General features: G+C 45.6%; 5 protein-coding genes across 7 annotated transcripts; 1 reads left to right on the plus strand and 4 right to left on the minus strand.

Annotated features, from left to right (window-relative positions):
• Positions 1–19,645: 19,645 nt before the first annotated feature.
• INSM1 (INSM transcriptional repressor 1) lies at positions 19,646–20,692 on the minus strand. Its single transcript, XM_060253781.1, is given in 4 exon segments — positions 19,646–20,151; positions 20,153–20,297; positions 20,299–20,495; positions 20,549–20,692. Coding segments are annotated over 4 exon segments (978 nt in total). The 3' UTR covers positions 19,646–19,659.
• A 9,096-nt stretch (positions 20,693–29,788) lies between these two features.
• On the minus strand, positions 29,789–327,482 carry CFAP61 (cilia and flagella associated protein 61). The gene is made up of 25 exons (XM_060253782.1): positions 327,321–327,482; positions 327,077–327,227; positions 325,405–325,481; positions 323,409–323,476; positions 313,356–313,482; positions 303,912–304,044; positions 300,083–300,233; positions 296,063–296,130; positions 274,140–274,318; positions 265,685–265,724; positions 263,226–263,365; positions 254,658–254,784; positions 253,145–253,222; positions 252,515–252,721; positions 244,542–244,676; positions 195,943–196,070; positions 158,519–158,617; positions 154,950–155,118; positions 148,381–148,555; positions 114,814–115,106; positions 109,392–109,719; positions 100,170–100,261; positions 96,475–96,680; positions 56,268–56,358; positions 29,789–30,196 (listed from the first exon to the last, which is right to left on the minus strand). Exons 1-25 carry the CDS (start codon positions 327,476–327,478, stop codon positions 29,996–29,998), a joined length of 3,621 nt encoding a protein of 1,206 aa, XP_060109765.1. The 5' UTR covers positions 327,479–327,482; the 3' UTR covers positions 29,789–29,995.
• CRNKL1 (crooked neck pre-mRNA splicing factor 1) lies at positions 273,904–359,051 on the plus strand. 3 transcript variants are annotated; one of them, XM_060253597.1, is made up of 14 exons: positions 273,904–273,919; positions 337,190–337,342; positions 338,454–338,545; positions 338,903–339,061; positions 346,361–346,527; positions 347,158–347,336; positions 350,688–350,858; positions 352,245–352,436; positions 353,037–353,096; positions 353,359–353,439; positions 355,019–355,258; positions 355,509–355,610; positions 356,949–357,197; positions 358,323–359,051. In XM_060253597.1, the coding sequence occupies exons 4-14, from the start codon at positions 338,976–338,978 to the stop codon at positions 358,485–358,487; spliced, it is 1,692 nt and encodes a 563-aa protein (XP_060109580.1). In that variant the 5' UTR covers positions 273,904–273,919; positions 337,190–337,342; positions 338,454–338,545; positions 338,903–338,975; the 3' UTR covers positions 358,488–359,051. The 3 variants fall into 3 exon arrangements, with proteins under 3 accessions (XP_060109580.1, XP_060109578.1, XP_060109579.1); XM_060253595.1 differs by lacking the exon at positions 273,904–273,919 and adding an exon at positions 334,176–334,276; XM_060253596.1 differs by lacking the exons at positions 273,904–273,919; positions 353,359–353,439; positions 355,019–355,258 and adding an exon at positions 334,195–334,276.
• A 5,217-nt stretch (positions 359,052–364,268) lies between these two features.
• On the minus strand, positions 364,269–374,386 carry NAA20 (N-alpha-acetyltransferase 20, NatB catalytic subunit). Its single transcript, XM_060253762.1, has 6 exons — positions 374,170–374,386; positions 372,284–372,308; positions 370,540–370,630; positions 369,064–369,199; positions 366,024–366,169; positions 364,269–365,028 (listed from the first exon to the last, which is right to left on the minus strand). The coding sequence occupies exons 1-6, from the start codon at positions 374,220–374,222 to the stop codon at positions 364,943–364,945; spliced, it is 537 nt and encodes a 178-aa protein (XP_060109745.1). The 5' UTR covers positions 374,223–374,386; the 3' UTR covers positions 364,269–364,942.
• Positions 374,387–380,788: 6,402 nt separating this feature from the next.
• RIN2 (Ras and Rab interactor 2) lies at positions 380,789–469,414 on the minus strand. Its single transcript, XM_060253933.1, is given in 12 exon segments — positions 380,789–384,058; positions 386,822–386,985; positions 391,247–391,378; positions 393,155–393,178; positions 393,181–393,459; positions 416,462–417,595; positions 423,090–423,181; positions 430,492–430,564; positions 433,915–434,029; positions 435,269–435,461; positions 451,889–451,983; positions 469,301–469,414. Coding segments are annotated over 12 exon segments (2,679 nt in total). The 5' UTR covers positions 469,358–469,414; the 3' UTR covers positions 380,789–383,737.
• Between the last annotated feature and the right edge of the window lie 62,937 nt (positions 469,415–532,351).

A 532,351-nucleotide genomic window follows, 5' to 3' on the forward strand; every position in this document is an offset into this window, starting at 1 on the left:
AGACCCCAACTATGTGTTTAAAAGTTCTGAGGTTTGAACTGTAAGACTTATTTGCTTGGGAAAGTGTAGAAATCTGCATCCTTTTCCTGTGAGGTGTGTTTGCTCTCTCAGGTCTACTTTAAATAGTCACTGCGTCTGATGTAGGATTTGTTGATTTTGTACAAAAAAAGAATGCAAGCTGAGACTGCAATATGAGGCATTGAGAGTCAGTTTGGCATAGTGGTTAAGAGCGGCAGACTCCAATCTGAAGAACCAGGTTTGATTCCCCACTCCTCCACACGAAGCTGCTGGGTGATCTTGGGCAAGCCACAGTTCTCACAAAGCTGTTCTCTCAAGAGCAGTTCTCTGAGAGCTCTCTCAGCCCCATGTACCTCACAGGTTATCTGTTGTGGGGAAAGGAAGGGAAGGAGATTGTAAAATGCTCTGAGACTCTGACTGAAGGGCAGGGTATAAATCCAATCTCTTCCTCTTCATATGCATATCCTAATTTTGAAGGGATTTCTTTTCCTATGTGCCCCAGTGGCAGCTGTTTTTTTTATAAACCAATCTTAAACCCTGTGAATATGTTAATCCACTGACTATATGTTTTCATGTATGCAATTATTTATTTATTGCTTTTTGAAAACTACTGATAGTAACTTGGGGAAGTTAGTTAATACATCAAGCAAGCTGTGGGGGGCACATGAAAGCACAGGAGAGAGGAACAGTTTGGAAGTCGCTACCCTGCCTCTCAAAACCAGCCCCTTCTAGAAGCTCTACAGACCTTTAGAAGCCCCCTGCCCCTTTTTAATGGACCCTCAAGTGCTCTCAACATTCCACACTTTTCCATCATACTCAGTCCCCCTTGAGCTGGCTTAGGAGGAGGGATTTTTTTCTTTGGTGAATTTAATTTACAACACTGTATGTCTTTCCATATATAGAGTCCCCTGCCATGTTTTGGGATGGCCAGTTGTTGCTACTTATGAGATTGGCACAGAGGCCACCTGCATTATAATAATAAAATTTGCAACCAGAATCAAGCAGATGTTTGGCCACCAAGGAATTTACTGTGTGAACTTCTATCTATCCAAACAAGGAATTCAGCCTCATTCTGATAAAATTCACGTTATTCCAACGAAATGCAGGCAACCTGTGGCTGGTTGTAATTAGCACCCTAATTTATATGCTCTGTGTGGCTTTCTGGTTGTGCCTTTGCAGTAAATTAAGAAAGCAAGCTGTGTGTTCTGCATATCTTGTTGGTATGTTTGATTTTTTTGTTGTTGTTGTTCATTGCTTGAAAGGAGAATGACTGGATTTAACAACTAATAAAATCCATCATTTATACACCAGGACAAAAGGCTCAGATTATTTGTTTCAATGATTTCTGTTTATGTCTAATGTGAAGAACTGCTAAAGTAAAATGTATTTTATTCAATGCAATCCAATACAAGCAGATATTCTTAAACTTCCTGATTTCAGTGAAACTGAATGGCTGCACAAGAATGAAAGAGCAGCCGTAACGTTAGAAGGCAGCTGTGGAAGAGGTAAGGGAAGAAAGAACACGCGGATTCTTGAAAGGCAACACGTAATCCAGAGCAGGCAGAGCACGTTCAGGGTAATTTGTCACCCCAAGAAAGGTACACCCACCTTTACCCATGCTGCACAGAGGGCACCATAGTGCTTACGGCCACGTTTCTTGCTACCTACCCAGCATTCCTAAAGAGTGGGTGGGGCCAAGCGAGGCCCAGCAGCACTCCTGACAGGTAACGCAAGATCTGTTCAGTCAGGTGACAGGGCAGTTCCCCTGGAGAAAATGGCTCCATTTGGAAGGTGGACTGTATGGCATTATAACCCTCCCTCCCCAGGGTCCACCACAAAATTTCCAGGTATTTCCCAGCATTGTTTCAGGGGCAGCGGCTGTCAGACTTGGAACTTCAAAGTAAAACAGACCATCGTTTGTAGCAGATTAATCCATTTATTTGAGAACTAGTGGTCTGGGACAGGGACGAGTTGAGATTGATACAGTTCAAAGCAACGCATACCATTTTAACCTCTAACATCAAAAGCTAAACAATAAAACCATTCTCACACTTTCGGGAGGCAATAGCCGGTTCTCAGGCCCCCTTATCTCTTTCTCAAGGAAGGAACCCTGCTGGTTACCTTGAGGCTCACTATCCTCAAAGCCCTGTTACATTTGTTAGTGCTATGCAAGGAATTCCCATGGGAGTTAGTAACTGTTGCAAAAGTGTTTGAAATGCAAACCTTTATTCCAAGGGTTAGTAGAATCATTCAAAATGGAGTTAGTTAGGGTAAGGGGACATGAGCAGTTTAAGGCATATTTAAACAGGTAAGTTACAATGTCTGACAGCTGCCACCACAGTGTTGGGTTTTATTATCTCACCCCTCTTTCATAGTGTAATTTTTTTAATTACCCCTCTCCTCCCCTGCACTCAGGCATCCTCTGTTGGGGGGGGGGGGCTGCACCTCCTGTATCAGCCATTTTGGTTGTCCCCACTACCCTGTGTCAGAATTCCAGAGAGCCCCCCGTCTTAGAAGGCAGCGTCATGTGTTCCAGCACCTATGGCATCAGTCCCCCTTGCTCCTGAGGGCTGGGCCTGAGCCCCTGGCCTGCATCAGCACCATCTTCTTGGATCTGGAGAACTGGCCCAGAGAGCACTTCTTATCTGCCAAACTTCTCATCCTTTCCAGAATACTGAAAACTGCTTCCCTGAAATATACTATTCTTCTCTGATCCAGAAGATATCAATCAGTAAAATACTAGATTTAGGGATAAATCTAGTATAAGAAACAAGCATGCACAGAATTTGAGCTCCAAACCAAGTTCTTCGCAGAGTAGTTCAGAATATTCCTTCTCAGAATTTACTTTGTTTAACTTGTCCTCTGAGCTGGCCATTGTCTATAAAGGACATCATGACTGCCTGTTGTACAAACATTTAGCAAACTAATTTAGATGTATTCAAGGCTCCATATGATCAGAAACAGGACTTAACAAAATTTCCTGTGTTAATATGCTTCCCCACACACAGAAGCATTATTTTGCTCTGTAAATGAGTACAGCTTATTCAGCCTCATTATAAACCATCCAACAGTACTGGTATTTAACTAGGAAATAGACAAATGTAATAGTATCAGCAAATTAATATTCCAAGTTTCTTTTATATGGTACAGAATGTGCTGTATTTCAGCCTGTCACACACCAAGGGAAGAAGTCTTGCTTATGCCATTGATTAAAGGATGCAACGGTTGTGCCCTGTATCCTCCCACTCTGCTCATCAAAGTCTGAGACCTTCCGCCATCTTCTGTTGTTCTGCTGCTAGTCCCATGGCAACTGTTGCAAGTCTTACCAAGTACAATGGGTGAGGGCATAGTCTTATCCATATTCTTAAACTGGAGTGTATATTCCAGAGCATTTAATACAGATTAGTTAATGCCTTAGTATTGTTGGGGTTAAGAGATATTTTAGCAGAGTTGAGTGGAGAGAACCACAAAAACAAGCCAGGCAGACGTTTTAGCTTAAGAATAAAGTAGTTTACTTTTACTATGAGGAAAGGGTTACTGGGATTTCTAGAAAACAAAAGAAGGATTCAGTATCCTATCTAGTCTCTAGACTACATCTCGACTCTCTTGAGTCCAAACTCTAACTGCATGGAGATCTGAGGGCTGAACACAAAGGGCAATAAGAACTGACCAAATGGTTTCCCCCAGACCACCTCCCAAATATATGGATTAGCCTATTAGGGCTTTGCTTCAATGGTCACTATACATATTGACACCTAGCCTGAGCGGGAAATACGTGCACACATTCTCATTGGCTATACCTCTCACTGGCTAAACATCAGCATGCATATGCATTCATTTAATTAACTCATGACAACAGGAAGTGAAATTGCAATAGAAACCCAACAAGTATACACTTAATTGTGAATTTATAACACATTGATGAACCTTTGGGGAGGAAGACTATTGTGGAGTCTAGCAGGAATTGCTGTAGGGCTAGGAGAAGAAGGAAACGTTAACCTTGACGCCCTGCCCCTCTAAAGCAGGTAAAGGTAGAGAGTAAAACGACCACCTGATCAGAAGAAGGGTGTCTTCTGAACCAGGGAAGGAGATGTCCACCTTTCTAGAAATCTTCTTTTAAAACTTCTAGTGAAAGGTTACTGTTGGATTAAAAGAAAACGGCTGTGTGTATGAAACCAAACCGAAGAGAAGAGTTTATTTTTATACCCTGGTTTTCACTATTCAAAGGAGTCTCAGAGCTGCTTACAATTGCCTTCCCTTCCTCTTCGCACAACAGACACCCTGTTGAGAGAGCTCTGAGAGAACTGTGACTGACCCAAGGTCACTCAGCTGGCTTCATGTGGAGGAGGAGTGAGGAATCAAACCAGTTCTCCAGATCAGAGTCTGCTGCTCTTAACCACTACATCGAATCGAAGGCTTGAGGACTGCTCCCACCCACGCTCTTCTGCCTGTCCTTTATCCCACGGGTGGCAGGTCAGGTGCCAGCAGCTATGGCATTCCAGATGCTTTGGCTTCCTTACCTTACTTTCTTGCACAAGCCTCATCCCTTCCCTCCACCATGTCTGGATGTGGGAAGTTTGGAGTTGCCACCGAACAGACAGTGCATACCCTCTTTTCCTGAAACCATAGGAAAGAGAAGCACCAGCGAACTGAGCTCTTCCATAACAACAGTGACACACAGAACACAGAAATGGACCTCCAACAGCCAGAGCAATGCTCTGGACCAGCCAATAGGAGCTGGAAACTGGGAAAGAATTAAGGTAATCGTCCAGAGACTGCAGCAGTAAATGGGCAAGACAGATCGTTCTATAAATGTGAACAACTCAAGTTTGCAGGAAAAACTGAAGTCTGAAAAATACATTGGCTTTAAAAAGAAATAATCCCAAATGATACCTGTAGCTGTAAGCAATGGATTCTCTCAGTGGCTGTTGCTAGGCAACCACAGATTCCAGGTTTGATTTTGTCAGTAAAGGGCAGAGGGAGAGGGCAGGGCCCTTTCCAGGCCTATTTTGGCTTTTGAGGGAAGACATATTGGGGCCAGGTCTGCTTAGTGTTGCCAGCTTCAGGTTGGGAAATTTCGGGAGAATCTGAGGTGGGGAGAGTGGGGTTTGGGGAGGATGAGGTTTGGGATTGGGTAAGACAGGAGCCTCAGCCAGATATAATGCTATAGAGTCTACTCTCCAAGCATCCATCTTCTCCAGGTGACAGATCTCTGAGGAGGGAAATACAAGGCAAAGGGAGGGGCCCTCTCACAAATCATTGTGTAGCATGAGAGCCAGTTTGGTGTAGTGATTAAGAGCGCAGACTCTAATCTGAACAACTGGGTTTGATTCCCCACTCTTCCACGTGCAGCTGCTGGTGTGATCTTGGGTCAGTCACAAGTTCTCTCTAGAGCAGTTCTTGAAAGCAGTTCTCTCAGCCCCACTTACCTCGCAGGGTGTCTGTTGTGGGGAAGGGAAGGAGAGTGCAAGGTGTTCTGAGACTCTGAGTGAAGGGCGGGGTTTAAATCCAGTCTTCTCTTCTTGTCCTCCTCCTCCTCCTTGGCCTGGCCCAGTGGCTACCATCACACAACTGGGCCAGGGATGCTGGCATTCCCAGGGAGAGGCTATGTGTGGGGAATGCTGGATATAGGAAAGGAAAAGGAAAGGAAAGGTTTCCTGTGCAAGCACCAGTCGTTTCCGACTCTGGGGTGACGTTTTCACATTTTCACGGCAGACTTTTTTACAGGGTGGTTTGCCATTGCCTTCCCCAGTCATCTACACTTTCCCCCCAGCAAGCTGGGTACTCATTTGACCGACCTCGGAAGGATGGAAGGCTGAGTCAACCTAGAGCTGCCTACCTGAAAACCCAGCTTTCGCCAGGGATCGAACTCAGGTCGTGAGCAGAGCTTAGGACTGCAGTACTGCAGCTTTAACACTCTGCGCCATGGATAAATCTAGATTGGCTGTTGGGGGGAAAGGAGAGAAGGAAGCAAGTAAAGGGAGGCTATGGCAGCTTTCAAGAAAGGGAAAGATGAAATAGTGAGGGAGAGGAAAATGAGATGCCTTCCTCGAGTCCTTGCACATTCCCATTTGTCTATGTACCGGGTGGGGTCACACTCGCCATTAAATCCATCTGCAACGCGCCTGTATTGTAATCCGCACAACCAATTTTCCGATCAGACAACAGCCAGGCTCCCGTTCTATCCCATGTGGGTCCCGTCGCTGGTTGATCAGAGTGCTCAACCGGACCTCGTTTCATGAGACGTCAATCTGCATTAGCGCAGGCGCAGTGATGCCCGCTCTCTGCAGCGTGTCGCTTTTAAATGGGTCAGATCACTAAAGTTTTTCTAGTCCGTTGGCACTACTTTTCCAGCACGAGCACTACGCGTGCAGAAAAGAACCCAGGAATTCAAATCAGTTCACATCTAGTTCACATCTACTTTCAAAAGTGATTTTTGTTTCCGGACATAAGGGCGGGTAAACGATTTATCGAGCCAACGTTCGCTCGCTCATTCACTGGCGCAGTGATATCACTCGCAGGGGCTTTGGGAGGGAAGCGGTGGTGCGCTTCCGACGAGTCGCCAACGATGGAGCGTTCAAACAGAGAAACTCCGCTCAGGAACCGTCAGAAGGATTTTGTTCCTGATTTAAAGCAGTATCAAATTAGTCCGCGCCCCAGTCGTCTCAACGCGGGACTCGAATGAGCTAACCACCATTCGCAGATGCTGACGTTTGGACAACCGCTGAAAATCCGACATGCTTCCGGACTCCACTCATGCTCGTAGCGGGATTTTATGAACGTCTGACCTCACCCTACTAACAGCCAAGTTGACTAAATCTGAGAATCCATGACTGGAGCTGTAAGTGCGCAAGACAGATCTTTCTACTAACCTGAAAAGGACCCCAGGTTTGCAAGAAAATGTAAAATCTAAAAATGTGAAATGTTCCTGTCTCAGTTGATTGGACCACTATGGAATTATGCAAACCTGCATCAAGACTATGGACTTGTAGAGTTGATCTAGATGGACTTGCGATAGGGAAACCTCTACCACTTCGGGGGTATAACAGGAGAGATGGCCCCAGAGATATGTGGGTTCCAGACTATTAAAGACCTTAAATGTTAACACTAGAACCTTGAACCTGATCCAGTGCTCAACTGGTAAGCTGTGTAGCTCACACAGGCACATGTCTAATATGTGCTGTTTTCTTGTGAGGACCCGCACTGCTGCATTCTGGACCAGCTGCTTTCTGGGTCAGTCTCAAGGGTATTGTAAGCCCACACCCCCTCCTCCATCTTCAATGGACTGTGCTCACTCTGGCCAAGTGCCAGAACTATAGGACTTCCAGTATGGTGGATTTATGTTATGGATTTGTGTCACTCCAGAACACTAACACATTGCTTCTATAATGTTCAGTGGCAAGAAGAAAGCAGTGGGTATAATAATGGCCCAGATAAGGACCTTGTGCGAAGGTAGCAAGCTCTCCAGCTGAGCCCTGCTGCACTCCCTGCCTCGGACTGCATGCTTTTCTCCTGCAAGGAAGGACTCCAGGCCGTGCTGCACCGCGGAACGGCCAAAGCCCTGCGAAACTTGAACAGCATCCCTGTCGTGAAGCCATATCCCTGGAAGATCCTTCAACAACAACTCTTGTTCCTGTCTACCTCCAAGAAGGCTAAGCGAGACCATCACTCAGTGTGCGATTGCGATAAAAAAGGACCAACGCCATGCTGGGAATTATTAGGAAGGGAATTGAAAACAAATCAGCCAGTATCCTAATACCCCTGCATAAATGGATGGTGCGGTCTCATTTGGAATACTGTGTGCAATTCTGGTCACCGCACCTCAAAAAGGATATTATAGCATTTGAAAAAGTGCAGAAAAGGGCAACTAGAATTATTAAAGGGTTGGAACACTTTCCCTATGAAGAAAGGTTAAAACGCTTGGGGCTCTTTAGCTTGGAGAAACGTCAACTGCGGGGTGACATGATAGAGGTTTACGAGATAATGCATGGGATGGAGAAAGTAGAGAAAGAAGTACTTTCCTCCCTTTCTCACAATACAAGAACTCGTGGGCATTCGATGAAATTGCTGAGCAGTTGGGTTAAAACAGATAAAAGGAAGTACTTCTTCACCCAAAGGGTGATTAACATGTGGAATTCACTGCCACAGGAGGTGGTGGCAGCTACAAGCATAGCCACCTTCAAGAGGGGTTTAGATAAAAATATGGAGCAGAGGTCCATCAATGGCTATTAGCCACAGTGTGTATATATATGTGTGTGTGTGTATAATTGTTTTTTTTTTTGCCACTGTGTGACACAGAGTGTTGGACTGGATGGGCCATTGGCCTGATCCAACATGGCTTACGTTCTTATGTTCATCATGTACTCCTGCCATGCCCATGGAAATGCAAATGGAAGAAGCAACAGGCAAGAAGGAAGTTGCTACCACACCCGCACTCTTAACAATGGAATGGTCCTGTCAGCTATTCAGGAAAGCGCTGAACACAATGAAGAAGCTCCAAAGACTTAATCCTGTCACACAGACCTTCCTCATTGTGTGTGCTATGGTGTTACAAATAGGAATAAATTTGAATCCCAATTCCCCACCTAGACTTCTTTGTTTTAGCCCATCAAGCCCCATTAATTCTTCTTCCAACATTTGGGAGCCTGCCCCCTAGTGATGTCAGGAGTCACATGTCCCTATGCCATAGGTCATCTGATCTACATGTCACAGACCACCTGACATCATCACCTGAGGGCACAAATCTGGTTATATCAAGGCCAGTTCACGGCCAGTTCCGTGTGTCTCTCTAGTATCCCCATCTTGCTGTCTGAGCCATCCCCAATTGCACAATTGGGCCCCATTATGGCTAGTGATGCCAGTCATCCTTGGCTCCCCCTTCCGTTTTATAATCTTCACTATAGGACCATTCCTTATGCAGTCTTCACGATGGTAACGTATGTACTCTGTTTGTGTTTTGTCCCTATGTGTTCCTCTATCCAATTTTCCTGCTATTATTCCTAGGACTGTATGTTCGTTGGTGTGGTTTTTATTTTTCTGTATGCTTGAACTATTTTTCTAATAAATATCCATTTTAGTTTATCATCTCATTATTTGATTTGGGCATTTGGGAAGACCCACTCTGGTATACAATGATTGTTGATCCCTCTTAGCCATCCTTGCCCACCTAAATAAATTCCCCTACCTCATTTGAGGGCAATTTGGCTTACAGTAGGCCCACATAGAGTGAGATACAGTCAGCACCAGTGCCGGGATGCCAGTACCAGGCTGGTGCCCTAGGCACTGCCCCTGCCCGCATCTTCACTCCCCGGCAAGCCCAGAGGCACAACATGGCTCCTGGACCTCAGAGCCTGCCCGCCCACCCGCCACCAGGTCACTGATGCTCTGCCTTCCGGCTTCCAGAAGCCGAGAGATGGAGTGATGGCAGCCAGTGGTTCACTCTGAGGCACAGGAGCTGCTCTGCACCACTGAGCTTGCCTATTTCCCTCACCAAAGAGGCGAGGGGGGGAGGGCCCAACCCAGCACCTCCTCACCGGGCCGTGCTCCAAGCAGCTGCCTAAGGCTGCCTAATGGACGCACCGGCCCTGGTTACAGTAGTCTGATCTGGAGGTGACCATTGCATGTGGCTAGGTCAGGGTTGGACAGGAGGGGGCTAGTTGCCTGACCTGCCATAGTTGGAAAAATGCCAGTCTGGCAACATTTGCAAACTTGGCCTCCAGTGATAAGGAAGAATCCAGAATCACACCCAAGGTCTTGACAGTTGGTACCAGTGTTAAGGACACATCATCAAAAGCTGGGAGTTGGCACCTCAAACCTAAGTCCTCGCTGCCCAGCCACAGAACCTCCATCTTATCTGGATTCAGTCTCAGCCAGCTCTGTTTTAGCCATCCCACCATGGCTTCCAGGCCCTCAGCCAAAACAGCTGGGGTGGCATCCAGCCAGCCACCCATCAACAGATATAGCTGAGCGTCATCAGTTGGGCAAGGGGATACATATAGATGTTAAGCAACATTGGGACTCCACATACCAAGGAAACACCCTCTCCCCTAGCACCACCCCCTGTCCCCAACCTTGGAGGAACAAGATAAGCCACTTCAAGGCTACCCCATGGACACCTACATTGGCAAGGCAGTGGGTCAAAAGATCATGACTGACTGTGATGAATGCTGCTGTAAGGTCAAGAAGCAAGAGGAGCACCGACCCACCTTGATCCAGTTGCCTGCTGAGATGGTCTGTGAGGGCAACCAGTACCTTTTCCATCCCACGGCCAGGGCAGAAACTGGACAGGAATGGGCCCAGTGCCAGTGTGTCATCCAGAAAATTTTGGAACTGCTCTGCCACCATTCTCTCAATTATCTTCCCAAAAACAAAAGATTCAAGGCTGAGTGGTAATTGGATGGATCCAAAGGGTCCAAAGTTGGTTTCTTTAAGAGCAGTACAACCGCAGCCTCTTTTAGTCCCTCTGGATAGACCCCCAAATCCAAGGACAGGTTGCTAATGTCTACCAGACATTCCCTCACTGCCGGCCTTCACCAGCCCTCACTGCCAGCCTTCACCAACTGTGAGGGGCACTGGTGCAAGAAGTATACGGTCAGCCTAACAGCATCCAGAATTCTGTCAACATCAGCCCAGAAGAGCTGGCTGAAAGCTGTTGAAAGCAGAATCCAGAGATGACCAAGAGACTTCCCATTCACATACTATATCAATATTGGTCAGGAGGCCATGGTGGAGTGACAAGACTTTGTCTACAGAAAAGCTCACAAACGTCTCACAGTTGATGGCTGAATTCCTAACATTTTGAGTTCTCTCAATGAGAGAAGTTAAAAGATCCAATCACCCTGAACGATTGTGCGGGGTGTGAGCCAGCGGATGCTATGGAGGTTGTAAAAAAGATATATATTTTTAGCAGCCTTCACTGCCATCTCATAGGTTTTTATAAATGTCCTATAAGATGTCCTTGCGGCTTCATAATGGGTACACTACCAAACTCAGTCTAGTCATCTAAGTTCGCGCTTCATCCCCCCTGAGTTCCATCCTATAACAGGGGTATAGTTTAGATTGGGAGTGCAGAGGATGTCAGGGAGTGATTTCATCTGAGATATGAATCTCTCGCAGCATGGAGCAAGCATGTTGTCTTTTAAGGTTTTACAGTATTTGCACTTATCTGAACTCCCAAAACCTCTGACAGTGCCTGAGATTAGTGTTAGCAAAATTCATAAATAGGAGCTCTGTAGCAATGCATCTGTATGGTCCACTAAGACCCCTAGATCCTTTTCACACAAACTGCTGCCAAGATAAGTCTCCCCCATCCTATAATTGAGCATTACATTTTCCCTCCCTAAATGCAGAACTTTACATTGATCTAGGGCTTTTTTTCTGGGAGAACATGGTGAAACAGAGTTCTGGAACCTCTTTGTAGAAACAAAATTCTCACAAAATGTTTCACTGTTCGTGAGGGGCACCCATGTGTTTTACCTTCATTTCTCTCTTGAGAGCTCTGGCACCTCTTTTTCCAGAAGAAGAAAAAAAAGCCCTACGTTTATCTATGTTAAAATTCATTTTAATTATTAACATATAACAGCTGTTTTATCTAATTTTATCCTAACTTTTAAGGTAATTTAATTGTATTTTAATTTGTCTTATTGTATTGATTGTATTTTATAGAAATCATGGTTGTTCCATGTCTGTGAGCCGCCCTGAGCCTGCCTTTGGCGGGGGAGGGCGGGATGCAAAAATAAATTTACCTTACCTTACCTTATTTTATGTGTTTTAGCCCAGTTTTCCAGCCTGTCGAGATCATCCTGTATGCTTTGGAGAAGATGAGGTCAAGACTCTCCTCAGTCTATGCTAACAAGTGGCCAAAACCTCGGGCAGGAGATGGACTCACTAATGGGGCGTCTGAATGTCTACCCATTGCTAGGCACCCACCTGGGTCTATCTTAGGGTTGCCAATCCCCAGGTGGGAGCAGGGGATCCCCCAGTTTGGAGGCCCTCCCCCCACTTCAGGGTTGTCAGAAAGCAGGGGGAAGGGAGGGAAATGTCTGCTGGGAACTCTATTATTCCCTATGGAGATTTATTCCCATAGAAAATCATGGAGAATTGATCCGCGGGTATCTGGGGCTCTGGGGGGCTGTTTTTTGGAGTAGAGGCACCAGATTTTCAGTATAGCATCTAGTGCCTCTCCCCAAAATACCCCCCAAGTTTCAAAAAGATTGGACCAGGGGGTCCAATTCTATGAGCCACAAAAGAAGGTGCCCCTATCCATTATTTCCTATGGAAGGAAGGAATTGAAAAGGTGTGCCATCCCATTAAATGTGATGGCCAGAACTCCCTTTGGAATTCAATTATGCTTGTCACAGCCTTGATCTTGGCTCCACCCCTAACGTCCCCTGGCTCCACCCCCAAAGTCTCCTGGTTCCACCCACAAAGTCTCCAGATATTTCTTGAATTGGACTTGGCAAACCTAGTCTATCTATGTAATTTCATCAGCAAGCACAAATCTTCCTGAGTACAAAACTGGATTACTATCAAGCAGCCAGGTGGGCTTGATTAGCTTTCACTTACCTTGCCTAAATGTCACCTCCCAACCTGGCCACTTCTTTTCTCTATCCTACCTAGATACAATCTCCTCTTTTGTTACCTTTCTGGGAAGACCTCCCTCCCCAACTCAGTCAGAGTCCAGAAATCCGGATTCTCCCTCTGAGGTGGAGATCATCTTGGGTGTTTCCCACCATCCAATCAGGGAAGCAGGAAATAGATTTTCTCCTCTTCCTGTGGTGGTGGAACACCCACTTTTCCAATTCTTTTCCTGCCACAATAGGGAGAGCAACGTTTTTGGCTTAAACTCCAAACTCTGATTACAAATTTACCCATTTCTTCAATTCAGGCCATTCAACCAGGGGAATGGTCTCTGAAGAGGAATCTGTTCCAGCAGATCATAGACCACTCTGGACTGCTGAAAATGGACCTCTTTGCCACTCCTCTCAATCGTCAACTTCCCAGGTATTGCACCAGGGTCCTTCACCTTCAGGCAGCAGCAGTGGATGCTCTGATGACCCAATGGCCCCTGGGGCTATGGTACACCTTTCCCTCCAATCCCAGCCATTCCAAAGCTACTCCAAAAGATCAGAAAACAAGAGGTGCAGCTACTGCTAGTGGCCCCATGATGGCCTCTCTACCATTCAATGAATATCAGTATCACACCATCGTCACCTGCTGATAACCCCAGATATGCTGGTACAGGGACCCATATGGCACCCTCATCCAGAATGGTTGCAGCTGACTGTGTGGCTGTTGAACGGACTTCATTCCAGAATACAGGATACTCAGTGGAGCTTAAGGGTAAAGGTAGTCCCCTGTGCAAGCACCAGTCGTTTCCGACTCTGGGGTGACGTCGCATCACGATGTTTTCACAGCAGACTTTTTACAGCGTGGTTTGCCCTTCCCTTCCCCAGTCATCTACACTTTGCCCCCAGCAAGCTGGATACTCATTTTACCAACCTCAGAAGGATGGAAGGCTGAGTCAACCTCAAGCCGGCTACCTGAACCCAGCTTCTGCCAGGATTGAACTCAGGTCATGAGCACAACTTCAACTGCAGTACTGCAGCTTACCACTCTGCGTCACGGGGCTCCTCTAGAAAGGAATTGACCACCAGAATATATTATGCCTCTTGGAAAGCCTTCCACAGATGGTCCAGAAGGAAAGCAGTCAATCCTCTGAAACCTTCAGTTCAGTAAATTCTAGATTTTCTGCAAGGCGATCTGAAGTCTGGATTGAAACTGACTACCCTGCAAAGAGACATCACCCTGCCAACAAAAGTCCATATAGTCAAAGCGATGGTATTCCCAGTAGTAATGTATGGCTGTGAGAGCTGGACCATAAGGAAGGCCGAGAGCAGAAGAATGCATGCTTTTGAGATGTGGTGCTGGAGAAGACTCTTGAGAGTCCCTTGGACTGCAAGAAGATCAAATCAGTCAGTCCTAAGGGAAATCAACTCAGACTGTACCCTGGAAGGTCAGATGCTGCAGCTGAAGCTCAAATTCTTTGGCCACCAAATGAGAAGGGAGCACTCCCTGGAGAAGATCCTGATGCTAGGAAAGACAGAAGGCAAAAGAAGAACGGGGTGGCAAAAGATGAGATGGCTGGACAGTGTTACTGATGTAACAAACATGAATTTGAGCAGACTTTGGAGGATGGTGGAAGACAGGAGGGCCTGGCGTGACTTTGTCCATGGGGTCGCAAAGAGTCGGACTCGACTGTGCGACTGAGCAACAACAACCCTGAAAAGACAGGTCGCAGTCCTCCTGACCTCAGTATTCCATTTAGTAGATGGAGTGGACCTTGCCAATCATCCCCACATTCAAAGATTCCTGCAGGGGACCACTCTCAGGTATCTTCCTCAGGTAAACAGATGTCCTATCTGGCATTTTCACATGGTGCTGACAGTTCTGACCAAGCCATCCTTTGAGCCACTCAAGGACATCCCATTGAAGTGGTTGTTGCTAAAAACCATCTATCTGGTGGCAGTGACCTCAGCATGAACTCAGTGCCCTCTCTATTAAATGGGAGCTCTGTATAAGGACAAGGTAGTCCTTTGCAAAGACCTTACCTTCCAGCCAAAGGTCACATCCAAGTTCTACAGATCCCAGGAAATCTATCTACCTTCCATCTGTACCAACCCAAAGCGTCTTAAGGAAAAGTCGTGGCACACCTTAGACTAGGGGTATCAAACCTATGACCTGCGGGCCACAATCGACCCACCGACAGCTGTGATCAGGCCAGCGGTTCTCTTCTCCCGTCTGCTCCCCTCTCCTGCCTGTTTGCACCCTTTGGAGCTCAAGCTGGAGCTGCTGCACAGGGAGTAAAGGGCAGGGCTGCCCAACTTCCCAGCTCATCTTTGCAGGCTTCTCCTCTAGCAGAAAACTCCTCTGGGTTCCATTGAAATACAGTGCAGTACAAAAAAAAAGGTTGCAAAGAAAATGTAGAATGTATTTTTCATTCTCAGAGTAGTCTTTCTAGGTCCAGGGGCCTTAATGGAAAATCCATTCCACATTGTTTGTTAGTTGTAGTTGTTGGTCCTAGAGTTGTCCTCTTGCAGATAAAAGGATGTTTTGAGCCAGCTTGTCTCTGCTGATTGGACCTAGAAACAGATGCCTGAGTACTCTAACCTGGGAACCCACAGCCAAAGGGGGGCATTACATGGAGAGCTACTGCCACTCTTTAGGCCTGTGGTGGGAGAAACTTACAGTGCCCAGCCATTTCATGTTTTTTCCTAGGCTCAAGAGCATTTTATATTTTTAGTTTATGCTGTAATCCTTGTGCTTTTTCTTGATGTTTTGTTTTGTTTTTAAATTGCATTACCAAATCCCACTATTCCTTCACTTTTCCATTTTAAACAAAATATCTGTATCTTTTACAAAGTTTATATCTCTGCTTCTTGGCATTACATTTTATGACATGCATGGTTCAGCCCTACAATATCCCATTTGTGTCAAATCTGGCCCTCATAACAAATTTGCACCATTAAGGTGTAAATGGCTGTTTATCTGCTCCAAGAGAGGTCAGGAGGGGCATGACAAGACTGTGTCATTGCTCCTACCTCGTTTAATCTTTACATTAACAATTTAGCTCTAGACTGATGATTGTCTTTACATCCCCCACAGTTGGAGCCTCATTTGATTCCAGTCATGCCATATACAAACAACATGGCTCTGGTATCAGTAACCAGAGTCGGACCTTTTCAATCAATAGTGATCATTCGGTATTGTGCTGCTGGACACCTGGTAATTAATTTAGAAAAATCCAAGATTTTAATTTTTGCTAGATCTTGTAGAATGAAATTATTACACCAGAATATCTCAGGTCACATTATAGAAGTCCAATTTAATAAATATCTGGGAGTTACTTTCCAGTGTTCACTCTCTTGGGCTTTGCGTGCTTAAGAGGTATCTATGAAAGCTGCAATTTTGAGGAAATTTTTTTCTACCACAGTTGCACAATTTGTCCCTGCAGTTTTGGATGCATTTCAGGCAAAAATAACCTCATTTTTTGAGTTAGCCGCCCTAAGCCCATCAGGGGAGGATGGGATATAAATTTGATAAAATAAATAGATAAATAAAATGCTATACTGGTGTGGATTGGCAGCCTGGCTACATGCCCAGATATAATCCAGACGAATGTCCTTCGATAGATCTTAACATGTCCTAGATGTATCACCTCATCCTCCTTGTTAATGGAAACTGGGCAGAAGACAATTTCTCTTATATAGGGGGTTTTTTTTGTTCAGTCGCACAGTTGAGTCTGACTCTTTGCGATCCCAAGTCACACCAGGCCCTCCTGTCTTCCACCATCGTCCGAAATCTGCTCAAATATAGCCTGATTAATGGTTATTAAATAAAATAGTAAAGGTAGTCCCCTGTGCAAGCAGCAGTCATTTCCGACTCTGGGGTGACGTCACATCACGACATTTTCACAGCAGACTTTTTACAAGGTGGTTTTCCATTGCCTTCCGCAGTCATCTACACTTTACCCCCAGCAAGGGAGGTACTCATTTTACTGACTTCGGAAGGATGGAAGGCTGAGTCAACCTGGAGCCAACTACTTGAACCCAGCTTCTGCCGGGATTGAACTCACGTCCTGAACAGAGCTTGGACTGCAGTGCTGCAGCTGACCACTCTGCCACTGGGCTCCTTGGTTATTACATAACGGCTTGCAATTAATTTAGAGAGTAAGAGCCCCATGGTGCAGAGTGGTAAAGCCGCAGCACTGCTGTCGAAGCTCTCTGCTCATCCCGGCAGAAGCTGGGTTCAGGTAGCCAGCTCAGCCTTCCATCCTTCCGAGGTCGGTAAAATGAGTCCCCAGCTTGCTGGGGGGGAAGTGTAGATGACTGGGGAAGGCAAGGGCAAACCACCCCATAAAAATAGTCTGCCATGAAAATGTCATGATGCAACATCACCCCAGAGTCAGAAACGACTGGTACTTGCACAAGGGACTACCTTTACCTTTAAGCAGGCCTCGAATTCAGCAGGAGCTCACAGGAGCACGGCTCCTGAACCTTTCTGAGGGTTCCACCTCCTCCTTCCCACCGTGTCCATTGAATAATAGGTTCAGCTGCATAACAATCCCTGGATGAGCTCCACCACCTATTTTTCTACAAAATGACCCTTTAAGCAAACACTAGTTTTACTGTCAGTATTCATTTCTTTTAAACGTGGGTGGAATTGCCGAAACTCACTTGACATGGATTTCTTGTGACTCTCTTTTGGCCTTAGACTGGTACTTATAGCTTGGTTAGTAGCCACCTTGTGGTGGAAGAATGCCACGATCTTCAGGAAGGGAAGTGGTACCTATATTCGTCTATGTGCTTTGGATCCGAGTTACCATATTATTTCTATAGTATTGCAATACCATGTTATTAGATTTTTTTTTTCTTGCAAGGATGAATTCACTTCCACTTGCTGTCTTACATGGATGATTTACAGACCAAAAAGGAGGGATCTAGAACGTCGTATCTGTGATAAGTCTTTGGTAGAAACTGTTGAACATTTCTTTTTGTTGCTGTTAAAACAAAGCTTGAGTCCAGCAACATCTTTAAGACCAATGAAGTTTTATTCAAGGTATAAGCTTGCTGTTTGTGTCTTTGGTTGTCAAAGTAAGGAGTAATAAAACAAAGCACACTCAGATGTCCGAGGAAGTGGTTTTGCACACCAAAGCTTATACCCTGAATAAAACTTGGTTGGTCTTAAAGGTGCCCTTGGACCTGAACTTTGTTGCGCTGCTTCAGACCAACACCTAACTCTATATTCTTTTTCAGAGTAATTTATTGGGATCTGAGAAGCAATTTTCTGTATCCTCATCTGAATAAGAAGCCTACTTGCTCTTCTAAGTATAATCTCATGACTCTGTTAGCAGACCTGGCTTTTAATATACCATTAGACGTGTGCAAACTATAGCTGCTGCAATTAAACATTGTGCATTTTTATTGAATATGGAACAGCAATAACTTTTTTGCTATATTGTTTTTTTTCTATTGGCTCAGACCTAGTGGGAAACAAATCTTGCCTGTCTTTATTCCACTTCTGCAGGGGCCTGGGAGGAACTCTTGAGTCTTCAAGGGAGCTGCTGCTCAAAAGACGCTCCTCTTGGATTTGAGATGCTCACAAGATAACCCCATGTCCTCTTTTTCCACCCCCACCGCGATTCTGGTGTGGAGCACCCTCAGCTCTGCTTGGAAGTCTGACAGGATTGCCAACTCTGGGTTGGGAAATTCCTGGAGATTGTTGGGGGTGGAGCCTCAGGAGGGTGGAGGCTCTAAAGCTGCCTTTTCCTCAGTGGAACTGAGCTCCATAACCCAGAAACCAGGAGTAATTCCAGGGTAATTCAGAGAGAACTCCGGGCGCCACCTGTACCCGGTGGCAATCCCAAAGTGGCGCCTGGAGTTCTTCTGCTGTTCCACTTGATCTCCAGATGACCACGCTCAGGTCCCCCTGGAGAAAATGGCTGCTCAGGTAGGGTTGGGAAATACCTGGGGATTTCCCAGGCAGAGGCCGGAGAGGGCAGGTTTGGGAAGGGAAAGGACTTCCGTGGGGACTTCCAAGCAGCTTTCCTCCAGAACTGGGTTTGCTTGTCTGGAGACAAACTGCAAGGGTGAAAGATCTTCAGGGGCCGCCTGGAGGCTGCCACTCTTACGCTGAGGCCCTTCCCCAGCTCCACCCGGGCAACCCTACCCCTGGAGGTTGGCAACCCCAGCCTGCTGCTTCCCCGACGGCGGGGAAAGGGCCCGCCAGGCCTCCCTGCGCCGCCGCCTCCTCCTGCGGGCAAGGCTCCCTCCATAGCCCAGCGCTTCTCTCCCCCTCGACGCCAAGGGGGAAGCCGAGGCCGCCCTCCGCCTTTGGCCAGAGCCGCGCCGACGGGGGAGCGCGACTGACGGAGGAGGAGGAAGAGGAGGAGGAGAAGTTGCATTGGAAAATATTTTTTATTTGAATAGTAAATAGTTATACAGTTAAAACAGTTCTATGAAGCACCCTATAAATAGCTAACAGTTAAGAAAATAATGTCTGTAGAAAAGAGGTTGCATCTAAAAGTAAGCGGAGCGGAGCCCTCGGAGGAGCGAGCGAAGGGCCGGGCGGGGGGAGGCGGGCGGGGGAGGCTTTTTTCTCCCTATAAAAGTTAAAACCCTTTTCGACAGATCCCGTTTTTTAAAAAAAAAGAGTCCCCGGCACAGTGAAAGGGCGGGCGGGGGTGGGGTGGGGTGGGGGGAGGCCAAGCACGTCCCAAAAGAAGGACCACCATCAGGAGAATTAAGAATAAATAACCAATAAATAAGCATCACGCGTCAACGAACTCAACATGTCCACACACAGCGGGTCTCGAAAGCCGGACAGGAACTCCAAGGAGAGAGGCAGGGGCGGCGGGTTGTCGGTCTTAAGGCAGCTTCGACGGCGGCGGCGGCGGCGGCGGCAGGTCTTCTGCGGAGAGCGGCGGTCAAGCGGCGGCGTCCGAGGCTCTGGGCAGGCCGGGGCGCGCTCTGCTCGGCGGCCGGCTCCGCTGGCGTCCCCGACGGCGCCCCATCCCCGCGGCTGGCTGGCTGTCGGGGGGCGGCGGCGGTAAAGCTAGTCGAGGGGGGGGGGAAGGCACGGCGCCTAGCAGGCGGGGCGGAGGGGCAGCTGCAGCAGGATGACCTGCCTGTTCTCCGACGGGTGGCACTTGTTGATGTGGCGGGTGAGGCCGGGCGAGCTGTAGAAGGCGGCGGGGCAGTGCTTGCAGGGGAAGGCGTGCGCGGCGTGCAGCAGGCGGAGGTGGCGCTCCTGGCCGCTCTTGCTGGGGAAGGGCTCGCCGCACACCGGGCACGGGTGGCCCCCGTCGCCGCCCGCTTCGTCGGCCTCGCCGGGGGGCGCCTCGGGCTGCTGCTGGTGGACGGGCAGGTGCTTGCGCAGGGCGCTGGGGCGTCGGAAGCGCTTGGCGCAGCTGGGGCAGGCGAGCTCGTCGGGGGGCGGCTCTCCGGGGCCGGGGCTGGGCGAGTCGCGCTCGGGGGCGGCGGGGGGCGGCGGGGCGGCGGCGGCGGGCCGGGGCTTGTGCCAGCGGCGGTGCGAGGCGAGGTTGGCGGGGCAGCTGAAGAGCTTGTCGCACTCGGGGGCAGCGGTACTCGACGCGGACGATGCGGGAGCACTTGTGCTGGGCCAGGCCCAGCGGGTCCGGGTAGCGCTCCTTGCACAGCTGGCAGATGAACTCGCCCAGCGGGGCGGCGGCGGCGGCGGCGGGGGCGGCGGGGGGCGGCGGGGGAGCCCTCCTTGATGCGCAGGCCCAGCACGGGCGACGTGGTCACCTCATCGTCGAAGTGGAGCTTGCGGGCGGCCGCCGTCTTGGCCTTGCGGCTGCTGCTGGTGCCGGCGGCGGGCGGGGCGCGCTTGGGGGGGCTGCGGCTGGCGGCCCAGAGCTGGAGGTCCCCGGCGGGCGGCGGCGGCGGCGGCAGGAGCGGCTGGGGCGCGGGGAAGGCGGCGGCGGGGCGAGGCGAGGTGGCGGGGGCCGGGCCGGGCGGCGTCGGGGCCGTCGGGGCTTGCCGGGGGGCGGCGCGCAGCAGGCGGGCGGGGGCAGCGGCGGGCAGCAGCAGGGCCGCGCGCGGTACGAGAGGGGCGTCGCTCGGCGGCTCCTCTTCACCAGGAAGCCGCGGGGCATCCTCGGGCCGCCTCCCTGGCCCGGCCGCCGGCTGCTGCCTCCTCCGCCCCCCCAGTGGCCCCGCGCCGCCGCCGCCGCTTTTGAAGGGGGAGCCTGCCCTGGGCGCGCCTCCCGCTCCGCCCCGAGCCAATCAGCGCTTCCCGCCGCTGCTCCCCGCGCGCCCCGGCGGCCGGCGGGGGGGGGGGGGGCGGCAGATGCACCTGAGAGCCCCGCCCCCGCCCCCCCCGCCCCCCCTGGCGCCGCCCGGCCTTTGTGTGCCTCGGGGGGGGGCGGGGCAGGGCCGCGGGGCTCCTCCGCCCCACTCCAGGCGCCAGGCGGGCCGGGGGGGCGGGGGCGGGGGGCAGGCTCCGTGGCAGAAAGGAGCCCCCCCTCTTCGGGCAGCGGCCCCGGCCCCGGGTCCCAGCTGCCCCCCCCCCGCCCCGTCCAAGGCGGGCTCCTTCCTGCCGGGCGCCGCGAGGGAGCGGGGGGGGGGGAGAAGGGCCTCTGCCGCCCGGGCGCTGTTTTCCTCCCTGGTGCTGAAGCGCGGGCGAGCGAGGCGCTGGGGCCGCAGAGAGCTGCGGGGGAAGGAGGCGCCAGCGGGAGCCTTTCGGGGCCAGCCGGGACGGGGAGCAACAGACAAGAGCAGGAGCCCGGCAGCGCCTGAGACGCGAGGAGAAGAAGCCCGGCTGGGCCCCCCCAGTCCCACACTCCGGGTCACTCAGCGGGGCCAGAACCCCAGAGCCCTCCCGCCGTTGGCCCCCAGGCCCCAAGGACGCACAGCGCCCCTGCCCCCCGCACAGGGCGCCCCCAGCCGCCGAGAGGCTCCTGCTCCGGAGCTTTCGGCACTCCCCCCCCCCTTGGAGCCGCCGGCGCTTCCTGCGGCAGCGAATCCCCCGGGCAGGGACTGGTGGGGCGAAGAAGGCCGCTTCGAAACCTCCCGCGCCTTCGTCTCATTGAGTGGCCACGAATTCTTGTGGTGTAAGAGAGGAAGAAACGTTTTAGTTTAAAAAAGGAAGGAAGGAAGGAAGAAAGGAAGGAAGGAAGGAAGGAAGGAAGGAAGGAAGGAAGGAAGGAAGGAAGGAAGGGAGGGAGGGAGGGAGGGAGGGAGGGAGGAAGGAAGGAAGGAAGGAGGAAGGAAGGAAGGAAGGGAGGGAGGGAGGGAGGAAGGAAGGGAGGAAGGAAGGAAGGAGGGAAGGGAAGGAGGGAAGGGAAGGGAAGGGAGGAAGGAAGGGAGGGAGGAAGGAAGGAAGGGAGGAAGGGAGGGAGGGAGGGAGGGAGGGAGGGAGGGAGGAAGCGAGGGAGGAAGGGAGGAAGGAAGGAGGGAAGGGAAGGGAGGAAGGAAGGAAGGAAGGAGGGAAGGGAAGGGAGGAAGGAAGGGAGGGAGGGAGGAAGGAAGGAAGGAAGGAAGGGAGGGAGGGAGGGAGGAAGGAAGGAAGGAAGGAAGGAAGGAAGGAAGGGAGGGAGGGAGGGAGGGAGGGAGGAAGGAAGGAGGAAGGAAGGAAGGAAGGGAGGGAGGGAGGGAGGAAGGAAGGGAGGAAGGGAGGAAGGAAGGAAGGAGGGAAGGGAAGGAGGGAAGGGAAGGGAAGGGAGGAAGGAAGGGAGGGAGGAAGGAAGGAAGGGAGGAAGGAAGGGAGGGAGGGAGGGAGGGAGGGAGGAAGCGAGGGAGGAAGGGAGGAAGGAAGGAGGGAAGGGAAGGGAGGAAGGAAGGAAGGAGGGAAGGGAAGGGAGGAAGGAAGGGAGGGAGGGAGGAAGGAAGGAAGGAAGGAAGGGAGGGAGGGAGGGAGGAAGGAAGGAAGGAAGGAAGGAAGGAAGGAAGGAAGGAAGGAAGGAAGGAGGGAGGGAAGGAGGGAGGGAGGGAGGGAGGGAGGGAGGGAGGGAGGAAAGGAAGGGAGGGAGGAAAGGAAGGGAGGGAGGAAGGAAGGGAGGGAGGAAAGGAAGGGAGGGAGGGAGGGAGGGAGAGAGGGAGGGAGGAAGGAAGGGAGGAAGAAAGGAAGGAAGGGAGGGAGGGAGGGAGGGAAGAAGGAAGGGAGGGAGGGAGGGAGGAAAGGGGAGGGAGGAAAGGAAGGGAGGGAGGGAGGAAAGGAAGGGAGGGAGGAAAGGAAGGGAGGAAGGGAGGGAGGGAGGGAAGGAAGGAAGGAAGGAAGGAGGGAGGGAAGGAGGGAGGGAGGGAGGGAGGGCTCCCTTCTCTGTCCCAGGCGTGGCCGAAGTGAGCCCTGGCCCCGGAGGCGGCTGGTCTGCTCTCTCCTCCCGCTGGGCTCTGTGGCAAGAGGCTTGGGCCGAAGCGCCGGGGAAGCCCACTGGCGCAGCCCACCCGCAAAGCCCCAGCGGAAGACCGACGGGCTCGGCCAGGCGGCGGCCTTCAAGCAGGCCGGGGAGCGGTGCAAACGCGGGCGCCGGATTCGCATTCTCCAAGGCCCGCGGCGCCATTCCCTGCCCTCGGGGAGCTGCGGCCACGCCGGGATCTCCCTCCCTCCCTCCCTCCCTCCGGCGGGAGCTTCCCGGGGCCGGGCGGGGGGGCTGTCGAGCTCCGCTCTGGGGCGCCGAGGGGGCAGCGGCAGGCAGCCCCCCCCCCGCCCCTGGCCTCCTTCCCCGAGGGGGCTCCAGGCAGGCTCTGGGGGGTCGATGGGGCTGCCTCTCCGCCCTCCCCGCGGCCAGCTGAAGGGAGTGGGGGGGCGGGGGGGGGCGCCACTCCTTTCCACCCCCAGGGCCTGGCGGGGGCGGGCGGGGGGGGCGCCCAGAAGGAGCCTCGGGGCGAGCAGGTGCGGGGGGAGGGGGCTGGGAGGCCCCCCAAGCTGCCTTTGAGCCCCCTCGGCGGTGCCGGCCCCCAGCCCAGCTCCGGGGGGGGGAGGGAAGGGGGCAGATTCCCGCGCGGCCCTTTCACCAGGCGCCGACTAGACGGGAGGAGGCAAGCCTTCGCCCCGCACCGACGAACCCAGGGCCGCCCGGCGTTAAAGGGCCCGGGGTGGAGAGGAGGGGGGGGGGGGCAGGGCCGATGAAGGCCGGGCGTCTGAGCAGCAGCGCAGAGGAAGGGTTTCTGAGCGTGTGCAGAGAGCGGCGTGGCCCCGCCCGGGGCAGCCCAGGCTTGCCTTTGACTTGCGGCCGGACCAGAGGGCCGGCCTGGCTGTGCTGGGGATGAGGAGCCCCCCCCCCCCGTCCCAGGCAGCCGCCGAGCGGGACCCGCCTCCTGCTCACAAGCCCCCCCCCCCCGCTGCCCTCCTGGGGGCCAGCGCAGAGAAGGCCGCGAGGGAGGGCGCTGGGGCCACGAGGCCTCCGAGGCAGCCGCTGCCATTCCACAGGCTCTACCAGCCGGGCAGGCCGCTGCCTCGCTCGCTCTCTCCTCCTGGGGCCACTGCCGCCGGGGACGAAGCGCCAAGCAGAAAGGGCCACGGGCAGCAAAGGCTCAGGCCGAAAGACTGAGCTGGCCGTGAAAACGAAAGGAAGCGGCCTCCCCGGGGGAGGAAGGGAGGAAAGGAAGGAGGGAGGGAGGGAGGAAGGAAGGAAGGAAGGAAGGAAGGAAGGAAGGAAGGAAGGAAGGAAGGAAGGAAGGAAGGAAGGAAGGAAGGGAGGGAGGGAGGGAGGGAGGGAGGGAGGAAAGAAGGAAGAGAGGGAGGGGGGAGGGAAGGAGGGAGGGAGGGGGAAGAAGAAGGGAGGCTGGGCCTTTGGCAGGCTTAGAAAGCCCTGGGGGCATTAGCTGGGACAGAGCCCCCCCCCCCCCCCAAGGCCGGGCCTTTCTCACCCTCAGGGAAGCTGGGAGACGGGGCAGAGGGCTGCCAGTTCTCAGGAAGTCCCTGGGGCTTGGGGAGGGATGAGATGCCCCACAGCTTGTCCTCCAAAGCAGTCCTTTTCTCCCGGGGGACAGATCTCTGTCCTTTATTGCAGCTGAGTTGTACTTCTAGGAGATCTCCAGGTCTCGCCTGGAGACTGGCAACTGCTTGCTGGGGACTCCTGCACCCGGCTGGCTTCCTCTTCTGCATCGGAGCCACAAGCCTGGACGGCGAAAGGAAGGGCTCCTGTCCTAGCTATGTGGAGACTATTTGGGTTCGGTTTCCCTTTTGAAAGAGCCAGTTTGGTGTGGTGGTTAGGCGCCGACTCTGATCTGGGAGAACCGGGTTTGATTCCCCACTCCTGCACTTGCAGCTGCTGGAATGGCCTTGGGTCAGCCAGAGCTCTGGCAGGGGTTGTCCTTGAAAGGGCAGCTGCTGTGAGAGCCCTCTCAGCCCCACCCACCTCACAGGGTGTCTGTTGTGGGGGAGGAAGGGAAAGGAGATGGTGAGCCGCTCTCTGAGACTGAGATTCAGAGTGGAGGGCGGCGTATAAATCCAACATTTTCTTCTGATACCGGAGAAATCTCTCACAGGTTTGCCTCTCACCCTAATTTAAGTGAAAAACCTGCACTTGGCTACAAACTACGTACTTCCGATTGACCAGCGCTTGGTCCTTCGTTTTTTTCCCCAAATGAAGAGACCTCGTTGGATTTTCACACTTGGAACTTAAACATCCACTTTCATTGCCATCTGCCTGGGAGCGGATCCTCCACGCCTCGACCGAGGGGGGAATGACAGGGGCCGCTGCACATTTCTACAGGCAGCAAAGGTGAGCCTCCGCCCCTCCAAGGCCTGCCGCTGGAAGCCTTATTCTGAAGGCCTGCTTGGAGCAGAGGGGCCCGAAGCCCCGCTGGTTTTAGAGGCGCGTCAGTTACTTGTGCCTGCAGAGCCGGTGACAGGCCCAAATGCAAAGCGGGGTTCTCCGCAAGGGCTCCGGCGGTGGTCAGAACGGAAGAAGGGACGGTGGCTCAGTGGTAGAGCATCAGCTTGGGAAGCAGAAGGTCCCGGGTTCAATCCCTGGCATCTCCAATTAAAAAGGGTCCAGGCAAACAGGCGTGAAAAACCTCCGCTTGAGACCCTGGAGAGCAGGGGAGGGATAGTGGCTCAGTGGCAGAGCAAATGCTCGGTAAGCAGAAGGTCCCAGGTTCAATCCCCGGCATCTCCAACTAAAAAGGGTCCAGGCAAATAGGCCGGAAAAACCTCCGCTTGAGACCCTGGAGGGCCGCTGCCAGTCTGAGTAGACAAAACTGACTTGGATAGACCGAGGGTCTGATTCAGTATAAGGCAGCTTCATATGTTCATATGTCTAAGGGGAGGGACGGTGGCTCAGTGGTAGAGCATCTGCTTGGTAAGCAGAAGGTCCCAGGTTCAATTCCCGGCATCTCCAAAAAAGGGTCCAGGCAAAGAGGCATGAAAAGCCTCAGCTTGAGACCCTGGAGAGCCGCTGCCAGTCTGAGTAGACAATACTGACTTTGATGGACCCAGGAGAGTCTGATTCAGTAGAAGGCAGCTTCATATGTTCATATATGTGCACAGCAGTCGCAGCCTCCAAGATGTGGCCCTTTGCCGGGACCAAGCTCGCTTCTGGCCTCCGGAGGGGAGGCAGGAAAAGACGCGCCGGATTTTTGTTTAAGGAACCCAACATCCCCCCATCCCCCCCCCCCCCATCCCACGGCTACTTCACGCTGGGGTTGCCACGTCCCCCCCCCAACACACACACATAAACACCATTGTGAAGGGCGTGTAGGGCTGCCAACTCCTGGCGATGTGGGAGTGCGGTCTGGGGGTCCCCCTCCAAAGCACCCGTTTCCTCCAGGGGAACCGGCCCCTCTAGTCTGAAGAAGCTCCGTCATCCCGGGGGATCCCCCGCCCCCGCCGGGAGGATGGCACCCGCTCGCCCTCCGCGGCCCCCGAGCCCTGCGGGGCGGGAGGCGCGAGGCGGGCCACGCGAGAGACACGCGCGCGGGCGGGGAGGGGGGGCGGGGCTGCTCTCCACCTCCGGGCCGCTTTGTTCTGCCGCATTAGCATAAAGCTGCCGGGGCTGCTGGCTCGAGGCCCCTGCCGAGCCGCACAAAAGAGCCGGGAACAAAAGCCACGCGCGGCCCAGCCAGCCAGCCAGCCAGAGGCCGCGGCGCCCGCGCAGACCCCCCAGCGCCTCGCCCACGGGGGCCCTGGCTGCTTGCTGGCGCCCCGGCCCGGCCCGGCCCTCTCGAGCGTGGCCGGCTGCAGCCTTTCCCCCCCAGGCAGCCGCGTCTGCAAAGCGGAAACGAAAATACTCTTCTTGCCCCGGGAGGAAAAGCCCTTTGGAGGCCGCTCCAGCAGCTTGGCCCTGGAGCAGTTGTGGCCTCGCTTCTCCCGCGCTCATGCAAGCCCCCCGCAGCCGGCCACGGGGGCCCCCCGGCAAGCCAACTCCGCGAGGGCCGCCCTTGCTGCAGGCCTCGCCGCTCGCTAGGCCCCGCGGCCCTCCCCCTTGGTGCGGGCCTCGGCGGCGGCGGCGTGTGCGGCGTGCAAAGGGCGCGCGTGGCCCATTTCTGCAGCCGGAACAGCTATTTGCTCAGCATTGTGTGCCTTCCGCGCCCGGCTCCCCGCTTAATGGGGGAGGCCGCCGTGCCGCAGCCATTAGCATACAGCTGCCAGAGCTGCGCCGCCGCCTCCTCTCCGCTGGGCAAAGCGCACTCGAGCCGGCCCTTATCGTGGCTTCTCTCAAGCAGAACAACAATCAACAGCTTCTCATACATGACTGAGCCCGCTGGCGGCTCCCCCTCCTGACACACGCCCGCCTGAATATTGATCGCCTGGTTTTACATCGTCTCCTGATCCGTCCTTATTAGCGCAAAGATTACAAAAAAAGAAAGAAAGGGAGAAAGACAGGCAGCTTGATGGGGCTCAAACGCCAGCAGCTATTCATTGGCCCCGGCAGGAACAAAACAGAGCAGAACAAAACTCCTCCGAGAAGAGCCCCGTTGCCAGGGCCAAGCTGCTGGAGCGGCCTCTAAAGGGCTTTTCTCTCCACAGCCCCCCCGCCCCGCTTTTCCCCCTGGGGCAAGAAGAGTATTTTCGTTTCCGCTTTGCAGACGCAGCTGCCTGGTGGGAAAAGGCTGCAGCCATCCAAGCTCGAGATGGTACATGAATCGCTCCAGGCTGGCAGGAGCTCTGTTGCACTTCATCCCCGGCTGGCAGCAGGAAGATCGAGAGCAGAGCCCGGCAAGCTGAGCAGGAGGCCGGCGACGGTGGCTGCCTTTGGAAGCAGGCCCCGGTGCCACCCTGCCTGTGTCTTATCAGGCCCCTCTTCCGCTGGCTGAGCAGCTGCTGGTGGGCTTCGCCCTGGAAGGGGCAGGCTAGGCTGAAGAGCCCCAGCAGACAGCTTGTACTGCTGGGCCTGGCCCACTGCAGGGCTGCTTTAGTGGCTTGGCTGCAGAGACCCAATTCTTCCCACCGGGGCAGATGGGGTGGGGGAAACAGCCCTGGGAAAGGACCCCCACTCAGATCTGTCGAGGCCCTCATCCTGTTGAACCAGGGCCAGTTCTCCAGCCCCCTCTAGGGAGGGTGTTGCTGGTGCTCTGCAGAGGCTCGGTTGACTCCCAGCTCTCAGCAGCTCAGGATGAGAGAGGCACCCCTTTTGAGGCCTGCAACAGCCCTGGCTGAGTTGAAGCCAAACCTCTGTCACTGCCTGTTGTCACAACGCTTACAATTCACAGTTTGAGTCCAGTGGCACATGAAAGCTGGGGCCCGGAATGGAACTTCGTTGGTCTTCAGGTGCCCCTGGACTGAAACTTGGTTCTGCTGCTACAGGCCAACACAGCTGCCCACCTGGATCTACTTACAATTCAGGAGCAGAAGTGTTTTCCTGGGAAGCGGACGGGACTCTCTTGTAAGCCTGAGCCCATGCAGGTTTCTTTTTGGAGCATGTTTGAAAGTTATCCCTCCACTGCCTCCCTTGGTAATATGCTAAGTTCATTTTTCAAGTGGTTGACTTAGGGCAGGGGTAGGGAACGTCAGGCCTGAGGGCCGTTTACAGCCCTTAAGATCACTTGGTCTGGCTCTCGGGGATTGCTGGACCAAGCCCCCCCCCCCCCTTCATGGGCATTGTGAAGGACTGCTGCTGGGGTATGTGGGTGCCTTTAAAAGTCTGCTGGGAGCAGCTGAAGGGAAGAAGGGAGGGCTGGCAGGGGTGGGGAGGCTGGAGCCAACTACCACCAGTTCAGTTTGCACATGATTATCCCAGATGGTGTGGCCTAATATGTTAACGAGTGTGTGACTTAATACGCTAATATCAGGAGATGTGGTCTAATATGCCTGGGCCTAGGCATTTGCCTAGGGGGGCAGGCCAGTGTGTGTGTGCCGAATTAGGCTCTCCCCATGTGACTTCAAATAGAAAAACAATTATTTGCATTAATTTTGCCAGCCTGAATTGTTCTCCCTTGTCGGAGCACTGTTTTTTTAAGTTGATGATTTTGTATGGCCCGCAAATGATGTTATAAATATCCAAATGGCTCTTGGCAGGAAAAAGGTTCCCCACCCTTGACTTAGGGTATCATCCTGCACCTGCTCTGAAGAGAAGTCCAGCAATGGCTACTGGTCTTGGTGACTAAAGGGAACCTCCACATTCAGAAGCAGCGAACCTCTGAATAAGTACATCAAGAGGAAACATCAAGGGAAGGCCTCAGCCTCTGTGCTCTGTTGTTGCCTCCTGTGTGAGACAGGATGGTGGACTAACTAGCAGCATTCTTATCATGTTTTGGCAGGAAGTGGCCCAGATTTCATTCATTCAACATCTCGGTTTACTTTCCCGCCTCCGGATCATTTTTTTCCTTCCTTATTGGCTGAAACAGAAATGAAGAGTACTGGGCAGGTTCAGTTGTAATTGGTTGCTAAGATGCCTCTAGCAAGGGAGTTAACCCCACAGCTGCTGGGTCACCAGCCAGCACTTTAGAGAATTGACCTCCCCCAGTACAATGTGCCGTCTGTCCAGGAAGACAGAGATTCAAAGTTCACATTTGGAATGAACAATTTAAAAAGCTAAAATGCAATATGCAAATCTCAGCAGCCATCTGTCGGGTTTCTACTTGGGAGGGAGCCCCTGGTGCAGAAGAGCTGCAGCGGCCACAGGGCTTAAAGGCAGCGGGGCCCAGAAACCTCTCTGCTGCATTGCTGGAACAGCTCAGAAAGGGGCAGACCGGATCAGCCAGAGAGGCTGCTGCCCATTTCACAAAGATAGCTTTAATGATTCATTTTGAGGACATTTTGCAATCTGTAGGAATTTGCTGGTTTCATGGCCATGGCTTGGTTCTTTGTTTTGAACGGTTCTTTGGCTGAATGATAAAACCGGCGCTCTACTCCACCTGCTGGGCTGTGGAAATAAAGATTCCATCTTCTCTCCTTGGACAGCTGTGAAAATTACCTCCCCAATGGACTTATTATAATAATAAAGGAGAAAAATTAGTCAAACTCTGCTATAGTTTCAAGGAGCAGAAGGAGAGCGGTATTGAGCCTGCCAAGGCTAAACAATCCCAGGCCAGGCAAACATTGGCAGGTGGTAATTGTTATAGTTCAGATAACTCAAGATGCTTTTCTCTAGCAAATTTTTGTAGACGGTTTGCTTGTAGAATCGCTTGAGGTATGTCTTTGGCCTCTCGAGCAGAGCCAGCTCACCATCCACTACCTTCCGGACAAGCTCTTGCATCGAAGGGCAGTTTTCCTCCTGTAAGGGAAAAGAAGACATGCCCTGAAGAACATCCAGAGGAGCTGCTGCCCCTTCTTGTCCCCTGCCCCGTGACCCACAAGGGAAATACTTGGCTTTCTGGGCAGCCTCCACAGCAGGGGTGTCAAACTCATTTGTGGTGAGGGCCAGATCGGACATGAGACCTTGTCAGGCCAGGCCATGCGTGTCATAAAAGGTAATGCCAGGTAGCAGAGAGAGAAACTTTATAAGGGACACAAAAACATGAAATAATTTAAAAGAAAAAGCCTTAAAATTAGACATGCTATTACACTCATTGGCCTTAAAAGTGTTTTCATTGTATCTTTCCCATGGGATCCAGGGAGCTGGCCAAAGGAAACGCTGGCTTTCCTTTCTTCCCCAGGGGACCAGGAGAGAGAGGAGCCTCAGCTAATAGAAGAAGAAGAAGAAGATACTGGATTTATATCCTGCCCTCCACTCCGAAGAGTCTCAGAGCGGCTCACAATCTCCTTTACCTTCCTCCCCCACAACAGACACCCTGTGAGGTGGGTGGGGCTGAGAGGGCTCTCACAGCAGCTGCCCTTTCAAGGACAACCTCTGCCAGAGCTATAGCTGACCCAAGGCCATTCCAGCAGGTGCAAGTGGAGGAGTGGGGAATCAAACCCGGTTTTCCCAGATAAGAGTCTGCACACTTAGCCACTACACCAAACTGGCCACTACACACTTAGCCACTACACCAAACTAGAAGGAAGAGAGGCTTGGCTCAGTAGCTCTGCAGTGTGATTGAGAGAGCCTGGCAAAACAAGCTATCTCCCCCCCCCCTTCTCCCCAAGGGAGGAGCCTCAGCCAGTAGAGAAAACAGGTTTTGCTCTATAGCTCCTGTGCGATTGAGCAAGCCTTGCAAAGCAAATTGTTATGCAGAAGGAAGCAAGAGAGAGGGAAAAGGAAGCATCGGACAGCCAGTTGCTCGGTGGCCTGATGGGGCCCTCTGGGGGTCTGATTAGGCCCCTGGGCTGCATGTTTGACACCCCTGCTCCAGATAAATAGATTCAGTAAAATGAAATTCAAATTTGCACACAGATGGGCAAACCACCACGCTAGAACGAGGAGCCGGATCTAAGGCAAAAGACAACCTGGGATTTATTGCTTTGTGCCTTTAGCCAGAGGCAGCCTGTAAAGCCTCCCTCCTCCCTCCATGATTCCCCAAAGGCAGAGAGGCAGCTGTGTTCCCTGGAAGGCAGGCGGGCTGGTCCTCAAGCACTCTGCTGCTGGGATGTGCTGAACTCACTTTGGTGAGCTGCGTCAGAGGCCAAGGAGGTCTGGTGCCAGCGGAAGGGGGAGATTGATCAGACAAGAGTCCATCACAGCCTCATAGGAAAGGGGAATTTCACTCTCTGGCTGTTTTCACGTGTGAAGCTTAAATTGGGCCTAAACTGCCAGCGGGATAACCTACCTTTCCCCTTCCTCAGTAGCTCCCTTGGGCTGACATTGCTTTGTAAAGCCCTGTGTAAACCCCATAATGGTATGCATTAAAAAAAAAATCAGGTGATGGGGGGGGGAAAGGGTTATTTGTAATTCCAACATTCATATGTTGTAACGGTCAATTGTACAAGAGTCAATAAAACATAAAAATATTTATTAAAAAAAAAATCAGGTGTGCATTTATATTCCCTTCCACATGGACCGAATTTGCACTCAGGCCATGGATTACTGACTAAGAGGCTTATATATCCTGTCAGTATTAAAACAGAGTCAGGCTGCTTTCGAAGAAATGCCCTTTTGCACATGCTTAAAACAACTGTAACTTGGAAGGCTATTCACACAATAGCTTGTTGTAGGGGGACATCCCATTTAGCAATTACTGCGGTGTAGCTGAGTTTTCTTCCATGGCAGCTGGCCCGCCTGCTTCCTTTGCCAGTGAAATCTCCTAAAATCCCCAAGACTGCCCTAAAACTAGGGCAAAAGACAAGGCCCAGAAACAGTCCATCTGGGGCTTTCCAATAGCCCTCTGGGACACAACACGAGTATATGGAAATATTGTGCATGGTCAGTCTCGAAGGGAGATGTTGGGTTTTGTTTATTTGTTTGTTCCGGGCTCAAAGTGTATTTCCCAGCCAATGAACAGTCAATCTAATAATTCAAATTTTTTATTTAAAAATAATCAACCCACTATGATTAAATAAAACATTATTAAACAGAACATCAACATGCCACATAGAAATCCAGCCTACATAAGCATACATTTCATTCCTAATCTACCTAACCTGACATTAAGAAGAAGGGTTAAGTTTCAAAGCTTCTTACTCAGAGCTTTGCCATAAAAAGGAAAAGCAGATTTCACTGAATTTCAGATCTGAGAGATTTGGGGGTTATAGGGTGTGGCCATCTTAAAAAAAGAAGCTATTACACTGGCCAGCACATGACTTTCCTAAATCTGATCCATGGCATGATGAGCATCCCAAAGAATAATTGTTGCAAACTTGTTTTGGGATTTATTCTGGGCATAAAGCCATTTATTCATAAATTTCTTCAAGGCTGAAACCTGTAGATTAGCTATAACAGTGGAAAAAAAATACACATTTGCATATTTGCACAAAAAGCTAAGCACAAACTCTCAGGCCTGCCGTGTCAGAATATCCTGTGTGGTGACTGAAGGTTCAGATCCTCCCATGGAAGCTTTCTAGGGGATGTGGGGCCAGTCACGCCCCCACCAGCCCAGCCTACCTCACAGAGTTGTTGTGAGGATAAAAAGGAGGAGAGAAGGATGTCAGCTGCTCTTGGGTCCCCACTGGGGAGAAAGGATATAAATGAAGCAAATTAACTAAATAAATGAAGCCAGAAGTGCTGAATGTCATCTAGAATTAAATCTTCCACAGAATACAAAGACAAATGGTAGGGTGTTTGTTTGTTTTTGTAAACTTACCAGAGAACGACACACAGAGAACAAGTGAAGCCACTGACTGAATGCCGAGGGAAGTGATCAAGGGCCGCTGGGCGATGGCGCAAATACAGAGGCAGGACGTTACTGACTGACTCTCTAGCCCAGTGACAGGGCACCTTCAAGAGAGCTCTGTCCCCAAGCAAGGCAGCCCCAGTCGCCTCCTGCAGCCAAATCCTCATTGGCTGGGGCTGAGCCAAGCCATTGGAGCAAAGCTGCAGGTGCTTGGCTGGATCCCAGGCAGAGATTTGGGAAGCGGTGCCCGCCACCCGTGGCCAAGGGTCAGGGGAGCCCCAGCAGGGCAGTCGTTGCCGCTCCCTTAAATCTCCACTTGGATGGCTTAGCTAGAGAGCCAGACCTGAATACTGTGCTGACCAGAGTCTAGAACAAGCAGAGATCAGAAAATAGAAGATCCACCTGAGGATACCCTGAAATCAGAAATAACCGAGTTCGAATCCCTAGTGAATGACAGAAAAGGCTGGAAAAGACTACCATCTCATATTAATCAGTTGCTACAGACTTAAATGACTGCTGGGTAACAATTATAAAGGGGAGGGGAGTCACACAGCTATTAATTTTCATTATCAATCCTTCTCACCTGCATTGACATCAAGGGGAATTATTCTAAAACAGCTTTTGGAAGCTAACTGCCTACTGGCATCTCACAAAGGATGTCTGTAAGATCCAACCTTAAGTTCAGGGCCTGAGAATTCTGCCTTCTACCCTATTGTCTTTTTTTATTATTATTAACATCCAGCCTGATGAAGAGTTCTGGTGAACTTGAAAGTTTGTACAATGTTTTGTGCCAATTTAGTTGGTTTGCTCGTTCAGGGCTCAAAGTGCATTTCCCAGCCAATGAACAGTCAATCTAATAATTTAAAAGATATTATTCAGATGTTGTTCTTGTTTTTGATACTTTACAGCTCACTGATCAAGTCAAATACAGAAGAATGGGAATGACAATTGTTAAAAAAAATTACGTTTTTTTTTTTACAAATGTTATTGAAAAGAAAAAAAGATATTACAGGCTATAAAGATCTGTTCAAAAACACAAAACATTTCATAGGACACTTGCGAAAGCCTATGAGATGGCAGTGAAGGCCACAAAGAGGGAATACCACTCAGCCTCCATCGCATCCACAGATTCACGCCAAGCTCAATTGTTTAGGGTAATTCGGTCATTAACATCCCTCACACCAAGAGGTTCAAATACTGGTAAAAATTCGGCTATTGATTCAGAGGCGTTCATGAGGTTTTTTGCGGATAAAGTCCTGTTGCTCCGTCACAACTTGCCTGCCAATCTTGATACAGTAAGTGAACTGGAGGCCCCTTCGCCGTCTTTGGGTTCAGTTTTTGACTCTTTCAATCTGCTTTCCTCTTCTGATGTTGACAGAGTCCTGAGTGCTGTTAGGCCCACCACTTGCCTACTTGACCCGTGTCCCTCGTGGCTGGTTAAGGCTGGTGACGAGAGGATCCGGAGCCCTATGAAGGAAATCAACCTGTCCTTGGAGACAGGGGTGCTTCCAGAGGGCCTCAAGGAAGCAGTGGTCTTACCACTCTTAAAAAAGTAATCGATGCATACTTTAGATCCAGCCAATTACCGCCCAGTTTCAAACTAGCCGTTTCTGGGCAAGGTAATTGAGAAAGTGGTAGCCGAGCAGCTTCAGGGCTTTCTGAAGGACACATCGGTGCTAGACCCATTCCATTCTGGTTTCCGCCCTGGTCATGGGACTGAAATTGTCCTGGTCGCTGTAATGGTTGACCTCCGTATGTCGCTGGATCAGGGTGGGTCAGCGCTGCTGTTATTGTTAGATCTTACAGCAGTATTCGACATAGTTGACTATGCATTGTTGACACACTGCCTCACCAAAGTGGGAATATGCAGGGTGGCCTTGCAATGGCTTTCCTCCTTTCTGCACAGTCGAGGACAGAGGGTGGTGCAAGGTGAGGATGCGTCCACTAGATATCCCCTCTTGTGTGGGGTTCCACAAGGGGCACTCCTTTCCCCCAATGTTATTCAATGTCTATATGTGCTTCCTTGCCCAGCTGGTAGGGAGCTTTGGGCTGGGATGTCATCAATATGCAGATGACACCCATTGTCAGAACTTGAAGAACTTCAAACAAAACTCATTACTTTGTTGCAAAAGTATAAGACGTTTATTGAGAACTGCGTTCAGGGAAGGCACAAGTTGACTCTGATAACAGGCTCAGCGATTGATACATTTTTAATGCGGTTGTAACAGAAACAATAAAACCATTTCTCACACTCGGGGAGACAGTTGTCTGTTCCCAGGGTCCCTTATCTCTATGGAGGAGGAAGGAGTCCTGCTGTGATGCTCTGACAGGCTAGCTTCAAAGGACACCTGCAGATGTTTTCCAGAGGCTATCTGTCACCCTTCAGCGGTTACAGTTTGTTTGAAGTGCAAAGCATTTAGTTAGCAGGCCTAGCTACAAGGACATGGGATTAGTATGCAATTACAATATGGAGTCAGTCAGGCTAACATTACCAAGCTCAGTATATATAACAGATACAAGTTCTGACATACTGCCCCCCCTAAGCTCTCACTCGGGGCTTGTGTGGGTACAGTAGGTGGAATTTCTTAAGCAGTTGCGGGGCTGACACATCACTAGCTTTGACCCATTCATCACAGCTAGGGGGGAAGTACTTCCACCTTATTAGATAGTACAATACCCCCCGCTGGACCCTGGAGTCTAGGATCTCCTGCACCTCATGGTGGCTCTGGCCCTTCACTTGAGTAGGTGGTGGCTCTGGAGGGCGAGGGTGCCAGGACGTAGCTCCAGGATCTTTGCGAAGAAGGCTGCAATGAAAAACAGGGTGGATCTTACTAAACATTTTGGGTAGCTCCAATTCCACGGTAACCTCATTGATCACCCGTTTTATTTTGAAAGGGCCTAGGTACTTGTATGCCAGTTTCCGACATGTCTGATGGAGGGGAAGGTTCTTAGTTGAGAGGAATACGCTTTCCCCTTCTTTAAAAGTCCACTGGGGGGAGTGTTTTCGATCGAAGTGTTTCTTATAATCCTCTTTTGCACTCTTCAAATTGTCCTGTATCACCTTCCATCCCTCCCGAATCCCCTCCCACCATTGTTGGCTTGAGGTTGGTTCCGGGGCTCCAGGCGGCGCCGGCAAGAGGGGGAAGGGTCTCCCCTCGTAGCCGTTGACGATCTGGAAAGGGGAGGTTTTGGTGGAGCTATGCAGGCTGTTGTTGTATCCATACTCCGCAAAGGGCAGGAGCTCCACCCAGTTAGTTTGTTGGTAGTTGACATAGCACCTGAGGTACTGCTCCAATAGCCCGTTCACCCGCTCAGTCTGCCCGTCAGTCTGCGGGTGGTAAGCGGAGCTGAGCCCCTGTTCCATGCCTGTGATTTCACAGAACTCCCGCCAGAAGTTGGCAACGAACTGAGGCCCGCGGTCACTAATCACCTTATCCGGAAATGAGTGAAGGCGGACCACGTGGTGAAAGAACAAATAGGCCAACTTCTTAGCCGTGGGCAACCTCTTGCATGGAATGAAGTGGGCCTGCTTCGAGAAGGTGTCTACTACCACTAGGATCACGGTTTTTCCCTGGGAGGGCGGCAGCTCCACTATAAACTCCATCGAAACCACCGCCCATGGTCTTGTGGCGGTTGGCAACGGTTGGAGGAGCCCAGGTGGTTCCCCCCCCCCCTTCGTTTGGCCATGATACAAGTGGGGCAGGAGCTTACAAACTCTGAAACATCCTTTTTCATTTGTGGCCACCAGAATTGACGTGTTACTAAGTGCAATGTCTTTACGTAGCCGAAATGCCCCGCCAAGCGGCTGGAGTGGCATTGCGTCAGGACCTCCCCCCTTAGGCATTTTGGTACGTGTATCTTCCCATTGTAATACCAAAGTCCGCCCTCTCCCTTTTCCACGCCCTCGGGTCTTTCTCCTCCCTCTGCTTCTGACTCTGCCACGAGGCGTTCCCTTTCTCTCGGTTCCGGGGCTCCCGTTTTCTTCCCGGACCGGGTGGTGATCCCTCCCGCAACCTGGGAGGGGGGAATGAGCGAGTCTATGACCTCCTCCCTTTGACTCTCATGCTGGGGCATGCGAGAGAGGGTGTCGGCTAAAAAGTTTTTGGTTCCGGGTATGTGCCTCAGCACGAAATCGAATTTGGGAAAAAACCCCGCCCACTGGATTTGCTTGGCTGTGAGCTTGCGCCGCCCGGTCAGCGCTTCTAGGTTTTTGTGGTCGGTCCAGATTTCAAAGGGGACCCGCGCACCTTCTAGCCACGACCGCCAGGTTTTCAGGGCGAAGGTGACGGCGAATGCTTCTTTGTCCCACACTGACCAGTTTCGCTGCTCATTTGAGAATTTGCGGGAGATGTACACGCAGGGCCTCAACCCCCCTTCCTCGTCCCTTTGCATCAGTATTGCCCCAACGGCGACGTCGGAGGCATCACATTGCACCACGAACGGCTTAAGCTCGTTGGGGTGGGCTAGCACGGGCTCACTTGTGAACAGCCTCTTTAATTCATCGAACGCCTCTTGGCATTTGGGCGACCAGTCTAGGCGGGCCCCGGGTTTCTTGGCCTCCTCCCCCTTTCCCTTGGTTTTGAGGAGTTCAGTGAGGGGCAACATAGCCCTGGCGAACCCCTTTATGAACCCGCGGTAGAAATTTGCGAACCCCAAGAAAGATTGTAGCTACCGTCGGGTTTGGGGTGCTTCCCAATCCAGCACCGCTTGAATTTTGGCGGGGTCCATTGCCAGTCCCTCCCCCGACACCCGGAACCCTAGGTAATCTAGTTCCGTTTGGTGGAACTCGCACTTGGTCAACTTAGCATACAGTTTGTTCTGGTACAATGTGGTTAGCACTTTCCTAACCAGGGGTACATGTGATTCTAAGTCCTTCAAATAAATAATGATGTCATCCAGGTACACCACCACCCCCTTGTACAGGTACCCTCTTAACACTTTGTTTATAAAGCTCATAAACACCCCCAGTGCCCCCTTTAGTCCGAACGGCATCACCAGGTATTCGAACTGTCCCATGGGGGTGTTAAACGCCGTTTTCCACTCGTCTCCCTCCTTGATCCGTACTCTAAAATATGTATCCCTGAGGTCGAGCTTTGTGAACACCTTGCCCTCTGCCACCGTGCTAAGTAAGTCTTTTATGAGCGGGATCGGGTAAGCGTTGGACATAGAAATCCCGTTTATCCCGCGAAAATCGGTACAAAGTCTCAGGCTCCCGTCCTTCTTCTTCCGGAACAGGACCGTGGCCGCGTGCGGTGCGGTGGCGGGGCGAATAAAACCCCGTTTCAGATTTTTGTCTATGAACTTTTTTAGTTCCGCTTTCTCCGCCCACCCCATGGAGTAGAGCTTGGCTTTTGGTAGCTCTTGCCCGGGGATAAGCTCAATAGCACAGTCAGTGGGGTGCTGCGGGGGTAGCTCGTTGGCCTCTTCCTCACTAAACGCCCGCTTCAAGTCCCGGTACTCTCTGGGGATTGACTTCACTTCGTCTATGGTTAGGCATAGCCTCTCGTTTTGCGGCGGGGGCTTGGGGCCCCATTCCCTCCGCCAATGGTGGTGCTCGCACCTCCAGTCTGGGAAATTGACGATCTGCGCTTCCCACTGGATATCGGGCTGATGCCTTGCTAGCCACCCCGCCCCCACCACTACATCGAATGAGGATGAGGGGGCTACCACAAATGTTTCTATCCCCCAGTGTTCTTTCGTCCCCACCAGCACTGCCTGTGTCTCCTCGGTGCAGGGTTCCCCCTTCATCACCGTCCCATCCATCTGCTCGAATTGGATCGGGTGGGGCAAGGGGGACTTGGCCAACCCTAGCGCCTCTACTAGGCGAGGGGTGATGATGTCTCTAGTGCACCCCGAGTCTATTAGGGCCCGGGCGTGCATAAATCGTTTTAATTTAGGGTTCAATAAAGTCACGGCCATAAATAATAGCTCCCCGGTTATTCTCACCGTCATCGGTGCCATCGCTTCTTGGACCTGCTTCACGGCACCCATTAAAGCAGGTCGCTGTCGTTTCCCGCCAGCTCGGGATCCCAGGACTCTTCACTCGACTCCTCGATAATTATAACATCCTCGTCAATCGCCATGGATGTGGCGACGGCGCCCCGACTGGGCTCCTTTGCTCTCCCCCCCTTTCTTTCGCGTTGGCGCGAGTGGCTTGGGGGGTGGCGTTGCGAGCCGTGGTTTCTCCGGGCAGTTAGCGGCTAGGTGCCCCGGGTCCCCGCATCGGAAGCACCTCCTCCCACCTGGTGGCCCGGGTGGCGGTTGAGCCGTCGAGGGTTTTTTCCCTTCGGGTTTGGCGATGGAGGGGCCCGGTTTCCCCCCTTTCTTCACCAGATGCTGCTGGCGGCAAATTCCTACATGTTGCAGGTTCGTCTCTACTTCACCGGCTAGCTGGATCCAACCTACCAGGGTGTCGGGCCTCCCCTGATGGTAGCACCAGTCTAGGATGTTAGCGTTCAGCCCGTTCTTAAACGCGGTGTACTTCATCAGCTCGCTCCAGCCTCTCACCGCGGCGCAGTGCGCCATGAACTCGGTGGCGTACTCTCGGATGGTGCGGTTCCCCTGCTCGATCCTCTGGAGGGCTTCTATGGCCTTCACCTCTTTTAGCGGGTCGCCATACTGATGCAGCATCGCCTGGAGGAACTCCGCCACGGTTGTCAGCTCTGACTTCCTCCTGGTGTACAGCCCCACGTACCATTTTCTCGCGGCCCCTTTTAGAGGCTATGTGGTCCACCCGGCTTGCCTCCGACGGGAAACTCGCTCCCCAGTGGGTCATGAAGTTGTTGCATTGGATGGTGAAATATTCCACCTCCTCTGCATCCCCGTCGAAGGTGATCTGAAGCTCCCGGTTCCGCGCCCCCTCTCCGGCTCCTGGAGCGCCCGGTGCCGCTGAGCCCGCTGGTGCCGGGCCTGGCCCCGGCGGCGGCCCCGCCGGTTGTGCCGGCGGTTGCCCCGCTGGGGGTCCCGCTGGCTGGCCTCCAGGGACCCCTCCTGGTGGCCCGGCGGGGCCCCCCCATCTCCAGGCGGGGCCGCCGGTTGACCCGGCACTCCGCCGTCGGGTGCCACTGGTTGCCCCGTCTCCCCGTTGGGCGGCGCTGCCAGTTGGCCCGGTGCTCCGTCGGGCGGTCCGGCCGGCGCTCCTCCGCCGGGTGCTCCAGCTCCCTGTAGCGCCCTGATCTGCTCCTGGATGGCGTCCATTTGCCGGTGCATCTCCCCGGCGAATTGTACGCGGCTCTCATGGACCTCATCATGGATCTCTCTCACCCACTGGAACAGCTCGTTGCGTAGCGCCTGGGCATAATCCTCCCCTCGCGGGATCGGGCCCTCCTCTCTCTCGGGGTCTTGCCTGGTCTCGGCCCCGGTGCCCGTCACCAACGTCTTGTAGCGTTCGTCCGCTGCGTCCATGAGCATAGTTGACTTTCGCGGGCTCCAGCTCCTCGGGGTAAAGATGAGTGTGGAGAAATGCGCCGGTTCCTTCACCTTGCGCCTCACTACCGTAACTCCGGGCTCGACCGGTCGCTCCCTTGGTGGGGTGCTGGGCTCTCCGTTATCTGGAGCCTTTGCTGCCATTCAGCTAAGTTGCCAGTTCGGATAAGCTCCAAAAAGGATCAGAGTCAAAATGTCAGAACTTGAAGAACTTCAAACGAAACTCATTACTTTGTTGCAAAAGTATAAGACTTTATTGAGAACTGCGTTCAGGGAAGGCACAAGTTGACTCTGATAACAGGCTCAGCGATTGATACATTTTTTATGCGGTTGTAACAGAAACAATAAAACCATTTCTCACACTTGGGGAGACAGTTGTCTGTTCCCAGGGTCCCTTATCTCTATGGAGGAGGAAGGAGTCCTGCTGTGATGCTCTGGCAGGCTAGCTTCAAAGGACACCTGCAGATGTTTTCCAGAGGCTATCTGTCACCCTTCAGTGGTTACAGTTTGTTTGAAGTGCAAAGCATTTAGTTAGCAGGCCTAGCTACAAGGACATGGGATTAGTATGCAATTACAATATGGAGTCAGTCAGGCTAACATTACCAAGTTCAGTATATATAACAGATACAAGTTCTGACACCCAGCTATATTTGCTGTTGGACGACCAATTGGCTACAGTTCCACCATCTCTGGCTGAAGCCATGGTGGGCTGGCTAAGGAACAGCAAGTTGAAGCTGAACCCATCAAAAACAGAAGTTCTATGGTTGTGGGGAGAGGCGTTGGAGCTTGTGCATAGACTGCCGACTCTTGATGGGGTGCTACTAACACCAGAGCCTACCATCAAAAGCTTAGGAGTGACACTGGATACCTTGCTTTCAGTGGAGGCCCAGGTCATGCATATTGCCAAGGTGGCATTTTTTCATCTTCATCAAGCCCGGTAGCTAGCTCCCCCCCTATCTCGCTCGGACCTAGCCACAGTAATCCATGTGATGGTCACCTCCAGACTAAACTACTGTAACTCGCCCTATGCTGGCCTGACCTTGAGTTTGATCCAGAAGCTCCAACAGGTCCAGAATGCAGCAGCATGAGTCCTGACAAGAACACCACAGACAGCACATGTTCTACCTGTGCTGCACCAGCTACACTGGTTGCTGGTTGAGTACCGGGTTAATTCAAGGTTTTGGTTATGTCCTTTAAGGCCTTGAGCAGTCTGGGACTGACATATCGACGGGACTCCCTCCTCCAGTATGTCCTTGGAAGGGTCCCACTGGTCGAAATCTGCTGGTGATCCCTGGCCCCAAAGAGGTCTGGCTGTCCTCAACAAGAACCAGGACTTTTTCAGTCCTGGCCCCAACTTGGTAAAACACTCTGCCAGAAGACATCAGGGCCCTGTGGGATCTTTTACAGTTTTGCGGGGCCTGTAAGGCAGAGATGTTCCACCAAACCTTTGCATTATGACAGCGACGGTTGCTGCGCTGACACCTTTTCCTCTCCACCCCCTCTTGGGGAGATCCGCCCACCCCATTATAATAAAAATAAAATAGTGACCATAATGATTATTACAAAAGATTTGAATATCATACAAAAATGTAAACAATCAATAACATCAAAGGGAACAAATCCAATATTATATCAAAATTGCAAGAAGGAGGGGATTTCGATTTATAATACATGGTCATAGAGATAAAATCTCTCAATAAATTGCATTCCTATTAATGAAGTGAACATATAGTGCTTCTTTATCTATTTTCTCTAATATTGGGAAACATTTAGTGACAAACCGCTGATAAGATTCACACTTGTCAGAGTGATCTAAACCTGAAGATATCCATAATCAAATGATCCCAGATTTTGGTGAACCACAAGTCAATGATTAAAAGTTTAGAGTCTTTCCAGCTTTGTACTATCACTGGGTTGTTGTTTTTTTTGGGGGGGGGGGGGGTTGCTGCAGTAAGAAGCAGAATTCTTAAGTATCTCTTATGAGGAAGCAATTTAACAGAGTGTCAATAGTTAAGTAACATTAATACACGATTGTCAGGAATCACAACAACAGTAGGATCAGCAATAAAATGCAAAATCTTTTGTCAGAAAGCTTTAACAGTAACACAATCTCACCCACAATGAAAATAACTTGCAACAGAACCCCAATCCCTCTAACACAATGGGGAGTAATATACATCAATAAGAGAAAGTTTCACCAGGGGATACCATTTAGCCAGCGTTTTATAATTTTGCTGAAAGGTATTTATGGACTTAGTATGGAAAGCCTCTGATGACCAGATGGATTCCTATTGCTCAGACGTCAAGGAAAGATTGCAGTCTTTGTGCCAGCAATCTGTATAATGAGGAAATTTAACAGACTGCAGAGTTAATAAGATTTGATAAATTCTGGAGATCAAGACTTTGTTATTTTGCTTAGATTGTAAGAGCAAATGTTCAAAGTGGACACCTTAGATTTCATTGATTTCTGGGTTATCCAAGAGATGTAGTAACTAAAGGTATTCAAATCATGGCAAAGAGAGTGAGGCTTTCTTTTTCAAATTTGTTGGAAAAGAATTTTCCTTTTCGAGGTTATATCAGAGAGAAAAAGTTTACTGAAAGAGCTTGGTAGTCAGGCTGGGAGAAATCAGGGTTGGCCCATAAAAGCTGATAGAGGAGATATATCTGGAGCTAATCAACACTGTACTAGATCCCAGTAGACAAAAGGATTCAAAATCTACCAGGAGCCTAGCAGATTTCTTAAGCCAAAGAAACTTCTGATATTTACAGGGAGAAAAATGAGATTCTTCAATGAAAGCCCATTCTAGATAAGGCTTATGATACAGAATTTTGAGCATACCCATTAGTATAGTAGCTTGATAGTATGAGAAAATATTAGGAACAGCCAGGCCACTCTGAGATTTAGATCTGCAAAGAGTGGACTGTTGAGAATGAGATTTCCAAATCAATTGTGTTAGGATTTTTTGCCATTTCTTCAATTGCGAAGCAGTAAGCTCTATAGGCAAAGCTTTAAAGAGATATAACAATTTGGGAAAATGAAATAATTAATTGTGTTAATCCTCTGTAGCTATGACAGGTTCACCAGATTCCAATGTTTAAGTGATTTAGTGATTTCTAACAGGATTTCATTATGGTTAACCTTGACCAACTTCTTCAAGTGCAATAGGATGCAGATGCTGAGATAAGACCAGTAATTGGTGACCCAATGAAAATCATAGGCCATTTTAATAGATTGTTGGGTAGATACTGACAGTTTAGTGGGGTATAGTGTAGTTTTAGATGGGTTAATTGGCAGTCCCAAAAGAGAACCAAATGGTGTGGGCATCAGAGTAAGTTATTCAAGGGAATGCACTGGGTCAGATATGTAAAGAAATAGGTCATCCGCAAACTGATTTTGAAGGAATTACCTGACTAGATTGTTGAATCATAGTGGCAAGGGGTTCAATAACTATAGCAAATAATAAAGGGGAGAGCAGACAACCTTGATAAATTCCACAGCTTAAAAGAAAATCAGGAGAGTCAGCACCATTGATATGAAGCTGAGCTCTGGGGGAGTAGTATAAGGCATGCATGGCTCTAAGAAATTTTGGTCAAACCCCATTTCATGTATAACTGGTTTTAGAAATAGGGGTTCTACTCTGTCAAAGGCTTTCTCAAAATCCAATGCTACAATATAAGAATCAAAGGGTTGATATTGGCAGTACTGTATAGTGTTCAGTGTTTTTTGAGTGTTACCTGTTATATCCTTATAGGGGATAAATCCAGTTTGATTGGTGTGAATGTAGTCACTAATAAAGTGGTTCAATCAATTTGTGAGGATATAAGTAAACATTTTATAATCACTACTAAGTAAAGAAATTGAGTGATATGATAGTTAGGAGGTCCTTATCTTTTTTAGGTATAAGTAAGATTTTTGCCTGCTTCCAAGAATCGGGTAGTTTACCAGTATCCATGATGAAATTGCATATTTTAGTAAGATTTACTAAAGTTGCAGCCTTTTTTTGAAACTCTGAAAGTAAACCATCCCTTCCAAGAGTCTTATTTAGCTTGGGTAATTGGATTACATCAACAACTTCCTGGGGGATAATGGGAGAGTCCATCAAAAGTTTATTATCAAAGCTGATTTTCTTGAGTAGTATATGTTCCTGAAGATAAGTTTGAATCTCTTAGGAATCAGGGTTATCAGAAGTATAGAGTTTTTCATAGTACTGCTGAAAGACTTCCAAAATTTGTATAGTTATAGAATCTTGCCTGAAAGAGTCTCTGATTATGTTAATTTGTCTGTCAGTGATTTCCTTTCTCAATTTCCATGACAGAAGTTTTAAGGATTTTAGGTGACCATACCAATATTTTTGTTTCGTAAAAAGAAGGTTCTTTCATATTTTTTAAGTCTCTGCCAAATCAAATTTCTTCCTCTCAAGTAACAGTTTTTGGTAGATTCTATTAGGGTCAGAATGTTTATGCTGCGTTTCAAGAATTTGAATGGAGTCTGGAATCTGTTGCCTAAGCTGTTGACTTCTCTTTTTACAAGCCACGTTGAAGGAGATGCATTCCCCTTCATAGCATCCCACACAATATCATCAGCAACACCACAATTAGAGTGATCAAAATAGGTTTGAATTTCAGATTCTATATTCTGATAGACCTCCGGTTTAAATAAAATAGATTTGTTCAGTGACCAGCCTCTTGAAAATCCTTGTGAAACAGACTGTAGAAGACATTCTCTCCTTTTTGCGGTAGGATTACATTTGAAGGCCTGTGTTGGATTGGGAATGAGAGAAGTGGATACTAAAAGTAATCTATCCTTGTGAAAACATTATGTTGAGAGGAGTAGTATATGTAATCTTTGGTGCCCTAATTCTGAAGTCTCCAAATGTCACACAAGTGATGGTGTCACAACAAATCTCGCATTTGGGATGAGGCATATGCAGGTTTGGTAACTTTAAAGTAAGATCTATCCCATTTTGGGTCTATAATCAGATTAAAATCACCTCCAATGACGACCAGACCATTTTGAAACAAAGCCAATTTAGACAGCGTGTCACCTATAAATTGGAGCTGGAAGTCATTCAGGGCATAAAAGGAACATGCCATCTTCAATATCATTTTTCTTGTACGAGTGTTTGCAAAGGTAGCCAGAATATCACCAGGGTATTTTAAAAGTGAGAAGACATAGATCCAATGCGGTAGGCAGAGTCCAATAGATTCTTGACTTGTCTTGCTGACAACTTCCTTTTCCAGAAAGTGAAGAAGGAAACAGGGGATCTGCTATCTTGGATTTGATTCTCGCCAACAAGGAAGAAATTATTGAAGAAGTGGGCACCCTGGGCAGTAGTGACCATGTGATTTTGGAATTTACAGTCTTGGGGAAGGGAAAAGCTATACGTAATCAGACTTATAGGTTGGACTTCAGAAAGGCAAACGTCGATAAACTTAGAACTATGCTGGGTAAAATCGCATGGTCAGAAATACTTAGGAGGAAGGGGGTTCAGGAGGGGTGGGAGTTTCTTAAAAGCGAAATACTAAAAGTGCAATCACAGACGATTCCTATGAGAAGAAAAAATGGAAAAAACCTAAAGAAGCCAAAGTGGCTCCATAAACAGCTCTCTAAAGACCTGAGAAATAAAAAAAAGACTTTTTTAGGAATTGGAAGGAGAACCTTATAACCAAGGATGAATTTAAACAAATCACCAGCGCTTGTAGAGAAAAAGTTAGGAAAACTAAAGCTCAGTTTGAGCTTAGGCTGGCCAAAGATGCTAAAAACAACAAAAAACAAGTTATTTTCTTATGTTCAGAGTAAGAAAAAGAGCAAGGGCATGGTAGGCCCATTGCGAGGACAAGAAAGTAAAATTGTAACAGATAATGAAGAGAGGGTAGAACTGCCTACTTTTCCTCAGTCTTCTCTTCTGAGGGAAGCGGTACTCAACATGGCAAAAACAACATATAAGGAGGGTATGAAGTTCCAACTTAGGATCAGCATAGGGGTAGAACATAAACACCTAGTTTCTTTAAATGAAACTAAGTTCTCAGCACCAGATGAATTGCACCCAAGGGTTCTAAAAGAGCTTGGGATGTGATTTCTGGCTATTATTTTGAGAATTCTTGGAGAACAGGAGAGGAGCCGGAAGATTGGAGGTGAGTGAATGTTGTCCCATCTTCAACAAGGGGGAAAAAGGTGATCCGGGTAACTACCGACCCGTCAGCTTGACGTCTAAACTGGAAAGGTTTTAGAACAAATCATCAAACAGTCTGTCCTGGAACATTTAGAAAGAATGGATGTGATTACTAAGAGCCAGCATGGTTTTCTCAAGAACAAGTAATGTCAAATCTCTTTTTTTGAAAAAGTGACTACCTTGCTGGATCAGGGGAATGCTGTATACATCGTTTATCTTGATTTCAGTAAGGCTTTTGATAAGCTTCCACGTACTATCCTTGTTGACAAGTTGGTAAAATGTGGTTTGGCTCCTGTTACCATTAGGTGGATCTGTAACTGGTTGACAGATTGCACCCAAAGAGTGCTTGTGAATGGTTCCTCATCCTCTTGGAGAGGAGTGACAAGTGGAGTGCATCAGGGATCTGTCCTGGGACCTGTTTTGTTCAAAATCTTTATCAATGATTTGGATGCAGGAATAGAGGGAATGCTTATTAATTTGCAGATTATACTAAATTGAGAGGGGTTGCAAACAAAGAAGAAGACAGAAACAGGATACAGGATGACCCTGACAGACTGGAAAACTGGGCTAAAATCAATAAAATGAATTTTAACGGGGATAAATGTAAAGTTCTGCATTTAGGTAGGAAAAATCGAATACATGGTTATAGGATGTCTAAGCAGTATTATGTGCGAAAAGGATCTAGGGGTCTTAGTGGATCATATGCTGAACATGAGTCAACAGTGTGATGCGGTGGCTAAAAAGGCAAATGCAATTTTGGGCTGTATCAACAGAAGTATAGACTGTTTTCGCACACAGCTAACCTCACAGTCACAATCCTGTTCCCTCCGCAGCGTCCGGTCGGATTTCGCACCATCTGCGCCAGAGTTACAGGAAGTGCCACAGCTTTTGCCTAGCAAACGTAAACTGGGTTTGCCTAGCAAACATAAAGGTGGGCTCTCCTTCCTTGGAGATTTTTAAACAGAGGCTAGAAGGCCATCTGACAGCAATGAAGAGCCTGTGAATTTAGGGGGAAGTGTGTGTGAGTTTCCTGCATTGTGCAGGGAGTTGTACTAGATGACCCTAGAGGTCCCTTCCAACTTTATGATTCTATGAGAGGAACAATACCATCTTCCAGATGAAGTGAAGTTGCCAGTCTTGAGGTAAGAAAAGTACAGAGATCTTGATCCTATTCAGCATGTTCTGGAACACTGCAGAATTTAAGATTTTTTCTTTGATTTCTAAAAGCATAAGTTTTTTTCAGGTCCAATGTCAAGTTCCTTGCCATTATCTGTATCTGTTTGATGTAACCTGAGGAATGTATGTTTAGAATGCTTAGACTGGATGGACCAGAATTGGCGCCTCACTGCAGGACACGTTCGCGGGGAGTTCTCTAGCGAACAGTCCAGGAATGAACAGTCCTGAATGATTGGACAGCCCCCCTACCAGGGGGACTGAAGAGGAAGCCTTTGCAAAGGCTCCCCCAGCAGGTGTCTTGACAGGAGACAGTGGTCTGAGAGGCGGTTTGGTCCAGAGGTCTCCAGTCACCACAAAGCTCCTTCACCGAGATTGCCTGGATCACCATCTTGGGCAAGAGGTGACTTCCCGACTGTTTTCAAACTTATACTTCTCTGTTTATCTGCATCTTTGCAACCTAATTTCTTGCCTCTACAAGAACTGAACTTTTTAACTTCTGTTTTGCTTTGCTTATGGATTAATAACTTAAGCAGGATAAGTTTCGTTAAGGGGGAGAAACTGAAACGGTTGCAGAAAAGGGGAAAGAGGGAGGAGCTACCCTCCTTACCCCGCTCCTCTCGGCTTTTAAACATCTCTGGTGATATTTTATGTAAATTGAAGAAGTCCCCCATGTTGGATGTGTGTGCTTTTGTTAGGAAGTTATTGATTTATTAGAGAAGGGGTGAGAGAAGAGTTTTTAGGGCACGCCCGAAGATTGGTATTTCTGCATTTTTTGGTTTGGTGGTGTCAATTTTCAACAGCTACACTGTTACAATCTGAGAAGAGCTGCCTTCCTTGCTGTGAATTAGTTTCATTCAGTTTTCTTTCCAAGGATTCTGGATTATAAAAATTTGGATATAAGATAGAAGTTACAGGGCTTCTGGGTTCCAGGAGCAGCTTCTACAAACGTGGATACCTTTTGGTTAATGCAATTTGGATTTTTTGCAGTTTGACACTTTGATACAAATCTATTGCTCTTTGGATTCTTGTAAACACTCTCTTTACAACTGAAGTTGAACTTGTTGGGAAGGCGGATCCTGTGGGTGAGACTGGTTTCTCTTCTGACTTTCTGTGCAGCTGATATAAAGGACATTATTTTGCCTAGCACTTTTTCTCTGGCTACATAACAAGAACTGTATGTTTCAATAAGATTTGTGTATCTTAACACCGGCTATATTTGTGGTTGGGTTGTTTGGGTTGGTGGCTTACTGGTGTATATCTCATCACTGGGAAAATATTGTTGAATTTATTCTTTACAAAGCCCACCCTGATAAACAAATGGCATTAATTTTCTTAGATGCGGAGAAGGCCTTTGATAATCTTAATTGGCAGCTTATGCTGCAACAATTAGACTTTATGAACTGTGGAACTGATTTCCTTAAGAATATTCCAGCTATCTATTCCCAGCAAAAAGCAAAAGTTGTAATAAACGGAGATTTAACGGATTCTATTGAGATTCAGAAAGGTACAAGACAAGGCTGTCCTTTGTCCCCCTTACTATTTATTCTTACGCTGGAAACACTGAACAATCATATCAGAGAAGACTCTAATATTAAGAGACTTTCGTTTAGATGTAAACACTTTAAAGAGAGCATTTGCCGATTATATGGTCTTCGTCTTAGAACAACCAGCTGACTCCATTAAACATCTGGTGTCGAATCTTAAGCAATTTGGAGAAGTGGCAGGTATGAAGATTAATTACCAGAAAACAAACTTTCTATCAAAAAATATGACTATTCATCAAATTAAGAGCTTTCAACAACAATCAGGATTTGCATATGAGAAGAAAGTCAAATATTTGGGTATTCAACTTACTAATAAAGTAAGTACCTTATATAAAGAGAACTATGAAAAACTAATTAAGGAAATAAAAAAAGATTTGGAAACATGGAAAGACTTCAGTATTTTGTTGATGGGAAGAATAGCAACAATTAAAATGAACATACTGCCAATGATGCTTTTTCTTTTCCAAACTATTTGTATAGTGTTACCGAAGGTGTTCTTTCAAGAGCTAAATAAACTAACTACTAGTTTTATTTGGCAGAACAAAAAACCAAGAATCAAGTTGAAAGTGCTTCAAGACTCCAAAGAAAGGGCAGGATTTGCCCTTCCTGACTGGCAATTATACTATAAAGCCTGTGCACTAACATGGGTGAGAGACTCAAAAACATTTCAACACTCATTTAATTAGAAGGTCTCTTAGTCAGGTGTGGTCCTGGTTAAAACCAAAAATTTAAAACAAGGTCCCTAAGTGGGTCTCACCAACTAAAGCTTTTATTCAACCAACACTACTGTCATCAAATATAATACTTACATATGAAAAACTGTTAAAGACTAATGACAAACTGAAAACACAAGAAGAAAAAGATATTGGATTTATATCCCGCCCTCCACTTCGAAGAGTCTCAGAACGGCTCACAATCTCCTTTACCTTGCTCCCCACAACAGACACCCTGTGAGGTGGGTGGGGCTGGAGAGGGCTCTCACAGCAGCTGCCCTTTCAAGGACAACCTCTGCCAGAGCTACGGCTGACCCAAGGCCATGCTAGCAGGTGCAAGTGGAGGAGTGGGGAATCAAACCCGGTTCTTCCAGGTAAGAGTCCGCGCACTTAACCACTACACCAAACTGGATATACTAGTTATTGACCTACAATGTTACTCTCGACTGGTGGACCAGGCTTTAACTAGAGTCAAGATATGCTAGAGACAAAGTAACAGGATTTATTACTGATCAACAAGGTTTTGATAAAATTATTTTGGGTCCACATCAACATCTAATAAAGAGAATTTATTCAATGCTTCTTCAAATGAAGCTACAAGATGAAGTGAAAGATACCATGATAAAGTGGGCGCAAAATTTGGGCCATAATATTGAAATAGGGATGTGAGAAACATTGTGGAAATCACATATAAAACTTACCAGAGCTATTACCTTTAAAAAAAAAATTTATAAAACGTTTTATAGATGGTATATAATGCCTGATAAACTGTCTAAAATGTATTCTACTGTATCTAACAAGTGTTGGAAATGTATTTCCCATGTTGGCACGTTTTATCATGTGTGGTGAACATATGGGGTGATGAAAAAGTATTGGATTACGGTACACGATATGTTACAAAAGATATTGAAAATTCATATACACTTTAAACCAGAACTTTTCTTATTGAATATTTTACCGAATATTTTACTTTTGAGACAGGACAAACATTTGATGATACATATTATTACTGCAGCAAGACTTTTGATAGCACAAACCTGGAAACATCATGAAACTCTGCAGAAGCAGGACTTGATGCATAAAATATTAGAGACAGCTGAAACAGATGCCCTTGTACTTAAGGGCAGACTAATACGAGATGAAGAGAACCCTTGGAAACCCTTTTATGAATGGCTAAAGACACATATTTGACTCTTATATGACACATACTTGTAATTCCTCAATTTGGACACTTTAGTGTTGATATTAGCAGACTATTAAGTATAATACAAAGACTGTAACTTTTATAGACTATGAGAAACATTTGTAAATGAATGATGCAGTTTATATCGAAATAATGTTATTTCCCTTTCCCCTTCCCCTTTCTGTATTTCTTTGTCCTATTTCTTAAAACTCTAATAAAATATACATAAACAAAGAATGCTTAGACTGCTGGAGAAACAAAAGTTAACAGCTTGCTTCCTGAGAACTGGGAAACTACTTGGTACCAAGGTCACTCTCAGGATATTTTATAGAATGCTTGGTAGTGTGTGTGTGATTTGTAGCCACTAAGTTTGAACTGTCTTCGCGCTTATAATGACCCCTGCAATTTTGGTGGCCCCACATGAAGAAAGACATCTCCGCCTATGTGGCCAATATGTCTAATGGCCAAACGGCAAGCGGGAAAGCCCCCAGGATTCCTTCAACCCTTGGAGACGGCCCAATGGCCCTGGTCAGTGGTCTCCATGGACTTTATAACCGATCTTCCCCTTTCACAGGGGAAAACAGTAATCTTAGTAGTGGTGGACACTTTTTCTAAACAAGCTCACTTAATACCTTGCTCCAAACTCCCCACTACTAAAGAACTGGCGTACCTATTCTTCCAGCACGTGGTGAAATTACATTTGTTCCCAGATGAGGTCATAAGCGACAGGGGGGCACAGTTTGTTCCAGAATTCTGGAAAGCTTTTTGTGAACTGACTTAGATTGAGAGGGGTCTGAGCTCCGGCTATCACCCTCAAACCGATGGCCAGACAGAAAGGCCAAGATCTTCATTGCTGTCAGATGGCCATCTAGCCTCTGTTTAAAAACCTCCAAGGAAGGAGGGCCCACCACCTCCCGAGGAGGAAGCCTGTTCCACTGAGGAATAGCTCTAACGGGCAGGAAGTTCTTTCTAATGTTGAGCCGGAAACTCTTTTGATTTAGTTTCAACCCATTGGTTCCGGTCCTACCTTCCGGGGCCACAGAAAACAATTCCACACCATCCTCTATATGACAGCCCTTCAAGTACTTGAAGATGGTGGTCATATCACCTTTCAGCCACCTCCTCTCCAGGATAAACATCCCCAGCTCCTTCAACCTTTCCTCATAGGACTTGGTCTCCAGAGCCCTCACCATCTTCATCGCCCTCCTCTGGACCTGTTCCAGCTTGTCTATATCCTTCTTAAAATGTGGTGCCCAAAACTGAACACAATACTCCAGGTGAGATCTTACCAAAGCAGAGTAAAGCGATACCATCACTTTACGTGATCTGGACGCTATACTTCTGTTGATACAGCTCAAAATTGCATTTGCCTTTTTAGCCACCGCATCACACTGTTGACTCATGTTCAGCGTATGGTCGACAAAGACCCCTAGATCCTTTTCGCACATACTACTGCTAAGACAAATCTCCCCCATCCTATAACCTTGCATTGGATTTTTCCTACCTAAATGCAGAACTTTACATTTTACATTACATACGTTTATATTTTACATTACATTACATGAGGGATGTGTCGTCTGAGGAAGTGAGCTCTGACTCGCAAAAGCTTAGGCTGGGATATATTTTGTTAGTCTTTGTGCCACAGGATGCCTGCTTTAATTTGTTGTTGCAGAGTAATATGGCTAGCCATCTGGAGCTATAATGATCAAAAAAGCATCTGATGATGCCCATCTCTCCTTCCTGCTCCAGCCACCAGTTGGCTTTCTGGAGAAGGGAAATCAAACCCACGATACTTGCAGGCAGGGCTTTTTGCTGTCAGAGCCCACAGGAGCAGAGCTCCACCTGGGCTAGCCAAGGCTCCGGCTCCATGTGGCAGCCACGTGTTCCCAAGCCAGGTGGTGTGGTCTAATATGCAAATAAGCCCCTGCTGGGCTTTTTCTACAAAATCACTGCTTGCAGAGGGGGAACTCTCTCCCCCACCGCTGTTGATTCCCTCCTTATGGCTGTGGGGGGGGGGAGGGAATCAGCAGCGGTTTGTGTGTTTTGAATTAATTCTTGGGGAGGGGGGAGACTCACTGGGGAGGGAATCCCTGCCAGGTGCCAGCATGTTCCTCTGCTGCTGCTGAGCTTGGAGCAACACTCTGCCACCAAGCCAGGCCCAGAGCAGCTGCTGGAGGGCTCCTGGGTTGTGCCACCACCACTGGGCCCAGCAAGGCTTCCCCGGCTGTGCTGCCTGAGCTAAGTCCACTCTCTATGCTCGCTTACTTGGGAGGGTGGGATTTAAATCCCACTCTTTTTTTTTTAATTTTCAGATTTTTCTGCTAACCTGGGGAGTGCCCCAAGTTTGAAGAAAGAGCTGTTTAGCCTTCATGTGGACCCAATCCATGGACTTAGCTATCTGCAGATGGGGGCCACAAGTGGTTAATACTATACAGGTGTAGACTCTTAGTCTATAGTTTGGTTAGGCTTTTGGAAGAGCCTAATATAATGGTTCTAAAGAGTCTAATATAATGGTTATTCTTCCTAAAGCAGAGAGCATAAAGTGGAGAGCATCCAACTGCTGACCAATTATTTTGGTGTAAACTGGAAATGAGGATAGAAGGTTTTTCACATTGGTATTGCTGTGACATCTGTACAGGATAATTTTAAGGTCTTTGTAAGGTTTGAAAGATACGGTAGTACAGAATCAACCAATCACACTTATCAGCTACAAAGGACTTTCATTACTATGGCAGTTGAAGGGTGGCATTCTTTGCTTCTGGAACAGCACTTGATACTAAATTGAGCCTCTATATAATTTAGCTTCCTTAGGGAATGGTGAGGTGAGACAGAGAGAATTCATATTGTAACCTATGACAGCGTCAATTCATATTGTAACCTTTGACAGAGAGTCAATTCAAAACGCACAGACTACAAGTGAGGATTACAAGGTGTATGCCTCTTACTTCCTTCAACACGCCAGCATATCACAGACAAGAGTTTAATCTAAATCAGCTTCCTGACACACTTGGTTGTTCATTTCTTTCTGTTCCCAGAACCACAAACATAATGTAAACACAAATAAAGAGAACAAAATAGGAGTAATACAAAGGGAGACGCAGTCACTTCTTTGGATTTCAGCAACTTTTTTTGACTTTGTATTCACATAAGAGGTTTTGTAAAATAAGCTGCCGCTGACAGACGTCAAATACTGGGCAAGAATAAGATGGATATGCGTCACTTGCCTTTAGATTTCAAGCCCTCTGAATCATGTCACACATGTGCTTAGCACTGCGTCTGCCTATGACACTGCTGGAAAGACTGCAGATCTATAATTTATTACTCCCAACATGGAAATGGCACTGATACTGCAGAAGGAAATGGCCTAGAAAGGCAATTTTCTTCTAGAATATTATTGTTCAATGCATTAAAAAACAAACAAACAGGACAATAAAGCCAGCTATGGATCATATGCAAACATTGTGAAAAGGTCCCAACATAGCGCTTTACACACACAAGAATGATTCAGATCTGCTGAATACTCCTTGGACAGAGATTTATGCTTTTAAAATGAGATTGTTACGTACAACCGAGGCTCAGAAGAGATGTGGCGAAAGTCATGGATCATTATTCATCTTCAAAAAACGGAAGGGCATGATCACAGGACATCAGTTCAGATGGTGGGCCACATGGAAAAGGAGTTCGTGTAGTTTAGCTAAACAGTCCCTGCTGCTGTTATCAGTAGAGTATCACTGGGAAAAGACCAGCCCTTGCAATGCCTGTTTTTCCCCTTTGAAAATAGTAAGGACATAGCTGGAGCAGGGGCACAGTTTCATCTGTGTGATAATTAAGCCCTTTTCTTCCTTCCTGTGCAGGCCCAATTCAAATTGGGGTTGCACATGAATGCAATTTATCTTTTAAACCCAATGGATATCCAGGCCCGTAGTCATGGGGAGGCCCAGCCACTCCACCAAACAACCCCTTCCACCTGTATGACACCTCTTGGCAGCTGGCTCTCTGCGCGACTCTTGTGGCTCCCGCTCTCTCCACAGCTGCTGCTCTGGTGGTCCCCAATCTCCTCGCCGCCCTGGCGGCTCCCCACCCCCCTCCATGGTGTCTCCCCCTCCCTCCCACTCGGTGAAGTGCTGACTCCTGGGACTCTTTCAAGGCTGCCTTCCCCCACCGATCAGCTGATCAGCGGGAAAAGCGGTGATCCGGGGAGGAAGTGGGGAGGAGGCAATGGCAGGCATGTTTTTTAGCAGCTTGGCCTCAGTGCTGCTTTCCCCACAAATCAGCTGAGAAAAGGGGGAGGGGGCACCAGAGCTGCGGGGAAATCGGGGGGGGGGGCGCCAGAGCAGCAGCCACGGAGAGAGCGGGGGCCGCAAGAGCAATGAGCCCCTCCACCTGAAATTTTATTCCCTGGGCCCCCCCACCTAAAGTTTTCTGGCTACGGGCCCGTGGATATTTGTTACCTGCATCACAACTTGTCTGGCCCAAAGCCAGCTGCAAGTAATTATGCAGAAGGGCATAAAGACTGCACATCTACATGGAGGAACCTGCTTGCCAGCTTGTGCACAGCCCTTTAAATGTTAATTGCTGCACCAGTAAGCTTGCCACTTAAAACTGTTGTATAATTTGGTCCCATCATAAGTGTGGGGAGTTATTAAATACACTAGAATCTAATTAAGTGAGGTGTCTTGTCCACAAGGCCAAGTGCTAGAAATAAAATAGGAATTCTAAACGTGGTTGTCAAGTATTCTTTCCAAAGTCTACAACTGATGCTCTGAATTTAACTGATGTTAAAATTTTTCATAACTAATAATAAATAAAATACAGGATTAGAACATTTAAAGTGGAAGCTGAAAAGAGACTCCTAAAACAACCTGCAACAGTGAAGTCACATGGCCTCCACCTGATAAAATGCACCCGGTGGTCATTTCCTTTACCTGGATGGATATTAGGATCTCGCGCAGTTCATTCTTCAGATCAATAAAGCGATCGTGATAGATGACCAAGGCCCAAGGTTCCTTCAAATAGCTGATTAAAAAAATAAGAAATTTAGTTACCTAGGGAGCTTCTCATTAACCACTAATGAAGTATTTACCTGCTTTTTCTTTCTTTTTTGCTCGTATAAATTACGGTTCTGCACCCATCAGGATAGTTTGCTCATAAAATGCCTCCCATAACAGCATGGTCAATCAATTCTTTTAATGGATGTTCCTGATGTACAGCCAGCTTCAGTAATTACATTTAAAGTGGCTTAATTCAGGGCTGTGGCAAGAGCCAGTGAAGAATCCTGATTTTATCAGAATTTAAAAGCCTGAAGACCTGTGAGGAACTGCGTCTCCATTATCTGTCCTCGTTTGAGAAAAGCAGATGGCAGGATTAACTGAACTCCTGCATAAACAAATTACATTTGTGTAGACAATGACACAAGTGTTGTTCATCATTAAGGTTTCTGGATTAATAAAGGACAGAAAAACAGGCCATGGTGATGTTGCAATATGTCCCTTGCACTAGTGTGCTGAATGAATCAAATCTGCCATACGAGGAAATAAAAGAACAGGATATATGGAAATATTTCGTGCGCAAATCGTTCTTTCTGCAAGTCACTCAAAGCCTGAAGGAAATACAATAAATTACTTTTTTTTTCCTTACAAAAATGCATTGCCCTAAAAAAGTATAAAGATACATAACTAGATGCCACGAGGCAATGTCTCGTATTTTATAACAAGGCAATGTCCGTCAGAGGTCTGTTTCAAGCTACGCTATCAGATCCTTACAGGACAAAATCAGAGCTGAATAAACCCTACTAGATTTCATGTATGGACTGGTACTATGTCTTTCAGTGCCATCCCAAACTCAGTTGCACTCTTCTAAACTCACTCACTTCAATTTCCTTAGAAGCCCATTCACTTCAGTTGACGTAGACAGGTGTAACTCTCCTTAGAATGGCACAGTTTATGTCTTTATTTATTTATATCCATTTTCCTTACCAGTACATGCAATGGGATATGGGAACGAGTCTTAGGTTGGTATACTTTCTTCCTGTTCTTGAAAGTGGACCTATCTGTTTCCTCTGCAGCTCACACCCCTGCATTAGCATTGCAATCTTCAGCACACTTACACGCTTCAAAGCCCAAGTCCTGTGACTCAGAGATTCAGATTTTTCCAAGATGATTGCAAAGGATAGCCATGCGAGTCTTCCATGGCACAACCAAACAAAAGCCCAGTGGCACCTTAAAGACTAACAACATTTATTTCAAGGGAATAGCCATGTTGGTATGAAGTAAACTTATACCGAGAATTAAATTTTTTGGTCTTAAAGGTGCCACTGGACTCAAAGCTTTGTTCAAACAGTGCAAGGTTCCCTGGCTCACAGTCCACTTCTTCAGATAGAGGGGTAATGACAAATTGTACTGGAGAATGCTTGGGGGTAGGCTTTGGCTTCTCCCCCAACACAGTTTTCCATTACATATCTGTTTATAGAAGTAGGCTATGACCCCTGAAAGCTCATATTGAAACAAATGTTATGAATCTTTAAGGTAACTAGATTTTTGTTTTGTTAGGCTTATTCAGGACCTGTGGCTGGATGGTTGTTGGGTCCCTGGGGCTCTAAAGAAAACCCATCACCATCCCCTGAGTATATTTCCAGTGGGCTGGAAAGAATGGATAACCCAAAGAAATCTTCTGGTTGCACTTGGACACAGGGCCGGTGCGTAGGAGTAGGCCAGGTAGACAGCTGCCTCAGACGCCACCTGATCTAAAGAGGTCTCATCAGACACACACACACACACACACCCCGCCACTCTTTCCTTCCCAGATCTGCACAGACCTGGGAAAGCAAGAGTGGTGGTGGTGTGTGCTCTCCTTGAAGCCTGCCTTCTCATGTAAGGGAAGGTGGGCTCCGAGGAGAGCATGCGCCAACCCCATCACTCTCACCTTCCCAAGGTGGGGTGGTGGTGCGTACTCTCCTTGGAGCCCACTTTCCACATACTATCCTTGCTGACAAGTTGGTAAAATGTGGTTTGGATCCTGTTACCGTTAGGTGGATCTGTAACTGGTTGACAGATCACACCCAAAGAGTGCTTGTGAATGGTTCCTCATCCTCTTGGAGAGGAGTGACAAGTGGAGTGCCTCAAGGATCTGTCCTGGGACCTGTTTTGTTCAACATCTTTATAAACAATTTCGATGAAGGAATAGGAAAGGAAAGGACTGTACAAGCACCAGTCGTTTCCGACTCTGAGGGAATGCTTATTAAATTTGCCAGGTTGCAAATACAGTAGAAGACAGAAACAGGATGACCTTGACAGGCTGGAAAACTGAGCTAAAACCAATAAAATGAGTGCTTGTGAATGGTTCCTCATCCGCTTGGAGAGGAGTGACAAGTGGAGTGCCTCAAGGATCTGTCCTGGGACCTGTTTTGTTCAACATCTTTATCAATGATTTGGATGAAGGAATAGAGGGAATGCTTATTACATTTGCAGATGATACGAAATTGGGAGGGGTTGCAAATACAGTGGAAGACAGAAACAGGATACAGGATGACCTTTACAGACTGGAAAACTGGGCTAAAATCAATAAAATGAATTTTAACAGGAATAAACGTAAAGTTCTTCATTTAGGTAGGAAAAACTCAATGAATGATTAAAGGATAGCAGCAGTCTGTGCGAAAAGGATCTAGGGGTCTTAGTGGATCATACACTGAACATGAGTCAACAGTGTGATGCGGTGGCTAAAAAGGCAAATGCAATTTTGGGCTATAACAACAGAAGTATAGTGCCCAGATCACGTGATGTGATGGTACTTGAAGATGGTGTCATATCACCTCTCAGCCGCCTTCTCTCCGGACTGAACATTCCCAGCTCCTTCAACCTTTCCTCATAGGACTTGGTCTCCAGACCCCTCACCATCTTTGTCGCCCTCCTCTGGACCCGTCCCACCTTGTCTATATCCTTCTTAAAATGTGGTGTCCAAAACTGAACACAATACTCTAGGTGAGGTCTTACCAGAGCAGAGCAATACCATCACATCACATGATCTTGGCACTATACTTCTGTTGATACAGCCCAAAATTGCATTTACCTTTTTAGCCACCGCATCACACTGTTGACTCATGTTCAGCGTATGATCCACTAAGACCCCTAGATCCTTTTCACACAGACTACTGCTAAGACAAGTCTCCCCCATCCTATAACTATGCATGGGATTTTTCCTACCGAAATGCAGAACTTTACATTTATCCCTGTTAAAATTCATTTTATTGGTTTTAGTCCAGTTTTCCAGCTTGTCAAAGTCATCCTGTATCCTGTTTCTGTCTTCTACTGTATTTGCAACCCCTCCCAATTTAGTATTGCCATCAAATTGAATGGGTTCAAATTAAATCAGAAGAGTTTCCGGCTCAACATTAGGAAGAACTTCCTGACGGTTAGAGTGATTCCTCAGTGGAACAGGCTTCCTCGGGAGGTGGTGGGCTCTCCTTCCTTGGACGTTTTTAAACAGAGGCTAGATGGCCATCTGACAGCAATGAAGATCCTGTGAATTTAGGGGGAGGTGTTTGTGAGTTTCCTGCATTGTGCAGGGGGTTGGACTAGATGACCCTGGAGATCCCTTCCAACTCTATGATTCTATTCCCTTGCAAGGGAACGCGGACTCTGAGGAGAGAATGGCTTCGGTCGGTTCCGGGATGCTTGGGACTGGTGCGGCTGGTGGGTTACTTCTGCACCCTGGCCGCTCACATGACTGCAATTTGTCTATGTGCCACCTCCATATAAACCTGTCCTCTGAGGTGACCTCATACATGACTGCCCCTAGCACCTTGGGAACGCGGGCCGGTATCCATGCTGCCTCCCCCCACCCCAAAGTTTTTGGCAAACACCAAGTCCCCCTGCGTCGAACCCTCTGGGAGCCCAAACTGCCTTGGGAACCTCTTGAAGGTCTGGGGTGTGGTCAGGGTGTATGCAGTCTAGCAAGGAGGAGCTCAGCCGGATTACAGTCAGTGATCGTACTGGGGATGGAATGCTGTGCCAGTAGACATTCTGCAAGGCGGGCCTCCCAGTTCCCATAGATGATGCGATGGAGCATTTCCTTAGTCACCTGCACCATCCGTTTAGCTTGGCCGTTGGTGACTGGGTGGAAAGGGGCCGACCTCATGCGTTTAGTTAGGTTTTGGCCACAGAAATCCTGGAACTTGGCTGATGTGAAGGCTGTTCCATTATTGGATACCAGTGTGTTGGGTAGGCTGTGGGTGGCGAAAACCCTGCAGAGGGCCCCTAATGCAGGCCGGGAGGAGGTGGACACTACGGGTATGATCTCGAGTCACTTCGAGTAGGAGTCCACTATGAGGAAAAATATTTGCCCCTGGAAGGGCCCTGCAAAGTCAAGATTCAGGCAGGACCAGGGGTTGCGTATGGACTCCCACTGTTGAGCTGGGGCTTGAGGCGGGGCCAGATGGATCTCCTGACATGGTTGGCATCAGGCAACCCAGGCTCAATAGCATCATCAATTCCCAGTCACCATACATAGCCGCGGGCCAGCGCCTTCATACGCATGATCCCCGGATGAGCTTTGTGCAGCACTGTGAGAAACCGCTGCCTCAGCACTGGGGGCACCACCACCCTGTTCTCTCACAACAGACAACCTTTATGTACAGACAATTCGTCCCTGCAGGACGCAAAAGCAGCAAATTCTGACCCCACCCAGTCCAAAACGTGGCAGAGGATTTTGTCCTTCCCGGAGCAGCGGGCAATGTCCTTGGCATGCACAGGGTGGTCTGGCAGTGAGTCCAGTGCCATGATCTGGTGTGCAGGAGCCAGATCAGAGTCCATTGAAGGCAGCAGCAGGCAACTAAGGGCATCAGTGTGGCCCATGGCCTTCCCTGCAAGGAAAATGGACCACCGCAAGACTCATGGATTTTGCAGCATTTGGCGGTCAGGGGCAAACAGACCAAGGAGGGGTTTGTGGTCCTTGTGGATGGTGAAGGGCCGGTTGTACAGCTAGTCATGGAATTTCTTTACCCCTGCCACAATAGCCAAGCCCTCCTTATCAATTTGTGCATAGCTGCGCTCCAGTTTTTCCAAGGTCTGTGAGTAGTATGCTACTGGGACTTCTCGGCAGTCTGGCAGCACATGGGCCAAGACCGCACCCACCCCATATGAGGAAGCGTCACAGGCCAGATGGGCAGTTGCTCGTCACAGTGTGCCAGCAAGCTGTTTGAAGTCAATACGTCTTTTACCGGCTGAAAAGCGGCGACTTGCTGGCAGCCCCAAACCCACAGAGCCAACTTGTCAGGAAGCCTGTGTAAGGGCTCTGCTACCACCACCTTGTGGGGGAGGAAGGCATGGTAGAAATTTAGGAGGCCCAAGAAAGCTTGTAAGTCTGCCTTGTATGTGGGGGCAGGCGCCTCACAAATGGTCCTAATTTTGTCCTTGGCTGGGTGGATTCCATCTGCATCCACCGTGTAACCCAAGAAATCAATAGTGGAAACCCCCAACATGCACTTCTCCCTTTTGACCATGGGGCCCGCCCCATCGAAACGCTGGAGGCGCAGGGTGAACTCCTCTTCAGTGGCTGCAGCAATCAGCACATCATCAAAGAATGGTTGGACCCCAGGAATCCATTTAGAGAGAGAGTCCATTAAGTTCTGGAAGATCCCTGGAGCCACACTGACCCCAAACTGCAGCCACTTGACCCAGAAGGCCCCCCTGTGCATTACAATGGTTTGGGCCTCCACCATGGCAGCGTCCACAGGAAGCTGCTGATAAGCCTGAGCCAAATCCCGCATCCCAAAAATTTTCACTTCTGCCAGCGATGCCAGCAAGTGACTGACTATGGGGACTGGATATACATGGCCTTGCAGCACCTTGTTAATAGTGCATTTGTAGTCTGCACAAATGCGGACGCTGCCATTTGGTTTAACCTGGATTACCATTGGGGTCTAAAAATCAAATAAATAAATAAAACGTCATCGCAGTATTTGCAGGAGCGTTTTTCGTGGGCATCTCCACAACTGGTGCAGCCTCGGGTCGTTGTCGTCTTTGTTGCATGAGGCTGCTGGCACTTCAGGTTGGCCTGGTGCATATTGAGGCCACTGTTGTCTTCGGAGTCATCTAGGTTGGATCCGCTGGCAACCTGATGTGTCCCAGTGGAGTGCCGCTCCTTGTGCAACTTCTAGTAGGCAGCGACTTCACTCACAGTGTCCTCCAAAAAAGGTCTTCTTGACTTCTTGCCATCTTCACCTGCATTCGCTCGTCATGGAGGCCTGTTATGAAGCGATCTATCAAGGCCTTTTCTAGACTCACGAATGCGCACTCACGAGCAAGGCGGCGAAGCTCTGCGAGGAAGGCAGTGACTGATTCTCCTGCCTTCTGGTGCCACTTGTGGAACTCGATGCATCAGGACGTGTGGGTTGGCCGAGGCGAGAAATGCTCAGTAAGCTTTTCCACAATGGCCTTGTCAGTGATTTCGCGCAGTGTCCTCAGAGACAGTAAACTGTCTGCCAACTCCAGGATGTCCTCGCCACAGCAGCTGAGCAGTAGGAGAGCCAGTTTGGTGTAGTGGTTAAGTGTGTGGACTCTTATCTGGGAGAACCGGGTTTGATTCCCCACTCCTCCACTTGCACCTGCTAGCATGGCCTTGGGTCAGCCATAGCTCTGGCAGAGGTTGTCCTTGAAAGGGCAGCTGCTGTGAGAGCCCTCTCCAGCCCCACCCACCTCACAGGGTGTCTGTTGTGGGGGAGGAAAGTAAAGGAGATTGTGAGCCGCTCTGAGACTCTTCGGAGTGGAGGGCGGGATATAAATCCAATATCTTCTTCTTCTTCTAGGTGCTTCTGCTGTTCTTCATCTGTGATTTTATGGTATAAGATGAAGTAATTCAGCCTCTTTTCCCATCTCTCCCACCACTCCGGTTGCTCAGGGTTGAATTCTTGGATGAACCCTTGCGGCCTGGGTTGGCCGGCCATGTGGGGAGCTGTCGGGGAATGGTTACCAGGAGGCACGGAGGTGCTGGACGCTCGATCTTCACTCATCTCAGGTCCTGACTTGGTGACCTTCCTCAGCGATGGTGGTGCGATGCGCGGAGCTGGAAGCAGCTGCTGTGAGGCGCGGTGCCGGTTGCTGTATCGCCTACCAGGATCCCACCTTCATCGCCGCTATAATATAGTGGGTTCTTAGGCATTGAAGAGGCGAGGCGGTAGTGATAACAAGCTCTTTATTAGTGCAGCATGATGGGTGGCTACATTAACCGAACCGAGGAACTGGACCCACGGGGCCAACTATATACAACACTGGGTGTAGTGTATCGGCAGCCATACGCGCCATGCGCAGAGGCGACTGGGCTGTCCCAGGCGCCTCCAGCGCGGGGCGCGAAATCCCCCGCCAATCATCAGCAGTGGCGGGAAGTTTAACAGGTCAGGATTGTCCAGATGGCTGTACCGGGGATTGTACATAAGCGGGACCCGGCCCGCGTGTTCTCTCTCTTGCAACGTGCTCCGAATAAAGAATGTTGCCCTACTCGCGTCTCCAGACTGAGTACGTTACACTGGGTTCCCACGCTAGCATGTTACTGGGTCATTCAAACCAGCAGGGGGCCTGTAATTGGAGCAGGGCAGTTGAGATTGGCTCCTACTGCCCGTTGTTCCTAAGTCCCCAAGCTCAGTCCTTCAGACTACAATGAGCCAGGCAGGAACATCGTTTGATAACACAAAGATTCACATACGTAACACCTGCCCAGACATGACATTCCATGGGAAGATACTGCTCTTAGCTTAGATGTAACTAATAAAGCAAACATCCCTCCAAAAGGCAACATCTAAAGGGATGGACAGCAGAGGGCACCCCAAGAATACCTCCAAATCTATCATACCTAATGAACCCAAATCCACAAACTTCCCTACAAAAAAATGCTGAAAAGCTTTACTCCCCCCCCCCCTTCCCATACTCTTTTCTGAGTATTTCTGTTTATACTGAGGAGGCTAAAACCAAAATTCCCCACTAGCCTTAGGGTTAAATGGATTTACACATTCTCGGGGAGGGGGGGGATGTATGTTGATATATTGTGACACAGAGGCTTCTGGAGAGGAATGTTTTTCTTTTAAATGTCCTCACCCTAAGCAAAACTGTTAACCAATGTGCAGGGAGGAGGAAGAAGCTGGGAATGGGGGAATTTCCAGGAGTTTGGTTCATTTCTGATCTGCACAGTTCTTTCCTGCTGCCCAGACTCCTTGAGGCCCTGAAGCACTGAAAGGCAGGAGTCTCAATGGCTTGTCCTTTTAGGGGCTTTCTAGTTACTCTTGATGAAACTACATGGGAGATTTTCCCTATTCCCTTTTCTACCTCTAAGGAATGCCCAGAAAAGAACCCAGTAACAGAAGATCTGCTGGGCATGGTCTAGTCCTCTCCAGGAGGGGGGATGATGAGCCCAGGTACCAACCTCCTCCAAGAGATCATGAATCTGAGCAAATAGTGGTGTAATAAGACCCATCTCCTCCAGAGAGTTGGGAGGCCCTCACAACAGGCCCTAGGGCTTTTTTTGTAGCAGGAACTCCTTTGCATATTAGGCCACTCCCCCCTGATGTAGCCAATCCTCCAAGGGCTTACAGGGCTATTAGTACAGGAGAGCCAGTTTGGTGTAGTGGTTAAGTGTGTGGACTCTTATCTGGGAGAACTGGGTTTGATTCCCCACTCCTCCATTTGCAGCTGCTGGAATGGCCTTGGGTTAGCCGTAGTTCTGGCAGAGGTTGTCCTTGAAAGGGCTGTGAGAGCCCTCTCAGCTCCACCCACCTCACAGGGTGTCTGCTGTGGGGGGAGAAGATATAGGAGATTGATTCAGAGAGAAGGGCGGGGTATAAATCTGCAATTCTTCTTCTTCTACTGTAAGCTCCAGGAGGATTGGCTATATCAGGGGTGTGTGGCCTAGTATGCAGATGAGTGCCTGCTACAAAAAAAGCCCTGGATGCCCCACATTGTCTAAAAGGTGAGTGGGCCAATCCAGGGGCTTTCCCTATTAAAGGAGCAGCTAAATTAGGAAGATCTCAGGGCCACTCCCCACTGCTGGGAAGCCCCACGGAAGAGGGGCTGTTTGTTGTTGTCCCTCTGAGTCATTGCCCCCTCCCCAAGGACACTTTCAGCTGTCAAGGGTGCAGACAGGGCCACCAAGAGAAGGAGACTGGGCAGACAAATTTCAGGGGCTCAGGTCAGCTGGAGGGCCCATGAAGGCAGCATCATTCTGTATTCTCCCAGTGCATTTAAAAAACCATTCCTGATGCAGTTCTGACTGCAGCCACCAGGAATGCAGAGCCTTTCTGCAAAGTTTACTACCAAGCTGAGGGAAACTGTTTGGTGATCGGATCCTGCAAAATCCATCAGCTCAGCTCACCACTGCAGCAAGGCCAGGCCAGCCAGGACAAGCTAGTCATTGCCAGGATGCAAACTCCTCACAAGGTCATTATCTATGGTTTCCCTCTTTTAGTTTCACCCAGCTGCTGCACAGCCAGATCTTGCAAAAGGGCAGTTCTGTTAGAGTGTGGTAGCAACTGGGGCAGTGATGCTCTCGTGCTTGGGGGGAGGGTCAGTGGAAGGGCTTCTAGCCCCACTGGTGGACCTCTTGATGGCACCTGGGTTTTTTGGCCACTGTGTGACACAGAGTGTTGGGCTGGATGGGCCATTGGCCTGATCCGACAGGGCTTCTCTTATGTTCCTACGTTCCCCCCACAAAGCCCTTTCCATTGTCTGTTCCTATATGTCCCTAGCTCTTTTCCATACTTTTCTTCTCCTTTGTTTTGCTCTGTTTTCATGATCTGCCGTTTGTCTATCCTCACTGCTAATTCTCCCCCTCCATTTTTCAGTCTTTTTCATCCTGCTTGGCAATTTATAATTTAGGGATGCTGGCCTCCAGGTGAGACCTGGGGATCCCTGAGAATTACAGCTCATTACCAGAGTACAAAGATCAGTCCTCCTGGAAAAAAATGGATGCTTTGGAGGGTGGACTCTGGAATTGTACCCCACTGAGGTCCTTGTCCCCCCCAGGCTCTGAGCCCCAAATCTCTTGGAGTTTTCCAACCTTACCCCCCATCCCCCACTAATGGCTAAGGGGGAATCTGGCAACCCTAAACTCAGAATGTATTTAATAGTAGTATAGAAGCAAACCTTTGTTAATATTTTGTTAATAGGGGGGAGTTAATATTTTCCCATAATCTATCAAAGTAGTCAAAGCACACTTCACCTCCCTCCACTCTTTACATATACGATAATAAAATTTTAATCTGCCTTAGTGCTAACAAATGAGGAACAGAAGTTAGAATATTTATTTACTTTATTTACCGTATATGCTGCCTTTCTACCTAGGGGGGGACCCAAAGAAACTCCCACCATTCTTGTCTCATCCATTTTACTCTCACAACAACCCTGCAAAATGGGTCGTTGTGAGTGTGTGACTGGCCCCAAGTCACCCAAGACTTCCATGGTGGGGGAGGGGGGAGTCCAACCTGGGTCTCCCTGATCCTAGTCCAACCCTCTAACCACTGCACAAGCTTAGCTTCCCTGGCAAATAGCATTGGGGTGGGAGTGGGGCTAGAGATAACCTGGGCAGGATATACAAGTTCATTTTGGGGCCTGGAACTCTCACAATCACTCTGAAGTTGGTGGCCAATTCTGAGATTCCAGGTTTTACTTTCTGATTAGTTATGCCTGCCACAGACAAACAGATGGGCATGTGGCTCCTTGTATTGTTATAGATGCATGGAAAGAACTAGCAAAGTTATTTGTTTTGTTCTGATATTTAGTTTGCATCAGGGTCACATGGGGGAGGGCAGATGGAATCTTTGTTTGGGGGGCCCTGGTAGCTTCAGCAGCCATGGTTGCAGAGCCCCTAAAATATCCTGAAAAGGGGAAAATAAACTTGGGAATAAGGCAGTCCAAGCCCTCTCAAGGAAGTGGGTGGTTACTCCTCCTGTCCCTGCACAACTAGCTCTATTATACCTCAATGGTCAGCTCTTCACAACAACTGAACCACCGCAACAGACCACTGGGCTTCAAAACCAGGTGAGCACAAAACTATTCATCAGCCTAAAGCAGGGGTGGCCAAACTTGCTTAATGTAAGAGCCACATAGAATAAATGTTTGAGCGCAGGCAGGCAGGCAGAAAAATAGATGAGGAGGGGGGTGGAGAAAGAAAGCAACTTTAAAGGCCATCAGCTTGGAGAAGTGATTTAGAGAGACAAATGCCTTCTCCAAGCCAGCCACTGGGGTGGTGGGGACTTCAAGAGCCACATGTGACTCTTAAGCCACAGTTTGGCCTCCCCTGGCCTAGAGCATAGCAGTCTTATACTGTTGTACTATTGGGGGGAGAGGAATTTCCCCACTGCTTTTCCCACCATATCCAGACATGAGCTCTCAACTGGTCCAGCCTTACAGTAATGTATATGTACAATAGTGTGCACTAATATGGGACTATCATATTCCTTAAGGTACACGTGCCAAAACAGTTGGTCATTATTGGACCAGCTCAAGGATGCAAACCCAGCCACTCCGCACAGCCAAGTGGGAAGCTCTTCTCCAGTCTTGGAAGCCTTCCTCTGACTTGAGTGTCTTTTCCGTTGGAGGAGAACCATTTAAGTTGGAGGAGGTCTCCTTAGGGTGAAGCATAATGGCTAGTTCCACCCCCATAGTGACTAGAGCCACTGCATTTCATAATGAAGCTGCTCTACTTCTATTTTATTTGTTTATTCATTCATCAAAATATTTTTGGCTTAAGGCAGCTATATACACTGAAGATGGCTTATATCCTGTTGTTACTCACAGACCGGGACTCTCCACATATGCAAATCCAAGAGCAGGGCTTTATGGTTCCACTACAAGTCTGAACCCTCCCCCAGGCCTCATGAGGCTTCCTCTGAAGGAAGAAGCTGAGGAACAGAGGTACAGGATACAAACCACACATTCTAACTACAGATGCAATCCACCTACAGTTAAACACAATGCATAGGGTTGCCAAGTCCAATTCAAGAAATATCTGGGGACTGTGGGTGTGGAGCCAGGAGACTTTGGGGGTGGAGCCAGGAGACATTAGGGGTGGAGCAAAGATCAAGGCTGTGACAAGCATGATTGAACTCCAAAGGGAGTTCTGGCCATCACATTTAAAGGGACGGCACACCTTTTCAATTCCTTCCTTCCATAGGAAATCATGAAGGATAGGGGCACCTTCTTTGGGGGCTCATAGAATTGGACCCCCTGGTCCAATCGTTTTGAAACTTGGAGGGTATTTTGGGGAGAGGCACTAAATGCTATACTGAAAATTTGGTGCCTCTACTCCAAAAAACAGCCCCCCCCCGAGCCCCAGGTACCCGTGGATCAATTCTCCATGATTTTCTATGGGAATAAATCTCCATAGGGAATAACAGAGTTCCCAGCAGACATTTCCCTCTCCCCCACCCCCCGCTTTCTGATGACCCTGAAGCGGGGGGAGGGCCTCCAAACTGGGGGATCCCCTGCCCCCACCTGGGGATTGGCAACCCTAACAATGCATCACATTTTATCAATATACCTAATTCTCAACAGGGACAAATCTGTGGATACTTACACCAAGAGGCTGGGACCATAAACAGACAAGACAGATTGTGTTATGAATCGAGAAAAGGCCCAGGTTTCCTTATAAATGTGAAATCTTAAAAATTCATTTGGGGTTTTTTAAAAACCAAATGATAAAAGCACTTGTAGCTTTAAGAAATGAATACCTTCAGTGTCTCAGGAGGGTAACGAAGATGGTAAGGGGGCTGGAGACCAAGTCCTATGAGGAAAGGCTGAAGGAGGAGATGTTTAGCCTGAAGAGATCACTGAGAAGTGATATGATCACCCTCTTCAAGTACTTGAAGGGCTGTCACATAGAGGATGATGCAGAGTTGTTTTCTGTTGCCCCAGAAGATTGAACCAGAATCAGTGGGTTGAAATTAAATCAAAGGAGTTTTTGGCTAAACATTAGGGAGAACTTCCTGACAGAGCAGTTCCTAAGTGGCATTTCCTCAGAAGGCGGTGAGCTCTGCTTCTTTGGAGGTTTTTAAACAGAGACTAGATGGCCATCTGACATCAGTGCTGATTCTGTGAACTTCCTGCATTGTGCAGGGGGTTGGACAAGATGACCCTGGAGGTTCCTTCCAACTCTGTAATTCCATTACCTTTGCTAAGCAATCACAGCTGTATTATCAGCCTTTAAGTCAAACACTCTCAGCTGAACCTGCCCCATAATGTGGTTGTGAGGATAAAATGGAGAGGAAAATGACGTAACGTGGAGAAAGCAGAATATTAATGAAGTGAAGTACCTCCGCACAAGTCCTTGCAGGTTCCTCACTATGCAACTGGGCTCAGTACAGCCAGAACCATGCAACTGGTGGAGGGAAAGCTGAAGATGGGGACAGGCAGGGATCATTTTGTAGATAAATAGGTGGTGGAGCTCATCCAGGGATTGTTATGCAGCTGCACCTACTATTTAATGGAGAAGGTGGGGAGGAGGAGGGGAACCCTCACAAAGGTTCAGGAGCTGTGCTCCTGTGAGCTCCTGCTGAATTCAAGGCCTGGGGGCAGGTGAAGGTGGGTTGGCTCATGGGTGGGAAAAAATAAAGGAAGCAGGAAAAGGAGAGGGGCTATGGAGGCTGCCAGGGAAGGGAAAGAGGAAAGCGGAGGGAGATGCCTGACAGGATTGCTTGTGGGTTCCCTGCTTGTATATATATGGGGGGGGGGGGATCAAGTTGCAACTGACATATGGTGGTGACCTCATAGGGTTTACAAGGCAACAGATGTTCAGTGGTGTTCTGCCATTGTCTGGTTCCTCATAGTGACCCTGGTATCCCTTGGTGGTCTCCCATCCAAATATTAACGAGGCTGACCTGTTTAGCTTCCAAGTTCTGATGAGATTGGGCTAGCCTGGGCTGCATGTGTGTCCCCACTCTGCAATATATAATTACCATGTGCAGTAATTTGTAAGAATACTGCATGTGTTAAAAAAATGAATTCTTTCTCGTAATTATACACCAAAAGAGCATTTTCTGGCTCTTTTGGCTTTTACCCATTTTCAACAGTTCTCTTAATCAATATGAACAAGTAAGCTTTCAGGCTAAGGAAGCTATAGAGCAGCTTTTTAATTTCTAATCCTTGGATTTCTGGGTAGTCTAGCTGCTCATTAGGAGCGCAGTTATGCATTAAAAACTCAGTAATGTAATACATAAGATAAGCCCAATGCCTCCCAGAATTGCTTGGGTACTTATATTGATCTATTATGTGAGTATAGCTTTAATAGTACAATTCGGGGTTAGCATTTAATTCTAGCAGAAAGGGAAAAGCTGTTAGGGCTTTCATGTGTTCCTTCCCCCTTATTCTAGCTTTCTTCTTCAAAAATGCACACCTCTTTACCTCTAATTAGACCACAAAATGTACTGAGTGGCATTAGGTGCATTCAGCCATGCTCACAAGCCTCTCTTTTTGACAGAAAGGAAAACCAACAACAACCTTAAGGAAGCCTGAAGGGTGAATTGGAGTGTTAAGGTGGAATCTTTTTCAGCACAAACATGCCCCAGTAACACTTTTGAGCCAATGGATTGCACAGAGCAGTACACTATGTCCTGTCTTTGAGTAAACGAATCCTCTGGGTATTTTGAACATCTGCTTGACATCTGATCTTCATAATCAACACCCATCACTGGTTCCCTGAATTAAAGTGAGAGTTCCATCCGTAAATACTTTTAATGCCTGCATTTTACTAATATGTAAAAAATGAAATGAAAACCTTTCAGTGTTTTTGCCTTTTGGATATCTTGGTCAATGCTACCGATGAGATTTTACTTCCAGCAATTCTGCTGAGCCATCTATAGGTACTGTAGAAAAGAAACATCGGGCGTTTTCGCACTTACCTTTTACTGGCGCGACCACCCTCCTCACGCCGGCGGATCTGCAGGGATTTCGCACCAGAAGCGCCGGCGCAGCCAAAAGAGCCGGCAACTTCCATCGCGGCGCCAGCTCAAACGTTTTCCTGCTTCTTGGCGGTTTCCATTTGAGCTGGCTCCGCGACGGAAGTTGCCGGCTCTTTTGGCTGCGCCGGCGCTTCTGGTGCGAAATCCCTGCAGATCCGCCGGCGTGAGGAGGGTGGTCGAGCCAGTAAAAGGTAAGTGCGAAAATGCCCATCATGTTTTAGCAAGCAATTTATTCAAAATACTGGGGAAAGGGCTCGTCTATAGGTTGGTTTAATGACTAAGAATGTAGCCTTAATGAACAAGTTAATATGTTTTTAGGTATCTGTGCAATGGAAAAATATGCTCAACTTTTGGGGAGGTAATCCTGTATTGATCACTGAAATCACTGGGCCTAGACTGGAATAATACTGCATAAGATTGCTTTGTTTTCTTACACAAACTATATTGGAAGAATATGTAGGCAAACAAGTGTTAGCGATAACATTATGTGTTAGCTAAGATAGGGTTACTAGTTGTCTTCTTTTTAGAGGACATGTCTGTACTCTTTTGAGTTGTTTCTAACAAAACTGCTTAAAATGTCCTTTTTTGGGGTTGGAAGGTTAGGAATATTCCTAGTTAGTAGCAATAATCACAGCTTAAATAGTAGGGGTATTTAAAATGGGATTTGTCATAGCGATCACTTCTTTGAAGTAGTCAGCTGGAAATACGTCACTCTTTTTTGCCTTTTCAAAATATGGTAACCCTAGCTAAGACGTTAAGATTTTTGCATAGATGTTGACTACAAGTATGTTGTGTTGTATGCATTTTAGATAACCATTGCTGTAAACATTGGGTTGAATTGTACTTCTGGTTTTGCTTTTTCTCCTTTGGTCTCTATTAATTTTTTTTAAATGACATAGCATGGTGTAGAATCTCTGATTCCATGGATTATTTATTTAATTATTATATATGTAGAAAGTAAACAGAAAATATCAGGTTATACATACAGTAAGAATATTAGTGGATACTGTTTAGAAATATGGTTAATCTCCATTAACCTTTAGGTAAGCAGAGCCATTTTTATGAAAAAGGCATAACTAGCCATATTTTTATGAAAAAGGCATAACTAGCCATATTTTTATGAAAAAGGCATAACTAGCCACATAAAATCCATGTGACATCATTTTATTAGGGCCAACAAAAATGCTTTGTGTCATTCTGATTGGTCATAGTAAAAAGGAATCACTTGGATTTTGTTTTTTTGTTAAACTTTTTAATGCTCAGTTGAGAGGACATGGGAAGGAGCCACCAGAATGAGTAGCTGCTCTGCATGAAGCAACTAAGGCAGAGGTAATACAACAGTTCACTAGTAGGGGGATGTCAGAACTTGAGAACTTCAAAAGAGACTCATTACTTTGTATCAAAAGTATAAGACGTTTATTGAGAACAGTGTTCAGGGAAAGCACAAGTTGACTCTGATAACCAGTACAGCTATCGGCACATTCTTTATGCAGTGGTAACAGAAACAATAAAACCATTTCTCACACTCTAAGAGACAGTTGTCTGTTCCCAGGGTCCCTTATCTCCAAGGCAGAGGAAGAAGCCCTGCTGTGTTGCTCTGGCGGGCTAGCTTCAAAGGACACCTGCAGATGTTTCCCAGGGGCTATCGGTCACCCTTCAGTGGTTACAGTTTGTTTGAAATGCAAAGAGCATTTGGTTAGCAGGCATGATTACAAAGACGATGGGTTAGTAGGCATCTACAATATGGAGTCGGTTAGGCTAATATCATCAGGCTCAGCATACATGATAGTTACAAGTTCTGACAGGGGAGTGTGCTCAGAAAACAAAAATCATTATAATTTCAGTTCTGGGCTTTGAGGGGGGGGGATTTTAGCGTGATTGCATATTTTGGGTTAAGACACTGATAGCTTGGGATTCAACTCTGTGTTTGGAGGGGTGGGGTTCTGGAGTTTAGGATAGTAATTTAATTTAATTCTTTTATTTACATCCCGCCCTATCTGCAAGTGGGCTCAGGGCGGCTTACAACAGTAAAATCAAACAGAGTTAAAATAATATCATAAAATAAGTATTACAAAATCAGAGCAGCACAATAAACAATCTTACAGACAGAGGCAGCGAAACCATCCAACAGCGCGTGGCTGATGACTAACAGCAAGACATAAACACCATAATGGTGAAATGCTGAGGGAAGTGATGACTTTCAAAAGGATTAATTAAAAGCTGGATTAATTAAAAGCCTGGCAGAAGAGCTCCGTCTTACAGGCCTTGCAAAACCTCAACAAGTCCCGCAGGGCCTGGATCTCCAGTGAGAGCTCATTCCACCAGGTAGGGGCCACAACTGAAAAGGTTCTGGCCCTCATTGAAGCCAGCCAGGTGTCCTTAGGACCAGGGACTATGAGAAGATGTTGAGTAGCAGGCCTCAGAACCCAGGTATTCCTGGATGCCTCTTTATCTATGGAGGCCCAAGTCACTGCCACTGCAAGGGCTGCCTTTTTCCATCTGAGGCAAGCCCAGCAGTTGGTCCCCTATTTTACCTCCTATGATCTAGGCACAGTGATTCATGCAACTAGGGTTGCCAAGTCCAATTCAAGAAATATCTGGGGACTTTGGGGGTGGAGCCAGGAACAAGGGTGTGACAAGCATAATTGAACTCCAAGGGAGTTCTGGCTGTCACATTTAAACGGACAGCACACCTTTTTAAATGTCTTCCTTCCATAGGAAATAATGAAGGATAGGGGCACCTTCTTTTTGGGGCTCATAGAATTGGACCCCCTGGACCAATCGTTTTGAAACTGGGAGGGTACTTTGGGGAGAGGCACTAGATACTATACTGAAAATTTGGTGCCTCTACCTCAAAAAATAGCTCCCCCGAAACCTCCAGATCAATTCCCCATTATACCCTATGAGAATCGATCTCCACATAGGGAATAATGAAGTGCTCAGCAGACGTTTTCCTCCCCCCCCCCCCTTGTTTCTGGTGACTCTGAAGCGATGGATTGGCGTCTCTACTCACGAGTTGCTGTCAACTTCTTCAAAGTAACACAGACATACCATCCCAAGAGGAAACCTTTCAATTGGAGACTGAAGCCTCCAAAGGCACATGGTCCTCTGGGGGCGGGAAGGAGCCTGGAAAAGTGGAAGAACCCCCACTGGAACCTGGGGATTGGCAAGCCTACATGCAACGGTAACCTCCGGATTAGACAATTGTAACCCTCTCTACACAGGGCTTCCCTTGATCCTGTTCCAGAAACTCATATGGGGTTCATATGGGGAAAGGCGGTCCAAAATATATGCAGGCCCCTAGCCATAAGGGGCCTTAAAGGTAAGGACCAACACCTTGAACCGGATCCAGTACTCAAGAGGTAGCCAGTGCAGTTTGAGCAGCACCGGAAGCATCTGCGCCTGCATAGTCCACGATGTCGGTGACCGGGTTGCTGCGTTCTGCATCTGCTGGAGTTTCTGGAGCAGAATCAAGGGAAGCCCCATGTAGAGAGAGTTACAATAGTCTAATCCAGAGGTTACCGGTGCATGAATCACTGTGGCTAGATCATAGGAGGTAAAATAGGGGACCAACTGCTGGGCCTGCCTCAGATGGAAAAAGGCAGCCCTTGCAGTGGCAGTGACCTGGGCCTCCATAGATAAAGAGGCATCCAGGAATACCCCCAGGCTCTTCACCTCTGTTGACAGCATCAGTTGGGTGCCATTGAAGGGCGGGAGACAATTCCCCCCCAAGAACCACCCTCTGTCCCCAACCATGGAGAAAGGAGGTCAGCCACTGCAAGGCTAATCCCTGAATCCCTGCATCGGCGAGATGGTGGGCCAACACTTCATGGTTGACTGTATCAAACACTGCTGACAGATCTAAAAACAGTATCAGCAGCGCTAAGCCGCCACAATCTAGATGCCTCCAGAGATCATCTACTAAGGTGACCAGACCCCCAAAACTGACCATGGGCGGGGCAAAAGCCGGACTGGAAGGGGTCCAGGGCATCGGTCTCCTCCAAGAAAGCCTGGAACTGTGTTGCCACCGACTTCTCCACTACCTTGCCCAGAAATGGTAGATTTGATACTGGGTGGCAGTAAGGACCATAGGGTCCAAAGATGGTTTCTTCAGGAGAGGGCAAACCACTGCCTCCTTCAAAGCTCCCAAGAACATCCCTTATAACAGGGAAGTGATGATCTCCTGCAGGGGAATCCCAACCTTGTTGCCATTGGCTTTTATCAGCCACAATGGGCAGGGATCAAGGGGGCAAGTGGTTGGTTTCACAGCGGCCAGGGTCTTGTCAACCTCCTCCTTAGAGAGCGGGCTGAACTGGTCCAAGACCAGTCCCAGAGATGGGCAAGGGCCTCCAGTTCACATACTGTATCAAATGTGGCTGGGAGGTCGCAGCAAAGCGACTAGATTTTGTCTGCAAAATGATTAACAAAAGCCCCACAGCCAATAGCCAATTCCCTATCATTTGGAAAGAAATCAAAGACCAAACTAATGTAAATAATTGTGCTGGGCACAGTTTTGCAGACACAATGGAGGCCGCATAGAACTCCTTCTTTGTGGCCTTCATAGTCATTTCATAGGTCTGAACAAAGGACCTATACGATGCTCTCGAAGCTTCATCGCAAGCTCTTTGCCACACTCTGTCTAGCCGTCTCAGCTCTCGCTTCGTCTGTCTCAGCTCCACGGAATACCAAGGAGCTGAGTAATCATGAAGGTGAAGAGGACAAGGGGCGGGGGGGACAACCATGTCAATGGCTGCGGAAGGCCACTGTGTGATACAGAGTGTTGGACTGGATGGGCCATTGGCCTGATCCAACATGGCTTCTCTTATGTTCTTATGTGACACAGAGTGTTGGACTGGATGGGCCATTGGCCTGATCCAACATGGCTTCTCTTATGTTCTTATGTGACACAGAGTGTTGGACTGGATGGGCCATTGGCCTGATCCAACATGGCTTCTCTTATGTTCTTATGTGACACAGAGTGTTGGACTGGATGGGCCATTGGCCTGATCCAACATGGCTTCTCTTATGTTCTTATGTGACACAGAGTGTTGGACTGGATGGGCCATTGGCCTGATCCAACATGGCTTCTCTTATGTTCTTATGTGACACAGAGTGTTGGACTGGATGGGCCATTGGCCTGATCCAACATGGCTTCTCTTATGTTCTTATGTGACACAGAGTGTTGGACTGGATGGGCCATTGGCCTGATCCAACATGGCTTCTCTTATGTTCTTATGTTATGTTCTTAAGGAAAGACGGTCATGCCAGTCTTCCACTAGACCATCTAATGGGCCACTAGGGGGAAACATATCCTGCAGAGCCCTTTGGAATACATTAGGATCCATCAGGCTCCGCAAGTATAAATGCGCTCGCCGCCTAAACAGGGAGGGCTAGGCATGCATAGCCAGGAAATATATACAATGGGGAATATATACAAGGGTCCAGGGCAGCTGTTTATAGTAATGACACCAAATTTGCACACTCCTCCCTTTAATTTAAAACTCCCCCATGTTTCAAACCAATTGAACAAAGTGGTTTGAATTGACAGAGCCCCGAAGCAGGTGACTCTGAGCAGCGGCACTTTTCTCCGCTGATTCCTAAAATGGCAGGTAAGCAGCAGCCTAGCAGAACAATTCTGGCTGGGAGGAAAAACAACTATCCCGCCTGCATTCATTTCATTATCATACTCTTACAGTGACTATCAATAAAAGTTTTTAACCTTTCCACTGAAAATTTTGCATTTGTTATCCTTCCTTGTGGGGGTCTGCTTGTTTCTTTTCGCTACGTGCCAGTGGCTTCCTTTGTAAACCTTCCAAACCCGCCTCCCCCCTCCTTCCTTCCCATCATTTTGCCATTATTTCCTACAGGGGACCTTTCGACAGGGGTGGAATGGCTGTTTTTCAACTTAATAATGCCAAAATTGCAGCAGAGTGGATGCTGCCTGTCCTCTAATGAATCCCAAGTTTCAAGCATATTGGTCCAAGTGTTCAAATACTACAGGCTTCTAATAGGGTTGCCAAGTCCAATTCAAGAAATATCTGGGGACTTTGGGGGTGGAGCCAGGAGACACTGGGGGTGGAGCCAGGAGACTTTGGGGGTGGAGCCAGGAGACATTAGGGGTGGAGCCAAGATCAAGGCTGTGACAAGCATAATTGAACTTCATAGGGAGTTCTGGCCATCACATTTAAAGGGACGGCACACCTTTTCATTTCCTTCCTTCCATAGGAAATCATGAAGGATAGGGGCACCTTCTTTTGGGGCTCATAGAATTGGACCCCCTAGTCCAATCTTTTTGAAACTTGGGGGGTATCTTGGGGAGAGGCACTAGATGCTATACTGAAAATTTGGTGCCTCTACCCCAAAAAACAGCCCCCCCAGAGCCCAGATACCCGCGGATCAATTCTCCATGATTTTCTATGGGAATAAATCTCTATAGGGAATAACAGAGTTCCCTCCCCTCCCCCCACTTTCTGACGACCCTGAAGCGGGGGGAGGGCCTCCAAACCGGGGGATCCCCTGCCCCCACCTGGGGATTGGCAACCCTAGCTCCTAAACAAGCTGTTCCCAGCCATTATAATTGTACTTTTCGAGGTTTTAGTTTTGACTCCGTTGCAAGGTTTTAGTTTTGACTTTTAAAGCCTTACACGGCATGGGACCGACATATCTACGGGACCGCCTCTCCCCATATGTGCCCTGGAGATCACTGCACTCCAGCACACAACATTTGCTGCCCATCCCTGGCCTGAAGGACATCCATCTTGCCTCGGCCAGGGCCAGGGCCTCAGCCTTGGTCCCAGCCTGGTGGAATCAGCTCCCTCTAGAGATCTGGGCCCTCACCTAATTGTTATTTTTCTGCAGGGCCTGTAAAATGGAGCTATTCTACCAGGCCTTTGGTTGCGGCAGTGGTAGGCTTCCCAAACCTCCCGCTCTGGCGGGAGACCCCTGGGTTTGCAGCCTCATCTCTCGCTCTTCAAAAATTGGGAAGCGGGGGGTGGGGGTGGAGGGGGGGAGAACATACCTGTAGGCTTCATGTTATTATAGAGCTCCTGAGCCGTTTGTAAAATGTATGCCCCTTTAAGGCTGGGCAGGAAGCAGGAAGGGCTTGGGAGAACGGCCCCTCCCTTTCTTTTGCTTTCGTTTTCACAGCAACAGTTCTCCGGAAGAAGATCTGGTAAGTATTTGTGTGTGTGAGAGAGGGAGGGGGCAGGGGATTCCCTGGTTTGGAGGCCCTCCCCCCTTTAGAAAGCGTGTGGGGGGGAGGGAAATGTCTACTGGGCACTCTATTATTCCCTATGGAGAACGATTCCCATAGGGAATAATAGGGAATTCATCCGTGGGTATTGGGGGCTCTGGGGAGTCTATTTTTTGAGGTAGAGGCACCAAATTTTTCGTATAGCATCTAGTGCCTCTCCCCAAAATACCCCCCAAGTTTCAAAACGATTGGACCAGAGGGTCCAATTCTATGAGCCCCAAAAGATGATGCCCCTATCCTTCATTATTTCCTATGGAAGAAAGGCATTTTAAAAGGTGTGCTGTCCCTTTAAATGTGATGGCCAGAACTCCCTTGGAGTTCAATTATGCTTGTCACACCCTTGTTCTTGGCTCCACCCCCAATGTCTCCTGGCTCCACTCCCAAAGTCTCCTGGCTCCGCCCCCAAAGTCCCCAGATTTTTCTCTAATTGGACTTGGCAACCCTAGGCAGTGGGCGTCCTACTCCACTGACTGGCCCTATGTGGCAATCCATCTCTGCTGTAGCATAAACTTATTTTATTTACTATCTTCGGTTCATGTAATATGCGCCCAACTGAGCCGCCATTTATAATTTGTTACGATCTGTCAAGTTATATTGTCCACATCGCTCTGGTTTTAACTGTTGTTTTTATACTGTTTTTAGAATGCTGTGATGCGCCCGGAACCCATCCTTGGGAAAGGGTGGACTATAAATCGCCTAAAATAAAAATAAATAAATACTTCTGTTATTTCCTAAGGGGGATGCTGTTTGCACAAAAATTGCAGCCAAATTGGTGCAACCTGCCCGCTAAAGAATTCCCAAGTTTCAGGTAAATTTTGCTAAGGGATTGAATTCTATGGGCCCTGAACAAGCTGTACCCAGGGCCAGCACCAGGTTTTCTGGTGCCCTAGGTAAGATTCCCCCACTGACGCCCAGTTGGAAGATCTGGAAGATGGGCAACGTGGTGCTGCTGGGGTGTGCAGCCCAGCCAGGATCAAGACAGGGGGCTTTCCTGAGGTGCACCCCCCCCCCCCATTATGGGCACAGGCCCCAGAAAGCACTGGATGTCGGCTTCATGCCGACATGCCCCTCCATGACTCAAAGGCAGAACCCCCGAAACCCCTCTCCTCCTACCTATCTGCCACCCAGAATTTGCCACTTCTGCAAGGAGGTGGTTCACAAAGGCGTTGAGGTGGGTGCTGTGCATTCCCAGAGCCTGGATACACCACTGCCAGCTGAACGGGACAGTCTGCAAAGGAGGGGTGTTGCCAGACCCTGGGGCTCTGACACCAGCGGGAAGGAGACACTGAGAAGGAGCAGCAGCCTGAAGTTTCTTGCCAATCGGGCTAAGAACCCACTTTCTCTTCAACACTGTCCCAACCGAGTGGAGTCCACAATTTGGTTCAGCCCAAGTTTTTCCCCTGTATTGGAGAAGAACCAATGAGTGCCCGCAACCTCACTCCCTCCACTCAAATGAGAGCCTATGACTATGCTCGGTGGCCATCTGTAAGGATCGCATTTAATCTAATTAGAGCCATATTAGGAACCAAAAAGTGCTACAGATAGGGAGAGGGGGCTGGCACCACCAAAGGGCCACTCAAGGAATGGGACCCTCCTGGGCATGGCATAATTAGGTGGTTTGCAATGTTATACTGCACTAGATCACCTCCAGCTGTGATGGCCCTTTTGCCTGTACAGTAGCGCTTTGATGGCCGTCAGCCACTTCCCTGCCAGTGCCTGCCCGGAAGATGAGTGAGTGGTGCTGCTGGGATGCACAGGCCAGCCAGGACTGGGGGGGGGGGGGGCTTCCCCAAGGCACACTCACCACCCCAGTTCAGCACCTTCCCTGCTATCCCCGCCACCGCCCACTCAGAAGACCCCAAAGATGAGTGAGTGTTGCTGCTGGGGCACACAGCCCAGCTAGGATCAGGGTGGCACTGCTGGCGGCTCCCTGCTGGGTGTGCAGGCTACCCCGCCCCCAGTGGTTCAGCGGCTGCGCAGCTCCACTCCATCGGCTGGTAGCTGGCTGGCCACTTACAAGGAGGAGGAGTCAGGGGGTCAGAGGCGGCCAGCAGAGTCATGTGGGGGGCGCCCAATTTGGCACACCCTGAGGGCTGGCATGCCTAGGCAATGGCCTAATGTCACCTAACAGGTGCACCAGCCCTGGCTATACCCAGCTCTCTATTTTCCCAGCCATAGCACTTTAGAGATATGTTGGTGTTGTAAAAATTGAGATGGGGGTACAGAAAAAAAAAAGTCAGAAGGGATGGTATTATAAAGTATATTTATCTGTTATTTAAGATTTCAGGTTTTCACGGCTGGTAACATCATTAGGGTTTGTAGAATCTTTCGGGATCAAGTGCCGTGTTCTACTGGAGAAAGTTTTCCTTCCAGACGTTTCGTTCTCAGCTGCGGAGAACATCCTCAGTGGCGTTGCAGCCGGAGCAGGCGCTCAGACCTTCTTGGCTGCTGTGCATTGAGCAGCCAAGAAGGTCTGAGCGCCTGCTCTGGCTGCAACACCACTGAGGATGTTCTCCGCAGCTGAGAATGAAACGTCTGGAAGGAAAACTTTCTCCAGTAGAACACGACACTTGATCCCGAAAGATTCTACAAACCCTATCTGTTATTTGTTCATCATAAGAACAAATAGTATCAGAATAAATATAATACATAAGCAATTAAGATACCTAATATTCACCAATTTCTACATACTATTTTCTGCTTGTTACTAAAACCTAGCATTTATTATTATACGTTACTATTGTTAACATTCATTATTTCTTTATATACATTTTAGTAATATCACAGTTATCATGGTCCAATTTAAATCTGAGAGTATTTTTAAAAGCATTTCTAAAAATGCAAAAAGATAACGATGAAGTAAATTCATATTAACTTTCGTAAACTTTTGTAATCTTAAATGTATCATTATTTCATAAAGTATAACATCGTATCAAAAATACTTATATTTATGCCATTATGATATTATCTGTAACCACCGGAATTAATACAGCTACATTCATCTCTGTAAACTTTATAATAATAATTGAAATAATAGGAGGAAGGGGAGGAGAACAGTAACTCTGCAACTTATCTCCAAAGCTATCAAATTACTGGGTTCAAGGACCATTCATTCACCTGCTCAAGAGATCCTCCTTCATGTTCTCAATGCCTGAGACATGAAACACAGAGAGGAGAATCTCTTGGTGGATGCACCAGTGCCAGAGACTGAAGATTAACTTGCATAGTCTTTTTGAAGCAGTGCCTTCTTGCTTGTTCAGGCAATAGAAAATTGTTATGTTTTCTGTCAAAATCTGCACTGTCTTGTTCATCAGAAAAGGGAGAAAGGATTGAAGCTTTGCTTCCGTAGGCATCCACTGGCCTTGGGCAGACAGGCCCTTGCAATGGAATCCCTAACCCCAAAGTGAGGCATCTGTGGTGACTGTCACCTATGAGGGTGGATGTGAAGGGGCATTCCTATTAGCAGGCTGGAGTCCAAGGTCCACCATTCCAGTGTAAGTAGTGGCTGTGGTGGGATTAGCAAGGTGGAGAGATGGTCTTGTGGCTGAAAATGTCTTAGAAATCACAGTTGCAGGAGTCATATGTTGTTAGCCAAATTGCCCTCAAAAGAGGTTGGGGAATTAGTTTGGTGGGCAAAGATGACCAACTGAAGCAGGATCAAAATCTGTGTATACAGAAGGCAGTCTGCCAAGAATTTCCCTCTTAATCAGAAGGGCGAGCCAGTTTGGTGTAGTGGTTAAGTGTGCGGACTCTTATCTGGGAGAACCAGGTTTGATTCCCCACTCCTCCACTTGCACCTGCTAGCATGGCCTTGGGTCAGCCATAGCTCTGGCAGAGGTTGTCCTTGAAAGGGCAGCTGCTGAGAGAGCCCTCTCCAGCCCCACCCACCTAACAGGGTGTCTGTTGTGGGGGAGGAAGGGAAAGGAGATTGTGAGCCGCTCTGAGACTCTTCGGAGTGGAGGGCGGAATATAAATCCAATATCAATATTCTTTTGGTAAACTCAACGAATATTTTATTTAAGAAAATACAGTCAAGCTTACATGTATAACAAATTCATTCATCAAGCACACAGTTCCTAGGAAAAAGAGAGATAAAATTGATAGGGGTAACACAGGGATAAAACATAGACAGGGTGATACTTTACCTCTTGTAGTCTTCAGATGAAGCATCCAATAGTGGCAAAAGAGAAGAGGGAGCAAGACACGACCCACATATCTTACTATGGGGACCCGAAACTGATCAGGTTTTGGGGGTAGTCTATACAGCAAGGTAGGGGTACTGTACGATGCACACCTATGAGGCTATGAGTCAGACCTTTTAAAGATGACCTTGTGCCCTCAGGCTGTGAGGTCAGATGAACTGTGACACCGGGGTCAGGTGGTCTCTGATACTAGTACACGTGGTGTATGACATCAAAAAAAGGGGGGCTCCTTAGTGACGTTTGGAAAGGATTAAGGGCGATGATAGAATCAGATCACCTAATAATACTATCTGATGGGATGCTTTAGAGCTGAATTGTTTTCTAAAGTGACACCCAGAACTACACAAAGGTGACAGTCTCCGTGTTGTTCATAAGTCTGGATGATCCACTCAACTGGTATGGCGGAGTCTTTGTGTAAATTCTGGTTTTCAATGGCTGGCCAGATCAGTCCCAATATAACATTGTTTAATCAATAGCAGCATCCTAGCCACACCTTGTGTACATGGGGCTCTCGCTTCGCTCTCATGACATCTAGGAATAGTGGAAGAAACCCAAAGACAGAGTCCCTGGAACAATCGGTGTGGCTTCCCATTGGGAACAACGGGGTTGAAGCAAGGTCACTGGACAGTTCATGGTTGTCATGTGAGTCGCACTTCTATCCTACAAGAAGAACCGCATGGCTGCGGAGCCAGACTGAGTGTCCTTGTTATCATGGTGTGCTTGAGTGGCTTGTGTTGGGAGGTGGCATAGCCATGGAAGATTAGGTTCAGACCCTTTCAGTCCTAAGCAAGGGAATACTGTGTTTTGGGAACTTGGGTCAAAGCAAGTAGGCTTTTAGAAAGATAGAGGAGGGGGTTTTGGTCTCACAATGTGGAATTCGGAGTAAAGGATCACAAATGTCAATGATGCCATCAGTCCCAGACGTTGCATGATTGAACAAGCTGATTGAGTTGGAAATATGGTAAAGGTTTGCGCCATCAACCGCAACGGGGAAAGCCGACAGGAAATGAAAGGTCTCTGAATCGGGAGGACTCATCTAAAAGAGATGAAGGGTTAGCTGTTACTTTTCTTCCGGGTAATAGATCAGAGACGTCCACTGAGATGGTGACAAACAGTATGGGCTGCCTGCCAAAGTCTCGAGGCAGCAGGAGGAAGGTTGCAGGCCTAACTTGCCTGGGAAATTATAGATGTTTGTATACAAATGCTAGAAGTGTTCGAAGTAAAAGTGGTGAGTTGGAATGTTTAGTGCTGGGGGAAAACATAGGCATTGTGGGAATTTCAGAAACTTGGTGGAATGAGGAGAATCAGTGGGGCATGGTGATTCCTGGATATGTTATATCGGAAGGATAGGGAGGAAAAGGTTGGCGGTGGGGTGGCTCTGTATGTCAGAGAGGGTATATAGTCCAGTAAGACTGAGGTCAAAGAATTAGATTCCCTTCTAGAAATGCTTTGGGTCAAAATAGAGGGCCCAAAATGAAATTTAACTATGGGAGTTTGTTATCGCCCACCAAATCAAAAGATAGAGGACGATTATAATATGATGGAAGGATTAAAGATAGCGGCTAAACATAAAAACTGTGTCGTAATAGGTGATTTTAACTACCCGCAGATTGATTGGGTCAATCTGTGTTCAGGTCGAGAGAAAGAGATTGAGTTTCTAGATGCTCTCAATGACTGTGCTATGGAGCAGATGGTACAGAACCTACCAGGGGTGGGGCAATCCTGGATTTGGTCCTAAGTAATGCCCAAGACTTGGTGAGAGATGCAAAAGTGATCGCACCACTTGGGAGCAGTGGCCATAACGTTATTGATTTCACCATTTGTATAAATAGGGAGTTGCCCCAAAAGACCAGCACAACCACGTTTAACTTTAAAAGGGGTAAATTCTCTGAGATGAGGAGGCATGTGAAGAGGAACTGAAAGAAAAGGTAAATACAGTCAAAAGCTCTTGGGGAAGCTTGGAGGCTATTTAAAACTACAATCCTAGAAGCTCAGATAAAATATATACCACAAGTTAGGAAAGGCACAAACAGGTATAAGAGAAGGCCTGCATGGTTAACAAACGAAGTACTGGAAGCTGTAAAAGGTAAGAAGGAGTCCTTTAAGCGGTGGAAAGCTAGTCCAAGTGAGATTAATAAAAGGGAACACAGGCTGTGGCAAAGCAAATGCAAGACTGTGATCAGGCAGGCAAAAAGGGACTATGAGGAGCATATTGCAAAAAACATAAAGACCAACAATAAAAATTAGAAGCAGGAAACCAGCCAGGGAGGCAGTGGGGCCCTTGGATGACCAAGGGGTCAAAGGATTACTGAAGGAGGATAGGGAAATGGTTGAGAAGCTGAATGCATTTTTTGCCTCCATCTTCACTGTGGAAGACAAGAAGTGTTTGCCCGCTCCAGAACCACTAATTTTGGAAAAGGTATTGAAAGACCTGAGTCACATTGAGGTAACAATTTTAATTGACGAATTAAAAACTAATAAGTCACCAGGTCTGGATGGCATACATCCAAGAGTTCTGAAAGAACTCAAAGTTGAACTTGTGGATCTCCTGACAAAAATATGTAATCTTTCATTGAAATCTGCCTCCGTTCCTGAGGACTGGAAGGTAGCAAATGTCACCCCCATCTTTAATAAGGGTTCCAGAGGAGATCCAGGAAATTACAGGCCAGTCAGTCTGACTTCAATACCGGGAAAGTTGGTAGAAAGCATTATCAAGGACAGAATGAGTAGGCACATTGATGAACACAAGTTATTGAGGAAGACTCAGCATGGGTTCTGTAAGGAAAGATCAGATTTTTTTTGTCTTGATGCAGCTTGGGCTTTGGGAGTTATGATGTGTTTGCTGGATAAGATGTCTTTTCCCACTGTTCTGAAGGCTGTGAAGTGTGCTGATGTTTGTAAGAGGAAAAATGTTCACACTGCATCTTTCAAGTACCCTTGCCATTGTGGGTTAACATAATTGCTTTACTGTGTTACCATGTTTTCCCACCTGTTGTTTAGGTTAATGCTGCCTGTATTCATGTTTCCAGGAATGCTTTGAATAGTCAAAAGACAGATACCTTGAGAACCGGAATGTTTAGCTTTGTGTTATCAATGACATTACACTTGCCTGGGACTGTGGGAACAGAGGCTGTGGGAACCAGGGGGGGGGGGGGGGTTGACAAGACAGCTTTCTCTTTCATAGACTTTTTGCAATTTATAAGTCTATGTTTGAGATGTGAGCTTCAGACTTGACTCAGTCCAAATGTTGAGTCACTATCTTTCCTGATGCTTTAATATACTGAACCAATTTCAAACCCAACCGACTGTTTACTGGGCAAACGGGTAGGACTGACAGCTTGGGCCTGAAGTATCTGAGATGTTTACTGAGACAGTCCCAGGTTGCATGCTTGCTTCCTATTATCATCAATATTTTCCCATGTGCTATCAGTTGACGAATGGAAGAGCCCCTCCTCATTGAAGGGAAGATCTTCCATTCTGGCCTTTACATCTGTGTCAGGAACAGATCCCTGACATGTATAGCTGGGGAGGGCACTATTACTTGTTTGCTGGTATGGTTAGCTGCTCATTAACAACTCATCGTTTTGCAGATGTATTTGTATCCATGTGATGTACTAACCCTATACTACAAATGTATTCAGGGCTACTAACATCCATTGTATTTCTTAAACATTTAGTGCTTTGTGTGTAGTGGGACGTTCCCAGTTTGCAGGTGGAAAGAGAACGCGGGGAGACAGGTCTAAGCTGGTCTCTCTGAGCAACACTGATATGGATTAACTGAACTGGGATGAGCCTGTGGAATGTGACCTTGATGGGAGCCACACTGAGGTCTGAGAAAAGACTTTATAATCATTAATTCAAATGACTTTGGTGGGCGGGGGAGGAAGGGGAACAGTTATTTCAAGGAGGTGTAATTATTGGGGGACTGACCATCCATGTTATTCTGGCCAGACACAGTCCTGCACTTGCATGCTGATTATGGTTGCTATTTGATCTATTAATAAAGCTTCTTCTCAAAGCATCTTATGGAAGTTTCTGGGCAAGAAGAAGAAGATATTGGATTTATATCCCGCCCTCCACTCCGAAGAGTCTCAGAGCGGCTCACAATCTCCTTTACCTTCCTCCCCCACAACAGACACCCTGTGAGAGCTATAGCTGACCCAAGGCCATTCCAGCAGGTGCAAGTGGAGGAGTGGGGAATCAAACCCGGTTCTCCCAGATAAGAGTCCACACCCTTAACCACTACACCAAACTGGCAAAACCTTACAGTCTGTTTGTAGAGATGTAGACCTCAACCAGGCATATCTACGAAAGGCTACTGAGGTTGTTAGGGACTTGGAGGAGCAGCTGACAGCATGTGACACCATACTTATTTATTTTTTTGCTACTATGGCAATCTCTTGACGTTTTGGGACTGCTGTGACTTGATCTGCATCAGGTAACTTTTGGAGCACAGGAAGCAATTCATTAACCAGGCGGTGAATACAAGCTGAAAAACAAGCCAGATAAGTGTGCATCTTTACTGTAGCAGAAGTGAAGGCATAGATCTTTCAACACAAGACGTCAATCTTTTTTCCCCTCTCTATCAGGAGGAGCTGGATGATGTGGCTGTTTAAATGAAGTAAATGAGTGCATTATAACTGAATGGGGTGCAGGGTGTTGAAATAAGAATTTAGCCTCATTCTCTTGCACCTTATAGAGTGCACCAAAATGTTTGGATACAGGTGGAGTTGATGCAGGTTTATCTCTGGCTTCTTTAATCTTGTGAAGATGAACTGGAAGTAGTGGGAGCACATCTGCATGTAGTAGATTGAATTTCAGTTTTATGAAGTCAGTAATAGAAAAGGCACTGCACTGCTTGCCAGTTACCTACCGAGTTCGTTACAAAGTGCTGGTTATGACCTTTAAAGCCCTATATGGCCGAGGACCTGCCTACCTGAGGGACCGTCTCTCCCCATACGAACCCCAGAGAGCACTGAGGTCAGCAGGGAAGAACCAGCTGACTATCCCTGGACCAAAGGAGGCCAAACTCCAAAACACCTGTACACAGGCCTTCTCCATCGCAGCTCCACACCTATGGAACCAGCTCCCGGAAGAAGTGCGAGCCCTGTGGTGCCTAGACCAGTTCCACAGGGCCTGCAAGACCACCCTTTTCAGGATGGCCTTTGCCGGCTGAGAGACCGCTGTTGGGTGACTTTCGCTATTATCATTTATAAATGGAATTAGCACCTGGAAATCTGTATAATACTTGGTTAACTGGAATGTTTTAAAGTTAATGTGATTTTAAACTCTGTATAATTTTATAAAATGTTGTTAGCCGCCCTGAGCCCGCCTCGGCGGTGAGGGCGGGATATAAATAAAATTTTATTATTGTTGTTGTTGTTGTTGTTGTATTTTAAGAGTATCAGCCATTCATCTGATCAATTTTAGGAAAGCTTCCAAGGGAGACAGAGAGCCTTGGCGATTCACTTCGGTATCAGGTACCACTGGTGTCAGTGCTTTGGTTTTGAATTCATTGCCTTCAGTTTCGACATCTGAAGGTTCAGGCAAAAGGTCTGTGTGACATCTAGAAGCAGTGGAACAATAGCTACAGGCGGAACTGACTGTGTCACAGGAACCAATGGAGCCTGGGCACTTCGGTGGTGAAGTGGGTTGCTCTGAAAGATGGTTTTCAGGTTTGGACCTTTGGAGATGGCGACCTGCCCAGTAATAGGATGAAGAGCAGAATGGTGATCTATAATGCCAGTAAATTCAAAGAAGTGAATGGTATGCCCCTTGGTGAGATTAGTACTCTGCAGGAGAACGGTATCAAGAAGTATAATATGTATGCTTACCACGGTACTGACAATCATTGAAGGTATGGTGATATAAGGGACAAAACCAAATGTATCAATCATATTGTTGGTGACAGATTGGAGGGTAAAGGTTATGCACTCACTAGTAGTCTGTAGCTAATTGTTCATAGCCCTTTAATTTTGTCAAGGAGAGAGGAGACCGAGACCATAAGTGGGGAGATTTACGCACAGATGAAGAGCAGTCAAAAAGAGACTGCAAATAGACTATCAGTAGCTGGTCTTCTCCCTGAATGGGAATTGTTGCAGTTGGAATTGTATCCATAGTATGAAGTCACAGAATCATAGAGTTGGAAGGTACCTCCAGGGTCATCTAGTCCAACCCCCTGTACAATGCAAGAAATTCACAAATACCTCTTCCTCAGTTCACAGGATCAACATTGTTTTCAAATGGTCATCTAGCCTCTGTTTAAAAACCTCCAAGGAAGGAGAGCCCACCACCTCCCGAGGAACCTCATTCTACTGAGGAACCACTCTGTCAGGAAGTTCTTCCTAATGTTGAGCTGGAAGCTCTTCTGATTTAATTTCAACCCATTGATTCTGATCCTACCTTCTGGGGCAACAGAAAACAATTCCACACCATCCTCAGTATGACAGGGACATTAGTTTGGACCCTGTTACCATTAGATAAATCTGTAATTTGTTGACAGATCACACCCAAAGAGTGCTTGTGAATGGTTCCTCAGCCTCTTGGAGAGGAGTGACAAGTGGAGTGCCTCAAGGATCTGTCCTGGGACCTGTTTTGTTCAACATCTTTATACATGATTTAGACAAAGGAATAGAGGGAATGTGCAGATGATATTAAATTGGGAGGGACTGCAAATACAGCAGAAGACAGAAACAGGATAACCTTGACAGGCTGGAAAACTGGGCTAAAATCAATAAAATGAATTTTAACAGGGATAAATGTAAAGTTCTGCACTTAGGTAGGAAAAATCCAATGCATAGTTATAGGATGGAGGAGACTTGTCTTGGCAATAGTATGTGCGAAAAGGATCTAGAGGTCTTCGTGAACCATACACTGAACATGAGTCAACAGTGTGATGCGGTGACTAAGAAGGCAAATGCAATTTTGAGCTGTATCAACAAAAGTATAGTGTCCAGATCATGTGAAGTTATGATATCACTTTACTTTGCTCTGGTAAGACCTCACCTGGAGTATCATATTCAGTTTTGGACACCACATTTTAAGATAGACAAGGTGGGACGGGTCCAGAGGAGGGCGACAAAGATGGTGAGGGGTCTGGAGACCAAGTCCTATGAAGAAAGGTTGAAGGAGCTGGGCATGTTTATCCTGGAGAGGAGGTGCCTGAGAGGTGATATGATCACCATCTTCAAGTAAAGGGCTGTCATATTGAGGATGGTGCAGAATTGTTTTCTATGGCCCCAGAAGGTAGGACCAGAACCATTGGGGTTGAAATTAAAAGCGTTTCTGGCTCAACATTACGAAGAACATCCTGACCTTTAGAGCAGTTCCTCAGTGGAACAGGCTTCCTCAGGAGGAGGTGGGCTCTCCTTCCTTGGAGGTTTTTAAACCGAAGCTAGATGGCCATCTGATAGCAACGCGGATCCTGTGAATTGAGGGGAAAGTATTTGTGAATTTCCTGCATTGTGCAGGAAACTCTATTATTCTATTATTAGTTTTTGCAGACAGATCCAAGGCAATTGATGCAGCTGCTATGGCATCCAATGGGGTAGATGCAAGAGTCTAAATGGTTGGTGTAGGAGTCAAAATGCCAGAGATCACCAAGGATGCAACTGCTCAGTCAGCAGATGACAATTCAGTGCTCAATTTCTTGTTCTTTGATGATTCACTCGCTCTCAATGAAGACCACTTGTGAGACGTATTCTTCACTTTTTTCGATTTGGAAGGAGCCTTTGAGTGGGCAGTCTGAGCTGAATCTCCCCTCAAAAGTGGGAGAGGCAGCAGGTCCTGTGAGGCTGTGGCAGACATTTGTGGTTGAAGTGAAGCCTCCATGAGGAGATGTCAAAGATGAAACACTCTTTTTTTTCTGGCTGGTTTAGTAAATTTTGCACAAATTTCACAGGAATCCATTTGATGACCCTCTCCCAGGCAAAGAAGGCAAAAATTGTGGCCACCTGTTGATGGAAACTCCACGCAGCAATGAGTACAGTGTTTTAAAAAACACGAAGCTTTCCGTTTGCTATTAAAAAAGAAGGAGGGAAAGAAAAGAGGGAGTGAGGGGGTCATGAGGTAAATATGAGGAAGAAATTCACAATCCCTTACCTTTTTTTAAAGAAATACTGAAGGGAAATACTGAACTGGCAGAGACTGACCAAGAAAGAGATCTTGTGGTCGTGGTAGATAACTCACTGAAAATGTCAAGACAGTGTGCATTTGCAATAAAAAAGGCCAATGCCATGCTGGGAATTATTAGGAAGGGAATTGAAAACAAATCAGCCAGTATCATAATGCCCCTGTATAAATCAATGGTGCGGTCTCATTTGGAGTACTGTGTGCAGTTCTGGTCGCCGCACCTCAAAAAGGATATTATAGCATTGGAGAAAGTCCAGAAAAGGGCAACTAGAATGATTAAAGGGCTGGAACACTTTCCCTATGAAGAAAGGTTGAAACGCTTGGGACTCTTTAGCTTGGAGAAACGTCGACTGCGGGGTGACATGATAGAGGTTTACAAGATAATGTATGGTATGGAGAAAGTAGAGAAAGAAGTCCTTTTCTCCCTTTCTCACAATACAAGAACTCGTGGGCATTCGATGAAATTGCTGAGCAGACAGGTTAAAACGGATAAAAGGAAGTACTTCTTCACCCAAAGGGTGATTAACATGTGGAATTCACTGCCACAGGAGGTGGTGGCGGCCACAAGCATAGCCAGCTTCAAGAGGGGTTTAGATAAAAATATGGAGCAGAGGTCCATCAGTGGCTGTTAGCCACAGTGTGTGTGTATATATAAAAAGATTTTGCCACTTTGTGACACAGGGTGTTGGACTGGATGGGCCATTGGCCTGATCTAACATGGCTTCTCTTATGTTCTTATGTTCTTATGGAAGATCAAAGAGTCTAAGGAAGAATTGGAGAGGAGGAACAACACAAATGAAAGCGAAAGGGGCTTAGGACAGGAACTGAGCAGGTTGGTGCTTTCCCTCAGCTTCAGGCATGCGCACTGCTTGTCCGTTCTCCAGGGTGGAAGGAAATATGCCAAAACTCTTCCATTGGCGCTTTTCAAACTCCAAGGTGAGCTTCTGTGTGGGCACAGTACCCCCAGCGTGGGACTGCACAGAGACCACAATCACTTATTACTAGTAAACCTTCCATAATATTAAGAAAAGCAGAAGGCAGGCAGTGAAGGGGAAATAATCAAATTCCTTCAATTTTTCTTTTTTTGCCTTGTGTTTTGAGAGAAAACTGACACAAGTGTCAGGCCAACAGCATCTCTTCCGCTGGCTACATTAAGGAGCAGACCCACTTAGTCCAAAACTGGAGAAGGCATGCAATGGCACCCGCTTCCCAGACCTCCTTCCACATGACCCAGAGCAAAAGATTACAGCAGCAAGAGAGAGGAGCAGGAAAGGTCACTCTTGGCATTTTAGAACAGGTAGAACAGTGACATAAAATAGTATGTGTGTGTGTGGGGGGGGGGTATTTTCATAATCAAGACGACACCCATCTCTCCTTGTCCTGGATTCCAAGGGTTTAGCAGAACAATCTCAGGGTGTTGTCAGAGCCCAGTCTTTTCATCGCCACCTGGAGGAACCAGTTGCCTGGAACAGTGCGCCCTGCCACAAGAGTACTCGAGCACTGTTCTTTGTGGCTCCCTCTTTGTAGAATTATGTAGTGCTGAACTGAGTAACAGTCGGGCCCCCTGAAGGCCTCCCCTGATCTGAAAAACTATTAGCTGGTGGCAAATAACACCATTTGGGGCTTGAGTATGAGATGGGCCACCTAGACCCATTTCAATCTGTTTCCTGGCCTTAATTGCCCTAATCAATAACCTTTGCCAGGAGGAAGAACTGGGGAAGTGTAGCTGTACTGATACTCCTGAGTCCTGAACCACTCAGTTATTTTCAGTATCTTTCTAGCCATAGTATCTTTCTAGTTTGGTTGGCCAAGATGGATGGTAACTGGGACATTGTTCTCTGGTTATTCCAGTCCTGCTTATCTGGCCAGTACCAAAAGGTGGTGCTGGAGAACAACTGCCCAGTCCTGCAGCAGATGTACAGTGGGATCACACGTCTAATATCTCCATGAAACCACTGCAAGACGTTGGAGAAAAGTGTAATCAGCTCTATTTCTCTCTCTTTTTAAAAGCAGAGTTAGGTTACACTGGATATCCTGAATAAGGATGTCTAGAACAAATTTTGAGTCCAGTGGCACCTTTAAGATTAAGAAAATTAATTCTGGGTTTAATGCTTTCATGTGCAAGCACACTTCATTCAGCAGGGTATAATGACCTCACCTGGAGTATTGTGTTCAGTTTTGGGCACCACATTTTAAGAAGGATATAGACAAGCTGGAACGGGTCCAGAGGAGGGCGACGAAGATGGTGAGGGGTCTGGAGACCAAGTGCTATGAGGAAAGGTTGAAGGAGCTGGGGATGCTTAGCCTGGAGAAGAGGTGGCTGAGAGGTGGATGATGACCCATCCAAGGCTGGTCCAAAGTATTTTGGTGTCCCAGTTAAACCATGGCCTTGGAAGCCAGCTAGGTCAGCATACTATTTTCTAGAGTGGCTAACCAGATGTTCTGGAGAAACCAACAAACATTGTACAGAGAGTGCAGTTGTCCCTACTACGAGCTTGCAGCAAGTGGCATTCTGATGTCCATGCTGATTAGAAGATGGACACTAGATATAAATCCTTTGAGTCATGCACCAAATAACATTTACTGTACTTTTCCCCTTAAACAGTTGCTGCCTGCTCAAAACCCACAGGCAACAGGAATCAACCAAAACTAATTAAGCAAACAAAACATTATTTCCATATATCTTGTCCACCAAAGCTATGATGAGGAAAAGTTTAAAGGTCACACAAAAGGGACAAGTATAATAACATTCCTCAGCACAGAAGTGTTGAGCTCATTTGTTATGAGGGACAGATCTGACATGTCACTTTGTTGGGGCAGACCATGCATGCCATAAAATGTAACACAAGGTACTGGAGACTTTATAAAGGTGATTTCAGATGCTGAGTGGCAATAGGAGGTGACTGAAATTGCAGGTGTGATTAGATTAGGTGTGATATGCAGAGGGGTAGTAGGCATGGAGATATCAGCATTGGTAGTGAGACAGGAAACCTTGGTCTCAATTCCATCTTAGAGGATTCAGTTTAGAAGGATTCAGTTTGAAAGAATAAACAGACTGACATTAGAAACCACAACATTCGGTTGCTGACCTAAGAATAGCAGTGCTCTTACAAATGAATTTCAAAGGAAGATTAGAAAGAAGAGACTGCTGAATTGCAACTGATAATGAAGCTCAAGACAATGAATCCTCCTGGACTGAACTGAGAGCTAGTTTTTCTGTTTCATTATCAATGTGTGCTGTTATCATTTGGCATCTGAAATCACTCCACTCTCCAGGATACAAGGAACTAATTCCTAAACAGGGTCTTTTTGAAAGAAGTTAAAATCCAGATAGGAGCAGAGAAATCCAATCTATAAGCCAAAATAATTTCCTCAATGTAAATTGTGCTTGTTGGAAGAATCCATCCATCTACCCTCCCCTCCCATCCCTCCCTCCCATGAAGAAGTGTGTTTTACTATACCTCCAACAGCTTTGTTTCCTCTCTCTCCTCCCCCCAAATGGAGGAGCAGTCCCCAAGAATGAAACAGTTCTGTGTGTGTGAGTGAGGGGGCGGGGGTTGTCTTTGTATCACGCCCACATGAAGCAGCCACAGAGCTCTCTTTGTGTGTGAGAGAGCGAGAGAGCCAAAAGGCAGGAAACAGGAAGCAAAGAGCCACTGAGGTAGATGAGAAAAGACAAGTTATGGTGTGGTTGCTGCAGCGGACCTGGAAAAGGAAGTTGTTTGGGGGCTGGATTTAAGCCCTGTATGTTTGACACGCCTGGTCTACAGGCTAGGCCCTATGTGAAAGTGAAAAATGTCATAAGAAATCACAGCTTTTGGAAACCAGCAGGAGAGGAAAGTTTTAATCTTCCTGGATCTGTTGCAGATATGAAAGTTACTGTTCTACCAAAAAGAGGTGGGGGCTTGAAAAAAAATATACAACCTGATAGTGCTGAATCAGCTCATAAAGAATCTAAATACTCTTATCCTGACTTAAGCAGAGACTTGGATTCCCTTATTTGCTATAATGTTTACTAGCTCAACAGAACCCAGTTCTTAAAGATTTTAACTGGCTGAAAGAGCATGCTGGCTCCTCTTGTGCCCTGCCTTGCACCAGGAATGAGGGTCAACATCCCACTCCTCAGCAGAAGGAACACACTTGCTTTCTCCTTGTTGACCTGCCATAATATGAGCGGTTAAAGGGAGCTCATTCAGTAAACAAAAGAAAATTGCCGCAGCAGCAGAAGTCAACCTCTATATATAATTTGTTCTTTTCCAAAGGAGTTAGAACGGGGTGTTGAACTCATTTGTTATGAGGGCCGGATCCAACATAAATGAGACCTTATATATAAAAGCTTTGAATAAAACATACTTAAAAGATTAGCACTCATGCAATATTTTATTTAACAGTCTGAAAGAAGCAAGAGAGAGAGAAAGAAGCAGACTTGCTTGCGGACCTGATAGGAACCCTCTGGGCCTATGTTTTTTTTTTTTTGTGGAGGCTATTTAGAGGTGCCTGTATTATGTGTCTTTACTTCTACCAATGCCTCCCTAAGAAGAGATTCTGTACTTGTAGCAATTCAATAAAGCTGCATCTATATTCATATAGCGGAAGTATATCTGAGTGTTACTTGACAAACCTCACACTAGCTGAACCAATGAGACTCCTTTGAATGGGAGCCACCAAAGCACCACACCTTCTGCCGCTCAGAGGCAGCCTGAGTTGGGTGGCAGACCCTCCTCTGGATGATGTCATCTGGAATTTAAAACCCTCTCTGCCACTAGGAAAAAAATCACACCCCAGAGTTCAGACGGCACGGCTTATATTATATACAGGCCCAGCCCTAGGGCACAGGGCAGACTCGCTGCCTGCTGCCCCCCCACCCCCCGCGGAGCCTCCCCCTCCTTCCCTCCCAGTTTTAATGTCCAGGGAACTGACAGTGAAGCGCTGCGTTCCTGGGGCTCTTTCAAGGCAGCTGATTGATGGGTAAAGTAGCGCGGAGGCCGGCAGTTCCTATGCCGGCCTTCCAGCGGTCTCACCAGCACTGGGGGGGGGGGGGGAAGGACAGTGAGCTGCTGAAAAAGTAGCTGCTGCCACTGCAAAGGCAAGGGCTGTTCCTGGAAGTGAGTGGCCGGCGACGGGACAGGTGAGCAGAGGATGCCAAGGGAAAGGGAGGAAGCAGGGTGGTTGGGAGGATGAAGGGAATCGGCGGGGAGGAGGCGGGGCAGATGAGCAGAGGATGAGAAGGGACAGGGAGGAGGCAGGGTGGCAAGAAGACGAAGAAAATCAGTGGCAAAGAGGCGGGAAAGGCGAGCGGAGGATGAGAAGCCATGGGGAGTAGGCAAGCTAAGGAGAAAGAGAACGGGCAGAGGAAGAGCAAAACTAGCCATTTGTTTAGGGCATGGGGAAGGGGGAGGGTCGAATTCGGCGCCCCCACCCTGCTGGCGCCCTAGGCAACCTCCTAGTTTGCATAGTGGACGGGCCGGCTGTGATTATATAATAAGCAATTACACTTTTAAAAGCTTCCCTCCCAAGATATTCTATATGAGGAATACATGTTGTAATATGATAAAATGCAAAATAATAATAGAATCCAAAAAGAAGGTTTCCTGAAAAACCAGAACTTATCCTACCTATAGAGATCTGTGATCAGTTTCTCCCTCCAGCGAGAGCACAGATTGTTAAGAAGACGCTCGTGCTGTCCAAACAAAGGGATGTAGTTTGATACAGGAAGAGGATTCTTTGAAAAGCAGGTAATGGTTTCTATCAAACTGTACCGGTTGACATGTATCCTGAAATAATTCCCCTTGATTGCATCTCCAGTTGTGATTGCCATGCCCTGGAATAAAAATGTTTTTTTTTAAAAAAAAATGACAGCAGATAGGGAAGGACAGATCTAGAATAATTATCCAAAAAAGATGCAATAGATGTTTTAGAATAAATACCAAGCACTTGGTTCTCTTGTATGGGTTGTGTGCGAAGGCCACACATTGTTATTAGATACAACATTATTTTTGATCTCATTTTAGATGCCTGGGGTCAGGGCTGATTTTCCAGCAAACCTCACAAGCACCACTATCGTGGTCTGTGCTGGGTCCACAGGATTCTGCCACAGGGGCTTGGCTTAGACCTGGTCAGCAGCAGCAGAGATCAAGGAGGGGATGGGTGTACTGTACTTAGGGTGACAGATTACCTGTCTGAGATTGTATTGGAGAAAACCCGTACAGCACATCAATCACCCTGTAAGGCATTTAGTATCAGCATGACACGCAGAGGTTCAACAGATAAAACCTTCCTCTGTCGTTGGAATACCTGCTGCTTTCTGCCCCTTATCCAAATGTTAGTAATAGAAACTTTGCTAGGAAAAAAAGGAAGCAGCTCAAGTGTTTAATTTCCATGCTCTGAGCCTGGAAACAATGTGCCAAATATGGCCCATTATGCATGTACATCTCACTGCAGTTTTTCAAATCCTGACTTGGAATTTTGTGCCCACATTAAGCACCATTCTTTTTCCTGCATTTATTCTGCAGCTACAATTTTAAAAATGCACTTTTCTAAATTGGGGTTGGAATATCACTTTTAACATGTGTGGGTTGGTGTCCAAAGTCCTTTAAAAAAAATTACGCAATTGCCCTGTCACAGCTGCACAGCAGTATCCAGCAAGCACCTTTTATTTAAATCTTTCAGCATTAGTCCATTGAATGAAAGGGAACAGAAAGAAATGCAGGCAAAGGAGGAAAACCCAATATTGAACCTAACCAGACTTTTTTTTGAAAAAGACAAGCAACTGTGAAGCTTCATTTTCCATATTGTTGAGCCCTAGGGGATTCCCTTCTGTGTTAACTGGCCACTGTGAAAAATGGGAGTCACACAATCTCATAATATGGGGGAATATGTTGAGTGTACAGAATGCATGGTACAACCCACTGACACTAGCATTACGTGCTGTGATCACTGGCTACGTGTGTGTGTGCGTGCACTTGTGCAAAGTTGGCTGCAACTTCACCCCACTTTGCACAGGACTACAATTTGTACAGGGAGGAATTCTCTGGCAGAAACTCTGGAGAGCTTTTTTAGTGCCACTAAACTGGAAAAAAATGGGGGGGGGTTCTCTGATGCATAGGTCAGCTGCATAGTAATGCTGATTTCCTGCCCTCCCTTTCAAATTTGAGTGGTTTTCTCTAATTTGATTCTGCACACTGGTTGTGACCTTGGCAGTTTTTTAGAACCAGTCCTTTACGGATTGCACTCTGTCCTGCAAATGCAGTGATCCCAAGCTATTATTGCTCAGCAGTTTGCAGAAGGTCTATGTGGTTCAGCCGGCTTTTTAACGTTAAGCTTCTAGAGACTGCCAAAATCTCTCCTCCCCCCCCCCCAAAAAAAAAACCTTTGTTCACTAAAGTATTAAAGGGTGTTCCCAGAGCTTTAGACTTTCCATCCCAGTGTCTCTTTCTCTTTACATCTCATGTCAATTTCATTCCAGGCTTATTTTATTTACATGCAGAACTGAAATCCTTTTTTTTTTTTTTTGCAGGGGGGTCATTATAAGCCTAGTGCAGCCTACAGGCTTCAGGGAAAACATTGGAGTAGTAACAGGGCCTACATTTTTTAGGATCCCTTATGTCCCTCTGATTGGGTAGACAGCAGTTTTGCAGAGAAAACTTGCCCAGTGGAGCCCAGAGGGATAGGAAACAAAAGGCCAAACTAGAGAGGGGGAAGGAAGGAAATAAAAGGCCAAACTAGAGAGGGGGAAGTATTCTCTCTGGAGAGACTGCAGTCAAGAGAGTTCTCTCTGAAAAGACTGCAGAAGGAGGGTCCCCTCATCCAGGGAGTGGTGAGTCTGTTGGCATTATAGGAAGGGAACAGTTAGTTAGTCATAGCAGGGCTGTTATTTTCTTTGCATCACCTTTATCTGTTCCTGGATCCTCATGTCTCTTTGGTCAGATTGAAGCACTTGCTGGGAAGGAAGACACAGGGGTTGGTTGGGTACTCTGGGCTCTCCCAAACTGACATGCACCAGAGTGGTGGCAGCCAGTAGAAGGCCCTCCCTGGTCCCCTGCAAGAGTGACGACTGGGGATGCTACCATTTGCCTCCTCTCTAATCCCCCTTTGAAGTCAATGCCTGCAGGGAACTAAACTTTGCACAGCTCCCTTTAAATCCCACCCCTCACATTAACATGTTAATTCAGTGATTCAAGAGTAGTGATAGTCTCATATCACTAGATTAATGCTGCTTGTCAAAAAATTAAAAAAAAATTAAAATGAGGGGGAAATGGAATTTATGCACTGATGAAGTGGGGAGGATGGTGCAAATATACAGGATGGGCAGAATGACCTTGATGTGGGCAGGGGAGTGATCTTTGAGGGGTAACAAAATGGTGCGGGGGGGAAATCTGAGGGAATCTACATTTCTGAATTACCTTTGGTTTAGAAGCAAAACAAGGGAGAAATCAGCACAAAAGCACACCTGGGGAAACAGCGACCAGAAAGTGAACTGAGCACTGAAGGGAGGAAGATCAGAATGACAAAGAAAACATGACGGACATGCATGGTAAAAGCGGCGTTATCTTAAATGCTAAATAAGATGTTCTGCAAAGTTATATATACCATAGTACTTTGTGCGCAGTAGAATTTTGTTATGCGTGGAATTAATCTGCTTGATACTACTTCATCCGACAAAGTTCGGTATAACTTGGAATTTTTAAAATAAACTTATCATATGTTAAAAAAAAGTAAAAGCGAGGGAAAACACTCCATGTATAACAGGCCAATAAGATGTTTGTGTTTGTTAGAGATGTGCTCCAATGACTCCACCCCAGATGGTAAGTAGCCTCTCTGGCATGATCCGTGTCATCCCAATGAGCAGAAAGCTATTGTATGTTTCTTGAATTGGACTTGGCAACCCTATGGCTCAGTGGTAGAGCATCTGCTTGGTAAGCTAAAAGGTCCCAGGTTCAATCCCCGGCATCTCCAAAAAAGGGTCCAGGCAAAGAGGTGTGAAAAACCTCAGCTTGAGACCCTGGAGCGCAGGGGAGGGACGGTGGCTCAGTGGTAGAGCATCTGCTTGGTAAGCTAGAAGGTCCCAGGTTCAATCCCCGGCATCTCCAAAAAAGGGTCCAGGCAAAGAGGTGTGAAAAACCTCCGCTGGAGACCCCGGAGAGCCGCTGCCAGTCTGAGTAGACAATAGTGACTTTGATGGACCCAGGGTCTGGTTCAGTAGAAGGCAGCTTCATATGTTCATATGTATTCAAGCAGGAGTGTCCCTGATATGTATAAACCAAATCGCATAGGCATGCTTTATGGTACTCGTAGATTTTTCAACACTTACATAATCGGGCTGCGTTTCTTGTATATCCAAGCGAGTGGAAATTCCTGGTTTATAAATGTGAACATAATAGTATTTTCCAGGTAGGATACCACCTATTAGAAGCAAAGAGGTATGTTATTGAGGTCTATGTAGATTCAGCTAGCATATCTGACAGCTAATTTGTTAAAAACTACAGAAGAATAAGACATAACACAGTGATGGGCAAAAGTACTGATAGAACCCAGTTGCTTTTAGAGAGGTTATAAAGGTCCCTCCCAGTTGCAGCTAAAGTGAAGCAGTTTCAGTGACTGCAACTGAACTTATCAAGAAGAGCAAATAAATAAATAAATAAAAGGACAAGCAACAACTCATCCTTGGAATTCTCTCCCCCAAACATTTGAACAGCATGAAGTTTATTGTCTTTAGATGCCATCTGAAGACATTATTTTCACCACTGGTTTATTTTTTCGGCTGCTGCTGCTTAGATTATTTGATTTATATAGGATATTTCTCAATTGCCTTTTCCAAGTGCTCAAGATGGTCCACCGTAAAATTCAGATGAAACAATTTCATAAAAATAACTAAATAACAAAAAAAAAAAAATCAGAAAATAATAATAAAGAATAAGGTACAATGGTTGCACGATTCCTATCTAATCTAATTAAAGGAAAGGGAAAGGTCCCCTGTGCAAGCACCAGTCGTTTCCAACTCTGGGGTGACGTTGCTTTCACAACATTTTCATGGCAGACTTTTTACGGGGTGGTTTGCCATTGCCTTTCCCAGTCATCTGCACTTTCCCACCAGCAAGCTGGGTACTCATTTTACCGATCTCGAAGGGATGGAAGGCTGAGTCTACCTCAAACCGGCTACCTGAAAACCCAGCTTCCACCGGGGCTCAAACTCAGGTCATGAGCAGAGCTTAGGACGGCAGTACTGCAGTTTTACTACAGTGCACCACGGGGCTCTTTTTAATCTAATTAAAATGCCAGCTCAAAAGTTGATCTATTTCAGCTAGTGATATACACCTTCCTGCTGTCTGCGTTGCTTTAATTTCTTCAAAAAGGCTTTTGAAGGGTTTTAGGTGGCAAGGCTGTGGAGAATTTGAGGCACTCTACTTATCACTCCTCTCCACTCTTTGGGTGCCATCTGTCAACCAGTTACAGATCCACCTAATGGTAACAGGATCCAAACCACATTTTACCAACTTGTCAACAAGGATAGTATGTGGAAGCTTATCAAAAGCCTTACTGAAATCAAGATAAACGATGTCTACAGCATTCCCCTGATCCAGCAAGGTAGTCACTTTCTCAGTCTGACATGACTTGTTCTTGAGAAACCCATGCTGGCTCTTAGTAATCACATCCATTCTTTCTAAATGTTCCAGGACAGACTGTTTGATGATTTGCTCTAAAACTTTTCCAGGTATAGACATCAAGCTGACGGGTCGGTAGTTACCCGGATCGTCTTTTTTCCCCTTCTTGAAGATGGGGACGACATTCGCTCGCCTCCAATCTTCCGGCACCTCTCCTGTTCTCCAAGAATTCTCAAAAATAATAGCCAGAGGCTCTGAAATTACATCCACAAGTTCTTTTAGAACCCTTGGATGCAATTCATCTGGCCCTGAGGACATAGTTTCATTTAAAGAAACTAGGTGTTTACGTACTACCCCTCTGCTGAGCCTAGGTTGGAATTTCATACCCTCCTTATATGTTCTTTTTTTGCCATGTTGAGCACCATTTCCCTCAGAAGAGAAGACTGAGGAAAGGTAGGAATTGAGCAGTTCTGCCCTCTCTTCATTACCTGTTACAATTTCACTTTCTTGCCCTCGCAATGGGCTTGCCATATTCTTGCTCTTTTTCTTACTCTGAACATAAGAAAAGAACCCTTTTTTGTTGTTTTTGCATCTTTGGACAGCCTAAGCTCATACTGAACTTTAGCTTTCCTAACTTTTTCTCTACAAGCACTGGTGATTTGTTTATATTCATCCTTGGTTATAAGGCCCTCCTTCCAATTCCTAAAGGAGTCTTTTTTATTTCTCAAGTCTTTAGAGAGCTGTTTCTGGAGCCACTTCGGCTTCTTTAGGCTTTTTCCATTTTTTCTTCTCATAGAAATTTTCTGTGATTGCGCTTTCAGTATATCGCTTTTTAGAAACTCCCACCCCTCCTGAACCCCCTTCCTCCTAAGTATCTCTGACCATGGGATTTTACCCAGCATAGTTCTAAGTTTATCAAAGTTTGCCTTTCTGAAGTCCAACCTATAAGTCTGACTACGTATAGCTTTTCCCTTCCCTAAGACTGTAAATTCCAAAATCACATGGTCACTACTGCCCAGGGTGCCCACTATTTCCACTTCTTCAATCAATTCTTCCTTGTTGGTGAGAATCAGATCCAAGATAGCAGATCCCCTTGTTTCCTTCTTCACTTTCTTGAAAAGGAAGTGGTCAGCAAGACAACTCAGGAATCTATTTGACTTTTCATTTTTAGCAGAGTTGGACTTCCAACAGATGTCTGGGTAATTAAAATCTCCCATGATCACTGTATCCCTTCTCTTGGAGAACTTTGCAGTCTGTTATGAGGTGATATGATCACCATTTTCAAGTACTTGAAGGGCTGTGATATGATAGAGGATGGTGCAGAGTGGTTTTCTGTGGCCCCAGAAGGTCGGACCAGAACCAACAGGCTGAAATTAAATCAGAAGAGTTTTTGGCTAAACATTACGAAGAATTTCTGGCAGAGTGATTCCTCAGTGGAACAGGCTTCCTTGGGAGGTAGTGGGCTCTCTTTCCTTGGAGGTTTTTAAGCAGAGGCTAGATGGCCATTTGACAGCAATGCTGATTCTATAACTTAAGCAGAACTTAGGGTGGAAGTATTTGTGAGTTTCAGTTTTTTCAATTTTCAAAAGTTTTATTAGTTTCAGAAAAGATTGAGGGATAGGGATAGAGGAAAAGAAAAATGAAACCACAATACATTCTGGCTTTGTTTTACATAGAATACTTTCAAAAAACACAAGGATAATTCTACAATATTTTCTTTACATAAATTGTCCCATATTATTTTATCTAAACTGTATATGATCCGTTTTAAAAATTTATAGTATAAGTCTTTTGTTATTACCTAATAATTTGACAATTCCAGTAAAGGTAAATTTTATAATATAAAATACAGGAAAAAAGAAAAATAATATCAATTAACACCAGAGAATCTTGCGTATCCAACCAAACATACAGTTCATCCAATTTTTTCTTGCTTCTTCTTTAGATTTCCCAGCCATCAACTGTGATAAAAAGTCCAGCTCTGCTGTCTCTAAAACTTTTCCCACCAAGTCCATTTTCGTGGGAATTTCCTGAGATTTCCATCTCTGCGCCAGAAGGATCCCAGCTGCTGTATTAAAATGTGCCAACAAATGTCTCTTCTCTTTAGAATAGTCCTCTGGAAATATGTTCAGTAAAAAAAGTTCTGGTTTGAAATGTATCTGAGTCTTCATAATCTTCTGTAACATTTCATGCACCATTTTCCAGTAGTCTTTCATCATCTCACATGTCCACCACATATGGTAAAAAGTACCAATCTGTTTAGTGAACTTCCAACATTTGTTAGACATATTGGTATAACACAATTTCTGTGGGGTCAAGTACCATCTGTAAAACATCTTGTAAAGGTTTTCTTTAAAGGTTACTGACCTGGTTAGTTTAACATTAAGCTTCCACAGTCTTTCCCATTGTTCTAATCCTGCTTGGTCATAATGTATTATAGATTGTAAAACTTTCTTCAAACGTTGTGCCAATATTACAGCAAAAATTTTATAATCCACATTTAAAGGGAAATTGGACGATAATTTTTAATATTTTTCAAATCATTATTTTCTTTCAGAATCAAAGATATTGTAGCTTCTTGCCATGAAATTGGAATTTGACCTTCCTCTTGAATCTTTTCAATCAGGCGTTTAAATGGTAAACGTAAAGACTCTTCATAAGCTTTTTAGAATTCTGCAGGTAATCCATTTGGACCTGGAGATTTACCATTCTTTTGAGATGTTATTGCTTCTCCAAGCTCCCTTATTGTTATTGGCTCATCAGAATTTTTTGTTGTTCTTTGTTGTAAATTGACTAAGGTTATTTTGTTTAACATATTCTTCTAAGTCTATGAACTTGCTTGTCTTCATATAATTTTTTATAAAACTGTTCCATGATTTGACGTATTTCTTGCTTTTGAGTTTTCTCTTTATTATTCTCATCTCTCAATATCGTAATTATTCTTTTGGCTTTTTTTCTCATCCTATAAGCCAACCACCTTCCAGACTTATTAGCATGTTCAAAGAAATTTTGTCTAGCATACCTTAATATCCACCTCTTCCATAAGAATTAAATTCAATTTGTGTTGCATTTCTTTCACCTTTTTTTGAAATTCATATTTTGTTGGTTGTTTTTTTAATATTCTTCTCAGCTTCTCCAGCTTGTGACATTAAATTTTGAAAGTTTTCAGTTCTTTCTTTCTTCTTCTTAATGCTGTATCTAATTGCAAGGCCCCTATAAAAAGCTTTAGCAGTGTCCCAAACTACTTGCATCTTTACCTCTTGTGTTATATTCTGTTTAAAAAAGGATTCCATTTCTGCCTTAGATTCTTTAAGAAAATTGTTATCTTTCAAAATTGAAGTATTTAACTTCCATGATCTTCTCATCCGTGGGCCTTTTAGTTTTATCATTACAGGGCTATGATCTGAAATGACTCTTGTTTGAATTTCTATATCCACTAAGTCTTTGATCAAACTTGTAGAAAGCCAGAACATATCAATTCTTGACCAAGTTTGGTTACTAGAGGAATAGTAAGTAAAGTCTTTGGAGTTGGGATATCTTGTTCTCCATACATCCACCAAATCCATTTCTTCTGCTAATTTCCAAAAACTTGTTGGGAGCTGAAGACCTTCACTTTTCACCTGTTTGTGTTTTTTTTAATCCAATTTTCTGTCAGAAACAGCATTGAAATCTCCTATTAAACAGTATTTTACATACTCCAAATTTAATCACTTAAGACGCAAATCTTGAAAAAAAAATTCTTGATGATCATTTGGAGCATAAATATTTGCAAGTAAAATTTTCTTGTTGTCAACTGTAATTTCCCCTAATAAAATTCTTCCGTCTTCAGAAGCAAATTGCAGTTGTGGGTTAAATTTATCTTTAATATAAATTGCCACTCCCCCTTTCTTCTTGTATGTATCTGTTGCTGTGAAAAAGCTATCAAGTTTTGTATTTTTCAATTTTTTTTATCTTTAGTTAGAATATGAGTTACTTGTAAGCAAATTATGTCCATTTCCATTTTTGCCAAATATCTAAATGTCTTTCTCCTTTTGGCAGGAGAGTTAAGTGCATTCACATTAACTGAAACGATTGAAGCCATTATGGGTTTTGTTTATCATTATCTTTCTTATCTTTTTTTAGAATGCTGTCTTGTATGGTATATCCGTGGTTCATTTGGGTCTTCTTCACCAGAACCTTCTTCCTCCTGTTCCTCCTCATCCTTCTTTTCTTTGCCTTCTTTTTTCTTCATTCTTTCCAAAAAGTTCTGAGCTTTGAAAGTGGAGTTAATCCTATATCTGTTCTCCCGGTACGTAAAAAGAAGGCCCTCTGGCATTAGCCACATGTAAGGTATCTCTCTTCCCCTCAAAAAATCTATTAATGCTTGATATTCTCTTCTCTTTTGTCTCACAGGCCAAGGAACCTCTCTTAGAATTTTCACCATATTTCCAGCTATCATCATAGGTCTATCTCTTACTTGTTTCAAGATGTCATCTTTAGTCTTCTTTCTTGTGAATCTCAAATGCACTTCACTAGGTAGTTTGTTTCGTCTTGTATAACTCAATGGCACCTGTCTAACTTGATCAAACTCTTCTTCCATCCTCTGAGGAGTCACCTGTAAGATTTCAGCCAAGGCTTCACTTAACATTTTCTGTAGGTCTTCATTTTTCTCTTCTGGTATATTTTGAAACCTCAACATATAGGCAGCTTTATCTACTTCCAGCTGCAAAAGTCTAGAATCTTGTATACTCTGTTCTTTTCCCAGATGTTCCACCTTTTGGATATTCTCCATCACCTGACCCTCTAGTATTTTTAAGGCTTTATTGGTCTCTGCTGTCTGTCTGCTATTCTCCAAAAGCTCTTGTTTAATCTCTGCCATCTGTTCACCAATATTGTCTACTTTACTTGTCAGCCGTGTTATAGCAGTCAATAATGTCGTTTGCAATTCTTTCATGTCTCCTTGCATGGGTGTAAATTTCCCTGGCCCGGGCAGGCCACTAGGTGAAAGAAATGGTGGCTTTCCTTCTTTGATTTCTTTTTTCTTTTTTGACAGTTTCCTTGGGAATGGCCCCTGCTTTATTTTCCATTCTTATTAAAGTAAGCACACGCACAGCCAGAAATTCAGTAAGGCCTCTTCAACGTTTGTTTTAAAACTCTATGTTCTTGTTTGTGGCAGGCGAATTAATCTTCTCCAAGCGATGCCCTTATTACAAAATAGTTCTAAAAAGAAAACAACCTTCTAACTTCTCTCAACAATTTATGATAGTCAAAACAATGCTCAAAATAATAATAAACAGAACTTTTTAGTTCACCACAATAGATAGCCAATAGACAAAACAAACGCAGCGGTTCACTGTCCAGTGACTTCCAACAATGTTAGTTCAAATGCAATCCAGCTCACCAAAAAGCCCCAAAAATAAAAAAAGTAATTAAAAAATGGGAAAAAATTTCCCCTATTTGGTGATACACAAAAAAATGAAAAAGGTGCATAAAAAGGAAAATCCAAACCCAAAGTATTTAAACCAAGTCAAGAAAAAAAATAATCCAACCACAGATAAACAAAAGGCAAAAGGAAAAATAAAAATAAAAACAAGCTTAAAAGGTTATATCCATAAGATCCACAGAGACAGATCAGAATCCACTTTGAAAGTTTGTAAAGATATCCATAACATCCACAGAAATAGATCAAAATCCACTTTGAAAGTTTGTAAAGATATTCTCCTTACGGCCAAAGATCCTACAATGCCTTCTAACTCAATATCAGGTATCCACCAGCTTTTAAAGGTTAATTAAAATTCTTATAAATTCAATCAGAGCACTTCAGTACTTCAGCTTATGCTTCGAAGTATCTTTTAGCCAAGCCTCTTTCACATTCATGTATACTTATCAGCAAGCATCCTTCCCCAAAGCCAAAGAATTTTTCTCTCTCAGAGAGGTTTAAAATAAGTCAGTTAAATTCAACCATCAAGTCTCATATAAAAATACAAATTGGTGAAATCTCCTGCAGGTATTTTCAATGTTCAGATTAGGCAGAAACTTCTGGAAGCCTTAAAAGAGAATGAGGGAGAGTTCCTCCCCCCTTTCTCAGTCTTTTGCCTCATTGGAGTCTGCAATTCTCTTTATTCCTGCTTCTCAGACATGTTACCCATTCAGAAGACTATAGGGGAAAAACACTTAAAATAGTAGAAAAATCCATGTCACTTATCTTGAAGTTACAAGCAAGCTTGAAGATCCAGAATGTAGAGTGTAGAAAGTGAAGAAAGAAGCCGGTGGCTGACCCCCTTGCCATTTAAAGATGGCGATCGGAACGATGAGGCTTGGGGAAAGCGGGATCGGGGAGCAGCTGCCTCCGCTGACACCCCTGATCTACCGCTCGAGTTCCCCTGCCTTCTGGGACCCTTCCTGGGCCCCAGAATCGAGTTGTCCTTTGGGGGGGGGCGACCCCTCAACGAGTCGATTTGAAAGCGGCTCAGGACGCAATGGTCCGAGCCGCTTTCAATAGCGCACCGCCGAAACCGGAAGTCAGTATTTGTGAGTTTCTTGCACTGTGTAGGGGGCTGGACAAGATGACCCTGGATGTCCCTTACAACGCTATGATTTTATGGAACAAGTCCTCTGAGTTAGGTTATATAGAAAATGAAGTACTACTACAATCTCACAAAAAGAAGTATGAAGGATGGAATCCTATGACTTAGTGCATGCCACAATTCTATTTTTCTCTGTGTGTGATGCTACTGCATTCAGAATATACATTTGGTATCTGTGCTGGCCATTCATGGAAGAAAATTCAAAGGTCTACTCAGCACAGAAAGAGATTCAAAGAATACCATGTTCATTAGATTGTTTCCACACAGGGACAATTCCCTATTGTGGTCTCATTGCCACTGCAAAAACGCAGACATTTGCAGTGGCAATGAAGGTTACACATGCAGAGGATTCTGGGTGCTATACCCTCTCCCTCACCATTCCCCCCTTGTAGCTGGACTGCTTTTTGTCAGTTTTGAAAAAATAAAGCTGTAAATGTCAGGCGTGGGTTCATTGAAGCTAGCAAGAACGCAGACTTAGTAAATTTAAACAAAGTTGCATTTATTGAATACTTCAGAGATACTCCAAGCAAGCAGGTAAATTGGAAGTGATAGAGATTGTCTCAAACTATAGCTATTTATTCTCTACTTCAAAGCAATCATGTCTACCCCACAGTTCCCAAAACATTAGGCGCCTTTTGCATATACAACATTCCCAACGCTTCCTCCCTTATCAGTTCCGTTGGTGGTTACATTGCCTAGAGGCACTGGCCTTGGAGCCTCCGGAGAGGAGGTGAGAAACTGGCACCTTACAGATAGTTTCAAAGGCTCTTGGCAGCCTTTGATGGTCCTGGGAAACTGGCTTCTACTCTTCCCCCCCCCCCTCCTAGATGCCCCGTTGCTGGTTAGTGAGGCCCCCCTATTGCATTATCGATTATGGTTAGTAACAATGGTTAATATCACAGTGAATGAACAGAGCCTGACAGTAATGAGGTGTAATGATGCTATAGCAATGTATTTATTACCAACTTTTAAAAGCCTGTAATAAGTTTACTGGTGGTGGTGTGGAATGGTGGGTGTGAGAGGAAATGATGCCAAATGTGTGTGTGTGTGTGTTTTGGGGAGATTCCTCCCCTCGCTTGTCCACTTGATTCCCAAACTTGTTTTGAGTATGATCTTTCTGGAAAGATTGTAGAAAATCAGGTTTCACAAGAAATGCAGCAAAATGACAAACTGGTCAATAATGTCATATGAAAGCCAACCTCACCCTCCACTGCAACATGATGGGGAATGTGAGGCATAACCTCCATGCAGGAATAACATGCATGGTTATATTTCTTTCGCTTTGTGCCATGTATTGCTACAGCGGACTACTGTGTAGAGACCATACTGCTATTAGATGGTGGAAAAGAAGTGCTTGGAGCCCACCTTGAACTTTGCATCCCTTGTAAATAGGGATGAGTCTATCCATATCTTCTGGGGGTTCAAAAGCTGGTTCCAGAGTTGGATCAAATAGATTCAGCATGGCAGCAGCAAGCTGGAAACCAACCTCCTTGGAGTTGAAATTGCTGTGTGTCCACTCATTAGTATAGTAGATGTTTGAGAACTTGGTAAGAGGACCTGCAGCTCGGATGGCCGTGTCGTTGGTATGGAAGTTGGTATCAATCACAAGTTTCCCATCATAAACAAGGCATGCATCATTAACTGCCTTGAAGGTGTCATAATCCACTCTCTTGTGGGTGAAGTTAAAAAAGGCCTGAAAAATACAACATGCCATCCTGTAATACAAACTGATTTTGTCCAATTGCACTATCTGCTTTCTTTTGCTAATCAGTATTTATTTGAGCCTAACACAACTTAATATTGATGGTTTGAATTTGATATTCAATTTAAATAATTCAAAACTTTTAACTTTCTGGTTAGCCACAGTTCTGTTTCAGTGAGTTACTAATTTCAATCATTGGTCTCTAGAGTATTGCATAGTTTGTATCTCCTTCCTGTTGCACTGAGAACAGATACTAATGACAGTTTTGATGCAAGTCTGTAAATGTCTGGAAGGAGAGATTATATGCCTTAAAGATGGCACCTGGAGTGGAGCGCAGAGAGTAAACTCCACCCAGATTTTGAACGTACAGCACTGATGAAAGGGGTAGGCTTGAAAGGCCATCTACTTGTTTGCCCTGGGGAAAGTCCAGAGACCAGGTGCTGGATGTAGAAGACAAATGTAGAGGACAAATGAATTGGGGGGCAAAAGAGAGACGTGGAAGGGCTTCCGGAGGTCTTGGAGAGCCCTGAGCACCAGCCTTGCATAGAGCAACCCATAAACAAATGGAGTGCTGTGTTGCAGTTGTCTGCAAGTGGGTGTCGGTTCCTCTTCCTCTGGCCGCAGCACTGCCTGTTGCTGCAGCAGAGGAAACACCCCAACAGTTTTGGCGGGGTCCATGGTTGCTGTGAGATGACTTGGACACTGGGTGCTACTGCCATCTGCCCCAGCCACGGTATTGTTTGCTGCCACAGCGGAGAGTACTTCAACAACCCTACCGAGACCTTGGGCAGCTTCAGAAGGCCTTGGATGCCAATTTACAATGCAGCACCCTACAAGCAGATATGAGTGCCTCCTGCCACAGACACTGCATTTCTACCTGCAGCTGTGGTAGGAAGGAGGGAGAAGGCAGCAGGAGCAGCATATGTAACCACAGCTAAGTTATCTAACCCTGGGAGAGAGAAGGTGGAGTATCTGACTGTGACTGTGATCCCTAGTCCTCTTCAAGCCTCTCCCCATCCCAAAGATCACCGGAATTGATTGTGTTGGACTAATGTGGGAAGCCGAGGTGAGTTTGGCCATCTGTTTAGTGTACCAACCACCTAGCACACCAGCAGACAGACTTCTGGGCCTACTGAAGGCGGTGGCCAGGTGGGCCTTGGAGTTCCCATGGCTATTAGTCCTTGGCTAATAGTTCCCACGGCTAATATCCATGCAAATTGATCTGCCACCTCTGGTCAGGCTTTAGACCTGTTGTCTTCCATGGCAGCACCAGGACTACACCAAATTGTTTCAGGCCCCACACACTAAGCAGACCACACCCTGGATTTGATCTTTGGCATGGGATTGAATGTGGATCTGACCTCAAAAGAAGAGGTGCCATGGTCAGACCACTTGGTCTTGAAGGCCTGGCTGGACACTCCCACTTCTCCTTGTCTAGGTGATGAGATGTTTCTTGCTTGCCTACGGAGACTCATGGATCCTATTGGATTCTAGAATGCCCTGTGCCTCATTAAATGAGCTGATAGGAGATTGGAATTCCTATCTCACTGAAGCCATTGATGAGGTAGCCCCTCGATATCCTCTGCACTCCCAAGGTAAATCTTTCCCCTGGTATACAGAAGAACTCAGAGGGATGAAATGGGAGCTCCATTGACTACAGCAAGTTTGGTGGCATACTTGTGATGAAACAGCACGAGCATCTCATAGGACACTAATGAAATCCTATGAGGTGGTGGTGAAGGCTGCAAAGAGAGAATTCTACTCAATTTCCATCATGTCCGCAAGCTCACATCGGACTCAACCGTTTAGGGTGATTTGGTCATTAGCATCCCTCTTGAAAAGAGGCTCAAATAGATTTAGTAATTCAGCCATTGGATCAGAGGCATTTATGAGCTTTTTTGCAGATAAAGTCCTGTCACTCCATTGTGACTTACCTGCCAATTCTGATACAGTTAGTGAACTGGAGAACCCTTAGCCATCTTTGGGTTCAGTTTGTGATTCTGTCAGCGTGCTCTCTTCTTCCAGTGTTGATAGGGTTCTGGATGCTGTCATGCCAACACATGCTTACTTGGCCTGTGTCCCTCCTGGCTGGTCAAGGTCAGTGACGAGAGGATCTGGGGCCCTATGAAGGAAATCATCAAGCTGTCCTTGCAGACAGGGATGTTTCCAGAGATCCTCAAGGAAGCAATGGTTGTACCGCTCCTAAAAAAGACATCCCTGGATTTTTCTGATCCAGCCAACTACTCCCCAGTCTCTAATTTGGTTTCTGGGCAAGGTAATTGAGAGAGCAGTAGCCAAGCAACTTCAGAACTTCCTGGAGCACACGCTGGCGCTAGATCCGTTCCAGATCCATACTGGTTGTCTTGTAGACAGCTGGATCAAGGTGGGTTGGCTCTGCGGTTTTTATTAGATCTCATAGAAGCATTTGACACAATTATGACCTTTTGGCTTACTGCCTTGCCGAAATTGAGTAGAATTCTCTCTTTGCAGCCTTCACCACCACCTCATAGGATTTCATTAGTGTCCTATGAGATGTTCATGCTGCTTCATCACAAGTATGCCACAAGTATATGGGGTGGCATTACCAAGGCTTTCCTCCTTTCTCCACAATCAAGGACAGAAGAAGGATATGTAGATACCCTCTGGAGTGTGGGGTCCCTCAGGGGGCACTCCTTTCCCTGATGGTGTTTAACATCTATAAGTGTCCTCTTGCCCAGCTGACACAGAGTTATGGGCATGGGAGTCATCAGTATGCAGATGACACCCAGCTATACTTGCTGTTGGACAACAAGTCAGCCACTGTCCCACAATCCCTGGCCAAGAGACTGGAGGCCATGGTAGGCTGGATAAGAAAGAGCAGACTGAACCCATCAAAGAGGTTAGATTAACAGCCTTGATGGGGTGCGCCTTACATCAGCACAGTCTATGAAGAGTTTAGGAGCGACACTAGATATCTCCCTATGGAGGACCAGGTCACACATATTGCCAAGGTGGTGTTCTACCACCTCCGCCAAGCTTAGCAACTGGCTCCCCTCCTGTCTCGTTCAGACCTGGCCACAGTAATCCATGTGATGGTCACCTCCAGGCTGGACTACTATAATTAGTGTTATGCTCGCCTACCCCTGAGTCTGACCTGGAAACTCCAATAGGTCCAGAATGTGGCGGTGCAAGGCCTGACAGGAACACCACGGTCAGCACATATTCAACCCAAGGTGTGCCAGCTACACTGGCTTCCAGTAGAGTATCGAATCAGATTCAAGGTATTGGTTATGACCTTAAGAGGCCTTGAGCTGTCTGGGACCAACTTATCTGCAGACCACTTCCTCTGCTATATCCCTGAAAGATCATTACGCTCTGTGGGTAACAACTTATTGCTTCAGCCAATTTTTTTAAAACCCTGCTGTGATTCTCTGGTATGACATTTGCTAGTTCTGCGGGGTTAACATTGCACTACTACCACATTGGCACAGGGCTGCTGGGTACTATTGCACTGGTTGTGCTGTCCTTGCAACCCCCTTTTTGAAACTTGGGGGTTCTTTTTGGGGAGATGCTACATCAGCTACATTGCAAATTTGGTGCCTCTGTCCCAAACCTCTCCCCTCCCAGACCACTGAATAAACCTTGGAGATTGGCCATTAATGGCCCCCAGGGGTACAAGGGAGCTGAATATATTTGGAATTCCCAAATGTTTCCCAAATTGGATTACAGTACTGATATTGATATTTAGGAATGGAACTCTCTGTCTGGGACAGTGATGCTCTGTATTCTTGGTCCTTGGAGGGGCAATAGTGGGAGGGCTTCTAGTGTCCTGGCCCCACTAATGGACCTCCTGATGGCACCTGGTTTTTTTGGCCACTGTGTGACACGGAATGTTGGACTGGATGGGCCATTGGCCTGATCCAATATGGCTTGTCTTATGTTCTTATCCTGTTATAGTAAATGAGTTGCTCTGAAGGACCAACAAACAGGGCTTAGAAGCCAAGGCCTTCTCCTGATGATGCCTTCCAGCACTAGGACTTGGATGCTCGCTACTTTTGTATGTGAAGTAGGCGAACTTTCCACCGGCCATCGAAATAGAGGGGCACCAAAGAAGAGGTACAAGGTACAAGGACTCCTTGAAGAAATCCCTTGGCACCTGTCGCATCAACCATCACCAGTGGTCTGACCTAGCCTCAGATCGCAAAGCATGGAGGCACACCATCCACCAGGCTGTCTCTTCCTTTGAGAACGCACGCATAGCTGGTCTTGAGGACAAAAGGAGATTGAGGAAGAATCGCACTGCTACAGCACCAACCCCAAATCAGACTTTTCCCTGCAGCCACTGTGGCCGGACCTGCCTGGCCCGCATTGGTCTTGTCAGCCACCAGCGAGCCTGCAGCAGACGTGGACTACTGCACCTTTCTTAAATCTTCGTTCGCGAAGTCAAGCCGAGAGAGAGATTAGTTGTAACCATCCTTGAGGAATAGACATAGAGTGTGTGGCTTGGGGAGCTTCACGGAGCTCAGACAAAATTGGGGGCTGCACAGCCCCCTTTTCCCCATGCATGTGGAATTTCCTTGGGTCTACCCAAATTCTCTGGATCCTCAAATACCATCCCATGGAGATGTTTGCTTAGCTCTATCTAATTTTTTTTTTTTAAACTGCCAAAAGCACCAGCATGGGATCTTGTTTAACTTTATGAACTGAAAAAGAATTTCCTAGGGAAACAACTGGCTTAGCGAAATATCCAAGCATTACCAATGAGGCAAACTCGTATTTGAAACCAGGCAAATCAGGAATTTTGGCAACATCGTTAAGGTATTTAAAAACTCAAGGAAACTTAAAACATTTTTGATTTGGATTTTAAACAATAAGCCCAACCAAAGGGCAGATAATCTTCCAAATTGCAGTGGAGAAAATGGCTATCCTGGGGCAATGCAACGAGAGCGCTCTTGCACACCTCGAATTCATTTTGATGAGGCATGTGCTGACGAATCCGCCGCCAGATTGCACCCCGTATTTCTTTCAGCACCATAGTTCTATCATGCAGTACTGATCTTTGCTTGAGCAGCAGGCTGATTTAACATAGTGAAGACGCATACTTACAGAGCACTGCAGTCTAAATGGCTTTGTTTTAGTAGTGAACGATGCATGCACAATGGGATCCGGATCACTGCCATCGTTCCACTGAGCCAGCAGAGAGTCATAATGCACAGTCACGCCAGCTTGGGACAACGCTTTATCAACTGCTTTTTCTATTGCATTGTTATTAATAGAGGTGACATTCAACTGCAGCGGTGGATGCACGAGGTGTATTCGGCTGCCGCTAATTCCCAATGATACGAGGGCTTCTACAGTGGTGTAAACGTCACTTTTATTTCCATAAACAATAACATTCCCTGGGAAGAGGAGGAGAAAAGAGAGGGGGGGAAATAATTTAAGACACATAAAACCCTTATTAGTGTAACTTGAAAGATAATAATACCAAGCTGATCTGTGACCCTCTTGTTGCTCTGGTGCTATGAGGCAAACAATGTTGCCTAGCAACGGTCGCTAAGATAACTGAGTGAAGAATCCGCAGAATACATCCCAGAAAGTAGCAAGCACTTAACACAGAAGTAGGACATTTATTATGCCCCCCCAAAAGCCCTTTGGATTGAAAAACTGCAGAACAAACTCTTTTATCATGTCCCCCCTCCCACCCATGAGTCCCCCATCTCTTTTGTCTGGTTAGAGCACTTTCAAATACAAATAAAAGAACCTGAAGAAGAGATGGAGGAAAATGGAAGGAGGGGGAATAACACAGATTCTTGTAATCTGAAAAGCAAGAAGAAACCTATAGCCTTTCTATCTCCTTCCACCATGTTTCTTCCATCTCCCTCCCAGAAGATATAAGGAAGTCCGCAGAGGAACACGGAGGGCAACTAGGAGCTTAAGATACTCTGCAGGAGAATCCCAAGAAACAGAAAGTTGGCTCCCCCCTTCCAAGGAAACCATACATGGGACCTTTGAGCTGAAGTGAAGCTGTTTGGTTTTTTAAGGTGTACATCTAAAAATATAAAACATGAATGGGCAGTGGTTTTTTTGTACAAAAAACAGGAGGAGCTCATTTGCATACTAGGCCATATTGCTTGGCCTGGGAGCACACAGCTGCAGCGTGGCGGGTCGGGCCAGTCGGAGCCCTGACCAGCCCAGGTAGAGCTCTGCTTCTGTGGGCTCCGGCAGAAAAAAAAAAGTCCTGTGAATGGGACATACGTGTGTCAGGCAGGTGAAAGGAATGGGGAACTTGTCAAGGAAAGAGAGTTGGCAGTAGTTCCTTGCCAAGTGGTACACTGAAGCTGCATCTACACCATGGAGGCATGAAAACATACCCCTGTGATTGCAGCAGTGGCTGGCAAATGTGACAAAGAAAAGCTGGAAAGGCTGTGCATAATGCTGCTGTTGCTCCCACACCTGCTTCTGTTGTACCTGCACAAAACTGTGGACCAGAACTCTCCTTCTCTCACACTTTCCTGTGGACCAGAACTCTCCTTCTCTCACACTTTCCTGTGGACCAGAACTCTCCTTCTCTCACACTTTCCACTCCCCTACTGGATCACTCTCTAAAGCTACAATTCAGCTCAACAAGGAATGGCAAAAAAGCCCTTTAAAGACTAAAGGGCAGGAGGGGGCACAGCAGCAAACTGCCCCATGCCGTTTTGAAAATGGATCTTAGCTCTGACCTCTTTCCATATTTTGGGATTTCTCTTTTGAGCCAAACCAATACATCCACATTCACTCTACAAATTTCCAAACTGATACATCAGCAATTGTAGAGTGAATCCATACATTGAATGCTGAAGTACTGGTTTGGTGATCCTGTGAACTTAGGGGGAGGTACTTGTGAATTTGGTTTGGAAAATTTTGTGGAATCCTTTTGTATGTTTTCTATCAGCCCCGTGGCGCAGAGTGGTAAAGCTGTAGTACTGCGGTCTGCACTCTCTGCTCATGACCTGAGTTCGATTCCGGCGGAAGCTGGATTCAGGTAGCCGGCTCAAGGTTGACTCAGCCTTCCATCCTTCTGAGGTTGGTAAAATGTGTACCCAGCAAGTGTAGATGACTGGGGAAGGCAATGGCAAACCACCCCGTAAAAAAGTCTGCCGTGAAAACATCGTGATGCGATGTCACCCCAGAGTCAGAAATGGCTGGTGCTTGCACAGGGGACCATTCCTTTCCTTTGCACATTTTGTCCTGACTTCAATGAAGTTTTAGTTGAAACAAGTGTTTCAAGTCAACTGCTTGTCACCAAGACTGCTGGGAACAGACTTCTTTATCCTTTTTGAAAAATTGGAAGGTTCATCAACCTGGAATTTGGAGGGATATTACTATTGGACATGGGATTCAGTTTGAATTTATACTTACATTCATCATCTGCTGGAATTTATGAGGACTATGTTGATATTTTGAATGGATCTTTTTTGAATACCTTCTTATAAGGACAGTTTGATACTTTGAGCAGATTTTCTTTGGATTTTGATTTCTTTTGGAATGGGCTATTACTTGAATGGTTTTTTATAAGTATCTTTTGGACTATTTAATTTTTTTCTTATAACAACATTACTGTTTGTATCTACTAAAATGTATTCGTAATTTTGGTTACAACATCTTTTGGGTTTGTTTTGTGGTTATCCATTTATGTAATTTCCCCCTCCTTTTGGGGAGGGATTCATTGTAGAACACTGGCAGGAATGCACTTTTGGTGTCATTAATAGAATCATAGAGTTGGAAGGTGCCTTGAGGGTCATCTAGCACAGTGCAGGAACTTCACAACTATCTACACACACACACACACACCCCACACACACACTCCCAGTGACTTCTGCTCCATGTCCATGTCATGTTTCCAAAAAAGTTCATACTACTAGACGTAATGGCTATTTCGGTCATTCACTTATGATTAGAATGCTCCCTTTAGGAGAACAACAATTCATAATTATTTTTCATGTAGATCTCCTAACAAGCAAGACGGCCTTTGGGATCATATTATTCATGGCTGCTAGTGCTGAGCAAGTGCAAAGCAGCATTCGCACAAAATTCCACTGTCAAATTCTCCAGATAGCTAGCAGATAGCTTCCTTATCTTTCAGTGCCATTTTGTAAGAGCTTCAATTGAGACGAATGCTAAGAAACATTGTAGGGCTTTGAGCACAATCAAATCTAGCACTTTCCATGAGAAGTCCTGGATTGATTCTGCTTCAGAATTAGCACTTCCTGAACTGACTGCTGCATAAACTTATTTCCTGTACAATTGTAAGTAACATATTTTTAATTTTCAGAAAGTAAAAGGTGGGGTACAGAAGGGAAAAGGGGGATGGGGAACATATAGATTTAGCAATACTTTTCAGATATTAAGAGTTGTTACATACAACAAATAAAATCAATTGTTTTAGTAAAAATACATATTTCAAATGTGCAAGCACATAGTAAAACAGCATTATTACAGTATTATGAGGTGAATTCTCTTTTTAAAAGAATAAACAAGAACTTTCTTAATAGCATTTGTGAGGAAATTGAAACCGGCCGGGGCACTTGAAGGAGAGGCTGACTCCAGGTGCAGGGTTGGGGATTTAAACCCAGCCACTGAGAGATTTTAATCCTCAGAAACCCTAGAGGGCACTCCTTCCCCCCCCTCCTCCATGCTGCTTTCTCACCTTTTCCAGAGTAAAGGGAGGGTGAAAGCACCCTTCCCTCATTTCCTCACCGCTGCTGTTGGAGAGAAAAAGCCTTACTTATTAAAATCATTAGAGCTCACAGTGGGGCAAGAGGGAGGGATGTGGGACTGCATAAGTGACCACTACATAAACAAAAGTTACAGATAAGTGTAGAAGGGATGGCTGTACTGGAACCATCAATTTCTGACAAGAGGAAGAAGATGATTTGGATGATGGTGGGCTCTCCTTCCTTGGAAGTTTTTAATAATAATAATAATAATAATAATAATAATAATAATAATAATAATAATAATAAACAAAGGCAAGACAGCCATCTGACAACAATGCTGATCCTATGGATTTAGGGGGAGGTATTTGTGAATTTCCTACATTTTGCAGGGGGTTGGACTAGATGACCCTGGGGGTCCCTTCCAACTCTGATTCCCCCCCCCCTCACCCACCCACCTGCCTGTGCTTGTTAGAAGTCATTTTGGGGGGAAATGCTCTGAAGTACTTCTCCTGGGAGATGCTGGGGTGGCAGTGGATTACTTCTTTTTCAGCATTGTGGCTGGAGCTCAGGGCTCTGAAACTAGTCTCAGATCAACAATGATCAGATCTGCCTCTCTGGATTCAGTTTTGGTGTTGTGCTTAGATGATTGTCATTAGCAGTGCTGGACAAAGCTTTTCCGCACACAGCAACTTTCAAACATTTCAGTCCATCATGTCTTAGTTTTGGAGTGAAATGTCTACATACTGAGCTCCTTGAGACATCATGGTCTTCACTGAGGCAAAATAGGCATATAAAACAGCTATCCAAACGGAGAATTTTCACCCTGCAAGATGTGTGTGTTTTTTAAAGAGAGCTTTCTGAGCCATGTTGTTTGAGGCTAGTTGCTTTGAATTCTCTTCATACTGAATATGATTGGCTAAAAGCAGAAGCAAGTCTAAAGACTGCAATTTTCCTTGTGAATAGTTTTAAAAAGAAGAAACTCTCTCCATGGCAGCAAAGAGAAAACTGAGGAAAGGGTGCTCAACCCCCTCTTTGTGCTGGAAAAGATGGGAAAGCAGCATAGAGGAAGGGGTGGGGGAAGGAGTGCCCTCTGGAGTTTTTGAAAAACAGGGATTAATTGAGTGGCCTTCTGTGCAGGCACACATGGGGACTGCGTTTCCACAGGCCAGCCACCGGGGAGGAGCTAGAGAGCTGAAAAGGAATATTCTAGTATCCCAAGAGTGCTGGCTGTCTCATAGCAGCACAGTGAGCTTCCTGCCCAAAAGTCATGTGATGCGGGTGGAGCCAGCACTCTCCCCACAGTTCTCCACAGCTGCCAAGAGATAGCCTAAGACAGCCACAGCAGGGATAGAGGGAGGTATGCGTGCCTGCACAGAAAGCCATTTGATGAACCAAGGTTACAGGTCAGTGCAACCCCTGTTTTTCATCGTTGTGACCTCTGTGCAGTTCCACATGGGAGAATAGCGAGATGACATACCTCGGTGGCGGACATGGGGTATCTTAGTGAAACTTAGTGTAGCACTGCTTTCTCCACTGCCGCGTCCCTTTGAGCATCCATGTCCATGGCATAATGTTGCATATACATTGAAGGAGTATACCTGGTCGCTGCTTGGCAGATGTTAAGGAGAGGGAGACCAGACCAGAATGCTGCTGAGGAAGCCTGAGCTCTTGTGGGGTGTGCTAAGTCCTTGAAGGGACATTGGGAATTTGACAAGGAATAGGCCAGTCAGATGGCAGAGCAGATCCAGCAAGACAGCATCTGCGCAGAGGCTCTCCATCCTTACGGGGGACCATGGAAGCAAAGAATAAGAGAAGTGTCCTTTCTGAAGTGTTTGGACCTATCTAGATAAAAAAGAGCACTCTCCTGAGGTCCAGGCTGTGAAGCGCCCATTCACAGGAGAGGTGGGGGACAGAAAAAATACAGGTAAAGTGATGTCCTGATTGAGATGGAATTTGGAGAATACCTTAGGAAGACACTCCAGGTGGGGTTGAAGAACCACTTGGTCTGTGTGAATCTTAAAGAAAGGAGGCTCTGTGCATACGGTCGTGAGCTCACCTACTTGCCTGGTCAAAGCGAGAGCAACTAGAAAGGATACCTTGTAGGAGAAAAAGGACAACTCACACATTGCTTGTGGTTCAAAAGGTTTATGGGTTAAACATGACCGCACCAATGACAAACTTCATTCGGGAACAGGGGAAACAACAAGGGGTACAAATTATTTAAGCCCTTCAGGAACCGTTTGGAGTCAGGCAGTCAACAGCGATCGGGGGAGCGGGAAGCGGGGGAGAAACCATTAATATTCTCATGATAGGCAGAGATAGCTGTGAGAAAAATTTTAAGGTGGGCATTAGCTAGATCTTGTTCTTTAAGAGTTAGAAGGAACTGAAAATAGCAGATACGTTGCAATCCCTAGGGTTAAAGCTGCTGGTTTGCTGCCCAAGCTCAAAAATGTTGCAACTTAGTTCAGTAGGAGCATCTGGTAGAGGGCTTACAAAAACTTGGAGTACTCTGTCCAACCGGGCATGGGTGGCTGTATGAGCCATGCTGTCAGGCAGAAGGAGCTGCAGGTGGGGATGAAATAAGGCATCGAACAAATCTGACTTTTCTGGGGAAATGTGATCAACACCCTGACTTAAGTTCCAGAGGCTGGGGAAGCAGGGCTGTCAAGGCTAAAAGGGAGCCACTAAGATCACAAGAAAGGTTGAAGGAGCTGGGGATGTTTAGCCTGGAGAGGAGACAGCAGAGAGGTGATAGGATCACCATCTTCAAGTACCTGAAGGGCTGTCATATAGAGGATGGTGTGGAATTGTTTTCTGTGGCCCCAGAAGGTAGGACCAGAACCAATGGGTTGAAATGCTTCCATCTCAACATTAGGAAGAACTTCCTGACCGTTAGAGCGATTCCTCAGTGGGACAAGCTTCCATGGGAGGTGGTGGGCTCTCCTTCCTTGGAGGTTTTTAAACAGAGGCTAGATGGCCATCTGACAGCAATGAAGATCCTGTGAATTTAGGGGGAGGTGTTTGTGAGTTTCCTGCATTGTGCAGGGGGTTGGACTAGATGACCCCGGAGGTCCCTTCCAACTCTATGATTCTATGTGGTTTCTCTGTGAACTTTTGCAATGACAGGTGTTAGCAATACTAAAGAGGGGAATGCGTAAAACAGGCATCCATTCCAAGTCAGCTGGAATGTATCCCCCAGGGAATGCCCTGGAGCAAAACTGGGAACACTTTCTGTTCAGGCATGTGGTGAATAGATTTACTTGGGGAAAGCCCCACTTTTGGAACACAACCTGCAGATAGCAGGCGGGGTGGGATTTATGGGCGGGGTGAAAGATCCTGCTCAAGACATCTGCCTCTGCGTTGGATTGTCTGTGATGTGAATATCCTGATTGCAGCCCCTGGCTGGAGGTTCAAGAGCTGTGGTCCTGTGAGCTCCTGCTGAATTCAAGCCCTGGTTCCCCATAATATTCTGATGGGTAAACTGGACTGAACTGTAGGATAGCTAGGTGGATAGCCATGGTAACATCAATACTACTATGATGCACCCTCTTTAATTCCATCCCTCCTTCCAGTGGCTCCCTTGGCTCTTGCACTCTCTTTCCCTGCTCTAGGTCTCCTCTGTGGTGGAGAAGAGCCTGCAAGCCTGCCTATTTCCCCCTCCTTCCCTGCTTCATATAGTGGAAATCGTTGCCTACCTATGGTTTCAGTGCTCAAAGGCTGACTGAGGTCCCAATGCTAAACATACTTACTTGAGAGGATGCATTAAGCCTGCATTAAGTTCCTCCTCAACTCCCGGGACCCACACAATATGTGTGAAAGACCCATATGTGGCCCCCAAGCCACTCCTGCTCTATAGAGGTTTGAGTTTGGCCACTCCTGCTCTATAGAGATCTGTAACATCCAAAGCAAAAGAAGCTGTCCTATTTTAACATCTGGTAGGGTATGAAGGGAGAGAAGGAAAGAGGATTTGTTTTTTACCCATTTCTTTTGTATTCCTTGCTCAATCTGGTGCTGTACTAAAAGTATACTCATACACACTTTCTTTTTAAGAAATACTTTATAACTTTGAATGCTGGAAGGGGTTTTCTGTACCACATAGACCTCAGCTGTTTCAGACACACTATTTTATAAGGAGCACCAGGGGGAAGGCTGGCAGTTGGCAAGTGGCCATTTCTCTAGGGGTGCACAAGGCAGTACACTGCCCCATGGTGACCAGGTGCTGGGCAGCAGGAGACACAGAAGCAAGGCCTCAGAACATGGAAGGGAAGCTGGGAGTCCTGACACTCCCGGTTGGTAATTCTGACACAAGCTCAGGTGGTGGCAGCGAGTTACCCAAGAGTGGAAGGAAAGCCTCTCCAGGTGTAATTAAAAACCCAAGAGGGCAGGATGGAAATGGGGCATGCAGGCCAGCCCCACCACAACCTCCATACAAGATCAGATCAGTGATATCAAGCTCACAAGCAGGGTATGCACGGGCTAGAGAACAAATGACACCATTACCTAAGCAAATGAGTCAAGCAGTAACGACTGGGTGGGAAGCAGAAGGAAAAAGGATCCTTGCCCATAGAGTTTTTCAAGCCAAGAGATGAACAGAGGTGGTTTGCCATTGCCTGTTTCTGCATAGCAATCCTGAACTTCCTTGATGGCTTCCCATCCAAGCTTAACCAGGACCGGCCTTGTCTAGCTTCTAAGATCTGACAACAATGGGATGGCCTGGACAAAATCATTAGATTATGAGAAATAATGCTCTCTCGGTGACCTCAGGAAATTATGTTTTCAGTTTATTGTAAGCATTACTATATATGCCCACCATTACAAAATCAACTACATCCATCTGACAGATGCCTCATAATTCCCCAAAAACTCTTTTACTGCATGAAGATATATCTGTGAGAAACATAATATTAGCCTGAGAAGGAGCAGGAACCACAAATAAAACCCATTATAGTGGATTTATCATTTAATATTAAACACTCATGCCCCACTGCGGAGACTCCTCATTCATTTCCTCCAATTGGGAATATGAAACTTTCATGACCTCGGCATGACCTGAACTTTTAGCCTTGCAAAAATTACATTAAACAGAAAGAACATTAAAGGGTGTACAGTAGCTATGTCAAGTTATTTATGCTCTGCATTTCAAAGCTACTATAGCATTCCTACAAACATGTTTTTGGATTGCCTTTTGGAGGCAGTAGCCAGGTGAACCTTAGAGTATCCATGGGAGACTTCAATGTCCATGCAGACAGACCCGCTGCCTCCATTCAGGCCACAGAACTGAAGTTTTCCATGGTGACGCTGGGACTCCGTCAATGTGTCTTGGGCCCCACACATCAAGCAGGCCACGCATTGGATTTGATTTCTGGCATGGGGTTGAGTGTGGATCTGACCTCAAAAGAAGAGGTGCCATGGTCAGAGCGCAGCTGGAGATTCCCCTTCCTGTCTAGATGGAGAGCTGGTTTTTGCTCACTCATGGAGACTAATGCACTCTACTGGATTCCAAAATACTCTGTGGGATCCGCAGTCCTCCTGCATCTCTTTAAGTGAGACTAGAATTCCTGTCTCACTGAAGCCATTGAGGAGATTGCACCCTAATGTCTTCTACACCCCCATGGGAAATCATCCCCCTGATATACAGAGGAACTCAGGAGGATGAAATGGGAGCTTCAACTACTAGAGTGAGTTAGGCGGTGCACAAGATGGCACAAACATCTATTAGGATGCTTATGAAATCCTATGAGATAGTGGTGAAGGCTGCAAAGAGGGAGTTCTGCTCAGCCTTCATCGCATCCATAGGCTCATGCCAAGCCCAGTTATTTGGGGTAATTCATTTGTTAACATTCCTCACGACAAGGGTGGTTGAAATCTGGCTATTACAATACAATATCTGTATTGCATTAGCAAAATATTGCCATAGCAACCAACCAAATACAACAATAAAATAAAAGGGAACGAAGAGAAAACACAACGCAACATCCAGTACCTCATTCCATACTGCGATAAGAGGTCATACAATCCTAAAAGTATCTAAAATAAAATGTCAATAAAAATTTTAAAACCTAAAAATCTATACATTCTAAACTTTTAGAACCTTTACAGACGAAATTTAAAATTTAAAACATCAACAAAATTTAACCAGGACTACACTAGAAAAGAACTGAAAGTGATAATAGAGAGCGATCAATGAGGCACAGTTTTAATTTTCTTTTCCATGACAACAGCCGCAAACCTTGCGACTTGAAAAGTAGTGTATTTATCTCTATCAGATAGGAAAAATAACTAGTTTCTCCTGATTTGAATTCCCAAGAAGAGATAACAGAATAAGACCCAGAAACCTATTCCGTTCAGAGTTAAAATCAGGGCAATAAAACATGGCATGAGAAAGGTCCTCAATAGAAGTTTGGTCACAAATACAAACTCTTTTCCGATAAGGAATCTGCCTAAAGTGACCTTCATTGGCCAATAAAGGTAATAAATCAAAGCGAGCCCTCGTAAATGCTTTCCGAAGCTTGGGATTCGCTAAAGTAACAAAATATGAAGAAAATATTGGATACAATAAAGATAAGTGATTATAAATCACAGCTATTTTCAATTCACCTATAGTTCCCATGTCAGCTTGAATACCCAAGAGAACCCAAAAAATCAACTGAAAACCCAAGCTTGGCCACTATATTCAGAACAAAACTGCGCCAAGACCTATCCTTCATTTCCACATATGCCAAGGTTAACAGTTCCGGTGCCATATGAAAAATAATCTTCAACCAAAAGTTGATAGTTATTTTATAAGCTAAAGTAGTTATCCGAGGTAGAGATAGTTCCAGTCTAGTCATTGGCGAAGGTGTTGAAGGGGGAACTGCAAGAAGCCTACGCATAAATTTATTTTGGGAAACTTCAAGAGGGTGAAGATTACCAGGGGCCCACACTGGCGCTCCATATAGCAGCTGCGGTAATAATTTTCTTTGATATATCTCAACAGTTGGGCGAACCAGGCATCCATCTCTTCCTTTATAAAATCTCAGTAGCCCCATCATTGCCTTTTCAATATTATGGTTAGCAGAATCAATATGAGGGGCCAGAGAGCCTGAGTGGTGGAACAGGACACCTAGGTATTTAAAAGAGGGAACCTGTTCAAGTGGTATCCCATCCATCTTCCAATTATAGTATTTAGGTCTCAGAGCAAAGACCATAATCTTGGTTTATCATAATTTATGTGTAATATCCTTGCAATACTGGCTAAAGCGACCCAATAATCTCAGACCAATGTAGGTATGAGAAATTAAGAGGGTGTCATCTGCATATAGCAGAGTAGAAATTTCTCACCAACTTTAACTGGAAAAAAGTGGGGACCTGCCAGAAAATCTACTATGTCATTCAAATATAAATTAAAAAGGGGAGCCAAAATACACCCTTGGCGAACACCTTTTGTTGTTTTAACTGGGCTGGACAATTGGCTATACGGACCAAATCGGATCCTCAGGCTTGTATTGGAGTACAGGCCTATTATCTGTGCAAAAAGCCTTGGGTCAATGCACAATTTACTTAGCTTTACCCATAGGCAAGTTCTCGAGATCGAATCAAACGCCACTTTAAGGTCAACAAATGCCACAAACAATTTTTTAAAGGGACGAGTTGTGTATTTGTTAACCAGGTGTTGTAGTAATATACAATGGTCCAGGGTGGAATGACCCTGTCTGAATCCTGCTTGATATGGTGCTAACAATTCATTGTCAAAGACCCATGATTCCAATTTGGATAAAAGATGTCTAGGCATACAATTTTCCAGCAACATCTAACAAGCTTATCGGCCTATAATTTGCAGGATTGGAGCGATCATCCTTTTTATAGATTGGGACCACAATAGAGGAGGACCATTCCCTAGGAAATCTTCCAGTCTTGTCAATAGTAGTAAAGAGAGTGGCTAGTACAGGCGCCCATCAAGATTGAAAAACCTTAAACATATCTGGTGGGATGAAATTTTCACCTGGGGAATTTGGCTATTAGTTCAGAGGTGTTTATGAGCTTTTTTGCAGATAAAGTCCTGTTGCTCCATTGTGATTTTCCTGCGAACCTTGATACAGTGAGTGAACTGAAGCCTCTTGGCCATCTTTGGGTTCAGTTTGTGACTCCTTCAATCTTCTTTCTTTTTCTGATGTTGACAGAGTCTTGGGTGCTGTCAGGCCAACCACTTGCCTACCTGACCCATGCCCCTTATGGATGGTTAAGGCTAGTGACGAGAATCCAGGACCCCATGAAGGAAATAATCAACCTGTCCTTGGGGACAGAGACATTTCCAAAGGGTCTCAAGGAAGCAGTGGTCATACTGCTCTTTAAAAAGCCATTGATGGATCGTTCAGATCCGGTCAACTACCACCCTGTTTTCAACATGCTGTTTCTGGGTAAGGTAATAGAAAGTGTGGTAGCCACACAACTTCAGAGCTTTCTAGAGGACACATCGGCGCTAGACCAATTCCAGTCTCATTTCCACCCTGGCCATGGGACTGAGGCTGTCCCTGTCACTCTAACAGATGATCTCCAAATGTAGCTGTATCAAGGCGGGTTGTTGTTAGATCTCACAGCAGCATTCAATACAGTCAAGTATGCATGCAATACAGTCAAGTCACTGCCTCGCCTATGTGGGAATATGTGGGATGGCCGTGCAAGGGGAGGATGTGCCCACTAGACACCCCCTGTTTTGTGGGATTCCACAAGGGGCACTCCTTTCCCTGATGCTGTTTAACATCTATATGCACCCACTCGCCCAGTTGGTACAGAGCTTTGGGCTGGGATGTCATCAATATGCAGATGACACCCAGCTATATTTGCTGTTGGGCAACCAGTCAGCCACAGTTCCATCATCTTTGACCGAGAGTCTGGAGGCCATGGTGGGCTGGCTAAGGAAGAGCAGGTTGAAACTTAACCCATCCAAGATGGAGGTTCTGTGGCTGGGGAGAGTGGGATTGGAGTTGGAGTGTAGAACCAACAAAAGCATAGTTCACTTGTGGAATTCAATGCCATGGTGTACAACACTGGCTGCCAGTACTATAATGCAAAGTGTTTCTACTCTAGCCGTGTAATGTTTTATTTTCAGCCTTGTTCCTACTAATTCCCTGCAGATAATTTGTCTTTGTCAATATGAATGCAGTCTGCTTCAACACTTTAATTCCAGTATCCTCTGCATTTCTAAGACCTGTCTTGGTCAGTCATGCTGATGTAGATTCCATTGGAAAATCAGAACTTGGAGCCCCAGTTTTATGACGGAGGCTTCCTTGTCCCACACTGACCAATTTCGCTTGGTTGGGCTAAATTTTTGGGACAAATACACGCAAGGGTGCAGTTGGCCATCTGGCCCCTCCTGGAGCAATACAGCTGCACGGGCGACGTCGCTCGCGTCACATTGCACCAAAAACCTTTTGTTCTCTTTGGGGTGCATCAGGCAGGGCTCGGACGTAAAACGAGCCTTCAGTTCCTCAAACACCTTTTTGACACTCTCCCGTCCACAGGAGACTGGAACTGCCCTTCGAGGCTTGCGGTCCCTTCCCCTTGGTTTTCAATAGTTCTGTGAGGGGTAGGGTAACCTCAGCAAAGTTGTTGATGAACCCCTATAATTGCAGAGGGAGCAAGAAGCTTACAAGACTCAATATGATAAAAAACATTCTGAACCTTGGGATTTAGCGATGGGGGACAAAGTGTCTATTTCAACCAAGCATTTGCCAAATGCACAGAACTGCAAAAATTTAGGGATGAAGTATTTGGGGCCTTTCCCGATCAAACGGATTATAAATAAAGTGACTGTTGAATTGGAATTGCCAAAAAATCTTAACCATCTCCACCCTTGTTTCCACACCAGTTACCTGAAGAAGGATCCTGGGCCCTTGTCATGGCATCCCCAAACGGAACCACCACCCCCGACTCTGGTTCATGGTCAGACTCATCACGAAGTGCAAGAAATTCTTGATGCCAAGATCAAATGTGGTGAACTGTTTTACCTTATCAAATGGACTCATTTCCCGTTAAGTCAATCTGAATGGGTCAGCTCCAAAGATAGGAACTGCAAGGACCTGATTAAGGACTTTTACAACAAGCATCCTGATAAGCCCGGGGGGGAGGGAGCCCTAGGGGGGTAGAATGTCAAGAGTCACTCCATTTTGTTTTATTCCATTTTGTTCTTCTTGCCCTATAAAAATTTGCGAACCCGAGGAAACTCTGGAGCTGTTTACGGGTTCGAGGGGGTTACCATGCTACTACGGCTTGTATTTTATTTGGATCCATCCCCAGCCCCCCTGTGGGGATGTGGAAGCCCAGGCAATAGAGTTCTGTTTTGTGGAATTCACACTTGGACAGCTTGGCAAACAGTTTGTGTTCATACAGGGTCTGTAGCACCTCTCTCACCAAATGAACATGTGAGGGCAGGTCTTGAGATTATATCAAAACATCATCTAGGTAACAGACCACGCCCTTATACAGGTATTTGTGCAATACTTCACTGATTAAGTTCATGAACACTCCTGGGGCCCCCTTAAGGCCGAACGGCATGACTAAGTATTTATATTGGCCCAGTGGGGTGTTAAAGGCAGTTTTCCACTCATCCCCTTCCTTGATGCATACCCAGAAATAGGCATCTCAGAGATCAAGCTCGGTGAAGATTTTCCCCCGGAACACCTCCCCTAGGAGGTCCCAAATAAGGGAGAGAGGGTATGCATTACTCATGAAAATTGCATTCAAGCTGGGAAAGTCAGTGCAAAGCCGTAAACTGCCGTCCTTTTTCTTTCTGAATAACACTGAGGCCGCATGAGGGGACTTGGCGGGCCGTATGAACCTCCCCTGCGTAGGTTAAGCTCCAGAAAGCGCTGCAACTCCTCCCTCTCCCCCTGACTCATTGAGTACATTTTGGCTTTGGGCAGTGGCTTCCTCTCCATTAGCTTGATGGCACAGTCACTGGGTCTGTGTGGGGGCAGCTCGTCCGCCTCCTGGGCATCAAACACCTTTTGTAGATCTTGGTCTTCAGGGGGTAAACTAGGCACTTCGACCTTGGTGACACAAAGCTTTTCCAACTGGGAAGGGGGGGGGTGCGGGTCCCACTATTTATTCCACCAGTGACTCTCACACACCAGGTCCAGGAAGTAGATCGCACTCCCGCTTCACTGGACCAACGGATCATGAGCGGTTAGCAATTCCAGGCTGAGGACGACTTGGAATTTGGCAGCCGGGGTGATGATAAAGGTGTGAGGATCCCAATGTTCCCCCAACCCCAGGGCGCATACCTCCGTCCCCGTACTACACGGTTCCCCCGTCATTAGACTCCCGTCCATCTGTTCGAACACGTGGGATTCTCAAAGGGGTACAGTCTTTAATCCTAATGCTTCCACCAAACTAGGGGATAGAAAGTCTTTAGAGCTTGGCTTTGGCTCTGCAGTTGCGCTCCTCTCGGGAGAGCTGATCTGGGGCTCTCTTGGGCAAGCTGGGCCTGGGTGTTTTCTCCCAGGCTTCTTTTGCCCTCCCCCCCTTGTTGTTTTTTGTGGAGGGTGATCATCTTGTTGTGGTCCTCTATTTCACAAGCCAGTTGGGTCCACCCGACCAGGTCTCGTGGTTCTCCCAACTTGAGAGCCTCCCCGTAGATGTGGGAGTTTAGGCCCCTTTTGAACTGTTCGATCCTGGCCCCGTTGTCCCATCGGTGGACCTTGGAATTCAGCGCCTTGAACTCATTGAGGTAGTCTTGCACTGACCTGGTGCCCTGCCTCAGGTCGTGCAGGGCTCCTATGGCATTGGTCTCCTGCAAGGGGTCTTCAAAGTGACACTGCAGGGCCCTCAGGAGTTCTGTGGCCAAGTTCAGCGCGGGGGATAGCCTTTTGAACAGGGTAACATACCACTGGGCGGCTGCCCCTCAGAGGCAGCTCTCGATGTATACTACCCGCGACTGTTCCATCGGGAAGTTGCGAGCCCAGACACTGAGGTGGCCCCGCACAGATATGATGAAATAGGCCAGCTCTGCTAGGTCCCCATCGAATCTTGCTTTGCTGACTCGCCCCCCCCCCAGCACCACCACCGGTTCCTCTGGTCTGGGTTGAGGTTGGGGGCCCAGTTTGCCCACAGCCGGCGGCTCTCTTTCCACTGGGGGTTCTCCTCCAGCGGGGATCAAGGGCTGCTTGCCCCCCCCCCACTGGGACTGGTTGAAGGGGGAGCATGGCCGCGACCCGCTCCCCTATCGCCCGCACCTGCCAGGCAAGGTTCTGCATCTCTTGGATCACAAAGGTGTGCATGGCTTGCATCTCTTTTTGGAGTCGGCTGCTCTGGCTGGCAAGGGCTTCCTGCACCCACTCCACAGCATCATTCCCCAATCTGGTTGTCTGGGGGTACTCCCCTCCGCTTTCGTCTCCTTGGAACCCCCATGGGTGGTAAGACTGTTGTAGTCCCGAGAGTCGTGTTGTTGTTAGGGGTCCTCTCTCAGATCGCTGATAATACTCTCCCGGAAATCCATGGAGCCCCAATCCCTTCGGTGCAGTGTCATGGTGGCCGGACTAACCCACGGCTCGTCAGGCTTGGGTTCCTCCTCCTCAGTGGTTTTGGTGGTCCCCGTAGCCCGGTCCTGTTCACCAGTCATCATGGTCTGGGGTTAGGCCACTTCGGGGTAAAAGAAGTTCTGACAAAATGTCAGACCCAGAGATAAGGACAAAACAAATAGAATTCAAGATCTTTAATCCAGCATCATGGGCATACACACGCCTTGTTGGAACTGGCCTTCCCACCATTCCTAGTGCTTATAAACCTTTGCCCTGACCGTTAGAATTCAAGCCAAAGCGCGTCAAGCTAAAGCGGGGGTTTGCGCAGGGTTCTACTAAGCTCTCATCACCCTAGGTGGTGTTACCATTTCTTGGGTTGTGTCTCCTCCAGTTCTTGACCTTGGTTGCTTAGTAACTAGCCAATTCCCAGACATGCCATCCTGCCTCCCGATAAGCCGCAAGCAACGGGATGCTTCAAAGGCAGCACAGCAAAGCAGAAGCATAGCATTATATGAATTAGATACATATGCCAAAAGGAACAAGCTGGAATAAAACAAAATGGAGGGAGTCTTGACAAACATATGCATTCCTGATGGGCTTTTCACAAGGTGGCCTCAGATGCTGATACATCTACATTGCAGGGGGTGGGCAATCTATTCTTCCCCAGTGTAAATGTTTGCTGTTTAAGGCCAGGAGGAAGCTTTCCTGTTCTTTTCGGCTCTCTTCCTCCCAGAGGTCTGTGGGACACATGCTGGGCTGGAGCCACTCCAGGAAAGATGTGGCCAGTGACATTTTGGAATAGCCAGAAACAAAGGGCTCTCACAACAAGCCAATCTTAAGCCCAACTGGTAATCACACTGTAGCTGGACAAGCAGGAAGGCATCTACTTAACTGTCTCCTTTGCTATTTTTATCTGCTTCTGTAATAAACTATCTAATGTGTTTTCTCTAAAAGTATCTGAATTTTATGGAAGAGTTTGTCTAGATAGTTTATTATTTATACCGTGCCTTTATCCCCAGTGGGGACCCGAGGCAGTGGACATCCTTCTTCTCACCTCCATTTTATCCTTACAACAATACTGCAAGGTAGGTTAGGCTGAGAGCGTGCAGCTGGTCTGAGGTCACCCAACAAGCTTCCATGGGAGAACTGGAATTTGAACTTGGGAATTGGAATGCCCAGATCCTAGACCATTATACACTATCTTTCAGTCAGTTTAAAGTTTGGTTACACACATCCCTGAATATGACCAATGCTCAGATTAGCAAAGGGAATTTAAAATTTGTAAGGCAGGCAGGTTTTAAAGTAGCTCTTCCCTACGGTGTGTGTAATTCTGCGATGTCCACGTTGGCCTTTAGAGAGCTGGTGATGGCAGCGGTGAAATTAATTCCAACCTATAAGTTAAAAATAATTGTATAAAATGTGACTGTGTCAAAATGTCCCAGGAGGACGTTAAAAGCAGCAAAAAGCAGATAATGCTGTCAAGATGATCTTCTACAGGGCATCTGTGGGCGCTAAGATATGCCGCGTTTCAGGAATCATTTCTCCCTCATTTGCCCCTTAATAGGCAAATTTCAATAATATATACATATTTATGCAAACACTGAATAAAAAAAATGTGTTTACACATGAAACAGTCCCCCACCAGGAATAAAGCAGAGCAAAAATCACAGGAAACGGAGGGCAGGAGCAAAAGCCATAAGCATCTTGGGGCCATGAGAAAATATCTGTTTCACTGTTTTCAGTAATACTGGTAAAATAGGTAATGACACATGATCATCCCCATATTGCAGATGAGGGCACTGAGACTAAAATGACTGGGTGCATGTCAGAAACCAGACCAGCAGAAGCACTCAGCCACTCCTTTTCGGAGTATAAATACTTTCCATCTTTCCATCAGTATAAATACTTTCCATCTATCATCAATACCAAAATCTCACCAAATGCAGATGTTTCTGATAGTCTCTCCACATGCAGACCAAATGTAGAGGCACCTGACCTCCTGGAGGGGGACCAGGTATGTGGTATTTTGGAGATTCTTTAAGGTGCCACAATGCATGCCCCTCTAGAATGACTGCAAGATCTGCACTCAGAGCTGACACATCTCCATTCACTTCAGCAGAAGGAACAGTTCTATGCGTACATCCCTAGAAGGTTTCAGTACATGCCAGGGCTTGTCAGAGTTCCACCCTGGCTGCTCTTTTCAATCTCTGTTCTCAGCCTTGGAGCACACGAAATAAGAGAAGAAGAAGATGAAGATATTGGATTTATATCCTGCCCTCCACTCCGAAGAGTCTCAGAGCGGCTCACAATCTCCTTTATCTCCCTTCCCCACAACAGCCACTCTGTGAGGTGGGTGGGGCTGGAGAGGGCTCTCACAGCAGCTGCCCTTTCAAGGACAGAGTCTCAGAGCGGCCTACAATCTCCTTTACCTCCCCCCCCCCACAACAGACACCCTGTGAAGTGGGTGGGGCTGGAGAGGGCTCTCACAGCAGCTGCCCTTTCAAGGACAGAGTCTCAGAGCAGCCTACAATCTCCTTTACCTTCCTCCCCCACAACAGACACCCTGTGAGGTGGGTGGGGCTGGAGAGGGCTCTCACAGCAACTGCCCTTTCAAGGACAACCTCTGCCAGAGCTATGGCTGACCCAAGGCCATGCTAGCAGGTGCAAGTGGAGGAGTGGGGAATCAAACCCGGTTTTTCCAGATAAGAGTCCGCACGCTTAACCACTACACCAAACTGGCTCTCCAGCAGAAGTTGCCTCTCAGCAGACAAGGGTATTTCCCTCTTCATTGGGTATCGAGAGGTCCTACACCTCAGGAAACAGACATGTAGGACCTGTGAGAAGTCCCTCACCAAGTACTCCTGAGTAAGCTTAGGGTCAAGTTAGATGTGACTTATACCACAAGTCAGGTCAGGGTTCTGACCTAAGTACTCTGGAGCGCAGTTGGCTCAGGAGCATACAAAGGGGGAAAAGAGGCTTCAGCATGCCCTGCAGTTTTCTGAACCCAAAACAGCCATGGAAAGACCTTTGCTCTGCTGTGCACAGCTTATGTCAAGATTGGCCCCTAAGTAGACATGAGGTAAGATCAAGGAGAGCCAGTTTGGTGTAGTGGTTAAGTGCGTGGACTCTTATCTGGGAGAACTGGGTCTGATTCCCCACTCCTCCACTTACAGCTGCTGGAGTGGCTTTAGGTTAGCCAAAGCTATCTCAGGAGTTGCCCTTGAAAGGGCAGCTGCTGTGAGAGCCCTCAGCCCCACCTACCTCACAGGGTGTCTGTTGTGGGGGGAGAAGATATAGGAGATTGTAAGCTGCTCTGAGTTTCTGATTCAGAGAGAAGGGCGGGGTATAAATCTGTAGTCTTCTTCATCATCAAGGATTTTTTGTGCTGGTATGGCATACTAGAACAGTTTTTGGCTGATGAGACTTGGGCCAACCATCTTTCCTGGGGCAGATGAGAAGTCATGCCTGCTGATGACATCATCTGTGAGCATGATGGAGGGACCTGTTTACTCTGCTGTGCATAGCTTATGTCCAGATTGGCTTCCATGAGAGCTGACCTGTCACCTTCTCTGCAGTCCCACCAACTGCCTTCTCTGCCATCCTCTTTGCACAGGCGATAGTGTAGAGAAGGCAGCAGGACAGACAATATAATCTGTCATGCCCACTGATGATATCCAGTGTTCCCTCTACGCTGAGTTAGTGTGAGCTAGCTCACAGATTTTTAGCCTCCAGTTCACACATTTTTGCCTTGGCTCAGGAAGGCTAACCCCAGAGCACACTAATTTATGGAGGAGCTCACAACTTTAACACCCATAGCTCACAACTTTAATGTCAGTAGCTCACAAAGCAGAATTGTAAGAATCACAAAGCAGAGCTCACAAAGCTCACAAGACTCTGCAGCTTAGAAGGAACATTGTTTCATCGTCTGTGGGTGGAACAGAGAATACCATCTGTCCTGTCATGTGTACTGGTACCCTTTTTTTTCTACAAAAAAAGCACTGAGTAAGAGAATGGATTTTCCCACAGATTAGTAAAAAGGTTAACATAGGAAGCAGAAGGCAAATGGAATGAAGAAAGCAATGTGGTTCTCCAAGAAACAGTATTAGGACCAGTGAAAGTTAATTATTTATAAGTGGTCTAGAATTACAAGGTGGGTGCAGAAGTGGCCAAACGTACAGAGGACACCAAATTATTCAGGATGGTGAACACCAGAGCGGATTGCAAGTTGTTTTAAGAGGATCTCTCCATACTGGGTGAGTATGCAGGAATGTGGCAAATGAGATTTGGTGTGTGTCAGTGAAGAACGACACACACTGGGGCTCCAAGTTCTGATTTTCCAATGGAATCTACATCAGCATGACTGACCAAGACAGGTCTTAGAAATGCAGAAGATACTGGAATTAAAGTGTTGAAGCAGACTGCATTCATATTGACAAAGACAAATTATCTGCAGGGAATTAGTAGGAACAAGGCTGAAAATAAAACATTACACGGCTAGAGTAGAAACACTTTGCATTATAGTACTTTCATCAATTTTTTTAAAAGGATCTGAAAAAGGCAAGGAAATAGGGAAAGATATATGGAAAAGCTAAGGGAGGTTCAGCTTTAAAGGCTTAGACAACACCAAGACACAACAGACGTTTATAAAACTCTGCACTGAATGGAGCATTGGTCTGAACTAGCTCAGCTTTTCTTAAGTTCTTATGATTTGGAAGATGGGCTTCCAGCACAAAGAATACTGCCCCTGCCTTCTACCCTCAGTACTACAGATCAGGGAAATGCAGTGAAGTTGATGGACAAATAGGATCAGGACAAACAAAGAGCAATACTTCTTTACTCCATGAGTCATTAAATTGTGGAATTCACTACCTGTGGACACAGTAACAGCTACAACCATAGATCACTTTAAGAGGGAACCAGATGCATTTACGGAGCAGAGGTCCATCAATGGCTACTAACTATGGGGAGTAAAGGCACCTACCGGTACTTCACATACAAAAGTAGCGAGCATCCAAGTCCCAGTGCTGGAAGGCATCATCAAGAGAAGGCCTTGGCTTCTAAGCCCTGTTTGTTGGTCCTTCAGAGCAACTCATTGACTATAACAGGATAAGAACATAAGACAAGCCATATTGGATCAGGCCAATGGCCCATCCAGTCCAACATTCTGTGTCACACAGTGGCCAAAAAATCCAGGTGCCATCAGGAGGTCCATTAGTGGGGCCAGGACACTAGAAGCCCTCCCACTATTGCCCCTCCAAGGACCAAGAATACAGAGCATCACTGTCCCAGACAGAGAGTTCCATCAATACCCTGTGGCTAATAGCACTGATGGACCTCTGCTCCATATGTTTCTCCAATCCGCTCTTGAAGCTGTCTTTGCTTGTAGCCACCACTACCTCCAGTAGCAGTGAATTCCATGTGTTAATCACTTTTGGGTGGAAAAGTACTTTAATTTACTAACCCAACTTCTCAATTTCACTGAGTGTCCACGAGTTCTTGTATTGTGAGAAAGGAGGAAAAGTACTGCTTTCTCTATCTTGTCTATTCCATGCATAATCTTGTAAACCTCTATCATGTCACCCCTCAGTCAACATTTCTCCAAGCTAAAGAGCCCCAGGCACTTTAACCTTTCTTCATAGGGAAAGTGTTCCAGCCCTTTAATCATTCTAGTTGCCCTTTTCTGGACTTTTCCCGATGCTATAACATCTTTTTTGAGGTGTGGTGACCAGAATTCTACACTGTACTCCAAATGAGGCCGCATCACTGATTTATACAGGGCCATTATGATACTGGCTGATTTGTTTTCAGTTCCCTTCCTAATAACTTCCAGCATAGCACACTGTCTTGACATTTTCAATGAGCTATCTACCACAACCCCAAGATCTCTCTCTTGGTCAGTCTCCGCCAATTCATACTCCATCAACTTGTATTTATAGTTAGGATTTTTGGCCTCAATGTGCACTACTTTGCACTTGGCCACATTGGACTACACGGACAGTAGGACAGCAGAAAGATTGTGGGATTCCATTCTATATACACAGATGACAAAAACATTTACAGATACATTGCTCTGTCTTTTGCATATTGTAACTCATCTGCCACTCCACCATGCACACACAATGAAGAAATTTCATGCAGATTGGTAGAAATTACTGAACACATTGGCAAAAATGGGTTGAAAGAGTGCAAAAGAAGCTCGTCTTTCTAGAGCAGCCATATGTGCCTTAAAGGACAGGTGAATGCCTAACCACATCGACTTAATGTGCATGATTCAAGGTGCATACAACACTCTTTGGGCAAGATGAGTATCTCTGGATGGAGCCCAGTGTTTTTTGTCTGGGGAGTTTTGTGTTCTGTAGTCTCGAGATTTGGTTTTGCCAGTGTAATGTACTGAGTGACGAGACGTGTTGAAGGCAACATGTTTTATTAGCGAGTACATCACAAAGCACAGCCACACGGGCCGGGGCCCACTTATGTACATACCCCTCAGTCTGGCCAGGTCCAATCCTGGCCAGTTGAACTTCCCGCCACAGATCTTGATTGGCGGAGCGTATTTGCGGAGCTACATCCGGGGACCAGTGGACTTCCACTGGTCACCTCCGTAGCATCCGCTGTGCTGTAATTTCGGGACTGAACTGCAAGACACAGCACTCCTCCCCCCTAGTTCAAGACACAAAATCTTTCAAGTAGGCTGGCGCCCTGTGTTCCCGGGTCGACCTCCTCGGGGTTACTTGGGGTGTTGGAGCGGCCACCGTGGCTGGCGGGGCGGCTGGTTCCTCGTGGTGGGGTGACGCCGGAAAAGGGCTGTCCGTCACCTGTTGCTGTTCCGGAATCTCCTCTCTGGGGGGGGGGGGTGCTCCCTCTGCTGTGGTGCTCTTCCACCTGCATAATCGGTGCGGCCAGCCTAGGCTGGGCAGCTTCCAGGGGTGTTGCTGTTAGTCCTCCCCCGCTTCCCCAGTTGCTGTCGGTTCTTGCGGCAATGTGCGACGGCGCAGCTGGTCAATATGCCTCCTTAGAATCTGGCCCCCCTCCGACCAGACCTCATAGGAGCGGGACCCGGTGACCCGCAGCACCCGGGTGGCCACCCACTCCGGCCCGCTTGCAAAGTTCTTTGCGTATACCGGATCCCCTGGAAAGAATCCCCTAGCGGCTTCCCTGGTTTCGGGGGAACTGCGGAGGTCCATAGCCCGGTCAGGATGCAACCTGTCTAGCCTCGTGATCAACTTCCGCCCCATTAGTAACTCGGCAGGGCTTAACCCGGTGACGGGGTTGGGGGTGATTCTGTTATCAAATAGGAAGGCTGTCAGGCGGTGATCCCAATCTCCCTGTACAATGCGACCCAGGGCCTCTTTAGTGGTGCGCAGCATGCGCTCTGCTTGGCCGTTGGTGGCTGGATGGAAAGGGGCGGACCAAGGGGCGGATGAGGTACCGATTCAAGAACTCCTGGAATTCCCGGGAGGTGAACACAGTCCCGTTGTTTGTGATGAGGGTCTCGGGATTCCCATGAGTGCAAAAGATCCTTCGCAAGGCTCTGACCACCGCCGCGGTGGAGGTTGAAGCTACGGGAATCACTTCCAACCATTTGGTGTATGCATCGACTAGAATAAAGAATATTTGGCCCTGGTATGGCCCCACAAAGTCTAGGTGTAACCAGGACCACGGCCTCCTGTTGGACTCCCAGCGGTGGACAGGGGCACTGGGCGGATCAGGCCAGGACTCTTGGCAGGGTTGGCACCTCTGAACCCACCTTTCTATCTCTTCGTCCATCCCCAGACACCATACATAGCTACGTGCCAGGGCCTTCATACACACTATCCCTGGGTGTGTTTCGTGTAGTGCTTCCAGCACTTGTTTCCACAATGGGGGGGGGGGAACCACCACCCCGCTACCCCAGAGAATGCACCCTTTATGCCTGGACAATTCATCTCTGCATGATACGAATGCCCTGAATTCTGTGTCCAGTTTGCTCTCGGGCCACCCCCTTCCCACCCAGCGTGCGTGTCAGAACTTGTATCTTTACTGCTGGTCCCCTATAATGTGACCAATGCTGCAATGTATTTTTACTATGACTTAGAACTGCTTTGTTACTGAACCAAACTGACTCCATGTTGTAACCCTTGCTTGACCCAAAATGCTTGAATAGTAATTAACCTTGCCCCACTGGTATCCAAAATATTTGGGGTTGTAGAATGAGTTATGTTATGTCTCTGCACATTCTCACACTGGGACCCTTTGAAGCCGAGCAGCATGGCCTTCGAAGTAGGGAGGCATCCTCTCTACTGATAGCGATGGTGAGAAGACAGATGTGCCTGTAACGGTGTGAATTGGGGCTTTGTGAGATGTTTGTTTTACGTGTATAAAATTGTGCTGGTGCTGGCTCTCGCCATCACTGTTATCTTGCCTCTTCCAGTGCTTAGTTCTCTTCAATAAAATCCTAGCTTTGTAACCAAGTATGGGATCCGTTTGAAGTTCTTAAGTTCTGACATTATAACAGTGATCCCATTGTTCGTGGCTTATCTGTACTGGAGGCTTGGCCCGATGGCGGCAAAAGTGCCAGACGACGGAGAGCCCACCACCCCAATAGAGGACCCGCCGCTCGACCCAAATGTGACGGGAGTCCGGCGCAAGATTAAGGTCCCAGCGCCTTTCTCGGTCGACGCCGCGTTCCCAGCCCCGCGGACCTGGAGCCCACGGAAGTCCACGGCAGCAATCGACGCCGCGGAGCAGCGGTACCGAAGCATGCTGGGCGAAGGGGGAGCCGGAGACGGCGACGGCGACCAAGAGGAGGGTCCGGAGCCCCGAGGGGGAGACGACCAGATCCGGACCCTCCGCAACGACTTATTCGACTGGGTCCGGGAGATACACGACGACGTGCATCGATCCCGCGTGACGATGGCCGAGGAGTTGCAGCAGAACCTGGGCGCGATCTACGACCAGCTCCGCACCTTGCAAACTGCGGTCCTGGGAGTCCCGATAGGAGGGCTACCGCTGGGGCAACCGCCCGTAGCCCTGCCGGCTCCGCCGGCCCCAGCGCCGCAAGCTCCGGCCGCCCCGGCCCCACCAGCTCCGGCCGCCCCAGCGCCGCAAGCTCCGGCCGCCCCGGCGCCGCCGGCTCCACCTGCCCCGGCGCTGCCGGCCCTGCCCGCTCCAGGGGCCCCGGTGCCACCCGCCCCGATCCTGCCGGCTCTACCGGGCCCCGCGCCGCCGCCGGGGGCGCCGCGAGCCCCGGGACGGGCCGAGGGTCGAGGAAGAGAATTGAAGATTACTTTCGATGGGAATCCGGAGGACGTGGAGTACTTCACCATACAGTGCGACACGTTCTTCACCCACTGGGGTGCGGATTACCCGACCGAAGCCAGCCGAGTGTACCACATCGCGTCCCGACTGAGAGGCGCGGCCCGCAAGTGGTACGTCGGGCTTTTTATGGGAAGAAAACCCGAACTAGCTACGGTGGCGGGGTTCCTGCACGCGATGCTCCGCCAGTATGGCGATCCCCTACGGGAGGAGAAGGCTGTCGCCGCCCTTCAGCGCATAGAGCAAGGCAACCGCTCCACCCGCGAGTATGCCACCGAGTTCCTGGGGTACTGCGCGGCGGCAAGGGGATGGAACGAGGTCATGAAATATACCGCGTTCATCAATGGTCTGAACCCGACAATCCTCGACCGCTGTTACAGTCAGGGGAGACCCGACACGTTGGTCGGATGGATCCAGCTGGCCGGAGAGGTGGAGACCAACCTCCAACATGTGGGGATGCGACGGCAGCAGCTGGCAAAGAAGGCGGCGAAACTCACACCGACTAAATCCGAAGGGAGGAAGACACCGGCGACCTCCACCCCGTCTCCTGCTCGCAAGTGCTTCAAATGCGGAGACCCAAATCATCTCGCTGCCAACTGCCCAGTGAAAGTGGGTGCCGCCCCACCCACGGCGAAGACAACTACCCCGGGGCCGAAGAAGAAAAAGAGCGGCCGCTCGAAGGAGCCCAGCCGGGGCTCCGTCGCCACTTCCCTGGCGACTGACGAGGATTTTACCACCAAATTGGCTACCATGGAAGAATCGACCGAAGAGTCGGACGACACCGAGTCGGCGGGAAACGACAGCGACCTGCTTTAATGGGTGCCGCAAAGCAGGTCCAGCAACAGCCGGCACTCCTCACGGTGAGAGCAACAGGGGGTTTACTTTTTATGGCCGTTACCCTCCTCAACCCTAACCTAAAGAGATTCATGCACGCCCGAGCACTGATCGACTCCGGGTGTAACCGGGAACTGATCACCCCCCGCCTAGTTGAGGCGTTGGGATTAGCCACTTCCCCCCTACCACAGCCGATGCAGTTCCAGCAGATGGACGGGGGGCCCATGAGAGGGGAGCCATGTGCGTTAGAGACTCAGGCAGTCCCGGTGGGAACCGAGGAGCATTGGGGGATTGAAACTTTTGTAATTGCCCCCTCTTGCTCTTTTGACGTGGTGATGGGCTCGTCTTGGCTCGCCCGCCACCAACCAGACATAAGGTGGGAGGAACAAATCGTCCGGTTCCCGGATTGGAGGTGTGAGCATCACCACTGGCGCCCCGAATGGGGGCCGCACGCTCCTCCCCAAAACATGCGGGCTTGCCTCACTCTCGAGGAAGTCGCCTCGATCCCCAAGGAATACCAAGATCTAAGATTAGCGTTTAGCGAGAAGGAAGCGGACGAGCTACCGCCCCACCGCCCTACGGACTGTGCCATCGAGCTGATCCCAGGGCAACAGCTTCCCAAGGCGAAACTGTACTCCATGGGTTGGGCGGAAAAAGCTGAACTCCGAAAGTTTTTGGACAAGAACCTTAAGCGCGGCTTCATACGGCTGGCCACTGCCCCCCATGCCGCCCCCGTCCTCTTCCGAAAGAAAAAGGACGGGTCTCTTAGGCTCTGCACAGATTTTCGTGCTATAAACGGGATTTCCATGTCCAATGCCTACCCGATCCCGTTGATAAAGGATTTGTTGAACACCGTAGCAAAGGGCAAAGTATTTACAAAGCTTGATCTCCGAGACGCGTACTTCCGCGTCCGCATCAAAGAGGGGGACGAGTGGAAGACAGCGTTCAACACCCCCCTGGGACAATTTGAGTACCTAGTCATGCCCTTCGGACTGCAGGGAGCCCCTGGTGTTTTCATGAACTTTATCAATGAAGTGCTACGGGAATTCCTGTTTAAGGGGGTGGTGGTGTACCTTGATGACATCATTATCTATTCACAAGATCTAAAGTCTCATGTACCCCTGGTCCGAAAAGTGTTACGCACCCTTTGCAAACACAAACTGTACGCTAAATTGTCAAAATGCGAGTTCCACAAGACCGAATTGGACTATTTGGGTTTCCGGGTGTCGGGGGAGGGATTGGCTATGGACCCCGCAAAGGTCCAAGCGGTACTAGACTGGGAACCCCCTCGAACCCGCAAGCAGTTACAAAGTTTTATCGGGTTCGCTAACTTTTACCGCGATTTCATTAAGGGGTTTGCCACCGTCATGCTCCCCCTCACAGAACTTCTCAAAACCAAAGGGAAGGGTGAAGAGGCGAAAAAACCGGGCGCACGCCTAATGTGGACGCCTGAATGCCAAAAAGCTTTCAGTGAACTAAAACGCCTCTTCACCTCCGAACCCGTGTTGGCTCATCCTGACGAGCGGAAACCCTTCGTGGTCCAATGCGACGCCTCCGACGCCGCAGTGGGAGCCATACTAATGCAGAGGGGGGAAAATGGGGTGCTCCGTCCATGTGCCTATATCTCAAGGAAATTTTCCAACGAACAAAGAAATTGGTCAGTCTGGGACAAGGAGGCGTTTGCAGTCATGTTTGCCCTGAAAACTTGGCGCTCCTGGCTCGAAGGAGCGAGAGTGCCCTTTGAAATCTGGACCGATCATAAAAACCTTGAAGCCCTCACCGGGCGCCGCAAAATGACTGCAAAACAAATCCGGTGGGCAGGTTTCTTTGCTAAATTTGACTTTGTGCTGAAACACATCCCAGGCTCGAAGAACTTTTTAGCAGACGCCCTCTCTCGCATGCCACAACACGACAGTCTCCGGGAGGAGGTAGTGGACTCATTAATTTCCCCCTCAGCCATCTCGGGGGGGGGGTCACTACCCGCTCAGGCAGGCAGACCAGCCCTCCGGATTCAGATCTGCTGCCTCGATTCCTCTCAGAATACAACCAGGAAACCGACCGCCCACCCAACTTGGTTAAAGCCGAAAACGGGCTCTGGCTGCACAATGAAAAAATCTATGTACCCGACCCCCTCAGAAAAGAGGTTTTGGAGCGCTGTCACTCAAGTCGCCTGGCCGGCCACTTTGGCTATGTCAAAACCCTCAACTTACTCAACCGCCAGTTCTGGTGGCCGAAAATTAAGAAAAATGTCTCTGAATTTGTTCTTTCATGCCCCACCTGCCTCATGGCAAAAAGAAGGGGGGGTAAACCCCCAGGCCACCTGGTTCCACTCCCTACCGCCACCAGACCGTGGTCGGTAGTCTCCATGGATTTCATTGTCGAACTCCCACCCTCACAGGGCAAAACAGTCATCCTGGTCGTAGTCGACACATTTTCTAAGCAAGCCCATTTCATCCCATGTAAAAAACTACCCACGGCCAAAAAACTCGCCCAGCTCTTTTTCACCCACATTGTACGCCTACACTCATTCCCGGACAAGGTCATTAGTGACCGCGGGACACAGTTCGTTGCCAACTTCTGGCGGGAGTTCTGCAAACTAGCTGGTATCGAGCAGGGGCTAAGCTCTGCCTACCACCCCCAGTCGGACGGACAGACGGAGAGGGTTAATGGTCTTCTGGAACAGTACCTCCGCTGCTTCATTAACTTCCAACAGTCCAACTGGGTGGACCTCCTCCCTTTTGCAGAATATGGCTACAACAACAGCCTCCATAGCTCAACCAAAACCTCCCCTTTTCAAATCATCAATGGTTACGAGGGCAAACCGTTTCCCACTCTCACCCTCCCCGCCAGCCCGGCCGAACCCACTTCCTGTCAGCAATGGTGGGAGGGCCTCCGTGAAGGCTGGAAGGGTATTCAGGAAAACCTGGAGGAAGCGAAAAAGGCCTACAAAAAGCAGTTTGACAAAAAGCACTCCCAAGAGTGGGACTTGAAGGTGGGGGATACAGTTTTTCTGTCCACAAAAAACCTTCCCCTTCCCCAGGCCTGTCGCAAACTCGCACTGAAGTTCCTGGGCCCATTTAAAATAAAAAGGGTAATAAACAAAGTGACCGTGGAACTCGAACTGCCCAAATCTCTAAGTAAGATCCATCCTGTTTTTCATTGCAGCTTGCTTCGGAAAGACCCTGGTGCTACGTCCTTCCATCCCAGGGCCCCACCGCCCCCTCCGACGACAGTGAGGGGTCAGAGTCACCATGAGGTCCAGGAGATCCTGGACTCCAGAGTCAAACGGGGGAAACTGTATTATTTGATCAGGTGGAAACACTTCCCCCCGAGCTGTGACGAGTGGGTCGAATCTCAGAATGTAGCCGCTCCGCAACTGCTGAAAAAGTTTCACCTACTGTACCCGCACAAGCCCAAGGCAGGCCCCGCGGGAGGGGGCGCTTAGGGGGGGCAGTATGTCAGAACTTGTATCTTTACTGCTGGTCCCCTATAATGTGACCAATGCTGCAATGTATTTTTACTATGACTTAGAACTGCTTTGTTACTGAACCAAACTGACTCCATGTTGTAACCCTTGCTTGACCCAAAATGCTTGAATAGTAATTAACCTTGCCCCACTGGTATCCAAAATATTTGGGGTTGTAGAATGAGTTATGTTATGTCTCTGCACATTCTCACACTGGGACCCTTTGAAGCCGAGCAGCATGGCCTTCGAAGTAGGGAGGCATCCTCTCTACTGATAGCGATGGTGAGAAGACAGATGTGCCTGTAACGGTGTGAATTGGGGCTTTGTGAGATGTTTGTTTTACGTGTATAAAATTGTGCTGGTGCTGGCTCTCGCCATCACTGTTATCTTGCCTCTTCCAGTGCTTAGTTCTCTTCAATAAAATCCTAGCTTTGTAACCAAGTATGGGATCCGTTTGAAGTTCTTAAGTTCTGACAGTGCGAGGATGCGGTCTCTACCCGTGGCCCTAGCTACCGCAGCGGCGTGGAGGGGCTTCTCTGGTAGAGTCTCTATAAGCATCACATGGTGAGCAGGGGCAGGATCCGGGTCCATGGAGGGCAGCGGCAGGTGGCTGAGGGCGTCCGCGTGTCCCATAGCTTTGCCGGGGTGGTGTACCAAGGCATATGTGTACGAGTTGAGGAACTGGTTCCAGTGCAGGACGCGCTGTGACAGAATTTGCAGTGTCCGGCGGTCTGGGGCGATCGTGAAACGCTTACTGTACAGGTAGTCGTTGAATTTATGCACACCTGCCACTATTGCCAAGGCTTCCTTGTCTATCTGGGCATAGTTACGCTCCGCAGGGGTCAGGGTCCTTGAATAATAGGCCACGGGAACCTCCATCCCATCAGGGAGTTGGTGCCCCAGAATGGCGCCCACCCCGTATGGGGAAGCATCGCAAGCCAGAATCACTGGTAAGGATTTGTCAAAATGGTGGAGCACATCATTGGAAACTAGGAGGTCCTTGATTGCCTGAAAAGCGGCGGCCTGCTTCTTTCCCCAGACCCACGGGGCGTTTTTATCGAGGAGCCTATGAAGGGGTTCTGCAATGGCCGCTTTGTGGGGCAAAAATGAATGATAAAAATTTAATAATCCCAAGAAACTTTGTAACTCCGTCTTGCACATGGGAACCGGGGCGTGGACTATCGCTCTGGTCTTGTCGGGTGGATTCCCGTGGCGTCTACTGCAAACCCCAAGAACTCTACCCTCGATACCCCGAGGAAACACTTCTCCCGCTTTACTTTAAGTTCCGCCGCCTGGAAACGGCGGAGTACCTCACGTAGACGGCTGCTGAACTCCTCAGCATCCGTGGTGGCGATCAAATTGTCATCAAAGAACGGTTGCACCCCGGGGATCCCTTTGAGAAGAGAATCCATTATGCTCTGAAAAATCCCCGGAGCCACACTAACCCCAAATTGCAACCGCCACACCCGAAAAGCTCCCCTGTGAGTCACAATGGTCTGGACTTCTGCTGTCTCGGCGTCCACCGGGAGTTACTGGTATGCCTGGGCCACGTCCAATTTCCCAAAAACCGTAGAGCCTGCTAGGGCTGCCAGTACGTGGCTGACCACCGGAACGGGATATGGGTTGTCCTGAAGTGCCTTATTTATTGTGCACTTGTAATCAGCGCATATGCGCACATCTCCATTCGGCTTCACTGGAGTGACTATGGGTGTTTCCCATGCAGCATAGGATACTGGTTCTAGCACTCCCTGGGTCATGAGGCGGTCCAGCTCCGCTTCTATTTTTGGTTTAAGAGTGAATGGAACTCGCCTGGCCTTCAGCTTTATCGGTCTCACATGGGAATCGAGGGGTAAGGTGATGGGAGGCCCCTTGTAGCACCCCAGGGACCCATCACACACTTCTGGGAATTCCCGGCACACGTGCTCGAAATTTTGTGTTCGCATCTGCTGCACCCCCACTATTTGAATACCCAGCAGCTGAAACCAGGCCAGCCCCAGTAACGTGGTGAGCTGGCGTTTGACCACGAGAATGTCCAGCTTGCCCTTAAAGTTCTTAAACTTTCCCCTTACAGTGGCCCAACCCAAAATCTGTACAGGGGTTTTTTGGAAGTCCCGCAGTATGAAGTCCGCCGGTCGCAGATGGAGCCGGGCACGGGGACAAAGTTTTCTTAGACACTCCTCCGAAACTGTGGAGAGGGAGGAGCCCGAGTCCAGCTCCATTAGGCATGGAGCTCCCTCGATTAGGACTGACACCCTGACCTTATCTGGGGTGGTGAGGGGCAAGTTCATTACCTTCAGGCTAGTCAATGCAGTCGAGCAGGCATCGGTCGAGTCGTGGTTGGTGGACTGGCGTCTGAAGGTGGCCTTGGCCCGGCAAGCCCGCGCTATGTGGCCCACTCTTCCGCAGTTCCTGCAGTCCACGTTGCGGTAGGGGAAGTCCCAGCGCTCGTGTGGATCCCCACAGCTGGTGCACTTGGTGTTGGCTGGTCTCTCTGTCGCTCATGGTCGCATGGGCGCTCTTGGCCCCATTCCTGGTTGGCGACGTAGCTGGTTTGCCTCCTCCTCCTCTGGGTTGCCTGGTGCCATCTCCTCCTGGTGGACGGCTTCCGCTCGCGGGTTGTTGTAAGCTTTGGTTGCTCTCTCGAATGCGGTGGCTTCATTGAAGGCGAGTTGGAGGGTGAGCTCTTCCTTTGCGAAGAGCTTTTGCTGCAGTCTTTCGTCTCGGAGGCCCCAGACGAAGCGATCCCTCAGGGTTTCATCCAGCTTGTCAAAGCTGCAGTTTCCTGCAATTTGGCGGAGGGCAGCCAGGTAGATGGCAGCTGTCTCTCCCGCCCCTTGATCCCTCTTGTAGAAGAGGAATTGGCGGGCGATGATGGAAGGCTGGGGCAGGAAGTGCCCAGTCAGGAGCCTGACTATCTCCTTGTACATTTTCTCCGTGATCTTCGCAGGGCCCGAGAGACCCTTTGCGATCTCGAATGTGGCCTCCCTGTAGACACTCATGTCTCTCTTAGGGCTGTCGTCCTTAATCATGTTCGCTCATAGGTAGCAGTCGACCCGCTCCGTGTAGGTCTCCCACCTATCGGGGTTGGCGGGGTCAAACTCTGCCAGGTGGCCCATCGCCCCACTTGGGTTAGCCATGGCGGCGGCGGGCGCTTCTGAATTCATGCCTTCCTCGTCTCCGGACAGGTCAACGAAGTCCCGCTTGGGGAGTTACCTGGCTAGGGTCCCATCCTCGTCGCCACTGTAATGTACTGAGTGATGAGACGTGTTGAAGGCAACATGCTTTATTAGCGAGTACATCACAAAGCACAGCCACGCGGGCCGGGGCCCACTTATATACATACCGCGGAACAACCCTCAGTCTGGCCAGGTCCAATCCTGGCCAGTTGAACTTCCCACCGCAGATCTTGATTGGCGGAGCGTATTTGTGGAGCTACATCCGGGGACCAGTGGACTTCCACTGGTCACCTCCGTAGCATCCGCTGTGTTGTAATTTCGGGACTGAACTGCAAGACACAACAGCCAGTTTCTTCCCTTTCTGGAATTTTGTCTGTAAGCCACAAAACACATTTAACAGTGGAATTATTATCTAATTTGTTAATTAATGATTGCAGTCACACTGTATTCTTAGGGCTTTCATTCATGTAATAAAATAATTATAGATAACTGATCTCTCCAGCCTTTATTCCAAGCCAAAAAGGTCTCCAAAATAAAGAGTTGCAAATTAATTCATAAAACAAATCCCAGCAAATAAAACATTTTGTGAGCATTAATTAGGCTATAATTATATGCTAGAAATGGAGACAAATTATGCCAAAAATGTATCAGTCCTTCACCCCATCTCTCCTGTCTGCCCAGTACAGTACTTAATACAAAAATCTTACCTGGGAAACCAATAAGATTTTCTTTTACCCACTTCATTGCCAGTAAGCAGTCTTCCTCATCTGTAAGAACGAACAGGTTGGAAGGGACCACACCAATGTATTTTTGTTTACAGTTTTGGAAGACCTCTCTGTTGGTGAGCAGTTTTCTGATATCTGCACCAGTGGGACATGGGACCTATATTAATTAAGAGGATCAGGGATTAATAGTAGTAGATCAATTAAATTGAGATCATGGATGTCATTCACTGTAAACCCACATACCATGGAAATAAGAACATTTAACTGTTAAAGTACACTTCTAGTGTTCAAAGCATTTAATCTTACAGAGCTGTTCTGTACACGTTCACTTGGAAGTAAGTCCTGCTGAGTTCAGTAGGGCTTTCAGCCAAGGGTGCATGGGAAAGCAGTTCCAGAAGTCTTTACAGTGGGCCCAGAAGACAGGGTAACATTGCTGGTCTCAAACTTTAAGTGGGAATTTAAGGCTGGGAGAAGGACAAGTAGTCCAAATTGAGGCTCTGGCTGCCAGACCCAAGTTCCTCACCCTCTGCATAGCTGAGGCTGCTTGTAAGAGGAGGGAGATGCCACCTTCCTCTCCACTGCATCTGGGCATCTCCAGGATAGCATCAGAAGACTTAGTGGGACAGTGACAAAAGGAACTGACCCTGATTCATCTGACCTGAGAAAGGCTTTGAAGGAAGCCTGGTCCTGATACCAAGCTGATATAATAGAATCATAGAGTTGGAAGGTACCTCCAGGGTCATCTAGTCCAACCCCCTGCACAATGCAGGAAACTCATAAACACATCCCCCTAAATTCACAGGATCTTCATTGCTGTCAGATGGCCATCTAGCCTCTGTTTAAAAACCTCCAAGGAAGGAGAGCCCACCACCTCCCGAGGAAGCCTGTTCCACTGAGGAATCGCTCTAACGGTCAGGAAGTTCTTCCTAATGTTGAGCCGGAAACTCTTTTGATTTAATTTCAACCCATTGGTTCTGGTCCTAACTTCTGGGGCCACAGAAAACAATTCCACACCATCGTCTAGATGACAGCCCTTCAAGTACTTGAAGATGGTGATCATATCACCTCTCAGCCGCCTTCTCTCCAGGCTAAACATCCCCAGCTCCTTCAAGCTTTTCTCATAGGACTTGGTCTCCAGACCCCTCACCATCTTCATCACCCTCCTCTGGACCCGTTCCAGCTTGTCTATATCCTTCTTAAAATGTAGTGCCCAAAACTGAAGGCAATACTCCAGGTGAGGTCTTACCAGAGCAGAGTAAAACGATACTATGACTTCACGGGATCTGGACACTATACTTCTGTTGATGCAGCCCAAAATTTGCCTTTTTAGCCATCACATCATACTGTCAACTCATGTTCAGCATATGGTCCACTAAGACCCGTAGATCCTTTTTGCAAATATTACTGCTAAGACAAGTCTCCCCCATCCTATAATTATGCATGGGATTTTTCCTACCAAAATGCAGAACTTTACATTTATCCCTGTTAAAATTCATTTTATTGGTTTTAGTCCAGCTTTCCAGCCTATCAGGGTCATCCTGTATCCTGTTTCTGTCTTCTTCTGTGTTTGCAACCCCTCCCAATTTGGTATCATCTGCAAATTTAATAAGCATTCTCCTATTCCTTCATTCAAATCATTTATGATGATGTTGAACAAAACAGGTCCCAGGACAGATCCTTGAGGAACTCCACGTCACTCCTCTCCAAGAGAATGAGGAACCATTCACAAGCATTCTTTGGGTGCGACCTGTCAACCAGTAACGGTAACAGGATCCAAACCACATTTTACCAACTTGTCAGCAAGGATAGTATGTGGAAGCTTATCAAAAGCCTTATTGAAATCAAGATAAATGATGTCTACAGCATTTCTCTGATCCAGCAAGGTAGTCACTTTCTCAAAAAAAAGAGATCTGGTTAGTCTGACATGACTTGTTATTGAGAAACCCATGCTGGCTCTTAGTAAAATCATCTTGCTGCTGTCTGTCTTTTGCCCACCCATCCCTTGAATGAAACACAACAGTTTATTATGAGTTAAACTGGGATGTTATTTACATGTAAGCTGATCTGCACTGCTTATTTAACTTGCTTAGTATGGATTGTATTCTGCTTGCAACACAAGCTTCCTAGCAGGGCAAAACCACCCTGGCTCAGAGCCAGGTTCAGAATCCTTCTGAACTTTTCTCCTCATGACCCACGTGTGAGAGCGTAGAGGGGATAGAGGAGCACAGTCCATCCAACGACTGCTAAGCCTTAAGGCTCATCATATGTCCCCTAACCCCAAAGAGGTCCCCCTCTGAGCCACCCAGACTGTGGAGCTGATGGGCACCCAATTTGAGGACCCTCCCCGCATTGCTGATATTTTGGGTGCTTGCCAACTCTAAATCCGCTCAACCCGTGCTCATCCAACTTCCTGCCTTGTTGCTCACATGCTATGCTAACATTGCAATAAACCAGTTCTCAAAATTAGAGAGCAGGAGACTTGTTTGGTAGAACTGTAAACAGATATATTCTGTTGATGTTGCAGGGTGTAGAAATCCACACAGGTATTAGCAAGTATTACCAGTTGTAGGCCATGAACCAGAAACAGTCAGTGATACCAGACTGAACCACATAACCTGGTCCTCAACAGGAGCTGGAACAGGGCATGTGGTCACTAGTAACCCACGTATAAGGGCTTTTGACTTGGAAGAAGAAGAGGATATTGGATTTATATCCCACCCTTCACTACCTAAAGGAGCCTCAGAGTGGCTTACAATCTCCTTTCCCTTCCCCTCTCACAACACCCTGTGAGGTAGGTGGTGCTGAGAGAGCCAGCAATCACCGCAGTCACCAACAGTGAATGGGACATAGGCTTTATACGTGTGTGCGCGCGCGCGCGTGTGTGTGAAGTGCTGCCAAGTTGCTTCCGACTTATGGTAACCCTATGCATCAGTGTCCCACAAAATGTCTTGCCATTAATAATAATAATAATAATAATAATACTTTTTATTTGTATCCCGCCCTCCCCGCCAGGGCAGGCTCAGGGCGGCTCACAACATACAAATGTAGTACACAATAAAACCATACATAGTGATTACAATTATAATTATAAAATCATTAAATCAATTTACAAGTTGTATTAAAATTAACATTGTGGTCCTATAACTTAGGTCTTTAGTAAAATTCAGTGGCTAAAAAACATGTCCAGCAGCACTTTCTTGGCTCGGTATTAGGTGAAGGCTATTTTGAAGAGGTAGGTCTTACAGGCCCTGCGGAATTGGTCTAAGCATCGCAGGGCTCGTACCTCCTCCGGGAGTTGATTCCACAGCAGTGGAGCTGCGATGGAGAAGGCCCGATCCTGGGTGGTCTTCAATCTGGCCTCCCTTGGCCCAGGGATATTCAGCCGGTTCTTTCCAGCTGACCTCAGCGCTCTCTGGGGCTCATATGGGGAGCCATTCTCAGGCTTTGCAAACTAAGGGCCACTATGGCTATCTTGATGGAGTCTATCCATCTCATGTTAAGTCTTCCTCTTTTCCTGCTGCCCTCAACTTTTCCGAGCATTATTGTCTTTTGTCGTATACATAACAGCCTGCAATAAGGTAAGTCTAATCAATGGAGGCCCTTCAGCATGTTCTTATGCCACATACCCAGAGATCCCCAAACAACAACAAAACATAAACAAAATAATAAACCGTTAATAAAATTAATAGAAACAAAACAGAGATCGTGTTTGCCAGCCAAACCAGTTAAACACAAACCAACAAAGAGAAAGGGGAGCGGTTAGGGGGTTCTATTTGGATTTTGGTTATATATTGATTTTTTTTACTTGTTTTTTGTAAGCCACCTTGAATGAGAAAAGATAGGATACGAATATTTTAATAAATAATAAAGAAATACGTTTTTAGTGCTTATGAAGCACCTGTCTTTGTAAACCAAAAAAGAGCCTGCCCTGCCTTCTACCAGATCTTTCCAACAACGCAGAGGAATCGGTGCAGTAAAGATCCCGCTTCTAGCTGTCCAATGCCGTACCCTTTTTTTGAAATTGCTTATGAAGTACAGCACCAGGGCTTTGAACAAAGCTGCCTTTTCCTTAATCAGCACGTTGGTCCAACAAGCTCAATCTAATCTACTCAGACCGGCTGCAGCTCTCCGGGGTCTTAGGCAGAGTTCTTTCATAACACATGTTACCAGATCCTTTTAAGTAGAGATGCTGGGGATAGAACCTGGGACCTTCTGCACACAAAGCAGATACTCTACCACTGAGCCATGGAAAGTGTATGACAGAATGGAGCCATCTGACTTTTATGTGTGATTCTTTTAAGTCTTAAAAATGCTCTGGGCTTTCATAATACACCCAGTTTCCGTGTGCTGGGGTTGTCACAGATAGACTGGCAAATACCCAGGCATTCTTTTGTCCTGCTTAGAGCCAGCTCCAGCTGAGCCTTCCCCCTGCCTCCAGCTTCTAACACTATCCTTGGGACAGGCAGCAGCCAGGCAGCTTGTGTCTTTTCTCTTCCTTCCACCAACAGAGCTCTCAGAGGGAGCAGCCAGGCCCTCTCCTATAGTTCCTGGATCCAGCTCCAGCCAAGAAAAATCTCCAGTATGAGTATTTTGTAATGAACTTTCAGTAATATTTTGTATTAGATTTGGATTGCTGGAGGCCTCCTTGAATTCTAATTTTTGGCTGTGATGCAAGGCAAGATATACTAAGCAAATGTTGATGCTGGACATTGCTCTCAGTCTCAGTCCAAGAGGTCTATTTCTATCTCTGGGCTTTTCCACATTCTCATTTTCCTTGCTTGTAAGTTCCTATTTCTTTGGGGATTGTTCCTTTTCCACGCGTTTTGCTCTCTCTCATGGTTGATACTTTATTGGTTTACATCCAGCATAAAAACCTGCAGCTTAAATCTAAAGTTAAAACCAATGTAATATCAAACCAACTACTAGAGAGAAGAAAACAGAGTGGTGGAATAGGAAAAAAATCTCATGAACAACAAGGACTTACAAGCTAGGAAAATGAGAATGCAGAAAAGCATTCTGTCAATGAGAGTTTTTCGCTGGAAGTCTGGCTATGAAATGTTGGGAATATGAGGTTTGGTCTATTAGGAAGTGCTTCGCAAGTTCCACTGAAATTAAAGGTAGTTGTGCAACAATATTCATACATTAAAGAAGGGTTACAGAAGAGGACTTCCCAGTGGTCCATGCCTTTCATAATCATCCTTTGTCTCTTGCACTTACTTGCAGCCCAATCCTATGCATGTCTGCTTAAGTGGAAGTCTAACAGTGTTCAATGAGGCTAACATCAAGGTAAGAGAGCATAAAACTTGCAGCTTCAGTAACTGACCTTCTCTTTGTTATTTGGAATAGCCAGGGCTGGTATGACCCAATAGGCCAGGTAGGTGGCCACCTAGGGTGCCACCTGGCTGTTGGGGAGCAGCACCCCCTCCCTGCTCATGCCCCACTGCCCCCTGTGCGTTTGCCTTAGAGGTGTTTGGAGCCCTCCAAGCGCATCTGAGGCGAGCAAATGCGCTGTGCCTAAGCACAGACCTGGAAGAAGGCTGAGCAGGGGTGGTGCGTTTGCAGCTCCGAATGCCTCCGAGGTGAACATACGTGCCAGCTGCTGTCCCCACTCAGCCCCTTCTGTGTCTGCACCAAAGCATAGACTGGAAAGGCTGAGTGGGGGTGTCAGGGCAATGTGTGCCCCCTTCCTGTGGTGTGGAAAACCCTGGCACCAGCCCTGAGAGTATCAGGTTAAAATACAGCAAACCTTACCTGTGGCACATGACTTACTTTAAATTACTCTCCCCTTGTGCTTTTTTATTATTTCAGATGTGAAATATATAGGGATGGGCATGAACAGCATTTTTGCAGTTTGGTTCATGGCCAAACCACAAACTGAACCATGAAACCAATTTGTAGCAGTTTATGACCCCTGATTTCTGTTCCTTGCTGCTTTTTGTGGGGGAGAACTCCTGCTTTCTGGTCCCTGCAAAATGTGGCAGGAGCAGAAAGCAGGGGTTCCTCCATGAAAAGTGAGTAGAAAGCAGGGGCTTAAACATCTTACAGCCATTTAAACCCCTGCTTTCTGCTCCCAGAAAAAAACAGCTGAAAAGCAGGGAGTAGACAGCCTTCCTTTTGACTCCTCGCCCACTGCGTTCTGCTCTTCACAAATTGCCACAAACTGTCTTAACATTCATGGAAGTTCAAACCAGGTTTGATTCCCCACTCCTCCACTTGCACTTGCTGGAATGGCTTTGGGTTAGCCATAGCTCTGGAAGAGGTTGTCCTTGAAAGGGCAGCTGCTGTGAGAGCCCTCTCGGCCCCACCCACCTCACAGGGTGTCTGTTGTGGGGGGAGAAGATAAAGGAGATTGTGAGCCACATTGAGACTCTGATTCAGAGATAAGGGTGGGGTATAAATTTGCAATTCTTCTTCTTCTTCATGGTGGCTCTTCAGTTTCGGTTTGCAAACCACAAACTGGCCAAAATTCCTCACAAGCTTAGGTTTGTAAGTCGTTCATGCCCATCCCTCAAAATATACTTCCCCCCCTGTCATTCATTGATCAATGTCACCTGATACTGCTGGCCAGTGCAGAGAATGAGATGATCATATGGCACTTTCCTTTCCTTGGAAACTATGACGTGCTTTGCAGATCTATCTATGCCAGTCATTTTTCCAACCACAACATTAACCCAGGAACAAAGTGACATCAGTGCGTAATCGTCATCATTAAAACAATGGCTGCAAGGAAAGAACAAAAGACATCTTAGCAGCTAACAGCAAAGTATTAATCAGACATCCAGTGACCTGGTTGAAAGCCCCTAGAGGATTGGGACTCCACTGCAAGGAGAGGTAATGAAAGTCCACAGTGAGAGATTCTTAAAACGAAGTGTTTTAAAACCAGCCCAGCATTGGCTGGGGAACACAGTGCTGGTTGTGGAAGGTGGACTCCTTGCATAACCAAAACGGAACTCTCCTTTAGGGGTTATGGAGGTTAGGGTATGGGATAGACAACCTTAGGGCTGGCAATGCCCCTGAGAGGATGGTGACGTCTAAAAATATTGGTTTCTGCTGCTTCCAGCCGTAATACCAGCCCTTTGCCCTTAGCGACCCCAACAGGCGAGTTGGGGAAGGTGCTGACAGTTGTTTGGTTGTCAAACGCACCCACTGTCCCCAGCCTATGCTGTGCCAAGACCTGAGGAATCTGTAATCAATAAAATTTTGGCCTGATTCATAGAACCACGGAATCACAGGGTTGGAAGTGGCCATAGAGGCCATCTAGTCCACCCCTCGCCCTCAATGCAGAATCAGCCTACAGCATCCCTGACAAGTGTTTGCCCACCTGCTGCTTAAAGACTCCAGTGAGGTGGAGCTCACCACACCCTAAGTAGCCAATTCCACTGTTGAATTATTCTTCTGTAAAAAAGTTTTTCCTAATATCCAGCTGGTACCTTTTCACCCTTAATTTAAACCCATCAATGCAAGTCCTATCCTCTACTGCCAACAGAAACAGCTCCCTGCCCTCCTCCAAGTGACAGCCTTTCAAATACTTATAGAGAGCCATCATGTCCCCCCTCAACCTCCTCTTCTCCAGACTGAACATTCCCCTCAGCCTTTCCTCACAGGGCCTGGTCTCCAAGCACAGCGTGTCTGTGTCATCCTCCTTCTCCCCACCCACCACTGACTGGTACTCACTCCAGACACAAACCCGCAGTGAGAGATTCTTTAGTACACAATACCTTAAAACCAAGTGTTTTCTGTTAAAAGTAAAATAAATTGCTTTGCACTGGTCACAAGGTTAACTCTAAATCTAAGCTAGTAAAAATGCACCTGAAGGCCAATTCACACTTGAAATGTGAATGCGTTTGCTACAGATATGCCCAAGATTCACAGAGCATTTCATAACATAGTGTGAAGTGGAGAAATTAGCTGTAAAACGCAAATGGTTGTGATCGCTTCATGCGTTTTGTCAGATTTTATTGATTTTCAGAGCATTTTAGAGGGTAAATTGAAATATAAGAGTGTGAAATGAAGACACCTGTTGTAAACATGCAGAGAATCTGTGCCAGGAAACTACAAGCAACTGGGCCTGCCAGATCGGAGTCAACTTTGTGTCTATACAAACTGTACAGATTCTACCTCTGCCAAAACCTCTCTTAAACTTCTGTAAGGACAATAAAAGCATGCTATGTAGGTTTAGTATTAATCTTAGATTTAAAAAAAAAATCAGTGTAAGCCTAGTGTTATTTTTTAACCATGGCCCACAATGAATGATACCTTCTCTTGAATTTCTCCAAATATTCACAACAGGAAGTGAGACTGCACTTCCCATCCCTTTCTCCCAAGCAGACCTGTTCCACTACACATCTACATGCAGGTATAATGGATTAACAGAATAGACATCCATAAAATTCTACACTCACAAACAGGGCCAGTTCAACATATTTTGCCACTCCTCGCAGGGTACCTCCATCACCTCTGGGGCCTATGGCACTGCTGCTGGCTGGATCGAAGGTCTTGGGCTCAGCCGAGGACATGATGCCAGACATGAACATATGAACATATGAAGCTGCCTTATACTGAATCAGACCCTTGGTCCATCAAAGTCAGTATTGTCTTCTCAGACTGGCAGCGGCTCTCCAGGGTCTCAAGCTGAGGTTTTTCACACCTATTTGCCTGGACCCTTTTTTGGAGATGCCAGGGATTGAACCAAAGACTTCCTGTTCTTTGGTGTAGTGACCCAGTTTGGTGTAGTGGTTAAGTGAGCGGACTCTTATCTGGGAGAACCGGGTTTGATTCCCCACTCCTCCACTTGCAGCTGCTGGAATGGCCTTGGGTCAGCCATAGCCCTGGCAGAGGTTGTCCTTGAAAGGGCAGCTGCTGTGAGAGCCCTCTCAGCCCCACTCACCTCACAGGGTGTCTGTTGTGGGGGAGGAAGGTAAAGGAGATTGTGAGCCACTCTGAGACTCTTCGGAGTGGAGGGCGGGATATAAATCCAATATCTTTATCTACCTCACAGGGTGTCTGTTGTGGGGGAGGGAAGGTAAAGGAGATTGTGAGCCGCTCTGAGACTCTTTGGAGTGGAGGGCGGGATATAAATCCAATATCTTCATCTACCTCACAGGGGGTCTGTTGTGGGGGGGGGGAAGGTAAAGGAGATTGTGAGCTGCTCTGAGACTCTTTGGAGTGGAGGGCGGGATATAAATCCAATATCTTCATCTACCTCACAGAGTGTCTGTTGTGGGGGAGGAAGGTAAAGGAGATTGTGAGCCGCTCTGAGACTCTTCGGAGTGGAGGGCGGGATATAAATCCAATATCTTCATCTACCTCACAGGGTGTCTGTTGTGGGGGGGGGGGGAGGTAAAGGAGATTGTGAGCCGCTCTGAGACTCTTCAGAGTGGAGGGCGGGATATAAATCCAATATCTTCATCTACCTCACAGGGTGTCTGTTGTGGGGGAGGAAGGGAAAGGAGATTGTGAGCCGCTCTGAGACTCTTTGGAGTGGAGGGCGGGATATAAATCTTCTTTACTGTGCTGCCTCAAGCAGGCATTAGGGTGGCTTGACTGGAGATCTGGCCTGTCTGGTAATCTAAACAGGATGATTAGGATTCCAGATAAAATCTAGGAACTGCCTGAATGATCTGGGCTCACACGTATAAACCTTATTACCACATAAACATCCAGTGGCCTTGCGGGTGATGCGGACAACGGATGGGGAAGGACAGCACGCTCTTCCTTTCTTACACATAGAGAACAATCAGGATGGCCAAACTGACCCCACACATACTTTGGTTCCAGTTGTAACAATTTATTTTTGAAAGCCCAGAGGAATAAACTTCATTAAATGCCATCCCACTATCAATTTGATCTGAAGGTCTTTCAGAAGAGAAAACTCTTCCGCTTAATCTGGAAAGGGGGGATGGCACAAACCCCACTGCTATGGGGCGGGGAAACAGTTCTAGAGTTGAATGGCACCTGAGAGCCCCTTCCTCCAGGTCACAGTCAACCTACCCTCAACTTACTGAAAATGGACTTAAAACACACCTGAACAAAGTTTGAGTCCAGTGGCACCTTTAAGACCAATGAAGTTTTATTCTTGGTAAGAGATTTCGTGTACGCACACACCTCTTCACATACACACCTATTCATTAAAAACTGCTTATGCTTCTTTTCCAGCATCTGTTTCCCAGGAAGTCCATGTGTTGAAATCAAGGTAAGGTTGTTAAATTTCAGATGTGGACTAAAGGAGTTAAATGAGAGAACAAAAAAAAATATTATACTCAAAATTAAGAACATAAGAGAAGCCATGTTGGATCAGGCCAACGGCCCATCCAGTCCAACACTCTGTGTCACACAGTGGCAAAAATTTTTATATATACACACACACTGTGGCTAATAGCCACTGATGGACCTCTGCTCCATATTTTTATCTAACCCCCTCTTGAAGGTGGCCATGCTTGTGGCTGCCACCACCTCCCGTGGCAGTGAATTCCACATGTTAATCACCCTTTGGGTGAAGAAGTACCTCCTTTTATCCGTTTTAACCTGTCTGCTCAGCAATTTCATCGAATGCCCACGAGTTCTCGTATTGTGAGAAAGGGAGAAAAGTACTTCTTTCTCTACTTTCTCCATCCCATGCATTATCTTGTAAACCTCTATCATGTCACCCTGCAGTCGACGTTTCTCCAAGCTAAAATTAACATACCCTTTTCCAGGCTCAACTTAGGCTCATACTTAGTGTTCATAAGTGAATACTACTGGAAAGTGTGCAGGGGACGGCATAAACCCCACTGCTGGAGACAGTTCTAGAGCTGAATGGCACCTGACAGCCCCTTCCTCTGGGTCACAGTCAACCTACCCTCAACTTACTGAAAATTTCCTACTCGTTCTTTCCTACCCATTCTTGAGTTCTTCATGCTTGTCCACCATTTGGATCACCAGTCTTAAGCGATCATGAAAACCACAGAGATACGTGCTTCACCTGAGTGGTCATGAATAATCCTATTGCAAAACCTAATAAATTATCGAAAGTGAATGCCCAATTATTATCACTAACACGGGGGGGGTTCGAACTCATTTGTTATGAGGGCTGGATGTGACATAAATGAGACCCAGTTGGGACAGACCATGTGTGCCATAAAATGTAATGCCAGGTAACAGAGATATAAACTTTATAAAGGACACAGATAAACACAAAGATTTTTTTAATAAATAAATAAATAAATAAAACATGCTTAAAAGATTAGCACTCTTGCAATATTTGGTTTATTTAACACTTTTTGATAACTGACACCTCTTACTCTGAATTATTGCAACAAAATCTGGAGACAATGTCTGTGCTGTAGCAATCTTGAGTATGCTGTTCAGGTATTGAACATATTAACATATGAAGCTATACTGCATCAGACCCTTGGTCCATCAAAGTCAGTATTGTCTATTCAGACTGGCAGCCGCTCTCCAGGGTCTCAAGCTGAGGATTTTCACGCCTACTTGCCTGGACCCTTTTTGGAGATGCCAGGGATTGAACCTTACCAAGCAGATGCTCTACCACTGAGCCACCGTCCCTCCCCTAAATTGTTCAGATGCGTGTCTGTAAGTTGCAAACCTACTTCTGATTTATTGACATCAATTACAGAAATCTCATGGTCAATGCTTTGAGCCTAAGACCCAGGGGAAAACATGAAACAGTTGGGCATTGTGAGCTTTTGTACATAAGTGGTTTCATATGCTGGTTAGCCATTGGAGAAAATAGAAGCTTTGCTCTGTAGCTCCTGTGCAGTTGACCAAACCAGGGAAAGCAAGCTGTGATGCAAAAGGAAGCAAGAGAGAGAAAAGGAAGCAGATGACAGTGAGTTGCTTGTAGGCCTGATATGAGCCTTCCAAAGGCCTGATCCTGCCCTTGGGCTGCACATTTGACACTCCTGCATTAACATATCTTTTGCAGAATCAACTTGAGTAAAAATACAGTAACCAGAATAAGTTCAAACATAATTGAAAGGTCTAGGGTTGCCAATCCCCAGGTGGGGGCAGGGGATCCCCCGGTTTGGAGGCCCTCCCCCCGCTTCAGGGTCGTCAGAAAGCTGGGGGAGGGGAGGGAAATATCTGCTGGGAACTCTATTATTCCCTGCGGAGATTTATTCCCATAGAAAATCATAGAGAATTGATCCACGGGTATCTGGGGCTCTGGGGGGGCTGTTTTTTGGGGTAGAGGCACCAAATTTTCAGTATAGCATCTAGTGCCTCTCCCCAAAATACCCCCCAAGTTTCAAAAAGATTGGACCAGGGGGTCTAATTCTATGATCCCCAAAAGAAGGTGCCCCTATCCTTCATTATTTCCTATGGAAGGAAGGCATTGAAAAGGTGTGCTGTCCCTTTAAATGTGACAGCCAGAACTCCCTTTGGAGTTCAATTATGCTTGTCACAGCCTTGATCTCGGCTCCACCCCCAAAGTCTCCTGGCTCCACCCCCAAAGTCCCCAGATATTTTTTGAATTGGACTTGGCAACCCTAGAAAGGTCCCAATATCAAGAATGGAAAATATTCTCCTTCACATTCATAGAAGAGCATTTGGGCTGCCAAATCTCCACTTGCCAACATTTTCTTCCCATCACCTACATATGCAAAGTCACAGCACAGAGGGTTCCATTAAAGAAGTGCATGCTAATTTCTCCCACCAGCGAGAAAGGAAACAAACTATTGCAACTGTGGATTTATACAACTCGAAGAAATGCTGGGAAGTGCAGCCTGGTGTTACCAAACTGGTTCCTGTTCCTCCCACTTCGTTTTGAAGCTGGAACCGCTTCTCTTCTCCCTGTCTTTGCATCAGCCAGTGACCAAGTTTCAGTTCATGGCCATAAGGAAGGCAGGACAACCAGCAGCATACGTGGGGCCACACCTTATCTCAAGGCACTTATTGATTATAACTGCAATTACAAAGATAAACCATCCAGAACTCATCCTAGCTATTAGTTTATCACAGCCCCTTAAATATTGATTAAGAATTGGACTTGATTCTCGCCAACAGGGAAGAACCGCTTGACGAGGTGAAAGTAGTGGGCACCTTGGGTAGCAATACTCCCTCTAAGCTGTGGAATCTTGTGAGCAAAAATTCTACTTTGTGAGCTCCTGGCATTAAAGTTGTGAGCGACTGCATAAATTAGTTTGTTCTTATACCATTTTTCCTGAGCTATGACAAAAATATGTGAGATATGCTCAAAAAACCTGTGAGCTACATACACTACCTCAGCTTAGAGGGAACATTGCTGGGTAGTAGTGACCATGTGGTTTTGGAATTTACAGTCTTGGGGAAAGGAAAAGCTGTATGTAGTCAGATGCATAAGGTTGGACTTCAGGAAAGCAAATTTTGACAAACTTGGAATTATGCTGGGTAGAATCCCATGGCCAGAAATACTTAAGGAGAAGAGAGTTCAAGAGAGGTGGGAGTTTCTTAAAAGTGACATATTGAAGGCACAATCACAAACAATTCCTCTAAGAAGGAAAAATGGGAGGAACCTAAAGAAGCCAAGGTGGCTCCATATACAGCTAAGGACTTAAGAAATAAATAAGACTTATTTAAGAAATGGAAGGAAGGCCTTATAACCAAGTATGAATGTAAACACATAACCAGTGCTTGTAGAGAGAAAGTTGTAGAGAGTCACGATGGTTATTTCTACTGAAGAAACTGCACATGGATATCACCTGTCAAGTAAAATATTCCTCAAGGGGTCAATTAACTGAAAAAATACTAGTGTCAAAGGGAGTTAAACAAGGGTGTGTGTTACCCACCCATCTTTTTAACCTTTTCCTAAATGATATGGCACAATCTCTCAAACCTATAAATGGGCATCCACCTAAGTTAGGGGGCCTTTCTGTTCGATTATTACTATATGCAGATGATACAACCATTCTTTCCTGTAAAACAGTAGGCTTACAAAGATATCTGAATGCCTTTTATTAGCTATTGCCATGCCAGCATAACTCAAGTTTTATCAACTATTCCAAATCCAACGTTGTAGGATTCCAACTTCCCAAAAGTTGGAGTCCACAAAAATGATCTACTGGAAATTGAACAAACTAAATGTTTCTAATATCTTGGTGTCACTTTTAATTATAATCTTAAATGGGTGGTACATTGAGATAGAACAATAGGTTTGGCTAAATGCTCCTCCTCCCGAATCAAACAATTTTAATTTTAAGAGGGGTAATCAATGTCTTCCTGCTGCAATCGAAGTTTTTCAGGCCAAAACACTTTTGCGATTTTTTAATGGTATTAACATATGGATTAATGCTTTTAATCAGAAAGTGGAGAATATCCAGGCTACATTTCTTAGACAAATTTTGGGCATGCCCAAATGTGTGCCATACTCTGTAATCTATTCAGAAATGGGTCAGTTTGATAGAACAAAGGCTTGGATCATTACTTTTACATTTTGGCTCAGAATCTGTTTTAGAGCCAAGCCAGTCAGTCTACTTAACTATTTTAAAAGTGATTCTTACATTGCATCTTAGTTCGATTCTTACATTGCATCTTGGTCTAAGCTTAAACATATAGGGATCACAGTAGATGACTTATTTCTATCTGATGGATCATATAACTTTAGATTTATTAAACGACGATTCCTAGGCTTGGAATTGCATAAAATTTGTCTTGTTCAACCTTATATTTGTTCGCCAGCTTCATTGATTACCAACTTGATTACCAGTCAGTCAGTTTATTATTATGGCCCATGGCCAGCATAGATCAAAACAAATTAATTTACATCAAATACACAAAGTACACAGCCAGATTACCAATCAATGTTGCACTATTTATATGATCTTGTGATTCCCCAACAATGCAGGGGTTTTATGTTGGCTTGAATGAATGCATTCCAACATTCTTTGTGGAAGATACCATCAAGTTCCTTACCGTGTGAAAGTTTGCCCTGATTCGATTCAGCATATAATATTTGATTGTCAGTTGTATATAAATTTACGCAAGAATCTGTTTGAAAGTTTATTTCAGGAAAAATGTTATCAATTGTCGATTCTTATTTGGCAAGAGCAATTGCAAATTTTTTTGAGGAAATTATTTAGTAAATTTATATTCTGCCCTTTCCCATAATGGGCTCAGGGTGGATTGTAGACATAATAAATAACAGTTAAAACCCACCTGTGACGGAACCAGCCCGATTCTGCCTTCAGACCCGGTCCTGTCAACTCCCTATTGAGTCACCAACTCCTGGAGGGAGCTATTTCTCCTCCGGCCACTTGGGCTCGCTGCCACCACCTGCTCAGTCTAGGGGTTCAGATTGAGAGGAACAGGACTCCCAATCCCCCTCTCCAGCTATGAGGCCAGGCCTCAAGGTCCTCTGCCACCCTGTACTTGGGTATCACAGAGACCACAGCACTTCTTTGGGGAACCCCTGGAGGATTGGCACCTTATCCAACTGCATGCCTTCCCCCTTCCCCGGGGCCCCCTTCATAAAGCAGCGTGGTCTAAGTGGTTGGGGATCTATGTGGTACAGAGTTTGACTGCCAGCATTCAAAACAGTAAAAATGTTTAATAAGAAGAAAAATAAAAACAAAAACAGTTACATGTAAAAGTTTAGCACAGCACCTGATCAGCAACAAGAAGGGCAAATAAAAGGTGGATTTAAACGCATCCTCTCGTCCCTGGTGTAAACTTGGTCTACCTTGTGAATTACTTACTCCGTCTGACTGCCTGGGGTCCTCCTCCTCTTGAGTAGACCTCTCCCACAGTCAGGAGCCCACAGACTCACAACCTCTCTCTTTGAGGGCCAACTGCGAACTGGCCTTTTCCTGCCTAATTCAAATAAAAAAACCCAAAAGAACTTCCTGCCCCTCTAGGAGGCTTTCCCCCTAGAGTTGCTGGTTTAACTCCAGAAAGGAGGAGGGAATGAGGGGAAGGCTAAAGAACTTCCTGCCCCTCTAGGAGGCTTTCCCCCTAGAGTTGATGGTTTAACTCCGGAAGGGAGTGGGGGGAAGTGAAGGGAAGGCTAGGCCACACAGCCTGCCTAGTAGTTTCATGTTCCCCTCCAACTAAGCACCAACATTAACCAAGATGGCGTTTCTCCACACCACCAATAAAAAGAATAATAAAACAATCAAAACAAACACAACAAGATAAAATACAGCATAGGTGGTGGAGGCACATTTTGCAGATTAAAACATAGATGTCATAGATGTCGTCCCGAAATATAATAGTCAAGATGGCAAGGTAAGTGAGGACAAATAGATGGTATAAGTTGTGAAGTAAGGACGCCCGCTTGCCTCAACCAAAAGCCTGGTGGAATAGCTCCATCTTGCAGGCCCTATGGAATGGTAGTAAATCCGGTAGGGCCCAAATCTCCAGGGGAACTGACTCCATCAGGTTGGGGCCAGGGTCAGAAAAGCCCTGGCCCTGGTCGAGGCAAGCCAGACATTCTTTGGGCTAGGGATGGCCAAAAGATATTGGTTGGCTGATTGCAATAATCTCCAGGGCTCATATGGGGAGAGGCAGTCCCGCAGGTATGTCGGTCCCAGGCTGCTAAGGCTTTAAGGAGTTGAACTAGGATATTTTTAAATTTCTTCTAAAACTCAATAGGGTAGCCATCTCTACCTGTGGCTTTATTTTTCTTAATCTTAGATAGTATTTAAATTTACTCAGAAGTCGTGACGGGTTGATCTAAGAAATCAGAATGTTCTTTAGTAAGTATTTTGTTAAACTTTGTCAGTAAGATATTCTAGTATTGATGTTGGTTGGGTGTTAGTAGAGGGATATAGACGCTAATAGTAGTTATAAAATGTAGAAGTGATCTCTTTTGAAGTGATAGCAATGTTTCCCTAAGGTTTTAATGGCATGAATCAAATTGTCTGATCTCTTTTTTTTACTACTCTGTAATTTCAGAGCTTTGTTTTTGTTACGTACTTTTGTTTTACAAACAGCAGGTTCTGTCAAATATTTGAAGTTTCAGTAGCTCTGCTTTTTTCCTTTCTCTGTTCAACTCTCTTAGTCTTTTTACCCCCATGAATCATGTTTCTCCTAAATCCAATCCTCACCAAACTTAAGAGGGCAGGTAGCAAAGAGTAAGCTGGAGTTTCCCTGTGAATTTGGTGTCTCTGGTTCTACTGTGCTATGAACTCACAAACCGGGTGGTTAAATAGAAAAATTTGTGAAAGTTCATGGTTTGTGAGATCCCATGAACCTCCATCTGCCTGGTCCATGTCCATCCCTAGTTACAATGTAAAAGCTGTAAAACATTTTTTTAAAAAAAATTAAAAGAAAATGGAACTATTCACAGTTACATTAGTTATTTAAAAGAATACGATATCAACTCATCTTCCAAAAATGTTAAGCATAGACACCTAATTTTCAGATTTCTCATATTTCTAAGGATGGCAAAGAATTCCCTGATAATCTCTCAAAAAGGGGGCGAATGGAAATTGTAGTTCAGTTTAAGTAAGCACAAAATTATGCATGTTGGAGAAAAAAACATCAAAATTTAAAAGAAGGAATGAGATCTTAGAGGTATAGTGGCCAGCTCAATGAAGAGGTCAACATATTGGGTGGATGTGGTGAAACTCCATGCTAAGGACATCTTAGGAAAGAGACTTAAAATAAAAATGGCCGATATCATAACAACTTTGTGGCACTGCCTAATCTGGAATATTGTGTATGGTTCTGGTCACCATTTTAAATAAAGGCATCCAATTGTTGTTTTATTGCTGTTGTTTTATTGTTATAAGCTACCCTGAGCCCGCTTGTGGGATAGGGCGGGATATAAATCTAAAAATTACATTAAATTAAATGTACAGAGGCATCATACGTGCAGAAGACGGCAACTAAGGGCAAGTGGTCAGCTGTTGCATGAAACACAGTGCTGGACTAAGGGACCATTGATCTGATTCAGCCTGGCATCTCCTTAACATTTGTTAACCTTGAAGCCTCTTAATTATGCTGCGGTTTCAATTGCTTTGATTCCTTTGTATCACAGGACTGGTCCTACACTTGCTAGCCGCTGCTCGTATTATTTTAATCTTAAACCCTCACTTTGCCTACTTACATAACGTTTTGAAGTCTCCGAGTGAAGACATTTGGCTCTGTAAAATCGGCGCAAGGCTTAAGTTAACAGTGCATAAGACTTATTAACAGTCAGAGGAGTCCACCCCATGTTTTTCTGCAAGAGTTGCTGATCTGGATGTACACCTGGCTGAAAAGAAGCAACCTTAGAGCACTGACTTGTACAGACACAATGGCTAGCCTCCTCTGAAAGTGCCTAAGTCTTCTGCCTTTCTCCATTGGAAACAGCTAGGACATTCATGCATTCCCAGTACAGATAAAACAGCATTACCTAGCTCTGATATGGGCAAAATGGAAGGAAATGAGGACAGACATGTAGCGGGCAGCCTCCTTTTGTGGCATTTACTTTGGGCTCCAGGGACTGTTTCACGGAGAAATTAATTTATTTATTGGGAAGCACACTAAGAGTTCTCTCATGACACACTAATATGCCTGACACACACTTTGTGATTTATACATCCTGTCAATTCCTCACTATCCGTCTAAAAGCAAGTTTTTGATCACTGCAAAGGGGAGAAGAAGATCACTGCAAAGGGGAATGCATATTAGCAAACAGAAATGCTTCTACCTTTAGTGTTCATAAAGAATGGTAAACATGTGCTGATGAGCAAAGGGCTTTTTTTTTTAAAAAAAAGGCTTCAAGTTAAGAGCTCAGCCCAATGAAGCATTAAATAGGTGCACCTGCATTATCGAAGCAAATAACTCCAACTGGGATTCATGTTGCTGTGGATACAAAAGGGGAAGAACAGCTCAAAGATACTTGTAAAGCAGGAGGGATTAGCGTATCTAGGGAAATAAGTAAAAGGTATTGGGTTTCATTGCCTAGTTCTGGAGGACAGCTACAAAGGAGGTCTCAGCATCCTTATGCTTGAAATAAAAAGGGTCACGTTGTCTGTTTGCATAAGGCATGATAAAAGAAACACAATAATTTAAAAGATCAGTCTTTTATATGTTTCTCATTATTGGCAAATTAGATGTTAAGAATATTTTTTTTAAAAAAAATACGGATATGTTGTGAAAGAAAAAAAATACTCCTTTTTGGCAGTATTCAAAAATGTGCTGCTGTAGAAATGTTCTGCCAGATTAGCGACAATGTTCTGAGCATTAGCCTTGACAACAGTTATGAAATGAGTGGGAAAGGTCAGGCAACTCTGGCATTTACCCGGTAGATCTGAAGATGGAGTGTCTGTGTGGTGGCACGGGAGGCCACAGCCTCACGCAAAGAAGGATTCTGTTGCGCTAAATATGGTGCGGGGTTTTTTGCACGTGCATGACTCCTGGTATGTGGAGGTGGGTGTAGGTAATATGTACTTGGAATCCTGAGGACCTCCAGGCACGGGAGCCTCAGCGCATTGTCCTCCATGCAGGCATACATAGGTGGTGACGGGGAGAGTAATCCCAGCATAATTAGGTTGTGTCCAAATGTCCATGTATTCTAAGGCTGCATATATACTACGCTACAATGCATTTGATCTTAGCTAAGAGGCCAAGAAGCAATAAGCTGCATATACTGAGCTTGTACACAGTTCCTCTATTTACTTGGGTGACCGAGCAGCTCTGCCAAGGGACGCATGCCAAGAATGATTTCCTCCGTCGATGCGGATGCACATTGGTGCACAAAAAGACCCTGACTCAGGAGGATTCAGCTTATGTTTTTAAAGAGCACTGTATCACCTGTAACGTTATGTGAACATAGGGGGAGGTATTTGTGAATTTTCTGCATTGTGCAGGGGGGTTAGACTAGATGACCCTGGAGATCCCTTCCAATTCTGTAATTCTATGATTTTAAAAGACAAATTTACACTTGGTGTTAAGTGTTGGAGTGTGACTCAGTATGCCTGGATTTGGGGGAGCACATTATCACTATTTATTTATTTACTTATTTAAATGTATATCCCGTCCTTCCCATGAATGGAATGTGTACAGGTATCACCTTGAATGAGATGCCTCTCTTTGTCTTGACCTGGGAGCTGCCCTCTGCCCCCCTCCCCCCGTTTGTCTCCTCATTCACTTCACATGGCCATCCATGGAGAGGCATTTCTCTCCTGTAGATACCATACGCTCACACTCCCACACACATTATGCCGGACATGCTGGCCATCTGTGATAGGGCAAGTACTCTTTAGACGAGCCTTCTTTATCTTCTTTTGATTGCAACCTGAATGTGAACTGGATCTACTTGAAGAGATGCACGTTTACCTTTTTGCAATATACTTCTTGGGAGATTTGTTTACTTCACTCAGTATCATGTTTCTATGATTGGGCAAAACTCTTGCTATATTAACCGAATATCTCAATAGTTAGAATGTAGGGCCATACCATAATACTAGCCTATGCAGCTGCATGGAGCCTCTTCTTTCTCTATCTCACATCTGTCACAGACACCATCCACTGTGACTATGATTTCCACAGAACACGCCCTCTTCATCTCTGCCCCAACGCTGATCTTCTCCATTTGTTCTAAATGACGACACAAGCCAACAATGTCTGAACGATGCTGCTGCTCTGGTAACACAGAGCAACCCCACTGCAGTGCTCCGCTTGGTTATTATTCCCCCTCCATATGGGGTAGGGTTGGGGTTGGAGAAGAGGACATATATCCCAGCCAATTCATGTTGCAAAAGGCAGATAGCATAAAACAATAACAATTACTAAAACATTCATTACATATTAGCCCTGTGATCAGTAAGTAAGCACTAACTATTTAATTAGTCATCTAATTAGCAGCAGGCAACATGGAAGGCTCATGACATTCTCAGACAAATGTAAAGATAAAAAGCCTAATTAAGCAGCGAGCCGCATGAATGCCACTGCCAAGCAGGACAGCTGTGCAGGATATTGTGTAATATCAGCCTCCCAGATAACAGGACTTATAGCTCTTCTATCACAAGCTGGGCTGGGAAAGCATGCAATTTTAAAGCCCGTTTTAGACAGCTGAACAAGGTCAAAAGGAAGGAAAAGGAAGAAACCAATTGTTCTAAACAACAGTTTTTAAAACATCCACATTAGCATGGAAAGTACTGGCCACTGTGAATGGGGTGCATGCATTTGAACAGCCAGGCTTTCCTGCAAATAAACACTCAAGTGGAAGCGTAGCCCTTTCTCCATCAATCATCAGCCCCAAATTTATTGGGGGGGGGGGCAGAGCAGGGGTAGCTGGCAAGTTAAATGTTCCTGCACCATTCAGTTAATGATTTTATTTATTTATATATTTATAAGGGTCATAGACAAGCAAACCATTAATAAAAGTCCAATTCATAACCAATAAAAGGTGATATAAATGTACAATAATTATTATACACTAAAATATGATGCCACCTAAAATATACATAAAATACGAATACAGACTTTAAGACACTGACACTGAAGATGTAAAATTAGTGTTAAAACCAAGGATGAACTAAAAATCCTGTCTAGACCTGTTTCTTCCCTTAATAAATAAATTATTTATTCACTGCCTAAGCCAGCATTGAAAGCAGTAAAATCATACAAAATTAAAACTGATGGTCCATAAAATCGTACATAAAAGGCATAAAATACTGTTATATAAAACTACAAATATAACAAAACATGGCAGTTACAGCCAACAGGTTGGCAAAGGTGTTTAGCCATTTCCTGACTGAATCATTAGAGTTTTCCTTATTTTTGTGGCAAGCCAGCCAAATTTTGCTAATTTGTATGTAACCTCAGGGTTCCTATCGCCCAGAAGATTCTTAAGGAGTTGCAGTTTTTGGCTACTGGTAAAAGGGATGGCTGTGGAAAATGGAAGTACTTCTCGACGATCATTATAAGCCTCACAGTCAAATATGACATGGACTAGAGATTCAATACCATCATTGCAGCAGAGATATAATCGTTCTTGGAACAGCACCCTTTTGTATCTCCCCTCCACCACCACTGAAGGGAGAACGTCCCACCTCATAAGACTAAACGTTCTCCTGTATTCAGTGTTTGTTAAGTGGTATAGGTAGGGCATCGTGGTCACCCTGTTGATTGGTTCTGTCAGAGCTCGCCATTTGGCTGTGCTATTGAGGTCGTTTTGTCTGAAATGTCCAATATTCTCTGTTTCATTATCTCCCTAGCATTATCATAAGTGAGAGAACTGAGATATTCTTTGTAAAGGCCGCAATAATGAATTCTGTCCTCTATGGCCCTAATCCATCTTGGGACCAAGGTATCTTGCAGAATTAAACTGATCAAGCCCTTAGGAAAAAACGTAAGTTTCAACCAGAACTGGATGGCCAAAATCCAAAGCCTCGCTTCTACTGTAATCATGCCAGTTTCTATTCTAATTAATGTATTTGGAATACCCCTGGGTACCTGAAGAACTGTTCTTAAAAATGTTGATTGAACACTCTCCAGTTTTTTGTAGTTTGTAATGATGTCGATTGGGGCACCAAATGTTAGCTGGCAGAGGGATTTAGCCCTAAACAATCTAAGGGCTGCAATTATGCATTTACCCCCTTTGCCCCCGCAAAATTTTTGGATAGCCCCCGCACTCCTTTTGGCATTTGAAGTAATCATGTTTATATTGGTGGTTCTTCTTCCATTCGCTTGAAACATGACCCCCAGGTACTTAAAGCATGAAACTTGTTCAATGGGAATAGAATTTAAGTACCGATGGTGTGATCTGGGTGTCTTTTTGCCAAAGGCCATTATTTTGGTTTTAGCGTAATTTACCTCTAGATTGTTTTCCAGGCAATATTGAGCGAAAGCTTTCAAGGCTCTTCTGAGGCCTAAGGGAGTCCTTGAAAATAAAACAGCATCATCAGCATAAAGGAGCACCCCTATATGTTTGTTAGCTGGCTTCGGTGGGTGGCATTCTGGTTTATTTATATGCAACGCCAAATCATTGATATAGAGGTTAACCCCTTTGTTGGTAGAAATGGGGTCTGTCAAATAGCCTTGATAGGAATATTTGACCCGGATGGTTGTTTGATCATAAAGGGCCTGAATAAGAAAAAGAAGCCATCTCTCAATGTTGGTGGCTCTTAATTTAGCCCATAGGATGGTCCTAGAGATAGACTCAAAGGCTGATTTCAGGTCTAGAAATGCAGCATATAATGAGACACTTGAGTATGAGGAATATTTTACAGTCAAATGGTCCAAGAGCATGCAGTGGTTTAATAAGGCACAACCTTCTCTGAAGCCAGCCTGTTCCTCACCTAGGCAAAAATCGTTCTCAAGCCAGTCTCTAAATTTCCACAGTAGGTGTCTAGCATATAGCTTGCTTGTTACGCTCAACAGGCTGATCGGCCAATAGTTGTTTGGATCTTCTTTGTTACCTTTTTTATATATGGGGATGAAGATAGCTGCTCCCCAGTCCTTGGGAATTTTCCCTGATTGAGCAATTTGTGAAAAAACAGCTGCCAAAACTGGGGTCCACAATTCTGCATTCAATTCTGGCTGAGTAATAGGAAGCAGAGAGTGAGTATAAATGGGCAGTCTTCGCAGTGGAGGACGCTATGCAGTGGGGTGCCGCAGGGCTCGGTACTGGGTCCCATGCTCTTTAACTTGTTCATAAATGATTTAGAGTTGGGAGTGAGCAGTGAAGTGGCCAAGTTTGCGGATGACACTAAATTGTTCAGGGTGGTGAGAACCAGAGAGGATTGTGAGGAACTCCAAAGGGATCTGTTGAGGCTGGGTGAGTGGGCGTCAACGTGGCAGATGCGGTTCAATGTGGCTAAGTGCAAAGTAATGCACATTGGGGCCAAGAATCCCAGCTACAAATACAAGTTGATGGGGTGTGAACTGGCAGAGACTGACCAAGAGAGAGATCTTGGGGTCGTGGTAGATAACTCACTGAAAATGTCAAGACAGTGTGCGTTTGCAATAAAAAAGGCCAACGCCATGCTGGGAATTATTAGGAAGGGAATTGAAAACAAATCAGCCAGAATCATAATGCCCCTGTATAAATCGATGGTGCGGTCTCATTTGGAGTACTGTGTGCAGTTCTGGTCGCCGCACCTCAAAAAGGATATTATAGCATTGGAGAAAGTCCAGAGAAGGGCAACTAGAATGATTAAAGGGCTGGAACACTTTCCCTATGAAGAAAGGTTGAAACGCTTGGGACTCTTTAGCTTGGAGAAACGTCGACTGCGGGGTGACATGATAAAGGTTTACAAGATAATGCATGGGATGGAGAAAGTAGAGAAAGAAGTACTTTTCTCCCTTTCTCACAATACAAGAACTCGTGGGCATTCGATGAAATTGCTGAGCAGACAGGTTAAAACGGATAAAAGGAAGTACTTCTTCACCCAAAGGGTGATTAACATGTGGAATTCACTGCCACGGGAGGTGGTGGCGGCCACAAGTATAGCCACCTTCAAGAAGGGTTTAGATAAAAATATGGAGCACAGGTCCATCAGTGGCTATTAGCCACAGTGTATGTGTGTATATAAAATTTTTTGCCACTGTGTGACACAGAGTGTTGGACTTGATGGGCCGTTGGCCTGATCCAACATGGCTTCTCTTATGTTCTTAATTTAAATAGCTCTGGTGGAATTAGGTCAATGCCTGGGGTTTTCCCTGCCTTCAAAGTATCAATGCTTTACTTCTGCACACCTCACTGGAGGCCAAGTTGGTAATATCAAAATTAAGTGGGCTTGTAATTGTTTCCCCATATAACATCTTATAATGATGTAACCAGTTAAATGTCCCTGCACCATTCAGTTAATGAAGAAACGTTAATACTTTGCTATTACAACACACATACCTTTTGAATCTAAGTTCACCTAAGTGTTAATTGTCTTGTAAAATGCAGACAGGATGTATGCACATCAGCTTCTTGCCCATATAGGAACACCAGGAGCAATCCGTATTGTGTTGCTCCTTCAAGCAGTGCAGTCTTGAAATTCAGGGCTGCAGAGACCATATCAGTAATGGGACATCATTTGTAAGATGTATGGTTTCCCACAGACCTTCTTCCATAACCAGAAGAACGCAAAGGGAAAACAAAACCCCAGTCTATGAGATAATCCAGTCTCTTAAAACAAAGCCCTATTATTAAAAACTTCTTTTATGTTCTCTGAAGCATTGAAGAAACCAAGCTGGCATTTCCTAGTGCAATGGGACAGAAAGGTTTCTTAAAAAAATGCTCTCAATCCATTTCCATACCAAAGTGTTAGGATGAGATGCTTCTATAGCGCACAAAGGGCTTTCTGCAGTTTCCCCCCCACCAGTCCTGGCCCCATAATGCTTTGGTTTATTTGGTTTATCTCCTTATTTCCACATGCATTTTTGTGTCTTTAGTTTTCTTGTTTTGTCCCCCCACCCCGTTTTGTTCAGGTTCTTTTGAGACCACTTTTATCCTATTTTTCTGGAAGCCGATAACTGAGTCAGGTTTTTCCTCGTGCATACTGTTTCTGTCAGTTTTCTTTGTCCCACTCACTTTCAGCCACTCCCAACCCACTTTTTCAAATGATTGGACTGCTGTTATCACCAAACAACTCCCTCTCCCCCACCCTTGAAGATAAGGTTTTTTTAAAAGGGACTAAAATATTTTTGTATTGATAACTTATATTCTAATAGCCACCTGCGGCACTGGTCTATGGACAGCTAAATCCATGGATCAAGGCCATGTGGAGGCGGAAGACATTTTTCTGCATACTTGTGTAGAAAAATCCTATATTAAAAATACATAAGGGGGTAGACAGTGGGGCCGGGAGCCTTGCCAGCCTCAGCGATGGAGGGATATATGGGATTCCTCCCACTAGTCTGGTGGCCCACTGTCAGAATCCATACAATGTCTTCTGCCATCATTTTCCCTTTGTTTTAGATTAATGTTTGCATTCTGCATTCTAAAGTGAGCTGTTAAGTGTCTTTTCCTTGGGAGTATTTGGGAAGTAACATTAAAACATTCTTTTACAAATTACCCTGGGGCCCAGGCCTGGGAACACCATCAGGCAATTTCTGTGATGAAGTTTTGCCATACTACGTTGTTGAAACAAAAATTTGCCTCTTTTAAAATTTGTTAATTTGATCATAGAATCATAGAGTTGGAAGGGACCTCCGGGGTCATCTAGTCCAACCCCCTGCACAATGCAGGAAACTCTCAAATACCTCCCCCAAAATTCACAGGATCTTCACTGCTGTCAGATGGCCATCTAGCCTCTGTTGAAAAACCTCCAAGGAAGGAGAGCCCACCACCTCCCGAGGAAGCCTGTTCCACTGAGGAATCGCTCTAATGGTTAGGAAGTTCTTCCTAATGTTGAGCCGGAAACTCTTTTGATTTAATTTCAACCCAACCCATTGGTTCTGGTCCTACCTTCCGGGGCCACAGAAAACAATTCCACACCTTCCTCTGTATGACAGCCCTTCAAGTACTTGAAGTGATCATATCACTTCTCAGCCACCTCTTCTCCAGGCTAAACATGCCCAGCTCCTTCAACCTTTCCTCATAGAACTTGGTCTTCAGACCCCTCACCATCTTTGTTGCCCTCCTCTGGACCTGTTTCAGCTTGTCTATATCCTTCTAAAATGTGGTGCCCAGAACTGAACACAATACTCCAGATGAGGTCTTACCAGAGCAGAGTAAAGCGATACCATCAGATCACGTGATCTGGACACTATACTTCTGTTGATACAGCCCAGAATTGCATTTGCCTTTTTAGCCACCGCATCACACTGTTGACTCATGTTCAGCATATGATCCACTAAGACTCCTAAATCCTTTTCACACATATGCAGTAATCTTGGATCCCAGAAATGTGAAGTCTGTCACTACTTCCATGTCTTTCCCTTCTGTTTGCCAAGAAGTGATGGGGTCGGATGCTATGATCTTAGTTTTTTTTATGTTGAGTTTCAAACCTACTTTTGTGCTCTCCTCTTTCACCCTCAACAAGAGTTCTTTAGGTCCTCTTCACTTTCTGCCATTAGAGTGGTATCATCTGCATATCTGAGATTCTTGATGTTTTTCCCAGCAATCTTAATTCTGGCTTCTGCTTTATCCAGGCTGGCATTCAGCATGATGTACTCTGCGTATAAATTAAATAAGCAGGGTGACAATATGCATCCTTGTCGAACTCCTTTTCCTATTCTAAACCAATCAGTTGTTCCATATCCCGTTCTGACAGTTGATCTTGACCCTTATACAGGTTTCTCAGGAGACATGTGAGGTGGTCTGGTACTCTTTAAGAACTTGCCAGTTTGTGATCCACACAATCAAAGGCTTTAGTGTAGTCAATGAGGCAGAAATAGACATCTTTCTGATACTCCTGTGCTTTCTCCATAATCCAGCGCATGTTGACAATTTGATCTCCTCCGCCTCTCCGAAACCCAGCTTAAACTTCTGGTAGTTCCTGATCTACATACTGCTGAAGCCTAGCTTGTAGGATCTTTAACATGACCTTGCTGGCATGTGAAATGAGTGCAATGGTGCGATAGTTTGAACATTCCTTGGCACTACCCTTCTTTGGGATTGCAATATAAACTGACTTTTTCCAATCCTGTGGCCACTGCTGCATTTTCCAAATTTGCTGACATAATGTGTGCATCACTAACAGCATCGTCTTTTAGGACTCTGAATGGCTCAACTGGGATACCATCATCTCCGCTCACTTTGTTGTTAGTAATGCTTTCTAAAGCCCATTTGACTTCAGAATGTCTGGCTCAAGATCAGTGATATCACCATCATGGTTGTCAAGGACATTGAGATCCTTCTTGTATAATTCTTCTGTGTATTCTTGCCACATCTTCCTAATCTCTTCTGCTTCTGTTCGGTCCCTACCGTTTTTGTCCTTTATCATGGCCATCTTTCTATGAAATGTTCCCTTGATTTCTCCAATTTTCTTGAAGAGATCTCTTGTCCTTCCCAGTCTATTATTTTCCAATATTGCTTTGCATTGTTCCTTCAGGAAGGTCTTCTTATCTCTCCTTGCTGTTCTCTGGAAATCTGCATTCAGTTGGGTGAATCTTTCTTTTTCACCTTTGGCTTTTGTTTTCCTTCTTTCCTCAGTCATTTGTAAAGCCTCCTTAGACAGCCACTTTGCTTTCTTGCATTTCTTTTTCTTTGGGATGGTGCTGATTGCTGCCTTCTGTACAATGTCACAAACCTTCATCCATAGTTCTTCAGGCACTCTATCAACTCTAGTTCCTTAAACCTATTCTTCACCTCCACTGTATATTCATAAGGGATGTGATCAAGGTCAAACTTGAATGGGCTAATGGCTTCCCCAGTTTTCTTCAGTTTAAGACTGAATTTTGCAATGAGTAGCTCATGATCTGAGCTGCAATCAGCTCCAGGTCTCGTTATTGCTGACTGTAAGGAGTTTCTCCATCTCTGACTGCAGAGTATATAATCAATCTGATTTTGCCCATCAGGTGATGTCCATGTGTAGAGTCGTCTTTTAGGTTGTTGGAAGAGGGTGTTTGCTATGACCAGCTTGTTCTCTTGACAAAACTCTATTAGCCTTTGCTCGGTTTCATTTTGTTCTCCAAGGCCAAACTTGTCAGTTGTTCCGGTTATCTTTTGACTTCCTACTTTGGCATTCCAGTCCCCTATGATGAGGAGGACATCTTTTTTGTGTGTTAGTTCTAGAAGGTGTTGTAGATCTTCATAGAACTGATCCACTTCAGCCTCTTCCGTGTCAGTGGGTTGGGGCATAGACTTGGTTTACTGTGATATTGAATGATTTGCCTTGGATACGGACCGAGATCATTCTGTCATTTTTGAGATTGTATCCCATTACTGCCTTCCTCACTCTCTTGTTAACTATAAAGGCCACAGGATTTCTTCTACGGGACTCTTGCCCATAGTAATAGATGTAGTGATCCTCTAAGTTAAATTCGCCCATTCCCATCCATTTTAGTTCACTGATTCCCAAGATGTCGATGTTCAGTCTTGCCATCTCTTGTTTGACTACATCCAGCTTACCTTGATTCATAGATCTTACATTCCACGTTCCAGTGCAGTATTGTTCTTTGCAGCATCGGACTTTCCTTTCACCATCAGACACATCCACAGCTGAGCATCCTTTTGGCTTTGGCCCATCCGCTTCACTCTTTCTGTGGTTACTTGGACTTGCCCTCCGCTCTTCCCCAGTAGCATATTGGGCACCTTCTGACCTGAGGGGCTCATCTTCCAGTGCCATATCTTTTAGCCTTTTTGTTACTGTCCATGGGGTTTTCTTGGCAAGGATACTGGGGTGGACCCCACTGATTAGCCAGACGGATGTTATAGGCAGCAAAATATGACAGGTACCATGGAAGGTGTATGTCTCCTTGGCAAAAAGATAAGTTTTGTTGCTGTCCTTGTCTGGAGGAGTCATGTAGTGACCCTGTTTGGTTTTAGTGGAGGACTGGACCACAATTCAGTTGGACTGTGGGCTAGCAAAAAGGAACTGTAAATCCTTAGAATGGGCTTTGTACATTGCCTCATACCTTTTGGACACCAGTAGGGCAGAGGCAGGTGAATCCCAGGCCTCCTTGAGTACATCAATGTGAACAGGCAACATGGGTAAGATAGCTGCAGAGGGTGTATCAGCCTGGAGTAGGTCGTACAACATCTGTAATCTCTGGAGTTTCTGAGGAGAGTTTCAGTTTTATAGTGCTAATGCCATTCTTTGAAGAAGTTCCAGGAAGGCCCTGGAACCATCAGGACAAATGTCAGGATCAGGTTGCTTTGGAAGAGAGTCTTCTTCCCCCAACTCTGAATCACTAACTGGGTTTGAGTCCATGTCAGACCATGAAGGATCATCTCTGAAATCTAGGGATCGGTCTGGAGGCTGATATGTGTCTGTCAACTGCTGTGGGTCTGGGATACACATAATCCACGTGATGAGCAGGTTGGTTCCTGTCTGGGATATAGGTTGCTGAAGCTGTCTGTCGATAGTGCTGAAAAGCTGGTAGGTTCAGCTGGAGATGATGCATACTACATGTCCATGGTTCCAAGTGGACATGAGGCTGAGGAGAGTCATGGAATCATAGAATCATAGAATTGGAAGGGACCTCCAGGGTCATCTAGTCCAACCCCCTGCACAATGCAGGAAATGTCAGGGTACTGATAGCGAGGTGATCAAGGAAACTTGCTAGTATCATAACACAGCCGATGGGAGTGGAGGGCCACTTCATAATGGCACCGTCCTAGCGATGGAGAATGACACTTGTGAAGGCCTTGCTGATTGGAGTGTCAGAACTGGAACCATGCCTAGAATGTCTGGACTGAGAATGGGACTGGCGTCAGTCTGTGTGCATTAGTGATCATCCATGGGGACCGATCACAAGAATATCAAACGCCCTCTTGATGGCACAAGCTGGAAGAGAGAGCTGATCATTGTGAAGGTGATCCAGATAGTGCTCAGGTCTGTTCTTGCTGCTGTCTCAGAGGTATGTAGGCAGAAAGATGATGTGTGAGAACCGGAGGGTCAGACATGCTGGTGCAAAGCCAAAGTAAGCTGCTTTACAGCCAGAGTTGAAGATATTCAACCAGTGATCCCCACAGGTGCAACCGTCTGGACTAAAGGTGTTGATTCCAACACTGGAGCAGGGAGAGATGGTCCTGTAGAGTTCTTTGATGTGTTTGATCCTGAAGTCGGTACAGTAGGGTCCTTCAGTGACTTAGAACCCAAGGCCAAAGTCCATTTTGAAGACTTGTGTTTGTTTTTTGGGGGGGGCTTTGGAGGTTCTGAAGTGGCATGATCTGCAGATTTAGCAGAGTCTCCCCAGTATTTAGCAGTAGGTGTAGACTATACCACCGGAATTTGGGTCGTCTGAGGGCAAAGTGAAGTTTCCATTAAGGAGGACAAAAAACATGCCGTCCTAGTTCTGTGAGCCTGCTTGGTGAGGTTTAAGCAGTGTGTGCAGGAATCAACATTATGAGTCTCTCCCAAGCAAAAAAAAGGCACAAATCATACCAGTCAGATGAAGGAAACTTGGCTTTACGGCCTTAAAGACTGAACCTTCCATGTGCTGATGCCTCAAATCAGACAAATGGAAGGGAGGGAAAAGCGAAAGATTTAAATGAAAACAACAAGCAGCACTCAAAAAATGTTTTAGACATGAAGAAAGATGAAAACACACAGACAAGAGACAAGAAGTGAGGAGAAAGAAGTAACTGATGAACCAAGCTGAGGAGAATGTGGAAGTAGGGGTGTGTTTGTGTGTGTAGAAATGACCTGCCTCCTGGAAGGCTGGCAAGCAGGCTTTAAAAATTTCTTTCTCTGAGCATGGAGAAAAGCAGGAAGGGTTAGGAAATGAGCCCATAACATTCCAAAAACACCTGGGCTACCTCTTTAGAAATGCTAATAGATCTGGAAGAAGAGACAATGGACTGAGCCATCTCATCCCCCTTTTCCAGGCAGGAAACAGTGTGGAGGGCATTGGGCTAGATTAACCCCAGAGACTACCTCCAGGAATGAGCTGGAGATTTCCCAGAAGGCTTGGAAGTTTCCCAGGATGCCTCCCAAAAAGGGAACTTCCTGGATAGGTAGGAAAAGAAGCTTGGACCCAGGTGGACCAGGTCAAAAGAGGTGGAGAGTGATATAAAATAGGTGGAGTCAGATGATTAATAAAAGTGCTTGCTCCCAGGGGGATGGCCTTGATACTGGGCATTGGAAGCGAGCAGACTGCTGTAATGTACCAGTCGCGGAGACGAGCGTAGGGCAACGTAGTTTATTACATGGTACAAAACAAGATGGAAGAGAGCGAACACGTGGGCCAGGCCCCGCATATATACAGCACCGGAACTATTCTTCCTGCTGGCCAGTCCAATGCAGGCCAGCCATATTTCCCGCCACTAGCTGTGATTGGCGGATGGCAGCGCCCCGCGCGGAGGCACCTGGATGTTCTCAGTTGCCTCTGCTGCTGGGCGGACTAATGCTATTTTGCTGTTGCGTTATTATGAAATGGTTGCGTTCTGCGAACGCCATACATTACACTCCTCCCCCCTTAGTTCGTGACATAATCCTGGAGGTAGGCGGGAGGTCGGCGCTCCCGTGTTGAACGCCTTGGGGTTGCTTGCGGTGCCGGGGCGGCTTCGGTTTCCGGGGTCCCTCCGGGGGCCTGAGCGTCGGTGGGCTGCGGGTCTGTTTCTGGGGGTTGGTTCCCCTCTGCTTGCGGGTGTGGGCTTGGTGCTTGCGCAGGGGTTGTTGGTGGCTCCTCGGACCCCGCCACTTCCCTCGTTTCCATGGGTACCTCTGGTAGGGTCCGGCGGCGCATCTGGTCGATGTGCCGGCGTAGGATCTGTCCCCCCTCGGTGGATACCTCGTAGTGGCGGGACCCCACGACCCGTAGTACCTGCCCGGCTACCCACTCTGGTCCTGAAGCGTAGTTGCGGGCGAACACTGGGTCCCCCGCGAAGAACCCCCTAGCCGCGTCTCTGACCTCCGGGGATCCTTGCACGTCGGAGGCTCGGTCGGGGTGCAGTCGGTCCAGCCTTGTGGTGAGCTTGCGTCCCATGAGGAGCTCGGCTGGGCTGACCCCGGTGACTGGGTTCGGGATGACCCAGTTGTCGAAGAGGAACGCGGCTAGTCTGTGGTCCCAATCGCCCTGCACTATTCTGCCCAGGGCCTCTTTTGTTGTACGAACCATCCGCTCAGCCTGGCCGTTGGTGGCCGGGTGGAAGGGGGCCGACCTGATGTGTCTGATGAGGTACCTTTGGAGGAACGCCTGGAATTCCCCCGAGGTGAATGCTGCCCCGTTGTCTGAGACCACAGTGTCCGGAATGCCGTGGGTGCACAGGACCCTGCGCAGTGCTCTAATTGCCGCTGCGGAGGAGGTGGACCCCACGGGGATGACCTCTAACCATTTTGTGTATGCATCTACAATGATTATAAAGATCTGCCCCTGGAATGGCCCCACGAAGTCTATGTGGAGCCGGGACCAAGGTTTCCTTGTCGTCTCCCACCGTGTAGCCAGGGCGCTGGGTGGGTCCGGCCGCGACTCCTGGCACGCGCTGCACCGTTGGACCCATTTTTCTATCTCCCCGTCCATTCCCGGCCACCACACATAGCTCCTGGCTAGGGCCTTCATTCTCACTATGCCCGGGTGTGTTTCATGGAGTGATTCCAGGACCCGTTTCTGTAGAGGGGGGGGACCACCACCCGGCTCCCCCATAGCAGGCACCCCTTGTGGGCTGCAAGTTCCTCCCGTCTCATTTTGTAGGGCTTGAACTCTTCCCCCATGTCCCCTTCTGGCCACCCCCTCATCACCCAGTCGAGCACCCTTGCCAGAGTTTTGTTTTTCCCGGTGGCCTTGGCCACTTCTGCCGTGTGGAGGGGCTGGTCTGGGAGTGACTCGACTGACATGACCAGGTGTGCTGGGGCAGGATCGGGGCCCGTGTCTGGAAGCGGCAAGCGGCTGAGTGCGTCCGCGTGGCCCATTGCCTTACCCGCCCTGTGTACCAAGGTGTAGGTGTATGAGTTGAGGAATTGGTTCCACCTCAACACCCTTTGGGACAGGATTTGTGGGGTTTGGCGGTCTGGGGCCAGCAGACCCAAGAGCGGCTTATGGTCGGTCGCTATTGTGAACCGGCGCCCGTACAAATAATCATTAAATTTGTGGACCCCCACTACAATGGCCAGGGCTTCCTTGTCGATTTGAGCGTAATTATGCTCCGCCGATGTCAGTGTGCGCGAATAGTAAGCGGCCGGTACCTCCCGGCCGTCCGGTAGTTGGTGTCCCAGGACTGCGCCCACCCCGTATGGCGATGCATCACATGCCAGGATGACCGGGAGGCGCTCGTCGAAGTGGTGCAGCACCGCGTTTGAGACCAGAACGTCCTTCACTGCCTGGAAAGCGGCGGCTTGCCTCTTCCCCTACACCCATGGAGCTTTTTTGTCCAGTAACCGGTGTAGGGGCTCGGCAATGGCCGCCTTGTGGGGTATGAATGTGTGGTAAAAATTGAGAACCCCCAAGAAGCTCTGTAGCTCCGCTTTACACGTGGGGGCTGGGGCTTGGACGATGGCCCTGGTTTTCTCCTCGGTCGGGTGGATTCCCTCCGCGTCCACGGCGAATCCCAGGAACTCCACCCGTGGCACCCCCAGCAAGCACTTTTCCCTCTTTACTCTTAGGCCAGCAGCTTGGAAACGGCGGAGCACTTCCCTGAGGCGGTTGCTGAACTCCTCAGGGTCCGGGGCGGCGATTAAAACGTCGTCGAAAAACGGCTGGACTCCGGGAATCCCTTTGAGGAGAGCATCCATTATACTCTGGAAGATCCCCGGAGCTACGCTGACCCCAAACTGTAGCCTGTTCACCCTGAACGCCCCCCTGTGGGTGACAGTCTGTGCCTCAGCCGTTTTGGCATCCACCGGGAGCTGCTGGTAGGCTTGTGCCAAGTCCAACTTCCCAAAAATCTTTGACCCCGCAAGGGCGGCCAGAACGTGGCTGACTACCGGCACTGGGTATGGGTTATCTTGGAGCGCTTTGTTGATTGTGCACTTATAGTCTGCACATATCCGCACTTCCCCATTGGGTTTGACCGGAGTCACTATGGGGGTCTCCCACATGGCATAGTCGACCGGCTCCAGGACCCCCTGTGCTACTAAGCGGTCCAACTCTGCCTCGATTTTAGGCTTCAGGGCGAAGGGGACCCTCCTTGCCTTGAGCCGGATCGGTCTGACCGTTGGGTCGAGCGGTAGGGAGATGGCCGGGCCCTTGTAACTACCCAGCGACCCGTCAAATACGTCTGGGAACTCTCTGCACACCTCCCCAAACCCTCCTGCTGTGGTCGTTTGCGCCACCTCAATGTGGATTCCCAAGGGGCCGAACCATGCAAGACCCAACAGGGTGGTAAGCGGTCGCTTGACCACCAGGATGTCTAGCGGGCCCCTGAAGGACCCTCGCTCCACGTGTACCCTTGCCCACCCCGCGATCTGAACCGGGTTTTTCTGGAAGTCCCGCAAGATAAAATTTGCCGGTCGCAGCTGCACCCCCCGGCTGGGGCATAGCTTTCTCAGGGTCTCCTCCGCGATTATGGAAATGGAGGAGCCTGAGTCCACTTCCATGAGGCAGGGGGCTCCTTCTATGAGGACCGCCATCTTGATCTTGTTGGGGGTGGTAAGGGGCAAGTTCAGTACCTGGAGTGTGGTGGAGGCCGTGGAGTGGGACTCGGCAGCCTCGTGGTGCGCGGTTGGCCGCGGGCGGTAGGACTTGGCTCGGCAAGCCCGCGCTATGTGGCCGGTCTTCCCGCAGCTCCTGCAGTCCCAGGTCCGGTACTGGCAGTCCCGTCGGTCGTGGGGGTCGCCGCAGCTGGCGCATTTGGTCCTTTCGTTGGTGCGTTGATTCGGCCGTTCGCTGGCTCGGGGGCGCTGTGGAGCTCGGGCGGTTGGTCCTGTGGAGCGGCGCATCTGGAAGGCTTCTCCCTCATCCTGGTGCTCGGGTTCCAGCTCCTCGTGGTGGGCGGTCTCGGTCTTGGCCCTGGGGAAGGTCCGGGTGGTCCTCTCGAACGCCACAGCCTCGCTGAAGGCGCTCTGGAGGGTGAGCTCTTCTTTGGCGAAGAGCTTCTGCTGGAGCCTCTCGTCGCGGAGACCCCACGTGAATCGGTCGGCCAGGGTGTCTTCCAGCTGGGGGAAGTTGCAGTTCCCGGCGATTTTGCGGAGGGCCGCCAAGTAGTCAGCAGCCTGGTCCCTTCTGTGGAACAGGAACCTGCGGGCCACCCGTGAAGGCTGGGGCGAGAAATGGCCGGTGAGGAGCCTGATGATGTCCTCGTAGGATTTCTCCGTTAGGCGGTCGGGAGCCGAGAGACCCTTAGCGATCTCGAACGTGGCCAGGCCGCAGACGCTCAGGAGAACGTCCCTCTTCATGCTAGCGTCAGTGACCTTGTTGGCCCTAAGGTAGAACTCAACCCATTCCGCGTAGGACTCCCAGCCCTCTGGATTTGCGGGGTCGAAGGTCTCGATGTAGCCGGTGGTTCCGCGCTGGGTTGCCATGGCGGCGGCGGCGGTCGTGACCCGTGGTTGCCCTAGATCTCCGTAGTAGCCGATGAGGCTAGCATCCCATCCTCGTCACCACTGTAATGTACCAGTCGCAGAGACGAGCGTAGGGCAACGTAGTTTATTACATGGTACAAAACAAGATGGAAGAGAGCGAACACGCGGGCCGGGCCCCGCATATATACAGCACCGGAACTATTCTTCCTGCTGGCCAGTCCAATGCAGGCCAGCCATATTTCCCGCCACTAGCTGTGATTGGCGGGTGGCAGCGCCCCGCGCGGAGGCACCTGGATGTTCTCAGTTGCCTCTGCTGCTGGGCGGACTAACGCTATTTTGCTGTTGCGTTATTATGAAATGGTTGCGTTCTGCGAACGCCATACATTACAACTGCTGAGCTCTGGTCATCAGGCAGCAGCCATCCGGAACATGTGACTAGGCCTGGCTGTCTGGCTGAATGCAGGAAGTATGAGGTAATGAGACAACCTTAGAACATTTTGTAACTTACTAAGCTTGGAATTGAGGAGCCCCGTGGCACAGAGTGGTAAGCTGCAGTACTGCAGTCCAAGCTCTGCTCATGACCTGAGTTCGATCCCGGCAGAAGCTGGGTTTAGGTAGCCGGCTCAAGGTTGACTCAGCCTTCCAAGGTTAATAAAATGAGTACCCAGCTTGCTGGGGGTAAAGTGTAGTTCAGGAGTCCCCAACCCCCGGTCCGCGGATTGGTCCTGGTCCGTGGCCTGTTAGCAACCGGGCAGCGCAGCCTTGCCACCTCCCCAGCGGCACCTCCTTCTGCCCCCATTTTCACAATTTTAAGGCCCAGGAAGGGGTGGTGAAGCGCCTCCCAGACTCTTTAAAGGCTGACTCCCCCCTGCTGATTGGCTGATTGGTGGGAGAAACTGCGGCAGCGGTGGCAAGTGACCCCCTGAAAAAGTGGCACTGCCCTTGCCTCCTCCCCACTTCCTTCCTGGGCGTGGGAAGGAAGTGGGGAAGAGGCAAGGGCAGTGCCACTTTTTCAGTGGGTCGCTCGCCACTACTGTCGTGGTTTTCCCTGACGATCAGCCGGAGGGGGGGTCAGCCTAGGATGCGCTTCACCACCCCTTCCCAGGCCTTAAAATTATGAAAACGGAGGGAGGAGGAGGTGCCGCCGGGGGGCGAATTCGGTGCCCCCACCCTGCCAGTCCTGGGGCCACGGTGGGTGGGCTGGCCCTGGGGCCAAAAAGGTTGGGGGCCAATGGTGTAGATGACTGGGGAAGGCAATGGCAAATCACCCTGTAAAAAGTCTGCCGAGAAAATGTTGTGATGTGACGTCATCCCATGAGTCAGTAACAACTCGGTGCTTGCACAGGGAACTGCCTTTATCTTTTTAAGTTTGGAACTGCCTGCTCTACTTCCACAGTAGAGCAAGCTTTAGAGCCAGGGACAGAAGAGATGATTATGACCAACTTTTCTTTGTTCTTCTGGTTGCCGATTTGGTGCCGTGCTAAAGTATGCTTGTAAGCTTTTTTATTTTAATAAACAATTTAATATTTTGAATGCTGGCAGTAAGTCTCTGTGTGTCACGGGCTGGGTGCGGTCGAGAGCAAAGTCCAAGTCCGGTGCAAGGTTGAGCCAGGGAGTTCCAACCAAAGCCGAGTCAGGTAGTTGAGTTGGGGGGCAGAGAGCAAGGTCGTCTGCAGCCGAGAGTCAGGAAGCCGAGGAGTTTGATCAAGAGGGCAAGAGCCAGAGTAGATGCATGCCAACATAGATGCGACTTGTTGCTTCTACAAGGAACCCAGCCCCAAGCAGGGGGCTTATTTGGCCTCTGGTAGAGATGTAAAATTTCCAGAAATTGTGAAGCTTGGGGGAAAAAAGCATTTTTTTTTTTGGAAAAAAAAATATGGAAATTTTCGGAAAATAAACTAGAAGACTGCTGAACTGAGTCAACGGGACCAACTATATAGTTTAAGGTTCCCACGCTAGGATGCCATTGGATCATTCAAGCCAGCAGGGGGCCCGTAATTGGAGCAGGGCAGAAGGGATTTGGATCCATTGTTCCTGAGTCCCCAAGCTCAGTCCTCAAGGGATCCACCAGGGATCGGGCCTTCTCAATAGCGGCACCCCATTGGTGGAACCAGCTGCCGGAGGAGGTACGGGCCCTGCGGGACCTAGGGCAGTTCCGCAGGGCCTGTAAGACAGCCCTCTTCCGGCAGGCCTATAACACCTAACTGATAATGAGAACACCTCCGGATGGAACAAAATGCTTTTATAGACCGCTGATTTTATCTCATCTTATCTTTGTTTTATTAATTACGGTTTTATTGTATTTGTAAATGTTTTAAATCGAATTGTATGAATCACTATGTTGTGAGCCGCCCTGAGACACTTCGGTGAGAAGGGCGGGATATAAGTCCACTAAATAAATAAATAAATAAATAAATAAGGCTCCAATGAGTCAGGCAGGAACCCATACAAAACACAACATACACAACACCCCCTGTCACGGGCTGGGGCCGGGTCAGGCAAAGTCCAGGGGCAGTCCAAGGTCTGTAGCTGGTGAGCAAAGAGGGTCCAAGGCGCCAAAACCGAATCACAGTCCAGGTATCGCAGGTCAGAGGTTCAGAAGCCGAAGTCAGGGGGTCCAGAAGTCGAAGTCAAAGTCAGGGGGTCCAGGAGCCAAAGTCAAAAGCCGAAGTGGATCCTAGAACATCAGGTAAGTGACTAGTTGCTTCCACAAAGCCTCCTCCCAAAGCCCACAGCTATATAGCCCTCTGCTGTCTGTTGCCCATTTGAGCTAATTGCTGGCTCAGAGAGGCAGCCAGGATCCTGCTGAGACTCAAGCATCCTCACTCCTAGAAGGGCCAGAATCCTTTCAAAACTCAGGGCTCAGGGAGCGTCTTGCTCGTGAGCGTGCCGCCCTCCTCCGATCCCTGAGGTCCTGACGAAGGCAGTCACGCACACGAGCCACCCGAGAGGGCGAGGCAGGGGGGCTTGGATCTTCTCCAGCAGGAGGCAGGGGCACTGGTGCAGGTGGCAGGGGCACCGTTTCTTCTGCAGGCTCAGCTTCTTCTGCAGGGTCCCCAGCACCCATGACACCCCCAAAGAAGAAATCTGGTCCCTATGACACCACTGATGATAACAGTATCATCCCTTGGAAAATGCTCATTATTTATGGCATGTGCAGAAGAAAATAAACTAATTCCACATCAGTGAAAATGTAGATAGAGGGCAGAAGTGCAGAAGAACTGTGCTAAAATGGATTCCCATGCTTGTGGATTGACTGTCAAGAAAATCAGGAGTAAGTTGAATGTGCATAAAAGCCAAAATTTTCTGCCCCAAATGGATTCTGCCCAGAACGACAGCCAGTGTTAATAATACCACAGTAACATTAAAAAGGTACGAGGAAGGAAGATTATCTTTCAGCATTTTAAGCGTAAATCTTTTCAAAACTCCAGTCATGGTAATTGGCCTGCCAGAAAACGAATATCATTTGTCTGCTCCAGTGCTAACTGTGGATGCAAAATAATTAGGTAGGAAGAATAATGAGGAAAAACAGCTTCCTCTTTAGAAGGTCTTAAATTGAGTCTGTCTATATTTAGCATTTGCCTCTTCTGTAAGAAAATAAAAATAAATTATGGGCATCTAACAGCCACACGTTGTCAGCCACAAGTGTTTACTTAAAATTGGTAAAAGCAGCATGGGAAGAGTTTATAAAAGTAACTACTGAAGAACAAAACGTGGGTAAGCCTGGTGTATGCTAAGGTGAATACAATTATGTATGTATCGAAGAAACGACAAGAAGTGATTCATGATCAGACCATCGCTATGGCAAAATGCACTGCTATGGCTGAGTTGAATGTGCCCATTCGCATGTGGATTGTGCCATCTGCTCCTAGCAGGGCTGCTTTATACGTTGTGTCAGGGGTCCTGAACCCACAGCGCACAGACCAGTACTGGTCTGTCGCCTGTTAGCAACCAGGTTGTGGAGTGAGGCACTGCACTGTCCCAGGGGCCTGGGCGGACAAAAGAGGCAGCGTGGCCTCATTCCGAGGCTGCCTCCCAATAAGACAGACCAGCTCTGCCGCCCCTTTCACCAGCCCAGGACCCTGGTGGACAAAAGAGGCAGGGAGGCCTTGCTCTGAAGCACTACCTCTTTCACCTGCCCGGGTCCTGGGTGGGCAGAAGGGGCAGTGCTGCAGTGACCTTAGCCTACCCCTCATTTAAGAACCCCCATGGTGGGGCAAGGATTGGGCATGGGTAGGGGGTGGCAGAAACCCCAGCACACACACACCCCCCACCGGTCCATGGAAAAATTGTCTTCCACGAAACTGGTCCCTGGTGCCAAAAAGGTTGGGAGCCACTGCTTTGTGCTAAACTCCCTGAGGAACGAAACTTAAACCCAAAGATTTCATTTATTTTCATTTTCTTGACTTCTAGCCCTCTCTCCCCTGCAAGCAGGCCCAGGGCAGGGTTACAACAGCAAAAAGTACATAATCCGATATCTAAAACTTTACAAACAGGCATTAAAACGCAATAAAATAACGGCAGTAAATAACAGCAATAACAATCAATGGCACCATTTAATCACTCCACCTGCTCCCATGTAGGCTCCCCACATCTATGCAAGGGGATGCTAAGGGGGAAGGCAACAAAAGACAATATAAACAACGCCAACCAATGCAGGGGAGACTAATGTAAATAGGACTCTGCTGCCTCAACCATAGGTCTAGTGTAACATCTCTGTTTTTATCGGTTTTCCAGAACTTGAGGAAGAGGAGGAGGAGGAAGAGATTGGATTTATGCCTTGCCCTTCACTCTAAGTCTCAGAGTGGCTTACAATCTGCTTCCCTTCCTCTCCCCACAACAGACAACCTGTGAGGTAGATGGGGCTGAAAGAGCTCTTTGAAGACTGCTCTTGAGGAGGAATGCGGAATCAAACCCAGTCCTCCAGATTAGAGTCCTCCACTCTTAACCACTACACCAAACTGGCTCTCAGAGCCCAAATCTCAGTGTGGAGATTGTTCCGCCAGGTCGGCATCAGAGCCGAAAAGGAGTGGATGTATATGGATGTGGATGTGTTTGCCTCGCCCACTAGGCAAACTAGATGGTTGCCTAGGGCACCGGAAAGTGAGGGTGCCAAATTGGGCTCCCCCCCCCCCCCGGTGCCCATGGCAAACACCTAGTTTGCCTGCCTGCCTGCCTCCCTCCTCCTTGCCACCGCCTCCCTCTCTTCGCAGCGCTGCAAGCCAGCACCGCGCTCTGTCGTCCCCCCCAGCCGCCGCTGGCGAGGCAGCTCCATACTGGCTTTGATGTGGCTGGCATGGCTTCTAATCCTTTGAAGAGCCCGTGAGAGGAGACTTTGCTCCCCCTCACTTCCAGTTCCGGGAAGGAGGGGGAGCGAAATCTCCTCTCGCGGGCTCTTCAAAGGATACGATACAGCGCCAGATGGAGTGTGTTGCTGCCTTGCAGCACTGCGAAGGGAAGAAGGGGGGGCAAGGACCAGCCTTGGAGGGGGGGGCGATGGAGCAACGTGGCATGAAGGGAAGAAGGGCAGCAGGCAGCCTCGGCAGGGGTGGTGGTGATGGGCGACAAAGGGAAAGACGGTGGCAGGGACCAGCCTCAGGGCGGGGAACCAGTCTCGGCTGGCGGGAGCCACAGAGTGATGGATGACGAAGGGAAGGAGGGCAGCAGTGGCAGTGGGGGGGGGGGGGTGGCGGGCAGGGAGCCTGCCAGGAACGCCACACACCCACGGGCTGGCACTGCTTAATGGTGTTCCTATAAGAATACACACTACTGCATTCTGGACAGGTGAAGTTTCCAGTTCTTTGCCAGCCGCTATTGTCACTCAGTTCCTATTGTTGAGACTAGATGGATATCTTTGGGGCTGGGAAGCACCAGCAGATCTCAGTCCTTTGACCACAATGCTCTTGAGGGGGGGGGGGAATGGGAGAGACATTCCTGAAGGTGTGTTGGTCCCAGCTCAAAACCTTGAACTTGACAAGTGAACTAACACTGCATTCCTATGTACAAAAAATCCAAAGGGTAGCCAAATTAGTCTGTTGCAGCATCTTAAATACTACAGATTCTACGTACTCAGGTCCTAGAGTCCGCTTTATTAGAGGTATGAAGTGCATCCTCAGATGACAGACATACCTGTAACCTCATCACAGAGAGTGCACTTTACACATTTTGGTTTCTTTTGTGGACTTCTGACCACGAATCTAGGTATTCAGTGTGCGTATGCCAACTGAGGAAATGGGGCCATGACTCAGTAGAAAAGCTTCTTTACATGCAAAAGGTCCCGAGTCCCATCTTCTGCATCTCTAGTTAAAAATTCAAGTAGTAACTGATGCGAAATGCCTCTCCCTGAGATCTTGGACAGCCACTGTCAGTTGAAGTAGGGCTATGTGTTGTGAGGATATACTTCATGTATTTGATGAAGCGGGTTCTAGTAGTCCATGAGAGCGCATGCCACAATAAATCTGTGAGTGTTGAATCTTATGAACTGTGAACAGAAGGTGCTCACAAAGGTGGGTCTTCCCTATCTCCCTCCTCCCTCAGCAGCTCCCTGTGATCCCCTCAGCTGACAGCAAGGGTAAGCAGTTTAACTCAGCATGAGGAGGGGAACACTGTCTCCTTTTCTTCAGATGAAAGTAGAGAGCTTGCTCCATCCAACACCTGCTAGAGGAAGGGGGTGATTTTAGCCAATCCCCTCAGGTCCCCCTCCATATTTGCAGGGGTTCTAGGGAATGGGAAAGGCAGGGAATATCTGCCTCCAGGAATGCAAGTTACACACATTTTTTTTAAACATCCAACCCACCTTGGGTACTAAGTATGGTCAGGAGACAGCTATATAAATAGCTATAAGGCAGCTATGTAAATATTATAAATTAATCAATGAAAAAAAATTGGTCTTCACCAGGTGCCACAAGAGACCATTTTGTTTCTAAGCAAATGCTCATTTGGGAATGAGCTCCAATGGACTTGGCAAGACCTACTTTTGAGTAACTGTGCACAGGATTGGGTTGCACAAGTGATCAGCCTGCAATGTGTGCCTTTCTGCAAATGACAACACTCTCTATTCCTTAAATGTAAAATTCTTTCCTCCCTAAAACGTCCTAACCAATAATTTTAAAAACAAGCAAAACAACTGAACACAAAGTCCTTACATGATTATACTCAGTTTCCTGATTATAAGCAAAGTTTCATGAGCAATGCTATATATTACAGTCTTAACATGGATAAGTTGCTAAAGCATATGGTTAAAAAACTATATAATCATCCATGTTTATTTGGTTTAAAAGCTCATAGGCCATATACCAACAGTGGTATAGATAGATTTTAAAGTTATAGCAAGGTAAAATTTAAAATTAAGTATGTAATAATGCAAAAACACCCCTAGTTCATGACATGAGAGCCAGTTTGGTAGTGGTTAACTGTGCAGACTCTTATCTGGGAAAACCAGGTTTGATTCCCCACTCCTGCACTTGCACCTGCTGGAATGGCCTTGGGTCAGCCATAGTTCTCAAAGGAGTTGTCCTTGAAAGGGCAGCTGCTGTAAGAGCTCTCTCAGTCCCACCTACCTCACAGCGTGTCTGTTGTGGGGGGAGGGAAGGTAAAGGAGATTGTGACCACTCTCAGACTGAGATACAGAGTAAAGGGCGAGATTTAAATCCAATATCATTATCATCACCTCCTGAACGGTATTGTACAGATAAAACTATGTATACAGAATGGGTATTTAAACCTTAGCTTTTCTTTCCCAGGTTCATTTTCAGTTTTTGTTCTGATTGTATTCTCATCTGGTATTGTAGTATTTGGTATTTTTAGCAGCTTTAGTGAAAATACACAGAAGATCGACACGTCTGTAAAGCTATCATTAGCAATACATATTTTTAATCCTTTTATAAATGTGCACAAAACAAGAAGACTGTGAGACAAGGGAATGTGAAGATTTAAAAATAAATCCTCCAAAACGTAAAGCTGTGTGTGAAATATTTTCCACCTTGATTCCAGAGGTTCAGTGTGCATATTGTGCATATTGGTGCTGCAACTGCACATACAATCACAGAGTTGGAAGAGACCTCTGGGGTCATCTAGTCCAAACCCATGCACAGTGCAGTGCATTCACAAATACCCGCCATCTGCAAATACATTCACATTGTGATTCTCTCAGAGAGACATACATCAAAGGGAAACTGGAAGTAATGGCAACATGGTGAAAAAAAGGGGAGATTGAGTATTTGTTAAAATAAGGCAATGGGTAAAAATGAGGGTTTTAAAATGAGGGTCTGAAGGCCAAATTAGGGGGGCAGCCATGTTGCTTTGCTGGGCTGGGCTACGTGTGCCATAAAATGCACCACAAGGCACCAGAGATATAAACTTTACAAAGGTGATTTCAGATGCCAAGTGGCAACAGCATATCAAACTAGAGAGCTCACGGATATGAGTAAGGTATATGACTTTTGAACACTCCATGAGAGTTTTAACTAATACATATATTGAAAAGCAATATTAACCACAGTATTGTTCACATCACATATTAATTTATAAATATTTTACAGTCCATTTTACAATGACAATATGCAATGTTCTTTCTGTTTGTAGGACTTCCTAAAGCATGTAACAATATGCTTTAGAAGACGCAAAGCTTTAAATCACGTCTTTGAAGAACGGCTGAATGTATTTATGAACTCCAAATGAGCTTTGCACAACGGAGTCAATTTCAAGCACTAGCGCTTTAAATCCCCCTGCAAGAGCAGATGGATCAGCACTGAATAATCTTTCACTTCTTTAACATAAGAGAAGTTAAAGAAGTCTGGACTGTGATGTTTATTGATATTAATGAATTGCTCAAGAGTCTGTTGTATCTTTATTGTACTTTTCCACTTTGGTATTAGATCTGATGAATTCAAAAATATTTTCAACATTATATAAACTTTGTATGGTGAATGTATCTCATTAACATTCCACAGTAATTTTGGTGTGCAACTGAGAGAACCTGGATTGTGCAAGAGAGATACAAAGAAAGCACCTTTAAGACAAAAAAGGGCTAACGTTATAAGCATGTTTTATTGCAAGTTTTTTTTAAAAATATATTTGTGTTTGTTTGTGTCCTTTATAAAGTTTATATCTCTGCTACCTGGCATTACATTTTATGACACACATGGCCCGGTCCAACAATGTCTCATTTATGTCAGATCTGGCCCTCATAACAAACGAGTTCGACACCCCTGGTCTAAAGTATAGTGTTTCATAAAGGTATGTAGAGTAGTCCATGTAGCAGCTCTAGAGCACTGTTTCCCATTTGCAGGGTCAGGACCCGGTACCAGGCCACGGAAGCCTCACTACCAGGTCACAAGAAAAACCAAAGCTAGCCCCACCCCCAGCAAAGCATGACCTCTGCTCTGCTTCCTTCCTTCTACCGTCTCTCTGTTGTGCAGAGAAAAGCTAGCCTTGAAGACTGACACAGGCTCCAAAGCCTGAGCTCTTTTTGGCTTCCTTCCTTCCCCCGTCTCTGTGTTGTGCAGAGAGGAGCAGGGGTGCCTCTCCTTCCTTCTCCCCTCTCCCAGCGTTTAAGAGAAAAGCTGGTGTCCACTGGCACTTTAGATCCATGAAGTGTTCTTCAAGGTATGAGCTTTCATGTGCCTTGCAGTATGTTCTTTTGGAGAGATTTCCCCGGGAGGCCTGGGTGGCAAAGAAGGGGTGTATGTTTTTTTCAGCCAGGAGGGGCAGGGAGTGGGCATTCCAGTAGCTTTTTTTTTATTTTTTACCGAATGAACCCTGGGCAGAATTGTTGCTGGCTGAGGTAATCTGATGGTGAGAAAGGCTTTTTTCCCCCTCCCCCCCCCTTCTTTCTTTTCCCTCTGCAAGGGATGCTCTGTCTGTATTCTTGTTGCTGGGGGTGGGGGGGGGAAGCAACAGTGAGAGGGCTTCTAGTGCCCTGGGCCCACTGGTGGACATTCTGGGCATTATATGAGAAAATTTTGGACTGGATGGTCCACTGGTCTGATCCAACATGGCTTCTCTTATGTTCTTTCCTTTCCTTTCCTTTCCTTTCCTTTCCTTTCCTTTCCTTTCCTTTCCTTTCCTTTCCTTTCCTTTCTCTTTCTTTCTTTCTTTCTTTCTTTCTTTCTTTCTTTCTTTCTTTCTTTCTTTCTTTTTCTTTCCTTCCTTCCTTCCATTTTTACTGGATGAAACTTTTCTGTTCATCATACTGTTGCTGCAGACATAGGAGCTCTGTTGATGAAAAATTGGCACCCCCAGTTGCAGCCAGCTGGCCTTTCTAAGAGATTTCTGTGTGAGTGAGTGAGTGAGAGTTAGAGGTGTGGGGCAGAAAGAGATTATTGGAGATTACTGCTAAATATCTCAGCAGCACTGGAAGTGATGGTACTAAGAACTTGGCACCATTTTACTGGTCCTGCTTTTAACAGCTGTCTGACACCAAAATTAAACTCCTCCTGTAGATATTAAAAAGGATGAAAGAAATTCACTGGCTAAATATCTGCACAACAGGTTGCTTTTAAAGGCATGGGAAACACAGCCAATAAAAAGCTGCAAGCCCTTCATAAATATCCTTTTTGAGATAACTGCAGAAAAGCTTGTATGAACTTTATATAACTTGAAATTAATTCATTAATTGCAGTACAATTCTCTGCTACCTTTCACAGCAATTTCCCAGTGTTCCAGTCAAGGAAAAGTATGAAAAATAACTGTCAAAAGATTTTCTTGAAACCAAGCAAGCTTGGTTGTAGCTTGAGGCAGGGTTCCAGTAGTAGCAGCTGAAGGAAGGGCCTACTAAATGTGTCAGCATATTTTGAGGTAGAGCAGCTGCCAGGGCCCAGTGTGGGTGGTACACAGCACTGGCATTCCTGATGGCAATGGCAACAGCACTTCCAACTGCATACATTGGCCAGTGCTATTGAGGAAGGGGTGTGTAGGTGGTGCAGGCAATTGAACATGGGCATCTGCCTCATGCTGGTAATTTAGCAGGAAGGAAGTGTGTCAGCTTTTTAGCTGTCTCTTCCTCTTTCCTCTATAGTCACAGGGCACCACCTGTACAAGGGAGGTGGAATCAAGCACCCTTCAGAGCTTGGTCCTCTGGTTGATGGCTTCAGCCAAACTCATCTTCCCTTGCAGAGAAAGTTTAGCCCTCTTCAGATGTTACACATGTACATACCAGGATACTGCCAATTGTGCATGTTGAGAGCCCATACTACCTGCATCCTCCAGTTGTGTGGAGTTGCCATGTTGTCTGAAAAGGAAAACCCACAAATTTTGCCCACATGTAAGCCTCTGTACACATAACAAGGTTCACATCTATCTAAGCGGTGCCTTTTTTTGGACAACATTGCAACCATGGTTATCAAGAGGATCCACATGCCGTCACCAGCCTCTTGATACACACACAGTAAGATCTGAAAAGGGCTATACTGTCCACATACTTTATCTGTTCGCAACCAAGAGCTGTGCATCCATAGGGATCAGGCTTATTGTATGGACAGGATTCCTCCCAACCACTGGAGGAAAGCAGCACCCTGTGGGTGCACATTAGCATGTCCACAAACCATTCTTGCCCAAGAAAATCAGATGGACAAAAGGCCCCATCTTCTATGAAATGAAAGAAATTAAAATGTAGTAAATCTCATATAATCAAAAAACTTACCAAAAAATCAACGTTTCGAGAAAGGAAATTCCAACATTTGATGCCCCAACCACAACAATTCTTGCGTTGATAGACACCTTAGGCTCCAGGGACAGCTTCCGATTGAAGTGGTTCAATGCATACTTTGCCTGTAAGAGACATTTTAGTTTTTTTTCTCCCAAGTATCCAAAACAAAATTTTGGGATTCTATCAACAATTTCTAAGAGCATTGGCTAGAGGCTCAAATTAAAAATGGCCTCCCTGTCACACAGAACTCCCAACATTTAAATTTGTTTCTAAAGGAAAGGACATGCTGTCTTCTTGATATGGTTAGGGTGACCATAATGTCTGAAGGCCAGCCAGGGACACCTTTTGGGGGAGAAAGGTAGGGGTGCGCGGACGCGAAGCGCGTGCGCCGCCGGAAACAGGAAGTGACGTCACTTCCGGTGACGTCATGCCACCGCCGGAAACAGGAAGTGACACCACTTCCTGTGACATCATTTCCCCGTGTCACCTGCCGGAAACGGGAAGTGACATCACTTCCCCCAAATGACATCATTTCCCCCAAATGCCACTGCCGGAAACAGGAAGTGACTTCACAGCACTTCCTGTGACGTCCCCAAAAATCCCCCAAATATCACCGCCGGAAACAATTTTGTTCTCAAATCCTGTATATACTTCATCAGTATATGGGATAAGGCACTTTCTCAACTGTGCTGCATAATGCAGCCTATTTATTTTGTCCTGTTTGCTCTGTTGGCTCTATCTGCGCCACCTTCATCACTTTCGGGGTGTGGATCCCCCAGTGGGGTGGTCTCCCGACTCCCTCCGCCGGCTGTTTCTCATAGCCCTGCGCCCCCTCTTTCATTTGATATGTGTCCCGTGCGGGTGCCACCCTCCCGCCAGGAGATGCCGCAAAATGAGCCCCCTTGAGGCTTATGGCGGCAGGGCTCGGGGGAAGCAAGCTAGACTGCTGTTCTTTTGAGGGGTTATAGAGTGTTTCGAGCCCATCACTGTGGCATCGGTCCCATCGTTGTGGGACCCAGGGGGCCGGCGCAGCGGCACGCCGAAGCAGCCTGTCACTAATAACACAGGTCGAGATGCAGGACAGGAACCCGGAAGTGACCGACAGGCTGCTCCAGAGGCCAGCGCCGGCAGTGGAGAGGCCCCCGCGGGTCCCTGGAGGGCCTCCAGAGGCCCGCGGAGGCCGCAGAGAGGCCAGCGCTGGTCCCTGGAAGCCCTCCAGAGGCCCGCGGAGAGGCCTCCGCTGGCCTCTGGAGGCCCTCCAGGGACCAGCGGCGGCCTCTCCGCTTCCGACGCTGGCCTCTGGAGGCCTCCAGGGACCAGCGCCGGCCTCTCCGCGGCCTCCGGGGGCCTCTCCACTGCCGGCGCTGGCCTCTGGAGGCCTCCAGGGACCAGCGCCGGCCTCTCCGCGGCCTCCGGAGGGCCTCCAGGGACCCGCGGGGGCCTCTCCGCGGCCTCCGCGGGCCTCTGGAGGCCCTCCAGGGACCCGCAGGGGCCTCTCCACTGCCGGCGCTGGCCTCTGGAGGCCTCCAGGGACCAGCGCAGGCCTCTCCGCGGCCTCCGCAGGGCCTCCAGGGACCCGCGGGGGCCTCTCCACTGCCGGCGCTGGCCTCTGGAGGCCTCCAGGGACCCGCGGGGGCCTCTCCGCGGCCTCCGCAGACCTCTGGAGGGCCTCCAGTGACCCGTGGGGGCCTCTCCGCGGCCTCCGCGGGACTCTGGAGGCCCTCCAGGGACCCGCGGGGGCCTCTCCACTGCCGGCGCTGGCCTCTGGAGGCCTCCAGGGACCAGCGCCGGCTGCTCTGCGGCCTCTCCGCGGCCTCCGCTGGTCTCTGGAGGGCCTCCAGCGACCAGCGGAGGTCGCGGAGAGGCCTTCGCTGGTCGGCGCTGGTCGCTGGAGGCCCTCCAGAGTCTCTGGAAGGCCTCCCGGGACCAGCGCCGGCTGCTCCGCGGCCTCTCCACGGCCTCCGCTGGTCGCTGGAGGCCCTCCAGAGTCTCTGGAGGGCTTCCAGTGACCAGCGGAGGCCGCGGAGAGGCCTCTGCCACCGCCGCCGGGCCCCGCGGGCGGGGAAGGCGGCGAGTGAGGGAGGGAGCGTCCCTCCCTTACTCGCCGCCTTCCCCGCCGGCGCCCGCGGCCCACCGCCTCCGGGGCTGGCTAAACCGGGACCTCTAAATGGTCCCGGTATAGCCAGCCCAGGAGGCGGGAATAGGGGGCCAGAACCGGGACATTCCCGGGCGCCCGGTACGGTCTGGCCACCCTAGATATGGTTTCCACAAAAGACCCATAAAAATCAGTGGATAATAAAATTCACTAAATGGCTCAGAATATAATTGACTCCCAGAGAAAACAAAAGTTCTTCAGAATGATGAGATGTTCTTACAGAGGAACTTACTGCCATCTCAACTAATAATCTATTATAGTATCTGTAAGAAAGGTTGAAAAAGCTGGACATGTTTAGCCTGGAAAAGAGGTGGCTGAGAGGTTATATGATCACCATCTTCAAGTACTTGAAGGGCTGTCATATAGAGGATGGTGTGGAATTGTTTTCTGTGGCCCCAGAAGGTAGGACCAAAACCAATGGGTTGAAATTAAATCAGAAGAATTTCCAGCTCAACATTAGGAAGAACTTCCTGAAAGAGTGCTTCCTGACAGTTGGAACAGGCTTCCTTGGGAGGTGGTGGGCTCTCCTTCCTTGGAGGCTTTTAAACAGAGGCTAGATGGCCATCTGACAGCAATGAAGATCCTGTGAATTTAGGGGGAGGTATTTGTGAATTTCCTATATATGCAGGGGGTTGGACTAGATGGCCCTGGAGGTTCCCTTCTAACTCTATTATTCTATTATTCTAACTTCAGACATAACATAAAGGAGATCAATTTCAAACCTCAGTATTTAGATCCAAGTGGGCAGCCATGTTGGTCTGAAGCAACAGAACAAAGCAGTAGACAAGTGCACCTTTAAGACCAACTAAGTTTTATTCAGAATGTAAGTTTTCATATGCTCTAAGGAGACTTCATCAGACAAAATTGGAATGGCAAGCCATCTTTCAATATAGTGGGCAGTAAGTTGGTATGTAGAGTCACTGCCTACTTTCTCTATATTTAAAGATGGCTTGCCATTCCAATTTTGTCTGATGAAGTCTGCTTAGAGCATATGAAAACTTACATTCTGAATAAAACTTAGTTGGTCTTAAAGGTGCACTTTACTGCTTTGTTCTATAAACCTCAGTATTGGCAGTGGCATGTTTTCTGCAAGAGCAATAATTTTTTTTAGATGCTTATTTTATATCACTACAATAATTACCAGTTTCCCACATCTGCAACAGACTGAAGCGCCATATCAAAGTTGGGGAAAAAAACACAAGCATCAAAGTATTATAGAACAATAATTAGTGATATTCCTGCCTCAACTTCTGGATAAATCATAGAATCATAGAGTTGGAAGGGAACTCTAGTCCAACCCCCTGCACAATGCCCACACACCCCTGGTCAATACCCAGAAGACAGTAAAAGGGCGTTTTCGCACTGACCTTAATCAGTAGCGACGCCCCTCTTCACCGCGCAGGATCGGCGCGGATTTCGCACTAATTGCCGCGGAGCACCCGGAAGAGCCTGAAAGTCCCACGGCTTTTGCGGCGCAAATGGAAACTGGTTTTTGGCGGTTTCCGTTTGCGCCGCAAAAGCCGCGGGACTTTCCGGCTCTTCCGGGTGCTCCGCGGCAATTAGTGCGAAATCCGCGCCGATCCTGCGCAGTGAAGAGGGGCGTCGCTGCTGATTAAGGTCAGTGCGAAAACGCCCCCCCCCCCAAAAAAAAAAAATCCTCCAGGATCCCTGGCCAAACTGGCTTGGAGAAATATGGCTGACTGACCCCAAAGTGACAATTAGTATTTCCCTGGACATGTAAGAAGGGCCATGAGAACTAAACATTGATGCAACTTCCTGCCCTCCCTCTCATGATCTGCATTCACAGAATCAGCATTGCTCTCAGATGGCCATTTAGCCTCTGTTTGAAAACCTCCAAGGAGAGCCTACTAGGCTTTTGATTGCCCACTGTCATCAATACACATAAATGGAAAAAAATTATGAAACTGTATAGAGCTGTCTATATACTTTTGAGTCAACAGCATTAAAGCAGGAAATTGTAATTTTCAGCAGTTCATAAGAGTATCACTGTCCAGCCTGTTCAATAAAATTGTTAACAGGATTGTTTCGTGTTTTAAACAATTTTATTGATAACATATAGTAACAAAATCTAATTATATCATTACTATCTCTAACCCATATGATATTTTGCAATCCCCCCTCCCTCTGTTACTAGACTCCCGCCGAGGTTATATACTTAAGTTCAGTTATAAAGGTACCCTTAACCAATCAAAGTTCAATATCTTTCTTTTCTCATATTCATATTAAAAAATTGTCCAATGTCTTTTTACATTCCACTCTTTCTCTATATATCCTCTAAAATTCTTCCACTCCTTTTTAAACACATCCAAATCATAGTCTCTTAAAGTTCTTGTTAATTTGTCCATCTTGCTCCACGATAAAACTTTCACAATCCAATCCCATTTCTCTGGTATTTTTTCTTGCTTCCACAACTGCGCATACAATGTCCTAGCAGCTGAGAGCAAATACCAAATTAGAGTTCTATCTTCTTTTGGAAATTTTTCCATTTGTAATCCCAACAGAAAGGTCTCTGCAACTTTCTTAAAGTCGTATCCCAACATTTTAGAAATTTCTTGTTGTATCATCTGCCAAAACTTCTTTGCTTTTTCACAAGTCCACCACATATGAAAAAAAGAACCTTCATGATTTTTACATTTCCAACATCTATCCGACATCTTTTTACTCATCTTTGCCAGTTTTTTCGGGGTCATATACGGCTTACACTGTACTTCAAAACTCCATTTTCAGAACTCAGGGAAACTGTTTTATAGTGCATTAGCTAAGAAATCTCGTTAAAACGCTTCTTTAATGTGATCTATGTAAAGATTATGAGAGAAGGGATGGGAAAGGGAAACTGCAAAGGATGCGAGAAAAATTGCTCGATATAATTTAACATTAGTATTCTCTTAAAGAGAAAGAACATACATCCCGGGACATGAGTACAATTACAGCATGTCTAGAGGTGCTAACAAAACAGGACACATTCGAGTACAATAAGATTTGCTTGAAATTAAAAACTACATGAGACTCAAATATCTCAAGCTGAATAAATGTTTTAAAAATCAAGATAAATGCAGAAGTGCAGGTGTTGAAATAACAAATTATGCAACTGCAACTTTAGAAGGCAATCAGATTTTCAATAAGTGGTTTGGAGGGTTATTTCTAGCCTCTGGTGTCAACGTGACATTGAAAGATAATAAAATAATTACAAAAGCAGTCGGTACCCATGTCCATAAAGGGAGCAACGAAGAACGCTGCTTGTCTACAGAAGAGCGCTACTGTGAATAGGACTGCATTTCAATGCTAGTTGTAGAAACACCAGTCTTATAGAAGCTTCAAAAGTCTGTTTAGCCAGTAATGCTGAAACATCCAGTTCTGTTGTCTTGAGTTAACATATTGCCACTTTCTTTTTGATATGTTGAGTGTCACCACTTTACATATCATTCTTTTTGCAAAAATGGGCACGTATAAACTTTCTCAAAAAATTTAAACAAGTATGATAGAGAATGGCAGGACGTTCTTTTTTGGTCATATTTCTTTAGTGGTGCTGCAGTGTATTAGATTCTATGGGAGAAGTGGAGTCAAAGAGTTTATCTATATGAAGTGTCAGTTCTTCAGCTAGTGTACAGGGATTGGACAGTGTTCCAGCACCACAGTCACAGAAAAATCTATCATGTCTAATAAATTCCACATCATGTCCTTGATGGCTCTTCTTAATACAATTACAAATATGGCATTGTGGTCTGTGGTGTTACAAGTGGGATACCAATAGAAATCATGCATGGGGTAGCTGGTATAACTTGATATTTTATATACACTGGCTTTTACAAACACCTTTTTCTATGGCATCTTGATTTTTCATTATTTTATTATCTTTTAATGCCACATTGACACCAGAGGCTAGAAATAACCCTCCAAATCAGTTATTGAAAATCTGATTGCCTTCTAAAGTTGCAGTTGCATAATTTGTTATTTCAACACCTGCAGCAAATCATTCATATATATATATATATATATATATATATATATATATATATATATATATATATATATATATATATATATATATTTTCAACACAGGATGATTGTTTGTGCTGATAAAGAATCTAGTTTGTGGATTCCTAAAGATATCATTCTCTTCAAGGAGGCATCTGTTCCCATTAAACAGACAGATGCCTCCATTCCTCTCCTTCCATCATGGATTTTGTTCCTTCTTCATGTAGGATTACTCTCCGTCTTAATCCATACTCCAGCCATGACATCAAAAGTTTCATTGTCTTTTTATTAAGGCAAATCCAGAATTATATACAAGAATACCACCATTTTGGCCTCCCCAAATTTTGTTGCACCTGATTTTGGGGTTGCATCCAGTTCTGATTTGAACCCCTGATTACATGTCGTTATAGATATTGTTTTCCAGCACCCCATGGCCATTGTCATAGAAATAAACACCAACATGTTTACCACGATGTATTCTATTTCTTCTCAGTACTGGTGTGCTTCCTGTTGCAACCCAGATACCAGCCAAAGTATTACTATAAACTTCCATTTTCTTCAGTTAAACCTTGGTCTTTTTCAGGCGCATAAATACATTAGCCTTTTTTGTCACAACATCACGCTGGCTGCTCAGATTTAATTTACAATCTACCTGCACCCCAAGATCTTGTTCACACACATTGCTACCTGGAAGTGCATCCCCCATCCAGTATGTGTGTCCTTCATTTTTGTTACCCAGATGTAGAACTTGGCACTCATCCTTGTTAAATTGCACCCTGTTCACATCCACCCACTTTTACAGTGTGTTCATGTCTCATTGAATTCTATCTATATCTTCTGGTGTGTTTGCTGATCCTCTCAGTTTGGTGTCATCTGCAGACTGAATGCGTAGCCCCTCCACCTTCATCCAGATCACTGACAAAAATATTTGTGGCAGGATTTCTTTTGGGTCGGCCACAACAGCTCTTTATGAAATTGGCAACAAGTTTTTTAGCACATAGAAGCATTCATATTGCTAACAGCTAGAATCTAGGTCAGTAAGGCTAAAGGTAATGATTGTCTGAGGGTAATATTGGCCTTAAATGTTTTGATTTGGCAGCGTGATTAAAATGCAGCTGGAGATTTTTGGAATGCATAACATCAGACACTATCCGATAAGGCAGAGATGGTGAGATGGGTTCAAACCTCTATAAACCCTGGACGTTTGAACAGAAGCGGCTGACAGCATGAGAGGCAGGGGCCTCTATGCTGCTCAGCCCAGAAATCAACAGCCTTTGCTGATTTCATGCTTGAGGCCTCAAATATAGCATAAATGCTCAAACGTAGAATATAGAGTATATATAGAGAATATATAGCTCTACTAGAGACACGAGACTTAGATTTTATATGGGAAAATGCAACTAATAGGATGAAGTCCCTGTTGGGACATATTTTTCAGTATGCTCGCTGCTTTATTGTAGAACTATGCTTTATGCAATTCTAACTGTGTAACTGTTTTCTGAAAGGACTAGTGTTATCTACACTGTTTTGCTTTTCTATCCGTATATTTTAAGCCTTCTGTCTAAAGGAGAAAGTTGGAGTCTAATAAAGACAATCTGTAAGGTCTTGAAACTTATTAGTGTGTATGTATTAGCCTTCTGATAACTGAAGGTTGTTTTGGTTTCTGGGTTTTGTGTTGCCAAGGGTACAAAATAAATCCCGCAATAATATTGAAAAGTACTGGGCCCGGAACCGAACCTGTGGCACCCCACTGGACACCTCCTTCCATTCAGATGAAATTCCACTGACAACTACTCTTTGAGTGCAGTTCTCCAACCAGTTCCTTATCCATCTAACTATCCTAGAGTCCAGTCCACAGTACTCTAGTATACCCATCAGAGCATCATGGAGAACCCTGTCAAAAGCTTTATTGAAATCCAGGTAAACACCATCAACCCCAACAGCTTGTCACTCGATCAAAGAAGGAAATGAGGTTGGTCACCTCTCAATTCTCTCCAGGCTAAACATACCCAAGCTCCTTCAACCTTTCCTCATAATAGTTAGTCCCCAGGCCTCTCACCACCGTCTTTGTTGCCCTCCTCTGGATGGATTCCAGCTTGTCTATATCCTTCTTAAACTGAACACAATACTCTACAGGAGATCTAACCAGAGCAGAATAAAGTGATATTATAATTTCATGTGATCTGGAGACTATACTCCTGTTGATACAGCCCAAAATTGCATTTGCTTTTTTAGCCACCATATCACACTTCTCATGTTCAGTGGATAGTCTACTAAGACCCCTAGATCCTTTTAAAATATACTATTGCCAAGACAAATTTTCCCCAGCCTATAATTATGCATTTGATTTCTCTTACCTAAATGCAGAACTTTACATTTATCTCCGTTAAAATTAATTTCATTTGTTTTAGCTGAGTTTTCCAGCCTGTCAAGATCATCCTGTATCCTGACTCTGTCTTCAAGCGCACTCATTTCCCTCCTCTCTTGACTTCCAAGAGAAAGAGCAGGCCACCATCTCTATGTTGCTCCCCCCTTCTTTACAGCCAGTGGGTAGTAATAAATCCATCTGGCCCTAGGATGTTTATGCTACAGCCTGGCTGGCATTACCTTCAAGTCGCCTCTTCCACAGGTTCACACGGACAACTCTTATCTGCTCCCAGAAAAGTGTGAACATATTTGATGCTTCCAATAGACTACATTCTTTAGTAATAAAATAGTGGGTTTAGTAGCCTTTGAACCCGTGACTCAAGCATGCATCTGTATAGTAACCTTTGATGATATCCTATATAGCAAATGTGTAACTGTGTATACATCATTACTCCCAAGGCTTGTGTCCTTGGTACAGCTCCTGAGTTTCTAACAATAAAGCAGCTTTGATTTAAAACAAAAGACTGATTATGGAGAAATATTGGCGCTTGACATTTTCACTTGGGGACATAACTGAATTGGGAACTTTCTACCACGATGGCGGAGAAAGCTCCAGATAATGGAGAAGCCCATGAAAATCCAGAACGACCGACTTATGAAGACCCAAGACCCGACACAGCCCCGAGACAACCTCCATGGCACTTACTAGATGCCAGGAGGCCGACCGGGAGAGGGTTGCCGCTGCACATACAGCGACTATTCATAACCCCAATGGATTGGGGCCCCAGAAAGTCCACCAGCCTAGTGGACGAAGCACCTGCTTGGAGAGAGGCGATTTTAGCGCTACCCCCCCTACGCACACGGATGGGGGACGACAGTGACCAAGGCACCTCAGAGGCAAGCGGAGGGGATGGTCAAGAAGAAAGAGGTCCTGATCCGATCCCAGACAAGGAAGAGGAGGAAGAACAAAATCCCGACCCACGGGACTTCCTCCAAATGATGAGGTTAGAGATGGCAAAGATGGCCTGAGGTCTAAGAGAAGAAATGTGAGCAAACAACGCATTCATGATCCAAGAGATGAGAAGGCAACTAGACCGGGTGTCAAGCATGCTATTTCTAAAAGCTGATTTATCTATACCTCTCCTTCCTCCCTTCTCCCTTCTCATTTCTCACTTCTCCTTTCCTTCCCCTGTGGGTGCATAATAAAACCTTCTCTCCTCAGGATGTGTAGAGTAACCTTGTACTAAAGCAGTGTAAAGTGCCTCTCCCCCACATTCACACCGCCATGCCTTATCAGCTAGCAGGGAATGTGTGAGAAATGGAGATGTGAGCATTCCTTAGTCATAAAGAGATATCATGAAGTATCCTTTGAACCTTCATCCCCATTTGCATCTTTATGTTACTCTTTTGAAGTTATCTGTAACCCCGCTTTTTGAACTTGCCTATAAGACACTATGCAATTGTATATCTAGTATTACTTCCAATGTATCTGTCTATGGAGCAAGTAATAGAGTTTCAATAAAACAAGTCTTTGATTTAAAACAAAAGCTTGATTATTTCGAAATATCGATGCTTGACATTTTGGAAGTAATCCTCCTAGAGAATTTAACCGAACTGGCAACTTTCTAACCGTATGGCACCAGATAACGGCAGACTCCCTACCACTCTGGATAAGCTGTGAGGCGAGCCTAGAGGTGAAGGCGCAGGGGTGCAGACACCACCATGGCACATCATCGACGCTTGTCAAGTCATGGGGAGAGGGTCCCCCCTACATATACAACAACTGTTCATCATTCCAAAAGTGTGAGTCCCCCGAACCTCCATCACCCTGATGGACGAGGCTCCAGCTCAGAGGGAAGCAATCCTGGCATGACCATCCCGACGGGTGAGAGTGGAAGACGAAGGTGACCAAGAGGGGACGAGAACCAGGGGCGGAGGTGATCGAGACAAACCAAGACCGGAGGAGGAGGATGGAGGTGACCGAGATCAGCCCTGCCCGGACAAGGAGGAAGAAGAGCCCGATCCTGATGACCGGGGACTCTTCCAGATGGTGAGATACAAGATGGCTGAAATGGCTAAGTGCCTGAGAGATGAGACGCAAGCCAACGCTACGTTCATGGCGCAAGAAATGAGAAGGCAACTGGAGAGAGTGCTGCAGCCGACAGACCCAAGAGGAGGACAGATACCTTCTCCGGTGAGACAGCCAGCGGCGCCGTCACCTCCATTACCCCTCATCCCTCAAGATTATGGGAGGGGGAGAGATTTGGATGCCACTTTTGACGGAGAACCAGAAGAGGTGGGATACTTCTCCATCCAAGCCAACAGTTTCATGCATTACTGGGGAAACACTTTCCCCGACGAATTCAACAGTGTGGATTACCTGGGGTCAAAACTCAAGGGGGCCGCGAAAAGATGGTATGTAAGCCTGTACGAGACCAGGAGCCCAAAACTGGATACAGTGTCAGCTTTCGTCCAGGCACTACTGACCCAGTATGAAGACCCCTTGCAAGAAACAAGGGCCCTCACTACCCTAAGATATTTACAGCAGGGATCCAAATCAGTGAGGGAGTATGCAGCTGAGTTCCAAGCAAAACACAGCTAAAGTTCGTGGGTGGAACGAACTAATGAAGATAGAGCAGTTCCAGAGGGGCCTGAACGCAAGCGTGCTGGATCGAGCACTACAGCAAACTCGCCCCGCCACACTGGTAGGGTGGGTGCAACTAGCCGGAGAGGTGGAAACGAACATGAAACAAGTGGCCCTGCAACGGCAACAGCAGCAAGGGTGTAAGGGGGGACGTGAGTCTCGGTCGGGGGCAAAACCAAATGGGAAAAAGGCCAGTAGCGCTGGGGGAGTGACTAAACCCACCATTCCTCAGCGCTGCTTCAGATGCGAAGGTCTGAATCATCTGTCCACCAATTGCCCCGAACGGCCTCGAGGCCCCCGCTTACCCCGAAGCACCCAAGGTGAAGAAGAATGAAAGTTGACCAAAGGATTCAGCAAAAGGGAGCATCACGGCTGCAACCTCGTTGGGAGAAGAAACCATCATCATCGATGAGCTGAGTGAGATGTCCTGGGAGGATGAACCGGCAGGAAACGGGGACGACTTGCACTGAAAGGTGCCGAGCAGCAGGTCGCGGAACTAATGGCACCATTAAGGGTGAGAATAACCAGAATTTTATTTTTCGTCCCTTTGACTTTGTAAAAAACCCAAGCTAAAGAGATTTATCCATCCCCGGGCTCTACTCGACTCAGGGTGCATTAGAGACATAATCACGCCTAAGTTGGTGGAAGCCTTGGGACTCCATAAGAGCCCCTTACCTCTTCCAATACAGTTTGAGCAGATGGATGGAACTATAATGAGAGGGGAACCATGCACCGAGCAAACCAGCCAGTGGGTAGTAATAAATCCATCTGGCCCTAGGATGTTTATGCTACAGCCTGGCTGGCATTACCTCAAGTCGCCCCTCCCACAGGTTCACACGGACAACTCTTATCTGCTCCCAGAAAAGTGTGAACATATTTGATGTTTCCAATAGCCTACATTCTTGTATAAAATAGATAGTGGTTTAGTAGCCTTTGAACCAGTGACTCAAGCATGCATCTGTATAGTAACCTTTGATGATATCCTATTTAGCAACTGTGTAACTGTGTATATGTCATTACGCCCAAGGCTTGTGTCCTTGGTACAGCTCCTGAGTTTCTAACAATAAAGCAGCTTTGATTTAAAACAAAAGACTGATTACGGAGAAATATTGGTGCTTGACAGTTAGGTTGCTTTTGGACTGATAGTTATCTTGGTCTTTATATGCAGAATTTGGGCACCCAATTTTTGTTCACCATGAAAATACCCCTAGGTTTTTAGAAGTGGTAATCTGAACAATGCTCCATCTGTACCAGGACCCCAAAATCTTGAGCCTGCAGGATCCTTTGAAATTTTGAAAGTGGAGAATAACCAACCCAAAATGGCAGCGTTAGGAGATGGAACCAGATGGAATACCTCACTCCTAATACCTCCTGGGAAGAATGAAACCCTGAAGGGGGAAATGAAACCACACACTGACTAAAGAAAGCCCACATCCTCCAGGGGAAAACCCCCTCATTTGATAGAAGGCAGCCAATAACAAGTCCAGAGTTACAACATCCCTGCCCATTTTCTGAAAAGCTCAGCAGCACCCTGCTGCCAGAATGGGGAACCCTGATTTATACCAAGGAGGCTATAACAGCGCACCTCGCGGTCTCACTGGATCACTTCTATATGCAGCTTATGGCGACCCCAGCCCCTCTTCAGCCTCAGTTCTTCCTTTAAAACTTTTACCTCATGACTATTGGACTCAAGGGGTGGGTATAATATGGATTTCTCTATACTAGTCTCTTCGGGGTATTTGTTTTGGTTTCTGATGGATATAGAACTCAATTCGTAGGGGACCACAGCAGCTTTGATAGCTTTCCCAAAATATAGGCACCAGAGAACTTTAAAGTAAACCACAGATATTTATTTAAATACAAAGTCTTCAACTGGGGAATGGGAGATATTTACATGGGCTATATTGTATCTCATGTAGTTAACAAGTTGCTCAGTAGTTTCAGACTTTATAATATATTTTTCCCTTAGTTCTCTCAGGTTTCACAGATCATATAGATTTCACTCTCCAACACTATTATAGGCTGGCCTCTTGAGTATAATGTGCCAAGTCTCTCAAGTCGACTGGTGCCTCTACTCCCAGCCCTTCAGACTTCTAGACCCACATCTGTTCCCTCAACCACCTCTTTAGCTCTTAAGAGACGTGTATATGTGTCTGTGACCGCTCAGGTCTTCACTGTGACTCTCCTTTTGTCACACACAGCCCCTTGGCTGTTTTTATAGAGCTAGCAGTGAGCTTTGCTTCTCTCGAAGACTCTCCTTAGCTCCTGTCTCAGCTCCTTCTCAGACCAACTCCCCTCTTTAGCAGTCTCTCGAAGACTCTGTTAGTCAACGACTGCCCTCAGCCGTTAGCTGTCAATCACTTCTGAGAGTTCCGAGCACTCTGGCCCCCACCCTCAGATCACCTGACGCAGGCTCTATGCGTCCTTAGTTTTCTTGTTAACACGTTCATTACTGTCACAGAGGCCTTTTCTCAAATACCATGACTTCTGACTTAAACAGTAAGAGCTACATATGGTGTAGCTTTATATTTTACAGATTGGTCTCTATCATACTGAAGAAAATATACTTCCATGGGGAAACAATCAAACATGTCTGTAAGAAATGACCACAAAGATGCCTTCCAAAGGGCAAAAATAGATCTGACAAAACTCATAGATCAGTGCACCTGTAAAAGGCAAACTGTACACATGCACAGCCCTAATTCAAATAGCCATGTGGGGTGAGGTTTAACTCTTCAACAACTGCAAAGTTTCACAAATTGAAACCATTAACACCATTTTAAAGAAAATCACCACAGGAAACCTGGCTAAAGTTGGGACTGTGTGCAACCAAAGAAAGGGGAGAAAAAACTCTACATGAGAAAAGTAACCCAAAAGGTTGCAAGAAGAAACTAAATAGAAAAGAAACTAAAATACAGTGATGTACGTGGTGCTAAAATATCATTTAAAAACCACGATCCTATGGTTCTGTATATTACCTAATCATAATATAAAGACATATAAATACAGGTTAAAAGGGGGTGTCGAACTCATTTGTTATGAGGAATGGATCTGACATAAATGAGACCTTGTTGGGCCAGGCCATGTGTGTCATAAAATATAATGCCAGATAGCAGAGAAGAAGAAGAATTGCAGATTTATACCCCACCCTTCTCTCTGAATCAGAGACTCAGAGCGGCTCACAATATCCTATATCTTTCCCCCCCACAACAGACACCCTGTGAGGTGGGTGGGGCTGGAGAGGGCTCTCACAGCAGCTGCCCTTTCAAGGAAAACCTCTGCCAGAGTTATGGCTAACCCAAGGCCATTCCAGCAGGTGCAAATGGAGGAGTGGGGAATCAAACCTGGATTCCCAGATAAGAGTCCACGCACTTAACCACTACACCAAACTGGCGCTCCGAGATATCTCAGAGATATAAACTTTATAAAGGACATAAACACCAAGATTTCTAAAAGTTTAGAACATGCTTAAAACATTAGCACTCGTTGGTCTTAAAGGTGCTTTCTTCAGAGCCAATCTGGTTTAGTAGTTAAGTGTGTGGACTCTTATCTGGAAGAACCAGGTTTGATTCCATACTCCTTCACTTGCAACTGCTGGAATGACCTTGGATCAGCCATAGCTCTCGCAAGAGTTGTCCTCTCAGCCCCACCTACCTCACATGGTGTCTGTTGTGGGGGAAGAAAATAAAAGAGATTGTAAACTGCTCTGAGACTCCGATTCAGAGAGACGGGCAGGGTATAAATTTACAGTCCATGGTCTTCTTTGTATCTGTCCAATGTGATCCAGGGAACTGGGTAAAGGAAGCTCTTTCATACCTTCCCCAGGGGACCAGAAGGGGGAGAAGCCTCAGCCAAAAGAAGGAAGAGAGGCTTGGCTCAGTATCTCTGCTGTGAGGTTGAGAGAGCCTGGCAAAGCAAGCTATTCCTCCCCACTTCCTCCCCAAGGGAGGAGCAAAACAAGTCGTGATGCAGACAGATGCAAAAGAGAGGGAGAAGGAAGCAGATGACAGTTCCTTGGGGGCCTGATAGGAGCCCTCAAGGGGCCTGCTTTGGCCCCCAGGCCACATGTTTGAGACCCCTGATTTATGGAAAACTGTGTATAACTTCTGGAACTTTTACAGACCTTAAAATGTTGTGGGGGGGATGTTAGTTTGTTGAAGAAGACAAAACAAAAGCTAGCAGATTTATTGGAGCCTATGCTTTTTTGGGAGAGAAACATGAAGTGAAACCTTAGTCTTCAGCAGAGAAAGGAAAAAACTGCGATTAAAAAGGTAATAATCTGTGACATTTCTATTCCACAGTAAATATGTTAGTCTTCAAAGGTGCCCCTGGACTCGTTTTAGTCTTTAAAATGATGAACAGAAGCAGCCCCACATGTCTTCATTGTTTTTGGCAACAGAAGTATCACATAAATTTCCCCAAAGCAAAACATGTCGTGTGTGGACATCACACCTAAATGCACCTTCTCAAAGCCAGATGCACATGTTAGGACAATCACATTCACTGCAGAAAAGCCTGAGGGAGCAGAGGGGTCGCCCACGGCAACAGCAACATGTGGAGCTTCCTGAAATTTTCGGGACCTCAGAAACTGGATTCTGTGAATAGGGATTTATTTACTGATTCACTTAACAAGCCCCAATGAAAATTTCTTGAAGCACAGAATTAAATAGAAGAAGAATTAAATGGACAGAAAAGTATTAAAAGGGCATTCTGCTTAAGAATCCTTCTTCCTTTCCTTCTTGTTGTTGCAACTTTCAGATAGTGGTTTTACAGTGCTATAATGACATCCAGTGGTCAATGTCAGATAAGATTCCAGCAAATCTCCCAAATTATTATTGGATAACTCCTTAAAACCACAGCACCCAATTATTTGCATTACAGTTTTTAAAAAGGGCATATTTCTCCAGTGAGTTAAGGAAGCTGGCTTGGACAGTATCTAAAACCTTTGTACTTATAAGGAGTTTGCACTTTGGGGACATGATCCAGCAGGAAAGTCTTCTACTAAAGCCTTATTTACACAAATGGGAGTACTGTTCCCCTTTATTTCAGCAGAGTCTCCACAAGATAATTTTTTTTCTCTTACAACATTAAACAAGGTAGACTGAAACAGCTTCTAACAATACGCACTGCCATTAACACTACATAGGCAGAAGACATCTGGGAAATGTGTAGAAGAGGCAAGTGCTTATGAAATATTCCTCTGCCAATTTTGTCCCTAGATTTGGGGGCGCCATAACACTGAAAATGTTTGCCAGAGCAAAACTTATTACATTTTGATCTGTTCCTCCCCCAGTGGTATTTCCAGAATGCAAGTAATAAAGGTAAAGGTAGTCCCCTGTGCAAGCACCAGTTGTTTTCGACTCTGGGGTGATGTTGCTTTCACAATGTTTTCATGGCAGACTTTTTACGGGGTGGTTTGCCATTGCCTTCCCCAGTCATCTATATCCCCCCCCCCAGCAAGCTGGGGACTCATTTGACCAACCTCAGAAGGATGGAAGGCTGAGTCAACCTGGAGCTGGCTACCTGAACCAGCTTCCGCTGGGATCGAACTCAGGTTGTGAGCAGAGGGCTCTGACTGCAGTACTGCAGCTTTACCACTCTGTGCCACAGGGCTCTTATGCAAGTAATAAACAGGAGTAAATGTGATTTTTTTAAAAAAATGTTTCTTTTTATGTTGCATGAGAACTTTTCTGCTGTTCTACTTTTTTAAAGTTTTCAGGTTAAAATATTTTAATTTTCTTTTTTTTAAAAAAGTAATATAGCAGGAAACAAAATAGAATACATCATAGGTAGCAAGGGCACATTCTACAGATTGAAACAGCTATTGGCCCAAGGATGGAATAATGATGATAATAATAAAATACCATAGTGTCATAGCAAGGGAGACCAAGTAGATGGAATAGCAGACGGAATAGGGCAGTGGTCCTCAGCCTTTTTGGCACCAGGGACCGGTTTTGTGGAAGACAATTTTTCCGAGAACTGGGAGGTGGGGGGATGGTTTTGGGATGATACAATTGTACACTTTATTTCTATTAGTTTGGCATGGTGGTTAAGTGTGCAGACTCCTATCTGGGAGAACTGGGTTTGATTTCCCACTCCTCCACTTGCAGCTGCTGGAATGGCCTCGGGTTAGCTGCAGCTCTCGCAGAGTTGTCCTTGAAAGGGCAGCTTCTGGGAGGGCTCTCTCAGCCCCACCTACTTCACAGGGTGTCTGTTGTGGGAGGAAGGTAAGGGAGATTGTGAGCTGCTCTGAGACTCTGAAATCTGGAGTGGAGGGCAGGATATAAGTCCAATGTCGTCATATTATTATTACTACATTGTAATATATAATTAAATAATTATACAACTCACGGCCTAGTTGCTAACAGGTCATGGACCGGTACCGGTCCACGGCCCGGGGGTTAGGAACCCCTGGAATAGGGCATCCGCTGCCTTAACCAAAGGCCTGGCCGAATAGCTCCATCTTGCAATTCTACATCTGGGTAACAAAAATGAGGGACATGCACACTGGATGGGGGATACACTTCTCGGCTGCAGTGTGTGTGAACAAAATCTTGGGGTATGGGTGGACCATAAGTTAAATATAAGCAGCCAGTGTGATGCAGTAATAAAAAAGGCAAATGCCATCTTGGGATTATCAACAGAGGCATAACTTCCAGATCACAAGATGTCATAGTTCTGCTGCACACTGCATTGGTTCAGGCCACACCTGGAGTACTGTGTGCAGTTCTGCACTTCAAGAAGGATGTGGACAGAACAGAAAGGGTGCAGAGGAGAGTGATAAGGATGATCAGGGGCCTGAAGAGCAAGCCCTATGAGGAAAGGCTGAGGAACTTGGAAATGTTCAGTCTGGAGAAGGAAGTTGAGGGGAGACATGATTGCTCTCTATAAGTATTTGAAGGGCTGCCACTTAGAGGAGGGCAGGGAGCTCTTCCTGTTGGCAGCAGAAGAGTTTAAATTAAGGGTGGGAAGGTATCGACTGGATATTGGCGGGGGGGGGATTACAGTAAGAGTTGTTTGACAATGGAATCAGCTACCAAGGGAGGTAGTGAGCTCCCCCTCACTGGCAGTCTTTAAGCAGCGGCTGTGGGAACACTGGTCTGGGATGCTCTAGGCTGCATTGAGCAGGGGGCTGGACCAGATGGCCCATATGGCCCCTTCCAACTCTATGATTCTATAAGATACAAAAAATATGCACGTATTTGTTACAAAGCAAATTGAAAAACAAATTTAAAAACAGATGTTGGCCCTGGTAATAGCCTCAATTAAGAATCGTATTGTATAGTAGCTGGCAACCAAAAATGACCATTATTGACTCTGACAAGACACATTTTGACCCACTGGCCTTCCTCAGTGGTTGAACAGATGATGTCATTGAATGGTTCTGACATTACAATGCAACAGTCACTTATTAATTGACCAAGATGAGTATTTAAATGATTATTGTCTGTGACCAAAGGCAATATATCAGAGGCCTCATTCTTGACAGTTTGCTGCCATGGTCATGTAAACTTTCCACTAGTAATGGTTCTTTCTCGTTTGATCAGAAAAATTTGATGCATGGCTCCTGCAGCCAAACAAATATCATTTATTTGACCAGTGAGAAAGGCCAATAGGCTGAAACATGTCTGGTCAGAGTAAATAAAAACAGGTTGCTTACCTATAACTGATGATCTTCAACTGGTCATCTGTGCATTCACATTCATGGGATTCATGGCACATGCACCAACTCCGATAGTGCTCTGCAAGCTCCAATACAAGGATTTTTGTGTCCTGTCTCTGGGCATACTTGGGAGCTCCACTGTGCATGTCCAGAGGAGGACGCCAGAATCCTGCCAGTTCCTTCTGACTGCTAAGTAACCCAGAGAAAAGGCAACTAGGCTGACAGCAGAGGGGAATTATGGGTGGGTGGTGTGAATGCACAAATGACCACTCAAAGATCATCAATTACAGGTAAGCAACCTGTTTATTTTTGTCTTGGTTTCTGTGCTTCACACCCATGGAAGAGTAGCAAGTTAAGGCTTACCTGGAGGATGGCACTGTCAAGATTAGTTGCAGGTAGACTGCAGAACCGAGCTCCCAACTATCGCTCTTTGTTGCTCATGGACATCAGGCATGTAGTGTCGCATGGATGTGTTTGTTGTGGCCCAGGTGGCCACTCGGCAAATCTCATGTAGAGGGATCCCTTTCAAAAACGTCATGGACATTGCCCGCATAGAATGGGCCCTCAGAGGCCCAGGAAGAGGATGTTTGACTTGGAGGTAGCATAGTTTAATGGTTTCATTTGGAGAGTCTCTATGCAGATAATTTATTTCCTTATCTAAGGTCTGTATAAGTAACAAATAGGCGAGATGTTTCTCAGAATGCACGAGTCCTGTTGAGATAGAACAAGATCGCCCTATGGACATCCAGGGAGTGCACCATCCACATCTGGATGGATTTGGAAAGAATGTGGGAAGAACCACCTCAGAATGGGTGTGAAAGTCTGAGACAACCTTGGGAAAAAAAGTTAATGTCAGGACCACCGTCCCCTCATGGAACTGAAGGAATGGAGGGTTGCAACAAAGAGCTATTACTTCACTGACCCACCTTGCTGAAGTGATGGCCACAAGGAAAGCTGTCTTCCATGACAAATGTCTGAGGTCAGTCTTAGCTAACAGTTCTAAGGGTCAATGTGTGAGCATATTGAGGACGGTGGATAGGTCCCAAGCTGGAACAAGACCTTTGGAGGGAGTGTGCATATGGAGTAGACCCTTGAGGAAATGTTTATGATTAAGATGGGAGAAAACTGTTGCATTGTCAACCCACAATGGTAAGCTGAAACTGCGGAGAGGTAAACTTTGAAGGAAGAGTGGCTCAGTCCCTGGTCAAGTAGGGAGAGTAGTGGTGCTTTTTTGGCGATCATTCCCAAGCTCGCTACAAAGTTCTGAAACTTCTTCCATTTGACTGTGTAAGATTTCCTAGTGGAAGACCTTCTACTGTTCTCTATGACTTCCCTCACTCGTGGGGGGAAAGAACTCAGTGGATCCGCCATGCTGTCAGCTTCAGGTGGGGAACATCGTGGTAGAGGACAGTGCCTCCGTGATGGAGTAAAAAGTCCTGAACAAGAGGGAAGGGGTGGAATGCTCCTCTGCTAAAATGGAGCAGGATTGGAAACCTTGGTTGTCGCGGCCACCATGGGGTCACTAGAATGCGGGTGGGTTTGTCTCTCATGATTTTGTGAAGCACTCATGTAATGAGTGGTATTGATGGGAACATGCAAAAGAAGGTGTTCAACCAGGGGACCAGTAGGCCATCCCCTAGGGACATTGGGTCCCTCCCACTCCAGGAGCAGAGGAGGTGACATTTTTTGTTTGCCCTGTGGGTAGCCTCAGGTTTGGAAAACAGGGTTCAGGTAATGGCTTTTGAGTTCCCACTTGTGTAACACTGCTTTTCCTTGACTTAAGAAGTCTGCTTGACTATTTAGCTTCCCTGGGAGGTAAGTGACCATGAGTGTGATATTATGCTGGATACACCATTGCCAGAAGGAGATGGTGAGTTGACAGAGTTCTGGAGACCATGAACATATGAAGCTGCCTTATACTGAATCAGACCCTTGGTCCATCAAAGTCAGTATTGTCTACTCAGACTGGCAGCGGCTCTCCAGGGTCTCAAGCTGAGGTTTTTCACGCCTATTTGCCTGGACCCTTTTTTGGAGATGCCGGGGATTGAACCTGGGACCTTCTGCTTCCCAAGCAGATGCTCTACCACTGAGCCACCATCCCATGCCCCCTTGGCAACTGATATAGCTGAGGGCCGTAGTATTGTCCATGAAAACTGTCACTACTGTGTCCCGAAGGATGAGGAGGAAGGATTATAGGGCAAACTGGATAGCAAGCAATTCCAGGAAATTGATGTGGTGGTGCTAGTGGTGAATTTCCCATGCTGCTCCCACTGAAGTGCCCCTGATATGAGTACACCATCCCCACAGGGAAGCGTCCGTGGTCAGGGATTCTGTCGGGATGGGATGCTGAAAGAGTGTCCCTTCTAGGAGGTTTCTTTCTGTGGTCCACCAATCCAGGGATAGAAGGATCTGAGGTGGTAGAGAAAGGATTATGCTTTGGGGTTGCCTGTGGGGGTTTGTAGTGCTTCAGGAACCAAAGTTGTAAGGGTCTCATGAGCTTTGTAAATACTGTCACTGCCATCATGGCTGCCATTAGACCCAGAAGTCGATGGATGGTGAATGCAAATGCCAAACACTTGAATTGCATCTCTTGGATAAGGAGTTTGATCTGGAAGGAGGAACACTCTGGCCACTGTGGTCAAAGATTACTCCTATGGGGCATGGCGTCTTTGCGAATGGCATCGGTCACATAGAAGCAGAGTTCCTCACCCGACTGTCCCGTTCTTGCTAATCGACACAGACTTCCACTCATAATTTCCTCCGGGTTATGGGCAAATTGGATGACCGTCGCCCCAGGTCAGTTTCTGTAAATTCTAACCCGACTGATTCGATTAAGAAGTACTTCAAATCTAACCCTCGGCCCGCAAAACCGGAATCCGCGCCAATTTCAACCTCCAAGATGGCGAACGACGCTAATACTACCTCCCCTCAGACAGAGTGTCACGAGCTGGGGCTAGGTCAGGCGAAGTCCAGGGGCAGTCCAAGGTCTGTAGCTGGGGAGCAATGAGGGTCCAATACGCCAAAACCGAATCACAGTCCAGGTATCGCAAGTCAAAGGTCCAGGACCCGGAGTCGGGGGGGTCCAGAAGTCAAAGCCAAAGTCAGGGGGTCCAGAATCCAAAGTCAGAAGCCGAAGTGGTTGCTAGAACTAGGTAAGTGACTAGTTGCTTCCACAAAGCCTTCTCCCAAAGCCCACAGCTATATAGCCCTCTGCTATCTGTTGCCCATTTGGACTAATTGCTGACTCAGAGGGCGGCCAGGATCCTGCTGAGACTCAAGCATCCTCACTCCTAGAGGAGCCAGGATCCTTTTAAAACTCAGGGCTCAGGGAGCGTCTTGCTCATGAGCGTGCCGCCCTCCTCCGGTCCCTGAGATCCTGACGAAGGCAGTCACGTACACGAGCCACCCGAGAGGGCGAGGTAGGGGGGCTTGGAACTTCTCCAGTAGGAGGCAGGGGCACGGGTGCAGGTGGCAGGGGTACTGGTGCAGGTGGCAGGGGCACAGTTTCTTCTGCAGGCTCAGCTTCTTCTGCAGGGTCCCCAGCACCCATGACACAGAGTTCCTTACTGTACAGATCTTTCAAGATGCTCTGTTGGCCCTAAAAACCGAACTCGCTTCTACTTTTAACACGGCTTTAAAATCAGTGACAGATATGTCACTCTATGCAAGTGACCCTGAAAGATGTGGCTGATACAGCTAATTCAGCTTTAAATACTGGGCTTGCCAATCAGGATGACATTAGACAGCTTCAAGCTTTTGAAAAATGGGCCACTGATAAAATATTAACTATGGACAATGCAAGAGACCGTAACATCAAGCTCCGCAGGTTTGAAGGCACCTCAGATCTATCGTGTTTTATAGCCTGGTGGCTAGTGTCGGTGCTCCAGCTTGAGGCTGGCATCAACCCTCACATAAGTCATGCCTACTGCATAGGCTCCCCGGCGCTTGCCAAGACAAGAGGCCCTCGGGACATTATTATGGAGCTTTCTGATTTCAGAGTACGTAAGAAAATTTTAGAATACACCCATGAAAAAGATGGCTTGCCATTTAAAGAAAAAAAAATCTCTGCATTTCCAAACTTATCGGCCGAAACACTATGCACGAGGCGCACCCTCAAACCTATCGCTCAGAAACTGGCTGCAGCAAACATTCGGTACCGATGGTCACCTATGGGAAAGCTGTTGGTCCGCTACCAAGGCAAGGCTTGGTCCGTTGAAGATCTGGACGCTGGCTTTCACCTGTTGCAGTCTCTACAACTGGAAGTGCCAATGGACATGGATCAAAAGTCACAAAAGAGAAAACTTGCATTTTCTTCACCTCCAAAAGGAAGTAAACAACCGATACGATCATTAGGGTTTGTAGAATCTTTCGGGATCAAGTGCCGTGTTCTACTGGAGAAAGTTTTCCTTCCAGACGTTTCGTTCTCAGCTGTGGAGAACATCCTCAGTGGCGTTGCAGCCGGAGCAGGCGTTCAGACCTTCTTGGCTGCTGTGCATTGAGTGGGGCCAGGGCTGCTGGACAGCTACTATTTGTAGGCTGGAGGGGGTGTGATGAAAGGGCAATTGGTTTGTGGATGTGCCCATTGTTTGGAACGAAACATTGTTTCGTTCCAAACGAAACATTGTTGAGAACGAAACGTCTGGAAGGAAAACTTTCTCCAGTAGAACACAGCACTTGATCCCGAAAGATTCTACAAACCCTAATGATGTTACCAGCTGTGAAAACCTGAAATCTTTGATAACCCATACGATTGCCTGACATTTCTCTGGAACCAAGACCGCAGTCGTTACAACCATGAAGAACAGTCTGTGTCAAGTTAAATCTAATAAACATTTCTTCTTAGGTGGGAAACAGGGTGGAAGAGGTATAGGGGGTGGTTTGTTTCTCTGCCTCTCACTAAAATGTGTTGGCATGCAAGAAGGGCACCTTTTGCTCTGCTTCAGAGAATGATCTGGGGCACACAATGTCAACCACACCAACTGAGATTGGATCGGCCTACATTCATAGGGGGGAGGGTTTTTCTCTTCCTTTTTTTATTTCTTTGGCTTAGCCTGTATTTTAATAATTCTGCTGGAAGAGTGGGAGGGTTAGGGGGGAGTTCATTGTTTTTTTCCCATCTGTTACAACTGTTTGCATCGATGGTTATGTTGGTGCATTGGCACCTGGGTTAAACTGTATTTTGTAATGTTTCCAATGTTGAACTATATCCTCTGTTTCCTACATCAAGGTTTTCTGCATTCATAGAGTCATTTGACGTCTGGATACCATAGGTGACATTTATACGCAGATACAAAGTATCAGTTTGGTAACTTACTTCAGAGTAATACTCTACAGTCCCTTCTGTTTTTTTTATGGTTTAGCAACTCATGCCTTATGAAAATAGCAGCTACATCAATTTATTTTTTCTTACCATGTTCTATATTGCTCTTCCCTCGATCTGGGGAAATTGCTCTTTTTTTAGAGAGACTTTTTAACAAAACTGCATTCCACTTTCAAAACTCATACACTTCTAGCCTTAAACTCCATAAGACACAAGACACTTTTATTCCCCTGGCCAACTTTTTTGATACTTTTTTCCAAATTCAGATTAGCATTGTTTATATCCGCACTGAAGGCTCTAATGGATAGTAGCCTAAAGGTTCTCACCCTCAATTACCATGGGGTAAATAATAACATTAAAGCTAAACGTATACTTACCTTAAAAAGCAAAACCTTAACATTGCCTTTCTGCAAGAAACTCACCTTCGAAACAATATAAATCCATTGCTTAAATCTAACTGGTTTCCACTTACTTTTGATGCTTCTGGCTCCTCTAAGTCTAGAGGAGTCGTGATTTTAATTTCTAGATCTACCCTTTTTCAATGCCAAGACGTGGAAAAAAGACGAAAAGGGTAGATACATATTTGTCAAAGGCATTCTGAATAGCAATATGACAACAATAGTCTCTGTATATGCACCAAACTCTGGGCAAGACCATACAGGCAAATTGCACACTTCCTCTAAACCAATATTGCATTTATTTCATGAATTTTATTCTAAATTATATAGTTCACATAATCCCTCCCCAGATTTAATTCAATTTTTTTTAAATAAATCAGTTCTCTTAGGTCACTATCTGATTCGCATCGTGATTACTTAGATTGTCCAATTGATGAATTAGAATTATTAGCAATAATGAAATCTTTAAAAACTAATAAATCCCCAGGAATTGATGGTTTTACATCTGAATTTTTAAAATTTTATTACACTTCCCTTTCTTCATATTTATTAAATCGTTTTAATCATGTCCTGAGCACTGGCTCTGTACCCCCCTCATGGTCTATGGCTAAAATTATGGTTCTTCACAAGAAGGATAGTGATGCTCTTGACCCCAAGTCATACCGCCCGATATCTTTACTAAACACCGATTATAAAATTTTTGCCAGCATACTGACCACCGGCTAAATCAGTTCACTGAGGAATATACAGGTACTGACCAATCGGGATTCATTCCAGGCCATGACCTCACAGACAATATCAGAAAAACTCTCAATGTCATTCAATTTTGTCGACATAACTCCATCCAGAATGCATGTATTCTTTCTTTAGATGTCGAAAAAGCCTTTGACTCAGTCGAACCAAAGTATCTACAGTCCGTGCTAGGCTTTTTAAATTTTGGAGATAACTTTAGACATATTATTAATTCACTATATACCAACCCTACAGCAATCCTTCAAATAAACAATGCTAACTCTTTGCTTCTCAAGCTATCCAGGGGTACTCGACAGGGGTGCCCGTTATCCCCCTTATTATTTGCAATTGCCATAGAACCCCTAGCAGCCAAGATTAGAGAGGACGCAGCAATCCAGGGTATTACAATCACAAACAAGCAAGTGAAATTAAGTCTATTCGCAGACGACTTAGCCATCTACCTATCAAACCATTCAATCTCCCTTCCGTGTATTAACTCAATTCTGTTAATTTTTGAAGAAGTGTTGGGCCCTAAAATTAATTTTAATAAATCTCTGCTATATCCAATCAATATATCACAAAGTCTAGCCCGTCATATCCAACTACAGTTCCATTACACTTGGGTCCGCACATCTTGGAAATATTTGGGTGTCTCCATTCCATTGGATCTTAAAAATTTAGTTAAGGTAAATCATTTGGAAATATCTAAAACCATCAAATCGCTGCTTTCTTCTTGGAATAGCAAATTTCTGTCGCTCCTGGAAAGAATCCAAATTATCAAATCTGTTATACTACCAAAATTTATCTTTTGTTTTAGAGTTTGTATCCCCTCTTACCCTCAAAAAGTGGCACTCTCAAATAAATGGGTTTCTTTGGCAGTCCAAAAGACCTTGTTTAAACTTCTTCACTATTCTCTGTCCCATTTTGGAAGGCGGCCTGGCTACCTCAGATCTTACCTTGTATCACCATGTAATTATCCTTTCTGGCCTTATTAAGCATTACCGCTCCTCATACCAAACGGACTGGAAATGGATAGAATCCTGCTATCTTGCTCCAACTTTCTTTCAAGAGGAACTTTGGAAGGTCACCAGTAAATTGTTATTTCTTATAGTAATGTTTTTCTTGCTTCTGCATTTCAAGTTTGGCACAAACGTTTTAATAGTATAGCACCACCAACTTCTCTTCTCTCAACATTTACAGGACAGAACTGGTTTGTACCTGTAACATCTCCCACCTCCTTTTTGCAATGGAGGAGTGCCAATTTGAACCGCTTTACTGACATCACTTTCAAAGGTCAATTACTTGATAAATCTGCCCTAGAGACTAAATTTTGCATTAAGCTTCCTTGGTTTGAGTTTTTACAGCTTCAGCATTTGTTCACGTCTAATAATTTTAAATCTCCTCTACAAGTACTTTTGTCCACATTTGAAAAAATTCTCTATCATAACTCGATACCTATTAAAGGGATGATCTCCAAAATTTATAAAATCTTGCTTTCCTGTCACCCTCCCCAAATCTTACACTATCAAAATGCATGGCATGCTGGTATCCATCGAACTTTAACAGATGATCAATGGCACATTGGGGAAGGCAATGGCAAACCACCCCGTAAAAAGTCTGCCGTGAAAATGTTGTGAAAGCAATGTCACCCCAGAGTCGGAAATGACTGGTGCTTGCACAGGGGACTACCTTTACCTTTTTACAATTAATTAATCTTATGTAATCAGGTTATAAACAAGCACAAATACTTACATACATATAATAAAATACCGAGTAAGGAACTGGGATTCTGGTGTCCTTCTCTAGACATGCACAGTAGAGTTCCTGAGCATGCCTAGAGGCAGGATGCAAAAATCCTTGTACTGGAGCTTGCACAGCACTGTTGGGAGTTGGTGCATGCACCATAAATCCCATGGATATGAAGCACAGAAACCATGATGGAGATCGGCCATTTTTTGTTGTCACTGTACAGTTTGATTCTTAATTGAGGCGATCACCAGGGCCAATTTGTTTTTAAGTTTATTTTGTAATAAGGACATCTATATTTTTGTATATCTCTCAGCGTTTAAAGTTTTTAACTTGACTAACAGAATTATTGGACTTATACATTCAGATCTTCTCAATCTTTATGTTTATTTACAGTCTGCCTTTGTTACTGAGACTAAAGGCAAATTACAACAGTGTAAATTAATGCAATCAACAGGCTGAAACATCTAATAAGCATATAATATATATTAAGTCTCAAAGGAGATAAAACCTTTGATCAACTTTCTGTAATTTTCCTTTCTTGCTGTAAAATACTGGGAACAGAATATAGTGAAACCATGGAATTATAATGGGGAAGAAGTAAGGGAATCAAGTCTCCCATTTTAATTAATTTAAGGAATTTACGTGCTGTCTTTCCAGAGACCTTCTGTACAACAAAAACTAGAACAAAACCTCCTTCCCTGTTTTTCATAGTGTATTTGTCCCACTTGAGCTTAAAAGCCTCACCGCTCCTGATCAGTTTAATTAACAAATTATCTGAAAAACATTTCTATACTATCTAATCAACATTTAGACGATTAATTTCAGGAAACAGTTTGATTCAAGAGGCTATGTAACCACTCCCCTCGTGACCATCAGAGTTTACACATTATGGAGCACACAAGTTGGCCCAAGGAGAATAGTCCCCTCCCATTGCTCAATCCAAAAAGAACTGGCAATTAAAAATCAAGACAAAGTGATCTGGCTCTTGCTTCATGTCACTCCTGTCACACAAATGCTGTAAAAAATGGTATCCCTGTGCAGAATTCTCCCCCACACTGTTGTAACATCTGGGAACACTCATGTAATACATTGTCACATTGGAAATTTTTCCACTTCCAGCGATGGCAGGAAATGACAAGGTGCAAGGAGAGTGTATTTCATGGGATCACTACTTGGCAAGTATCACTAAATGTTATGGTAGGGAGGGAGAGCTTTCTGTGTATCTCCAAGGCAGGTGGTATTTGTAGGAGAAAAATAAACTGTTTCATGTTAAAGAACGATATGACTATGAGCAAAGAAAATATAAGAATGGGCTGAATGGGAATGCAAATTGGCTTACTTATGACTTTTGTGCTTACTCTTGTGAATTTCATTCCACCCATTCTCCTTCCATCATTCATTCATGTTTAGTAGTATGACAAGTGGAGTGGATAAATGTACCCCAGCAATAGAGGCATCAACGTCAGTAACACTCTGAATCAGTCGTCAGGCGCCAAGTACCAGGAAAGAATCAAAATCTGACAGAGGAAGGTTCACTCGGTTTAGTTAGGTTTTGAGGGCAGAAGTGGGAGAGAATGGGCAGTTTAACAGGAGAGTGATAGATCTTGGGTTAAGTTTCCCCTGTATGGGTATCTGACAGAAAAATCCTAAGCAGAGTTATTACAGTCTAAAATCATTGATTTTAGGGGCATTACATCAGTCCAGCAAAGTTTGCTAGGTCTGGTATTAAACTACATTCTGCATGGAACTGCCATGCCAATGACAAGTCACCATTGCATTCCATCTTTCTAATATCCACTCTGCATTCAGAAATCTCTGCATCTGCCTACTGGATTCTGCCAAATATTCTTAAGGGGAAACTTCTGTGCAGCCTTACAAAAGTAAAAACCAGACTCTGCTTTTAATAGGGGAAAAAACAAAATCAATAACAAATAACTATCCTGCCACAGGAAGACCCTGGTGTGTCGGGGTCCTATCATCACTCTGCTGGTCCTCGAAATATTTCCTCTCCAGCGAGCTCACCCACCTCCAACTGCCACTTTCTCCTTCCTTTACCTCACCCTCCTGTTTCTGCCACCCTCCTCCTCCAATGGAAACTTTCTCCCTCCCCTGGAATTATCAACAGGCCGTGAGGGGAATGTCCTGCCCTTGAATACAGGCTTAAATGCGTGGAAATGGGTAGGTGAAACTTTTCATCGAATGGAAGAAAACAGCATCACTAGGCATATTACATCCCATCGAGCCACTGTTCAAGGGACAGGACTTTCACCCCCTCCATGCAGTTGGTGACCCTCTCATCCTCCAACCTGCTCATAACACTACTTTCTCCCCCTTCCCTGGAACACTCTTTACTTTAAAAAAACAAATAAGATGGTTAGTTGTAAGGCAACCACATCAAACCAAGCTGTGATACATTTTCAGCTGGCATTTTTTTAAAGCTGTGATGTGTGCACAAATGCATTCATTGCTTCTCCTTTTGATGGGATTGTCTCCGCTTTTTATTTTGGGGACTCTTCTGCATCTCCCCTTTCTATATCTGGTGATGGTCAAAGTTAAATGAGATCTAATATGATGAGAGAGAAGACAGAATGAGGACCACGTGTGAACAAAATCTGCCATATTTATCAAGCACAGGAATGTGTCAGAGATATTGCAATATGAAGGCCAGTCGCTGCCTGATTCCGCATCAATGGATCACCAGAATAAATGCTGTTATTTCAACTTGCTCCAAGCAAAATGCATGCTGCCATGTGCTTTATGGGCTTCTTTGTTGATGTTCTGGCACATCTGAGAAAATGACAGGAGATTTAGCCTGTTAGGAGGTAGGATATGGCACAAAATCTTTCCAAGTCTGTGCTGCTTTGTGCCAACTGGCTTCAGGATGGCAACAGGAGGTTAATCTTCTACAAGGCATATGATGCTGTGGAGAGGTAACCATGGAAACCACACCACTGAGTCACTTGGCAGTTCTCTCTGGGTTGTGAAATGCATCTCAGGCAGAGACAAGAGCCCTTTCTGCACTTGCACAGGTTTTCTCTGAGTCTGACTCACGTTCATTTACCTTGCAGGAAAACCCTAGGCAAAACAGCATCCATATATCCTGGGGCAAAAGTGGGGCCAAATTGGTGTGAACTCAGTGTAATGTAGAAATGGTGGAAAAAACTAGAGTGCAACTTCAGCTTCTGTTTCCCCGTAACGTCTGAGCCCTGTCGCCCCTTTTATTCACATATTTAGTGTCCTGGCCTTCTCTCCAGTTTCTTAACTTACCTATTTGTTTCCTCTGCCTTTCTTTCTCTTCGTCTGCTTCCTCATCTACCTGCTCAGCTGAGCCCATGGCAGCAAAAGAGCCATCTCTACTCATCCAATACAGCTACCATGGATTTGTGGAAAAACATATGAAACCATACATACCTGTTGAGTGGTATCCTATCTTAGGCTGGAGAAAGTTCTACTGGCCTAAGGAGACTTCCTCCAGCTTCAAGAATTTTCATTAAACTTATCAGTGCAATCCTAAATAGTGTTATACCATTCTAAGCCCATTGACTTCAAGGGAGTTAAAAGAGTGTTAACTGTTTAGGATTGTACCTTAAGTGTCTCTTGTTGAAGTAAGAACCATTCAAGTTGGAGGAAGGCTCCTTAGGCTGAAGGAAGCTTCAGATTTCACTCTATGGAGCGATAGATTAAAATAGTTATCTTTCCTTTGTGCAGCAGTACATAGCAGTTTAAAATAAAATAATTCCTATAGTTAAAAAATCTGAACGAGATTTGATTTTGGTGTACAACCAGCAGATGCAGAAAATGTGTACACATACAGTTTTGGGTATCAGATCATGCACATGATAACTAAATGAGCAATAGTACGTCCATTCCAATACAATGTTTAACCTAAAGAGAGATGTCATATTCTTGGTTTGTTTTTAAAATCTGAACCAAAATGCCATTTTACATGGAAGGCAAGTTTGAAACCATTTCATGTCAGGGAAGCCAGTGCTCCAGCATGCTCCCACTGAGACAAATGCTTTGGAAACGGCTGGCTTTAGAGGGTGAATTGTCAAGGGATCGTCTGATAGAACCATTTTTTCATCTGGGAAAAGCATCTGCTCTGAGTCTAACCCAAGAAAAACTCCATCAGATTATTACACCTTGCAGAAGCAATCCCAGCTGGGTCCCAGAAACCACTTGCTGGAATTTAATGTGCCACAACTCAGCAGGCTACTTAGCTTGTCAGTACTAGATTCCAATTGTGCCCTGCACTTCGGGCTGCTGCTTCTAGCCTATCAGTTTATTAGTTCTTTCCTTTGCTTTCAAAAATAGGATTAAAACCATGTATTAGACAAGGGTTCTTGTCCACAAACACCTGATCCACAAATGATGCATAATAATAATAATAATAATAATAATAATAATAATAATAATAATAATAATAATAATAATAATAATAATAATAATAATAATAAACTTTTATTTATACCCCGCCCTCCCCACCTAGGCAGGCTCAGGGCGGCTAACAAGACATGGTAAACCCATGATACAGATAACAATAAATAATATAATTACTTAATTAATAATTAAACAATAAAACCATAAAACAGTATGAAGTTAAAATACAATCGGGTGGCATATAGGATGGCTCGGTATTCCTGATCTTATTAGGAGTTCTGTCTTAAAAAGCCAGCTAGAAGAGGGCAGTTTTGCAGGCCCTACGGAACTGGTTGAGATCCCGTAGGGCCCGCACCTCCTCCTCCTTTATGTGTCAACATAAACAAAATAAAAATATATGATGCCATCTTCCCTCAACCAGAACTGGCCTGAAACACTGAGAAAGATCCCATGGGTTGCCTCTTTGAACCTCTTGCATCAGGAGGAGCTCCTCCCACCAGAGGAAAGCACCTCCACTAGTGCAAAAGATCTGTGGGATCCAACCCGGCAAATCAATCTTGAGATGCTTCGTAGCTTTAAATTTATACTGAAATTAATAATCACCACATATGTAAGAAGCAAAGGTGGCATACAGTTATTTTTAACTTGCTTGTAGTAACACTTCTGGGGTAATGTCAAGTAATACAATATTTATCTTCCTTTTCCAAGTAGCTCTCACATCCAGCAGGTTATCAGCCTGAACAATTCTTTGTAAAAGGCCATAGAAAAGCCAAAACAAAACAAACAAAACAAAATGCTTTGCAGGCCAGAATGAATATTCTGTTTTAGAGCAAATGACATTAACACCTGTATACTACTGACATCATAATTTCCAATTGAAAATAGGTCAGCTTACTTTTAATTTTACCCAGCCACACAAGTGGTAAACATTTAGAGCATTCCTGTTAATGATGCCATCTGGTGCCTTCCCGTAATTGGGTAACACTCCTGCTTCCAAACAAGATGTAATGGCAGCAACACACAAAACCCACTGACATTTACAGTGAGAAAATTTATGATTAGCTATCAGCTCAGAATAGACATGTCTGCATGACCGTGAGTGATATAAAGTCATCAGTAACATGGGAGGAGGGATGGCAGAGTAAATAATGGATTTTCACCCCTGCATATTCTATGTAAATCATTAACAATGGATTGCTTATGCACAACAGAACACGGAACAATTGCAGCTTTGGGGAAAATCCATTCTTACTCCTTTGTTACATTAAACCGTAAATTCAGACCACACTGATTTCTATATGATCACATGTACAAAAATATATGAAATTATTCCCATTCCCTACCATTCTTCACTTCAAGGCATCAATCCTAGTAAAGTTTATCATGGAGTAAGTCCCACTGAACTCAGTAGGGCTTACTCTTGAGTAAACATACTGTTTCAGCATTAATCCTTACTTAGGGGGATGAGCTAAAACCACTTGCCCCATTTGGGGGTCATTTTGGTGACTGCTAAAATCACCTCCTTTCCCCTGCCATTTTTGATACTTCACATATAGTTTCAGTGCAATTCTATTTGCCACCACAAGCTTCATGTCTTGCACCTCATTTGCCCTTGGTGCCGTTTAATCCAATTGATTGTGGAGACCCATGTCCAGCTCTAGTTGGGTTAAAGCAGCTGCCAGCCTGGGAAAGGGATGCCTTTCCATTCCCTTTTCTAGAGACCACACATGCAAAGCAGTAAGTTCAGCAAACATACTTTATTTTCTGGAAGATGCCTTCTCCAGGTTCCATTGCAAAGGAGTTTCCTCACTCCCTGGTTCCCTCACCTATCTGTGTGGCAACAGGTCCACCTGCACTCACCTGGTTCCCTATTCCTCTTCCCTCTTCTAACTCCTGACCATGACTGCCCATTAAATCTACTCCCAGGAGATGCTTTCCACATGGTAGCCAAGGCAGAGGCCCAAGCTAATGCCTCTCTCTTTGCTTGCACCAACCCAAAGGAACACCCTCTCTAGATAGGGCTGCTCCATATCCTAATAACAAACCCCGGCCCAAGCAGTGACCTCCAAGCCAGACCCAAGCAACTAGCCTGATTTGGCCTCCCATGTTATCCGGCCGCACCCTCCTGAGATCAGGTCACCTCCGCTGACGCTATGTCATTTCTGAATGGCTTCAAAATCTGATGTAATTATGTCATGGACACAGACAAACAAAACCTCATAGGTCCCCAGCAGTGGTCAGAGGAACAAAACAGTGCTGAATAGTATTGAAGCAATTATCGATGTATAGAAAATACCGTCCCCCCCATTTGTTTTGCAGTATCGCATGTGCTAATTTCAAGAACACCAACATGAAAGGACATTCACACACACACACATAATTTTCAGAAAGACCCAGATATACACAGGGCATGAAAGATCACTGGGAGGCGGGTGTTTAATTGCTGCTTACCCTGCCAGGCCTTCTGTACTCTTCGGCTGCAATGCAGCAGCTGAGTCACTAAGACCAGCCTCTTCATCACCACACTCACAACAGCTGATTACCACATGATGGCTACTGCCACCCACTGACCCACCCCACAATTTTCTCCTGGTGGCTTGGAAGGAGGCTTGTGATGGCATCCTGAGCCATTATCTTTGTTATGGGGCACAGGGGTACAAAGACACTCTACCTGACCTGGTGTCACTTCAGTTCCACCAGTGAATGCGGAACCCGCTCTGTCAGGATGTTTTTCCTAATGCTGAGTGGGAAACTCTTCTGATTTAATTTCTGGTCCTACTTTCTGGGGCCACAGAAAACAATTCCACACCATCCTCTATATGACAGTCTTTCAAGTACTTGAAGATGGTGATCATATCACCTCTCAGCCGCCTCCTCTCCAGGCTAAACATACCCAGTTCCTTCAACCTTTCCTCATAGGACTTGGTCTCCAGACCCCTCACCATGTTCGTCGCCCTCCTCTGGACATGTTCCAGCTTGTCTATAGCCTTCTTAAAATATGGTGCCCAAAACTGAACACAATACTCCTTGTGATTCCCAGGGTGTATTAAGTTTGATGTCCTGGAAACTGGGAATTTCCCATTATGCACTAGAAGCCTCAGTTGATGATGCAACATTATTGCCCTATGTCAGCAGCGGAGCAGAAACTGCACGGTGTTTCCAATAATACCACTGTGATTATTTTTGAGGTTCCGTGTGCTCTCAATCAGACTCAGGATAACATGCTGTATATATTGAAGTAAGCCTATGATGGGCTGGCCCATCGCTAGTTAACATAGCTGCCATCACTAACTTTCACATTCTCGTTAATGGGAAGAAGCAGGGAAGCCACATCACTGTGGCAAAGGGGATTTGTTCCCATACTAATCCAGGAAGGCTAAAGGATAGGGGAGTGGGCGTGCATGACCTACAAGTGGTATAAGAAAGTGGTAATCCAAGAAGAGACTCTGGGTGGGGAAATGCTTCACAAAAAGCCAACTTGTGGACAACTGAAGGACCACAATTAACAAATTCTGCCCGCTCAACAATGAAGCAATGCCAGCAGATCTCAGCATGAAGCCTTTCAAAGCTGAAGAAGCTTTCTGCAATATCTTCATAATTGATTCAGCCACCTTTTTGGTGAGCAGCAGGAGAAATGACAGCACTGAAGTAGGTAATAAAGCCGGACAGCTTGAGTGCAAGCAAGATACAATAAAGAATGAAAAATAGCTGGTCAAAAGCAAGAAGTAATTCAACAGATGTATGGGATTTTTATTCTACTTCATGAAACAGTTATTCTTGTTAATTATATCACCTATTCTAGACTTATACTCATAATTAAATAATTATGCAAAACAGATGGATAGCAGAATGCTCCCAGATGGTGAGAAAGTAAACAAGTTGATAATACATAAGCATTTAAGATATAATTATAAAAAATAATTATAGCTTCTTGCTCTCAAGCTAATTATATATGTTGCATTAAAACACTTGAAGATGCCCTGTGTAAATTACAATCCCCCCCCCCCAGATTTAAATATAGCAATTTTAAAATGAGAAGCATTCAAAAGAGTTAATTTGCAGATAATGCCAAAGAGATCAATTATCAAACATGCATTTTGCTAAGAGTGAAGTTACCAGCAAGATCATTTTTCTATCCGATGTCTCTAAACGAATGTGCACAGTATGGGAAACAAGCAGGAGGAACTGGAAGTCCTAATACAGGAAGGGAACTATGACCTAATAGGCACTACTGAAACTTGGTGAGATGACACTCACAATTGGAATATTAGGACTGAGAATACAACTTGATTAAAAGAGGAAGGGGGGAGGAGTAGCTTTAGAGGGAATGCTTATTAAGTTTGCAAATGATACTGAATTGCAAGGGGTTGCAAATACAGTAGAAGACAGAAACAGGATACAGGATGACCTTGACAGGCTGGAAAACTGGGCTAAAGCCAATAAAATGCATTTTAACATGGATAAATGTAAAGTTCTGCATTTAGGTAGGAAAAATCCAATGATGGGGGAGACTTGTCTTAGCAGTAGTATGTGCGAAAAGGATCTAGTGGTCTTAGCGGACCATATGCTGAACATGAGTCAACAGTGTGATGTGGTGGCTAAAAAGGCACAAGCAATTTTGGGCTGTATCAGCAGAAGTGTAGTGTCCAGATCACGTGAAGTGATGGTATCGCTTTACTCTGTTCTGGTAAGACCTCACCTGGAGTATTGTGTTCAGTTTGGGGCACCACATTTTAAGAAGGATATAGACAAGCTGGAACAGGTCCAGAGGAGGTTGACGAAGATGGTGAGGGGTCTGGAGACCAAGTCCTATGAGGAAAGGTTGAAGGAGCTGGGGATGTTTAGCCTGCAGAGGTGGCTGAGAGGTGATATGATCACCATCTTTAAATACTTGAAGGGCTGTCAAATAGAGGATGGTGTGGAATTGTTTTCTGTGGCCCCGGAAGGTAGGACCAGAACCAATGGGTTGAAATTAAATCAAAAGAGTTTCCAGCTCAACATTAGGAAGAACTTCCTGACAGTTAGAGCAATTCCTCAGTGGAACAGGCTTCCTCGGGAGGTGGTGGGCTCTCCTTCCTTGGAGGTTTTTAAACAGAGGCTAGATGGCCATTTGACAGCAATGAAGATCCTGTGAATTTAGGGGGAGGTGTTGTGAGTTTTCTGCATTGTGCAGGGGGTTGGACAAGATGACCCTAGAGGTCCCTTCCAACTCTATGATTCTATATGGAAAGGAGATATATGCTTGTGAGGAACTATGTGGATCTAAGCATGGAGGTTCAGTTGAGAGTCTGTGGGTAAAAATAAAAAGAGTAAGAAATAATACTGATATTATGGTGTGAGTCAGCTATAGACCCACCAAGCCAAGCAAAAGTGTTGGATTGAGACACTCCTATAACAGATTTAAAAGCTCTCAAAGAGACGGGACACAATGGCCAAGGCAGATTTCATTACCTGAACATCTGTTGGAAGTCCAACGCTGCCAAAAACAAAAGGTCAAAAAAATTCCTGACTTGTAGTGCTGACAGCTTCATTTTCCAGAAACTGGAGAAGGAAACAAGGGGATCTGCTATCTTGGTCTTGATTCTCACCAACAAGGAAAAATTGAGTGAAGAAGTGAAAATAGTGGGCACCCTGGGCAGTAGTGACCATTTTGTTGAATTTACAGTCTTAGGGAAGGGGAAAGCTATACATAGACTTATAAGTTGGACTTCAGAAAGGCAAACTTCGACAAACTTAGAACTATGCTGGGTAAAATTCCTTGGTCAGAAATAGTTAGGAAGAAGGGGGTTCAGGAGGGTTGGGAGTTTCTTAAAGGCAAAATCATAAAGGCACAATCACAAATGATACTTATGAGAAAGAAAAATAGGAGGAGCCTAAAGAAGCCAAGGTGGCTGCATATACAGCTTTCTGAGGACTTGTGAAATAAATAAGACTCATTTACGAAATGGAAGGAGAGCCTTATGAATGTGCTTGTAGAAAGAAAGTTAGGAAAGCTAAAGCTCACTATGAGCTTAGGCTAGTGAGACATGCTAAATAATTTTTAAAAAGGATTCTTTTCTTATGTTCAAAGTAAGAAAAAGAGCAAGAACATGGCAGGCCCATTGCAGGGAAAGGACTGTAGCAGGTAATGAAGATGGGGCAGAACCACTAAATTTTGACTTTTCCTCAGTCTTCTCCTATGAGGAAAAAGGTGCTCGACATTGCAAAAACAGAACACATTATGAGGGAAGGGAACTGCAGCCTAGGATTGCCATAGGAATAGTACATAGACGATGACATTCGTCTATGCCCCATGTTGCCCCGTGACACAGAGTGGTAAAGCTGCAGTGCTGCAGTCCAAACTCTGCTCACAACCTGAGTTCAGGTAGTCGGCTCATGGTTGACTCACCTTCCACTCTTCCAAGGTCAGTAAAATGAGTACCCAGCTTGCTGGGGGTAAAATGTAAATGACTGGGGAAGGCAATGGCAAACCACCCCATAAAAATCTGCCATGAAAATGTTGTGAAAGCAAGATCACCCCAGAGTCAGAAATGACTGATGCGAACATGGGGGATTACCTTTACCTTTTTTAGTACACGGACACCTAGTTTCTTTAAATGAAACAAAATTCTCAGGACTAAATTAATTGCATTCCAAGAGTACTAAAAGAACTTGTGGACCTAATTTCTGAGCTTCTGACCAATATTTTTGAGAATTCTTGGAGAACAGGTGAGATGCTGGAAGACTGGAGGCGGGCAAATGTTATCCCATTTTCAAGAATGTCATCTGACAGCAATTCTGATTTTGTGAATTATGTTAACCACATGGGATGAACACAGTGATTGATTGGTAAATAGGAGACACCTGTGTTCCACGATCTTACAAGAAATTTTTTGAAAACACTATTTCTTAAAGAAGTTGCTATACAAGCTTAGTATTTAGTACAATTAGTACAATTAGTATCATTTTTATGTTTTTTCACTTCTATCATAATTTATAACAATTTTTAGGAAATAACACCCAAGTTTTTCAGATAGTTCATATTTTAAACACAAAATCATAACATGAACATAAAGAGAACACTGAAGAGTCCACCTAGGCAAAAAGCCTGTAAATAGATTTCTTGCTTGTTACATAGACCTCTTATTTCATCTGTTGACGTTGTTTCTATCAATATATTAATCTGCAACGATGTTGCAAAATGATCATTGCGACTGAAACAAGGTTCAGAAGTTCTCCAAAATTGTATACAAAGTTGCAAGGAAGGCAGACTGAGTTGAAGTATATGAGATAACAAGTATTCTAGATAATCACGTGTTTTGATGTCCACTTCTTCTTGATCACAATACTTCAATTTTTGGAACCAATGCTCAAACGGCTATACATGCAGTAAGTCAATTGCTAAGGCAGCATTATCGATTTTGTGAATGAGGCAGACCATGAGAGGGAGGGGCAGGAAGGGTTGCAACAGCGCTTAGTTCTTTTGGCCCTGCTTTGCATGCCCAGGGAAGTTCTGATCACCACTTTGAAGTCAGAAAGCAATTTTCTCTAGGCCAGTTTGGCTAGAGACCCTGGAGGTTTTTGTTTTAGGTGTCACTGGGGGTGGAATGCACTGGCTTGGTATCAGTGGGTGTGGCCTAATATGCCAATGAGTTCCCGCTGGACATTGGAAGCTTTCTCGTCCACCTAGTCTACTCAGATTAGCAATGGCTCTCCAGTATTATATCCCCCTTTGGCTGTGGATTCCCAGGTTAGAGTACTCACTAGGCACTAGTTCTCATGTCCACTGAGAAGAGACAAAGCCTGATTGAATCCCTGGGTGGGCTGGTTTGGGCCCCAGGACGGACATTTGACACCCCTGGTATAGGACATTCAGTAAACAATGCAATAGGATCTGGGTTGTAGAAGCAAAAAAAAAGAAACTCAAGCAAAGCATAAGTGTTAACATGACATATTAAATGATAAAAGATTACAAAGTAAGATCCAAATTTCAGCAAACTATACACTGTAGCATAGACCACAGACCACAGTCCCTAATAATTTACCCAAGTTACTTTGTGAATCACTTTGTGAAGTACTAATGTATTGCCTGTGTAGAAAAGTCCTCTTGAGTAGTTCAGTTTTTCAGGGTGTATGGAAAGCCAGGAGAATGGGAACCTTCCTGACCTCCTCAGGCAAGCCACTCTACCTGGTGGGGGCCACAATGGAGAAGGCACATGTATGGCCAGTTGTTGCTTTTGCCTGTTTGCAAGCTGGCACTCACAGAAAGCCCTGCTTGAATGAGCAAAGCTATCATGGTGGAACATAGGGGGAGAGATGGATGAGGGTACAAGGCCATGAAGGGCTTTGTATGTGATAGCCAATACTATAAATTGTGCCCAATAACTGATAGGCAGCCAGTGACTGGCGAATACTACAACTTGAACAATTTAAGCAAATACGAAATTGTACTGGCATATTTATAGAGTTTAAAAGTATAGATGACTTCATTTTCTACAAGTAAAATTGCAAATATAACCAATATTTCAAAGAGAGCAGCTCTGATGGGCAGTAAATGGTTAATACTGTAATCTGGTATGAGAACCTCTAGTGACAGGGTATTCAAATGGAATTTTTCAGCTGAAAGAATCAGTTAGGAGCAAGAATTAGAAACTGAGAGCTGAGTGAGAAGGAAGGCTAAGGGAGTGAGAGGGTCAAGAAGGATCCCCATTCAAGTCTGAGGAAAATAGCTCCTAGAAAAGGAGGGTATTCCCTATCCAGTCGAAAGGAAAGAGCTCCTAAAAGAAGGGAGAGATCATTACCCTGCAGATAAGGAAGGAAACTGAATGTTCCTGCCTTTACCAAGTGAGACAAAAAAGCTTATGTCTATGTATTTATGCAGAGACTGCCAAGAAATCTCTCTCCTCAAGTTTTAAAGACCTGTCTGAATAACCAAAATAGTTACTTGTGACAAATTATCTGGTGTTTATTTATATACAAAGTTACCTCATTCCTGTTGTCAGTTCACCTCATAAGTCCTAAACCTGATTCCAACATGACGATTTCCTCTCAAATAAAAGTTTGTTATTTTTGAATTATGATCAGTCTCTCATGCACCATTTTCAAAACAGGGGAAACAAAGGATTAAAAGTCTCTCCTGTCAGTTCTCTAGGCTGAATCAGCTTCTGACAAAAGAAATTCAAATGCCTAGGTGGGAAAGCCAGAGAAAAACAAAGAAAAAAGAAAAAGGCCATGAAGGCCAGTGAACAACAAGATAAAGGGAAATCCTGTGGGGGAGGCCAAAAATATCATATCAGTAAACTATTTTACTTTAGCACATGCATCTAACTTTCTGCCACCTGACAAACACATATGCCCCACACCCCTGACATCACCGGAAGGTGTACTAAATTATATCAGCTCAGCATCAACTTTAAAATGCTTCTTGAATTATAATTGTCATAATAAAACCTTACTCCCATGATCCCATCATACTTTTAAAATTACTTTCTCCCATGTGGCCAGTGACATGATGAAGATTTCCATCTGACTGCTTTATATGTCTTGGTTATTTTCCCGGTTTTTATGGGGGAAATATGAGAAAGTTTGTCAAATCTTAAAGTTCAGCAAAATTTACACAGGGGGGTTAAATAATGGAGCCCAGAAGCAAGTATTGGGGGAGAGGGCCGTAAGAAAGGAAGAGCACAATAAATTTAGAGGTTCTGGAGCGCTGCTCCTGTGAGCTCCTACCAAAAACAAGGCCTGCATTTAACTAAGAAACACATCCTTGGAAATACGTGTATCAGTATATGCCTACAGTAAACACAGGAATTACCATTATCTAATATTGTAGATAACCTTGAACATTTTCATACTATACATTTTGAATGAGTAAAATTTTGTCTCAAAAAGGCATTCTATTCATTCTGAAAGAAAAAATAATTCACAGGAGATCCCCCCCCCCCCCCCAGTGCTCCTCAGAACTTCCCAATTCTCCCATCAGGAAAAATTAAAATGCCCTCTGACTTTTTCATGCTATACATTTTGAATGTGGAAATCCTAGCAAAAAAATAACATTAATTTGTTACAAAGGGAAAATAAATCATAGGAGGTGTTCCCGCCTTTCCCTTCCATGCTCACTGTTAATCTGGTACTTTTTTGGACTTGAACTGGCCCAGTTACAGCCTCCAACTTTGAACAAAATGGATTTCAGACTCTGACTCTTGTGTACTTTGCCATCAGAAACTGTGACTTTTGCTGAGACTGCAACGATACAGCACCAAGTGATGGTTGTGCATTCTGTGAGGAACATCTAACAGCAATAAAACAAAGTATGAGTCCAATCACATCTTTAAGACTGTGGCAGAATCTGGGCATAAGTAAGAGTAGGCCTCTCTGTGTATCCTTTTGGACATCTATTCTTTGGCTCAACATTTTCCCACAAAGCTTTGCAGTCTAGATCAGAGTTGTATTTTTCCAGGCAAGTATTCCCGCTAATGCACTCTCACTTAGAGAATAGCTTACTTACCTGGAATCCTTGACGCTAATCCCAAAGAGCCCCCTATTTTTCACATATACGGACATTGTGATCACTAGGTTGGTTGCCAGGGTGCTTGGAGTTTCAGCTCACTCACATCTGCTCTAAGAGGTGAGTTTTGCCTACCATTTTCTGAGAGACTTATGTGACCTGCAGATCGCACACCCCATGACCTCATCCCCTGCGGGCGGCAATCAGGTAATATAAGGCCAAGCACATGGCAGTCCAGTGTCTTGTCTTGCCTCCCCATCCCACAGACATGTGCCCTCAAACTCTGGGCCACTTTCCACGTTCCTGTCTTCCACTTCAACGGATCCATGGACCAGGTTGTATCAATCCCCCCCCCCCCCCGCAATATTCTTGAATGTTCTTATATGTTTCATTTCTATTTTTCCTTAGTTCTAGTGTGTATGAATGTTTGATTGTTTCTGTGTGATTGTATTTATGTTTTTATATATTTTTTCTATAGTAAACATTTTTATTTCAATATTTATTTCGTCTGTAGTCTCCTTTATGAAAGCTGCTCCTCCGTATCATAGGTAAAAAGATCTGCTCCTATGCTCTGCCAAGGGTCTCCTGCTAATCCCCCATCTAAAAAAGGAGATCCATAGCAATTGCCCTAACAAAAGTCTAAACATCTAGCTAAGAGGGTGTGTGGCTCCATGACTTTTCCTTGCCAGAGGGAAAGTGTCTGGAGATTTCTGCCCTTACAGATTATGAGCTGACTCCAAGCAGACTTCAGTGGGCCATCAAAGGGCAGGGTTTGGTACTTGTCAAGTTCATCCCATTTCTAATTGACTTGGATTCTAAGAGTATATAGTAAGGGTTTTTTCTTTGCTTGGGGCTCTTTGACAACAACTTTGTGAGGATCTGGGTGAACAGACAGGAATATTCCTCTTTTTCTAAATATACTGTGCACGATAGCAGGTATTGGGTTTTTCTGTTGCTCCGTTTGTTAATGGATTTCACAGTTATATGGTTTCAATGAATAGTGTTTTAGTGTGAAAAAGACTGGCCTGAGTGTCTCTCTCTGAGAAGATTCGGTCTCCAAGCTAATTTCAGCTCCAGCTCATCGAACTCTTGTGGGATCTGGGAGAGACCCAAGCAAATTCCTGGGTATCAGAATTCCCCAACAAGGACCAACAAAGTGTAATTCTGGGTATAAGTCTTCATGTGCACGCACACTTCTAACAATATATATCCAGAATTAAACTTTGTTGGTCGTAAAGGTGCCGCTGGACTCAAACTCTGTTCCACTGCTTCAGACCAGCTGGTCACCGATACTTGGTCACCCACCCGAATCTAACCGAAAGTAGCCGTAAACACTGGGAAAGCACCTCTTAATACTGAGAGAAAGTGTTTGTCCAGGAAGGCAACTTGCCTAAAGATTTCTCACAATACAAGAACTCGTGGGCATTCGATGAAATTGCTGAGCAGACAGGTTAAAATGGACAAAAGGAAATACTTCTTCACCCAAAGGGTGATTAACATGTGGAATTCACTGCCACAGGAGGTGGTGGCAGTGTGTGTGTGTGTGTGTGTATAAAATTTTTTGCCACTGTGTGACACAGAGTGTTGGACTGGACGGGCCATTGGCCTGATCCAACATGGCTTCTCTTATGTTCTTATGTTCTTATTGTATAAAGCCTCTCCAAATCATATTTTACAACAGAAGACCCTCCCACCGGAGGATCTCAATTGTGTTTGGTTATAAATAATATTATGAGGTGAAGGGAAGCATGGATTACAGGATTTTTGATCTTATTTTTTGTGATTGTTTTAAAGGCTTTGAGAAAATTTGTGCATTTAGCTAAAGGAGCCCAGAAACTGGATTGTTGACTCGGATAGTAACTTTGCCAATTGAATGGAAATAGTCAACTGCTGAGATTCCATGAGAACAAGATTACGCAAAACAGGGTTCCACACATAAGTGGGAAAGACTCCCCGCCCCCCCGCTTCCCATGACTGCTAGCACGCACAATCATGCTATAAAGGAGTATTTTTCCTTGAATCCCAGCCTTAAACTCATCACTGGAACACCCCAGAATGCACTGTTCATTGCTAAGAAAACAAAAATGTCCTCAAGACACAAGTGAACACCTGTAATTCTGATAAACAAGCACACCAGTCTCATGAACAATAAGAAGAGTTCAGACTAATATGTTTTTTGATACTGGGAAGATGTTACAGATATGGGATATTGCAGTGCCCTGGGTGTCAAAGTAAACAATGAATGAGGGGAAAATTAAGTCACACCTCTGTCTGTACCTCTGCAGAGCGACATGCCACCTGTGCCCAAGGGAAATGTGAAAGAGTCCAGGAGGAAGACAGGTTTTCTTAGCTAACAGCTTTTCTTAGCAGTTTTTCTTAGCTAACAGCTTTTCTTTGCAGGAAAGAACCAGGCTTTTCTTTTTAAGGTCCCTCATGCATTGAAAATGTCTTGAGGCCTCCAAAGGCCTATCCTCACTGTGCCCTCTTCTCTTAATTCTCCGGAGTTTGAGGGTTGAGAGGCTCACAAGCCTGTGGGAATCCTGCCTCTTCAACCTTCCTGGATCCTCAGATAAGTAGCTATGAAACTGCATCAGCTTGCTTGCTAGGAAAATGAGCTAAAACTAGAAGGACAGAAAGGTGGGAGAGTGACAATGGTTTAACATTTAGATTTAAGTTGGCTAACATGCACTAAAATGGCTCTCAACTTTTTGTTTTAAGTGTATTTAGATGGTTTAATGGTTAGTGATTCTTCTCTTTACTATGTCATCTACTAGTTTAAAACTGATTTAAAATTGTACTTATTTACTCATGTTTCATGTAAGCCAAAATGCCCTCAAAAGAGGTTGGGGGGTTGACAGGTAGGCACCTTTGGCTTAAAAAGGATCTAGAATCTATGTATACAGGATTCCACTTCCAGAAATTATTGCTAAATTCACCAAGGACACTAATTAAGTAAAACGATCATGAATTTATAACAGAAAATATGGAACACACCTACAAGACAATAGACTCATATAACATACAGACAGACCTAATAAAAATAGAGAGAAATGCATAGAGGTAACATAAGGATGGACAAACAGGGTGATAATTACCGATCGTAGTCTTCAAGTAAGGTTCCAATGGCGACAAACGAGGACGATGGGGAAGGGGACCCTCAACTGGCCAAGAATCGGAGATGTATCTAAGCAGAAGGAATGGGGTTCTGCTAGATGCACACCTGTGGGGAGTTGGGACTGTGGTTATAAGGACTACCTTGAGCCCTTAGGGGGTAGGAGGTACAGGGGTGAATGACAGGTGGTCAGCTGGTACATGACCTCAGGAAAAGGGGAGGCTCCACAATGACCATAAGGGCTGGACTTATGGGGTAGCCAATAGCCAGTTTATTGGGGCACCTGATTGGATGCCCATAGCTGGCCAATGAGCAGACTTGGCCCTGGTTACCTGCTTGGACTTCCAGGTAACAATGGGCCAAAGGGGGAGGCTCCAGGATGACCATTAAGGGAAAGAATGGGTGAAATTATTGGGGTGGAGGTGACTAAAGGCTATCAAAACTTATCTAAAAGGTGACAACAGATGGCCAAATTGCTACCTAAGATAACACCTGATCTATACAAAGAAACTTGGCTCTGGGTGAAGATGTTCTTCCTCTTCTTCATTCCTCTGCTGGCACCATCCTTTGTCTTGGGTTCCGTTGGACAAAGGCTTTAGGCAGTCTGACAGGATCCACGTCTAAGATAAGCTTGATTGTCTTATGCATAGGTGACATCTGTTGAGTACGTGAGCCTCCCGCTTTGTTGTGATGTAGTCTGGCACTGCAGGAAGATAGCTGCTGGTGATGTTAGCCTTCCCATATGGATTCTATGGTCAAGGCTGGAAATTGCTTGCCTGGACAGTTCCTGGTGGTGCAACTTCTGCTGCAACGGCCGAGATGGTGATCGCACGGAGTGACTGGAAACCCATCTGTTCTCCTGGTTAGCACTCTTCCAGAGACATGGAGTGCTGCTGCAACATTGTGGCTGTTAGTACTCATATAAGTCCCTTACAGTCTGGTAGACAAAACCCACGTTCTCCTAGCAGATGTGTGTGAGTTGAATCTCAAGGCACCCTGGCAACCAAACGTATGACTACGATGTTCTGAAATTAGGGGTCTTTTTCTCACATTCAGTACTGCCTGTTTCTATTATTTTCTGTAGCCTCCTGCATATTACTGGTTTTGTATGCGTGCCTTTTTCATAAGGATTCCTATATCATGCATCTGATTCAGTTTGCTTCTGTAGTGTTTCTGTAGTGTTTATTGGAAGTAATGCCTTCCAATAAACCATGTAACTTGTATCAGTAAAATGCTGTGTACCCACTAAGATAGGAAATCATAAGAAAAGAGGTTTCCTGCTTAAGGGAACCAAATTATCACTCACTAAAATTCCCCAATTTTTCCATTGGAAAGCTGACAAAAATGCCCTTGGAAAAAAGCTGAAAAAAGATTTCTCTGTAAAATTTTCTGGGTGTTCAGATATCTAGCTTTTGCCTGCCAACACAAAATTTATCTTCATAGATTCACATGGTTTTATTAAAGCTATGAAAAACATTTCATAGTATAGAAATAAATAACGGTGTAATATTGGTTGCCATCATCATAACAAAAATCTAACTTTTAATCCTTACCCAACTTTTGCTCAGTTTGTCGAACAGTAATTTCATTATTGTTTTTTTAAATCTCCATTTTATTACATATTTGAGCCCATAAAGAAAGTAATGAAGTGAAATTATAGTTAGCTTTGAACTTATTCTTTGAACTTATTCAGCCTTCCATTCTTCCGAGGTCGGTAAAACGAGTACCCAGCTTGCTGGGGGAAAAGTGTAGATGACTGGGGAAGGCAATGGCAAACCACTCCATAAAAAGGTCTGCCGTGAAAACATTGTGAAAGCAATGTCACTCCAGAGTCGGAAATGAGTGGTGCTGGCACAGGGGACCTTTCCTTTTCCTTGAACTTATTCTAAGAATCACCAAGAGAGCCCACAATGAAAAACTGCTGAAAATACCAGGTGTTACAATGAAATTGTCAGATGCCATGGCAAACTGGTGAATGGGATTTGTTGAACTGTATATTTTAAACTATACATTTTTTTTAATGGCAAGAAATGTAGAGAAGTGCAAAAAGTCACTTTACAGAGAGGTCTTCAGAAATGATGACCATGGGAACATAAAAAAGTAGTAGAAAAATGTGCCAGAAAATGTTGTGTTTGAGGAGTATTTAAAAAATCAAGTGCAGAGGAAGCAAGGACACATAAAGAAGGCAAGTAAGTTGAGACAGTTTGTCACAGACAGGACAGCAGGGAGCTGTGACTGAAGGGACAGGTCACTGAGATAAAGGGGAGACATTTAAAAACACAGCTGCTATGGCGGAAAAAAATGCTGGAGCATTTTACCTACATCAGGATTGTGGAGCCAGGAATCTGCAGAATATCTACAAAAGGACAAATACTATGCTTCGTAATAGATGCTCTTGGTGTTCGATGATGGAATTTTATCATAACTTCTTTTGTTACTTTACCAATAAATGAATGCACATGCACACCATCTATATTTTTGTTAGGATGCTGAACTGACATTGATATAAATAGCTTGAGAAAGTAATAAACAAACTGACTGAAATATAAAGAATATTGTTCCACCCTGTTGCAAAACCATTTTACATTTGAAGAATAAATCCTCAAGCAGAAAAAAGATTTCTAGACAGAAATCACCTACTTCAAATGAGCAAGAGGAAAGCAGTGGGAACACAAAATCCCACAAGCCTGTGAAGAGACTGATGTTCAGGAAACTACTAGTGCAGGAGTTCCAAACCTTTTTAGAACCTGAGGGCACCTTTGGGATTCTGACATAGCACGGTGGGTACAGCCACAAAATGGCTGCTGAGGGAGGTCAATCTAGCCACAAAACGGCTGCCACAGATTGCCATCAGAGCAAAGTGAAGATCCTTTTACTGTGCTGTTGCCAAAGCAATGTTTTAAAAAGTCTGCACAGCCAATCAAATCTTCAATAGCCAATCAGAAGCCTTGGTGGACAAAAGCCCGACCTGGCTTCACCTACTTTATTTGGTGGGCACCAAGAAAGGTGACAGTGGACATCGTTGGGGATCCCTGTACTATTGCAATCCTAAGCAGTGGTACACCTTTCTAAGCCCACTGATTTAAATGGATTTAGAAGGTTGGGTCTCTTTTTAGGATTTCGGTACTGCAAGAGACTACACGCCAACTGCACACATTCAGACCTTGCCACTCCCCGTGCCAGTACATAAACACCATCCCCTTCATAGGTCTAGAGACCACTTTCTCCTATTTTGGATATCTTTCAGTTGACAGAGGAAAGGACAGGCAGATTTGGATCCTGGGAAGGCTCAAAACTGCTAGATAAAATCCTCCAATGAAATATCTGTATTGTAAATCTGCTAATTTAAAATAAAGATATCCCTATTTCTAAAATACATTCTGAATAATCTAAAGGCTGCTGATTACAAATTCTCTATTTGAAATGCAAGCTCAGAAAAAGCCCAGGCTGACACGGGAAGGGCAGGAGCATCAGGTTCAAGGTAATTAAGAAGCAGCTCACCATCATTAAGACAGTAATGTCATCCCATCTGCCAAATCCTACATTTAGCTGGAGCTTTGCCTTTTGCTTCCTGCTGCTTCTGTTACCCACCTGATCCTTAGAGACCTGCTTCGATGGAGCATTGATGCCAAGTTTTTCCAGAGGATAGACAATCTGTCGTCTTGGTCGCACGGGAACCATGTAATGAAGGGCAGATGTCAGGGAATGGGCACAGGGATTCTGGAACTGAAAGACAACAAGCTATATTTTAGCAGGGAGAATGTCAGAAAAGTTCATCACAGATGTCTGCAGCCCTGCTCTGCGAAGACAAGAATTCTTTATCCCCTTGATTAAATCCAAGAGAAATATCAGCAATGAAATAAACATGCTTAGAGCAGAGGAATGGATTGCAGCTAATTCCCGACACTAATGAAGATAATTATGAGAGTAATTGCATTACTATCTCAGTGGGAATGACAGATAAACAAGTGGTTTGGTTTATGGGATTTTGCCACACAAGTAGCTCCCCAGGAGGATGTTTTCCTCCACTGTGATCATGAATCATCGTCACCCGACCTCATTAAGCAGTGTTACATGTCTGCTGTTTGCCTCCAATTGTTTGGCAAATGGGGGGTTAAACATTTATATAGGAAAAAAAGCATATGGATTGTTGCTTTCATCCAAACGATGAATGTTAATGAACCGGCAAACATGAAAGGGGGAGAAAATCCTCATATTTTCATTAACATATAATTAAGACTCCTTTATCATGCTACAAGTTCAGCTAAACAACACAGTAGGGAAGCAACAGTTAAAAAGAGAGAGCAGTAATACAAAACAAAGGGCAATGAAATCTTTCCAAAAGCCAGTACTACAGTCGTGCTGTTAAAATAGAGATATCATGACACAAATCAAACTAATTTTTTCTTCTTCTCATGAACAGAAAGTCTTAGCAGCCTCAGTAGTCCACGTTTGTCAGAGCCTGGAAGCTAACAGGGTCAGCCATGGTTAGTATATGGATGTGAGACCACCAAAGCAGAGCAAGGCAATGAACCACCTCTGTCCACCTCTTGCCTTGAAAACCCCATGAGGGGACACCATAAATCAGCTGCAACTTGACAGCACTTTTATTTATTTATTGTTATTATTTAAGCAAGCCTTATTTCCTGCATCATTCCCCCATATCACTTGAATGTTGATTATAAGAAGAAGATTTTGGATTTATATCCCACCCTGTACTCTGAATCGCAGAGTCTCAGAGCGGTCACAATCTCCTCTACCTTCCCCCCCCACACACACAACAAACACCCTGTGAGGTAGGTGGGGCTGAGAGTGCTTTTACAGCAGCTGCCCTTTCAAGGACAGCTTCTATGAAAGCTATGGCTGACACAAGGCCATCTCACCAGGTGCAAGTGGAGGAGTAGGGAATCAAACCCGGTTCTCCCAGATAAGAGTCCGCGCACTTAACCACTACACCAAGCTGTCTCTCTACACCGAGCTGACTCTATAATAATTATAGTAATATATAATAATTACTATGGTAATATTTCAGTCCACAGAAAAGGAACCAGCTCAAATGTGGATGAGTTCTTCAAAAAGGATCTGCAAATGTGCATGACCCAAATTTTTTTTATTGCTGGTGGCTATGTCCATAAATTCAAGATTACTGGAAGCAAATCATAGTAAAAATAAAGGACATTACATTGTCATGATTTAAAGATCTTTGTTATGGGCAGGCAGAGGGCTGTTATGGCCTTTCTTTTCACAGTTTGGTTGTAATGACAGGTCAGGCAGGTTTTCTGAATTTCCATCTTTCATTTAAAAAAAAAAAGTCTCCAGCCCCTTTCCCTCTCAAAGATATAGGGGGAAAAGGCATCTCTCTACAAACAATATTTTTTTAATGAAAGGTGGGGATCTACCAATCAAAAATGGTTCATACCTGGCCAAGGGAAGTCAGAATTTTTGCAATTGAATGAAGCAAGCATTAGAACAATAGACTAATTACTAGATAAAGATAAAATTTTAACAAAAATTCAATTGAAATCAAAACTAAACCCAAAAATCAAATGGTACAGATACCTGAAGCTGAAACAGTTTTTGAAATCTCCACAAACACAAGAATTAAGATATAGACCACTAACTCAATTTGAAACTTTATTAAGAGACAAGGTAGAACAAAAACCAGGCTTAATAACAAAACTGTATAAAATTTTAAATATAATAGATGAAGAAAAGCAAATGGGAAACCAAAAACGATGGCATTTAGATTTGAATATAACATGGTCTGATGCAGAATGGGAACAAGTTTGGTTATTGCCAAGTTTCTCTTCTAGAATATTTGCAGTACAACTATAAGCTATAAAGATTATAACTAGATGGTACCTGCCTCCCACAACTATATCCCATTTTTATAAACAATATTCCCCCTCTTGCAAAAAATAATGTGGAAATGATGCTAATTTTTTGCATTGCTGGTGGCTATGTCCATAAATTCAAGATTACTGGAAGCAAATCATAGTAAAAATAAAGGACGTTACAAATATAATACTACCTTGTACTCCAGAGGTAGTACTTTTAGAAAAATGGACACAACTAAACATAGAGCAATTGAAAAAAGAATTAATCTCCATTTTATTATCTATAGCAAAAAATGTCATTACTACAGAATGGCTAGACAGAAACCTGCCCACCATTAAACAATGGTTAATAAAATTATAGGTTTACTTTATCCTTTCCAAAATTGCTTTTGAATGCTCTAATTTATCTCCTAACAATTATGAATCAAAAGTTGTGGCAGTATGTTATCTGATGCTAGCGTATTTAACACATGATATTATTCCAAAAAATTCTTTGTACTTAGGTATGATATATTTTTATTGAATGCAAATTTAGTTAATTGATACTCTGTACTGGCAGCACAGAAGTAAATACAATAATGTATTGTATTAAGGGTTAATTTATGGTTGGAAAAGAGTTGAAAAAATGAAAAAATGTCAATTTAAAAAAAGATGGGGATTCAGAGAACCTGCTTGACTTAGCATTATAACGGTATACCAGTATACAGATATTTTAGTGTTCAGGGCAGGAGGGGAGGAGAGTAGTTGGATGATGACAACAATCCAATAATTGAAAAGTGGACTGGAGGTGAATGGGATTACGTGGGACAAAGAAAATTGGCTACATCAGGGGTGTGTGGCCTAATATACAAAGGAGTTCCCGCTACAAAAAAAGCCCTGCTTATGGCTGAGAGTCTAACTAGTTAAGATGCTGGGAGGTTGATGGCCAGATCTTCCCGGGTGACTTATATAACAAGTGCATGGTCCTCCAGTTCAGACTGGGGTTTCTTGGGGAAAGTATTGAGGATCCTGCCCCCCGCCAAGGTCTCACTTATTAAAGCCTTCAGGCAACATCAAAAATAGGACTCCAACTCATAAGAACATAACAGAAGCCATGTTGGATCAGGCCAATGGCCTATCCAGTCTAACACTCTGTGTCACACAGTGGCCAAAAAACCAGGCGCCATCAAGAGATCTATTAGCGGGGCTCACAGCTCCTGTTGTTTTGTCAGACCAACGATGTATATCTTGCTACAGATCCAGAGCTTAATTTAACCCTACACTCTTCAGCAGTTTTTGTGGTCATGTATGCATTTTAAAAATATAAATCCTTTAAAGAAAATCTACAACTGACTATTGTAGCAGAAAATTATATGCCTGACAACATCCCTTGAGGAAGGTAACCATATTTTCTCTTCCAGCTTTCACCCTGGCTTTATACAACTTTATTCAGCATTACAAAATATGTTCGGTAAACTTCTGAAAATGGTTCAGCTCCATCAGTACTGTGAGGCTGCAGGATATTTATTCTCCTTGGATTGTATAGATCCTTGCAGTTCTATTTGAATATTGGTACTTAATGAAGATCTCTGGAAACAGGTCAAGGTGTCATCCATTGAGTCCCTGTGTTTTTTCCATGTGACTGCCTGAATTTCTGTGTATTTTTTTTCAGCAATATATATATATTTAAGCCCTTATCTATATTCTCTGAATAACATGTCTCACTTAATGCCCTAAAATTATTTGAAATACATACGGTATATCTGGAGAGTCTAGCTCTGCAAGCACCAAGCGACAGAAACAATATGAATAAAGATTAATGTAACTTAGTAGCTACAAAACTGAACTAGCAATCAAGATAACTCCATTTCAAATCTCACCTTCTGCTATGAAATCAGGGTGTGAGATTCAGGACAGAAAAAAGGGATTACTTCTTCACAGAACATGTCCTTAAGCTTGTTACTGCATGGTGTGGCTATGGTCACCAAACTGGAAGGCTTTAAAAGGGAAGTGGACAAATACATGAAGGACTATCCATCGCAAAAAATTTTCATTAAGCCCAGAACATGTTAAAAGAGACTATGTGGCTCAGAGATAAAGGGGAAGGACCTGGGAGTACAGGTTGTGTTTTTTTCAGTTCTTCCTGTCAAAGGCTGTGGCTCCGGAAGAAAAAGAGGAATACTGCAAATAAATCACTGGCTATATAGATGGTGTCATCAGGAAAGGTTTGGGGTTTTTGGACCATTACTTAATCTTTCAAGATGAAGCGCTTCTATCAAGAGAAGGTTTGTACCTCATGAGGGTAGGGGAAAATGTGTTGGGTAAGAGCCTTGCAAACCTAATAAGGAGGGCTTTAAACTAGATAGTATGGGGGAGTGGGAGAAAATGCTAAGCCTAGTAAAATGCCAATAACTAGAATTAAGAATGCTAAAGTTTTACGGGGAGTGACAAAGTTATACTGGGTAAAAGTTATCCTGGGTACAATCTCATGGTCAGAAATACTTATGGAGAAGGGAGTTCAAGAGGAGTGGGAGTTTCTTAAAAGTGGAATACACAGGGCTTTTTTTGTAGAAAAAAACCCAGCAGGAACTCATTTGCATATTAGGACACACCCCTTGATGCCAAGCCAGCCGGAACTGTGTTCTTGCTCAAAAAAAGCCCTGGGAATACAAAAGCATCTAATTTATTTAAATGAAACAAAGTCCTCAGGGTCAGATGCAGTGTATTCAAGGGTACTAAAAGAACCTGTGGACGTAATTTCTGCGCTTCAGGTCATTCTTTTTTAGCATTCTGGGAGAACAGATAAGGTGCTGGAAGATTGCAGGCAGGCAAATGTTGCCCCCATCTTCCAGAAGGGGAAAAAGGAGGATCTTGGTAACTACCAACCCATCAGTTTAACTTCTATGCCTGAAAAAGCTTTAGAACAAATCAGTCAGTCCTTGAGCATTTAGAAAGGATGGCTGTGATGACTAAGACAAGCATTGGTTTCTCAATAATAAGTCATGTCAGAGTAACCTTATCTCTCTCTTTTTTTAGAAAGGTACTATCTTGCTGGATCAGGGGAATGCTGTAGACATTGTTTACCTTGACATTGTTTACCTTGATGTATTGATGGATTTTAGTGTAATCATGGTGTAAACCATGTCATATGAGCCACCCTGAGCCCGCTTCGGCGGGGGAGGGCGGGATATAAGAATAAATTTATTATTATTATTTCGGTAAGGCCCACAAACTATTAAGTCAGATTAGGTCCCACATGCTATTCTTGTTGACAAGTTGGTAAAATGTGTTTTGGATCCTATTACTGTTAGGGAGATTTGTAACTAGTTGACAAACAGTGCTTGTGAATGGTTCCTCATCCTCTTGGAGAGAAATGACAAGTGGAGTGCCTTAATTAGTATTAATGGAATTGCAGCTTCATTAGTATTTTTTTTTACATCTTGGTAATTAGATTGGAAAGTGGTAAAATGGGTATTTGAAATAATCATACAGCAAACCCACTGACTGTAATCCCCTATTGCATTACCACCTCTTCCATCCGATTTGTATTAGAAATTATTTAACATCTAGGCAATTCCTGCAGATTAAGAGCAATTCCACCAGAGTGCAGGATTATACCACTGAAAGTGCCAGACTGAAGAGACAGTTTGAGGTACAAGGGTATACAAAGAGCATCCAAAGTTGGCAGAGTAAATAGATGGGAGTTGTTTCAGGACCAGTCCAAAACAAAGAGAACCTCTAGATTTTCATTTGCCTTTCAGTATTCACCCAGGGCATGAATACTGTGAATGAGGATCCTGTGAATTTAGGAGGTGGTATTTGTGAATTTCGTGCATTGTGCAGGGGGTTGGATTAGATGACCTTGGAGGTCCCTTCCAACTCTATGATTTTAGGACATGGCAAATAGTAGACATTTTGAGGAAACATTGGCATATTATTGACTCCGTGCAAGGTTGTTTTCCACAATTAGAATGGAGAAGGGGTAGGAATGTCAGAGACATGCTCTTGCATTCTCATTTAAGGAAACCGATTAACGGGATTTCCCATCTCCCAGTGGGACATTAGCAGTATGAGAAATGTCTCACGTGCCCCCAAACTATGCAAATCAAGCAGATTACCATAAATAACTTCACATGGAAATTACAGCAGTTTACTAATTGTGAGTCAAAAAGGGTAATCTACATTTAAAATGTTCATGTGAGTTCTACAATGTGCAGTATAAAAATTAGGGTTCTTGAACATAAGTCCTGGGTTCGTCATCAAATAGTGGAAGCTCCAATTATGGCTTACTGTCTAGAAGAAAAACATAATCCTGAACGCATTCAATGTGCTATTGTGTACAAGGTAAATACTCAGTATATTTGGGAAGATATCCATAAATTATTGTTACAGAAGGAAGCTTTCTTTAGACACAAGTTCAGAATGGTTGCTCCAAATGGATTGAATGCTTCTCTGGATTTGAGTTCTTATTTGAATGTATACCTTGACCATGATTTTGTACTCCATGAATTTGGACACAACCTTGCAACCACAGGTGTTTTCAACCTTTGTGTGGATATTTACTAGATCACTGTGAATCCCGCATTAGGAGAACTATACTGCCAATATTAATGCTTGGATTAGCTGTACTGAGCTTGACTGTATGAGCAGAGGGGCAGTTCTGTTTGGGAGAGTTATAAATGATTTGGGTTGTTTTTGTGCTATATAAGTTCTATATATACTCATAATCAGGGCTCTTTTTTTAGCAGGAGCTCCTCTGCATATTAGGCCACACCCCTCTGATGTAGCCAACCTTCTTGGAGCTTACAGTAGGCCCTGTACTAAAAGCCCTCTAAGCGCTTGGAAGATTGGCTACCTTAGGGGGCATGGCCTAATATGCAGAGTAGCTCCTGCTAGAAAAACAGCCCTGCTCATAATTTAAACTCTTTTTCAGTTCCTAACAGAAGAAGGTGACCAGATGAAGATACACTGTTGAAACATGCAAAGAATACCTAGGATGCATGTCATCCCGCCTTTAATTTCTGCATGTCTATCGGAGTTTGTATCGGTTGTTCATCTTGAGATGTTCTTATTAAGACTTTCACCTTACTGATTGAGACTGAAACTATGTGCTAGAAATTACTGTATGTTAAGCTGCATTTTGTAACAGATTAATCAGGAAAAGATCTTCGAATACTCTGTTATCCATCAGAGAGACCAGACAGAAAATTTCTTGCAGTATATTTAATTGTGTTACAAGTATATGCACAGTGTTTCATTTTGTGGTTTATCAGCCACACATTGTGTCTTTCCTGTTGTTGTATCATCTGGACTTGGAGCAGGGGTCACTGACTGGCTGTGTATGTGTAGGGAGGTCTTTGTGAATATCCTGCATTATTCAGGGGGCTAGGCTAGATAACCCTGGAGGTCCCTTCCATTTTTATAATTCTATGATTCTAAGGCAAATCAAAATGATGGGTTGTATTCAACTACTGTTATCCACTGGTGGGAAGGCACTTCAGTTGGAGGAGGTGTGGGGTAATTCTCCCTCTCACTTTGCCCTGAAGCTTTCTACCCGGAAGCATAATTTAGACTGGGGAGGCAATGTCCTGGAATGAGAAGGGAGAGGCAGAAAAGCCCTATTCCTTATTCAGTCTCCTCATTGCTCACAGAATATGAGCAATTTTACAACACTTTGAACCTGGAAGTCCTATAGATATAAAATGTACATTTTTTTTTAAAGTTATACTGCTTTAATTTATATGTTACCTTGCCTTCTCCAGTCTGGGGATAGATGGGGTAGTAGAGACAAGTTTTGTAGGACAGCCGAAGTATCTCCTTCATGAAATGTTTTGCATAGTGATGAAAGATTGGATTTAAAGCAAAATGGTATAAATGGCCATGATCTTCCCGCTGGTGATGGTTGAAATAAATAAAGTCTTCAATGTTGTAGTGTGAGCGAATATATTCAATGTCCTGAAAAACATAACCACTTTGTATAGTAATTCATACGGACTGCACTGCTGTGTTTAAATAGCTACATTACCAATTAACTATAGATCCATACCCATCGCTGAATTATTGGCACTTTGGAATTAATGCAACTTTAAATGTATTGCATCTGCATCATTCCAGACACAGAACTGGATGGGGTTTTCCCTCATTAAAAATAAAAATGCTGTCTTCCTGCCAATGTGTTTTACAATTTACTACATGGAACTTGCTTGCCCTTTCCAGGGATATGAAACTAGTGGTTCATGCATTCCTTTCTCCACTACTCTTGCTGTGGGGAGGTATGAATGACTAAACTAGGAGGATTTATAATGTAACATGAATTTAGTTTGGCACCTTCTGATTTAAAAAGGAAAAGAAGAACAAGCAATAAGAAGATATATATACCATTTCATTCCTAATGATTGATATTCCAACTATCTGATGCAAAACTTCTGCTACAAATGCCTGGACTGGCGTTCCATCCTGAAAAACAAAGCACAGCTATCTCTATCTAGTCTTTTCCCCAAATAACAACATACAGGAAGTTTTTATTTCATTTCATCTTCCCATCTTTCCCTCTCAGACAGCAATACATATAACATGCTTTTAAAAGGGCCCGCGTAAGTCACCTGCAGCAAAAATATACAAACGAACAAAAACCAACAGCACCTTCAAAAGAAACTAAATTATTTAAAGCCCTATATGGCCGAGGACCTGCCTACCTTAGGGACCGCCTCCCCCCATATGTTCCCCAGAGAGCACTGAGATCTAGCTCCCAAAACCTCTTAAAAATCCCTGGGCCAAGAGAGGCTAGACTGAAGACAACCAGGGAGCAAGCCTTTTCAGTAATGGCCCCTCAATGGTGGAATCAACTTCCAGAGATGGTGCGAGCCCTGCGGGACCTGAACCAGTTCCGCAGGGCTTGCAAAACCTCTCCGTTTCAGCTTGCTTTTGGGACAGAACCTAGCTAAACGGATCTGTAGCCATCCAGCCATCTTGTGTATGATTATGATCTATAGCACTTTATGGCACCGTTTTATCTATTTAATTAACTATGTAACTGAATTGTAATTGAATTGTATTTTAAAATTGTTTGTTTTACATTGTATTTTATTTATATCACGGTGTTCCGTGTTTGTGAGCCGCCCTGAGCCCGCCACCAGCGGGGGAGGGCGGGATATAAAAATAAATTTATCTTATCTTATCTTATCTTGTGGCATAAGTTTTTCCTTGGGCCAGAGCTTCCTTGCCAGAAGCATCAAGCACTCATGCCAAGTGCTTCTCTTCTGAAAACTCGTCTGTTGGAATTGTTGGGTTGCCCAATTTCCTCTGCTGATGCTTTTGTTAATGTCGAGGCCTCATTATTTCTGCACTATGTTCTGGCAGCCAGACATCAGCATCCGTTGTTGTGTTGTTGGTCTTAATACCGTACCGTCTTAATTGTCAGGTCCGTAGTAATATTGACTTTGTGAGTCATCTTTTTTTCAGAAAGGAGGGATGAACATTTTTAAATGACTAAAAAACAAACAAACACAGGCTAACTATCACCCATTCAATCTGCCTGCTGGTGTAGAACAGAGTCAAAGCAGTAATTCCTGTAGTGGCCAACGCTACCACTACAATCCGAAGCAGAGTCACACCCTTCCAAGAGCAAACTTCAGTGGTGTACCTCTGTTTAAGATTGCACTACAAAAGAACGAATATGCAAGCCGACATGTGACATTTAAAATATGATAGGACCCCCCCACTAACTGGTGTTCCCACAGGCAACCTACATAACACTGAAAGAATACAGCAACAACTTTTGAAGTCTAGATTTTGGAAAGTAAATTCTATACATAAAGAAACCCTCACTTATAAACACAAATCCACAGTACGAAATTCGACAGAAGAAAAGTAATGTACAGTGATTTCTTACCAGATCTCTCCGGGCTAATATGTAGTTATTTAAGTCATCCAGTATACGGCTGTTCAAGTCCAGGGTTTTGATTAGCTCTTCAACAGCATGGGTGTCACTAGACTTTGCTGCTCTTACAAGGAAAGACCTGTTAGAGGAAATAAGCGTATATCTTGTGTTCATAATGAATAAGTTCATAAACGTCTCAGATTCCAGGTTTAAATACAGAGACATATTTGCATGTTGCATTCATGGCAGCTAATCGTGGCTACTTCCTGTGAAATCATACACACTCGGAACAGCATTCCTGTATCATATAACTGTTTCATTCTGAAAGCTCTTTATTGCTATTTTATCGTATCCGTTAGCAAACAAAAGCTGCTGGCTTGTATAACAACTGGACACTTATCTTGGACTTGATTCTCACAAAGAGGGAAGAACTGGTTGATGAGGTGAAGGTAATGGCTGGTGGTGACCATGTGATTTTGGAATTTACAATCTTGGGGAATGGCAAAGCTGTACATAGTCAGACATACAGGCTGGGCTTCAGGAAAGCAAATTTTGACAAAGTTATCTATGTTGGGTAAAAAGTTGCCAAAGAAAAATAAACTTGAAAAAAAGCAACAAGTTTAAAATACACCAGGTGATTTTCTAAAACCAAAGCCAATCTCAAAGCACCTTGGATGTTTTCCTCTGGTTTCAAATTTACTGTTTGCTTCTGCCTCCCAGGGGTATATTCACAGCTGTAAGACACAGTTTTGATTCTTTTGAAAACTTTTGAAATGCTTAAAACAATAACTGCAAAATAGGAATCTATTTTTGAAAAAAAAAAAAAAAGACCCATTAGGGGAATGATACACAGGGGGGGGGGGGGGACACTTTGCTACCATTGAGAGACTAACTCATTCAAGAAGTCCAATTATGTGACTGCCCAGAAGCCAAGGAACTATTATTATATTCAGTCAAAATGGAAGAAAAGTATCCAGTAAGTATTCCAGTCTGTATCTTGCCCTCCATTATTTTCCATCTCTCCTTGTTAAGTAGCATTTGCCATCCCATGGCTTTTGTGTAAAGACGTTTCCAATTCACAACCTTTGCTAATCTCTGTTCATTTTGGGTCTTTTCCCTTATCTTTCTGACTTTGCACTTACACGTCTTCTCATGCCCCCTCCCTGACACAACATTCACTTCCAGTGAGCCTGCTTTTCATCCATTTCATGCAGCTCACTTTCCATTCCCCGGTCTTTTAAAACCTCACAGTGCAGGAGAGTGAATTGAGGCTTGCTTTTTATAGTTTTCCTCATTGGGAAAGGATTATTAGAGACTTGACACTGGCTTTTATGTTACTCAAAATTATCTCATTACTCTTCGCTTTCCAGCTCATGTTCTACAAATTATATTTAACATGAGCTTTGGGAGAGAAACAACTGGTCTAGCTATCCACATTCACTCCAGCTCTTTCCTGTAATGCCTTCATCTTTGTGCTTTCATGTAAAAGGACATCTTCTATACAACTTCTCTCTGAAGGATCCTGTCTCTGGGGGAGAAGATAAATGAAGACAGTACCCTGAGACCAATGAATCTGGGATTTTATCTGCAGGGCAAGTGCAGAATGTGGAAGATAAGTGATACTGATGAAGATCTTGGCTATTAGCATCCAAAGATAAGGCCTCAAGTTCAAAAATTCTTTCAAGGCTATTCAACTTGTGAAACCCAACCCACATAAGACAGCCCACCAGTGACTAGATAAACATGTTGACCTTGAAAAGCAAGGGGGCTGACATGCATCATACAGGCTACAAAATGTGAATCTGGGGCTTCATTTGGCTTAGTGAGTCCTGCTATAGGATACATCTGCCTATCTGCTGGAGTTGACTTCAGTTTCTTTTTCTTCAAAATCAGATTTAATATCCTAGACTCAGGGTGTGCTTGGAAGGTAGATGATTCAGCCCCTTTGGCTGAAGCTGAACAGGTACAGATCAGGAGAACCACATGGAAAAAGGCAGGTTGCTTACCTGCAACTGATGTTCTTTGAGTAACTATCTGTATAGTAACGCAAATGGGCTCTGTGTCTTTGCAGAGCCTAAAATTTGGAACCTTTTGAAGCTAAGTCTATCGGTGAGAAATCATGCCCCCCTTCCCTTTCAAGCCCATGCTCATCTGGGAGGAGTCATCACAGTTTTCTTAATTAAATGCCACAGCAAGTTTTAACAGCCCCCAGATGCAGAGGGAAAGGAGGATGGATTGTGCATGGATAGCCACCTGAAGTCTCACAAAAGCAACCTGTTTCCCTTCTTCATGTTCTTTGTGCATCACATAAATTGAGTTAGATTAGTAAGTGGATATAATGTGGATGTGGGCACAGGTGCAGTCATGCAAAGACAGAATTCAGCATTGCTCTGTCAAAGGACCAAAAGGTTTATCTTCTGCTGAACAATGTCCTTTGCTTCCTCTGCTGGTGTAGCAACTTTACGAACTTGCTTGCAGAGGCAAATGAAGTGACTTTTGGTATGTTCAACCTACAGAAACTGGGGCACAGGTTAGAACTGTAAAGAGGTTAATCATGGGCAACTGAAGGAGCCCACAAGAATGTTGTCTTTGCATGGAATATTAATCTCAATGGGTTTCTGCCTGATGCATATTTCCCAAAAGTAGGTGAGGCAATATAGGCTGTCTCTTGCTTGTTGATGTGGTTGATGGCCATGATGGTGGTGTGACTGCTTTTATCTCTTTGCCCTGCAGCCTCTGCAGGAAAACACGGATAGACCTGTAGACTGCTTGGAGCTCCAAAAAGCTGATGTGGACCAGCTTCTTGGGTCTTGACTACAGTGTGTGGCCCAACCCCATTTAGAGGTATCCACTATTACCTGCGAGGATACAGGAGTTCCAGGCATTCTTAGGGAAGTACAGAGGCGAAAGAGTAGCAACTTCTACTGATAGAGAATGACTTCCACAGCATCATGAAGGAATTTGCAGTGTTGAGATTGTCAGGTTGTACTTGAAGTCAATAGAGGTTAACCAAGCTCCCAACATGGAGGATGCACATATTGCAGGGTCAGCATTCTGAACTTCTTGGGGTTAATGTAGAAGTTGGAATCTCTGATGTTGAGCATATGACAAAGTTCTCCAACTTTCTTTGGAATACTGAAGTACCGAGAACACAACCCTGCAGGAGTTGATAACCCCAACCTTTCCTGTAGTCAGACTTTCCTGTAGTATTGTATCTTGCAAATGTTTAGAGACTACAGCTATCTTCCTGCATGTGGCTGGAGTCAAGGATGCTTCAAGCTTTAGTGCAGGTGTTCCTTTACCTGGTATAGGATTCAATTCTTGCTCTCCAGTTGCTTTGTTCCTGATGTCCTGGGAAAGACTCTGGGGTTGCTGAAGCTGAACAGCTCAATTCAGGAAACTCCTCCTCTGCTTGTTCCACCGGCTTTTGAATGACAGCCTGCTGTGGTAGGTCAGGAGTCCTTGAGGATGGAGGGTGAGGGAGATTCTGGTAGAGCAGGAACCATAAAGAGTCTTCCTCTAAGTCAAGGCTGGGCCTGACAGCTATGGGTAGTTCCTGAGAGTTACTGCCAAACAAAAGCTGTGACAACGTTGCGTTGCTTTATATTTGGTGAACAGTGGATGAGTTTATGATGTAATTAATGTGTGTGTTCTCTGGGGGGACGTTAATGAGAAATTTCTTAGAACAGTCTTTTTCGTTTCAGACTGATGAGGGTGATCAGATGAAGAATAATTGAAACACGCAATTTAAAACATAGGATGCATGTCATCAATTACGCCTCTTTACACTGTCGCTTTGCTTGAACTCTCAGCTTGTTACAGAAGTCATCTTCAATCATTACAGAGATGACTTACGTTATGAACTTGGGGTGCAGCTTAGACTTAGCATATTGTCATACTGGCTATTGCACTGTTGTGCCTTAATGCAAACTAAAAATACAACAATACAAACTATTGTGCACAAACAAACACTCTTAACTGGTGTATATAAAGTTCTATTATAATGAAATGAACAGCCTACAACAGTGGGCATACATTCATACAGTATAAATAGAAAACAACAGTCTCAAAACAATATACCAAGGAGGACCCCACACAGTCACTGAGTTTTCCAAAATGAGTACACAGACTCAAAAATAATGTTCCACAGGAGTCCCTCCATTGTTTGTTGACTTCTGAAGGACAAATTCTAGCCTTCACGCAAACCCCGGATTTGATTGCGTTCCGCTGCTCCTGCAGCTTCCTCGTAAGTCAACTGAAAACTCCAGCCAAGTTCTTTCTCAAACGCCCATTTTGATATCTTAATTTGCGTGAATATCAAAATGGGCGTTTGAGAAAGAATTTGGCTGGAGTTTTCAGTTGACTTACGAGGAAGCTGCAGGAGCAGCGGAACGCAATCAAATCCGGGGTTTGCGTGAAGGCTAGAATTTGTCCTTCAGAAGTCAACAAGTCAGAAGTCAACAAACAACGGAGGGACTCCTGTGGAACATTATTTTTGAGTCTGTGTACTCATTTTGGAAAACTCAGTGACTGTGTGGGGTCCTCCTTGGTATATTGTTTTCAGACTGTTGTTTTCTATTTATACTGTATGAATGTATGCCCACTGTTGTAGGCTGTTCATTTCATTATAATAGAACTTTATATACACCAGTTAAGAGTGTTTGTTTGTGCACAATAGTTTGTATTGTTGTATTTTTGGATTTCATATATTGTGCTGCCACTGTTCTTTTGCATTGTTTAATGCAAACTAAGTTGTGGTTGATGTGTGAATATATAATTATATGTTGTAACTAAAATTAGAGACCACACTTTAGAATTGTTTGTTAAGCATTTATTGAAATTATTTACAAGGGGGGGTTTGTGTGTGTGTGTGTGTGTGTAAGTCACACAATCAGCATTGCTGCCAGATGGCCATCTAGCCTCTGTTTAAAAACTTCCAAGGAAGGAGAGCCTACCACCTCCCAAGGAACCTCGTTCCACTGCTGACTCTGGTTCAGTGTACGGGTTCACTAAGACTCCTAGATCCTTTTCATGCATACTACTGCCAAAACAAGTCTCCTCCATCCTGTAATTATGCATTGGATTTTTGCTACCTAAATACAGAACATTACCTTTATCCCTGTTAAAATTCATTTCATTGGTTTTAGCCAAGTTTTCCTGCCTCTCAAGATCATCCTGTATCCCATCTCTGTCTTGTACTGTATCCTTCCCAATTTAGTATCATCAGCAAATTTAATAAGCATTCCCTCTATTCCTTCATCCAAATCATTTACAAAGATGTTGAACAAAACAGGTCCCAGGACAGATTCCTAAGGCACGCCACTTGTCACTCCTCTCCAAGAGGATAAGGAATCATTCACAAGCACTCTTTGGGTTGGATCTTTCAACCAGTTACAGATCCACCGAACAGTAATTACCAACTTGTCAACAAAAATATTATGTGGGACTTCAAAAGGCTTAATGAAATTAAGATAAACAATGTCTACAGCATTCACCTGATCCACCAAGGTAGTAACTTTTTTTAAAAAAGAGATCAGGTTAGTCTGACATGATGTGTTCTTGAGAAACCCATGCTGGCTCTTAGTGATCTCAGACATCTTTTCCAAAAGTTCCAGGACAGCTGACCCCCCCTAAATGTTCAAGGATATAAATGTTCAAGGAATGACTGATGATTTGTTCTAAAACTTTTCCAGGTACAGACATGAAACTGACAGGTCAGTAGTTACCCGGATCCTCCTTTTTCCCTTCTTGAAGAAGGGACAACATTTGCCCTCCTCCAGTCTTCCAGCACCTCACCTGTTATCCAAGAATGCTAAAAAAAATGGACAGAGGCTCAGAAATTACATCAGCAAGTTCTTTTAGTACCCTTGGAAGCAGTTCATCTGGTCCTTAGTTTCATTTAAAGAAACTAGGTGTTTATGTACTACCCCTATGCCGATCCTAGGCTTCAGTTCCCTTCCATCATCACATATTCTGTTTTTGCTATTTTGAGCACCATTTGCCTCTCAAGAAATTGAGCAGTTCTGCCCTTTCTTTATCACCTGCTACAATTTCACTGTCCTGTACCCACAAGGAACCTACCACGTCCTTGCTCTTTTTTTTACTTGGAACATAAGAAAAGAACCTCTTTTTTGGTTGTTTTTAGCATCTCTCACTAACCTCAGCTCATACTGAGCCTTAGCTTTCCTAACTCTTTCTCTACAAGCACTAGTTATTTGTTTATATTCACCCTTTGTTATAAGACCCTCCTTCCATTTTCTAAATGAATCTTTTTTATTTCTCAAGTCATTAGAGAGCTGTTTTGGAGCCACTTTGTCTTGCTCCCCCATACCATTAATTTAAAGCCCTCCTTATTAGATTAACAAGGCTCTTACAAAGCACCTTTTCCCTACCTTTTTGAGGTGCAAACCATCTCCCAATAGAAGAGCTTCATCTCAAAAGTGTAAGCCATGGTCCAAAAATCCAAACCTTTCCTGATGTAGCAAGCTATCTATTTGCAGTATTCTTCTTTCCCATCCTAAGCCACAGACCTTTGACAGGAAGAACTGATGAAAACACAAGCTACACTCCCAGCTCCTTCACCTTCTGACCCAAAGTCACATCGTCTCTTTTAATACATTCCAGGCCGTGCCGGGCAGTATCATTTGTTCCCACATAGATCAGCAAGAAAGTATAATAATCTGTGGGCTTGCCGAGTCTTCCTACCCTTTCTGTTGCATCCTGGATGTGGGCACCTGGTAGACAGCATACCTCTCAGGACAACAAGTCTGCTTGGAACACTTTGGGCTCTACCTCTCTGGGTAAGGAATCCACAATTACCAGCACACACCTACCTACTGGTGAGCAGAAGCTTGAGTCTTCTCGTCCATGGGGTCCTAAGAAACTTCCTTCAAGTTTTGTGGAGGCTGGGAAAGTAGCATTTGTTCCAGTAAATTATAATCAGTATCTATGAGGAGATCCTGGAACTGATTGCTTAGCAGCAGAGACTCAGAACGTCTCCTGAGTTCAGACTGAATTTGATCTGGGGTCCACTTATTTGTCTTTTGGGTGGGTATGTGTCTGTAGAAGTTTTCTCCAACACCATATTTTAAAATAATCAACTTTCTTCCTGTCAGTTTTCTTCATCATCCAACTTTCACACCCATATGGGTGTGAAATGGAGAATACAATGACATGAATGACAGGAATATGATGACAGGAATGGAGAATAAGATGACATGAATTAGTTTGATCATGGTTGCCAGCAAACCAGGGTTGCACTTATCCCTAACAGCTGTTCCTTGTGCAGCCCTGTTTTGTGCAGGCACACATGGGCAATTGTGCTTCTGCAGGCAAGCCATGGAGAGGAGCTAGCAAGCTTCTTTAAAGAGTTTTCTAGACTCCCAAGAGTGCTCCCTCCACTCCCCATTCAGTGTGTCTTTTTGCTCAAAGTCATGTGATGTGGGAGGGGTGAGCATTCTCCATTTGCTGCTGTAACAGATAAACTGGCAACTAAACAGCCCACAGTGGGGAAAGAAGGGAGGGATGTGTGCCTGCACGGAAGACCACTTGATGAACCACTTGATGCAACCCTGTTTTCATATTCTTGGCTTCTGTGCAGTCCCACATGGGAGAGTATCAAGATCACTTGTCAGGGAGGAGAGCATGGGCTGCGTCAGTGGAATACTTTTTCCACAGCTTGCTCACTTCTGGAATGGATGTCCATCAAATAGTGTTTCATAAACTTTGTTTGGACTCAAATTTGTTCTGCTGCTTCAGATCAACACAGCTGCCCACATGAAAAAAACACTTAATCTTAAAGGTGCTACTTGGCTTTTGTTTTATTTTCCTAGTGCTTTCCAAGCATGGTTACAAAGGGCTACTGCTATGACTGTCATTTGAGAGCTGCACTCCTCTACGACGTGAGTCATATTGATTTGTTGCTTGTTAAGACAAACGCGTCTCCCTTAAAGACAAGTACTAGTTTTCTCTAGTTAGTTGGCAGATGATCCAGTCAAAATTTTCTCCCACTGGCAATGCACCAGCTCTCCAGGATCTTAGGCAGAGAGGCATTTCACACCATCTTCTATCTTATCCTCCTTTTAACTGGAGATGCCAGAACTGAGTCTTCTGCATAACAATTAGATGCTCCACCACCATGCCACAGTCCCTTCCCTCTGTGTCTGTTCAAGCATAGTGACATGCATGAAGTGGTTCACTGGATAGATCTACATCAGGGGTGGCCAATGGTAGCTCTCCAGATGTTTTTTGCCTACAACTCCCATCAGCCCCAGCCATTGGCCATGCTGGCTGGGGCTGGTGGGAGTTGTAGGCAAAAAGCATCTGGAGAGCTACCATTGGCCACCCCTGATCTACACCTTGCAAGCTTCTAGTCTGCATTTAATGTGATTAAAGTTGATTGCTTAATTAATTAATTACAAACTAAAACAGAACATAAAAGAAAACAAGATTACACTTAACTGTAAACTGGAGACTGTGAAAGTGAAAACTTGCACAGTCCCAATGTGGGACTGCACAGAGTCCACAAAGATAAACTGTGATTCTTTGAGAACTGGTATTATAGCAAAGTATGTCACTAACTTGAGTAATCCAGAACGATGAAACACATAAAGCTCCTGGTCCAGAGTACAACCGCTAAAGGGAATAACCCGAACAAAGTTCTGGATCAAATAAAATTCTGGCACCATATGCGGCACTGAGATGATGCAGAAGTCTCTGTCCTGAAAAAGAGGCAATAAACCACAGTCACTCCTACAAATCATACATAAATTGTTTAAGAAAATAGTTCAGACTGAAATAAAGAGAACAATTATGTTGCGTATTCCATGACTAGAGAATTCAATTTTATATATACAGACCTTACTAGATCATATTAAGGGGGTTCTCCATTTCTATATGGCTACTTCTACTATAAAATCATATTAGAACTGAAAATGGTTATCAGTTGCGACATCACACCTGTTCGGTACATTTGAAGAAGAAGAAGAGATTGGATTTATATCCCGCCCTTCACTACCCGAAGGAGAACAGCTTACAATCTCCTAACCCTTTCCTTCCCCCTCCCCACAACAGACACCCTGTGAGGTAGGTGGAGCTGAGAGAGCTCTGACAGAAACTGCTCTTGAGAGGAACAGCTCTGAGGGAACTTGTGACTGACCCAAGGTCACATCAGCAGGTTCATGTGAAGGAGTGAGGAATCAAAACCTGGTTCTTCCAGATAAGAGTCTGCATACTTAACCACTACACCAAACTGGCTCTCTTTGCTTAATATGCAATCATCTCAGGGCCCAATCCTGATGAAGACCTACTGAAATGATTAGGGTTCTTACAGCAGTCTTTTAAAACTTTTTTTTTTTAAAAAAACTCTGCTTTGCTCCTGCATTGCTCACATTCATTCCAATAGGGTTAGTGTAGAACTGCATGCTACATCAAGCTCTAGAAAGTCTATCATAAATTTTCATACAGATTAAAGGTTTAGTAGTCACATCTTTGGACAAATGGTTCAAAGGTCAGCAATGAAATGACCTGGGAGATTAAAATGTTCTCCTATTGATTTTTGAGCATTGCAATTTTTAATGTTGGATTTATGCCCATTGATTCTTTTGCATGGGGAATAATCTCTTTGTCTGATGTAGACAGTGGAAGGGCATTGCTGACATTTGATGGCATGTATGATGCTGGAAGATGAACAAGGGAATAATGCTGAGAAGGTATAGCAGATGTTGTTAGGACTGTGGACTGCATTGTCAGAGTAGGTATGGGGACAGAGTTGGCATCCTGGTTTGTTGCAGGCTCTGGTCCCAGAGTCTGTGTCCATGTTTGGAAAGATATTACTGAAAGTGAGAAGTTGTATAAGGTTGTAAAGTGAGATGTTGTCTGTGGGCAAGAAAAAGTTTGCCTCCCAATGCCTCTGGAAGGGGAGCATTATTGTCCGGCATAGGTTGCAGATAATTAATGATGCACTGAAATAGTCTGGGCTAAGAGCTGTTATGTGACCACCAGTGATGCCCTGCTGTTTTGTTTGGACCTATCTTGTAGGAGGTTATCCCTTGGTATCATTCTGGCTTTGCTGATCTGTTTCCTCCCTACAGAGCCAGTATGGTGTAGTGGTTAAGTGTGCAGACTCTTATCTGGGAGAACCAGGTTTGATTCTCCACTCCTCCACTTGCACCTGCTGGAATGGCCTTGGGTCAGCCATAGCTCTGGCAGAGGTTGTCCTTGAAAGGGCAGCTGCTGTGAGAGCCCTCTCCAGTCCCACCCACCTCACAGGGTGTCTGTTGTGGGGGAGGAAGGTAAAGGAGATTGTGAGCCGCTCTGAGACTCTTTGGAGCGGAGGGCTCCAAAATCCAATATCCCTACATCAGGTGGGTAGTGTAATTCTAAAAAAATGACATTTGTAGGTCTTGCAGGTGAGAACATCTGGCACAGATGTGGCTGTAGCCTAGAGTTTGGCCATAGACAATGCGTTGTTTGGTGTGTTTATGACGGTGTCTGGAAACATCGACATGTTTGGTGATCAGTAGGTTTCCAGTATAAGGTGGTTTTAATGCTTTTAAAAATGTATTTGTGCAGTGGTGTTTAGAAACTGCATTTCCTGTGTGGATTGGTTCATGGGCAGGCTGATGGTGAGACTGTTGAACTTCTTATTCACAAGCTGAGAACAATGGACCAGCCAGGGCTGAATAGGGACACAGGATTCTTATCTCCCTATAGACACTAATTTTCTGCGCCCCCAAGCCTTTCCTCTCTTCTCTAATCAAGCTGTTCACAATATGTTTGAAACCTCTACATCCATTACAAGCATTCTTTACAGTATCCTTCCCACCTTCTGACTACGATAAAAAGACTCAGATCTCCACTCCTACTAATGTCTGGTGAAGGGAGCTTTGGCTGAGGCTCTTGGTGGTCTTTTGAGTCCCTTCTAATAGGGACAAAAAGACTCAGATCTCCATTCCAACTTATGTCTCACTGAATAAATACGTTTAATAAACCTAACTTCCTAAAGCATTTTTTAATGTGACTATTTTGCACATACTTACAGGGAACAGCTTGAAAACAAATTTCAAGAAATCCAGTGACCTGTAAATAGAACCAAATGTTTTTTAAGAAGTTTTGGATTGTACAATATTTCTCAAACCTGCTCCCTCTAATTTCAGAAATTCACCATTTATCAGCTATAACTGCAATAGCTACAGTTTACAAGAGAATTTGTACTTCGTGATGAAAAGGTCCTGGTTAACATCAGCCTCTGACCCACCTCCTTCCTACCCAGCCTTCTTATCTCTCCTTATTTGAAGACCTTCCTAGAGCCCAGGAATCCACACTGGGCATCAAACAGGAGTGGAGGGCATGCAAGGGAAGCCAAAGTGGCTTGTGCCTTGTTCTAAAGAAGAAAACCCTGGAAATATGCCCAGTCTCTGAAAGAATAACATAGGCTCCTTCATATGAGGCAGACAAACCCTAACAGTGCTCCATGTGAACAAAAAATGTCAGCTACGTAAGATGCTGCAGCCACTCAAGAATATAAGGAGGATCTTTTCAAGTAAACATAGGATGATTTAATCCAGAACAAACTAGCATAAAGAGAGCAAGGGCCATTAGACGCCTTCATAGGAGTCTAACTAGATCCATCTTGTGAAGAAAAAGATTCATAAGCAAAGCCTGAATGGATTTTGATACTCTGGAACTGCAATGAAACATGGTACCATGAATATCACAACCCCCAGTCCAGTCTACCTTAGAACTTCCATGTATATTAAGATCTCACATGCACGCTCTACCTGGGCTCTGTGTTTGAGACCAGTATCATCTATTGGCGTTGGGAGCAGCATTCCCTCTAAGCTGAGTGTGAATTAGCTCACAGTTTTTTAGCCTCTGGCTCACACATTTTTGTCTCAGCAATGAAAAAATGGCTCCAGAGAGAACTAATTTCTGCAGTAGCTCACAATTTTAATGCCAGTACCTCACAAAGTAGAGTTTCTGCCCACAAGACTCCACGGCTTACAGGGAGTATTGGTTGGGAGCAGATCTTACTTTTGTTGAAGCCATATGCCTGGGAGGGGAGGCACAGCTGGCTGTACCTTGCATTAGTAGCCTTTAGAAAGCATTTGAAAAACTTGCCACTTTAGAGGTATGTCCTCCAATTCAGTCTTGAGTGCCCCCAAACTGTCCCCCTCCCCCCCACAAGAGGAAAAAATAAATAAATAAAAAGACAAGGAGGTGCAGAGCAAGAAAGAGAGAAGTAGGGAGCAAAGGAGAAGAAATGGGATGAAGAGAGAAAAAAGGGCAAGAGGGGAAGCAAAGGGCTGGGAAAGAGAGCAGGTTAGCGAGACAGGGGCTCTGCACAACACAATCACTCATGGGGGGTGGGATATGAACTCTCTCTCTGGGGGAGTATTGAGGATCCCAGGGGAACACATTCCCTTCACTCCCCTGGGGTGAACATCACCCCCCAGTGAGAGAGAGTTCATGTGACTAAAGAAGTTACTCTCTGTTGCACTGGTCTCAACAACAACAATGTTACTATGGTCCAAGACCAACAAGAAGAGTACAAAAATGGTAGATAAAATATATAAATCAGTATTTTACACTAAAAAATATCACAATCATAGAATAAGTTTCATTGTTGAAAATACAGTCATACTCCTTGTGAATAATAAAATTGGGGAGATCCCTCTATATATTCGTTGGAGATCTCTTACACTTCAGTGCCAAACAACCATATTTAGCATCCTTGTATGTTATGTCCTGGCTCATCAGAGCATTTTAGAGAGTACGGATCTATGGCTAGACAGCGTTACTGATAAGAACATAAGAGAAGCCATGTTTTTTCAGGCCAATGGCCCATCCAGTCCAACACTCTGTGTCACACAGTGGCCAAAATATATATATACACACACATATATATACACACTGTGGCTAATAGCCACTGATGGACCTCTGCTCCATATTTTTATCTAACCCCCTCTTGAAGCTGTCTATGCTTGTAGCCACCACCACCTCCTGTGGCAGTGAATTCCACATGTTAATCACCCTGTTACTGATGTAACTAACACAAATTTGAACAGACTTCAGAGGATGGTGGAAGACAGGAGGGCCTGACATGAATTTGTCCATGAGGTCGCAAAGAGTCGGACTCGACGGTGTGACTGAACAACAGAGAAAAAGAAGAAGATTTTGGATTTATATCCCGCCCTATTCTCTGAATCTCAGAGCGGTCACAATCTCCTCTACCTCCCCCCCCCACAACAAACACCCTGTGAGGTAGGTGGGGCTGAGAGTGCTTTTACAGCAGCTGCCCTTTCAAGGACAGCTTCTATGAAAGCTCTGGCTGACCCAAGGCCATTCCAGCAGGTGCAAGTGAAGGAGTGGGGAATCAAACCCGGTTCTCCCAGATAAGAGTCCACGCACTTAACCACTACACCAAGCTGGCTCATAGAACAAAGGGTTCTATGTCTTCCCAGATAGGCTGAAAGTATGAGCAATATATAAACTTCACATATCTGATCATGCGTTTTACAATTTTCCCATTACCCTGTACAGGGACATAATTGTTCTTCTAACACAATATTTTTTATATCTTCCCTTGAGGACTGCAGAGGGCATAGCATCCCAATACATTAATGTAAAAGTTCTCCTGTTTTCATAATTTGCCAAATTATAAAGATATTACATAGGTGTTACCCTGTTCATATAGCTTGTATCAAACAGAAGCTTTTAAATTCTATTTATATCGTCTCTCAATATCTAATATTCTCTGTTTCATACCGTTTTGGTTTGATCATAATCCAATTCCAAGTACCTTTATTGGCACAGAAATAAAAAGTACAGCATAGCAAATTTACATGGAGTTTCAGCTATAAAAACCAGTCAAACATCAAGAAGGGGAGCTAGTCTTTTGCTTCCTGGTTGTTATGGCAGCAAAAAGGTTCTTTGCAACTAGGCCTGAGATATGGGAACATTGGTCAGATAGCTGAAAAAAAAATAACTTTGCTTCAGGTAGTCCATAAAAATTGGACAGAATAGTTTGATTATACAGTCCCGCTCTCTCTCTCTCGGCTTGGCTTCGCGAACGAAGATTTAAGAAGGGTGCAATAGTCCACGTTTGCTGCAGGCTCGCTGGTGGCTGACAAGACCAATGTGGGACAGGCAGGTCCGGCCACAGCGGCTGCAGGGAAAAGTCTGATTTAGGGTTGGTCCTGTAGCAGTGCGATTCTTCCTCAATCTCCTTTTGTCCTCAAGACCAGCTATGCGTGTGTTCTCAAAGGAAGAGACAGCCTGGTGGATGGTGTGCCTCCATGCTTTGCGATCTGAGGCTAGGTCAGACCACTGGTGATGGTTGATGTGACAGGTGCTAAGGGATTTCTTCAAGGAGTCCTTGTACCTCTTCTTTGGTGCCCCTCTATTTCGATGGCCGGTGGAGAGTTCGCCATACAGGGCAATCTTGGGAAGGCGGTGGTTTTCCATCCTAGAAATATGCCCTGCCCAGCGCAGCTGCGTCTTCAACAGCAGTGCCTCGATGCTGGTAAGTCCCGCACTCCCCCATAAAAATCACAGTGAAGTAAGACATGGGCGACCGTTTCAAGGTGCCTTCCATTACATGGGCAGACTCTATCCTAATAAGGGATGTTGGCAAACCTCCCAGACAGTACTGCTTATGGTAGAACATTGAGTCTTGCTAACATAAAGGAGCAGAGAAACTAGGGTGAAGTGATCTGGGAAAGGTAGGCAGCAAGCAGCCCATGATCTGGGAAGATACCAAATGCTAAAGGGGAACAAGTTTTATGTCCAGAAGAACAAAGGGACGGTTTCTCAAAATCTAAGATCCTCTGTTTCAGGATTCTGAATGCCTGCGTTTCACTTAGCATACAGAGGTTGTCCAGGGGTGCACCTATGGAATGTATTTTCTTCTGGATCTGACTATACCAATTGGAAACGAAGGAATCCGCTAGCATCATATGGATATAACCCATACTTAACAATAGTTGCAATAAATCATATGAAGCTGATTTCCTACACAATAGTCTAGTCCAAGGTGGAGAACAAGCACCAAGCAACATTAAATTAATGCGACCTTTTTTTCTGAGGCGGTGGGGGTGTGAATTAGCTTTAACCAGCATGATATTTCTGCAATCCATAATCTAGCCTCCACAGTTAACAAGCCCACATCCTGTCGAATTGCAGCATTTCTCACACTAGGAGAAACCTGAAATATTCCTCTCAGAAATGTTGATTCTGTTATCTCCATCAAATTACCATTTGGATTAATACTAAATATGGCTCCATATGTGAGTTGGGCTAATGGTTTTGCAGTGAATAATCCAAGAGCAGATGTTATCTATCTCGTTTTGTCCAGAAATTTTTTTTTTGATTGCTCCAGCAGGCCTTTGGGCAGTCGAGGCGACATGGGCAATGTGAGCACTGCTTGATCCTGTCACCTGAAAGACCACACCTGAATACTTCAAGCAATGAACTTTTTTTTTTTTTTTATGATTTCTATCCCGCCCTTCCCAACAAGTGGCTCAGGGCAGCTCACAACATAAGAATTTGGCATAAATAGAATTTAAGCATAAAAACAGTTAAAATAATTAATACATTTAAAATTTTAAGACATTTAAAACATTTAAAACATTAGGGACAGCAGACATCTAGTGTAACTACACTCAGTTTCTTGTACCAGCTAGTCATAGGCCAGCCGGAAGAGGGTTGTCTTACAGGCCCGCCCTGCGGAACTGGGCGAGGTCCCGCAGGGCCCTCACCTCTTCCGGCAGCTGGTTCCACCAGGAGGGGGCCGTAACAGAAAAGGCCCGGTCCCTTGTAGATTTTAAGCGGGCTTCTTTTGGCCCGGGGATAACTAGGAGATTTTGAGTTCCCGATCTCAATACTCTCTGGGGAACATGTGGGGAGAGACGGTCCTTCAGGTAGGCAGGTCCTAGGCCATATAGGGCTTTAAAGGTAATAACCAGCACCTTGTACCGGACTCAGTAAGCTATTGGCAGCCAGTGCAGATCCCGGAGCCCTGGCCGGATGTGCTCCCTTCTTGGGAGTCCTAACATTCTGCACTAGCTGCAGCTTTCGAGTTCGGCACAAAGGCAGCCCCATGTAGAGAGCATTGCAGTAGTCCAACCTTGAGGTGACCGTGGCATGGATCACTGTTGCTAGATCGTCGCGCTCCAGGAAGGGGGCCAACTGCCTTGCCCGCCTAAGATGAAAAAATGCGGACTTGGCAGTGGCTGCTATCTGAGTCTCCATCGTTAAGGAGGACTCCAATAGTACACCCAGGCTTTTGACCTTGTCCGCCGCTATCAGCGGCGCACCCTCAAAAACTGGTAGGGGGATTTCCCTCCCTGGACCCCGACGACCCAAGCAAAGGACCTCTGTCTTCGCTGGATTTAGCTTCAGCCCGCTCAGTCTGAGCCCACTGAGTCTGAACTTGATCTATATGCGGACTTAATTCAAACTCCATGAGTAAATTTTGGGGTTTTGTGCAAAGACCATTATTTTTGTCTTTGCACAGTTGACCCCTTATAGTATTGTCCTGGTTGCACTGGTCTCAAATATGCGTGATGAGAGTTCACTCGCAAAGTAGCAGACAGGTAACCAATTCTTGCTGAGACAATTTGTTTTCAAAGATCTCCATTAAAAAAGCTTCAATTCCAGGGAGCCAATGAAACAAAGGAGGAGTCCTGCTACTAGGGCAGTTCTTTCCTTGCCTCCCCACCTCCTGCTAGAGCCCCCTACCCTCCCACCCAGCTCTCAAGTATTTTTATGCAGCACCCACTACCTGCTTTCTCATCCCTTCATGTGGTACCTGCCTTTAAAATGCTCTATTGAGTCCCTTTTCTTTCTTTTTCACACGAGCAAGAAATATGGCTCAGGACAAGACTGCTGAGGCATTTGAAAGGGCAGGGGCACATGCAAAGAGATGTGAGAGTAGCTGGCAACTGGGGAGGTGGGTGCTGCCTCTCACTGGCCTGGCTCTGGATATGGGTTGGCTTATGGGCTTCACAACTACCCTCAGATGGCTGAATGCCACTCACAAGCTATGCGTCTGAGACCCCTGGGCTACATACAGCCTCCGTCTAGAGGCTCAAGGATTTCTGTGTTGTTGCACACCTTCAACCAGGCATCATCTCCAGTCAGTAAAGATCAGCCAGGACCCAAAAGGACAAAAATGCTTAGTTAAAAACCCACTGTTTCACACAGCACTCCGAGATCGATCACGTACCTTTGTCTCTTTCCTCTCTGCTCCTTCCATTTTATGTTTAGAGTTTTATTTTGATTTAGGTGACTTTTATTTTTCATTTAAGTACTGTGCTCTTAACACAACTACTCTCTAATACAGGTGTCCCCAACATGGTGCCTACCTTCAATGTCCTAAACAGCCTGGGACCATCGTATCTGCGGGACTGCCTCTTCCCTGGTCCCAAAACAGTCGGGCTATTCTTGACTGGGGCCACAGCAGAACTCTGCTCCTATTGAGATCCAGGCTCTGCAGGACTTAGTTCAGTTCCGCAGGCCCTGTAAGACTGAGATGTTCCACTGAGCATTCGGCTGAGGACAGCAAGGGCGGGAGAGATCAATGGCCTCCTCGGTTTCTTCCTTCTCCTTTATTTTCCATCCTCTTCTGGTTAAGATCCTTCCCCCCATGAGTGGGACATGGATTGATTCTATTCCAGCCACGCAGCAATCTGCCATCTAATAGTAGGTTGGTTCCAACAATACTGGAGTTTAATTGTACTGTATTTTATTATGTACTGTTGTATATTCATTTTATGTATTATCCAGAGCCCTACTTGTAGGAAATGGAGCAAGGAAAAATTGATTATTATTATAATCTGTGGTCGTTATGATGTGTCCTTTTTATTATATGACAATAAAGGTTTTGATGATGGTGGTGGTGGTGGTGGTGGTGCCTACCAATACACTTCCTGGTGTCAATCAGATATTTTTAGAAAGTGGGCAGGGCCATGTGGGACTCCTACAGAGCAGAGCTTCTGGTTGGCCAGTGAGGACCTGACTGGCTGTGCAGACTATAGAATCATAGAGTTGGAAGGGACCTCCAGGGTCATCTAGTCCAACCTCCTGCACAATGCAGGAAACCCACAAATACCTACCCCAAATTCACAGGATCTTCATTGCTGTCAGATGGCCATCTAGCCTCTGTTTAAAAACCTCCAAGGAAGGAGAGCCCCCCACCTCCGGAGGAAGCCTGCTCCACTGAGGAATCGTTCTAACAGTCAGGAAGTTCTTCCTAATGTTGAGCCGGAAACTCTTTTGATTTAATTTCAACCCATTGGTTCTGGTCCTACCTCCTGGGGCCACAAAAAACAATTCCACACCATCCTCTATATGACAGCCCAAGTACTTGAAGATGGTGATCATAACACCTCTCAGCCACCTCCTCTCCAGGCTAAACATCCCCGTTTCCTCATAGGACTTGACTCCAGACCTCTCACCATCTTTGTCGCCCTCCTCTGGACCCGTTCCAGCTTGTTTATATCCTTAAAATGTGGTGCCCAAAACTGAACACAATATTCCAGGTGAGGTCTTACCAGAGCAGAGTAAAGCGACTAAAATAATGTTGCTTCATTTCTAGCTGCCACCACAGTATTGGTTCTGTTCTTCCTCTCCCTCACACCTCTTTTCCAGTATATATTTTAATTACTTCTCTTGTCCCCTCCATCTCCTGTGGCAGACATTTTCTAGTTGTACTCATCACCCTGTGTCAAAATTCCAAATGTGCCAACAAGCTCAAAAAGGTTGGGGAGCCCCATTCTAACAAATGAGTAAAAGTTCTCTGCATACGAAGTCTATTCCCCAGAATAACCCACATAAAGATCAGAGGCATATTTATTTGATGTCACTGTTTACAAGATCCATACCCTGCTTTTCTACTATGATTGGGGAAGAGGAGGAGGAGGAGATTGGATTTATACCCCACCCTTCACTACCCAAAGGAGTCTCAGAGCAGCTTACAATCTCCTTTCCCTTCCCCTTCCCACAATGAACACCTATAGCTAGGGCTGAGAGCTATAACAGAAACTGCATTTGAGAGGAACAGCTCTGCGAGCGAGAACTGTCTGACCCAAGGTCATTCCAGCAGTTGCATGTGGAGAAGTGGGGAATCAAACCCAATTCTCCCAGATAAGAGTCTGTGCATTTAACCACTACACCTAACTGGCTCTACCTGGGCACAAGTACATTGGTGTAGATATTCATTTATCTCATTTATACCCTGCCACTCTCCCTTATGGGAACCCAAAGTGGCGTAAGTTGTTCCTCCCTCCTCCATTGATCCTTACAAAATCTTACAAAGGTCACTCAGCAAGTTTCCATGACAGACTGGGGATTCCAGCCTGATACTGAGTCTGATACTCTAACCACTACACAATACTATACGCATCTAGTGAGAATTAAAAGGAAATAAGAATATAAAAAGAAAGCCCCTTTAACTCAATGAAATTAAATGTTGAGGTTTTGTTCTGCACTCACCTTGTTTCATGTTGTTCACTGATACAAAAGAGCTGGATGCAGAAAGCGTTGATTGCTCCTTTGTAGATGGGGCGGAAAGCCTCTCTCTCCATACTCAGAGTCTCTGGGGCTTTCCAGGCTTTCTCTTGCTCACTGTCCAGCATCTGCTCTAATGAAGGCATAGACAACACTGCCTCTGCCTGCAGTCAGAAGTAACCAAAAAGCCCTTCTAAATAAATAGCATCATGCAGCAATGAAGTACAATGACTGCTTATAATACAAAATAATTGTTTGGTCCACTTGAGCCAAACCGTATGTCATGAGGAGCTCTGCGCAGCTTCCTTCCACTATGTCTCACGCACAGAGACAGTTAGAACCACTGCATTCTTTAGGAAGGAAAAATACCGGGGCCTGTATCTCTTCCCCTGCTGGGGGGGAAAAGCAGCAAGGCAGGTCAGTTTTGAAGGGGGGAAACAGCTACCACGACAATCATGATGAACAAAGCTGGTTCTCCAGCCATGCCGCCAAAGCACCTGCCTGGAGAAACCCACCGAGGGGATCGGTTCAGTCTGTTTGCTTTGGGCCTGTCACAGCATATAGTGACCCCTTAGGGTCTTCAAGGCAAGAGACATCCAGAGGTGGTTTGCCATTGCCTGTCCAAGTGCTGTGACCCTGGTATTGCCTGATGGACTCCCATCCAAATGCTGACCAGGGCTGACCCTGCTTAGCTTCAGAGATCTGATGAGATATAATTGTTGTTGCTGTTGTTGTTAATCATCATCAAATGATGAAGGAAGCTACAAGGAGCTAAGGCATACTTGACTTAGAATCATAGAGTTGGAAGGGATCCCCAGAGTCGTTTAGTCCAACACCCCTGCACAATGCAGGCAATTCACAAATACTTCCCCCTAAATTCACAGGATTGAATGCTTATTAAATTTGCAGATGATACTAAATTGGGAGGGGTTGCAAACACAGAAGAAGACAGAAACAGGATACAGGATGACCTTGACAGGCTGGAAAAGTGGGCGAAAATCAATTAAAATAATTTTAACATGAATAAATGTAAAAGTTCTGCATTTAGGTAGGAAAAAGCCAATGCATGGTTATAGGATGGGGGAGACTTGTCTTAGCAGTAGTATGTGCGAAAAGGATCTAGGGGTCTTAGTGGATCATACGCTGAACATGAGTCAACAGTGTGATGCGGTGGCTAAAAAGGCAAATGCAATTCTGGGCTGTATCAACAGAAGTATTGTGTCCAGATCACGTGATGTGATGGTAACGCTTTACTCTGCTCTGGTAAGACCTCACCTGGAGTATTCTGTTCAGTTTTGGGCACCACATTTTAAGAAGGATATAGACAAGCTGGAACGAGTCCAGAGGAGGGCGACAAAGATGGTGAGGGGTCTGGAGTCAAGTCCTATGAGGAAAGGTTGAAGAAACTGGAGATGTTTAGCCTGGAGAGGAGGTGGCTGAGAGGTGTTATGATCACCATCTTCAAGTACTTGAAGGGCTGTCCTATAGAGGATGGTGTGGAATTGTTTTCTGTGGCCCCGGAAGGTAGGACTAGAACCAATGGGTTGAAATTAAATCAAGAGTTTCCGGCTCAACATTAGGAAGAAATTCCTGACCGTCAGAGCAATTCCTCAGTGGAACAGGCTTCCACGGGAGGTGGTGGGCTCTCCTTCCTTGGAGGTTTTTAAACAGAGGCTAGATGGCCATCTGACAGTAATGAAGATCCTGTGAATTTAGGGGGAAGTGTTTGTGAGTTTCCTGCATTGTGCAGGGGGTTGGACTAGATGACCCTAGAGGTCCCTTCCAACTCTATGATTCTGTGATCTGCATTGCTGTCAGATGGCCCTCTAGCCTCTGTTTAAAAACCTCCAGGGAAGGAGAACCCATACACCCCCACCCTGAGGAAGCCTGTTCTGACTCAATATTGACCAGCATGCAAGAGATGATAGATGGGGTGAAGGACCTTAGGGGTAAGTGACCATATCTTGCTAGAATTCCTTTTGCTGTGTGGGACCAAGAAAGTTCATAGCCACACATGTATGTTAGATTTCAGTAGGGCAGACTTTAATACACTCAGAGGCATGATGAGAACAATTCCATGGGCAAGACTGCTGGAAGGAAAAGGAACAAGTGAGAGGTGGGCTCTCCCAAAACAAGAGCTCCTGCAAGCTCAAGCCATCACTATTCCAACAAGAAAACATGGAAGGGGATCTAAAAACCAATGTGGATAAACAAAGAAGCAATGGATGTGCTAAGGGAGAAAGGGTAAACATTTAAGAAATAGAGGCAAGGAAGTACATCTAAAGAAGAGTATCTGTGGGTAGCTAGGCACTGTAGGTCAGTCACCAGAGAGGCCAAAGCTCACAGTGAACTAAAGCTGGCTAGGGAGAGGCTCACTACAACAAGAAAATCTTCATATATGTGAGGAGCAAACAAGATAAAAGAGGTGATGGGCCCACTTTTGGGTGAAAATGGAGAAACTCTGACAGAGGACAGAGAGAAGGCAGAAAGGCTTAATGCCTATTTTGCCTCAGTTTTTCCCTGAAAAAGAGTACAGGCTCATCTAGAGATAATATGCAAGGCACAGGCTGCTGGTTGACATGGACAGAGAGGTACTTGAGAAGCACCTGGGTGCATTGAATGAATACAAATCCCCTGGGTCAGATGGTATGCACCCAAGAAAGAACTTTCTAGAGAGTTTGCAGAGCCTTTGTCCATCATCTTCCAAACCTCTTGGAGGATGGGAGACATGCCACAAGACTGAAGGGGGACAGATGTTATCCCAATTTTCAAAAAAGGGTGGAGGAGTGGCCCAGGAAATTAAAGGCCAGTCACTCTGACTTCTGTCCCATGGAAGATACTGGAACAAATTCTATAGGGATCAATCTGTGAGCATCTTAAAAGACAACTTGGTGATCAAGAAGAGTCAGCACGAATTTGTCCCCAACAGGTCCTGACAGACCAACCTCACTTCCTTCTTTGATCGAGTGATGAGCTTGCTGGATTGAGGGAATGCTGTTGATGTTGTTTTCCTGTATTTCAGTAAAGCTTTGGACAGGGTTCCCCATGATGTTCTGATGGGTAAATTGGACGACTGTGGACTGCGCTCAAGGATAGTTATTTATTTATTTTATTAAATTTATATCCCACCCTCCCCACGAAAGCAGGCTCAGGGCGGCTTACAAGCTCATGTAAATACATGGAACATAAAATCACGTTAAGATATAAACACATTAAAACATAAAAATCAAACCATGGGGATAGATGGATAGGAAACTGGTTAGAGAACTGCACTCAAAGAGCTTTGTCAGTGGCTTTCCATCTGAATAAAGGGAGAAGAAGAAGAAGATGATGATATTGGATTTATATCCCGCCCTCCACTCCGAAGAGTCTCAGGGTGGCTCACAATCTCCTTTTCCTTCCTCCCCCACAACAGACAGCCTGTGAGGTGGGTGGGGCTGGAGAGGGCTCTCACAGCAGCTGCCCTTTCAAGGACAACCTCTGCCAGAGTTATGGCTGACCCAAGGCCATGCTAGCAGGTGCAAGTGGAGGAATGGGGAATCAAACCCGGTTCTCCCAGATAAGAGTCCGCACACTTAACCACTACACCAAACTGGCTCTGATGGGTGTCTGATGGGGAGCCACAGGGCACAGTTTTGGGCCTGGTACTGTTCAGTATTTTTATCGGATGTGAGGGCAATCTGGCAGAGACATCTGTCACCCCATTGATCACCCGGGGTTGATTCAGCTGATCTGACTGGCTAGACGGGTGCCCCCGACCTCTCTCACTGCTCCATGTGCATCCCTCCCGAAGCTGCACACTCGGTGGAAGAGGACAACCATCCCAGATAGAGGGAGTCTACCATTCTTCGTTCAAGGGTATTTTTATCAATGATCTGGATGAGGGTGTGGAGGGGGGGCTACTCATTCAATTTGCAGATGACACCAAATTGCGAGAAGCAGCAAACACACCAGAAGACGGAGATACAATTCAACAAGAACTGAACACTCTGGAAAAGTGGGTGGAAGTCAACAAGATGCAATTTAACAAGGATAAGTGTCAGGTTCTACAACTGAGTAACAAAAATGAACAACTCACATACTGGACGAGAGATACACTTCTGGGTAGCAGTGGGTGTGAACAAGATGGGTGGATCATAAGTTAAATATGAGCGGCCAGTGTGATGCAGCAACAAAAAAGGCTAATGCCATCTTGGAGTGTATCAACAGTGGCATAACATCCAGATCACAAGATGTCATAGTTTCTCTCTACACTGCATTAGTAAGGCCGCACCGGGAGTATTGTGTGCAGTTCTGGAGGCCTCACTTCAAGGAGGATGTGGACAGAATGCAGCCAGGTGCAGAGGAAAGCAACAAGGATGATTAGGGTCCTGGAGACCCAGCTCTATGAGGAAAGGCTGAAGGGACTTGGGAATGTTCAGTCTGGAGAAGAGGAGGCTGATGATTGCTCTCTGCAAGTATTTGAAGGGGTGTCACTTAGAGGAGAGCAGGCAGCTGTTCCTGTTGGCTGCAGAGGAGAGGACTCCCAAGGATGGGTTTAAATTAAGGGTGGGAAGATACTGACTGGATATTAGGAAAAACACTTTTACAGTAAGAGTTGTTCAACAGTGGAACCAGCTACCTGAGGAGGAGGTGAGCTCCCCTTCACTGGCAGCCTTTGAGCAGCAGCTGGACAAACACTTCCTGCATTCCTGTCAGGGATGTTGTAGGCTGATCTTACATGAGCAGGAAGCTGGACTAGATGACCCCTTCTAACTCCGTGATTCTATTAGATCCGGCTAGCCTGGCTATCCAGATCAGGGTATGGTTTTATTTAAAGACAGTAATATATTTCAACCCCCATCCAACTCCAATAACAATAATATTTTCAAATGTTTTTGCAAGAAATATAAAAGTATGAGATGTGAGTCTTTTAAAATTGAAAGATGGATGTCTGACTATTTTGAGTACTAACCTTAAGCGCACAGAAATCATATGTGTTTCTTATTTTGAAGACCTTTTAAAATTTCAGAAAGCTCTGTAAAAGTTTGATACAACAGCAAAATATATATCTTGGAAAAGCAGTATATTTACAAAACATCAACGTGTTCAACTTCTTGGCAGAATCAGACCATTGTAGATCAGTTGAAACACCAGAACCAGAAAGAATAAAAAATACTGCTTTGGTTGCATAGTTGACTATTAAGTCTTGTTCACCAGTTCAGCAGTCAGACTTTAGAAGGGGAGAGATTTCTAGAACAGCTATGAACCTTGAATGGATCCCATGCATTCACACTACATGCACTGAAAAATATGAGTGTTTAATCACTACCTAAAACAATACAGGGACACGAAGCTGAACTAAGCTAAACTGAATACAGAATTCTGGCGCAGAAGAAGGAAAGATGTGGAACACGGTCAAAGCAATGGACTGGCACTACGTTTGAAGCCAAGCCAGTCTTCCTCCAAAGGTTTAATTTGATTATCTCACCATATGTTCAAGGCAAGGCTCAGAAATAAATCCAGTACAATGAGAACACTGACAAATACATACACAATGCTGCAGGCTCTAGAAAACAAATGACAAATTATGTACAATAAAGAAACTCAGCACACTTGCCTGATATGAATAGGACGGGCTAGACCAACTATTAAAAGTGAAGAAATAGAGTATGTGATACTATGCCATGTTAGTACATATGTGAACGTACGATCAAATGTTTATTTGTGAAGCTGAAAAAACAAAATGGAGCAGGAAAAAATATATATCTGAAATAGGAAAAAAAGTAAGACAATGAGAGGAAAATGTATAAAGGAACGAATGTGGGGGAAAAGTAGGTTGCGTGCAAAAGAAAATGGTAGATTTTGAAGAGACATAGAAAAGCATACATCAGGATTTAGGAAGCAACCAAGCAACTGCTGGAATAAAGAGATGGAACAAATGGATGATCCATCCAAATTGTCAAGACCAAATGTTGGGGACTCCCCGGCATGCGCTTAATGAATGTTTTCAAAAGCATCTCCCCTCCATATTTCACAGAAGGTGGATGAGGAAAAAAATGCTGTAGCTAATGTGAACTTTTCTGCCCCAAACATGCGAAGCAGCTTGAAGACAAGAAATAAGAGAAATGTTCTGGGAGAAACAAACGTGAAAAAGGACAGCAGGAAACGTGTAGCTGGGTTTTCGATGAGACACAAAAGCCAAAGGAAAAGGGAACCATTCAATAAACATTCTGAAGACATGTAAACATTCACAAAGCAGGTTGGTTTTTTTTTTTTAAAGTAGTTCCCGATTAGATATTTAAATAGGTTGATTACATGTAACTGATGGTCATCTATGCAGTCACCTGTGGTCTTCTATGCAGTCACACAGATGGGTACTGCACTGAAGCAGAAACCCGTCCTTAGAGAACTCCAGGAGTTAGCCTCTGGCTTTTGTCGTGCTTTCCTCCTTGCTCTGGGGAGTAGGCATCGACTGTGCATGCCTGGAGCAAGGGGAAAGTGCCCCTCCCACTCAATTCCTTCCAGCCATTACTGACAAGTTCTAAGAACCTAAAGATGAAAAGAGACAGCTGTGTGGAAGGCTGTGTGTGTGTGTGTGTGTGTGACTGCACAGATGACCATTTGAAGATCATCAGTTATAGGTAAACAACCTGTTTATCTTCTTTTTGGTCTCTGTGCAGTCCCACACACGGGTGATTAACAAGCTCCAAAGCAAGGATGGAGGGTGCTGGCAAAACACATAATCTAGTACTTTACCTGTAGGCACATACCTGAACAGGAGTTAATGGAATACCAACTGGAACACAGGCTGGCCAAATGAAACATCTTGTTGGGCATGCACATCTAAGAGGTAGTGCATGATGAAGGTGGAAAGCAAGGACCATGCGGCAGCAGCACAGATGTCCTCCAGTAGAACACCTTCAAGAAAGGCCAATGAGGTGGAGATAGTCCTTGTGGAATGAGCTTTCAAAACAACGGGCAAGGACTGCTTGACCAGTTCATAACAGAGGGTGATCTCCAAGGTTACCCACTTTGCACATCTTTGCATGGAGATCTTCAAACCTCAAAGTGGTTTTCCACAGGCCACAAATAGATTAGGGGCTCTATGGCATGGCTTAGTCCTAGAACGATAAAAGGAAAGGGGTCAGTGGATGTCCAAGGTATGGAGTGCTCTCTGGCCATCATCCAATGGGGCTGGAAAGAATGGGGAAAACTGCAGACTGAGAAAGGTGAAAGGCAAAGACAGCTTCAGGAAGGAAGGTGGGGTCCAGGAGGAGAACCACCTTATTTTTACGAAAGATTGTGTACAGTGAATCAGAGCGAAAGGCACAAATGTCACTTGCTCTTTTACGTGACAAGAGAGAAGATGTAGAGAGAAGATGCAGAGGTGTCATGGCAAGGAGCTCAGCCTGAATGAGCTGAGCCAGGACAAGAGATAAACTCCAGGACAGAATTAAGGGTTTAATTGGGGGGGTGCAAATGCAGGATGACTTTCATGTAGGCTTTAGTAACATAATGGGGGGAAATGGCAGGGCAGAGGAGTAGCTACAAATCAATGGACTCACAGGGTCGAAAGAAACTTGATGGCATACTCCATCCAGTGGTCTGTTGTAATGAGTTTCCAAGATTGGAGGAAGGTTTTCAGCCAAGATTGGAGGAAGGTTTTGAGAGAGTCAAAGAGACTGCTTGGAGGCTAGGGGGTAGGTTTCTTTGAAGACTGAGGTTTTGACTTTTGTTGATAAGACTGCTTGGAAGGGGTGTTTTCTGTTTCCAGTATTTGGATTCTGGTGGGTAATATGGGCATTTAGAATATCCCAGTTTCCATGTTTTGGGTTTGTAGATGAGCTGAGATTGGGACTGAGTGACTCCCAAATTCTTGGCTCTTTTTCAATTGTCCTCTGCAGTGGTGAGAAGCTCATCTGTGGTAGAACGGAAGAGTCCCAGACTGTTGAAGGGTAAATCCTCAACTTTTCACTTGATGTCAGGTTGTAATGCTGTTGTATGAGGCCATGTGTGACGGCAAAAAGCCACAAAGGTAGCTAGTTCTGGAGGAGCAAAAAACAGCATGACAAACTAAATTTATCTGCTGTCTGGTCACACAAGACAGTTCTGCGATGAGGTCTGAGGCCATCTTATGTGAAGCTTCAGGTGAGTCTAGCAGTAGAGCTGAAAACTGATTAGTTAGGTTAAAAGCATAGGCCAAAAAATAAGCCAGATAATTATGTATTTTCACAGTGGTGGTAGTAAAAGTATACATTTTATGGCTACGTGTATCAAGTTTTCTGTCCTCCATATCAGGAGGTGCAGGATTCCTGGTTTGTTTGGACTTTGAGGCAGAGTTAACTATGACAGAGTTCAGCACTGGGCGTGAAAAAAGGAACTTGAAATCCATAGCCGGCACTCTATATAGCAATTCAGTCTTTGGAGGTAGGTGGTATAGAAGCTGGTTTTTCCCAGGCTTCAATCAGGCCTTCTAAATGGACAGGCAACATTGGTAGCAGAGATCCTGGTGTAGGATTATTATGAACTATATCATGAACCACATCTGTTACCTTGGGAGAATCAGAGGGAAGTTGTATGTTGAGGGACCCAGTTAACCAAGAAAGGAGGTTCAGATAGACTTCGGAGCTCTCAGGAGATAGGGCCCCAGGTTGTAGGATGCCAGAGTCAGAAGACACTGGGAGGTTATCTTCAGGAGTGCTGTCTTCTTGGTCCAAACCTGGTGTGCTGAGTTCGAACTATGACGGTTCCGAGGTATATTGGAAACCATGAAGGAGTTCATTCTGTAAGGAGAGAGAAGCCTGTTGTGTAGGTTGATTCACTGTGATAATTGGTGGTGTAAGGACCAGTGCAGAGAGCTTGACCAATGTATCAGTAGGGCAAGGTACAAGTTGATGGTATATGCTAGTACCAATGTGGGTCGTCTATTCTCAAATCCAGTAGATGAGGTGAAACATATCAGGATCAATCCCAGTCCCTGTAGGCATCATATGAAGGAGATAGAGAGTAATAATGTCACCTATTATCTGTGAGGGAAATATTCCCTTGGGTAGAAGGATCTAGAAATCGACGAACCATGGTGGTCATGATGATAGCAGACAACTCAAGTCCAAGAACAGGATTGACAGGTGTGTTGTTCAGACTGCAATAGTGGTGTCCATTGTGTTGAAGTGAGCTGAACCCAAGCATGTTGTTTAGGTTCATGACAAGGATCCAATTTAATAAAGTCTTGTGCATGACACTGAGATCATTGGTTGGTCTCAAAGTGAAGCTTGGATTTGAGGAAGTCTGATGGCATATTGCTATGGCAGACAGAGAGCTTGCAAGCACCCAGATTATCTGGGTTGTTTGAGTAGATAAATTTGGAGCAGACGACTGAAGGCCAGAGTCCAAAGGGGCAGTAGTTGGAGCTTCAGCCATTCTGTCTTTTGGAGCTGAGAGTTCTGTAGGGACAGATCATACAGTTGCAGTTGGAGTCTGTTGATGGGGGCCTGAGGTTGAATCCAAGTGCTTATGCTGAATCTCTTCAAGTCGGTAGACAAATCAGAGTCATGTTTAGAGACTGTCGGACTTGAACTTTTTTACTGCCAAAGTAGATGCTGCTGCTGACTGAACCGAGTCTCCCCTAGGTGACAGGGAGTGGTGGCAGTGTGGTTCTCAGGTCCGAGGAGTGACATTGCCAGTTGGAGAAAAGTCTCCACAAAATGGCTTCTAAGTCTCCTGGCCCTGGTTTTTTCATGCCTGTTTGGTAAAGCCAAGACAATGGACACAAGAGTTGACTTCATGGGCTTCCTGCAGGCAAAGCAAGCAGTGTGAACAGCCGTCAGTAGATGGGACTTTAGCCCCACAATTTTGGCACTTTTTAAAACTTGTCTTCCCTTCCATGTGGTGCCTCTGAGTGCAGAGGATTGAGGGAAGGGGCAGGAAGAGATCCAGAGAAGGAGACTGAAGAAAAAAAAGAAGTCCTTTTTTTTAAAGGAGAAGAATAAAGAAGAAAGATTGATGATATCAAGATGAACAAGAAAGTTGAAACTGAGGATGAAGGCAAAAATGAGGAAGCTGAGGGGAGGAATGCAACAAGGTAGGTCCTTTCAGAACAGCGGTTAGGAAGAAACTGAGTGGGAGGTGTGCTTTCCCCTTGCTCCAGCCATGCCCAGTCGATGCCTGCTCTTCAGAGCAAGGAGAAAAGCTCACCAAAAACCAGAGTCCAGATCTAGGGTGGCCAAACTTGCTTAACATAAGAGCCACATAGAATAAACATCAGATGTTTGAGAGCTGCAAGACATAAATGTCAGATGTCTGAGAGCCACAAGACATAAACATCAGATGTTTGAGAGCTGCAAGACAGGAAGGAAGGGAGGAAGGAGAAAAGGCAAACAGGAGGGAGGAGGGAGAGAGAGGTGGGAAGAAAACAACTTTAACTTTAAACGCATTCTCCAAACTGCCAGCTGGCTTGGCGAAGTGATTTAAAGATACAAATGCCTTTTCCAAGCCAGCCAACAGGGCAGTGGCGGCTTCAAGAGCCACACAGTATGTGTGAAAGAGCTACATGTGGCTCCTGAGCCGCAGTTTGGCCATCCCTGGTCTAGATCCTGGAGTTCTCTGAGATCAGGTTCATGCTCCAGTGCAGAACCCATGTGTGAGACTGCACAGAGACCACAAAGAAGATCCAGAAATTCTCTAAGACTATGTCTGATTTTTCTCTGAGCCTTCCTGTCACTGGAACCATAACACTGACTAATTCAGTCAGTGGGTTAGCTGGTGTATGATTTGGTACTATATAGACTCTTAAAATGTTAAGAATTATGCTCTGGTTTGTGATATTTAATGTTTACTATATCATCAGTGTACTACAGGTGTGCAAAAATTAGTATTTTTCTTCTTGGGTCTATTGGACCTGGAAAAAAATCAGGATGTCTGAAAAATCCCAGATCCCAATACCAGTATGGTGTTTGGATCCAGGATTTTTTAGACATCCTAATTTTTTCCCAAGTCCAATAGACCCAAGAAGAAAAATACTGATTCAAACCAATTAAAATTACCGATTTAAACTGTGCTGCAGGAGAAGCTGGCCCCAGGAGCTGCATGTGGTGGGGAGGCAAGAGAGGGTCACCTGGGGCAGCAGGAGCGGAGAGCAGCTGCAAGAGGAGCTAGCCCCAGCCCGGTGGCTCAGAGCTCTCAGCACCCACCACCTTGGCTGATCCTGGGCTGGCTCCTCTTGCACCCATTTCTTATAGCTGAATATACCCGAATAAAAGATGGGGGGAAAGGCTTTATTTGGACTCAGCTATACTGGTAGCCAATCAGAGAATCTGACATTTATTTGGCTTAAATAATACCTGGAAAATACCGGTAATAAGGTATTTTTTCAGGGTTGGGTTTTTTTTTTTTTTGGCTTGGTTTATGCCAAATACACAGCGGTAGAATCCAGATATAGTAAAGTGAACTGTCCTACTTCAGATGGCAAGTGGGAGAAGTCATTTCTTCATGCTCCCCTTCCCCGAGTTTAAAAACATCCTTCAAATAAAGTCAAGCACAGTGCCAACTAGAAAATTATATTGACAGTGCCATCCTAAGCAGTTACACTCTTCTAAATCTATTGAAGCCAATAAGCTTAGAGCAGTGTAACCATTGTTAGGATGGCACTGTATTCCTCTTTTGATATTTCTCAATTTGCCTGATTTTTTTCTAAAAAAAAAATCATATTTTTGTTAATTGATTAATTTTGTTTTGGTCCTAGATTACTCAAAATCACAGCCAGTTCTTCAAAATCTTATCCAAATGGCCTACCTGTTGGTAACCTTCAGCACTTGGGGAGTTCCTCTCGAACATCCTCACATTTACTAATCAGGTAAAATTAAATTAAGGATTGCTGCCTATGTACATGGCTTATGGTTTTGGCAGTAGCACCTCGCTATGGGTTCAGGGAGGTTTCCAGAAACAAAGCAGGCTGAAAATAAGATTCAGAGTCTGAATCTTTATTTAGAAATAAAGTTCAAGGAAAGTGGGAAACACTTCAAGGACCGAAGGCTCTTTCACTCACTCACTCTCTCTCTCATATACAGACACAGCACAAATCCGATCGTCGTGCTGAGGAAATTGCCCTGCTGGAGCCCCATTTTAATTTTACTGAGATATGGGGGTTTCCTTCTGGATGTCTATATGGTCTGATATCAAATGTGTAAATATTGACAGAACATAGGAGGTAAAAGTCATCTTGGGAAGCCACTTCAATGAAGCAGATAAACATACCACCTCAGAAAGTACCCTGTTCACCCGAATATGAGTAAAAAAGGGATTATGGATAGTGGCTGTTTCCTGAGTTTGTCTCCCAGAGGACATCTGGTGTTGCCCAGACTTTTAAAATGAATCTCAAAAAGTCATTCCAGAACTGGCCAAAGTGTGACAAAAATATTACATCACCCGGACTTGTGTAAGGGTCTATGGCATCCATCGATGTGGGATGGGGAAAGTAAGCTGGTTGTTTCATTCCAAAACAAAAGAATTTTTGCCTGACCTACATGTTGAGCAGGATGAGTGGTAGAATCCAGATACAGTAAACTGAACTGTCCTACTTCAGACTGCAAGTGGGAGAAGTCATTTCTTCATGCTCTCCTTCCCCAAGTTTAAAAACATCCCTCACATAAAATCAAGCACAGGAAAGAGAAAGGTTCTAGCCTAGCTCTTTGCATGCTAGCTTCCACTTTCAAGCAGTTTTTTTTAAAAAAAATTATTTTTATTAAACGTGGGGAATATGGAAAAATGTGATCTCTTCACCTGAAGTCTGAAGTGGCATGGAAGCTAGGATGTAAAAATGTCAGCCTTTGGGTTCCAAAAATGACATGTATCCCTTTTTTTTTTAAACTGAAGCACCATCAGAGAAACCTCATCAACTTAATCTGAACAGCACTCTCCACACATCTGGTAGATTGCAGGTGGTCCAGCTCTGCTCCCAAAGGAGGCCCGTCTGAAAGCGACCAGAGACAGGGCCTTTTCGATTGCAGCTCCCTGTTGGTGGAACCAGCTCCCGGAGGAGGTGAGGGCCCTGCGGAACCTTGAACAGTTCCGCAGGGCCTGTAAAACAGCCCTCTTCCGGTTGGCATACAATTAATTGATATCGGAATGCCTGAATATTTAAACTTCGAACATCAGAATATTGAACACTGGAATATTTGAAGAATTGATTTAAGGAAAGGTAGCATAGTGCATATTGATGTGAGTTTTATGTATTTTTATGTATTTTATTGTATAATTATTAATGTATTTTAAACTGATCTTTGTTAGCTTTTTGTATTGTAAGCCGCCCTGAGCCCGCCTTGGTGGGGTAGGGCGGGATATAAATCGAATAAATAAATAATAAATAAATAAATAAATTACTGTTTTCCAGTTGGGAATGAAGAATCTCTCCCCACTCCATTATAATTTTGATTTAGAAATCCACCAGAACAAAGAAAACTAGAAAATTATAATGTAAAGGCATGAATCACTGAAATTGTAACATCTTATAGGCCTTACCTCTACAGATCTAGAAAGAACACTTTCTGTTGATGATGGAATTACATCTACGGTAATTTCTGAAGTTTGAGAAGGGGAGCTTCCAGCTTTGCTAACGCCCTAGAGAGATACACAAAAATAATATGAAATATTCTGGCAAACACAGTCTGCAGAATACTTGGCTGTTTTGAAAGAACCACAAGCAAATTCTGAGTGCTGCGTTTTCTTCACTGGAAATTCTGGAATTAATACTGGTCAATAACAGTGCTATAGTGCAGGACGCTAGCAGCAACGGTGCATTTCTAGGTGGTTCAAAAAAACCACAACGACTTTGGTTCTATTTTGTTTTTGCTAACAAAGCTTCACGCAGCACTTCACGCTGACATGTAAATACCCTACGGAACCATGGTCTCGGTTTTCTGGACGTGTTTGTCCCTGCTTTGTTTCAAAATGTCTACATCGTGTTATATGCTGATTTGCTTTTCCACCCTGTCTAGAAATGTTAATGGTTTGCTTCCATTTTATTGTATCTGATGAAGTGCGTGTGCACACGAAAGCTCATACTTCGAATAAAACTCTGTTGGTTGTAAAAGTGACACTGGACTCTATTCTGCTGCTTCAGACCAACATGGCTACCCATGTTGCACTATAAGCACTGGGGAAACATTTGTTCTGTCTTGTCTACTAAATATAAACTAACTTCCCCCTTTCCCCAGACACTGTGCTTTTGCTAGATGTGAGATGGGGGTGTGGCTTCATCTCGTACAAGGGAATTCCTCCAGTCATACTCTGGGTTTGCTGGCCAGCTGGCAACAGGCCCAGCTACTAGGCATGGCTCCTTAAAAGATCCTTACAGGAAGGGTTGCATCGGTACTTAGTTCTTGCGGCCTTTTCTTACATGTCCAGGGAACTGCTGTTCGCCACTTTAGGGCCAAGCAGAAATTCTTCTCTGAACAAGTTTTGCTGCAGATCCCGGAGAGATTTTTTTTTTTTCTGCCATCTCCTGAGCGTGGAGCAGGTGGCACTGGGGGTGTGTTGGCGGAGGTATTTGTGAGTTTCCTGCAGGGGGTTGGACTTGATGACCCTGGAAGACCCTTCCAACTCTTATGGTTCTACTGTCAGTGCTGGCCCTTTGAACACTGTTGCTGCCCTAGTGCCACCAGCTTCTCCTTGGGGTGCAGTGGGGAAGGAACCACCTTGCTAGACTCACTCAGGGCAGATATTTGCTCCCAGAATCTGCTGACCTTGGTACAATTATCATATGAAAAGGACAATTGTTTCGTGTTGCCTGATATTGCCTAACATTCCAACAGAGGTTGTTCACGCATTGTTAGAGTATTTTGCACGCAGCAGAAGAGCTGAAGGAGAGGGACAGGCAAAACACAGGAATTAATAGACAAGAGAAACAGCTGTATTCAATGGTAGATATATTTACCAGGAAAGTATCCAATATTCAGAGTCGTTGCCAGGCCAAGGTCATACACAGTAATCAGTACACACGTCAGTAGATAACAGTATACAGCAGTAAGTATACACAGCACGATCCAAGCACAGTAGCCTAGGATCCAACACCAGCAGTGTCTGCTGCCACCCAGACAGTGGGCCGCACAGTACCCACAATCCTTACAGGCAGACTGAGCAGGCTCACTGAGCTTCCCTAAGTACACGTACCAATCATCAGGGTTGCATCAGCTCTGTGAGTCAGCACAAAGCCTAATTACAGGTGAGGTCATCCCACCTTACCTCAGTAACAGGTAACAGCTGGATCATGATGCAGCATGACTCAGCATGACATTGCAGAAACAACATTACTATTACTAAGATGGAGTCAGTCGGCCATTTTAGGACTGAGTTCCAACATTCTCCTCTTAATAGTTCTGTTCGTTTCTCAATCCGAGCCTTTTACAGTGCTCATTATGCTTTTCCATAGTCTGGGGTTTGGTAAACATATCTGCTGTATTGTGGCCAGTATCACAATACCTTATGTTTATCAACCCTTCCATGATACATGATCTGACATTCTGGTACCTTATGTCAGTGTATCTATTCCTTGTCTTTACTCCTTCCGCTTGTTCACCTTGTTCACAAATGATACTGAACAATCTATGTCAGAATCATAGAGTTGGAAGGGACCTACAGGTATCACAATGCAGGTAATTCACAGGTACCTCCCCCCCCATACACACATCCAGTGACACCTGTTCCAAGCCCAGAAGATGGCTTCAATTAAAAAAAAAAAAAAACCGCCTCCAGGATCCCTGGAGTTCTTCCCTTCCGGAAAGAATTAAGTCCAAGATAGCAGATCCTCTTGCTTCTCTCGTTGTTTTTATTTAAACATGTTTTGAAAAATTCTCATGCTATACTCTCATGCTATACTTAGCTGAATGTGTGACTGAAAACCCAAGTTCATCCAGGTACCAGTCCCCAGTTTTATTTTTAAAGTGAACACACATTGGCTCTTTTCCACAGAGGTACGAATGCATACATGTGGAAAGTATTCACATGCGCTGTAACAAGGGAACCCAGCTGTGAACTGGGCCCCTAGTTCTATGAAGTGATGACCATTTTTGTCTTAAATAAGAAACGATCCTTTTAGTCCCACTGATTTCAAAGGGAGAGTTTAAAACCAAGACTCAATCCAGTGGATACTATTCGTGACTATTTTCACCAGGCCCAGTTTTAGCTTTTGAGGGGGCCTGCACAAACGGTACCTAAAGGCCCCTCGACCCACCACAATCCCCCTCCTCATGTCTCTCTACTCCCACTCCTGTATGCCCCCCATCTTCTCCCACTTGTAAGCCCTCCTATTGCCCATGCTCAGTTGTTTACACCACCCTTTCCCCGACACCACTGGCCAATGCATGCAGCTAGGAATGCTGCTGCCACAGCCGCCACTAGCATCACGACTGTGCACCACATCCCTTTTTCCAGGGATGCTGGGCAATTGGGAGCATTGTGGCAGAGCATGGCAAGTAAATGAACATATGAACATATGAAGCTGCCTTATACTGAATCAGACCTTTGGTCCATCAAAGTCAGTATGTCTTCTCAGACTGGCAGCGGCTCTCCAGGGTCTCAAGCTGAGGTTTTTCACACCTATTTGCCTGGACCCTTTTTTGGAGATGCCAGGGATTGAACCTGGGACCTTCTGCTTCCCAAGCAGATGCTCTACCACTGAGCCACTGGAAGGGGAAGGGCATGCAGACAACTGGCAAGGGGGGCTCATGGGTAGAGGGTCAGCAGCAGTAGGTCCACCAGAAGCCCTGGACCTTGGAAGCTGCCCCATCTCAGGGTATACTGGTGCCAGCCCTGGTTTTCATTCCCTGAAAAAACACCCCTCTTCACAAACTTTTTTAAAAAATGCTCACGGTGCTCCTTGTCAAGCACAATCTGCTTGACAAGCTCCTTGTCAAGCACAATCTACTGCACAATCTTCATTAATGATGAGCTCCTTGTTTGTTTAATAATAGAAAGCTTTATTCACGTAACATAGCTGTTTCAGGTGAGACTTCATCTTAGAACTGGGGAACCAGGTGCAGACAGTCAGATATATGGGTTGGTTCAGACCGTTATTCATTTGAGTAAAAAGTGCCTTTTTCCTACCAATGAAGCAGCACCCCTCCCCCCTTCCACATTCCGGTTACAACCAGCCGCAGCCAAGCGATAGTCTCTGAGAGTACAACCTTGAAAACCCAAGCGTACTACAAACCTCTGGATGAGAAAAGGACACTTGTAAGTTTCACAGACACAATATATTTGATTATATAGCCATTTGTGTCAACAAGCACAACAGCCCAGTGTTGCAAATCTGAACCAACATGGAAGTGCTCATGGCAAAGAGACACACTCCTTCCTTCCTCAATACCCATGGAAAGTGAGGGCAATGACTCCTTGTAACACTGTTAAGGGGTTAGCTTTTCTGCAGATGTGAAGCTGTCTCAAGCCAAGTCAGAGCACTGTCTAAGTCAGCCTTAGTAATTCTGACTAACAGCAGCCCTCCAAAGTCCCAGGTGTCAAGCATGGTAAAATTCCAGTGGTAATTAATTGTTTTAGGGTCCTCCATAAAGCTGATCTATGAAACATCATGGAGGGCCAAGGTACTTTGGCTCTGTTATTCTTTCCCCTTCTCCCTTCTTGCTTAATGCTTTTGAAGTAGAGTAGTGAGAAACGAAACTAGTAAGAGAAAGAATAATCAACACCTTCCCATACATTCCTGCCTGGGAGTGTGAGACATCTGGGGAAAGCAAGGACAAGACACTGATAACATTGTGAGAATGTAGACATTTATGATAGTTTATGAGTTAGAGAGCATCCCTCACCCCCTCCTTTGGGAATCCTTTGAAGTATGCCTTAAAAGAATTGTATCAATGTATTTTGAGTATCACTCTCAAGGACCCGTACCAGGAGAGCATATCAGTCTATCAATAAACATAATTTTGTATCTACTCGACTCATTCTTGAAAACTGCATGCTTGACACCAGGGGCCCTACATCTTCTCCCTACAATCCTTTCACTGGAGATGCTTCACCCTGGGGATTTAGGCATCCAAAGTAAGCACTCTGCTGCTGAGGCTCAGCTGCTCCCTCCCTTTATCAGTGATAGCCAAAGCTTATTAGGTACACAGTATTCTTATGTTATTGCACTGATCATGCAGACTCTGCCTAGCTGGAATTAGGTTGCTAGTAAGCCCATGACTATGCTTAGAAAAGGCGGGAGGGAAGCAAAAGCAGCTATACAGAAAGACTGCAAACAGACACCAAAAAGTACATAAAAGAAAGGCATTTCAGGGCTTGGGGGAGGGGAGGGGAGGGGAGGGGAGAGCTTCACTGAAGTATTTGCTTTGCAAATAGTCAATACAGCTTTACTTAAATCTGTCCAAGGGGAAAACATCAATGGTTTACTGCAAGGGCTTACCCTTTGGTTGAACTGTACTCTTTTTTTGGGGGGGGGGGTGCACCTGGAAGTCATGTCGACCTCTGGTGACTGACCCCTACTGGGGCCCTGGAGGATATTCAGGAAGGTGGCTGAATAACCCTGTCCCCACCTTCCAAGTGAGTATACATACATAATTTATTTCTACAGTCATTGACCAGATAGAACTCATATCAGCCAGTGCATTATCGAAATTCATACAGATATTATCAGCAAATTTGGACAGTAAAATATTAAAAGTGAAATACTATTAAATAATTAAAATAATTAAAATCTCTGATAAAATATGGGCTGGCTAACTGTTAATGGCTTGTTTCCGGATTTTAATGACCTGCATAGCAAGTTTTGCCATGTTTAAAGCAATCCCTTGCTCTCTGTCAGCTAACAACTTATCTAAATAAAACCTTTCATTTCTCCCAGGGAATCGAGATCGGGATTATATAACTGGCTCAAATGCCTTATACAACTTACATTCAAACATCACATGCTCCCTTGTTTCTGTCTTCCCATCTTCACAGACACACAGTCTTTCTTCGTAAGGTCGCCTTTTATATTTCCCTTCTATTACTGCAGCCCAAGTGGGTATTTCAAGGACAGTCTCCCATCCAAGTACTAACCACAGTTGACCCTGCTTAGCGCCTGAGATCTGACGAGATCAGGCTTGCCTGGGCTATTCGGGTCGGGGCAACTGTACTGTTATTTTTGAAAAGCCCGAAGAAGCTACAGTTTAAAGGCAATTTCTGTCAACATAAATCTTTCCTGTGAAGGAATGACCTCTATATATGTGAATTTTTCTCTTGTACATGTTATTATATGCAGCACCAGAAGCCATGCATGGAGCATTATTAATCTGCTTATATAGCACTATCCATGCACATAGTTCTTTACAGATAACAGGTGCTAGCACTGAGGAACTTGCAAGCTGAAAAGCTGACATCAGGGAGAAAAGAAAGCGTCAGGGGTAGATGGTGGATGGGGTGGGGATAAACTGAGGAACAATCTATGTTCAGTCCAGTTTTATGTCCCCCATTCTATAACTAGGAGAGTTCCACATTCTTTCTCATGTTTAGTCTAAAGAATTTTAGATATTTAGTTTGAGCATTCTCCCTAACGGGTTGGATACCATGGAGCCATTCTGATACCAGTAACATTTTCCTTTAGTTCAAGGAGTTTTCACCTGGTAAAAGAGGCTCTTATGCCAGGGGAATACTCTACGTACCAGACGAAAGTCCCACCACTAGCTGAATGGGTCTGTAGAAACCAATTTAGCATTCATGAGTTCTGCATAAAAACATTAAAGGATCAAAGGATAATTGCATTAACAGCGTTTTGTTTCTAGAGGTGTCCAGTCAGGTACTTAGGAAGCTTATAAATCTGGACTTGTATCCCAACCCCTCCACAGTCCAGTTTGGATCCTTCCTCCTTTGGCAGAAGGCTCCCTAAACAACAGGAACGCCTCAAACATGGCTCTGGAGAGTAGGAGGATATAAGCCAAGGCATGAAGGAAACTCTCTTCCTCTGTTTGTCCCCTGGACCTGATATTCAAGAATGTGCTGTCTCAGATCATGCAGGTTCCACTAAGCTATTGTGGCTAATCCACTCTAAACACGATAGGGTGGGTATAGTTGTAATTCCTTCATGATAGTCTAGAATCACAATTGGCCTCTATAGCAGTGGACTTTCTAAATGAGGGATGGGCACAAACCAGCTAATGAGCTAAAGTTCCTGACAAATTTTGACCGCTTGTTGTTTGCACCACAAGTTCATGGCAGGTCAACTGGCAGAAACTTTCCAGTAGTTTGTGGAGGTTTGTGGCAGTTCATAAATGGATACATTTTCAGACAGACAGTCTCTGCTTAAACAAAAGCGGGGGGGGGGGATGAATTCTGCAGTCTTGGAAGCACTCTTTGTCTTGTCAGTTTCAAGAGGATTTCAGTGCCAAGTTAGTCTTGTCAGTTTCAAGAGGATCCCCCCCACCCCTCTTTGGCACAGTTCCTTTGTATTCCTTCCCATTTTCTTGCACAGAGCATGCAAAATCCCATCTCTTGCTTGGATTTGCTGTGACTCTGTGCACTGAGAGCAGTCCTTTTTAGCTTGTAATACCAGTGGCACTGGGTTCTGCTGGGTATTCTGCACAACATAACTGGCTGTGCTGTGCTTACAAAATCCCCCCAGCACTTGGATTCCTTGTGACATTAAGCTTTGAGATCAGTCCTTTTAAGCTTACCATGCCACAAAGACAGTGGGTTCTGCTGGGCATTTTGTATACTGAACTGGTTGTGCTGAGCTTGCAACGCCTCCCCCTTGTGTTGTTGTTGTTGTTGTTGGCCCTATTCCAGCTTATGCTGGTCTTTGGGCAATGTACAAGGGGCATAATGCTATAAAATATATATACAAACATTAAAATACAGTATACAATTGATAAAAACTAAAAGAACCAAGCTAAAAGAGAACCAAGATAGCACCCTATAAATTTTTGTCTCAATTTTGGACTACCTGGCCATTTTCCAGGCATGGGGAGAAGGAATTCAGAAAGAGAATATATAGGGGGACGGAAGAAGGATGCCAGCCAATGAAAAAACATTTCTTCCTTCAACCAAAAGCCTGGCAGATCATCTCTGCCTTACAGGCTCTGCACAATTGCATAAGATCCCACAGGGCCCTAATGGCATTTAACAGAGTTCCATCAGGTTGAGGCCAGGACCAAAAAGACCATGGTCCTGGTTGAGGACACCCAGGCATCCAGGGATCACCAGCAGGTTGTTGTCATTAGAGCACAAAGCTCTCCTGGAGACATACCAGAGGAGACACTGGTCCCAGCTAACTCAAGGCCTTAAAAGTCAATACCAGTACCCTTAACATGACTCATTATTCCACTGGAAGCCGGTGTAGCTGGCGCAGCACAGGTTGAATATGTACTGTCCATACACCAGTTTGGTATAGCGGTTAAGTACGTGGACTCTTATCTGGGAGAACCAGGCATGATTCTCCACTCCTGTACTTGCACCTGCTGGAATGGCCTTGGGTCAGCCATAGCTCTCATAGGAGTTGTCCTTGAAAGGGCAGCTGCTGTAAGAGCTCTCTCAGCCCCACCTACCTCACAGGGTGTCTGTTGTGGGGGGAGGGAAGGTAAAGGAGATTGTGACTGCTCTGAGATTCAGAGTAGAGGGCAGGATATAAATCCAATATCATCATCATCGTGATGCTCCCATCAGGACCAATGCTCCCTCTAAGCTGTGGAGTCTTGTGAGCAAAAATTCTACTTTGTAAGCTACTGGCATTAACGTGAGCTACTGCATAAATTAGTTTGCTCTGGGGCTATTTTTCCTGAGCTAAAAAAAAAATGTGTGAGCCAGAGGCTAAAAACTGTGAGCTAGCTCACACTAATTCAGCTTAGAGGGAACGGTGGTCAGGACTCACACTGCCACATTCTGGATCAGCTGGAATTAAAGGGCAGGCCAGCATTTCTGTATCACCTGTAACACCATTTTTGTATTACCTGAGTTTCTGTATCTTGGGTGTCCGCGCTTTCTGATCTTAGTCTTGTCACAGTGCTACCAACTTCATCTGCAAGGAAAATGTAGCATAAAAAGTCATTAAACAAAATGAAACCAATCATGATCATCAAAATTCAGCATTTTACAGTTGGGTGAGTTTTTATACAGACTAGTAACAGATCAATTAGTTTATTTTAAAATTTCGCTCTTCATTCTTTCTCTTCACCCGCAGCTATTACCACCTGTTTGGCTAAAAGATTCTCCGCACCCACACAAAAAAGGTATACCCATTTTGAATTGACACTTTGCTTTCGAAGTCTACCTAAGATATTCTCCACAATCCTTTTAACAACCACTGAATACTTTTTATCTGAATGTGGATCCTCAAACCCAATTACACCCATATAATCCACAGAATTCTGTGAATTTTGGGTCCCTACCTTGAGGCATGATAATAGTGCTATTTAATTCTGAGAAATCCCCATAGGTGCTGAAACAACAGCTTTAAAGCAATGCCAGAAAATTTTATAAAACTCTTTAGAGACTTTTAGAGAAAAAAGTGATATGCTGCATTTAATCCCTTTTGGAAAATTTACTGTATTAGGTTTCCAACAGCATTACAATAATAGGCTCATTATAGCACGAAACTATAGAGCCACTAACATAATAGTTCATGGCCCTCTATATACTAACTTAAATATTACTACCAAATCCTTTAATCCTTAATCAACCGTCTTAACTTAAACCAATATATTAAACCAACAAGTTCTTGTCAGGAACAAGTCCCTGACAAAGTTCCATTTCATGGTTGCTGTCTTCCGATTGATATTGGTATGGCTGATGTTATTACCCTGGTGTTATTATCCTTGCTTATTAACAGCTTTATGTTAAATGTAACCCATTTTAGATTCCATATGATACTAACCCTATTGTGTAAACTTGTTTTCAATTACTAACACTTAGAAGATGAAGATGATATTGGATTTATATCCCGCCCTCCACTCCAAAGAGTCTCAGAGCGGCTCACAATCTCCTTTACCTTCCTCCCCCACAACAGACACCCTGTGAGGTAGATGAAGATATTGGATTTCTATCCCGCCCTCCACTTCGAAGAGTCTCAGAGCGGCTCACAATCTCCTTTCCCTTCCTCCCCCACAACAGACACCCTGTGAGGTAGATGAAGATATTGGATTTCTATCCCGCCCTCCACTTCGAAGAGTCTCAGAGCGGCTCACAATCTCCTTTCCCTTCCTCCCCCAAAACAGACACCCTGTGAGGTAGATGAAGATATTGGATTTATATCCCGCCCTCCACTCCGAAGAGTCTCAGAGCGGCTCACAATCTCCTTTACCTTCCTCCCCCACAACAGACACCCTGTGAGGTGGGTGGGGCTAGAGAGGGCTCTCACAGCAGCTGCCCTTTCAGGGACAACCTCTGCCAGAGCTCTGGCTGACCCAAGGCCATTCCAGCAGGTGCAAGTGGAGGAGTGGGGAATCAAACCCGGTTCTCCCAGATAAGAGTCCGCACACTTAACCACTACACCAAACAAGGTCCCTTGTTGAAATGTTTAGCAGCTGGTGTGATGTGGGATGCAGACTCCCAGGTGGAAAGTGGCCACAGGGAGACACATCTAATCTCGTCTCCCTGGGCAACACTGATAGGCGCCAACCAAAGAGTAGGCTCGGCCTTGACTGAAGCCTGAGAAAGAACTGCATTTTATTCTAAAAAAGACTTTCAAAAGACTTTTCACAGGCAGAGGAAAGTGAAGAGCAGTTGCCCCCTTGTCCACAATAGCTGATAGCTTTCCATTGTGTCTCAGTCTGGCAAGACCTGGACTGGTGACCACTTGCCTTGTAATGTTTGCTTTAAGCATCATTAAAACTTCTTTTGCTCCTACTCAAGAAGTCTCATGATTGGGCAAAACCTTAACAGTTCTGAACACACAAAACATCTTTCACACAAATTCCAGTATCTGTTGTCGCACATCCTGATAACAGTTATTCCAGCACACAGTAAATAAACTCCAAATATCCACAAACTCAGTCCATGATTTCTAAGTCCACATATACCCATATGACTATATCTTATTGTCCATATGGCCGAGGACCTGCCTACTTCAGGGACCGTCTCTCCCCATACGAACCCCAGAGAGCACTGAGGTCAGCAGGGAAGAACCTGCTGACTATTCCCGGGCCGAAAGAGGTAAAGCTACAGAGTACCCGCGCCCGGGCCTTCTCTGCTGTGGCTCCACTCCTATGGAACCAGCTTCCGGAAGAAATGCGGGCCCTGCGGGACTTTGAACAGTTCCGCAGGGCCTGCAAGACCATCCTTTTTCGAATGGCCTTCACCGACTAAAGAGAGAGACTGCTAAGTAAACTCACGATCTGTATAATAGCACCAGCATATTAATATTAATATTAATTTTATTGTTTTAGAATTTTAATAGAATTTTAATTAACTGTTAAATTAGTTTTGTTTAAATATACTGTACAATGTATGTATTGATTTGTGCTGTTAGCCGCCCTGAGCCTGCTTCGGCGGGGAGGGCGGGATATGAATAAAATGATGATGATGATGATGATGAAGATGATGATGATATGAACCACACTTTATGCCCATCAAGCATTTTTAGAAAGTTGAATGGAGTTAGAGAGGGCTTTTGCCCAGTGGGACTTCTGTTCTGGCTGGCAGATTATCTAAAAGTTGATTGGGCAGCAGTTGCAACCACAGCACAAGGATCTTTACCGAATGATTGAAGATCTGTTCTTACATATGCAAGAAAATATTTTAAGCAACACGTTCATCTTAAAAAGCATCTTTTCATTTTAAAAGACACAGAGCTTCTGCCTGAAGTGTTGAGGAGTTTCTATTATAGCTACCCCTGACACTTTGTGGCTGGCTCCACCTCCTGTGGCAATCATTTTGTGGTTGTGCCCACTATTCACTAGCAGAACTCCAAAGGTACCCCCAAGCTTAAAAAAGCCGGGGGGAGGGGCTGGTGCATCTGATGACAGTCCGGTCTCTGAGAACTGTGGGGGAAGTGTGACTCTGAGTACCTTCTGCCTGCTGAACCAGACCTGCTTACATCATGGAATTCTCTCAACAGTGGGAACTGTATCTGCTGAGCTCCCTTTTGTCAAGAACTGTGTCTTGCCATGATTGCATTCCTTATGTATTCATATAATTCTACTCTGATTCTGCCATGTTATCATGACTGAAGTAATTTTATGCTTTGCTTTGAGTCTGTCAGTACTCTTTGTAATTTTGTATAAGTTACTTGTATAAGTAACTGTTCCACCCTAGCCAGCTACAAACATCCCTTCTCTAAATGGTGAAGTCACCAGTTATCTATATGCTTTTTAAAAAGCTGTGCGAACTGTGGGGGCGGGTGGGTGGGAAGACAGAAGGTCTTTGAATATTAAGCCTGCCAGAATTTAGGCGCCTAAGGCCTCCGCAAGTAATGGTATTTTGTAATCTATAAAAGTGTGACCTGTTCAGCACAGGTCAGTTTTAGCAAGACTCATCTTTGCTATTGACACGCTTATCATTTAAGTAAAGCTTTACCATTAGTAAAGCCTAATCTGATTTACATCAAAGAGGTGGACTTAATGATTGCTGCACAGAACTTGACACCTGTTCGGAATTGGTGCATGGTGGAGATTGTGTTTTCAGAGATCTCAGTTATTGTTTTTCTTTTTGCTGCCTCAGAGTTTGTAAAGAAGTGGTGGTGGAAAGTGTTGTCGAGTCACAGCCAACGTAGGGTGACTCTTTAGGGTTTTCAAGGCAAGAGAAGGGCAGAAGTGGTTTGTCATTTGCCGGCCTCTGCATAGTGACCCGGGACTTCTTTGGTGGTCTTCCATTCGAGTACCGACCAGGGGTGACCCTGCTTAGCTTTCCAAAAGCTGACAAGATCAGGCCATCCAAATTGGATACAGGATGTAAATTGTTTAAATGAAGAAAATAGATAAGAAATGCCCAATCAAGGCAAGACTCTAAAGCTTACAAATGTTTGCTATTTTCACCTGTGTCACTTGGCTCCTGTGGGAGTTTAAGAACATCTTCTGGGTGTGGTTTACAGAGTCCGTGGAAAGGACCCAAGTTGAAGCAGTCATGAAGCAACTGTATGTTCACTTCGGCGCACACACTCATGAAACCCACCGCCTTGCCCTCCTCCTGAAAATATAAAAAAACAAAAAGGGGGTTACCAAAGATTTCAGGTTTTCACGGCTGGAAACATCATTAGGGTTTGTAGAATCTTTCGGGCTCAAGTGCCGTGTTCTACTGGAGAAAGTTTTCCTTCCAGACGTTTTGTTCTCAGCTGCGGAGAACATCCTCAGTGGCGTTGCAGCCAGAGCAGGCGCTCTGACCTTCTTGGCTGCTGTGCATTGAGTGGGGCCAGGGCTGCTGGAGAGCTGCCCTTTCATCACACCCCCTCCAGCCTAGAAATAGCAGCTCTCCAGCAGCCCTGGCCCCACTCAATGCACAGCAGCCAAGAAGGTCAGAGTGCCTGCTCCGGCTGCAACGCCACTGAGGATGTTCTCCGCAGCTGAGAACGAAACGTCTGGAAGGAAAACTTTCTCCAGTAGAACACGGCACTTGAGCCCGAAAGATTCTACAAACCCTAAAGGGGGTTACCTACTCATGAAAAGGCAGAATCTCAAAAGCTCAATTTGAAAGGATAAATAAGGGTGTGATGGTACCTTAGAGGCAAAAAGATTTCATTCAAGCAGAAGCTTTCATGGACTTTCTTTAAACTCCTATTTATTTTTGCTGCAACAAACTAACATGGCTACCCCTCTGGACTGGTCCGAAGAGACCCCATTTGCCAGCAAATCCAACCCTGTGTCTCAAGGTACCCTACCCTACGTAATATAGAAAAGAGCAAGTCCAGTAGCGCCATAAAGACTAATGAAATTTGTGGCAGGGGATGAGCTCTTGGGAGTCACTGCTCAGACTCACTTCATGCAACTGGGACTCTTGCTCTTCTCTACTGCTACGGACAGACTAAAACAGCTACCCAGTTTGATCTATGCAATATAGTCAAAGGCGTCTCTGACAGACAACTACCAAGAAATGTTGTGATTTCTGGTAATGTGTGATTTCAATTGAAACCAATACAATTGACTTTTCAGTAAATGCATTTAGGACCAGGACACTGTGTTCATCCGGCATATACAAAAAGTACAGCCATTGGAAGATTTCTCCGTGTCATTAGCACTGACATAAACTGTCCTGACAAATAGTATTTGACAAAAATATACTCTCTAAGTTTCCTCACAATCTTAAAGAAGGGTTTGTTAAATAACTAGGTTGACATAGCTGCCTAATAGTGCATAATTTTTAAAAAATTCATATAATTCTCTCCTGCCTCCACTGCTGTTTATTAGTTTAGCAGAACAAAGATGGAGCCCTCGAGTTGCCTGGCACCAACGTCATTTTAGGCTCAAGATGTCAAGCATGCGGGTTCAATGACGAGTCAAAGTTGATACAAAGACTACGTTTATGGATAGACCTGTGTAACAGGTTCTTGAGAGTAATGCTGCATATACATTGATACAATACTTTTAAGGCTTACTTCAAAAGGATTCCAAAGGATAGGGTTGCGGGGTAGCTCTCACACATGAACTATCATAAATGTCTACTTTCTCACAGTGTTATCAGGACTCTGTCCTTGCTTTCGCCAGATGTGTCGCACTCCCTACCAGGAATGTATGGGAAGGTGCTGATTACTTCTTCTCAAGCTAGTTTCATTTCTCACTACTTCTACTTTTCAGGCAATGAAGCAAGAAGGGGGGAGGGAAAGAATAATAAGCTAGCAAAGCTGGGTCCTCCATGATACTTCACAGTCCAGTGCTAGGCAGGACCCTACAGCAATCAATTATCAATGGAATTTCACCATGCTTGACACAAGGCTCAGCGCAGCCTGATTAAACAATCTATCTGCCACATGTGCAAAATAAGAAGTTGCAAGCTTCATTCTCTTGCAAGGCAAACTGACATCTATCTCAGGCCACATAGCGGCATTTTGTCACTCCACAGCAGTGCTGATGAAGCTGTGGCAGAGTGAACTGCATCATCTGAGAACGCCAGCAATGACTGTCCGATGGGCCTGCCCTGTTTGTAAAGGAAGCTAACTTCAAACAAGGGTGTTTCTGTGCTAATTGACTATTTCCAACTTTAAATAATATTGCCTGGGTTGTGGGGGAAACAATAAGAGCCTCTCCCAAACGCTCTGCAGTGGTTTTCCTGCCCTTTTTGGGGACTGATGATTGACTCCCACTCCTTGAATGTCTATGCTTGAATGTCAGTCTTTGCTTGTAACTGCCACCACTTCCTGCAGCAGTGAATTCCATGTATTAATTACTCCTTCACCCAAAGAGTAATTAACACACTGAATTTACTATTGCAGGAAGGGGTGGCAGCTACAAGCACAGACAGTTTCAAGAGAGGTCTGGATAAATTTATGGAGCAGAGGTCCATAAGTGGCTATTAACCACACCTTTTTATAGATGGAATGCTCTGTCTGGGGCAAGTGATGCTCTGTATTCTTGGTGCGTGGGAGTCAACAGTGGGAGGGCTTCTGGAGTTCTGGCCCTGCTAGTGGACCTCCTGATGGTGCCTGGGTTTTGGCCAGTGTGTGACACAGTGTGTTGGACTGGATGGGCCGTTGGACTGATCCAGCAAAACTTCTCTTATGCTATCAATGGTGGCTCGTCTGCCCGAGGATTTCAAAACAATAGGATTGCTCTGCCTTCAAACCCAAGAAGTAATTTATGGAACAATTACCTGAAATGTTTTTGTTGTGATCCCCTGAAAACCCCCCTGGGATATGTGCACACACCCCTACAGGCGTAAGTAGAATTTGGGACTGATAGACAAAGTGCCATGGTACCCACTGCTATTTGCATGCATACAAATAAATTATTTCAACGTTTTGCCACATTTAAATGCAGTCTTTCCTTCACCCTCTCAGGAAAAATACATTATTACAAAACTGCTTTACAATTAAAGGATCTACTTCCGTAACACACTAGATAGCCAAAATGTAACCATCTAGAACTTAGTCAAGGCACAAGGCATTTTGATGACCAGAAAATCTATGCTCTGTCAAGTAACCAGGATGGCAATTCATATAAAATCAGATTATGGCAGAAGATGTTTGTATAGTCTCCAAAGTCAGGTCCTCACATTCAACAGGACGGGACGGTGGCTCAGTGGTAGAGCATCTGCTTGGGAAGTAGAAAGTCCCGGGTTCAATCCCTGGCATCTCCAAAAAAGGGTCCAGACAAATACGTGTGAAAAACCTCAGCTTGAGACCCTGGAGAGCAGGGGAGGGACATTGGCTCAGTGGTAGAGCATCTGCTCGGTAAGCAGAAGGTCCCAGGTTCAATCCCTGGCATCTCCAACTAAAAAGGGTCCAGGCAAATAGGTGTGAAAAATCTCAGCTTGAGGCCCTGGAGAGGCACAGGGAGGGATGGTGGCTCAGTGGTAGAGCATCTGCTTGGTAAGCAGAAGGTCCCAGGTTCAATCCCTGGCATCTCCAAAAAAGGGCCCAGGCAAATAGATGTGAAAAACCTCAGCTTCAGACCCTGGAGAGCCGCTGCCAGTCTGAGTAGACAAGACTGACTTTGATGGACCAAGGAGGGTCTGATTCAGTGTAAGGCAACTTCATATGTTCAACAGAAAAAGGGATGGCAGGGAGCCTCCCCAGTCCCCAGTAGAGTTGATCACTACTATTAGGGCTCACTGAAGTGCCAGGACTAATTCCTGCTCACGTCCCCACTTCATGCATGGAGATATCGTGAGCCTCATACAAAGCAAAACACTATCAACCTAGCGTTCCTTTCTCACCTCACAAACCACAGCAATGTTCTCCTCATCTTGTGCTTCTATTAGCTCAGCAAGGAAGTATTCCCCATACGTTTCTCTCAGCGTATCATTCTGACTTGTGAAGAGAGGAGTGAGGTCATCATGGTCTTCTACTCTAAAACAAAAACAGAAAAGACAGTGTTTTTAAGACTTAATAGGGTCTGAAATTAAACAGATTGCATCCCATTATCCATTCCACTAGAGGAAGCACTCACTCCTTAAGTCAGGGAAGGCTCCTTCTGCAAGAGGAAAGTGCACTAGCAGAGTGGATTTATCGGATCCTAAATGCTGTATCCTAGGGTCAGTTTCCACCAGAGTGTGTGTGTGCGGGGGGGGGGGGGTGCTGATTCCCCTGTCCTACTGCAGACCCCCAGATTATGCCCATGGGGGGTGCAGAGATTTACAGTGGGACAGGAATGCAGAAAAGTCCCATTCTAGAAGCTCCATTCTCCTCACAGTTCTCACCTGTAGCACAGACACAACTACAAGCTGAAGGCATCAACTTTACTGTTAGTTCACCCAATAATCACTGCCAGCATTTTAATTCACAAATTCATTCACTGGCTCCATGAAAACATAATTTTCATTAAAACTATAATTTGTTCATTCTTACCCTCACACCAGGATAAGAAAAAAAGCTGTTAAGAACTAGAACTATTTCTGAGTGATGATATATGATTGCCAACTGGCTAGAGGAAACAATGCCCCATCCTTTTTAAAGAGGCTTAATGGGTGTTATTTAACACACCGTGTGAAAAGCTTCAGCTGCCCATTTCCACATGTCGGACTTCTGTTAAAAGGACAAGACGTTTTTCTCCAGCCCTGCTCAGAAACAAGATACAATTCATTTGATAAATAACATGCCCACACACACCAATAGAAGGAAGCGATTAGTGTTGTTCTAGGATCTGGGAGAACTCCAGGTTAGAACCTTCACACACTGCCACACAAATTTACTGGAGGACCATGGGCCAATCACACTCTCAGCCTAACCTAGCTCACAGATCGTTTTGCAAGAATAAAATGAAAGAAAGATGTAAGCCACTTTGGGCGCTGCTGGGGAGAAAGGTGGGATATAAACAAAGTAAATAAAAATGTTCACTATCCCACCCACCCTCAGCCAGTTCCTTCTACGGTTATAACTAAATATTCCACATTGCAAAGGCCTAAGCCTCATGGTGCAGAGTGGTAAAGCTGCAGTACTGCAGTCCTAAGCTCTGCTCTTGTCCTGAGTTCAATCCCAGTGGAAGCTGGGTTCAGGTATCCAGTTTGAGGTTGACTCAGACTTCCATCCTTCCGAGGTCGGTAAAATGAGTACCCAGCTTGCTGGGGGGAAAGTGTAGATGACTGGGGAAGGCAATGGCAAACCACCCCATAAAAAAGTCTGCCGTGAAAACGTTGTGAAAGCAACGTCACCCCAGAATCGGAAATGACTGGTGCTTGCACAGGGGACTATCTTTATCTTTTAAGCTCCAGTTTATACATTCAGCTGAATCAAGTTTTTCCTGAGCTGCACTACTTCAAACTGTGGGTTGGGGTTTATATGCTTGAACACAAATCACAAATTAAACCTCCATGAGCGCAGAAATACAGCATACAGTTGAAAAAGTTGAATACTTCTCCTTATTATTTTTCTCCATTCAAATAATCTGTATATGGAGAGTATTTCAACAGATAAACTTTAAGAGTAACTTGCACAATGCCACTGGGGAAAAGGGTTTCTCTTTCTGCCAGATAAAAGGAGAAGGAGCAGAGCAGGTGGAAAACACAGGAAAGAAGGGGTACCCTGAACCTCAACTCTCAGCTGCCTCTGTGTCAGAACTGGCAGAACGTCAAACAGAGTCCAAACTTGTTACAAAGTGTAGGCGTTTATTCGAGAACTACAGAGCTGAAGCTACAAGATAACACTGATGCCTAGGCCTGGCATCTAGTTACATTTTATGTGGTTAGGACAGCAACAATAAAACCATCTTTCACACGGGGTACAGACAAGTGTCTCATTCTCAGGGATCGTTATCAGAAGGGAGGATGCATTCCCGCTGTGAAGGCCTATTCGGCCTGGCTTCAAACGGCCATCTGCAGATGTTGACCAGAGGTTATCTGTTACCCTCCAAGGATCACAGGGTGTTTGAAATGCAAAGCATTTGGGTGTTAGTTGCAGAGGCAAAGCGTTATGTGTTAGGGGGAGCCTGCAATATGGAGTCGGTGTGGCTCACAGCATACATGAAAGTTACAAGTTCTGACACTCTGTAAACTTGCCATCAGCATATGTTTCATTAAACTGAATTCAGGAAAGCAAATCAAGAAAGAAAGAAAGACATCATGCTATCCTTGCAGTAAGCAGAATACCTGGCTATTCCATAATTTTTTCCTGTCACTGAAGATTTCTATGTGCAAGCGCAAGGTTTGTTACAAGGTCTAGGGTGACCTCTAGTGGTCACATAACTAGCACACATCCTGCTTGCCAACACGCATCAACATAACGAATGCAAAACCTTTTAGAAGACACACTCTGCAAAACACCTCAGTCCTTTATAGAACAATCCTAAGCAAAGTTACGCCCCTCTAAGCCTGACTTCGGTGGGCTTAGAAGGGGGTAACTAAGCAAATAGTAGACTTGTACATTTCACTGTGATGCACCAGGAATCAAGTTGTGTTAAAGAGAAGCCCAAGAGGAAAACTGTCTTCAAGAGACCTCAGGAAAAAAAAATCTAATTAAATCATCTCTAACAACAGACAAAAATGTTTAGATGCTGTTGCAAAAAGGCAGAGAAGCCGTCAGCATTGCCAAAACAAATTCTGCAATGAGCAGATGGGTACTATTATATGATGAAAGGGCTCAAATTATTTGGACACAATGTAATCATTTGAAGCAGACTGCGGCTGTTTTCATGGACAATGAATCAAATACGGAAAGGGAGATCTGTGCTGAAAAGAACGAGGCAGCATGTGGCTGTTCTGCAGCCATTTTTTTTTCCTGAGGACTTAACAACAGGACAAGAACCATTAGACAACTTTGTCAGAACAAGACTGGTCATCAGCAAAAAATCAAGTTTTACACCACAACGAAGAATGGTGCCTTGACCTTCAAACTACTGTCAGCAATCAAAAGAATAACTGCAGATTTATACCCTGCCTTTCTCTCTGAATCAGAGACTCAGAGCGGCTTACAATCTCCTATATTTTCTCCCTCAACAACAGACACCCTGTGAGGTGGGTGGGGCTGGAGAGGGCTCTCACAGCAGCTGCCCTTTCAAGGGTAGCTCTGCCAGGGCTATGGCTGACCCAAGGCCATTCCAGCAGTTGCATGTGAGGAGTGTGGAATGAAACCCGGTTCTCCCAGATAAGAGTCCACGCACTTAATCACTACACCAAACTGGCTCTCAAGGAAGATAATTTCAAAGAAAGAGAGTATGTTAGGGATGCCAGCCTCCAGGTGGGACCTGGGAATCCCCTGGAATTACAGCTCATCTCCAGACTTCAGAGATCAGCTCTCCTGGTGAAAATGAATGCTCTGGAGGGGGGACGCTGGCACTGTACCCCACTCAGGTCCCGGTCCTCCCCAGGCTCCACTCCCAAATCTACAGTAGTTTCCCAACCTAGATCTGGCAACCTTCAGTATTATGCAGAAACTTGTGCTAGTACAGATGGTTGGAAAAGAACAAGAAACCAGTGGTATACAGAAACATGTTCCCTGGACCCACTGCACTAAAAGAACTATAAGTGAATTATCCAAACTTTTCACTTTCAAGGTTTACAGTTCCTCACCTCTACTTAATATGGTTATTGGCACTGATGTAATTATCATATTGGCCCCTAGTACACCTCCTTTTATTCTGTACTGCGTGCTCATGGACCAATGGATCATAAGCCAACAAATTCGTTATGGTACAGAATAATACAGTCTAAGCAAACAGATTTGATTGGTACAGAAAATAGCCTAATGGTACAGAATAATATAAGTCCAATAATACAAAAACTTAACCAAACAGCCAGCAATGCTGAGTATAAAGTATTAAATATTCTAAGGAAAAGAACAATTAAAAACCATAGATAAAAATTTTGCCACAGTAAGAGTTACATTTTGGCCAGCATCAACCAAAAGCTACTGCCCAATAGTTCATATAATTAGTAAACCACAAACAGCAGCACCCTTTAGAGACTGTGGTAATGTACTTTTTCTGTGTGTCACTCACGACAATGCAAAATTCAGCTGCACTAATGACATCTCCGATAAAGCAACGAACTGCTTAAGACAGGAACCAGAATAAACTGTAACGATGAGCATATTGAGTCGTTCCGCCCAGATGAAGAGAAATCCTGACCAATCCCCTCTTTTGTGATGGCCACAAGCACAGATGGCCACAAGCAGATTAGATAAATTAATGGAGGAGAGGTCCATCAGTGGCTACTAGCAGGGTGTCTAAAGGGAACCTCCATGTTTAGAAGTACAAAACCTCTAAATACAAGCGCTAGCGGGCGACATCAGGAGGTCTTAGTTTCTAAGCCCTACTGTTAGCCCTCCATACTAACTGGTGAGAAACTGGAGGCTAGACTAGCGGGCCACTGGTCTAGTTCAGCAGGGCTTTTCTAATGGTCAAGCACAGAACAGTGCAATTGTCCTCCAGCAACAGCCCCGCCTGCACTGCTGTAGCTTTGTGTGATACTGACATTATTTACACACACACACATCAGGGCCACAGCCTTTTCAGTTCTGGCCCCAACCTGGTGGGACTTTCTGCCAGATTCCATAAGGGCCCTGCAGGACCTTATGCAATTCCACAGGGCCTGTAAGACAGAGATGTTCCAACAGGCTTCTGGTTGAGGACAGCAACAGCTACCATCTTAGCTGGTTAACATCTCTGCTCTCTAGATGCTTATTGCCTCCTTCCTCTGCCTGCAAAGTAGCTGGAAGTTTGAACTAATTATCGCCATCTGATTTTAAAATGTTTTTTTTAAGTATTGATCATTTTATTTGTATGTTTTCTTATAGATTTGAACATCGCCCAGAGCCATGCCATAGCAGGGACTGGGTGATTAATAACAACAACAACAGTAACAACAACAACATGCTTTGAAGTGCTTGAGAAGTAATACAAGCCCCAGCAAAACCTTGGGGAAGGTGGGTTTACAACAGAAATACCCAGGCAGAGGAAGAACTTTATGAATCTGCGGTATTTCTGAGAGTGGCAATAAGAACTATGCTTGAAAATCTTTGCACAAGGTACTTACACCCAGGACACACGCACCCCTCCTGCAAGTGATGCCGTTTCATGTTAAGAAATGTCCCCAATCGAAAAGCTGTGTCCAGACAGGCAAACGGCTGGCATCCCACACACCGTAACCCAACACAATGTGCTGACTGTAGGACAGCCATGAGCTGGTACTCATTTACCCTAACTGAATCAAAAGCAAAGCTAGCCGCAACCTCATGTGACTGCAGTGGTAAAAAGTCACCGTGTGAACAGAGAACGTTTAGTGAATATTCATGTCGTCAGGCAGGCGCAGAGGCTGTTAAGGTACATCGTTCCATGATGGCCGCTATAAATAGCAGTGAATGCGGGGGGACCAGCAAACTTTCTGAGTTATCTGAATGATGTTCTTGGCCTTGTTGGTGGAGAAACAGGCTGGTACTGCCTTTCCCAGCCACATCTTGCTTGTAAGCCGGCTCCCAATTTAGAGTCTGCTGATCTTGTCATGCAGATCCATGATACCGTCAGCCTCCAGATCAGACTACAGTATCGGGTTCCATATGGAGCTACCTTTGAAGATGACTTGGAAGTTACACTTGATTACTGCAATGCAGTCCACCTGGAGCTGCCTTTGAAAATGGCTTGGAAACTACAACTGGTCCAATATGTGACAGCCGTGCAAATGCCAGGAGTTGGTTACAAGGACTGCATCACCCCCATGTTGAAAGGTGTTCACTGGTTACCCAGTTTCCAGGCACAAATCAAAGTGCTGGGTCTTACCTTCACTCCGCTTTCTAAGGCCCTAAATGGCTTGGGACCAGGGTACCCAAAGGACTGTCTCCTCCCATACTGTCCAGCCCTCCAATTAAGATCTGTCTCTCAAGTCCCACTCTGTGCACTTACCTTCAGAGATTAAGTAGGTAACAATTATAAACAGGGCATTTTCTGTGGTAGCACCTCACCTTTGGAATGCCCTTCCTCTTGGGGCTTGCCTAATACCTACTTCACCTTCATTTAGGCACCAGGCTAAAACACCACCTTTTGCCCAGGCTTTTAATTTGGGGTTTCATCTTAAAAGCAAAGGTAAAGGTAGTCCCCTGTGCAAGCACCAGTCGTTTCCAACTCTGGGATGATGTTTCATTATGACGTTATCATGGCAGACCTTTTTATGGGTGGTTTGCCATTGCCTTCCCCAGTAACCTACATTTTTCCCCCAGCAAGCTGGGTACTCATTTTACTGACCTCGGAAGGATGAAAGGCTGAGTCAACCTGGAGCCAGCTACCTAAACCCAGCTTCCACCAGGATCGAACTCAGGTTGTGAGCAGCGAGCTTCGACTGCAGTACTGCAGCTTTACCACTTTGCGCCATGGGGCTCTTACCAGCTTTTTTAATAGTCTGTTTCTGTTTTATGAAGAACTAGGAATAAGGCCCGTGGTGTGCGGAAATACAATGGGCTCTATAAAGATGCTCTGGGTGAGTGCACCCCCTGCTGTCTTCCCACCCGCCCAAGTGAAGGCATTCACTCCCCCCTGACCCCACCTCCAAGGGAGCTGGTGTCTTCATCTGGAGAGCAGTTCTAATTCTGAGAGACCTTCAGCCCTTACCTGGAGACTGACAACAGTAGTTCCCTGGGATGAAATGGCTGGTAACATCAAGGCACCCTGAGGGTGCTGCCAGGCCTAGGGTAGCCAACATCCAGATAGAGCCTGAACAACTGAACTTCAGAGAACACATCTCTCTCCCCATCCTGGAGACAATGACAGCTTTGGAGGGTGGTTTGTATGCCATTCTATTCACCTGAGGCCTCTCCCTTTGCTGACCAACAGCCTGTGTTGCCTAGCAACAGCCTTTGGTAGCACTTTCCAGGTGGCAGGAAACATTCCCAGCTGGGCCAGGTCTCTCTGGCTATTTCGGCAGCCTTTGGAAGCTGCATATGCTGAGGAGACTTTCGTGAGGCCAGAAGCTCTGCAGTCCTTTCTGAGGCCAATTGACAGAGAGGACACAGAGAAGAGTTAGAGATGTGGTTGTCTTTGAGGGAAGACTGCTTCTGGTAGTCTGTTCAACATTTCTGGGCCCGAGTAGGCGAAGCGGGGAAGTCAGCCAATGGGAGCCCAGGAACACTGACCGACATGTGATGAGCCAATTGTTTGTTCCAGAAATATTAGCCAATGGCCATCCTCAATTTGGCCATGGCTAAGAGAATTATTACTATAGATTTTTACATTGCTCATGTCTTATGGCTTGTTTTTAATATTGTAATGTGATCTGAACAGGTGCACTGGTCACCTGTTACTTATATAGTAAACTGATTCAACACTTCATTATCACCTTGAAAGCCCTCTATGGCCTGGGGCCCTCATAACTATTGAACCACATCTCCTGACATACTCTCATGTGCAACTCTGGTCCTCTGATGAACTCTCTTCACTGCACCTTCCCTAGCTGGCCCATTCTGTGAAAGCTAGAATCTACTCTCTAGGACAAAGGTGTCGAACTCATTTCTTATGAGGGCCAGATCTGACATAAATGTCACTTTGTTGGGCCAGGCAATGCATGCCATAAAATGTAACACAAGGTACCAGAAATATAAACTTTATAAAGGTGATTTCAGATGTCGAATGGCAATTGCAGGTGAATGACAATAGCAGGCTTGATTGGATTAGGTGTGATATGCAGAGGGGCAGTAGGCATGGAGATATCAGCATTGGTAATGAGAGGAAACCCAGGTCTCATTTCCATCCAGGAAGATTCAGTCCAGAAGGATGCAAAGAATAAACGGACATAAGTGTGACATTAGAAACTACAACATTCAGTCGCTGACCTAAAAGTAGAAGTGCTCTTACAAAGGAATTTCAAAGGGAGCTTAGAGAGACTGCTGAATTGAAACTGATAATGAAGCTCAAGACAATGCATCCTCCTGGACTGAATTGAGAGCGAGTCTCCTTACCAAAGTATTCTGTTAATCATTTGGCATCTGAAATCACTCCACTCTCCAAGAGATAAAACATTATTAGTCCTAAATCTGCCATTGGAGTGTAACATTGCGCTCTCTCTTTCCTCCCCCTTCATCCCCAAAAGAGAAGCAGCAGCTCTGGAGAAGCAAGCCGGTGGGGAGGTAAGAGACAGACAGACAGACAGAAAAGAAGAAGAGGCAGAGAGACAGACAGAAAGGGAGTGGCAGAAAGAGAGAGGCAGAGGTAGGCTTGTCTTTGTATCTTTCCTGCATGAAGCAGCCACAGAACTCTTTGTGCACCTGTGTGTGAGAGAGAGAGCGAGGGAGGAGGGGAGAGAGGCAAGAGGGAGGAAACAGGAAGCAAAGAGCCACTGAGGGAGCTGGAAGGAAAGCAACATAAAGTACAGCTGCAGCAGTACCCTTGGAAAGGAAGCAGGAGAATGAGGTTGTTTGGGGGCCAGATTTTAGCCCTGCGTGGGCCATATCCATCCAGTGGGCCACACGTTTGACACCCCTGCTCTAGGACTTAAGAACTTATTCCTACAGAAACCTGCCCGGCCACTATAGTCATCTTCTGAGACACTGCTTCAGTCCGCCCCCCCCCCCCGACACACCTTCTGAGATCAAGTGGGTAGCAACCCAAGAGATGACCTTCTTGACTGAAGCACCAAAACTGTGGAACATTCTCCACAAGGATATTCATCTGTCCCCTTCTATCACTGTTGCCCACTGGCAGGTGAGGATTTTGTGTGTGTGTGTGTGTGTCTGGCATTCCCTCAATGATTTCTCCTTCACACCCTATATTTTAATTGAAGTTTCTGTTTTATATATACTGGTTTTTCAGCTCTTTTTGTGATGATTTTTATGCTGCTGTTTTTACTTGTTAGCTACCTAGGTGGCCCAGATTGAGCTAAAAGGTGAGATACCAATCTTGCAAACAGCAATAGTAGGACAGGCCATTTTCCACTGGGTGACTGGGACTATGGTGCAGACATCCAGAATGGGAGGGGGACAGACACCTTTGCTTCCTGCTTTTTGGAAGGCATGCAAGAGTGCTGTCTTTCAGAGAGTTGTGTGAGAGAAGAAGAGTTATTGTAAGAGTAGGTTGTGTTTTGGTGGTAACTTTTGTACACTGTTTTATTTTTCTATTGCAACTTGATGTTGCTTATGAAAGCCATCTTGAGTCAAAAAAGAAAGGTGGGATTTAAATAAAGTTAGTGAGTTAGGTGTCCAGATTAAACTGTCACAATAAAAATCACAGAAGGGTGCAAAGCTATTACCTGGCTTGGCGGATATAGAGCTGTGGACAATAATGATGCCTCTCACACATAAACAGGCTGTATTCCATAGTCACATCTGAATCTGATACCTTCTTCAGTGGCTTAAAAGCACCTGCTAAGTCCATACCTAGAATATAATAAAATAGTTCTGAACACAATACAAGATCTGAAAGCAATGAAGATCAAAATTGGTTAAATGACAGGAAGCAAAAAGCTCTCATCATGGAGAGAAGTACGCAGCGAGGTCTCAAACAAATCACTATTGGCACCGCGTGAGGCAAAGCGCCTCTGGTCTCTCTTCAAGGGTTAATTTGAACAGTAACAGGCCTGGTCCATCCTGCAGGTGTTGCTAGTTGGTCTCTTGGCCTACATGGCTCTTATCTTCAAGGCCAGAGATGCAAATGTGATCAGCTTCTCATGAGAGCCTGTGGTCCATGTGATGGACCACATCACATGGATCAGGGGGAGAACCAGGGGTGATGAGCAGTGTTCCCTCTAAGCTGAGTAAGTGTGAGCCGGCTCACAGATTTTTAGCCTCCAGCTCACACATTTTTGTCTTAGCTCAGGAAGGATGGCCCCATAGCACAATAATTTATGCAGTAGCTCACAACTTTAATGCCAGTAGCTCACAAAGCAGATTTTTACAAACACAAGGAAGACAGAGCGTGGAGAACAGGGAGATACGAAGAAATGGCAAGGGAAGGAAAAGGATGCTACTGGTCATAGATGACTTCCTGCTCTGGTGAATGGAACATCATGTATCCAGGCCTGACCCCCCCCCCTGTCCCAAGAGGTATGTTGCCTATTAGGGTCAAAAACTAAAGATATTATGGACAGAATTCCAAAATCTATCAAACCCACAGAAGGCTACCCATTTGTGATGGTCCTGGTAGGAACCAACGACACAGCCATGAACACCATCAAAAACATTAAGGATGACTATGAGGCTCTCAGGAAGAAGCTGAAAAGAATGGGGGCACGGGTGGTGTTCTCTTCGACCCTTCTTGTTGAGGGAAGGGGAATATGATGGAAACAGATAATAATGGAGGTGAACTACTGGCTGCGTTGGTGGTCCCGGCAGGAGCAATTTGGATTCTGGGACCATGGGCTAGGTTTTCTGGATGATAACCTACTAGCACAAGATGGACTTCACCTATCAAGGTGTGCGAAGAAGGTGTTTGGCAGAAACCTGGAGAGATTCATCAAGAGGACTTTAAACTGGCAGCACAAAGGGAAGGAGATGATCAACACAGGGATCTAAAAGAAGCACAGCAAACAACGGAGGTCTGCCTGGGAGGGCCGAGTCTACCGAAGCAAAAAGGTGCGAGGTTTCAGGTATCTATGTACTAATGCCCAAAGCTTGGGCAATAAGAAGGAAGAGCTTGAGCTTTTAATGCAGACAGAGGGATATTATTTAGTAGGCATTACAAGAGACTTGATGGGATGATTACTATGACTGGAATGTAGTAGTTGGATGGATATGAGTTGTTCAAGAAAAACCAAAAGGGTCGAAGAGGAGGTGGAGTGGCACTGTATGTGAGGAGAGGGTTTGTTTGTCAGGAAATACTGGAGAAGGAGGGCAACAGCCCAGTTCTGGGTAGCAGTGGGTGTGAGCAAGATGGGTGGACCATAAGTTAAATAGGAGCAGCCAGTGTGATGCAGCAGCAAAAAAGGTTGATGCCATCTTAGGATGTATCAACAGAGGCATAACATCCAGATCACAAGATGTCATAGTTTCTCTCTACACTACATTAGTCAGGTGACACCGGGAGTATTGTGTGCAATTCTGGAGGCCTCACTTCAAGAAGGATGTGGATAGAATGGAGCTGGGTGCAGAGGAAAGCAACAAGGATGATCAGGGGCCTGGAGACCAAGCCCTATGAGGAAAGGCTGAGGGACTTGGGAATGTTCAGTCTGGAGAAGAGGAGGCTGAGGGGGGATGCGGTTGCTCTCTGTAAGTATTTGAAGAGCTATCATTTAGAGGAGAGCAGGCAGCTGTTCTGTTGGCAGCAGAGGAGAGGACTTGTAATGACGGGTTTAAATTTAAGGGTGGGAAGGTATTAACTGGATATTAAGAAAAACTTTATCACAGTCAGGGCCGGCCCTAGACTGTCTGGTGCCCTAGGCCGGGGTAACTTTTGGTGCCCCCCCCCCTCCAGCAGAGGGAAGCTGGCCCAGGTCTCACCCTTCACATACGTGCATGGCCTCACCTCCTCCTTGCGAGTCACACCTCTCAACGCACCCCTCACAGATAGCCTGGCTTCCTCATGAGTTGCGGCTCACTTCTCATGCTCCACAAAATACTTATGAGTCATTCCATTTTTTTTTTTTTGTGAAAAAGGCTCAGAGACATCTAGTGGTGGCATGAAGGAAAACACCACTTTCCTTCAAAGCTTAGTGATCAAGACGTAGCAATAAAGCTTCATGTAGTCTCTTCTGCAAAGTCATGATTTGGCACACCCCACAGGCCTGCCCCCTAGGCAAATGCCTAATTTGCTTAGCGGCAAGGCAGGCCATGATTACAGCAAGAGTTGTTCAGCAGTGGAATCAGCTACCTAGAGATGTGGTGAGCTTCCCCTCACTGGCCAACTGGATGAACACTTGTCAGGGATGCTGTAGACTGATCTTGCATTAAGCAGGAAGTTGGACAAGATGGCCTGTATGGCCCCTTCTCATTCTTTGATTATATACAGGATGGTGAAAACCAAGGCTGTGAAGAACTCTAAAAGGACCTCTGCAAACTGGGTGGGGGGGTGGTTGGGTGACAGTGTGGTAAATGAATTTCAGTGCTGATAAGTGTAAGGCAGGGGTGTCCAAACTTGCTTAATTTAAGAGTCACACAGAATAAACACCACATGTTTACGAGACATGTGACATGAACATCAGAACAGAGGGAGGGAGGGAGGGAGGGAGGGAGGGAAGGAAGGAAGGAAGGAAGGAAGGAAGGAAGGAAGGAAGGAAGGAAGGAAGGAAGGAAGGAAGGAAGGAAGGAAGGAAGGAAGGAAGGAAGGAAGGAAGGAAGGAAGGAAGGAAGGAAGGAAGGAAGGAAGGAAGGAATTCTCCAAGTTGTGGGCTGGCTTGGAGAAGTGGTTTAAGGAGAAATGCCTTCTGCAAGCTGGTGAACAGGGTGGTGAAGGCTTCAAGAGCCTGGTGTAAGGTGATGCACATTGGGACATCAAATCCCAACTTGAGCTACAGGCTGATGGGGTTTGAACTCGCTGTGTTTGAGAGGGAAAAAGAACTTGGAACCGTGTCAACCCAGTGTGTTGCAGCAGTGAAAAAGACAAATTCTATGTTAGGAATTATTAGGAAAGGGACTGAGAATAAAATGATATTATAATGCCCTTGTACAGATCTATGGTGTGGCTTCACTTGGAATACTGTGTACATTTCTGGTCATCATATATAAAAAAAGACACTGCATAGCTGGAAGAAGTACAGAGAAGTGCGATCAAGATGATTAAGGTGATGATTAAGGTGACTAAGATGATTCCCTGCAAGGAAAGGCTGAAAGGTCTTTTATAAAAGAGATGAAAAAGGAAGGACATGATAAGAGATTTATAAAACTATGCATGGGGTGGTGACAGCTGACAGAGAAAATTTTCCCTCCTTCTCAAAATACTAGCACTCAAGGGCATCCAATGAAGCTAATGGGCACCTTGTTTAGGAAGGGCAAAAGTTGGTTGAGGACAGCAAGGGAACAGTATAGGACCTGGCACTCTCACATTCCCCCTGGACCCCCCCACCCCAGCAGCTTCTGAATATTAAATTTATATCCTGATTTACATCTGTCTTGACAGCAAGTCTAGAGGATAAATGGATCTGTTGGTTTTGTCTAACTGTTAGAAAGCTGTTTTTGTGGAATTGATCACGATGCATCACTGTTTCTTGGTATAAAATATCAAACTAAAGCACTGCTTGTTCAGGCTGTTCAGATATTTTGCTCAACTTTTATATTCTGTGTTTATCAAATAGAATCTGCTAAAAGCCCCTGACATTGACAGACCAGTGATCTGAATCAGAATAAGGCAGCTTCATATAATCACATGTACAAGAAGATACCCCTCCCCTGGTTGCTTTATAACTATGGTCCAGACCTACCACTGGAAGCAGGAGACGGGTCAGCTGATAACCTCTTATACAATTTCCAAGAATATACTGAAGCAAGTGCCCTGACGTGTATTTGCACTAGCAATTTCAAGAAATAAAATGTGCCGGGGAACTTAAGCAGTCCACATACCTTCCGTTACCATCCCTCAAAGACAGACTGTGATCCAAGACCAAAATATCCATTAGAACGACCCTTGGCACTTACCGTGAGGGGTCCTTCTCCTAAGAGGACAGGAGGACATCTTTTGATTGGACGGTGTTTCCCACCGTCCAATCAGGGAGGCAGGAATCTTAAAAAACTTCCCCTTCCTGTGGATGTGGGAACCACCCTCCTTCCAGTTCGGGTGACTCCGAGAAGCAGTAAAAAACTCTTGCAACCATCGCTGCTATGAAAAAAGGTGAGCTAACTGGTGGTCGGTACAAAAACTTGGCATGAGCCTCCCAAACCGACTGAAATAAACTCATATAGAAACTGAGAAAAAAACAGGTAAACTACAGGTAGCCTGTGTTAAAGAGTAATCAACAGCTGTAGATGAGACTACAGGAGAAGAAGTTAGATCCAGACACATAAAAGATAGATGCTGCCCGAGGTAGGAGGATAGAAGAAGGGGAGGGCAAGATGTCCTCCTGTCCTCTTAGGAGAAGGACCCCTCACGGTAAGTGCCAAGGGTCGTTCTCCCTAAGAGGCGGAGGACATCTTGGGTGCTCCCATAGCAGTATGTCATACAGGGTGGGATCGTCCTACTCAGGCAGCACGTGTTGCAGGATTCGTCTGCCAAAGGCTGCGTCCGCCGACGCATATGCGTTCAACTTATAGTGTCGGATGAAAGTGGAGATAGATGACCACGTAGCTGCCTTGCACACATCCTCTATGGAGGCATTCCTGTTGAAGGCAGCATTGGTGGCCGCACTCCTGGTTGAGTGTGCAGTGATCCCTGGTGGTACGTGAAGGTTTAACGCCTTATACGCCTCCGATACACACTGCTTGATGGCGTAGCTAATTGCTGATTTGGACATCTTCTGTCCCAGTCTAGGAGCCGCTATATTAATGAACATGAAGTCTGATTTTCGGATAGATTCAGTTCTTGTAAGATAGACCTTAATTGCTCTTCGCACGTCTAAGGTATGCCATGCGCGCTCCTTGGGATGCTTGGGATCCGGACAGAAGGATGGTAAGTTGATCTCTTGACTCTGATGGAATCTAGAAGAGACCTTCGGTTGGAAGGTAGGGTCCGGATAGAGGATCACCTTGTCCTTGTGGAACACACACAGTTCCCTCTTAACCGATAAGGCCCCGATCTCTGAGACTCTTCTGGCCGATGTTATTGCCACCAGAAAGATGGTCTTCATACGCCTGAACTTTAGGGATACAGAACTTAAGGGCTCGAAAGGAGGACCTGTTAGGGCCGAGAGTACCAGGTTCAATCACCAGGTAGGAAACCGATGTACTTGTGGTGGAGAACTCATGGAGGCTCCTCTAAGGAAGCGTCGAATATGGGGGTGAGATGAGAGGTTCACGCCGTCCACCTGCTGGAGAACTGAGGATAAGGCTGCCACCTGACGTTTGAGGGTAGCTGGCTTCAATCCAGAATGGAGACCGTCCTGAAGGAACTGCAGGATCTTGGGGACAGAAGGATGCAATGGGTCCACGGCTTTTCTCCGACATCATCTGTGGAAGGCTTTCCAGGACATGTCGTAGATCCGCGTTGTGGAGCTTTTTCTGGATGCTAGGATGGTGTTCGTCACGTCACTTGCATAACCAAGATCTAGGAGAGAGCGCCGTTCAGCCTCCAAGCGGTCAACCTCAGCCAGTCTGGATGAGGATGCCACACCGGGCCCTGTAACAGCATGTCTGGCCAGATTGGTAAGTGAAGCGGTTCCGCTACTGACATCTGTTGGATTGATGAGAACCAGTGACGTCGCGGCCACCAGGGAGCAACCAGAATGACGTCGGCCCTTAGCAGCCTGATCCTTCTGAGCAACCTCGGAATGATCGGGATTGGGGGAAAGGTGTAAAGAAGGCCTTGCGGCCAGGGAGAAGTTAATGCGTCCGTGGCCTCCACTTGGTAGTGGTAGTACCTCGTGTGGAATCGAGGAAGCTGGTGGTTCTGAGAAGACGCAAAGAGGTCCAACACCGGCGGGCCGAAGCGTGTCACTATCGTTAAGAAAAGCTTCTTGTTGAGAGACCACTCTCCCGATTCAATGCTCTCCCGGCTGAGCCAGTCCGCCTTGATATTGCAAGTCCCCTTGATATGCTCCGCCCTTATGGACTTTAGATGACTCTCCGCCCATTCGAACAGTTTCACGGCCTCCTTGTGAAGGGAAGTCGACCTGGACCCCCCTTGATTGTTTAAATAAGCCTTGGCAGCGATATTGTCCGTTCGAACTAGGACATGCCTCCCGGTCACCTGGTTCTGAAAGTACAGGAGAGCCAGTCGAATGGCACGGAGTCCCAGAAGGTTGATGGGAAGACTCGCCTCCTCGGTTGTCCACTGGCCCTGGGTAGGTATCTCGTTGAGGATCACCCCCCAACCTGAAAGGCTGGCATCTGAAAAGGGCTGTATTTCCTTCTCTACGAGGAACGTTCTCCCCTGACACAGGTTGTGGTCCTTCGTCCACCACAGGAGACTCTCCTTGACCTTCTTGGGAACAGTCAACGACATAGGGCGCTTCTCCATGATCTGGATCTGATAAGGGCGCAAAAAACATCTGAAGTTGTCTGGTGTGAAAGCGGCCCCATTGAAGCGCCTCTAGATTTGAGACTAGAAGACCCATAAGTCGTGCCAGGGTCTGGAGAGATGACAATGGTTCCCGCACTATCTGGAGCACCAAAGCCTTGGTCCTCAGTATCTTTTCTTCTGGGAGGAAAACAGAGTCCTTGTGTCGATGACCATACCCAGATGTTGTAGCCTCTGGGACGGCTGTAAATGACTCTTGGGAATGTTGATTATGAACCCGTGTTGTTGAAGACAGGATATGGTGTGTATAACGTCCTGCTCCGCACTCTCCCTCGACGAGGATCTTATCAGCAGGTCATCGAGGTAAGGGTGCACATGCAACCCTCTCTGTCTGAGGATTGCTATCAGGTTCACCAACACCTTGGTGAACACCCGCGGTGCCGTCGCCAGGCCGAAAGGTAAGGCTCTGAATTGGTAGTGAGTCCCATTTACGCAAAAAACGAAGAAACTTGTGATGTACTGGGAGGATTGGAATGTGCAGATATGCCTCTGTTAGGTCCAGAGAAGACATGTAGTCCTGATGGTGCGGGAACTCCGTTATAGATTTGATGGACTCCATCCTGAAGTGACGGAGGTTGATATATCTGTTTAAAAATTTCAGGTCTAGAATCGCTCTCCAGTCCCCGTTTTTCTTGGGCACCGTGAAGAAGACGGAATAGACGCCTTGACATCTCTGCAATGGAGGAACAGGCTCTATCGCTGCAATTTCCAGCAAATGTTGAATTGCTTTGAGGGTGATGCTTTTTCGTTCTGGGTTTCAGCGAAGAGGACACACCAAGTAACGATCCCAAGGTGCCCTTTTGAATTCTATGGGGTAACGATTTCCAACGTCCAAGCATCGACCCTCGAGGCCGCCCACGCCTGCTGGAAGTGTAGTAGACGGCCCCCCACTGGAATAGAATTCCAGTCATGCTTTGTTGGCTTTGGGGCCCTTCTCGAATTTGTCGGACCTATCGGGCTGATTCCTCTGGAACCGGGAATTGGAGAAGCCCTTTCGGAAACTCTGTTTGGACTGTCCCCAGGTTGTTCTTCTGAAGTCCTGTTTTGGTTTGGAGAAGCTGGAGGAGGCACGAAAGGAACCAGACCCGAAGCTTCTCTTATCGGAGCGGCACAGATACTTGGGCATGGCCTTTTTCTTATCCCGTGTTTCCACCAGGATCTTATCCAGGGCGTCTCCAAATAGCTTTTCTCCCTGGAATGGGTATGCTGACACGATGGACTTCGAGTGCATGTCTGCCAGCCAAGCCCGGAGCCATAACCCCCGCCTTGCTACGGTGCTTGATGCCATTGCTCTAGCGGAGAAGGTGAGGGCATCCAATGAAGCATCCGCTGGAAATTCGGAGGCCCTAAGGAGTCTGCTGGTACCTTCCAGGACCCGTTTATCCAGGTCTGGCAGTAGCTGGGTAAGCCGTCTTATCCAGACGATAGCTGCTCTGGAAACTATAGAGGTGGCCGCAGCTGCCTTGATGGCCAGAGCCATAGCTTCGTGGCTCCTCTTCAAGGCCAAGTCTATCTTTTTGTCCCAGTTGTCTCGCACCGAGCCATGGCCATCCTCAGCTAACAGACCGTGTGACTGTAAGGCTGCGATTGGTGCATCCACCAATGGTACTTGCAGCATATCGTTAGCAAAAGCAGGTAATTCATAGAGCTTCTTGATAGAATTGGGTAACCTGTCTGTTGGTACTAGGTTTGGCCCACTCAGATTTCCAACTGACGCTCAAAGAACTCAGGGAAGGGAAAAACCTTTTCAGAGGTTCTGAATCTGGGGAAAAAACTCCGTATTTCCCTTGGGTTTGTTTTTGGGGTTGGCTAGTGGGTGGGGAGACTCCTGCTCCTCGGGTGATGTTTGTAAGTCTAGAGCAGACAGCACCTTGGCTAAAAGAGGTTGGAACTCTTCTGCCTTGAAAAACCGTGATGAGGGTTCCGGAACTGCAACATCCTCTATCTCCTCATCAGATAAGAATTCGCCCTCCTCCCGATCTCCCCCATAGGAATCATGAGAGTGGGTCTCAGAAATGGATCTTTCGCTCTCCATCTGGTCACAGGGCAGAGGTTTCTTTGAAGCCCTATGGTGGCTGGAGCTACCTCTGGACCTCTTTGGAGAAGGTGATCTGGAGGAGGAACTGGACCTGGGGGACCTGGGTCTCCTATGGCCAGATGCCCTGACTGCTGCCCCCACCATCTGCTTTATTGATTCAAGAAACTCAGTAAAAAAAGGAGGGTCCCATAAAGGGTACGTTACCCAAGCCCGACTGGGGCTGGCAGGTCTGCGTGGCTTCCAGCGCAGGTTGGATCACATCTGCGACTGAGTCTCCCGCCAGGAGGTTGGCATCGGGACGTTCCTGCGTCTGGAAGCTGCATGGCTGAGGTCTGTCCCCGTTTCGCGCCTTTTTGCGCTCCCCAAGATGGCCGCCGCCAGTGGGGAAGAGCCCTGACGAGGAAGCCTCCTCCGCAGCTGGGGAAGACCAGCGCCGCCTGCGTTCGCCTTTGGGTTTCTCGCCCCTACAGGGCACGTTGCCGGTAGCCGAGGCAAGCTTAGAAGTCATGCCGGCTCCGGAGGCGGGCCTCTCGGTTCCGCGCCAGGCGTCAGGAACCAGGTCGTCGTCCATGAACGCGTCTCTTGACCGACGCGTCATTTTCCCTCTCCTCTGCGGCTTGAATGCTGTGCGCTCGGCCGCGGCTTGAGTTTAAACAGCCGCGCCGTTTCTGAAGCGCTGAAGAAAGTGGGGGGGGGGGGGGGGAAGGAGGCAGAGAAGCTGAGAGGGACTGAAGGACGGATTGAAAGGCAGAAAAAAAGATCTGAGGTAGAATATCAGGAGATGAACAACAAGGTAGGAACTGAGGGGAAAGAAAAAGTATCTCTTTTTTTTTTTTTTTTTTAAAGAGATAGGCAAGTAATGAGAAAGGGTAGGAACCTAGCCTAAACGCTGCTACTCCCTGTCGAGGCAGGAAATAAACTGGAAGGAGGGTGGTTCCCACATCCACAGGAAGGGGAAGTTTTTTAAGATTCCTGCCTCCCTGATTGGACGGTGGGAAACACCGTCCAATCAAAAGATGTCCTCCGCCTCTTAGGGAGAAGGAACTCTGCACTTCTTTTCCCCCAGGTTTTTTTTTCTCAAGGAACAAGTTCAACTGGCTCCTTTTTATCTTTTCATCACAAATAAGAAGACTGTTAGGGGAGGGAATGGATTTTGAGCAGCCTTACCTAAATTCTCGTGACTTGGTATGAAGAGAAGTATGAAGTGTAGTTCTGGTATGGTTATAAAGACAGTCCTGAATTAAAATGGTACAAGTAATTAAAATGAACAAACAACACTTTTTTCAAAGATTTCAACACTTTTTTCAATTAGGCTTAAAAAAATCTTTTCAATCCTTGAATTATCCATTTCAAATCCACATGGGCAACAAGTTAGGGTAAACAGGTAGGCATTTTCACTTCTGAAACTTCAAATTATGTTGCTTAATTCTATGCTGCGAATCAGCATTTAAAAAACAATAATAGGTTCTTGAAACCAGGCAGAAATCAAGAAGTTCCAGAAGAGGGCTTGGGGGAAAAAGACCTGACCTCTGGATAAAGTAACAAATATGCATACTTAATCATGTGTCAAATCTATCACTTTCCTATAAACTGGAGGTTTTCCTTAGAGAGAACATAAATTTTGCCCACTCACAGCTGCTTTCAAATCAAGTTCGCCTGATTGGATTGATCAGTTTTATTAGACAGTTCTTCTGCATCCCAAGGAAAGCAATTGTTTTCTCCTGTTTTACAGATTTTTTTTTAGGCTGCTTGGTAGCTGTTTTATGCTGTTTTTATGCCCCTGCCTTGTTTTTAATATTGATAATTTATATTGGCTTTTATGGTACTGTTTTTATTCACAAGCCACCTTAAGAATGTCTCTGGAGGGACAGCATATATGTTATCAAATAAGCCAACCAACAGTTCATTGACAGAGTGGTATCATTGTCAAGTATGTGCTTAACCCTGTTAAAATCTTAAGCATGTGTGCTAGGACGCAGGATTTAAAAGACAAGCCCAGCATCAAACAAAGTTACAGGAGGCTGCTGCAAACAGCACCTAACGAAGAAGCATGGAATATGAATATTAAACGACCTTGTCCTTTCACACTAGCAGATGTCTCCAGACGCCTTGCATTGAACATAAAAGTGACTGTGTCATTTGGGAAATTCATGGTGTTGTTAAGAAAAGAGATTGGTTCAGATTGACTTAAGGTTAATTTTCACATCCCTTTTTGGACGTTTTAAGACTTTTATGCCAGGTTGAATTTTGACACACCAGCCTGATACCCCAATTTAAAATAACAGTAATTTTAGTGAACAGCTCTTAGATGCAAAATCTGAAGTGGGTCTGCAAAAAAGGCTATTCTGGCTCAAAACCAAACCTCCAAGAAATGAGGATGAGTGCTCAAGCTTAGCCCACTTACTTGCCACCAGCAGCTACATTACACAGCTCTTCTAGCCAGTTTGGTGTAGTGGTTAAGCGCGTGGACTCTTATCTGGGAGATCCGGGTTTGATTCCCCACTCTTCCCCTTGCAGCTGCTGGAATGGCCTTGGGTCAGCCATAGCTCTCTTATCTGGGAGAACCGGGTTTGATTCCCCACTCTTCCCCTTGCAGCTGCTGGAATGGCCTTGGGTCAGCCATAGCTCTCTTATCTGGGAGATCCGGGTTTGATTCCCCACTCTTCCCCTTGCAGCTGCTGGAATGGCCTTGGGTCAGCCATAGCTCTCTTATCTGGGAAAACCGGGTTTGATTCCCCACTCTTCCCTTTGCAGCTGCTGGAATGGCCTTGGGTCAGCCATAGCTCTGGCAGAGGTTGTCCTTGAAAGGGCAGCTGCTATGAGAGCCCTCTCAGCCCCACCCACCTCACAGGGTGTCTGTTGTGGGGGAAGAAAATATAGGAGATTGTAAGCCGCTCTGAGTCTCTGATTCAGGGAGAAGGGCAGGGTATAAATCTGCAATTCTTCTTCTTCTAGCCCGTCACTGTGTTGGTTAACACACTTGTGAGAATTAAATCAGAGGCAAAGGATCTTGTGTTTATGCAACATCCCCTGCTTGCTGAGTGCAAGAACTTGCAAGCGAAAAATTAACTTGAAAGGGCCTTACAAAAATATGCTGGTTTTTCTTGGGTTTTCATTTTAACTATCTGCCTGCCAGGTTCCCCACAGCTGTCCCCATACTCACTTCATCATTTCATGAGAATAGTGAACTGCACGGTCATCAGTTGCTACAAACAGATGCAGAAACAGCGTATTTAAAGGCTGCGAACAAAAGATACAAAGACATTCAAACGATCCTTTCGGAAAATAAAACTGCCATTTATCATACGTGCTGATCCTGTGAAACACAGATAAAATTATTTATATTTATAAATATCAGGCTCAAGGCAATGTCTTGCCATAGCTAAATTAAGGACAACCACTTGCAGATCACTGTTCCGCAGGGACTCCAGTGCACACAACTCCCGGGCACATTGTTCACTTCAGCACCAGGGACAGCTCAGAGCCAAGCAGCTGCTGCAGGACAAGGACCCTGCTTAGGAGCAAATATGAGATTCCCAGTCCCAAATTTACTTATGACGTACACAGCAAGGCTGGACATTTATATGAGAGAAGAGGCAGACAGATTAGTTATGTGGACTTCACCTCCCACCTGCTGTGGTTTCTTCTTTGCCACCTGCATATTTATAACCGCTGTTCTCCTAGCTTGTGAGACCAGGTATCCCACTTCAAGGTATCCCACCTTGAACAGTTCCGCAGGGCCTGTAAAACAGCCCTCTTCCGGCTGGCATACAACTGACTGATACCGGGATGCCTGAATATTTAAACTTACGAACATCAGAATATTGAACACTGGAATACTTGAAGAACTGACTTAAGGAAGAGGTAGCATAGCATAGTAGTATATTGATGTGAGTGTTATGTATTTTATTGTATAATCATTAATGTATTTTAAACTGATTTACTGTTAGCATTCTGTATTGTAAGCCGCCCTGAGCCCGCCTTGGTGGGGTAGGGCGGCATATAAATCGAACAAATAAATAAATGTGGGGAGAGAAGCTTAGAGACTAACAATGTTTATTTCAATATGATTTTTTGTGAGTCACAGCCCACTAACAGAGAGAGCTATGACTCATGGAAGCTCATACCTCAATAAATGTTGTTAGTCTATAAGCTGCTACTGGACTCGTGTTTTATTCTTCCCCAAGCCACACCTCTTCTTAACTGCACTTTAATGATTATCCAGCTTCCAAAGTCAGGAGGGTACCATACTGCCAAGAAGAAAATTGCTTTGAAAATGTCTGTACATGATTTCAATTTAAAAATCAGGAAGCCTGTCTGGTCTACTCAGCTAATTCTTGAATGATGCTATCGAAGGATAGATCAGATCCACTTGGTAAATGATAAATCTAATACCTAAATGTAGTCTTGTGTAAACCAGGCTCTAAGACAGGGATTTCTGAGGGCTCCCCTCCTCTTCCCTGAAGACAGGCATAGAAAGTGTGAAAAGGATGACTGAGCAGAGATATTTCCCTAGGAATCAAAGCCAACAGAACAGAGATCCTCTAATGCATTCAAGGGTGCATTCTATGCTTATACAAGTCAGAAAAATGGTGCATTCTTCATTCTCCAAGAGAAGTTTGAAAAGGGAACCCTAGGACTGTGGCATGAAAATGAAACAAGTTGCATTTGGGGAAGAAAAACTATTATTCTGTATTCACCATACAACACACCATTAATACATGTAAGAGGGAATGAGATTTTTCAAAATGGTCTGCAGTTTGACCTTATGTCTATTTCCCGCAGCAAAGACACCTGCAAATAAAAATCTGAAGGAAAAAATGTTCCCTACTTACCGTGCACCTGCCCTCATTATAAGTTTTTTGTAAGAGGCTTTCCCAGGAGGGGGGATCACCACAATTCCAGTTGGGATAGTCCAAAAACAAAGCATGAGCAACGGCTGCATTATTCTGGTTGATTAAGGTCACTGCAAGATTCGCTGTTTCTCTGTAAAACAAACGTTTGCTTGATTCAGTTTTAGAACATTCACACCCCACTCAAATGGTTCCAGGAGTGACTTTATCGTAGCCGTATACTTACAAAAGATAAATGACATTAATCCTGCCAAATAGTCTTTCTGTCATATAGTTAATGTGATGGATGATAGCAGGAATATCAAGGGATTCTGTTCTCCTCGCAGTGAACACATCAGAAGGTGTTGTTGAAACTGATATTGTTGCAGGAGATAATGAAGACATTGTACGGACTATAGAAAAACAGAAAATATTTGCTATTCGTTTGAAATAAAATACATTGCTGAAAACAAGCAAAAAAAGAAATGTGTACAAATATTTTCCATCCATCCATCCAGCCATCATTTTATTTATATCCCGCCCTCCCCACCGAAGAAGGCTCAGGGCGGCTAACAACATGAATCAATACATTAAATTATGCAGTGATATTAAAAACAAAAGTATTTAACAATTGATTAAAATTCTAAAATTCAAACATTAATAAATTAATAAAATTAGTATGTTGGTGCTATCACAATGGATGGTACATTTATTTAGCAGTTTCTCTGTTTAGTCGGTGAAGGCCATCCAAAAAAGGGTGGCCTTGCAGGCCCTGCGGAACTGTTCAAAATCCCGCAGGGCCCGCATATCTTCTGGAAGCTGGTTGCATAGCTGTGGGGCCACAACAGAGAAGGCCCGAGTACGGGTACTCTGTAGTTTTACCTCTTTCGGCCTGGAAAGTAGAGCTTGCTGTTAACCAGGATATAAGTTGGATTTCTTTCTTTTCAGTATTTTGTTGTATTTTGTGTGTGCATGTGTGTGTGTGTCTGAATCTGGAGAATATTTAGAGAGGTGGCTGAATAAAGCCTGCCCCTGTCGTGTCCTCCTGGCTACTGGTATTTCAAGGAGGTCTCCCCTCCAAGTACTTGCCAGAGTTGACTGTGCTTGGCTTCCGAGTTCTGATGAGAATGGGCTTGCCTGGGCCATCCAGGTCAGGGCATAATTTGGAATTCTTTGAATTGCAAATTGCTTCAAACGAAGCATGAACAGAATTTCAGCCTAAAGATTACTCCTTCGAAAACACACGTTTGAAATCAGATGGTCTCTAAACCTAAATGCTGCATTTTCTGAACAAATATGCATTAAACTTCAGAGAATTTGGCCCATCACTTGTTTTCAGAAGGCAGATTTTTTTAAAAGGTGGTGTGTCACGTCTTCTTGCAAGGTACCATGGGTTTTGTAGTTTTGTGAGGGTGCTGAGAGTTCTAAGAGTGGTGAGAAATCTATGCTAGATATCATACACTGCTTTTACAAAACTACTGGGAGATTCAGGTGGGCGGCTGTGTTGGTCTGAAGCAACAGAACAAAGTTAGTGTCCAGCGGCACCTTTAAAACCAACAAAGTTTAATTCATTTCAAATATTCAGAATTAAATTTTGTTGGTCTTAAAAGGTGCTACTGGGCTCAAACTTTGTTCTAAAACTGTAGAGAGCGACTGTAAGCCAAGTAGTCTGGCTGGATGCACATGAATGTAGAAGCAAGTCACACTGCAATCAACTGAGTGATGACCAGATCGCTGGTTTGGAATCAAAATAAAAACATTTAATTAGCCATCACCCATGCAAAGCAGGTTCAAACGGTAACACGGATATGCCCAAGCAAATGTAGCTAAATGCAGAAGATTCGTTATCAACTGTAGAATTACAGCCACATGCCATAAAACATTAACAGAGCAATCCTACCGCAACAAACTACAAGAAAGGAGTGAGTAGCTCATATCTCTGAATGCTCCTTCTCATCAATAATCCAGTTTGAGAGCCAGATAAGAGAGCCAGTTTGGTGTGGTGGTTAAATGTGCAGACTCTTATCTGGGAGAACCGGGTTTGATTCCCCACTTCCACCTGCTGGCATGGCCTTGGGTCAGCCATAGCTCTGGCAGAGGTTGTCCTTGAAAGGGCAGCTGCTGTGACAGCCCTCTCAGCCCCACCCACCTCACAGGGTGTCTGTTGTGGGGGAGGAAGATAAAGGAGGTTGTCAGCCGCTCTGAGAGTGGAGGGCGGGATATAAATCCAATATAAATCATCATCCCTTGTATATAATAAAATAATGCATTGAGGATAAGATTACACTATACCTTACTTCCTGATGTATACGCGAGGAGTTTCTTAGGAGGAAAAACCTTAAAGAAATTACCACCTCCCACTGAAGCAGGACACTTTCAGATTTTTAACCATCTCATTGCAGGATCCAGGATGGACATAAGGCAGAATCTGCACATGCAGGAGATGATATAATGTAGTCCTGAAACAGCACTAGCTAGAGCTGCAACTCTTCAGTACAAGCAAGGTTACATTTTTGAGTGCTCTCATGCAGCATCTCATAGATGTGCCCGTTTTCAATATGCAAAGGATTTTTTTTCTTTACATAGAAACACAGTTTAAAAAGAATGTACTATATGAGGGGTGTCAAACTCATTTGTCATGAGGGCTGGATCTGACATAAATGAGACCTTGTCGGGCCAGGCCATGTGTGTCGTAAAATGCAATGCCAGGTAGCAGAGATATAAACTTTATATAAGTTTCTGATAACTGACACCTTTTGATCTGAATTATTGCATCAAAATCTGGAGACAATGTTGTTCAGGTGTATGTCTGTTGAGTTGCAAACCTACTTTTGATTTGTTGATATTCATTAAAGAAATCTCATGGTCAATGCTTTGAGCCTAAGACCCAGGTGAAAACATGAAATGACTGGGCATTGCGAGCTTTTGTACATATATCGCTTCATATGCTGTTGTCATGATTCTGGGCCTAGTGAGGCCTGAAAGCTCCAGAGAAGCCTGCCTAGGAGTTACTGGGGAAAGTCTACATTTCCCAGGATCCCCTCTGTCCCTCTGATTCGGTGGCAAAGTTCTGGAGGGAAACTAGCCCAGAGAGGGGTGGGACTTGGGAGAGCATAAAAAGTGCCAAGCACAGGCAGGGTGTGTTCTCTCTGGAAAAGGCTGTGACAGAAGGCAGCAGGAGGGATCCCTTACCTAAGGTGGTGAGTTTGGTAGTAGAGTAGGGACTGTACAGCTAAACGCATCAGGGCTTTTGTTTTATTTGCAGCAACCTTTACTGTTTCATATTCACTATAACACTAAATCTTTATCACCCACATTGTTTTTAAAGCACTAATAATAACTTCTTTTGTTGTTATACTGCCTGGGTTCTCATGTCTCCTGGTCACAGTTAAGAGGTATTTATTAATAAGGAAGAGAAGGGCAGTTGGGCGCTCTGGGCCCTCCATACAGACAGGGCCAGCTTGGCAATTGCCTAGGGCGCTGGCAGGGTGGGGGCACCAAATTTGGCCTTCCCCCCACCCTGCCCCCCCTAGGCAAAGGCCTATTTGCCTCCCCAGCCTCCTCCTCCCTCCATTCCACTAAATTTTAATGCCCGGAAAACAGCAGTGAAATGCTGCATTCCCGGGGCTCTTTAGAGGCCGTCCCCACTGCTGATCAGTGGAGGGGAGGCCTTTAAAGAGCCCTGGGAACGCAGCACTTTAGTGCCAGTTCCCAGGCATTAAAATAATGAAGGGAGGGAGGAGGATGCGGTGCTGCTGATGGGGGGAGGGGGGCAGCGGATGCAGCGTGGGGTGGGGAAGTGAGGCTGCCCGGGGCACTATGCACTCTAGGGCCAGCCCTGCATACAGACCCTTACCAGAGTGGAGGCAGCCAGTAGAAGGCCCTGCTAGGCCCCTGCTGCGTGACAGCTGGTCAGCCAATGGAGAAAACAGAGGCTTTGCTCTGTAGCTCCTGTGCAATTGAGCAAGGGTGGCAAAGCAAGTGGTGGTGCAGAAGAAAGCAAGAGAGAAAGAAGGAAGAAGATGACAGCAAGCTGCTTGATGGCCTGATAAGTGCCCCCTGGGGGCCTGATCCAGCCCTCAGGCTGCACATTTGACATCCCTGGGCTATATAAACTGCACGAGAGCCAATCACATTTATATCCTGTCCCCCCTCCAATCAGTTCAGGATACTGTACCTGGTTCTAAACTTTAACATTTGATTATCACATTCATCATGTGAAGTAGATTAAGTTGAAAGGGGATTTGGACCCGAATTGTCCATTGCATGAACCGTTTGAAGTGATACAGTGCATTCTAGCACCATAAGACTCCACTAGCCCATTCTATAGAATGGTCCTTGTAACAGAGGCTACTATGGTTAGCATTCTTGGCTTGGACTGTATTACTAGTCTTTTTACAAGACCACCACATATGGATCTAGAGCACCCACAAAAATGGCAACAGCTCTCTCCCCCAGTCTGCTGCTTGCTCCCCAGCATCTAGCATTCATAATAGCATCAACACCAGGCTTCTTCTTCAATAGACAGTCATATTTTTTTGAGGCCTGACTTCTGAAATATCCAGATTCTTGCCTGTTTATTCAGAATGTATTTATTTAGAAAATGTTTATGCTGCCTTCCCAGGAACCTGCTCAGAGAGTCAGTTTGGTGTAGTGGTTAAGTGTGCAGACTCTTATCTGGGAGAACCGGGTTTGATTCCCCACTTCTCCACTTGCACCTGCTGGCATGGCCTTGGGTCAGCCATAGCTCTGGCAGAGGTTGTCCTTGAAAGGGCAGCTGCTATGAGAGTCCTCTCAGCCCCACCCACCTCACAGGGTGTCTGTTGGGGGGGGGGAGATAAAGGAGATTGTGAGCCACTCTGAGATTCCTAGTGGAGGGTGGAATATAAATCCAGTGTCGTCTTCTTCTTCAGGGTAGCTAACAAAATAATAATAAAATATTAAAATGATATTAATTAAAATGTCAAATTGGCTGAGGTTTTTTTTCCCTGAAGCTTTTGATAAGCATTTTAATGATCCACTGTAACTCAAGGATCTGAACTACCCCTGTTGCCCAGAAAAAGACGACACTACAGTAAATTAGGTTTACTATATTTTGAAAAACAGAAAGAAGAAAGAAAAAGAAGACAAATCTCATTTTAAATACCTCAACTATTTAAGCTGAGATAATTGCTACTAACTAGGAATATTCCTAACCTTACAACTCAAAAGGAGGACATTCTCACTAGTTTTTTTTTTTTTAAAAACAGCCTGAATGAGGATGCACACACACACAAAAAGTATATATTCTCTAAAAAGAGGAAATCTGGAACTATATTTGTTTTATTTACTTCATTTCTTCCCATCTCCCTTCTCAACGGGGACAAAGCAAGTTACATGGCCCTCCTCTCCTCCCTCTTATCCTCACAACAACTCTGTGAGGTTGGTCAGGCAAAGCATGTATGCGGCCCAAGCTTCCCTTACAAAGGCAGGCTGAGAGTTCAAACCTGGGTCTCTCAGATACTTGTCCAGTATCTATGCATGTGAATCAACACATGAAAATTTATCTATTTTAAAATTATTTACTTGTTTTAAAAAAATAAAACCATGCAACTTCTTGGGGGAACCTGCCTTGAGTAGCTTCCAGAATAAAACGTAAGTAACTATATTAGATAGATCCGTGTTGGTCTGAAGCAATAGAACAAAGCTGTAGACAAGTGCACCTTTAAGACTAAATAAAACTTAGTCTTAAAGGCGCGCTTGTCTAATGCTTTGAACATATATGAACATATGAAGCTGCCTTATACTGAAAAAGACCCTCGGTCCACCAAAGTCAGTATTGTCTACTCAGACTGGCAGTAGCATTCCAGGGTCTCAAGCTGAGGTTTTTCACACCTCTTTGCCTGGACCCTTTTTAGTTGGAGATGCCAGGGATTGAACCTGCGACCTTCTGCTTCCCAAGCTGATGCTCTACCACTGAGCCACCGCCCCTCCCCTTAGACATCTGAACATATGAAGCTGCCTTATACTGAATCAGACCCTGGGTCCATCACAGTCAGTATTGTCTACTCAGACTGGCAGCGGCTCTCCAGGGTCTCAAGCTGAGGTTTTTCATGCCTACTTGCCTGGATCCTTTTAAGTTGGAGATGCCAGGGATTGAACCTGCGACCTTCTGCTTCCCAAGCTGATGCTCTACCACTGAGCCACCGCCCCTCCCCTTAGACATCTGAACATATGAAGCTGCCTTATACTGAATCAGACCCTGGGTCTATCACAGTCAGTATTGTCTACTCAGACTGGCAGCGGCTCTCCAGGGTCTCAAGCTGAGGTTTTTCACGCCTCTTTGCCTGGACCCTTTTTAGTTGGAGATGCCAGCGATTGAACCTGGGACCTTCTGCTTCCCAAGCAGATGCTCTACCACTGAGCCACCGCCCCTCCCCAAAACATGAACATATGAAGCTGCCTTATACTGAATCAGACCTTTGGTCCATCAAAGTCAGTATTGTCTTCTCAGACTGGCAGCGGCTCTCCAGGGTCTCAAGCTGAGGTTTTTCACACCTCTTTGCCTGGACCCTTTTTTGGAGATGTCGGGGATTGAACCTGGGACCTTCTGCTTCCCAAGCAGCTGCTCTGCCACTGAGCCACCGTCCCTCCCCTTTGTTCTATAACTATATTACTACTCAAAATTCAGTATGAAAAACCCAACCAGAGCACTAAAAAAGAGAGAGGGGTGAAAGACCACTCTTTTTGGACACCTGTAAATAATGAACTTTAATGCACGAGCGCCCCGCCTCTGAGCACCGAGGCTTCACTGGGTTCCCCCGGCTGTCGCTGCACAAACCAGCCTCCCTAAGCGTACCTTCGAATGCAATCACCCGAATAACTCTGCACAGCACTGCGGTAGTCAAAGCTGCCACAGCGAGCTCCACAAGTCGGCGTTAGCCTTTTAATTCTCCAGCCACCGACAATCACGACGCTGGAGGAAGCCCGCAGGAGGGGACTCGCCTGGCCACAGACCTCCGCGACTCCCTCTCTAGGTTCCGCCCCGGGAAGACGCGCTCGGCGGTTGCTATGGTGACTGCAAGGCCGTGCCTGCCGCGACGCACTGCATGCCGGGAAGGGTCACGTGCTGGAGGAGGGCCGTCAGTAGGAAGTTCGAGTAGAAAGCGAGGCAAGATGGCGTCTACGGCGGCCGGGAAGCAGCGAATACCCAAAGTAGCGAAGGTGGGGAAGGGAGAGAGGCTAGGGGTGCTCGGAGGGATCCGCGAGGGTGCGGGGCAGGGAAAGAGCGAGGTTCCGCAGCCCAGCCTGCCGCTCGCCTACTTCGGAGTAGGACCCGCTAACTTGCTCTAAGGGGCTGCACTTCCGACTGAGCATGCGCAAACGTATTCCTCACTCAGAACGAACCTGTAGCCTAGTGGGGCTTACTCGCCACTAAGGGGGTTGGGTAGCATTGGAATTTGCTTCAGAGGAACGATGCTCCCATTGGACTTACTTCTTCGGAAACGTGCATGCAGGAGGGAGTTTTACACGATGACAAATAGGGTTGCCAACTTCCAGGGGGTGGCTGGTTATCTTCTGGAATGCCAACATATCTTCAGGCTATAGAGGGCAATTTCCCAGGAGAAAATGGCTGTTTTAGGTGGACTCTGACTTTATACCCTGCTGAGGTCCCTCCCCAGACTCGGCCACCCTCCCAAAACCCCCAGATTTCCCAACCCAGATCTGGCGTCCATAGACATACAAGGTGTGAGAAAAGCTATACCCTTGGAAATTCCCTGCCCTCAAAACCTTTCCAATGAGTCTTGATGTCCTGAGCATCTAGATAAATGCCTGGAAGGGGAGCTGAGATAAACATTGGGGTTCCCTGTCCGGTGTAGTTATGGTTGTCACCAAACCATGAATTATCTAGCTATACACACGGCATCACACTTTGTAACATTTTTTATCCCCCTTTCAATATTTATTTATTTATTTAATGACTTCTATCCCACCCTTCCCAACAAGTGGCTCAGGGCGGCTTACAACACAGGAATCTAACATAAATAGGAGTTAAGCATAAAGCATTTAAATTTAAGCATTGAACCATTTAAAACATTGAACCATTTAAAACATTGGGGGCAGGTATAGAAAGCCACAATAGATCATTGTGGCTTTCGTATTCTCTGTTCTTTGTGTTATCCTCACAGAAACTCTGGGAGGTGGTAGCATGATGCTCTAAGTCACAATGAGTTTCATGGCAGAACTAGGATTTGAATTAGGATTTTCCAAATTCTAATCTGACGTGCTGACCAGTAGAGGACACTGAATCTCAAGTAGGACCTCAGTAATGGCAAAATTAATACCTGGATATATCATCCCCCCCCCCAATTATTATTAGTAACCCAAAGGAAAATAGTGCATGAAAGCATGTAAATTTGGTTCTGAAATGATGCAGGCTCAATAAACAGCACTAATTAACTCAATCTCTCCAGATGCTGTCAGGGTTCATAATTCATGTAAAATGTATTCTTATCCATTAGGATTTTGTGTGTTTCAAGAAACAAGCCAAAGCAAAAAAAGCTACAAAGGTGTCTGTAAAAAAGGCTTTATGTTTACAAACAGCTCCCAAATATTAAGGGGGGGGGGGTGTGTTCAGTGACAGATTAAAAAAAACACCACAAAGCTGCCTACTAAAGCTCTATGAACACAGTTGAGCTTTGATTCTGAAAGATGTAAGTCATGGTATGGAGTACAGATGTGATGCTTTAGAGCAGGGGTGTCAAACTCATTTGTTATGCGGGCCAGATCTGACATAAATGAGACTTTGTCGGGACGGGCCGTGTGTGTCATAAATGTAATGCCAGGTAGCAGAGATATAAATTCTATAAAGAACGCAGACCAATGCAATTAAAGATTTTAAAAGAAACTTAAAATATGCTTAAAACTTTAGCACTCATTGGTCTTAAAGGTGCTTTCTTTGTGTCTCTCCTGTGTGATCCAGGGAACTGGGCAAAGGAAGCTCTGGCTCTTTCCTTCCCTCCCCAGGGGACCAGGATGGGGAAGAGCTTCAGCCAATAGAAGGAAAAGAGGCTTGGCTCAGTAGCTCTGCTATGAGATTGAGAAAGTCTAGCAAAGCAAGCTCTCCCTCCCCCCTTCCTCTCCAAGGGAGGAGCCTCAGCCAATGGAGAAAATAGAGGCTTTGCTCTGTAGCTGCTGCGCAATTGAGCAAGCCTGGCAAAGCAAGCTGTAATACAGAAGGAAGCAAGAGAGAGGGAGAAGGAAGCGGATGATAGCCAGTTGCTTGGGGGCCTGATTTGGCCTCCCAGCTGCATTTTTGACACTCCTGCTAGAGATTCCAGTATTTTTTCCAGATAGATTCAGAGTATAAGGATGTTGTTTGGGGATTGGCAGAAATGGGATTGCACAGCTTTCAAGTTATGCAAATACTTTTATTTTTTAAAATATAATTGCATTAAATTGTCATGGCTAAGCAAGGTATTTCATGTAGGCTTTCTTTGCTGCTGATGACTGCTCAGAAGAAACTGTTAAATGAACAAGACCCACCTTTTGATATTAAGAAACCGGCTGGGATAAGCTGAACCAGAGCCTGCTTCTTTGCTAGATGAATTCTGTATTCCATGCATACAAAACTCAATGTTCCTTTTCCTCAGAAGCCCTATGAAGGGGGTCAGTGGCCTCTAGTAAGATTCCCTACATTTTCACAGTTCTCAGAATTTGGATGCAAGTCAGGTCAGTGAAATTGATAAAGCCAAAGTAAGTACCTAGTGTGCGTATACCTCTTTATGTTTAATAACAGAGGAGCAAACCAGGTTTTCTTTAAGCATTTGACCTGCCTTGGCCCCTGTGGTAACATTTACAATTTCTGTCCTGAAAAGCTGTTTATGTGACATTTAATGACATTGACAGGATCACATACTTGGGCACTGATAATGCCCTTTCAGTATTCAGAGTGCTTGCAGACAGGTGAAAAGCTATTTCTTGTATTGTCCTTTACTTTGCAAGTTCACTTCAGTTTGGCAAAAAAAAAAACAATTTGAAACTTCAGTGCTGTCTCATATTTTTTCTTCCTCATTTGTGCAGTTAGTTCTGTGTTACCAAATTTACACAAAGGGCTTGTCTCTCTCCCTTCCTCAGGTGAAGAACAAAGCACCAGCAGAGGTTCAGATCACAGCAGAGCAGCTCCTAAGAGAAGCCAAGGAAAGGGAGCTTGAGCTTCTTCCCCCACCTCCTCAACAGAAGATCACAGATGAAGAAGAGCTGAATGATTACAAACTTCGGAAAAGAAAAGTAAGTGTGTAGTAAATGGGAAAACCAAATTATATTGGCCAGCAATTGCAAAACAAATATATATGCATATAAAAGCATACAGTAATTTTCTTTTTTTAAAAAAAAAAAACTTCCCTATTTGCTTATGTCTGGCAGCTAAATACTTTCTAAAATTGTTTAGGCTACTTCAGAGGAGCATCTCTCTGTGTTCAGTTGGAGATTAAGAACAGGAGGAGACTCCTGCTGGATCAGGCCAGTGGTCCCTCTAGTCCAGCATTCGGTCTCTCGCCATGGCCACTGTCTCTCGCTTTTTCTGGAGGGCCAACAACTGGACATAGAGACTGAGACCTTCCCCTGATGTTGCCTCCTGGCACTCAGATTGGAGGGAGGACTGCCTCTGAACGTGGAGGCAGAACACTCTCCACGCCTCTCTCAGCAATGGAGTCTAGCTCAGCCAAACTCTTGCTTTTATACAAATGCAGCACCATTTGCGAAAGCATTACAGTGATTGGCTTTTAGGCACTACAGCTCCCCCTATGGTAGGGTTCCCATTCCCTTGCCCCTGGTGGGGGTTCCCCTGATTTCAGGGCCTCCAACCCACTGCCAGGGAACTGGTCAATAGGGGAATTCTGTCAACAAAGAGCGCTCGTGTGCCCAGCACAATGATGTCATCTGGAAGTGACATCATCGCACCGGGCATGTCACATGGGCGACACTCTAGCATTCAAGAGAAAAATTTATGATAACCGTAGAATTTTCCCCTCAATGTTAGAGTGTTGCCCGCCAACATGCCTGGCATAATGATGTCACTTCTGAGTGATGTCACTGTGCGATGTGTGTGAAGAAACGCCCACAGAGGAGGGTCATCATCCCTGCCTGGAGCCAGGTGAGACCTGGTAACCTAAGGTGCTGGCTTAATGTGTGGAAACAGCTGAAAGATTTCTTTGCATACACCCCATGAAGCCTCACCTAAAGGGACAGAACTTTTTTTTCACCAGGCAAGTTGTCAGCCCTAACTGTAGTTCTTCGGAGCCCAGAGTTTTGACTTTAAGCCCCAGCATAGAATATCAGAGTCCTTACAGCTCTCCATTTAATTTAAACTCTTAACTTCTGAGTTTAACTTTTCCCCTAGACTTTTGAAGATAATATACGAAAAAATCGGACTGTTATCAGTAACTGGATCAAGTACGCACAATGGGAGGAAAGCCTCAAAGAAATACAAAGGTAATCAAATACTCCCCCAAGACCTTTAGCTACATGAACAATTGTGATCACCCCCCCCCCCCCCAAATTGGTGTGCCCTACACTTTAATTAGAACAACATTTTGTCAGTGTGGTATAGTGGTTAAGAGTGGCAGACACTAATCTGGAGAACTGGATTGGATTCCCCACTCGTCCTCCACATGAAACCTGCTGGATGACCTTGGGTCAGTCACAGTTCTGTCAGAACTCTCTTAGCCCCACCTACCTGTTGTGCCTGTTGTGGGGGGAGGAAGGGAAGAAGATAGTAAGGTGCTTTGAGCCTCCTTTGGGTAGAGAAAAGCAGGGTATAAAAACCAACTCTTCTGCTGCTGCTTTCAGGGCTCGTTCCATTTACGAGCGTGCTCTAGATGTGGACTACCGAAATGTCACCCTTTGGCTGAAGTATGCCGAGATGGAAATGAAGAACCGTCAGGTGAACCATGCCCGAAATATTTGGGATCGCGCTATCACCACCCTACCAAGAGTCAACCAATTCTGGTAAGTTGAGAATCTTTTATCATTTCTAAAATAGTTGTTTAGCATGAGTAAATCAGAGCTTTTGTTCATGGGTAGTTAAACTTCTGTCCTAAAAAGTATACTTTAAAAAAATAGCATTATTTTTTTTTTTTTTTTTTTTTATGTCCAAAAACTTTTTTATTGAATTTAGTAAACATACAAATAAAGCAATCAATGACTGTATCTGCAATCATTCTTTGTGTATAAGCATAGCATACCAGTAGAAAACAGAATATATATATATACACAAAATACAAACAAAACAACACATACATACATTCACACATACATACATACTTGGCAGCTGAATTAAAAAATAAGTACTCTGTCCATATGTTAATTACATCAAATTAATAATGTCATAATATCTACCAGGAATACATGTACGCATCTGATCTACAGGACTAAAAGAAAATTTAAGAAATGGAAGCCACTTGTACATCAGAGAATCGTTACCTTCTGAATTATTTATATTGCATAAACTATCTGCTATCTTGTCCATAGCATAGACCTCCCAGATTTTAGCATACCAGGCTTTAACTGGAGGAATATTGGGAGATTTCCAAAATTGGGCTAACACCATTTTAGCAGCAGCTAGTAAAAGGGATATCAGGGATTTATTGAGAGAAGTAATAGAAATACCTTTCCAACAGTCAAGCAAAATGAGTTCCAATCTTAAGGGTAAACTATAGCCCGTGATATCCTTGATTTTTGCCACAATTACTGCCCAAAACGACTGCACCCTCGGGCAAGACCACCAGCAGTGTATAAATGTGCCCACCTCTCCACAATTTTTCCAACATTTGGAGGATTGATTTATCGCCATATGGCTTAATCTCTGAGGTGTTAAATACCACCGGAACAAAATTTTTTGAGTTTGTAATTGTATATTCAATGATTTTGAAACAAACGAAGGAGATGACCAGATTTGTTGCCAAACATCCTCCTGAAAATTAATTGAACTATTCCTTTGCCAAATTTCTTGATAGGATAACAAATCAACAGCATCAATGTCTAGCAAACCCTTATAGATAAATGAAATCAGTCCCTTCCGCTTTAAAAAAGGAGATTGTAGCAAGGATTCAAAGAAAGTAAGAGGTCGATTGAAATTGTATTTCTTTGAGAGTGATGTCACCAAGTTGTTAATTTGCAAGTATTCAAACCATGGGATTTTTGTCCCACCAGTTTTCTCTTCTAAAGATTTTTTGTCGAGCACTTTTCCATTGGACAAAATATCCACAAACCTATAAAGATTATATTTTTTCCAAATTGGAAAAGACTTGTAAAAAAACCCCGGTTGAAACCAAGAAACATCCATAAAATGAGATAGTGGAGACATAGGAGGGGCTAAAAAGAGGCGGCGTTTGTCCCAAATCTGAAAAATGGCTTTAAGGAAAAGGTTGGAGGAGATATTAGGAGGTCTCTTCTTTGGAAATTCCCATAATGTAGATTGAAACGATTTGTTATTTAGATAGGTATCTTCTAGGACCTTCCAGCCTGAATTTAAATCAGCATCATGGTATCTGACAAGGCCTCCTAAAATGGCAGCTTCATAAAATTTATGCAGATCCGGAAGAGCCAGACCACCTGAGGATTTAGAACGAATAAGAGTTGCATACCCTATTCTAGATAAGCCCTTGTTCCAAATGTATCTTAAGAACGAACGACGCCAACCCACAAATAAGTCCTCAGGAATAAGAATAGGAATGGCTCGAAATAAAAACAGAAATTTGGGAAAAATAAAAGATTTAATAATCTGAATTTTTTCATTCCAGGGAATGAGTGAAGAATTTTTATTCTTTTGCATAGTAAGAATGTCCTTAATCAATAAATGATGATTGACTTTAAAAATATCTCCCAATTTTAAAGGTATATTGATCCCCAAATATGTCCAATATCTATCCATTTTTTTGAAGTGATAATTTGAGTAGATGGAATCTTGGAGAGCATCTGAAATTGTGATGGGATAAAGAATGGTTTTAGATGGGTTTACTCGAAGACCCGATATAGAAGAAAATACAGATAATAAATCAAAGACAGCTGGTAAAGAAGTCTTAGGTTTTGTAACAAAAAGCACTAGGTCATCTGCAAACAAAGACACCTTAATTTGTTTCTTTCTAATAGGGATACCAGCAATAATATTGGTATTACGGATAGCATTAGCAAGAGGTTCAATTGCGATTGCAAAAAGCAGAGGAGACAAGGGGCAACCTTGCCTCGTCCCTCTGAAAAGATTAAATTCTTCAGAATCCAAATTATTAATAGAAAGAATAGCAGATGGCGACTTATATAAAGAATGGATTATCTTCAGAAAATTCGGGCCAAAATTCATTTTCTGCAGTAAGGTTGTAAGATAAGGAACTTCAACGGAATCAAAGGCTTTTTCAAAATCAATAGACAAGATAAAGGAAGACTCAATATTAAATTTCCGGCAGTATTGAATAACATCAAGGACCATTCTAGTATTGTCCGTTAACTCACGGTGTGGGATAAAGCCCGATTGGTCAGGATGAATGTAGTTCCCTATAAAAGTATTAAGCCTAGCCACCAGGGCTGCTGTAAAAATCTTGTAATCGCAATTAAGGAGCGATATCGGCCTGTATGAACTAGGGTCTAGCAAGTCTTTGTCTTTCTTTGGAAGAAGAATGATTTTTGCCTGTGACCAAGTAACTGGAAAAGAACCAGACTGTACAAACTGATTACAGGCGTCCGCCAAGATGGGAGCCAACAAAGTATTAAAAAATTTATAAAATTCTGGTATAAAGCCATCTCGGCCTGGAGATTTATTGGATTTCATAGACTTGATAGTCTCCTGTATTTCAAGTGCAGTAAAAGGTTTGTCCAAAAGGGATTTAACCTCAGGAGAAACAGGCTTAATAACTGAGTGAGTGTCTAAAAAAGATGAAATAAGGTCTGATGCTGGATGCTGGGAGGAATATAGAGATGAATAGTATTTTTTAAAAACTCCTACAATATCCTTAGTGGAATGTTTCAAGGTACCGGATTTAGAACGAATGGAAGAAATAGCCATTGAGGATATTCTCTTTTTAACCTTCCATGATAGGAGTTTAAGGGATTGAGGAGTTCGAAACCAATATTTTTGTTTTATATAAGCCATTTGTTTTTGAATCTTGGAGACGTCAAAAGATTCTAATTTTTTCCTTTCTATAAGAAGTTTTGAATAAGTTTTTTTGCTACCAAATTTTTTAAATTTCTCTTCCAATTTGGTAATGTTGGCAACCAAATCTGATCTAATTTTGTCTTTTTCTTTTTTATACGAAGAGGCAATAGCCAAAAATCTGCCACGAATTACAGCTTTAAACGAGTCCCAAACTATATGCTGAGGTACTCCACACTCAGTATTGAATTGAAAAAATTCTTTAATGTCTTTTTCAATGGAATCTGTAACCGATTTCATAGACAGTAGTTTACTATCCAATCTCCAATTAAAAGAAAAAGATCTTTCAGTGATTCCTGACATATAACCTTCCAACCATGCATGATCAGACCAAATCATTGGGCCAATGTCTACTTTAAAAAAAAGGTTAGAAATAGAATCCGAAACTAAAAGAAAATCTATTCTGGAATAAGTTTGATGACGAGAAGAAAAGAAGGTATAGTCTCTTTCTTTTGGATGCCTGCTTCTCCAAATGTCTGACAGATTATAGGATTGAAAGATTTGAGCTAAATCATTTTGGCCATTCGAATCTTTTGATTGAGACCATTTATTGGCAGATAGAGGTAGCAGGCTTTTTTGAGATCTATCTAAAGAAGGATTGACAACATAGTTGAGATCTCCTCCCAAAATAATGGGCCCTTTATGAAAAGTTTGAAGTTGTGACAACGTATCTTTAATAAATGCAATTTGTCCATCATTTGGAGCATACACCGATGCCAGAGTATAAGGGCTACCATTAAAGACCCCATTGATAAAAATATACCGACCCCTAGGGTCAATTGAGGAATTTTCAAAAGTGAATTGGACTGATTTACCTATTAAGATGGCCACACCTCTTGCTTTGGAGGACCCGTAAGCTTGAAATTGATGAGCAAAAAATTTTGACTGGAAGACCTTGGGCTGGTTACCCTTAAGGTGAGTTTCTTGCAAAAAAACTATATCTGGTTTCTGATGAGAGATGGCAGAGGCAACCCGTTTTTTCTTAATTAAATTATTTAGCCCATTACAGTTTAGAGATAGAAATTTCAAGTGGCACTCTGCCATAATTGAAAGAGGAAATAACCAAGGTTATCAAAATTATTGCAATTCATAGCTTTGAACCCAGGTGCCACCAGGATAGCTAGAGGCGAATCCTGTAGATCAAATTTCAAAGGTATGAGGACAGATTTCAGATCAAAGGCTTTAAAAAACTTCCAACTAAATCCATAATAATTCAATACAGTTATGCTGCCCGTAACACAAACAAAAAACCATAACCAACACCAGTGGTCTAGCATTAACAGACACTAGCCACTAACTCACCCTCCAACTCTGTTAACCCAAACTTGGGAAAACAACAACTATTTACTTAAAAGGATAAATTTGAAGCGGAAGTCTTCGTTACTGAAGACACCACACAACTAGCAACAACTACCAAATGGAGCTAATTAAAAAAAACTGAAGTTCTCCATTCTCCCTCTCTGCCAAAAATGCTTATATTTAACACTATCAACCCAGCAAAAATAAAATTTATAAACAGAATAACAGAGCCGAATGTATAGAAAGTTTATAATGAAAGGCCAAACAAAGCTGATCGAGTCAAGGCTAAAATGCCTAGAAAGCCACATATAATAAAACCTGTGCCTTTTACCAACTCAGGTTAGTGAATTAAAGATAATTACAGGCAAACTAATATACCATGTGTAACAGCATCAGATCTCGATCACAAAGTTATTGTAAGACTTAAGACACTATGATAAAAATACAATGAAACTTTAAACAGAACTATGAACGCTATTAAATACTGGTCTCCCCAAACACTCCCCACCAACTATCCTTCAGCCACTTATAAGCCTATGTAGGGAGATATGATGGTGAGGGAAACAAGTTTCCAAACCTTCATAGTAGCATAAGGCACAAACTGACACACACATACATTCCCTACCCACCCTCTGTCTCACAGATTCATTTCCATTCAACAATTCACACAGGAAGGGAAAAGGTCCTGACAATTCATTAACTCATAGTAGAAAGAAATATATTGATATAAAACCCTAATCATACTATTCAAGTTTCTCACTCTGATCTACCCCCCCTCACTCACTCTCTCTCCCTCCCTCTCTCCCACTCCCTCACTCAACACCCAGCCTCCCCATTCCAGCTCCTACTCAAACCATATATTCCAAGTCACCCCATTCTTCCAATCATGCATACCCAATCAACCAAGAAGATTTCCTTTAATGAGTTGATTTGAATTAATAACTCCCTCACATTCATAACATTGTGTTCAAAAGATATAAATAACCAAAAAAAAGGGGGGGGACCCCCCAATTTCGTATATAAACATTGCTTCATAGGCACAAAACAATCATCAGCATATTTCTAAGCCGTGACAGAGTTACACGTAGGCAAAGCTTATAAGTCAGCAGTTCAGTAGGCAAAGCTTATATGTCAGGAAAAAAAAAAAAAAGGGGGGGGGGACGTCAAGAATCCACACAAAAAAGGGAAGATTTCTGCATAGCAACAGTTCCAGTGTTTAGCTTCTAGGAGAAACAGGCCGATCAGGACGGTTCATAGGCACACGACGCCATCTAGTGTCTGAAGTTATTGAGTGAACATGTGAGCTTGCTTCTATAAGGCCGGTGGGAACAGGAAGATTCAAATCTCTCAGCATGCTTAGGCCTGAGTCAAGGCCTCCAGCGACAAACGACCGATCCTGTACAGTAACTTGCAGCTTGTACGAAGCAACCCATCGATATCTGATGTTTTCCCTGTTCAGGATTTCAATAATTGGCTTCAAAATTTTCCGCCTTTGCAAGGTTTCAGAAGACAAATCCTGTAGAATTTGGATGTTGTAATCTCCTAGCAGAAGTGGATTTATAGCCCGGGCTTTTTGCAGCAGCTTGGATTTAACTGAGGCAGAAGAGAAACGGACTAAAATGTCCCTAGGCAACGAAGTTTTCTGTGTGCGCAAAGGGCCAATTCTATATGCAGCCTCCAGGGCACAAAGATCAGATTCAGAAAAACCCAATGCCTTTGATAGCCAGGAGGCTATAAGAGATTTTAGGTCAGAGGGAGAGGCAGAGTTCTCGGGGAGCCCGCGAATTTTAACATTCCCCATTTTCAGTTGGTTCTCAAGTGCAATAATTTTATCAGTGGCCCATTCATCTCTTTTATAAAAATACTGAGTGTCCTCCTGCACAGCACATGCCATGTTAAAAGCAGAATCTGCAGTCTCTGCCACCTTCTCTAAGGACGTTTTGAAACCCTCCAACTGAGCAGAAAGGGGCTGGATCATGGCAGATATTTTGTCAGTCATATTTTTTTCCAGTTTTTGAAAAGCCTCCATTACCTCAGAACGAAATGAAGCTAGGTCTGCTGCTGTGTTTTCCCCTTCTCCCGACGCCATCTTGCTTGCAGGGCTGCTTGCTTTTCCTGAGGCCTTAGCCTTGGGCTTTTTTGGAAAATAGTCTTTAACAGAGTTCCTTGAATTTCTTTTTGATCTGGGCTTTTGACCATCTACTGTTCCCATACTAATTAAAGAAAAAAAAGAAAACAAACAACAACGCTGGGCGCTTGCTTAAGTGGATTTGGCAGGGGTAAGTAAGGAGCTCTGTTTTCAGGCGTCCATTCCCTATGCGTGCGACGCCACGCCCCTTCAAAAAAAATAGCATTATTGAAAAGAGTTTTTCTATAGACAGCAGTTTTCTGGGAAAGGGTCATGGCTTGAACACTGATTTTGCTTGCTTGATTGCATTGAATGTCACAAGAGCCCCAAACAGGAATCTGTGTTCTAAAGTGCACAGATCTCAGGAGCTTTAGTGAATTTCTTTTCTGAATTATCTAATCATAAATAGATATAGATTCAGGTGGGTATGAAGCAGCAGAACAAAGTTTGAGTACAGTGGCACCTTTAAGACCAACCAAGTTTTATTCAAGGTATAAACTTTGGTGTACATGCACACGAAAGCTTATACTTTGAATAAAATTTTGTTGGTCTTAAATGTGCCACTGGCCTCAAACTTTATAAACGGATACAGTTATTTTTGCAAGTTTAAAAAGATCACATTCATTAGCTGAATGACACAGTATGAATCTTTTTTTCATTGCTTTTCTTGGAAAAGGTACAAATATACTTACATGGAGGAGATGCTGGGGAATGTTGCAGGAGCCCGCCAGGTGTTTGAACGCTGGATGGAATGGCAGCCCGAGGAACAGTCGTGGCATTCCTACATTAACTTTGAGCTGCGATACAAGGAGGTGGACAGAGCGCGCACCATTTATGAGAGATATATCCTTTTAAGGACGCTAACACTCGGGCTGTGCTCTGCGCCTTGTAGCTTAATTTTTTAAAGTTGTTTGTAAGTAATCTGTATACACTCATGCCAGCAAGTGTAACAAGGAGAGCCTGCCTTAGATATTTTGTTAAAAAGCATCCAATAATAACTTTGACAGCAGGGAAGCAAAATTTACTTCCATGTCCAGATACCCAAAACAATCCTGAGTGGTATAATGCTTTGAGCTCAGAAGACCAGAGTTCAAATTCCTACTCTGTTCATATGATGTGCATTGGGTGAGCTTGGGCCAGTCCCACATACTTTTCCTAAGAAACATAAAGATTAAACAAAAGAGGGAAGAAACGCATATGTTGCTTCGAGTTTCTTGGAGAAAGGACAGGATAAAATGTAATAGCTGTATAGATAGAGAAAGGTGCTGGTGGGGGGGGTGCTATTTGTATGTACTACTCTAGCTACCGTCTGAGATCTTTGTCTCTGTCTGTCTCCTTGCTGTGTGTCTTTGCGGGCCTAGCTGATTGATTGACCGGGGGAGCCGTATTAGTGTTACACATAGCCAGTTGGTCTCAAAAAAGCAAGACTGAAATGAAACACTTAATCATTTGAATTTCTTTAACGCGTTCCACTCGTAATTGTGCATCCTGATGTTAAGAACTGGATCAAATATGCCCGTTTTGAGGAAAAGCATGGCTATTTTGCTCATGCAAGGAAAGTCTTTGAGAGAGCAGTGGAGTTTTTTGGAGAAGACCACATGGATGAACATCTATATGTAGCTTTTGCCAAATTTGAAGAGAACCAGAAAGAGGTAACTTTTTTGTTTGCTGATAAACAGGTGCATTTCTGACTGCTAGAGGAAACCCCACTTTTCCCAATCCAAGGCTGGTGTCATTATCTATATATCTAATTCCCAACATGGCCCCTCTGTGCGGATCAGGGGCACATAGAGGGGGGAAAGAGAGATTTTCCTGCACACTGCGGGGACTCCCTAGGTGCACAAAAAACCTTGAAAACTTTTTTTAAAAATTAAATTTCCCCCAAAAAACTAAAAAGTGCTGTCTGCACATGCACAGACTTGGCCAGGAACATTCTCTATAAGCTGCCATCACCAGGTCCTTGCTGCAGCCTCCCCAAGACCAGCAAGATGCCCCAGGAGCTGCTGCTTGCTTGGCCTGGCAAAGGAAGGGAGGGAAAGAGGCATCTCGGCCAAGCCGGGGTATAGCCCATCCCCTTGCCCAGTGCCTGAGGGGAAGAAGCGGCACTCCTCCGGCTCTCCTTGCTGCCACCGCCACTGCTCAGCTTGGGCCTGCTCCTCTGGCAGTGATGGTGAGCAACAGCCTGACTTCCAGTGCAAGCTGCTGCTGGGGGCGGGGGGGGCGGGCAGGATGGGCTGGTTGGAGGGGGCAGAAGGGGAGAGAAAGAACGCTTTAACATTGCTGTCCTGGGAGTGAGTGGCCTAAAGTGGACCTGATTAGGACATTTTCATTCAGAAGTGTTTACTAAGAGAATGACAGAGAAGAAACAGAGTTGCTCAGATAATGAGACAAGATATAGCACAAGTAGTCAGAGGTTATAATGCAAAATCTAACCAAATAATATCCATCAAACTTTATTGGAAGCCTGTCAGTATAATCATTATTCAAGTTTACACCTCAGCTATAGATGCTGAAGAGAAAGAAATTGAAAGTTTTAGTGCAAGTGTCCAGGAAGAAATTGATCACACACCTGAAAAGGGATGTGCTGATAAATGTAGGTGACTGGAATACAAAAATTGATTCCTATTTTTGTCTTCTAGTCACCCATAATTATCAGAATCAAATATTGTTGGAAAATTTGGACTAGGAGCATCAGGAGACTGACACATTCTGTGAGGACAAATTGTTCATTGTGAACACATTTCAGACAACTAATTATATACCTGGACATTATATACAAACAACCAAATATAGCCTGCCTTGCAGGATATAAATTGCAAATTAAATTAAAATCCCTGGACATTATATAGACAGGCAATTATATACCAGTACAGAACTCAAGTAGATTACATTATTGGAACAAAAAAAGTGGAGAAGCTCTATTTTTTCCTGCTAAAATAACTCCAGAAGCTGAGTGTGGTGCAGGTCATGAATTCTTAATATCAAAAATTAAAATAAAGCTGAAGAAAAACACCAGAACATTCGTAGTATTCAAATACAAAATAAACAACATGCCTGAAGAGTTTAAAGACCATGTAAAGGACAGATTTACATTACTGTGTTCAAGTGAACATGAACTACAAGAACTACGGGTTGAAACCAGAGATATTATCAGGAAGAATGCGCAAATGCAGCCAGAAGAAATGAAAAGCCTTGACAGATAGATGACTGATAAAACTTTTAAACTGTGAAACAAAAACAAGAAGCAAAAGGTGACAGAAATAGAATCACAAGTATAAATACAGTGTTTTAGCAACTGGCGCATAGACGCAAAGAAAACTATTGTAATAACCAATGTAAAAAATAAAACAGAACAACAAAAGAAGAAGAAGAAGAGATCTGTTCCACAAGATCCAAGAAATCAAAGAGGAATTTAAAGATTGATTAGACTTTAAACATGAAAACACATTAACTGAACAGGACAAAATAGAAAAGATGGAAACAGTACACTGAAGAACTAGATAGAAGAGATTAAAGGATGGCATTCCTTCCAATAAATGTCTTTTGAAAAAGAAACTGCAATTTTAAAAAGTGAAATGAAAGCTGCACTGAGAGCAGTTAGGAGGAACAAATAACCAGGAGGAGAGGGGATATCAGTAGAGCTATTTCAAGCCACAGAAACAGAGTCCATCAGAATATTAATAAGAATATGCCAACGAATATGGAAAGTGGAACGATGCCCTACAGATTGGAAATGTTCAACCTACATTCCAATTCAAAAAAAGGAGATGTCGAAGACTGCAGCAACTATCAACCTGAACTCTCCCTACATGCTGAAATGACTGAACTGAGACAATTTTACTACTTTGGTCACATGATGAGAAGAAAAAAGTAACTTGAAAAGACAAAGATGCTATGAAAAGTTGAAGGAAGCAGGAGAAGAGGAAGACCCAACATGAGATGGATTGATTCTATCAAGGAAGCCACGACCTTCAGTTTACAAGACCTGAGCAAGGCTGTTAATGAGAGGACGTTTTGAAGGCCATTAATTCATAGGATCGCCATAAGTGACTTGATACACTTACAGAGCACTGTAGATAGTATTACATTAAATTTTCCATATTATTTGAGTAAATAAAAATCGCAAATTAAATTTAAAATGTCTTTAAAAGCATTTCAGCCATTCAAAGAACAAAAAAATAGACTCCACTAGAGTTTTTTTCCAGTATCCCCCCTCCATATTTCCAATGTTTCTGTTGGAAAAATGCTAGACTCTAAACATTTTCCAGGTCTTCACATCTCTAGGCTGGTAACGAGAGTCTTTCGAAGAAATAGATTAACAAGAGAAATAGACCAGCTCTGAGAAATAGCTGAGGCAATGAATGGGTTCTGTCATGATATAAGAACATACAAGAGAGCCAGTTTGGTGTAGTGGTTAAGTGTGCGAACTCTTATCTGGGAGAACCGGGTTTGATTCCCCACTCCTCCACTTGCACCTGCTAGCATGGCCTTGGGTCAGCCATAGCTCTGGCAGAGGTTGTCCTTGAAAGGGCAGCTGCTGAGAGAGCCCTCTCCAGCCCCACCCACCTCACAGGGTGTCTGTTGTGGGGGAGGAAGGTAGAGGAGATTGTTGAGACTCTTCAGAGTGGAGGGCGGGATATAAATCCAATATCTTCATCTACCTCACAGGCTGTCTGTTGTGGGGGAGGAAGGGAAAGGAGATTGTGAACCGCTCTGAGACTCTTCGGAGTGGAGGGCGGGATATAAATCCAATATCTTCTATCTTCTTCTGTCTTCTACAATACATACTGAATCAAAGACCTGGTCATAGCCTGCTTGTGTCTGGCTCTCCAGGTTTCACAGTGAAACCTTTTCCCTGCATCCTACCTTTGAATTTGAACATCAGCAGAGACCGAACTGATGTTGTTTGCACACAAGCAAGAAAAAAAGTGTATGCAACCAAGAAGAAATTGATCATGTAGATTCCCCTCGTTTAATAAGCTGTTGGTTTTTTTGTTGTTCAGTTTGAAAGGGTGAGGGTGATCTACAAATATGCCTTGGATCGAATCCCAAAGCACGAGGCCCAGGAGCTGTTCAAAAACTACACCATATTTGAAAAGAAGTTTGGGGACCGGAGGGGCATCGAGGACATCATTGTCAGCAAGAGGAGATTCCAGTATGAAGAGGAAGTGAAGGTGAGTTCCCGTGGGGGGTCTTTCAGGCCACATGGTGGGTCTCCTGCAGTTCCCGAGAATTTTCAGCGGTCATTTGAAATCCTAATCGTCACAGTCACGTTGCAGTTGGTTGGTTGGTTTTAAATCCCACCCAGGAGCTCAGGGTTGTGTATATGATTCGTTCCTCTTCCCCTTTTATCCTCACAACATCTTGTAGGTAGGGCAAGGCTGGTTAGTCTTGGGTTAGTGGTGGGTAATGAAAAGTTTTCTCAAACTGTGAACCTGGCTTCTCATGGGACCCTGTAGCCACCTTAGAAAACCAGGTGGCTCTAGAAGCTCAGAGTGCTTTTGCTGCGCTTTGGTTGGTGAGTTTGGGTGAGTCAGATCTCGCTGCAGTGATCCATGCCTTAGTTACATCTAGACTGAACTACTGCAATTTACTGTCCTGGGATACCCTTGAGAAGGGTTCAGAAGCTGCAGCTGGTGCAGAATGCTGCAGCTTGACATACGACAGGGCCATAGATGGGAACCTGTGATCCCAGCATTTCAGCAGTGGCGCAGAGTGTTAAAGCTGCAGTACTGCAGCCCTAAGCTCTGCTCACAACCTGAGTTCGATCCCCGGCAGAAGCTGGGTTTTCAGCTCGAGGTTGACTCAGCCTTCCATCCTTCCGAGGTGGGTAAAATGAGTACCCAGCTTGCTGGGGGGTGGAAGCGTAGATGACTGGGGAAGGCAATGGCAAACCACCCCGTAAAAAGTGTGCCATGAAAACGTTGTGAAAGCAACGTCACCCCAGAGTCGGAAACGACTGGTGCTTGCACAGGGGACCTTTCCTTTCCTACATAGCTCGAGACCAGGGTTAAACTGTCTTCTCCCATGTATTCCTGAACAAAAATTAAGATCACAGGGAGAGGCCCTTCTGACTTCCCCACCAATCAAAGAGTTTGGTATCTACGCAAGAGAGTGTCTTTTCAGTTGCAGCCCCACAATTATAAAAACTCCCCAGGGACGTGTGTCTGGCCACCTCACTTTCTATCTTAGAGGAGACAGTTGAAGGTAGTTTTATTAAGGACTGCATTTTATAAATCTGGGGGCTTTAAATTCTAGTTTTTATTATTATTTTGTTTATACTGTAAGCCGCCTTGAGTTCTGTAAGGTAGGTAGAACTTGTTGGAGCTCTTAATCCACTCTTAATCCAGTGCTGCCTAAGAGCCTCGGCTGCTTAGACTGTTGGAATTCAGGCTGCAGCAGAGCTGATTCCTCCAACTGAATGCTGTAACACAAAGGGGAAAAACCCCTAGACCCATGCTTTGCTCGTGCTTGGCATTCCTCTCATTGGAGAGAAACTGAGCTGCTACGCTCTGCTTTGCCGTTTGCCTTTCTGAAGCTCTCCTGCATCTTTCCCAAAGGCCAATCCCCATAACTACGATGCCTGGTTTGATTACTTGCGGCTTGTGGAAAGCGATGCTGATCCCGACGCCGTGCGCGAAGTTTATGAAAGAGCCATTGCAAATGTCCCTCCAATCCAAGAAAAGAGACACTGGAAGAGGTATATTTATCTGTGGATCAACTATGCGCTGTATGAAGAGCTAGAGGCGAAGGTAAATGAATGCCGTTCCTGTGATGTGTGCTCTCGCTGTCTGTTTCTGGGGATCACAGCAGGGCTCTTCTCTTTTTTTTTTAGGGACTCCTGCAGCAGTAGGTCTTTCCCCTGCAGGCAGAATGTTTAGATGGTGCCTCTTTACATATCGGTTCTCTGATACCTGCCTGCAGTATGGTTATACATGTGACCAGATGACTCTCACAAGTAGGGCAAAATCCCAGCAAAGCTCCATAATAATGCAATGTTAATATCCCGCCAGGCAGTCTCGCAATGTTGTTTGCTCTGACAGGGCTTTTCACGGCACACGTGCACTGCTCAAAATTTTACTTTTTTAATCTAAATGTCATTAAGCAACAAGACAAGGCAGAGATCTAAGAAGAAGCATTGGGTTGCATCCTGAGGATCTCTTCCACCAGTGGCGGCACTTTCTTCCAGTGCAAGGAACCTTCCCCTGACGCGAGATACTCATGTATCAGGAAAGGCCCTTTCTGCTGGAGGAAAATGTCCCCACGAGCTTCATTTTTGCAGGAGTGTTCCATTTGCACTCATCTGGAAGCCTCCACTCTGACTGTGTGACATGTGATGTTTTGCCTCTCAGGATCCAGAGCGGACAAGGCAAGTGTACCAAGCCTGTGTTGAACTCATTCCTCACAAAAAGGTAAGATTCCAATCCTGTTGAAGTTAAATATGGCAAAAGACCCATTTCTAGCACTGGAATAACGTTGTTATAGCTGAGGCATCCAGTTAATTTCAGCAGGACTTGTCAACTTGCGTAGGATTGAAAAACAAGCTCTGTTGGACGCAGTGGGATTTGACAAGCACACCTAACCTTAGTCACAATTCTGTCTGCTATGCAGACTTTTGCCGTTTGGTTTAGCTAATCTCAATCTGACAAAACCTTATGCCATTTCCCTTTTCAGTTTACATTTGCCAAAATATGGCTTCTGTATGCTCAGTTTGAAATAAGGCAGAAGAATCTCCAGCTTGCTAGGAGAGCATTGGTAAGTCAAAAAAAGTGATTGTACTTTTGAGTGAGGAATGTTATACTCTTGTCTGGGACGGTTGTTCTTCCAAGTACACAGCTTTGGGGGCAGGGCGTGTGTGTGGAGGCAGAAGAGCTTAGATTTGTACCCTGCCCTTCACTCAGAGAATCAGAGCCATTTACAATCTCCTTTCTCTTCTCCTCCCCGCAACCCTGTGAGGTAGGTGGGGCTGAGAGCTGAGAACTGTTCTTGAGCAGAACAGCTCTGAGAGAGTTACGACTGACCCAAGGTGCATATGGAGGAGTGGGGATGCTCACCTAGCCAGTTCGATCATACTCAGATCCATATAAATGATGTTGTTGTGTATACAAATAATTTTCCGGGTTGAATCGTTTTAAAACTATTGGTATTTGCATCCTGATAAACGGTTGAAGGTCACAGTAATATCCCTGCCATTGTATACAGTTATAAGGTGTTGCTGTAGTTCTCTGTGGTTTGTCAAGAAGGTGCCATCAGGATTTTGTTGCTGGGTGCCAATAGTAGGATTAGGTGTCACTCCCCCTTTTCTGATGCCTTTGATACCCTTGTGCCCGGGGAAGAACCGTGATGGTTTTGTTCGCTGAATAGAAATGGGCTCCACCTATGTCTTAGATGAGAAATTCTCAATCCGGCAATGGAAAGGACTACCCAGGCCCAGTCAGTGTCTCTCACTGCTAGGACTCCCCTTCAGATTGACTTTTTCTCACAGGGAATTGTCCTCCTCGCCATTGGCCCTGGAGCGGCTGTCTCTGCGGGGTCTGCCTGTCTCATGCCCCTTGGCTTCAACTTTTGATGCTTCCCTAGAGATTTCAGTTCACTACTTCTTCTGCATGCTCATGGTTGGATCTGATAGCCCTTTCTGGTCCTTTTGTTCTATTCCCAGCAGACTCACGAGTTCCCTCTTTCGTTTCCTAATAATAATAATAATAATAAATTTTATTTATATCCCGCCCTCCCCGCCAAGGCAGGCTCAGGGCGGCTTACAAGACATGGAATGAACCATGATTATAACAATACATTATATAATAAAATACAATAAAAACATTAATAAATTAATTAAAAAACCACTACAGTTAAAGGTGCTACCATACAACGCGGTGTATATGTATATATCAGATGGCTAGGTGTCACTTCAGGATTCCATCTTATAGGCCATTTGAAAAAGGACAGTTTTGCAGGCCCTGCGGAACTGATTATAGTCTCGCAGGGCCCTTACTTCTTCTGGTAGTTGATTCCACCAGTGGGGGGCCATTATTGAGAAGGCCTGCTCCCGCGTTGTTTTCATTTTGGCCTCTCTTGGTCCAGGGATTTTTAAGAGATTTTGGGAGCTGGATCTCAGTGCTCTCTGGGGGATATATGGAGAGAGGTGGTCCCTAAGGTAGGCAGGTCCTCGGCCATATAGGGCTTTAAAGGTATATGGTATGCAGGGTAGCAGTTACGCGTCCCAGGATAATTCGAGAGGGGGAGGTAATCAAGAGTCTACGTGTTACCTAAAACTCATAAAAAATCACTTTGTGATGACCAGTGATGAGCAGGGTTTTGAATTTCCTCTTGCCAGGGAACCTCCGTTGGCAAATGTCCAAAGAACAAGCTCTTCAAAGGCTACATTGAGCTGGAACTGCAGCTGCGGGAATTTGATCGTTGCCGGAAGCTCTATGAGAAGTTTCTGGAGTTTGCCCCAGAAAACTGCACTTCCTGGATCAAGTTTGCTGAGCTGGAAACCATCCTGGGTGACATGGACAGAGCTAGGGCCATATATGAACTGGCCATTGGCCAGCCACGATTGGACATGCCAGAGGTAATATATAGCAGAGCCTCCGTAAAGAGATTTTGGTCTGATCCAGAGGTAATGTCTCACAGTTTGCTAGCATGGAAATTATATGTAGGAGGAGTCATGTGAAGGTGGAGCAGTCTTTTCCTGCCCCAGTTGATCTGTGCGCAGAAACTTCCTTTTGCAGGATCAGCTCAAGTTTATATAGATTGCTCATAACAATAACTTTCCCCAGAACTGTTTTGTGTCTTAAAAACCAACTTGCTTATTCTTCTAGGTTCTCTGGAAATCTTACATTGACTTTGAGATTGAACAGGAGGAGTATGAGAACACAAGAAGTCTTTATCGGCGCTTGCTTCAGAGAACGCAGCATGTCAAGGTATGTGTGTTCTGAGGCAGAGCCAGATGCTCTTCTAGTGGCAGCGATGGATGCTTTCAGGCATTTAAACAGGTCCAGGGAAGGCTGCAATTTATGCCATGTGAAGAGAGATTTTTTTCAGACTGGAGCTGTGTCGGCCAGCAGTAGAACACTTACAGTATGTCACAGAAGTGAGTACACCCCCTCACATTTTGTATATATTTAAGTATATCTTTTCATGTGACAACACTGAAGAAATGACACTTGGCTACAATGTAAAGTAGTGAGTCTACAGCTTGTATAACAGTATAAATGTGCAACACACAGCCATTAATGTCTAAACTGCCGGCAACAAAAGTGAGTACACCCCTAAGTGATAATGACCAAATGGGGCCCAAAGTGTCAATATTTTTTGTGGCCACCATTATTTTCCAGCACTGCCTTAAGCCTCTTGGGCATAGAGTTCACCAGAGCTTCACAGGTTGCCACTGGAGTCCTCTTCCACTCCTCCATGATGACGTCACGTAGCTGGTGGATGTTAGAGACCTTGCGCACCTCCACCTTCTGTTTCAGGATGCCCCACAGATGTTCAATAGGGTTTAGGTCTGGAGACATGCTTTACATTGTAGCCAAGTGTCATTTCTTCAGTGTTGTCACATGAAAAGATATACTTAAATATTTAAAAAATGTGAGAGGGTGCACTCACTTCTGTGACATACTGCAGTTTCAAGTCTGAGAGTACTTTAGAGACCAACAAGATTGAGAAGGTAGTGCTATTATTCATTGGCAGGGCCATTAAGTACTTTTGCCCAGCAGAGCTTTTACAGAACTGGGGGGAGTGGGATTCAGAATTGAAGTGCAGGTTGAGGCCTGTTCTAAATACATGGATTCAGTGGCCAAAATGAACTTGGATCCAGAGAATGGTAGAACACTGTTTGTTAAATGCTTTGCTTGTCTCACTTCCATAAAGATGTGCTTTGATCATTGCTGTGAAAAGCTCAGTGCCGCTTGCATCGCTTCAAAACAGCTGGTGATACATTCTAGGCAATGTTCCCTCTAAGCTGTGTTGAGCTAGCTCACAGTTTTATAGCCTATGGCTCATACATTTTTGCCTCAGCTCAGGAAAAATGGCCCCAGAGCAAACTAATTTATGCAGCAGCCAAATTGTTTGTTCACAACTTTAATGCCAGTAGCTCACAAAGTAGAATTTTTGCCCACAAGACTCCACAGCTTAGAGGGAGCGTTGATTCTAGGTACAGTGTTCCAAGAGAAAAAGCCCGGGAAAGAAGGAGACATTTAAGCGTTGGCGTTCTGCTACTGTGTCAGCTGGTTTGCTGCAGTTTCTCTGTTTTGCCTTAGGTGTGGATCAGTTTTGCTCAGTTTGAGCTCTCAGCGGGGAGCGACAACAGTTTGTCACGATGCAGGCAGATCTACGAAGAGGCCAATAAGACCATGCGAAACTGCGAGGAGAAAGAGGAGAGGCTTATGCTGCTGGAATCCTGGAGAAATTTTGAAGAGGAGTTTGGAACAGAATCCAGCAAAGAGCGGGTGGATAAACTCATGCCAGAGAAAGTCAAGAAGCGGAGGAAGCTTCAGGCTGAAGATGGGGTAAGAACCTATGCTGGAAAGTTGGCCATCTCAGGTGGGTGATGGGCTTCTGGGACTGCAGAGTGGGATGTTATGAAACTGGATCTTGATCTAGCACAAGGTCACAAAGGTGACAGTGTGAGAAGGTACCCGTATTTTTCCCACCGGGGGGTGCTTGCTCCTGCAAACTAAGCATTAGATAAATAAGGAACAAAAGTTAGCTATAATTTCTATGAAGCTTTGGCTTCCAACTTATTAGTTTGGCTTGTCAGTTGTATTGAAAAACAAAGAAGACCTCAGCACCAGCTTTGGACCTGTTATGTAGCAGGGAGTATCCAGAAGTAAAGCTCATCTTCATGGAAACTCACAAAATAACTTTTTCACACTGCACAATTTAACAGATGAACTCAGTTGCCACGAAGTGTTATGACAACCACAAGTTTAGGTGTTTTTTTGAAAAAAAGGAGATTAGACTCATTAAAGGTTGAAAAATCTGTCAACAAATATTAGCCCTGAGTGTTCAGCAGCAGTGGGCTGCCCAATACCAGTTACCAAGAGAGAGGCTTTGGCTTCTGTGGCCTGACTGCAGGATTCTCAGGCATCTGGTGGACCTCTGGGGGAAACAAGAAGCTGTGCTGACGGGCATTCTTGTAGAGCTGCAGGTTGGAAGGGGCACATATAGCATCCTTTCCCATAATTATGTTGTCTGATTTGTGCTCTGCTACATGACTGAGGCTTCCAATAAAAATAACGCTAAACTGGAACACACAAGACTATAAAAACTCCCTACGCTCAGGAGAGAGAGTCAGCCTTGTCCTCTCCTTGCCTTGTGTGTGTGTGTGTGTGTGGAGGGGCAATCAAACATGCCGCTCCCTCATCTGCAGCCCACAGTAGCAGTTAAGTATCTTGAGTGGAGCCCTCTGGATCCATTTTGCATTGGGGGGAGGCTCCTTCTGCCAAAGGAAAAGTGTCTTTGCTGTGCTGTCAGTACGGAGTCACAGGCTCTAAATTATTGCTTAGAAAACGTCTTCTTTTCAAATCCTCTTAAAAGCCCTTTTGCTCACCCAGTACTAACTGTAAACATTCAGGAAAGAGGGAAACAAGCAGGAGGGATAGAAATGTTAATAATCCTTTTTCTCTCTCTAGTCTGATGCTGGCTGGGAAGAATATTACGATTACATTTTCCCAGAGGATGCTGCCAATCAGCCCAACCTCAAACTGCTTGCGATGGCTAAACTCTGGAAAAAGCAGCAACAAGACGACAACCCAGAGAGAGATCCAGATAAGGACGTCGATGAAACCAGTCCCTAATATTCCCTTTGAATTCCTACAGTTTCTTTTGTACAGTAGCCCTAGTGGGAAAATACAATAAATGTTTACAAAAAAATGCGCAGTTGGGTCACTTTTGGAACAGGAGCTCATGCCGTTAGCTCTTTGCTGTTGACTACTGAAAGGATTAACAGTCCGTGTACAAATTTCACAAAATGTAAGCAGGCTGCTGTTTTTTTCAATGCATTCCTGGCTGTAAGAAGCCCAGGCAGTAAAAGCGCAACCTGTTGCCTTCTGCAATCCACGGGCCTCCATTAGCCAGGAATGCTCTTCAGAGACGAATGCCATTCTCTGTGGGGCCAGCTCTCCACTACAAGTAACATATATCTACAGCAGTTACAGAAAATAAAATTAAAGAGAAGCAAAGGCCCCAGCACTCCAATAATAATTCATTGTTACGTGTGAATTCCTCAACTTGTTCAAATACTTAGAGCATTGTAAGTAAATAACGGGCGCCCAGCACATGTTAAGAGGAATACTACAATAAATGAAATGCCTGCTTTCAATCTGAAGATGTGTATGATGTGGAGTAAAAGTGTGTAGTAATAATCAAGTGTCATCATATTCTTGTAGCATCGACAGTTCAGAAACGTACAAGGCTTAATAGTGGTAAACTTACAATAAGCAATTTAACTAGATGACTTAATGGCTTTCCTCTTATCCAAAAGTTTTAATGAAGGGTTTTATTTATTTGTTTATGTTGTCAAATATTTGCTGACTTATGACAACCCCACAGGGTTTTCCAGCAAGAGACATTCAGAGGTGGTTTGCCATTGCCTGCTTCCGCGTTGTAACCCTGGTATTCCTTGGTGGTCTCCCACCCAAATGCTGACAAGGGCCAACTCTGTTTAGCTTCTGACAAGATCAGGCTAGCCTGCGGTATCCAGGTCAGGATCCTTAAACCAACATAGGGGACTTAGTGGACCATACACTGAACACGAGTCAGCAGTGTGATGTGGTAGCTAAAAAAGACAAATGAGATGTTGGGCTGTATCAACAGAACACTGTCCAGATCATTCAAAGTGATGGTATCGCTTTGCTCTGCCCTAATTAAACCTCACCTAGAGTATTGTGTTCAGTTAAGGGCACTGCAATTTAAGGAGGACATAGACAAGCAAGAATGAGGGCAACAAAGATGTTGAGGGGTCTGGAGACCAAGTCCTATGAGGAAAGGCTGACGGGTATGTTTAGCCTGGAGAGATGACTTGAGAGGTGATATGATCATCATCTTCAAGTACTTGAAGGGGTGTCATGTAGAGAATGGTGCAGAGTTGTTTTTTTGTTGCCCCAGAAGGGTGGACTAGAATCGGTGGTTTGAAATTAAATCAGAAGTTTTCAGCTAAACATCAGGAAGAAAATTTCCTGACTAAAAGAGGTTCCTCAGTGGAACAGGCTTCCTCCTTGGGAGGTGGTGGGCTCTCCTTCCTTGGAGGGTTTTAAACAAAGACTTAGATGTCCACCTGACAGCAATGCCAATTCTGTGAATTAGGCAGATCATGAGAGGGAGGGCTGCATCAGGGCTTCGTTCTTATATGCTGAGGGAAATGCTGTTTGCCGCTTTGGGGCCAGGCAGCAGTTTTCTCCAGGCCAGTTTGGCCAGAGATTCTGGAGGTTTTTTTTTTTTTCAATCTTCTGGGCGTGGAGCCTGCAGGGGTCATTGGAGGCAGGGGGAGGAGGCATTTGTGAATTTCCTGTATTGGACTAGGTCCCTTCCAACTCTATGATTGCATAAATTATATTTTATAAGGATATTTTAAGCCATCCCAAGATTAGTTGGAATCAAGCATTCCAAGAGTGCAGACTCTAATCTGAAGAACTGGGTTTGATTTCCCACTCCTCCACATGCAGCTGCTGGTGTGACTTTGTGTCAGTCACATTCTCCCAGAGCTGTTATTTCAAGAGCAGTTCTCAAAAGAGTCCCCTCAGCCCCACCTACCTCACAAGGTGTCTGTTGAAGGAGATTGTAAACTGCTCTGAGACTCCAAGTGAAGGGTGGGTATAAATCCAGTCTTCTTTTTCCAGAAACCCCTGAGGCAAAATAGATGGTTCCCCTCCAGTCTAAATCCTCCCACTTCCTTTCCCCCCTGCTTCGCTGCTCTTCCGCTGGCTCCTCAGAGACTTCAGAGGAGTAAAGTGTAAACCTCCTGGCTCTGGATGCTTGCCCCCAGCTCCCCAAGTGCTGCTAGGACTTCCAAATCTGATTTTCCTCCCTCCCTCCTGTCATACAAGTGCTTACACAAAATTTTAACTTATGTTTTTCATTCTAAGTATTCTCCCTTGTAAACTTATTTCATTATTTTGCTTTGTATAATATTTATTTCATTTCCATTGGCTTCAATTAAAATGTATTTTGGAATGCAATTTTCTCCTCACAAAGACGGGCTTTTTGCATTTTCATTTTCCTTGCTTGAGTGTTCATGTTACTTCTGTGTTCAAAGTTCAAAGTATTTTATTGTTGTAGCCATAGGCCAATCAACCCAACAAACCCCCCCAAAGTATAGTTTACTTCTAGGCATAAAAATTGAAACATTTAAAAAAACATAGTAAAATACAGAACAACGAACAAGATTTAAAACAAATAAAATGTGACAGAATGAGACTATAACTTGGCCAAAATTCTTGTATGGGTGGCTGTGGTTATTTTTGTTGCTAAAAAGATGAAAGGAGCTTAAGGGTAACATCTGGAATGTCATCAGCCAATAAAAATTTAATACATTCCTCTTCTGATTTAAACTTTGTGAGAAATTGATTCAGCAGTTTATTTCGAATGGGCCCATAGAATGGACAGGATAGAATACAATGAGCAATTGCTCATTGTTACTTCTGTGGTTTCTTCAGTTCCACATTTTATTCCCTCTAGTGGTTGATTTGATATTACATCAATTTACGTCCAGCATCTTTCCCTGCAGATGAACATATGAACATATGAAGCTGCCTTATACTGAATCAGACCCTTGGTCCATCAAAGTCAGTCTTGTCTTCTCAGACTGGCAGCGGCTCTCCAGAGTCTCAAGCTGAGGTTTTTCTCACCTATTTGCCTGGACCCTTTTTTGGAGATGCCGGGGATTGAACCTGGGACCTTCTGATTCCCAAGCAGATGCTCTGCCACTGAGCCACCGTCCCTCCCTAAAAGTATTATTATTAGTAGTATTGTCTTCTCAGACTGGCAGCGGCTCTCCAGGGTCTCAAGCTGAAGTTTTTCACACCTATTTGCCTGGACCCTTTTTTGGAGATGCCAGGGATTGAACCTGGGACCTTCTGCTTCCCAAGCAGATGCTCTACCACTGAGCCACCGTCCCTCCCCCAATCTAAGCTGCATGTTTTTATGCAAGACATAAATCAATGAAATATTCAATCACTAAAAAGAGCAAAACATTAGAAGAGGGTGGGGCGATCCCAAAGCAATGGGAACACACAGCCAAAGAAAATGAGAATGCAGAAAAGTAACAGGGTGGCTTTTTCAGAAATCTGACCCTTCAGCCAAGAGCTGGGAGAAAAAGTTGGTGTTTTATAGGCAGCCAAGATTCTTGCAGATATTTGGAGACGCAAGAAAGCACAAGCAGCTGGGTTGGATGCCACAGATGCATTCCACTAGCAGAGGCAACTGAAGGTGCCTTCCCTAGCAATCGTTCAAACATCTTGCATTAAGGAAGACTCCTGCTGCTGAAGTAAAGCACCTCTGATAATGAAACAGATCTAATTCAACATACATAATTAATAGGGAAAACTCATGTAGTTATACAAATCCAACTGTTGTCATCTAAAGCAACTGGGATGATTGGGCATTGAGTGCTTCTAAACAAAAATGGAACATGTGGGCATGCAAACTTTTATGTTGGCCCTTCCAGGCAACACTGGGGAAAACATGCATCAAACAATACAGCAGGGAGGCAATTTAGTTCTCTTGTCTGAATGTTCTATTTCTGTCTGAATAATGGGTCTCCCCTGCATACAGACAGCTTTTGAAGGTAGCAGGAAACATCAGTTCCTCAGCCATGATTCCTTGCATATTCTCTAGCTTTAACCCAAGTCTTTCCCCACCCCTCTCATGTTACTAACATAGTTCCCACTAAGCTGTGCTAGGGGGCGCTGGCACACACATTTTCAGCAGGCTGCTCACAGGTTTCTGATTTCTGCTCACAACCTTTATTGGAAACAATGGAGGATGGGGGCACCTTCTTCTGAGGCCCATAGAGCTGAACCCCCCCCCCGGTCCAGTCTTCTTGAAACTTGGAGAGGTTTTTGAGGAGAGGCACCAGCAGTTATGCTGAAAATTTGGTATCTTCGTCAAGAAACAGCCTCTCCACCCCCGAGCCCCAGATTGATTCCCCATTATACCCTATGGGACCATTGACTATAATGGTCCCAATAGGCCGCTATTATTATTTTTGTGCACCCCTATTACACTTCTCAGTATGATTTGTAGGGTGCCTTCAAGGAAAATCAGTAGTTTGGGCAGGTTGATAACATTTAAGCAAATTCTTGTTAGGTTAGAAAGGGTTTTGACAGTGACTGTAACTCTTCTGTCATACTTGGCCTGTAATGCTGGTTGTCATAGATCATTGAAAAAAACAACAACAAAGTAAACTACGAGTCCCCCCTCCCCAAAAATGCACAGGGCGCAGGTCCAAGGCCAGATCTACCAATATAGTGGGCTGTGGTGGGTGAAATTTGATGTGGATTTTGTTTTCTCTTGTGTTTAAATTATTAAAATATAGTTTAAATATAATTTAAAATAATTTATTCTGAGATTTTTACAAGATTATGGAAATAATCTAAAAACTAATTGATGCGAACGTCAAATGTAGACTTGTTCACAACTTCAGTGTTACTAGCTTTTTTTCACTCATGGGATAGAGTTTCTGCTCAGAGCTTAGAGGGAACGTCGGTTACTAATTGAAGAATATACACTTTAGGACTGCACAGCAGATGTTGCCAGGCCACTGCAGATGTTGCCTGGCCACTGCAGAGAAGAAGAGGAACAAAGGATAGCTTTTCATCCACTCCCTTCCATCTGCAGCTCAGCCTGCCTGTATGCCAGTGAGCGCAAGCAAACAACATCAGCTCACCTGTCTAAAGAAGCAAGTCTAGCATTTGCCAGATTGCCCCCAACTTACAGTATTGCCTGATGGTATTCCAACATCTGGAAGCAAAATGTTTTCCCTGAGTCTGGCAGTAACCAAACAGGAGCCATTACTAATCAAATCAAAGCCCTCCCAAGCCCAATGAGCCAGCAATGTGCCTAGGGTTTAAGGCAGACTTTGGAAAGACAGGCTTATCTGCACAAACCTCTTTGGGGGCAAGACCTGTATACAGCTTTGCAGGCTGGCAGCTTGCTCAATTGTCTGCCGAGTCACTTCTTCCCCTCCCTCCGCTGTTCTTGAACTCTTAAGTCAGACTGCCAGGTGCCAGAACAAAAGCCAGAGCTGAAGACACTCAACTCTTATACTGAACTGGACTATCGGTTCATCAAGGCCCATACTGTCTGCTCAGCCAGGCAGTGTCTCTCCAGAGTCTTCCACATCGTCTACTTCATGATCCTTTTAACAGGACTGAACCGGAGACCTTCTGCATGCAAAGCAAAGGCTCTTCCACTGAGCCATGGTTAATCTGTTACAGCTATATTCATTAGCAGGATTCAGTTAGAGTTTTAGTTACTACTTAAACACATATTCCAGCCTATCACAGCGCTCCACTTGCCCTCCCAAATCACACAAGAAGACTAGCCCCACCCTACCACCAAGAGAAGCAGGCAGCAGGAAGAAACATCTTGAAAAGTTTAAAAAGGTTCGCAACAATAACAACAAACTGTCCATTGTGCTCTTCAGTGTTTCATTTAACAATGGAGAAAAGCTGATTGATGCAATCTAGTAGTTTGATTGGAACTAGAGGCTTGCTGAAGCTGGTAGGTGCTGAAGAATCCACTCGTCACTTTAACCATTCACTGGAAGGAGTTATGCTCTGTGTCCAAAACAGGAAATACCAGAGAGAGAACAGCTGCAGGGCTTCCGAGTATGTGTGGGTCACACCAGCTACAGAGGCGGGAATTTATGAGCATCAGAAAATGGAGATGTTTATAGACATGTAGGTTTGACTCAACTGCTTCCATTTATTTATTTACTTTAAGGTGCCAGTCCCTGTAAGATGATGTGACATTTCATCTGAACTGAAAGTTTTGTAATCGTTCAAAACAACTGAGATTTATGGTTTAATTAACAGTGAAAAAATATTTCAGTCGTAAGTCTGCTCTACATCAGCAACATTAGAAGATGTTGCCAAAAAGCCTAAAAACAAAAGTTCACATCTGCAGATTCTTTCTTCATTGCTCTAAAGCCCCTCGTTACATTTTTTTTTAAAGATGCTGGAGCATCTCTGAAAGTGTTTCCAGCTGTCGCCAAATGTTATTTCAGCCCTCTGTATAAATAGCCAGCCTCGGCTTATTCGATGTCTTCCGGTCTGACAGGATGAGGTAACGGTATAATTGATTTCTTCTCCGTGTCTCGAGACAGGGCTTTCCTCATGTCTGCGGATAGGAACACAATGGAGACAAAGACAAGCGCAAATAAAATATTTTATACTGCAAAACAAGTCAGTGAAAAACAAGAAATCAACAAGACTAAGGTTAAGTTGAAACAGCACCAGGAACAGAGGACGGAGAGGAGACAGGCACTTACTGCAAGAAGAGATTGATTTTAACCTCCCCCTCCCGCCACCTACTAGTTTTGCTTCTAAGGTCAGAAAGGGTCCTTCATAGCTTCCCTGCTCCCCCATGCAAGCCTGACACAAACGTCAGACTTCACCCTGTCTTATTAGAACAGCCTCAGGCTGCCAGTGATGGAACCTGTGAATTTCGAGCTCAACCAGCCGAACTCTCTGAACAGCACTCTCATTACAAGAATTAATAAGAGCAGCACTTTACTGATTCTTTGTAATACTAGGTCTTTCTCTATACGGGCCAGAAGGGAAAGTTTGGCTCCTGAGGTTCTTCTTGGTGCCTGAAATGTAACAAAATCCACTACTGGCTTTACCTGTGTTTGTTTATTGGGGGGGGGGGGGGGGAGCTGTGCCCTGCAAGTTCCAATCTCTATGCATGCTTAAAAAAAATCATAATCCACAGCAGAGTGTAAGATTCCTGAAAACATCAGCTGTTGTCCTAGAGCAATGGTCCAAGTTGCCATGGAGACCACCCTTTCCTTGATGCAGAGGCTCCGTGGATAAACTGAGTTATGCTCCAGAGCTCCGTCTCTCGCCTCGATCGTCTGCTTATGCGGCAGTTTACGACGAGGAAGTTAGAAAATGATCCAACTAAAAGTAAACACTTCATAAGGGTTCGTTTTATGTCATTTAAGGGTTCATTTCATTTAGTGGTAGATCGACATGCAACGGCTGCTTAAACATCTGCTGCTGAAACAAACCACTAGTGTGCATATTTCAGGCTGGACTGCGCCCTTAATCTAAACAACACTGACTTTAACCACTGAAATTCCACCATTTCAGACAAAAATGCCAAAGACTCACCATAAGCATCTTCATCAGGCTCCCCATTGCTGGCAGAGTAATATTCTAGCACTGTTCTATACACACTGTAGCCCAGTTGTTTGTACATATTCACAGCAACTTGATTTGACACTCTTACAAAGAGGTCCACGAAAAATCCACCCTTTCTTCATTCGGAGAGACAGAGGGGGGGGGGAATAAAATAAAATAACAGAGGCAAAATAGCTAAAAGGATCTACAATAGCACCAAGTAACGTATAAAAATCTATGGGAAGAAAATTTCAATGTACACAGGTGACCTTTATCTCAATTCAGGGAACTTAAGTGTTGTCTTAAGTCAAACTACGAACATAGCTCGACATGTCTTAATAATTTGCACTACAGAGCCACAGACCAGAGTCCTAAACAGACAGAAAATATAAGCAGACTAGCAGCTCTAAACCATGGCTTATCTGTCTTTAAAAGGTAAAAGTAGTCCCCTGTGCAAGCATCAGTCATTTCTGACTCTGGGGTGCCGCTGCTTTCATGGCGGACTTTTTACGGGGTGGTTTGCCATTGCCTCCCCCAGTCATATATACTTTCCCCCCAGCAAGCTGGGGACTCGTTTTACCGACCTCGCAAGGATGGAAGGCTAAGTCAACCTGGAGCTGGCTCCCTGAACCAGCTTCCGCTGGGATCGAACTCAGGTCGTGAGCAGAGGGCTCCGACTGCAGTACTGCAGCTTTACCACTCTCTGCGCCACGGGGCTCTTTTATCTGTCTTACTTGGAAGCTTAATCTGTTATTTGAGTCGTAAACACAAATCCTACTTTGGCATGATGTTTGGACTGAGCCACTGCTGAGACAGCCGAAACGGATGCAAGACTCAGCTGGGCAGAAGGACTCAAATGGTTTCTTGGTTAAACAATTTTATTCGGTAATATATGGTAATTATATCCAATACTAATAAAACAATAATAAACCCTTACTGCCTTCCCCATACATTACACTTTCCCCTTCTCTCCTCCCCCCAAATCTTGGACTTCCGCTGGTGCCAATTGCCTAAAATTCTAATAACAAAAGGTATCTTTAACTTTAAAAAAATCTTAATAAGAAGGGGAAAAAAAAGAATATATATATATATAGGACTGAAATGGTTTCAATCCTTTTTAAAAACCTAACTCAAGAAGTAGGCAATGTGGGTCAAAACCATGGGAACATGGTGAAAAAGAAGATGATATTGGATTTATATCCCACCCTCCACTCCGAAGAGTCTCAGAGTGGCTCACAATCTCCTTTACCTTCCTCCCCCCCACAACAGACACCATGTGAGGTAGATGAAGATATTGGATTTATATCCCGCCCTCTACTCCGAAGAGTCTCAGAGCGGCTCACAATCTCCTTTATCTTCCTCCCCCACAACAGACACCCTGTGAGGTAGATGAAGATATTGGATTTATATCCCGCCCTCCACTCCGAAGAGTCTCAGAGCGGCTCACAATCTCCTTTCCCTTCCCCCCCCCCACTACAGACACCCTGTGAGGTAGATGAAGATATTGGATTTATAGCCCGCCCTCCACTCCGAAGAGTCTCAGAGCGGCTCACAATCTCCTTTACCTTCCTCCCCCACAACAGACACCCTGTGAGGTGGGTGGGGCTGGAGAGGGCTCTCACAGCAGCTGCCCTTTCAAGGACAACCCCTGCCAGAGCTATGGCGGACCCAAGGCCATTCCAGCAGGTGCAAGTGGAGGAGTGGGGAATCAAACCCGGTTCTCCCAGATAAGAGTCCGCTCACTTAACCACTACACCAAATTGGCTCTCAAACTGGGAGTCCCACAGGAGTCAGCACTTCAACCTATATGGTTTAATATCTATGTCAAGCCTGTCCAGAGCTCTGGAGCTGGGCGTCATCAACATGCTGGTGACACCCAGCTACATCTTACACTAAACCAGCTGACAAGTGCCAGCTCTTTTCTGCACCAGTACCTAAATGCCATAAACAAGCACGAAGCACCGGAGTGGAATCCAGGTGAGACAGAAGCTGGTTGGGCAAGGTTGCTGCCTTGGCAGGAGGTTGGCTTTCAACTATAGATGGAGAACAGCTGTCCTTAAAGGATGCCACCAAGAGTTTAGGACTCCTGTGGGACCCTGACCTCCGACTAGAGAAGCAGGTGAGCTTAGCAGCAAAGAACACACTGTTCAACTGCACTGGACACAGAGGCTCGACCTTTAGCTACAGACAAAGAATCTGGCCAGGCTATTGCACGGTAGAATAACAGGTCTTGATTACTATAACATCTTCCCTGTGGGGCTACCACTGAAAACAGGAAACTCTGACTGGTGTACAATTTGGCAGTCTGTTTATTATGTAGGAAGAGCCCCGTGGTGCAGAGTGTTAAAGCTGCCGCACTGCAGTCCTAAGCTCTGCTCACGACCTGAGTTCGATCCCCAGCAGAAGCTGGGTTTTCAGGTAGCCGGCTCCAGGTTAACTCAGCCTTCCATCCTTCCGAGGTCGGTCAAATGAGTACCCAGCTTGCTGCGGGGAAAGTGTAGATGACTGGCGAAGGCAATGGCAAACCACCCTGTAAAAAGTCTGCCGTGAAAACGTTGCGAAAGCAACGTCACCCCAGAGTCGGAAACGACTGGTGCTTGAACAGGGGACCTTTCCTTTCCCTTTTTCCCCTTATTATGTAGGGCTGGCTGTGGAGCACATATTACAGCAACTCTCAGCTCCCTTCACTAATTGCTGATTTGTTTCCAGATCCAATTCACTGTGATAGTGTTTACCTTTTAAGCCCTTTAGGACCTGGGACTGACATATCTGAAGGATCTTCTCCCCCTGTACACCATCTCTGGTCAAGGTGTGTCCTGCTGCTATGCAGGCTTTTTTCGTTCCCTCTCTCTGCCCTGGATTGGCCTTCCACAAGTGTGGCAGGAAGACTGTACTACCCTGAAAGGTTTAAGCCGCTCAAATTATTTAATTAGTCTTCAACAGAACCCAAAGGAAACGTAACTAGAATTCCTGCAGACCAACACATTGCTGAACTGGTTATGGCTGCATATCTTTAGTGAACAGGATTCACCTTTCTGATATTTCCTCGAGCAGCTCCATTAGTTTAGCAGCCAAACCCAGCCGGCGAAATTCAGGCGCAACAGAGAGGGCCGTCACGTGGCCATGCCACTCCTCTCTGGCCACTGAACCTTCAGCTTTCCCCATAACTGCAAGCAAAAGGAGCAGGAGTTAGCACATATGAACTAGCACACGACTACCTCGCAGCGACTTTCCTGCTAACATCTCTGGTCAAGGTATGTCCTGCTGCTATGCAGACCTTTTCAGTTGCCTCTCTCTTTGCTCTGGAGTGACCTTCCAGAGACGAAGCGAGAACCCACGTCCCTTGCCTTGAGGAGAGGTTGGGAGACAGCAGTAATTTGGAAGGTCACAGTCGCAGCTAGGGGCAGGCCTGCCACGAGGCAAACTAGGTGACTGCCTAGAGCGCCAGCCTTCTGGGGGCACTAAATTGGGCGCCCTCCACAGGACTTGGTGATGTCATCAGCGCAGGGGAGGTGTCAGAATTAGTCTTGCCTAGGGTGCCCGAAAGTCTAGGGCCAGCCCTGGTTGCAGCCTCTTTTTTTAGTATAACGCAGTGGCTCCCGACCTTTTCGGCACCAGGGATCAGTTTCCTGGAAGACAATTTTCCCAGGGATCGGTGGGCGGCAGAAAGAATTCTTTCTCCAGTAGAACACGGCACTTGATCCCAAAAGATTCTACAAACCCTAATAAAAAGCATCTTTACTTAGAAGTAAATTCCATCTTTACTTGGAAGTAAATTCAATGTTTACAAAGCGGGTGTGATGACAACCCTCATCTACGGCTCCGAATCGGTTTTATACCGTCATCACCTGCGACTCCTTGAGCGCTTTCTTCAGCGCTGCCTTCACACCATCCTCAACATCCACTGGAGTGACTTTGTGACCAACACTGAAGTCCTCAAGCGGGCGGAGGTTACAAGCATCGAGGCACTGCTGTTGAAGACGCAGCTGCGCTGGGCAGGGCATATTTCCAGGATGGAAAACCACCGTCTTCCCAAGATTGCCCTGTATGGCAAACTTTCCACCGGCCATCAAAATAGAGGGGCACCAAAGAAGAGGTACAAGGACTCCTTGAAGAAATCCCTTGGTACCTGTTGCATCAACCATCACCAGTGGTCTGACCTAGCCTCAGATCGCAAAGCATGGAGGCACACCATCCACCAGGCTGTCTCTTCCTTTGAGAACGCACGCATAGCTGGTCTTGAGGACAAAAGGAGATTGAGGCAGAATCGCACTGCTACAGCACCAACGCCGAATCAGACTTTTCCCTGCAGCCACTGTGGCCGGACCTGCCTGTCCCGCATTGGTCTTGTCAGCCACCAGCGAGCCTGCAGCAGACGTGGACTACTGCACCTTTCTTAAATCTTCATTTGCGAAGTCAAGCCGAGAGAGAGAGAAATTCCACTGAAATCAAATTTAAAGGAAAGCAAAGGATTTACGCCCAGCAACAAAGGAAAAACTCTACTTACTGTAACCCATTAACTCTCCACCAGGTGCTTCTGCAACAATAAAATATTCTGGCCAGTGAGCCAAGTACTGTAAGTAAAATGGAATCCCATACTATGAGTATTGTAAGTTAAGGAAATGTCACCTCAAGAGGCAAGCGCCTTAAAATAGACAAAATAAAATACCGAAGTCACTGCGAATGCTTAATCCCAAAGTTTTGTGCTGGATCAGGAGTGTTGCTCCGTGGCAGTTCAATCTCTGGCATCTTCAGCAGGTTACTGGGCAGCAGGTACCAGAAAAGACTCCCACTTGAGTTCCCTGGAGGGCTGCTGCCAACTAGAGAAGACAGTACTGAGCTGACCTGGTTCAGAATAAGGCAGCTTTGTACGTGATGCTACCTAAGCATGGAAGAAAATTCTGTTTGCACATCTCAGATGAACCTAAGATATATTTCAGCACTGCTCTACAGCTTTAGAATTCACCTAAGCAATGATGCTGTTAAGTGGCCTCACGCAATAGTCTAAGACCCTGGTCAAAAAATATGGAGGAAATACTACTGATCACTACTACAAGACTCTTGTAAAGCAGTTTGATCAGCTGAAACGCACTGTATCTAATACTAGATTATCATTGTTATTTATTTACTTCATTTACACCCTGCCTTTCTCCGCAGGGAGAACCAAGGCTGCTGACATCATTCTTTTCTCCTCAATTTTATCTGAACAAAACCTCTGGGAGGATGGTCAGGCCGAGTGCTTGGCCCAAGGTCACCCAAAATTTGACTCCAAACCCAAACACTCCTCATACATCTTAAGCAATGCTTGAAGATTTTAAGAACTCAATCTAGAGCTGCTTATGTAAGCCTGTTTTAGTTTGGATATTTGGATATGTATGAGGAAGCCCTTGGATAGCATCTCATCTCCACCATGAGCTTACAAGTGAACCCAGAAAGCATCTCTTTCTCTCTCAGGACCCACATGAATAAATATGGGTATAATAAATAGCACTGTAAAGACTACAATGGAATGCTTTGAACATCCAAAAGTCCAATATAACTGCTGCGATAAGCAGGAGGCTGGAAATGTATTCACACCCACTTTTCAACCCCTGACAATAAAATCCAATAACAATATACCACAAAAACCGCAACAGTTGCTCCCACTGAAGCAATACCATCAACAGTTAAAATGGTTATTTGAACTACAACACTCTAATGCTGATATAGAAGAGCAGCTCCCATATTGCTCAGAAAGGCAGGAACTCTGACCACTAAGGCGGCACTTTTTGCAGTGCAACTGAGACATGCTTTTACAGACACACATTGAGAGTGTGATGCAGGAAGACACACACCCATCATTTTTGTGAACATGAGCCAATGCGGCAGAGCGGCTGGAGTGTCTGAGTAGGATCTGGGAGGCCCAGGTTCAAATCCCCACTAAGCCACAGAAGGTCACTGCAACTGAAGCTTGCTGGGCAACTACGGGCCAGTCACACACTCAGCCCAACCCACCTCACAGGGTTGTTGTTGTGAAGAGAACACTGAGGGGGGGGAGGACAATATTGGCAGCCTTGGGTTCCCCCTGGGGACAAAGATGGATCATAAATGAAGTAGACAAAACAATAACATAAATACAGATGCTCTTCCTTGTTTGATCAGCTGTAGCTTCTCAGCACAGTCAGCAGCAAACATGGCTTTCTTTCCATGGAACATGTAAAAAAAAATTTAAAAAAAAAAGCTATTCTGCAGTTTCAAGCAAAAAAGGATACAGTCTCTGTAAGAGGGTCCAAATTGCTGGAGAAAATGAAAAGAACCGGTTACAACAATGAGGAAAAGACAAGGTCGAAGCTTAGGAGCGAAACAGCGCCTCTTTTAGACCCAAGGAAGGGGCACGCCTCTCATCTCCTACCTGACCCACTCCCCAAGCTAGCCATGCTAACCCTGTTAACCTGTTACAGAGAGCACACGAGCAGCCTGCGCATACACGCTTCCCTGTTTGTAAGAAAAAGGCACTGCACATTTACTTTTAAAAAGAAACCAGCAACCAGCACTTGGATAAACATATCTGAAGACGTGAGCAGTGACTCACAAAAGCTCATCCCCTGCCATAAATTGTGTTACTCTTTAAGGTGCTCTTTGCCTCTTGCTGTTCTTCTGGATAAACCTGCCGTGCGTGCGTGCGACATGACTCAAACGTAGGGCTTGCAAACCCGTCCTTTTCCAGCTGGCGTATTAAGATGGAACCATCGCATCAATAAGCTATGTTTACATGTATTTTAAGAATGAAGCATTATTAATTTATACTGTAATTTAAATTTTAATCTAATCGCTGGTTTAAGAAATGTATTTTAATGGCTATGTTGTATTTATTGTTACATCATGGTGTGACCCACCATGTCCTGTAAGCCACCCTGAGCCTGCTTCGGCAGGGAGGGCGGGGTATAAATAAAAATTTATTATTATTACAAGGAAATGTCACCTATATGCTCAACACGAACTGGAAGTGCCTTCCCTATAACTTGTGGGCAGGGCTTCCAACAACCTTGCGAGGCCACTTCCAACCTCCCCCTTTCAAGCGGACCACCAAGAAGAGAGATCCAGGTGGGCAGCTGTGCTGGTCTGAAGCAACAGAATCCTAGAGCTGGAAGGGACCTCCAGGGTCACCTAGTTCAACCCCCTGCACAATGCAGGAAACTCACAAACCCCTCCCCCTAAATTCACAGGATCTTCATTGCTGTCAGATGGCCATCCAGCCTCTGTTTAAAAACCTCCAAGGAAGGAGAGCCCACCACCTCCCAAGGAAGCCTGCTCCATTGAGGAATCGCTCTAACCATCAGGGAGTTCTTCCTAATGTTGAGCTGGAAATTTTTGATTTAATTCCAGCCCATTGGTCCTGGTTCAATCTTCTGCAGCAACAACTCCACACAATCCTCTATACAGAATCATAGAGCTGGAAGGGACCTTTAGGGTCATCACTCCAACTCCCTGCACAATGCAGGAAACTCACAAATGCCTCCCCCTAAACTCACAGCATCCTCATTGCTGTCAGATGGCCATCTAGCCTCTGCTTAAAAACCTCCAAGGAAGGAGAGCCCAGCACCTCCTGAGGAAGCCTGTTCCACTGAGGAATCGCTCTAATGATCAGGAAGTTCTTCCTAATGTTGAGCTGGAAATTTTTGATTTAATTCCAGCCCATTGGTCCTGGTTCAACCTTCTGCAGCAACAACTCCACACCATCCTCTTTACAGAATCCTAGAGTTGGGAGGGACCTCTAGGGTCATCTAGTCCAACCCCCTGCACAATGCAGGAAACTCACAAACCCCTCCCGCTAAATTCACAGGATCTTCATTGCTGTCAGTTGGCCATCGAGCCTCTGTTGAAAAACCTCCAAGGAAGGAGAGCCAATTTCATAGAATCCTAGAGCTGGACGGGACCTCCGGGGTCACCTAGCCCACCCCCTGCACAATGCAGGAAACACGTCGACTCCAACGAAGCTCGAGTCCAGCGGCACCTTTAGGACCAGCCAAGTTTAATTCTGGGCATGAGCTTTTCTGTGCTCTCTAGCTCCAGACCAGGCTCCCTCCGGGGCCGCCCGAGCATTTCATTGGAGCCCCTCCCCCAGCAAGAAATAAGCGTGCCCCCCGCCCCCCCTCACATGTTGTTGAAGCGGAAGAGGTCGTTGCACGTGAAAGCTCGCAGCGAGGTCATGGCGGCGGCGGCGGCTTCTACCGACCAGGGCGCTGCTTAGGCAGGCTGCGGCCTGCTCCGGCACCGGCTGAAAGAGTTGCCAGGCAACCGCCCAAGAGGCGGGGCTTTGCCGGAAGGCCGGCAGGAAGTGGCGCACCGTTGCGTCGGCGCGCTGCGACGTGGACGCGGAGGGAGAGAAGGGAGCGGAGACTGTCGGGCGCCCCCTAGCGTTGTCTCCGGTTTGGGGGAATCGCCATTTCTGCCGTTTATGGGCTTTAAGGAGAGCTGAGCGATTCATTTCATTGCACTCCGCCTTTCTCCACAAGTGGGGACCAGATCCTCACAGCTGAGTGTGTGTGAGATGACCCAAGGTCATCCAGCGATGCTCCCTTTGCAGAGCTGGGATTCAAACCTTTAATCTGCAAGGTGCCCTGAGACTCCTCTGTTTCTTTGCTTTCTTCCCCCCCACTCACACACAAAAAAAGGACTAATATTGCTCTTTTAAGCTTTGGACTGGTTAAGAGAGACACCAGCAAATCCAATCCTATGCTTGAGACCCTAGGATCTAGGGTTACCAACCTCCAGGTGGGGCCTGGAGTTCTCTCATCATTTCAACTGATCTCCAACTTCTAGCAATCAGTTCCCCTGGAAGGAATGGCAGCTTCGGAAGGCGGACTGTTTGGCATCACATCCTTGCTGAGCTCCCTCTCTTCCTCAGGCTCTACCATCTCCGGGCTCCTCCCCCCCACATTTCCAGGAATTTCCCAGCCTGGCTTTGGCAACTTGACTATGTGCAAAGCATCCCTGATGCTAGCACTGGGGCGGGGGGGGGGGGGTGTTCAGAACAGGAAGATGCAAAATAAATCAGAACGATTAATAATTTATGTAGATTGTTTCAGAAGGTAGTTGTGTTGGACTGCAGTAAAATAGAACAAAGTTTGAGTCCAGTAGCACCTTTAAAACCGACAAAGTTATGTTCAAGGTATGAAGTTTCGTGCGCACGCCCACTATCCCAGATACATTTTCATGTACATGAAAGCACATGAAAGCCACAGAGGGGATTGGCGGGCATGACCTGCATGACCTGGTTCCCTTTGGCTGAGGAGGTCCCTTGTTTTGTTCTGTTTCTTCAGACCAGCACGGTGATCTTTAGCAGATCAGGCAACTTGCCCCTTACCTCTTCCTCTTGGATTTGGCTACAGTGACCCATGCAATGGTCACTTCCAGGCTTGATTACTGTAACTTGCTTCAGGCGGGGGGCTTGCCCTTGGGGCTGATCCAGAAACTCCAGCTGGTGCAAAATGTGGCAGCATGCCTGCTGCGCAGTCACACATTCAGCCAGTGCTACACCAATTACACTGACGGATTGAGTACCGGATCCTGTTCAAGGTGCTGGTTTTGACCTTCAAAGCCTTGTTCAGCCTGAGCATGACATACAGGAGGGACCACCTCTCCCCATCAGTGTTCATTCTAAGCTGAGTTAGTGTGAGCAAGCTCACAGTTTTTTCACCTCCAGTTCATGCATTTATTTTTTTTATTTTTTAAAAAAATTTCATTTGATTTATATCCCGCCCTACCCCACCGAAGCGGGCTCAGGGCGGCTCACAACACAGAGGGTTCTAACAATAAAATTCCAATTTTAAATACAATAACAGTTTACATCATTAAACATTAAAAAACATTAAAATCAGTACATCAATCCACAATGTGCTATCTATAACTTCCTTTGATGTTTTGATAGTTTTAGTGCCGGTCAGTTATAGGCCAACCGGAAGAGGACTGTCTTACAGGCCCTGCGGAATTGTCCAATATCCCGCAGGGCCCTGACCTCTTCCGGTAACTGGTTCCACCAGCAAGGGGCTGTTACGGAGAAGGCCCTGTCCCTGGTTGACTTCAGCCGGGCCTCCTTTGGTCCGGGGATTACGAGCAGATTTTGGGAGCCCGATCGCAGTGCTCTCTGGGGAACATATGGGAAGAGACGGTCCCTAAGTCTTAGCTTAGGAAAAATGGCACCAGAGCAAACTAATTTATGCAATAGCTCATAACTTTAATATCAGTAGCTCACGAAGTGGAATTGTTGCTCACAAGACTGCACAGCTTAGAGCAGGGGTTTCGAACTCATTTGTTAGGAGGGCTGGATCTGACATCAATGAGACCTTGTCAGGCCAGGCCATGTAGTCCATTCATTCCGCTTGCCTGTTGGTGGACGGGTAGAATGGCGCTGCCATAATATAACATTGCTTGCCAGGAAGCGCTGGAATTCAGCTGACTTACATAAATTGTGCTCCATTGTCCAACACGGTAATGTCTGGCAGGCCATGGGTGGTGAACAGACAACGCAGGGAGCAGATAACAATGGTGGATGTCATTGTGGACACTGGAATGACTTCCAACCATTTAGGTAGGACTCCACAATTATTAAAAATACCTGCCCTTGGAGCGGACCCACAAAGTCTACGTGGAGCCATGACCATGGCATGCGAGTTGTCCCTCACGATTGTACTGGAGCTTGAGGCACTGCAGGACAAGACACTTGACATGGCTGGCAGGACCAGACCCCCTCCTCAATAGCCTTGTCCAACTGTGGCCCTTCCTGGACAGTAGTGAAGCTTGTAATCCTATGCCGACAGGAATACAGACCAGCGCATCATCTGAGGTAACAGGATCTGCGGGGTCCGGAAATCAGAATAGCCCCAGGATCGTTTTGTGGTGCGTGATGATTTCAAAGTGTCTGCCATACATGTAGTCATGGGATTTCTTGACTGCAGCCACAATAGCAAGGACCTCTTTGTCTATCTGCGCATAATTTCACTCTGCAGATGACAGAGTTCTGGAAAAGTATGCGACAGGGGCTTCCCATCCTTCTGGCATCCAGTGACTCAAAGCAGCGCTGATCCCATACGGAGGCATGTCGCAGGCAAATACAAGGGGCTACAGCTTATCAAAATGTGTAAGCACACTGTCTTATGAAAGTAAGTCTTCGATGGTGGCAAAAGCCTTGTTTCCCCATGGGCCCCAGACCCAGGGGCTCTTGGAGGTTTTCGTTTCTTTAAGTACCTGTGAGTTAATGTTACCTAGCGTATGTGCCACTCCCCACAAAATTTTAGCATTCTTATCTTCAGTTATTGCCATTCTGCTAGGCTTTGAATTATTGTCTAGTTCTTGATACAATTTAGTTTAAAGCCCTCTTTATTAGGTTAGCAAGGCTCTTACCAAACACTTTTTTCCTTATCTTCTTGAGGTGCAAACTATCTCCCGATAAGAAGAACTTAATCTCGAAAGCGTAAGCCATGGTCCAAAAATCCAAACCTTTCCTGATGACATCATCTACATAGCCAGTCGTTTATTTGCAGTATTCTTTCCCGCCCTATGCCATGGACTTGGACAGGAAGAACTGACAAAAACACAACCTGTGCTCCCAGCTCCTTCCCCTTCTGGCCCAGAGCCACAGAGTCTCTTTTAATACGTTCCAGGCTGTGCCAGGCAGTATCATTTGTTCCCACATGGACCAGCAAGAAAGGATAATCATTCTTTAATGTAGGCCAAATCAGGTCTGAAAACATTTGTTTCCCAGAAGGCCTATAGACTAGATTGGCTTGAGGGATGTCATCATTGTGGTTTTAATCCTTCTTTAGTTCTTGGCCATTTTAAGGGATGTTTTCGGTGACTGGATTTTTGATCACTGTAAAACCTGGAAGTGACGTGGGGTAGCTCTAGGAATTGCTGGAAATTATATTTTCCAATGGTTCCTTTAGCTACCCCAAGCCATTTCTGTGTTTTCCTCAGAATGATGTAGCAGCGCAGACTGTCATGTCCCCCATGTCCCTGCCCCCCAACCCTCTCTCTGGTTGCCAGGCTGATCCCAGCAACCCCGCATGCCATGTTTCTGTTGAGACATTTGGAGGGAGAAGTAGGGCTTAAGGAACACGCTTTGGATTGGTTTCAGTTGTTCCTTATGGGCAGGATTCAAAAGGTTGCCGTAGAGGACACGTTTCCTACAGCGTGAGACCTGCCTTGTTTTGTACCCAGTACTGTTCAATTTCTAAGCTAAGCCCGTGGGAGAAATCATTCATGGTTTTGGAATAGGGATGCCATCAATATGCTCGTGCGCTCTCTTTCCCTGCTCCAGGTCTCTGGGTGACCTCTGTGGTGGAGAACAGCTTGCAAGCCTGTCTATTTCCAACTTCTTCCCTACTTCACAAACAACAGAAATAGTCGCCTACCTATAGGTCAACACTCAGAGGCTTACTGAGGCCCCCAATGGTATGCATGCTTACTTAAGAGTAAGTAAGTCTGCTTAAAGTTCCTCCTTGACCTCTGTGAGCCATACGTGTGAAAAAGCCTGGCGATACTGGAGTGCCTGAATTCATGTCCGCCTGCTGTAGCTGGTAAAGGATAAGGGTAAATAAACTACAACTGAATCCTGACAAGGCGACGGTAATGTTGACCGGGAAGGCGGAGGCCCTTAAGGACATGGGAATCCCCACATTGGATGGGGTCCAGTTTTCTCTTGACTCAGTTTAGAGCCTAGGGGTGATTCTGGACCCAGCTTTATTGCTACCATGTGCCCCCCCCCCCAAGAACTCACCCCGATATTTCCATGACTTCTTTCTGCCTGCTCATTAATGGCAATCTTCCAATAACATTTCTCACGTTTACAACATCTTTTCCATCTGCAAGAATGAAACTTGCTCCTATAGACATGTATGTACTTCAGGAACCATGTTTCATGGCACTGAAATAAAACAAAACACTTTCCTAGAAAGAGGACAATGATTACATTGCTCCAAAAAAGGAATGGAAAGGAAATTTTTGGCTCCTTAGCAACACAAACTTTAGTGGGTTTGAGTCTATGAGACCATAAAGACTCCTTTTTATTTCTGTTGTGAGAAGTTGGCATGGCTTCCCTTCCGTCTGCAATGGGCAAGCAGAGAAGGAAGGCCTTTTCAGCATATGCCCATTTTAGACCTACCACTTCACTCATTTCTTCACATATATGGTTTTCCCTCAGCAGCCTTTCTCCCCCCACCTCTGCTTCCTCAGAGTTACCTACTATCAGAATCAGGGTGGACCCTCCTTTCCCCCCACTTACAAGATCAGGCGTGCCACAAAATCTGCCACCAGGGCATTCCTAAGGCTGTAATGAAATACTCTGTAATGGAGAATTAGGTTCTAAGCTGTGGTAAGAATTTGTTTTGATCAGTACTAGAAAAGCAACAATATATAGGACAGGAATGTACCTGGGATGTTTAGGAACAAATACCGCTTCAAGGCCAAGATATTTCTGGGAAGGAAATCAGATTGCAAAGTGCCTTGAACAGGGGAAAGACGTTTTCAGTATTCACCAGTCTCAGTTCCGTTTCTGCTCTCCTCGGTACCTCTTCCATTCAAATTCAAAGAAAGAATTTCAAGCAGGTTTGGCCTTTTCCATTTCTATATCATTTCACATGTCTTTCTCAAATGGCTGATCCATTGCCCATGGTTTTTGAGGAGAGATACACAGGCCAGTTGTTGAGATGACCCACATACATGGACACCTTCCCAGTATTCCAAGGGGAATTAGACACTTATGAATAAGAGTGACCAGAGGACACTTTTCAACCAGGCAGAATGCAGGGGAGTACCAATTCATGCTTAGGGCGTTCCAGTTGGCCTTGTTTTCCAGGATCAGAGTGCTTTTACTCAGGGTGAACTGTGCCAACCCCTTACAAGCTGAAATGCACCCGCTGTGCAAGCTCAAAGCCGGTCCCCGTAGAGTTGGTGTGCTCCTGCCCAGGCAGAGTAGGAAGAGCTGCTGAGACCCACCTTGCCTTACGTTTGAGGCACTAGACTAGAACTGCTGTGTGCAAGAGGGACTTGGGAGACCTGTCTTGCCTCAGATCTGTTATCTGTGAGAGATTTCTATCCTCATTTCTGTATTCCATCCACTGTAATCCTCATGGAATGGGTGGAAGACAATTATAGGGCAGATCCTAAATTCCTGAAACTGATAGGGTTGCTTCTGAACGTACATTTGACAATAAACCACAGCAAGTATGTTCCTAGTGTGGCGGTTCCCAATATGATGTACACCGGTACTATAGCACCTACAAATGTGTTTCCAAGCCGCCTGCTGCGTCTTGATTCTTGGGGATAAAGTCCAAAGGGTCTTGAATAGAATGGAGAGGGCAGGGAGAGGTACAATCCACACTGTGGCCTCAGCATCCTACCACCTATGTGTAGAAGCCAGCCCCGAGGTGTAAATTAAAAAAAAAAAAAGTGAATTGGCCCCCAGGGCCATGTCACAAACCATCATAACTGCAGCATGTGTGAATAGTCACGGTTCAAACATGACCGGAAGAACAACACACAGTGTGCATTTAATCACAAGCAATTTGCATATTTGGCTGCCAGACACCAAATGACAAATAATCCAGTCATGGTTTTGAAAGTGTCAATTCTAATGTCATCCTATAGCGAGCCACGTGAGGTGGACTATACAATACTTCCAGAAAGGGCAGAGCTAGGCCCGATGGCAAGAAAAAACTGACTGCTTAAACTCAGACTATCTTCTCTCACACACAAAGAACCACGCCACAAAGTACAAAGTACAAAACTACCTCTTTATCCTTTACAAAATGTAATACAACATAAACAATGGCAGATGTGTGGCAAATCAACATAACACATACATATCTTTACATACAGAATTTGCTTCCAGAGTCATCTTCTTGTAATGTTAGTGTATTAAGGTGCAGCCCTCCAAAAATTCAGCATACAAGACTGTTTATACGGTTTGGAAAACAATAGAACTGTCCAGGTTGACAGGGTTCTTAAAAATTCTGTGTCTCAACAAAGGATTTAAGAGCCAGGATTTTTAAAGATTACCTGGATTTTCTGGTGCTGTTTGTGAATCTGATTGTAGTTTTTAATAAGGCAGTACTATTCAACCAATCAGACTGGCCAATTATCAAGCGGGTCAGTGATATACTACGGACAAGCAGAATTCCTCCCACTCCAGCTAAGTTTTTGCATTTTCTCCTCTTTCTCCTAGGCACAAGCTGACTGCCACAATTATACACTAGAGCTGGAGGTCCCCTACCTTTCTCAAGCCTGTGGACACCTTTGGAATTCTGACATAGGTTGGTGGGTGCAGCCACAAAATGGCTGCCAACGATGGTGGAGCCAACTCCAAAAGGTCAGGGAGCAAAGCTCAATATTTCAGGTAGAAGCTCTGCCTAACAGGATGCCTTTTAAAATGAAGATATTTTAAAGTAGTGTCTTACATATACACAGCTTCCCTTCAGTCACACAGCGAAAACCTGCAAAGCCAATCAGGTCTGCAGTGGCCAATCAAAAGCCCCACCTGACCTCATCCATTTTCTAAAGCCACTTTGCAGGTGTTAGGAAAGGTGTCAGCAGGTGCCCACAGACACCATGTTGGGGATCCCCGCACTAGAGGGTGGGATGAATAGAATGAGTTTTTAAGAAAACCTCACTTGACGTCACACCTGGGGTCCTAAGTGATCACCATATATAAGGCATTCCGAAGAGGCCAGAATTCAGGAGGCTCTCATCTGAAAGTTCTCTTGCATCAAGTGCACTGTCTAAACTGCACAGTTTCCTATTGCGTTTTCCTCCTATGCTTATTTATCGGGAAGTCAGCCTCGCTGAATGCAGTGGGCTCTGTCCCTAGGAAAGGGCACATAGGTCTGAAGCTTAAGCCTTTGGTTTTCTTGTGTCTTTAGATGAGAACAAATTTACAATTAATATTCCAGTGCCTCACAAAACAGCCATCGCTTTTTTTTTAAGCCACCACCAAACGCATCTCATGTTGCTTGCTTTATGAATACACAAATTTATTTTCCGCTGTTTAAGATAACACATGTCAAATCAATTTGCATACCTAGGATTTAACAAACATTAAAATTCCTTCATGACCTCCTTCATCCGTGTTCTGCGAGAAGCCTGAACCAGCAGACTAGGGTGTACCTTCAAGACAGTACCCTTAAACTGAAAAATTGCCACCCGGTTTCTCTCCTCAAAAATGTCCAAGAGGAAGAAGCATCAGCATTACACACAAGCATACAGCCGGAGGGGTAAGCCCTCTAAGCTCTTTGCATCCTTCGACCCTGATTCTGTGTACAAGGATTGTTCGTGCATATTAAGGAGCAGCCACATCACTTTGACCCCGACCTGGATGGTTCAAGCCAGCATGATCTTGGCAGATCTCAGAAGCGGAGCAGGATTGGCCCTGGTTAGGACTGAGATGGGAGACCACCAAGGAAGCCCAGGGCTGCTGCACAGAGACAGGCCATGGCAAACCACCTCTGTCTCTGCCCTGAGGTGTATGGCCCAGGGGAGTCAGATCTCAGAAGCTAAGCAGGGTCAATCCTGGTTAGTATTCGGATGGGGAAACGCTGAGGAAGCTCCAGGTGGCTTCGCAGAGACAGGCGATGGCAAAACACCTCTGGACATCTCTTGCCTTGGAAACCCTGTGGGGTCACCGTGAGTCGGCTATGATTTGATGGCATTTTCTACCACCTCAGAGCTGTGACTGTGAGCATAGCTGCAATACATCTTAATCCTAAAATGGGCTCTTTGTGCCCCCTCCCTATATGACATAATTTCTTTCACAGACCTCACCTCTCCCACTAACCGTTCATCCAGGATTACAATTGATAAACTACCACAGCCCATTAAACATTGCACGTTGGGCTTGCCGAAGGCCTCAGACAGCTGACATCCGAAAGCCAAACGGCTTTTGCAAAATCAGCACTTCAAAACGCAAGTTTGATATTTTTATAAACCCAGGAAGTGGGTAGAGAGAGGCACAAAAAAACCCCCCACCCCCCGAAATTTTCAACGCAATACTCTAAAACCAGCAAAGAGATTTATTTTGTATATTAAATGTTTTTAAAAAAAAAAAAATCACATGCATAATTATAGATTTTCATAGTTTAAAAAATATTTTAAGAACCGTGACAGTTTACCGGCAACTGCGATAAAATTTATGCGAAATACATAAAGACAAGTCGCCTCCAGGAAAATAATACTTAAAAAAAAAAACTATTTTAGAGAAGGCCACGACTATCCATAGAGAGTTCACAGATGCCCTGCATCGGACAGTCCTCGTATGTACAGTGCTGAAACTCAAGGCAAACCAGTTAGCGTAACAAAAGGTCTGGCCTATCAATACATTTAATTGAAAAATTGTGCTTGGGCTGAGGATGAGAATAAAACGCAGTACAGACCTGCAAACAGACTTAGTGCAGGATATTTGAAAAGGTCTGTGATGTAGGAAGTGGAGCTCTGTGCATCGTGCACTGTGGCGCCACCAGTCTGCCTGCTTTATGTATGCTGTTTACAATCATGGAGAGTGGCTTCTGTTTACTTCTATTTACTAGAGCCATCGGTCTGCCTGCTTTACCCATGTCGTTTACAGTCACAGAGAGTTGCTTCTATTTAGAGTCCTGCAGACGTCTTCACTGACAAGAACTTAGTTGTGAAGCAAAAAGATGTCTCCAGCCACTTAACAAAAAAAAAAGTCACCAGCTTTATGACACATGGTTGCTGTTGTCGTTCTGAAAAACAGCCCCATATGGGTCGCTGTTGATGCGCTTATAGACAAAATGGAAGACTTGGGGCTGTGGCCGACTGTGCAGTTCAGCTTTGATCTTTTGTGGGTAGGTGTCCTCTGTCAGTTGCTGCCAGGTGTCATCAATGAAAAGAAAGAGGCTGTAGTCGTCGGGATTGTCCACTCTGAACTTCTCGGCACAGAGCCGGCACACATCTTCTGTCGTAATATATGGTCTCACGAGCAACGTTTTCCCTGTGCAGCCGCTGCTAACTTCCTGGAATGCAACTCGAAGATAGTTCTGTGGAATGAGAAGAGGAGTGGGGAAAATAAAAACTCACAATCAATACCCAATGAAGATGACTCCCTTCCTCGCCACTAAACACCATGCACTGAACTCGGCAGTCTGAAATGCAATTATTCCTCTTGCTGCTAAGCCAGAGGTTTTCAAACTGTGTCCCAAAGAACCTGATGTTTCTTGGAAGCTTATCTGTCTCAGTAAAGTTTGTTAGAGTGGACAAATTTTCCTGAAAGATTAGCGATCTTCTCTTACAATGCACAAGAGTGGGAAAACATTGGTGTGTCCAAAAGATACTCTCTGTATATGCGGTGAGAAAATGAGGCTGGTGTTGTGTGAGCTCCTATACCTTATACTCATTGGAATTTTGCAGAGGGGTTAAATAGCAAAACACATTTCTTCTACCCAATACTTCTACCGCAAAAGGAAAAGAGTTTTTAACTCCAAAATTAAAAACAAAAGGAGAAATAAGCATCCTACTCACTAAGGAAAGATACAATTGGTTGTCATGGGGATTTGAGGAAGGAAAAAGAGGAAGGGGAGGCAGAGAGAGAAGAAAATAGAATCAAGGAAGGAAGGAGAAACAGAGAATATGCAAGTTAGAGCACTGATTGTCCTCAAACTACATGAAAAGAGTCACGAGAGGGAAGAAATAGGTCAAACACAGGCCAAAACATACTTTCAGGATGCAACAACCCAAACCTTTGTTTTCATGAGCAAAAACATCCTACAAATTTATTTTTGCTGAGGTGTCCTCCAACGCATTTGCAAAGTTGCAACCCAAACTTGAGAATTCTGGCCAAGTATCCAATGCAGGCAGTGAAACATTAGCAACATAACAAAACAAAAAAACTGAAAAAATATTCAAGATTAATGATCATGGCACATAAAATGCAAAGGTGGGATTGCAAACTTTCAGGTAAGATGTCAGTGAATACTATAACTGTGAATAAATTAACAAACAATGAAAAGTCAACGCAATTTCTACTTGAGACAATTTAAAGAATGCAACTTCAAAGTCCAGTATCAAAAAGTCTCAATATAAAGTTCAGTCACTAAAGCTTCATTCATAATACAATCAATATTATTTTCAATAACTTCAAAAGGTGCTGATGTCTTCTCTTAAGCTTCACAAATCAGCAGAAGTTCTAAAGTGCTTGTCCTAAGAAGTCTAATAAAATTACTTACAACCGTCTTGCGTGTGATTCCTTATTTCCTATTTTACTTACAAACCTGGTATATGGTTATGGATGTACAGAACAGCTTCTGACAGATATGTTGACATGTAAAGCTATTTCCAATTAATGCTTTTTCAGAGAGGCAGCCTACAATCCATCTCAGCTACATCCAGGACAGCATTTATCAGCACAATTTTTGGGAAAAAAATATTCAAAACAACAAAAATATTTATTCTCTGAAATTTTCTTCTATTGAGGCTTTTGATACTGGACTTTGAAGTTGCACTATTTAGATTGTCTCAGATAGATATTGCATTAACTTTTCATTGTTTGTTCATTAATTTATTCACAGTTATTGTATTCTCTGACATTTAACTGTTCCGTGGATCTCTCTGTGCTACAAATTCCAGGTAGGACCTGGAGATCTCCTGGAATTATAACTGAGCTCCAAGCAACAGAGATCAAGACCTCTGGAGAAATGGTTGCTTTGGAGGGTGGACTCTGTGGCATTATACCCCACTGAGGTCCTGCCCCTCCCTAAATCCCTCCCTCTCCAGGGTCCACCCCGAAATCTCCAGGGATTGCCCAACTTGGAGTTGGTAATGCACAATGTACAGCACAACGTACATGTGTTATTTTTCATGCACCTGTCATATTCACATATAAATCAGGGAACGGAGGTGTCTCAGAGGCACATGCAAGAGTGGGCCACTGGACCAAGGGAAATTGCTAGCTGCTCTAGACACACTTCAAGAAGAAGAAGAAGATGAAGGTATTGGATTTATATCCCGCCCTCCGCTCCAAAGAGTCTCAGAGCGGCTCACAATCTCCTTTACATTCCCCCCCCCACACACAACAGACACCCTGTGAGGTAGATGAAGATATTGGATTTATATCCCACCCTCCACTCCGAAGAGTCTCAGAGCGGCTCACAATCTCCTTTACCTTCCTCCCCCACAGCAGACACCCTGTGAGGTAGATGAAGATATTGGATTCATATCCCGCCCTCCACTCCGAAGAGTCTCAGAGCGGCTCACAATCTCCTTTTCCTTCCTCCCCCACAACAGACACCCTGCGAGGTGGGTGGGACTGAGAGGGCTCTCACAGCAGCTGCCCTTTCAAAGACAACTCCTACGAAATCTATGGCTGACCCAAGGCCATGCCAGCAGCTGCAAGTGGAGGAGTGGGGAATCAAACCCGGTTCTCCCAGATAAGAGTCCGCACACTTAACCACTACACCAGACTGGCTCAAGGTATTGGTGCTGGGGGGGGGGGGTGGCAGTTCCTGGAGCAATGGGAGGAATGGGACAGGGCAGGGCAGGAGAATGTTCTGCATCCTTCTGCCATGTATTATTTAAACCCCATCCTCCGCTTTCATTTGGGTGGGAAAGATATATGAATGATACCCCCACCGCATCTAGTTCTGCCCTGAGCTTCGTTGTCTATGGTTGGACTCAAAACGACATCATCCAGGGCTGTCCAGGTCAGTCCCTGTACTTGCCACCAGTGACACCACAGAGGCTCCCACTCTCGTACACACATCCCCGATACAACTGAAAAGCCGCCCCCTGGAAGGCATCAACTGTACCTGAAAGTCATCAACAGACGGGATTGTTCTGTTTGTTGTCCTCCGCTTGTGCCACTGCCGGAGGGTATTTCGGGCTTCTGAACACAACAGTCGGGCTGCTTGTTCTTCTTGGAAGTTCTTAATTAAAGAAAGGGCTCCGTAAGCACTTGTCAAGTAGTATCCCCCTGTGAGAAAGAGTAAGAGAAGAATGTTCCAAGAACAGTGGTTGCCATAAGCTTGGTTAGGCCTCATAATGAACCAAAACATTACAATCACCATAGGTCTTGGTGACTTGTCTCCTACCACTCTGGCTTGGCCAAGTCCTTCCACCAGCCCAAGAGGCCTTACTCTGCTGCATGGCTCTCAGAAGAGGCTTCCAGCTTGACTCAGAGGAGTGGAAGGAGACCAGCTGGTTTCCATAATTTTTCTAGGCAGTTTGCTACCTGATATCAAGTACTAGAAGCCACTGCACATTCACTAAGGATCATCTGTTCACTCTTTAAAAATGTGTCTCAGCAGCAGTAGCTGCACCCATGTTCTCCAACTGTGTTCCAGAAAACCCTGGAATTCCTCAAAAGCTTGTCAGGATTTCTTCAGCGCGAATGCCAGTCCCTTACTGCAGATCGTTCAGCTACAGAAGAGTCCCCTGGAGTGTTTTGCTCTGGGAATCACTGTGAGGGAGGTGGCAGAATTGTAATGTGCAATGTGTGCTGGGACACGTCACATGGGACACTGAGCTTCCCAAGATTGGTCAACATGCTGCGATGAATTGAGCAAAAGCATGCCCTAAAGCCCTGTGGCATATGAACTAATTTTGGAAGTGTTCCCTGTTGGGAGAAAGTTTGGAAATCACTGAGCTACACCAGCCCCCACAGGCCATTCGAGCTGTTCTTATTCTTCGGGTTTCTCAGCGTTCATTCCATCCCATTATGGATCAACAGGGGGGTTGTGTAGCAGGAATTCTGGTTTTGGGGGTGGGGAAAGGAATGATAGAATACACATGGGAAAGTCTGAAGCAATTTGGAGGAGAGAGTAAAGTTTATTTTTTAAATTTATATTCTGCTTTTCTCCCCAACAGGGACCCAACCTAATCCAGGAAGTGTCCCCATCCAGCTTCTTGGCCGGAAGCCTGGCTATTCTGTTTCTATTTTGCTCTTGCAAAGGAAGGATTCCTTGCCAGATTTAATTTCTTTAGCACTGGATTGCTTCCAGCTGTGGTGGGAAGGGAGGGACCTCTGGAATCTTTCACGGTTCCAGGCTGATGATGAGCCAAAAATCTGCAGACACAAGGCAAGTTTAAGAAGAAAGTGACCAAGCGCTTTAGAATGGAAAACTAATCCCAGTTCTTGTTTTAAAATCGGAGATATTTTTGAAAGCATTACCCAAAGCAACTGGAAGTCAAGAATTTCTTATTCTTTGCAATGTGTGTGTATGGGATGGGGGGGGGGGGGGCTGCTCTGAGGAGCTGCTGCTAGGATACCTTCTCCAACACCTGCCTTTTCAGACACACCCACTAAAAAAAAAGTCAGGCGAAAAGAAGAAGAAGAAGATATTGGATTTATATCCCACCCTCCACTCTGAGGAGTCTCAGAGTGGCTCACAATCTCCTTTCCCTTCCTCCCCCACAACAGACACCCTGTGAGGTAGATGAAGATATTGGATTTATATCCCACCCTCCACTCCGAAGAGTCTCAGAGCGGCTCACAATCTCCTTTCCCTTCCTCCCCCACAACAGACACCCTGTGAGGTAGATGAAGATATTGGATTTATATCCCGCCCTCCACTCCGAAGAGTCCCAGAGCGGCTCACAATCTCCTTTCCCTTCCTCCCCCACAACAGACACCCTGTGAGGTAGATGAAGATATTGGATTTATATCCCGCCCTCCACTCCGAAGAGTCTCAGAGCAGCTCATAATCTCCTTTCCCTTCCTCCCCCACAACAGACACCCTGTGAGGTAGATGAAGATATTGGATTTATATCCTGCCCTCCACTCCGAAGAGTCTCAGAGCATCTCACAATCTCCTTTCCCTTCCTCCCCCACAACAGACACCCTGTGAGGTGGGTGGGGCTGAGAGGGCTCTCACAGCAGCTGCCCTTTCAAGGACAAGCTCTGCCAGAGCTATGGCTGACCCAAGGCCATGCCAGCAGGTGCAAGTGGAGGAATGGGGAATCAAACCCGGTTCTCTCAGATAAGAGTCCACACACTTAACCACTACACCAAACTGGCTAAGATTTCAGGCAATACAGCCCAGTGGTTGAAACCTGGGAGTTGTGCATCAGAAATCCTCAGTTAAAGCCAGTTTCTACCGTGAACTCACTTTGTGGTCTTAGGAAAGTCATTCTCTTTCAGCTTTAGAGCTCCATCACCCAACCTATGTTCAAATATGGGGATGATATTAGCCCCAATAGCAGCAATAAAACACCTGAAACACTTGGGATTGTTCTATGATGCTATTTAAAAGGAAAGTATTGTCAACTAGGTGCTTAAATAACTTTCAATGATGAACTGTGGAACTTGAGCAGAGAATACCCGTTATCACTGTATTTCAGATTTCTTACATTTCTTACATCTGCAAAAGAGATTTCCTAGACAAAGTGTGTAAGCCAGTCTCACACACAGTGCCACTTAAATTGGGCCTCTTCATGCTTTTTAAGTGGACCATTCCCAAATCCCTTTAAAAGACTTTCTAAAAGCTTGAGCATCTGAAAGATCTATGGCATTTACTGAATTCAGTGCCCATTATTTCAGCAGATGTTTCTGTTTCTGTTCCTGATCAACATACTAGAACCAATCCTGCACTTAATTCCAGAGCATGATTGAAAGGAGAGGCATCGTCTTGTATGAGCACAAATGCAAGAGGACGTTAAACTGAACAACAGTATGGAAAGCTCTTCACTGCCTGTTGCCAACAGAGAGGAGCCAGTCCTTCCGGCCAGGCTGTTAGTGGCGGCCAGGCTGTTAGTGGGACTACCTCAGTGGGAACATGTGTAGCCTGGGCTGCAGGAGCTGCACTGGCTGCCGGTTGTGTATCGTGTGTATAAGGTGCTGGTTATTACCTTTAAAGCCCTATATGGCCGAGGACCTGCCTATCTTAGGGACCGCCTCTCCCCATATGTTCCCCAGAGAGCACTGAGATCTAGTTCCCAAAACCTTTTTAAAATCCCTGGACCAAGAGAAGCTAGATTAAAAACAACGAGGGAGCAAGCCTTCTCAGCAATGGCCCCCCGATGGTGGAATCAACTTCCAGAGGTGGTGCGAGCCCTGCGGGACCTGAATCAGTTTTGCAGGGCTTGCAAAACCACCCTCTTTCAGCTCGCTTTCAAGATAGAACCCGGCTAAATTGACTTCTAGCCATCTTATATATGACTGTGAATTGTAGCACCTTAATTATTAACACATAACAGCTGTTTTATTTAATTTTAACCTAATTTATAACTGTAATTTAATTGTATTTTAATTTGTCTTATTGTATTGACTGTATTTTATTGGAATCATGGTTGTTCCATGTCTGTGAGCCGCCCTGAGCCTGCCTTTGGCGGGGGGGGGGGGCAGGATACAAAAATAAATTTATTATTATTATTATTATTTATTATTCCACCCACAACTGATGTGTAGGAGGCAGACTGGTAAGATTTTGGAGTACTGCCTTACTAAATTGCCAATATGAACCTGAAGGAAGACTTATACTCTGAAGAAAGTCCGCTCTGACCCAGAGATGAGTTGTTCCCGAGGCCTGTAAAAATAATTCATAAAAATCTGAAAGCTTTCCACAATGTGTGTTGTGTCTGGCATTAGTCCCGGAAACTACACCACGGCACACCTGTGGGCGGTGCCTGGAAGGGACGAACGCAGCCCACCTATGACAATCAGCAGCGGGAAGGTTAACTGGCCAGGATTGGACCTTACCAGGAAGAAGGTTGTTCCGGGAAATGTATATAACAGGAGACCTGGCCCTGCCGTATTCTCTTTGTGATGTACTCGCTAATAAAGCATGTTGCCATGTGAACGTCTCCTCCGACCTCAGTACATTACATTGTGAAAAGAGAAGAGGCATTTCCAGAGCCCTCTATAAAACATACGACCTGGCCTATTCAGAAGCACGTGGTTCAAGCCACACAGAACCCAAGAAGTTGTTTGGCAAACAGGGATAAACAGAGTTGCACTCAAAAATGTTGCACTCGGCCACATCCCCGCTCCCCCCAAAGGAGTCTGAGAAAGCGCCTCCTCCACTGATAGCATTTGTTCCTCTTCACATTCTCCCAGCAGCCAGGGACGCTCTCTCGGCTTTTTATCTGTTTGACCGGGATTATCAGGATGTTTTGTTTGTAGGAATTGCTGGTTGGCTACAAGCTAGAAAAGCTGAAATGCCTTTAAAGGTTTCAGACCATCAGCAGTTCCCATTCCTGGGGGGAAGAGTCACCCTTGGAGGTTCAAGGGCCTTCACCTTCTCCATGCAGCAAGGACGGGTCAAGCAGCTCCATCATGTACTCTATTTCAGCATCCAACTCCAGCATGTCGCACTGGGCCACAACATAGGTCAGCACCGGCAAGAAGTCATCCGCTCCGTACATTCTCCCTGGATGGGACAGGAGGAGAGAGGAGGCAGAACACAAAGAATGTCACAGCGCACTGCCAAATCTTGTCACCGGCTTTTTGTTTCTCAAAGAGTTGTCCTTCATGCTGTTAGAGAGAGCATGCTACTCTCTCTGGATCTGCTACTGTGAATTAAGCTGAAGTGCAGAAGGACCCAGAGAGAAAACCATCTCAGACCTCACAGATTTACAATATGAATGTGAGTTCACAGGAGTGTACATATCCTACAGACAAGACGAATAGCTGTTAGACTGGCCTAAGAGGGAAAGAGCCCTAGAGTCGGAGAAACCAAAGCTCCTTTCCCACTCTAACTGTGTCATAGTCTGTGGAAGTAGATATAAGGGACGGAATCCAGCTGCAGCAGAGTTAATTCCCTTTTATTTGTGTTTCATTTATATCTCACCTTCCTCCCCAATGGAGACCCAAAGCAGCTTATGATGTCCCCTCCTCTCATTTTTCCTCACAACGACCCTGTGAAGCAGGCTAGGCTGAGAGTGAGTGACTGGCTCAAGGTCACCCACCAAGCTTCCTGGGACTCCCAGATACTAGCCTGTCACTCCACCTATCCACTCCACCACACCAGCTCTCACACTGGTAGTATTGAGGGGGAGCTGGACGGACTGACAAAGAAATACACTCTCTAGTATTTTGTTGTGGGCCAAGAACTCCAGAGCACAAAGCAGCTACAATGACTTTTGGGTCACAGGCCACTGTTTCAAATGGTCACCTTCCTCTTCCAATACAAAAATGTGATCATGGCATAGATGAAGAATACAAGGTCATGATTTCTACTGTTCTTCCCAATGCACTCTAAAAGAAGAGCTCGTTACAACTGTAGAAGTCTGGATCTGATCCAAATGTTACAAGTATTGAAGAATCATGCCCGCAAGTGTCAACAAACTAATCTCCCTCCAAGGATTTCACATCTGCAAACACTGCCTCACTCTGCAGCTTCAACAACCTCCTAATGGATGACAGGCATGATACCAAGTCCTCACAGCCACCATGAGGACTTCTATCCCCAACTGGGGATTGGCAACCCTACTTATAAAGTCGATATCTCAGCTACCTGGCATTACATTTTATGGCATGTGTGGCCCGATTCCCCAAAGTTCCATTTATGTCAGATCCAGCCCTTGTAACAAATGAGTTCGACACCCCTGATCTAGCCCTTTACACTGCTCGGTATGTGCAACCAACAGTGTTAGAAACATACACATTTTCAAAAAAAATGAAATCTGGGAAATAACAGAACATGCCAATCAATTGTTATAATGCCATAGCAAGCTCAATTTTTAATTTTTTTTAAAAAAGACTTTCATTGGATGATGGGGTGAAATGTTGGCAGTGAAGGTCTGAGGCACTGTGTGAATGTTCTGTTGCCAGTGCAAATGCAAATGCATTATAAAAGAGAGAGAAGAAAAGGAAGACGGTGGGAGGGACGGTGGCTCAGTGGTAGAGCATCTGCTTGGTAAGCAGAAGGTCCCAGGTTCAATCCCCGGCATCTCCAACTAAAAAGGGTCCAGGTAAGTAGGGGTGAAAAACCTCAGCTTGAGACCCTGGAGAGCCGCTGCCAGTCTGAGTAGACAATACTGACTTTGATGGACTGAGGGTCTGATTCAGTAGAAGGGAGTTTCATATGTTCATATGATTTCAAAGCTCTGCTGGAGACAAAACCTTTGCCAATGTCCTCTCCTTTAAAAGAATACCTGGCTCAAACCAACTCAGAGTCCTCTAACTGACAAAAGCCAGTATTTACCTGAATTGTTCTCCATCACAGTTAAATTAGTTTGCAGACTCTCAGTAACAGCATCACTTTCTTCTCCGGCGAGTACATTTTCTGCATGGTCATGAACTTGACTTTAATTTTCTCAACATCCACAAAGTCTGGTGTGGGGACGAATACTCCCAGCTCTTGGGGATTCCTCTGCCGGACCAACTGAAGGTTCTCTTTCAGCTGCTTCCAAGAGCCGTCAGCCATGTGGAACTCTTTCAGCATGGCCTCAATGTGGCCTTTGAGGGGCTTCAAGATGCTCTTGTGCATGGCCTTCTCCAGCACCACATCTGTAAAGAGACAGGCAAACACTGGTCACTAACTGGCAAACGAAATTCCTGGGGGAGCAGAAAGGAATGGAAATTGTTTGCTCAAGCTGAAACGGTTATTAAAAAAGAGTTTCAGAAAATCTTAATTGTCAAAAGGATTTCCAGATGCATTTTAACAAAGGGGGGAAATGAAACTTGCAGTCTGCATTTTACATATATTCATGTTATTTGAGCAAAAAGGGCAATGTAAAATACAAAAGCAGGCACCCAGACCAGAGTTCATTTCAAAAGGTTTGTGTTATCCATTTTTATGGTCTTTGCACTTCCACTTTAAAACATTCTTAAAATATATGATAGATATTGCAGAAAATTAAATGAAATTAGAAATTAGAAGTTAGATACACCTCCCCATTCTGTTATACGGTCACTGATGATGTGAGGCAGAAAATTTTCTATTGCTTGTTTTTCCTGTGCAAAATGTTGTATGCCTGATGTTAATAAACAATGCAGTTAATGGATGACAGTACAATCTTGGACCACAAGTAGAAACCAAAGCATATCTAAAACTGTAATTAGTATCACTTCTGATGCAAATTCCTGGTGAGGGTGGGAGGGTTTTTGCACATCTGTTATCCCTTTTACTGCTTTTTGTTACTTTGAGGTAGCCATAACGCCTAAGAAAAAAAATTACCCTCACCTGGGTGGCGCAGGATAGCTTGATCTTGTCAGAACTTGGAAGTTAAACAGGTTGGCCCTGGCTAGTATTTGGATGGGAGACCACCAAGAAATTCAAGGGTTGCTCTGTAGAAGCAGGCAACAGAAAACCACCTCTGCTTGTCTCTTGCCTTGAAAACCCCACAGGGTTGCCACACGGTGCCTATGATTTGTGGGCATCATTGGAGTTCTGATACAGAGTGGTGGGTGTAACTACAAAATGGCTGCCACAGGAGGCAACCGCTCATCACTCCTCTCCAAGAGGATGAGGAACCATTTACAAGCCAAAAAGACAAATCAGTAGATTCTAGATCAAATCAAGCCTGAGCTCTCCCTAGAAGTGAAAATGACTAACCTGAGGCGATGGTTCTGGTCACATCATGAGAAGAACAGACTCACTGGCAAAGACAATAATGCTTGGAAAAGAGGAAGGTCCCCCATGAGATGGATGGACTCAGTCACGGGAGCCACAGGGGCCCTCTGTTTGCAACGCCTCAGCAAGGCTGTCAGCAACGGGGATGTTTTGGAAGGCATTAATTCATAGGGTCACCACAAGTCAGAAGCAACCTGACAATCTCCCTCCCCCCCACCCTCCATGCATGCACCTTGAGTCACAAACACTTTGAAAAAAATGTGGTAGGAGCAACAGTGTTGCAGTGTTTTGTTATTAAAGAGGGGGGAAAAACATTATAAATATCTGCTGGGTTTGGATAGCAGGCTAAAATGCATGCATTCCTCCCCTCTCCCACACATGAGCTGCCCCCAAAGCAAGCCAACATCTGTGAAGCAAATGAAACTCTGTTTCATCCATATTAGACTGCACACAATACAGAGTCAATATTTGTAACCTTGGAGTCAGATTGGCATTCTCCAGAGATAAATGGGGATGGGGCATTTTTATCTGTTATGTGCAGCCTGGCTCTTGCGAAGCGAGATGCTTTGCATTCCTGACACCTCCCCACCCCCACCCTGGCTCAGTTTCTGTCAGCAGTGCCACGAGGAATTGGACCGTCTGCCTCCTGGAAGAATCTTCAGAGAAGTGGAGGGAGTTAAAGCATCAACGAATGATGTGAAAAACAGACAGATTTTTTTTCTCCTCTCTCACTCATACTAGAATTCAGGGTCATTCGATGAAATAAATCATTTATTTATTTACTTCATTTATATCCCCACCTTCTTCCCCATTGGGAACCCAAGGTGGCTCATGTAATTCTCCTCTCCTTTATTTTATCCTCTCAACAACATCCCTGCAAGGTAGGTTAGGCTGAGAATATGTCAGTATCCCAAGGACGCTCAGCAAGCCTCCATGGCAGTGAAGATTCAAACCTGTTCCTCCCAGATACTAGTCTGACACACCAACCACTACACCACACTGGATTCAGTGCTATTTCACACAACACAAAGTTAACCATGTGGAATTGGCTGTCAGAAGATGGGGTGATGCCCACTGGCTTTAAAGAGGAGGATTAGATAAACCATGGGAAGTAATTCTATCCCTGGCTATTGGATCAAGGGAACTAAGCAGGAACTCCCACGTTCAGAGGGAGAATACCTCTGCAAACAGGGTGGCACCTACACGTAACTGTTGTTGGTCCAGCAGTTACCTGTGCAGTCACATCTGGGTTACTGCGCATGTGCAGGCCTGCCATAGACAGCTTCTGAAACTCAAAAACTCGAGAGGGTGATCCTTTCCCCCTCGTCCATACTGCCCTTCCTGCCTGAGGTGGTGGAGTGCCCTTTCTTCGATTCCTCCCTGGCACTATTGGAAAGAGCTGGTCTTGTTATAATCATGAGAGTTCACAGTGCGGCGGGAAGGAGGGATGTGTGACTGTACAGGTAACCATTAGGTGAACAACAGTTATGGGTAAATGCAACTCTGTTTTCAACATAGTGGTACCTATGTAGCCCCACATGGGAGAGTAACCAGCAGACTTACCAAGCCTCGGAAGGCAGGTGTGAACTCCTACGTGAATATTGTTTGGAGTACGGCCTTTCCGAATGCCACCATCTTTCCTGGCATCAATGTTAATGGAATAGTGCTTGACAAAAGTGCAAGCGGAGAACCAGGTCACCATCTTGCATTCCTCTTCTACCGGAAGACCACACAGAATTGCTGCTTAGGTCACTTGCGCCCTGGTGGAATGGGCATAGAGGCATGAAGGTCCATCAGCTCACACAAACTGGCAGCATAATCAGGTGACAATCTCTTGAATTTAAGGTCTGGTTTTGTCTCGAACATGAGATGAATAGGCTATCATCCTCTCCAAAACTTCTGGTTCTGTCCAGGTAAAATTGCAAAGCCCTGTAGACATCCAAAATGTGGAGGCACATTCAGGTTCATTCTGTGGCAACAGAGGACATACTGGCAGATGGGTATCTTGATTTAGGTGAAATTTCAATCTTGGCCCAGAACCCAAGGAATGGCTAGAAAACTAACCTCAAGGAAAGGGGGGGGGGCGGGTTATGACAAAAGGCCTGGAGTTTGCTAACTCTCCTGGCTGACATTATGGCTACCAAGAACATGTTTTTCACTGGCAGCAAGTCTGAATGGGGGGAGGGACGGTGGCTCAGTGGTAGAGCATCTGCTTGGGAAGCAGAAGGTCCCAGGTTCAATCCCCGGCATCTCCAAAAAAGGGCCCAGGCAAATAGGTGTGAAAAACCTCAGCTTGAGACCCTGGAGAGCAGGGGAGGGACGGTGGCTCAGTGGTAGAGCATCTGCTTGGGTAGCAGAAGGTCCCAGGTTTAATCCCTGGCATCTCCAAAAAAGGGTCCAGGCAAATAGGCGTGAAGAACCTCAGCTTGAGATCCTGGAGAGCCGCTGACAGTCTGAGTAGACAATACTGACTTTGATGGACCGAGAGTCTGATTCAGTATAAGGCAGCTTCATATGTTCACATGAATGAGCAAGTGGCCATTGGTTTGAAGGGTTTGCCCATCAATTTGGCCAGCACCAGTCAGAAACTCCATTGGGGAGTCGGGAGGGAGGGGGGACAGACTTCCAGGAACATTTTAGATTCTCTTTGGGTGAAGACGGATTCAAAAATTTGACCAGCGGGGCACGCTGGCCTGGCCCATGATGAGAAGGACTTCTATTATGAAGAGCATGTTGAAGGGGTTTTTTTTAACATTTAGCAGTATCTGCTTCACAAGTTCCGAAAAACAATTGTCAGGGAATGAATGAACCATGCTGTCAAATGCAGGTTGTGTCGATCTGGGTGCAGGAAGGGGCCCTGCAATAGGAAGCTGTGGTGGGGCAGGAGGATGCGACATTTGCCTTGAGATAACTTGAGCAATGCATGGAACCACACTGTCTGGGCCAGAATGGAGCTACTGCTATGGCCATCATGGCCTCTTGCACTCATCCTGCACATCATTCTTGAAACCAATGGGAGAGGGGGAAAGACCTCATACATGTCCCTCTCCACTGAATCTGGAAGGCATGTTCAGTGAGAGAGGATGTCAAGCTGCTTAGGAACGGAACAGGGCACATTTCTTGTTTGTGTCTGTCACAAATAGATCTATACGGAATGTGCCCAAAAGAGCAGAAAAAAGAACAAGAGGAAAACCAGCAGCTAAATAAAATTTAAAAAGAAAAAGGGGATACATAAATTAGAGACAAAAATGCAGTAACAGCAGTGGCAGATCTCCACAGGAGTCTCTACAGAAAGTTTCCCAATACCTAAAAATAAGTCCATATGCCGTCTACACGCCCTTCATTCAGATAGTGATAAAGCTGTATGGTCCTCAATCCACTGACTTACCAGAGGTGGGCATTAATCTCCCCAAGTGCTAAGCACTGCAGAGGCAATTTCTTATAAGTAGACCAAAGATCATGGATGGAAGAGATCTACATGAGCACCTCAGCGAGTGAGACGTCTGAAGTGAGACGTCTGAAGTGACGGGGATATGTGGTATGGGGAGATGGATAAGAGATTTTGTGGAAGGGCCCAAGAGGATAGGGAGTGTCTAATATGTCTTGAGGCATTCAATCTTCTGGATTGGGGGTGGCAGAGGGCCCTGAAAACCTGTAGGAACCATAGTCACCTCGAGATTGGACTACTGTAATGCCCTCTACATGGGGCTGCCCCTGTACCGAACGCGGAAACTGCAGCCAGTGCAGAACACAGCAGCCAGGCTACTAGTGGGACTACCTCGGTGGGAACACGTGTGGTCTAGGCTGCGGGAACTGCACTGGCTGCCAATTGTATACCGGGTTCGTTACAAGGTGCTGGTTATTACCTATAAAGCCCTATATGGCCGAGGACCTGCCTACCTCAGGGACCGCCTCTCCCCATATGTCCCCCAGAGAGCACTGCGTTCCAGTTCACAAAATCTCTTGGAAATCCCTGGGCCAAACTTAAAACAACTAGGGAGCTGGCCTTCTCGATAAAAGCGCCCCAGTGGTGGAATCAGCTGCCGGAGGAGGTGCGGGCCCTGCGGGACCTCAACCAGTTCCGCAGGGCCTGCAAAACTGCCCTCTTCCAAGAAGCCTTTAAGACGTAACCAGAATTAATATTACGCTGCCTGGATAAATAGAGACTGTAGCACCACTGTATTGTTTTAGCTTTTTAAATTAATTTATATTTGTATTTATATTGTTGATTGATTTTATCTGTCATTGTTATATCATGATACTGCATCATGTCCTGTAAGCCGCCCTGAGCCTGCCTCGGCGGGGAGGGCGGGATATAAATAAAACTTATTATTATAGCTGGAGGGTATGCATCTATAGTCTGGTGCAGGGGTCCTCAAACTTTTTAAATAGGGGGCCAGTTCACTGTCCCTCAGACTGTTGGAGGACCGGACTGCCGTTACTGTACAAGGCCGCAGGCCGTCAGTTCTCTGTCATCTGCATCTCTCTCCCTTCCCCACACCACACACCCCGGCCTGGGAATTCACCTCACCTCGGTATCACCTCACACTCTGTCTCCGCCGCCTCAGCCCAGTGCCGGAAGTGTGCGTTGCTAACGCGAGTTTAGGTCGAACGTCACTTCTGTTCTGATTTTGCCATAACCCGGCGGGCCGCATAAACGTCCTCAACGGGCCGCATCTGGCCCGCGGGCCGTAGTTTGAGGACCCCTAGTCTGGTGTATAGGATTACTGCTATGGTAGCTGCCTTTCTGGGAACAGAGCCTCTCCTGCCCCTGTACTGATCTCCTCCCTAGGAGCCCGGCAAGCCTGGCACAGTGCTGCTGCTGGGCAGCCTCCTACAGCCTCCACTGCTGACTGGTCCCACCTGAGTGGAAGAACCTCCAGCAACTGCCCTGGGCTGCCTAGCAGGGGAGGGAAGGTGAAGAGCTGCCAGCAGGGGCCAGAAAACTGGGGAAAAGAAGGACATCTTCTGGGGATTTCCTGGAGCAGGTGGAAGGTCTCAAGAATGCTTCTTGCCATGTGCGCATCCATTTTGAGTTCAGACCAGTGCTGCAGAAAAGAACGGCTATAGCAGGGACTAGCTATGTTTAACCTGCTTGCTGGCTTATCAACCGTATTATGTCTGTAACGTCATACAAGTAACTTTCTCCCCTGAGTGTGTGGTACTGTTTGGAGTGGAAGGTCACAGCTCAGAGACTTTCGTTTTGGAGTAAACTGCTTCAGCAGGAGCTGATAACAGTACAGTGGGGAAGGGGGGAATGCTTCATTGGTAGGAAAAAAGGTGCTTAGTGCTTCAAACTTGTAACAGTTTGGAGTCATAGAGTTGGAAGGGACCTCCAGGGTCATCTAGTCCAACCCCCTGCACAATGCAGGAAACTCACAAATACCTCTCCATAAATTCATAGGGTCTTCATTGCTGTCAGATGGCCATCTAGCCTCTGGACTCAAGGTTATAACTGTATTCCTGAGCCAAGGATCCCAGTCTCACCAAGATGAAGTCTTGGACCTGTAATGTCTTCATTTAATGAATAAACCTAATTTCATTTCATCATAGAAGCTATCATTGATGGGGATGGTACAGCACTTCACAGAAGGTCCAGCAGGCCAGTAATAAATAGCTTGGGGAAATACTGGATGCGCCCTAGAGGAGAAGGGTCTAGGAAAGGATTTGACCCTTGGAGGGGAAATGGCAGTCTGGGGAGAGTGGAGGGACAGCAGCCCATTGGTTGAGGGATCAGACAACAGGGGCCTGGGATTAGGGTTGCAAGGTCGCCTCTTCTCCCCAGCACACCCTCCCACCACCACTTTCCTCCAACCATTTAAAGGGACCTTCCCTTTAAATGGTTGGGGGTGAAGAGGCCCCCGCTTGGAAAGAGTGGACCATCCCATGCTGCTGCCTTCCAAGCTGCAGATTCATGGCTGGGGCTTGCACGGTCCCCACGGGGACATGGAGAACTGCTGGGGGTGGGGCTTCCGCCACCGGCCAACTGGCTGGCGTCGGGGGGAAGCCCCCAAAACCAGGGGGTCCCCTTCCCCCACCTGGGGATTGGTATCCCTACCTGGGATGCATTGATGGGAGCCTGAGGAAGTCCCACCCTAGGTACTCCTTCATAAGGTTTGCTTGGAAACATCCAAGGAGGAAGGATGTCAGGTGTTGTCCTCATAGCCAAAAGGCAGGCAGAGGGCAGGGAGAGAGGGGACCAAAGTGAAGGAATACCTCCTCCTCTCCGCTGCTGAGGCACTGATAACGGGCATAGTGGAAAAGGAGTAACTGGAAGGTGGACTCCACCTGTTGCCATTAACCCCAGTAATTTTGGGGAAAATATTATGGGTTGGAACTGGAGAAAGCTACAATAAAATATCCCTAAATGTATTGCTAGGATTCTGTCTAGGGGCAAGGAAACACCTAGTATTGCTCCTTTGACGGAAACCCTTAGGTAGCTTTTAGTCTGGTTTTTATGATGTTGGCTCAGGTTACTCTAGGATCTTCAATGTTAGCTAGACACCTGATAGGAGTTTCACCTTGGAAACGGCTACAATCAACCAGTCTCCTCTTGTGCCCTACCCTGAGCAGGTAAGTTACCACCACTGCTATAACTTTGGTGAACTCTCTGGAAATCATGGCTAGACCGAACACTAGAAGGGTGCACTGCAGAACAAGAGTGCCGCATTGGAAGCAGAGGTATTTCCAAAAATCTAGCCTGATCTTTACATGGAAATAGGCTTCTAATAGGTGACAATTACACCTGGACACAATAAAGGAAGGATGTCTTTGATAGCCCGGATGCAGTAAAACAAGGGCATCTGCAGTAGGTAGCAGTCTGAACTCTGTCAACAAAAACTCGTTCAGGTTCTTCAGGTCAAACATCACTATAATCTCCCCCTCCTCTTTTTGACCAAGAAGTTCCCTGAATAAAAAAGCCTGCGTGTTGTTCTTTCAAAGGAGTTTCTGTAATTGCCTTTTTGCTTAATAGGGCCTCAACTTCTGCTGTACTCCTTGGTGGGTTGGGGGTAGGTGGAAAGTGACCTGGAATATCCGAGAACTATATGGCATAGCCCTGTTGACATTACTATTAGGATTAGTTGGCTTTGACAAGCTTCCCCCCACGTTACGTTGGAAAGATTTTGTTCTATCCCACTAATAATTGTCAAAAGCTCTGCTTTGGTAGATTAGACAGTTTTGGGGACTGTTATCTGGGCTTTCCCTTTCTAGAGGCAAACTTTGAACATATGAAGCTGCCTTATACTGAATCAGACCCTTGGTCCATCAAAGTCAGTATCGTCTTCTCAGACTGGCAGCAGCTCTCCAGGGTCTCAAGCTGAGGTTTTTCACACCTCTTTGCCTGGACCCTTTTTTGGAGATGCCAGGGATTGAACCTGGGACCTTCTGCTTCCCAAGCAGATGCTCTACCACTGAGCCACCGTCCCTCCCTATGGTTGAACCATAGCTCTGTAGGAGGGACTGCTATAAAGACTATACAAGGCCTATAATATCGTCTGGCCTTTTGAGTATTTTGGAGAGCAGGAACGAGGCTTAAGGTTTTGGCTGTGAGTCTGTCTTTCCACATTTTAGTGAGGACATCATTGGTTTTACTACTAAAGACTTCAGTCTCATCAGATGGGAGAACTTCAAGTCTGGCTTGGGTTTCACTTGGTAGCACTGTGGAACAAAGCTGGGAGTGATGAAGCAAAATGGCTATGGCCAGGCTGCAGGCCACACAATCTGCCACATACTTGGTAGAGGAGATCTGGTGCTTGGAGGCCATTGATGCCTCTAGTGCTACGAACTTGGCATGTTCGAGCTTTCCCTCTGCACTTTTCCCTCTGGCAGAAGTTCCAGACAGGGAGCAATACCATCCCCACAGGAACAGTTAGTATCTAGCGATCCTCAAAGGCAAACATGGAGGAGGAGCAGATCTTTTGGCTTACTCCAGCAAGCTTGCGACCCTCTCTGTTAACAGGGGCAGAGTTTGGGTTTCTTCCATGAATGGAGTCCAGGAAGTTAGCAGTGGGATGCTGGAACAGAAAAGGGCAGCCTTCTTGCTTCATCTTATATTGGATTTCAGTTCTGTGGGCCGGCAGCAGCAAAGGTGGGCTCGAGCCAGGGCCCTGCATTTATTTGTAAAAGTCCTTCCATGACAGGAAAGGTCACTGAATCGGTGGAGTTGGGCTGCTTCAGCTTGAACACCAGATCTATAGTCCTTGAGGGAAAGAAGACATCTGTCTTTTCATATGGATAAGTTCCTCATTACAGAGCCAAAAGTCTTTACTAGGGGAATTTATGGATGGTTCTGGAACCTGGGGACAGTTCCAAGGAGAAATCAAAGTCCTGCTCATTACACAGTGGCTACTCATAGTTGCAACAGGCCTGAAAGCCTGTCCCCAATGCCACTGGAGAATCAGGATGCCCTTCAGATGTTACCAGGGGATCCTGCACAACACTGGTTGGATCAGAACCAAGCGACCCATATGGAACAAAACTCTGGTCATCACAATAGTTATTATAAAGCTCCTTGAAAAGGAGGGCACTGTCAGATCTGACTACTGTGCTGGATCTGATCGATGAGACAAGGGGCGTTTTCGCACTTACCTTTTACTGGCGCGACCATCCTCCTCACGCCGGCGGATCTGCAGGGATTTCGCACCAGAAGCGCCGGCGCAGCCAAAAGAGCCGGCAACTTCCGTCGCGGAGCCAGCTCAAACGGAAACCGCCAAGAAGCAGGAAAACGTTTGAGCTGGCTCCGCGACGGAAGTTGCCGGCTCTTTTGGCTGCGCCGGCGCTTCTGGTGCGAAATCCCTGCAGATCCGCCGGCGTGAGGAGGATGGTCGCGCCAGTAAAAGGTAAGTGCGAAAACGCCCAAGGATTAATGACAAGATGAAATGAAATCAACAAGTTCACCTTCTGACATGAAATCAACAAGTTCACCATCAGAGAGTGGACTGATGGCGAAGAGTTAGAATTATAGGGGCTGTTCAGATGCACAGTATAATCAGTTGTCGCTGCTGTTTCATACCAGATTAAAAGTGGCTGATCAGACAGCAACATCTGCCTCCCAGTATTAACTCATAGTAGCCCCCCCCCCCAATCCTTCTTGAAACCGAAGTATTTTGTTACCTGCTCCTTTGCGGTGTTTTTTGAGTGCTCCGGTTTCACCTCTTAGTTCCCCCGTCTGGATAGTTCTCGACCAACTTCTGGATGTCTGAAGGCTGTCCTGGAGCAAAAGGAGCCTCAGACATCCAGTTTACAGTCGCCATTTTTTTTTTACTACTTAGCGATATGCGCATAACTGCATAACCACATAATGTTTTAACCTATGTGCATGTGTGTATATGCGCATAATGTGCACGTGCACATAATGCGTGCATGCGCATAGTGCGCATAAAAGTGGAGGAAAAAAGAACTGCATAGTGCCATCGTGTGGACGGCAGAAGACGGTTTCACGTCGGAATGCTTCGAATTACAGTATGGCAGTCTGATCGATAATATCCGGAACAACGATATTCGGAACAGAACCGAATATTGGACTCAACACGCTGTGTGAACAGGGCCATAGCGTCACAGAGTTGGAAGGGACCTCCAGGGTCATCTAGGCCAACCCCCTGCACAACACAGGGACTTCACAAATACCTCCCCCACACACATACATCCCCAGTGACCCTGGCTCCATACCCAGAAGATGGCAAAAACCTCCAGGATCCCTGGCCAAACTGGTCTGGAGAAAAATTGCTGATTGATCCCAAAGTGGCAAGCAGCATTTCCCCAGGTGTGTAAGCAAGGGCCAGAAGAACTAAGCATTGGTGCAACCCTTCCTGCCCTCCCTCTCACGATCTGCCTAATTCACGGAATCAGCATTGCTGCCAGATGGCCACCTACCCTCTGTTTATAAACCTCCAGGGAAGGAGAGCCCGCCACCTCTCAGAATCAGTGAAGGTTGAGTGACAGGATTAAAGGCTGTGGACCCACAGCCTTATGATTTGGATGACTTCAACAATACTGTTTCAGCAATCTTGTGCTTATAACAAGCCTTTTTTTTTTTTTTGAGGAGGCTCGGAGGCTTTGGGTAATGTTGTGGTAGTGCTGAATGGCAACCTGTTCAGCATTGTGGCTGAAACTGATCTCAGAACCAACAATGATCAAATCTCCCTCTCCATATTTGGTTTTTGGTGTCATGCTTGGAAGATTGTTGGAAGCAGCACCAGACAAGCTCTCTTCCATAGAGGGGCTTTCAAACATGACACTCTGTCATGTCACGGTTTGGAAATGAACTGTCCAACTTACTGTGCACCTTGAGACATTATGCTCTTCGCTGAGGCCTAATAGACACCAGGACTGGTTGTCAGCAGGGGGGATTTCCACCCTGCATTTTTTAAAGAGAGGTTTTCTGGGCCGTGTTATTCAAGGCCAGCTGCTCTGAATTCTCATCGTAGCAAGTGCAGTCTGCCAAAAACAGAAGAAAGTCTGAAGGCTGCAGTTTTTTCTCACACAGAACTTTGAACACAAGAAGCTCTCTCCGCAGCAGCCGAAAGAGAACAGAGGGAAGGGTGCTGCTCGGCTTGTCCCTTTATGCCAGAAAAGGTAGGAAAGCAGCAGCAGCGGGCGAGGGGGAAGAAAGCCATCTGGAGTTTTTGAGCTTCACAATCTCTCTGCAGCAGGCCTGCACATTAACCTGCACATTAACCCTGTGGGGTTGCACGGGTACCACGACAATGAATATCAGAGCACCAACAGAAGAAAGCTGTTACCTTCATATCCTGTTTGAGAGCTATCAGGAGGCACCTGCCTCGTCACTAATTGGAAAAAAATCTTATGTTTTCAGTTTAATTGAGATGTCAACTAGGATAGTAGTCCACTTTTTTTAACAGTAAGCATAACTGTGATCATGACAAAATGACACTTTAAAAGTCAATACTAATACTATTGATGGGCATAACAGTAGCAACAGTGTATACGCAGGTATAGAATTAAGCCTGTTTCCATTCTTACAAGTACCCATGAGCATTTGTGCGCCTGATGCCTTTGTTCTTTTGTCATGCTCCCATCTCTCACAATCATTACACACTGTGTGTGTATCCATCCATTAGACCTTTATTGGCATTAATGTAAGAATACAGTATAGTTTAAAACAAACAGTAACACTATAAAATATAATAAAACCTTAAAAACCAGCAAGAGTTAAATGACATAAACTAGCTGTGGGCTATGCATGAGTAAAAGCCTCTCTGATTTGGATCGCAACCTGTAAAAAGCAAGCAACATGAGTAGTGACAAAGTTGTGTTTCCCGTGGAGTAAAAAGCGGACCTTGGCATTGTCAGAAAGGCCTTGATGGTCGGAGAGCAGTGCATCTAGGTATCTTGCTCGTGGACTGCTATAGAAAGAGCAGTCCAGAAGAACACGAGGGACCGTTTCGATGACTCCTTGGCTACAAGGGCATCGTCTAAGATTGTGGGGGATTCTGGGATACTTCCCACCTGTCATTAAGCCTTGGGTGCTGACTGAGGGGAAAGAGAACTTCTGAGGACTCGTAATGTTCAAAAGGGTTCCTCAGGACCTCAAGAAGTGGACTGAACAGCTTGAATCCTACACCTTTGCTCTGTGGGTGCTTCTTTTTGGGCAAGGGAGAAGTGGTCTTGGATTTTGGTTGAGTTTATCTGAATCTGAGGTCAAAGTCACAGTATTCTACACACTCACATGCATCCGTTTGGCATGTCATTTGTTTTTCAAATATCTATTGCCTTAGTAAGAGCCATACGTTTTATTTTATTCTAGTCACAACCCTGAAGTATTTTAAGTCAGCAAACAATTCATTCAAGCTTTGCTAGAACAATTAACTATACAGGTAATTGTAGTCACCATAGATAATTTTTAATTATCTTTAGGTCTACCATTAGTCACTTCAAAGTGGAAATAGGAAGTGCTTTGACAGAGTGAGCAGTTTCCCCGTGACTTCTAGAATCTCCATCTGTATCCTATCCTGAAATCCACTTTTGCTATCTTTTGAAGCAGTGCAACATTGAAAGCGGGAGGGGGGATATATATGTGACTAATCTATCCTTAATTGACCTCCTGTTTCTTCTTCCTGTCATACTTACAATGCTGCCCACCACTACTGAGAACACTGTGCACAATGAAACTTCACTCAAATGTACTACAGACTTTCAAAGACACACAGGATTCAAGGATGGCCATCCTGGTTTTGAAATGTAAGGGCAATACTACCTAACTGTGGTAAGAATTATAACAATATAAATGTATGTTCAACATTCTGTATGTTCAAAACTTACTTTAATTTCTAATTACTACACAGTACCAAATTGCAGTATGTTATAGTTGCTATGAACATATGAAGCTGCCTTATACTGAATCAGACCCTGGGTCCATCCAAGTCAGTATTGTCTACTCAGACTGGCAGCGGCTCTCCAGGGTCTCAAGCGGAGGTTTTTCACACCTATTTGCCTGGATCCTTTTTTGGAGATGCCGGGGATTGAACCTGGGACCTTCTGCTTCCCAAGCAGATGCTCTACCACTGAGCCACTGTCCCTCCCCTGCTATGTTCTAGGTAGCTCTGGTTCTCTCTTCTATTTTAAGATAGACCATGAAAATTAATAAATGATTAAATGGAAGAACAAACACAACTGAATAATACTGCAGCAAAACGTTTTTCCTAGCTAAACCAAGGACTGTGCCCTTGGCTTATTACATTGAATGCAGTTACAATAAACACATAGAAAACTGAGGATGTGAACCAGCTGGGGCAGTCTGTACAAGTAAGCCACTGCTGTGATTAGATGTGTTTTTTCCACTATCACAGGTCATGGCTGCCAACTCATTCATGGTTCACCCTACAAAAGGTGAGCCCTGGTTCACCCTACAAAAGGTGAGTCCCAAAGAAGAGCTTTCATGCTGGCCAGATTTAATGCACTACCATTGGCCATCCTCTCTGGAAGATACCACAGAATCCCCTGCAATCTTAGATGATGCCTTTGTAGCCAAGGAGTCATCGAAATGGTCTCTCATGTTCTTTTGGACTGCCCTTCCTATAGCAGTCCACGAGCAAGATACTTAGATGCTCTGCTCTTTGACCATCAAGGCCTCTCTGTCAATGCTCAAGTTCGCTTTTTACTCCACGGGAAACACAACTTTGTGACCACTCACGTGGCTTGCTTTTTACAGGTTGCGATCCAAATCAGAGAGGCTTTTACTCATGCATAGCCCACAGCTATTTTATGTCATTTAACTTTTGCTGGTTTTTCGCAGGTTTTACTATATTTTATAGCGTTACTGTCGGTTTTAAAGTATACTGTACTCTTATATCAATGCCAATAAAGGTCTACCAAAACAATAAAGGTGAGTGCATGTGAACTGTTCCTTGAGAAGGCTCAGCTTGGGCAAGAATTGATGGCTCCCTCCTGGACACTGGTGGGAGGGGGTGGTCAGGAAATTCCTGGAGATTTGGGGATGGAGCCTGTGGAGAAACGCCATTTTAGTCAGTGGTGGTGCTTCATTTGGCAGGGGTCAGTAAATCCCTCAGCCGGCGTTGTAGCCTTCCCCTCACTCCCCCCCCCTCCCTTCCAGAGCCAAACCAACAACGCTAGGGGGAAAATCTCCTAGAGAGGCAGGAAGTGCTGTTGTTCCTTGCATGTGTTAGGCAGGAAGAGAAGGCAGATTTGAACTGGGGCTCGAGCGAGCATGTGGTGAGCAATGGAGGCTCCTGCCGGGGAGGCCCCCAGGCAGGCAGACTAAGTAAGTAATTCTCAAGACAGGACAAGTTTAGATCAGGGCCAGCAGGACGCGTTTATAAACACCTTTCCTTTGTCATGCTGTTTGCGGTGCTGTGCTGTGCTGTGCTACTTTTTTAGATGCAACTGTTTTTGTTTTGTTTTTCTTTTCCTATCTGTTTCTCTTTTTAAATAATTATATTTTTACTGTTTAAATGCTGGCAGTCAAACTCTGTACCACATAGATCCCCAAACCGCTTTAGACCACGCTGTGTTAAGAAGGGGGCCCCGGGGAAGGGGGAAGGCATGCAGTTGGATAAGGTGCCAATCCTCCAGGGGTGCCCCAAAGAAGTGCTGAGGTCTCTGTGAAACCCAAGTGCAGGGTGGCAGAGGACCTTGAGGCCTGGCCTCATAGCGGGAAAGGGGGATTGGGAGTCCTGTTCCTCTCAATCTGAACCCCGGGACTGAGCAGGTGGTGGCAGCGCGCCCAAGGGGCAGGAGGAGAAATAGCTCCCTCCAGGAGTTGGCGGCTCAATAGGGAGCTGACGGGACCGGGCCTGAAGGCAGAATCGGGCCGGTTCCGCCACAGAGCCCGTAGGGTACAATGCCCTAGAGCCCATCCTCCAAAACATCCATTTTCTCCAGGGAAATTGATCCCTGTAATCTGGAGATGAGCTGTAATCCTGGGGGATTCCCAGGTCCCACCTCCAGGCTGGCATCCCTAACAGGGATACATTTCTCCAAACATATGAACTGCTTCTCTGTATAACGCATTTTCACTTAGCTGCCAGAAAACTGAGCTTGAAAACACTTCCCAGGAGGTTGGGTGTTTTTTTGTCTTCTTGTGTTTTGTGTGTGTGAGTGTGTAAGTCATGAGTTAGAATTATCTAATTCTGTCTTCCATAATGAGCCTTTATTAACATTTTTGCTGACTTCCTGTATGCCACCAAACCCAGCCTCTTTTAAGTTATCGCTGCTGGTCAACAGGCAGCTTTACGTGAAATTTTATTCTATTGTTTTGCCTGGTCATAAAGAATGCCACCGGACAGTACAATATTTTAAAAGTGACCATGAAACAGTTTATTCTTGTATTTGTTGAAATCTTCCCAGTTTTAATATGGGATATCATTAAAATCTTATCCTAAAGACCACTGGTTCTGGGAAGTTAACAAAATCTAGAAGGAAAATTGAAGCATAATGAAAGTCCTCAGTTACTTGGTTCCTTAACTTCTTTTATACTATGCATTCTTCTATTCTGTACTGAGGTTATATAGCCCACCCTTCCCCTTTATCAGACTCCTTCCTTAACCACCTTCTACCTCATTTCGAGTTCAAACTTGAAAGTCAAAACCAAACACATCAGCCCTTTCAAGCATCATGTCTCATTCCCAGTGGAGGACAACTGCTGTTCTCATTCCAAAACTGTGCTCCACAACAGCAGAATCGTGAGGTTTCTCTCTCACAACCCACCATGCATCCCATCTTTCTAAGGCTGTTGCTTCAAACGAAGAGGGCTGCCTCCTCACCCAGCTTGAGAGGATTTCCCCCATCCCGGTTCCCCAATGGCACTCTTTGCCAGTCATCTCCATGGCAACAGTCTTTTGGAAGGCCTCCGAGGGTGGTTACCAGGTCCCTCCTGATAACCAGCAGGGAAAGCCTTAGTCCAGACTTTATCAGAGATGAAGCAGTGTTACTTCCAGCGCGCACCAGAAATACCGTCATCATGCTGCTGGTGACATGGGAACACGCTGGTATTTGGGCAAAAATTCTATGGTAGAAGACATTTTTACCATAAAGTTTCTGCTCAAATACCAGAGCATCCTGTGTCACAATGACACCACTTCCAGTACTTGCCAGAAGTGACATTGCCATGCCACTGCTGCAGTGCAAGCCAGATGAAGCTATGGTCTTTGCTCTTGGCAAGGCAACAACACTGCATTCAAATTTGAGCACCCCTGCCCCCATTGTAGTAGAATTCATCAAATCATAGAGTTAGAAGGAGCCATATAGACCATCTAGTCAACCCCCTGCTCCATGCAGGATCAGCCTTAAAGCATCTCCAACAAATAATCATCCAGCTGCATTTTGAAGACTGCCAATGAAGGGGAGCTCACCACCTTCCTAGGAAGCTGGAATTATACCATCTCAAATGGCATATGATTGTTTCAGTCATTACAACTGGAGCTGCGGGGCTGGAGTTGCCAACAGAAAGGGACTCTTAATGTAAATCAAGAGTCGTATTAGCACACACAGAAATGGATACCTGGCTAGAGACAGAATAATTGGAGAGAAACACTGTCCTCTTTGTGGACTGGATTAGAATTATATACAGGCCTGACTTTTGTACAAACCTGCCTGACCCTTACATTTTACAATTTGTTTTAAGTGTGTGCTACTTGATTTTAGGCCACTGAAGAAGGCTCTTACAGCCGAAAAAGTGTCTGGCCTAGTGGCTTTTAATGAGATATTCTGTTATGTGTGATTCACGTTCATCTGATGTACAATTTCTTAGAATTTCTATGTATCTGTCTTGTTAATAAATACTTTGTTATTTTTAAGTTTGTTATACTCAGCCTTGGGAGAGCCAGTTTGGTGTAGTGGTGAAGTGTGCGGACTCTTATCTGGGAGAACCGGGTTTGATTCCCCACTCCTCCACTTGCACCTGCTGGAATGGCCTTGGGTCAGCCATAGCTCTGGCAGAGGTTGTCCTTGAAAGGGCAGCTGCTGTGAGAGCCCTCTCCAGCCCCACCCACCTCACAGGGTGTCTGTTGTGGGGGAGGAAGGTAAAGGAGATCGTGAGCCGCTCTGAGACTCTTCGGAGTGGAGGGCGGGATATAAATCCAACATCTTCATCTACCTCACAGGGTGTCTGTTGTGGGGGAGGAAGGGAAAGGAGATTGTGAGCCGCTCTGAGACTCTTCGGAGTGGAGGGCGGGATATAAATCCAACATCTTCATCTACCTCACAGGGTGTCTGTTGTGGGGGAGGAAGGGAAAGGAGATTGTGAGCCGCTCTGAGACTCTTCGGAGTGGAGGGCAGGATATAAATCCAACATCTTCATCTACCTCACAGGGTGTCTGTTGTGGGGGAGGAAGGTAAAGGAGATTGTGAGCCGCTCTGAGACACTTCAGAGTGGAGGGCGGGATATAAATCCAATATCTTCTTCTTCTTCTGAGTACCCAGGGAAGCCACTATCACAACAAGATGGCATTGTGAGGGCAGTTGCTGTGAGGAGACAGCCTACAAGTAGGACAAAGATGGCAGAAGAACAGAGCAGCGTGGAAGTTGTCGAGCATTCAGAGACAGAAGCCTGCCCCTGTGGCCCTATCTGATATATGTAGCTCTGGCACAAGGAATCTACATCATGAGGAGTTTAACATCACCAAATTTCTGTAGCTTCCCAGAACACATTTCCTAAGCCCAATGTGAGGCAAAATTGTGAACTTCTTGGGGCCTGTGAGCAGCAATGTATTTGACTATGAACACTGTGATCACACACACCAATGGACTTTCAGTCCACATTAATGCACTTTCCAACTGGATTTTGCCAGTTCATACAGTAAAATCCAGTTGGAAAGTCCATTGAAAGTGGATTGAAAGTGCATTACTTAGCAGCCGGACTCTCGGTTCAATCCAACAGGGATCATCTTACAACCCTAAATAAAGTAAGCTAGAAGGACCTCTAGCAGAATAAAGGGCTCACGGTGATAAATGGTTGAGAGCTGTTAGCTGAGACACAACCCAGCTTGGCTCATCCAGACCAAAGGCACAAAGGGAATTCCAGAGCTGTGTCTAGAGTTTACACTTTCATGAAGGAAAGCATGTCCAAAAATTAAAACCAGAGTCAAACATCTGGTGATTGTTCATTAGACACCCACAAAGTCCCTATCCATCAACTGGAAAGGCTGTTCTAAATTATTCAGACCTCCAGTAATGCAAGCACTCTGTGTATGTGTGTGTGTGTGTCTGCATGTTAACGTACCACACAGGAGCCACCACTGAAGGACTCCAGTTTGGGCCACTGTCAGCATAATTTTCCTACAAGTTGGCACCCTAAGCAAGGCGTGGCCCAGTGAACAAATCTGCTTCCTGGGGAGCGTATTGGGAGAGGCTGTCTGCAGTGCTGTTACCACCACTGTAATGTGTGAATTATGGTTAATGTCAGATAAAGAAACTATGGAATCCTACACTAGCTTAAGTTTTTGGGACATCTGTGGAGCAGCCCCTGATAAAGAAGATTACTTGAGATTTCTGTGGCACGGACCAGTGTGGCCAGGTCAGACAAACCGAAATATGGCGTCAGTTTCCATGGCAGCTGGCACTTTTAGCACTGTTTCTCCCCCCCAACAGAGCAGGATCTAACATCACTCCTAGAGTCCAAACTGAATCAGATACGTCATATCGTTTCACCAGACCAGAAGTGGGAAACCCTATCCCTTCCGGGACTTAAGCCTTTACAACCCACCTCTGTCTTTTTCTGGATTCATCTTCAACTTGCTCACCCTCAGCCCAGGACAGAAACAGCAGCTGGTGGTGGTGGTTTAGACCAAAAGTCCCCCCAGTGCGGTGCCTGCCAAGCGTTTTTAGGAAGCAGGTAGGGCTTTTGCCTTGCAAGGCTTCTGATTGGTCACTGGAGATTTGATTGGTTGTGCAGATTTTTAAAAAAAAAACTGTTGCTTTGGCTGCAGCCACCACCACAGCACAAAGATCTACACTGTGTTCCTGAAGTTATGCTGTGTTCCTGAAGTTATGCTCCTCCAGCAGCCATTTTTATGGCAGGCATTTTGTTGCTGTGCCCACCGTGATGTATCAGAATTCCAAAATGTGCCCATAGGCTCAAAAAGATTGGGGACCCCTAGTTTAGACAAAAAGATGTCTAATTGGGCATCATTAACCTATTGACAACATCCTAATCCAAAGCTACAATTGTTCCCAATAACTTCACATTGATATTAAAACATTTTAAAAGGCTGAAAACCATCCTGCATTGTAACCCACTCTATCTGGGTTATTAATAAAGTGTGAGAGCAGGACACACCAATGTCATGGTGTCTGGCTCTGGGATCTACATCCACTGCGTATTAAAACTGCCGGGCAGATGCACCCCAGAGTTGTCCACTTCTGCCCACTTTTCCAGCATATTTGGATCACACTGAATTCTAACTCTATCTTCTGGTGTATTCGCTGCTCTCCCCAGTTAGGTGTCACCTGCAAATTTAATGAGTAGCGCCTCCATACCCTCACCCAGATCATTGATAAAAATATTGGAAAGTACTGGACCCAAAACTGAGCCCTGTAGCACCCCACTGGACACCATCTGGATGAACTGCCAATGAGAACAACTCTTTGAATGCAGTTCTCCAACCAGTTCCCCATCCACCTAACTATCCTGGAGTCCAGCCCACACTCCTCTAGTACACCCATCAGAACATCATGAGGAACCCTGTCAAAAGCTTTACTGAAATCCAGGAGGATTCAGTCCAGGAGGATGCAAAGAATAAACGGACATGCCTGACATCAGAAACAACAACATTCAGTTGCTGACCTAAGAGTAGTAATGCTCTTAACAAAGGATTTTCAAAGGGAGCTTAGAAAGAGACTGCTGAATTGCAATTGATAATGAAGCTCAAAACAATGCATCCTCCTGGACTGAATTGAGATCTGGTTTTCCTGTCTCCCTACCAATGTGTGCTGTTATCCAGGCCTCAGATTCAATGGGAGCTCTCAGGAGCACAGCTCCTGAACCTTTCTGAGAGTTTCACCTCCTTGTCCACTGAATAGTATGTGCAGCTGCATAACAATCCCTGGATGAGCTCCACCACCTATTTTTCTACAAAATGACCACTGCTGTTATCATTTGGCATCTGAAATCACTCCGCTCTACAAGAAATAAGGACCAATCCAAGCATTCTAATTCCTAATCATGATTTTTTTTTGAAAGAAAATAAATCCAGATAGGAACAGAGAAATTCAGTATTTTTTTTTAAGTTTTCAGAATAAGCCAAAATAATCTTCTCAATGTATATTGTACTTACAGAACAATCCATCCTTTTGGTTGGTGGTAATTGCAAATGTGGCTCTCTGAGAGCTGTAGCATGAGTACCACTGGATTAGAGTTCTCTCTCTCATATTAACATGAGAACTTGAGAGCCAAAGTAATGAAATCAGTCAGCAGGAGATTCAAGAAACACAGATTCACATCACTATGTTATTGCAATGGGTTGTTTTTAAATGATGCTGGGAGTTGCCTTGGATGGAAAGGGATGATATAAAAAGGTTTAAAATAAAATAATGACAGTTAAATAAAACTCCCATGTTCAAGAACAGTGCACCTGTGAATACCATGTGCTGAGAATAAAGGGAAGCCTTTCATCTCTTGCTGATCATCCTGGCTGGCCACTGTTGGGAACAGAATGCTGAACTAGATGGACCTCTGCCCTGATCCAGCAGTGATCTTCTTAAGCTCAAAATAACACACGTGAAATATAAGGAGATTTAAAATGCACTATATAAATGCTGGTTATTAGTATCAAATAAAGCATTCCTTGTGCAAATGTTAACAAAAAGACCTCTCAATTTTTGATACCATCCAGAAATGGAGGATTTTTACACCTGGAGAGATACCAATACGATAAACCAGATCATTACGACTAGAAAATTAAAACATCACAGCCCGACCTAGAAAGAAAAGCATTCAATGATTTTCCAGCTCTAACTTTTTGTTTGCCTTAGGGACGCAGAAGTGGCAAAGTAAAACATGCAGGAGAAAGATTAGGCTGGTCTTTGTTCTGTTGTCTGCGAAGAATGACTCAGTCTGCCTACACAATAGCTCTGTGCTTCCATCAGCAAACATTTGAAGTTCCTCCTTTGCTGTGGTTAGCTGCAAAAATCACGCTGCCTCTCTGCATAATGAGAGGCTCTTTGCACAACTACTGATTGCTCAACCGCATTCAACCAGCTAAACCATGCATCTATTAACATACCAAAGGTACTTTTCTAGCTAGCACCAATCAAGAGTATCAACCACACCTTTGTAATGAGCACCAAAAGGCAATCCAACCTCAAGTAAACCTTGGTCAAACAAACAAACAACAAACAAAAAAGTGATGCAGAAACAGGTGGGTACTGCAGTTATACAACACACAGTGATTTCCTTCATATTAAATCACTAAACTATCTTGGGTTTCTTTCACTTTTTTGGTTCTAATCGCAGGATGTGACTTCTTGGCAATAGATCCCCTGCATGCTGGATAAACAATGAGTCAGCCACATGGAAACAGCTCCTCGATTCACAACCTGCCAAAGTTTCAGTGCAAAAACACAGAACAGTTCCCAGAGAAAGCTGTTATCAGCCTGAGCTATAGACAAATGCCTGCCCTGGACGCCCAGCAAATGAGACAAGGGGGAGGAAAGCAGTTCAGAGAAATGAGCTCACAAGGAAAGAATTTAGCTTTGAGGGAAGTTTACTATGAACACTGCTCCCCTGCCTTTTTGAACCAGCGTCACATAGAGACACATCATCCTAAGGGGGTTAACCTGGATTTCTGGCACACATCCCTCTGCTGTGGGTAACCAAACACATGCATTCTCTCCAGAGGAATATAAAATGCTTTCATATGCTACAGAGAGGCAAACAAATCCTGAGGTAAAAACCTCCCCCTTTTCCCTTTCAGCAATAATCTCTGCCTTACTTTATAGCCATGAATTTCTACTCTGCGCTGTAAAAGCAAAAACGACAAAAAACTTAATGGGAAGACAAAACACATTAAATATCTGTTTGCAGGAGATTATTTGTTTTGATGGCTGCAATATATGTTTAAAAATTTAGGCGTCACTGGGCACATGGCCTAATCCTGAGTGTGGTTATTGAAAAAGGATATACCACTTGACTGAATGTTATTATGTCTATGCAGGATGGCAACCTAAATCATTCGAGTTTTGTAGCTGTGCCTGCAATGTGTACCTCCATTCATGAGCCCTTAACCTGGCCTTACCCCCTTCCCCTCCTGGGGCATACACTAGAAGTCTTTATGACTCCCTGTAAGATCCCTACAATATTGTATTTTTCATAAGCCTTTCCCTCAGTAAAATGAATTTTAGTAAAGACACCATTTTAAACTACCATAAGAAAATCCGGCCCTGCAAATTGGCACAGAAATGGTAACATCAAGAGAACGTGTCATTTCTCACAGGTTAAGTTGAAGCAACATCCTCACTTACCTATTTGGTCTTCTGGAATCAGGGATTCGATGGGAGGGTCCAACTCAGAGCTCTGGGACAAGTAGCTTTTGACTTGAGTCATAAACTGCCGGATTGTCTGCAGCATGTCTGTGCTGGAAACGTGGCATTCTTTGTTCTCTTGCAAAAAGCTCACGTAGTCCTGCACCAGACACCCAAAATAGGTGCGCTTGTCTCGAGACATCTCCGCTATCCTCTTGATCATCCTCTTTTCTGGGGTCATGAAGGAGCTGAAAACGCTGCTCACTTTCCGCAGCTGGGACTTCACAATTTTGGGGAGCACAAAGGAACTGCTCCTTTTCTTCTTGGGTTTCAAGGGAGGTGCCATGCTCTCCTGGTCGCTCTCCCCTTCGTACTCTTCCAAGCTGCTGTTGGTGTCCCCATCGTAGGTGAAGAGCGGCATACTCCGGTCAAACTCTAGCGAGTCAGAGGAGGAGGTGGAAAGACTCATGTCGCTCAGTCGCTGCCTCCCTCCATTGCACTGAACTTGTGACTCAGAACCTGCAACCAAGCTCTTTCGGCTGCCTGCTAAATTATGCTGAGGCAGAGCTCCACCTGGAACGCTCGCAGTTTCTGGCCCGTGTACTGTGAGACAGCTTGGCTGAGCTCCTTCCAACCCACTGTTTGCCCCGTTCTCTGCTTCTAAAGAGAGTGCCTTCTTCTTCAGACGAGGTGGTGGAATAGGGGTCGGCCTCCTCTGCAGCAGATCCAAGTTCCAGTGTTTGTTGTGAGCATTGCTTTCTGGCAAGCTCGCCTGGTTTACAGTCCTGGACAGCTGAGGGCTCGTGAGGAGGCTATGAATAGAAGGTGGGGGAGGCCTGGGTGGAGGGGACCGAGACCTCTCCGAGCCATTCCCCTCTTGCGTTCTCAGATAGGGCCTTTTCAGATTTCCACTGACATCTTGGCTGTGTACTTTCAAGAAGAGAGGATTAATAAAGCACAAGGCTCCATTGGTCTGGCTGCATTCCAGCTCTGAAGGCGTCCTGGTCCTTATAGAATGAACTCCATTTATGAGGCAGAGCTGCTGAGAGCCTCTGGAAATGCAGTCAGGAGGAAAGGGCTGCTGGAGGGGCGACGGGTTTTGCAGTCTGTCATTAGCCGGAGAGCTCCAAAAACCTGAAAGTAATTATTTAGTTACTGTAAGAATGCAAACGTTTTGCAGTTGGCCGCTCAGCACATTCTGTTCAATAACACTCACTCGTAGAAAGAAAAGGTCTTTAGCAGGCAGCCCGGAGGCAGTGAGGTGGGGCCAGAAGTGGAAAACTCAAATAGTACCACCTTCCTCCCCTCCCCATGAATTAATGTGGGATGAGTCCTCTTGGGCAGGGCAAGCTTCAGTTCATTTTCTAGGACAGGCGTGGCCAATGGTAGCTCTCCAGATGTTTTTTTTTTGCCTACAACTCCCATCAGCACCAGCCAGCATGGCCAATGGCTGGGGATGATGGGAGTTGTAGGCAAAAACATCTGGAGAGCTACCGTTGGCCGCCCCTGTCCTAGGAGAACCAGATCCTGGGTTTGAGGAACGGACAGCTTCTCTCCTTAACCCAGATCTGTGGGATGATGAGACCACTGACTGAGTCTGCTTTGGGGCAAGGATGCCCCTGTGTGGGAAACGAAGGCCCTCAAGAGTATACTGCGAGGTCTAAGAAAGTAGGAAGTTTTTCCTAGATCTCTTACAACTACCTCCACAGTCAGCTTGCTTACTGAATGCACATGTGGGAGCTGTGTACAGTTTAGGCCTCAGTTGTACTCAGAATAACCAGGGCTGCCAACCTCCAGGCGGCAGGGGAAAACAGAGCAGAGAGCTACCGTGATATTCAACCTCCAAAAATTTCAAACCAACGATACAAAATTACACAAACATCGTAAATATAATTGTTTTACAAACAGCGAAGTCAATCAGTCTTTTAAACAATCCAAGGAACGTTTTTCATCAGGAACCCAGTTCCTCCTTCTGAAGCAAATCAATGCCAATAGTTTAGGAAAGTCCTGAATGAAAATAATTGAAGTCCCAACAAATCCAATATTTCAGATGTATGCAGTCAGCAACCCATATGGCAACAGGATTGTACTATTGTCCCTGTTTCGCGTTAGCTTCTTCAAACTGCATAAAGAATAACCATATCAATAAAACAATAATCACAAATTTCATATCAAGTGCATATAAGCCAAATACAACCAACATACCTTTTCACAAATAATATTCACATACTGAGTAAGAATGCCAGAGCAGAAAAAGAAGAACAGAAGCCAGAAAGTTAGGCTATATAACCGACAAAACGGCGGATTTTGTAAAGAATTTTTTTGCAACGCTGGATGTGACCCTTTCTTTTCTTCCATTGTCTGGTTTAAAAGACATATTGATGATGTCATGGTGGTGGTGACAAATGTGTCCGTCATTGTTCCTTTAATGGAGTGGATGAATAAGGTACATCCGCCCATCAAATTTTCTTACACGGCAGACAAACAGGCGATTACAGAGTGCTGTTTCCAGAATAAGCAAGGTTCAGAGATCATCTTTATTTAGGAGCTCCTGACAAGAACAAGACGATAGGGTGAGAAATAGAGTGACTTGCGCAATGCAGTTCTCTCATCTCTCCCAGTCTGTTTACAACATTATTAAAAGATTGTGAAGGATCTGCTCAGGTGTCAGGAAGGACCAGGAATATCGAGGAGTTCCTCATTTAAATCGGACTTGGCAGCGCCACACGATATAATAAAGAGTACAGGCGGGCACTTTAAATGCAGTGCCTGTTCCGCTTGCGCTTCGTCAGTGCAAATAACGGCGTTTGGACATCCAAGCACTGGGTATAGAATGGTCTTAAGAGATACTACAACATGCTCAACCAAAAAATTGTATTTCTGTAATTCTCTGCCATGTAAAAAAAAATCTACTTGGGTTCTAACAACACGCGTGGTGTGCACATGCGTGTTGGAACACAAATCTCGTGTGAAAAATCATGCGTCAGATGCGCCGCTCGTTGAGCATTTTTCAAAATTAAAACATGAACCAGAGACATTGCCCTTTTGCGTCATTCTTAGGTCTCCATCCAGGTTACAAGGTAGAGTGGATTGCAATAGATGGCTTCTACAGCAAGAAATGCGCATGGCTTTTAAATTTAATACATCGGTTCCTTCGAAACAGGGACTAAACGAAGAGTGGGATCTGGCGTACTTCCTCTGAAGGAGTTTGCATTGGTATTTACATTTGAGTGTCCTGGTGATCGTTCTACTGTTTAATCCACAACCTGTTGGACATTTCTGTAACCGTGAGTTCTGTATCTTTAAGGAACGCTTAAGTATTCATACCTGCGTATATATAGCTTGGAAGTTGTCTGTGACCTTATCACCACTGAAGTGTTACTTTGTATTGGAAATTGATGGCGTTCTTACCCAGTATGTGAATATTCTTTGTGAGAAGGTATGTTGGTGTATTTGGCTTATATATGCATGATATGAAATTTGTGATTATTGTTTTATTGATATGGTTATTCTTTATGCAAGAGCCGCATGGCGCAGAGTGTTAAAGCTGCAGTACTGCAGTCCTAAGCTCTGCTCACAACCTGAGTTCGATCCCCGGCAGAAGCTGGGTTTTCAGGTAGCCGGCTCAAGGTTGACTCAGCCTTCCATCCTTCCGAGGTCAGTAAAATAGTACCCAGCGTAGATGACTGGGGAAGGCAATGGCAAACCACCCCGTAACAAGTCTGCCGTGAAAACACTGTGAGAGTAACGTCACCCCAGAGTCGGAAACGACTGGTTGCACAGGGGATCTTTCCTTTTCCTATTCTTTATGCAGCTTGAAAAAGCTAATGCGAAACAGGGACAATAGTACAATCCTGTTGCAGTATGGATTGCTGACTGCATACATCTGAAATATTGGATTTGTTTGGACTTCAATCATTTTCATTCAGGATTCTCCTAAACAACTGGCATTGATTTGCTTAAAAAGAAGGAACTGGGATCCTGATGAAAAATGTTCCTTGGATTGTTTAAAAGACTGATTGACTTCACTGCTTTATAATTTTGTATCCTCAGTTTGAATTTTTTGGGGAGGCTGAATATCACGGTAGCTTTCTGCTCTGCTTTCCCCTGCCTCTCTTGCCGCGATCCTCTATTTTGATTACACAAACCTCCAGGTAGCGCCTGAGGATCTTCCCATATTACAACGGATCTCTAGGCAATGGAGATCAGTTTCCCTAGCAATTCCTGTTTTTTTTTAAAGCAGTGGGATAAGGAAAATACACAGCTTCCCACCCATAGGCTGCAATCTTTCCCTAACGATCAGACCAGATCAAACTTGGGCAATCTTACAGCAAAACAGAGGAGAAGACAAAAGCAGGATGAACAGAAAATGGCATCATATGGATGCTCCTGAACATACTGGCAATCTAGGGAGAGGCAATCTAGGCAGAGCAAAACAACCATGCGGGAACAGCCTTACAGAAACTGCAAGTAACATCTTCCTCTTCCCCCTTCTTTCCTCCTAGTGGCTTAAGTCTCCATCATGGGAGGGAGGAGGGAATTTCAAGGCGAGCTATAGCAAGCAAGCACAGTTCTGCAGCAAGCTCTTTTTCTGGAAGGTACGTTGTATGTTCCAGTCCAAAGTAATCCTTCCAGTCCAGCCCAGACATTTGAACTGTGCTGTTTTGTTTTGTTCATGGAAAAACAAATGGGGACCCAGTATTGAGAGAGTTGGACTGGGACGGGGTGAGTGAGCTGGGAAAGCTTCAGTTCCCTGTGTATCTGCACGACTAACAAAGCCAGAACAAGCTGTGCAAAATAGTACAAATTGAAGAATTATGCAAAAATAAATTATGCAAAAGATTTTAGGCTGAGAAAATTTAAACAGGTTGCAGCATTTCCCTGCTGTGGAATGTGCAATGCCTGGCTGTAGAACGGAGTTCTTTTAGCACACACAGCCCCACATGAATCCGCATGTAGACATCCTCTGTACCCACGATGCCATCTGGATACAGCAGCCTGAACGGATGCTACAGGGGCTTCAGAGGATTCCAAGGGACAGAAAGAAGCCCCCCGTTTTTACTCTCCAGCTGGAATGCAAGAAAGAGCAGCTCAGTTACTCGTGCCCTTCTTTGGGAACTGGCTAGACCAGCATATGCACTTTCTAGGAAATGCTTGTTTTAAATTCAGATTTAATTTCATGGCTATCTTAATCTCCATCAACTACCTGTTTAGTGGGCAAATAAATACTGTGTAAAAATACTCTGGGTAAAACCATCCGGGCCTCCCCAAAAAAGTACTTCTTATAAGCATTTATAACAACCATAAAACATCTTATTCTTGAAAAATGGTTGTAAAGAAGATGGAAGATCTATAGACACCAGCAGAAAAACCTTATCTGCCCAGATGTCTCTACAACCCTCCTCCCCAAAGCTCCTTCAAGGCACACAGCTACTCTCCCATGTTTCCTCCCCCCCCACTCTTGGTACTACTTATGGTAGTGTGAACCTGGAAGGAAGACCTTGAAAAAATATCCTTCCACTGGTAGAGGAACCTGCACTCTCTGAGAATCTGTAAGGTGAAGTGAGCAAGAATATTAGACTAGTGAAGAAAGCACAGTTCAAATTCCTGCTCAGGTGATTTTGGGGCCGGGAACTATGTCACAGCCCAACCTACCTCACAGGGTTGTTGTGAATGGGGGAAATGGGTTAATTACCCTAAGTTTCCAAGGGGGAAAAGAAATTGTAGCTTCCTGAAGCTCAGAAGATCAGCCAAGAATGTTGGGGGCAGCTGACTTCCATCATCCCAGTCTACTCTAGAGGCACCCAAAGCTTCATTTTGATCCTTCCACATGAACCGAAGCTGCTCTATACCGAACCAGACTACTGCTCTGTCACAGTCACTATTGTCTACTCAGACTGGCAGTGGCTCTCCAAGGTCTGTCACATCACCAGCTACCAGGTCCTTTAACTAGAGAAGCCAAGGGTTGACCTAGGACCTTCTGACATGAACTCCATGGAGGTAGGGACAAGCAGTCCCCCGAGAGAAATAAATTTTCCCAACCTAAGACCTTTGCATAATTTATTTTGCCAGATCCCAGGTGGAAGAATTCTGGCCCACAACTCTTTCACGTGCTTCTCGCAACATCCCTCCAAGAAAGCAAGGCCTGGTTCACACATACAAGTGGAAACGTGGCTGCAGGATGGATGGCGCCGCTTCAGACTGGCGGTGATCATTTGGAATGCTCCCCTGCATTTAAACACTCCCCACAAAACAGAATACCAGCACATCCAAGCAAACTGAAAGGGCAGAAGTTCTCTGCCGGCTGAGCTAGTTCTGCATTTCCGTAGAGCATTTTTTCTAACACAAAGAACATTCCAAAGGTGAAATTTGCCAGTCTGTTCCATCGTTTTGGAGCCCTGCCTTCTCACTCTGCAGCCTGTGCGAATCATGCCTTAACTGCTGATCGGTGTTCTTGGACATGCAGTGAAAGAGGCTTGCCCCAGACATTCCAAGGCACCCCCTTTTTGCAAAACATTGCAGCGTGGCAATCATCTAAAAGCGAAGGTCTCAGAGATCCTAACCACTTTTGTTTTTGATTTCTGAGGAGAGGGAAATCCACAGAGGTCGACCTCCAAACCATACTCACCCAGTCCCTGCTGGGCCACCTCTTCCAGCTCAGCCTCTGTCGTCGCTGCAGCGATTGCGCAGGGAAGCTTCAAAGTGAACGGCAAGACGTCCCTTGTTGGGAAACAAAGAATTGTTGCTTATTTAACTTGCCCTGCGTACAAAAAGCACTTCTCCTCCCAAAATGCACACCAATTCCAGACACATGCATTTTGTTCAGAAGCAGAAATGTGTTCTCGACCACTTCCTTTGTTTATTTCAGTGCTCACTTCTCTATTGGTGAGCCTACAAAGTATTTGTCTAAGGACTGAGATTTCTATTTTAACAGAAAGATTCAAGTCCACTTTGTTTCAGCTCTGTAAATAAACTTTTTATATAATCAGGAAACTGAAGTTCTTGAAAGATCTTGAGTGCCTGAAGTGCGCCAAAATTACAGATTTTTGTTAGGGGCATGCAAATTCTACCTGCGCGGGGCAGAAAATATGCATTACAAGAAAGCACTTGGCATCCACAGATGCAAATCATCAATGCACCATTGTTTACAGATAGGCCACACCCTGACAATAGCTCACTCCAGGCATCCACTATACTGCAAAGGCTAGAGTTTTGGACAAAGATCTGGAAGACCCAAGTTTGAGTCCCCATTCTGCCATGGAAACTCGTTGGGTGACCTTGGGTCAGTCATACCCTCCCAGCCTAACCTACTTCACAGGGCTGTTGTAAAGATAAGACTGAAAGGATGACAACACAAACCACTTGGAGTCCCCCATTGGGGAGAAAAGTGGGATATAAATAATGGTTCTCAGGCAGCTGGGGTGGGAAAGACCTCTGAAATCTTGAGGAGCCATGGCCAGTGGATGCCATGGATGACACTAGCAATGCTGATTCTAGGAACTTAGATAGATCATGAGAAGGAGGGCAGGAAGGGTTGCATCAGTGCTTAGTTCTTGTGACCCTTTCTTACACACCCATGGAAATGCTGATCACCATTCTGGGATCAGAAAGCAATTTTTCTCCAGGCCAGTTTGGCCAGAGATCCTGGAGGTTTTTTGCCATCTTCTGGGCATGGAGCAGTGTCACTGTGTGTGTGTGTGGGGGGGGGTATTTGTGAAGATCTTGTATTGTGCAGGGGGATTGGGCTCGATGATGCTGGAGATTCCTTCCAACTGAGAGGAGGCAGCCTCATCAGCATGGACACTGAAATCCCCCAGGACCAGAAGCCTGGGGAACTCCAAGGCCCAGCCAGATATTGCATCCAGTAGGTTTGACAGGGTATCTGCTGGTGCACTAGGCAGTTGGTGCACCAGCCGGATAGCCAAACTCTCTTCAGTGTCCCTCACCAGGACACTGGTGATCGATCCTGGTGATCTCTGCTGCAGGGAGTTACCTGAAGGAGAAAGTGAGTATCACCACTCCCCGCCCTGTCTCCCAAGTGAGTATCACCACTCCCCGCCCTGTCTTTTTGACCTGGACTGACAGAAGACTAAGAAACGCAGGGGAGCCAGCTCTTTCAGAGTATGTTAGGGATGCAAGAAGTATTGCAAAAGTAACACCTTTGGATCCAAGTGCATTAATTGATCTATCCACCTGCTAAATTTGTATCTTGCTCTTCTTCAAACGCGTTCACCAGGAAGTATGTGGGATTAATAACCAAGTGAAAAAGGTCTGGATAAAACACAGTGACTGGCCCCATACGTTTATTTCATGCCTGAATGAGGATTCAGATCCTGCACCCTCCCATCCAAAGCCCACAGTCCAATCCAAACCCAACCAACACTAGACCACTGTGATTCTACAGGAAGGAAATGTACTCAAGGAGCTCAATCCAGATGAAGAGTGTGGATTTATTCTTCCAAAGGCTGCAGAGTTGTCTGCAATAAATGTTCCTAAGAAGGCACTGCCCAGAGGAAAATTTTATCTGCTGTTCAGAGAGCAAAGGCAGCCATTTTTTCAAGCCCTACTACTACTCAGTATTTTCCCAACATTATAATTTTTTAAAAATATATATTTTTACAAACAGTTTTACAATTAACAAATCAGCAGACAACAATATCAATGAACAAAATATATAAATTGTATACGTAATATAAGTGCAGGGTTCACAGAATTTTTCATGAAACACAAACATACAATCATTCCCGTATTTTCAAATAAAGCCAAGATAGCTTTCTATAGGGTTGCCAAGTTCAATTCAAGAAATATCTGGGAACTTTGGGGGCAGAGCCAGGAAACTTTGGGGGTGGAGCCAGGAGACATTGGGGGTGGAGCCAGGAACATGGGTGTGACAAGCATAATTGAACTCCAAGGGAGTACTGGCCATCACATTTAAAGGGACAGCACACCTTTTAAAATGCCTTTCTTCCATAGGAAATAATGAAGGATAGGGGCACCATCTTTTGGGGCTCATAGAATTGGACCCCCTGGTCCAATCGTTTTGAAACTTGGGGGGTATTTTGGGGAGATGCACTAGATGCTATACTAAAAATTTGGTGCCTCTACCTCAAAACATAGGCCCCCCAGAGCCCCCAATACCCGCAGATCAATTCCCCATTATTCCCTATGGGAATCGTTCTCCATAGGGAATAATAGAGTGCCCAGTAGACATTTCCCTCCCCGCCCCACGCTTTCTAAAGCGGGGCAGGGGGTGGGGGGGCCTCCAAACCAGGGAATCCCCTGCCCCCTCCCTCTCACACACAAATACTTACTGGGTCTTGTTCCTGCAGAACTTTACTTCATCTGAAAACAAAAGCAAAACAAAGGGAGGGGCCGTTCTCCGAAGCCCTTCCTGTTTCCTGCTTCCTGCTCAGCCTTAAAGGCACATATTTTAAAAACGGACCTGCAGGAGCTCTAAAACTACATGGTGATTGTGGGGGGCAAAGCTTCCCCCAACGGCCAGCTGGCTGGGGACGGGGAAAAGCCTGTAAAAACAGAGGGATCCCCCACTGGGACCTGGGGATTGGGAAGCCTAGTCTTCTATAACCAGTCTCTAAACTGTTGAATATTATTTAATTGATCTTTCAAAAATAAAACAATTCCCTAAGTGACAAAATGCCTTCCTTGTTGGAACTTACTTTTAAAGGGGGAATGTTTTTTTCGGTGGGAGGAAGTCAGCTTACAGCTCACAAGGGTGGCGGACTGCTTTCCCCCCCCCTTCTTAACTACAGGGGGGGAGTTGCCGTATTTGCTAGAGAGGCAGGATGAAAACAGGAAGTTGCAGACATGCATTTGGGCTTTTCTTCCCAGAGTACTCTAGGAAAAAAGTGACCAGTTCCTGGGCGGGAAGAGGAATTTGGAGATATCGCCCACTGAGGAAGGAGAAGAAGATGGCTGTAGATTTGTACCGCACTCTTCTCTCTGAATCAGAGTCTCAGAGTGGCTTACAATATCCTTTATCTTCTTCCCCCACAACAAACACCCTGTGAGGTGGGTGTGGTGAGAGAGCTCTCACAGCAGCTGGCCTTTCAAGGACAATTCTTATGAGAGCTATGGATGACTCAAAGCCATTCCAGCAGCTGCAAGTGAAGGAGTGGGGAATCAAACACGGTTCTCCCAGATAAGAGTCCGCACACTTAACCACTACACCAAACTTGCTCTCTGGAGGGGAAGGGTGCTGAGCCCTCAAGGACAGCAGATCTCTCGTTGGGCTATGCGACACAGTGACCATTTTGAGTAACCAACCAGGCAGCCCGGTGGGAAGCTACAGATCTCTCCAGAAATGTAAAGAGCTACAGACCAAACCTGCAACTTTCTATGCCTGCTTTGGTTGCAACATCCAGCTAGAGTATATGATAGAGGAGGGAAATACGGAATATACTTATTCCAAATTTCTTCTGTTTCCATTTTGCTGGGTTAAAGGTGAACATGTTTGTTTATTTATTTTATCATATTTACATCCCAGCCTCCCATAGCGGGCTCAGGGCAGCTAACAACAATTAAAGACAACATAAGGTTAAAAGACAAAATATACAATAAAAACCATTTTCAAACAAATTTACAGCCACTAAAAGTCCAAGATGCACATAAATGTTCCTGATTATTGTTTTGCACTACATTCACTGATATTACTGTATATTATTTAGCACTCTACAGGTACAGTTATATTGGTTTCAGTTAGATTGCTGTGGAATAGCAGCCGCCTCCCCTTAACTGTTGAAGGCAAATTTAAACAGTTTGGTCTTACAGGCCCTGCAGAACTGTGGCAACCTAATATTTTCAGGGAGGGCATTCCACAAAGCTTTTTCTTTCTCTTTTCAATAAATATTGTTACTTTTTGTTTCTGGCAGTGTTCTCTCGGCCACATAATTCTCCAACCACTTGAACATACTATTCATTTACCAGAGGGGGCCCGCAGATTGGGAGATAAGTGATAAAAGCACCTGTTGCCAACCCTTCAGGGCAGAGTCCCAAAGAAGAAATTTCTGCCCTCCAGGCAGGAAGATCCCAAAAGGACAATGGTGGCAGTGTTACCCTAAGTGGCAGGAATAGGCTTCCCAATCCCCAGGTCCCAGCGGGGGATCCCCCGGTTTTACAGGCTCCCCCCCTCCCCCAGCCAGCTGGCCGGTGGGGAAAGCCACACCCCCACAGCCATTATGCACCTCCATAAACAATTCCCATAGGGAATGCTGGGCAATTGATCTGTGGGTATCGGGGGCTCTGGGGGGGGCTGTTTATTGAGGTAGAGGCGCCAAATTTTCAGTATAGCATCTAGTGCCTCTCCCCAAAATACCCACCAAGTTTCAAAAGGATTGGACCAGGGGGTCCAATTCTACAAGCCACAAAAGAAGGTGCCCCTATCTTTCATTATTTTCTATGGAAGGAAGGCATTTTAAAAGGTGTGCTGTCCCTTTAAATGTGATAGCCAGAACTCCCTTGGAGTTCAATTCTGCTTGTCACACCCTTGCTCCTGGCTCCGCCCCAATGTCTCCTGGCTCCACCCCCAAAGTCCCCAGATATTTCTTGAATTGGACTTGGCAACCCTAGGCAGGAAGCAGAATAGCTTCCTCCAGGAGTTGGCAACCCTGTGGAGGGACTGGCCAGAACTGGGTCTATAAGGCAAAGCAGGCGGGTTCTGCCACATTTCCCTGTAATATGGGTTGCCGGGTAAAATGTAGTTTCCTGTTAAATACTGGATCACAGGGTTCCAGATTTCTACAAACTCAGAAGATGTTTGTTCCTGGGAGTAAAAAGTATTATGTTGCCTTATCTTTCCCATTACAAAGTACTCCCACCGTTTTTTCCCTCCAAACTGCTATATAAGGGATTTGTGTGTAGGGTTGCCAATCCCCAGGTGGGGGCAGGGGATCCCCTGGTTTGGAGGCCCTCCCCCCACTTCAGGGTCGTCAGAAAGCAGGGGGAGGGAAGGGAAATGTCTGCTGGGAACTCTATTATTCCCTAGGGAGATTTATTCCCATAGAAAATAATGGAGAATTGATCCGTGGGTATCTTGGGCTCAGGGCAGGGCTGTTTTTTGAGGTAGAGGCACCAAATTTTCAGTACAGCATCTAGTGCCTATCCCCAAAATACCCTGCAAGTTTCAAAAAGATTGGACCAGGGGGTCCAATTCTATGAGCTCCAAAAGAAGGTGCCCATATCCTTCATTATTTCTTATGGAAGGAAGGCATTGAAAAGGTGTGCCGTCCCTTTAAATGTGAGGGCCAGAACTCTCTTTGGAGTTCAATTATGCTTGTCACAGCCTTGATCTTGGCTCCACCCCTATTGTCTCCTAGCTCCACCCCCAAAGTCCCCAGATATTTCTTGAATTGGACTTGGCAACCCTATTTGTGTGTGTCTCCAATATGTGGCAATTAAGATCCTTGCCACTGCTAGTAAAATCACTTCATTCTTGTTACATAAATAATTTTTCCAGACACCTAATGAAACAGTTTCAGGTAAAAAGGGTAAGTTATATCCCATTATATTATGTATTTTTGTAGAACTTTTCTTCAGAAATTATTAATAAGCTCACACACCCACTAACGGTACAAAAAAATCTCTGCATTGTTCCCAACATTTTTGCTGTTAGATGCTTTTATTCTATTTAGCAATGTTGGTGTTATATACCATCTAGACGCTGTCTTAGACGCCTGGAATCTAATATTAAATGTTTCATTTAAAACTAGGAAAATGTCATATCTCTATCCAGTTATCTCCCTTTAGTCTGTTCTGGCAATCTAAAATCCACTGTCATGGACTGTTTAGAGTCTTACTGCTATCAAACGAGAGCAGTATTCAGTATATTTTAGAGACTATTTGACCAGAAAAATCTCCTAGCATTATTATAGTTGATAAAGTACTAAAAGATAAGAAATGCTACTACTATTTATTGAGTAATTAACATGTTCTTTTGGACTGCCCTTTTTATAGCAGTCCACATGCAAGATATCTAGATGCACTGTTTTCTGACCATCAAGACCTTTCTGACAATGCCAAGGTTCGTTTTTTACTCCACGGGAAACACAACTTTGTCACTACTCACGTTGCTTGCTTTTTACAGGTTGCGATCCAAATCAGAGAGGCTTTTACTCATGCATAGCCTACTGCTATTTTATGTCATTTAACTTTTGCTGTTTTTTTAAGGTTTTATTATATTCTATAGTGTCACTGTTGGTTTTAAAGTATACTGTATTCTTGTATTAATGCCAATAAAGATCTATGGTATGGTATGGAGTAACTAACATTATATGAAATACTGTGCAAAGAATAAAACATGTCTCTACTAAGATGGTTTTTAGCCAGAGGCCATGGGGGAAGGGAGCCAGGGTGAAGCCACACATGGAAACGCCCCAGCAGAGCAGCCGCCTCAGAGGTGGGAAGGCTCAGGAAAGGAAGCCTGCACCCGGGAAGAGGTCAGAAGAGGAGGCCAGCAGCAGCTGGAGTCTTGAGGGGCCCATGCAGACCGGCACAGCCGGTCTTTACAAATCTCAAGGAAGGGTGGGGCAGGACAAGGGAGGGCTCAGCCCAAGCAGCCATTGGTCCAGATTCTCTTCACTCATCAAAGGGTGAGTCCAGGGTCAGCCGGTCTCCAGGAAATCCTTTATTGGGCCAGCCCAGGGAAGGCCAGGGAAGACAGACCAAACAAATCCCAAGAAGCCACCAGGAGAGGCAACTGGCAGGAGAGAGAGAGATCGAGTGATCATGGTGAAAGCAAAAAAAAGCCCTCTTTGCTTTATTCTGAGGCTCTTCTTGGGGAAGTCCTACAATAAGAGGAACACTGGAGGGCACTACAGCCCCAGGCTCCATCCTGGCACAAACAGAAAAGGGGGAAAACCAAACAGCCACTAGATCCATGGGGGTCAGTAGAGAAAGTTGGTCAGGTGGAGTGGCTTCTGATGGCACTCAAAGACCCCCAACCTGTATTTGAAATGTCTGTAAGAGTAGCAATACACTTAATTTTAAGGCTAGTTTTAAGTGAATTCAAGCCTTACCTGCTAATACAGTAGAAAGCAATGAGCCTGAACAAATCAGCAAAACTTATTCCGGATCCTTCCAAGGAAAAAGCTGAAACGCAAGAAAAAAAGAATCTGAGTTGCTCAATACATGTTCTGAGAAACATTGTTAAACATGCTTTCTGTGTAGTAATGAATTTGCACAACACAAACAGTTGTTCATAAACATCTGTTGCAGCTCAGCCAAAGTTCTGTAGCAACAGGCTTGGCTTAGAAAAAAAACTGAAGATGTCCTAGCAGTTTAGTAAACAGGTCACAAAATCTGAATTGCCCAACAGTTGCAAACAGAAAAAACAGCCCAAAGCAGCAGGCGCACCCACAGGCTTCAGGTAGCCTGCACTGCCAACTTCTGCTACTGAAATCATCTGAGCTTCCATGAATCACACTTCCCACCAAAACCCTTCCAAGGCCCCAAGAGTGCCTCGAGACAAGCTTTGTGTATCTTGATAAATTTAGTAAAATGCATTTTACAATTATTTTCTCATTAGCGATAATGTGTTTTCTAACACATGCGACTTAAATGGAAAGTGACAGATTAATATCTAGACAATCATGTGTTCAGAACAAACTCCAAACGGACGCTGTATTTGTCATCACAATTTTACAGACTTTTCCAGTCTGGGGGCTTAGACATTGATGTCATTCAGTTCATAATTTTCATTTGACCTCATCTGAGGGAATGTTATGTACCAGCTACGAAAAGAGGGAAACCAGCAAGCACTTGCAAGGAAGAGGAAATCCAGCTTTCCCTTCTTCCTCCCTCCACTGTGGCCAATACCTGCTCCACTTCCCAACCTTCCCGGCGGCCTCTACTGCTGCCTCCTCATCCTACTGGCCAGTTTTCAATTGCTATTATGGATGGCCATAGCAGCTCCAAATGCCACCTGGTCTGGCCTGTGCATCATTTATGCCATGCAGACGAGATTATTAACCTTTGGGCCAGGTACCTACTTTATTAGAGTTAAGATATAGCTACATACTGGAGGGAGGGCAATTCCTAACTTGAAGTTGCATCTGGCCATCTTGCACAGATTGGCCATGGAGGTAAAGGCTGCCAAGTCCGGCTTAAGAAACTCTTGGAGAGTTGGGGATGAAGCCTGGGGAGGACAGGGACCTCAGTGGGCACAGTGCCGCAGACTCCACCCTCTCTCCCTCCCTCTGTGTTCTCCAGGGGAACTGATCTCTGTAGTCTGCAGAAAAGCTGAAATTCTGGGAGATTCACAAGAAGATATTGGATTTATATCCCGCCCTCCACTCCGAAGGGTCTCAGAGCGGCTCACAATCTCCTTTACCTCTCCACCCCCCCCCCCCCCGCAACAGACACCCTGTGAGGTAGATGAAGATATTGGATTTATATCCCGCCCTCCACTCCAAAGAGTCTAAGAGCGGCTCACAATCTTCTTTCCCTTCCTCCCCCCCTCACAACAGACCCCCTGTGAGGTAGATGAAGATATTGGATTTATATCCCGCCCTCCACTCCGAAGAGTCTCAGAGCGGCTCACAATCTCCTTTCCCTTCCTCCCCCCCTCACAACAGACCCCCTGTGAGGTAGGTGAAGATATTGGATTTATATCCCGCCCTCCGCTCCGAAGAGTCTCAGAGCAGCTCACAATCTCCTTTACCTTCCTCCCCCACAGCAGACACCCTGTGAGGTAGATGAAGATATTGGATTTATATCCCGCCCTCCACTCCGAAGAGTCTCAGAGCGGCTCACAATCTCCTTTACCTCCCCCCCCCCCACAACAGACACCCTGTGAGGTAGATGAAGATATTGGATTTATATCCCGCCCTCCACTCCGAAGAGTCTCAGAGCGGCTCACAATTTCCTTTACCTCCCTCCCCCACAACAGACACCCTGTGAAGTAGATGAAGATATTGGATTTATATCCCGCCCTCCACTCCAAAGAGTCTAAGAGCGGCTCACAATCTTCTTTCCCTTCCTCCCCCCCTCACAACAGACCCCCTGTGAGGTAGATGAAGATATTGGATTTATATCCCGCCCTCCACTCCGAAGAGTCTCAGAGCGGCTCACAATCTCCTTTCCCTTCCTCCCCCCCTCACAACAGACCCCCTGTGAGGTAGATGAAGATATTGGATTTATATCCCGCCCTCCACTCTGAAGAGTCTCAGAGCGGCTCACAATCTCGTTTATCTTCCTCCCCCACAACTGACACCCTGTGAGGTAGATGAAGATATTGGATTTATATCCCGCCCTCCACTCCGAAGAGTCTCAGAGCGGCTCACAATCTCCTTTCCCTTCCTCCCCCACAACAGACACCCTGTGAGGTGGGTGGGGCTGGAGAGGGCTCTCACAGCAGCTGCCTTTTCAAGGACAACCTCTGCCAGAGTTATGGCTGACCCAAGGCCATTCCAGCAGGTGCAAGTGGAGGAGTGGGGAATCAAACCCGGTTCTCCCAGATAAGAGTCTGCACACTTTACCACTACACCAAACTGGCTCTCCACTTGGAGGCTGGCATCCCCAATGCCATGGCTATCAGGCCCAATGATAGCACAAACCTCTTCACATATTACATATAATAATGTCTGACCCAAACTCTGGATGCTGCAACATCTCCCAACTACTTTTCAATTCAGTTATCGGTCACAAACCAGAAACAGTCCCTTCAAAGAGGCTGGCCATTTCCCACCCCCCACCCAGCTATTCAGTGGACGAAGGAAAGGGAAGTTTCTGGAGCAACAGGAAACCAGAAATAAAGCATAAACATACCCAGGGAAATGCTGATTGACACTTTGGGATCAGTCAGAAATTTTTCTCCAGGCCAGATTGGCCAGGGATCCTGGAAGTTTTTGTTATCTTCTGGGCATGGAGCAGGGCCACTGGGGATGTATGTATGTCGGGGAGGTACAAGTGAAGCTCCTGCATTGTGCAGCGGGTTGGACTAGATGATCTGGAGGTCCCTTGCAACTATATGATTCTATGAAAATGAAAAGTTCCAAATGCAAGCTATACTTCTTCTACACTGCAGGAGTTCCCCTCTAACTGTGCTATTCCCACTAGCTACAGTTTCTGGAACACTGAAAGCTTGGATTCTCAAAATGCTAAAAATTCAACCATTGAGTTTAATGCCAGGCATGAATCCTGAACCACCATTTTGCTATTCCCTTCCTTTTAACATATCGCTCCCCAAAACAGATGTAACTGGAAAAGGTACGTTTCAAGCATGCAAATGCTATCAGTAGATGGAGACTAAAATAAGTTGTTCTCTGCTAGCTTGGACTATAAAACCAACTATGCACTTCAACTGAGGGTATTCGGGCATATGGGTTTTAGAGACCACCACAAGCTCAATCGATTTCACTGGAGATCAGTTGCACAGAACTCTTCGGCCTATGATAAAAGGAGATAAAAAGTGCAAAACTCTGTGTGTTTAAATTACTTACTATATGTGCTCTCTTTTATTGCAAATTCCTTGAGACACGAACCAAACTCAGCTGTTGGCAAACGTAGAGATAAGACCTTTTTCTGCATTCTTGAGGACTTCCTAACAAGGAAGGTCTATTAAAATAAGAATTGTACACAAAAGCATGGTCTTAAACAGAGGCATTAGCAATCTTCTGGAAAAAAATGTCATTGCCTTCTCTTCTGGCTGAGTCAGTATGATTAATCACTGGGAAATTCCAACAGAGAGGCACATGCCAGAGGTTAATATTCTACTAGGTAAGCTGTCCCACAGATAATTAGAGCAAAAGTCTAGTGGCTAACATGGTTACACTTTTGCAATAATCAGTGGTTAGTAACTCTTCACAATGCATCAAGTTCTATAGTTTCAGCTTCTACAACTCAGTTTTCTAAAACGTGCATGCAAAACAAAATTTTAAAAAACCCACCCCAGAAGTTAGCAAACATTTTTATGAAAGCCTGCATTGTTTACCCATGATCAGCTATCCTTTCCCCGTGGTCAGGGACAAAGGATGGCACTTGGTGAGCAGATCTCCTCATGACACCCACTTGTGTGTGGTGTCCCTCAGGGGGCAATTCTCTCACCAGTGATGTTCAACATCTATATGCGCTCCCTTGTCCAGTTAGCCCAAGGTTTGGGGCTGGGTTGTCACCAATATGCGGATGACACCCAACTCTTTTAATGGACAGCCATCCGGACTCTGCCCCAAATCATCTGGCTGAGGCTTTGGGAGCCGTGGCTGAGTGGTTGCAACAGAGCCGGTTGAAGCTTAATCCAACTAAGACGGAGGTCCTGTACTTTGGCCAAGGTGGAGTAGAGTTGGGTATCTGGCTCCCAGCCCTGGACGGTGCATTACTTACACCGGCTCAGAAGGCGAACAGTTTGGGAGTGACATTGGATGCCTTCCTTTCTATAGAGGCCCAGGTCACTGTGGAGAAGTTGTACGAGTATGACATTCAACTTAATTTAGTACTTCTCCAGTATCCACATTTGTTACTCAGCAATGGGGGATTACTCCTCCAGGGAAGGAGTTCTCACTCACAAGGACATGTTTGTGTGTGAATGTGTGTCAAGCATCTGACCAAGGGACAGGGGAGAAGTCCTGGGTGCAAGGTCAGTTTCAAGATCTGAAGAAGCAGGGCTTTTTTTTTTTAGCAGTTCCAACTGGCTTGGTGTCAGGGGTGTGGCCTAACATGCAAAGGAGTCCCTGCTGGGCTTTTTCTACAAAAAAAAAGCCCTGTGTAGAAGACAGCACATCTGGAACTATCTGACAGGGTGCTCCAAAAGAGCACGAGCTTCTTGCTTTCAAATGCCAAACAGAAGACAGCTCTTACTCCTGGAGGCTGGGTCTGCAACACTTCCACTGCTTCAGTGTCGCTCAAGCCCAGCTGCAACCAAACTGGATGCGTATGAAGAAGTTTGTCGAGTATGCTGAGCTTATTGGGGAGGCTGTCGTATCCAGAATCCCGCAGGAAGCTTTTTAAACTTTTTTGATCCGGACACAGATCGCTCATGTCTTTCTCCAGGCTGCAAAGGAACAGAAAGAAAGTTAGTTTTAGAAAGCAAAAAAAATTACCTCTTTCAAGACATCAGTGCTTTCAAAACAAACAGTTCTTTTCACCTTAGAGCAGAGTGTGAATTCAGCGGCACCTTTAAGACCAACAAAATTAAATTCTGGGTATAAGCTTTAATATACATGCACTATGCCACCAGCGAGCCTGCAGCAGACATGGACTACTGCACCCTTCTTAAATCTTCGTTCGCGAAGTCAAGCCGAGAGAGAGAGAGAGAGAGATGTATTTGAAGGGGCGTTTTCGCACTGACCTTAATCGGCAGCGACGCCCCTCTTCACCGCGCAGGATCTACACGGATTTCGCACCAATTGCTGCGGAGCACCCGGAAGAGCCGCAAAGTCCCGCGGCTTTTGCGGCGCAAATGTAAACCGCCAAAAACCAGTTTACATTTGCGCCGCAAAAGCCGCGGGACTTTGCGGCTCTTCCGGGTGCAATTGGTGCGAAATCCGCGCAGGTCCTGCGCGGTGAAGAGGGGCGTCGCTGCCGATTAAGGTCAGTGCGAAAACGCCCAAGAAGTGCGCATGCACACAAAAGCTTAGCCTCAGAATAAAACTTAGTTGGTCTTAAAGGTGCCACTGGTCTCAAGCTTTGTTCTATTGCTTCAGAACAACACGACAACCTGCCTGGAGTTCTTTTAGCAACCTTTAGAAATGTATTATACCAGCATAAACAAAAGTTCTTAGGACACTGGATGTGATCATAAATATAACATAATATGCAAACCCAGCCAGCCTTCATATTCTCCCCCTTACCATTTTGCGATTTGAGTTGGAAAAGTCTCTCTACATTAACTATACTATGTTATACTATAGCTACTCATTTTCTGACTGGGATTTGAACCTGGGTCTCCCCAGTCCTAGTTTAACCACCACACTATGCTCTTTTTTAACCACCACCCTATGCTCTTTCTTCATGCTTCCAGGGAAGTCTTGGAAAGTCAGATTAATCTCCAGACAACGCTTATGCCCATTCACTTTTGCAAGGCAATCACTGTGCAAACTACTGGCCTTCACAGGATGCAATAAACGGTTGTTTCCAAAAGCTTATCCTACCATAAACACATTGAAGTCTCAATACAGCCTAAAACACAGCTTCTGTTTTGCAATGCAATAATGCACAGTTCAAGGCTAGACTTTCCAAAGGTACAGACATACATTTTTATATTCCTAAAGGCCCCATAAACAGTACACAAACCCTTTGCCTAGCCCACTGTGTTACTATCTCTGAGATGGAACAGCTGTTTGTACAGCAGTTCCTGCAATCAAAATGCAGCCACACGGGGAGCTAAGAAGATACTTTGATCAACGTCATGCTGTCTCTAGCAACATCTATAAGATTCGGGTGGGGGGGGGGGGAGAACCAAGTTTGAGTCCAGTAGCATTTTAAAGACCAGCAAAGTTTTATTTTGGGTATAAGCTTTTGTGTGCATGTGCACTTCTTCAGATACACTGAAACAGAACATATGAACATGAACATATGAAGCTGACTTATACTGAATCAGACCTTCCCCCCTCCCTGCAGCCTTTACACATAGGAAAAGGACAGTTTTTCTTCACAGTGTGTGTGTGTGGGGGGACCAAAGCAGTTTACTTCATTCTCCTCTCCCCCCATGTGATCTGAACAACAACCCTGTGCAGCAGGTTAGGCTGGAAGTCTGTGACTGGTCCAAAATCACCCATTCAGCTTCCACAGCAAGAACCTGGGTCATAGGCCTACTCCTATGCCACAGTGGCTGTCATAGAGGGGCTGCTGCTGAACAGCAGCAATCAGCCAGGCGTAGGATAGCCAACCCCTAGGTGGAGCCATCCTTTTATCTGCCCCCCAGACTTCAGGTTTCCATTGCCTTCCCACTTCCTGCAGCCTCTACATAGAAAAAGGACAGTATTTTTTTCACAGGTGGGGGAAACCAAAGCAACTTAACATAATTCTCCTCTCCCACCTTTGATCTGAACAACAACCCTGTGAGGTAGGTTAGGCTGAAAGTCTGTGACTGGTCCAAAATCACCCAGTCAGCTTGCACAGCAAGAACCTGTGTCTGGCAGACCCCACTCTGAAGCCCTAACTCGTATGCTCTCCTCAAAGTTTGCCACAGAATCTCCAGGAATTTCCCACCAACCTGGAAAGGTACCACTAAATGTCTCTGGGTAAGTGCCCCCTACCCTTGCTGTCTTCCAACCCACCCAATTGAAGGCACCCCCCTGGACCTAAAGGGGAGCTGATCTTTGCCATCTGGGGAATGGTTGTAATTCTGAGTGATCTCCAGCCCTCACCTGGAGATTGGCAACCATGGTTCCCCATGAGGAAAGGCCTCTCCCTCAGAGGTCTGTAGTGATACCTTAGGAATCTCCCACCAACCTGGAAAGGTATCACTAAAGGTCTCTGGGCGAGTGCCCCCAGCCTTGCTGTCTAACCATCCACCCAAGTGAAGGCAATCACTGTCCCCACCACCTCAAGGGAAGCTGATCTCTGCCATCTGGAGAGCAGTTGTAAGTCTGAGTGATCTCCAGGACCCACCCCTTAAATCTCCAGAAATTTCCTAATCTGGAGTTGGCATCCCTGCAGCCTCTACATAGGAAAAAGACAACAGCAGTCTCACCACAGAGACAGCCACATCTCCAACTCTCTCTGTCAGCTGGCTTCAGAAGGGGCTGCAGAGCTATTGTGGCCTCTCAAAAGGCCCTATCAACAGCCCACACAGATGGACTCCCAGCACACGCAGCCTCGAAAGGCCACTGCGATAGCCAGGGAGCCTGGCACCACCTCAGAAGGCATGGCTGTGCCACCTTTACTGTCTTTCCTGCCTCTTTGTGTGTGGGGCGGGACGACCAAAGCAGCTTACATCATTCTCCTCATTCCTCTCCCCCCTTTGATCTGAACAACAACCCTGTGAGACTCCCCTATCTCCTTCTCCACATCCTGGGATGAGGCTGAGGGGAGAAGGGAGAGAGGGAGTGTTAAGAAAGAGGCAGGAAAGACAGTAAAGGTGGCGCAGGCATGCCCTCTGAGGCTGTGCCAGGCTCCCTGGGTATCGCAGTGGCCTTTCGAGGCTGCATGTGCTGGAAGTCCATCTGTGTGGGCTGTTGATAAGGCCTTTTGAGAGGCCACAATAGCTCTGCAGCCCCTTCTGAAGCCAGCTGACAGAGAGAGTTGGAGATGTGGCTGTCTCTGTGGTAAGACTGCTTTTGGCAGTGTGTTCAAACATTCCTGGGTCAGCAGTAGGAGGCGGCAGGGGAGTCAGCCAATGGGAGGCCAAAGATGGTGACCAACATGTGGTGGCCCAATAGTGTGTTCCCACAGTAACTGCCGTATCTAAGGCTGGTTGCATTTTACTGACAGAATCAGCTTTGCTGGCTAGCAACAGCCACTCAGGCGGGAGAGAGGAGCGGACTCAACCAATGGCATGCAAGTACTTCTGACTAATAGTCTGACAGGCCAAAAGCTTGTACCACACAGTCCCACCAAGCCCCAACGAATCAGGATGGTCAGATTTGCCACCACGGTAGGGGTTTTTGTTATATTCTATATTATGCACAGGGATGTCAAACTCGTTTGTTTTGAGGGATGGATCTGACATAAATGAGACCTTGTCGGACCAGGCCATGTGCGTCTTAAAATATATCCCGCCCTCCCCCAACAGGCTGCCCTGAGCCTGTCGGGGGAGGGCGGGATATAAATCTAGCAGAGATATAAATGTTATAAATGAACGCAAAGATTTTTTAAAAAAAAACTTTAAATAAAACACGTTTAAAGTACGAGCACTCTTGCAATATTGTAGCCAGTATCAAAGCAAGCTCCCCCTTCCCTCCTCACTTCCTCCCCAAGAGAGGAGCCTCAGCTAATGGAGAAAATAGAGGCTTTGCTCTGCAGCTCCTGTGCAACTGAGAAATCTTGGCGAAGCAAGCTGTGGCACAGAAAGAAGCAAGAGCGAGGGAGAAGGGAGCAGACTTGCTCGTGGGCCTGATAAATAAATACATAAATAAATTCTGTTTATTTATTTTATTTATATCCTGCCCTCCCCACCGAAGGCAGGCTCGGGGCGGCTCACAGGTTAGGGTCGAAATGACCAACAACTCAAAGCATAAAACAATATTAAAATATCAGTTAAAACATTATAACAATGGATGCTAGTACTACGGTTATCATGCAATTAAGTTTCAGTGGTCAGAAGCCCTCCGGGGACCTGATCTGGCCCCCAGGCCGCATTTTTGACACCCCTGTTCTATAGTACGGTGATAAGCAAATTCGCTGCTATTCTCAAGTCTTACCATTTGCCAGTTTGGTGTAGCAGTGTAGTGGTCAGGGCTTTTTTTTTAGCAGTTCCGGCTAGCTTGGCATCAGGGGGTGTGGCCTAATATGCAAATGAGTTCCTGCTCGGCTTTTTCTACCCAAAAAGCCCTGGTAGTGGTTAAGAGTGCGGACTGTTATCTGGGAGAACTGGGTTTGATTCCCTACTTTTCAACATGCAACTGCTGGAGTGAGCTTGGGTCAGTCATAACTCTCTCAAAGCTGTTCTCTCAAGAGCAATTCTTGGAGAGCCCTCTCAGCCCCACCTACCTCACAGGGTGTCTGTTGTGGGAAGGGGAAGGGAAAGGAGATTGTAAGCCACTCTCAGACTCCTGGTAGTGAAAGGCGAGGTATAAATCCAATCTCCTCTTCCTCCCAGTCTTAGCTATATTTATTGCTCACTTACTTATGCGTCTTGATTCTAATTAGCCCATCCTGGCAACACCCTCCACACCCTCTACCTACATGTAATGGCTGGTGACTTCTGCTTGAGTGTATCTGAAGAAATGTGCATGCACATGAAAGCTTATACCTAGCAAGCTTCCATGGGATAAGTGGGGATTCTCACCTAGGGCTCCCAAGATCCTACTCTACCACACCAGCACAAGTACAACTGTGGTGATATAACTGACGACCATGAACCTAAAAATCTCACCTCAGCCACGAACTCACCAAGTTGCTCTCAGCCCAAGTCTCCAAGGCAGATACTAATCCCTAGCATAGGTGCAGCCTCGATAACGCACAGCAATGACCTTGCATTATGAAACAGACAGCATGCACCACCAGTCACATCTGGTCCCGCCTACTACACTGTGTCTCCCCGCCCCCTGACTGGAAGTGGGCTATTCCCTCCCATCAAGAGTATCAAGCAGACATGGATCAATTTCCCATGGGAAGCCAAGAGGTATGCCGTATTTCCATCTCCACAGTCATTCCCAACACCGCATATCCAAATCTTGTCACAAGCCACCAAGCTAGCCAAGACAGTAGGCCTGGCCACCACTTCCCCCCTCCAAAGGAACCCTGCAACCCAGTTCCTTTTTCTCTCTGAGTCATGATGCAGCAGAAAACGCTTTTGGTGCTCTGACAACTTTAGCAGCCTCCCTACACCTGCTATACTCATCTGCTTTCTTTTTCCTACCTTACATGACTATAAGGTTGCAATGAAAGTCCAATAAAACATATAAAGGACTTTGAACACTCTGGGGTACACAAACACACACACACAAACACACATACACACAGTCAGCAGGGATTTAAGAAAGTATCTGCTTAGGGGAGAAAGCAGCAAGACGACCATGCAGACATAGTAATGGAAGAAGCAATGGAACATGCTGGAGGAAGGAGAGGAGTTGGGATGCCAGGGGTCACCTAGAATTACAGCTCATCTCCTGACTACAGAGATTAGCTCCCCCAGAGAAAATGGCTGCTTTGGAGGGTGGACTCTATGGCACGGTACCCCACTGAGGCCCCTGTTCTCCCCAGGCTCCTTTTCCAAATCTCCAGAAGTTTCCCAACATGAAGCTGGCAATCCTGCCCCCCCATCCCCCATGGGTGGCAAGGGGGACTTGGCAACCCTAAAGAGAAGGAAACTATAGCACATAAAGCCATGTACCCCGATCAGCTGGGGTAGGGGTAGGGAGGCTTGGAGCAGAGAGCACAGCCTGCACACTTTCCATTCCAAGTCTCTTGCTACCTTCGCTGGACTGCTTTCTTTGAGGCTTTCGATGCACTTTTCGGGGGTTCCCTGTCCTTCAGTGGAGCATAAGAAACATCTAGACCAGGAGTACCCAACATTTTTGAGTCTGCATGCACATTTGGCATTCTGACACACCATGGTGGGCTTGGCAACAAAATGGCTGCCACAATATGGCTGCCCCAGGAGGTGGAGCCAGTCGCAAAATAATTCCCGCAGCTTAACTTCATTAATGCAGGGCACTTCTGTGGTGGCAGCTGCTGCCAAAGCAGCACTTTTTAAAATCTGCACAGCCAATCAAATCTCCAGTAGGCAATCAGCTGCCTTGATGGGCAAAAGCCCCATCTGGCCCCACCCACTTCCTAAAGACACTTGGTGGGTGCCAGAAAAGGAGTCAGCACCCACAGGCATCATGTTGGGGACCCTGATTTAGTCTACGCTTCAAAGAAGAACAGACAATATTTAACAATACTTGCAGTCCAGAGAAGCCCACATTCCTTCCAGAGACATGATCATGCAGTGTGGACTGTATAAGGTTGCCAAGTCCAACCCCAGAAATATCTGGGGACTTTGGGGGTGGAGCCAGGAGACTTTGGGGGTGGAGCCAGGAGACACTGGGGTGGAGCTAAGGGGGAGGGGGAAGCGGCGCCAGGGGGCGTGGCGAGCCGCCCCGCAGCTGCCGCCTCTTCTCCGCTCGCCGTGGCTGCTCCTCCGAGATGGGCTCAGGCTGAGCCCATCTCGGAGGAGCAGCCACGGCGAGCGGAGAAGAGGCGGCAGAAGCGCGGCGGCCTCGTCCGCTCGGCCTCTGGGGTGGAAGCGGAGGGGGGGGTGGAGGCGGGCTGGGGGCGTGGCGAGCCGCAAGTCCGGGTCCTAGAAGGGCCCGGATTCGTGGCTCACCATGCTCCTGGTCTGCCTCGCCCTCCCCTGCACTGCTGCCGCCTCTTGGCTGCTCCTCCGAGATGGGCTCAGCCTGGGCCCATCTCGGAGGAGCAACTGCGGTGGGCGGGGAGGGGGCGGCAGCGATGCGGCGCGGTGGCCTCGCCTGCTCCAGGATCGGGCAGCTCGCCGTTTCCCCCCTCTCCCCCCGCTTCCATTTTTTTGGGGAGCGGAGGAAGAGGGTGGAAATCCTGGGGTCCCCTGCCAGGGCGGGAGGGTTGGGAAGCCTAGGACTGTACAGTTTCAGTTCTCTTACCTTCCAGCTGAAAAGCATCCTGTAATTCTTGTGTCAAAAGCAAGTTTTACAGAACCAATCTAACGTGGTAGAAGTTGAAATGCAGGACAAGAAAGCTGCGAGCTTTACGGACATGTTGCGAAGCTGTCCCTGAGATCACAATAAAAGGTTATTCACTTCCTAAGCCAGTATTTCCTGGCATTGCCTTCACAACAGACTTATTAAATGACTTCACAATGAAGGGCTCTATGGCACTGCACTGATGCCGGAACAAACGGTTTATGCTTGCCAGGGGACAGGCGCACAGTCAACAGAATTCCCAATGGATCAGTGTTTGGCTGCGGGAACAGGTCTGCATTCCAGGAAAAGGCAAGCTATTTCTGAGTGGAAGAATACCAACAGCATCTACCTGTGACCCAGAAACAAAGCCCCACATCCCAGAACACCTAACCACTGAAGGTTTTAGGTCATGCATTTCAGCCCAATAATGTTTCACAAATCCCTGTGCAGACTAGACGGTGGGAAAGGGGTGGCACTTGAAAGCCAGTTTGGTATAGTGGTTAAGGGTGCAGACTCTTATCTGAGAGAATAGGATTTAATTCCCCACTCCTCCGCTTGCAGATGTTAGAATGGGTCAGCCATAGCTCTCACAGAGTTGTCCTTGAAAGGGCAATTTCTGTGAGAGCTCTCTCAGCCCTACCCACCTCACAGGATATCAGTTGTGAGGGAAGAAGGTTTAGGAGACTGCGAGTCGCTCTGAGACTCTGAGATTTGGAGAGGATTCTATGATATGAATTCTTCTTCCTCCTCCTCCTTCTTCCTCCTCTTCTTCTCTTCCCAGCTCTAGGTTGGGAAATACCCAGAGATTGGGTGGGGGGGAGTGGAGCCTGGGGAGGATGGCATTGTAGAATGCCATGGAGTCCACTCCCCAAGACAGCCACTTTCTCCAAGGGAACGGATTTCTGTAGTCTGGAGGCCAACGGTAACAGTGAATAATCTCCAGGTGCCATCTGGAGGTTGGCAGCCCTAGGTGGCACCTGCAGTCTTCTGTTATCCTCCTCTTCCGTTGAAAGTACAGGGGAGTCAACCCAGCACATTGGGAGGGGGAATCTACTGCCCAAATCCTAGTGTGAGGAACGATGCCCAACACATCATAGGATTGGGGAGGGGGGGTGTTACCTGAATTATCGCATTCTCCCCTACTGCCCGCTTGATCAGGTAACACCCTTGTTCTAAGCTCTGTTTTCTGTTTTCTCTGTTTTCTCCTCCCACAGAAGTGAGGCAGGTGGCACCTTAGTGATGGGTACCTTCCTGTGGAACATCCCCATCTCCTTGAGGCTGTTCTACACCCAACCTACTTTATTCGATTTTAGATGCCCAACGAGTGTGTTATAGTACTCAAGGAACTGGACTAGGATATGGAAGACCCAGGTTCAAACTTCAAATCTCCACTCTGCCATGGAAGATTACCAGGCAACCTTGGGCCAGTCACACACTCTCAGTCTACCTCAGAGGGTTCTTGTAAAGATCAAATGGAGAGGATGTAAGTTGCTTTGGATCCCCATTGTGGAGAAAGGTAAGGTATATATGATGTCAATAAAGACTTTTTTTTTTCCTAGGCTTTTAATTTAAACTTTTCTCTTTCCTATTCAACATGTATGCCAAAACAACCATGAGGAAGTTAGAACTGGAAGAGTCACAAATCAAGGTAAAGATTGGAGGAAGAAATAGCAACAATCTTTGATATGCTACCGACACAACCCTTCTTTTGGGTGAATAATGTTTGTTTGTATTTTGCCATAGGCCATTACAAACCAAGGATAAAACTGACAGAAGGCCTGGAATATCTGATCAAGAAAACTGAAAAAGAAAGTGAGAAGTTTGGCCTCTTCCAAAACATCAAAAAGACTAAGATCATGATCGAGAAGAACAGAAACATCAGAAGAACAGAAACATCAGAATAACAGCTGATGGTGAAGAAACTGAACGTGTGAAAGAATTCTAGTCAATCATGTCAGTCAATGCCTTTATTGGCATAAATTATAGTTAGATTCAAATATACAAAGTACAATAAAAATCTATCATCTCTCCAGCACTTTAATCAGAAGAAATCTTGCTACCGAGAGCACTAATCTGATAAAAGAAGGCTATGGAAGAAGGCTTCTGGAAGGCTATGCCTGTTATGCAAAATAAGGCTAATTAGAACATCCTGTATTTGGATGTAAAATTCACATCAAAGCAAAATATGAGCAATCGATTCCGGTGCCCTACTATTGCATGGGCAAATTCTTTGTTGTAAGGCAAATTGACAAATCTTCCATAGAGAACCACTGAGGGGAAGACATTAAATCGAGCCAGTTTGGTGTAGTGGTTAAGTGTGTGGACTCTTAACTGGGAGAACCGGGTTTGATTCCCCACTCCTCCACTTGCACCTGCTAGCATGGCCTTGGGTCAGCCATAGCTCTGGCAGAGGTTGTCCTTGAAAGGGCAGCTGCTGTGAGAGCCTTCTCCAGCCCCACCCACCTCACAGGGTGTCTGTTGTGGGGCAGGAAGGTAAAGGAGATTGTAGCCGCTCTGAGACTCTTCGGAGTGGAGGGCGGGATATAAATCCAATATCTTCATCTTCAGCATAAAAGCACGATGTAATTGTGGGGCTGTAAGCTGTGTAAAATAGGCAGCTGAAAGACCCTATCTCAATGTCATAGTAAACTGCCCCAGGGAACAAGTTTTACCTGCAAGAGACCAGAAGGTTTGTTTCTTAATGTCAAGGAGTCTCTGTTTCAGGGATCTACATGCATTTCAAAATTTATCTAACATAAAAAGAGAGTTCAGGCTGTATTTTCCTCAAGATGTAATGGAACCAATTAGATGAAATGAATCTGACAGCATCAGGGAGATGTAACTGCCCTGTAATGGAGGAGTAACCAAAACTTCAGTGTTGAGAATCAAGCTCTGGTTTTCAGAAGACCCTGTCCTGTCTTTCTTGCACATGGCTGCATAACCTGCACAGTTTGAAGGATATGTTGCAAAAATATGGCCTTGATCTGCTCAATATGTGAATTAAATGAATTGATTCAGATAGGGATTCCATAAAGTAATTAGGACACAACTTTAACATTCTCTGTCAACAGAAGTATAGTATCCAGATCCCATGAAGTGATGGTATCGCTTTACTCTGCTCTGGTAAAACCTCACCTGGAGTATTGTGTTCAGTTTTGGGCACCGCATTTTAAGGACATAGACACGCTGGAACGGGTCCGGAGGAGGGCGACGAAGATGGTGAGGGGTCTGGAGACCAAGTCCTATGAAGAATGGTTGAAGGAGCTGAGCATGTTTAGCCTGGAGAGAAGGCTGCTGAGAGGTGATATGATTACCATCTTCAAGTACTTGAAGGGCTGTCATATAGAGGATGGTGTGGAATTGTTTTCTGTGGTCCCAGAAGGTAAATCAAAAGAGTTTCCGGCTCAACATTAGGAAGTACTTCCTGACCGTTAGAGTGGTTCCTCAGTGGAACAGGCTTCCTCGGGAGGTGGTGGGTTGTCTTTTCTTGGAGGTTTTTAAACAGAGGCTGGATGGCCATCTGACAGCAATGAAGATCCTGTGAATTTAGGGGGAAGTGTTTGTGAGTTTCCTGCATTGTGCAGGGGGTTGGACTAGGTGACCCTGGAGGTCCCTTCCAACTCTATGATTCTATGAAAACTTTCACAGCAAGGTTGCATCTTGACTCCCTGTTTATTCAATCTATTTTTGAATGACCCAGACTCTACCTTATGCACAGATGATGGCCACTTTCCACTCTCTTATTGTAAGCAGATGATGAAGTTATATTATCTTTCACTCAAAAAGGTCCCAAGTGCCTCCTACTTACATCTTATTGTGAGACCAACCTGCTATCTGTTAACTTTGAAAAATAAAAAATTCTGGTGTTCTTAAAGTCTTGGCGGCAACTTAATTGGTACATTAATGGCAACTCAATAGAGAAAGTTAAATATCTTAAATATTTAGGAGTCCTCTTCCAGTATAATAACTGGATCGTCTGCAGGAATCAAGCATTAGAATTGGCCAAAAGTAGTCTGTCTACAATTGCTAGGGTTTTTTTTTTAATATAAAGGGTAACCAATTTGTCCTCGTGTGAAAGAATTCACTTTCTTGGACTCACTTCTTAACCAAAGCAGCAAATGCAGTCCAGAAATAAAATGTTGAATCAGGCTGAGCCGCACAACAATGATGAGCATGAATCAAATATGAAAGAGTAAGGACATCGGCTTAGCAACCATATGCAGATTAGTCCATGCTATTGTGTTCCTCATAGCAACCTTGGCTGCAAAAGCTGGACCATAAAGAAGCATGACAGGAGGAAAATTATCTGAGCTGTGGTACTGGAGATGACATCATTTATACCTCACCTTTCTTCTTCCACTTTTTAAAACTAAGGCTGGCTTACTCCCTCCCCTCGAGTGAAGTTCCATGTGCTCTGATTGGCTTACAATCACTTTGCATAAGGCCTACGTCATGGGTTGCCAGGTCTTACCTGGCAGCTGGTGGGGCATCTTCCTCATACATGCAAAGCACGCATGGTGCAATGTTGTCACCCATATTGCACTGGGCACATCACAGGGGGACACTCTAGCACTTGGGGGAAACTCTAATATCAGAGTTTTTCCAAGTACCAGAGCACCCCTCCCCCACGACATGCCCAGCACGATAACGTCACTTCTGGATGACATCATCTTTTGTCTTTGGAGAAGGAAGGAAAGAAAACAGAATGGGGAGAGGGCATCAACCTAAAGAGAGAGAGGACATTACAGGGGAGGGCAACGGGTGGTCCTCAAAGACCCACCAGAAACATTCTACTTCTAAAAAGAGACCTGGATCAAGCACGGAGCTGGCAAAAGGTCCACCCCAAAAGGAGTTTTGGAAACCACGAGGAGAAAGGAAGCGGATGTGAGTTCTAGTCCACCAAAACAGATATAGAAACAGGAAGCAGCTCTGGGACAAAGGAGAAAAAGTGGGAGGTGGGACAGAAGATGAATTAAATTAAAAAGGTGCTCAGAAACTGCAGCAGAAGGCAAGTATGGAAAGAGCCTCAGTCTAGCAGGTTTGCAGATAAGAGGTTATTTTAGGTAGCACATAGCTGACATGCTACCAATCAATATTTTACAGTTTGTGTCCCCCTTTTTATTTGATTGTGGATGGTTGGGGCATAAAGAATCTATAGGAAAATCCAGAGAGGGACTGGAGATTCGCAATTGCCCCAGAGCTTCCCCTCACCCACCTCTTTCTCACCCCATGGCTGCCATACTGCCCCAGATTCCGTCAGGAGCAGCAATCTGGGGCTCTGGAAATCTTCAGTCTTTGGACATTGCTTAGAACATATTTGCTTAGAACATACCTGCCCGTCTTCTGTTAGCTGTTCCTCTTTTAGACATGGCCAAAGTAGAATTATCTCTGTTCTCAATAATACTGCTTGTATAAAGCACCCAGAAACTATTATCTCTGTTCTCAATAACACTGCTTGTATAAAGCACCCAGAAACTATTGGCTTAGGGTTATTTTTTGTATATCTCCAGGCCTTTTAACCTTGACATATTGGGATATGAAGGCAAATCCATGGTGAGGTTTTGTACTGACGTTACAGGCTAGCTTTGGATTCTCAGAAGATTACTTGAGTCTTGGCTTCCACTCACTCAAACTCTTAGTAAAACAAAGACCCTGTTCACACAACGTGTTGAGTTCATGTTAAACTGACCCGGTTCTGTTCCGAATATCTTTGTTCCGGATATTATCAATCAGACTGCCACACTGCAATTCAAATCCCTGCGGTGAAACCATCTTCTGCCATCCACACGACGGCACCATGCAGTTCTTTTTTTTGTTCCCCCCCCCCCCCGCTAAGTAGTAAAAAAAAAAAAAAACGGCGACTGTAAACCAGATGTCTGAGGCTCCTTTTGCTCTGGGACAGCCTTCAGACATACGGAAGTTGGTTAATCTCGCAGCAGAACTATCCAGATGGAGAAAACTACAAGGTGAAACAGGACAACTCAAAAAATACCGCAAAGGAGCAGGTAACAAAATAATCCAGTTTGGAGAAGGATTGGAGAGGGGCGACAACAATGGACTACCAGGAGGCAGATGTTGCTGTCTGATCAGTCACTTTTAATCCAGCAGGAAACAGCAGCAACAACTGATTAAACTGTGTGTCTGAACAGGCCCAAAGAGTTATCTCGGAGTGCTAAAACTGATAGCACTCCGGAGCTGCCAATCAAGCTGCTTTGGGTGTTTCTAGGGCTCCCAGAAGTCCACCCCCAGCGATGCCCAGGTGGACATCCCTATAGAAGAAGAAGAAGAATTGCAGATTTATATCCTGCCCTTCTCCCTGAATCAGAGACTCAGAGCGGCTTACAATCTCCTATGTCTTCTCCCCTCACAACAGACACCCTGTGAGGTGGGTGGGGCTGGAGAGGGCTCTCACAGCAGCTGCCCTTTCAAGGACAGAGTCTCAGAGCGGCTACAATCTCCTTTCCCTTCCTCCCCCACAACAGACACCCTGTGAGGTGGGTGGGACTGAGAGGGCTCTCACAGCAGCTGCCCTTTCAAGGACAACCTCTGCCAGAGCTATGGCTGACCCAAGGCCATTCCAGCAGGTGCAAGTGGAGGAGTGGGGAATCAAACCTGGTTCTCCCAGATAAGAGTCCGCACACTTAACCACTACACCAAACTGGCAGTTACTTCTTCTCCCCTGACTTTACTGACATAATGAATTATGAGTACATCAAGGCTTTCACTAAGGCACACCTAGATATTCAATCACTGGCAGTGCTTGAAGACTGCTTCAATGGGATTCCATGCTCCGGTGACAGAAGGGTCCACTGAGGATTTGTCATGTCCGTTCCAGTGCCCCAGATTAGAGGCTGAGGGTAATAGATTTGTGAGGACCATTGTATCTCGTTTCCCAGGGAGGTCAAATCAGGACAGATTAGTATTACTACTGGCAGATAGGGATAACTTTATTACTTTTCAAATAGCAAGGTTTCTTGCCACTGTCATAAAGATGGACATATGAAGCTGCCTTATACTGAATCAGACCCTTGGTCCATCAAAGTCAGTATTGTCTTCTCAGACTGGCAGCGGCTCTCCAGGGTCTCAAGCGGAGGTTTTTCACACCTATTTGCCTGGACCCTTTTTTGGAGATGCCAAGGATTGAACCTGGGACCTTCTGCTTCCCGAGCAGATGCTCTACCACTGAGCCACCGTCCCTCCCCAGCTAAGATGACAATGAGGCACGCTGATGTAAGCATAGTTGACCTGCACACTAACTGCACTATTCTGGGTCATTAGCCATCTGGATTATAAGGCAGGGGTTTTTTTTAGATATTTTAAATGTATGTATTTTAATTTTTCCTATGAACATCTGGAATAGGCATGGTCACGAACCAGTGCAGGAATCGTGATTTGTGCACAAATTGAGACGATTTGCGGTTCATTCTGAACTGGTCCAAACCTGGGTGCTTCATTTGGTTCGTTTTTGCAGACAGCCTGGCACTGATTCAAACACTTCCTGGGCATCGCTGGGGGTGGACTTCTGGGAGCCCTAGAAACACCCATAGCAGCTTGATTGGCAGCTCCAGGAGCCAATCATGGAGCCCACATTTTGCAACACAAAGAGAGGATAGTTAGTTGTCATGAGAGCTGAAGCTGAGCTTTCCTGGGGCACCTGCTTTGGGGGACTACAACTCAGACATTCCAAATCCAATCTTCGCCAGACTTGGAGGGCAGGTGCAGGAGAGCCTGCTGAAGACTCCCAATAAGTTTTACACCTCCCAAACCAAATGAACCGTGAAGCAGTTCATTAATTGAATCACAAAACGAAATGAACCACTATTTCCTCAGTTCATGCCCATGCCTAGTCCGGAAATTTCTTGCCTTCGTTTAGATGGAATTGTTGTTGCAATGGCTTATTCACTGTCAGTCAGTTTATTGCGGCTCTAGGCCAATCAACAACAACAACACAACTCATCAATAACAGTACAACACAACACCAAGCTAAAATATAACATAACAATATAAAACTATGTACAACCAACAAAATAGTAATAAAATTATCTGACGTTGGCAACACTTAACTAAGGGCAACTTCTTTCAAATACAAACAGCATTAAATTTCTTCCTGTCAAGGTCGGTAACATATAGAAACTTAGCAAGATCCAGAGAAAGTTGATCACTCCCATCCCCTAAGAGGAAGTAAATGACTTGGGCCTGATTTAAAGATTTAGCTAGCATTAGATGGTTCCGCAGAAGTCTGTACCTTGCCTCTGTATGGAAAAGACAGTTCAGAATGAGATGGGGAACCGTATCGACCTCCTCCAGGCCGCACGGACAGATCCTGTCTTCTAACGGGATCTTGTGGAAACGGCCCCTCAGTACTGCTGTGTCAAGGATGTTCAGGCGTGCCAAGGACAGCATCCGCCTGATCTTAATTGGCTGTATCTTTTCTAGATACCTGGCACATTTAAGATCACTGTCACTGATGCAATGAAGACAGACTGGCCATGCCTGAAGCTAGATTAATTTCACATCTCGTTCCAAAAGAAGATTCTACATAGTGTTAACTGTCTAATTTGAAACAGTATTTATGTATTGGGAACATTTCCTTGTCACCTCTCCATCAAACTGACCTGAGGCAGCTTACAAAATATAATAAAAATATAACTCATCACAAGAGTTTTAAAACCAACCTTTCAAAACACCACACAGCATAAGCCAAAGTAAAAAATTTAAAAACAATTTAAAAACATTTATTAGGCTAAAAACAGTCTATAAATTCATGTTTAAAAGATCAGCCCATTAGTTACAAGCGTGATTAAACAGCAACGTTTTGGCCTAGCAAGTAAAAAAAGTAGTGTTTGAGCCAAGCAGGCCTCAAGGGGATGGGCATTCCATAAACAAGATGGTACATATCTATGCCTCAGGAATCATCCTTTGTTTCAGAAAGCTGGGAGTCCAAATAACGAAACAAGAAAGATGAACACAGTTACACATGATTCCAGCACCAGTTACCAATCCAGCAAAATTGCTTTAAAGTTTATCCAAGCACCAAATGCTATTTCATAACTACAGAACTAAATACAAATGACGATATTTCCCCCTATCACCTTCCCAATTGAAGCAGCACAACCAACTCTCAGACGCTTCCCACGGGGTACCACAGAACAATACCATCTAGACTCACCTTTGTATACCGGTGGATCCATCTTCTAGCACCAGTTCTGTCTGGACCATTTCTTGTTTCAGTTCTCCGATTTCTGATGCAATTGTGTCAATCAGCTAAGAGAAGAGTAAAAACAGTGTGATGTCAAAAAAGAAACAGAAGAGGAGGGGAAAGGGAAGCAGGCTGGATGAATCACTCAAGATTACAATGCTTTTTACACTGTCAGATTTGGGCTTCTCTTTCCGGAGGGGGGGGATAGGGAGGGAGAATAAAAGGCAAGTAATTATGCTGCCTCTAAGAGCTATTACACCAAGCACAGTTGAGAAATTCTCAGGAAATGTCTTTGTATTAATCATGTAATGAGGTAAAAAAAGTGTTGATCATATTTCCTTTGTTGTCTAAAAAACCAATTTATATGCCCCCCCCCCTTCTGTCAAAAGTGATGCACAAAACAGCTTACATGCAAAACTTTTAATTAAAGCAACAAGAGCGTGGAGCAAAGTTAAGTAAGCAAAAGGGTGCAGGTTTATTAACTACAAAGACACCATTCAGCATTCAGAAGGTTGGATCATGCAGCTGTCAGTGGTTCTCCATTGCAAGAGTCTCTTGCAACATGAGTGTTCCGGGGGAAACACCACTGTTAGCAGAACAATCCATGGGATCCAATTAAATTAGAGAAATGTTATACTTGGTAAGCAGAAGGTCCCAGGTTCAATCCCCGGCATCTCCAACTAAAAAGGGTCCAGGCAAAGAGGCGTGAAAAACCTCAGCTTGAGACCCTGGAGAGCCACTGCGAGTCTGAGTAGACAATACTGATTTTGATGGACCAAGGGTCTGATTCAGTATAAGGCAGCTTCATATGTTCATGTACTTGTTTAAATCTCTCACTGAAATCGATGGGACTTCAAAGTGGTCAATTTGGGCTGGATCATGCCCTTAATATTTATAAAGTATACCCTCAAGCATTCAAAGCACTACATGCATTATTTCAAAGATCCTCATAATGGCCCTGTAAAGCAGGCTAGTGTTGCTATAACTCTGCTATGGAAAGGGTCTGCGTATTTGGGGTGAGGCAAAACAAGGGCCTTCTCAGACCAAGCGACGATGCCATGCTGATCTCAGACAGCTTTAATGCAACCAAAAGGGTACACTCGTTATATATATCACCAAATCAAGTGAGAGTTATTACTGATACAAACCACATCACTTTTTAAGCAAGCAAAAAGCAGTCATTCTGCCAAAGATCATATCACACTAGGACAGCCAAACATACTATACAGTTTCATTTGGGTACAGGCCGATACAGAACTATCTTGTTATGGACAAATTAACTCTTCAGGTAAGAGAGTTTCTAAGTGTACTAGGGTTGCCAAGTGGGGACTTTGGAGGTGCAGCCAGGAGACCTTGGGGGTAGAGCCAAGTGCAAGGTTGTGACAAGCAGAAGTGAACTCCAAAGGGAATTCTGGCCATCACATTTCTCTCCCCACCCCCTTCAAAGATCTTCTCCCTAGCTCTAGATACAACCCTCAAACTGAGGGTCCATCTAGAAGAGACAGGTGACCACAGGGACACTTTGCCATTTTAAAAAACGCATTCCCAGCAAATTGCTGTCTAAGGAGCTTAACGCTCTCCTAAGGACGTAACAGAGGAGACAGTCCCACAGGTACATTGGTCTCTAACCACTCAATGCCTTGTAGATCAATACCAAAATCTTGAACTTGACTTGGTGTTTCACTGGCACAACACAGATTGTTTATGTTCCTGTCAGGACTCATTCTGGACCAGTTGGAGCTTCCAGGTCAGACTCAAGGATAGGCCAGAATAGAGTGAATTACAGTGGTTTAGTCTGGAGATGACTATTGCATAGTTTACTGTGGCTAGGCCAGGGCACAACAGGAAAGGGGCCAATTGCCAAACTTAGCACAGATGAAAGAACAACAGCCTGGCAATGCTCATGACTTCAGCCTCCATATTTAAGGAGGGATCCAAGGTCACTTCCAAACTCTTAATGGACTGTGCCAGTGTCAGTGGTGCCCCGTCAAGAGTGGGAAACCTATGCCCCAATCCCGAAGCCCCCTGCCATGATCCTAGGCCTAGTGTGGCCTACAGGCTCCAGGGAAGCCTGTATTAACCAGGCCTACATGTCCCAGGATCCCTTCTGTCCCTCTGATTTGGTGCGGGAAAACTTGCCCAGTGAAGAACAGAGGGATGAGATCTGGGAGGAAAGAATAAAGGCCTAGCTAGAGGAGGAGGGGTGTTCTCTCTGGAAAGGCAGAGCTGGAGAGAGGCTGCATCAGGGGAGTTCCCCCATCCAAAAAGGGGTTGGTTAGTTGGAAGCAGAAGGAGGGAACATGTAGTTAGACACATCAGGGCTTTTGTTTTCTTTGTACCGCCTTTACTGTTTTTCCCCTTTTCACTGTTGCAGTAATAAGTAAAACCCACTAATTTGTTCTTGAGCACTTACAATAAACTTATTTTCATTTATTGCCTGGGTCTGCACACCTCTTCAGTCATGGAGTATTTGCTGAGAAGGAAGACGAAGGGGTTGGATTGGTGCTCCGGGCCCTCCCAGACAGACGCAAACCAGAGTAGTGGCAGCTTGTAGTGGCCCTTCCTGGTCCTCTGCTTGTGAACCTGTACCCAGCCACAGAACCTCTGCCTTGGTTGGATTCCGTTTCAACCTACTCCGCTTGGTGGGTGCAGCAGCTAAAGATCTGGTTGAGTCTGTCCTCCTGTGTCCACAGGTAAAAGTGTCCAAAGCACCCTTAGAGCCTATCTAGATGTGACAGGTTTTCCCAACATGTTGCTGTCATCTTGAAAAATGAGTTTCCAGATGGGAACTTCTGAGCTGTCAGGGGCCAATTCTGCAAGATCCTGCTTTCTCTCCTCCCCCCCCCATGTTACTTTTTCTCCCCAAACACCACTGGGGATGTCTCCAGCACCATTTGGGGGAAAGGTTTGATTCCCTCAACCCGCAGTGTGATGGTCCTGACCAGAATTGGGCCCTTAAAGTGAAACTGAAAGGACTTCAGGCTGGGAATGCGTTTTTTAAAATGGCAAAGTGTCCCTGTGGTCACCTGTCTCTTCTAGATACACCCTCAGTTTGAGGGTTGTATCTAGAGCTAGGGAGAAGATCTTGGGAGGGGAGGGGAGAAAGAGAGGGGGGGGAGGGGAAGAACAGGAAAAAGAAGAAGAGAAGGAGAAGGAGGTTCCACAGAAGACTTCCCCCCATCTTTTCCCTATTTGTTATATTTTTAAAATACTGTACACTACTTTCTCCCATCAGGGAGAAAAGTGGGAGATAAATACTCAAATCTGATAAACATGTTCCAGAGACTTACGATTGTAGCTCATGCACTGGGATGCTAGAAATGCTTCCTCACTGACAGCTATTCACACATCTAAAACTAAAGGAGTTGCAGAATAGCTTATCTCAGATAAATAGATAGTGTAAACATATCGCACAACGCTCACCAACAATAAAACTGGATTGGGTCTCTATTTTGTTTACACAATCCACACTATCCTTGGTCAACGCATGCAAGGCAGAGCAATACCAAGCGATATATTAAAAAATTTCCCTACCTAAGTTTCTTTGAAAGGCGGTTTGCCTGTGGTAGTGTATTTGGTCAGAGACCCAGGGCTGATTCACAAATCCTAGAGCCCCATGTTTTGCTTTTACTTAGAAGAGATGATTCTACCTACACAAGTCCAAATCCTCCCACTGACCTGTCTGGAGATAGTTTATTGGACAGTCTTGCCTCCATCTCTCACTTAAACAGCCTCTGAAGTTCTTGAACTTGCAACTTGGGGAAGGCCCTAGGGTTGCCAACTCTTCGTTAGGAAATTCCTGGAGATCTGGGGGTGGAGCCCTGGGACGGCCAGGTTTGTGTAGGAAGGGACGTTGGAGGGTAGAATGCCATGGAGTTCACCAAAGTAGCTGTTTTTTCCCAGGGGAACTGATCTCTAAAGTCTGGAGATCAGTTGTAATTCCAGGAGATCCGCAGGCCCCACCTGGAGTTCAGTAACTCTATCAAAGGCCTTGATGTCAGCTTTTGAAACCTCTAGCCATGATGAATTAAAAAAAAAAAAACCCTTGAAAACAGGAATCAAAAATGTACATAAGAGAAGGCATGTTGGATCAGGCCAATGGCCCATCCAGTCCAACACTCTGTGTCACACAGTGGCAAAAAAAATTATATATATGCACACACACACACACACATATACACACTATGGCTAATAGCCACTGATGGACCTCTGCTCCATATTTTTATCTAACCCCCTCTTGAAGCTGGCTATGCTTGTAGCCGCCACCACCTCATGTGGCCGTGAATTCCATGTGTTAATCACCCTTTGGGTGAAGAAGGACTTCCTTTTATCTGTTTTAACCTGACTGCTCAGCAATTTCATCGAATGCCCACGAGTTCTTGTATTGTGAGAAAGGGAGAAAAGGACTTCTTTCTCTACCTTCTCCATCCCATGCATAATCTTGGAAACCTCTGTCATGTCACCCCGCAGTCGAAGTTTCTCCAAGCTGAAGAGCCCCAACCTTTCTTTATAGGGAAAGTGTTCCAACCCTTTAATCATTCTAGTTGCCCTTTTCTGGACTTTTTCCAATGCTATAATATCCTTTTTGAGGTGCGGTGACCAGAACTGCACACAGTATTCCAAATGAGACTGCACCATCGATTTATACGGGGGCATTATGATACTGGCTGAAATTAACAAATGTTTAAAATCTGAGGTCCAATTTGAGGTCATGGTTCCCACTCAGTGGCCCTCCTGCCTGCCTTCCTCCCCATCTGGACCCTGGGTCCTGCGTAGAAGGCAGGCCACTAGTTGCTAAGAGTCGTTCAAAAATACTGCAGGACTGCTTAGACCTTGATCGGAACCAGCTAGATTTTATAGTCTCGATTTAACTTGCAAAGTTCCTAAGAATTCACTCTAGGCATGGGCACGAACCAAACCATGAATCATGACTCATGCTAAAAATGGCCAATTTGTGGTTCATTCTGAACTGGTTTGTCTGATCCCACCACACCCGAACATGAAACGAACTGAGTTTTTTCTTGGCATGCTGCTTGGTTCATGTTTGCTTCATTTTTCCAGACAGCCCAGCACTGGCATGTGCACTTCTGGAAATTTTCCAGTGAAACTGACTAGAAGCGGAAGCTCTGCTCTCTGGGATGGCCTGCACTTCCGGTCAGTTTCCAGCAAAAATGACTAGATGCCGCAGCTCCACTCTCCCCACCCCCTGCACCATCTAGTTAGTTTCACAGGAAACTGAACAAAAGTGTAGGGGCTGGGAGGGCGAAGCTGCAGTGTCTAGTCAGTTTCCAAGCTCCCTGTGGGTGAAACGACTTCCCTTCCCTAGCTCCTAGGAGAGCAGTTTACTGGGGCATCTGCTTTGGGGTGGGCTGTAGTTCAGCCCCCCAAAATTCAATTTGCACCAAGGTTGGTAAGCAGGTAGAAGGGAGTCCGCTGAAGAGCTTGCCACAAGTTTGGTGCCTCTAGCAGACTTGGGGGCTGTTCTATGCCTTCCCAAAATGAATGAACCATGAATTGTCGGGAAATTGGAAAAAAAAATGAAATGAACCACCAATTCAGGCTACCCAATGAACCACCATTTTCCCATTCCGTGCCCATCCCTAATCCACTCTGATAGGACAAATTTAACATCACAAGGATTTGGGGTGTGGGAAAGGGACCACTTGGAACTGAAATCACCCCACTTGTATGTTATCACACAGAGTGACAATTTTTTCTCAACCAACATGACATACATAAATCCAAACATGGGCATTATTATTTGATACAAATACATCAAAAGCTAAGGAAACCTAGAAGACTAAAAGGAACTCTTTCATATAAGTATTTTATTAACTTCATTTAGGCCCCCGTTTTCTCCCCAGTGGGGACCCAAAGTGACTTACGGTCATTCTTTCCTTCTCCATTTTATCTTCACAACAACCCTGCTAGGGAGCTTAGGCTGAGTGTGCGTGATTATACTGCAGGCGCTATCCTTCTCTATAATGCACTACAGCATCCTTGTGTGCTCAAATGGGCCTTCTATAGCTTACGATGCCCCCTGCTGGACACAAACTTATGCTGAGCTGCAAAATTAGAATCATGATGTGATCATATGAACATATGAAGCTGCCTTATACTGAATCAGACACTTGGTCCATCAAAGTCAGTACTGCCTTCTCAGACTGGCAGCGGCTCTCCAGGGTCTCAAGCTGAGGTTTTTCACGCCTATTTGCCTGGACCCTTTTTTGGAGATGCCAGGGATTGAACCTGGGACCTTCTGCTTCCCAAGCAGATGCTCTACCACTGAGCCACCGTCCCTTCCCTGCTCTCCAGGGTCTCAAGCTGAGGTTTTTCACGCCTATTTGCCTGGACCCTTTTTTGGAGATGCCAGGGATTGAACCTGGGACCTTCTGCTTCCCAAGCAGATGCTCTACCACTGAGCCACCGTCCCTTCCCTGCTCTCCAGGGTCTCAAGCTGAGGTTTTTCACACCTGTTTGCCTGGACCCTTTTTAGTTGGAGATGCCAGGGATTGAACCTGGGGCCTTCTGCTTCCCAGGCAGATGCTCTACCACTGAGCCACCGTCCCTTCCCTGCTCTCCAGGGTCTCAAGCTGAGGTTTTTCACACCTCTTTGCCTGGACCCTTTTTTGGAGATGCCGGGGATTGAACCTGGGACCTTCTGCTTCCCAAGCAGATGCTCTACCACTGAGCCACTGTCCCTCCCCTGGCTATGTAGGAAAGTCAAATGCCAATCATTATGCCGGCAAATGGGCATGAAATCCTCTGTCAGTGGAGGCCATGCCACTGTACTATACAGATGAACAACAGTCTTTTGCTTCAAGTTTCTTTCTTTCTTTTAGAACTGCATGACAAATTGACATTGGAAGATGGGTCTCCAGAGCCCACGTCTGCTCTCCCAGACTTACCCAACAAGTTTTGGAGTGCACCTCACCCTGGGCAAGGGGGCCATGAGAATCCTCTCCATATTAGGCATTCCCAGGACTTTTTTGTAGCAGGAACTCCTTTGCATATTAGGCCACACCCACTAATGTAGCCAATCCTCCAAAAGCTCACAGGGCCTACTGTGTGCTCCAGGAGGATTGGCTACATCAGGGGTGTGTGGTCTAACATGGAAAGGAGTTCCTGCTACAAAAAAACCCTGGGCATTCCTCAAGGGAGTGGGGACTTTGGGAGAGAGTCAGTAGAGAGGCTTGGCCCTGCCTTCATCCCCAGTCGGCTGGCCAAGGGAAACAAATAGAAGGCACGATCACCTCTGATGAGGCCAGCAGAGCCTCAATGTCCTGGGAGACGGGTGGGGATTTCCCCATTGGCACGGGCAAGGGAAGGGTTCTCCCTCCCAGAGAGTTCCCCTGGTGTTGTGGCTTGCTGCAATGAGGAGTTGGGGACTGGTCCTGGGCCTGCACCATTACTGGTGGAAACACTAAAGTTACATTCCTTTCTTGCCTCACCTTCCTTCCTGAAACTCAAGGGACATTTTCCCCCCAGGTACCGCTCAGATCCAGCCCAGCAAAATGACAGGTGGCATATATACCTTCCACCCATATGGTGGGACCTGTACCCTGCAAGAGGGCCTTGTAAAGAACAGCTGCTTTGGTATTTCTAGGCGTTGCAAGACCTCTTTAACGCGGGACCAAATTATGCCTGTCTTTGCTGGTCTGTATTAGGCATTCACAGTTATGGCAAGATCAGAACTTCTTTAGTAAAATTTCATGTGGCTCACCACATCTATCTAGACTTCAGACCAAAGCCTGCCTTCTTGAGTTTTTGTTCTGGAAGAATAGCAACCATTAAAATGATGTCCTGCATTGCTTGTAAATGATGCCTTTCCCCCCCTCATAGTTGTGAGATTTTGCTTTCTTCTTAGAACTCCGCATCCACTTTGGCATCGTGGCTGTTTCCTTCCTATTTCAACAACTGCAGCGCACGAAGCCACAAAGGCAAACTTGTTCCGGGGCTTGGTAGACAGCCAATAATGGAAGCATCTCTCTCATAACCAGAAACTCATTTGCATGTTAGGCCACACCCCCTGGATGTCACCAGAAGCGTCGTCATCCTGACTTGCCCACCTTGCCACATCCCCAAAAGTGGAATAGAATACAATCCGAGAGAGGTCACTATAATGGATTGCACAACAAAAAATGCAAGCTAGTGACCAATTTTCTAAGAAGTATATAGAAACCAGTCCAAATGGCGCAAGAAGCCACATACTGAGCTGCAGCCGAGGTGAAATTGCTGCTGGAGACGCTCTGCGTGCCTCTTTTTTGAAAATTGTGTAAAGAATCTATATCATTGAATCAATATTGGTCCCAGGTCTGATGAAGACTGGAAAGAAACAAGTGCTTAATCGATTGGCTTGTCACCACACTGCTTTGGGACTTGAATGTACATGTTTTGGACATTTGGACTGATTTCTATATACTTCTTAGTAAATTGATCACTAGCTTGCATTTTTTTGTTGTGTACATCAGCAAAAGTGACATCAACTAGGCAACCAATGAAAATAGTCAGGCTTAAGCATGCCTGACCCTGTGATTGAGGCAGGTCTACTCAGAAGCAAGGCCCAAAGTGTTCAGTAAATCCAGCTCTCAAGCAAGCATGCATAGAATTGACCATGACCCCAAACTGCTGCCCCCAGCACGTGTCTTTGGAAGGATTCCACAGCAATCAGTGGACTGACTCCCCAGCAGCACTAAAAGGGAAGGGATTAAGACTAAAGGGGAAGGCTGCCGCTGCTGCCGCTTCTTAACAAACCTGCAGAATGCCCACATTTCCCAACAGCCTTTTAAAATGTCTCACGCAGGCAAACTATAATTGATACAGGAAATAAAACAGCCTAGCAAACGTCATCTTTTTTAGATGCTTTCACTTTTGTTCTCTCTTTTCAGGTCCACTTTGTTCAGACAGCTGAGTTTGAATGATGTGTTTATTATCCTTCCTAAATTCCAGCTACTCAGCTGCCTGGTGAAACCAGTTTAAGCACTCATTCAATCTGTGTATATGAATGCAAAGATAGACGTGGAGCTATTTCACACTTTAAAATGTGTTTGGCGCAGTGGCCTTGGTCGTGCACCAGTGTCTCCTACAGACAGTTCTTATTTATTTGGCTAGTTTTAACCCAGCCTTTCTCCCAAGTGGGGACCCAAAAAAAGCAATTTACATCATTCTCTTCTCCATTTCATCCTCAGAACAACCCACTCACACGATTTCATGGCACCCCTCACAGGAGCAGCTATTCAACATCAGCTGCAGATAAACCTGATCTGGATTAAGCCCATTTTAAGATTGAAAAAAACCCTATGCTCTTTCCCTCCCTTCTTTTGGGAAGCCACGGCTGCTTTTTAAATTCCCAGTCAAAAGAGAGACTTACCACTCTTGGCAGCTTTGGCGGTGTTTACATTCTGTCAGCAGCTCCATGTTGCCAAGTCTCTTTCCCTCCTGATTGGCTAGGAGGTGGCCTCCAACTCTGCTCAGGGGTGGAGCTCTATGCACCAACCTGCCTGTCGTGCATGTTGCAATGAGAGAATTCAGGGCAGAAGCTGATGGAGCTTTCTAATTGCGCAGGCTCAACCTGCAGTGCCTGATCCCTGGACTCTGGAGGCAGGGGAGGGAGGGAGTTGCCACGCTTATCAAACCCACAAGTATTAACATGGGAAAGGCTGCTGCTGTAAAAGGCAAAAAAAGGCACCCTGAAAGCCCACCAGGCTTATTTGCAGGATAACACAACCAAAAATGCAAGCTAGTGACCAATTTACTAAGAAGTATATAGAAATCAGTCCAAATGTCCAAAACTTGTATATTCAAGTCCCAAAGTAGTGTGGTGACAAGTCAATCGATTAAGTACTTGTTTCTTTCCAGTCTTCATCAGACCTGGGACCCTCTCGGCTTGGCTTCGCGAACGAAGATTTAAGAAGGGTGCAATAGTCCACGTTTGCTGCAGGCTCGCTGGTGGCTGACAAGACCAATGTGGGACAGGCAGGTCCGGCCACAGCGGCTGCAGGGAAAAGTCTGATTTAGGGTTGGTCCTGTAGCAGTGCGATTCTTCCTCAATCTCCTTTTGTCCTCAAGACCAGCTATGCGTGTGTTCTCAAAGGAAGAGACAGCCTGGTGGATGGTGTGCCTCCATGCTTTGCGATCTGAGGCTAGGTCAGACCACTGGTGATGGTTGATGCGACAGGTGCTAAGGGATTTCTTCAAGGAGTCCTTGTACCTCTTCTTTGGTGCCCCTCTATTTCGATGGCCGGTGGAGAGTTCGCCATACAGGGCAATCTTGGGAAGGCGGTGGTTTTCCATCCTAGAAATATGCCCTGCCCAGCGCAGCTGCGTCTTCAACAGCAGTGCCTCGATGCTGGTAACCTCTGCCCGCTTGAGGACTTCAGTGTTGGTCACAAAGTCACTCCAGTGGATGTTGAGGATGGTGCGAAGGCAGCGCTGATGAAAGCGCTCAAGGAGTCGCAGGTGATGACGGTATAAAACCCACGATTCGGAGCCATAGATGAGGGTTGTCATCACAACCGCTTTGTAAACATTGATCTTTGTGCCTTTTTTCAGATGCTTGTTGCTCCACACTCTTTTGTGCAGTCGGCCAAATGCACGGTTTGCCTTTGCCAGCCTGTTGTCAATCTCCTTGTCGATCTTGGCATCTGAGGAGATGATGCACCCCAGGTAGCTGAACTGCTGGACTGTCTTCAGAACTGATTCACCCACAGTGATGCAGGGAGGGTGATAATCTTCCTGGGGTGCAGGCTGGTGGAGAACTTCTGTCTTCTTCAGACTAACTTCTAGGCCGAATAGCTTGGCAGCCTCTGCAAAGCAGGACGTCATATGCTGCAGAGCTGATACCGAGTGGGAGACGAGTGCAGCATCATCAGCAAACAGTAGCTCTCGGATGAGTTTTTCCATTGTCTTGGAGTGTGCCTTTAGTCGCCTCAGGTTGAACAGGCTGCCATCGGTGCGATAGCGGATGTAGACACCATCGTCCTCATCTAGATCTACTGCGGCTCTTTGAAGCATCATGCTAAAGAAGATCGTAAAGAGAGTTGGCGCGAGAACGCAGCCTTGCTTTACACCTGTGCCTATTGGGAAGGGCTCCGAGAGGTCGTTGCAGTGTCTGACTTGGCCTCGCTGGTCTTCGTGTAGCTGGATGATCATGCTGAGGAACCTTGGGGGACATCCTAAACGTTCCAAGATTTGCCACAGGCCTTTCCTGCTAACGGTATCGAAAGCTTTGGTAAGGTCGACAAAAGTCACATACAGACCCTTGTTCTGTTCCCTGCATTTCTCTTGGAGCTGCCTGAGAACAAATACCATGTCGGTGGTGCTCCTGTTAGCTCTGAAGCCGCACTGGCTCTCTGGGAGGAGTTCTTCTGCAATGGTGGGCACCAGTCTGTTCAGGAGTATTCTGGCAAGGATTTTGCCTGCGATGGAGAGCAGGGTTATCCCCCGGTAGTTGGAGCAGTCTGACTTTTCCCCTTTGTTCTTGTATAGGGTGATGATGATTGCATCGCGAAAGTCCTGTGGTAATTTGCCTTGTTCCCAGCAGGTGACAAGTACTTTGTGAAGTGAGCTATGTAGTACTGTGCCCCCATGCTTCCAGATCTCTGGTGGAATTCCATCAACTCCTGCTGCCTTGCCACTTTTCAGTTGCTTGATGGCTTTAACAGTCTCTTCTAGGGTGGGGATCTCATCCAACTCTGTTTTCACCGGTTGAAGTGGGGTGAGGTGGATTGCTGAATCTTGAACTACGCGGTTGGCACTGAAGAGAACCTGAAGAGACCTGGGACCAATATTGATTCAATTATCTAGATTTTTTACACAATTTTCGAAAAAGAGAGACGCAGAGCGTCTCCAGCAGCACTTTCACCTCGGCTACAGCTCAGTAGGTGGCTTCTTGTGACTTCCACTTTTATCAGCTGCATGATGTGAAACTGCAATCTGGAAAGTCTAGAGGGTGCTTAGGGTGTAGGGGCCAGAGGAACTCCCCGCGACTCTACCCTGAAGAGTTTGGGATGAGCACAGTTTCTTGCCTATGGAGATCACTTCTCCCTAGGCTTTGGGGCAGCTGCTGCACCATGACCTCCCATCCCCGCACCCACTTCAGGGAGCATAGGTTGGTGCAGAGAGAGCTCTTGCCTCTCCAGTACCTCTTGGCTATGGGGCTTGCCACCGCACTAGAGTTTGGAGCCTGGCAGAGGTTGTCCTTGAAAGGGCAGCTGCTGTAAGAGCTCTCTTAGCCCCACCCACCTCACAGGGTGTCTGTTGTGGGGGAGGAAGGTAAAGGAGATTGTGAGCCGCTCTGAGACTCTTCGGAGTGGAGGGCGGGATATAAATCCAATATCTTCTTCTTCTTCTTCAAGCAATGGTGCTCAGGAAGCGCATTTGGTGGGCTGAAAGGGAAGCAGGACATCCCTGCTCTGGGGCTGAGCAAGGCTGCTGAGCAATACAGGGGGTGGGGGAATGCAACTCCAGGGACAGCAGATGGCTGGGGAGTGCAGCGTGGGGTGTAGCTGCGTATAGGGGTGTATTCTGACACTATCTTCCATTAAGGCCAAAGTATTTGAGCTTCAGCTTCAGCATCTGACCTTTCAGGGAACAGTCTGGGTTGATTTCCCTTAAGACTGACTGATTGGATCTTCTTGCAGTCCAAGGGACTCTCAAGATTCTTCTCCAGCATCACAATTTGAAAGCATCTATTCTTCTGCACTCAACCTTCCTTATGATCCAACTCTCACAGCCATACATTATTACTGGGAATACAATCGTTTTGACTATATGGACTTTTGTTGGCAGGGTGATGTCTCTACTTTTTATTATACTGCCTAGGTTTGCCATAGCTCTCCTCCCAAGGAGCAAACGTCTTTTAATTTCAGTCCTGGAACATTTAGAAAGAATGGATGTGATTACTAAGAGCCAGCATGGTTTTCTCAAGAACTAACCTGATTTTTTTTTTTTTGAGAAAGTGACTACCTTGCTGGATCAGGGGAATGCTGTAGACATCAATTATCTTGATTTCAGTAAGGATTTCGATAAAGTTCCACATATTATCCTTGCTGACAAGTTGGTAAAATGTGGTTTGGTGGATCTGTAACTGGTTGAAAGATCGCACCCAAAGAGTGCTTGTGAATAGTTCCTCATCCTCTTGGAGAGGAGTGACAAGTGGAGTGCCTCAAGGATGTGTCCTGGGACCTGTTTTGTTCAACATCTTTATAAAAGATTTGGATGAAGGAATAGAGGGAATGCTTATTAAATTTGCAGGTGATACTAAATTGGGAAGGGTTGCAAACAGAAGACGACAGAAACAGGATACAGGATGACCTTGACAGGCTGGAAAACTGGGCTAAAATCAATAAAATGAATTTTAACAGGGATAAATGTAAAGTTCTGCATTTAGGTAGGAAAAAGCCAATGCATGGTTATAGGATGGGGGAGACTTGTCTTAGCAGTAGTATGTGCAAAAAGGATCTAGGGGTCTTAGTGGATCATACACTGAACATGAGTCAACAGTGTGATGCGGTGGCTAAAAAGGCAAATGCAATTTTGGGCTGTATCAACAGAAGTATAGTGTCCAGATCACGTGATGTGAAAGTATCGCTTTACTCTGCTCTGGTAAGACCTCACCTGGAGTATTGTGTTCAGTTTTGGGCACCACATTTTAAGAAGGATATAGACAAGCTGGAACGGGTCCAGAAGAGGACGACAAAGACGTTGAGGGGTCTGGAGACCAAGTGCTATGAGGAAAGGTTGAAGGAGCTGGGGATGTTTAGCCTGGAGAAGCAGCAGCTGAGGGATGTTATGATCACCATCTTCAAGTACTTGAAGGGTTGTCATATAGAGGATTTGTCATATAGTGGAATTGTTTTCTGTGACCCCGGAAGGTTAGGACCAGAACCAATGGGTTGAAATTAAATCAAAAGAGTTTCCGGCTCAACATTAGGAAGAACTTCCTGACCATCAGAGCAATTCCTCAGTGGAACAGGCTTCCTCGGGAGGTGGGGGGCTCTCCTTCCTTGGAGGTTTTTAAACAGAGGCTAGATGGTCATCTGACAGCAATGAAGCTCCTTTGAATTTAGGGGGAAGTGTTTGTGAGTTTCCTGCATTGTGCTGGGGGTTGGACTAGATTACCCTAGAGGTCCCTTCCAACGCTATGATTCTAAGGCGGCTGTGAAATTGGACACTTTTGTATTATTCTCCCTTCCCCCCTCTTGTCTGAAGAAGTGACAGGAGGAGACCTGAGGAGGAAGGGGCTGTGCGGACGAGGCTCCTGGTCTGTGTGGCCCCAGGGTTCCTTCAGTTAGGGGTCCAAGCAGGTAAGGCTTTGCAGTTCCACAGTGGGCAGAAGAATGTGTTGCCCAGGAAGGTAGAGACAGTGCCGGGAGGGATGAGTTGGGATGCATGCTGACACATGCGCACTCATATGAGAGGCAACAGCGATGTCAGAGCAGTGGCACGGGCAGGGGGCTGGTGTTGCAGTGGGAGGGGCAGGAGGAGAAGGAGGATTCCGTTTGCTGCAGCAATTCCCAGCAGCTGCTTCTCCTTGCCCACTCCCAACACCTCCCCCTCTTTCCCTTCCTTCTTCCCTCCTCCCTCACCAGCATTTTGCACCGTCTCCAAGCAGAGGAGGCAGGGAAAGGAGGAGTCCTTCCGGGGCTATTGTGAGCCAGAACACTGGCCACACCAGCCGGAACAGCACTCCAATGCGTTCTCCCTCAAAAAAAAAGGCCTGCTCATAAGTTTCTATTAGTGAAGTTTCCTCAAATCCTCAGCAGCAATTTAAAAAAAAAAAATCTCACACAAACACAGATAACAACATAAATAACCAGAAAAGTATCAGACAAGCAATCTGAAGAAGTATTAGTGGCTACACGCAGTCATTTTTCCAGACTCCAAGATCACTCAGCAGACATTAAGCCAAAAAAACAAAACCACACAACACAACCGTAAAAATGCCAACAGACAAGCTTCCAGATCCATTTCGAGCATTGTGAAAGTAAGCAGTAAACATTTGGTTAGCACATGGACAGCAGTTGACATCACACTGTCAAAAGTGCATCTCCATCCCACCCTTTCACACAATTAATGCATTTGCTGGATATACACCAGTCTTACACCAGTATTTCACATATCACAGCACCCATGCGCACACACAGCATGTCTGGGTACTCAGCCATACGTACATTTAAAAACATGCATCTGTTCTACAATTAAGGTGTGCTGCAAGAAACATCCGTGCTAGACCAGCACATACGCAAAAAATATATTTGCTGAGTGAAGTATGAAGATGTTTTAAAGTGCTGAGCTATCTTCTTAGTGGTTCCCCAGAACTGTCCTGTTCTCTCATCTAGCATCCCAATCACTAAACAGTGTAAGACACAAGGCAGTAGACAAGTGTTACCTTTCAGACCGACTAAGTTTTAGTCAGAATGTAAGCTTTCATATGCTCTAAGCAAACTTCATCAGACAAAATGTCTGATGAAGTTTGCTTACAGCATACGAAAGCTTGCATTCTGAATAAAATTTAGTCGGTCTTAAAGGTGAACTTGTCTACTGCTTTGTTCTACTGCTTCAGACCAACACGGCTGCCTACTTAAGAACATAACATAAGAACATAAGAGAAGCCATGTTGGATCAGGCCAACGGCCCATCCAGTCCAACACTCTATATCACATAAGAACATAAGAGAAGCCCTGCTGGATCAGGCCAATGGCCCATCCAGTCCAACACTCTGTGTCACATAAGAACATAAGAGAAGCCATGTTAGATCAGGCCAATGGCCCATCCAGTCCAACACTCTGTGTCACACAGTGGCAAAAAATTTATTTATATATATATATATACACACACACACACACACACACACACACTGTGGCTAATAGCCACTGATGGACATCTGCTCCATATTTTTATCTAAACCCCTCTTGAAGATGGCTATGCTTGTGGCCGCCACCACTTCCTGTGGCAGTGAATTCCACATGTTAATCACCCTTTGGGTGAAGAAGTACTTCCTTTTATCCATTTCAACCTGTCTTACTTGGATCTGTAAGAGACAAGGTTAGCTCTTTCTGCTTATTTCTCAGTAAAGAACCATGCACACTGATGGTGCTACACACGACCACAACAGCAGAGCATTTGAATACAACCGCAACTTTAAACAATGCAAGCATCTTGGCCCAAGAGTTTGTCCCAATATGACTCCGTGCCACCTGTTCCTTTAAGGGTCTGCTTCTCCGATGCACCACTACACTCTGGAGTGGCGAGGCCCAGGCTTTACATATTTACTTCGTTTATTCCCTGCTTTTCTCCCCTGTGCCAACCCAAAGCAGCTGACATCAATCTTCTCCACCTTATCCTCACAACAGCCCTGTGAAGTAGGTGAGGCCGAGAGGGTGTGACAGGTCCACAGTCACCCAAGCAAGTTTCCACGGCAGTGGGGATTCGAACTTAGTTTCCCAGGTCCTAGTCCAAACATTCTAACCACTGCACAACCGTAGCTCTTTTAAAGATCTTTACAGTGACACAAGGACAGAATTTAGCAGTAGCAGCAACACAGCAGATTTAATGCTGGGGGCAAGGAAGGGATGGGAAACGGGCATCGTGAGTAAGGCTGAGGCACAGCCCAGAAAGCCTGTTGCTTTTACAGTCTTCAGCCTATTTTTTTGTTTGTTTTGTTTTGTTTTCTGTGAAAAGGTAATGATTTACATGCTCAGACTGCTCTGCCCCACTTGCCAAGCGTGGAAACCAGCCTCAGCTACTACAGCACAAATTACTGTTTCACAGCTGAAACTAATTTCCAGAACTCGACTGCAAGGAAAAGCTGAAAAGTCTCACAGTTTTAAGCATTCTATTCCGGAAGTCTTCTGGCTTGGAGCAAAACACAGCAGCAGTTTCCTGCTCCTATGTGTATATGTTCTCAAAGAAAGCGATTATAAATTGTCCAAAGTCAGAGACAGTTTGCAAACTGAAATCTGTAGCCTGTTACTCATCTTTCAACTTTAAGCTACCGCTGTTTTGTGTGTGTGGAGGCAATTAACGCAAAGGGTATTCTGAACAACATGAAGCAGAGAACATAAGAAGCATCTGCAGATTCAAACACACATGTACAATTGGAAATTCATACAAGGCAAAACAGCAATATAGCAAGAGGCTCACAAAGGAACAGGTTTAACGTATTCCTTACCCATCGCTTTCTGCAGCATCAGGTTCAGACAGAGCACATGGCTTTTGTTTGTATCGTTCTGTGAAACTACAAAGCCCAGAAACCAGTGAAGTCAGATTTCAGCAGCTCAAGTTTCCTTAGAGTAGCTTTGTCAGAACTCAGAGGTTCAAACATAACTTAGCAACATGTACCTCCCCATCACCAAAATACGTAGCAATTTTGCCCCTTACCTTAAAAAAGCTCCCTCTGACATCAACACACTGGGCTTCCATGGTTAAAACTGACATTTTCTCCAGGAAAAATCCTGTGAGCTCCTCCTAGAAGCAGAGACATTTTTAATAGTTAGTCCAGTCTGTAGGAAATTCCTTTCTAAGCCACAGAAACAGTCACAACAACAGTTTTGCCAAGACTTTCCTCTCCCCTCCCCCAGCCAACAGCTCAGTGCCAGCTATTTCCTACCAGAGCCTTTAACATACTGTTTTTGTCTATTATTTCCTGTGAACTGCATTTAAAGACAGTGCTGCCGGCATTTCCCGTTCTTCCCAAACAATCCTACAAGTTGCTTCTGGTGGATTTTAACAGGTCCATTTAAAAAGAATTAAGAGAGAGAGGGAGAGAGGCATAATACTTCCTTTGTTTGTTTGACCTGAGCTTGAGGTTCACAGAAAGCAAACATTAGGGGGTCACTATAAACCTCTACTGCATATTACAGATAATTTATTAAGGAGGGAGGAAAACTCCAAAATAAGTTACTTGAAGTATATGGGAGTGGAAAATGCTTCCCTACGTGTGGGGCAATTACAGAAAAGTGCACTAAACGCAAAACTCAGTTTCAGTGTCAAGTCCCAGCTATTTAAAGGACAGAGCTTATGAGAATGTACAAAGAGTCTTTCCTCTGCTCTTGTATCAGCCATGACCTGCACCCACCAGTGTAGGCTCACAGTAGTTTAGAGCAGGGGTGACCGACGGTAGCTCTCCAGATGTTTTTTGCCTACAACTCCCAGCAGCCATGCAACTCCCATTGGCCATGCTGGCTGGGGCTGATGGGAGTTATAGGCAATAAACATCCGGAGAGCTACCGTTGACCACCCCTGGTTTAAGGTCAAGCATACAGACTTCCCTTTTGGCCTCCAAACCAAAAAGGCTGTTTTGGGCTTTGCCAGGTCCATCTGTAAAATGCAAACTGCAGGTTCACACAGCTCCAGCTTGCACTGTAGTCATACACAAAAGAGAGAGGGGTTTAACTTGGTCTCATTAAACCAAATTGTTCCCTGTTCTGACATTAGTACTTAAAAGGATGTGCGAGAGAGTTTTTAGAAGGACATGTTCCATCCTTTAAGTGCTAATGGGGGTTATAGCTGCTCTTTATTAGCAAAACCAAACTGTGTTTGAAGGGCTAACCCCCATCTCCCTTCCCCCTGTGGCCCAGAGGTAACGTGCAGCAGGAGCCTGAAGATACATTTTACAGATAAACAGAGATGATGCACAATCTTGTTTTTGCCTTTACAGACTCCTTTGGAGTTGACAGAAGCAAGACTGCACACACTGTTCAGATTACAGTCTACATCATGATCTTTCACAATCTCACCGAAACGCGCTCCTTATTATAGCCCCATTTTACATGCCTTTTGTTCATGCAAGTCCCAGCAAGGCTTTCTGAGAGGTCAAATGGAACCCCTCTTCCTCTTTTAACATGTGGAAAAGTTGTCGGAACCAACCTAGATCTCCACACAGTCAGCTGATCTGTAAACACTGAAATGTCCTCAACCGCTACAGTTAAATGAGCCTTGGAAACCAGATCCTCATTTTACTGTAGCTAAACAGACTGCTTCTAAAGGGAGAAATCCATGACAAATCTTATTTTGAAAAATGAAGCCTGGATAATGGACAGACCTTCATGGTATTCTAAGTGAGACCCCACTGCAGATTTATACAGCAGCATTATAATATTGATGACTGTTTTGTTCCCAGTCCATTTCCTAATAATCCCCAAATGACTCCAAGATCTTTTCCCCTCTCAGTAATATCATAGAGTTCAAAAAGACCTCCAGAGTCATCTAGTCCAACCCCCTGCACAATGAAAGAAATGTGCAAATACCTCCCCCCTCCACCCAAACACAACCCCAGTGACCCCTGCAGGCTCCATGCTCAGAAGATGGCAAAAACCTCCAGGATCCCTGGCCAAATTGGCCTGGAGAAAAATTCCTGACTGACCCCAAAGTGGCAAGCAGCATTTCCTGGGAGTGTAAGAAACGCCACGAGAACTAAGCACTGATGCAACCCTTCCTGCCCTCCTTCTCGTGATCTGCCAAGTTCACAGGATCCTTAAAGTGAATTAATGAACATCTCAAATAGATTTCATTATCAAAACCATTAGAATCTCACATCAATAATATCCATGCATATAGAACAAATCACAGACAATAAACAGAGTCCCAAATGGAGTCTTTTTCATACAGATTACAGTCTATTCATAAATGGGAATCTCCTGTTTTCAAAGTGTATTCCAAAACTGCAAATCCAAACTACAGTCTGAAATAAGACTGTAGTTGTAGCAGTAACAGGTCAAGACTCCATACTCTGTTTCACTAACAGAACATTGTATTGAGGAGAAACAGACTGTGATTTCGAGCATTCTTGTCTGTAATTTATCTTGTTCACAAAAAACTTGGGGAAAGCGTTAGTGAAACATGAAATATATTTGATGTTTATTAATTCACCGTAAGTGTTATACATTCTATATTTTTGAGGCTAAGGTTGCAGGGAGGCTTGCTTTGTTTCTCTTACCTTTATCCGTGTTTCTTATTGGGGTATTCTAATTCACAGAATCAGCATTGCTGTCAGATGGCCATCTAGCCTCTGTTTGAGAACCTCCAAGGAAGGAGAGCCCACCACCTCCCGAGGAGGTTCTAAAAGTGACTCCAGCCCCCCTCTGTGATGTCATTCTGCCCAAATCCACCCACATAAAGCCCACACAGCACCCATTAGCTGCATGGAAACACTTAGTTTGGTACATTCCTGGGATCTCTGCAAATTGGGGAGGGGGGTTGTCAAACTGGACACACAGGAAAGGAAGCCTGGCTGCTCCAGCTGCATCATCATCCAGACAATTCCATAGCTCACTTGGCAGAGGAAACTACCAAATGTCCAGAGCCTTTCCCATGCAAGAGTGCAGGTCTGGGGGAAATGATATCCCAAGGCTAGGAGGATACAGGCCCCAGACAATGTTCCCTCTAAGCTGTAGGGTCTTGTGAGCAAAACTTCTACTTTGTGAGCTACTGGCATTAGAGTTGTGAGCTCCTGCATAAATGAGTGTGCTCTGGGGTCATCCTTCCTGAGCTAAGACAAAAATGTGTGAGCTGGAGGCTAAAAATCTGTGAGCTAGCTCATGCTTAGAGGGAACACTGGCCCCGGGTCAGCAACCAGAGAACACACGTGCACAGGAGATAGTCCTTTCATTGCCCCAACAGCTCCCTTGGAAAAAGCACTCATCTGGGAAACAGAAGTGAGGGGGCTGGAATCTCATCCAGTGGAAAACGAGGAATATGGCAAACCTTCCTTTGGCTAGCAATAAGCTGGTTAGCAGCAAAAGAGTACTCAACAAGATAATTCCACTAGCCATACACCAAAATAGGAATGCAGGAAAAGATAAATTTCCCCATTGGCCCTAATGTTAAAACCCAGAGCAGGAAAGTCTACCAAGAAAGGCACAGAGTTGTGGAGCAGCAGAGGTTTAGCATACTTGATGTCCCTGGTTGACACCCAACTTGGCATAGCTACAAGACAGCCCTGAGAGAACTCCCAGGCACAACTGAGATTTTGCACTGCAAGCAAGACTCATTCACAGGGGATAGTGAATGAGTGACTGGCTGGTTGCCCTAAACTCCTCATGGTTGCCCTAAACTCCAAACTTTAATCATTTTGCTTATTTTCTCCATAGCCATTGTGGCCTGCTGCTATTCATTCCAGCAGTCCTTGTTCTAATAATGTAATAATAATATAATAATAATAAGCTTTTATTTATATCCCGCCCTCCCCGCCGAGGCAGGCTCAGGGCGGCTCACAAGACATGGCGTGTACCATGATTATAAAATACAATTATACAATACAATAATACAATAAGATACAATTAAAACACATTAGATGAATAAATTAATTACAACCAGTACAGATTGAAAGGTGCTACAGTACAGTATATATATATCCAGATGGTTAGATGTCACTTTCAGGATTCCATCTTATAGGCCAGTTTTACAAGCCCTGCGGAACTGATTAAAGTCCCGCAGGGCTCGCACCTCTTCTGGCAGTTGATTCCACCAGTGGGGAGCCATTATTGAGAAGGCCTGTTCCCTCGTTGTTTTCAGTTTGGCCTCCCTTGGTCCAGGGATTTTTAGAAGTTCTTCATCCTCCCCTAATCTATCCCCATCATGTAGACGACTTGGTTCATTATTCACCAGCAAAGATCAAGGGGCTGTAAAGCAGACGGTATCCTGTCCCGCCCTTGCCAAAAATCCAGCTGTGCAGATGGTGAGGAATCCTCTCAGAGCCTCCCCTCATGAACTCCACACTGAAGACCTTAGTAATGAACAGATACCTTGAATAAAGTCTTATAGCTGCCACTGGACTCAAACTTCATTCTGCTACTTCAGACCCGCACAGCTATCCACCTGAATCTAAGAAGATATATATTCAGGTGAGCAGCCATGTTGGTCTGACACTTTTAAGACCAACACATTCAGAGTATATACCCAGAATTAAACTCTGTTGGTCTTAGAAGGTGCCACTGGAATCAAACTTTGTCGTAATAATATATTTATAAGCTGTACTAATACGTTTATTACTGAACCCACACACACAAAGTCTTAAAAGTAGGCTCTGCCCCTAATTACTGTAATACCTTCCAGATAGAGTAAGAAATATTTATTTTGACAAACAGGGGGGTATTTTCCCTGTCAGATAAGATAGGCTCCATAGCCCACAAATTATTGAGCTGGAAACGAAGCAATTTTTAAAAAAAACAAAAAAAACCTGGACCTTGGCAACCTGCACTCCTTTTGCAATTATTTCCTTTTCAGAGGTCAGCTGGGAACCCAGTTCAAGCAGTCCACTGATAGGGCTAAACACAGGATTACATTGAAATGTTGGGGTCAAAATACAGGAACTGTTGCTGGTGCCAGTACTTAGCACAGACCTCTTAATTCAAATGTTGCATTGTGTTAGTCCAGCTGTAGCCACAAACAAAGTACGGGATTTGTACGTGTGGAGGGGGGGGGGTGGCGAGGGGGGGAGGGAAAAAACCCAACTTCCGTAAGCAGCGCAGAAAGAGATTTTGTTCATTCTCACAGGGTGGAACAGGATGATATGTACAGGCTCACTGGAAGCCAAGCATCACACATAGCAATGCAGCCGAAGCTCACTGTTTACATGGCTTTGTGTGTATTTTATGGATTGCTTTCTGAACAGATTTTTTTTTTTAAAAAAAAATAAATTAAGATTCCACAAGCGGCAAAACCGCTCGATGCAAGGATCTTATCGCATTACTACCTTTGGGTTTTACCATCCAGTTGCTTAGGTTCTATTCATATTCAGTTTATGAGTTTCGGCTTTCATCAGCATGATTAGGCATCCACAAAGAGCCACAGTTAAGCAAGGGCCCCCTTCCCCATTGACTGGAGACACCAAGAAGACTTTGTAAACATTGTTCCCTCTAAGCTGAGTTAGTGTGAGCTAGCGCATGGATTTTTAGCCTCCAGCTCACACATTTTTGTCTTAGCTCAGAAGGACCCAGAACGCAATAATTTCGGCAGTAGCTCACAACTTTAATGCAGGTAGTTCACAAAGTAGAATTTTTGCTAGCAGGACTCTGCTGCTTAGAGGGAAAACTGCTTGTAAGTGAGAGAAGTAGAATTTGAACGCAGAAGCCATCTCCTACTAGATATTAAGACCACTGGAAACAAAGAGAATACAGTGCACAAGTTTGCAAGTACTCCAAAACTGTTCATCATGCTGAATGTTAAATGGAGAGGGGGGGATAGGAAAAGGGGGGGAAACCCTTCTCAAGACCACTTCATTAGCATCTTGTATAAGAATAATTTGCTGTCTTCACAGGGTCAGCCCTCCCACGAGGCAAACGAGACATTTTCCTAGGGCGCCGGGCTGCGGACGGCACCAAATTGGGCCCTCCCGGCTCAGTGCCATAGGCAAATGCCCTAATTTTGCCCTGCCATGGATCCTGGCTGGTGCGCAGCCTCTGTATTGCTCCCTGAGCATCCTTGGATGCTCAAAGAGCGATACAGAAACTGCACACTGGCCAGAAGCCCTCCCCGCCCTTCTCGGATTATTCCGATCATCAGAGAGGGGCAGGGAGGGCTTCTGGCCAGTGCACAGTCTCTGTATTGCTCTCTGAATGTCGTTTGGGGGGGGGGCAGGGGGCGGAGCACAAGAGGGGGCGGCACCATGGAAGGAGCAGCGGGTGGCTGGTCTGCCTGGGGCACCACACACCCTAGGGCCGGCCCTATGTCTTCAACAGACAGAGTGTGGCTATTATCCTGTTGCCCTGACGGCAGGCTGAGACCATGCAAAAAATGGAAGCCATCCGATTGATAACCTAATAACCCCTCTGTGCCACCTAGGTGCCCCTCCCCTTGGGAGCTGATGGCTTTTGCATAGTTTCAGGGGGCACACGGGCAAGTTTAAATTGCCCACTGGGAGGGGCACTGGGCAACCCCACCACACCAGATTCTCTTGTTGTTATGAGCAGCATCTGCCATGGAAAGAAAGCTGCACACATCCAGCTCTGAGATTATTTAGTTACTCATCATTGCCCTCTTTGGAGAGGCTGATGCCATTTGGCCTATACAGGCATGTTGTAAAGAAGGCTTTCTTTGGCCTTCCCACCTGAGCATAAAGCTCTTAGGGGGATATGCCAGGAGAGGTGGTCCCATAGGAATGCTGGTCCCAGACCATTTGCAGCCTTAAAGGTTAGTACCAAAACCTTGAACCTGATCTGGTATTCAACTTGGGAGCCAGTGTAGCTGGCGTAGCGCCGGTTCCAGTGAGAACCTGTGCTGCTGCATTCTAGACTGGTTGCAGTTTCCAGGTCAGTCTCAAGGTAGCCCTGTATACAGCCAGTTGTCTAACCTGGAGGTGGACTTCTGCATGGGTCACTATGGCTAAATTACAGCAAGACAGCTGCCTGATCAGCCGTAACTGAAGAAATGGAAGTCTGATGATGATATTAGATTTATATTCCGCCCTCCACTCCGAAGAGTCTCAGAGCAGCTCACAATCTCCTTTCCCTTCCTCCCCCACAACAGACACTCTGTGAGGTGGGTGGGGCTGGAGAGGGCTCTCACAGCAGCTGCCCTTTCAAGGACAACCTCTGCCAGAGCTCTGGCTGACCCAAGGCCATTCCAGCAGGTGCAAGTGGAAGAGTGGGGAATCAAACCCGGCTCTCCCAGATAAGAGTCCACACACTTAACCACTACACCAAACTGGCTCTCCACACCAAACTAGCTCTCCAAAGTCTGAAGACATTATTCCAAAGAACAAAGCTTATGAAAAAAAGTTATATTTTTGATAATTGTTCAAAGACACTACTATTTTATAGTATTGTGAAACAGATCTCTATTATAGTAATCTATTGTAGTTTGATTTTAAGTTGGATAGTGTAACTTTATTTTAATGAAACATTGTACTGTATCACATACATGAGATACTCGGTATTAATGCAATACTTCTGACATGACTATGTATGATGCAATATTGTTTAATAAAGTTTTTGGGGGGGGGAAAGAAAGAAAGAAATGGGAAGTCTGGCAAGATTTGTGATCTGGGTTCCCACTGATAAGGAGGCATCCGGAAATAAACTCAGGCTCTTGACAGTCAGCATGGGTGTCAAAGGCACACCATCAAGAGCCAGGATTTGGCACCCCAACTCAAAATCACCCTTACCCAACCCAGAATTCCCCTGCCCAGCCTCAGGATCTCTCTTAGATGGCTCCAGTCTCAGCCAGTTCTTTTTCAACCATCCAACCACAGCCTCCAGTCCCTCGGCCAAAATATCTGGGGCAGTGTCTGGCTGGCCATCCATCAATAGATATAGCTGGGTGTCATCAGCATACTGATGACAACCCAGCCCAAAACTCCATACAAATTGAGCAAGGGAGTGCATACAGATGTTAAACAACACTGGAGAAAAGACTGCCCCTTGAGGGACTTCACATACCAGAAGGTATAAGAGAGAGACTCTTTCCTACCACCACCCTCTGTCCCTGACCATGGAGAAATGAGGTGAGCCACTTCAAGGCCATCCCACAAATTCCTGGTTGGCAAAGTAGTGGGTCAACAAATCATGGCCGACCATCATCCTTATTATCAACAAGAAATAGTTTAAAATAAAATCCAAGCAAGAGGTCAGGATGCATGAACTCCTGGAGGCCGCTTCCATCTGCAATAGGTAGTAAGATGAGATTCTAACTCAAGTAAATGGTTATCTACTGCCTCTGAAAACTCTTGTACCGTTTTCGCACACAGCTTACCTCGCAGTCACAATCCTGTTCCCTCCGTAGCATCTGGTCAGATTTCCCACCATCTGCGCTGAAGTTACAGGAAGTGCCGCGGCTTTTGCGTAGCAAATGTAAACCGCTAAAACCCAGTTTACGTTTGCTACGCAAAAGCCGCGACACTTCCTGTAACTCCGGCGCAGATGGTGGGAAATCCGACCGGACGCTGCGGAGGGAACAGGATTGTGACTGCGAGGTAAACTGTGTGCGAAAACGGTCTTGAACTCGGGGTAACCAAATAAACTCTAATCTATAACCCTGGGCAACAACTGACAAAACTCACTTGTTAGTAATACTACTTTGCCAAAGAGGCAGAAAAGGGCATAATCTGTCTCTGTAGGTTGGATTAGGATCATAAAGCCATTCTAGGCAGAAGGTTGATTTGGACAGAGGATCTTGAGAGCTCCTAGAAGAGGCAAGCTGTTGTCCTGTTTGTGCCCACTTCTTCTACTAGCCCGAAAAGCAGCAGACAACCTCTGACGAGAATACTGAAATCTAGGCCTGTTGTAAGGATGTTGCTCCCTGTAGGGTGGGTACCAAGGTCTAGTTGCAGAGAGGCATTTTCTCGAACATGAAGGAGCTGAATGAGTGACACCCAAGGATTCCACTGTCTGCTGTGCCAATGTGTCATCTGCACTTTCCTAAAATAAGGTTGTTCACTCAAAAGGAAAGTCCTCGATTTCGCTCCTGGTTACCAAAGGGAGTATAGCAGAGTGAAACCATTCATGCCATCTGAGTACTACTATCCATGATGCGATGGTTCTAATAGCCAAGTCAGCTGTATGTCAAGCAGCATCGATCAGTTTGGACACCCTCACAGCCAAATCTCTTGTCATCAAGTAAGAAATCCATTAAGGGGACATCTCACAAATACGTAAGGAAACAGGGTGCATAAAACATGGATTCTAATGTCTCTACGCTAATGTGCAGAGTATGGGAAACAAGCAGGAGTAACTGGAAATCCTAATACAGGGACGGAACTATGACCTAATAGGTCTTACTGAAACGTGGTGGGATGACACTCACAATTGGAATATTAGGATTGAGGGGTACAACTTATTTAAAAGAAACAGACAAATAAGGAAGGGTGGAGGCAGAGCATTATATGTGAAGGAGGTACATACTTGTGAGGAAATATATGAATCTAAGCATTCAGTTCAGTTGTGAGTCTCTGCGGAAAAATAAAAGGCGTAAGAAATAACAGTGATATTATGGTGGGGTCTGCTATAGACCACCAAGCCAGGCAGAGGACTTGGGTGAGATACTCCTACAATAGATTGCAAAGTTCTCAAAGAGAAGGGACACAGTGATCATGGGAGATTTCAATTACTCAGACATTTGTTGGAAGTCCAGCTCTGCTAAAAACAAATGGTCAAATAAATTCCTGACAACTTTATTTTCCAGAAGCGGACAGGGAAACAAGGAGATCTGCTATCTTGGACTGAATTCTCATCAACAGGCAAGAACTGGTTGATGAGGTGGAAGTAGTGGGCACCATGGTTTGTAGTGATCATGTGATTCTGGAATTTCAAATTTGGGGAAGGGAAAAGCTCTACATAGTCAAACATTTTCTTACGTCCAGAGTAAGAAAAAGAGCAAGGACATGGTAGGCCCATTGTGAGGGCAAGAAAGTGAAATTGTAACAGGTAATAAAGAGAGGGTGAAACTGCTCAATTCCTACTTTTCCTCAGTCTTCTCTTCTGAGGGAAACGGTCCTCAACATGGCAAAAACAGAACATATAAGGAGGGTATGAAGTTCCAACCTAGGATCAGCAGAGGGGTAGTACATAAACACCTAGTTTCTTTAAATGAAACTACCGTAAGTCCTCAGGGCCAGATGAATTGCATCCAAGGGTTCTAAAAGAGCTTGCGGATGTCATTTCTAAGCCTTTGGCTATTATTTTTGAGAATTCTTGGAGAACAGGAGAGGTGCCGGAAGATTAGAGGTGGGCGAATGTTGTCCTCATCTTCAAGAAGGGGGAAAAAGACTATCCAGGTAACTGCTGACCCATCAGCTTGACGTCTATACCTGGAGAAGTTTTAGAACAAATCATCAAACAGTTGGTCCTGGAACATTTAGAAAGGATGGCTGTGATTACTAAGAGCCAGCATGGTTTTTTCAAGAACAAGTCATGTCAGACTAACCTGATCTCTTTTTTTGAGAAAGTGACTACCTTGCTGGAACAGGGGAATGCTGTAGACATCGCATCTTGATTTCAGTAAGGCTTTTGATAAAGTTCCACATACTATCCTTGTTGACAAGTTGGTAAAATGTGGTTTGGATCCTGTAACTGGTTGACAGATGGATCTGTAACTGGTTGACAGATCGCACCCAAAGAGTGCTTGTGAATGGTTCCTCATCCTCTTGGAGAGAAGTGACAAGTGGAGTACCTCAACCATCTGTCCTGGGACCTGTTTTGTTCAACATCTTTATCAATGATTTGAATGAAGGAATAGAGGGAATGCTCATTAAATTTGCAGATACTAAATTGGGAGGGGTTGCAAACAGAAGACAGAAACAGGATACAGGATGACCTTGACAGGCTGGAAAACTGGGCTAAAATCAATAAAATTTCAGGGATAAATGTAAAGTTCTGCATTTAGATAGGAAAAATCCAATACATGGTTATAGGATGGGGAAGACTTGTCTTAGCAGTAGTATGTGCGAAAAGGATCTAGGGGTCTTAGTGGATCATACGCTGAACATGAGTCAACAGTGTGATGCAGTGGCTAAAAAGGCAAACGCAATTTTGGGCTGTATCAACAGAAGTATAGTGTCCAGATCACGTAATGTGATGATATCGCTTTACTCTGCTCTGGTAAGACCTCACTTGGAGTATTGTGTTCAGTTTTGGGCACCACATTTTAAGAAGGATATAGACAAGCTGGAACGGGTCCAGAGGAGGGCGACGAAGATGGTGAGGGGTCTGGAGACCAAGTGCTATGAGGAAAGGTTGAAGGAGCTGGGAATATTTAGCCTGGAGAGGCGGCGGCTGAGAGATGATATTTGAAGGGCTGTCATATAGAGCAGGGGTGACCAACGATAGCTCTCCAGATGTTTTTTGTCTACAACTGGGGCTGATGGGAAATGTAGACAAAAAAATATCTGGAGAGCTACCGTTGGCCACCCCTGATATAGAGGATGGTGTGGAATTGTTTTCTGTGGCCCCCGAAGGTAGGACCAGAACCAATGGATTGAAATTAAATCAAAAGAGTTTCCGGCTCAATATTAGGAAGAACTTTCTGACCATTAGAGTGATTCCTCAGTGGAACAGGCTTCCTCAGGAGGTGGTGGGCTCTCCTTCCTTGGAGGTTTTTAAACAGAGGCTAGATGGCCATCTGACACCAATGAAGATCCTGTGAATTTAGGGGGAGATGTTTGTGAGTTTCCTGCATTGTGCAGGGGGTTGGACTAGATGACCCTAGAGGTCCCTTCCAGCTCTATGATTCTATATAGGTTGAACTTGAGGAAAGCAATTTTTGACAAACTTAGTGGGATGCTGGGTAAAGTCCCATGGTCAGAAATACTTAAGGAAAAGGGAGTTCATAAGGGGTGGGAGTTTCTTAAAAGTGGAATACTGAAGGCACAATCACAAACGATTCTTATGAGAAGGAAAAATGGGAGGAGCTTAAAGAAACCAATGTGACTCCCTAAACATCTCTCTAAAGACTTGAGAAATAAAAAAAGACTAATTTAGGAAATGGAAGGAGGGTCTTACAACCAGGGATGAATATAAACAAACAACCAGTTCTTGTAGCAGGAGAGTTAGCATAGCTAAAGCTCAGTTTGAGCTTAGGCTAGTGAGAGATGCTAAAAACAAAAAAGTGTTATTTTCTTATGTTTAAAATAAGAAAAAGAGCAAGGACATGGTAGGCCCGTTGCAAAGACAGGAAAGCGAAATTTTAACAGGTGATGAAGAAAGGGCAGAACCACTCAATTCCTACTTTTCCTCAGTCTTCTCTTGTGAGGGAAAAACAGAACATATGATGAGTGAAGGGAACTGCAGCCTAGGATCAGTATAGGGGCAGTATATAAACACCTAGTTCCTTTAAATGAAACCAAGTCCTCAGGACCAGATGAACCTTATCCAAGAGTACTAAAAGAACGTGCAGACATTCTGAGCCCCTGGCCATTATATCTGAGAATTTCTGGAGATCAAGTGAGGTGCTGGAAGACTACAGGAGGTCAAATGTTGTCCCCATCTTCAAGAAGGGGAAAAAGGAGGATCCAGGTAACTACTGACCTGTCAGCTTGCTATCTATTCCTGGAAAAGTTTTAGAACAAATCATCAGTCAGTCAGTCTGAGACAATAAGGCCAAACCAGGGGCAAGGAAACTGAACTATGGTTCACTGTTATACCCAATTTGACAAATCATAGTTACAGCTTTTCGTCTGCCTTCAGGGGCTGATGAAACCAAAGACTGGAGTGCTCAGAAGGCAATACCAAGTGACTTAACCTTGTTTGTCTGGTGTGGAATAATGTCTGAACTATGTCAATACCAGCACATCTGGCATTTTTAAAAAATTCTTGCTCCTCGTTAGGATAGGGCAAATTCCCATTTCCCAATGTTTTCTTTCCCACTATTTCCACTTTATTCCTCACCTCCATTGCAAAAACCTGGACAGAGCCAGTTTGGTGTAGTGGTTAAGTGTGCGAACTCTTATCTGGGAGAACCGGGTTTGATTCCCCACTCCCCCACTTGCACCTGCTGGCATGGCCTTGGGTCAGCCATAGTTCTGGCAGAGGTTGTCCTTGAAAGGGCAGCTGCTGTGAGAGCCTTCTCCAGCCCCACCCACCTCACAGGGTGTCTGTTGTGGGGCAGGAAGGTAAAGGAGATTGTAGCCGCTCTGAGACTCTTCGGAGTGGCGGGCGGGATATGAATCCAATATCTTCATCTACCTCACAGGGTGTCTGTTGTGGGGGGGGAGGTAAAGGAGATTGTGAGCCGCTCTGACCACTAAAATGTTGCTAGTCTTAAAAGCACTCTTTTTAGTTCTCCTGATGGTGGGAACTGCAAAGGAAGCTCTGGCTCTTTCTTTCTTTCCCTGGGGCACGACAAGGGGGAGGAGCCTCAGCCATTCATTAGAAGGAAGAGAGGCTTGTCTCAGTAATTCTACAGGGTGATTAATTGATCCTGGCAAACTTAATCACCCAGCAGAGCTATAGAGCCCAGCTCCCACATTGGCTGAGGCTGCTCCTCCCTCCTCCTCCCTTTGGGAAAAGGGAAGGGGGAGAGGGAAAGGCTGCTTTGCTGCTCCGGCTTATCCGAGGAGAAACACAAAATGGTGACCGAAAAAAGTAGGCAAGGGGAAATGAAGCAGATGACAGTTAGTTGCTGGAGGGCCTGATCCGGCCCGCAGGCCGTATGTTTGACACCCGTGCTAGAAAGTGCCACAAACAGTAAAAGATTCTTGGAGTGCAATACATTTGCAAGGGAAAAGATTACCTCAAAGACAGTGCTGCCTGTAGCTAGAGCCCTACTGGGACCTACTTTCCATAACCTTCCCCATTTCTGTTAGGCAACAGACTTGCTACGGATGTTTCAACAAAAGCCTACACATTATATTTGTTACACTGGAATCTACTTATAAGTTGGCAAAGCCTCATGCATTCAATCCATGCACAAGAAAGAGTATTCAGAAGCAGAAAAACAGAGCTTTGAAGAATAGGACGTGAAGAGAACCACCAGGATCAGCCCAGGATGCTTTCACGCCTGGGGCGAAAAACTTAAATGGTACTTCCACACTGTACTGAGAACCTCCCCAAAAATTTGGTGGCTGAGAGCTGGTTATGAAACAGATAATCCCTTCTTAGATCTCTCCTCTGTCTTGAACTCACTGGGTGGTCTAAGCAAGCCACCCTCTCGACCACAGTTCCCTCCCATGTACAACACGGGGTTATAAATAAAACATGTCATTAGTACAAATTTTTTAAAATTAAAAAAAATGCCTATGCAAAGTGGCTTACAATTTTAAAATCCATACAACACATTTTAAAAAGAGAACAGCCAATAAAAACATGCAAGGGTCAGGAAGATATTTAATTAAAAACTTGACAAGTTTGCTGATTACTTTCAGCGTATTAAAATGTATTACATAAATACTAAATAGCTTTATTAAAAACTGTGAAAAACAAATCCATCTGTTACTGGGATAAAGTGAATTATTAAAATAGTTTGTTTACATAGCAGTCCATTTCCAGCTACATAAAGGAATATTCTTGCTATGACTATTACAAGGGCAGTGTAATCTTAAACAGAAGTATACCCTTCTAAACCCACAGAGGTCAGTGGACTCAGAAAGGTGTAATGCTACACAGAAGAGCAGTTTTAACGCCTAGTAATCTGCTGCCTTCATGGTAAGGCCAATTCTGAGGAAGAAGAAGAAGAAACAACAGTTCAACCTCTTGGTTTTATCCCCCTCTCACATGCACAATTTTGCACCAATAGCCCAAGTCAATCGTTTCAGTTTACTACTCTGATCTGGATTTCCAGAAAAGGCTATTGCCTGGCCTTCCTGCATATGTTAAATTCTGCAAGGAAATTTCACTACAATGCCATTACCAGAGACAAACAGCAGCTCTACCTGACCAGACCACAGGCCTTCTAAGGCAAGAACATGGGTTTCACCTCCAGAAAGAGAAGCAGAGATGGCCAGCACACTAATAGCCAAACAGCTAAGAGTAGGGTTGCCAGGTCCAGCTCAAGAAATATCTGGAGATTTTGGGGGGTGGAGCCAGGAAACTTTGGGAGTGGAGCCAGGAGCAAGGGTGTGACAAGCACAACTGAACTCCAAAGGGAGTTCTGGCCATCACATTTAAAGGAACTGTGCTACTTTAAAATGCCTTTCCTCCATTTGGAATAATGGATAGGGGCACCTTCTTTTTGGGGCTCATATAATTGGACCCCTCCAGTCTAATCTTTTTTAAACTTGGGGGTTTTTTTGAGGAGAGGCACCAGATACTATGCTGAAAATTTAGTGCCTCTACCTGAAAACAACAACCCCCCCCCCCGAGCCACAGATTTAGTGCCTCTACCTGAAAACAACCCCCCCCCCGAGCCACAGATACACACAGATCAATTTTCCGTTATACCCTATGGGAATTGGTCTCCCTAGGGAATAATGGAGTGCCCAGCAGACATTTCCCTCCCCCTCCTGCTTTCTGATGACCTTGAAGCAGGGGGAGGGCCTCCAAACGGGGGGCTCTCCTCCCCCACCTGGGGATTGGGCAAACTGGAAACTGCAGTGTACTGATTAGCAAACACTAGAAATAAACCACTGCTTTTTTATGTTGCAAATAAATGTTTAAGCAATTTCTTTCATAATGATGCAATTATAGTATTATCATCACAAGCCAAAATTCATTAAACGTCCATAGAAAAATCAAAAAGTTATTTCACACCATTCTTGTAAGGTAGTACTTTCAAAGTCAGAATGTTATTTCACATCACCCTTGCAAAGTAGTACTTTACAGTCCACTGTCTCAGTTCTCCTTTGCTTGAAAGAAGTAGACAGTGCCACGCTTGTATATGATTCCTCCTACGGGTAGCAGACCGAAGTCTGACTGGTGCGGCGGCTACGCAGGTCCTAGGTTCAGTTCTGTTTCGTTCACCTTCCACTGGCCGCTTTCTTTTAGCTTTGGAACCCGTGCTAAAGCCAATTGCTCACACATTACAATACAATGTTACTTTGCACCTTTTTAACGTTGCAGCTGAGTTTCCAATAATCCATCTCATGTTTATATCCTTCCAAAGACCACCTTTCTCATCTTGATAGTCATATTTAGAATTCACAGCACATTCACCTCCTTCGCTTATACATGTTTTTCTTGCATCCACTGAAGTTTCCCAAACACATTTGTAAACCTTTAATTTTCTTCATTACTGATTACCCAACATTTCATATGCTGTACCATTATGAGACTGCTTTTGTTTGGGTTGGTATCCAGCTGCTGCCTTGGCGTCTCCTTTCTGTGTGTCAGGTAAGGTCAGTAAACAGGTTTCTGCCCATGACTACAAAGAAGGTAGGCAAGCAGCAAGAGAAGCAGGACCACAGCAAAGGACCACATACTTTCTGGAGTAGAATGAACCTGACTACACCCGTAATTTGGCTACCAGACTCCTCCATCATTAATTATTGTACCCTTTTATGCAAGTAGTACCTGTTGCATTAGAATGTGCCAAAGAAAAGAAAAGAAAGGTATGCCTGCCTTAGGTGCACTGGCCCATTAGTGGCTATTAGCCACAGTGTGACACAGAGCGTCGGACTGCATAGGCCATTGGTCTGATCCAACGTGGCTTCTCTTATGTTTTTATGTCCTGGCCCCACTAGTGGATCTCCTGATGGCACCTGGGTTTTGGCCACTGTATGACACAGAGTGTTGGACTGGATGGGCCATTGGCCTGATCCAACATGGCTTCTCTTATGTTTTTATGTCCTGGCCCCACTAGTGGACCTCCTGATGGCACCTGGGTTTTGGCCACTATATGACACAGAGTGTTGGACTGGATGGGCCATTGGCCTCATCCAACATGGCTTCTCTTATGTTTTTATGTCCTGGCCCCACTAGTGGACCTCCTGATGGCACCTGGGTTTTGGCCACTGTATGACACAGAGTGTTGGACTGGATGGGCCATTGGCCTGATCCAACATGGCTTCTCTTATGTTTTTATGTCCTGGCCCCACTAGTGGACCTCCTGATGGCACCTGGGGTTTGGCCACTATATGACACAGAGTGTTGGACTGGATGGGCCATTGGCCTGATCCAACATGGCTTCTCTTATGTTTTTATGTCCTGGCCCCACTAGTGGACCTCCTGATGGCACATGGGTTTTGGCCACTGTATGACACAGAGTGTTGGACTGGATGGGCCATTGGCCTGATCCAACATGGCTTCTCTTATGTTCTTATCAATCTGACTTCAACTCACAAACGTCTCACCTTCTGGATCAGACCAAGAGAGCCTTCAAACACATTCCCCTTCCCACCCATTTTGCTCTGTTTGAGCTTCCTCTAGCATCTTGGGCTATATCCAGGCCCATTACATACCTCACCCTCCTGCATCACCTCCTCCCTCTTTCCAAGCTTGGAAAGAGACTTGTTTGCTTTTAAATTCTGTTGCTCACCCTATAACAGGGGCCAGAATCAGTCCCTCAAGGGCACTCTGACTTTGTAGACTCTGTCGGCATACAATCTTATTGGTTTCAAGTCACCTGTCTGTGCAGCAGCTGCTTAAGTATCTGTCATGATGACATGTAGATTTGCCTTTTCCTTTACTGTTACAAATCACGCAGAGCCAAGGATGGGCTTCTGGAAAGCAAAGTCAAAGCAAGGGGGGCCAGGTCAAGAATTCAGAACGAAGAGTCATTACCAAGGGATTGTTCAAGAGGCATAGCCAAACAGTCCGCAGGTTGCTCACAAGCAGGAGACAAGCAGAGTTGAAAGCCATCATCAGAGGCCAGCCCAAAGGTCACACAAGCAAGGCAGGATCCAAGGCTGTAATCACAGAGATTGAATAATTTGTTGCTTCCATGCCTCACAACCTCCCTTGGCTGGTTTTTATAGGCATGTGCTTAACAATCCAATTTGCAGCCAGCTGCTCAGGAGTAATTCTGCAATTACTCAAGCAGCTGGTATCAGGCCAGGAGACAAGCACTCTGTTGTCTCTCCTGTAGTTCTGCTCATAGCCTCTGTGTGCAGCACTCAAAGGTGATACTGGAGAGCTAGGAACAATTAACTTAGTTTCACCTGTTCACTCAGGGCTGAAGACTGTCAATGGCTCTATACCAGCTGTTGGCTATAAATCCTGACCAGCCTGTATCTTCCTGCTTGCTGGCTTCTGCTCACTCAGAGCTGGCTACACATGGCTCCTCTACCCCTGAGGAGTCTTCTCCTCATGAGGAGTCCTTGGCTTACCACAACAACTACTGGATTATTTGCTGCCTGTATATTTTGACACCACTCCATCCCTTGAAACTCAGACCTGTGCTCACCTGTGCATAAATGAGAAGCTATGACCACCTTTGTTTTCTCTGTTGGGCTCTGTGGCTTCTTCCCATCCACCTGAATGAAGTAAGCTGCATATTGTTTGCGTTCTTGAAATGAGTGGCTCTTTGTGGAGCTTTCACATTCTGAGGGCTTGACACTATCGTTCATTGTTTCAGAGTTCCTAATTCAGCAGCCCAGATTTCAGAGTATCTTCCACAATGGCTTTTATTTCTGGTTTCAGTCTATCCAGACCACAGTGCTCCTGCCAAGCCCGCAGTGGCACTTCACCATTCTGTAAATGGTGCCACCCAGTCTTTGAGTGGGTCAGTGCTTAGATTTGAGGGTATCTTTAAGCCAGAATCCAAGCCAGCCACACCTTATGTTTAGGCAGGGACAGTTTGTAGAAAAATAGGTGGCAGAGCTCATTAGCATAACTTATTAGCATATGCCCCCAAAATCAACCCGACGCAAGACAGGAGAGCCCTGGGCAAACGAGGCCGGTTTGGGCTGGCTAGAGATGCAGCCAGCCCAAGCAGGCCTCACTCATCTGGGGTTATCCTTGGCTGCCCCTCTTCGCAGTCAAAGGCCAGCAAGACACCTGCCACCCAAAATCACATAAGAAGTGGAGAAAGGGTAGCACAGGCTTCTCCAGGGCTGCTGGGGGTGTGGCAAAGCTCCTGGTGGCTGGCTGCCTGCTCTCCTAATCCAGAGATTGTTATGCAGCTGCACCTACTACTCAATGGACAAGGTAGGTGGGGAGAAGGGGGAACCCTCAGAAAGGTTCAGGAGCTGTGCTCCTGTGAGCTCCTGCTGAATTCAAGGCCTGTGTTTAGGTGCCACAAGCGGAAAGAGAGCTTTCTCCTTACTCTCAAGTTGCCTGGTGTGGATATAAACTTAAATTTGGAAGTAAACTACAGATACTATCGCTTAATGGGCACGCCCCAGGATTGTGTGCATTTTGCTACATCCATAATTGCCAATTCTGCTCTTTTGCCAATGCAAGATTTGTCCCACAGACACTAATGCATGTGCCCTGTGTTCAGTTATATAAGGTTTCTATCCCGCATTGATTCAGGTGAGCAGGTATGGGTCATATAAAAAGAATGTACTAAAGAGAAGGAAAGGCAAAGCTCCCTTAGAAATAAAACTTTCTCTTCGACTCATCAATCTTCTTGACTACTAAGCAACAAGAAAGCCAACCTGCAGCTGACCTGCCTGGATATGTCACAGTTCATGCAGTTAATTCTTGCAAGAAGCCACAACTTTTCCTCTCTTCTACGCTCAGCAATCTTCCATGAGGTGTGCCTGCCCTTTCTTCTAGTTCCTGATATAATTTAAGCACAAAAGAGCACACTAACCTGCTTTTTGAGTACATAAAAGTCACAGAGGAAAGTAGATCCAGAAAGTGCATCCTTAAACAATGCCAAGAATCTCATCTCTCTGCAGAGAAACAGTCCAGCTGTTTAAATCCAGGTGGGCAGCCATGTTAGTCTGAAGCAACAGAACAAAGTTGGAATCTGGTAGCACCTTTAAGACCAGCAGTTTTATTTAGAATGTAAGATGAAGTGTGCTTTTAGTACACTTAGGTCTATCCTGGGTTCAGTTTCTTAGTCACCCCATGGTGTGATAAACTTGCATTTCTATTACATGCCCCGTATTGTCTGTCTTCCTTCCTTCCATCCTTCCCCTCCCCTATTCAGGGTGAAAGAAGGAACGGCTACTAAGGTCATCTTGGCCAGCTACAAGTTATGCCCTGATCACCAAATACTGCCTTTGTTTACTCTTATCACAGCGACAAGAAGGTATACAAATGCTTCTAGAATCTGGCCTCTGATAGAACCTGTTCAACAGCATGAACAAAGGAGCAGAAACTGTGGTGCTCGTTATACAGAGAAAAACAATGGTGAACTCAGCCATGGAGTCACCATGGAGACAGCTGTGTCTGATATATCATCATGACCTGGCCATCTCTGAGGGACAGTGGCTCAGTGGTAAAGCATCTGCTTGGGAAGCAGAAGGTCCCAGGTTCAATCCCCGGCATCTCCAAAAAAGGGTCCACGCAAGTAGGCGTGAAAATCCTCAGCTTGAGACCCTGGAGAGCCGCTGCCAGTCTGAGTAGATAATACTGACTTTGATGAACCGAGGGTATGATTCAGTAGAAGGCAGCTTCATATGTCTAAGGGGAGGGACGGTGGCTCAGTGGTAGAGCATCAGCTTGGGAAGCAGAAGGTCCCAGGTTCAATCCCTGGCATCTCCAACTAAAAAGGGTCCAGGCAAACAGGCGTGAAAAACCTCCGCTTGAGACCCTGGAGAGCAGGGAAGGGACGGTGGCTCAGTGGTAGAGCATCTGCTTGGGAAGCAGAAGGTCCCAGGTTCAATCCCTGGCATCTCCAAAAAAGCGTCCAGGCAAATAGGCGTGAAAAACCTCAGCTTGAGACCCTGAAGAGCCGCTGCCAGTCTGAGTAGACAATACTGACTTTGATGGACCAAAGAGGGTCTGATTCAGTATAAGGCAGCTTCATATGTTCATATGATCCTACTTTGGTTCAGTGGTGGGGCAGTCTGCAAGGCAGTAGGACTTTAAATCCAACTACTCCAGATGTACTTGTTTGCAGCTTAATTACTCCGTTATTCAGGTCTGTAGAGATTTTTAAAAAATGTCATATACAGAGAGTTTGGTGGTGGAAAGTTCCATCAAGCTGCAGCCAACCTATGGTCACACCGTAAGGTTTTCAGGGCATGAGATGTTCAGAGGTGGTTTTTGCCGTTGCCTGCCTCAGCACAGCAACCCTGGAATTCCTCAGAGGTCTCCCATCCAAATACTACCAAGGACCTCCCCTGCTCCGCTTCCAAGATATGATGAGATTAGATTAGACTGGCTCATCCAAGTGAGGGCAAGGATGGTTTAAAAGACATCTGTTTTCTACCTGAGATATATATTAAACCCATGATAACTTGTGTTGCTTATTTCCTACATTTTTATCCTACCCTCCCCCTCAAGGGGCTCAGGGCAGCATACATTATGAGTACTTAACTCAGGGTTACCCAATGAGCAGAGGTTAGAACTCCACCTCCCTCTTCAAAGTCTCACAGAATCCACTATACCAGGGGTGGCCAACAGTAGCTCTCCAGATGTTTTTTGCCTACAACTCCCATCAGCCCCAGCCATTGGCCATGCTGGCTGGGGCTGATGGGAGTTGTAGGGGAAAAAACATCTGGAGAGCTACCGTTGGCCACCCCTGCACTATACTATTCTAGCTCACAACTCTACAGTTCTTAAAATGCATCACTTATGGTGTTATATCCCGCTTTTCTCCCCAATGGGGACTCAAGTGGCTTACATGGTTCCGCTCTCATGTGGGCAGCTGTGTTGGTCTGAAGCAACAGAACACCGTTCAAGCCCTGTGGCACCTTTAAGGCCAACAAAGTTTAATTCTACGTGCACATAAAAGCTTAGGCCCATAATGAAGCTTTGCCACTGGACTCAGATTTTGTTCAATTGTTCTGCTCTGCACATCTGCAAAGGGTAATCTAGAGGGGCTATGCCAACTTTTAAATGAAATCAATAGGTAGGTAAACTGCTTGCCTTTCACTTTGTGATTTGCAATATCCACAGTGATTTGGATGCTTTGAAATCCTGGCCCCTCTCACATAAAGTGCTAGGCGTTACACATTGACAGACTAGACTGAGCAAGAATTCATTTCAGCAAAGTAAAGACAGGTAAATTGACAGACAGATAAAAAAAGATTAAAGATAAACCCAAATTTCAAAGGAAAGTGTCAATATTTGCTAAAAGCAAACAAGCATTCTGTGCTGCCCAACTGGACAAATTGCAAGGAACACCCAGGATCAGCTCCAGGTGGGTAGCCATGTTGGTGTGAAGCAACAGAACAAGTTAGAATTAAATGGCACCTAAGACCATCCAAAAATTTTACTCAGGGTGCAAGCTTTCATGTGCATGCACACTTCGTCAGGTGATGAAAACAGGACACAGTGAGCAGTGCTACATATAGCTGGTGGGCAGTGAGTAAGCATCCAAAATAGTATAAAGTTAGAATCCAGTAGCAAAATAGTGAAATTGGTTTTTTTCAAATTAAAAGAATAACGTTTGGTCTGGATACCTATTGCACCATAGATTTTTCCCTCCCAAATTGCTAGAGTGTCTGGGAAAACCATAGAGTTTTCCCGGAAACACCTAGAGCAGCTGTGTGTGACATCACCAGCACGATGACGTCACTTCCGGGTGATGTCATCATGTCACACACGTGCGAAAGTCCCCTACTGGAGGACGCAGGGGACTTAGCAACCCTGTACACTGAACAAGAGTCAGTAGTACCTAATAAGGTCAATACAATTTTGGGCTGTTATCAACAGAAGTATAGTGTCTGATCACGCAAAGTGATCACGCTTTACTCTGCTCTGGTTAGACTTCACCTAGAGTAAGTTGGAAAGTTTCCAGAGGAAGGCAATAAAGATGGTGAGGGTTGTGAAGACCAAGTCCTACAAGGAAAGGTTGAAGGAACTGGATATGTTTAGCCTGGAGAGGAGACAACTGAGATAACCATCTTTAAGTACTTGAAGGGCTGTCATACAGATGATGGTGCAGAGTTGTTTTCTGTTGCCCCAGAACCAATGGGCTGAAATTAAATTGGAAGACTTTTCAACTAAACATTAGGAAGAACTACGGCTTTTTTTTGTAGGAAAAGCCCAGCAGGAACTCATTTGCATATTAGACCGCACACCCCTGATGTCACCTTTGTTTTGCATAGGGCTTTATGTAGAAAAAGCCCAGAAGGGGCTCATTTGCATATTAGGCCACACCCCCTGACACCAACCCAGCCGGAACTGCGTTCCTGCGCATTCCTGCTCAAAAAAAGCCCTGTGAAGAACTATCTGACAGAGCAGTTCCTCAGTGGAACAGACTTCCTCGGGAGATGGTGGGCTCTCCTTCTTTGGAGGTTTTTAAAAGAGACTAGATGGCCTCTGACAGCAATGCAGATTCCATGAACTTAAGCAGATCATGAGAGGGAGGGCAGAATCAGTGCTTAGTTGTTATGGCCCTTTCTTACACACCCAGGGAAGCGCTGTTCACCACTCTGAGGTCAGTAAGCAATTTTTCTCCAGGCCAGTTTGGCCAGGGACCCTGGAGACTTTTTGCCAGCTTCTGGGCATGGTCACTGGGTGTATTGGGGGGAGGTATTTGTGAATTTCCTGCATTGTGTGAGGGTTGGACTAGATGACTCTGGAGGTCCCTTCCAACTCTATGATTCTGTTTGGGCAATCAGCAGCAATAGGGAGGAGGGATTCCCTCCCTTGCGAGTATTATAGGTCCCCATTTGTTACTGATAATAGTAAAGGCACCTAATTGCCATTTAATATTGAAGCTCTTGAGAAGAGGGGGGGGGGAATCCCCTAATATTTTCTTTTAAAAGCGTTTGTTTGTTTGTACATCTTAGAAACTTAATAGCTTTGAAGACAATAATTATAAAGGGATGTGGGCTGTTACTATAATGAGCAAGGCTTCAGATTACAGGAGTATATACATAACTTATGAAGCAAAACTTTCAGGGAGGCTTGTTTTGTGCTTTTGCATTAATTATATGAGATGTTTAAATACTTTCACACACACGGAGGAGGAGGAGAAAGAGAAGGACCTGTTGGTGGATTTCTTCCAAGACACGTGGGAGATAAACAGACAGGACAGGACAGCAATTCCTGACAGATTGGAAAATTACAGAACTAATGGTGAAAATGACTTCACGGCCAGCTTGGTCCACTGAAGAAACTTCCCGTGTGCTGTCTCCAAAAGCTGCTTATTATGCCCTTGTGCCAGGATTGGCAGACCCAGCCTGGCAACCTGCAGGAGACCAAGGGATGGGGGGAGCATGAGGGGCCATCAGTGACGTCACACCTCTCTAGGGATCCCCAGAAACTATGGTAAAACCACAGAGTTTACAGGGATTGCTAGGGAGCAGCAGATGCAGAGGAGGGTGACAAAGATAAGAACGTAAGAGAAGCCATGTTGGATCAGTTCAATGGCCCATCCAGTCCAACAATGTCACACAGTGGCCAAAAAAAAACAGGTGCCATCAGGAGGTCCATCAGTGGAGCCAGGACACTAGAAGCCCTCCCACTGTTTTCCCCCCAAGCACCAAGAATATAGAGCACCATTTGCCCCAAACAGAGAGTTCCATCAATACACTGTGGCTAATAGCCACTGATCATCAGGGCCCTGGAGACCAAGCCCTATGAGGAAAGGCTGAGGGACTTGGGAATGTTCAGTCTGGAGAAGAGGAAGTTGAGGGTGAACATGATTGCTCTCTTGAAGTATTTGAAGGGCTGCCACCTAGAGGAGGGCAGAGAGCTGTTCCTGCTGGCAACAGAGGAGAGGATTCGCAATAATGGCTTTAAGTCACATGGGAAAAGGTACTGGCTGGATAATAGGAAAACTAATAGTCCAGGAGAGGAATCAGCTGCTTAGGGAAGTGGTGAGCCCCCCTCACTGGCAGCCTTCAAGCAGTAGCTGGACTAGATGGCCTGTATGGCCCCCTCCAACTCTATCATTTTATGATAGATGTCACTTCTGTGTTTTTCTGGAAGCAATGTCACGTCATAGGCTCATCAGTCATTTTTTTATTTAGCAGTAGCAAGAAAGGAAGTAGGGGATCCTCTGCCCCCACTGCTGAATGGCATCTTTACCTTGTACAGAGACAAGGCCCAGTCATCAACTCTTTCCCATGTTCTCTCTGCATGTCAGATAATTTGGAGGAAGGGTAACGTGATTTACAATGGACCCTGGGGTGAAGAGAAATAGCAAGTCTCTTGTGTTGGTTGTGCCTGAGGAAAACAGAGCAGGATGACAAGAGAAACCCTCCTCCCATTCAGGAAGGAGTTATCATCATTCTGAGCAAGACCTGCTCCCAGAGGGCCAGTTCCAGTGGATTTGAACTAGGGATGATCACAGAATGGGAAAACGGTGGTTCATGTTGGTTCGTGGTTCATGTGATTGCCTGAAACGGAAGTTCATTTCATTTCGTGATTTCTATGGTTGCCCAAACTGGTTCATGGTTCATTGGTTTGTTTGGTTCAGGAGGTGCAAAATTCACCAGGAGTCTTCCAACAGGCTCACCTCCACCCGCCTTCCAAGTTTGGCAAAGATTGGATTTGGAATGTCCAAGTTATAGCCCCCCCAAAGCAGGTGCCCCCAGGAAAGCTCAGCTTCAGCTCTCACAACAACTGAACATCTCTCTTCATGCTGCAAAGTGGAAGCAGCGGCGTCAGGGTGTCTGCTACCATAGAGCAGAATGGGAGCTCCATGATCGACTCCCAGAGCTGCCAATCAATCTATGGGCAACTGCTATGGGTGTTTCTAAGGCCCCCAGAAGTCCACTCCCAGTGCTGCCTAGGAATTGAAAGAATCAGCACCAGGCTGTCTGGGAAAATGAACCGCAAAAACAAAACAAACAAATCTCCAAAGAAAAAAGGCAGTCTGTTTTTCAGTTCTGACATGGCGCCATCACCAAACTGATTCAAAACGAACCATAAATCAGCCCAATTCATGCATGAGATGCAGCTAGTAGGTCATTTTGTGCCCATCTCTAATCTGAATATGCCAGATGCACCCAGTCACAAAGGCAAATAGTTGAAGAATGTCTTTGAAAAAAAGTTCTACAAGTCACCAGGCCAGATGAAGCAGAGGTCTTTCCTTCCAGAAATAAGCACAACAGACTCATAGGCATTTATTTAGACATTTATACCCTGCTTTTTTCTTTCTCCAATGGCTGCCCAAAGCAGCTTGCAACATGATTCGCCTGTCCTCGTATCCTCTTAACCACCCTGTAAGGCAAGTGATGCCCCCCCTTCAGTAGTGACCCTGACAGAAGACGTCAGCAGCCTTTCTAGGACCAAGTGCCAGAACCTCAGTAGCTTCTACCTGTTAAGATCCTGACGTGAAATGGAGGCAGGGAATAAGGGCTGTAGCTAGCCAGATCCAGTGGGACCAAAACCAAACCCAGCAGTGCTGAGAGCATCACAGGTGCCCATCCAGAATAAGAGCTGACCCCCAAATACCAAGCAAAATGCTTGCGCCAACCACTCTTTGCGGTCGCCTAACTCCACCTTCCAAGCATCTCTTTACCTTCCACCACAAAATGAATATTTGCTACTCCTGTTGGGAAGTCTAAGTTTTTTCACTTGGGGTCACTATGTCAGGGAAGACATCCGTTCTCTGTCTCAACACCGAGTGGCCAAACACTCCACTGACAGCGATCCTACAAGGAAGAATATCATATATCTCAAGCTCTGCCTCTACACCAGAGGTCCCCGCCCTTTTTTGAGCCAGCAGTCATGTTTGAAATTCTGACACAGCATGGTGGGAGCAGCAAGAAAATGGCTGACAGATAAAGGCTGCTGCAGGAGACAGAGCCAGCCACAAAACGATTGCCACAGCTTAACTTCAGTAACGCAGTGTAGATTCTTATACTGTACTGCCAACTGCTGCCAATGCAACTTTTTAAAAAATCTGCATTGTCAAATTGCCAATGGCCAATCAGAAGCCTTGCTGATCAAAAGCCCTACCTTGCCCCACCCACTTCTTAAAAATGCTTGATGGATGCCAGAAAAGGTGCCAGTGGACGCTTTGGCACCCATGGGCACCATGCTGGGGACCCCTGCTCTACACAGACAGATCCTGGTGGAATCAGCTCCCTGTGGAGATCCGGGCCCTACCTGGCTTGTTAGCCTTTCGTAGGACCTGTAAAACGGAGCTGTTCCACCAGGTTTTCAGGTGAGGCGGCGGGCTTCTATCCATTAGATCAGTTGGCCTCCCCTACTGTACTATCCTACTATGCCGATTTGCTGTACTGTCTTGCTACACCATCTTATTATATTGTCCTGCTGAACCATTCTATTGGACTCAATATTGTAATTGGTTTTTATTGTCATGCTGTTGTGATTTTATTGCGATTTTATTCTTTACGTTGTACCCCGCTCTGAGACCCTATGGGGAATGGGCGGAATATAAATAAACAAATAATAACAATAATAATAATAATCCTCCACTCACCATAGTAAATGTAAATTTTAAAAATTAATATAGTTATAGTACGGAATGTCTGACCAGGCCACTAGCTGGCATTCCAGTTCCACCATAAGTCTACCAAACTGGCCACAAAGGACAAGAATGATTCAGCACGGTGTTTTCTTGATTTGTGGGGTCCGCACTAACTCTGAGCTTCATTGATTATTCTGTCACTGATTCTGAGTGCATCAAAGGCAGGGGGAAGGCAGCTGAGCTAACGCAACTATCTACCCCCAGGTAAGTACATTAAGAGAGGGGGGAGCAGATTACAAGCATGGTACTGAACACTGCCTCACAGACAGGATCAGGACCCTGTGGGGCTCCCCCAGGCATATCTAATTCATTAGGAAGCTCAGGGCTTTACAGCTCAAAACATGTTAACATCATGAAGGACTAAATATGGTTTTGGGTAACCCTGATAGCTCTGCAAGCAACCAAAGACCTTGCTGTTCGAACAGTTCCATGCCCACCCAACTATCACTTCTGAAGAGGATCAGTCACCTCCTTTCTGATATTTCACAGGTTTGCAGCTGGCCTGGCCTTCAAAGAATGAGGCAGCAGTTCACATCCTGGGAACAGCAAGTACCACTTCTTCTATACACAGACAGTCCCTTGTTAGAACAGCCTAGTATCTTACCCTACGGTAACATGGAGCATTACACTGACAGTATTATCTTCCTAGGCAATACAAATACTAGACAGAACATCCTCCATCAGATATCCTTAAGTGCTGAATCTAGCGCTAAGCCCTCACATTATCATTACTTTTTTTAAAAAATCCTACAGCCTTTCCTCTTTGTATCTCCTTCCCTTTAATGAGCCCTTTGCATCCTTCTGTGCTCCAGGCCTCTAGCTTTCTTGACTGACCCCCACCCCTTCTCCCTTGCTGACCCTGACACCTAGATTTCCCTCCCAGGAGAGTAATGTGAAGCCACCTCTCCCCTGCCTTCAAATCCTATTTCCAAACTTTTTCTTTTGTCTTTAATCTCTTAAATTGTCACCCCAAATTGAAACAAAACCTATGACAGGAGCGAATAATACATTCTTCCCACTTACCTTTTTGGAACTAAAGTATCCACCTGATGAAGTCAGGAAACAGATTAACAAAGCCAGAATGGTACCCAGAAAGAACCTGTTACAAGACAGACCCAAAAAAGACAATAATAGAACACCACTAGCGGTCACACACTCTCTCTCCCACACACACATGGTGGAAGCTGGGTTCAGGTAAATGGCTGAAGGTTGACTCAGCTTTCCATCCTTCCAAGGTTGGTAAAATGAGTACCCAGCTTGCTGGGGGGAAAGTGTAGATGACTGGGGAAGGCAATGGCAAACCACCCCATAAAGTCTGCCAAGAAAATGTCATGATGCAATGTCACCCCAGAGTTGAAAATGACTGATGCTTGCACAGGGGGACTACCTTTGCCTTTTTAGTGGTCAAATACAGCTCTCAACTCAAAACAGTTCAGTGCACCATCAATGACTTACAACCTCTACTGACAATCACTGGACCTAACAGCATTAACTACATCATCTCAGGCTCATTCACTTGCTCATCTTCCAACATTATATAGGCCATTAAATGCCAACAATGCCCTTCAGTTCTCTACATAGGGCAAACTGGACAAACGTTATGCCAAGGACAAATGGACACAAATCTGACATCAGGAATCACAAGACTGAGAATCCTGTAGGAGAACGCTTTAACTTCCCAGAACATACAATGGGTGACCCTCAAAGTAGCTGTTTTATTGCAAAGGAACTTCAGGAACAGAATGGAAAGGGAAACTGCTGAACTACAAGTTATTACCAAACTTGGAACAAACACCCATCCAGAACATAACAGGGGTATCAGTTTCTTATCTCACTACATATACTGAACTCATTCTTACCAAGAACAACTATACATCCTCTATAAGGACTATACATTCTTTGTATTTTATGCATTTCTCTTTCTCTCTCCTATACATCATCTGCAAGGATTACCCATCCTATGTATTTTTATGCATTCCTATCTCTCTCTCCTTGCCTCGCTTTCTCGCTCTCTTTTCTATACATCCTCTGTAAGGACTATACATTTGATGTATTTTTATGCATTCCTATCCCCCCCCCCCTCTCTCTCTCTTCTCTGTGAATAATATAATGGAATACTGTTTGTAACAGAATGCAATATATAAGTATATATATTTTTTCAGACAACACATCCAAGAACAACGTATCGGTATGATGTTTAGAACAACATACAGCAATTGTTACCTTTACACTTGAGGGGAGGCAGATGGGCATCATAACGTTAACTTTCCCACAATTAGAAAAGATTATTTCACACACTTATCTCTTATTTTGACATATTTATTGCTTCACTTGTTATGTCCCCTTAATGGGATCCATATAGCTGTTGACCCCGTGCAGTTTGCTTGTTGTCCCTGCTGTCTCAAAATGTCTACATCATGCTATATGCTAATTTGTTTTTTTCCTCAACCCTGTCTATGAGTCTGAATGCTTTTCTCCCATTTTATTGTATCTGAAGAAGTGTGTGTGTGTACACACAAAAGTGTATACCTTGAATAAAACTTCGTTGGTCTTAAAAGTGCTACTGAACTCTAACTTTATTCGTCTCCCTCTTTTCCTTCATCTCCCATGTCTCAACTTCAGATTGATTTGGTGACTCTGTAAAACACAGTATGCATAATTACCACTATTATATAGCAAGCATCTTATATGGAAGACGACACCCCTCACTATGATTGCAAACACATTTCACAAAGCCAAGGTGCATCGTCATTCTCTCAGTCAACAGAGCGGTCAAGGACTCCCTGCTGACTTTAAAGACGACTTTAAAAAAACAGTTTGTGAACATCCAATGAGAATGTACCATATCTTCCGTCCTAGAGGTGAAGTTATATGCTTCAGCAGATGAGACCAGTTAAAACATTTATATGCAAACGTGAATGCCTACAAATGCAACATCTATTTGTGATTATTACTCTGAAGCAACAAAACCAAGTTCGAGTCCAGTGGCAACTTTGAGTTTAATTCTGGGTAGAAGCTTTTGGGTATCTGAAGAAGTGTGCATGCCCACAACAGCTTATACCCAGAATTAAATTTTGTTGGGTCTTAAAGGTTCCACTAGCCTCAAACTTGGTTCTTCGGTTTCATCCAATTTACTTTGCTCAACAGATCAAGATGGGTAGCTGTGTTCATCTGTCTGCAGCAGCACAAAAGAGCAAGAGTCCAGGAGCAGCTTAAGGGCTAACAAGATTTGTGGCAGGGTAGGAACTTTCGTGAGTCCATGCTCACTTCTTCAGCTCATTTGGCAGGCCCCAAATTTTGTTAGTCTTTAAGGTGCTACTGGACTCTTGCTCTTTTCTGGTATTTGAAGAAGTGGGCAGTGACTTATGAAAGCTCCTCCCCTGCTAAAGTTTTGTTAGTATTTAAGGTGCTGCTGGACATTTGCCCCATAGAATCAGTGAGAACTGGACCGACCTGTGTAGTCCCATCCATTCATCTGAATATCCCAACACTGTTCTTTTGTGTATCACTAGTGTGAAAGAATCCTAGGTGTTGCTTTGGATTCAGTTATCACTGGTAACATATTGCAAACGTCTTGAACTTTGACAGTCACCGAAATCTTGTGCATGGCCAGGCCATTTCCAGTCTCTAAGTGGAATGGAATTGCCTTTGTTTCTGAGTGCAAAGTAAAGATTTGTCTAAAGCTCTGAAATTTGCTTAGCACCACGGGGTGCACAAGCATTCTTGACCACCTTCCTTATTCGTGCAATTAAAATAAACTGTTTTTGTTGACTAGATAGATTCCAGCAGCTTTCCAAATCAGCACCTCGCTTGCACTGTTCACTGAAACTGTTTCATCTCTCATGCTAACATTAAGGTACTAATCTGAAACAGAGTCCAACTACGCACTTTGCCGCAGAATTAACTAGAAACAGCAAAGTGGTGTTTGCAAGCCCGCTAAATGTTGGAGGATCACCAAGTTCTTGGGAAGACTACCATCCCAACAGAGGTGATTGACCCACTGTTACAGGAAAAAATTCTCTGCTCTCCAGAATTTTGACCCTGGGTACAAAGTTATTTTGCAGTCTTGCTTGAAAAAGCTGTCTTTAGCTTTGGACAGAAGATCCAGCAAAAGTGTTGTGATGACTTTTTGCCAAGAAGGTATAAAAACTCTTCCAGACAGCCAAGCAAGCTGGAAGCACTTCCCCTCCTTCAACCTAATACTAGAAACTGAAGATTTGTCAAAACAAATAATCACTTAGTTGCTCCTTTCTTATGAATCACTGAATATCTGCACATTTCACTCCTTTTGATGGGGTGACAGCTAACAACAGTTTGACAATTTCACCAAGGCAATTCTATCATTCTCAAGTTGGAAACACAAATTAATTTCTGGTCTAATTTCTACAAAGGGCACCTGAATGGGAACACCAACGGTTTTAAAACTGTGCCTTGGGAAATCCAGGAATTCTTCAAAAACATCTCAAAGGTTCCTACAAGAGTTGCAGTGATGTGAAAGGGTTCCCGAAAGACCACTTGCTCACCACTACAGATCAAGGAGGAACTGAAGAGAATCTGTAACAAAAGTCACTGAACTTTAGCTGCATTTCCATGCTGTACGATGGAACATAATTGGCAATAATTATGTCCTAACTGTAAGAAAAGATACTGGGTGTTGTGATGCACCCCAAAATAATCTGCAAATCATGAAACCAAGTTGCTCTAAAAAAAAAAAAAAGTCTGCTTGAACTAACTCAATAGGAGTGTTCTTTTTTTTTTTGGCGGGGCGGGGGGGGGGAGTAAACCTTTGGAGGGAAAGTTCTTCCATCTCTGTCCTGAAGCAATTTTTCATATCCACATTCCTGAACACATCTAAAGCAAACAGAATGGACCAGATATCACAAGGGTGTTATAGCCTGATTTTCCTTAATTACTTACACTGTGTCAAATATTTACATCTCCAGGAAACACTGCAGTATCAAGTGCTGGGACACAGAAAGTCTCTTGCAGTAAGGGAAAGCCCCAGGGACTCACCTATTCCTTCTTCCCCTCCAGTCTTCCTGTTTTGGAGCTAACCATTATATGAACATATGAAGCTGCCTTATACTGAATCAGACTCCCCTCATCCATCAAAGTCAGTATTGTCTACTCAGACTAGTAGCGGCTCTCCAGGGTCTCAAGCTGAGGTTTTTCACGCCTGTTTGCCTGGACTCTTTTTAGTTGGAGATGCCAGGGTTTGAACCTGGGATCTTCTGCTTACCAAGCAGATGCTCTACCACTGAGCTACTCTCCCACCCTAAATTTCACTCCTTTTCCATTTTCTAGTGTTCGACTCTACAGCTCATACTATCTAGGGTTGGGGAAGAGGGAAGGAGTAGACAAGGCTGTGGAAAGATTAGATGTGCTGCCAAAACAAGTTCAAGGATTCAGAAATATAACAGTCTGGTAGAAACATGCATTTAAAATAAACACTAAGGTTAGGGCAGGAGATAGATACGAAATGATCAGCTTCCAAGGAACATTAGCAAAAAAGACGTAATGTCAGGATTGGCAAGTTTTAAAATCCTGTCACTCTTCCACAGCAGAGTGCATAGAACAATCAGCCCAAACGTGAATGACTAACTGTGAGTGTGGTCAAGAAAATCCTTTAGGAAATTATGATACAAACAGTTTACCTTTGAGGTAGAAAAAGATAAGGACACAGAGGATTGACTTCTGGTAAAATGCAAGATCTACCAGGAGCTATAATGTTGTTTGGGTACACATTATTTTATACATACAAAGCTACAGCGGTAAATAATCTTAAACAGGAAGTATGCGAAAAGAACTACACTTGAAACAGACTTTAGTCTCTATCAATGCCATCCACACAACAAGAGTTAGCATTTAACAGTTTCTACCAAATGCACATGTCTAAATCCATGCAGCGTCAGCAGTCACAGGTCTGGGCAATAACTGGGTGTGAATTGTCCATGCACTTGCTCTAAAATGGAGAAAATAGTTTAAACTTGCTCCCTGCCCCACGGATTATACACAGAGGGAACAGCTTTTCATTGACAACTATGTAAAGGATGGGCACAGGATGCAAAAATGGTGGTTCAGTTCATGGTTCATTGAGTTGCCCAAAGTGGTGGTTTGCTTCATGTCATGTTTTTTTCAATTTCCTGAACAATTCGTGGTTCATTGGTTTGTTCAGTTCAGGGATGCGTAGAACAGCCTCCAAGTGGGCTAGAGATGCCAAACTTGTGGCAAACTCTTCAGCAGACTCTCCTCTACCAGCTCTCCAAATTTGGTGCAAATTGGTGGGGGGGGGGAAGCTACAGCCCTTCGAGGCAGGTGCCCCCAGTAAACTATTCTCCTAGGAGCTGGGGAAAGAAAGGGAAGCCACCCTGCAGCTTCCCATCAGTTTCACCCCCCAGGAAGCTTGGAAACTGACTAGATGCCACAACTCTGCTCTCCCCTCCCCTGAACTTCTGGTGAGTCCTCAGTGAAACTGACTAGATGCCGCAGGGGGGCAGGAAGCGCAGAGCTGCAGTTTTGCTGGGAATTAACCAGAAGCACAGGGGCCAAGAGAGCTGCGGCATCTAGTCAGTTTCACTGGAAACTGACCAGAAGTGCAGGGGCTGAGGAATCATGCTGGTGCCAGTTTGTCTGGAAAAACAAAGCAAAGAGGAACCAAACAACATGCAAAGAAAAAAAGCCAGTTCATGTTTGTGTGTGGCAGGATCAGAGGAATCAGTTCGGAGCAAACCATAAACTGGCCATTTTTAGCACAAATCACGATTTGTGGTTCTGTTACTGCCCATCCCTAGTGAACAACATCCTTCTATCTGGGATGGTCGTCCTCTTCCACCAAGCGTGCAGCTTCGGGAGGTACGCACATGGAGCAGCGATAGAGGCTGGGGACACCTGCCTAGCCAGCCAGATCAGCTGAGTCAACCCTGGCAATCAATGGGGTGACAGATACCACAGCCAGATCGCTCTCACATCCGAACAACATCCAGCAACGCTATTAATTATGCTCCTTCTGTGCCTATACAGAGCCCAATTCAAGCATTCCATTAGAAGCCACAGTTTTTTCTACATGTCACACACTCTGGTTTAATCCAAATGCTTTTGCTAATTGTTTTATTACACTCTGGCCCCACATTAGAGAATTATTGTGACAGTTATTGCTGTTTCCCGAATTTGAGGCCAACCGTAAAGATCAGTCGGTAGTCTACATTTTTAAAAGTGCCTTAGCCACCCAAAAATAAAAAAAGGAAATGTTTGGGAAAGTTTAGTCCAAGGTCCACAATCAGCAAAAAAAAAGAGAGAAAATTACTTCTCACACTGATGGAACACGGCACATTTTCTAAGAACATATAATTCTCTCTTATTATAACACAAGACGAGGCAGATACCTCTGGTAGCATATGGGGGGGGGGGGGAGAGCCCAATGAACTGGCAGGCAGATCTGAGCAACCGGCTCAATGCTTTCCTGAGTGCATCTTCCTTGATCAAATCAATGAGAGCTGCACAAGGGCACGACCACAGTGGGCAAGCCACACTTTTTGTACAACCCAAGCACTAAGACATGCACTGGATTCTCCTGGGGCCCATTCCCCATATTTCTAGGTGTCTATTAAGAGCCGGATCAGGGCCAGGGGCGACTCAGCCACCCGTCAGCTCAGGTGTGTGCAGACCCTGGCTGGGAATTGCACTGGGAGGTGTCTGTAAGCATGCTCACCTAGGTGCTCACCAAAAACAGATCCTGCGCAGACACACGTGCAAGAGGAGCCAAGGCCAACGCCGCTCTGGGAGAGCCTGCGGGGCCTCCCGGTTAGGAGAAGCGCGCGGAAGCAGCCTCTGGGAGACCCAGGTTCCTCTCCTCCCTCGAGTTTGCTGGGTGACCTTGGGCGAGTCACACTCCCTCGGTCTCACCTACCTCCCGGGGTTAATGCGAGGAGAGAAGGGAGGCGAGGCCGCTTCGGAGAGCAAAGCGGGCTGGAAGGGAACGAAGCGCAGCCGCTGGGGCCCCCGGCAAGGGCAAGCTCGGGCCGGCCGTGGAAGGGCCACTGCGGAGCTGCCTTCTCGGGAGCGCGGCCCGCGGCTCCTGCAGGCGGGGAGAGGCAGCTGCGGCTGGAGGGGAGCCGGCACAGCAGCGGGGCCGCCGCAAACAAGGCCCCCCCTGCAGCAACTGCCGCGGAAGCCTTCGCGGCAAGTTTCCTGCCGCCTCCCCCGGCCTTACCTCGGGCCGCTGCGGGCAAGCCTCCTCGCGGGCGCCTTTGTCTCGGCCTCGGCCAGCGCCGCCCCGCCCCGCCCAGCTCCGATCCCAGCAGCAGCAGCCCAGGCCGGGCGGGCAGGCAGCCGTCGGGGGGTCTGCACTGCAGCAGGCAGCGGGCCGAGAAGGAGGGAGGCGGGACGGCCGGGGCCGGGGCTGGGGCTGGCCCGGCGCAAGGACTGCCTCGGAGGGCGGCCGGAGCGCTCTGGGCCCACCTCGCCTCGCCGCCACCACGCCCCCCGCCCAGCTGCTGGAGGCCGGCCCGCTCTCCCCGGGGCGATGCAATGCCTGCAGATTTGGGGGGGGAGGGGGGCCTCTGCAAGGGGGGAGGCCGCAGAGCCCCCCCCCCAAGCAGCCACAGCCCCCCCTCAGGCGAAGGGATCCGTGTCGCCTTGAGATCAGTGATCATTCCGGGAGATCTCCAGGCCCCGCCTGGAGGTTGGCACCCTTCCCTGGGCTGGCGTTCCAAGGCTCTCGCAGTTCCACGCTGCTCAAAGCAATGTAAAGCTAACGTAGAGATGAGAGGCAGGGTGGTGTCAGGATCCGGGGGAGCCAGGTTTGAATCTCTCTGCCGTGGAAGCCTGCCGGGGTGCACACTCGGGCTGCCTACCTCACAGGGCCGGTGTTGAGGATCAAGTGAAGGAGAGGGGAACGACGGAAACCGCCATAGGTTCCCATTGGGGAGAAAAGCGGCAATCGATGTTGTTGTGCTAATCGGGTCTAAAAACTTGGACTAGCCCGACAGAGTCATTAATCCTCTCAAATGGGGAGGGACGGTGGCTCAGTGGCAGAGCATCTGCTTGGGAAGCAGAAGGTCCCAGGTTCAATCCCCGGCATCTCCACTAAAAAAAGGGTCCAGGCAAAGAGGCGTGAAAAACCTCCCCTGGAGACCCTGGAGAGCCGCTGCCAGTCTGAGTAGACAAGACTGGCTTTGATGGACTGAGGGTCTGATTCAGTAGAAGGCAGCTTCATATGTTCATATGTCTAAGAGGAGGGACGGTGGCTCAGTGGCAGAGCATCTGCTTGGGAAGCAGAAGGTCCCAGGTTCAATCCCCGGCATCTCCACTAAAAAAAAAGGGTCCAGGCAAATAGGTGTGAAAAGCCTCCGCTAGAGACCCTGGAGAGCTGCTGCCAGTCTGAGTAGACAATACTGACTTTGATGGACAGAGGGTCAGATTCAGTATAAGGCAGCTTCATATGTACATGTGTGTTAAATGCCCTCAAGTCGCTTCCAACTTACACCGGCCCTAAATGATACTGTCCTCCAAAATGTGCTGTCATTAGCAGCCTTTTCTGGGGTCTTGCCAAGGGAGGGCCCGGTGGGCAGCTCCTTTCCCTGAGTCCCTCCATCTCAGTTGGGCTCTTCCTCCTCTCCTGCTGCCTTCAGCTTTTCCTAGCTAGCAGTTTTGTTTTTTCCATATGACCTGTTCTGGTGTCTTCTCATAAAGTGACCAAAGTACAATCGCCTCGTTGAGTCATTTTAACTTCGAGGGAGAGTTCAAGCTTGATTTGATCACGAAATCACTACTTTCTCTTTTTGGCTGCCCTTCAACCCTTGCACACATACTGAAACCTTCACGCTTTCAATCCACTTTGCAGCTGGATTTTACTGTGTGAAATGGCAAAATCCACTTGCAAATAAGTCCGAAAATGCATTTCAGAGGAATTTGCTTTCTTGCAGTCGGCTTTCTTCATGGTCCAGTTTTCAAACCCATGCATAGAAAAGGGGGGATTACTACGGCATCGGTTAATTTGATCTTGTTTTCTAGTGACCCATCCTTACAGTTAAGGATCTTTGCTAGCTTCCTTATTGCTGCTTCCCCACCCCCAGCGTCAGTTCCCTTAAGAACATAAGAGAAGCCATGATGGATCAGGCCAATGGCCCCTCCAGTCCAACACTCTGTGTCACATAAGAACATAAGAGAAGCCATGTTGGATCAGGCCAATGGCCCCTCCAGTCCAACACTCTGTGTCACATAAGAACATAAGAGAAGCCATGTTGGATCAGGCCAATGGCCCCTCCAGTCCAACTCTCTGTGTCACATAAGAACAGAAGAGAAGCCATGTTGGATCAGGCCAATGGCCCATCCAGTCCAACACTCTGTGTCTCATAAGAACATAAGAGAAGCCCTGTTGGATCAGGCCAATGGCCCATCCAGTCCAACACTCTGTGTCACATAAGAACATAAGAGAAGCCATGTTGGATCAGGCCAATGGCCCATCCAGTCCAACACTCTGTGTCACATAAGAACATAAGAGAAGCCATGATGGATCAGGCCAATGGCCCATCCAGTCCAACACTCTGAGTCACATAAGAACACAAGAGAAGCCATGTTGGATCAGGCCAATGGCCCATCCAGTCCAACACTCTGTGTCACATAAGAACAGAAGAGAAGCCATGTTGGATCAGGCCAATGGCCCATCCAGCCCAACACTCTGTGTCACACAGTGGCCAAAATTTTTTCTTATATATATATATATGTGTGTGTGTATATACACACACACACACACACACACACTGTGGCTAATAGCCACTGGTAGGCCTCTGCTCCATATTTTTATCTAAACCCCTCTTGAAGGTGGCCATGCTTGTGGCCGCCACCACCTCCTGTGGCAGTGAATTCCACATGTTAATCATCCTTTGGGTGAAGGACTTCCTTTTATCCGTTTTAACCTGTCTGCTCAGCAATTTCATCGAATGCCCACGAGTTCTTGTATTGTGAGAAAGGGAGAAAAGGACTTCTTTCTCTACTTTCTCCATCCCATGCATTATCTTGTAAACCTCTATCATGTCACCCCGCAGTCGACGTTTCTCCAAGCTAAAGAGTCCCAAGCGTTTCAACCTTTCTTCATAGGGAAAGTGCTCCAGCCCTTTAATCATTCTAGTTGCCCTTCTCTGGACTTTCTCCAATGCTATAATATCCTTTTTGAGGTGCGGCGACCAGAACTGCACACAGTACTCCAAATGAGACCGCACCATCGATTTATACAGGGGCATTATGATTCTGGCTGATTTGTTTTCAATTCCCTTCCTAATAATTCCCAGCATGGCGTTGGCCATGCTGATTTCTGGGGTGCAGTCTCCCTTTTTGTTGATGATGGTGCCAAAGAATGTGGTCTCATCGGGGGGCTTTCAATGTAAGCAGGGCTGACCCTAGAACCTTTGGCACCCGAGGCAGAAATAACTACTTCTGCCCCCCCCCCTTCTGTCCTATGAGCCCATAGGATAAAATGGAGGGATTGGACCGCCTCTGTGGCACAATTCCAGAGAAAGGGTTTAAAATTTAAAACCCCTTCTCTAGTGTCACGCTGCAGCGACGGTCCATCCCTCCATTTTATCCTATGAGCCCATAGGATAGAATGGATACCATTCTATCCTATGCACACATAGGCTAGAATGGGGGGGGGGGGGAAAGCCCCTGCCTTTGCCCAGGGGTACAAAAGCAGGGAGAAAGCCCCTACGTCTGCCCTTCTTAGGAAGCATGGGGGGACAATAGATCTTCTTCCTGTGTTTCCAGGCAAGGTTGGAAACACAGGAGGAAAGCAAACCACCCCGCACCTCTGGGGCAGCCCCAGGAGGTGTGGGGACGGGGGGGAGGGGGGAGATAGATCTTCCTTCTGTGTTTCCAGCCTCTGGAAAGCCCAGCCATCCCACACCTCTCTGGGAGGCCCTGGGGGGGGAATCTTCCTGCGTTTTCAGCCTCAGCTGGAAACACAGGAGGAAAGTCGCTCCACCTCAGGCACCCTTCCTCCCTGCCCCTACCCGCGCAGCAGCGAGTTAGGTGGAGGAGGGCACCCCGGTGGCTGGCTGGCTTTGCTTTGCTTCCCTTCTGATTAGGAAGGGAGGTGCAGAGCAAAGCCATTAGGTCAGAGAGCAAGCAGGGGCATTTCCCTTGGGCTCTGGCAGGGTGGGGGAGCGCCCAGTTTGGCACACCCACCCGCTTGGCACATGCCGTGCTTGCCTCGTGGCAGGGCCAGCTGTGAATGTAAGAGTTGTTCAGAAGTGGCTTGCTATTTGCTGTGTCCTACCCCAGACTGGCCATGTGTCTATGTCACCTCTGACTGACTTGGGCAGAGGCCTTTCCCAGCTTTCCTACCTGAGCTGCTGTAACTGGGGAGGCCAGCGATCCCAGGCACAGGGAAATATCAAGCTCCCTTATACTGAATCAGAGCTTTGGTTCATCTAGGTCAGTCTTGACTACTCAGACTGGCAGCGGCCCTCCAGGATCTGAGGCAGAAGTCCTTCGCATCACCCATTACCTGACCTTTTTAACAGAAGATAACCAAAGGACTGAACACCTGGGACCTTCTGCATGCCAAGCAGATACTCTACCACTGAGCCATAGCCCCTTCCTGAAGTACAATACTACTGAATGAGGACAGAATCACTTATGAGTTTCCTCCTATGCCCCACTACAAAGCCAATGAGAGATCTAAATGTTCAGTACTTCTTCACCCAAAGGGTGATTAACGTGGAATTCACTGCCACAGGAGGTGGTGGCGGCTACAAGCATAGACAGCTTCAAGAGGGGGTTAGATTAAAATATGGAGCAGAGGTCCATCAGTGGCTATTAGCCACAGTGTGTGTGTGTAATTTTTTTTGGCCACTATGTGACACAGAGTGTTGGACTGGATGGGCCATTGGCCTGATCCAACATGGCTTCTCTTATGTTCTTATGTGACACAGAGTGTTGGACTGGATGGGCCATTGGCCTGACTCAACATGGCTTCTCTTATGTTCTTATATGACACAGAGTGTTGGACTGGATGGGCCATTGGCCTGATCCAACATGGCTTCTCTTATGTTCTTATGCTCAGTCAGTGATTCCAGAGACAGCAGCTTTTACCTCAGACATAAAACCTACCTACCACACAAACCTAGACCTTCTGGAATTCTTCATGGTCTAGAAGTCCAGTGTTCCATCTCTTGCAATGCGAGAGCCCCATTGTTTAGTCTGGTCATTCTTAACAGGGGATGAGGAGGGGGCAATCTGCAACTCTTCAGGGCATTCAGGACTTGGGGGGGAGTCAGGGCTTCTCAGAGTCCATTGTTTCATACTGCTCACCCTGCTCTGAGGACAAAATTCCAGGCCCTCCATTCCTCCCACAGCCCTGAAAAAAACGATACACACAGAAATCAAATCGAAATCACCCTTACCTTTAAGGAGTTGGCTGATGGGGGGAAAAACGGGTTAAAGTTCTAGGGTTGTCAGCTCTCGGTTGGGAAATTCCTGGAGATTTGGGGGGTGGAGCTTGAGAAAGGCAGGGTTTGGGAAGGGGAGGTATGATGCCATAGAGTCCATTTCCCAAAATGGCCATTTTCTGAAGGAAACTGATCTCTGTAACATTGAGACCAGGTGTAATTCCAGGGGATCTCCAGCCACCTGGCGACTGGCAACTCTACATTACAGATAACCAAGAGCCAAGAGTTGTATGCATAAAGCATAAATAAAACAAAGTTGCTTTGTCTGAGAGCTGTTTTTGTGACCTACTTTTTCACTTGTGGTTGGAGATGGGGAGCAGGTATTGTGTACTTGGAAGGCTTATTGGAATCCGCCCCCCCCCCCCCCCTTTCAGGCTTCTCTTGGCACCACCTGCCGCACTGGCTTTTAGGAGCCAGCCTAAAACACATCTTTTTACCCAGGCTTTTAATTAGAGGCTTTATTGCATCAGCTTTGTAATAGTCTGACTCTGTTCTATGAATAGTCTTTATGTGACTAAGGCCCAACAGCCTGGGTTTTAACAGCTCATGTTTTAATACTGTGCCTCAAACAGCACTCCGAAGAGGTAGCATGGAAATATTCTTTGAAAAGGAATGTTTTGGTGAGAGGTTATGAGCTGCTGAATTAACAGATGTCATTTCCCCTGGTATTGTCCCTTTCGTTGCAAAGCCCATACTTCCCCACTAATTGCATTAATCATATACAGACCATAAAAGTTAAAATGGCAGCAGAAATCATTAGCGAGTTTAGATGCTGGGTTCCTTTGCGCCTGTCCCCATAAGCAGCACACACAAACCCTTCATCTGGTGCTGTGCTCCATGTGCCAAAGGCTGTTAATGGGGCTACCACGACAGGAGCACATTCGGCCAGTGTTGAGAGAGCTGCACTGGTTGCCTGTTGTGTTCCGAGTTCGCTTCAAGGTGTTGGTATTAACCTTTAAAGCCCTATCTACGGGACCGCCTTTCCCCATATATCCCCCAGAGAGCACTGCGATCAGGGACAAAAAATCTGCTGTCTGCCCCTGGCCCAAAAGAAGCCAGGCTATGCGCAACAAGATCTAGGGCCTTCTCGGTGGCAGCACCAGAACTCTGGAACACCCTCCCAGAAGCTATAAGGGCCCTGCGGGATCCGTCGGCGTTCCGCAGGGCCTGTAAGACCGAACTGTTCAGACAGGCTTTTCTGGTTGACTGAAAATGGGCTGCCACCGGACATCCTACAGAAGCTGGTGGTCATAGTCAGAACCCAATACCGCCAGACTGGATTGAGATAGCGTAATAGTTTTAAACTGATAAATGTATTATGGTTTTATATGTTTTATGGAATTGATTGTTTTTATGATACTGTAAGCTGCCCTGAGTCCGCTTGCGGAGAGGGCGGGATATAAATGCAAAGTAATAAATAAATAAATAGCCAGTCCCCAGGTTCAGGCTGTGGAGCCCTGGGTTTTGCACGCTCCTCCCTGCTGCCAGCCAGCTTGGTGTAGAGCCAGTTTGGTGTAGTGGTTAAGAGCACAGACTCTTATCCGGGAGAACTTGGTTTGATTCCCCACTCCTCCACATACACCTGCTGATGTGACCTTGAGTCAGCCGCAAGTTCTTGCAGTCTTCCCCAAGAGCAGTTTCTGTCTGAGCTTTCTCAGCCCCAGCTATTTCACAGGGTGTCTGGTGTGGGGAGGTTAAGGGAAAGGAGATTGTAAGCCACTCTGAGATTCCTTCAGGTAGTGAAGGGCAGGGTATAAATCCAATCTCTTCTTCTGTCTTCTCAGCTGGCTGGTGGGGAAACCCTGCCCCCAACCACCATAATGTGCCATTAAATTTCCACAAGTTTAGAAGAAGCTTGGAAACTATGCTTTGGAATGTGTGTATGTGCCTTTAAATTTCAGCAGGAGGAAAGCTGTATGGGGGTGGGGGCAAGCAGGGCAGAGTCACATGGCTCTTCCCAGTGAGAGTGTGAGAAAGGAAGAGAGCACAGTCCCTCTTTTTGTTTTGCATTTGTTTCAGAAGTTGTTTGTACAGTAAAATGGATAGTAAAGAGTTAACTAGAACCTGTTTATGGGATGGAGGAAAATTCCACATCCTAGACTGCTCTGTTCCTTTTGTTTTCCTGTATTTGACTGAAGAAGTTGGTTGAAATACAGCAGATCATTACATTCAGCAACTCCCCTGAGTAAGTTGCTCCAGTGAGACCATAAAAGTATGGGTTTGCAAACTGTGTTTATTATGGCAGCTTTGTGTGTGTGTGTGTGTGTGTGTCCCTGGCAAGGGACTTGTGGGGGTATAACAAATTTCACTTTGAAGGCAAAAAAAAGAGGACAATAAAATGAAGATTGTATTCAGGGAAACTGCCCTGCTGTATTTTCATGTGTGTGTGTGTGCGTGTTTTACTGAATGGGAAAGTCTCCAGGCTCCACCCCCAAGTCCCCAGGTATTTCCTGAGTTGGACCTGGCAACCGTAGTGGCAAATAGACCAGGGCTGCCAGGTCCCTCCTGGTTATCAGTGGAGGATTGGTGGGGGAGGGTAGAGTTACCTGATCCAGGTTGGGAAACTCCTGGAGATTTGGGAATGGAGCCTGGGGACCTCAGTGAGGGACAGTGCCATAAAGTCCACCCGCCTGTTTTCTCCAGGGGAGCTGATCTCTGTAGTCTGAATATGAGCTGTAATTCCAGGGGATTCTCAGGTCCCACCTGGAGGCCGTGCATCAAGATCAAGCCTTTGTTCCTTCCTCAGCCTACTGCAAAAACAGCCATAAACAAGCCATACAAGGAACAAGCTGGGGAGGGGGGAGCTGGTGACCTTCTTCCTGCTGCCAAGAGCTGCAGGGATTTCTGTGCTTTGCTAATCTCTCCTGTAGTATTTTAAAGCACTACTGGGTGGGGCATATTTCAGACATGTGTGACTCACACCACAAGCAGGAACAGTAAATTCCACAGTAGCATGAAAGCCGGTATGGGGTGGTACCCAAGTTTTAGATCTATTTCTCTCCCCGCCCCCCAAAAAAGATTAATAATTTCATGGAGCTTGAAACTCCTCTGATTGACCCACAATTTGCCACTCTGGGCCACCTTTTAACCCAGTGTTTCCCAAAGTGGGCGATATTGCCCCCTGGGGGGTGCTGGAACGATCCATGGGGGTGGTAGTAGCCTTGGGTGCAATTGGGGGGCAGTGAATAAAAATAAGGGGGCGGTGGAAACATAAAGGAAGAAGAGAATAGAAGAGTGGGAGTTGTCAAAACATCACGTTTCTGGGAGGGGTCCAGAATTTCTAATGTAGAGAAAAATTCCAATTAACAAAAACAGAGGGTTCCTTTTTGTCTGCTACTTAGTGTGAATTCACCCAATTAGTGTGAATTCACCCAATGAGGACCAGAACACCTTCCAATTAAAATATAAGAAGATTGCAGTTTATCTACAAGACAGAATAAAAAAAATAGGTGTACAGACAAACAAGAAACACAAAAATAAAAAACCTTACTAGTCTATCCTAGCCAATACTTGCTACAGCCAGCAACTTCTCAAGGTTGCTTGCAGTTTCTCTCTTAGCAATACTGTTCAAGTCAGGACAGTGGAAGCACTGAGGCAATTGCACAAACTTCTCTGAAGAATTCCAACCTGTAGCTTTCTCCTTGCAAGGTTTTCTGCAGAGCGTCAAGCTTCTTACAGTTCTCTGGTTACCAGGTGGTTGCTTCTGTTTATTTCAGCCAACTGCAATGCCCCAGACACAGAGTGTCTTCTGTAGGACCAGCACGGGGCAGTAGGCGGGGTAGGTGACCACCTAGGGTGCCACTCTGCCAGGGGGTAATGCTGGGCACCCCCTTACTCCCCCTTCCCATGTGGCATGATTGTCCCTGTCAGCAGGCACGCCGAGAGCCCTGGATGGCACTGCTGTGCCACTGCTTTTCTTTGCAGGGCAAAAGTTGCCTGCGCTTGTCAGAAGCTTCCAAGGAAGCCTCCGAAGAGTGTCCCATTTTACGGCTCCCTGCTGCTTTTCGTTTGAAAAAGGCTCGGTAGTGGCACCTTCCCATTGTGCTAGTCGAAGATGAAGATTTCCAGGGGGGTACTGAGTATTTTCTTTTTCTGAAAAGGGGGTGTTAGGCCAAATAAGTTTGGGAACCTCTGTTTTAACCCCTCAACCAAGCGCTGGCTTCTTAGAGTTAAAACTTGGGGACTTTATGCCACCCCAGTTACTGAAGTGGGTCTGGGTTTCTCAAATTCCAGAAGTTACAGCACTGTAGGTCTAGTCATACGTGTCTTGTTAGATAGGGGGCTTTCCAGTGTAAACATTTTTTTTGGGGGGGGGTTCTTTGTTTTTGTTTTTTAAGGGAAAAAGACTAGACTTTTTGAAAACTGCCTTATAAAGAAGAAAAAAGGATTCTTGATTGGCAGAAGGATCCAACTGCACAAAGCAGGTACTGAAATGCTGAATAAACAATCACATTTAATAATACAATAAATAAAAACATTTTGATCATTGCACTGATTTAACTTCAGGTGAACCCACTTGAAGGGAGGGTGGGATATAAGCCAAATTTAATAAATAAATAAGGTTTGTTGTTGTTGTTGATGATGATGATATTGGATTTATATCCTGCCCTCCACTCCGAATGTAATTTTATTCACTTCTGTATAATTAAGGTTGAATTATGTTGTTAGCCGCCCTGAGCCTGCTCCGACTGGGAGGGCGGGATACAAATAAAATTTTGTTGTTCTTGTTGTTGTTGTTGAATCTCAGAGCGGCTCACAGTCTCCTTTACCTTCCTCTCCCACAACAGACACCCTGTGAGGTGGGTGGGGCTGAGAGAGCTCTCCCAGAAGCTGCCCTTTCAAGGACAACTCTGGGAGAGTTATGGCTGACCCAAGGCCATTCCAGCAACTGCAAGTGGAGGAGTGGGGAACCATACCTGGTTCACCCAGATAAGAGTCTGCATACTTAACCATTCCACCAAACTGGCACTCTGTTGTAGTTTCCATATTAACTTTTGACTCTGGTACTTAACTACAATGAACCCATGGATCTCATGTGCCTGTGGAAGAAGCCGGGCTAGTTACTCTTTTCCTCAGAAACATCTGGATTTACAGGTAGTTCAGCCCTGAGGTTGAACCAGAGTTCAGAAATAGATTAGCCCACAATTAGTCAGTATCACTCACAGCCATGCCTTCTCAGATCCGGAAGAGGAAACATGAGTAAACAAAGAATGGAATCCCGAAGTTCCTCAAGTTTCTCGATAGACGTTTACAAGAACAAACAACAGCTGAGCCTCAGAGACTCCTCCTTTGACCCGGGAGAGGTTTCCTTTCAAATGGCTGCATTTACAGGCAGAATGCTATAAAAGGGATAGACAGAGGGACATTCAAACATTTGGTGCAATGAACAGAAGCAAGAATGCTTAAAAATGAAGAGCACTGAAGAGCGGACATACTGGGAAGAGGCGCAGCTGACGGACAAAAGGTGGAGGCATCCATAGTGAACGTTTGTGTGCAAATGTCTTCTTGGAGGGAAATGCCACAGGTCTCACATACTCATAAAATGAATATATAAACCAAACCTAGCTGAAGTCATGGGGATCATGCGTTTGAAAAGGTGCTATGAGCTGTGCCTCCCTGCTCCTCGGAACTGTTCAGCTGTGGCAAGCGGATTTGTAACCTTGTCGTAAGGCATGTCGAAAGTCCATGGATTCTGGAGAGGATCCCAAGGAGTCAGAATCCAGTGAGTCATCTCAGCAAGGCTCCCAGCCTTGTCTTGCACGATATGGATCGGAGCAACACATTTCCAGTGAGGTGGCTCTTTGGCCACTGCCCAGGGGCATCTTACAGACTGACCAGTGCATTGTGGCAGAAGTTTTCCCATGCTAGTCTCCTCAGGTGCAGGTGACAGCACAGGGAAGAAGAAGAAGATGATATTGGGTTTATATCCCGCCCTCCACTCTGAAGAGTCTCAGAGCGGCTCACAATCTCCTTTCCCTTCCTCCCCCACAACAGACACCCTGTGAGGTAGATGAAGATATTGGATTTATATCCCGCCCTCCACTCCGAAGAGTCTCAGAGCGGCTCACAATCTCCTTTCCCTTCCTCCCCCACAACAGACACCCTGTGAGGTAGATGAAGATATTGGATTTATATCCTGCCCTCCACTCTGAAGAGTCTCAGAGCGGCTCACAATCTCCTTTCCCTTCCTCCCCCACAACAGACACCCTGTGAGGTAGATGAAGATATTGGATTTATATCCCGCCCTCCACTCCGAAGAGTCTCAGAGCGGCTCACAATCTCCTTTCCCTTCCTCCCCCACAACAGACACCCTGTGAGGTAGATGAAGATATTGGATTTATATCCTGCCCTCCACTCTGAAGAGTCTCAGAGCGGCTCACAATCTCCTTTCCCTTCCTCCCCCACAACAGACACCCTGTGAGGTAGATGAAGATACTGGATTTATATCCCGCCCTCCACTCCGAAGAGTCTCAGAGCGGCTCACAATCTCCTTTCCCTTCCTCCCCCACAACAGACACCCTGTGAGGTAGATGAAGATATTGGATTTATATCCTGCCCTCCACTCTGAAGAGTCTCAGAGCGGCTCACAATCTCCTTTACCTTCCTCCCCCACAACAGACACCCTGTGAGGTAGATGAAGATATTGGATTTATATCCCGCCCTCCACTCTGAAGAGTCTCAGAGCGGCTCACAATCTCCTTTCCCTTCTTCCCCCACAACAGACACCCTGTGAGGTAGATGAAGATATTGGATTTATATCCCGCCCTCCACTCTGAAGAGTCTCAGAGCGGCTCACAATCTCCTTTACCTTCCTCCCCCACAACAGACACCCTGTGAGGTAGATGAAGATATTGGATTTATATCCCGCCCTCCACTCCGAAGAGTCTCAGAGCGGCTCACAATCTCCTTTCCCTTCCTCCCCCACAACAGACACCCTGTGAGGTAGATGAAGCTATTGGATTTATATCCCGCCCTCCACTCCGAAGAGTCTCAGAGCGGCTCACAATCTCCTTTACCTTCCTCCCCCACAACAGACACTCTGTGAGGTAGATGAAGATATTGGATTTATATCCCGCCCTCCACTCCGAAGAGTCTCAGAGTGGCTCACAATCTCCTTTCCCTTCCTCCCCCACAACAGACACCCTGTGAGGTAGATGAAGATATTGGATTTATATCCCGCCCTCCACTCCGAAGAGTCTCAGAGCGGCTCACAATCTCCTTTCCCTTCCCCCCCCCCACAACAGACCACCTGTGAGGTAGATGAAGATATTGGATTTATATCCCGCCTTTCACTCCGAAGAGTCTCAGAGCGGCTCACAATCTCCTTTCCCTTCTTCCCCCACAACAGACACCCTGTGAGGTAGATGAAGATATTAGATTTATATCCCGCCCTCCACTCCGAAGAGTCTCAGAGAATCTCACAATCTCCTTTCCCTTCCTCCCCCACAACAGACACCCTGTGAGGTAGATGAAGATATTGGATTTATATCCCGCCCTCCACTCCGAAGAGTCTCAGAGCGGCTCACAATCTCCTTTCCCTTCCTCCCCCACAACAGACACCCTGTGAGGTAGATGAAGATATTGGATTTATATCCTGCCCTCCACTCTGAAGAGTCTCAGAGCGGCTCACAATCTCCTTTCCCTTCCTCCCCCACAACAGACACCCTGTGAGGTAGATGAAGATATTGGATTTATATCCCGCCCTCCACTCCGAAGAGTCTCAGAGCGGCTCACAATCTCCTTTCCCTTCCTCCCCCACAACAGACACCCTGTGAGGTAGATGAAGATATTGGATTTATATCCTGCCCTCCACTCTGAAGAGTCTCAGAGCGGCTCACAATCTCCTTTCCCTTCCTCCCCCACAACAGACACCCTGTGAGGTAGATGAAGATACTGGATTTATATCCCGCCCTCCACTCCGAAGAGTCTCAGAGCGGCTCACAATCTCCTTTCCCTTCCTCCCCCACAACAGACACCCTGTGAGGTAGATGAAGATATTGGATTTATATCCTGCCCTCCACTCTGAAGAGTCTCAGAGCGGCTCACAATCTCCTTTACCTTCCTCCCCCACAACAGACACCCTGTGAGGTAGATGAAGATATTGGATTTATATCCCGCCCTCCACTCTGAAGAGTCTCAGAGCGGCTCACAATCTCCTTTCCCTTCTTCCCCCACAACAGACACCCTGTGAGGTAGATGAAGATATTGGATTTATATCCCGCCCTCCACTCTGAAGAGTCTCAGAGCGGCTCACAATCTCCTTTACCTTCCTCCCCCACAACAGACACCCTGTGAGGTAGATGAAGATATTGGATTTATATCCCGCCCTCCACTCCGAAGAGTCTCAGAGCGGCTCACAATCTCCTTTCCCTTCCTCCCCCACAACAGACACCCTGTGAGGTAGATGAAGCTATTGGATTTATATCCCGCCCTCCACTCCGAAGAGTCTCAGAGCGGCTCACAATCTCCTTTACCTTCCTCCCCCACAACAGACACTCTGTGAGGTAGATGAAGATATTGGATTTATATCCCGCCCTCCACTCCGAAGAGTCTCAGAGTGGCTCACAATCTCCTTTCCCTTCCTCCCCCACAACAGACACCCTGTGAGGTAGATGAAGATATTGGATTTATATCCCGCCCTCCACTCCGAAGAGTCTCAGAGCGGCTCACAATCTCCTTTCCCTTCCCCCCCCCCACAACAGACCACCTGTGAGGTAGATGAAGATATTGGATTTATATCCCGCCTTTCACTCCGAAGAGTCTCAGAGCGGCTCACAATCTCCTTTCCCTTCTTCCCCCACAACAGACACCCTGTGAGGTAGATGAAGATATTAGATTTATATCCCGCCCTCCACTCCGAAGAGTCTCAGAGAATCTCACAATCTCCTTTCCCTTCCTCCCCCACAACAGACACCCTGTGAGGTAGATGAAGATACTGGATTTATATCCCGCCCTCCACTCCGAAGAGTCTCAGAGCGGCTCACAATCTCCTTTCCCTTCCTCCCCCACAACAGACACCCTGTGAGGTAGATGAAGATATTGGATTTATATCCTGCCCTCCACTCTGAAGAGTCTCAGAGCGGCTCACAATCTCCTTTACCTTCCTCCCCCACAACAGACACCCTGTGAGGTAGATGAAGATATTGGATTTATATCCCGCCCTCCACTCTGAAGAGTCTCAGAGCGGCTCACAATCTCCTTTCCCTTCTTCCCCCACAACAGACACCCTGTGAGGTAGATGAAGATATTGGATTTATATCCCGCCCTCCACTCTGAAGAGTCTCAGAGCGGCTCACAATCTCCTTTACCTTCCTCCCCCACAACAGACACCCTGTGAGGTAGATGAAGATATTGGATTTATATCCCGCCCTCCACTCCGAAGAGTCTCAGAGCGGCTCACAATCTCCTTTCCCTTCCTCCCCCACAACAGACACCCTGTGAGGTAGATGAAGCTATTGGATTTATATCCCGCCCTCCACTCCGAAGAGTCTCAGAGCGGCTCACAATCTCCTTTACCTTCCTCCCCCACAACAGACACTCTGTGAGGTAGATGAAGATATTGGATTTATATCCCGCCCTCCACTCCGAAGAGTCTCAGAGCGGCTCACAATCTCCTTTCCCTTCCCCCCCCCCCACAACAGACCACCTGTGAGGTAGATGAAGATATTGGATTTATATCCCGCCTTTCACTCCGAAGAGTCTCAGAGCGGCTCACAATCTCCTTTGCCTTCCTCCCCCACAGCAGACACCCTGTGAGGTGGGTGGGGCTGGGGAGGGTTCTCACAGCAGCTGCCCTTTCAAGGACAACCTCTGCCAGAGCTATGGCTGATCCAAGGCCATGCTAGCAGGTGCAAGTGAAGGAGTGGGGAATCAAACCCGGTTCTCCCAGATAAGAGTCCACACACTTAACCACTACACCAAACTGGAGTGGGCTTTGGGTCGCAAAATCTGATGCCACAGGCAATGGGGTAGTCTTCAGGTTACCGCAGAACTCTGGGTTGCTTTCCTAATGCAATGAATATCCTGCCCACCACCTCTTTGGCTTCTGCAACATATATCAGGCCCCAGGGAACTGGAGAGCAGACCTCACAATGGCAATCCTGCCTGCAGCAAATCTGTAAAAACTGTGAAGGTAAAGGAGGTGTAGAAGAGGCAAGCCCCAGACCCCTTTCCTTCTTACAGCTCTTTGAGCACCATTCAAACTGATTTTAGAGATAACGAGTTTGTCGCTTCAGCAGATAGGTCATAAAAATAATTAGCTCTCAAAGAAGGGAAAACAGTGAGACAATCTGTTTGTCACTTGGCAGTAAATGCAAAAGTCTGAATGAAGGGATCTTTGTTGCTAAATAAATATACTTCTTGTATATCAGGCTGGATCTGTTTGTACTTTGCATTTAAAAAAAAAATCTGTAACAATGTAGTACAGTTTTGCGGTAACAGAAACAGAGTTTTGCAGTGTATATTAATTGTGCAAATTAAACCATTTTTCTATGGCTTCTCTTATTTTATCTTTCTTCGGGGAGGGGTTCATATATTACCAAATCCTAGGAACAATCCTTAGTGGCTCTGCTCAGAAGTACGTTCCATGTCATTCAATGGGGCTTTCTTTCAGGAAAATGTCCTTAGGATTGCAGCCTTACAATGCCATCCTACTCAGGTCTACCCACTGGGGTTTACTCCTAGGAAAGTCTTCTGAATATTGCATAATCCTGCTTTTGCTAAGCAGAAGGAACAAGGGCCTATGTCCAAAATCCACTGCTGGTGACAGGAAATATAATTCGGCAGCTCTTTAGGTTTCTGCCATCGCCCCAGCTGTGCCTGCTTTCAAGGGCTGGAAATCAACTTTTCAAAAAGCAGCAGCCCAGCCCGAGATGTTCAGGGGCACAGGGATGCCTGCAGAATTACAGCCCAGACTTGGCCCTGATGGGACTGCCAATGGGATTGTTTTCACTTGGCTCGAGAGTCAAGATGTAGTCCTACCAGCAGGTATAGTTTGCTGTTGTGGAAAATATTCCACTAAGTTTGGGATAGCTGCTTCTTAGGATAGGTGGTAAGCATCCAGCAGATAACTGCATTGCAGACCTGCCACCATGCGTTGCTTCGAGTATTCTCTGCTGCCCTGTGATAACTTGGCATGCAGAGCCAAGAATGCCCGTTCACAGCGAAAGGGTGCGCTTTCTTGTTCCGCTGAATGCAAACCTTGTCCCCTTTTCGGCAGCTGTGAGGGAAGTGGGTCAGAGGCCTCGTCCTTCTAAAAGGAAGAATTGCCAGTCGCTCTGGCAGGGGCGAAGAGGAAAGCTGATTTATCGGTGGTTTGCCAGAATGGTTTCCTTTGCGTTTAGTTTGTGGGAAGCATTCGGGGACTGGGGCTGCTGCCAGCGTAGCGCAGCAGTGGTTAAACCCGAGGCTCGAATCCCAACAATCACCAGGCTGCTTGGGTCATTCATGACCTTTAACCTACACCACAAAACGGTTGTAAGGATGGAGGGATGCAGACAGTGCTTCCATCTCCGTGGAGGAAGGGTAGGAAAGTGTCCTCTGAGTAGGGTTGCCAAGTCCAATTTAAGAAATATCTGGGGACTTTGGGGGTGGAGCCAGGAGACTTTGGGGGAGGAGCCAGGAGACCTCAAGGCTGTGACAAGCATAATTGAACTCCAAAGGGAGTTCTGGCCATCACATTTAAAGGGACGGCACACCTTTTCCATGCCTTCCTTCCGTAGGAAATAATGAAGGATAGGGGCACCTTTTTTGGGGCTCATAGAATTGGACCCCCTGGTCCAGTCATTTTGAAACTTGGGGGATATTTTGGGGAGAGGCATTAGATGCTGAACTGAAAATTTGGTGCCTCTACCTCAAAAAAACAGTCCCCCCAAAGCCCCGTGGATCAATTCTCCATGATTTTCTATGGGAATAAATCTCCATAGGGAATAACAGAGTTCCCAGCAGACATTTCCCTCCCCTCCCCCTGCTTTCTGATGGTCCTGAAGTGGGGGGAGGGCCTCCAAACCGGGGGATCCCCTGCCCTCACCTGGGGATTGGCAACCCTACCTCTGAGGCCCTTTTTTCAGTACTTTCCCTGAGCAGAGGAGAGTGGATCTTGAACTAGTGGCTGCCTTGTGCCTCTGCCACGCTGTGCCAGGGGACAAATGAAGGAGGACAAATTACTTTGGTGGTGGAAGGGCCATCAAGTCACAGCCCACTTCTGGAGACCCTGCAAGGCAGGGGTGTCGAACTCGTTTGTTATGAGGGCCGGATCTGACATAAATGAGACCTTGTTGGGCCGGGCTGGGCTGGGCCATGTCAGGCCGGGCCATATGTGTACCTAGGCAGCAGAGATATAAACTTTATAAAGGACACAGACAAACACAATTAAATATTTAAAAAAAAAAACACCTTAAAACATACAAGTTGATGGGGTGTGAACTGGCAGAGACTGACCATGAGAGAGACCTTGGGGTCGTGGTAGATAACTCACTGAAAATGTCAAGACAGTGTGCGATTGCAATAAAAAAGGTCAACGCCATGCTGGGAATTATTAGGAAGGGAATTGAAAACTAATCAGCCAGTATCATAATGCCCCTGTATAAATCGATGGTGCGGTCTCATTTGGAGTACTGTGTGCAGTTCTGGTCGCCGCACCTCAAAAAGGATATTATAGCATTGGAGAAAGTCCAGAAAAGGGCAACTAGAATGATTAAAGGTTTGGAACACTTTCCCTATGAAGAAAGGTTGAAATGCTTGGGGCTCTTTAGCTTGGAGAAACGTCGACTGCGGGGTGACATGATAGAGGTTTACAAGATGATGCATGGGATGGAGAAAGTAGAGAAAGAAGTACTTTTCTCCCTTTCTCACAATACAAGAACTCGTGGGCATTCGATGAAATTGCTGAGCAGTCAGGTTAAAACAGATAAAAGGAAGTACTTCTTCACCCAAAGGGTGATTAACATGTGGAATTCACTGCCACAGGAGGTGGTGGCGGCCATAAGCATAGCCACCTTCAAGAGGGGTTTAGATAAAAATATGGAGCACAGGTCCATCAGTGGCTATTAGCCACAGTGTGTGTGTATGTATAACATTTTTTGCCACTGTGTGACACAGAGTGCTGGACTGGATGGGCCATTGGCCTGATCCAACATGGCTTCTCTTATGTTCTTATGCTTAAAACATTAGCACTTGTTGGTCTTAAAGGTGCTTTCTTTGTATCTCTCCCATGTGACCCAGGAAACTGGGCAAAGGAAGCTCTGGTTCTTTCCTTCCTTCCCCAGGGGGCCAGAAAGGGGAAGAGCCCCAACCAATAGAAGGAACAGAGGCTTGGCTCAGTAGCTCTGCTGTGCAATTGAGAGAGCCTGGCAAAGCAAGCTATTCCTCCCCTCCTTCCTTCCCAAGGGAGGAGCCTCAGCCAATGGAGAAAATAGAGATTTTGCTCTGTAGCTCCTGTGTGATTGAGCAAGCCTTGCAAAGCAAGCTGTTATGAAGAAGGAAGCAAGAGAGATGGAGAAGGAAGCAGATGACAGCCAATTGCTCGGGGACCTGATAGAAGTCCTCCGAGGGTCTGATTTGGCCCCCGGGCCACATGTTTAAGACCCCTGCTATGGTTTTAAAGTCCAAAGACATTCATTAGTGGCTTGCCATTGCCTGCCTCCATGTCACAACCCTGGACTTCCTTGGAGGACCTTTCCAAATACTAATCAGGGCTGACCCCACATGGCTTGGGTGGCCTGATGAGATGGAGCTTGCGTGGGCCAACTAAGCGAGGGCAAATTACATTTAAATGCAACCCACTACAACAAAGACTGGAGAACCTGTGTGTTAATGCCACCTGTGCTTTTTTTTTCTGGGTGAACATGGCGGGATGGAGTTTCAGAACCTCTTTGTGGAAACAAAATGATCAAAGAGTGTTTTAAAGTTCAGGAGGGGCACCCATGTGTTTCTCCTTCATTTCCCTCTTGAGAATCCCGGCACTTTTTTCAGAAAATTGAATGCCAACCAGCAATCCGCCCCCCTCCTTGGACTACGGAGGCTGTCTTCTCCAAGGCATCCAAACATTTCTCCATGCTGAGGGGATGAAGAGGCAGTCTGGAGACACGGCAAGTTCTGCTGAGCATTCCTGGTCCTTTGTCCTGAGCAAACCACCAGCAGTCCAAAATTCCTCCAAGCAATACTGGCAATGGGAAGGTTCCTGAAACGACGTTTGGGAGTGCAACCAGTGGCATCAGTCTGACAGGGACAGGCAAACTCCTGGGACAGAAAATGACAGACTTGGGTCCATTGGATGCCAGGGGGCTAGAAGCTTCAGCAAGGCAGTCATTTCTCTTACGTGCCAGGTGCATGTCTAGGGTTGCCAATCCCCAGGTGGGGGCAGGGGATCCCCCGGTTTGGAGACCCTCCCCCTGTTTCAGGGTCGTCAGAAAGCGGGGGGAGGGGAGGGAAATGTCTGCTGGGAACTCTGTTATTCCCTATGGAGATTTATCCCCATAGAAAATCATGGAGAATTGATCCGTGGGTATCTGGGGGGCTGTTTTTTGGGGTAGAGGCAACAAATTTTCAGTATAGTATCCCGTGCCTCTCCCCAAAATACCCAGCAAGTTTCAAAAAGATTGGACCAGGGGGTCCAATTCTATGAGCCCCAAAAGAAGGTGCCCCTATCCTTCATTATTTCCTATGGAAGGAAGGCATTGAAAAGGTGTACAGTCCCTTTAAATGTGATGGCTAGAACTCCCTTTGGAGTTCAGTGATGCTTGTCACAGCCTTGCTCTTGGCTCCACCCCCAAAGTCTCCTGGCTCCACCCCCAAAGTCCCCAGATATTTCTTGAACTGGACTTGGCAACCCTATGCATGTCTGCAAACATATAAATTAGGGATTGGTAGCATGGAGCCCAGTTTGCCCCCTATAACCTCTGATTTCAGGGCTCCCTCTAAGCGCCACTTTCTTTCACACCATCAGTAACGCAGGCAAAGAGTCCTGAAGCTCTTTCTTCCTGGTGCGGCCTGCAACTGCTACTTTACCTTTGTCGCGTCCTCCTCGTAGCCACTGGCTCCTTTATCCACATCGATACAGGAAAGAAAGAAGTAAAATCCAGCACTTTGGAAGTCTGTTCTCCAGCAGTCTTACCGGACTGCCCAAAACCTCCCCCCAGCAGCAGGCCCGTAGCTACAGTAGGGCCAGGCCCATCCTTTCAACCCCCCTCCCACCTATATGGCCCCTGCATTGGAGGGCCCCCCATCTGTCCCTTTTGCTCACCGCTACTCTGAACAAGCAGTAGCGCTGCTGATGGCCTTTTCACTTTCCCCCCTTCCCTTTCCTGACACACCTTGCAGAGCAAAGGGAGGGGGGAGAATAGGGTTGCCAAGTCCATTTTAAGAAATATCTGGGGACTTTGGGGGTGGAGCCAGGAGACATTAGGGGTGGAGCCAAGATCAAGGCTGTGACAAGCATAATTGAACTGCAAAGGGAGTTCTGGCCCTCACATTTAAAGGGGCAGCACACCTTTTCAATGCCTTCCTTCCATAGGAAATAATGAAGGATAGGGGCACCTTCTTTTGGGGCTCATAGAATTGGACCCCCTGGTCCAATCTTTTTGAAACTTGGGGGGTATTTTGGGGAGAGGCACAAGATGCTATACTGAAAATTTGGGGCCTCTACCTCAAAAAACAGCCCCACCCTGAGCCCCAAATACTCACAGATCAATTCACCATTATTTTCTATGGGAATAAATCTCCCTAGGGAATAATAGAGGTCCCAGCAGACATTTCCCTCCCCTCCCCCCACTTTCTGATGACCCTGAAACGGGGGGAGGGCCTCCAAACTGGGGGATCCCCTGCCCCCACCTGGGGATTGGCAACCCTAGGGGAGAGTCAAGAGATCTCTGTCTCTCTGAGAGAGGAGCACATAAGGAAGGTGTGGGGGGAACAGAGCTGCTATGACCGCCCAGATGAGGGGGGGGGGAGGGTTAGCTTGTGGAACTCAAGGCAGCTTACAGTGCCAAAAGCCGCTGGGCTGCCAAACCAGGTGGTCCTTCCCAAACAACAATCCTGTTCTGGGCCCCACCAAACATGAAATCCTGGCTACGGCCTTACCCAGAAGTGACAGAACATTTCTATTCAAGCTGATTTTGAGTAGCCAGGGTGAGAGCAGAACGTGTAACGCCTTGTTACCTCTCCCCAAGACCTTGAGACTAGGCGGGTGAGCAGCAGCAGCAAAAGTGAATATGCATGGGGAGGCCTCATTGGGCTGGGGAGGAGGGCTCTTGGGTTCAAGTTAGCCTTGCCAGTCCTTGCTGAGTCCAAAATTTGGCTCCTGTTCAAAGTGTATTGCTGACCTCTTGTTTTATACCCTTCCCACTCATCTGAAAACAACACGGCCCTTTTGTTTCTTGAGCATCCCATAATGCAAAGACTGAAAGAAAGCAGAAGTCCCAGTCACTGCTGTTCTGTCTGTCTGCATTGTCAAGGTAGTAAAACAGAGGAAGGTGTTTATTCATAAACGCTGTATTGTTATAGTCAGATACATCACTAAATCAAATGACGGAACACTGAAAGCAATTCATAATAATTCTTTCCCCCTCCCCATATGTTCAGAGACAATTATGCTGTCACTTGTTTATAGCTATATAACACTTAAAAAACACAGGTATACAGAGTTCTGATTTCATATTACCAGTAAACGGAAAAACGCATGCTGTCATTTTCTGTAAAAGTTGTACCTTACACAAGCAAGTGGAACAGCTATGCAGACTAGAAACACCCTATCACAAACTGTCAAAACAGACATACCGGGGGAAAAAAACCCACCCCCAGAACGGATAAATACCTGTACAAGAATGACAAAAATTATTGAAACTTTTCTTTGAAAAAACTACTAAATATTTTAATCTGCAACTCTACCAGTTGAACATTTCAAAACAGCTTTAGGAAAGGGTATACAGAATAAAACTGGTACTGATTACAAACTTCAAAGCATTTGCTTCGGCAGGACAGCACCGGCTGGTCTAAATTGAGAGCGAGGTTACATTCCTTTGCCCTGTTCAGGTCTATGCTGGGTTTCATCTACATCCCCCCCCCCCTCCACCACATAGCGTGAAACACCAATTGAGTCTTCAGTTGTTTAGGAAACCTTAACTTGATTTCAAAGATGCTTCAGCGTATTGTATTTATTGCTGTTTACTGAAGCAGTTGAGACAAGGACTGACGCATTAGCAGGCAGGGAAGGAGGGAATTAAGCACTTTCTCTTTTGTCTTCTGTTTCTTTTAAACAAGCTCCTGTACAAAGTTAAGAGTCCAGTGGCATCTTTCAGATCAACAAAGTTTTATTCAGGGCGTGAGCTTTTCATGTGCTAAAAGCACACTTCCTCAGCTCAGACAAAATGAAATGGAAACAGAAATAACAATCTTACATATAGAAGGTAGGCAGTAAATTAGCATACAGAATAATGAAGGTGCTTTTAACAGATTAGAAAAATAATCAGCTTAGTTATATAGCTATCTGTTACCCCCAGTTGAACCTTAGCAGGTGACAACTAAGCTTAGTATTCTTTGAATGTTAAAAGTATCTTCATTATTCTGTATGCTGATTCACTGCCTGCCTTCTATATGGAAGATTGTTCTTTCTGTTTCCATTTCATTCTGTCGGAGGAAGTGTTGCGTGCCCGTGAAAGCTCACACTCCGAATAAAACTTCATTGGTCTTAAAGGTGCCGCTGGACACTTGCTTTGTTCTGTTGCTTCAGACCAACACGGTTGCCCACCTGGATCCACCCCCTGTATAGTTTGGCTGTTTGAGAATGGGATTAAGAGTGGAGGAACTGCCCTCAATATGTATTTATTATTTTGCATTTATAACCTGCCCTTCCCGTAACAGGCTCAATAGCATCCAACCAGAGAGTGATCAGCTTGCAGTCCATCAAAGCAACTGCCCATTTTGCTGCAAAAACCAGAGGACCATCCAGGAAGCTGCTCCCAGGAGGTGGCTCAGGCTGGCCTGATGGTTTACAGCTTGCTCATTCCTGGGATGGGCCTCTGCCATCACAGAAGCAACAGCAGCCCTGTCCTTGTACAGATCAATTACTATGGAGCTCTGGCACAGGTTTAGCCACTGCAAAGACCTGCAGCTTCCCTGCATCAGGTCCAGCGCCAGAGCTGACTCAAGTGATGGAGAGACTCCCATGGATTGCAGGGGGGTGCGTTTGTCTCAGTGAGAGGGACGTTCCTGAGGACCTTTGAAATTTCACCCCAAAGTGCCAGCACTTCCTGTGGCTAAGAGGCAGACAGGAAGGAGCACAAATGATGGGCGGGATCAGTGGGCACGGCGTGAGCCTTCCACAGTGCATGGTGGTTCTCACATCTCAGCACCTGGTGCATACATGTGCTTTGAAATTCCTTGGCTCCATGAGAGCCCCGATGCATGCACAAACTTTGGAAGATCACGAAAAGAGCTTTCAGTAGTTCTGATCCATAAGGCCCAACAAAATATTTGCCAATATAAACACTGCCATTTCTAACCACCAGCCAGATGTGTGTCCAAGCTCACAAGTAGGCCGTGAAGGTGATAACCTTCACCTGGTCCCTGTCTGCATCTGGCATTCAGTGGTAGTCTGCCTCTGAACATGGAAGCTCAGCTTGGCTGTCATGCCTTGTAACTTTTGGGTGACTCTACACATCTGCTGAAGCCATTCCTAACCTAGTGGCCACCAACACACACTGTGTGGTAATGAATTCTATTCTGTAGGTTGAAGATGGGGAATGAAATCAGAGTAAAGCTCTAATACTTTCAACGCTCCTTAGGAGTAAGTACCATTGCACACAACAAAACTTACTTCTGAGTAAACATTATAGGACTGTACTGCACGGTTCGCTTGAAAACGCTGCCAGAAATAAGAATTTAAAATCTAAATGGTGGGGTTTTTTTTGGCTTATCCAGTTAGACTTCTTGTCATTGGGCCCGACTCTTCCTTATACCAGTGTCCCTTGATGTTCTAAACTGTGCCATCCTCCACACAGTCACATCCTTCCAAGTCCACTGAAGCCAAAGGGCTTAGAAGGTTATGATTCTGCTCAGGATGGCAAAGTGAGGAGCAGACCCAACGTTCTTTTCTGTAAGCAGATCACATTCCGCTCCTTGGACTTCTCTATCCATGACTGAGATGTGCACTTTGTCTGCTTTTCAGGAGGAAGTAAGACAAGCACAAAAACGAAGCCATAGTTGTCACATGTGGAGTCTACTCCCCTGTAAACTTCTCCTGAGGATGTCCTGGCAGATTGTGCTTCTTAATGTTAATTCCTCATCCCTCTTGATCCCATAATCAGATAAAGAATTGGCTACAAAGAAGTGTTTGGGGGAGAAATAATTCACAACTGGTAAGAATTGTAAAGTACTACTATAGTCAGCAAAAAAAATCACTATGAAACTACAACTCCCAGAAGGGAGAAATTGCTGACCCTAATTGCAAATCATTTTTTTTTCCAGTAACAAAACGGGTTCATTCATTCTCACTTGCTTTCCACTTGTGTTGTGCAAAACATACTTTTTTTGCTCTTGCAGATGAATTATGAACTCCAGCTCAAAGCATCCAGGGTTATTTTGACTCACAGAGACCCAACACACACACAGACTTCCCCATTTAGTTCAGTGGAGAGGGCAGTCCTAGAAATTCCAACTGGAAGGAGCTGCATTCATCATGGAAGTGAATGGGGGAGATGTTGTGGGTGCAGGAAATCTGTGCACAAAGCTTTATGAGGGAGGGAGGACTAACAGGAATGGACTGTCTCAGTAGTTGGGCACAGCTGCATACAAATATGTAGGCCAAAGTAAAGATGGAGGGAATGAAAATACTCTGCCCAGGCGTGGGAGGAGAGAAGGAGGCAGTGGGCCTCTCTGCTCTGTTACTGTCCAATCTGGATAATTGCATGGGAGTGGCACTTAAAAGCGATAGCCCTTCTCCTAGGTCATGTAGCCACTTGGGCAGGGGTTCCCAGCATGGTGCCCACTGACACTGTCCCCGATGCCTGTCAAGTGGTTTTTAGAAAGTGGGAGGGGCCACACTGGGTCTTCTTGCTCAGCAAGACTTCTGATTGGCCACTGGAAGTTTGATTGGCTGTGCAGATTTTTAAAATCCTTGCTTTGGCAGCAGCTGCCACCACAGCTCAAGGATCAGCACTGTGACTTAAAGGTATGCTGTGGCAGCCATGTTGTGGCTTCGCCCATGTCAGAATTTCAAAGGCGTCTGCAGGTGCAGAAATGTTGGGGACCCCTGAGCCAGGAGAGGTGGGAACAGCACGCACAGCTTCTACTTACATTCTAAAACACCTTTCACCTTTCTTTTTTAAAAAGTGGGACAGCAGCCATATTTCACAGGTATCAGGATTGTTTGAAGTATCTTTTAAATATATGCAGTTAGAACCCGTGTGGCATAGTGGTTAGAGAGCTGGACTAGGATCTGCGTGACCAAGGTTCAAATCTTCCCTCTTGCTCAGTGACTTTGGGCCAGTTGGGCACATTCAAGCCTACCTTATCTCATAGTGTCATCCTGAGGAAGAGAGGAGAATGAAGTAAGACGTTTTAGGGAGCATAAATGAACTAACTAGTTAAATAAAAGACTGAAGAGATGATCTCTTCTGAGTTCCCAGATGACTAAAGAAACCACGGATATCTGTCACATTTAAGGGTTATTCCAAATGGTATAAAGTATTTCCTCACATGTTTTGAACATGGGTCCGCATGATAAACCTAAGACTGAACTGCAATGGCATTATTTATTTATTCTTTTAAAAGCAAATGAGCAGAAAGCATGGGGAAATAGCTAGGGATGTCATAAGGGACCTGGGGATCTCCCAGAACTACAGCTCCTCTCATCTCCAGAGGTCAGTTCCCCTGCAGAAAAGGGGATACTGTGAAGGGTGGGATGTAAAGGGTGGGCACTGTGCCCCATTGAGGTCTCTGTCCTCCCAAGATTCCACCCCCAAACCGTCAATAGTTTCCCATCCTGGAACTGGCAATCCTACCCCCTTGGTGGCCAAGCAGCTGTTCTAAAAACATATGATGACTTTTAATGGTCTGTCTTTGTAAAAGCAAGAAAGGGCTGTGAAACTGGCTCCAGGAGAGCCTGCCTAACCCTCCCAGGAGACCCTGAGCAAGAGCTACCTTGTGCTTCTTATAAGAAGTGGTAAAAGTGCAATCAGCATATACTGTGAGAGGGGTGCCTGCTTTAGGCTCTGGCTATGGGTGGGTATTAATATTTTGGTATATATAAGAATAGATAAATCTAGACCAGCTTGGAAGTTGGCATGGATGATGTAAAGGGCCCAATCCACCAAAAATTTCTCCTGCACAAGGCCAAGAACTTTGCACCCTGGTCAACTTCAGTGGCAGTGTTTGTACCGGAGAAGGTCCAGGCAGGTGATGCCCAGAGTGCTGAAACTCCTCAAATGTTAGGCTCTGGTTCAGGAAAACACATCAGCTGATGGCCCATTCATTCAGAGTGATGTTTTTACAGTGCTACAGAATACTTTCAAAGACAAGAATCAGCTCAGACGTGCTGCCAGAGAAAGAACGATGTGCTCTGATATAAAACTTACATTCTAAATGAAAAATAAATAAAAATAAATATATAGATAATTTTTGAGGTCGCTGCACATTTCTCTTACATTCAGAGAGAAATCAGTTTCTGCAGTTATACTAACAATAAAAAAGCTACGAGGTTGTGCTCAGTTTGGTCTGTCACACCTCATTATTGTCCTTTCCTGATACAGATATGAAAGCCATCGTTTTAATGCCTAGAAATATCAGCAATGATCTTTTAAATTAACGACAGCACTTACTAGCTCCCCTTTGCAAATGGCACCCAGGTGCCATATACTACAAAGTACATCAGGTACGAATCCAAATATAAATCGATGACTCTCCGTTTTTACAAAATAAGGACAGAAATGTGTCCAGCAATCTACATGCACAGTTTTCTATAGTGAAGAGCGTTTAATGCGGGCTACACAGTCCAAAGTACCAACAAAAATGGCATCACCCAACTGGATCAACGAAACATGCCATTCACCAGCGCTGTTTTCTTCTGTTAAAAAGATATACCTCATTTCACCCAGAGAACAGGCAGAATATGAATGACTTAAATGAAATTATCTGTGCTTTAGCGCTTGGAAAATATCGCTTTCTACTCAGGAGAACC

This window comes from Heteronotia binoei, chromosome 14, assembly GCF_032191835.1.
Source record: "Heteronotia binoei isolate CCM8104 ecotype False Entrance Well chromosome 14, APGP_CSIRO_Hbin_v1, whole genome shotgun sequence".
Lineage (NCBI taxonomy): Eukaryota > Metazoa > Chordata > Lepidosauria > Squamata > Gekkonidae > Heteronotia > Heteronotia binoei.

Excerpts from the sequence above, each read along its gene's own strand:
- CRNKL1 (XM_060253595.1), top strand. The coding sequence starts at position 334,229 with ATGGCGTCTACGGCGGCCGGGAAGCAGCGAATACCCAAAGTAGCGAAG. Across the intron at positions 334,277-337,189 it reads GAATACCCAAAGTAGCGAAG|GTGAAGAACAAAGCACCAGC; the intron begins GTGGGGAAGGGA and ends TCCCTTCCTCAG. Across the intron at positions 355,611-356,948 it reads AGAGAACGCAGCATGTCAAG|GTGTGGATCAGTTTTGCTCA; the intron begins GTATGTGTGTTC and ends GTTTTGCCTTAG.
- NAA20 (XM_060253762.1), bottom strand. The coding sequence starts at position 374,222 with ATGACCTCGCTGCGAGCTTTCACGTGCAACGACCTCTTCCGCTTCAAC. Across the intron at positions 369,200-370,539 it reads TGGAGAGTTAATGGGTTACA|TTATGGGGAAAGCTGAAGGT; the intron begins GTAAGTAGAGTT and ends TTTTGCTTGCAG. Across the intron at positions 365,029-366,023 it reads GCCTGATGAAGATGCTTATG|ACATGAGGAAAGCCCTGTCT; the intron begins GTGAGTCTTTGG and ends TCCTATCCGCAG.
- CFAP61 (XM_060253782.1), bottom strand. The coding sequence starts at position 327,478 with ATGTCTTCATTATCTCCTGCAACAATATCAGTTTCAACAACACCTTCT. Across the intron at positions 323,477-325,404 it reads TATTCTCATGAAATGATGAA|GACTGTCTTTATAACCATAC; the intron begins GTGAGTATGGGG and ends ATTTTAATTCAG. Across the intron at positions 56,359-96,474 it reads CTGATCACAGATCTCTATAG|CTATTTGAAGGAACCTTGGG; the intron begins GTAGGATAAGTT and ends TTTTTTAATCAG.